General features: G+C 37.2%; 2 protein-coding genes, 3 long non-coding RNA genes and 1 other non-coding gene across 10 annotated transcripts; 3 read left to right on the forward strand and 3 right to left on the reverse strand.

The window, feature by feature from the left end:
• Positions 1-185,056: 185,056 nt before the first annotated feature.
• On the reverse strand, positions 185,057-407,634 carry ADGB (androglobin). Of its 4 annotated transcripts, none has more exons than XM_074397308.1 (36): positions 407,439-407,634; positions 367,002-367,125; positions 357,187-357,279; positions 347,349-347,420; positions 344,342-344,551; positions 335,597-335,736; positions 333,010-333,096; positions 327,416-327,663; positions 323,372-323,500; positions 313,979-314,073; positions 308,828-309,002; positions 306,945-307,035; positions 298,274-298,403; positions 270,701-270,734; positions 269,668-269,851; positions 269,140-269,203; positions 265,531-265,633; positions 262,646-262,787; positions 260,449-260,563; positions 258,176-258,343; positions 256,945-257,080; positions 256,106-256,243; positions 253,237-253,330; positions 249,309-249,443; positions 248,625-248,778; positions 243,799-243,986; positions 236,528-236,712; positions 222,776-222,975; positions 217,755-217,866; positions 203,619-203,791; positions 201,011-201,187; positions 200,160-200,262; positions 197,142-197,348; positions 190,306-190,402; positions 189,427-189,610; positions 185,057-185,481 (listed from the first exon to the last, which is right to left on the reverse strand). In XM_074397308.1, exons 1-36 carry the CDS (start codon positions 407,510-407,512, stop codon positions 185,296-185,298), a joined length of 4,947 nt encoding a protein of 1,648 aa, XP_074253409.1. In that variant the 5' UTR covers positions 407,513-407,634; the 3' UTR covers positions 185,057-185,295. The 4 variants fall into 4 exon arrangements, with proteins under 4 accessions (XP_074253409.1, XP_074253408.1, XP_074253410.1 ...); XM_074397307.1 differs by having other exon boundaries at positions 367,002-367,149; XM_074397309.1 differs by lacking the exon at positions 347,349-347,420 and having other exon boundaries at positions 367,002-367,149.
• Positions 201,713-227,807, forward strand: LOC141584245 (uncharacterized). The gene is made up of 4 exons (XR_012517160.1): positions 201,713-201,883; positions 208,813-208,942; positions 221,820-222,167; positions 223,585-227,807. It is a non-coding gene; the product is annotated as an uncharacterized LOC141584245 (long non-coding RNA).
• On the forward strand, positions 236,687-244,416 carry LOC141584244 (uncharacterized). The gene is made up of 6 exons (XR_012517159.1): positions 236,687-236,740; positions 237,055-237,121; positions 239,498-239,584; positions 240,221-240,339; positions 243,859-243,937; positions 244,355-244,416. It is a non-coding gene; the product is annotated as an uncharacterized LOC141584244 (long non-coding RNA).
• Positions 350,518-456,739, forward strand: LOC120363222 (uncharacterized). 2 transcript variants are annotated; one of them, XR_012517158.1, is made up of 3 exons: positions 350,518-350,852; positions 445,523-451,427; positions 455,855-456,739. It is a non-coding gene; the product is annotated as an uncharacterized LOC120363222 (long non-coding RNA). The 2 variants fall into 2 exon arrangements; XR_005578859.2 differs by lacking the exon at positions 455,855-456,739 and having other exon boundaries at positions 445,523-445,604; positions 451,235-451,897.
• On the reverse strand, positions 362,336-362,442 carry LOC120363410 (U6 spliceosomal RNA). The gene has a single exon (XR_005578966.1). It is a non-coding gene; the product is annotated as a U6 spliceosomal RNA (small nuclear RNA).
• On the reverse strand, positions 451,858-467,703 carry RAB32 (RAB32, member RAS oncogene family). The gene is made up of 3 exons (XM_003926904.4): positions 467,381-467,703; positions 456,736-457,013; positions 451,858-452,358 (listed from the first exon to the last, which is right to left on the reverse strand). The coding sequence occupies exons 1-3, from the start codon at positions 467,628-467,630 to the stop codon at positions 452,209-452,211; spliced, it is 678 nt and encodes a 225-aa protein (XP_003926953.2). The 5' UTR covers positions 467,631-467,703; the 3' UTR covers positions 451,858-452,208.
• Positions 467,704-548,105: the final 80,402 nt, after the last annotated feature.

Below are 548,105 nucleotides of genomic sequence, written 5' to 3' on the forward strand. Positions count from 1 at the left end.
GTAGTTTAATGGAAATTACATTAAATCTATAAATTACTTTGGGTAGTATGGCCATTTTCAAAATATCTATTCTTCCTATCTATGAGCATGGAATGTTTTTCCATTTGTTTGTGTCATCTCTGATTTAAGGAGTGGTTTGTAGTTCTCCTTGAAGAGTTCCTTTACTTCCCTTGTAAGCTGTATTTTTAAGGTATTTTATTCTTTTTGTGGCATTTCATGACTTGGCTTTCAGCTTACCTGTTGGTATAGGAATGCTAGTGATTTTTGCACATTGATTTTTTATCCTGAGACTTTACTGAAGTTGCTTATCAGCTTAAGAAGCTTGGCTGGGAGTGGTGGTTCATGCCTGTAATCCCAGCACTTTGGGAGTCTGAGGTGGTAGGATCACAAGGTCAGGAGTTCAAGACCAACCTGGGCAAGATGGTGAAACCCTGTCTCTACTAAAAATACAAAAATTAGCTGGGCATGGTAGCAGGTGAGGCTGAGGCAGGAAAATTGCTTGATCCCAGGAGGCAGAGGTTGCAGTGAGTTGAGATTACACCATTGCACTCTAGCCTTGGCAACAGAACGAAATTCCATCTCAAAAACAAACAAACAAACAAACAAAAACAAAAAAAGGAAGCTTTTGGCCTGAGACAGTGGAGTTTTCTAGATATATGATCAGAAATATGTGCACCTGTACGTTCATTGCAGCACTATTCACAATAGCAAAGACATGAATTCAACATAAATGTCCATCACTGATAAACTGGATAGAGAAAATGTGCCCCATATACACTATGGAATACTATGCAGCCATCAGAATGAATGAGATCATGTCCTTTGCCTGGACATGGATGGAGCTGAAGGCCATTATCCTTAGTGAACTAACACAGGAACATAAAAACCAAATGCCTCATGTTCTCACTTACAAGTGGAAGCTGAATAATGAAAAAACATGGACACATGGTGGGAAATAACATATACTGGGGCCTGTCAGAGGGTGGTGGGTAGGAAGAGGTAGAGCATCAGGAAGAATAGCTAGTGGGTGTTGGGATTATATCACGGTGATGGGATGTTCTGGTGCAGCCAACCACCGTGGCACATGTTTACCTATGTAACAAACCTGCACATCCTGCACATGTCTCCCTGAACTTAAAATAAAAGCTGGAAATAAAAAAAAAAAAAGAAAGAAAAGGGAGAATAATCCTTCAGTGTCTTTTCAAGAGGACCTTGGGATATATTTCATGTTATGAAAATTTTTACAACATTCTCAGGAAAATCACTGACTTATGTTAACTTGTTAAGTCAAATGGTTTATCTGTTTTTTTTTTTTAAATAAGCATTTATTAAAATAGATACAGAACAATTGTTTGGTCAAATTTTAATACTGCTTTACATGTTTTCTGTTTGTGAAACAATTTATTTTGCATTTATAATAATAAATTTCAACTGATAACAGATTTAATATTCAATGTCAAACACACAGTTGATAATCTTGAGGGGAAAATACATCAAAGACAAACACACACACACACACACACACACACACATATATATAAAATTATAGAAGTTCTTATTGTACAAGTAGCATGGAAGATACATTGTATTACTTTTTACATATTCCAGAAGACATTCAAATGAAGATCAATAGATTCAAACTGGTTGATAAACTGTTCTGGTGCTTTGAGGTCCTTCATTTTCTTTTCTGTGATTAGAAAATCCCAAATTATTAATGTTGAATTTTTCATCATACAGTCATCTAAAAACAGTAAAAAAAAAAAAAAAAAAAAACTTGTAAAGGAAAATTGCTAATTGGTTAATTTAGGCATTTTATAGTGGCTTATTGTTAATTGACTGCTGGGATACCTGCTAGAGCAGGAAAAAAAAAATTGGATCAAATTCCTTTTGTTATTAAATCTAGTAGAGAAATAAAAGAAAAACAAACAAACCAAAATAGTTGCAAAGCCACATGATGTTATTTCTGGTCTGTCGTGTCCTAATGACCATTTTAAGTGTTTTCTTTTTCATAAAGGTAAATATCCAAAAAGAAAGACACATTGTATATGTTTTTTTCCCAAAACAGAGATTTTTAAAAAAATACATATAATATATAGAAGCTGAAATTACGTAAAACTAATGAACCAAACACCACAGTAAAGTAAGTGGATGGAGCATATAGATTATAAAATGTCCCCACAGCAGTTTAGAGGTTTCACCTCCCTTTATCTGCTTCATGATTTTATAGTCACACCTAAGTATTATCAGTCCTGAAATAAAAGCTCTACTGATAAGAGGTAATACAAAGAGCACAGATATTTCTTTGAATAAGAATGAAATACTTTAAATGAGTAGATGAAAATGCAAAATGGCACATTTTTTTTTTCAACTCATTCCAGTGTCAAAACTTAACCCAAAAATCTAAATATACAAATGCAGCCTAGAAATATTTCAGTGCAAATATGAAAAGTAATGGCATAATTTAGTTACTTAAATAAGGTATTGTAAGGGTAGGGATTTTTCTATGAAGTCTAGGAACAATTAATGTAATGGCATCTGGTCCAATGTCTTCAAACCTAAAAATCAAGAAAACAAAATTTGAGGTAAAAATTCACCTAAATATTTATTTTTAATACACTGTTTTATTTATTTCCATTAATTTCTTTATGCTGTGTTCTTTTTCTATTTGAGTTGAATGTTCATTTATGTTTTTTCAAAATATTAAAAATGTAAGGTTTTGAATTTGTCTGAATAAAGATTTTATGTCTTATCAGCTTTTAAAAAATTTAATATGATTTTATGTATTTTTTTAACTAATAAAATTCACTGAATTCAGAAAGGCATGAACAAGGAAGTAAGTATTACTTACAATCTTCATAATAGAGCAGGGATCTATAAACTACACTTCACAGGCCAAATCCAGCTCACTGTATGTTTTTGTTAAAAAAGTTTTATTGGAATGTAGCCACACCCATTTGTTTACACACTGTCTATGGCTGCTTTTGTATTACCCATGGCAGAGCAGGGTAGTCCTGAGGGAGACCAGACGGCCTGCGAAGCCCCAAGTATTTACTATCTAGCCCCTTTACGGAATTTTTTTTTTCTGATGCCTGAATTGGAAAAAACTAACAACATTTTGGTCTCTCTGTCTCAGCCTATTTATTTTTGATATCAAAATATTGGCATCTATCTTTCTACTTATCTGGAGGAAATATTGTCACTGGCCTTCCTAATGCCACTTCCTCCCCTTAATTCTTATTTAGAGAAACTTGGCTGTTTGAGGGAATGTGCCTAGGTAAAAAAAATACTTAATTTTCTATACTTTTCTTCAATTAAAACTGTTGTTGGGATATAATTCTGAACAATGAGGTTCCTTCAGTTTTTGCTTTCTATTGGGCATACAAATTTAGTGACTTAAATGAATATTTAAAATTTCTGGGCACTTCTGATCTGGACAGGTCTCAGCTGATCATGGCTGGGCTTATTCATGTGTCTGTGGGCATCTGGTGCGCTGGCTAGGAATTGGCTGGACTGGGGTCCACAGTGGAATCATTCATGTCTTCCCCATGTGTCTTTCGTATCAGTATAGCTGGTTACTGGCAGGGAGAGGGAGTTCTCATGGCCATGCCAGTAGTCCAAGAAAGAAAGCAGAAATGTGCAAGTTCATTTTCAAGTCTTTGCTGTGTTGTTTGCTGCTGTCCTGGTGGTCAAATCAAGGCGCATGTCCAAACTCACAATCACAAAAGGGCATTAATATGAGAGGCATGAGAAACCGGGTCCATAGATGCAACTGATTTATCAGATAAACAGGTAAAAATACGTGAACAGGGCATCTCTACCCAAACAAAAAGAGAAAATATTTCTTCTGCTCAAACTAGAGATGTGAAGTCTGGGGGTGTGGTCATCATCTTGTGCCTTTGAAGTGACATATACAAAAACGAGGGCAGATCTATTTGTTAATTATAGTACAGCACAAAGATAGCTCCTGCGTTCCTGACATTCTGTTTGAGCCTCCTGAGCGATTGTGGAGTAAGTCTGTTGCATGAGAAAAATAAACCATTACTGAATCACCTCCTAGCATAAGGTTTCTGTTAAATATGCCAAGTATTTTTTTAGTCAATAATATATTGATAGCATTTCTTATTAGTACATATAAATCTAGGTCATTTTCCAAAATGGCTTCTAATACATGGTTCTACCAAAACTTATTTAATGAACCTCCTCTTCAAGATATTTAGGTAGTTTCCGTATTTTCAATGTTACCAATCATGCTTCGGTGATCATCTTTGCTCATATATCTTTGCATACTCCTCCAGTTGTCTTTGTGGGGGACACTTCTGTAAGAGAAATTTTGAAGAATAAACAAATTTACTTTATATTGTTAAACATATGCAAGAAAATTCTGCAAAAAAATTGATAGAATTGACTCTCCTACCAATAATTTATGAGTATACTTTTTGTTCTAGAACTGCTTGAAATGTGGGTTTTGACAGTCTTTAAAGATTTTGCCAATCTATTTGAAAAATATATGTCACATTGGTTTTAGTTGATAAATCTTGGAGTTTTAGTAAGGTCGACCCTTTTCCACGTATTTGTTAATTCCAGCTTTAAATGAATTGTCTGCTTATATCTTTTACTTATTTTTCTGCTTGTTTGCCTTTTTCTTGCCATGTTGTATTTGCTTTCTGCGTACTGTAATAGGATAATTGATTTTTGTATATGCTTTATCTGTTGTATACATATTCTCCTAGTTTATTGTCTTTTTCTCTGTTACTGTCTATTTTCCACAAAGAAGTTCTTTTTTGTCCAGAAAAACCTTCTAGCTTTTTAAAAATAATGTTTTTGGATGTTGTCCATGCTTATATATCCCTTTCTTAAAACTATAAAAAAAAATCTAAATTTTCTTTCCGTGACTTTTATGGTTTTTAAATATATCTAAGTATTCAATCCATTTGAAATTTTTATGTGTGTATAATGTGGGAAGAAATATAACAATTTTCTTTCAAATAAATGACTATTAGTAAAAGTGGTCTGTAGTGTGTGTGTGTGTATGTGTGGGTGTGTGTATACATATCTTTGTCAGGTTATGGTATGAGTCTTATTTTGGCTTTGAAAAAGATAATAGGAAGATTTTTATCTTTACATGATCTGGAAATGTTTATCTAACCTAAGAATATTTTTTAAAGGCTTGCAAATATTTTTTATAAAAACTGGCAATTTGGGGGAGTGACTTTATTTCATTTGTTGTTTTTGGTCTGTTCAGATTTTCTGTATTTTCTGGGATTTGTTTTGATAATTTATATTCTTCTGGAAAACTATCAATGGTTAACAAATAGTTTGTCTTTTTAAGATATTTTTCTACCCCTTTTCAAACAATATACTTTCACATATATTTACCTGTTCCAATTTCTATTTTCTAATTCATTAATTTCTGCTTTATCTTTATCCTTTCATTTTGCCTTTCTTAGGGATTTTCTTGTCACTATTGTTCTTGAAATGAATACTTTATTCAATACATCATTGCTCAGTGCTGTAAGTGTTTAAGGCTATCAGTTTTCCTCTCTGTACAGCTTCAACCGTATGTCTTAGTTCTCAAGTTTCAATTCTTGAAAATGAAATAGTTTCATTTTTATTATTTTGTTATTATTCTTTTGATTTATTCTTTCAATAGTACATTTTCTGAGAAGGAGTTTTATATTTTTAAGAGATTGTGTTATTTTTGTTACATTTCAATTCTGTTATTACTTGCTAGTTCATGGAATTCTAAATGAAGAAAATTGATATAAATTATTTTTACTTTTTGGCATATATTAATCTTTTCTTTGAGGGTTAATAGAGGATCACATTTTCTAAATGATCTGATGATTTACAGGTGCTTTATGGCAAATTCCCTGTTTTTATGGCAATATACAAAGTATCTAATGACATATGTGTGTTGTATTTTGCCATTAAACAGATATAAACATATATTAGTATTTTACTTTATTATGTTACTCAGTGTGATCTTTGAATTCCCTTTTTCTAAAGCCTCCATAATGCTGTGAAAGCAGATTCTGGTCCCCATTCCTAAAGTCTCTGATTGGGTGAGTCTAAAATCCAAAGAAAAGCCCACTTCAGTAAGCATGCTCTTTGCTGAGTTGGGGGGGATAGGATCACCTCTGTCTTCTCAAACCAGACTCTCTTACATTTTTCAAACATCAAGAAATGTTTCACAGAATATTACCTAATTATGACTAAACTGAGGGAAGCCCTGTACATTCAGATCTTTTGTTTGACAATTTGTGTTTATTTAATCAGCTCAGCTGACTTTGTTTAGGAGCAACACAACTAACTTCTTTTTTATCTCCTCCCCGCTTTTGATCTCTAGGTCATTTCTCAGGGTTAGAAGTATTACAAACTATTGACACTCTGCGCTCTATCTCAATTTTGTTAAAAACTTACTGTTTGGGTTGTAGCCATCTCCTGATTTTACTGGGCATGGAGTTTTCTCTCTCATATTATTTTGCTGCTCTGGTGGTTTTAAAGAGAGATCATTTTCAAGAGAATATCTTTTTTATATATTATTTCTTTAGTTCTGCAATTTACTCATTTCAACCTGTAATCTTATCTCATCTCTTATCTGTTGCTTTGCAAAGTCTATGTTTCCTTTACTTTTCTCAAGTGCAAAGCATTTTCTGACTAAAACAATATTCTAGAGTCAAACTTCTTAATCTAGTTTCAGTATGCTGCATTTATGTTCTCATTTTGAAATATTCTTCTTGCATAGTTTCTCCTCCTCTTCTTTTCGATTTTATTTCAAAAGCACAGGCTGATGTAGGTTTGATCTCCCTTCTCCCCAACGATAGTGTGGTTGCATTCTTGGGATCACTACCTATTTTCCAGGGAATTATTAAGATTCTTCCTTTAAAATACATCTTGGACAATTTAGCTATATTATGCATCAGATTGTCCATATTTCAGTTATTCAGCAGCCTGAACATGATAGAAAGTTGAGTACCTTGTCAACCACAATTGGGTAATTAGGTAAATTCTTTGAAACATTTCTTGATGTTTGAAAAATGGTAACAGAGTGTAGTTTGAGAAGAAAGAGATGAATCTTTACTGCCCAGAGATGTAGACATTCGTTGTGGAGTCACCTTCTTCAGGGACAACTTGTCACACTAGTTTGACTGCTCTTGGGGGAACGTCCCATGGTCCCTGGACTTTCTATCTCAGAAAGACAATATGTTTTCTCCACCATGGATAGCTCCCTTGGTGCTATTGATTGGGAGCTGTGAGAATGTCAGAAATTCAGTCTTTCTCTCATGCTTCATCTTTATCTTTAAACTTTGCCCCTTTAGTACATATTGTGATAGCAATATGTACCACAGTACTCTTTTCAGGTAAGGAAACTAAGGCATGGAGATGTTAAGTCAGTCAATCAGCGCCAAGTTTAGAGATGTAAAGTGAACACAGGTGACCTAACTCCACTGCCTGGGCTCTTGACCACTATGCTATCTCTTCTTTCTACTAATATTTATTGAAGGCCAGTGATACAGAGCCCTTAGCTGACAGGGCATCATAATATGATTTCATAGAGAGCTTGACGTTTTTAGATCTACAGATAATACCTAAGCCTTGCTTAGGTGAAGTACTCTCTTATCTCCTCAATTTATGAATCTTTCCATTTACATGCTTGCTGATGTCTCTTTCTGCCAGTTCTCTCCTGGAAATGCACGTGGGCACTATAATAGCTAAAAGACATTCAGCCTGGGAGAGCAGAAGGAGAATAGAGGTATGAACCGTCTGCAAATGCAATAATAAACCTCCGGATAATTGAAAACTAATTAAACAGTATTACAATTTCTTCCCCCCCTCCCAGGAGATTTTTCTGAGGCTTTCTAATAATAATCTAAAATATGGTAGTTGTTTTATAACTTTTGTGATTGGCCTACTCTTTCAGGTGTCTGCTAAAGATATAATTAAAATGAATTCATTAATTACTCAAACATTCTGTTCAGTTCTTCCTTTTTCCCCCTTCTAACTGCAGTTGATATTTTTCCAGGGTACAGGAAGTGTCATGAGTCAATTGGTTGAGGGAAACAAATAGCATTTTTTGATAACAACTCAGTCAGAGGTCAGTTGCCAGGATTTTATTGTTCATCTCCACACAGTAAGATAATTTCTTTTCTCTTGTCTTTAGCTTGACTCCAACATGTGGCAGCCCAAGTTTCCTCTGCTATTTTTGGTGATTGATTTATGTAGCCAGAGAAGCATCCTTTCACTGCATGAAGACCTGAGTCTAGCAAGGCTTCTGCAGGGAACGATGGAACACAAAGTATTCATCTCAAAAGTTTCTTTTAGAGAGACATGCGAAATTTTAATAGCTTACCCAGGCAGAAATACAAGTGAGGCCTAATATTAATACCATAGACTACCAGGAATGGCAAACCCTGAACAACTAATCCCACTTCCCGCATCTAGGCTGGCAAAGCTTGTTGATCAGGCCCTCTAGACAATGCTCTGCCTATATCCACCTTTAAATTCTTTCTAATATCCCAGAAGCTAATATGCTCCATAAGGCTAAGACCAAATAATCCAAGTTAATAAAAACAAGTAAGTAAACAAAAATCTATCTGATAGCCTTGCATGGAGCAACGAACTATCTAGGTAGTCCTTAGAGTCCTGAAGTTTTCCTCACATATTCAGCAGAGCGCTCAACTGTCCTTCTGGATTTTTCTATATTGTTTAGCTCTTTCCATTATCATACAAATGAGAAAACTTTGATAATAATTTTAATTATGGAGATAATTCTACTTCTCAATAAAAGTATGAGGCAAGGTATCTTGTTCTGTCTTGAACTAGGGTCCCTGGTTTTTATAGAGTCACTGACTGATTTCCTTCATGCCATTTGGATATTTTAGCCTCTGGGTTCTTCTCCTCCACTCTGTTCTAAGAGTCAGTACTATTTATTGAAAGAATACTAAGTTTCTAGGCATTTCACATTATTACCTTTAATCCTCCCAAGAACCCTAGCAGGCATCTATACTAATTCTGTTCAACAAATAAAGAAATTGCGGTTGAACTACTATGTCGTGGAACCTCTGTCTGAGCCTGAGACTTGACTCAGGACTCTTTCATTCAAAATAATCATAGAAATTTCAATTTTTATAAGGAGAATCTTTCTGCCAATACAGGTTTTCAGGTTTTGGGGAAAATATCTATGGAGTTACCATGAACTGGTTCACTTTATTATTTCTCATAAAAGGTAGTTGCAAGCTTTTTTTGCTTAGGTTTTGCTTTGTGCACAGTCTGTTTTTATGTAGCCTAGCATGAAAGGAAGAGAAATTATTTAAAATCCAGTAACTTCTGTATTGATGAATATGGATATCACATCCAGATTATATAGATTCCTAAGGTTTTGGAGAGGAGAAATAAAGAGGTAAGGTTTATGTAAAGAGGAGTGAAGAAACTTCTCCCAAAGCCAACAGCACAAGGGGATTTTTATGAGCTTTACAAACAAGAATAGAAATTTTAACAGTTCATAAACTCTAAGTCCATCTGACACTTTCCCAGGAAACATGAGTTCTCATTCCAGTGAGTAACAGTCAGTGTGTGAATTAGTTAGCCCCTGTGCCTCTTCTTTCCCATTTCATTTGTTTCTGCTAAGAAACTGGCAGTTATTTGCATTTAATTTCTTTCATATGGATGATATTTGAAACCATGAACGGGATATGCTATCTGAGGTAGGAGGTAAATAGAGATAAAAGGAAATTAACATTGACAGTGGGTGATACTAGCAGTTTCTGAAAGGTGAAAGAGCTGCCATGCAATAGTCTTCCTCCAAAGTTGGGCAGAAAGCATTTTAAGAAGGAGTGATGACTAGAGTCAGATGCTATGTAGAGTTCAAGGATGACAAAAACTGATTAAGGGGCCATTCGTTTGAATGATTAAGAGGTCAATCATTTCTTTTAATAATGCTATTTTAGTTTTCAGCAGTAGCGACAAAAGCTTTATAACGGGAGAAGTAAAGACCTACATCTATGTGAACTACTCTTACGTTTGTTCTATGATTTAACTGTCCTGATATTCTTTTTTTGTGATCCAATCTAAATTCTCATAAAAAATTGACTTACATACGTATATAGTTATTAACACTGAAATGACATAAAATGAATTTTTAAAAATGGCTTTTCTAACTAAGGCTAATTTTTCTCTCCTGGAAGCTGAAAAGACCACACTATTAGGACCATTTTGAGCAGCGAATTTATTATACAAGGTGCAATCTCACTGGGTATGCTCACCAAATAACCTTGGTTAGAAGGAGAAATACATTGTTGGTTTAGTTTAAAAGAGATGACTAGAAGAAAAGAAAACAGCAAATTACAAATAAGATGCCATGCCTACTATGGGTTTTTTAATTTTTTCCCTCCTCCCAAGTCTGTAAAACTCAATGAGCCACAATGAGCTTAATATGATAAGGTGCTTCCCTTTACAGATGTTCAGGCAGACCAGCCCTAGAAGTTCTGTTGCTGTACATTGATGATCTAACATAAGGCAGGCTATACTTCTATAGGTGCTCCCACTGATCCTGGCACCTGAAAATGCTGAGTGAATTGCTTTAAAGAATGTGGCTGTCAGACCACCATAGCATCATATGTGTATTCATTTTGTTAGAACTAGGAACCAACAACAGACAGAAAAATGACAATGACTAAAAGCAAGACTCTCTGATGACCAGGGAAGTTGTTAAAAGGTCTAGGGCATATTGACTCGAAATCAGGAGACCCGAGTTCAAGTCCCCATGGTGTTGTTTGTGTGATTATGAACAAGTTATTTAACCTCTTGATATGTTTCCTCCTTGCATAGAAGAATAATGACATAATGACATCTGGACCACCAACTGTCCTGCAGAGTCATAGAAAAAGGGCTTAATGTAAAGCCTCAAACAACTACACGTGAAAGTTATTAGTGTTGTTATTATTACTGTTTTGATTTCCCCAATGCTTGATTTTATATTTGGCATTAGAAATGTTTTCTGGACAGATCTACCAACCTAGGAATTGTTAGTAATTGAGAACCATTTTGAAATTATCCTTTTATTTTATACCTAAAAAACAAAAATCCCAAATCCAACAAATAACACTATCAACCTACAAACAAACTGAATTACCATTGTAATTTTCTCACCATTGTACATGTACTAAGTGGAAACTCCTAGACAAAACACATTCTTGGACTTCCAGATTTTTGTGTCTGCATGCAGCGTGATAAACGCAAGTTCTCAATAGTTAGGTGCTTTAATGAAAAAATAAAAATAAGAGAGATTTTTTTTTTCTAACTAGTCAGTTGCATCTTTCTGTGAAACAAACCCAGCTTCTAATATATTTTCTTCAGGGTGGCTGTGCCTCTCCACCTCTCTCTACACAGCTGTAGAGGGAAAAAGCTGTATCTTACCCTTACTGTGTCCTTGGAATCGGACCACAGTGGAATGGTCCAGAGTGGGCACCTGTCTCTAGGAAATACTCTGCGAATTTTGTGCCTGGATTCCAAGGGTGTAAGTTGTGAAACTTGGCAGCTGTCAGTGACCTTGTTTCTTGCATAGTCTGGAGACCTAGAGAGGTGGTTTGGAGGGAGGAGACGGAGAAGAGAAGGGTGTGGGGAGAATAGGGGAGAGAAGAAAGCTATTACATAGTGTGGAAAAGACACCAGTGTGAAGCCCAAGTCTTTTCAATCTTAGTTTCAGGCTGGAGTGCTTATTTCAGCAAGCTAGTGTTTCTCTCTGGATTCTTTGACAGACACACTGGACTTTGAAGTCAGCTGAACCAAGCTTGAATCCTAGAGTCACATTTACTGGTTGTGTGACCTTAGGAAGGTTATTTAAATTCTAGAGCCTCATTTCCTTAATCTGTGTAAGAGGATAAATAGTCCCCACCTTGTAAAGTTTTTCTAAAGCTTAAATAGGATATTGTGTGCAAAATGCTTAATTCAAGCCTTGTACAAATTAGACACGTAGTAAATTGCAGCCATTAGAATCATAGATTTTTGGAATAAGGGAGTGCTAGGGTAGAAAGGATTCTTGGAAACCATCTGGCCCGTTGATTTTCATAAGATTATTCAGAGCCTTAATTGCTCTCTAAAGATAGACAACATCGGAATGAAACAGGACCTTTGCATCTCAACTCTTACTTCACACAGAAAACCTCTATTTTTGTGTCATAGTTTGGAATTTCTAGTTTAAAAAGTGATGTAAGAGAAGACTTTTGCAAAAGGAAAGTTTGCAAAAAGATCTTCTAGTGCAACTTACTAACTTTATAAATGAGGAAGCTGAGACACAGGAAGTCAAGTGATTTGCTTCTTTGCCCATCTTGTCAGGGAATTCTCGGGGTACACACACTCGTCATTAATATTAGCAAGCCCAATGCTGGGTGTATTCAGTCATTGGCTCCTCTTCTATGGTAGCTTCCCCAGATTCAAAGCTACAGTCAAGAGTGGCTCCAATCTGCTTTCCCCATTTTGGGCACCAGGTTCTGATTGAAATTGCAGAGGGAAGCTGTGATCAGATTAATTATCTAAAACTATTTCTGAAGACAGTGAACAGACAATTAAAGAAACGAGATAACTAAGCCGAGATTCTATGGAATAACTCTATACTGTTCGCTCAAGTTATTTAGGCATAATTAAAAACGAGGAACTCTGAAGAATATAAATTAGGCTTTGAGATGGACTTCCGACTCTTCTTGGAAATTGGTAAAGTCTTTAGTCATGTATCATTAAGGGAATTGTGTCTGTTATGGTCCAGTCTAGATGTCTCTTCATCATTCATGTTCTGCTGATACAGTTCATATCTCGCCCCAGACTGGGATGACATCTTCACTTTCTTCAATCAAGCTTTTATTCGTAATTACTGTGAAATTTTTAGTCTCTGCATCTGCAATTGCTCAAAGATTATACTGTAAGTCAACTGATTTCTAAGAAAGCTTCAATTCTGAAAAATGCCAGTTAGCAACTCATAATAATTAAAATGACATCAATGGACAGTGTTTACTGAGCACTGCTGTGCTTCAGCCAGGTTACAGATTGACAGGAAGAGACCCACCCCCAGCACACACTGCAGGGTTACATTAGGTTCCTGATTAGTTAGCCAAGCATGCAAACCTAATCAGATGGGCGGTGGCTCCACAGAAGAGGAGGAGATGCTGTGTATCTCAGCATAGCTTTGTGGGCTGCCCCCAAAATCAAACAGGAGCCCACAGCTGCCGGAAGCTCTGTCCAGGCAAGGTGCACAAAAGGTCATTCTTGCTATGGCATTGCCCTTTAATATTCAGGGTGTCCATCATTTTCTAGATGGAATTGTATAACAACCTATTTGCCTCTGGAACCCAATTCAGTGTCTGCAAGCTCTCATCTTCAGCAGAGGAGTAAGCAGTGTCAAGGCATGGATGTCTCAGAATCAAATCTCTGCTTTCAGATTTTCAGGGTCCTGGGAAAGACTTAATTTTCCATCCACCAGGTGCCCTCACTCTCATGCGCTCTCCCACTGAATCCCTGGGAAGAGCTATTACAGGTTCACAATAATTATCCAAAACCCTCGGGGTCATATAAATTTTCCAATTCAGAACTTGCAAATTTCAGTCACGCTGCATAGTGCATATACCATATATTTAATTTGTACCACCTCCAGTGGGATATGAGGCAGCACTCCATAAAAAATCACTTTATAAGAGGAATAAATAAAGGCTATGGATTGTCTTATCTTAGTTCAGTCAGGATCGGCTAGCAGATGCTTTTGTGTCTAATGTACGCCAAATATGCCAAATGTTTTTGTGCCAAAAGCCTTTTGTCTCTAAGAACAGTTCGGACATTACGATGCAGATTACGTTTGTTGACCTATATTATCATCTTCATCTTGCAATCAGGAAGTGGAGGCTTAGGGACCTTAAGAACCTTGCCAAAGGCAACAGCCAGTAAGGGGTGGGATTAACCAAAGTTAGGCCTGTCTAAACCCCAAACTCACATCTTGAATCACTCACCATAACCTAGCTGTGGCTCCCTTTTAATTAGAGAAAGGTTTAAATACTCTGTCTCCCTCTAACGGGGACTTGACTGGGGGAGGATAATGAGACACCTTCGGTGCAAAAGGAAGGGGACGGGCATCCAAATCTCAGTACAAGATACATCAATTGTAACCTAATATACTTACAATTAAAATTAATGCAAAACATCCTCAGTTTAAAAAAGCATCAAAAGTTTAAAATCAGCATGGGATCAGTGTTACTAATTGTTCATTTTGCCTGAAATGCCAATATGGCTTTCTAAGAGCTGTCCGAGTGCTGCTCTGTTTAGTCCCTGCTCTCCCTCAGTAAGAAGAGGTATGATACTGGATTCCTTTTGGCCAGAAGGGTGGCTCCAGAGTGGGTCCCAAGGGAAGCAGTTCTTCAATAACAGAATTCATGAACACTACCATGCTTCCTGATTATTAGGGTTAAACATCCCTTCTGGCTACAGAAACCCAACATTATTGTTGAACTGTTTCATTTCAGCCTCAATTATACCAAAAGAAGAAAGGTTATGTTGTGTAGACACTTCAGCAGAGTTAAGGGATTGGAATGGAAAGGTTTAAGTTACTCTACTGTCAAGTTCATAATTTTATTCATGGGTCCTAGTAAGAATCAGAATCCACTCCAATGAAGATAATTTAATGAAGGAATTACTTACGGGGTGAGGAAACAGAAAGGATATTAGGATACTCAGGAGCAATAGTAGTTTGCTGTTACTACCCGTTAGCCCAAAGGGGAGCAGAGGAAAAGGATGGTCCTAGAATCTGAGAGCTTAGTGGTGCAAAGGAGCTGTGAAGTAGAAGCTATGGTTGTGGAGCAGTGCCGCCCCCAAAGCAGGGAAGGGAGAGGGGAAAATTCCCCAACCTCTTGCTGCCCTACTTTATCCCGTCTCATGCCAGAGCCTTTCAAAGGCTGGATTCATAGGAAACACCTGGAAGGGGCCCTGGCTGGCTGTAGCTGTGATTACAGACACCTGCCACCAAACCTGGCTAATTTTTGTATTTTTAGTAGAGACTGGGTTTTACCTTCTGTAAACATGGGTCACTCCGGGGCACAGAGAAAGCCATCAGAAGGTGGAGGAAGGATCTGGGGCAGGAAGAAACTGAAGGGAAACCACAAGAGTTTTGTTCATTGACTTTCACAGGCTCAGACACCATCAGAGTACACAGCCTATTTCATGAGACAGTGAAAGCAGAAGGAATATAGTTACTTTAGCTATTGATTTCACTATCACTTGAAATTAAATTATTATAGGCAAAAATCACTATTAAGCATTATTTTTCCATTAAAAGCATTGGCAAAAACAGCAATCACTTTTGCACCAACCTAAAATTCCCATTGTGCAGAGAAGAGAATTTATTCTCCTTTTGAATAAAAGAAACATTTAATTTGTATAGAAAAGAAGATGGTTTATGTTAATGTGAGTCCCTGGCAGTACTACTTAGATTTCTTTATTCTCCCATCCAAAACAATAAGAGAAAGACTAGAAGATAAGACATTGAAGATTTTCAACTCTAAATAATCCTTCTGAATCAGCATTCAAAGACAACAAAAGGACTCAATGGGGATTTAAGTAAAGTGGCTATTTTCGTATATCATTTTAAGAGCATGGTTACAAAGTGATGGCCATTGATTTGGTATGACTCATGGCCACTGACGTGGATACATTTTCTAAATATATGAGACATCTATCCTGGGGTAATTATAGATTTCTTTTCCACATGAATAACTACAATGGGATATTATTTACTCTAGGCTTCTGATAACTAAGGAGGATAGACAGAATGAAAGCAGGATGGTCTACCTGTCCCTGAGGACCACCAAGGTAAAAGAGTATACTCCGGCCACAGAACTCTTAGTTCTAGTGTCTTTTCACATCTTTATGATTTTATGCCAAAATTTAAGACAAAATTGCTTGTCTGTCTTCTAACACCAAACTCCTTTAGCGGTTGCTTGGTTCAGTTCTCCGTGGGTCATCTGGATCTTAACAATGTCTAAAATATTAACTTTTCAAGTTCCCCTTTGGTATAGTTGGGTAAAGTACTTGAAGCCAATGTAAGTCCCTCTTAGAAAACACTCTTAGAATTTTTCGCCTACAAATTATATCAGATAAAGAATATATACATTTTTAGAAGAATTTTTCAGGCTACCTGCCTTATTGGTAGAATTTAGTTTATGCTGATAGCACTCTTTCCTCCTTGGTGTGAATGCTTAACTGTATTTTCAATATTCACTTCTTTTTTCTGCCTCAGCTTTTCCCTTCCCACTTGAACAAAATTAAATATCTACTTTTTAATTTTGTATTTCAGAGACCAATAAAAATAGGGATACTGAGGTAAAATTTCAGAATAAATTAGATTTGGGATGAAGCTTATTAACTAAATTATATGTAGTCAATATTTTTTGTGTATTCTGTATATAACATTATGCTATGTACTAGGAATTTAAAGATAAATAAGGCTTACTCCCTTTTCAGAAATATCAAATCTGATAAAGAAAACAAACAGGTAAAGATGATTTCCTTTAATATGCTAAAGATAATAACAGATGTATAAATAATTTTTTCTGGATACAGGCATTCTGAGCCCACTCATAAACTACTGGCAAAATAAAATCAGATATGTATTCTTTCATTCTTACAGTGTTTTCCAAACAAAGGCATATTTCTAATGCTACATGTTTTTTGTCTTGCTCTATCAGTTGTAGAGAGTAGGATAGCAGTTAATCTTTGTTTTTATTTTTATATTTATTTTGAGACAGTTTCTCACTCTGTCACCCAGGCTGGAGTGCAGTGGCATGATCTTGGCTCACTGCAACCTCCACCTCCAGGGTTCAAGCAATTCTCTGCCTCAGACTCCCGAGTAGCTGTGATTACAGGCACCTGCCACCACACCTGGCTAATTTTTGTATTTTTAGTAGAGACGGGGTTTTACCCACCTGGCCACGCTGGTCTTGAACTCCTGACCTTGCGATCCACCCACCTTGGCCTCCCTAAGCGCTGGGATTACAGGCGTGAGTGGTGAATTTTTCTATTATAAACACTCATGCTGACAACAAAATAGTGTGTGACTTTTGTTGCATTGAGATAAACCTATGATGGCAGTGTGCACTTGAAAGATGAAACTTTATAAATATGGCTGCTTTGGAATTTAACTTAGAGGTGATGTAGACAAATACATAGTTTAAATGTCTGAGAGTCCTGGATTTGAATTTTGCTTCTTCCATTTACTAGTTATGTGACAGGTTAAATGAAACCATTTGAAAATAAAAGTTTTAATTTTTAAAGCAAGGGTGAAACACACATCTAAGAGCATGGTGGTGATAATTTAATAATATAACTTGCATCTGAAAAACATAATCCCCATCATAATCATCCAATAAATGGTAATTATTATTACTTAATGATTCCAAAAATTGCTTGTATTAGATAATCATTCCTTATAAAATTTTCTGTTAAGGAATCACAAGGATTATCAGTGCTCGACAAATTAGCTTATAAAATTATAATCTCAATGTATATAAGTATATAATTATAGAATAATGACTTTTAAAAATAATAAAACTGACCCTTACTCATGTTCAAGATAATACTGAGATTGAGAGGGCTTTAGTAACTTACCTAAGTCACTGAGGTGCTTAGAGAATGCACAACTATTAACCCCAAGCAGTGCCTTGCACTTCAGCATTTACTTGTCCTCCCTGCTCACTTCATCCCCACTCTCCCTGTAGTTTCTATCTGCATTATAAATATCCCTTTTCTCATGAACATTTCTGATTCATGCTCCGTTGACAGGGAAGCTCAACTATTCTATCACTGATGAGGTGTGAATGAGTTGCTGTTATTAATACAAACAGAGGCACCCTCTGGGTATTATGCATTTATCAGATGAAGCATCAAAATATGAAACTACAAAAACAACTAACGAAAACAAAATGAATATTGTTAGCTAAATTAATGTTGTCATCTTCCTCAAGTGTGTCTTCAAAATGAAATGGTCCAAAGGCAAAAATGGAACAAGGTAGGAACACTTAGTTCCACAGTGTAGAGGGTTTGAAACACAGACTTAATTTCCAATGTGTTAAATTACTCAAGTGTCAATGGTGATGAATATCTGCATGTGAAGATCCACCTTCAAATTCAGTATTCTCCTTCTCAGCAAATCTGATAGTATCTAACACAACAGCATAACATCACACAACAGCCACATCAACAAAACGAATCTGAAGTTTGAAGCCTGACCCAGAGATCCCCTCTCTGCTTCCTGCTGTAGGAGTTTTAAAGCCATTGCCACTGTCCCTTTCCTGGCCTCTACAACTGATTCAGCTGGAGCAAGGTTACCAAATCAAGGAATCATGTCACTACACATGTTGATTGGAGGTTAGTGAAATTAGCATTTGTAGCTGTTAAACTACATTATTTTAGTAGTTTAGCCCTTTGTGGTCAGTGCTTATAAAAGAAATGCTTTAGAGGCTGTATGTGCCGGAAGCATGGCGGTTGGTCAAGCTTGTTCGGCCATCTCAAGAGTTGCCTTGGCTTGAGGATGGCAGTGATTTGAATACTGTTGGTTCAAGGTAGTTTTGTCACTTAAAATAATATGTGGGAAAGAGGCTGTTTATGATTTTTTTCATGTTTTCTGCTGTCCCAACATGTCTCATTGAGGATGAGATTCTGCTTGGGAAAATCTAGGTAAGAACAGGTAGGATGATTCCGCTTTGAGGAAAGATACTTGGAAACTACGTTGATAAGACAACTTCTGCTATAAATGCTCTTCGCAATCCACATGTAGAGAATCCTGGACAACAGCATCAGCCCAAAGGCCAGAAAATGCACAGTGAGCATGACATGCTCATCGGCTGAGGCATTCTGACGGCAGCTGAGGATGCAATGATATTTTACTTGAGATTCAGGAATTCAGAGGGTAGATTCTATAGTAGAAAGAGAAGTTCTGTTTCAATAACTGATCTAAAGACTTTACAATGTTAGCTGCTTTCCCTCCTTCAAATCCCAAATATTGCTTAGTATTTGATTTGCTTTGCATTTAGAATTTGGAAGTAAATACGATATAGTCTCTGGCATCCAGAGGGTCACAGTCAAATAGGAAAAATATGGATGGATATTACCAAAAATTATGAGAAGTTCTTTAAGTTCAGAAGGAAAAGGCAGATTGATTGTCTAGTGCTGGCTGCAATAGGTGATTCCTCAGAGAAGGTAAGAGTAATTGGCACCTGAACTAATCCTTGAAGAACACATAGAAATTCTCTGGACGAGATGTAAAAGCATTAGAAACAGAGAAAATAATATATGCAAGGAATGCTACGGATGGAAGCTGTGATGAAAATGGCCAATTTGAGGGCTTTTTGAAAGTGTCAGATTAGTCATTTAGCTTCCTGGCATTCATTTATTTTACCTGAAAGAAAATACATTAGCAGCACATGAAAAATAAGAAAAACAAACAGAACATATGTTCTTGTTAGTCTTGATGGCCTAAATATATATCATCATAAAATCTTTACAGACAGATCATACTCAAACTGTGGCTATTTTTCTGAAACTGTTGAAATATTGCACACACTATTGACCATTAACATTCACAGATGATTGGAGATTTAAAATTTTAAAGAAACTTTTATATTCTGATAAAATGATAGATGTTCATGCTATTCCACAACTGCCCCACCTTTTCAAATACCATTCCATTACTGTTACTTCTTAGATGACTTGATACCGGATCACATCGGATAAGATATTTCATGCTGAAACTCCTTAATGTGCTCCTCAATCTGACACTTGAATTGCCTCAGGAGAAGTTTCTTGTCAAAAGCCCGCATAACTCCATGTCACAGAAATTAAAGGAGTAGCTATTCACACAAATATTTTTAACATGCAGGAAAGAATTCTCTTTTGAGTCAGTAGAGTACGGGAAACATAAATTCTTAGAAATCTATTAAGGTATAGATGCCCAGGCTTAGAAAGTTTTATCAATAAGCTACTTATAAAGTCAAAGATGTACCATGTAGGTATGACACAAATAAGGGCCATATTGAGAATGTGTCTTATTCAGAAAGTCTAAGATTGAAGCCTAGACATGGGGTCACTAAACTACTCACATATCTTGGCATTGAATGTGCTAGTCATTGCAGAGAAACCTTGAACTGCTACCAGCACTGGGAATGTTGAGGTGTTAGTGAAAGCATTCATATATAGCATGAGTGTAATGAAGCCAATATTGAGTGTGGTATATCATTAATTGATAAAGATGCCTTTTGTGATATTTTTCAAAGACTATTTGTCAATAACATTGAAAGAACTATGTGTTCTCTAGCAATTTGACACTTAATGAACATTTTAAAATGATCTCACTCTGTGTTAGGTACCACATTAGTATTCTGCAATGCAACAGGTGAAAGCGACCAGTCTTTGTCTGGTAGGAGGCAAAATGTGCATGGTTGCTATGGCTGAAAGCTGTGTTCCTTTCTTCACAACCAAGCTTATCCCATCAAGACAAATGAGCCATGCCAAAACCTTTTCTCGAGAGAAAAACCTCACAGAATCTAAACACTTTATCTGTGATTCTGATCCATTTCTCTCTCCTCCCCTTTCTTATACTCCCTCATGTCTGGAACCCAGCAATGATTAGAGTCATAGGACACAGAAGAACTGTTGGGGTCAGGGTTTGTAGATATATCATGCAGAATCTTCTAGGCCATGTCAGGATTTTTGAATATTACTTTGAATGACATGGAAAATCATTAAAGAGATTGAGGCGAAGAGCATGGTATTTCTAAGTGTCTGTCTAAAAGCATTATTCTGAGTACTGTAGAGGAAGAAGAGATCATAAGGCATAAGGATTAAAGCAAGAGATCTAAATGGGAGGTGATAGGAATAATCCAGGCAAGGGATAACAGAGAGACAGACTAGGCTAGTAGCAAGAGATATAAAGAGTTTTCAGATTTCAGGGATCTATTTTGAAGACAAAGCCAGTAGGATTTACTGAAAACTTGAATTCACGATATGAGAGAAATGATTCAAAGATAAAACCACTGATTTGGGGCTAAGAATTTGGAAGGATGGAGTTGCTACTGTGATGGAGATGACTTCAGGTGGAGCAGGTTTGATGGTGGATGTTGGCCATTTTCTTTCTGAGATGTCTGATATCCATGTAGAGATGTGACACGAGCAACTGCATATAGGTCTCTTTTCAAGACTGGCTGGACAAATAACTGCCAGGTGACAATTTGTAGTTGGTAGTTAAAGCCACAGGATGGAAAGAGATCACCAAAGAACTAAGAATTAGAGCATTCCAGTATTCAGTAGTTGTGGAGTTAAGATCCCACCAGATAAAATTCATATGCAGAATTGAAGTCTACGTGCATAGCTATGTCAACTAGTGTCAAGTCAAAGAAATAAAAGACGAGGTCAGCACAGTGGCTCATTCCTGTAAGGCCAGCATTTTGTGAGGCTGAGGGAGAAGAACTGCTTGAGCCCAGGAGTTTGTGACCAGCCTGGGCAACATATTGCAACCTCGTCTCTATCAAAAATTAAGAAATTAGATACGCATGATGGTATGATGTACACTTCTAATCCCAGCTACTTGAGAGGCTAAGGTGGGGGGATTAAAAAGAAATAGTATGACAGGATATCCTATGTCAGGAGACTTGGAATAAATCTTAAAAAACAACTGTTTTTCTTGAGAATTGACTGTATAGAAACTTTTGGATTTTGCTAGTTGTGTTTTTATTTTCACACCACTATAAAGCAATACTTGAGACTGGGTAATGTATAAAGAAAGGACGTTTAACTGGTTCGTGGTTATACAGGCTGTGCAGGAAGCATAGTGCCATTTGATCTGGGGAGGCCTCAGGAAATAAACACTCACGGTGGAAGGCAAAGGGGAAGCAGGTACATCTTACATGGCCAGAACCAGAGAGGAGAGGAGAGGAGGGGAGGGGAGGGGAGAAGAAGGGAGGGAAAGAAAGAGAGTGTGAAAGTTTGAGAGTTTTAAATGACCAGATTTCAGGCAAACTCACTCACTGTCATGAGGACAATACTGTGGGGGAATTCTGCCCCCATGATCCAATCACCTTCCACCAGGTCCCACCTCCAACATTGAAGATTACAGTTTGACATGAGATTTGAACACAGACCCAAACCATATAATTCAACCTCTGGCCCCTCCCAAATCTCATATCTTTTTCATATTTCAAAATACAATCATACCTTCTCAACAGTTCCCCAAAGTCTTAGCTCATTTCATCATTAACTCCAAAGTTCGTAGACTCTTCTGAGACAGGGCAAGTCCCTTCTGCTTATGAGTCTGTAAAATCAAAAACAAGTTAATTACTTTCAAGATACAAAGAGGGTACAGGCATTTGGTAAATACCCCCATTCCAAAAGGGAGAAATCAGCCAAAAGAAAGAGATTACAGGCCCCATGCAAGTCTGAAACCCCAGGATGGCAGTCATTAAATTTTAAAGCTCCAAAATAATCTCCATGTCTCACATCCAGGGCACACCGGTGAAAGGGGTGGGCTCACAGAGCCTGGGGAGCTCTGCCTCTGTGGCCTTGCGGGGTTCAGACCTGAAGCTGCTCTTAAGGGATGTTGAGTGCCTGTGGCTTTTTCAGACACAGTGAAAGCTGCCAGTGAATCTACCATTCTGAGGTCTGGAGGATGGTGACCCTTGTACCCAGCTCCACTAGGCAGTGCCCCAGTGGGGACTCTGTGTGAGACCTCCAACCTCACATTTTCCTCTGAATTGCCCCAGTAGAGGCTCTTTCTCAGGTCTCCACTCCTGCAGCAGGCTGGACATCCAAGCTTTTCCATTCATCCTCTGAAATATAGGCAGAAGCTCCCAAGTAACAACTCTTGCATTCTGTGCACCCAAAGGCTTAACACCACATGGAAGCTGCCAAGGCTTTTGGCTTGCACCCTCTGAAGCAGAAGTCTGAGTATGAGGGCCCCTTTGAGCCACGGCTGGAGCTGCAGCATCTAGGATGCAGGAAGCAGTGTTCCAAGGGTTCAGAGGACAGTGGAGGTCTAGGCCTGGCCCACAAAACTATTTTGTCCTCCTAGGCCTCCCAGCCTGTGATGGACGGGGCTTCTGCAAAGGTCTCTGAAATGTCTTTAAGGCCTTTTCCCCATTGCCTTGAATATTAGCACTTGACTTCTTTTTTCTTATGCAAATTTCTGCAGCCTGCTTCAATTCCTGCCCTGAAAATGGACTTCTGTTTTTTTTCCTACCACATGGCCAGGCTGCAAATTTTCCAAACACTTAAGCTCTGCTTCCCTTTTAAATATGTTTCAGTTTTTGGCTTTTTTTTTTTTTTTGGCTCATACATATGAGCGTATACTATTAGAAGCAGCCAGGCTATACTTGAACACTTTGCTGCTTAGAAATTTTTCCACCAGATACCCTAAATCATCACTCTCGAGTTCAAAGTTCCACAAATCCCTAGAGCAGAGGCACAATGCAGCCAGGCTTTTTGCTAAAGCATAACAAGAGTAACTTTACTCCAGTTCCCAATTAGTTCCTCATTTTCATCTGAGACCTCCTCAGCCTGGACTTCACTTTCCATATCACTATTACCATTTTGGTCATCACCATTCAACAAGTCTCTAGGAAGTTCCAAACTTTCCCTCATCTTCTTCTCTTCTCAGCCCTCCAAATTCTTCCAGCCTCTTCCAGTTACCTAATTCCAAAGCTGCTTCCATATTTTCAGGGACCTCCAAAGCAATGCCCTACTCCTTGGTACTGATTTTCTGCATTAGTCTGTAATCACACTGCTATAAAGAAATACCTGAGACTGGGGAATGTATAGAGAAAAGAGGTTTAATTGTCTCACAGTTCTGTAGACTATACAGGAAGTATAGTGGATTCTGCTTCTGAAGAGGCCTCAGGAAACTTATAATCATTGTAGAAAGTAAAGGGAAGCTCAGGAAACATAATTGTGGCAGAAGGTGAAGGGGCAGCAGACATGTCTTACCTGGATGGAGCAGGAGCAAGGGAGCAAGAGAACGGAGGTGCTATGCACTTTTAAATGACTAGATCTCTGGAGAACTCACTCACTATTGTGAGGATAGTACCTGACATGAGTTTGGGGTGGGGAAACAGGTCCAAACCATATCAATAGTCTTATTCTGAGAGTACCTGAAAATCTCCTGAGACCCATTTTCAATCTCAGGACAGCAAAAAATCGAAGTCCTGTATTCATTCATTAAAATCAGTCATCAAATAATGTTTTATAAGAAGTAGGCACTTAATCTGATTGAGTTTAAATAATTCTCAGGGAAGAGTCTTAAACAGAATGTCACCATTGCAGCTTTTCATCTGAAGAAGAAGATTGGTTTAAGAAGATTGGTTTAAGTACAGACACTATAGCTGCTGTAAAATGGCATGGTCCAAACTTAGCAGGTTTCTTTATACCCTCAGTGGTAGGAAGCAGTCCATTTAGTTGATTTTCTTATAGAGCCATGCCTCTAAATATGACACAACTGCCTCTATCTAGACTGAGTTTAGCTTTGGTAAAAGAAACAAGACCTAATTCTGATGCACTTGTTCATCTACTAATTCTAACCACACAGCTGGGACTCAATGGTGAAACACAGTAATTTAAAACTTCCACTGGGTTAGATAGAATGTTGGTCCATGTGGGTTCATATAAACATAAATATAAATATAATAATGATAAAAATCACCCACCAGATTAAAGCCAACCTGAATTATCTCAAAGTTTATTCCTTTCCTGTTTCACTGCTACCCAACTCCAAAGCAGTGATAAGAATTTGAGATAATCTGAGGTCTTAACTTATGCCTGACTTGTTGGCCACATAATAAATTTTAGGTATTAAATGTATTGCTATTGTTTTGGGGGCATTATCAGTTTTCTAAATAGTCACAGATGCTTATGGATAGATACTGTGTGAAGAGTTCATCTCATTTCTCATAGTTTCAAGGAGGGCTGGATTTAATCCTTTCCAGGGACATATCCAGAGAAATTCCCATAACTTCAGTGACTAACCTGATTTCTCTTGAAAATAAAATCCCTGATGTTAGGAAAAGCTCCCCCATTGTTGATCTCTCATAAAGGCTTCAGTTGCATCCACCTCACCCCCACTGTACTTCTGAGGAGGTGGCTGAGATGGTGCAATAAAGATCAAAGGCATTAGGCCACATTTGCTTATTTTTACTTACAGGAAATTTTGTATCGCTAAATTTATGTGCTTGTGTTATTTTTAAGAATATACATGAAAAGAAATACATAACTATTAAAATATACTTCTGCTTTTGTGCCACCTAAAATCGTGTTGCATAATGGAAAATAGACCTAGAGTGTCAGTTTGGACATGTCCTCTGTGCATTGATCTCCTTTGCAGGTTAGCTGTGGATTATCAGGTTAGTTTGGTGCATTGATTTCTTTTGTAGGTTAGCCCCGCTAGGGCTATATCCCAAACATCAGTGTCTTCTCTGTAAAGTAAGGATGTTAGGCCAGATTAAATTCTAAAGTCGTGTCCATCAATAAAATCCTCAGGTTTTTGTGTAGTTCAGTCTTGACTGAACACAAAGTTCATTCAGGCCTGGCAGGCATCTGCATCTGGCTGCATACCATTCCATGCTATCGTTTTAGCCTTCCCTCTTCTAGACTGGATGTCCCAGTTCATACTTCCCTTTGTGTCTTTCGCGTACAGTAATTCAGCATTTCCAGTGACACCTTTCTGGCTGTGCTTCAAAGGGAAGGTGACACTGGAGCTGGCAGTGTGACCAGTACTGTGTAAATCACCCAGGCAGAGAGTAACACAACATCCATGAATAGACAGCAGAGTTAGCAAGGAAAAATAGCTTGGAGGATGGAAAAACCCCAAAGGTGTGAAATCTCTGACCTTTTTTTCCATTTTATTTAGCTTTGTTTATTATTATTTTTCCTTCCTTTCCTACCCACTGGACTCCATGTTGCAAGATGTAGTAGGAATCTTTAGTAGTGATAGATCATAATTTTTTGAGTTCACAAGTAGACATTATCAGATCTAATAAAAAATTGGAAAGGTGGCGCTTACCCATCTAGAACAACTTCTTAGTGGTAAATCAAAGCAGAGTCTTAGAGCAGGGCCAATAAATTGACAAGGGCCATGTATTAGAGAGTTAGCTCAGACTTCTGGAGTCAACCTTACCCAAACTTCTGACTTAGGCCAGGATATAGGTAAGCCAGGATAAACAGGAGCATCTAGTTCTTTTTTTTTTTTAATGTCATAAATTACTTGGATAGAAAGTTGTCTTGTTAGAACATGCCCCATTGATCACACCCAACAAAAAAAGACTGTAGCACTCAGAAGTTTTTGGCATAATAGAGGAAATGGGGTGTCACCATGGTGATGGACCCAGTGCATAGCGGGCCAAGTGTTAACACTGCCCGGAGGGTATAGTTTCCCATAGACCAGGCATACTGCACATTTTTTTCCATTTTCAATCAAAGGGATGTCTGTGATCATTAGATCTAAGTAGATAAACATACTGTCCTCAGATGCAGAGTTTCATGTCCTTCTTGGACTCATTTCTGCCCCTGTGTAAATTGGTTAGTGCAACTTGCTGTATGTAAGGTTTTTCAGTGACTGTAAATCATAGGGATTTTTCAACATTGAGGTAATTACAGATTTCTCTAAAGGGGAAATGGTCACTTAATTTTTTGTGTGTGTTATACCACTTGAAGAGGTACATGTGCAATTTTATTACATGCATAGATTTTACAGTGGTTAAGTCAGAGTATTTAGGGTATTCATCACCTGAGTAAAACACACTGGATCCATTAACAACTTATCTTCATCCCCCCCCACCCCCTTACCCTTCTGAGTCTCCAATGTTTATCATCTCACTCTCTACATCCACATGAACAAATCTTTTTTAGCTCCTACTTATGAGTGAGAACACACAATGTATGTCTTGCTATGCCTGGCTTGTTTCATTTAAGATAATGACCTCTAGTTCTAACCATGTTCCTGCAAAAGACATGACTTCATTCAATTATGGCAGAATACTATGTATTCCATTGTGTATACACCACATTCTGTTTATCCATTCATCCACTGATGGACACTTAGGTTGATTCTATATCTTTGCTATTGTAAATAGCACTGTGCTGCACATGCAGTTGCAGGTGTCTTTTTGATATATTGACTTCTTTTCCTTTGGTTAGATATCCAGTTGTGGAACGGCTAGATCATACGGTACTTCCATTTTTAGTTATTTGGGAAATCTCCATACTGTTTTCCATAGGGGCTGTACTAATTTACATTGTCACCAATGGTGTAAAAGAGTTCAGCAATATTTTCTTTAAATCCTGCCCATCTAGCTACTATGTAGGCCTAATGAATGTTTTCTCTTGATCCAAAATATATCCATCTTTGTATTGGTTTGCTCTTAACTTAAAAAGGAGGAAAATAATTTCACATTTAGATAATTTATTCATTTTTTTTAAACAATGAATGCATATTTTTAAAAAACTTCTTCTAAAGCCAGGCACTGTTCTACATATTGAGGATGCAGTGGTGAATAGAAATAACCATTCCTTACTTGTGAGGCTTACATTTTAGTAGGGGATTCATGCCATGAACTTATTGTTCTGAATATTGTGATTATGTTAGTCTTCAGTGATTTGTAAACACAATAATCTCTGAGAATATTAATGGATGCTGATTATTCAGAAAATAATTGGTTGTCACACCGAATGCCATTATTTGTAATAATTACTGTTATTTATAAACTCCTAGTGTATGTGTGCACGTATCCGTGTGTGTTTAAAAAGAACTGAACTATGTGGCATGTGTTGTCAACTGCATTCTCAGGAGTATCAATTTAGGTGAGGATTTTGAACTGTTATTAATTGCTAATAAATTCATCTCAGAAGTACAAATGATGCAATGTGTATGTTTATATATATGAGAGCCATTAAGAGTTACATGAGTGACATAATTAGTTGAGAAAACCAGTGGCTTGTAAATAATGAGTAAAGCGAAAATTAGCCAGCGAGAGTGCTAAAATAGAAATGTTGTCCAGTTAGCTTCAACTTTTTTGTAAGAAACCAAGAACTCAGTTTGCACAAAATCTTGCTTCATAACTTCATTGGAATAACTGTTGGAGTCTCTTGTGTCTTTTGACATCCCAAGGGGAAGTCGTTTTGCTGATGATAAAGTTATATTTAGACACTATATAAATTTCTTCAAATTTTAGAGACAAGGAAATTACTACCAGCCCAATTAAAAAGAAAAGCCTGTTTTTATTTCTTGGGGAATGTCAAGTAGACTCTGAAATTGTAAACATCCACTCGCTGAACTTGGTAATTTAACAAAACTGCCCATATAAATTTGTGTCCAAAACACCTTTCTTAAACTAAAAAACCACTGGAATCACATTTATTCATGAGTGTTATCACTACTAATCCCTTCATTAACCTGACTTGTCTGCAGTAAAAATGTGAAAAGTGCAATGTTAAAGGAAAAAAGGAAATTTCTGGCTTTATATGCATATGAGACAGTTATTTGAAGGAGAAACATGTAAGCATCAGTGAGAATTTTTAAATCAATGGCTAAGTTTGAGAATGTTTTCTTTTCTTACGTATCAACTGAAGATATAAAGCCTGCTTTGACTAAGCAGAGGCAAGGTCACACAATCCCATGGGCTATAACCATTTAAATGTGGACTAGAATAGAATATTTGTCTGAAATGAGTTATATAACAGACTATGTGATTGCAATTTTGATCCTTCCAGAATCTGTGCTTTTGGAGAAAGGTGACTGTCAGAATAAGTGCAATAACTCTACCTGTGATCCCAAGTTTCAAGGAAAATAGGTTGCTAAGAATCAGTGGTATTACAGGAGAAAGATCTGGTAGCTGTGATAATTATCCTGGCAGTGCCCTTTGAAGATTAGGATGGGAAAGGCAGCAACCATCAAATGAAAGGCTGGAAAAATTAAAATTGATGACCACATTACACCGAGACTCATACATTCTACTCAGTGAAAGGAACCATGCCATACAAATAAGAAAGCCAGGATTTCTGCTCATTCCTAATTATATCTCTTTTTTTCCATCTGCTTCTATTTTAGCACCTTAACTCATTCTAGTAGAGAAAGAAATACATTTCTTTAGGATTTAGGAGCCAATGTTAGTGCTTTTTAATGTAAAAAATGGTAATACAAATTTGAAATAAATTTTACCATTTTTGACTGAAAGGTCACAGGCCACTGGAAATATAAGAGGTTGTGAAGGTTAGTGCCATATATGGAGAAAATATGGTTCTTGCTCTAAGACATTGATGTGAGATTTTGGATCTCTACATGCCAGACACTGTCCCTAGGCACTGACAGGTTTGGAGTCCATAAGAAATTAACCCCTTACTCAAGGTTGGAAACACAGTGAAATGTTACAGTCTCAGGAAGGAACCCTATTTTTTTTCCCTAAGTCCGAAGCCAATAAACAGATAGACAAGGTCCTTTCAAGTAGTAATCAATAGGATTACACAGTGGAGAGTACTTAATGGGGAAGCTAAGGCTACTTTAGTTTGGAGTCAATGAAACGTAAGCCTGTGATGAACTAGTACTAGGAAAAATGAGAAACTCAATACATTGCCTTTGGTTGATGCTACAATAGAATGTGTTGCTCCAGAGACCTGCCTGTGGAAGAGTATGGTGTTGTTTATGGTGTTTACCATGATTTTCCATAGGGCCGGTGCTCCGTTCTTAACCTCCCTCAACACTTGCCCCACAAACATACATATTTTATACATTTTGATGATTGTTTCCTATTTTTATTCTTCATTTCTCTCTTCCTTCTGGGATTTTTAAGCTATCAATCCTGGCTTCTTTAGCTTCCCTTTCCCATGAAGCCTATGTCAGTTGTACATATTATTGCAGAATAAGCTCATGATTTTCGGTTGGAATACTTCTTGCAACCTTATGTGTCAAGTGTTTCCTGATTGGTTCAGTTAGGACATGGCTACCTTCCCTCTAGGCTGCCACAACTTTTTGCCAACTTCTCTGTTATGGCTCTTAACACAACTGGTTGAAATTATCTGATTACATTCCTGTTTTACTAATGAGACTCTAAACTCTTTGAGAATAGGAGATCTTCTCACCAATGCCTAGTTCAGTACATAGTATATAGTGGGTTCTTAATAAATATTAAATATGCACTGGCTAAAATTTTAGTATTCATTGAATAAAAAAAGAATTAACATAAGAAAGGTTGATTGTATGACAGCACTAGGGCTATGCTGATTAACGTAATTAGCTGAACTCCCTTAGAGCTAGGATATTCGTAAGGAATTGATAGTACATTTTTCAAGCATGTAATCTGCTTCGAAAAGCTGAGGAATAAAAGCAACAAATGAATACTTGAGAAGAGTCAGAAGGCTAAAATTTTTCTGAGGCTTAAATGCATAAAACCCTGAGTCAGAAGAAAAATTAGAAAATTACAGAATGAAAGTGACCTTAGAAAACATTTAGCCAAACTTTCATAAATAATATAAATTAACTATCCCAAGGCCTCACACGTGGTTATTGGCAAAGGACCAAAATTCAAGTCTCTAAACTCCCAATCCTAGGCAGTTTTCTCTATTCTTACTGCTGTGACAACTCCATTTAAAATGCTTATAGATCAAGCATGGAATGCAGATAATGTGTTTCTCTTGTTTTTTCTCTCACTGAAAAATTTTCAGCAGCGCCTCCGATGGCTTTTTTAATTTTTTATTTTGCTCTGCTGTGCCCTGCTATGTTCACCCTTACAGAGGACATCTGGTCATGTAGCAAAGAGCATCATTCAGTACGTTTTTCCTATAGCCCCTCAGTGAATCAATCAACAAGTTATTTATTGAACACTTGCTGATGTGAGCAACACAGGGCTAATATGATAGAGTTGGCTGCTTTTAAACTCAATGCATCAATTAAATAGCACTTTGCATGATTTTGACTTAGCATACCTCAGAGGAAAATATTTTTCAAGGCCACTGTGAACTCTGTAGTGGGAAGCTCACCCAGTAATTTCACATAGAATCATGTATCTTGGCTTCATCCCCAATGTAAGCTTTAAGGCTGTCAGATACAAAGCATCCAAGACCAAATTCTGTCCTCAGATGTTCAAGACCACGTTCATCTGGTATTTACATATTATGACTGAGATTGAACACCCAGAAAGCAGTAGAATGAGAAGTACATTTCTTTCTTCAACATGAAGTTTGAATGTTTTTGTAAATAAATTTTGGATTAGGGACTGAGATACCGTGGGAGTAAGAAGGACCATTGGGAGTTCGTGACATTGTTGGGTGATAGTTTGTCATCCAAATACTCTACCCTCTGTGAGTCAGGCTTCAGTGGACATATAAAGAGATTAATTAAACCTTTTGGAAAGAGAGGTTTCTGGAAACTTATTAAGTCACACTGCTCAGTACACTGGGCCTGAGGAGCTGCCAGCACACGGGAGCTGGTTGGCTTGGAGAGAAGTGGGGATGTAGGGGTGTGACCACATCACAAGTCACAGGTGACTTTGGAGTCTGAATAATTCTTGGAGTCACCCTGGCATTTGGCTCAAAATGCGTAAGCCAAATTTTCATGTGGGTGTTCTTTTCTGGTTCAGTGAACAACATTTGAGAATGAACTTGACCTGGGATAGCCTTGCCAGATAAAATACAAGGTACTCAGTGAAATTTGAACTTCAGGTAAGCAGCAAATAATTTCTTAGTCTAAGTATGTCTAAATATTACATCAGACATGTGTATTTTTAAAAATTATGTTATAATGTGTGATTACCTGAAATTCAGATTTACCTGCGTATCCTGCATTTTTTATTTGCTAAATCTGGCAATCTTAAATCAGAACTTTCTGTCAGTTACATTATAAGCAAGAAGAAGCTTAGGATGTTACTGTGAGACTTTCTGTGGATTCCATGTTGCATCGTTCTATAAATTTGTCGTAATTCATCTGGCAATACAAGTTTAGCAAGGGCAGTTCTTAGCACTTGGTTGGTACACTGCCTGGAAAAAGCTTTAGGGGCACTACTGCCCACCTGTTAAGAATGTGAGTTTGTAGTCAGGTGATATGAGTTTGAAACCTGACTTTGCCACTGCTAGTTACATAACTTAAGGCCAATTACTCAACCTTCCTGTACCTCAGCTGCTTTATCTGTGAAATGGGGATAATGGTATCTAACTTAAGTTGTTGTAAGGATTAATGGACAAATACACATAAAGTGCTTGGCAGTATTATAAAAATTATAAATATTAGGTATTTTTGCTTATGAGATCCAGATCAACTCCTGGATATGTTTTTACTTATTGTAAAAGTTAAATTTAGACTGCTTATATGTAAAATTAAAATCAAGTCACCAATTTTAAATTAATTCATTGCATAAAAAGGACTTAATCATATGTTCCTGAGTATCTGTTTAATCAAACCGTGCTATATATATTTTAATTGTATGACTCTACACGGAACCACTGGAGTCTACATGTCATTGAAGTTTTGCCAGTTTCTTCTGTAATATCACACCAGAGGAGAGAGAACATTCCATGAAAAAGATCCAGGGAAAAGTAAAAACTTTTAAAATTATTTTTAACAAAAATAAAACAATATCGAAGGTGAATGCCTCCATGAAGTCGAGGTAAAGTTTATATCAATTAAGTCTTTTGAAAAGAGCAATCTCCAGAAATCACAAAGAAAATATGTGGCGACTGTATCAAAATGAGATCAGAAAATAGGAAATATGAGAAAATGGATTAAAGAGTTTTTAATGAGGAAAACAGACAAAAATTTGCTGAGGAAGCAAACTCCAGACATTTTAAATAATGTCTCAATATAATCATGCCATTAAATGGTAAAGTATAAATATAATTTAGAATTCCATCTTTAGTCTACGGAAGAAGATTCACTTTACTCAATCTCCTAGATTTTCATCAGCCAGACGTAAATTTTTTCAGTTTCAACTGAAACGTAAATGAAAATAGAATACATTTACATATAAATGAAAATATACCCAGTTATAAAGTAATTGCTACTTGGAATTGGGGGAAAATAACACACTTGAAAAGATCTGGAAAAGAGAACTTTCAAGACCTACTCCAAATGGGAAAACCCTTTGACCAATGCCAGCTGCGTCTGTAGGCCTGGTCCAAGGCCTGCAGGGTTCATGCTCCTTTTCTGGACTTGGCTCCTGGTGAGTCTGTGGGTGCATTATTCCCAGGGAATCTTCAGTTCTTGTATCTTTTCAGCAATGACGTTTGCAAAGGACCTCTCAGAGCCATGGGAGGGGCACATTCAAGTCATGACACCCATGGGAGAATCCCTAGTGATGATTCCTCTGAGATGGGACTAGGTTTCCTGGTGCTACTCTAAGAGCTTTCAGGGAAATACAGAGAGACCCTGGGGTAGTCCTTCAACTCTTGCAGAGTACCCTTCAAATGCTGGCCTCATTGCTATGAGCAAAGAGGCAGAATTGCTAGGGCTGAGAAACCATTTAAAAGGAGATATAGTTGAGATCAGTACATACAACGGATGAAACAGTACACAGAAGGGCTCATTGAGCGTTTGCCTATTCACATGACCAGGCAGTATTCTTGCCTCTCATTCAGGTCGCAGGACCTTTGTCCTGTACTCCACAGAGGGATTGTCCAGCCCTTTATTTTCCATTGGAATTAATTTCAATTATTTACCTAAGTGATACCTGATATGCTTCAACCCAGTTCTTGAAAACAAAACAAAACTAAAGTTTCTTTGGACCTTTGAGTAAGAAATTTGACCTATTTTTAAGTGCCAAGAGACAAAAAGATGAATACTTAATTAATCCCATGGCTTTCTGTGAATTGTGTTATTTGGAATAAACTGAAAAAAAGTTTTAAGCAAGCTGTTATGGGTTATAACTGAATAAATGTAGCGATTTAATATTCTCATTTTTATCAACATTCATAGAAAGTGAAGATGGTTCCCTATCTGCTGATACTCTCTGGAAAACTCAAACCACTTTATTATTTATTTTTCCAAATCAGCTATAGATACATTTGCTTGTGATCCTGTTCTTAAGCCTAATCTTTAGTAAGCAGGTATAGGAAGATGACTAAAGTGAGTGGCAAATGTTGCAGGTGAGAAAGCTAGAACAAGAGCAGTGTGGACTAGCAGAGAATCCAGGAAGAACTAAAGCTTATATAGACGTTCGTAGTGAAAAGCCACAGGAAGCAGCCACCTGAGCCCAATGCACCTCTTACAACTAATTTCAAATAAGAACGTTAGAAAACATACTTTTTTCTGTTCTCTGGAACAATGCTACATTAGACCAAGCTAACAAATCTGCTAATAATTATAAAATATCTGAAACACTTTGCATTTGCAATAAAATATATAAAAATGCTTTGTATTATTTTAACAAATAAAAAGGAAAGAATTTAAGTAGATTTTTATTTACCCTGATATTTAAGCCTACTCACACTGCTAATTGTTTTTTTTTTTTTTTTTTTTTTTTGAGACGGAGTTTCGCTCTTGTTACCCAGGCTGGAGTGCAATGGCGCGATCTCGGCTCACCGCAACCTCTGCCTCCTGGGTTCAGGCAATTCTCCTGCCTCAGCCTCCTGAGTAGCTGGGATTATAGGCACGCACCACCATGCCCAGTTGATTTTTTTGTATTTTTAGTAGAGACGAGGTTTCACCATTTTGACCAGGATGGTCTCGATCTCTTGACCTTGTGATCCACCAGCCACGGCCTCCCAAAGTGCTGGGATTACAGGCTTGAGCCACCGCGCCCGGCCTCACACTACTAATTTGGACCTCAAATTTTGACTTGAAATTCAGTCTTCATTTTTATCTTTTTTGACATCTAATTAACTCCCTCTTTGGCCCACATCTCTCCTGGTTTTATGAGACAGAGTTTCGGACAGATGACCTGAATGACAGCTCTACTTAATGTGGTCCTGTAAGGTGGGGACTTGGGGTCAGGTATATTAAGGGACTGGGAGTAAAATATAATTAGGAGGAACTGCTTAGCATCTGGGAATAGAGGTGAGTGAAATCTCATCTAACAGATTCTAGAGGGAATTTAGAATAATTTCAATCGAAATGCCAAAGGGAAATTTTTGGTTTGTTTGGTCTTAAAGTGATCCTGGATCAAAAAAGAAAAAAAAAAAAAAAAAAAAAAGATAGTGGAAACAGCCAAGAATTTTTTTTTTAACTGCTAGGATTTGCACTGTCATATATTAAAACGTATAATAAAATTTTAATAATGAAGACTGTGATATTGACCCACGAATAGACAGAACAATGGAACAGAATAGAAAGTCCAGAGCCTGATGTTTATAAAATGTTACTATATGATAAATAATGAGTAGCTAAACAATGACAAAATGACACATCATTAATACATGGTACTGGGATAATTAATTACCATTTGGAAAATAATTAATTCTAAAACTGCATGTCATATATCAAAATAAAATCCAAATGGAAAATTGACTCAAAAAGAGTAAAAATACAAGCAAATAAAAAAATAGCTAGATATTTTTGGGATAAAGTATAAATACCTTCCCCCCTTTCAAAAAACATAGATGATTTCTCCCTAAAGTTTCATAAAATGGCCATACATAAAATAAAAAGATCTCTTTAACACATAGAGATTTTGTAAATTAGTGAGAAAATGAATATTAGTTTCTAAGAAGGCAGAATCCAATAAGGTATCTCTCAGTCCTCCCTCTACCACCACAATACTCTTTTTTCTCAATGTAACCCACTGTCTGGCACATTATAAACACCCAATAAAAATGTGCTGAATGAACAAATGAATTATTGAAAAAGATAAACATCCCACTGGAAAAAAAAGAGTTTGAAGAGCAATTACAAAAGAAGAAACATAATACTTCATAAATATAAGAATCTCTAACCTCACTAGTAATCAAAGAAATGCAAATTTAAATGCAATAAGATAGCATTGCCTGCCATTCAAATTAGTAAATGTTCATATAGTTAATGCTCAGTGTTTGAAGAGAATGATAAAACAGATGACAAAATTATAAATTATTAAAAGCTTTTTAGAGGTTTAGTTATATATATCAAAAACTGTAAAATATCTTTTGATTAAGAAATGTATTTTAATCTAATTATTAGAGCTATTCAATTCAAGAAGGTTTGGGAGTAAAGATATGCATTGCTTTATTATGATTTTATTGAAAATTGGACTTGATCTATATGTCCATACTAAAGGGTTATTTAAATTAATTGTAATGCATGAATAATAAAATAAGCAGTCATTAAAATTGTGTTTTTGAGATTATTTAGTGATATGAGGAAATGATTAGGGAAGATAATGCAAAAATAGAAAGTTAAAAATAAATTCTAATTCTTGAATGTTGTTTTCATTGTGTTGACTGTATCATAAAATTGTATTTATGAGTGAATTCAGTTCTGTGAATCTGAGATCCAAGAGGGATTATATATACAGCCTTGCCCTATCTGTTTTTAAAAAGTATATTTTAAAGATATGTTTCATAGAGAAAGATTGTTTGGGAATACACAATATTCCCAACCTCTGTACAGTAACAGCAGTTACCCTTATGAAGCGGGCCAATGCAGATTTTTGTCTATTTAATTTCTGATGTATTTTTAAAACATAATCTTATAATAAGGTTGAATTACCTTTATATATTCAGAAGAAAAGCATATTTTCAATAAAAAATTGAGTTCCTCTGGGTTGTTTAAATGCTCAGTGGAAGGCTGAAGAATCTTCCAGAAAGAGGCCTCAGAGACAGAGGCCTGTCTCCCCAGAGGAGGTGGAGACGGAGTGGAGCCTGCATGCCTGGAGTCCTTCTGCTGGGATAAAGCCCAGTCGCTGTGGCGCATGCGTGGCGGGCTGGAAATGACACCCTGCTGGTGTTGTGTTCTGTTCTGCAATAATTCAGGCTCCAGGCTCCCTACACCTCCTGTAAGGACAAGGGGAGCAGGCAGCTGCAGGAGAAAGGAGATGCAGGGGGCCGTGGGAATAAAAATTCTCATAGCAGCCTAGCCCAGGCAGAAACCATTCTCTGTGGACTTGAATGGTGTCCTCCCCTCACACCCCCAAAAACTGATGTCCAGTTGGAACCTCAGAGTGTGACCTTATTTAGAAATAGGGATTTTGCAGATGTAACGATGTAAGGATGGCAGGGTTGAAATGATCAGACTGACGTCTTTGTAAGAGGAAAGTGAAGAAGGTTTGGACACAGAGGCACACAGCATAGAAGGCCACGTGAAGATGGCGGCAGAGGTTGGAGCGCTGTCTCAAGGTAAGAGACACTGGAAGCCACCCGAAGCCGGAAGAGGCAAGGCAGGATTCCCACTAGAGCTTTCAGAGGAGGCATGACCCTGCCAACACCTTGATTTCAGACTTCTAGAAGTCTGAAAACTGTAAGAGAATAACTTTCTGTTTTGTTAAAGTCACCCATGTTGTGATAATTTGTTTGGACACACCCAAGACACTAATACAGCCTGGTGAGATGATAAGGCCGGGTAAAGTCCAGGAAACAGAGGGACTCCCCAGTGCTTTTTAGTGCCAAGGTTCTTCATCACTGTGGTCACAAAACAGGACAGCCCCATCCAGGACACTGCTCTGACTTCCTCTCTAGTGGCAGGTGATGGATATCGTCCTCACAAGTCATGAGTCCTAAATGGAGTGGTGCCTCCATTTAAGAAAGGGAGGTTAATGCATGTTTCTGAGTGCTTACTTCTTGAATGAATTTGAAAGATATTCACTAGAGACAGTAAGTAGGCACTAGGCACAGACAGTGACCTCATGGCATTTTAGCAAAAGTAACACCAGTTCTCCTGTGAATGTTGGTAAAGTGCTTCTATGTGGCCCATGCGAAAAGGCAAAGTGGAAACCTTTGAATTTTTTTTTTTTTTTTTTTTTTAACCAAACTGGGCTGTGAAATCCAAGTCTGACATTTACTGGCCTCTTGTGAAGCTCTCTGACAAGGCATGGAGGTTTCCAGGAGGAAAAAAAACCTCTCCCTCCTCCTATGTTAGAAGATTACTTTCCATGCAATTCTTAGTAATTTAGACAGAAGAGTGGCTGTAGAGGAATTCTTCACTCTCTGGTATTATTCTTGCCATCTCTTACAGGTCAATTTCCAAATAAGATCTGATGTATATCTTGGATGATAAACAATTCAAGCAAAATGAGGTTTCAGAAAATTCTGATGTCCCTATTTGAGGTTCACCACCTTTAAAAAGACTCTTAGGGGTGAACACTATTTACAGGTTATCAGGGAACAATGTGAACCTGTAGCTTTGCAGTGGGATTCTCTGATGCCAAATGAATCCTGCTGCAGGTAGCTTATTTATGGCTATGCTATCATCTTAAGCAGAACACAGAGGAACAGCTATTGCTGATTTAGTTATTAGACATAAGCACAAAGGGTTAGGAGCTTCTAGGGCATTATTCATTGACAGTAATCCACAGCCTGCCATGACAATGCTGCATGCTGTGCAAATATAGGAAGAGTGCCTTCATAAATAATGCCAGAAACACTAGTGGTGCCAAGGCAGATAGAATATATCGATGGCAAGTTAATGTGTTAGGCCCATGGGTTTGCTTAATTATATAGGATGATTTACCATAGGCAAATGAAGAAAATTGCCTTAGCTAAATGCATATTTGGGAGTCCATAATCCTGTTTCTCTTCGCTACCCCCAGGCTTAAGATAGATCCTTCTAATAATGATGCAATTTGCTTGGCTACCGCTGAATTCTATATTCTTACAAGATACAGTGCTGTTGTTCTCATTTTGGTGATGAGAATGGAATGCATCTTCTCTTCTTGTAATTATCTTCTACAAGCAACCAAAATGGATTTTGAGCTTGTCTGAAGATGTCAACATCTGCTTATTTTCAGGCTGTTTGTCTGCATAGGAGGTAGTAGTCTAAATCTATTCCTCAATTTATACAAAATTGCATCGACCCAACACATTCAGGCCACATCACTGAGATGGGAAAATGAGAGATAAGATTACTTATAGGGAATTTTTCTCTAGAATGTGATCATATAGCACATGTTTGAAAGATAAGGGAAGGAGTTATCATGGGATTTCATAAGACAAAGGTGAATTCTTTTCAGAATCATACCAAATGACAACATGGTAGGCAGAATAATGGCCCCCTAAAGATGTTCACATCCTAATCCCTGGAACCTGTGAATATGTTATGTTACATTTTGCAGATGTTATTAAATTCAGCATCTTGAGATGGAGAGATTATCCTGGATTACTGTATGAGCCCATTATAAGGGTCTTTATAAATAGAAGAGGGAGGCAGGCCAGTTAGTGTTAGAGCAATGCAGCATGAAACTCAACTGGCCATTGCTGGCTTTGAAGATGGAACGAGGCTACAACCCAAGGAATGTAGGAAGCCCATAACAATGTATCCCACCTGACAGTTTGATTTTAGCTGAGCGAGACTCATGTCAGACTTCTTACCCTCAGAACTGTAAGATGATAAAAGTGTGTTGTTTTAAGCCACCAAATTTGTTTTTTTTACAGCACAATTATAACTAATACAGAAAATAATAAGTAACTCCTATCATCACCTCTGTCTTACTCTGTTTAGTGTTGCTATAAAGAAATAACTGAGGCTGGATAATTTATAAAGAAAAGAGGTTTATTTGGATCATGGCTCTGCATGCTGTTTGAGAAGCATGGCACTTTACAAGAGGCATCGACTTCTGGTGAGGGCCTCAGACTGCTTCCACATATGGTAAAAGATGAAGGGGGGCCAGTGTATGCACAGATTACATGATGAAAGAGGAAGCACCTCCACCTCTGGATTGGAGGTACCAGACTCTAACAATCAGCTCTTTCAGAAACTAATAGAGTAAGAACTCACCACTGAGGGAGGGCATCAATCTATACATGAGGGTCTGCTCCCATGACCCAGTTACTTCCCCGCTTGAGTCCCATTTCCAACATTGAGAATCAATTTCAGCACGAGGTTTGGGAGGCGAACATCCAAATTACGGCAACCACTGTGAAAAGATGATCTGGTTGAGTTATTCAGTTACATGAAGGAATTTTTTACTGAATGATTACTGCATATCAAGCGTTGTGCTCTTGCATTGGTGATATATCAGCAAATGACGTACGAATATGTCTTTATTCTCAAAATAGTTATTAAGTGCCTACCATTTGCAAGGTACTATTCCAGGAGAAATGTGGATAAGATAAGATAAGAAAGATAAGATTCCTGACCTTATATAGCTTATGCTTTTGTATAGGAGAAAAGAAATTTTCTCTGTGGCACTAAACACAACTTGTAATTATCTTATTCATTCATTGAATGAATAAGATAATTACAAGTTGTGTTTAGTGCCACAGAGAAAATTACAACAGGCTAGGAGATAGAGGTTATTTGAAGGAAATCTCCCTTAGGTCAGTGGCATAGAGAAAGCCTTTATGAGAAGAAGTGAAGGGCAAAAAGGAGGCAGCCCTAATAAGCTCAGATGTGGAATGTCCCAGGCTTAATGGAAAGAAAGGAAAGGCAAAAGCCTAGAGATGGGCATGAGCTTAGGGAACATGAAGAACTGAAGGTCAGTGTGAAAGGGGGAGTAGTGTGAATCGCAGAGGGACTAGTGAAAGATCACTCCAGCCCATGTTAAAGAATCTTGCCTACAAAGAATGAAAAATACTCTAAGAGAAATGGGAAGGCAATGCAGGCATTTAAGCAGAGAGGCATGATGCAATGGATGTCATGCTGTATTGGGTGACTTTTAAATAATTTAAATTGCTTTTATGGTATTATTTGAATTTTTAACTTGAAGTGAATTTAGGTATCATTAGCTCCATTCTTTTCTGAATGGAAACTGGTGCCCACCTTGGTTGATTGACATGTGTGGGACACAAATGTCTTTTATCTGTATCTCTAGTTGCTGCTGTTTTTATTGTGCTGCCTAATCATCACATGAGCTCGGTTTCTCTAATTTTTCTTTAATATTGGTTCTTCTCTCTTTTTTCCCCCTTTTCCAAATAAAATAATTTGGGAACCAAGATCTGCTTTATAAGGACTAAAGAAGTTTACAACTTCTGGAACTGAACTGGACTCAAATTAGAAAGCAAGAGTCCATGAGAAATAGAATCTCTACTGTGCTCTTTGTGAACTTATACTCATGAATGGCTCACTTTAGTTCATTCACATTGTTTTATGAAATAAGTTATTTCCAAAAACAACCTGCATAACCTTTTGATTTTTTTTTCTTTTAATTTGACAAAGACAGAAAAGGATAGCACTGAAAATTGGAGGGTTAGCTGTTGCTAGGCACCAAGCTGACATTCAGGAAGTGGAAATAAAACCCAAGAAGATTTAAAAAATAAACAAGCGTTTTAATCTTTAACTGCAACTCCAATGAGTCAGACTAAGTTATCTGATCACCAGTATTTCCCAAGAAGACTTTTAACAAGAAAAATGGGATGCTATTTTTGAACTATCTGCTCTGTCTGTTATATTTATTGGTACAGTATTTTTGCTCCTAATGTGTTTGTCAGAGTCACTGAAATTTATAATTTTTAGGTTTAGTGGTTAGAGGATTAGACTGTTGTTTGTAAGACAAAATCAAATTTATGTCATTTAAATTTCGGTAGGGTTGTCTTGAATATTTCCCCAAAGAGACCTTTGAAATACAGGTAATATTGAATAAACAACAGACTAATTCCATGATCACTGGTGTTTTTTTCTCCACAAAGAGCTTCATACCTTTGACCTCTGAACTAATTGATTTAGACCCTGAGAGATGTCACCAATTGCATTTCCTTTCCTCCAAAACATTCTCTTTGCATTCAGGGCTATTCTGAAAGAAAGGCATGGCCCCTGTCCTAAGCTCTGTGGAGCCTTAGTAATCTCTGTGATAGATGATGCCAGCTTTGTGTACTGATGTATCTATAGTCATAATGCCAGTAACAAATGAGATAGACCTAACTCTACCAGGAGGAGCAAAACTGGACACTGTATAACTTCATAGAATTAGTAACACAGGCCTGTTACACATGGCAGCACTGTGCAGTGGTTGGAAGTGCAGCCTTCAAAGCCAGCTGCTTGGGTTGGAATCGTCTGACCTTAGGCAAGTCACTTATCTTCTCTGTACCTATGTCTTCATCTTTAAGAAGGGAAAGTAACAATAGCTACCTTATTGTTTTAAGATGATTAAATGAGATGATGTCTGTAAAGGTCTTAGAAAAATGCCTGGCATGATAAATACTAAATAAATGATTTGATAAATCAAATAACATACAGAGATATACATGGGAGTGATCTCTCAGCAGATACTAGTATTTTTTCCACTTTTCTCTCCTATTTTCTTAAACTATTCCTAGAAAAAGGAGCAATTTAAATGTTTCCAAAAAGGCAGTCTTTCTTAATAAATAAATACACACATCATTCCTATTTATAGAAAATCAGTCCTTGTTTTGCGCATTTCCCGTATACGTGAATTTAAGTTGCCACAGTTTGTTAAGATAGTTCTCCAATGATGTGACTCCAATGACAGTTACCATGGTATATTAACTGGATAAATATTGAAAATACAAACTTCTGGTTAACTCTTCTGTCCACACCCACTATACAATGTCAGATGTGCGTCATGATCACTGACCAATCTTGTCACTTCTTTCAAACTTTGTTAGCAATTGATCACTGAAAATCCATTTTCAGATCACATACAGACAACAAAGTGTGTAGTTGTGTTGCTTTTTACACAAATGGATCATCAACAGAGTAAATTAACAAAAGTGAAACTGCAACAAAAAACAAAATTTGGGAGTGAATTGAATGAACATAAATGGAGCTAAGAAGAAATAGCTGATATTGACCCCATTTGAGACATTCTAGATCTGCAGCCAGAGGGCCTTAATGAAGGTGAATTTATCTCCATAAATGAAGAAAGAGGCTGTGGCAAAAAGAATAAATCTGTTCTAGATGACCTGACATCTTTACATTAAATGAACTCTCAGAGGTATTTCATGACATTGAAAGCACAAAGAATGACATGTTTGAAGCTGATCAAAACTTAGAAAGCCGACTAATTCCCCAAAGCAGGAACAGTGCTCCCTCTGTATCTTAAGTTAACAAACACATTGATGAGAAAGAGAAGAAAAACACTGTTCAAATGACTTTTGATGAAAGTATGAGGAAATAATTTCAATTCACTATGGCTTTAATATATTAATATCAAAATACTTCCAAATCAATATATGTCAATAATATCAAATGATCTATCAAAGTAATATTAAAATGTAATGTCAATATATTTTTGATGTATTAAATAAATATTAGCTTTACTATTTCATTTTTTCATACATTTATAAACTATGGTAAGAGTTTTTAAATTTTTAAGAAATTCTAAAGATCATGGAACAGTTGTAGCTTTTTCTATAGGTTATTAAGATGTCTTAATATGGTTTCAGCTTGCAGGATCATTATAGTGTCCCTTCACAACCATGAAAAGTGAGGACTACTTGTACTATTTTACAGGCAATGCTAACCCAGTGGAAGGAGTGGAAAAGATCATCTGAGAAAAATAGCTGTGCTGGTTGGGGAAATGGCTGGCTGGTTCAAGGCTGTGCTGCCTTGAAATCAGTAAAGGTTTTGCTTGAGCGAATAGTAAATTTTCCTGTCTTGAGACATGTTTTGATGCCACTTTTAATCACTAATGTCAGAAAACATCATTCATTTGGATTGCCCCAAATCAGAGATTGTCCATATAGATCAATATACCTGCAGTCAGCATTCTCATTTCCTGATCCTATATTTTTCATGGGAAGAAGTAGAAAGTGTCTTTCTTTTTCCTTCAGCAGTTCCAGAGAGAATATTATTAGACATAAATTATATGCTCAATATAGAACTTGAATTGTGTAAAATCCCATGCTAACGGGCACTGAATGACAATGTTCCTCTGAACAAACACAGAGAATATTACCATCATTGTACCTAACTTCAGAAAGAGCATACAAAAAGATTTCCAGGCAAGATGGCCAAATAGGAACAGCTCTAGTCTGCAGCTCCCAGTGAGATCAACACAGAAGGCAGGTGATTTCTGCATTTCTAACTGAGATACGTGGTTCATCTCATTGGGACTGGTTAGACAGTGGGTGTAGCCATGGAAGGTAAGCAGGGTGGTGTGTCACCTACCCAGAAAGTGCAAGGGGTGGGGGAAATCCCTCTCCTAGCCAAGGGAAGCCTTAAGGGACTGTGCTGTAAGGGATGGTGCTATCCGGCCCAGATACTACGCCTTTCCCATGGTCTTCCCAACCCACAGCCAAGGAGATGCCTTCAGATGCTTATACCTCAAGGGCCCTGGTTTCAAGCACAAAACTGGCCATTTGGACAGACATGGAGCTAGCTGCAGGAGGTTTTCTTTCATACCCCTGTGGCGCCTGGAACACCAGTGAGACAGAACCATTCACTCCCCTGGAAAGGAGGCTGAAGCCAGGGAGCTACGTGGTCTTGCTCAATGGATCCCACCCCCATGGAGCTCAACAAGATAAATTCCACTGGCTTGAAATTCTTGATGCCAGCACAACAGCGTGAAGTTGACCTGGGATACTGGAGCTTGGTGGGGGAAGGGACGTCTGCTGTTACTGAGGCTTGCATAGGTGGTTTTTCCTTCATAGTGTAAGCAAAGCCACAGGGAAGTTCAAAGTGGTCTGAGCCCACCGCAGCTTGGCAAAGTCCCTGTAGCCAGACTGCCTCTCTAGATTTCTCCTCTCTGGGAAGGGTATCTTTGAAAGAAAGGCAGTAGCCCCAGTCAGGGGCTTAGAGATAAAATTCCCATCTCCCTAGGACAGAGGACCTAGGGGAAGGGGTGGCTGTGAGTGCAGCTTCAGTAAACTTAAACAGTCCTGCCTGCTGGCTCTGAAGAGAGCAGGGGATCACTCAGCACAGCACTTAATCTCTGCTAAGGGACAGACTGCTTCCTTAACTGGGTCCCTGACACCCATGCCTATGGATGGGAAGACACCTCACACAGGAGAGCTCTGTCTGCCATCTGGTGGGTGCCCCTGGGACAAAGCTTCCAGAGGAAGTGGCAAACAGCAATCTTTTCTGTTCTGCAGCCTCTGCTGGTGATACCCAGGCAAACAGCGTCTGGAGACCTGCAGAAGAGAGTCTTGACTGTTACAAGGAAAACTAACAAACAGAAAGAAATAGCATCAACATCAACAAAAAGGATGACCATGCAAAAACTCCATCTGATGGTCACCAACATCAAAGGCTGAAGGTAGATAAATTCACAAAGATGAGGAAAAAAGAGTGCAAAAAGGCTGAAAATTACAAAAATCAGAATGCCTTTTCTCCCTCAAAGTATCATAACTCCTTGCCAGCAAGGAAACAAAACTGGATGGAGAATGAGTTTGACAAATTGACAGAAGTAGGGTTCAGAAGGTGGGTAATAATAAACTCCTCTGAGCTAAAAGAGCATGTTGAAACCCAATGTGAGAAAGCTGAGAATCTTGAAAAAAAGCTTAGATGAATTGCTAACTAGAATACCCAGTTTAGAGAAGAACATAAATGAGCTGATGGAGCTGAAAGACATAGCATGAGAACTTCTTGAAACATACACAGTATCAATAGCAGAATTGATTAAGCATAAGAAAGGATATGAGAGATTGAAGATCAATTTAACGAAATAAAGTGTGAAGACAAGATTAGAGAAAAAAGAATGAAAAGGAATGAACAAATCCTTCAAAAAATACGGAACTATGTGAAAAGACCAAACCTACATTTGATTGGTGTACCTGAAAGTGACGGGGAGAATGGAACAAAGTTGGAAAACACACTTCAGGATATTATCCAGGAGATCTTCCCAAAGACAGGCCAACATTTGAATTCAGGAAACTCAGAGAATACCACAAAGACATTCCTCAAGAAGAGCAACACCAAGACACATAATCATCAGATTCACCAAGGTTGAAATGAAAGAAAAAATGTTAAGTGCAGCCAGAGAGAATGGTCAGATTACCCACAAAGGGAAGCCCATCAGACTAATTGTGGATCTCTCTGCAGAAACCCTAAAGCCAGAAGAGAGTGGGGGCCAATATTCAATATTCTTACAGAAAAGAATTCTCAACCCAGCATTTTATATCCAGCCAAACTAAGATTCATAAGTGAAGAAGAAATAAAAATAACCAGCTAGTATCATAATGACCGGACCAAATTCATACATAACAATATTAACCTTAAATGTAAATGGACTAAATGCCCCAATTAAAAGGCACAGACTGGAAAACTGGATAAAGAGTCAGGACCTATCAGTGAGCTGTATTAGGAAACCCAAATCATGTGCAAACACACACATAGACTCAAAATGAAGGGATGGAGGAGGAATTATCAAGCAAATGGAAAGAAAAAAAAAAAGCAGGGGTTGCAATCTTAGTCTCTGATAAAGGGCATTACATAATGGTAAAGGGATCAATGCAACAAGAAAAGCTAACCATCCTAAATATATATGCACCCAATACAGGAGCACCCAGATTCATAAAGCAAGTTCTTAGAGACCTACAAAGAGACTTAGACTCCCAAACAATACTAGTGGGAGAATTTAAAACCCCACTGTCAATATTAGACAGATCAATGAGACAGAAAATTAACAAGGATATTCAGGATCTGAACCAAATGTACCTAATAGACATCTACAGAACTCTCCACCCCAAATCACCAGAATATACATTCTTCTCAGTGCCATATCACGCTTATTCTAAAATTGACCACATAAATTGGAAGTAAAACACCCTCAGCAAATGCAAAAGAAAATAATTCGTAACAGTCTCTCAGACCACATTGCAATCAAATCAGAACTCAGGATTAAGAAACTCATTCAGAACTGCACAACTACATGGAAACTGAACAACCTGCTTCTGAATGACTACTGGGTAAATAAGGAAATTAAGGCAGAAATAAATAAGATCTTTGAAACCAATGAGAACAAAGACACAATGTAAAAGAATCTCTGGAACACAGTGAAAACAGTGTTTAGAGGGAAATTTATAGCACTGAATGCCCATGGGAGAAAGTAGGAAAGATCTAAAATCACCACTGTAACATCACAATTAAAACAACTAGAAAGGCAAAATCAAACAAATTCAAAAGCTAGCAGAAGACAAAAAATAAGTAAGATCAGAGCAGAACTGAAGGAGACAGAGACCCAAAAAAACCTTTCAAAAAATCAGTGAATCCAGAAGCTGGTTTTTTGAAAAGATTAACAAAATAGATAATAGCCAGACTAATAAAGAAGTAAGAAGAGAAGAATCAAATAGGCACAATTAAAAAAGATAAAGGTGATATCACCACTGGTGCCACAGAAATACAAACTACCATCAGAGAATACTATAAACACCTCTACACAAATAAACCTAGAAGAAATGGATAAATTCCTGGACACATACTCCATCCCAAAACAAAACCAGGAAGAAGTCAAATCCCTGAATAGACCAATAGCAAGTTCTGCAATTGAGGCAGTAATTAATAGCCTACCAATCAGAAAAGTCTAGGACCAGTGGTATTCACAGCCAAATTCTACCAGAGATACAAAGAGGATCTGGAATCATTTCTTCTGGAACTATTCCAAACAATAGAAAAAAGACAGACTTCTTTCTAACTCATTTTATGAGGCCAGCATCATCCTGATACCAAAAACTGGCAGAGACACAACAAAAAACATAAAATTTCAGGCTAATATTCCTGATGAACATTGATGCAAAAATCCTCAATGAAACACTGGCAAACTGAATCCAGCAGCACATTAAAAAGCTTATCCATCATGATCAAATTGGCTTCATCCCTAGGATGCAAACCTGGTTCAACATATGCAAATAAGTAAAGATAATTCATCACATAAATAGAACCAATGACAAAAACCACATGATTATCTCAATAGATGTAGAAAAGTCCTTCAATAAAATTCAACACCCTTTCATGCTAAAAACACTCAATAAACTAGGTATTGATAAAATGTATCTCAAAATTATAAGAGCTATTTATGACAAACCCATAGCCAATATCATACTGAATGGGCAAAAGCTGAAAGCATTCCTTATGAAAACCAGCACAAGACAAGGATGCCCTCTCTCACTACTCCTATTCAACATAGTATTGGAAGTTCTGACCAGAGCAATCATGCAAGATAAAGAAATAAATGGTATTCAAAAAGGAAGAGAGAAAATCAAATTAGCTCTGTTTGCAGATGACATGATTGTATATTTAGAAAACCCTGTCATCTCAGCCCCAAAACTCCTTAAGTTGATAAGCAACTTCAGCAGTGTCTCAGGATACAAAATCAATGTGCAAAAATCACAAGCATTCCTATACACCAATAATAAAGGCAGAGAACCAAATCATGAGTGAACTACCATTCACAATTGCAACAAAGGGAATAAAATACCTAGGAATACAACTTACAAGGGATGTGAAGGACCTCTTCAAGGGGAACTACAAACCACTGCTAAAGGAAATAAGAGAGGACACAAACAAATGGAAAAACATTCCACACTCATGGATAGGAAGAATCAGTATCAAGAAAATGGCCATACGGGCCAAAGTAATTTATAGATTCAATGCTATTCCCATCAAACTACCATTGACTTTCTTCACAGAATTAGAAAAAACTACTGTAAATTTCATATGGAACCAAAAAAGAGCCTGTATAGCAAAGACAATCCTAAGCAAAAAGAACAAAGCTACAGGTATCATGCTACCTGAGTTCAAACTATACTGTAAGGCTACAGTAACCAAAACAGCATGGCACTGGTACCAAAACAGATATATAGAACAATAGAACAGAACAGAGGACTCAGAAATAACACCACACATCTACAACCATCTGATCCTTGACAAACCTGACAAAAACAAGCACTGGGGAAAGGATTCCCTATTTAACAAATGATGTTGGGAAAACTGGCTAGCCATATGCAGAAGACTGAAACTGGATCCCTTCCTTACACCTTATACAAAAATTAACTCAAGATGGATTAATGATTTAAATGTAAGACCTAAAACCATAAAAAACCCTAGAGGAAAACCTAGGCAATACCATTCAGAACGTAAGCATAGACAAAGACTTCATGACTGAAACACCAAAAGCAGTGACAAAAAAATCCAAAATTGACAAACTGGATCTAATTAAACTAAAGATCTTCTGCACAGAAAAAGAAACCATCAGAATAAACAGGAAACCTACAGAATGGGACAAAATATTTGCAATCTATCCATCTGACAAAGGGCTAATATCCAGAGTCTACAAGGAACTTAAACAAATTTACAAGAAAAAACCCCATCAGAAAGTAGGTGAAGGATATGAACAGACACTTCTCAAAAGAAGATGTTTATGCAGCCAATGAACATAAAGAAAAGCTCATCATTACCGGTTATTAGAGAAATGCAAATCAAAACTGCAATGAGATACCATCTCATGCCAGTTAGATTGACGATTATTAAAAAGTCAGGAAACACCAGATGCTCGAAAGGATGTAGAGAAATAGGAACACTTTTACACTGTTGGTGGGAATGTAAATTAGTTCAACCATTGTGGAAGACAGTGTGGTGATTCCTCAAGGATCTAGAACTAGAAATATCATTTGAACCAGGAATACCATTACTGGGTAGATAACCAAAGGATTATAAATCATTCTACTATAAAGACACATGCACACATATGTTTATTGTGGCACTATTCACAATACCAAAGACCTGGAACTAACCCAAATGTCCACCAAATATTAGACTAGATAAAGAAAATGGTACATATACAGCATGGAATACTGTGCAGTTATAAAAAAGAATAAGTTCATGACCTTTACAGGGACATGAATGAAGCTGGAAACCATCATTCTTAGCAAATTAACACAGGAACAGAAAACCAAGCGCTGCATGTTCTCACTCATAAGTGGGAGTTGAACAATGAGAACACATGGGCACAGGGAGGGGAACATCACACACTGGGGACTGTCAGGGATTGGGGAGCAAGGCAAGGGATAGCCTTAGCAGAAATACCTAATGTAGATGACAGGTTGATGGGTGCAGCAAACCACCATGGCATTTGTGTACCTATGTAACAAACCTGCATGCTCTGCTCATGTATCCCAGAACTTAAAATATATTAAAAAAAAAAAAAAAGCAGAAGGAACATACAATTTAGGCAGGTCAAAGTAAATATCAGTATCATTTTGATATTTACAGACTCAATGTTTTTACATTGAAAGTAAACCTAAATAGTTTTGTCACCTGTTTCTCATCCATTTCTAATATTTAAATAAAAATTCTAATTGAAAACATGTAAGAAGAAATTTCCTCACATTGGAATGATTGCTCATTTGGGAAAAGAAGATATTAACTCTGCTGTGATAAAATTGAGCTAAGACTGAATTTTAATCTTTTGAAAATTCTCTGTAAAGTCCTAGATAAAAGTTACCTTAAGAGAATATTATGCAAAGATAAAACCATCTTTCATAAATGAAACTTCTGACTAGAAGTCTAAGAGTTCAGAAATCCAAGCTCCCACTTTAATAATTTTGAAATATGTACTTGATTTGTCTACTGCAGGCTTGTTGACGTAACACTGTGAACAAGTAGTTGGGAAGAGATTAGGAGGAAAGAGTAGTCATTTCAGAAATCTCTAATCAAAGAATGATTTCTGCTACATTCCCTGGAATGGAGCCACTGCTTCTGTATCCTCCCTTAAGAGGGAGAGAAAGAGATAGTACTAGAATCATAAGAAGGTCTTTATGATTATTCTTCAATCTGCATATGGTCAAAACAAAATTTAGAAGAATTGGAACAGTTAATAGGGCCAGGGGCTTCAAGGCTCTGATTATTGGCTCCCACTGCCTGACAGTCTCTTCTCCTGATTTCTTTCCCCTAGGAAGATTCTCAAAATTAGTTTCAGCTATGCTTTGCATTTGTGCTACTTTTAAGTCAGTTGAACATTACTAGAAATCATGCAAAAACACACAGGAAACAGCTGTAATTGCAAATTGTTCACATTTATCAAGTGTTTGTTTCTACTTGGAGGAAGAGAAATGTGATGAAGTATATATCATTAATAGGCAAAGTCAATAGGTAGGTATTATGTCCTGTTAATGGTTGTGGGGGAAAACAGTCACCCTCAGTTGTTTGCTTCTGGGAGTGCAATTTGTTATATATGTCTGTGTACAGGAGTGTAAACTAGTATAAACATCAATTTGACAATATCCATACAAAATAAAAATGGGATTACAGGCATGTGTCACCATGCCTGGCTGATTTTTTTATTTTTAGTAGAGACAGGGTTTCACCATGTTGGTCAGGCTGGTCTCGAACTCCAGACCTCAAGTGATCTGCCTGCCTCGGCCTCCCAAAGTGCTGGGATAACAGGCATGAACCACCACACCAAGGCAGGAGAATCACTTGAACCTGAGAGGTGGAGGTTGCAGTGAGTCTCTGCCCACTGCAATCCAGCCTGGGCAGTAAGAGTGAGACCCTGTCTCAAAAAATAAAATAAAATAAAAATAAAAAAGTTTTTAAAATGGGGACTTCTGGCCATTAATTAATTCTACTTGATCTTATCTAACATCTGGAATATGAAATAGTGTATGTATAAGAATATTCACAGAAAAATCATTTGTAATGGTAAACAACAAAATACCATGAATTGGTTATTACAAATAAAATTTCTAAGATGTTAATAAGCTGAATTTCAGATACTAAATAACCATAACACAGATCTTCATGTTCAGGTATTACCAGGGAACTGTTATGGAAATGGTTTTATGACACTCGGATCCATTAGCCCAGATAAAGAATAATAAGGAAGGGTGAGAGATTGGAAAGAGGATCTGTAAGGGTCACGGTTATTTCTAAGAGGGAGGAGAGACATAATAGCACTTGAGGTTGGGTGTTGCTGGAGAGGTTCACTCAGAAATGTGTTCCTTGAAGTTGAGTGTTTCTGAGAACTTAGTGCTGGGTCATGCTCAAGAAATCTCAAGTGCCTGTGACAGTCCATCAGGTATCTGCATTGACATCACTGGCACTACATTTGTGAAAGCAAGCAAGGCATGGTTTTTGGCTATCTGTGCATAGGTTATGGGTGACCTTTGCACAGATAGCCAATGTAACAGTAACCTATGTACAGATAGGCATAGGCTTCCTATGCACAGATATAACCGGCTGGATAGTGGGTGTAATAGGCAAGACCACAACGTCCCAAAGATATCCATATCCTGAGTCCTGGAGCCTATGAATGTAAGTTTCATGGCAACGAGAATTAAAGTTGCAGACAGAATTAAAGTTGGTAACCAGCCAACTTTGAGGTGGAGAGATTATCCTGGGCAGCCCCATGTAATCACCAGGGTCCTTGTAAATGAAAGGAGGCAAGAGAGTTAGTGTCAGAACCATGCTGCATGAGAAAGATTCAATTGGGCATTGTTGGTTTTAAAGATGGAAGGAGACATGAGCCAAAGAATGCAGAGAACCTCTGGAAGCTAGAAAAGTCAAGGTCATAGATTTTCTGCTAGAGTCTGTAGAAGCAACACAGGATTGCAGACACCTTGATTTTAGCTCAGTGATACCCATATTAGCTTCTGACTTCTAGAACTGTAAATTAATCTATTTATGTTGTTTCAAGCCACTGAGTTTGGGGCATATTGTCATAGCAGCAAGGAAATGAATACAGGAGTTCTACACAGGCCCTGGACTAGGAAACATGATAGCATGGGAGGTGGATAAGGAAGGAGTCAAAAGGTGTTGCCAGTAGCTGTACCCAGAACTCACATCTGCCTGCGTCAAGGGAAATGCAAGAGACAGTTTTCTACCAGTAGTTCTCTGGGAAACTCAGGGAAGCATCCATCAAAAGAAAGAGTCTGCTTTAATCCTTCTGTAAGTATCAGATAGTGAGGAAGAGTACCCCTGCCCCAGTGGGAAAGGAGCACCTAGAGACTCCCACTGTAACCTCTGCTTCAATGCAAGCAGGCAGCCACCAAAATCATGCCTTGGCATGAGAGCCTAACCTTTGAATGGAGATCTAAGCATTTGAATAATACTTGGGCTGGCATTCTAATTTCTGTATTGAGACTTAAGTGATCACAGGCATATAAATCAAGTCATGTGTCCTTTTCCAGTCTTACATGGGGGCAGAAGATGATTATTCCATGGCATAAGTATCAGAGGTTCAAAGACATCCGTAAATTGTGTGCAACATATTAATTACCCACACAAAGTAATACTAGGATGATGGTTACATAATGGTTGGCAGATTACGTATACTGGTGTAAACTGTCCCCAAGATTCATCAATGAGTGAAAAAAGCAAGAAGCATGCATTTATATTTATACAGAGGGCTACTATTTACACAAAACAATCACACTTGGATATGAATAGAGTATCTCTGGAAAGATACATTGGGAGTGGTTGCCCCTGCTGAGGAGAAAAGGCACTAGATGTCTAGGGACAGTGGTGAGCAGGGAAATGTAAAATTCACTGAACATTCTTTTATTTTTATATTGTCTATGAAACATTCATTAAAATACCAAAAAGGAAGAGAAAAATATTCTTTAAAAAAACTAAAATAGATCAAAACTTTGGGAATAAAAGAATAGTTCCGGAACTGGAGAGAAAGTTGCTGCATGAAAGATGAAAGGAAGAGAACAATACAGAGAAGAGGGCCCCTCCCCAGTGGTTGTGAGGGTTATTGTTTACCAAGTGGAAAGCCAGTTAGAGAGTTTCAAAGGCAAGAAGAAAGGGAGGGAGAGGGAGAGAGGGAGAGGATGAAGTGGCCAGCAGGAAGGCCATTTCTCCCAGGCACAACACGCTGAAACCCTCAAAAAAGGAGGTTATATACATATAGCCAGTACGTATATATTGGAGCCTCATTATTTCAGGATTCACAAAATTGCTTACTCACTGAATTTTGTAACCTCTAAATCAATACTCTGGTATTCTTGTGGTCATTTTTGGGTATATGCAGGGTGATGAAAAATCTGAGTCACTCAATGCGTGCATGCATGTTCCCACCTTATGTGGAACAAGGTGACTCTCTGCCCTCTGCCTTCTTGCTCCATTTCTCACAGTGAAAACAAGGGTTCTCTTTATGGCATGTTCACTGCCACCTTTTTGCACATTTGTATTTTTTGTTGGCGATTTTGCTGTTAAAATGGCCCCCAAGCATAGTGCTGAAGTGCTGTCTAGCTTTCCTCAGTGCAAGAAAGCTGTGGTGCCTCTCCCAGAGGAAATACATGAGTTTAGGCTTGAGTTACTGTGCTGTTGACTATTAGATCAATGTTAATGGATCAGTGATATATATTAAATAAGGTGTCTTTACAGAAGTGCACATAAAACAAGGTTATGTATTGATCCCTTGATAAAAATGTCACTAGAGGCTTACATGAAACTAACTCTGTATTTCCCCTAGGAGCAATAATTCAGTATTTGCTAATTCAGTGATTGAGGTAACTTTCTAGAACATAACTACTGTAAATAAGGCTCAGCTGTATCTGTGTGTGTGTGTGTGTGTGTGTGTGTGTGTGTGTGTATTCCTGTGAAAGTGTTGTTATCACAAATCTGAAATATTATACAATCTTCTAATTGTGTTGTAGCATTCTAGGGTCAAATATATCCAAGAAAAGGCAGAGAGGTGCTATCTGGCTTTAGGGGAAATACTTCTCTTATGAGGAACAGGAGTTTCCTGTAGGAAAGAACTTATCCTAATGTGGCAAAGAGACTAGATCCAGGAGTATGCTGAAAACAATGGGTCTCTGTCAGAAGGCATGGGGAGTCTGGGATATGCCTGGGTATATTACTCAGATTATCAAAACCCTCAACCACAGAAATTTGTGTTAGAACTTGGAAAAGAGGAGAAAGTATCACTCCCACAGAGCTAGTCATGGGTGAAAGGGTTTCTTCTGCTTCAGAAACATGACTGTTCTGTGTCAAGGAGACACAGGCAGGGATGCAGCAGGTGACATCGGAGTGGGCAGGACCTATACTGACATGGAACCCTTGGTGGTGTGCCCACAACAGTGGAATGGAGGTTTGGGGTTGCCAATCTGGGACTGTGGCACCGTAGATGGGAGCAGCAGAATAACAAGTGATACTGCTCCTTTGCTGTGACCAGGAGCTTCGACATTAGTGCTCCTGGCCACCACAAAGGAGCAGTGTTGCCTACCAGGAAATGAAGGAACTCCTTCACCCATACATTCAGAAGCACAAGTGTAAGGCCCATCAGGGCTTCTTCAATGAGTCTGGGAAAAGTAAGAGTAGATGGAAGATAGGTTATAGCTTTCTGAAATTCTATTGATAGTGACTGAGTCAGAAAAATATTCTTTTCTTTGTTTTCTTTTCTTTTCTTTTTTTTTTTTTTTTAGGAAACAGAGTCTCACTCTTGTTGCTCAGTCTGGAGTGCAATGGTGTGATCTTGGCTCACTGCAACTTCTGCCTCCCAGGTTCAAGTGATTTTCCTGCCTTAGCCTCCCAAGTAGCAGGGATTACAGGCATCTACCACCATACCTGGCTAATTTTTATAATTTTAGTAGAGACAGGGTTTCACCATGTTGGCTAGACTGGTCTCGAACTCCTGACCTCAAGTGATCCACCTGCCTCAGCCTCCCAATGTGTGAGGATTACAGGCTTAAGCCATCATGTCTGGCCAGTTTTTTTCCTTAAAACAATAACTTTGAGCATTCTTCAGCTCTTATTTAGTGTGACCTTGAAAAGTATGGGTTAAATTACATGAAAACCAACTTACATTTTAGAAATCTAACTCATTTTTTATTTCTGTCATCTCTAGCAAAAGAAATGAATTTCACATTAGGAAAAGTAGGGTCACTGTAGTTAAGGAAAAAGTCAAATACCAATATAGGTGAGGAGATGATTATAGCATATTTCTCTTATAATGAAGAAGTTGCTAATACAATTGTAGAACTGTTATAAATTTCCTTAAAAATATGGAAAGTTGAGGAGGTTTATAAGATATTTTTTCTGTCTTCTAAGGAGAGAAGGTCAATTTTGAGATTTATAAATGTGATTTCAATGCTTAATATACTTCCAAAAAGAAATATCAGGATTTTTAAAATCACATATAGCTAACATGGATTTATCAAGAACATGTAATATTATTTAGATACTCTTGAGACTCTAAATCTCATCAAGAGTGAAATGGAGAAATATGATTTTGATGACAATATGGCAACAGCCGTCAACTGAAGTATGTGGCCCTGATCTTTTCAACTTTATCAATAACTTGAATGAAGACAGTGATGGCTGATTTATCCAATTTCTGAATGATAACAAACATAGAATTCTGAAAGGTGAATATTTTCAACAGGGTGAAATGGTGAACAAAATATTAACGAAATGCAGTTCAACAGAAATGAACATAAATAACCATATCCATGTTTAAAACATTAAATGCCAATACAGATTTTGGAAACTTTAACTTAATGAAAATTAATATAAGGTTTTAGTTTGCCAGCACACATAGTGGATGTGAATAATGTAAAGGCTTCTAAAAATCTTCTTTTCCGTAAGTGGAAGTTTAGTGCCCAGAACAAAGAAAGTAAAAGCCCATTATTCTCTGAACAGAGCAGACCATATTAAAATCTTGTATTCAGTTTTTTCAGGTTTTACCAAAGACATGGACAGAGTGCAGCATAATTATTGATGAATGACCAGAATTGGAGCAATTAAGAGATAAACTGAATAGTAGAAAACTTAGGTTGTACACAATAGCTATACTTAAATATTTGAGACATAGTCATGAGGAAGAAGTGCTAGGTTTGTTCTCTAGGTTTTCAATGACAGAAATTTCAACATGGCAGTAAATAGATTGCTGGAACCTGAGGGGTGAGAGAGGAACCTGGAGGGTGGGAAGGGCTCAAGGCATGAAGGGATAAGCCATGTTAAGTTGAGTGGACAACAAAAAACCAGAATGAGCAGCACAGCAGCAGGGGCACACCTGAATTTTGGGAGGATCTATTGGGCTGAGCTGGGAAAGCAGAGTCTACCAACCAAAGATGTTGTAAAGAGGATGCTCCCAGCAGGTGTGGGTCTGGTCGGGCTAACCTTCAAAACTGTGATTTTAACTACAAATATGCAGCTTTGGAGCAAATCAAAGTACAGTTCACTTGCTTTTTCAGTTCCTCTTATAATTAACAGGAAAGTACAGATTTACATTTCCTTGAGAAAATCTCAAAATTCTAACCTAGAGGTAGCTTACACAGAAATAAAATGAATAATAAAAGGGAACACCATTATAAATTATAACTGGAATGTAATTAGCAGGGAAAGCTAAGCATAAAACAATTCAAAATTCATTTGTGTGAGATAGGCTTTAGTTTCTGAAGCTCTGGAAAATAAGCTCACTCATACATGGAGAAAACTTGGAATTGAGATATTGTTACTATCACACCATCATTATCTACAACAACATAAACTCCAAAACCTCTGTGAACGCTACCAACATGGTATATATATTTTTTTCTTTCAAATACATGACAATAAAAATGGAAGAGATTGTGGAGTCAGAATAACCAAGGTTGTGTTTTGGCAAAAGATGGATCTGTTTATTATTTGCTGTGAGTAGCAGATTTATGTAGGGTCTGTACTTCATTTCTTAATGGGAATCACTGGTGTGAACTAATCTCATTTGATTTATTAGCTTTATTAGTGCTATCAGTGAATGCCTACCTGTGTGTGATTTTTTTTCTAGGCTTTTCATTTTATAGCAAGAACCTGTGGTGAGCCCATATTTTTATGTCCCCTTCTTTGTGCACATGAAATAAACTACCGAGCTAACAAACTGGAGACATAATGGCATAGTTAAATGATGGCTAGATTACAAGAAGCCTTAATTAAATGGAGTCATCATTAAACAGGGGTACTTTGCCACTGGTTTGAGTATGCTTCGAATTTTGATTCTGCTATTTACAAGCAATATGATGTGGTGTGAATTACTAAATCTTTCTGTGTGACTTTCTTTTTCTTTCCAGTAAACTACCTCATAGAATTGTCGAAAGTTAGATTAAGTTGAAATTAGCAGGCTTATACTATCCCTGGTACATGGTAGGTAGTCAAATTATGTTAGCTGTTCCTCTTAGTCCTTGCTCTGGTTGTACTAGTTATTATGCAGATCAACATTGTCAACTTCCTTGGGATTTAATTTCCTCATCTCTAAAATGAAGGCATTAGACTAAATTTTAGCAAATGATCCTTCCATGTCTCCTTAGTCAATATAGTCATTATTCCTTTTAGTATCTTCATCTATCAGTTATATGTTGACTGTTTGTAGAGTATAAGGAATTATGCCCTAGATTAATTATTTAAATAGGTGTTTCATTGGCCTTCTAAAGTTTAAAAAATGTAAAGGAGGTAAGACAGATATAACCTGGATGTAGGCACTATGGGAACACTTTTATGCAGTCCACACTATATATAAGATTCAGAGTGGGCAAAAGAGTAGGAAATAAAGGAGAGGAGCACTGAGGCAGAGGTAATACAAAACAAAAAAGGCATGAAAGTGGGAAAGAACAGCATTTATTTAGGAATGGGGCATATATCAGTTTAACATGGTGGAGGAATTCTATTCACATAGCAGGAATAGAAGACCAGGTTGGAAAGGGAAGTTGGGCCACATTATAGAGCATCCCAAATGTCTGCCTGAGAAGCGTGGATCATTTCCTAAACAAAAGAAAGGTGCTGATGGTTTCATAGCAGTGTCGTGATCCTGGTATGAGAAGAAGGAAGAGAGTTCAGCTGAATAAAGGAGAGTAAGAAGATCCTAAATAAGAGACAACAACAATTCACCCTTGACTTGGGGACTACCATGCTTCTTGAGAGCTTCCTTGGCATTCAACAACTTCTTGGATCTCTACTCGGTATGGTTCCTATGCATACCCTGTCTCCTACGCTCTGATGTTACAGCTGAGTAGGACCTTTCCAAGAACATTCTACACCTTTCTATTTCCTTTTATTATGCTAGAAAGAACTGGGAAGACTGGCTGCCTGTAACTTTGTTGCTGCAGCTCTCTCTCCTTTGGTCATGTACATTAGGGAAACTTCATCTCTCTAAGACCTGTGCCCTATCCAGCCACCTATATTTGTGCTTAGGTGCTAATATGAATCCATCTGGACTCTTTTTCCTACCTGGGGTTTTTGCTTTAAAACTTTTCTGCTCTTCTGTCCTGGAGTACTCCACTGGGCAATGTAGGAACCTCAAGATCCTTTCTCCTTTCCTTTAAAGCCTTATTATGTATAGCCAAGTCTTAAGCATCACTCTTTCCTTTGTCTTCTCTGGTCTTCCTGAGTCCAGTCAGATCCCCAGAACTGAAGACAAATGGCAGCAAAGGAACACCTTGTCCAGGGGAAAAGAGCATTCAGGAAAAGGAAGAAAGCTTTGCTAATTCTCCTGATTCTACCTCCTCTAAGTTTCTACTAGCTAACCCTAAACAAGGGTTTGCTGGGGCATTGCTGAAGGAGGCTTTTTTAGATCCTCAGTGAAACTTTCCTATTTGTATTTCCTAAAGTGGTTAGTGACAAAGGCAGGGTTAATGGAGAAAATGATACTCTAGAAAGAGCATGAACTTGAGAATCATACCTGTCTGAATTGAGATTCCAGGTCTTCCACTTACTGGTGGCAGGTACTTCTGTGGACTTCTGCTTTCTCAGTTGTAAGTGTTCATAACATCAGTTAGATTTGTTTTGAAAATTCAGTGGAAAGATATAAGCAGGACACTACCACATAGGAGGAGTTCATTAAATGCCATGCCTCCTGCCACTTCCTGTAGTGAGGCCCTTCTCCCCTGTTTCTCATGATATTTAGTGCCTTCTGGTTGGTTTGTTACGTATTCAAACTTGTCACAGTAAAGAATCTGTTATAGATTATTTTGACTACTCTATTATACTGCCTCATCTTGAAATATGTTATCTTCAATAGTAAGATAAAATGTTTTGCTTCTTATTTAAAATACTTCAATCATTTTGTCATTTGAATGCTCCGAAAATCAAAACACTGCAATAGCTGTCTACTGTAACTCCTTTTCTGCCTGGCGATCTTTTGTCCATTCCTTAGGAGCTACCTACTCCAATATGTCTCTTCTCTGGCCTTTCTCCTTACCCTGGTGAAGTTGATCAGGGTTTTTCTAGACCTTCTCTGAACTGTGCACACATCTTTATGAGAACACATGCTTTATTATAGTATAAGGAGGTGACATGCCTACCTACATCCCCAGAGCGAGAATTCTGTGGTACGTCTGTTGACTATTGACTTTTTCTCCTTGAGCTCGTCATTCCCTCTTTCTCCCCAGATTAAGCATTCGGTGTCCTCACAGCACCCCTTTTGCTTCCAAGGGCATCTTTATACCAGCCCACACACAGCCCTGAGCTTCTAGAAGGTTTTCTAGATCATTCTACATTTACCCCCTTCAAAATATTTCTATTCTGTGACCCAATCCTAACAGCCAAGCTATGTAACTAGTTAATCTAGTGAAACAATTCATACTAAAATGTTATCAGGAAATGGCTTGAAATGTATGTTGTATGTAATATTGATATATGCTGATATTTGCCTTAAAATGCGACTACTGAAATACATATCGGACATTGCACCTGGCTAATGTATGTCTTTTGGGGCAGAAAAATATCCTTTCTCTCTTAAATATCATGATATAGGGCTAGCTCTGGAGCCAGATTGCCTCTTTATATTACACTGGTGCAAAAATAATTGTGGTTCTTGCCATTGAGGGGAATGGCAAAACTCACTACTACTTTTACAACAACCTAATAAATCCCCGTCACTTTCTAGTTGTATCAACTTGGGCAAGTTATTTAACTTTTGCATTTCTTATATAAAGCAAGTTTCCTCGTAATAGTGAATATGAGGATAATGGATAATGAGGATATCCATTATTATGAGAATAACATATAACAGAGTGAATAATAACAGAAGATTACTTTCTAGGATTATCATGATGATTAATTGATTTAATACATGTAATGTGGTAAGACAGGACCTGCCATGTAATTGACCTCGTATAATTACAAAGCCTGTTCTTTTCCTTATTCATCAGCCACCTGATGATGAAGTCATAATCTGATATAGTGAGAGATTTTGCTTAAGAAAATGTAAACCGATGTTTTCACATGTGCTGTAAACCCACGATTTCATGACCATGTGAGACAGAGAACTTGAAAGGGAATACATTTACAGGAATCTCATTTCTTATCATATATACATATACGTGCGTACACGCATTGTGTGTTTGTGTGTTGCGTTTGAAAACTCACTGAATTAGGAGTTAGAGGTTTCATGTGCATGTCTTCATTCCACCACTCACCAGCAGTACAAGCATAAGGTCTTAGTGTTATAGCTGATCTCTAGAAAAATAGCACATTACCTGCCTCCCTAATTCACACAGGGTTGTTAGAATCAAATGGGTTAAAAAAACAATCCCTTGGTAAATTGTAAGGTGCATGCAAATAGGAGTCCTACCATTAGACTGTGAGCTTTTTCAGTGAAGGAACACGTCTTGTTACAGTGTCTGTCAGAGAGTAAGTGCTTATTGTGTGCAAGTGACTTCTTAAGGAGAGTATTTTTGCATTAAATAATTCTAGAACAATATTTTAAAAACTTAAAACTATTTTATTATAAAATAAAAATAAAATTTTATAACTTCATAGTCTTATGAAGCTACAAGACTGAGAAATGTGAGGAATTTGATACATTCTTTGATTTCCATGATTTTTGAAAATTATTTTCAAGGCTGAGAAGTGTTTTATGAGGAGCCTTTGCTTACAATATTGCCTCAGTGATTTCCTGGAGTTACGTGAGTGCTGGTCCCTGTTTCCTTTGTGGAGGAGGGCTCTGGTTCTCTCACTTCAAACCACTCCAGTGCCCAAGGGAGTGCAAAACTCAGCACATGCTAGTTGAACAAATGAATGAATGGGTGCATGAATATTTTCTATATTCACCCAAAAGAACAGCACTTAAAGTATTCATAATTTTCCTGCGACCCTATCTATTCATATTTTAAGGGTTTTTTTGTTTGTTTTGATTTTTTTGCTTGGAGTAGACTAGCATGGAAAGAGTAAGTCTTTCTTTACAGTGGTTGTCATGAAGATTATCTTATAGCAGTTATCCTGTTAACAAATTCACCATGTTAATTTCACTGCTGTGGCTTGTTCACTGCTGTGAAATCACAGCATATCACATTCATGTCTGCCTTAGTCCCCTGACAGTGTTCACGAGAGAAATGTAGAGGATTAGGTGCTACCTCAGAGATATGTGCACATAGACCTTGGTTAATTGAGGAGAGAAAAAAATGCAATAGTCAAGTTTCATTTTGAAAGCAAAAGAATAAAACTATGAATGAAATAAAATATATCTGATTTAATCAGCATTGATCATTTTAAGATTCAGTAGATAAGTTCATCTTCCTAAAATCAATAGAAAATCTAATATATGTACAATGTATATAGATAATTGCTTCTCATTATAAATTTACTTAAACTTAGTGTTGTGCTTAAAAATTGTGGCAGAGAGCTTCATGGGTCTTACCTAAAATAGATTTCATGCACAGACATTTGGAACTAAATTTGTGTCATTTTAGATCTAATAAAGGAAAAACTTCAGCCTAATTAAATTTAAGAGTTTAATTGATTAATGAACGATTCACAAATTGGGCTGCCCTCAGAATCACAGCAGATTCACAGAGACTCCAGGGGCACCTCATAATCAGAACAAATTTATGGACAAAAAAGGTAAAGTGATATACAGGAATCAGAAATGACGTACAGAAGCAGTGAGATGGTTACAGCTCAGCATTTGCCTTAATTGAGCACAGTTTGAACATTATACAGTCTATGAGTGGTTGAACCATGGCTGCTAGGATTAGCCAACACTCAGCTATTGCTACAGGTGCAAGCTAATAAGTTAGGTTTTTAATTTTATCTATTAAGCTAGGTTACAGATCATCCACGGGACTCAAATATAGAAGTACAGATTCCTTCTCAGGCCATATTTAGTTTGCTCTGGCAATTTTCCCCTTTTGGTCATTTGCTTGATTTTGAGAGATTGACCAAAACCTTAGTCATTGATGTTATTACAACTATCATAAACGTAGTTATGTGGTTTTGAAACCCACTGGGAAGCAGTAGCACAATGAGTTTTACAAGGAAGGGATAAGGACTAAGTAGAGAGTACCTTCTTCTGCTGGAACACCCTGTTTGCAGAAGAAAAACAAAACCTGATCTGTTCTAGCACCTATGTGTTTTCTTAAAGGCTGAGCTTGACTGTGTCACATTTAGCATGAGTGACTACATTTTAATTTGGTTTGTTGAGGCATAGTGCATGAGCTCAGTCCAAAATAACAGCCTCCCATAATTTTGTTTTAAAAAATTCCCCCTTTTTGGCCAGGTTCTCACTTAGGTGACAGTATGACCAACACTTAGGACCTCAGCGCCACTCTCAGTTACAATCATCTTGAGTTTCTGTTCTCAGTATGTCATTTATAGGCTACAGTGTCCTCATGGTCACACATTTCTTTCAGCTTTCGTCATTCTAGTTGAAGAGAGACCATTTGACATTCTAGAGATTGCTGCATGCAAACATTTAAAACCTTTGAGAAAATACAGTGCATCAGGGAGACTATTATGACTACTGGGAGGATAATACCAAGAGTTTGAAATGTGCTCCATACCCAGGAACCCCATCAACCAAACCACCTAAAATTAAATAGATTAAAAAATGAGCTAGACAAAGAGTCTACTCACTTGACTAAGTGTCTTTTCATTAATCCCCTACAACTGAATTTTTATAATGTACATTTGGTGTATTTCTCCATAGGCCACAAGTGAAAGCAGTTGCACCAGTAATTTTACATTTAGCCAATTCTGTTATTTAGCAAAACTTTCACAAGAGAACTTAAACTCTGTTGTGTAACAATAGCCTTTAAAGTAGAATTTGCTGTAGAGCCTATTATGAAGGAGACATTTCTATTTGTTGCCTCTGTTATCCTAAAATGTGGGAAAAGAACCTAATAAATAGTGTCCTTCTAGAAGAGTGAAGGCCTCCTGGCAATGTTTTCTTTAATCCATGATGTGGTTAAGAGGGGTTTTGACTGAGTTTGAGGCACCATAAGTACCACTAAAGTTTTTTCCCTACATGGGGCCTTCATCTTTTGTCTATTAAAGTATAAGGTTATTCATGTATAAGGCTGGCTGAAAAATCCTTCACAGATAAAAGTACACCTTGTAAGTGCACATCATAGATCCCCTTTCCATTTCTATTATTCACAGAGGCATAAACAAGGAAAAATATTCAAAGATAAGAATCTCATGATAGTAGAAGTCTTGATCTGTGACCATGGGTAAAGCTGTTCACATCAAGGATGCCATCTTCTTCTGGGGAGAAAGTTTCCTGGTTAGTTTTACCTTAAGGGTTCCAATGAGTATAAAGTTCCAGGAGTGTGGAGGGACCCTTCTCCGTTGTGAGATTATGAACTCAAGATTCAAGGCTTCAAATTTTGCTGTAGTGTGAATGGTAAACACAGTCTTTCTCTGACATTCTCAAAAGATCCAGTCTTTGGGTTCTATATTGTGAAGGGAGTATTCTCATTGAACATGAAAAGCTTCCTTTACCTGGCAGAAATACACTGTGACATAATAATCTACTGTTATAACATCATTCCTCTTGGATGGGAAAGCTTTTATAAAATCAGAATGCTAGAACTTTGGGAGGTCAAGGTGGGTGGATCACTTGAGGTCAGGAGTTCAAGACCAGCCTGACCAACATGGTGAAACCTCATCTCTACTAAAAATATAAAAAATTAGCTGGGGGTGACACATCCCTGTAATCCCAGCTACTCAGGAGGCTGAGGCAGGAGAATTGCTTGAACCTGATGAGATGATATCTTACCACTACACTCCTGCCTGAGAAACAGCAAGACTCCATCTAAAAAAAAAAATGTGTTGAAAATGACAATTGAGTGAAATCCTTTGATAAATATTTAAATGCACTATCAGGTAGCCAAATTTACCTGAAGTTTTGATTGTCTTTCCAGTAATATGAAGCCAAACATTGGTTTTAAATTATTTCCAAAAATTTTAAGTTATCACATCAATATATTCAATTTGTATTATTTTATCTTTCTTTTTTCATGGCGAGTTAAAGAATACAGAACCTTTAATAACAAAAGCTTAAGAACTCAGAAAGGACAAGAGAGGTATCCTGGTTCTTTATGAATTCATGCATTGAACTTATGTCCTCTTGAATAAGAGTTGTTTCTCCAATTTATGTGCAAAGCATGGATAACTAATTGGTTATCATAGGTACTTTGACTCTTAGACCATGGAATTTATTCCAATTGTATATTTAAACAATTTTAGTATTGGCTGATTTAGCATGATAATTTAGAGCCTGATTTTGAAATGTTTATTAAATACCAAAGGTTTAAAATATTGGACATTACAAAATAGAAGCTTAGGTTACCATTAGTTACTCATTTAGCCAAAATGATAACTCAAGAATTTTTAAAAGTAAAAACGTTATTCTGATAGAGTGGTGACTCAGCTTTCCAAGTAAGACCCAATGAAGACACCATGAGGCCAGCTGACTCTGTCTCCTTCCTTTCTTTTCCTCCCACTTTTCTTTTATGGTTTACTGAAAATGTAAACACAAATCTTTCATTATCTTAATCTTTTAATATTACATAAAAATCCCTTTTAAAAGAGAAAACTAAATTTTATGTTTTTATTAGTATATTTTAGTGTTAAAGCTAGTTTTAAATAACATTTTATAAATCTATTGAGTTTTAATGATTTTGACCATAAGGTAAGATTTAGACAAAGCATCTTTATTTTATCAATAATCTTTAAAGCTGTTTTTGTTTCCCAAAATATTACTAAAGTTACATGAACTAAAAAGCATTAGTTTTTATTTTGCTTTCAAAATATTGGATTTAAGTGCTTTTTAAAAGCCAATTAATTAGAGCTCTTTTATATAAACATTACATAAAACACATATATAATTACACAGATAGACAAAAGATTACTACAGTATTTGTAAGAATTTTCATTTGCCAGTTTTTAAGTTTCTTAATTGGTTATTGGCTTTTTGGTGGAGTCCTTGGAAGAATGGGGCCAGAAAAGGGATTTCTGGTGCCTCCCTTTTTTTTCCCAAGAAGTCCAGACTGTTAGAGCTTGAATATCCACTTTTAATTAAACTGACTTTTAACTATGTCAATCTTTATTAGAATCCTTATAAAATTTCTTATTACTCAATTTTAGCCAGGTTAAATGGCCGATATTTCCAGATTTTGAACTTTACCAATGGTAACCTCCCAGATACTCAGAGAAAGAAAAATTTAAGACAATCCATGAAGGATAAGAGACTAGGCAAGGTGATAAAGATATTAAACCAGAAAGGACTTAAGTGCTAAGCAGGGAATCAAACCTGAACCACCAGTGTGAACGGTCAAAACCTTAGCTATTGAGCAATAGCAAGGGACTTACCTTTCCCAGAAGGAGTCTAGAGTAGTTAATTTTGAGCTTGCAAAGGCTTTTAACTACTCAAGATAATTTTTAGAGCTAACTATATTACATAAACCCTAAAATTCCTATTCCCTGGAAGGCAGAAACCAAGAGAAAGTACTGCCATATGGTTATAGAGTCAAGCTCTCAAGGACACAAAACAAGATGTAGATAAACAGTGATTTTTACCATTAATTCAACCATTTGCACAGAGAGAGTGAAGCCAGGAATCTGATTGGTAAGAAATTCTTACCCTTTTACCAGCATGCCAGGTTCTGGATTCCCTTTCCCTGAGTAGCCCTAGTGACCCAGCTTTGCCACACCATTATGCTGGGAGCCAAGTCACATCAAAAAGGAAAATCATCTTTTTTCATTCTGGCCAGAGCGAAATATGTGTGATAAAACATAGACATTAGCCACTCTGCTTAGCACACAATATCAAACTGGCAAGTCTTCAATTTGTCCTCAAATGGGCCCCATCATCTTTAATCCAGCATCCAACTAAGAGTTTCAACTCATAGTCTCTGGGCAAGATGGTTGTCTGAGTAACAGAAAATATAGGAAAGGAAAAGAAGAAAAAGAAAAGTATTGCCTGTGGCAGGATGCAGAAGGTGAAGAGCTCAGGGAGGCCAGAGCAAGAACCATTCATTTCAACAACACTGAAAAGTTCAGGAGGCTGCTTGTTAGTAGCAAAGGGATCTTTTCCAGCAGTCCCATCAGCTCTCAAGTTTCCCTTTTTTTGGGAGGGAGGAAAAAGCTCCCCATGTCCCACAATCCTGTACATGCCTAATCCTGTCACTCACGGCTATCAGCAAAGAGTGGAAGGCAGAGTATTCCAAAGAGAATAGCGCTTGACATCCCATAGAGCCAAACCCATTCTTCGCCAAAAGGTACTTTACTGAGAACCCTCATTTTTAAATGTACTTCAGTGTGTTGTGGTTCATTTGAATGTTCCACTGTAAGTTATCTTTAGTAAGATATTGCTGTTTCTGTAAGACTTTGCTGCCTCTAGCTTAATGTATAAGCCAGAAAGAACTCCGTTTCTCAGAAATTAAGAATACCATTTTAACTTAAAATATTGACTTTACTCTCAGGTTCTCTTGATTAACTTAACCAATGATTAAGGGGCTAGAATATAAAAATCCCTGTGAATTTTCAAAAGCCAAATTTTTATAACTCCTGCAATATTACTGCTTACTACCAGTTCCTTTCTAACCCAGTCAGATGTAAGAGGCCTCTCCAACTGGATCCAAGCCAGTTAATTCCCAGATCAAATCTGTCCCTGGACCTAGTCCAGTTACTTTCATGACTTCAAACTCAGTTTAGATCAGAAATTTGCTTAAAGAAACTTGGAGAGCTCAAAACACAAATCTCGAGCTCCAAAATAGAAAGGGAGCTCATTCACAATCCCCAGCCACTCTGAGAGATCAGCGGACACAAGTGGATCCTTCAGGTACTTTGTATGTTCATTCAGCACTCCTGGGGTTCACTAGAAGCTCCACTTTGGATCTCACTTCTGACACCATCTGATGCAAGAAAAACTTCAGCCAAATTAAATTTAATTGAACAATGAACGATTCACCAATTGGGGAACCCCCAGAATCACAGCAGATTCACAGACACTCCAGGGGTGTCTCACTGTCGGAACAAATTTATAGACAAAAAACGTAAAGTGACATGCAGGAATCAGAAATGAGGTACAGAAACAGTGACGTTGGTTACAGCTCAGCGTTTGCCCTATTTGAACACGGTTTGAACATTACACAGTCTATGAGTGGTTGAAGTATGGCCACTGGGATTGGCCAACACTCAGCTACTGTTACAGGTGCATACTACTAAGTTAGGTTTTTAATTTTGTCTATTAAGTTAAGTTACAGTTCATCCACAAGGACTCAGCTACAAAAATACTGAGTCCTTCTCAGGCCATATTTAGTTTGCTTTAACACATCAAGAACACAGCATAAATTGAAGTAATATTTATTTTCTCACAGGTAAGGTGTTACTGCTAAAATTTCACCCCATATGAGGTTAATTTTGGGCTTAGAAATGACATCCTGCAGTAGCCGATTCATTTTTAAATCTTGATACTCAGAGAATGTGAATGTGATTAGGTTTGGGGCTGATATCCTTTGAATCTGTGCTGAGGCTTTCTCTGAGTGCTGCATTTTTCTTTCCATTACCAAAGAACAGCAGGCTACTGCAGGATTTTCCTGTCTTGTTTGTCCTAAACTTTCTTTTCTATAAGCCAAATAGTTTTTATCAGATCAAGATTCCACCCAGGCTGGAGTACAATGGCATGATCTTGGTTCACTGCAACCTCTGACTCCTGGGTTCAAGCAATTCTCCTGCCTCAGCCTCCTGAGTAGGTGGGATTACAGGCATGGGTTCCCATACCCAGAACATTTTTGTATTTTTAGTAGAGACAAGGTTTCACCATGTAGGCCAGGATGGTCTCAGTCTCCTGATCTTGTGATCCGCCCACCTTGGCCTCCCAAAGTGCTGGGATTATAGGTGTGAGCCATGGCGCCCAGCCAAGATTCCAAAATTTCTATTTGACTGTGCCACTCCCATGCTCAGAAACTTTCCTTGACTCTCTAACTGCTTCTGGAATAAAAATCCAAACTCCCTTCCTTGGAATGCAAGGTGTTGTATGGTTATGACGTTATCTATTTTTGAAGGCTAAACCTATCCCTAAAAGTCTCTGAAATGAATCTGAAGAGGTGGTCCAATTGTACCCAATTCTTCATGCACATTCACTTTTTTTACTCTGTATCATTCCATCTCTTTCCTCCACATATCTGCCTAGTGAAACCCTTTACCTATAAGTTAACTCTCAGATTCTTCATAGCTTTATTCTCAACTGTAATATTCAGAAAAAATGTCTTTCCTCTTACAACTCTTGTGAGTCTTTGTTGGAATAATTTTTATTATTTTGTGATTATTGAGCAGTGTCCCCATGTCTCTATTTTATGAAAAAATTATGTACAATGGAATTATTTTATCTTTAAACATTTGATACAACATTGTGAAGTTATCCAGACCTATTTTTGAATATGTGTCTAGAGGGAAGATTTTAAATTAAGATTGCATTTATTTAATAAATACAGGGATATTTGGATTTTCTATTTTCTCTCTTCAGCTTTGGCAATTTGTGTTTTTCAAGGAATTTTGTGACTTCATCTAAAGTAATGAACGTATCAGTCTAAATCAGTGTATTTCTCTTTAAAGTATATTTTCTGCCTTTAAGTTCACTGATCTCTTTCTCTGAGGCAGCTAATCTGCTTTTAAGCTCATCTAGTGAATTTTTAATTTCAAATTTTGCGTTTTTCAGCTCTAGATATTCAATCTGGTTCTTTTTTTTACAGTTTTAATTTTCTTCTTGTTTTGCTCATTATTTTCTTTAAATTCTTGAATATATTTATAATAGCTGGTAAAAAAAAACCTTGCTTGTTGATTTATCTGCTCATAATATCTTGGTCAATTTCTTTTTAATTTTTTTGAAAGAGTCTCACTCTGTCACCCAGGTTGGAGTGCAATGGCACAATCTTGGCTCACTGCAACCTCTGCCTCACGGGTTCAAGCAATTCTCCTGCCTCAGCTTCCCAAGTAGCTGGAATCACAGGTGCCCACCACCATACCCAACTAATTTTTATATTTTCAGTAGAGACGAAGTTTCATCATGTTGTTCAAACTGGTCTCAAGCTCCTGACCTCAAGTAATTTGCCTTCCTTGACCTATTAAAGTGCTGGGATTACAGGTGTAAGCCACTGCGCCCGGCCTACCTGGATTTATTTCTATTGACTGATTTTTCTCGTAATTATTGGTCATGATTTCCTACTTCTTTGCATATCTAATAAATTTGTACTGGATGCTGGGAATTTTTGATATTTTATTGCTGACTAAGTTTTATTGTCTTCTTTTAAGTTTATTTTGGTCAGAAAGCAACTTACTTGGGAATCAGCTTGATCTTTTCAGTGTTTGTTTTTAAGTTTAGTTAAGGCTGTTCTAGAGTATCTTGTATTGTTTTGTTAGGTTAGGTCTTCTCCTAAGTCGTGGCTATTCTCTAATCTCTACTGAATATTCAGAGTGTACATCAAGTTCTCTTCATTCCAGTTGGTTGGAGCTTGAATTCAGTCCAGCTCTGTGCAAGCTCCATTGATTGTTGAATTTATAGTTCACTGGCAGTTATTTCAGTCTTAAGTATCCCTCATCATGGACAGCTTTATTCCACCAAAGACTCAAGGTTAGCCGTGTGAAGGTTTCTGGAGCTCTTACTCCGTGTACTCCCTTCTCTCCATGTTCTGTTCTGCTCTTCCAAACACTTCACCTTCTTCAAGCTCTAATGAGTGAGATATTTATGCTTTTCCTAGGTTCCTCCTTCTGCCTCTGCTTCTGTCAGAAGGTCTGGGTGATCACAGGGCTCATCTTTCTTTGTTGTTGTTCTTCAGAGATCGCTGCCTTGTGTTGACCATTTTCCAATGTCTGAAAACATCATTTTACAAATTTTGTCTAGCTTTCTAGCTATATGCAATCCAGTATCCATTGCTCCATGAAGGCCAAAAGTGGGGGCTCAGGTTCCCAAAATATAATTACTTTAAATAGAAGTTTCTTTTAACTGGAAGGAATTTTCTTCTAGAAAATATAATTTCTAAATCAATTTTCTATGTAGCATATGCAAATACTTTCTCATTCTAAAACAAACTTATTCTGTTGAATAAGTTATTTCTATGTAATTTTTAGAATTGATGACATGATCATTGGTAAGACTGGTGCATATTAAATTTTACTGGTCATAGCCTCTGCAATTTACCATATTAATTTACTCTGGCAAAGTTTACCAATGACATAATTATGGCCAAAGACAAAGTTATCATTCAGTCCTTATCTTATTTAATTTTGAAATTGTTTTTATTTCCCATCCCTTCTGAATCATGACTCTCTCCTGGTAGTCTTCCTTTCTATTTAAAATTCTCCTTTGCTAATTTCTCTTCTAATGATAGCTTAGGTGTTTACACTTTCTAGGAGTCTGCTATTATTTTTTTTCCTAACAAGAAGTCTCCTAACAAGCTGTCTCCAGGAAAGCTTACGACTCTCTGGGTTTCAACAGTCACCTATGCAGATGACTCGTAAATCTGACAAATATTTTTACCTAGCTCAGGCCTCTCCTGAACTCAAGACTTACCTGTCTCAACTGTCTTCCACTGAAGTGCATCTCAGATGCTTCCCATGTCCTAAGCTGACACCATCTTCCACAAACCTACTTTTTCTTCTGCAGTTCTCATTTTAGAAATTCACTGAACTGTTCATGCCAAAAATCCAGGAGCCATACTAGACTTTTTTTTTTTTTTTTTTTTTTTTTAATCCTGTTGTCTAATCATCACTAAGTCCTGAAAATTACATCATTGAGTTCTTAAACTCCACCTATCTAGTCCTGATTCAGGGCTTCCTCATCTCTCATCTTGTTCTGCTGATGGTCTTCTAATGCATGTTGGTCTACAGTTTTACACCCTCCCATGACACCCTTCACATTGCTGCCATTGTGAGTTTCTGAGGAAGTTTGATAATATGTGACTCTCATCTGTTCAAAATGATCAGTTTTCCCACTTACCTATGGATAAAGAACAAAATCCATCTTCCAAAACCCATGTTCCAGACTATAGCAAAGAAAGCCATCTGAATCCTGTCTCCTGTCTACATTAGCTGCGACCCTCTTCCTGATCTGCAGGGAAACCAAGGGAGTCACCATGAATGGCAGCTTGCTAAAATTTCCTTAACATTTCTTTAAGTTTTTGCTTCTTACTATACTCTCACTCTCAACAAATGTGCATAGTATAGACACAGTGGGTATGTTAGGTGAACAAATGAGTGAGTAAATGCTGTAGTTGAATTACTGTGAACATTGAGAATAGGCAGTGAAAAGCTTTTATGGTTCATTTTATACGAATGTAAACAGCCTAATATTCTCAAATTCTGCTTATATTTTAATGATAGTTCTAAATCTTTACTCTCAAGCTGGCCCAATACAAACATTTTGATAATTGAAACAAATTTAGAATATGTTCATTGACTATAAACATTATTTTGCTGCATCTAGTTGGTTTTAGACCAGAGTAAGAATCATTCATCATATATGTATCATATATTGCTGCTTTGTCTTTTTAGTTTATTTATTATATACATATATAATATATAAAATATATTATATATAAAACATATTTTTATTTTATATATTCATATATAATATATAAAATATATACATATATATGTATATATGTATACATATGTATATATTTTATATATTATATATGAATTATGTAAATATTATGTATACATAATATATTATGTATACATAATGTATTATGTATATATTATGTATACATAATATGTATACATATATGTATATCTGTATACATACATATTATATATGTATATTATATATTTTATATATTATATATTTTATATATTATATATTTTATATATTATATTTTATATATTATATATTTTATATATTATATACATATACAACATATATAATACACATATATACACACATATTATATATAATGTATATACATTATCATTTCTAATGAATGTTTTTCATTGCTAGTTTATTTACAGTTCTTAGGATCATTTTAGAACTCTTGCTTTTCATTATTTTATTTATTTTTTTGACTTTTTTTAAACAGAGTAACAAACGCATTTGAATTTAGTCAGTGACATTATTGTGAATTTCATAGTAATGCCTGAATTTAGTAGGCTTAGTGTCTTCAAGTGGCTATGTCTTAAATTATTTTTTTCAATAGCTTTAGGGTTACAAGTGGCTTTTGGTTACATGGATGAATTATATCATGGTAAAGTTTGGGCTTTGAGTGTTCCCATTACCCAAATAATGTACATTGTACCCAACAGGTGATTTTTCATCCCTTACTTCCCTCCTATCCTCCTCTCTTCTGAGTTTCCAATGTCCATTCACGCTATATGCCTTTACATATCCACAGCTTAGCTTCCACTTCTATGTGAGAACATAGCAGTATTTGTTTTTCCATTCTTGAGTTACTTCACTTATGTTAATGGTCTCCAATTCCATCCAACTTACTGAAAAATACATGATTTCATTATTTTTATGGCTGAGTAGTACTCCAAGATACATATACATCAGATATTCTTTATTCACTCATATTTTGATGGGCACTTAGGTTGATTTTATATATTGGCAATTGTGAATTGTGCTGTGATAAATATAAACGTCCAGGTGTCCTTTTGATATAATGACTTCTTTTCTTTTGAGTAGATAGCCAGTAGTGGGATTGCTGGATTAAATGGTAGATCTACTTTTAGTTCCTAGAGAAATTTCTAAACTGTTTTCCATAGGAATTGTACTAATTTAGATTCCTACCAGCAGTATATGAACATTTCCTATTCAGCACATCTGTGCCAACATCTATTGTTTTTTGACTTTTTAATAATGGACATTCTGGCTTAGGTAAGTTGATATTGCATTATGGTTTTAATTTGCATTTCTCTGATGATTAAAACTGAATAAAATGCAAAATTTGCACTGATGGTGTGAACATTTGGTTACAGTAAGCAAACTGATATTATATAACTTCATTATTTACAATCTGGCAGAGATTTGATCAGAGGTTTTAGAAGAACATTTTAAACATAACAGCTTTCTCTTCCCCATCTTCCTTTTATCTTACTTTATTTATAGGCTTATCTTTACCTTCTCAGAAATGCTTGTAGAATAAATATCTGCATTCCTCAACATGAATTTTCAGACCTGCATTTCAGAGGCTGTAACATATGCTAGGAGGAGAAGCTGGCTTAAATATCAAATAATTTTTTAAACTAAATGCTTCCCTCCTACTGATCCACAGATTAAACATAAAGAAAAAGCTTAAAGAGGAAAATATACAGAGATGCATCAGGGCTAGATAATATCAAGGATATGAGTATTCATTATCAGAAAATAGGTAAAAGGAAACTAATTGCAATACGTGGGTCAACTGCTTAGTTCTTGCTAAGAGCATATTGGCTATTCTAAGATCAAATGTGAAAAACAGTGTACTCTCATGGGTTGGTTTGAGCCATCTGGAGAATCACTGATGTGCTCTTAGCACACCGGTAAAGTGTAATTCCAGCTGGTTCTATAAATAAAAATGGAGTTAGAGAACAAGGATGGAAGATAAAGAGACAGGGAAATGCCCACCTCCCTTTAGTTATATAAGAAGAATATTTGAGCATTTGGTTCCAATCTGCAGTTGTGTGAAGGATTGGAAAAGAAATTAAGAGGTTTTGGCATGGGGATCATTCCACCACATTAGCTTAACTCTAAATTTAATATGAAATGATGATTGTTGCTAAGATATGACACTCATTAATATAGTCTGCAGGATGAAATTGGGAAAATTGTGAGAGGAATTTTTAGGGCAAATCTAGTGAATTTGGACAGAAGGCAGAGAAAGAGAACAGAGTATCAGACCCCTTCCTTTTAAACTGTTAATTTTTTTCAAAGGCACACACGAAATAACAGCAGGTCACTTTCTAAAATGAACAAAAAGACACCTTTGTATGACAGATTAGGTTACCCCTGGATGAGCAATGAAATTCTATGCTAAAAATGAATAAAATTCACGATGCTCAGATTCTTTGCAGCCGTGTTTTGTTTCTCAGATAGGTCTTCATGTTACCAATCACCATGTTCCTGCAGATAATATTTTTGAAACACTCATTTTAAGAAAATATAAAATATAAAATATAAAAATATGAAAGTGAGGCTATAACCTTGACAAGAATCTGTGTCTGACCACACATAACTTCCCTGGCTTCATCTTAAAGCAGACTCGCTGTTCAGATGTCTCAGTGGGACAGAGCCTTTAACATAAAGAATAACTGTCACACTACCTTGTTAATCATACAGCCAGGGATTTATCACAATAATTATGGTCATTGTAAATCCTTTGCTTTTGGGAGGAAAAGATAAAAGAAGAAAAATGAAGAGGAGACTACCAAACTAGCAGAATTTAACACAGTCCTGGAGGCATAGAAACATTTGTAACTATGGTTAGTGGGGAGAACAAAAAAAAATTCTTATTAATTGAATGTATTTAGTAAGCAACTGAACCAAGTGCTTTGTATATATGATTGCCTCTAATAAGGTAGATATTGTTATTTAGGCTTTACAGGTGAAGTAACAGGTTCAGAGAAGCAACTGAGACAAGAGATAATGGTCAAATTATGTGAGCAAGTATTTAGAATAAATAATTACCTTAAATAAACTTCAACATGATCATAAAATCAAAGGTAAAATTCTGGGGTCTAGCAAAACTAATGCTTTATTAATACAGTATTTCATACTTTCTGGAACTTTAAAAAAAACTAATAATGTATATTAAAATATCATTTCATAATTACTGAAACATTTTTACAAACCTTAGATCATGTGATAGTATTCTAGAGAGATGGTGGGCAGAGCCATTAATTTCTCTGCTCTACAGATAAAGTAACTGGAACTCAGAGACATCAGGTGATTTTTCTGTAGTTCTGAAACTTGCAAACTGAGATTTGGATGCAGGTCTTAAGGTTCTCAGTCTCACATGCCTTCCCATTTTTCTGGTGTCCTGGGTGGTACATTAGTCTAGTAGTGGCTACTAGTACAGATTCATTTGCAGGTTTAAGTTTTACTATAAATTTCTTCATATAGTATGAAGGTATTTACAGTACAGGGCCCATTCACTATGTTTACATTTTCATGAAGGCTTAGCCAATCCATTTTCTTCAAAGCCCAAATTTCAGCCTATATAACAAGATAAGTTATAATGATCAAAATAATTAATAATTTAAACTAATTGCTGGCATCTAGAAAGTGTCACCTGAAAGGCATGAATGCATTATCTCCAACAAACATAGAGTCATTCAAGGGCAAACTAACAATGACTCGGGTATTTCTGAATGCCCTCAGAAGGGTTCAGGACATCCTTATTCTGAGGGATGTTTCTCCAACATGAGGAAATGACCAACTCAACAAGAGTAGATTCTACCTTAGCTGGTAAAATGCAACTGCTTGAAATATTGTAGGCACTCAGCAGTTGCTAGATGTTGACAGCATTAGTGAACAGATGATAAAGCATCCTGACCCATTGAAATCACTTCCTGTAATGTTTTTAGAGATTTTTATTTTCTGATGAAGAAATTTACTATAGTTTAAATCTGATCAGAAGCCAGTACATTAATAAAACTATGTGTATGCATGTGTACAGAGTATGTTAAGTAATGGAAGATGTCAATCATTTATATTTTTGTGAGAGTATTAGTTACATGTAAAATTGTGGGAGGCAGAAGTTGAATATGAACTATCAAAACGTATGACAACCTAAATAATGTGAGAAAAAATATCTAGAAATTATTTTACTTAAAATAGATAGGATAATGAAGAAGCAAAAAAACAAAACAAACAAACAAAAAAAAACGCTGGGTATGGTGGTGTGCGCCTGTAATCCCAGCTACTCAGGAGGCTAAGGCAGGAGAATTGTTTGAACCTGAAGGTTGCAGTGAGCCAAGATCATGCCACTGTACTCCAGCCTGGGCAGCAGAGCGAGACTCCATCTAAAAAAAAAAAAAAAATTCATTGGTGTGAAAATACACAAGACGAGGCCACAACATTGTTGTTGTTGTATTTCCCCAACCTAGTATTTTTATGAATCAGACACATTCTGTTGATAACGTTGACTAACACATGTGAAGTGAGTTGGGGAAGAGATGGGAATAGGAGATGTGCTTGAACAGGTCGCCCACATAATCCTGATGTGCTTCTCTTCCCTGACTCCTCCCATTGAGAATTACTTGTCTATATTTCACTGTGCTCAAAAGTACAGATGCATTCATGGGAAAATTTGCCTGTGATAACCTGTTATAATTTTATATCAAATAAAGTCATTAATAGGCATCTACCTGAAATACTTGAGTATGATATGTGCATAAATTACACTTGCATCATTATTAGGAGGAAATGATGCAAGTAACATACAGGATTAAAGCCTGCCTGGAACTGAAATCCCAAACATGAGGAAGTAACAAAACTTCCTTGATTCCTAGTGTCTAGAACAATAGGGATAGTTCCACATCTCATGTGATTCTTAAGGACATTCAGTGAGAAAACAGATAAAGAGTTCCTGGCACTTTATCTGGCATTTAGTACTTGCTCAATAAAATGCTCAGTAAAGTACTTGCTCTTTTCCTCATCTCAGTCAGTAGTCCAGCTAAACTTGAGTAACCCCTATTGAGCCAGCTATTTTATTTGTTACATTTCTGCATTTGGTTTTCCTTTTAAAATCTGGACTGGGGTCCTGTCTTTATGAGCAGAGCTGCACCACAGTGCCAGTGTGGCATTCTGATGGGAACAAGAGCCTTTTGGGAACAATACATTCACTGAAGGTGGACAGAGATGGTCATAGGTGACCATTGTGGAGGGCAAAGTCAGAGAGTTCAATGCTTCCAGGACAAAGCTGGGCCTATCCTGTGCTCTCTTAGTTCTGTCTCTTCCACATTTTTCTGATCTTCACCTTTATTTTTCTTTTCACATGTTCTGACAACAAAAATGCTCTCAATTCATGATATTTTTCTTGGCTTTTCTTTCTTTTTTTTTTGTATGTGAGAAACATGCTGCTATTCTGACCATTTTGGTGCTAATCATTGATTGCTGCTCACCCACTTGAAATATGAGTAAATACTTGCAATGAACTGAATTAGCCCTCTCTGTTTATTGTGGGGGAAGAACAGACAATTTCATGCCTTTGCTATCTCAGTCATTTACTAGAAGGAAATATATGTTAGGGTTGACTTTTCAGAATTTTGTTCAAAATTGTTACTTTGAATCAAATATTAATTTTTCAGGGAAACTGCTTCTTGGTTCTTCATTGGAACCCACATCTACTCTTCAGTCTTCAAATAACAGGGCAGTGAAAATTTGTTCCTGTTAAATCCTTCTTCACCCTCAGAATTCATCTGTTATGCTGGATCATCCAATTTTCTGTTCTTCCCTTTCCTAAAAGAAGTGGCATAATCCAATGGATGTCTAACTTAACACACAAGGGCAGAGACAAAGGGATTCTAGTTAATTCCTTGGTAGTTGGGAGGTGAAGGAGATTGACTTGCTCTATGACTCATTTTTCTCATCTGTATAAAGGGGGTAGTCATTCTAACATAACTTGCTCCATTTCAACTTCCTGCCTGGACACTTTCATTGGAGCCTAAATGCAAGAGCCATTCTCACTGGGATGCCACAGCTCTGGAGACTTCTCATAGATGGGTGTTTGGAACACTTGGAACACTTGAAACACTTGAAAGGCTTGGAGATGGGCCTTTAGACCCTTCCTGTTGTACTGCTCAGTGGCAGCCCTCCAGACTTAAAGAGACTGTGGTGGCTGCTCCCTCCTGGCTCCATTCATTATTCATCAAGAGCTCCACAGGTAATCTGATGACCATGATTTTAGCAATAAGTCTCTGTGGCTTAAATTATTGGCTCTGGAGCACTTCAAAAGATAGAGTCGGAATTTAGTTGTTTGGGCTCAAATAAAATTTGACTTTCCATAATACTGAAAATAAAAGAAAATGTTCATTTCTGGTATTTTTATTTTAAAGTGGTAAAAACTGTCTCAAGATGGTTCTAGGTGCTGAAGTGATCAAGGAAGTGACTAGTTATAAGCAGATTATAAAAACCTAAGTCTATGATAGCCAACCTTTGAGTCTCTGTATCTTAGTGACTTCTTTTTCAGGACTTTAATTTGAATCTTACTCTTGTGTGATGAAAAAAGAAGCTCTCATTTTCATTCTGCTTCGTAAGGAATTTCTTTACCCTTTCCTATGCTTATCAGCATATCGTTTTCAAAATCAGCTTAGCAGACCGACTGTGACCTTTCCAATTGAAACAAAACATCTTCCTTTTTATCAGCCAAAGGTTGTGGCTTTTGGCATGAAATCACCCAGACTGATTTATTAATTTTATCATCTTAACACAGACTACTCAAACTCACCTAACTGATGAGTTCCCAGATAATAAAAAAAAAGACCATGTTGGAATAAAAATAACAACTCAGAATCTGAAGTGAATTTGCCTGGAGAATTTTCATTGGCTCATACTGGATGACTCACTTTACAGTAAATTCCAAATCTCTGGCCAGAAAATTTGTGAGTCTGAGTCAGATAGCAAAGAACCTTAATAAAACAGGAGCCAGTGGCCCTGGCATTCCGCTCAGCAGTGCCGTGAAAACACAGGGACTAATAAACTGCTTTCTGAATTGTCTTTCTGGGAATATCTGTATGTTGCAGAAGGCTCGTTTTTTCTGCAGAAGCCTCTGTGCTTTCCTGAGAAGGCTGGGAAGCAGGACTTGCTGTGCACTTGTTCTTTAATCACTTGTGAGGCAACACAGCGTAATATTATTGTATCATCTAGCCAGCTGACAAGAAGAGATTAAAAATTATTTCAACAGCAATACAGTAAAACTCCAAAGTAGTCCAGGGCACTGCGGTGACCTCCAACAAACCGTTGCTATATGACTCAGAGGCAAGATGCAGGCAAGTTGTGGCCAAGATGGATTTTGAGAAAAGGCAAATTCTGACTTTTCTGCCTCACTGGATTCAGCATCTCCTGCTTACCCGGAGCTATCTGACACAACACGAGAAACTAGCAGAGTCTCATAAAGTGTGTTACTAAAAAAGCTTAGAGAACATTTATTTTAAATGAGAAGAATTACTGCTCACAGGGGTTTAAAATCCTAATGGTCCCCATGGGTCTCCTCTGAATACCAAGTCTCCTCGTTGAGCACTTACTGTGTGCCTTCTCGACAAAAATGGAAACCCGAATCAAAAGGGTAGCCTTGAAGTCTCTTTCCTCCTTTGTCCCCTCCACGTGGCAGAGCGTATTTTTGTAGCTTGAGATCAAGTCTGCCAGCTTGCATTAGCATATCATCCTCCTGGTTACCAAGAAAATGTGCCTGAAGAAGAAAAACAGGAACGTGTTCACGGTCATTAGGCTCACATCATGAGCATGAATCAGCAGTTTGGAATTTGCAAGGCTAGGGTTGAAGCAGGCTGGGGAGGCAGCAGAGCAGGCAGGAAGGCTCCGGGCTGCCTGACCGCCCCTTGCCTCCTCCTCAAGTGCAGAGCATCCACTCTTGGCTAAGGAAAAGGTTGAGAGACCCATGATGCAAGAAGGTCCTAATTCCTGCACATCTGCATTTTCCTGACCTCTTTAACAAATGTTGATCAACTGTAAAGGCAAATTATATATGGATCTTGGTATTTGAAAGAAACAGAAATTAATGCAGAAAAAAAGAAGAAAATTAGTCGGATTTGCTTTTGACTTTTTTTATCATTGGTATTTGAAAGCAATAGTATTATGCAGATACTCGTATGGCTGATTCATGCCATGCACAATAACTATACAAGAAAGATAATTTTAAACTCCTGTAATGCTAGCAGTAATGTAGATAATTGACAATCTTGTCTTGTTTGCTCCTACACCTCCTGTGCATAAAACAATGCCCACCTTGCAGTAAACACTCAGGAAATGATTAATAAGTGAAATCTGTCTTTCTGTCTTCCCCACATCCTTGTGCTACAACATCTTTCTGTGTGTGCGTTCCACAAAATGTATAAGTGAGGTAGTCATGGCTACATTTTTAAAGAACCATGTTGCTTTGCAAGTACCTTATCATTATCTTACTGAGCTCTCACAAAACACCCTGTACATCTTCATTTATCAGGTGAGAATACTAAGGCACAGGCAGGTCAAGTGACTTTTCCAGAGTGAGGGGCGTTACTGGACAGTAGAGGCAGGTCTTTAAAACAGATCTCCTGGGTTTTCAGGGCTTTCACCCTTTCCCACAATGAACAAGGCTATCAGTCAAAAACTCTCTCCTACTTATCATGACTTTGGGTGAAGGCTTCGGGCTACAGTGTTGCATCTCACAGGAACTGCCCCTGTGATCAGAGGCAATTGATCATTTGACCCTGTTATCAGTCATGAACCCTGCAGAAAGCTTCATTTTATCGGACTACTTTCTAAAGAAGCAGAAGGTTGAGAGCAGTTGCCTTCAGAAGCAGCACTTTTAGGAGACAGGGAGGGTTGGAGCAGAGACAATGGTGTTCAGGATTACATACCAGGAGCGTGTAGACGCAGAACCTTCAGGTGTTCACAAGAAGGGCAGCCAGGAAGGGACATGAGCAATGCCTGGGCCGGAGCACTCTTCTTTCTTTGTTCTGCCTGTTTCATTCTCTCTTCCTAATCTGTGTGGGTCGCCATCATTCCATGACTCTCCCAGGTGATTCTCTAACACCCATGATTTAATGCTGATGGGATTAATTTTCATGGCTCCACACAAAGTCAGAATACTCCTTTTAATAATGTACTATTGATTTTCTTCATGTATTGGGTGTAGGATATTTCTGCATGAGGTTTTAGGGAGCAATAGAAGTTTTCATTTATACTCAAATCAGGTGGCCATGTGTCAGGCCTCCTCTCAGGAAGAGCACAGACCATGGAGGTATACCACTATGAATCTGAACAATAAAAACTGCCTTTGTGGCTCAAGCCTGTAATCCCAGCACTTTGGGAGGCCGAGGCGGGTGGATCACGAAGTCAAGAGATCGAGACCATCCTGGTCAACACGGTGAAACCCCGTCTCTACTAAAAATACAAAAAAATTAGCTGGGCATGGTGGCGCATGCCTATAATCCCAGCTACTCAGGAGGCTGAGGCAGGAGAATTGCCTGAACTCAGGAGGCGGAGGTTGCGGTGAGCCGAGATCGCGCCATTGCACTCCAGCCTGGGTAACAAGAGCGAAACTCCATCTCAAAAAAAAAAAAAAAAAAAAAAAAAAAAAAAAAAAAACTGCCTTTGCTACATTCCTTTTTCATTTTAGAAAAAAATACAGTTTGTATACATCAATGAAATTATTGGAATATCCTCTGATACAGAGCACAGCTCTCTTGGGAAACCAGACCTCTTATGGGTGAAGACAGAGATAAAATATTATGAAGCTAAATCATATGTATCTTTATCTCAGCTCTTAGAGAAAGGCAACTTTATAAAACATGATTATAAATTACTGAAAATTTTCTTAAAGACAGAAAACTATAAATAAAAGTCATCCAAAGGAAAAAACATTGCCATAAGTTATGGGCATTCCTTAAGTGATTTATCAAGAGGAAATTAGAAATATTTGTTTATATGCTTATTTGTTTAGGAGATGTTTTGGTCAAAAAGAATTTAGTAAGAAATCTGTTTTTACTTAAGTCCAATTTGAAATTTCAGAAATGGCTGGAATTACAGGCACCCACCATCATGCCCAGCTAATTTTTGTACTTTCAGTAGAGATGGGGTTTTGCCATGTTGGCCAGTCTGGTCTCAAACTCCTGACCTTAAGTGATCTGCCCCTCAGCCTCCTAAAGTGCTGGGATTACTGGTGTGAGCTATCATGCTACTACAATGTAGAATTCATCATCATAAATGTAGGGATTTGGGAACCAACTATGAAGGCACTTTGTCATCAAAACTTATTTGAGAACACATATGTGTGGCTGGGTGTGCCGGATGGGGCAGCAACATGATGTCAGATTGTGTCTTTGCTCTTCTCGTCCTTTAGAGCTCTTCTCCCTTGGGATACTCCAGCTAAGAAAGTATGAATGCTTCCCCTAGTTTAGAATGCACTTCAGATGGATCCCAAGAAAGAACAAGGTCTATCTGAATGCAAAGTTGTGTGACTTGAACAATGGCTAGATTTCTACTGAGGAAGCTTGGGGTCCTTGTCTATAAGGTACAACTATCAATAATGTCAACCTGTTATGGTCAGCAAGGATGGAATGACATCATGACTGTGAGCATCTTTTATGAAGTAGATTGCTAGGCTGAGATCAGCTGTCTTTTTTGTCTAGAGGATAAAGAGGTCCTCCTGGCTTGGTGGACTACTCTGCTCTGATGGAAGTACCATCCTGGTCCAAACATGAAAGAGTTCCCAACATCAAGATTGTTGGAAACATATTCAATGGCTATGTCTGATCTTCACATATGTATCTATGGAAGTATAATGAAATTCTTCCACTTGCATAGTGATGAATGTAAAATCAGAAAACCTGAGCTGCTCTCTACTGTTCTCCACAAATTAGCTCTGTAAACTTGGATAAGTCAACTATACCTTTAGGTCTTATTTTTATTATTTATGAAACATAGAATTTTGATTGGGACACATCACAAGTGTTAAAACTATGACACTAAAAGAAATGTAATGAGTAGACCTTTTCAAATGGTGGCTCTTTTAGTAGTTTAAGCCTTGATAAGAATCAGGGGGAAACAGTTCAACTCAATTTCAACTTCTCAAAAATCATGATTTCCACATAAGAAAGATGACCCTCCAGGGGAGAGGGAAAAGCAGAGAGGGACATGGCACCCTGCAATGCAAGCCACAGGGAGGACACATTTTGTCTGAGAAGACACATGTTTTTATTCAAACGGTACTCTATACCTGTAAAGAATCTGGTGAAGTAATGTGCTCTTTTCCTGAAGATCAACTTAAAAAAGGATCTCTGAGAATTCTTGAAAAGGAACAGAACCCCCAGTCAGAAAATACTGCATATAATTTAAACATTAGAAATGAAAGTGTGTGCTATGAATGAAGCATCAATAATGATATGAGCCTTTTCCTTACCATTCTGTGGCCTGAATTCAACATCTTCCCTTGGAAGTACTTCTTGTCTCCTGTAGCTGAACAGGTGTCTAGAGTCAGAGATGGGAAGCAGTAGGCAGAGGTGTGTCGACACACAGTGACATGGAGGTGCAGGAGGAGCCATTATTAACACTCCAGTTACAAGACAGGCTTGGAGACAAAGCCTTCAACACAAAGACTTACGGTATAAAGGAGCTCTGGTAGTATTCCTCTTTTACAGGGAAGCAGCTGTTCACACAGAACTCCAACCCCATTTTGCCTTCATTCCTTGTATAATGAGAAAATACGGTATTTTATTCTGAGCTGGTGAAATTTTTTCCTTTTGTTTTGGCTTTTCAGCGGAGGGAGGTATAGTAGAGGGCAGGAAAGAAAATGCAGTAGCTCATTTAGGAAGAAGGTATAGGTGCTAGAAATAGTCTTTGTGGAAAGAATATCATATTGAAAGTAAGCAAGAGGGTAAATTTTGTTGCAAGGGAAATGAGGAACGAATTGATACAAGGTAAAATAGTTGCCAAATCATAGGAAAGAGTAGAGACAGAAACATTTTTTAGACTTGTCAAAACAACTCATTATTGTACTGTCTGTGCCAAGGTCTTCAGAGTCAGTACATTTATTTATGTTTGCTCCTCAGACCACTCTATATAGTTTCTCTCCAGTAGACAGGCATTGCTGACTTGATATTCTAGATTCCGTATCGGCCATCACACTTGGCCATTTAAATGGTTTACTTGGACGATGGCCCTGGCACACATTTATCTCCACATTCGTACTAAAAACCTTTATTATAGTGGTTTGATGGGCATTTAGTAGATTTAAACTAACCTGAAAAATTACGACTTAACAACTTGCTTCGATTGGACAGCTTCAGAATCTATTCACTTGTGCCTTCAATAGTTGTGCGTGTCATCCAGGCATGTCCGAAGAGGTGAACTGACAGCAAACCACTTCTTTCACAAGATCACCCCGTGATATGACACAGAATCTCATGACTACTTGGAAATCCCATCTTTTCAATTTCTATCTCTGGTTATTCCATGAAAGGAAAATGCTTAACAATATCTTCAGAATGTAGAGCTTTAGAATTCTGTTTCCTGAAGAGTAGCTTAATTAAGCACAAATAATTTCAGCCTATGCACAGGAGGACATGAGGAGTAACTGGTTACCATTTGATGGTAGGATGCATAGTTTAGCTCCCTCAGAACAGTCTAATGACAGTATGAGACGCTAAAGGAATCATGAAGGCCCACCTTTGATTTTACAGTTGGAAGAACTGTGGTCAGACTGGTTGCTGCCGGTTCAAGGTCATATATTAACTATGTAGAGGCAGAATTAAAACTGATGTCTACTGACTCTGAGGACAGTGATCTTTCTTCCTCACATGCTGTCTCCTACAAATAAATATTTTAAAAATACAATGGCACATCATGTGCAGATGATAAGTGGGCATCCTTTCCTCTAAGTAACTTACTTTTGGATTTGTTCTGTTAAACTTGGTTGAAACATTTATTTTTTTAGCATTGACTTTGAGATTCTTCCAAATATTTGGAGACACTATGCACAGAGACACAGCGTGCAGTGCACATAATGTCAAATGCACTTGGTGCCAGAATGATCAAGAGTAAAAAGAGAATTGCACACAAAATCCGACACAGGAACTGGTACCCAACTTGCTGTACTTCAAAAGTACACTGCAGATAATTGGATGATATTCCTCTATACAAGTGTAAATGGTAAGGTACTTCATCATCAGACTGCCTTGTGATTTATCAGGTCTGTCTCCAAAGATATCTCTAAACGCACGTAAATGGCTCAGGCTCAGTAAGCCGAAGAGAATGACAGGACAGCGAGCAATCAGTCAATATCTCAGAGAGTTGGTGCCAAGCGGATGGAAGTAAAAATTGAGAGGAGCAATGTATAGCCAGGTCTGGGTGTAGAACATTGGTCAGGAAATAAACACTAAAAATTCAGTGTGGACATGTCCACGAAGATGCCATCTTGACAGAAATGGTGTCATAAAAGGTAAATGCGAAAGGCCCCTTCTATTTGTTTTTAGTGTTAGTGCATTTTTATTATAGATTGTCCCAAGGGAGCTGAACTATGTATCCTAACATCAAATGGTAACCAGTTACTACTCACGTCCTCTTGTGCACAGACTGAAATTACTTGTGCTTAATTGAGCTACTCTGCAGGAAATAGAATCCTCCAAATATCCTCAGCTCCCTAAAAGAGATTGCTATAAAAAAATCATAAAGTTAGTGCTCAGAATCTGAAATTTGATAATGAGGTTTGTAGTTTTATACTATTCATGTGACACATTTTATTTCCCCAGGGCTTCCAGTCCCTGGGCCTAAGATCTGCCAAGAAAATGCTACATTAATTTTTTCAGTTACCAAACTATTTCCTATAGGCCTTAGATGTAGAGCTGGCTGAAGTTGCTTTTAAAAATAATATAGACAGTGCTCTATTTGTGATATAAGTATGGTTGGCTTTTAGCTATATTTCAAAGATGACCACTGAGTAATATTTTCCCCAGGGAGCCCCAGCAGTGAAATACCCCAACACTGTTGATGTTTTTGAGCAACCTGACCCAGATATCTGGTTACCCTTCGAATGACTGGGCTGATTGTTCTCTGATTGCCTGGTTACACCTAATACACTCAGGATATCCATCTCTGTCCCCCACAAAAAGGAAGTCCAGTGTCTGTAGCTCCAGTGCAGCAGAAGGCAACAGGTCTCACATCCAATGACTGGCTACTGCTCTTAGTACTACTGAATTCTGACAAAAGTGTTGTCCCTTCAACCAGATAAAAATGGACTTTGCTTTCTCAAAGACTCATAAGTGTCCCAAAAATTCCACTCTCCCTTCTTAAATGTAAACCTCAGAATCTTTCTTGGAGAGGTAAGAAACTTGAACACTTTACTCTCTTCTTTGGTTACAGATTTCTTCCCTTTCAGGAGGCTGAGGGTTGTCTGTAATATTTGCTTGTGTTTCATCCATTCTCTTTGAGTCTGAGTCTCTGTGTGGAGGTCCCATTGTCTAGGGGAGAAAGGAACCCATTTTAGCTCCAATCATTGAACTAGAACGTTAGTCCTTATAAAAACAAATATATTAGGGAATATTACTGATTTCTACAGGGAAAATAGATTTTCTGCTAGAAAAGAAATCTGAATACTTCCTCTATTTTGAGGTACCAAAAATGTTCCATTTCACCTTTCACAATGCCAAAGCCATCTCTGTATCACTCAAAAGTATGTGTTGATTAATAAAAGTTAAACTTTAAAAAATATATTGTTTTCCCGTCACTTTAATTGTCTGATTGAGGATAATTACCTCATGTCTGGCTCATTCAGTTCATCTTTCAACTTGGGACTCTAACCATAGAAGGTGTCATGAAACTGACCAAAGTTGTCAACAGAGCTCTGGCTTTAGAAGATGCTGCCTTGGCTTAACAAAGAGGAGAAAAGTGACCTGCGCTGAAGTGTTTAATTCTGTTTTCATAATGTATTTATTTCAAAGATTTTTAAGTGGAAATATGGGACTTTGTAAAATAAGTTTTTCAAAATATCCTTAATTGTTCATGACCAGAGGAGATAAAATTGCCAGAATAAGGATGACACGGAACACCCAGGGGTAGAATAGGAGGGATGTAAGTGTGAAGAGACCAGGAGGTGGCATCCTGTATCCCCATCAATGCCTGTAATCACTAAGCTTCCTTGAATGATCACATAATCTAAGGAAAATGAGTGGACTCAGGATACAAATGCAACTTTAAGACAATCCCCAGCTTTTCTTCCAGTATGTTGTGGCCCCTGAGCCCATAGAGTAATAGAAATTCTGGAAGCTAGCATCTAGCATCTTCTAATCCAATAGATGTCAATAGTAACAATAAAAACCTCTAAAGAAGTCCTATCCCAAGCTCAAAATAACTTGTAGCTTCCTCATCTCTTTTCCTGTGTTGTTACTGGGTAACAATAAATCTTGAATTCAAGAAATTAATAAGTGAAAATATTTGTAATATGCATATCTCAGTAACACTGGTTAAGCACACACACACACACACACACACACACACACACACACACATAATGCACTTATATGAAGTACATAATTTAGCACTTACTATAGGCCAGATTCTTAAATAATTTTGTGCATTACCTCACTTGTTTCTCACAGCAGCACTGTGTGAAGTAGATACAATTCTTTTACCCATCTTAGTAGTTGAGAAAATATTCTCAGAGAGTAGAAATGACTTGCTGCAAGTTATACTGTGAGCGGCAGAACTGAGACGTTAGCACAGTCTCTCTGACAGGAACACCCTAGCTTATAACCACCAGGCAACATTGCCAAAACAATAAGGAAGTATTTGAGTTTTCAAAGTCTGTGCACATGTGCAGTTGATGGCTGTTGAGAAACTAAATATGAAAATAGCCTGGTTTGTGCAGGGCATAAAAATGTTTATTCTCTTCCCTAGCATGGAGGCTGGTGGCAGAAAGTAGACCCAGGAGAAAAGAAGCACTTGGTTTCAAATAAAATACCTGCATTAAATATTAAGCTTTCCTGCAGCTTTATGTGAGTACAGTACCAGAGGAATGGGCAAACTGGCAGTGGCCCAGGCTTGGTATAAACAAATCTCTACACTGGCCCCGTTGAAGGCCTGATACATTATCAATTGGTAAGAACCAGAAGGGGTACCAGGAGCACCAAGTTTCTGCAGGGCCATTGCTGCAGCCTCCCTGGTTAGATCATGGTGCCAATCATTCCTCCAGGTTGGTAGGAGTTGATGTGGATTGGTTCCACACAGTTACTTCTCTTTAGCCCCAAATGCAGCTGTCCAGGTAAACCTAATACCAGCAATGGTCTCATCAGCACCTTTGTGGTTGCTTGGCTAATAGGTATGTTAATTTCCTCTGTGATGTCTGGGCAAGTGCCAAGGTTCAGGCCTCTGGCTAAGGCAGCAGTGGGAGTCAACGGGAAATCACCACAGGGCTGGCTCTAGCTGAATGTTTTTGCCAGCAGCTATTTGATCATTCCAAACATAAAGAGGACAAAGAAGAGCCAAATTCATTTTGCAGCTGGAGTCCTCTGGGTGTTCAGTCTCTTTGTAATATACTGTTAATGTGATTAAAATGGAGGCATTTAGACTTAAATGGTTGTTGGAATAAATTAAGGACATCAAAATTGGCAGAGTTTAGGTTTTGAAGAACTTCATTCTGTCAGCTCTTCATGAAAGTTAATCACTCAAATATTAAGCTATTTTTTCCATGATGTGAAATTTGGCAATGAACAAAATCAATAGGATCACAGCTTCAAAATGGAATTCACTACATTTTGGCAGAGAAATGTGCCCAAGAATACTTCTTTTAAAGGACCTAAGAGGAAGCAGCTATTAATCAGAGGGGGTAGAAGAGGTTTGTGTATGCATACGATGTAATTACACGTACACAGTATCTGAGAGCCAATCCATGAATCCGATTTTTTAATGCAATCTGCTGTCTTCAAACACTTTGCCATTGGTCTTCAAAAATAAAAATAAGCAAAAATTCAAATTAGACAAATACTTTTCAATGTACATGTGACACAAACATACACATACATGTATATGAATGCATGTATACAGACAGGCAGCATGTAAAGAATGAGAAGGTGGGAGATGTGTATATATTTATATGCACACATGCACATGTACACACTGACATTTTGGTTGCCTGGGTAGCAAGCAGAAACAGAAAGCTTCTCAGAGTAGAGCTAGCCACTTCTTGACGATCTGACATGTCTCAGGCAGTCGTGGGTAGCTCAGAGCAAAATCTTTGAAGAGAGCAAATGTTTCTTTATGATAGTATTTATACCTCATACTTCTTTTTTTTTTCTTTTTATTCTTGGACTCCTTAGGTCCATGGGGAAAGGGCTGCAAAATAGGGGGTTGGCTTTTTGGCCTATGAATTAATTTGACAGAAATTGATAGTTTCTGGATCAGCTATTTCCCAGAGAACAAATCTATTTTCCTCAATACACACACACACACACACACACACACACACACACACACACACACGCATACACAAATATACACATGCACTCAGTATTATCAGCTGCTCTATACATGTGTCTACCACATTTAATGGTTTTCATTTTCAGTGTTTTAAAGATTTCCCTGAAGGTTATCCAAATAGTAGCTTTGCAAAAAAATACATAAAAGGCCACATTCAAACTGTCTTTTGAATCATGCCCTTGCTAGTCATGAAAATAAGCTCTTTCTCATATGCCGGAGGCAGTACTAAAAAAGAATCCAGCACTGGCTGTAATGAAAATCCAGTTTGGGGACTAGGAGAAATGGAATATACTATGCCTTTTCTCTGAGGTCATGACTCCACTCTCAAAAAGGCTGTAGCAAACAATATTTAGGGGTAGAAAGTGTCATGTGTAAAATATCCACTGGGAAGTGAACTTTGATTTACAATACTCCTGTATATACTAGAGAAGAAAATCAACTCTTTATTTCCTGTGGTATATCAATCTTGGGATTTCTGTGCCATCAGGTAAAAAGCAGTGTGGGCTATGGGTCTGGGGACCAGTTCTCTGTTTTAGTCATTGATTCTACATAGTTGGTGACCTTGGACAAATCATTTCCCCTATTGAGAATTCTTATCTGTAACATTAGGATGAACATGTCAACCTCCTCCCCACTGTGGTTGAGAAGAACAAAGAAGATTCTTAGATGTCAATGCATTTTGAAATTAACTAAGTGCTTTATAAATACGAGCTATGGGGATTTATATAGAGGGAAACTAATGCATGCAAGTGGGAAGTGCAGTGCTTCCTTCTGGAGAGGAAAAGGCCTCAAGATGAAGGTGCTCCTGCAAAGCAGGGAGGGACTGGCTGCTCTTGTGTATAGCATGTTGGATGAGTGAGTTCTCTAAAGGCCTTTTTCATCTTCCTCTTCCAAGTGCCCACTTGGTTTGAATGCTTACACGGTCAATTTGAGTTGAATTTCCAGTCTGCTAATGTGTGTTGATATTGTTGTTGCTGAGAAACTTGCATTTCCCCTACAGATTAGTTGACATGCCTTTCTATAGAGTCTGAGTTCCTGATCTTTCCCCACTTTAGTGCTAATGAGAAATAAAAATGGAATTGCTGCATAATGATCCAAAGCCCTAGTTGATTCTCCAGTTACCATAATTGTGCCTCTAACCTCCAGATCCACACTGAGGCCTGTTATTGGTGGAGCATTCTAACCAGAGCCCAGACCGGAATGGCTGGTGAGAGAAACTCAAGAAAAGGAGATCTTGTTTTAATTAAAATTAGACCTTACTAACAAAAGAAAAGAGCTATTCTCAGACCTTGCATGCTAACAGGCGCAAGATTTCTTCTGAGGGGAGTGAACCTCAATGTTTTTTCTAAAATGTTTCCAGCTTTTCAAATTGGTAGGCTGCTCAATCCCTTAACAACCTAGATAGGTAGTCCTTCTATCAATAGCTCATCCCATTACATTCTGGTTTATTATCTGTTTATGTGGTTACTGGCTTTATTCTTGCCTATTGTGGGTAGATTCCCAGGCTCCAAGGCAACTTCGTATTTTTGTCTTTTGGCAAAGCAGAGCAGGGGGTGGGAGTGAAGAAGATGAAGATGGCGACTCTCCCCCTACACCTACCAACACAGCAACCTACATACTGTCTGTCCCAATGTCCCTGAGGGCTCGAAGTAAATGACAATTTTGTCAAAAGTGCGAATGGATGATTAAAAGAATATGAATGATCTAGGTAAATTATAAAACCTAAGATATACACAAGAGTATGCATGTGTATGTATGTATACGCATTTACATATATATATACTATGCATATATGTGCAGATGTATACACATATGGGTATAAACACAGTCTTAAATATGAATACATTGAAACTTTAAGTAAAAGAGAAGGAAGACAATGAGTGCCATCTCATGGAGAGGACATCTACCAGTAAGTTTTCCAAATTATCTGTACTTCAGGCATATTTTTAATGACTAACCAATATTCCTTGGAGTAAATATTTTATTTCTGCCTTTCCAGTTGCTCATCTAAATCACAGTAAGTGCCCTCTATATAAACACTTTCATGTTCCTTTGTGCCAGGACATGCTTTAAGAAATAAAATGTGTTCATGGGAGTGGGTGTTTTGGTGATTCAGAAAATGCATTTATTACTGACCCAGCTCTGCCAAAACTCTCAGAATTTGTTATAATTTATAAGAAATATGACAACAGACTCAATGACTCACCACGTTTTAGTGCTGACACTCTTTCTTGTGACCAGTTGATGCTGTTACAGCTGCCACTCCCGACAACGTCATCCCATTACATTGTTCACACGCTGACTCTCCATGCACAAAAGCTCAGTTGAACCTAAGGCATGTGTTTTTACTTTCACTCAATAAATTGGCATCCCAATCTACTAGCCTATCTAAACATATTGTGCTAGAAGCTATAGTAATGCACTATTGGATCAGTTGCCTGAGGTGCACATGTGGACAAATGCCTGCTCATACTCTATGTGTAGATACACACGAGAAGGAGAATTTACTTCTTCTTAATGCAAACATCATCAAGGTTAGAGGTTCACATTCCAGGGGGTGATGAGATTCCATGGGAAAACAGAGTTCTGCTAAATATTGCATGAACACAATTCACTAATAGAAGCTCATTACTCAGCATAAGGGAAGAAGTGAGTTAATAGCTATTTCACAAAGAGGAATGGAAAAGGTAACAATGTCTGAGTTTCTGAAATTGAGTAAGAAAGGGCATTACTATAGCTTACATGTATCCTTGCATGTATTCATTCACCAAATATTAGGTTGGGGCAAAAGTAATCTTGGTTACTTTTAATGGCAGAAACTAAGATCACTTTTGCACCAACTTAATATTATGGAGTGCTTATATGGTACCCACACTAGGGATAATGCAAGAGGGCAAACAGGCAAGAATGGACAAAACTCCCTTTTCTCAAAGAACATATGTTCTAGTAGGGAAATACAGACAATAAGTAAATATAAGTATATATAAAAATATAATTTATAAATATAATTTACTTATATATAAATATAAGTAAATAGTATATTTGTCGTAGGATGACAAGAATGACGGAGAAAAATAAATAGGAAATGGGGAGAGGCCCCATTGGATAGGGAGAATGTTGTAATTTTAGATGAGGTGGCAAGGGAAGGCCTCACAGAGGGAATGAAACTGGAGTCAAGACTCAGAGGAGGTAAGAGACCAAGCTTTGGAAATTTGTTGAGCAGAAGTACTCCAGGCAGAAGGATCAGCAAAGCAAAGACCTGAGGCAGGCCTGTGCCCGGCACGTCAAGAAGCAGCTCTCCATGTACCAGGTGCTGACTCAGGTTCTTTTCCACATTTAATCATCTCATTATAACCTCTTCACAACACAGTGAGGGAGAATCTGATTAAAATCCCATTTTTATAGAGAAGAAAATCACTTTAACCAAATGCCCACAAGCACATGTAACAAGCACACCAGGGGACTGAACAACGTGCCCAAACTGGTCAGTGGTGAAGTTAGCTTGGCCCTTGGCCTTGCCCTGGTCTTGATACTTTCGTACACTAAGCCTCATAGCTGAGGGGCTGAGCAAATGGATCTTTCAGAGGTTGGAGAATGAGGAGGTGTAGTGGGCTCAGAAGGAAAGGATGTTGTTAGGGGCAGATCTGGATGTACCTAGAATTTTTAGAATTTTTTTTATAAAGAACAGTTGGTACTTTCCCTACAGACTATGTTCTTTTCAGAACTCCAGATACAGAATTTCAGTGTGGAATCTCTTTTTATTTTCCATATTTTAATACATTTGGCCATATAATTTTTTTCTTCTATTTTCAAAAGCTAAGGAACAGTTATAGTTTCTGAAGTTAACCCATCAATTATTTGAAAATCATTAAGTTGTGCTAAAGAATCTGATTTCACCTCATAGGTATTACACATCTACTCATTCACCAAATATTAGGTTGGTACACCTCATGTTAAGGTCTAGAAATCACATTTTATGCTGTTTTAAAAAGCTATAGATGTTAAATGTGTCTCTTTTTTTGAGATGGAATTTCACTTTTGTTGCCAGGCTGGAGTGCAGTGGCATGATCTCAGCTCACTGCAACCTCTGCCTCCTGGTTTCAAGCAATTCTCATGCCTTAGCTTCCTGAGTAGCTGGGATTACAGGCACCCACCACCATGCCTGGCTAATTTTTGTATTTTTAGTGGAAACGGAGTTTTGCCATGTTGGTCAGGCTGGTCTCGAGCTCCTGACCTCAGGTGATCCACCCACCTCGGCCTCCCAAAGTGCTGGGATAATAGGCGTGAGCCACCATGCCCGGCCCCTTCTATCTCTTATAAATTAAATCATCATGAGTTAAAGAATCACTACTCATTTAAAAGACTATTCAGAATTTCAGCATGAAAGATCTGCCATGAGTGTAGTTATAGCCAAACAGTTTGTATGGAGAAGTGGTTGGTGATCAAAGGGAAGATGTTTTGACAGTGGTGGGATGGGGTGGGGGAGGGGCCTGTGATTATACAGGGAAAATGATGGGTGACAAGGAAGGGGTGAGGGACAAGGACGACGAGCTGCTGCAGAGCTAGGAGATCCATAAAGCCTATTGTTGGTCCAAGCACCAAGTTGAAGAAGTTTCTTCTCTCTCTCCTCCTGGATGGCATGCCTTCCTGGCCGGCTCCCTGGGATCTGCTTTCCTTAGATTCTTTCCTTTCTACCCCTCTCAAAATGTTCAGATAAGAAATAACACCAATAATAGCTGCCATTACTTCTGTATGCATGATAGTTCAACACTTCCTATGGTTCGAGCTTCTTAAAATCCTACATTCAACACGCATGAAAGAGATGCAGAGAGATGAAGACATTTGTCCTATGTGACATACACAACCACGAAATGGCAGAGCTGGAAATTAAACCCGAACCTGATGGACTCTGAACCCATCTTTCTTATACATTGTGTGACCATTTCATGCCTGGGAGATGAACCGTCTTAGAACTGTTTGCATTTTAATCATGAGCAACATTCACAAGGTAAAGGAAGGGGTTCCAAGGTCAGACTTCCAGACACCAGAGAAGATGGGAGTAAAACAGTATTGGGTTTTAGGAATCTTCCCAGTGTTTGTCTCTGAGACAAGTCCCTGAGATAGCCTCTTAGTTCATCCGGCAATTATGAAGCACATAAATCCACCATGCTTGAAGCCTGGCTCTGGAAGTAACGCGATTGCTATAAGCAAAGCTTCTCCTCTCTTTCCCTTGATAACCTACCCTCTCCTCTGGAACATTCAAGTTGTGGAACAATGTGCCCAGGATCTTGTTCTTCTCTTTTTCATTAAGGATAATTATCTTCCTACATTAGCAAAATCATATGACATCAGTTACCAGAAGTGTTTACATTTTTCATATCCATACCCACTATGGGCTGTAATTTTTGAATCTAGATTTTATCTATTTATCTGTTGGAAACAGGAAGCATTTGGGAGATGGCTTGTAGTATGCCTAATATGTAATTTACTGTAAAATAAACGACACTGGAAAGAGTCTAAGGTTTATCACCAAACTACACCAGCAGAAGCCTGCAAAGCGTCACCAGAAAAATCACATCTTTAGTTTGGTAAATTGAGTCTCTTTTCCGTGAACACTCATTCAAGTCATTGAAGGCAATTCTCTTGTCCTGCAAGTTTTAGATTGTTTTTAATCCTAGTGAGACATGCTGAACTTCTTGATCTGCTCTTTGGGTGGGTGAGGTGATTTTTAGGCTCCTTACCTTTTCTGTCTCTTTCTCCTACAGAATAGTTTGCTTGGACATCATTTTCCTTATCATGTGGTATCCAGGATTAAAGATTTTATCTCAGATAGGGGCTCCTGAGTCAGGAGTTCATGAGGCCTCCCTTTATCTGAAAACCACTTTTCTTGTTGTCTTAGATGGGGTCCAGTTGTTTATCAGTTCTCTCCCATAGCTGCTTTATATTGAGCTCATTCGCTCAAGGTCTTTTTTACTCACAAATTCTTTTAAAGCCAATTCTCTGTCCTTAGAATCAACTGAATGTAATGTAAGAGACATACATTTAAAAATGCTCAAAAGGAGACTTTTCTATTTGTGCTGATGGCATGTCATCTTGCTAGTAGCAATCTCTCTTCCTGGCCTTTCTAGATGTTTCTGAATCTTGATGGGACTGGAGGTTGGTGACAGTGTCGCTGATACAGAACAAGTCATGTGAAAATGTTTGAAATTACATGACAGATCCGTAGGGGTGCTTTCTACTGTCCTGTCTATTTTGGTATGTGCTTGAAAATTTCCAAAATAAAAGTAAAAACAAAAAAATTACCTAAGCATTATCTTCTTGCATATACTTAGCCTTAGCCATCTCATCTCACAATTGGCACAAAATTTTTACCCTGTTTTCCTTAGATCAAAATATATGATTTCAAAAACATTCATCTCAGTTAATTGGTAAATTTGTCAGAATTCCTCAGGTTGAAATTAAGCATTAACAAATTAAATGAATAAGAACATTTTGTCTTTATCAGGATCTCTATTAGTTTTGTTTCTAATCTTGGCTGTACCTTTGTTACATGTAACAATACTACCTTGTAATTTGAATCCCTGACATAGTATCAAAATTGGCCATTTGTATATATTTTGGGACCTTAGTAATTGACAGAACTGAATCAAAGGTCAGACAGCCTTTGGCATCAATCTGTGAGAGGAACTAAATGTTACTGTTTTCAAAGATATCAATAAGAATATAACAAGTAGAAGAAATCATATTTACCAGAATTCCCCTAGGGAAAAGTGGTTGGAAGAATTCGTTTGATAAGACCCTACAAACAAGAGAAGAGACTTCCCAGACTCATGCTCAGGTTACTATGAGAAATGCCCTACTCACCTCTGAGGATGATGGATCAGGAAAGGGTAGGCATATTTTGCAGAGTGTTAGGCATATTTGAGATCCCGACTAAGTGGCTCAGAACAGTTCAGCACAGCCAAGAGAAGCTCTTCTTTTCTGCCACACCCTACAGAACATATAAACTCTCTCCTTAATGCATGCTGAGCAAATATTTTTAGAACATTAGTTTGAAGAGGCAACAGATTAATAACATGTTCTGTTTGAGTGAGCCCTAGGTTTTAAGACATAATTTGTAAGAATTAAAATTATAACCAGAATATTGGAAAGTAAAGAAATAGTTCCACTCAAAAGATCTAACTCTAAAATGATTTTGTCCCATTTTTGCTTCAAGAATTATATTGTTCCATAACCAGGCTTAGACTGTCTTAACCATTCACTGTTTAAAGGAAAACATGTACACCTAAACATAAGTGAAATACCAAGGACAATTGACTGAGCCACAGTCCATGAACACCCTGGCACCCCCAAAGACAAACTATCCCTTGGAAGACTTTACCAGCCCTCTGTGACCAGAGCTGTTACAACGGCTATTTCCAACATTTCACATAAGCACTGCAGACACAGGTGCTGCAGATCCAAAGAACATCAAATTCAGCCAACCAGCCTTAGGTTGAGAGAAGGGCAAATATAGTTATGACAGTGCTTAGAAATACTTAATGAGCTTTGTATTTTTTGGTACCTTAAAGAAGACAGAAGTGTGAAAGACATGGCCTGGACAGACCTCCACATCTTTCCCATCAGGCTGTGGAAATTAGAATCTCCTCTTGTTAAATAGGAAAGGTTAGCATTGAATAGTTAATGAAGCCAAGGAGAATCTGAACAGATAAGACCCGAGTCTGTATAAGCAGCATTTGGAAAATCTCAAATCCTCTTATCTTTTCTCAGAAACTCTGCTGTTTGCAAGATATTGTTTTAAGCAGAGAGACGACGGGAGCTGTAGCATATGCAAAGAGAACTACCACCTTTTTGCAAGAATGCTAAAACAGAATCTACAAAGAGGTGCTGCTTTGCACTTCCAGGGGGCACTATGACAGCACACTGTATTTTTTCCCAGATTCAAAACATGAGTACTCTGGTAGCTGAACTTTAAAATATTTACAGCATTATGGACTGCCGAGTCCTGCAGACTCTGGCTGAGCAGCTGATGAAAGCAGTTTGCAGACACAGGTATTTTGCCTGTGAGCATGGCTAGGGAACCGGACCACAAGGCTTTGCACCACGGAGAAAGTCCAGCCCTAATAAGCCAGAGATACTCACATTTATTTAGTACTAGCACAGTTTAAATGACAAAGGCCTGGAGCAAACACCATTTGTGAGTAATTAACATTGTTGACCACCTCCCCCCTCAACTAGGGGGCAGTCCTGTGCACATGATCAAAGGTTGGTCTCTGGAGAAATAGGTAAACAAACTTATCTAGATAAATTTCTTTGCACTCTCTTGTTATCTGCCCTTTGTCATTAGCTCAAGGTAAGAGGATTCAGCTGCTTTCAGCCATAACCCTTTCCCCAGGCTTCTGCAAAACCTCCCGGCCTTCCAAGAAGGTTTGCGCCTTTTCTATAACTTTTTCCACCACCCTGACCAATCTTCTACAGTGGACACCCTGTGAGCTTCCTACTTTTCTTTGCTTCTTGCATGGCTCTTCGATCTATTTTCGTTCGTACTCAAGTTGCTTATAGTACTCATGTGAGGAAATTTTCTGAGTTGAGTGAACCTCAGGGAAGAGGGGAGTAAACTTTCTCTCACTGTGGTACTCAGCATGCCTTTGGCTAAAGGTTATTTGAGGTCAGACTACACATAAGGTAGGTATCTTGTCCCAATTCAGCTTTCTTTTCTTCCTTTTATGTCTCTTCTTCTCATTGAATCTAGCACCACCTCCCCAATTCCCCGCACTTACCATCAATACAGATCATAAATAATTCCTTTCATAGGATGTTTATCCATTGCACCCAGACAATATCCCTTCCCCATTCACTTTCATTCACTTCCCCATGAAACCAATGCCTCTTAGTCCTCCTACTTTGGTGATAGTCCTAAACAGAAGTTCCTCTTCCTCTGTCCACTCCCATCCTTTCCTTGCAAACAATTCTTTGCTTTTTCTCCTATTACCCAACTTTTTACTCCATCACTCAAAACGTTTTTCTTCGATGCCCTTTCTTATCCTGTATCTACAACTCTCCTATGCTCTCAGCTGCTTCACTGAACACTCCTTGCACATTTTTGCTTTAGCTGATGGTTCTCTCACTCTGAGGACATTGTTTTCCCCACATGGAGGTGGCCCAATTCCTCAGCTCCAGTAACTTGGCTCAGCACACTTCTCAACTTCAAAGGTACTTCCAGGCCATGAGTCCTCCTTATGGATGAAAACATCCATGCTCTTTGGAGGCTTCGGATAGCCCATGAAACCAACATCTCTTCTGGTCTCAATCACTTACCAGATTCCTAGATCTCCTCCTCATGCTTTGGAAGCAGCAAGCTTGTAGCCTTATTCTCCTCCCACACCTCATTTCCAGCCTGGTCTACCTTTCTGTTCACATGAGTCACCCATGCAACACCCTAGCTGCTTAAATGTATGATCATCTTGGCTCCAATATCCTTCACATTTCCCTGCTTCAGCTCCTCATTCTCATGGTCCCACCCTCACCAAGGCCCTTTACTGATCACTGTGTCTTGTATTCTTAGCTTTCTTGGTCTATGAGGTCCACAGATTGCATTCATCCACCTTGTCAAGAGGTTGAGACCCTCCACTAGTTCTCCATCTTCCTTTTCATCAAACTCTTCCTTCTTTACTTCTTTCTTACATAGTTAGATCCCATGACATCCATGGTAGCTACCTCAGGCACTTCAGTCATTGTCTTTCAATGTTCTTGCATGCCTGTCTTCTCATTTCACTTGCCCAGCTAAACCCTGATCTTGGATCAATGTAGCTTTAGAGCTTCTCTGTTTCTACCTCTCACAACTAATGATTCTGGTGAATATTAAACAACCCAGTGTATTCATGCTATTCAGATTCTATGGTCTCCAAACCCACTCTTGTCTTTTCAGTGTTTCCTAAATGCGAATTCCCTTTTTTTCTGATTCCATGAAAGGTCACCCCAGATTTTCATAGAGCTTTTTTTTTTAACTTAGTTCTGGGGTGCATGTACAGATTGTGCAGGTTGTTACATAGGTATACACATGTCATAGTGGTTTGCTGCCTCCATCCCCCTTGTCACCTACATTAAGTATTTCTCCTAATGTTACCCCTCCCCAATCTCTACACTCCCTGCTATCCCTCCCCTAGTCCCCTACCCACCAACAGACCCCAGTGTGTGATGTTCCCCTCCCTGTACCCATGTGTTCTCATTGCTCAACACCCACTTATGAGTGCGAACATGCGGTGGTTGGTTTTCTGTTCTTGTGCCAGTTTGCTGAGAATGATGGTTTCCGGCTTCATCCATGTCCCTGCAAAGGACATGAACTCATCTTTTTTATGCCTGCATAGTATTTCATGGTGTTATGTGCCACATTTTCTTTATCCAGTCTTTTGTTGATGGGCAGTTGGGTTGGTTCTAAATCTTTGCTATTGTAAACAGTGCCACAATGAACACATATGTGCATGTGTCTTTTTAATGGAACAATTTATAATCCTTTGAGTATATACCCCGTAATGGGATTCCTTGGTCAAATGGTATTTTTATTTCTAGATCCTTGAGGAATCATCACATTGTCTTCCACAATGGTTGAACTAATTTACACTCTCACCAACAGTGTAAAAGCATTTCTATTTCCCCACATCCTCTCCAGCATCCGTTGTCTCCAGATTTTTTAATGATCGCCATTCTAACTGGCATGAGATAGTATCTCAAAGTGGTTTTGATTTGCATTTCTCTAATGACCAGTGATGATGAGCATTTTTTCGTATATTTGTTGGCTGCATAAATGTCTTCTTTTGAAAAGTGTCTGTTCATATCCTTCACCTGCTTTTTGATGGAGCTGTTTGGTTTTTTCTTCTATATTTGTTTTAGTTCTTTGTAGATTCTGGATATTAGCCCTTTTTCAATGGGTAGCTTGCAAAATTTTTTCCCATTCTGTTGATTGCCAGTTCACTATATTGATAGTTTCTTTTACTATGCAGAAGCTCTTAAGGTTACTTAGGTCCCATTTGTCTGTTTTGGCTTTTGTTGCCATTGCTTTTGATGTTTTAGTCATGAAGTCCTTGCCTATGCCTATGTCTTGAATGGTATTGCCTAGGTTTTCTTCTAGGGTTTTTGTTGTGTTAGATCTTATGTTTAATTCTTTAATTCATCTGGAGTTAATTTTTGTATAAGGTATAATAAGGGGTCCAGTTTTGTATCAGGTGTAAGGAAGGGCTCCACCTTTCTGCACATGGCTAGCCAGTTTTCCCAACACCATTTATTAATAGTGAATTTTCTGCCATTGCTTGTTTTTGTTAGGTTTGTCAAAGATCAGATGGTTGTAGCAGTGTGGTGTTACTTCTGAGGCCTCTCTTCTGTTCCATTGGTCTATATCTCTGTTTTGGTAGCAGTACCATGCTGTTTTGATTACTGTAGCCTTGTAGTATAGTTTGAAGTCAGGTAGTGTGATCCCTCCAGCTTTGTTCTTTTTGCTTAGGATTGTCTTGGCTATGCTGGCTTTTTTGGTTCCATATGAAGTTTAAGGTGTTTTTTTCCAGTTCTGTGAAGAAGGTCAATGGTAGCTTGATGGGGCTAGCATTGAACCTATAAATTGCTTAGGGTAGTATGGCCATTTCTATGATATTGTTTCTTCCTAATGATGAGCATGGAATGTTTTTCCATTTGTTTTTGTCCTCTCTTATTTCCTTGAGCAGTGATTTGTAGTTCTTCTTGAAGAGGTCCTTCACCTTCTTTTTTAGTTGTATTCCTAAGTACTTTATTGTCTTTGTAGCAATTGTGAATGTGAGTTCACTCATGATTTGGCTCTCTGTCTGTTTTGGTGTATAGGAATGCTTGTGATTTTTGCACATTGATTTTGTATCCTGAGACTTTGCTGAAGTTACTTATCATCTTAAGTAGATTTTGGGTTAAGATGATGGGGTCTTTTAAATATACAATCATGTCATCTGCAAATAGAGACAATTTGACTTGTCTTTTTCTAATTGAATACCCTTTACTTCTTTTTCTTGTCTTTAATTCTTTGGCTAGAACTTCCAATACTACGTTGAATAGGAATGCTGAATAGGAGAGAGGGCACACTTGTCTAGAGCCAGTTTTCAGAGGGAATGCTTTCAGTTTTTGCCAATTCAGTGTGATAGTGGCTGTGGGTTTGTCATAAATAGCTTTTATTATTTTGATATATGTTCCATGGATACCTAGTTTGTTAAAAGTTTTTAGTATAAAGGCTGTTGAATTTTATTGAAGGCCTTCTCTGCATCTATTGAGATAATCATGTGGTTTTTGTCTTTGGTTCTGTTTATGTGATAGATTACATTTGTAGATTTGTGTATGTTGAACCAGCTTTGCTTCCCCAGGATGAAACCTACGTGATTGTGATGGATAAGCTTTTTGATGTGCTGTTGTATTTGGTTTGCCAAAATTTTATTGAAGATTTTTGCATCAATGTTCATCATGGATATGGGCCTGAAGTTTTCTTTTTTTGTTGAGTCTGTGCCAGGTTTTTATATCAGGATGATGTTGTTCTCATAAAATGAGTTAGGGAGGATTCCTTTTTCTTTTTGTATAGTTTGGAATAGTTTCAGAAGGAATGGTACCAGCTCCTCTTTGTACATCTGGTAGAATTTGGCTGTGAACCCCTCTGCACCTGGAGGTTTTGCTGCCTCTACTTCATACTTTGTTATTGGTCTCTTCAGGGATTCAATTTCTTCCTGGTTTAGGCTTGGGACAGTGTAAATGTCCAGGAATTTATCCATTTCTTCTAGATTTACTGGTTTATGTGCATAGAGTTTTTTGTAGTAATCTCTGATGGTAGTTTGTATTTCTGTGGAATCAGTGGTGATATCCTCTTTATCATTTTTAGTGCATCTATTCAATTCTTCTCTTCTCTTTTTTATGAGTCTGGGTAAAAGTCTATCTATTCTGCTCATCTTTTCAAAAACCAGCTCCTGGATTAATTGATTTTTTTAAGGCTTTTTGGTGTCTCTATCTCCTTCAGCTCTGCTCTGATCTTAGTTACTTCTTGTCTTCTGCTAGCTTTTGAATTTGTTTTATCTTGCTCCTCTGGCTCTTTTAATTGTGATGATAGGGTGTTGATTTTAGATATTTCCTCATTTCCCATGTGGGCATTTAGTGCTATAATTTCTCTCTAGACACTGCTTAAGTGCTTTAAATCCTAGAGATTCTGGTACATTGTGTCTTCGTTCTTGTTGGTTTCGAAGAACATCTTTATTTCTGCCTTCATTTCATTATTTATCCAGTAGTTATTCAGGAGCAGGTTGTTCAGTTCCCATGTAGTTGTGCAGTTTTGAATGAGTTTCTTAATCCTGAGTTCTAATTTGATAGCACAGTGGTCTGAGAGACTGGTTGTTACAATTTCTGTTCTTTTGCATTTGCTGACGAGTGATTTACTTCCAATTATGTGGTCAATTTTAGAGTAAGTGAGATGTGGTGCTGAGATGAATGTATATTCTGTTGATTTGGAGTGGAGAGTTCTGTGGATGTCTATTAGGTCGCTTGGTCCAGATCTGAATTCAAGTCCTGGATATCCTTGTTAATTTTCTGTCTCATTGCTCTGTCTAATATTGATAGGAGAGTGTTAAAGTCTCCCACTATTATTGTGTGGGAGCCTAAGTCTCTCTGTATGTCATTAAGAACTTGCTTTATGTATCTGGGTGCTCCTGTTTGGGGTGCATATATATTTAGTATCGTTAGCTCTTCTTTTTGCATTGATCCTTTTACTGTTATGTAATGCCCTTATCTTTCTCTTTTGATCTTTGTTGGTTTAAAGTCTCTTCTATCAGCGAATAGGATTGCAACCCCTGCTTGGTTTTACTTTCCATTTTCTTGGTAAATCTTCCTCCATCCTTTTTTTGAGTCTATGTTTGTGTTTGCACATGAGATGGGTCTCCTGAGTACCGCATTCCAATGGGTCTTGGCTTTTTATCCAATTTGCCAGTCTTTGTCTTTTGGTTGGGGCATTTAGCCTGTTTACATTTAAGGTTAATATTGTTATGTGTGAATTTGATCCTGCCATTTTGATTCTAGCTGGTTGTTTTGCCCATTAGTCGTTGCAGTTTCTTCATTTTGTTGATGACCTTTACCATTTGGTACGTTTTTGCAGTGGCTGGTACTGTTTGTTCCTTTTCATATTTAGTGCTTCCTTCATAAGCTCTTGTAAGGCAGTCCTGGTGGTGACATAATCTCTCGGCAATTGTTTGTCCATAAAGGATTTTATTTTTCCTTCATTTATGTAGCTTTCTTTGGCTGGGTATGAAATTCTGGGTTGAAAGTTCTTTTCTTTAAGGATGTTGAATATTGGCCCCCATTCTCTTCTGGCTTGTATGATTTCTGCCAAGAGATCTGCCCATCAGGGCTTCCCTTTGTGGGTAACCCGACCTTTCTCTCTGGCTGCCCTTAGCAATTTTTCCTTTATTTCAACTCTGGTGAATCTGACAATTATGTGTCTTGGGGTTGCTCTTTTTGAGGAACATCTTTGTGGTGTTCTCTGTGTTTTCTGGATTTGAATGTTGGCTTGCCTTGCTAGGTTGGGGAATTTCTCCTGGATAATATCCTGAAGAGTGTTTTCCAGCTTGTATTCATTCTCCCTGTCACATTCAGGTACACCGATTAAATGTAGAGTAGATCTTTTCACATAATCCCATGTTTCTTAGAGGCTTTGTTCATTTCTTTTCACTCTTTTTTCTCTAATCTTGCCTTCTCATTTTATTTCATTGAGTTGATCTTCAATCGCTGATATCCTTTCTTCTGCTTGTTCAATTCAGCTATTGTAACTTGTGTATGCTTTGCAAAGTTCTTGTGCTGTGCTTTTCAGCTCCATCAAGTCATTTACATTCTTCACTAAGCTGGTTATTCTAGTTAGCATTTTCTCTAACCTTTTTTTCAAGGTTCTTAGTTTCTTTGCATTGGGTTAGAACATGTTCCTTTAGCTCAGAGAATTTTGTTATTACCCACCTTCTGAAGCCTGCTTCTATCAATTCATCAAACTCATTCTCCATCCAGTCTTCTTCCCTTGCTGGTGAGGAGTTGTGATCCCTTGGAGGAGGAGAGATGTTCTGGTCTTTGATGATTTTATCTTTTTTTATGCTGGTTTCTTACCATCTTTGTGGATTTATCTACCTTTGGTCTTTGAAGTTGGTGACTTTCAGTTGGTGTCTCTGAGTGGACCTCCTTTCTGTTGATGTTGAAGCTATTTCTTTCTGTGTTTTACTTTTCCTTCCAACAGTCAGGCCCCTCTGCTGCAGGACTGCTGGAGGTCCACTGCAGACCCTGCTTGCCTGGGAATCACCTGCAGGGCTGCATAACAGCAAATATTGCTGCCTATTTCTTCCTCTGGTAGCTTTGTCCCAGAAGGGCACCCACCAGATGTCAGCCAGAGCTCTCCTGTATGATGTGTCTCTTTGGATATATGGGGGTCAGGAAGCCACTTGAGGAGGCAGTCTGACCCTTATCGGAGCTCAAGTTCTGTGCTGAGATTTCCTTTGCTCCCTTCAGAGCTGCTGGGCTGGGATGTTTAAGTCTGCTGCAGCAGAACTCACAACCACCCCTTTTCCCAGGTGCTCTGCCCCGGGAAGTCGGGGCTTTATTTATAAGTCCCTGACATGCTGCTACCTTTTTTCAGAGATGCCCTGCCCAGCAAGGAGGAAGTCTAGTCACAGTCTGCCTGCAGAGGCATTGCTGAGCTGCTGTAGTCTCCAGCAACTGCTATTTAAACTTTCTTGCTGTTTAGTTTACACAGGTAAGGTTAGAACTGCCTCAGTAATGGCGGACTGCCACAGTAATGGCAGACACCATTCCCTCCACAGAGCTCAAACTGCTATGCTGGCTGCAAAACTCTCAAGCCAGTGGTTTTCATATTGTTGGTGTTTGTGGGGGTGAGAACCTCCAAGCCAGATTACTTGGCTCCCTGCCTTCAGCCCCGTTTTTTTCAGGAGAATGGGTGGTCTGTCTTGCAGGCATTCCAGGTGCCAGTTAAAACAGCTGCCCAGATTTGTGCTAGAAACCCATGGCACTTGTCAGCCTGGCTGGAATCTCCTGGTCTGTGGGCTGTAAAGACAATGGGAAAAGCACAGTATCTGAACCAGAGTGCCAGAGTGTCTGGAAAAGTTCTCAGTGGCCTCTGTTGGGTAGGAGGGGAGGTCCTCTGGCCCATTGTCCTTCCCAGGTGAGGTAGCACCCCACCCTGCCTTGGTTTGCCCTCCTTGGGCTGAACCCACTGTCCAACCAGTCCCATTGAGATGAAACTGGTATCTCAGTTGGAAATGCGGAGATCACTCACCTTCTGCAACACTCTCTCTGGGAACTGTGCTCCAGAGCTGTTCAGCCATCTTGGTGGGAGTCTTGCCTTTAAGTCTACTATGGATTCAGATTCAGTTGTTGTTTAGTGTCCAGAGCCTGGGAATCACTCTGGATCATTAAGGTAACTTTGATACATCTGCTGGAATTTTTATGGATTGATTTATGGTTTTATACATTAGATTGATTTGTAATTACATATTTTTCATATTTAGTTTTATGAGTTATTTTCTGCAGTTCTCATCTACTGCCTATTTTATCATGTGTCAGAAATTACATGAGCCATTTTGCATATACTATGATGGAACTTATTAATTAGTGTTAATATTCATATTCTTACATATCAACAAATAGTACTATGATCCGATGTTGGTCACTTCAATAGGCTTTGACTTCCAACAGAATTTTCTGCTCTTTTTCTTTGTCTACTTTGAGTTTCCTTGAAGTTCCTGTTCCATCCTTGTGGGTCTACTTGGTTCAATCAGCTTCAACTTTATCCTGTGGAATCACAAACTCAGTTTTAATCCTTGACTGAGATCCTATTCATGGCATGTGTGAACTTAAGTGAGTTCTTCTCTTTCTGAGTTTGTCTCAAAGTTTGATACTTCTTCTTCAATGTGAAGTGGAATAGTTATTACTGCAGTCAGAAATGTTGGTTAAGTTCTTCTGACTCTAGAGTAAAATTTAACTTGAAAGCAATGTAAAAATTTTATTGTTAGAACCAAATTATGACTCTCATTCATTTTATAAGAATAAATAATAAAATCTTTCTGTATAATTTGATATATTCCTTTTATTTGAAAAATAAAAATTAAAGTGAGTTAAGAGTGCTATTTAAGAATTCTTGTACTCCATGACTAGAGTTGAAGTTTTTCTCATTTGCTAAACAAACCACAGCCCTTTCTTTTAAAAAGATGGAATAAAATTCCTATCACTGAATTATTAAAAAAAAAAACCTAATGAGTATCATCACCATTATTAACTGGTAAGATTGATACTTCTTTTTAAGCTAATGGGCTTCAATTTGCTCCTGGCAATTCAGAAATGATAATAGTAGTTCCTGGCCTAACCATCTTAGTCTTATTTCTCCACAAGGAGTAGACATCATTACCCCCATTTTGATGACTGAACTGAGAGAACACAAGAAACTAAAGATTACAAAGTAAGTAGTTGGGCTGAGATTTAAAAACGGGCTGAATACTAAACACTTCCACTCACAGGAAGTAGGTTAAAACTTCCAAATGCAATTGCCAACATTTTTCAGATACCTACATTCCATCGCCCCTGCCTCCTGAGTCCTACTCATCCTTCAAGTCCCACTTAAGTGACAGACCCTTCATGCCACATAGGGCTTTCCCACCTGAAAAATAACTTTTGGGGGTTGAGATGGGTTGGTATTTAGCAAAGGAGAGGTAGGGGCTTGGGCGATCTGCCTGCGGTATGTGGAATGGGCTGCCTGGAAACGCATGCTTGCTGCAAACACTAGGGAAACTCCAAACCAGGCCCATCTCAAGAAGGGTGGAAGAAACTGACCAACAAGCCAGATGGGATGATGAACAGGAAGGCTGGGTCATCTTACCAGAAAAGAGGATGTTAGGCTGACTCATAAGCATAAGACCTCTGTCTTGAGAGCATACTTTTGGCTTAAAGTTTAGGAAGAAAAATACCATTCTATCAAACTTCATTTTGTTTTGTAACAGAAAAAAAAAAAAAAAAAACCCAAATTCCAACAAACGTGTGAATTTAATCCAGTGGTTTAGGTTTAGAAGTATGTAACCATGTATAGTATGCATCAGAATTCAATCAGAGTGCCAACATTTCTCATTTAATCATAAAATGCAATCCTTATATTAATGCAGCAGTTTTAGAACAATATTGGGGATCTTAAATTAGAACTCACAGTCACTCATAGAAGGGGATGTAACATCATCACCTGCCTCTAAACTCTGTACGTCAAATCACTCATCTTTTTGCTAGAGTTATTTTTCAAAACACACATCAGCTTGAGTAACTTTCCTCTTCAAAAACGTATAATGGCTTCACATTCCTTGGGAGTAGATTTCTAGCACAGTGTTCTAAATTCTCTATGATGTAGCACCTTTCTGACTCTCCTGGTTCATCGCCCAGAGCTTCTCTGAATTGATACTTACCTTCCCTGCCAAAGCTTGGCTCAGGCTCTTCCTGAAATTTGTTCACCTTTCCTCATCTCTCTGTATGCTACGACCCCTTCAACCTCGATCTAACAAATTCCCTCCATGAATCCCCTACTAAGTGTCCAACCCCACATACCCTGTCCCTTCAGGGAACTCCCAGGTTCTGTCATACTCATACAGCTGCAACTTACTGCAAAGTGGGGTAGCTATTTGACACCTTCTTAATCTCCTACAGTGGTGGTTTTCAAACTTTAGCAAACACGGAATGACCAGGAGGGCAAGTTAGAGCACCATTTGGTGAGCTTCACTCCAGAGTTTCTCATTTGGTAGTTCCGGGGCTGAGTCCCAAGAACTTACATTTCCAGCAGTTCCTAAGTATTGTTGCTGCTACTGCTCAGAGAACCCCTGCCCTATCTGGTCTAGCATAATGCCTTAAACATAGCAGGCCCAACAAACACTGGGTAATTGGGTAGGTGAAAGAGCCAGAGATTTTGATTGAAAATTTAGAGGGTGTTTTATTAAGACTTTTAGCAGTGTGTCGAAGAACGTAAATATGATTTTTATTTTAGAATAGGAGGGGAAGTAGAGTTTATATAATCTCTGAAAGTTGACAAATGTATGCTTAAGTATTGTCCAAGCTGTTCTGATCTGTATGGGACCCTTGAAAGGGTCATAGGGTGAATGAAGATCAGGCTGTAGGGAATTGGAAGGGAAGAAACTGCAAATTTTCCTCAAGGACTCACGTCAATCAAAGTAGTTCTCACTTAACCAACAAGGAAATGGAAACTCAGAAAAGTCATGGAGCAAGGGCCTGAGCTCCATCTGGGTCTGCAGTCCCCCACACTCAGTGTGCCATTTGCTGCCACTCGTGACTCCTCAGAAGCAGTAGCCTCTCATGTGGAACTAAATAACATGGACTGCAAAAATTCCAGGGTTCAAGCCCAGGGCAACAGCTCCCAAAAATCCCAATTTATTTTAAAATGAGTTGTAATGAGTAAGTACAAATTTATGACACCAAACATGTGCTGTTCTGTCACTTGGTATTCCCTAGATGGCATTCATTTCATGCCTCCTAAGCCATGACATGGAATGTTTTTGTCTGGTCAAGATCTAGAGCTCTGGGATCCACTTTTTTTTTTGGGGTGGGGGTTGGACCTTCCAATGGCTCTTTTCTGCTCTTTGGGGAAATGGGAGAGATTAGAGCTGCTGCCACTCAGAGGGTAAACTAAGTCAATGGAATGGATGAGTTAGCAGGGAATGAGTCTATACCTACATGTAGGAAGTGAGATTTTAATGAATCTCTAACCAACATTTACCTGCTTTCAGAGATAAACAAACAAATAGACCGAAGCCTTTTCTGTGATGGTCAAATGGGTTATTCCTGAGCCCAGACGACCCTCTAGTGTAGAAGCAGTGCAGTGTACAGTGTTAACTAGGGACATCAGTGTCGCCTGGGAACTTGCTGGAATTGCAGGTTCTCAGGCTCTACACCAACTCACCAAGCCAGAAATTCGGGTGGTGAGGCCCAGTAACCTGTATTTTAACAAGCCCTCCAGGTGACCCTGGTGCAGACTAAAGTTTAGGAATGACTACTAGTATTTAGTTGTCAAGAAACAAGCAATTCTAAAAACCTCCAGTCTCTTTGCAATTGCCAACATTTCTCAGATACCTGTGTTCCATCCCCTCTGCCTCCTGAGTCCTACCCATCCTTCAAGTCCTACTTAAGTGACAGACCCTGCAGGCCACATAGCGCTTTCCCACCTGCAGAATAACTTTCACTAAACCACAAGCAATTAGTGCTAATTTCTGTAGTTATGCTAAAGTGTTTTTTGACATCAAAGGTCTTAATTTTTGGAGAGGTTTTAGCATGCAAAAATGTATTTGTTTATTTTGTTTTTTTTGTTATTTTTTAAAATCTTATTTTGTATTGAATATATATTTGAGAACAAACATTTATGTCATAGTATGGGAAAAAACCCTGACACAGAAGTTTAAAGTTGAAAGGTCACCTGAAGTATCATCAGACCTAATTCATTTGTAGAGTTGAAAGAGACTCAAATGTTGACAGGACTCCCTGGGAGCCCAACACCTTGCCTTCCATGTGGTACCCCACCCTCACCGAGTTTGTACATAAGAAAGGGAGGCATAGATAATAGTAAGAAAAAATACAGAATCGATTTCATTTACCTTGGCCATCATTTCCCATATCTCTGTAAGACAATACCTAGGCAAACTACCTCTGGAGAGCAATTCAGAATGTATCTCTTTGGCTTTTTTCAAGATTATTAGTTTTCACCAAGTTTATAAATGTACTGAGGTTATAAACTATACTTTGAGACTCTGATAACATTTAAGAATCTTATTTCTGAAATATTCTCTTTACCTAATACAAGTATGTGTGTGTGCATGCACACACACACACACACACACATACACACACACACACACACACACACACACACACACACACACACTCCGTATGTGATTCTGCTTCCAGTTGCAGAATTATCCCCCTTGGACTCTGTCCATGAACCCTCTGAGGTCCCATGGAGTTGAGGTTAATAATTTCTGCTTTAAGAAGAGTCATTTACCATTAAGGAGGAAGAAGCATCTTTTTAAGATTATCCTTTTCCAGCTAGATATTTTCTTTGGGAAAGTTTTTTGGTCCTCCACAAATGAAATGTAAGTAATGGTCAAGCTTCGTTTTCCTCACCCTCCCCTTCCATTGCCCCCAATTTAGCTCTGAATCTGCAAATGCCCAGCAGTGAGTGGTCTTCAAAGGGTAGATCCCAAGGGGTGGGTCCTCTAGTGTGCTCTCCACAGGCCTTCTTTGTCCTCCTCCCCAAGGACTCCTGTTCTGCCACACTGCACTGGCATTGCAAATATTGTTGGAGGGTGGAAGGAATTTCTAGAGCCAATTTTAATATGCTGCATTGTACCAGAGATAAGCAGAACATACAGCTCACTGCTGCGTGCTGGTCATACAGATGCAGCAGAAATTTTATGCACATTTGGAAAGCTTGCTTATTTCAGGATTTTGTTCAGAAGTGAGTCGCTGGAGCTTTGCTTTCTCACTTGCTTTCTCCTCCGTGACTGTCTCTCAGAATGATAAAATTCCCAGCTAGCAGCCTCAAAGTGAAGAAGCTCATCCAGGGACAGTGCCAAGGGATGCATCACAGCAGATTTACAGTTTCCACAATAAATAAAGGACTGAAGAAGCCCAAAGGGAGGGGTTGGAAATGAGCATAAAGTAGGCTCTAGGGTGATGATTGCTGAGGGGGCCACAGTCTGGAGAGACCAGGGAGACAGTTGCAAAATCTGTTATGTCCACAGACAATAATCCTGTCAGGAGGTCCATGGTAAAAATGTGCTGATGTGACCTAGGTGTAGGGACTCTTAAGAATCCAGTTGCATAGATTAGTCGATGAGTCACATGAATCAAAAAGCACAATTTAAATGATTCATTATAGATACAGGTATTTACACTGGGGTGTGTTGGAGTGTGTTAGCGTATGTTAGGCCAGCTGACTGGGAGGCTGAGCTGAGAGGAGGACACCAGGTGGGCCACACTGTTGGGTGGGGTGGATGGCCGCTGCAGGAGGACGTAAAAGGTCTGATGAGTGGTTAGAGCTCCATAAATCCAACTGTAAAATTTATTTTTTAATATTTCCAATTTCTTGAAATCTGCTTCAAGAAGAAAGGATCATGACCAGCTGGGTTGAAAAAAAAAAAAAAATCTGATCTTGTTTGAAACCTTTTTGTAGCATACTCAGCATGACCCTGGCAGGCCATGAGTGATGATGTAAAAAGAAAGCCTAAATCAATAGGTCAGAGTTTAAAATATTAAAATTATCTTAAAATCCTATTTAAGGCTAATAGACCATTTTCCAAAAGGGCGACCTTTTGAATTGAACCATCATGAAGTAAAATGTCACAGATTTCATAGTCAAAAGCTTTAATACATATGTTTGGAGTAAGGAAGTACTGCATGGCTAATGTGTTCATTCTTCATGACACTCCTACATGTACCATTTCAATCTTCATCATCCTTTATAGACATGAGCTAATGTATGCAGTAGGCCCTAGAGAGTACAGTGTTATTTCTGCTCTTGGGTAGGCAGAGGAATTAATGCACAAGGTGGAGGGCCTTGATTCTCCCAGGTCTCATTTCTGAACACTGATGCAGCTGAAATATCGAAGACAGACTATAATATCAATGACAACTTTCTGTTTACTGTAAGCAACAGAAATATAAAATATTTGCCAGTTTGATTGGAAAGTGTTGTTGATATTCACTTACCCTGCAAGGCTTAAATGAAGCAGAGATTTGCAAGCAATTAAGAACCTCATATACATTTTCACTTTAATACTGCAATTATAATGCCAGACTTTTTGCTACCTGCAATAGCGCCAAGGAGTGCCTTCGGTTTTTCTAGGGAGAAGGAGGCAGCTTTACTTTAATTAGAGTTCTGTCTTCTCTTTCTGCAGCAGTTATAATGGGACCTTCTCAAAGTGAGAAGTTGCGCAATCAGGCAGGTTGACAATGCTCTCTCTCCCAGGCAAACTACTTTTAGTCATTCTTTCTCCAACCTTTGTGAATTTCTTTTGATCAAATATATTCATTGCTGGGGAGAATGGCTGGCTAGCTTCTTAAGGTCCCAGAACCAGGAAAATTCCAGTACCCATTTTTTTTCGACAATCTTTTTGTCATTACTACTTGGTTCTGTCAGAGGCGTTTGAACCAGAGTGACTCCATTTTGAATAGAAGCTGGGTAAAACAAGGCTGAGACCTACTGGGCTGCATTCCCAGAAAGTTAGGCATTCTGAGTCACAGGATGAGACACGAGGTCAGCGCAAGATACAGGTCACAAACACCTTGCTGATAAAACAGGCTAGAGGAAAGAAACCGGCCCAAATCCACTAAAATCAAAGTGGCAGCGAAAGTGAAAGGGACCTCTGGTTGTCCTCACTGCTCATTATATGCTAATATAATGCATTTGCATGCTAAAAGACACTCCCACCAGTGCCATGACAACTTACAAATGCCATGGCAACCTCAGGAAGTTACCCTATATGGTCTAAAAAAGGGAGGAACCCTCAATTCTGGCTACTGTTCACCCCTTTCCTGGAAAACTTATTAATAATCAGCCCCATGTTTAGCATGCAATCAAGAAATAACCATAAAAATAGGCCACCATCTCTGCCTATGGAGTAGCCATTCTTTTATTCCTTTACTTTCTTTTTTTTAATTTTTTTGAGACAGAGTCTCACTCCATCGCCAGGTGCCAGGCTGGAGTGCAGTGGTGCGATCTCGGCTCACTGCAACCTCCACCTCCTAGGTTCAAGTAATTCTCCTGCCTCAGCCTCCCAAGTAGCTGGGACTACAGGTGCATGCCACCACACCCAGCTAATTTTTGTATTTTTAACCTCAGCCTCCCAAAGTGCTGGGATTACAGTCCTTTACTTTCTTAATAAGCTTGCTTTCACTTTAGTCTATGAACTCACCCTGAATTCTTTCTTACATGAGACTCAAGGACCCTCTCTTGGGGTCTGGATCAGGACCCCTTTCTGGTAACAGTCCCTCTAAAAGTAGTACTGACAAAATTAACCAGAAATTAATTTTGGAGGCTCTGATTGAGCCCTAGATAGGATATTAAGATTGTGTAACTCTTGATCCCTTTTGGCATTTTTCTGTAGTCTGTGCAAACTTGCCTGGTTCCACTTCTTATGATCTAAATTTGGAAACTTGGGCAAATTTTTTTGTCTCTTTTAGTTTTCTCATCTATAAAATGGGGGTGATCCCAGTGAAATGCTTAAATAATGCCTCATTCATAGCAAGCATTACAAGTTTGTAAACTATTATTTGTTATCTCATAGGAATCAGTTTGGTAATTCAGGATATTAAAAGAAATTGTATCTTTTCATCAGGCTAATGAATTCCTTTGAGATTTTTTTTGAAAAATATTCAAAATTTCTTCTCGTTTCTACATTTACAAAGAAAGTAAAGAGAACATAACCTTTATTAAGAACAAAAAATAGCTTGTCAAAGGTTTCCTGGAACCATTTGAGTTTTGTTACTAACAGCAAAGGAGGCTCTCTCCAGCTTTGTGCTGCATCTGCCTATGCTTTTTCTGAAATTCCCTTTTGAAAAACCACGAATATTTTTCTATGCCTTTCCTCCAATTTTTCAGTCATCTCTCTGGCTCAACTGGGACTTTGTCACCACTTTCTTTCTCCCATTTCCTTATCGTCAACATAATTTCTGTAATATAGAGATAGACAAAAATGGAATATGTTCATCCATTAGAGATTCTCATGATGAAGAGAAGAAGAGGGACATGGAGGAGAGAGAGAGATCATTTTGAACCTGGCAGAAACAGAAGATCCTCACAAGAACAGCACCTTACATTTCATTTTTTCTCCTTGGCTCTTCTTTTCCTCTGAGGAGCAGTTATTGCTGGAGTTGTTTCTCTTGAGAAAGTGTCAACAGAGAGGCTCAGCAGTAGCGAAACTTTTATTAACCCTGACACCAGCCTGTTCACAGGGCAGGAAACTCTTTCACAGCCAGGCAGCAGTCAGTATTGGAGAGAACAGACATATGAGAATTAGCAGGGAGGAAAGTGGGCAGGAGGTATGGACCGGCTCCAGGTACCAACGATGAGGTCATCTTGGTGTAGCATCTTTTAGGTTTGTGCAAACAAAACCAGGGACCTTCTTCCTTTTCTGAAGTTTTGCTCTTTTGTGACAAGGGACAGAGTAGTGTGACAAGGACCCCAGTTTTAGCTGAACAAAAGAGAAGTTCCTACAACAGCAGCCTATTGGAAAATCTCCCATGCCTTCTACCATTTTGAAACAATACAGAGATTGGCATTGTGGTTCTCAATTTCAAGGCAGTAAAAGGTTGTGTGTGAAATGAACTGAGTGTACCATAGTCTGATGCCCAAGGGCTGGACAGTATAAAAGAGAAAGCTGAAGTAAGTGGCTGTTTTGGGAAAGTTGGTTGTTTGGAGTTGGGAAAGTTGGTTGTTTGGAGAACAGCTCCTGTTTGGGGGAACGTTTTGGCAATATCATTTGAAGAAAATAGATCTAATATTTAACACCCACAAACATTTCCTTAGATGAACATAGAAACTTTAAAACATGCATAGAGGTTGCCCAAAGTTCTGTTATTTTTTTTTCTGAATTATAGTCTTTGTGATAAAGAAAAAATCTGCTCAAAAAATAACTGATCTTATAAACCATTCTAAAAACATTTATAATATCAAGGCAGCTATTAAAAATTCTTCTATTATTTTAAACAGCTGTATTTTCTCTTACATTAAATCAGGTTTTGATCTGGTTTTGGAGTATTTGTTATCTATCTCTTCTTACAAGAACGTGTACTGATTCTTTCAATGGTGAAAAATAATTCATTTAGTTTGATACTGCTTAACCAATATCTATATTTATTCTTAAATATCTCTATGAAAAGTTGCCCTTGCTCTAAGTCTCTTTAGACGTGCAATGGTCATTTTTTTCTATAAAAAGTAATAACTCCATATATAGTTCCAAACCAATGACTGTAAGTCTGAAATTCAGCACTTCCATCATCCCCACAGAGACTGTCAGCCTCTCACCACCCCGATGAGCAATTCCAGTTAATGTTTTACCCCCATGAAAACTCAAAGACAGATAAGCCTAGATGTGAACTTATTCTAAGGCCTTAGGTAAACTCATTGATTTTTCCGGGTCTGCTCTAAGATGTTATATAATAAGAATTTCCTTCCCAGTCCTCCTCAGAAGGGCTTGGAAGGAATTGAAAACTAAAGGCCCAACCAAACCCTTACGGTGTATAATTTTAGAACTTTGGCTGAGTCTGGAAGACACATAGGAAGGCACAGCTGAGTTACATGTAAGGGTTGGGGAGTGTTGAATTTATTTCTATAAAAATATGTGAGGAAGTTCATCTTTTTGTTCATAAGAGCATGAATACAAATGAGCTGGGATGAGTGAAGCTGGAAGCATGGGGCAAGACAAATGACTAACAACAGAAATGGCTAACACTCAATTCTAAATTTTTGGTGAAAAGGCAGAAGAAGGCTTTTCTTTCCTTTAACATCTCTATGCCTTCAGTGAAGTCTGCTGCCCATATAGAGGCTCTTTTATGTATAGAGAAATCTAAGAAAAAGCCTGAGCTAAGCATCTATCTGGATTAGTGCAGAACAGGAAACAGTCACTTATCAGGGCCAGGAAGGTGGAACCATGAGGATCTATGAGAATGTCATCCCGGAGCTGTTACAGAAATCTTACGAAAGGCAATGGATGCTCTCTGGGCTTGATATAGGAATGAGGGCCCATCTTACCACGAGCTTAGCAGGACAGTATTATCCCTCCTCTCTCCTTAATTCAGCTGAAGACAGGGCACTCGTTAGATGGCCACAAAATGTAGGCTCGCAGACAATTTGAAGGTTGGGAATAATGGGAATTATTTGGTAAAAAGGGGAAAAAAGGGTGAAATAGGGACTCTCTACCGAGTGGCAGTCTGCTAGTATAGACTTCCTGCCTTGCAGCTCGAATTTCAAGTTCTACCCAGGAAGAGGAAGGGCCAAGCTCCTCCCCACTGCAAATGACAGGAACTTCTGTGGCTCCACCCCAGTGTGCACCCCTCCCAGTGCACAGGTCAGTTGGAGGCTCTGTCAGGGAGCCCTTCCCACCTGACTGTCCCAGTATGATCCCAAATGGCAGCTGATGATCAGTCTGAGACCCTGACCAGGTTTGAAGCCAGACTGAGCCACACTCTAGCTAATTAATATGGCGAAGGTACAAATTGAAGCCCAAGTTTCCTTATCAGTAAAATAGGAATTATATATTTCTGTAACTGCCGATGTAATAATTGATTCAAGGTCACTAATGGATGTCAAAATAGGTAAAATATTGTTGAGGAAAAGAGTAATCTCTAAGTAACACTCCCCACGTTACTTTCGAATTATAAGAGAAACTATATTCTTCCAGTTGAGAGATTAGGCAAATAGTACCTAATGTGAGTGATCAAAATTAACATCCGTAATGCGACTGATGATGGTACACCAATTTTTGTGGAAGAGCATCATTGTTTCTAGGAGATAGATGCTGAAGTATTTATAGGTGATGTATCATAATGTTTACAACTTACTTTAAAATGTACTGTCTATTTCTACAGAGAGGGAAAGCCGAGAAGCAACAAAGTAACAGTCAGTGAATATAGGTGAAGAGCATGCACATTTTTATTGCATGATTCTTTCAAATGATAAGTAAAATCCTGACATCACATCAGGCTATGCTAGTCGCAGGTCTGTGCTAGTTGCATGTTCATTACCTCTTCCTTCCTTTTTGCTGTGCTAGATTTTCTCACTTTTCCTCTGTCATTATAGGCACTCATTAATGGTTATTTAAATATACCTTGGGTATAGTTACATCGCCCTCAACAAAAGTAGACTCTGAAAAAAACAGAAAACACCAACAAGGGCAGAGAGTTGTAGAAATGCCAGGAGAGGCAATAATGGCAGCTGTGTGAGGTTGTCCTGTTCTCCAAAGGGGCATCCCACAGTGTGGCTTATTAGATATTTTGTAGAATTAAGAGGAAGAAATTAGTAGCTTGGAGAAAACAATGCCTAGAATATTATTATTTCTCAATAAATATGGTCAAAGAACAGACATTTATTTCAGAGTGCTGATTTAGTAATGAAAAACCACTATTTTCTTTTCTTAGAACATTTGCCCCCAAGGTAATAGGTTTTAATGCCTGTGGAAATGATGAGCCTTTATTTGGAAGTTGCCTCAGGGGTCTGAATTGTGCGCACAGTTAATAATATACCATGGAAATATATTTCTGCCAAAGCTGCTGGTCAGTTTCACTGGCGGCCAGTACCTATCTTGATTTAGGATAAACACTCCAGGGTTCTGGGGTATTTTTTCTCTTGCTGTGCCTACTTCACATCTTTAAAGCTGAAATTGAAATAGGGAAGAGATGAAGGAATGTGCTCCCTTTGGCTGTCTCTGGGGGCCATGATTCTCCTAAACTCCGCTTCTGCTCTTTGTGATCTTGCAAAATGAGGCTTTTATAATTTTATCATTAATCCTCAAAGCTCTGCTGGTAGAGGTCAGTGAGTGGTAAATTAGTTATCTTCACAACTTGTAAGGCAAGGAAACAGAAGAACTCATTGGGAAATTATTTTCTAAAATCATGTAACAAAAGCTGAATTTTTCAATCTTTCCTTCCATGTATACAAAAAATTATGTGGCATATAGAAAAATGTGGGAAAGTAAAGAGTTTAGGACATAGTTTCTTCTAAGTAAATGATAAAAATAATGTAAGATAGTGTGTGTGTGCGTGTGTGCGAGTGTACGTAAAATTGTCACACAAATTATAAACTTCTGCCCAAATATAAGCTGTTCTTACTATTGTATTCATTCTAGTTATCATCCTCCTCCGCATCATTCTCTATGTTTATAACTGTGGAGTTCTAAGGGATTGAGAAGGAAGAACAATGATTTACTCTTTGGAAAAACTCATTGTAGGTAAATCTTGAGTGAAAACCATCATCCTGAAGATTTTAATTGGTACAGGCAAGGATCAGGGCACATGTGCTAAGATAGAAAATATATTATGTGTGATAAGAGAGAAAGGATACCAAATAAAACTCCCTGGTTGCATCAGAATTATAAATTATTAAGAGATACGGCAGTGGGATCCAAACAAATGTGGGGTTATGGAAAATTCGCTAACTGGAAAGCAATAACATGGTCTTGGATTTTAGTTGGATTTCAGCAGTAATAAAGAGTAACTATGATTCTAAGAAAGGAAATATCAGGACAAAGTGATGCTTTCAAGTGTTTTGAATAGACTGTGAGCAAATGAAAAGAGAAGAGGATGGAGGTTTTTAAGAAAGGGCAGATTCAGGGAAATAAAGACCTTGCTTTGGTTGTGATGTTAAGACAAAGACAATGGCCGTTTTGAGAACACCGCTGGGTCACATGTCTCAGAAGGAATGCTTTGCTAGGTGTTAGCCACATGGGAACCAAACAAGGCTAGAAGGATCAAAAATCAGAGAAGATTCCCAATGGGGAAAGAATGTGAGGGAGGAAACAGAACCTGGAAAGAAAGGCTCTGTTAGAGCCTTAAGGGTGTTAGGTGAGACTGGAAACCAGATTAGCGTTCAAAACTGGTGTTCTTTTAAGTGCTTGTCACCCTCAGTCACCTTTGGAAAATTGCTGATCATTGATGTCTATTCTCCAGTTTTTCTTCTTCTGCCCAGACTGTGGAAGCATCTTCTTACCATGTCCAAGCTGCTGGGGTTCTGGGTGCCGTTTGTGGCCTGCCATTGTGGGTTGGAAGGGAGTCGCTGCCAGGGTGGTGGGGGTGATTGTCAGCTTGCTGAGGCATGTGCTTTAGGTATTGCTGTTGTTGTTTCTTTGTTGTTTTATTTTAGAGAATTTCAAATGACAAGTGAATTGAAAAATGTATCATTGTTGCAATCCCTGCATTGCTGAGTCTTGCCCTTTTCTTACAAAGAAAAAATTGCATCCCCTGCAATGCTCTCCCTCAGCCCAAATGTGTTGTGTGGCACAGTCATATTAATTTTATACGGAGAAGGAGAACAGGGTTGCTGTACCTGCCTGGAACTCTGTCCCTCCATGGAGCTCCCACTTTCCACACAAGATCCCATAGTTTACCCTCTCTGCTGCTCAGTGTCTTAGGAAGAAAAACAAATTCGAGTTCTCTCTTTTTTTTTAATACTCAAATGAGCAGGATACTTGAACATAACTCTTTTGCTATTATATCATATATTAATCATGAAAATGACTGTTAGTTGTTTATAGAAGTCTGTAAGGACCAGGGCTGGAAGAACAATCTGTGTATTGTACAGAACTCATTGTGCTTCTATGGAATCTCTGGAAAGAAAAGATGTCAAGGGCTCTGTCCCCAAACCTTTAACCTCCCCATCTCATATGTGAACCCCTGGGACCACTGGCTTCTTGTGGGTCCAAAGAAGAGAGACTCAAGATGCAGTGGGGGTGGATAAGAGGCGACGTTCCCTTTGCTGTCACATGGCTATTCACAGAGCAAACTGAGACCCAGGCTGCTTATTCTCGTGTCCCAATAACAAGACGCAGATGATGAACTTGGGGAAGAAGGGAGTTTATTTCTACAACCGGGTGCAGGGAGAAGAACTGGAAAATATCACCAGACCATCTCAAAATTACAAAGTTTTCCAGAGCTTATATACCTTGTAAGCTTTAGGACTATGTGTAAGTGTTCATTCTTCTGTAGATATAACTGATTATTTTCTTCTAATCTGTAACTAAGATCTGAGTTCTGGAGACCTTCCTCTGGAGTCTCAGTAAGTTTACTTAATGTAAATGGGTCCTTGTGCTGGGATGATTACTTTTATCTTGTCTTGGGCTAAATCATGGAAGTTTGAGGAGTTTCTGCAGACCCCCAATAAAATTGTTTGTCCTAAATTGGTCCTTTTAAGAATTCCTTCATCATCTTGTCATGCTTCAAGGCCCAGGAAAGGCCTAGGCAAAAACTCTTGGTGGGCTTTTGTTACATTCCAGCCTTTGTAAAACGGTACTGGCTCTTTCTGTTTTTAATATTTAACTTACCGATTCAATCAGTGCTGAGAGAGTTGCCTCTAAGTGTGGCAACCCTATGATCTACGTATCCCAAACACCTCTATCCCAGCAGTGCATACTCACTGCACCCCCAAATCCATTTTTGTGCTTTGTCACTGCTTTTATTCTCTGGTTTATGCCTTTTCCACCATTGGTGGTGTTTCTTCCCTCACTTTAATTGCCCAAATCCTACCTACCCTAAAAACCCAATTGAAACTGTCCAAGAAGTCTTTCATGTTTATCTCATGGGGAAGTGAATGCTATCTGATTGTGTTCTCCCACGTTTTTTTTTTTTTTTTTTTTTTGAGATGGAGTTTCACTCTTGTTACCCAGGCTGGAGTGCAATGGCACAATCTCGGCTCACCGCAACCTCCACCTTCTGGGTTCAAGCAATTCTCCTACCTCAGCCTCCCGAGTAGCTGGGACTATAGGCTGCGCCACCATGCCCAGCTAATTTTTGTATTTTTAGTAGAGACGGGGTTTCACCATGTTGACCAGGATGGTCTCGATCTCTTGACCTCGTGATCCACCCACCTCAGCCTCCCAAAGTGCTAAAATTATAGGCGTGAGCCACCGCACCCGGCCCTCCCATGGCATTTTAATTCATGTATCATTTATTTAGTACCACTCTTTACTGCTTTCTATTACCTCTGCACGTGTCTATGTCTCATTTCTTTAACTGCATTATATATGATTTGAAGCTACAGAATAGGTACTTAATAAAGGCTCATTAATTGAGAGTCAATTGTAAAATCTTGGGGAACTCAGTGGGGTTCAAGATTATCTTTTGGAAATCAATGCTCTAAAGAGCTTCCCCATTCTCTTGTGGTACTAGTGTTATGGAAGTATACTAAGGGGAAGGAAAACAGCATCCAATAAAGAGACAAGTCCCAGAAGAGGCACTGACAAGGCGATACAGTGACCTTGATTACCTAATTTTCGAGGAGCAAGCATTTCAGATTCCCAGAATCCAACCTATTCCAAGTCACACCACCAAGACACAATGGAGCTAGACTGGTGGATGATCAGAACTTTTTTCCACTAAGGTTATGCCACCCTGCCAACAAATATAGAAGAGAAGATTCATGAACTGGAACATTAATTTAGAATCTAGAGGGAAGTCAAAAGCTGTAATGGTTTGGCCTTTAGCACACAGTCTATTTTAGACTAAATTTTATTGTGGAAGCACATTCCACAATATGCTTGTAGTAAGAAATAGAATCTAATCAGAGCTGACAGCAGCTCCTAGCCTCAGCAGAACTAATATAGTGTGAGTAAGAACCTGGTTTTGTATGAATCTTAAAGCAAAATACAGTGGTACCATAACAGGACAGTGTCCAGGGTAACCCAGGAAGTGGCTATTGCATGCCCAGTAGTTACATGGATTTGGTCAGTAAAGGTCAAAGTTAAATAACTCACTGCCTTAACAGCTAAATAAATGCTGCTGGTGCAGCTTGTCAACAAAAACTCAAATAAGAAGAGAAGTAGCTAAAATATTTTATATTGACTTAAATTAGAGAAAATACAAGAGAAAAATGATTTACAAAATTAGTTCTTTGAATTAAAATGATTGACATTAAGATATTCTAACTCTGTTTCTAAAGATCCCAAATCAGGAAACAATTTTTAGGATTATGAAACATGCTTCCTAAAAAAAAAAAAGTGCAATTTTGCGGTTTATCTTTCAGCATTAGATTTGATTTGTAAAGAAGATAGAAGTCTTACAGTCACTGTACAAAGAGAAAGATAGAAATGTTTGAAAAGATACAGTGACTTTCCCATAGTTAAAAAGGAGCCAGCATGGGTACAGGGTTTGGAATTGAGATCCCTTGGCATCGATTCAGGGAAAATGCTTTCAAACTCTAAAATCCTATAAAGATGGGAAAAATAATGACCAATAAAGGCCTAGTGCCTTTTATATAGTAAGTTTTTCATTCATGATGTTGAATTGACTGTACACAGGAAATTGTTTTAAGTTTTTTCCTTCTTTTTCTAGTTTTTTTCTTTCTTGAATTATTTCATTAATTATTACATTTTGGTCTGAATAATGTCTGTAAATGTTATAAATTGAAAGGTTTTCCTGTTTTTATCCCTATATTAACTATTTTTGTTGGTTTCTTATGTATCCCTCTAGAGTTAGTCTATGCACTGATAAACATACACGTGCAAATAGAATTATATTTTTCACATTATTCTGAATATAGTTTTATAATTAAAGTTACACCATATGAACTTTCACGTATTTATCTGCCTTATTCTTAAATGCTGAGTATTTCATTGTACATATTTATAAGTTATAGATTTAACAGCCTTCTGCTGGTACACATTAGGGCTTTTTTGGTATTACCAGGAGTAATTAAATTAATATCTTTGCCCAAATACATTTTGCATGAGTGTGAGTACATAATAGAATCAATTCCTAAAAGTGAAACTTGCTGGTTAATGGTAGGGTGCATGTGTTATTTTGATGGATATGGCCAATCACTCTCTGTAGACCTTCTGCCAGCTTATATTCCTGTAACAGTGAATAAGAGTGCCAGTTTTTCCAAACCCTGATCAATAAGTCCATTAATGTTATAAAAAAGTCATTGCCAATTTTATTCCTGCATAATGTTATCACAATCTTTCACTTTTTCTCTCTCTTACTTAGAATGAGAGTAAACATTTTATCACATTTAAAGGTCACTGGTACTTGTTTTATTGAATAGCCAGAATCAGTTTTCAAAAGCATTCTAATTTTAATTTTAATTTAATTAGTAATTAAATTAATTAAATGTCATAAACAATGTTTTAAAATATATTAATAATTTCTATCTCAGGGACAGTCGACACATTCACACTTGACCTCCTACAGTTTTCGTTGAACCTCCTCATTTTTCTCATTTAAAAGTGGAGGGTGTGTGTGTGTGTGTGTGTGTGTGGGTGCGCACGTGCATGTGTGTGTGTGTGAGTGCATGTGTGTTTGTGAAGGGGATTTATCATCAAGGTAGCTTTTATTCAGCTATCACTTACATGATTCCTTTGGCAAGATAATGTATCTGTTCTTGTTAATGTCATTAAATGTCCAAATATTCATGAGTAGAGTTTGGGCACACAGGCCCATAAATGACTAGATCGACATCAGTGACGCAAAATGGATAAAGATGAGGCTTATTCATTTTTTTCCTTTGAAAACCATTATTAAAGGATTATTAAAAATTTTCCCTTGTGTTGATGAGTACATTATTCATTTTGCAAATTCTTTCCGTGACTGAAATTTGCGGTCAAACTTAACTTCCCTATTTCATCTTAGAAATTCTTCTCTATTTTCAGGATTGAGGGTGAGATAAGCTATCTAAATCATTTAGGAGGCTCTGAGGTCAGCAAAGGATACCTCACACCAAAGGAGATGACTTTTACCAGAAAAAGGGACTTTATCTTTGAATACACAAATAAAGTCTGCACTATCAATGAAAATGCCCTATGGGAGACCTTCTGGAATGATTGATGCCATCTCTCATGTCTGTTGAAAACCCCTCTGGGCTTACACTGGCCACATTTCTCTAATCTTATTTCCATGAAAACTCCAGGGGAGAGTGGCAGCCTGTATCTGGTAACACTCAACTGTGTCACAGGACTCAACAGGGCAGATTAGAGGTGGACAAAGCAACTGTGCCAGTCTCCGTTGTCAATTTTATTGACAGAAAAATGAGTCATTAAAAAAGAGCATCTGAAGTTATAGACCTAATTTAGTTCCTGTGTATTAACCAGCAATTCAATAAACCTGAAGAACAGTTTGCATACATCTTAAGCAGCTGAGTGTTATGAGTTTAAACATCTGTTTAGTTCAGTCCAGGAAAAAATCAGAGATCTGCTGATTTATCCCCACTTCTCTAAAACATACTGTCTGCAGGCCTGGAAAGAATTCAGTGCTCTGCAAGATGGTGGGAGCGTTTCACAACCTTCTCATCCCTGCCTCTTTCTTTAGGTACACTTTTGAGAGAAAAAATAATATTTCTTCTCATTTGTGTTCTAATTTGAGGATTTGGTTTTATGCTTTAACATGTTTTATTAAAGTGTTTCTTTTTTTAAACTTTTGATACTACTGTAGGAAAAGATGTGCTTACAAGAGGCATTCATTTGATTCTAATTGTATCTTTTCATTACCATTGCAAACATCATTGGTAAAAATTACAATTGAATGTGGAAATGATTAGGGGAAATTTGACGGTGATTTATTAAAAACCAAAATGCCCATAAATTCAAAAGTATGCTGAATATTTCAACCTATAAACCTTTGTTTTCAAAGAATGCATCTTAGTAACCTTTTCAGATCTAACAGCTAAAATCAAATTGAGAAAATTAAGAGAATATTCTGTGACTCTTACTCTAAAAGTATTCCCTTCTACAAATATGTTTCTAAAAATAAGGAGCCGCTCAAATAATTCGGAATTATTCTTTCTGTTTATACTGCATATTCCAAGACAGTAAGAGAGGAATATTTTCCTCCATAGTTAGTGTCTTTAGAGACAGAATATGACAAACAAATTTTATGGTCTGATAGCTTTCTGGAAATAAGATATTTATATTTTTCTTTATGCCAATAATAACCATATAGAAAATTGTAAATAATAATCATATAGAAAATACAGAACAAATATAGCATTAAAAATAGCAACAAACATGACAAATACCTAGGAATTACCTTAAAAGAAGTATTTAGCTGTATGGAGAAAATACTAAACCTCATTGAGAGGGACATGGATGATTGAATAAGTACATTCCAAGTGGAAAAACAAAAATACTCTGTTGATGTCAATACCCTTTAAAATGATGTTTACATTTAATGCAATCTCAAATCTTCAAACATTTGAATTTTTGAGAAATTTTCTAAAAGAATAAGCTCATAGAAATTAACATTAAAAAATTAAGATGCATTATCAAAGATTAGAACATATTTAAAAAGCTATAAAACATTAAACAGTGTGGTATTAGTGTCAAGATGAACATTCAGATCAATGAAACAGTGTAGAAATACTAGAAAAGACTCATACATAGAAGTTTTGATTACATGAGTAAATGACATTTTGAATAAGTGGGGGAAGGAATGAAATTGTTCAATAACTTAAATGACTGGTTACTTACATTTTAAAAGGTCATGTCTTTACTTGCCCCATACCAGAAGTGCCACAGCACAATGGCTTGCTGGTATTGGGTTACAGGTGAGCTCGGATGTGATCATTTCAGTTGCCCAGGTGGCTGATAAACTCTGGCTGTGAGCAGCCTCATTTGTTTACCCCAGAGTGCCATGAAAACATGTATTTTTCCACATGCACTGTGATGCAAAATATGCTAGAGAGCACTGTCTTTTACTATATGCCAAAATTAATTTGAAATTGATTTAAAAATTAAATACAAATGAAACAGTAAGGAAACTTTGAGAATAAATATCTTGGATCTAGGAAGGCTTTGGAAAAATAAAATGAAAGCTAGAAATTATAAAGGAAAACAAAAGAGATTTGGTGACCTAAAGTGAGTATTTCTGAACCTCTATAATACAAGATTATCAGAACTAAAGGACAAGTCACAAATGGGGAAAACATGTCAGGCAAAGTGTCAAATGAGTGGAAAGATTCTACAAATCTACAGGGAAAAGATGGATGCCTACATATTTTGAAAAGGGAAAGGCCATGAACAGGCAATTAACACAGATGATTTTTTTAATCTATCAATCTTATGAAAAATGTTAAAGATCATTAAATACATGTAAATTAAAACAGTGAGATTCTCTTACCATGCATCAAATAGGTAGAGATAAAATGATTCATAATTCCCCAGGTTGACTGGAGTGTGAGACATTGAGAACTTTTTTCTTCTTCTTCTTCTTTTTTTTTTGTTGTTGTGAGACAGAGTCTTGCTCTGTTGCCCAGGCTAGAATGCAGTGATGCAATCTCTGCTCACTGCAATCTCCACCTCCCATGTTCAAGCGATTCTTCAGCCTCAACCTTCCAAGTAGCTAGGACTACAGTTGTGCGCCACTACACCTGGCTAATTTTTGCATTTGTAGTAGAGATGGGGTTTCACCATGTTGGCCAGGCTGTTCTCAAACTCCTGATCGCATGGCCTGCCCACCTTGGCCTCCCAAAGTGCTGGGATTACAGGCTTGAGCCACCATGCCTGGCTGTTGAGAACTTTCAAACAGTGCTAAATAAATTAAACGTCTAAAGGGAAATTTGAAAACAGATTTCCTAGGCCATTAGGATTGCTATATGCTATGACCTAGCAGTTGTAAGGATGTATCCTAAGTAAATAATTAAAGATGGGACCAAAGTTCAACATAAAAAGATGCCCCTTTCAGCATAATCTATAAAAGGGGAAGATTAAGGAATCTAAATGTGTTTTTAAAAGTTCTTATATATCTTCTACAGCATCAGAGTTAGTTACTGAAAGCGTTACAGAAAACACTTACATACTGATAAGAGACAATATTCACAATACAGAGTCAAATAATACAATGCAAGTTGTGAGAGTATAATACTTTTTTCTTTAAAACAACATACAAGTCAACAAACAAAAATAGTAGAAGAGCACATAGTAAAATCTAAATGACGATTATGTATCAATGCTGGCTCATAGGTAACCCTTGCTGCTTCTGTAGTTTTCTGTTTTTAAAATTACCTGCACTGAACATAGATTCCTTTTGTAACCATTTTAAAGAGATGTTATTAACATATAAAAGTAAAAAAGTTGGCCGGGCCTGGTGGCTCACGCCTGTAATCCCAGCCCTTTGGGAGGCCGAGGTGTGCGGATTACCTGAGGTTGGGAGTTCAAGACCAGCCTGTACAACATGGAGAACCCTGTCTCTACTAAAAATACAAAATTAGCCTGGCATGGTGGCTCATGCCTGTGATCCCAGCTGCTCGGGGGCTGAGGTGGGAGAATCTCTTGAACCTGGGAGGCAGAGTTTGTGGGGAGCCGAGATCGCACCATCGCACTCCAGCCTGGGCAACAAGAGTTATAATAAAAAATAAAAAATAAAAAAGTTATAGTTTATTGAGTTTCAACTATGCTTAAACAAGCATGATTCAAATTCCAACCGCATATCAGGGCTAACATTGTCAGAAAATTCAGTCTTCTGATTATTGATTTGCTGCAGTCATAAATGATTGGTACATTTTAGAAGATGACAGGATAAAATAGGACAAGAAGATTCAGAGGGACTTGTGCCTTACCAAGACTTCACAAGTCTGGCCTTGCCATTGACTGAGATGCCATCATCTGAATGAGAAATGCCTTGTCCACAGCTGATAAATATTTGATAATTTTTAATATATTATGATTTTAAAAATTTTGACTCTACTTATATTACAGAACACTGCATAAATTTATTCTAAAAAAGAAATAAAACATTTAAAACTATCATTAATGTTTATATTATGAAAATTTCTGTCTCTTTAATGCTATACTTTAATCTCATATGTTAGTAAAGCAATTGATTTGTTTTCAAGATTGTAAATAAAAGAGGCATCCTTGATCTCAGCTGTCTTTGTGACACTCTCTGAAGTGGGATGTAAGTGTTGATAGGGAATTTAACAAAATGTAATGATCCACTGAGATGTATTTATTTTTATCAGATGTGGAATATGGAAATCTGACATTTTCATGAGCATAATTACAATGACAATGCATATTCTTATTTGAAGTTTTAAATAGTAGAGGTAAATAATTAGGTTTAAAGAAGAGAAAAGGAGAAAGGGTTTGTGCTAGGGAGTGCACACTGTGTCTTAAAGACTTAGGATTATTCAAAGATGCCTTCTAACTTAAGGGATTCATTGGAATAAAACTGATCCAGGATGATGTGCGATTTGTAATATCTTTTTATTCATCCTGGGAAAAGTCTGATGAGTTGCTTTTTATTTTGGAGAGCCCCCTCACTCTCCAGTTGAGCTGTGGCTGCACTTGCACCTGGAACGCACAAGTGGAAGGCCCTCTTGACAAAAAGTCCAAGAAGCACCTTAATGGATCATGGTTAGTGTTCCACAGCGTGAGTCACTGGCGTTTCGAAGCAGCATCAATTTGGCCATAATATGTTTCCATGGTTCCCACAGTTATCACTGTCTGCCTGGATAATGAGCACCAATAAAATATGACCTGACTGGATTATAGCAGGGGAAGAATCTGAAGAACACTCTTTTTATAGCTTCTTTTCTTATAAAGCACTTGACTGGCTCCCTTTCTAAGGCCATCCTAGAATTTACTGTACTGTGCAGTATGAGGTAATTGGCTTTCAGGATTTCGGGAGAGTTTTATGCTGCAATCAGATCAATACTGTGTGCTTTGCCTGTGTGGTCAGAAGAAAAAAGTAACTGTTTGGGAACTGGAGTAAGGCAGAAAAAAAAAAAAAAAAACAGAAAATGACAACTGATGGGGAGTGGCATACATCGGAAAATGCCCATTGCTGCCAATGTCCATAAAATGTACAAAAATTTGCATCTGTTATGGATTAGTAACAGATGGAGCTGTTAGGTAATAGTAAAAATATAATCAAGTGTAATCCAAGAGATATACGTTGGAGTGACTTGGAAAGTAGACACACTGTATTCAACCCTCAGCTGCCCAGGGCTAGGGTAGGTGAGAGAAGGAGAAGGGGCAGCTTTTCATGCTGCAGTAATTTAAGAGTCACTCAGTCAGCAGGGCGTGGTGGCTCACGCCTGTAATCCCAGTACTTTGGGTGGCCGAGGTGGGTGGGTCATTTGAAGTCAGGAGTTTTAGAGCAGCCTGGCCAACATGGTGAAACCTTGTCTCTACTAAAAATACAAAAAATTAGCCAGGTGTAGTGATAGGTGCCTATAATCCCAGCCACTCAGGAGGCTGATGCAGGAGGATCGCTTGAACCCAGGAGGCAGTGGTTGCAGTGAGCTGAGATCGCACCACTGGGCTCCAGCCTGGTGACAGAGCGAGACTCCATCTCAAAAAAAAAAAAAAGTCACTCAGTCACATGTTGGGCCATGTAAGTGGCTCAACAACTAACTATGCTTTCTGTGCCACGCACATGGGCTTGTCATTGATAGGAATTCCTATTCTGAATTCCCTTTCATAAAAAGTGCCCCATGATTGGAAGAAGGCGCCCCTTCCCTGCAACACCCACCCAGGTACCACCTCCTCCAAGGCATCCCCCTTTCATTCTCTGTTCTCCAGCACCTGGCTTGACTCACCACTGCCCCTTGGCTTCCCTTGTTGGGCAGGGGCTGTACCAATAGGTTTTTTGGTGTCAGTACTGGCAGGTGAAAGTGACAACATTTTGTTGTCATGAAGGATAGCAAAACCTCAAGCACTGAGCAGGGCAGTACAGTAAGCCCAGCCCCTGCTTCTCCCTGGGGCAGTGAAGCCTGGCAGCAGACACCCTTGCTGCTTGAGCTTTTACTGCTGATGAGGCGTGAGCCATTCATAGAAAGTCCCTGACAGAAAAAACCACAGGGATGTGTTTTTCTGAGTATTGGGAAATCCCCTCTAGCAACCACTGATGACAATTGTTGGAAGCCAAGTTTGTTTGTTAGTTTGTTTTTTTTCTAAAGAAATAGGATATCTAGATTCAAGAACTGAACAGAGTGGGTGGTGACTCACACCTGTAATTCCAGCACTTTGGGAGGCCGAAGCAGGAGGATTGCTTGAGCCCAGAAGTTTGAGACCAGCCTGGGCAACATAGTGAGACCACATCTCTACAAATAAAAATTAGCTGAGCATGGTGGCACACACCTGTGGTGCCAGCTGCTGAGGAGGTTGAGGTGGAAGGATCCCTTGAGCCTAGGAGTTTGAGACTGCAGTGAGCCATGATCATGACACTGCACTCCAGCCTGGGCAGCAGAGTCATACCCCATCTCAAAAACAAAACATAACAAAACTGAACAGAGGTTGCACAGTGACCATGAAAACTCCTATTTCTGTATTCATATCCAGAAATCCTAGTGAGAAAAGGCGGAGAGTCCTAGAACAGAGACGCCATCTTGATCTAAATTTTCCAAATGTTTATGTCTGGATAGAGAGCTCTGGTGATGGCCAAATTATTTTATCACTTGCTAGTTGTGAACCTTGAGCAGCTTGCCACCTTTCAATTACAGTTTCTTATCTATAAAATGGGAATAATAATGATTCCTATTATGCAGTTGTGAAGCTTAAACAAGATGACACATCTGATATATGGCATAAGATAGAAACTCAATGAATGTTATTTATCAGTACTATGATTTTGGGGAAACGGAATATTTTCTAATTGCTACAGATTTTCTAGTTGTTATATAGATAGGTTGCTTTTATTCAGAAAAAAATAACCTTCATGCAGTGCTTTTATTTCCCTAGGGGCTATTAAAATATCTAATCCTATTATAAGGACTTTTGCTTTCAGCCTAATAGATATACTCAGAAATGGAATGGACTCTGGGGCAGATAGGGCTATGGATGTAATGACATCAGGTACATAACGAAGCCCACTTTTGGCAGATCTGAAAATACCCTCTGCCCTGTCTAAACCACATGGAAAGCCCAAATCAAGCAAACTACACAGCCAATAAATAATTTCTGGGCTCTTGAGTCTGTTTTCATTAAGTCCTTAGCAATAATGTATTGAGTTCCGTATGGGAAATGTTACATGCTAGCTGCTTTGGGACTGTATAAACATGTAGAAGACGCAGTGTGGTGATCCCCAGGAGCATACATATAGGAAGAAAAATATTACATGAGAAAATAACTACAATAAAAGTATGTGTGAAAACTGCTCAAGAGTTAATCACAGCAGCTCAAATACTTTCACTCTCTTCCACAAAAGATGTGTGGATTTTGCTGGATAATTAGGCATTGAAGGAAAAGGACCTCAAGGAGGGGCTGATGGCATAAATAAAAGTGTAAAGATGCTAAAAATAATTTCAGCAATAATAAAAATAACTGACTTACATTTCATACGATGTGCCAGGTAACATATGTATACATCAGGTCAAATGGACACAGCATAGGTAAGTGCTAGGTAAAATCTATGCTTATTATATATATGCAAATATATATTTATATCAAATGGATGTTAGAGAATGTGTTGTAAGGTAGGCAAGGGATTAAGCTGCAAAGTAACCTGTGGCTAAAAAAAAAAAAAAAAAAAAAGGATTTCAAAGTCTTCTGAAATGTCAGAACTCCCTGCCAGGAATACAGAGTTTTCTGAAACATGGCTGACCTTCTGGCTGTGGCCTCTGGTGGCAGGTCTGGAATTAAGAACTTCACAACCATCCTCTGAGGGAGGTGGTAGAGTACTGTTATGTCCACTTTGCAGGTGATCAGAACAAGGCACAGGAGTTTAGTCTATTTCAGAGCTGGAATTGGTATATACATCAGACTTGGCTGACTTCCAGTGCTGTTCTCTTTTCATATCCAAGTTCTTACCCAGTGGCTCTGCAGTACCTCATGTTGTTGATTTTAGAACGAAACAGACAAAACTTTGATGTCCAAAGATCACGTAACAGGTAAGTGGCAGCAAGCCCAATATGCTTGGGCTATTTGAACTGCATGTAAATTGCAGAAATGATAGTGGTTGAGGTTATGTAATATTTACTTGCAAGGAGTGATAGGGTTGGCTTTAAGGGACTTGGAAGAATCCAAGAATCTGAGTGCTAATAATTCATCAGATGTATAATTCCAAAAGTGGAAGAAGCTCTGAGACCATACCTTGTTTCTTTATTTTACTAGTGAGAAAACCAAAGATCAAAGAGATCAGATGAATTGCCAAAGCCATACAAAGAGTGAGTGGGGCAGGCCCCCGTCTCTTTACTCTTGGGGCAACGGGGACTACAGGCCTAGGCAATTGGTCTTCCCAAATGGGAACTGGAAGGGTGGGTTAAGCACAGCCCTGTGTGTGCAGAGGGGAAGCTGGTCCTAGAAACAAACTCCGGAACATTTGCTAGAATAGGGATACAAATGTGAAATCATAGAGCATCCTACCTCCTCTCTGAGATACTGCCTCTAATTTTACAAAATTTCTCTCTCAGTGAAGAAGTAGACAAAGGTAAGTAGCCTTGAGTATGCTTGATTTTTCAACCCAGCATGATAGAAACATCAACACATTTTATTAGATTTAAATGGGATTGATTGAATTAAGTTCTCTACCAAAGAAAAAGTGTGAGTTCGGTGTCATACATTACAATTTGGCTTTAGGAAGAATGAGATCATGTTCTTTACAGGGACATGGGTGGAGCTGGATGCCATCACCCTTCGCAAACTAACACAGGAACAGAAAACCAAATACTGCATGTTCTCACTTTTAAGTGGGAACCAAATGATTAGAATACACAGACACAAAGGGGAACAGCAGACACTGGGGCCTACTTCAGAATGGGGATGGGCAGAGAGAGGATCAGAAAAAAATAACTGTTGAGTACTGGATTTAGTACTTGGGTGACAAAATATCTGTACAACAAACCCCTGTGACACAAGTTGACCTATATAACAAACCTGGCTGGGTGTGGCAGCTCACGCCTGTGATTCCAGCACTTTGGGAGGGATCCAAAGCCTGGTGGTTCCTATGTAGGTTGAAGAGACGTTTAACTGTTCTGGGAAAAGAATAGACCAGGACGTTTTGCCACTTGAAGGTTTCCTACTCTATGCCCTAAAAAAAAAAAAAAGAAAAAAGAAAGAAAAAGAAAGAAAGAAAAAAACAGAAGAAAAAAAAATGGTGTGGAATCCTTGTGGCTTCAGGGAAGCAAAAAACTGAGGACTAAACTTTCTGTTTGAAGTGAGGATAATTTGTATCCGGATGACTTAAACATCTATTGGCAAGAATGCAAACTAAGTCTCCCAAGGAGAAACCTACAAGGAGTGGGGTCAATTGCCCTGGTGACTGTGGTGCAGCCAAAAGCCTTTGAGTGTTCGCCGGGAGGTCTGGATCAGGTTCTGCAGATCCAGTTTCTGGCAGTAGAGCTGGTGTCAGCATCACTAACTAGTGCACTGAGCAGACTTTCCAGGTTTTTTTCTCTCCTAGCGTTCTTGTACAGAAGAAACCCTTTGGAATGAATAAGTCCATACTGTTCTTGGACCAGGCAGTAAAAGGGAACCTGAATAAGGTTATACCAGATATTTTTCTAAAATCTAAATTGTGGGAACTGAAAAAATTAATTGAGGGAGGAGGCATACCAGAGAAAGGGATGTGATTTTATTTAAACTACACACTGAAAAATGTGACCCATCTTGGCTACCTATGGACGTCATTAGTTGGACTCATCTGTGGATACATTCTGAGACGCTCTAGTTCAATATTTGGAGGCACACATGGACTTGAAACGTGTTGGTTGATGCTATGCTGAAATGGGCAGCCTGGGAAGAATTCTATGTGGGGCATGCAAGGAGCTTTGTGACTCTCCCGGGAGCAGCCGCTAGAGGGAAACTCTTCTTGCTCCTTTTCCGCAGATACTGGCTTATTTTAGAGGAGACTGTTTTCAAACAAAAATGACAGAAAAGACCCCTTTGTGACACGAGCATTTCTTTAGGGTAAATAAGCCTCCCTGTGACCTAGGAGTTAAGAGATGTCTCTATGATGATTTTCTGTGGCCCTCACAAATGACACTTCAGGTTGCGTATTAACAGAAACCTATGTGTGAGTAACATGTATCCACAAATATCATGTTGTCTAGTTAGAGCATAAATATATACAAGGTAATTAAGGTCACAGGGAAAATGTAGTAAAAGTTTAATTATTTTGGCAAATTTGTTATGTCTAAACATGCATTTGCTTTTTAGACTCTATGGTGTAGGCCCCATGAAGATGATTTAAGGTGTTGTGGTCTCTTCTTCAGCTAATTTATGTGCTCAGAGAATATGCATCTACTCTGACCTCACCTGCTAACTTGCAAAGTGTTTTTTCTATTCCCAGAAATTCATAGCTGTGTGCAGAATAGCCTTTGCGACTTAGAGGTAGATAAACAAGTTGATTTTCTTCACTCCCATATTAAACCTGTGTGTGGTACTTTCCAGAGATGCTGCATAAAAGATTACTAAAGAGGTAGGAGGCTAAGGCGGGGGATAGCTTGAATCTGGGCAGCAGAGAATGCAGTGAGCTGAGATTGTGCCGCTGCACCACAGCCTGGGCAACAGAGCAAGAATCCTTCTCAAAAAAAAAAAAAAAAAAAAAAAAAAGGAAAGAAAGCTAAACAGGTAACTGATAGGTTTTCTCGGTTTTCTCTGTCCTTTCTTAAGTAATGACTTTTTTGGTGACTGTATCTCTTCATAACTTAGAATCGCTCAATAGGTTAAGTGAGTGTGTGGAAGTAAATGAAATCTCATTCATGGAAATAAACTTGAAATATTGAACTGATGATGTGTGTGGCTAGACAAATACATTTTGCAAACCAGCTAAAGTTTTGAGCTTCTCATTGAATAGATCCGTTTTGCTTTAAGTGTGCTTTTCATGCCAAGGGCTGTTAGCCGGGTTTCTGATGAATGTCAGCATGCAACTTAATACAAATGCCTGAACGAGCCTTCCTCCTGGCTGTGTTGCAAACTGTATCAAGTTTCTGATGCCCAGACCAGAATACTTAGGAATCTCCAAACAGTTCTTGTATGCTCTCCATGTCATTTATTTTAACACAGTTTCATATTCAGAAGATTTAGCTATATATGCTATGACTGCTTAGAAAACCTGAAGACCTGATGACCCTTACAACCTAAAAAGGCAGTAAACACTACTACGTTGTAGAGTACAGGATCTGCAGGGACAGGCATGTCCCAGGTTACCTTTTGTGACCAAGGCCACATATATAGTGACCTTGGCCCCATGTATTGACCATGCTTCATGTCAAATTTGGGCCTCTGAAGGTCAGCTGTATCCCCTGTTCAGTCTCAGGACCATATCACAGGATGATGTAGCCAAGAGATGCATAAGGACCACCAGTTCCCATGCTGTTGGCTCTGCACACTCATGCTATACCATTTAAATAATCCACAGAAATCCATACCCTCTTCCCAGGAGTTGAACTGCAGCTGGCAGAGACTCCTTGTCTGTTTCCTGGGAAGAGCTCAGGGACATGAGAATTCATTTAGTGGAGCGTAACCCAGCTCTTAGCCTCCATCCCGCAGATCCACGTGCTGTAGGAGGGGAGAGGCCAAGGGTGTTGTCCGGAGAGGTGAAGGGCCAAGCACAGCGTCCTTGAACTGCGTCCTGGACCCGTGCTGACCATTCCACCCCCAAGTAATTGTGGGATGATGTGCTCCTTCTTTATAGGCAAAGTGGGTTATGGGAATTATTTTATGAAAAGTATCTGGGAGTGTTGCTAAGCTCATTTTTGTTTCATTACACCATCTATTATTAATACATCATTATCACATAACGACTGTGTGGTCTGATCTTTCCCTCATGCCTAGTATGATGGTTTTTCTCTGTTTTTGTGTGTGCAGACAATGTAACTGGATTGTGGTTCATGCTGAGTTTAAAATTTACCTTCTGAATATCAGCAGAAAGACTCTTTCTGGTGAATGAATGTATGTCTTCTGAGCAACTATTGATTGACTTTGTCATTAGACTCACCTTTCAAAATGTAGAAAAAAAGAAAAAGAAAATTAATATTATGTGGTTAAGTCTTAGCAACTGGGAAGAAATGCAAGGTGAAATGAAATGGTAATGGTAAATGAATGGGAAGAACCTAGGAGAAGGTAACCATGATAATCATAACACACCTGATAAAAACAGAGAATAACACAATATAGAGATTTTTTTTAATAATCAGAGGAAAAGATAGGTCCAATAGCATGACTACAGGCTTTGAAAAGTAAAGACAGCTCAAAAGGAATGAAATTCTCAAATCATTCTAATTGCACAATCCTAGATCACCTTCATAGGAGGACAGTTTAAGAAACGGGCAGCAGGAGAGGACTGGCTGTCTATTTTTAGAAAGAATTTGGCCAAAAAAAGGAAGTATCAGCCCAAAAAGAAGAGTCCATTTCTACCTACATATGAGGGGTAGTGTTTTCCAAAAAGACCAAAATGTGGCGTAATTTTATTCACCTTTGTAACTCCAGTACCCACTATAAGGGTGAGGCCCCCCACAAATGTCTTCCATTGATTCTGTAGTGTGGAGAGTTTGCTCCCAGGTTCATATGAGAAGGTATGGCTGTGTGGTATCTGGGATTTGCTTCAAAACAATACAGGGAGGAGACAGACGAGGTGAGGGTAATGATAAAATAAGACTGACCGCAATTTGATATATTTACAGCTGGGTAATAAGTACTAAGGCGTTCATTACTGTATTATATCTACTCTTGTATGTTTGAAATCAAAATCAAACCATATCTCTCAATTTAAAATAAAATGTTGTAGTTTGCTTAAAAAAAAGTTCCACTTGAAATATACAAATGCAGATCTTTAAAAAAGAAACACACAGGAACAGAAAAAGTGAAACCCTTAGGAAAAGGTGAATTGAACTGAAGCACAGGTCACACATGTGATTTGCAGTGGAGCGAAGCAGCAAACCTGGTACTCGGGAAACTCACTCTGATAACTCTCTGGGAAAGTCAGCTCTGTTTTGTGGCTGACTTTCAGTCAAAGGGCATAGGTGTCAAAAGGAGCTCAGTGTTTTCTGGGTCTCTAGAAGGGAACCAATCAACCAAAGTTATACAACAGTGTATGTTTACTGAAAACAGAAACTTTCCGTTCAGCTGGGGCTATGGAGCTATACAAGGGGCTTTTCTCAAGGTTTCAGGCAAACCATGTGTGGATGAATACACTAGTAAAGTTTGATGGCCACCGGGTAGGGATGCTGCAAAGAGAATTTCTGTATCAGCTCGGAGCCTGGACTAAATGACTTTGAAGCTCCCTTCCCACCGCATGATGCTCTAATTCTGCAATGAGATGACCTTTCCTGTTTAGGCACATAACTCATAACTCTTGCAGGAGGCATGTCATTTGTCACACATCATGAGTACCTGATTTAAAGTAAAACACACTTGATTTTCAAATAAAAACTTATGTAGTCCTTCACCAACAAGAAGCTTAAAGATTCAAATTATTTTTTATTTATTTTTTTTATTGCATTTTAGGTTTTGGGGTACATGTGAAGAACATGCAAGATTGTTGCATAGGTACACACACGGCAGTGTGGTTTGCTGTCTTCCGTCCCCTCACCTGTATCTGTCATTTCTCCCCATGCTATCTCTTCCCACCTCCCCACCCCCCCGTCCCTCCCCCATTTCCCCTCAACGGACCCCAGTGTGTAGTGTTCCCCTCCCTGTGTCCATGTGTTCTCATTGTTCAAATTATTAATGCTGAATAACTAGTTTTAGTAAGTTGGGCTTACTAAATATATACCGAATCCCTAGAAAGAGTAAGGTGTCTGGATACGAAAGGAGGCCAGGGCCTGTGCAAGTGCTGGGTGCTTGGATGGGTTTGGTGCCTCCAGCCTCTCTCCTCCCTTTCCTGGGAGCTGTTCATGACATGCTGCCTTCGAGTCGTTCTTCCTGCAGGGAGAACAGCTGCAAAGGTTTGGATGCCCACCTTGCAGAGTCATTTTTGAACTTAAAGCAACATGCAACCAATCCCAGTGATTTTTCTTTAAGCTTTATTCCTAACTGCAGTACAAAGATTACTTTTTTTCGAAAAATGAATTCTTGTGTAAACAAACAAATGGATCTGAGGGCTGGGGTGAACATTCTGAAATGGCACAGTATAACCAATGTAGGCCAAAGGTCTCATGGCCTCAGACTGAAGGTGCCCACTTTTCAGTGCCTCGGCTAGCCTTGCAGTGCATGATTGGGAAGGATATGGTGCTAGCCCTCCAAAGATCTGGAAGGGACTCCGTTCTGTCCCATCATATTATTACACTTTCTTTCTTTCTTCTCCAGTTGTCAGTGACATGAATCTTTGCTCCCTTCTTCATGCAATATTTCTGATCTAATAGCCCCTACATTTCAAAAGATGGATATAAACACCGGATAAGTATTACAGGAAAGCTGGATTGCTCTGCAGAGAGTAAAATATGGAAAGGCCTTTCTCCACCAAGCAGCGGGCCAAATTGTAACAGGAAGATGAATTTGAAATAAAATGGTTCATAGATCAGAGGTGCTGCTGCCTTTTTTAGAGCATGAAAGTGTTCTTTCTGCAGAATGAGGCTCAAGCAAAAGAGAAACATGAATAATTTGATATTTATTTATTATGTTATGATCTGCTTTAATCCATTAAATGTATATGAAATATATATACATGTATAGATGATATAGCAGTATGATTCTTCAAAAGGCTACGTATTTAATATGCTTTCACTCTTGGCCCAGAGCAAATCTGGCTTGTTCCTGCAGATAAATCATCCCCAGCCCTGGAGTTCTATAGAGTTGACTTTAAATAGGCACCTGGTCTCAGATTTCACTGGATTTCCAGTGTGATAGAAGAAAGGGCACTGTACTTGTTACTCAACTGCATCTCCTCTTTCACATTTCAGGCCATATATTTCCATTAATTAATGCACACTGTCTTCAGCTCACTCCTCCATCTTCTTTAATCATTTCAGCACCCGGTTCACAATTTTGCTTCCTGCACCACCGCTGACAACATCCTTGTACGGGTCAGTTTATGAGCATTCTGGCACCTTACCATTTAACACATAACACCCCGTGTTGAAGTTTTTGTAAGTATATCTTTAGCTCCCTGCACATTACAGTACATTGAACTTGGCATTTCCCATGCAGAAACCATAATAAGGCACTGCGAGTAACTCAAGCTTCACAAATATTTGCTCTGACCCAATGTGTGGCAGGGCAACTTTAATCTTAGATTCACCATCCTTACCATTCCCGCCACCTTTAGTCCTCCCTGGAGTCCAGCATCTACCAAGGCTATGCTAGTAGAAGAGGGCTTTTGAAATGCAATCAGGCTGAGAACAAGATGCATTTTTATTTTACGAAAATTCAGGAGAAATTGGCCGGACGCTAATCTCAGCACAATGCATCTGCTTATCCCTTTGTCTCTCCCGCAGAGGCCAGATCACTGTGAGGGCTCTGCTGTCTTTGCCAACCTTCAGGTAATCAGTGGCTCTTGTCCAGCAGTGGCTTACACTCCTGGTCATTCACTCCAGGGACAGAAGCCAGTGGAGGGAGCAGTGATTGTTGTTGTCTTTCCATCGGCAGGTGGTGATCAGATGGGCGTAAAAGAATATGAAAAGAGAGAGAATGCATGGCAAAAAATGGTGACCATGAATGGAGCCAGAGGGAAGGTTGGAGCCGGTAAGAGACGTTATTTCCAAATCACCATTCCCCTTTAGACTTTGAATGCTTTCAGTATTTCATTAAATACTGTTACAAGTCCTCTAAGATTCCACGTAAACATTTAGCCAGCCAACAGTTAAGTCTACCTCTCATGGCAAGTGATGAATGTTGAGATTCTAATCGTGAATGGAACAATCTCAAGGTCTAGGTAAAGTACAATGTTGGACAAGAAAGGACTGAAAAAAGAAAAGAAGACATTTCCAGAAGAAGGTGCCAAAGTAGGGCTCCAGGCCAAGTTGTTGAAAGCCAATTTATTAAAATTTAACTTAATGAATGACCAGTTTACTAACTCATTGAGGAATTTTGCTTGTAAGTTTGTGTTTAGTTCCTACCGCTGCTTCTGAACATGACCCCGCCTCTGTAACAAAATTGTCTGGGCAAACTTCAGAAACAGGGACAAGGAGAGAAAAGGGTGAAGATGGAAAGAAAACTTTCTAAACATCCTTATAATTTCACAAATTGGGCATTTGGCAAATTGTTTTTCAGTAAATTGACTTGCTTCCCCAAAGCAGGGCTATCCTCTCATTGTGTCTTTTTTCTAGCACAGGGTCCTGCTGCTTTCACATGCAGTTAAAATAAGGAGGGATGACATTCCCAAGGGCATGCACATGTGCACACCTGCACGCAATCCACTTCCGGGGTTTCTGTCACAAGGTGAAGAAAGCCTTCTCAGAAGTCATCCCCTTCCTTCACGCTACAGTCTTGCCTTATGTTAGGCTACCTTGGGAAAAAACATCACCAGAATTCTGGTGCTCAGACTTTCAGAGCATGGTAGGTCTTTAAGTCATAACAATTGAGTCATCAAATTGAAGACTAATTCCAACCTGGATCCCCTCTCTCTAATTTTCTTGGCTGTAAATCTATTCAGGCTGCTATAAAAACAAAACAAAACAAACAAAAAACCCCATACATCGGGTGGCTTATACACAATAGAAATTTATTTCTCACAGATCTGGAGGTTGGGTAGTTGAAAATGAAGGTGCTGGCAGAATTGATGTCAGGTGAGAGCTCATTTTCTGGTTCATAGACAGCTGTCTTCTTACTGTGTCCAGCAGCTGGCAAGAGAGCACTTGAGGGCTTGCTTTAGAAAGGCACTGATCCCATTCTTGGGGGCTCCACTCTTGTGACCTAATTACTTCCCAGCCTTGCCTCCTGATACCATCACATTGAGGATTAGATTTCAACATATGGATGTTGGGAGAAGACAAACAGTCCACTGCAGGTCCAGAGTGCCCATAAAAGCGTCCATCTATGCAAGGGACATTGTTTCAAGTCTTAAATATGCCACACTCTACCACTACAGTTCCCTGGTCTCTTTACTGCTACTCACTCTTGTTCTTTGCTGATTACATCAAGATTGAAGACCTTTGGAAAGATCCTTAAAGGAGTCTGAAAAAATTCAGGAGAAAAAGACACAGGAATGCAAATTAGAACAGCAATAAAATACTATTTGTAACCTACAAAATTGTCAAAGCACATGAAAAGGAACTCTACTGGTATTAACTCCTAACCATTGGTGAAAATACAAATTGGCACAGTGCTTCCGGAAGAACATTTGCAAACACATGCTGAGTAGTTTTAAATATCCATTGATCTTCAATTTTTCTTCTAGGTATTTTTCCCAAGGAAATAGAAATGTATGCAAAAGTTATCCTAGTGATGTTTACAAGACTAAAATAGAAAAAAAATAGAAAATAGCTTTAATATCTATCCTTACTAAATTAACTGAATATATTTTGTTACATTCATATGACATATGATATAGAAATACTATGCAAATATTTAAAATTATCAAAATATTTTAAGTGAAGGAAACAATAGATTGTTAATCTGTATATAATACTATAACACTTTCTAGTATAGCATGTATAATGTTAGAGAAATAGCATTACTTGATATACTAAGTTAAATGGTAACAATTATAGCTTGGTTAAGAGACTATAAGTGCAGGCTATGCTTTTTTTCTATATCTGTATTTTCCAAATTTTTAAGTTAACATGTTTTCAGTGAAGGAAGCCTGGTTTTGAATTCTTATAATTCTTTTTAAAATAATTTCATAATTTTCCTTATAACAAAATTAAGAAAGCAAAAGAATTTAAAAAGCAGCGTTATCTTGAAAGAATCCCATTGTCCCTTTGCTCTCTCTGTTAAGCACAAATCTTCTCTGGAATACAGAAATAGTCTAGAGATCATTGATGCATTTGAGGGAAACTGAAAACAGAACAAAACAAACAAACAGAAGCGTTAAATACCAAAATAACAGCAAGGTGAAACTGATTTAAGACAATCCACATCGTTTCCTACGAATTCTCTAAACACAAGCTTTCTCTCGCTGTGGTCGGTAGAATGAATCTGGAAAGGGACTGGTGTCCTCTCCTCCTCCCTCCTCCTCCCTCTTTCTCCCGGACTCCCTTTTAAAAGCAAGCTGCGTTGAACACAGGAGGGAGGTCTGCCGGGAGGCACTGGAGGGGCCCCTTGCTGCAGCATGAGGATGAAATACGCACAGCAGGGAAACGTACACAATGCACATCCAGCCCCAGCACCAGGAAGGCACAGAGGGGCCGTTCAGGAAAACGTGCCTATGATGACTATAATTATTCAGTCTTAAACCAAAAAGCAGGGCAGCCCCTTTTGGAAAACAAACAGGAGCAGTGAACCAGTGTCACTGGGTTCACAGGCAGCTGCCAGCTGCACGCAGCGGCAAGTCAACCAGAAACTCAACTAAGCAGTTTCCAGGATTTCATGGGAAGGATGACGATTCCTGAGAGCCCGTGCTCCCCTCTGGGGAAATGGGCCACTTGGGCCCCAGATGTGCGGGTCTTTTCCGGACTCAGGCCTGCGTCAGCATCCCAGGCCCCGGAGCCTGCGCCCTCATCGTTGCATAAGAGCCTGTGCGGCCCCGAAGCCCGCGCGCTTGTCACCGGCGTCCCCTGCTGGACAACAGGGAAATAGCGCCTTTGCGGCCATCTCCTTGCCCCAGGCTGTCTCCACGTTATTTTCTCCCTGTGCCACCACGAAAGACGAATTTGCTACAGAGAAGGAAAAGAAATGAACCTTACCGCCGTAGCACAAAGCATAGCCTGGAGCCCCAGACGATATATGATTTCCTTGGGAGGAATCTCAGCAGTTTGTTCACACGGGCTCCAGCCTTGTCCTTACGCCCGTGCACCTGCATGACAGGAGAGGCCAGGCCCCAGCCCGACAAAGCAGAGAACGGACCAGACAGGATTTCTCAGTGCGTGGAGGAATGTGAAGGGGCAAGGTTGGCAGCCTTTTCTTGCTTTTAACTCTAATCCTGTTATAGAAGCAGAAAGACCCAGAGATGGCAGAGATGTCCTAAATGTCCTTCTTTCCTGTTTACTCCTTTAAACAACCCAGCAAACTGCCTGTCACATCTCCGGAATTCCATCGGCCTCCCTTGACGTGTAAGTTGTCACCCTCACCTGGCCATACACATTTTAGAGATATTCAGACCTGCCTCAAAAATCTTCTCCGCCCAAGCCTTAGAACTCCTGAGCTTGGGTGGGCGGCAGCCACAGTGTCCCCTACCACCATGCACACTCCCTAGAGAAAGGTGGTACCATTATTGTTCAGCTGGGAGAAAGTTAGTCATGCTACCATCTTCCCTTTATTCAGTTTGAGTCAGATGTGCCACATGTCTGGCCTGAGCAGTGGCTAAATTTGTGGTCAGTGGGACTGAGCCGAGAAGAAAGGGCTGTCGGTCATGTGCAGGCCAAGGGCGCAGGTCTGCTCGGAGGCTGTCCTAAAAGCAGTCCCTCGGAAGTGTTCAGGGTAGCCTTGCCTTTTAATTTTAGTCCATGTTATTCATGTTCTCCTCTTCTCATGATTCTCAATCTTAGCTGCACTTTCTAATCATCGAGGGAGCTTTTAAAAATCACTGATACTCAGGCTCTGCCCCAGACTCATTCATTCGGAATCTCTGAAGACGGGACCACAGCGCTGCATCTGTTTTTTGTGTTATGTTATTTTATTGTTTTAGAATCTCAGATGACTGCAATCATCAGCCAAGATTGAGAAACCACTGCCTTCATCGTTCCCTCTCCAGCCTGCAGGGTGTGACCTTAAACAAAATAGGAACTACTAAGTAATGTTTGATGAATGAATGAGTGAGTGAGTGAGTGAATATATGAATTAATGGATTCATGAATGAATGAAGCCTGGGAAGGGCAACAACAGATGAATAATCCTTTATGGCAAATATCGGGGAAAATGTGATTAATGAATTAATTACTAACTGAAAGTTAGCCATACAACAAAAGCAGTCACCAAACTAGAGGTGGACCACTCAGTGGACGGGCTGAAGGGGAAGAGCCGGTATTTAACACTGATGGGAAAAAGCCTCAAAGGCACCTGGGTTTATTGTTGGGACTGGTCTGGTAAAATTCTCGTGTTGGAAGACAGCAGGACAGGGAGGAGGCAGAGAGTGGGGAAGTAGTTGAACTCACGTCACTGTCACAGAAGAGGATGGCAGTGTTCCTTGTGTTTCAGGGAATCAGGCCCACAGGGGCCTTTGCTGGGCACACAGAGCATATAGAACTCACCGTGCCCTGAGATGACAGGCAGAGGACCAAGTTGCCATGTGCTTGGAGAAGGCAGGACGCAAACCCACCAAAGAGGCTCAGGAACAAGAATGCATATGTAAGAAGTCTAGGCAAGTCCAGTGTCTCACCCTAACTAGAAAGTGAGCTCTTTGAGACCGGGAATAATACCTTTCTCAGATCTTTTCTGAAAAGTTTCTATTTCTCCAAGTATATGAGAGGAGACTGACTTGTAGAATAAATGTGAGCAAGAGGGGAACCAACAGAAAAATTAAGGACAGCGTATTCATCAGCGTTCTCTAGAGGGACAGGACTAATAGGATAGATGCATATACAAAAGGGAGTTTGTTAAGGAGAACTGACTCACACAATCACAAGGTGAAGTCCTGCAGTAGGCTGTCAGCAACCTGAGGAGCAAGGAAGCCAGTCCAAGTCTCAAAACCTCAACAGTAGGGAAGCCAACAGTGCAGTCTTCAGTCTGCGGCCGAAGGCCCAAGAGCCCCTGGCAAACCACGAGTGTAGCTCCAAGAGTCCAAAAGCTGAAGAACCTTGAGTCCAATGTTCGAGGGCAGGAAGCACCCAGCATGGGAGAAAGATGGAGGCCAGAAGACTCAGCAAGTCAAGACCTTCTACATTCCTCTGCCTGCTTTTATTCTAGACATGCTGGCAGCTCATTAGAAAAGGGTGCACACCCAGACTGAGGGTGGGTCGGCCCCTCCCAGTCCACTGACTCCGGCGTTCATCTTCTTTGGCAACACCCTCACAAACACACCCAGGGACAATACTTTGCATCCTTAAATACAGTCAAGTTGACACTTGGTATTAATCATCACAGACAGAATGCAAATTCATGAGTTTGCAAATTGGTATAAGATTCATACAGTGAAAGGTGGCAACCATCTGGGCCAGGATGTGGCTAGAAAGAAGCCAAGTAATTAAGTCATGCCCAGAAGGAAAATCAGTTACAGGGTAGGACTAGGTTGGCTCTCAAGGGATTGTGTCTCCAGGGTTTCAGCTCATCCGTTTTCACAAACAACTAACATGGTTTTTTTTCTCACTGTTAGAGTCTCCATATTCAAACTAGAATTAATAACAGAGTTTCTCTCCAAAGCTGGCACGAAGAATTGCATCTTATTGCCCACTACCCAAAGGTTTGGTTTATAATTCTAAAGATTCAAATCTCTCCCTAGCTAACATTTCAAATGCAGCTGGTTTGCTGACAGCTTTTGAGTTGTCAGATAAAAGCTAAAGTTCTGGGAGAAAGTTATGTTTCTGCCCTGGGGGAGGCAGGAGACTTTTGGTGAGGTCTTAGATGCTCATACATACCCTTTAATTTGCCATACATTATTAGCCTGGTCCAGTCTAATTACATAATATCTGTATTATTATAATACAAATTCAGAATGCTCATACGATGGGAAGCTTCCTCCTTTTTCTAGCATTGGCCTAACCAGGCCCGAGAGACCTGGGGAGGGGGTTGGAAGCACGGTTGGCTTTATCCCTACTTCCTGGTTACACATCTGTCCTAACTTGCTGGTTACCTTTAAAAACTTTGGAGTTAGGTCCAGAGTGATAGAGTGATAGAATCTGGAGAAAGAATGAAGGCTTAGAGGCTGGTACACTTCTCATCCAGTGCTGGTGCCCTCTGGCCAACTAGATGGTTAAAGCTCTTTGGTGGAATATTGGTTGTGAATGTTTGGTGGTCCTCAAACTACAGTTCCCTGGAAGTGGAAAAGGTGTGTTGCCCATCATCTGGCAGTCAGCTAGGATGTCCAGCTCAGCCACTGGACTCACAGTATTCCACTCATCTCTTAGCAGCTGCTATAGGCTACATGTCTATGTTCCTCAGAATTCATATAAGGAAGCCTATATCTCCCCAGAATGATGACATCTGCAGGTGGCACTTTTGGGAAGTAATTAGGTCATGCAGGTAGAGTCCTCAAGATTGGGATTAGTGTCCTTATAAAAGAGATGGATGAATGAATTAAGAAAATATGCATGCGCTCTCTCTCTCTCTCTCTCTCTCTCTCTCTCTCTCTCTCTCTCTATATATATATATATATATATATATATATATATGTTTGTGTGTGTGGTGTGTGTGTATGTATATATGTATATATATGTATATGTGTATATATGTATATACATATATTTATATATATACACACACACAGGTATACAATGCATTACATATATATGCAACAGACTATTATTCAGCCTTAAAAAAGAAGAAAATCCCGACATTTGTGATGACATCAATGAACCTGGAAAATATACTAAGTAAAAGATACAGAAAGACAAAAACTGTATGCTATCATTCATACATTTAATCTTAAAAAGTCAAACTCACAGAAACAGAAAGCAGAAGGGCAGAAGGGTGGTTGCAAGGAATGCTGGGGGTCTGGAGGCAATGGGGAGCTGTCTCTTAAAGGGTACAAATTTTTTCACTCATTAGATGAATATGATCTACAGGCCTAATGTATACCGTGGTGACTATAGTTAATGTATAATTGAAATTTTCTAAGAGAGTAGATCTTAAGTATTCTCATCAGAAATTTAAAAAAGGTAACCAAGTGAGGCGATGAATATGTTAATTCACTTCATTGTGACAATCACTTGGTTACTTGGTTTGTATCTGTGTTCCCACCAAATCTCATGTTGAATTGTAGTTGGAGGTGGAGCCTGGTGGGAGGTAATTGGATCATGGGGCAGATTCTCATGAATGGTTTAGCACCATCCGCTTGGTGCTGTTCTTGTGGTGGTGTATTAGTCCATTCTCATGCTAATAAAGACATACCAGAGACTGGGTAATTTATTTAAAAAAAAGAACTTTAATGGACCCACAGTTCCACATGACTGGGGAGATCTCACAATGTTGGCAGAAGATGAGGGAAGAGCAAAGTCATGTGTTACATGGAGGCAGGCCAGAGAGCTTATGCAGGGGAACTTTCACATATAAAACCATCAGATCTTATGAGATGTATTCACTACCATGAGAACAGTATGGGGGAAACCACTTTCATGATTCAATTATCTCCACCTGCTCACACCCTTGACACATGGGGATTATTACAATTCAAGATGAGATTTGGGTGGGGACACAGTCAACCCATATCAGATGGTGAGTGAGTTCTCACGAGATCTGGCTGTTTAAAAATGTGCAGCACCTCCCACCTCCCTCTCTCTCTTGCTTCTTCTCCTGTTATGTGAGGTGCCTTGCTCTTCCTTTGCCTTCCTCTATGGCTGGAAATTTCCTGAGGCTTCCCCAGCAGCAGAAGCTACCATGCTTCCTGTAGGGCCTGCAGAACAGTGAACCAATTAAACTTTTTGAAATATAAATTACCTAGTCTCAGTTATTTCTTTATAGCAGTGAGAGAATGGATGAATACATTTGGCAATTTACATGTATATCAAAACATCATGTCATACACCATAAATATATACAATGTTTGTTTCCAATGATAACTCAGTAAAGCTGGACAGAATAAAATGTGAATGAAGTAAAATGAATAGAAAGGTAAAAGAGGTAGACACAAGAGAGCTTGCCTCCTTGCTCTCTGCTGCATATGAGGATGCAATGAGAGGGCCATCTGAAAACCAGAAAGTGGGTCCTCACCAGACCTCTGATCTGCAGGCACCTCCATCTTGGATTTCTCAGCATAGAACTGGGAGAAATAAATTTCTGTGCTTCACACCACACAGTCTATGTGGTATTTTGTTAGAGTTGCCCAAGCTGACTAAGACAGGGTCATGTTGTGGCTCCAGGCATTTCCCACGAGTGAGTCTTTATTCCAGACTATGTCAAGTCAACTCCCCTCTATGTTCACACTTCTGAAAATCTCAGTCATTTTCCTTGCTGAGGTGAGAGGAAGCCAGCCCTTTAACGCCTCTTGTTCTGCTATGTGGGGCTTATGCATGTGACCTCTCACCTTTTGACTTTTCAGATATCTCTCAGAATTCAGTCCATATGTTCTCCATATGAACACACAGACCAGACTCTCCCAAGAGTTTCTTTAAAACCTCTCTCACTTGGGCTTATGGGGTGAATGCACTTATCCCTTTCCCTATGTTGACAGCGTTCAGACAACACAAAAACGAACTTCAGATAAGTTCTCTGGAGCTTTTCACCTAATTTCTCACAAAAGTTGCAAGTGAGGTCTAGCACCTCACTTTAGAATATAAAGGGTGCTTGGCACCTGCTGTAATTTAAAAATATTTCTACAATTTTTTTTTGAGACAGAGTCTCGCTCTGTCACTCAGGCTAGAGTACAGTAGCTCAATCTCGGCTCACTGCAACCTCTGCCTCCTGGGTTTGAGCTACTCTCCTGCCTCAGCCTCTCAAATAGCTGGGTCTACAGGTGCATGCCACCACACCCAGCTAAGTTTTGTATTTTAGTAGAGATGGAGTTTCACCATGTTCGCCAGGATGGTCTCTTATCTCTTGACATGATCTGCCCACCTCGGCCTCCCAAAGTGTTGGGATTACAGGCATAACCCACCGTGCCTGGCCCTATAAATTTTTTATACTCCTCCCTTTAAGAAGTGGAGTCTACTTCCTTTAACTCTGAGTATAGACTGGTCTTGGTAAATTGCTTCTAGCAAACAGAATAAAAAGGAAATGATATATGAGACTTCTAAAATTAGCTGGTAAAGGACCTTTTGACTTCCTGCTTCCTCTTGTTTTTCTCTCTTAGATCATTTGCTCCAGGGGAAGCTGGCTGTCATGCCTTGCAGACAGTCAACCCCCTGGAGAGGTTCCTGTGGTAAGGAACCAGGACTCCTGGCAATAGCTTCTGAGTGAGTCACCTTGAGAATGGATTTTCCAGCCCGGTCAAGCTTTTAGATGACTGTGGCCTCTCCCAGTGTCTTCACTCAACTTCATGAGATCCCAAGCTACGACCCCTCAGTTAAGTTATTCCAAAATTCCTGACTCACAGAAACTGAGATACAGGAAAGGTCACAGTTAAGCTCTTGATGTTCTATCTTATTCCATAAAATAGGAACTTCATCTTTTGAAAAGCACCAGGGAGAGCTGTCTATGCCTGGCAGAAGCTGCCCATGCCCCGCTGATACACAGTACTTCCAATTCTGCTCAGTACTCCTGCTTCTTCCTGCAAACAACTGTGATTCTCCACCTGGGAGCTTCCTCTGGCCACAGGAGCCTGCTTACCTGAATTGGATACCCCAGAAGTACTGGTGAGTTATAGCTTCCAGGAGCAGCTCTCTTCCAGTGAAGGAAAGGGCTGGCAGAAAATCACTTCAGCTGCCTTTGCTAGTATGTGGAGCAGTGTTAAGACACGCTCCACACAGTGACTCAGGGCTCCCAGCAAGACAAAGCCCCACTTGTGCACAGAAGTAACTTGCCCATGGATGCCTTCCCTGCTGTGCCTCACTTCCCACTCCTCTGCCAGTGCTTCCTGGAATCATCTCCCTCATCAATCATCTGTTTCCAAATTCTGTCTGAGTCTGTTTCTGAGGAAACCCAACCTGAGTCATTATCCCTCTTCCCCTCGCTTCACTGGGGGAGGATGGATTAAGTTGATTGGTGAATTTGGGCGAAGGAGTTTGCATTGGGAGTATGTGACTCAGCTGAGGCTGGGCTCTCTTTCTTCAGAGCGATGTGCATTCAGATTCAATATGTATCCTGTCTTCAGGAAGCCCTGTGCTCTGCTCATCCAACAGCATGATTACGAAGGTACACTCTGCCTTTGCAAGGGGAAGGGCTGAGATTTGCAGTTGGGAAGCTCAGTGGGAGTTGGATGTTTTATGTAACTTGACTGTGGATATAGATCAAGCCATGCTTTTCAATTCAGTCCTCTCTTTAGTAAACTGCTGTCATGAGCCCCATTTTTCTAATTGTTATCTATTTTCTTAAGTTGTTTTAGTACTCAGGAAAGGTAAGGAACAGCATTTTATTTTTAATTTGTGACCTAAATCTTCAAGTATATGTAAAACAGAGGAGGAATGAAAAGTCTAATTTAGAAGCAATTTCAAATGACCGACAAAATTCACTGTAGAACATTATGTATACCAATGAGCAGTTTTTTGTTTACAAAAGAAAAACTCAGTAATCCTTAGTAAAATATCGTGTTAACTGTCTCAGGTAACCAAGTCCTCTAAAAAACTGAAAGGGGAAAATCATTAGCATGACAGGAAACAAGTGTGTAAGTCATGCGCCTGTGCATCTAAACGCTGTTAGCAGAACTCCGCTTCATAGTTCTGAAATGATGTCAGAATTTTTAGCTTCATGAAATGAAACGTTTCTTTTCTTGCTGTGAATTTCTTTTTTTTCACACAGAGAAAAGTCCATAGTTGCAAGCTTCTGAGTATTTTTCAGTGAAGATGGTGTTTAGCATTTACGTTTTAGCCGCATTAAGCTAAATCTACTGTGCTCCCACCCCTCCCCACTACTATTTCTTCCCTATTATCAAATAATTAGAAATGATAGATGAAAGGTTTTTTGAAATAAAAGAATGTTACCCACTCAAAATTTACATTTTCTTTGAAATAAATGGAGCAGAAACGCACAGTAGAAGCTAGAGCGGAATCTGTGGCTATATTGACTTCGAGGAACAGAAACAAGCATTTGAGTGCTGTGGAGTGTTAGAGACCAAACACACCCTGCAGAAGGCAGGGAATATAAGCCAGAGTCCTGGTGCCAAACTGGAGGCCGGGGAGGAATTCTCTCTCCTATATAAGATGACCCAGTCAGAAGTCTTACCAGGCTGAGAAAGGAGCCTGCTCACTGTCGAAGGCTATGACTTGTGGGAGCTGTAAGTTATGGACAAGAATGTGGTAAACCCGTACCTGGGACAAGCCACTTGCTCCCTCCAAGCACAGACCTCTGATCTCTCTGGTACAGTTTCTGGTAGGAACACTAGGCTGACAGGATAAGACCTGGGACCAGTTAGAAGGAAACTGTAAAAGTACCATGTCACACGAGGAATGCTGAAGGCAGAGAGAGAGGGTAAGTATTTACATTTAAGTTAAGCCTGCAAGCTCAAGTTCTACTGCTATCAAGGAAAAATATTGCTAAGAAAGGGATCCAACAAATTCAACATGGAAGCCCAACTATGTATTGTCAATGAGAGGCAATTAATAGAACACTCTGAATAATATTAAAACATAATAGTGGGCCAGGTACGGTGGCTCATGCCTATAATTCCAGCACTTTGGGGAGGCCGAGGGAGGCGGATCATCTGAGGTCAGGAGTTCAAGATCAGCCTGGCCAAAATGGCAAAACCCCGTCTGTACTAAAAACACAAAAATTAGCTTGGCGGGGCTGTAATCCCAGCTACTCTGGAGGCTGAGAGAGGAGAATTGCTTGAACCCAGGAGGCAGAAGTTGCAGTGAGCCATGATTGTGCCACTGCACTTCAACCTGGGCAACAGAGCAAGACTCTGTCTCAAATAATAACAATAATAATAATTATGTTTCATATCTAGACATTGTTTAAAGAACTTTACATGTATCATATCATTTGATAAAAGCAATAGCACTATAAAGCAGCTACCATTATCTTCATCTCATAAATGAGGATACAGGGCAGAGTCGTTAGGAGACCAATTCTAGGACTCACAACTTGTTACTGTGAGTCCTAGTGCAGAAATAACATGCAACAGGAACAAGAAGTTATAAACAAGAAAGTATGAAATTAAAATATGAAATTATAAAATTAAAAGAGAGAATAAAAATAGGTGCCTATAGAAAAGGACTCATTGTAAATAACATACATTTTTGAAACGATGGTCAGGAAAATATCCTCAGGAGAGGATAAGCTTCAACTAGACATAGCTGAAGGATAATTTATTGAAGTAGTAAGTAATTTACTTAGACCTTGGTGTGGCAAGATAAATCAAATATATGAAGCATATATTAACAGTCGTGGTGAATAGAAAGAGAGGCTCCAAATTGTAGCTCATAGAAATTTAGGCACTAGACACTTGAGAAAATGCCTAAGAAATCACTATTTGAAGAGGCATCAGTTGAGAAATTTCCAAAAGCAAACAGAGATCTAATTTCTTAGATTAAAAGCACATACTGGGTGCTGATCAGGATAAACAGAAATGTACTCACACCTATACATATTGGAACGAAATTGCAGAACAAGGATAAAGATAATATCTTAAAAGCAGCCAGAGAGCAAAAAACAAATCATGTTATATTCAAAACAATCAAGATTAGACAGACATCAGGCATCTTATCAGCAAAAGTGGATGCCAAAAGTCAATGAAGTAATATCCTCCAAAGGCCACAGGAATTTAGCCATCTCCCTAGAGTTCCCTTTGTTGACCACAAACTCTTCTTCAAGGGTGATATAAGGTTTGAGGAAGTTTGCAACTGTGGACTTACTAAAATCATTAGTGGAGGGTTATTATTAAATACTAATATAAAAAAAAATTCAGCCCAGAGGAAATGAGTGGAATTCCAAACAATGCAGTGAGCAGGAAAATTGTTTAAACATATCGGGGGAAAGCTGAGCAGTGTGTATTCATGAGCTTCGCTAGTCTGTTAAAATGCTGATATGTAAGAGTCTTCAATTATACATCCCTGCAGGTTTTTCTGAGAGATGAAAGTTATTTTGGTTAAAATTTACAAAAAGAAAAAAAAAAAAAAACTGTATTAGGAACGATAGTGACGGAGAAATACAAGTGTGTTTATGCTACTGTTTTTTAAGGGAAAAGAGAATAGTTTTATATTAGAGTAGTGCCAATTCGTCCTAGACTATGAAAGAGCTTAATGAAGAAAAAACCTGGAAAGTAAATTTTACTTGCCATGTTGTATACCTAAGTCAAAAAGTAGTCATAGTATAGTTTAAAATGTTGGCATACTAAAATTTTGGATGAACTTAATCTAACGAAGTCTCTGTGTGTCAGCATACTTACAACATACATCTAAGTGAAAAAATGATTTTGTAGCATATGTAATAAAGACACCATATATATTCAGTTTTAAAGCCATGGTAAACATAGGTAAAACTCATATAATCACTTAACTCAAAAATATATCAATACCATCATCCCTAATTTCTACTTTCATGCCCTGGGAAACACTCTCATTCCTAAATGAAACCACTATTCTAATTTTTAACACTATGGTTTTGTTCTCAAATTTTATATTAATGAAATAATCTAATATGCATTCTGTGATGTCTTCATTTTGTGCAACATTAAATTCATGATATTAATATTTTTGGTCTGGGTTCAACTATCTTTGGAAGAAGGTGCTATCTGTCTGTGTCTGTCTATCAACTGTTTATTGTAAAGTCATATTTTATTAAATTAGCCAGGATACATGAAGCCTATGTTAATTTAAAAAAAGGTTAATAAAACACCTGAAAGAGTGAATAAACACATATTGTTTATTTCCCATTTATGCAAAATCCCTGTAGGTCAGGTGAGCCTTCATAGCTATTGGCCTCCAAATGCGACTTGGAGATTCATACTGCTTGGATCTCATAGTTCTGACATTTCAATCTGTGGCCTTCACATTTGCTGCCAATGGAGAAGCAAAGTGATATGGTTTGGCTGTGTCCCCACCCAAATCTCATCTTAAATTGTAGTTCCTGTAATCCCTCCATGTTGTGAGAGGGACCCAGTGGAGATAATTGAATCATGGAGGCAGTTTCGCCCATGCTGTTCTTATGATGATGAGTTAGTTCTCATGAGATCTGATGGTTTTATAAGGAGCTCCCTGTTCTCTGGGCACTTATTCTTGTCTTTCCTGTTGCCATGTGAAGAAGAATCTGTTTGCCTCCCCTTCCACCATGATCATAAGTTTCCTGAGGCTTCCCAGCCATGCTGAACTGTGAGAGGCTTAACACTCTTTCCTTTATAAATTACCCATGTATTTTTATTCCTTTATAAATATACCAATGTACATTTGGGTATGTCTGTACTAGCAGCATGAGAATGGACTAATACAGTAAATTGATACCAGTAGAGCGAGGTGCTGTTGTAAAGATACCCTAAATTGTGGAAGTGATTTGGGAACTATGTGAGAGGCAGAGGCTGGAATAATTTGGAGGGCTCAGAAGAAGATAGGAAAATGTAACAAAGTTTGGAACTTTTTAGAGACTTGTAAATGTCTTTGACCAAAATGCTGGTAGTCATATGGACAATACAGTCCAGGTAGAAGTGGTCTCAGATAGAGATGAGAAACTTGTTGAAAACTGGAGTAAAGATGATGCTTTTTATGCTTTAGCAAAGAGACTGGCTGCTTTTTGCCCCTGCCCTAGAGATCTATGGAACTTGAACTTTAGAGAGATGATTTAGGGTATCTGGCAGAAAAAAATTTCTAAACAACAAAGCATTCAAGAGGAAGCAGAGCATAAAAGTTTGGAAAATTTGTAGCCTGACAACGCAGTTGAAAAGAAAAAACCATTTTCTGGCGGTAAATTCAAACTGGCAGCAGCAATTTGCGTTTAAGTAATGAGAAGCCAAATGCTAATTGCCAGGACAATGGGGAAAATGTCTCCAGGGCATGCCAGAGACCAACCTGGCAGCCCCTTCCATCACAAGCCAAGAAACCTAGGAGGGAAAAATGGTTTCTGGGGCCAGTTCCAGGGCCCCCTGCTATTTGCAGCCTGGGAACTTGGTATCCTGCATCCCAGATGCTCCAGCTGTAGCTAAAAGAGGCCAAGGTACAGCTCACGCAATGGCTTCCTAGGGCACAAGCCCCCAGCCTTGGCAGCTTACACATAATGTTGGGCCTGTGGCTGCACAGAAGTTGAGAATTAAGGATTGGGAACCTTTGCCTAGATTTCTGAGGATGTATGGAAATACTTGGATGTCCAGGCAGAGGTGTGCTGCAGGGGTAGAGCCCTCTTAAAGAACCTCTGTGAGGGCAGTATGTAAGGGAGATGTGGGGTTGGGGTCCCCACTGGAGTACTGCCTAGTAGAGCTGTGAGAATAGGGCCACTGTCCTCCAGACCTCAGAATGGTCAGTCGATCCATTGACAGCTTGCACTAGATATGTAGAAAAGCCATAGACATTCAATGACAGCCTGAGAAAGAAGCCAGGATGGGGGTTATGTCCTGCAAAATCACAGGAATGGAGCTGCCCAAGGCCATGGGAGCCCACCTCTTGCATCAGCATGTCTTGGATGTAAGACATGGAGTCAAAGGGTATTATTTTGGAATGTCAAGGTTTAATGACTGCACTATTGGATTTCAGACTTCCATGGGGCCTATAACCCCTTTGTTTTGGCCAATTTATTCCATTTGGAATTTTGGTATTTACCCAATGCCTTTAACTCCACTATATTTAGGAAGTAGCCATCTTGTTTTTGATTTTACAGGCTCTTAGGTAGAAGGGACTTGCCTCATCTCTGATGAGACCTTAGACTTAGACTTTTGAGTTAATGCTGGAGTGAGTTAAGACTTCAGGGGATTGTGTTTTGAAAAGTGAGGACATGATATTTGGGAGGGGCTGGGGCAGAATGTTAGAATTTGGCTGTGCCACCACCCAAATCTCATTTTGAATTGTAGTTCCCATAATCCCCATGGGTCATGGGGTAGACTTGGTGGAGATAATTGAATCATGGGTATGGTTTCCCCCATGCTGTTATTGTGATGGTGAACTGGTTTCTACAAGATCTGATGGTTTTATAAAGGGCTTCCCTCTTTGCTGGGCACTGATTTTTCTCCTTCCTGCCACCATGTGAAGAAGGACATGCTTGCTTCTCCTTCTGCCATGGCTTTCAGTTTCCTGAGGCCTTTCCAGCCATGCTGAACCGTGAGTCAATTAAACCTTTTTCCTTTGTAAATTACCCAGCCTCAGATATGTCCTTATTAGCAGTGTGAGACAGGACTAATACACAAAGGATTTGAAATCACAAAGAAGCTATTTTGTGCTTCACCATGGAAGTCTCACATGCATCACATCTATTCATATCCATCTGCCACAACTAGCCTTTTTTTTATCTTCCTGGAGATTGGGAAGTATTATTTCTGGATGCCTAGGCAGGAGAGGTGAATCAGATATTGGTGGCACTAGTGTGTTCTATGATACATACCTTAATACAAGTAAGTTTCAGATAAATTTAAATATACATTATAATACTGTAACCACAGTAGAAAAATATATTGGCTACTGTTTGTGGTAAAGTAATGATGGCAAATACACCCTATTTAAGGAAGAAAAGAAACTGATCTGCCATAAAGAAAACAATGACATATGTAACTACAAAATATGTTACAAAATATTAATATCCCTAATAGACAAATGAGCTCTAATAAATGGATAGCAAAAAACCAATAAGCCTGTAGAAAAATGGAGAACATATATTTGCAGAATATTTATACAGGTGGTAATGGAATTGACAATGATGTTTATCCTCAGCAGTATATAGTAAAATGTTTCACCCACTAGAACTATACAAATTTTTCATAAATAATTTTCAGATCCAGCAAAATTATAGAGAAGTACGTACCAGTTGTATGTACTATTGGAAGAAATGTAAGCTATAATAACCTTGTAGAAAGTAATCAGATGTAATATATTAAAATTTTTCTATATATGTACTGTAATTCAGCAATTCCATGTTAGGGAATCCATACAAAGAAATACTTACACACATGCAGAAGGAGGTAAGTTTAAGAAAGTACAAATTTTGGCCAAGCATGGTGTCTCATGCCTGTAATCCCAGCAAATTTGGGAGGCCAAGGTAGGCAGATCATGTGATATCAGAAGTTCAAGATCAGCCTGGCCAACATGGTGAAACCTTGCCTCTACTAAAAATACAAAAAATTAGTCAGGTGTGGTGGCAGGCACCTGTAATCCCAGCTACTCCAGAGGCTGAGGCTGGAGAATCGCTTGAAACCAGGAGGCGAAGGTTGCAGTGAACTGAGATCACGCCACTGCACTCCAACCTGGGCAACAAGAGCATAACTCCATCTCAAAAAAAAAAAAAAAAAAAAAAAAAAAAAAGGCTCACATTTCAACATCATCTGAAATCGTATGAAAGCATTCTGATTTAAATATCTATTTATTAGAACTGTTTAAACAGTTTATAGTCTATTCACTGTATATAATTCTATATGCTACCAAAATCATAGATATACCTTAAAATGATTGTTCACTTAGTAACCTTTCATTATAACTTTTTTTGGGTAATTTATACCACTTTTTGGATGACTCTTCTTGTTTATGCTTTCACCTGAAAACGAACAAAAGAAATTTATTCTAAAAATTTTATTTTATTATTTTAGACAAGCACACACTCAAAAATTTTCTCAACACAATTTCTATACAGAGAAGAGATGTGGGACAGATCTGAATTGCTGTCATATTTGTATGAACCCAAGACATTTTCCAAGACCAAGAGGGATAAAGACATAGCGATTTCTATGACTCTGGCATGTTATGCACATGCACTATTTCCAAGCTCTCTCTCTCTCTCTTTTTTTTTTTTTTTCCTTTGAGATGGAGTCTTGCTCTGTGGCCAGGCTGGAGTGCAGTGGTGCAATCTCAGCTCATTGCAACCTCCACCTCCCAGGTTCAAGTGATTCTCCTGCCTCAGCCTCCTGAGTAGACTACAGGTGCCTGCCACCATGCCTGGCTAATTTTTGTATTTTTTGTAGAGATGGGGTTTCACCATGTTGGCCAGGTTGGTCTTGATCTCCTGACCTCACGATCTGCCTGCCTTGGCCTCCCAAATTGCTACAATTACAGGCATGAGCCCCCATGCCAGTCCCAAACTGTTTTAACCTTCTCTTGTGTTCTATGCCTTAAACTTTATGTTGTAACTTTAAGTATGAATTGAATTAAAGACAATCCCAAGCCCCTAAGTGTCCCAAAAAGTGAAAAAGTAAATGTTATGGAAAGAAAAACTTTACGAATGAAACAAAACATGGGGGTGATAAAAGAGGATTGAAGTGGGAAAAGGAATGAAAAGTTCTGTCCTCCTTCATGGCAGCCCACTCCACGTGGTATGAGATTCTGCCCTCTGGCTGGAAGTTGACTGCTGCACTTCCTCCATCTTCTATGAATGACTCTGTGCCTTTCCTTCACCACACAACTCACACTCTCTTCCTTCTGCGTGAGTCCACTAAGCCTTCATTGCATTATTACATCTATGAAAAAGTGACTTTATTTTCCTTCAAATTGCTTTTTATTGTTTATTTAAGCTTGGTTTTATTGTCAATCTATTTTTCTTTGTGAAAATAGTTTTAGTATCTTAGGTTCGCTTGAAAGGAATCATATTTTTTCCCTCTAAAATTGACGTAAATATTGTTTTCAGTGGAATAATTTTACACAGTGGCAGTTTCAGGAATGCTATTAAGCAGGAAAGTTGTTAAACAAAGCATGAGTGTATTAAGGAGATGTATGCAGAATGACGTGGGAGGTTATCTGACTGCCGAGTGAGAAAGAGCATGTTGCTGAGTATTGTGTAAGTATGATCTCACTTTTGCAAAAAAAAGGCCTGGACTGCTGTGAAATGACTCTATTACTAGTGATTATGTCCAGGCTTGTATTTCATAGTTGTCATTCATTACCAGGATCTTGAGACACAATGCAAAGGATCACATCCCAGCTCTGTAACTTGTTAACTCTAAGACTTTGAGCAACGTAACCTCTACTCCTTAAACTTGCTTTAAAAAAGAAAAATCTGAATATCAGGAATATTCTGCTTCACAGGTGGTTGTGATAATTAAATGTAGTGATCAATGACAATAGTGCCAGATACAGTAGACAGCCTACACTTTGCAGCTATTATTTCTATCTCTATCATTTATCATCTATCATCTATCTATTAATATATATATAATCTATCTTTAATTTATCTATCATCTATCTTGTTCTGGTTATAAAAATAAATATGTATTAACTTTGTAAAAAATGAAGACTGTAAGATGTGCTGGGCTTTTGGAATAGAGCTTCCTGTACTATATGACTGCCAGTGGGAGAATTTGAATAAATGTGTAAATTTGACTAAATCTGAATAAATGTTCATTTGACAGGACCAGAGATTTGGGAGTCTAGCACTGTCTCTGTTTCTATACTCCTGCTGCTGCCTGACAGAGATGCTTCTCTCGTTTTAGACTCCAAGGTAAAGTCAGCCTTTTCATTTTGTGCATCGTAATTTAAAACGACAAATGGAATCTATCTTTTTTCTCCATCTAAGGCATATATGCATATATGGCTACCATTTATTAATTCTTGTTTCCTTCTCATGTTGCCTTTTGTTTTCATTGTTTAAGGCAAAAAGAGACTGGGTCATGGGAACGCTTTAATGTGGAAACCCTGAGTTCATTCCCCACATCTGCCTTCTGGGAACACTGGTAAATGAGGCTGAATAGGGAAGTAGGAAGTTACTGAAAATGTGACATCAAGCCTCTGTCCACTGCCAGACCAAAGACAGGGAGGTGCTCATTGGTAAATTAACTTAATGGGGGTGAAGGGGAAGCAAAATAACACCAAAAGGTTGGATGTGGTGGCTCATACCTGTAATCCCAGCACTTTGGGAGGCCGAGGGAAGTGGATCACAAGGTCAGGAGTTTGAGATCAGCCTGGCCAATATGGTGAAACCCCATCTCTACTAAAAATACAAAAATTAGCTGGGCATGGTGATGAGCACCTGTAGTCCCAGCTACTCAGGAGGCTGAGACAGAAGAATCGCTTGAACCTGGGAGGCAGAGATTGCAGTGAGCCGAGATCGCGCCGCTACACTCCAGCATGGGTGACAGAGCCAGACTCTTGTCTCAAAAAAAACCACCAGGATAGACCGATGAACTACCCAGTGGCAGCACTCTTTGGTAGAGTGCAGTCTAATTAAATATTCAAAGAGCACAGAGCCAAGAGACCTTCCTTCATTGAGATATAAGCAGGTGTATGTCTTCTAGCAATTGTGAGGAGGAGATGGATAGAAGGTGAAAATTAAAAGGAAGAGTATGGGAGAACTAAGGGAGGGACATTGAATCACTGCAGATTTATACAAACAGCTTTTATTTTCTGTGTAGCTAATGCAAAAATTTACATAATGAACTTTAATTTTGCTGGGAATTGAAGTAAATTAATTTTCCACATCAAACTTTTTTCATTCTTGGGTGTCTTTGGTTTTAATTCTTTACAGATTATGATTATTCTGGGTGCTCCATTACTCAGTCTTGCATCTGAGGCCTGGGAATCATTTCTCACCTCAACAGATCTTTAAATGTAGCATCAAGCAATTTCATAATTAACTTTTCTTCACTCTGTGTCTTAACACAAAAAATTCCAGCCAAATTAAAGTATAACAGATGGAAAAAGTCACTTGGAAAGGAATGCTAATTAAGTAGTTTTAATTTCTCTTTGAAAGCTAGGACTAATACACTGATTTCAAATAATTGAGGATGTGTTTCAAATGCTTGGATTGAGGGTTGAGAATTCAGGCAGCAATCAGTGCTGCTTTTGAGCCTTTAAGGAAAATTTCACCAGTCCAAGTGTTTCTTTACCATCCTCATTGTTTATTATCACCCTCCTAAGCTCTTGTTTGTGCCTTGAACTTCCCATTGTGAGGGCAGCAGAGACTACTGACATCAACCTTGTGCTTGCCATAATTCAATTCATATCAAGGGCTAAAGCAAGCAAAACATAGCTGGTCAGGGCAAATCTCAGCAGAGCCCAATCTCCTCACAACAGACCCAGTCAGCATTCTGCTATAGTATAATGTCACAACCAGGATATTGACATTGATAAAATCCATCAGTGTTATTTGGATTTCCATAGTTTTCCTTGCTCTTGTGTGTGTGAGTTTATTCAGCTCAATACAATTTTATCATCGATGTAGGTTTGCGTATCCATCAGCACAGTCAATATACTGTGCACTTCCAACACCATGAGTGTACCTTGTGTGGACCTTTATGACTAAACCACACTCCTTCCACCAAACCTTGGCAATCATTAATCTGTCCTCCATTTCTAAAATTTTGTCATTTCAACAATGTTTTATAAATTGGGTCATACAGTCTGTAACCTTTTGTGATTGGTTTATTTCACTCATAATAATTCCTATAAGATTTATCCAACTTGTGGTATGTATCAACGGTTCATCCCTTTTCATTGCTAAGTACTGTTCCATGTAGTGTGTGTATGTGTCTGTCTCTCTCTGTATCTGTCTCCATCCATCCATCCTTCCATCTGCACACATACATGCACTATAGTGTGTTTAGTCATTTAACTATTGAAATGCATTTTAAGCAATTACAAGTAAAGCAACTATGAACATTCTTGCAAAAGTTTGTGTGGGAACCTAAGTTTATATTTCTCTGGGATAAGTACCCAAACGTTCAATTATTGGGTCATATGGTAGTTGTAGGCTTATTTGGTTTAAGGAACTGCCAAACTGTTTTCCAGAATGGTTTCCATATCACCACCATCAATATATGAATGATTTAGCTTCTTTGTGTCCTCACACCATTTGGTGTTGTCACTATATTTTATTTTAGACCTTCTGATAGGTTATGTAGTTATATAACATTGGGATTTCAATGTGCATTTCCCTAATTACTAATGATGGTGACCATCTTGTTTGGGCTTGCCATCCCATATCTTCTTCAGTAATGTCTGTTCATGTTATTTGCCAATTTTCAGATTGTATTGATTATTGTTGAGTGTTGAGAATTCTCTGTGTATTCTGGGTACTAGTCCTTTGTCAGATACGTAGTTTGCAAATATTTTCTCTTAGTGCAACTTGACTTTTTAATCCTTTCCACATGTTTCACAGAGTAAAATTTTAATTATGATAATACCCAATTTATTGATTTTTTTCATTTTATGAATTGTGATTTTGGGTGTCAAATCTAAGAATTATGTCTAATCTCAAGTACTTCATGTTTTTCTCTAAAAGTTTTGTAGTTTTACAAATTCAGTCTACATTTTCAGTTAAATCTTGTCTAAATTGTGAGGTTTAGGTTGAAGTTATTTTCTCTTTTTCTTTTCTCCCATGGATGTCCACTTTTTCTGGAACCATTTGCTGAAAGGCTATTTTCCCTCCATCAAAATGGCTTTGTATCTTTGTCAAAAATTAATTGGGCATATTTGCATGGGTCTGTTTTTGGATTTATTATTCTACTCCATTGATCCATTGTCTATCATTCTGCCAATAGCCCACTGTTTTGATTGTAATAGCTAGATGGTAAGTCTTAATGTTGGGTAGAGTACTTTCTTCTACTTTATTGTCCTTTAGCAGTATTGTTTGAGGTATTCTAGGGTTTGTGCCTTCCCACATGAATTTTAGAATAAGCTTGTGTATATCTATTAAAAAAAAACAGGTGAAATTTTAATAGTAATTACCTTAAAACTCTAGATTAGATTGGGGAGAATTGACATTATTTTCTGAGTCTTCCAACCTATAAACAGTGTGTCTTTTCATTTTGTTAGAGCTTTGTTAATTTCTTTTATCCTCAATTTATACGTTTCAGCATACAGATCCTGTGCATAATTTGCTAAAGGTATATCTAAGTATTTTATTCTCTGTGGAATGGTTATAAATAGTATTGTGTTGTTAATTTAGGTTTCTATATGTTTACCATTAGTATATAAAAATGGAGTTAATTTTTTGCATGTTAATTTTGTGTCTTGTGACTTTTCTCAATTTATGCATTAGTTCTAGAAGGTTTGGTTGGCAGATTTCTTGAGATTTCCTACGCTGGTAATCATATCATCTTCAAATAAAGAAAGCTTTCTTGCTTGCTTGCTTGCTTGCTTTGGGTTTGGTAGTTGTGGTTGTTGAGAAATTAGTCCATTTCCCCTAAGTTGTAAAATACATGAGCATAAAGTATTCATAATATTACATTTTTCTTTTTTCTTTGATAATTCCAGGATTTACTTTATTCCTGATATTGGTGATTGCGTCTCTCTCTTATTTTTGTCAGTCTTGCTAGAGGTTTATCAACTTATTTTTTGAAGATCAACTTTGTTATTTAATTGATTTTCTTTATTTTTTTTATTTTTAACTTTATTGATTTTTTCTCTTATATTATTTTATTTTAATTTTCTCTGTTTTTTTTTTCTTCTTCTTATTTCTCTAGTTTCTTGATGTAAGAACTTAGGGCATTGATTTGAGATTTATTTTAGTTAGTGCTATAAATTTTCCTCTCAGCAAAACTTAAATTGCACTCCACACATTTTGAGGCATTATATTTTTATTTTCATTAAGCTCTGTATATTATTTTATTTCGATGGAGATGTCCTCTTTGACCTATATATTATTTAATTATTTCAAAGTGTGTTTAATTTTCACTATTTACTTTTCTGGTTTTCTTTCTGTTATTGATTTATACTTTGACTCCATTATTGTTAGAGAAAACTCTTATGATTTCAAGTTTTTAAAATTTGTTGAAGTTTATTTAGTAACCCAGAATTCACCAAGATAAATTCTTGGTGAATTTTAATGAACACTTTAAAAATTTTGTGTTCTGCTGTTGATTGGTGGAGTGTTCTATACAGGTTATATAATTCTAATCTAAAATCCAAAATCCAAAATGCTCTGCAATCCAAAACTTTTTGAGCACCAATATAATGCTCAAAATAAATACTTATTGGAACATTTTAAATGTCAGGTTTTTGGATTAGGGATGCTCAACATAATACAGATATTTTAAAAATCCAGAAATATTCAAAATCCAAAGTAGATCTCATCCCAAGCATCTTGGATAAAAGGTACTCAACCTGTATGTGTCACTTAGCTTCTATTGATTGAGAATGTTGTTAGGATATCCTATGTTCTTGCTAATTTTCTTCTTAATTGTTCTATCAATTTTGGAGTGGTAGGCTATTGAAATCTACTGTGTTTGGGTCTATTTCTCTTTTCAGTTCTATCAAGTTTTGTTTCATATGTGTTGAGACTCTGTTAGTTGGTACATATACATTTAGGTTTGCTATGTCTTCCTGGTGGATTAGTCTCTTTATTATTATGTAATATCGCTCTTTGTCTCTAGTAATTCTTTGCTATATTAATATAGCCATTTATACTTTTTAAATATTAATATTTGTATGATTTTGTCCACTTTCATCTTTCTACCTAAGTTGCTAAATTTAAAGTAAGTTATTTGTAATCACTATAGTTGAACTGTGCTTTTCTATCCACTTTGCCAATATATCTGTTTTTTGATTGGTCTATTAGATAATTTACATTTGGTAATTATTGATACATAAGCACTTGAACCTGCCGTTTTGTTATTTACTTACTACTGGCTTCTTCCGGTTTTGCTTCTCTGTTTATTTTGTCTTACTCTCTTGTGAGATACTTGAAGAGCTATTTTTAAGATGTTATCTTGATTTGTTTTAGAGTTTTTGAGTGTATATATTTGTATAATTTGTTATGGTTGTTCTAGGTATCACTGAGCAGTGTACTGCTTGTCTCAACAGGTACCACTGATTAGTCTACTGGTATCAACATTTTACCACTTCAAGTGCAGTACAGAAGCCTCACTTCCATTTGAGTTCCTTTACCTTTCCAACTTTAAATGTTATCATCTTGGATACAAGAAGCTGTTATAATTTTTTATTTCAATCAGTTTATAAAACTTATGAGAAAAAGTGCTCTTATTCCTTCTTCCTTCCTCATGCTTCAAGATTACTTCTTTTATCCTTTTTTTTTTCTTTTTGAGAGTTCATTTAACCACTATTTAAGGGTACATCAGACTCTGATAATGCTTTTAGTTTTCCTTTATGTGAGAATGTTTATTTTCCTTTTATGTATGAAGGATATAGTTTCACCAGAATTATGAGTTGACAATTTTTGTTTATTTGTTTTGGTGGTTTCAGATGAGAAATCTATTATCTTTTAAGTGAGTGTTCCCATGCAGGTAATGTATCATTTCTCTCTGGTTGGTTTAAAGACATTTTCTATATTTTTACTATTCAAAACTTTATGTATTTTGACATAGATTTCTTTGAGTTTATCCTGTTTGGGGTTCACTCAACTTCTTGGATCCATAGGTTTGTGTCTTGTGTCAGACATTATTTCTTCAAACACTCATTCAGCCCCACCTTTTCCTCTTTTCTTCTGAGACTCTGCTGACATGAATGATGGATTATTTGTTATCATCTTACAGGTCCTTGAGGCTTTCACTTAAAAAAAAATCTGTTTTCTTCCTATTGTTCACAATTGTTCTTGTATTAAAGAGTGAATTTGATTATTCTGCTTCAAATTCATTGATTCTATTCTTTGTCATCTCCACTCTACCAATGAGCCCTTCCTTCAGATTGTTTATTTCTGTTACTGTATTTTCAGTTTTATAATTTCCGTTTATTTTTAATAACTTTTTTCTGATATTTTCTATTTATAATTTGTTTCAAGAGAATTTATAATTGATATCTGCAGCATTCTTATGATAACTACTATAAAACTTTTGTGAGATGATTCCAACATCTGATTTATCTCAGTGTTGATATCAACTCCTTTTCTCATTCAAGTTGTGATTTTCTGGTTCTTGTTATGAAAGGTTATTTTAAATTTCATTCTGGTATCCCTCCTATTTTGTCAGGAAACACTGAGTCTTATTTTAATCTTTTATGTTAGAAGGTTGTGTCACTGCTTAGTTTTAGCATACAGATCTTTGCTTATTTTCATAGGTTGTGGTTATAATGGCATTCTGATTTTCAGAGGCTTTGTGATACTATTTTCATCCACTTGGTTTATCTGGTACTTCAGAATTCACATTGGTTTCTACTTGTGCTGCCTACGGGACAAAATAGGTTTTCTTCAGGCCAGCTGCTGGGTTTCTCTGAATGGGAATGGGGCATGGTGGGATTCCCCTACCAGTGCCTTCTGACTTCTCTGTTATTTCTTCCCAGAAGAGAAGACTCTCCTACTGCAGGCACAAATGACTTTCTATATAGGACCACTTGCTATAAACTGAGTTCTTTGTTTCCCTGCCTGGTATCTGTATCTCTAGGTGGGAGAAGAATCTTTGGTTCATGGAAACAAAGAGGCTTCCTTGACCAGGCAGGCACCAGCCATAGCTGGGTTCCTTCTGCCAGCTCTGTTGACCCGCTCAGTACCTCTCAGCGGATAAAGGGATTCTCAGGGTAGGGAGGGAAGGGTAATGTTTCTGTTGGCTGCCTGTTTATGCAAGCCTCTCAATTGATCACCATTACCAGGGGTGTCTGTTCACCTGATGTTGTCAGAAGGGCTCCCATTCTAAGCAGGAGATGATGCAACATACCTTGGCTTCCTTCTTTTGCTATTTTGGTGGTCAGAAAACAATGGGTCTGGCTAGTATTTGTCTGTTGGGTGGGTGGCAGGGGGAAGGCAAGCATCCCTGCTGCTGTGCTGTTCCTCCAGTCATGAGGTCTAAAATCAGCTCATCTTCTTACCACTTTGCAGATTTCCGCTTTGGTTTTCTGCTGCATCATTTCCAGAATTTATAATTGTGATTTGTGGGAAATGATAAAAAATCAGATTGGAAGTCAGAGTCTATCAGATACATTTTTGGAAAAGCAAATAGATAAGTGTAAACCAATAGCAAATTCTAAGCCCTCCAACCAATTGAATGGACTTCCCTTGGCTGAAGGGATTCTGCAGAAACTTGAAAAAACTAATTCAGGCCATGACAGGAAAGAGCGGGTGATAGGACAAACCTATCCAAACTCCATTTGGAGTTGAGGCACAATAGGCCAGCATTAACAATAAAATAGAGGTCATAAGACTGGCAAAGCAGACTGTAGTAATAAGATACCAAAGTCCAACCTGACTCTGGTATAGCATCACAGGACAGATAGGAGATCCTGAAGCAATTCACCCCCCCCCCAAAAAAAAAAAATATATATATATATATATATATATATATATATTTTGATACGGTTTTACAAAGCTATCTCTTGTAAGAAAAAATGTAGAGATTCTTCTTCTCTTTCTAGGTCTTTTCCTAATCCAGGAGAGATTTAACTAAGAATCTAACACTTTTTATGGTCCAAGAAAAGACATTTACCATGTATTTTCTCTGAAGCCTACTACCTGAGGCTTCACCTACGTAACAAAATCCTGGCTTCCCCAACTCCCTTATCTTAACTCAGGTAATTCTTTCTACTGACTTCAACTCCTTAGGCAAAGTTTCACTTTTTCAAACAATTGCCAGTCAGATAATCTTTGAATCCACCTATGACTTGTAAGCTCCTTCATCCTTGAGATGTCCCAGTGACCCATTTGCTAAGCTGAACCAATATAATATACCTTTCATGAATTGACTTATGTCTTTGTGTGTAACTTCTGTTACCACTGTAAACCCACCACCTCTGTAATTCAACCAGTTAAGGCACATGTTCTCCAGACCTCTTGAAGCTGTGCTATGGCGCAGGGTCACTCTTATGCTCAAAATAAACCTTTCCAAACATTTTAGACTTTGGCTCTTTTCAAGATAAGAAACTTGTTATTTAAATATAAAAAATGAACTGGCATATCAAGAACCACACTTGACCCTTTATGCAGGATTGAACAGAAATTTTACTTGGAAAATGTGTGTTATATCCCCAGTTAACCAATGTCCCTGTACTTTATTAAAATGTTTATTTTTTTTTCTTTTTTCCCTTTATCAGAAATAGAATCTGGGCTAAATTCCAATTTGAAATAAGTATACTGATCTTCCAGATTTTCTTGGCAGTGGAAATCACATGCAGCTTTCTTCATGTTCTGTCTTTAACTTGTGGAACAGAACATTTGTGTATATGGAGATAGATGCTGAGTTCTACCAAAAGCTGTCTGGAGAGAAAACACCTTTCAGTTCATTATTCCATCAGATTTACAAGAACACCAAAGCCTGCAAAGTTATGTATTTGAGTGAGCGCTCTGTTTTTCTCCCTGGTCAAAACACCCTTACTTTCCTTGCCATAGTTTTTGATCTGTTTAACACTTTTGTAAACATAAAGAGATTTGTTTGCTAAACTAACAAAAACTCATGTTGACGTTCACAAATGCAACCTGTGGATGGGGTACTAATTCAAGCCTCCCACTTAACGGTTCTACTGCAGAAAGACATTGTCTCCACATTTACTTCTCAATTGAAACTTTCCAGTTAAATACCTGTGGAGGCCAAAGCAATTCTATTTTGGATACTAATCTCTCATGATGCCTACTGATTAATAACATTTCTGGGAAGACCTTTAAGATTTCCAGCTGTACTTACCTAAATATACTGTCCTTACTTCAGAACAACCTTGATTTTACTGTACTTCAGTTGCCCTATGTAGCCCTTCTGAATCCCATGTCCTTTCTCCATGGTGAATAAACTCTGGGTCTTGTGGGTAATGGCGTGGGGATCCACTAGCTTGTCGTGCTGCTGTCTGATACACAGACTTGGTTTCTGTTTGTAAATCCTTATTAAATGTTTTGTTCTGAGAAACAGGTTATGTCAGTCTCTTTCTTTAGCTTCTCAGCTTCCTTAGACTTGGAGATAGATTTTCCTAGACTTGCTCACTGTAGGACATCTCTTTGCTCTTATTCACTTCTTAAAACCTACTGGCCCAGAGCTCTGACACCATAAATTATTTTGCATTTAAATATCATCCTATTTTTGTTCGAAATATAAAATCTTGAAGCATAGAACTGGAAAGTATTCAAAATTCCCAAGATAACCAACTCAATGTTTTCAAGAAGAACAAATTTAAATCAATAAATTTACATTATATTTTAGGACTTTCAGAGAAATAAATTTCAAAATATGTTTCATAGATTTGTAAACCAAAAAGTATCTGAGACAGGTTTCAATTAATTTAGAAGTTTATTTTGCCAAAGTTAAGGATGTGCCTATGACACAGACTCAGGAAGTCCTGAGAACATGTGCCCAGGGTTGGGCTACAGCTTGGTTTTATATGTTTTAGGAAGACATAAGACATCAATCAATACATGTAAGAGGTATGTTGGTTTAGTCTGGAAAGGTGGAATGACTCAAAGAGGGGCTGGTTGGCGGGCTTCCAGGTCATAGGCGAATTCAAAGATTTTCTGACTGGCTATTGGTTGAAAGAGTTTCTCTGAAGACCTGGAATCAATAGAAGGGAGTGTCTGGGTTAAGATAAGAAATTTTGGAGACTGAGGCTTTTATTATGTAGATGAAGTCTCCCAGTAGCAGGCTTCAGAGAGAATGGATTGCAAATGTTTCTTATCAGACTTAAAAAGGTGCCAGACTCCTAGTTAATTCTTTTCTGGAAAAAGATCTGGAAAGGGAAGAAGATTCGCTATAGAATTTAGATTTTTTTTTTTTTCCACAAGAGGCAGTTTTGCAGGGCCATTTCAAAATATGCCAAAGAAATATATTTCGGGGTAAAATATTTTGATTTATTTTAGAGCCTACTATCTGTCATGTTGGTATCTTATTGCTACAAGGAATTGACTTTGTAAGTCTTAAGGTCTCTGTTTTAATGTTAGTGCTGGCCAGCTGTGCCTGAATTCCAATGGGAGGAGAGTATAATGAGTTATGTCTGATTCCCACGTCCCCTCATGGCCTGAACTAGCTTTTCAGGTTAACTTAAGAATGCCCCTGGCTGAGAGTCGGGTTCCATTTGTTTGGTTGGTGAGCTTAGAACTTTATTTTGGTTTATAGATAGATTCTAATATCAAATAGCTTTAATTATTTCCAAGTAAATTTCTCCAACTAATTAAGACATTCTTCAAAAAAAATTTCACTAGATGAAAATATTTTATTATTATACTTCCTTATGCTATTTGAAAACTAAAAAATAAATTTTCAAAACAGTAGTATTTTATGGTTACATATTCTTTAAGGACCTGATGAGGGCTGGGCACTGTGGCTCATACCTGTCATCCCAGCACTTTGGGAGACTGAGGGGTGCAGACCACTTGACTCCAGTTTGTATTACAGAAACAAGCTCTAGTTGAGCTTAAGAAAAAAAAAAGGCATTGGAAATATATTTGAGTAAATCATAGGTTTGAAAAAAACAAAATACAAAAACCCAAACTAGAAAGGTTAGAAGCAATAATACAATGGACAGACTCCTTGAAATGCTGCTCATGTCTCACCTTCGGCTCTTTTGTTGCTGTTTTGGAACCAAACTGGGGTCTACTTTACCAGGTGTAGTAAAACCAGGTATCCACACTGAAGTTTTTGCAGAGACAAGAAGGCATTATTATTTGCAGGTGCCAAGCAAGTAAGACAAGATAGCTAATGCACAAATCCTGACTTCCTTCACTGCTTGGGGGTAAGGTTTTTTTAAAGGCACGGGAAAATTTCAGGAAAGCGGAAGCTATAGGCCAGATCATAAATCAATATACGGAGGTTACACAATGGTTTTGACCTAAAAGGGTGGGATATGTTGAAGGAGGGCTTATCAGTGGTAAGCAGATTCAAAAACTTTCTGATTTATAACTGCTAAGGAAGAAAGAAGCTTTGTTTAAAAATTTGGGGTCAGCAGAAAAAAAAAAAAAAGTATTAATTGGCCTGGGGGTGTGACTTCTTCCAAACCCCTCAGGAAGAAATTTTGAACAAAGTACAGTGGCCAGAGTTCAGTCTTATATGAAGTATTATAAAAATGATCTTTAGTGTGACAATCTAGTTAAACATAATGACAAAATTGAAAAAATAAAACTTATTTGCTAATATAGCATTCAAAGTACTGAAGGCTAAGGCCTACTGAAATCTGCAAATGACTTACGAGCAGCTCATTAGGAATGCGAACTTCTTTCAAGAAAGTTTGTATCATATCTGCAGATTACAAATTCAACTCTGAATTTTTGCATGTTTTCTTCATCTCTGTCTTTATGGAACCAGAAATAATTACTGAGGTAACTTATATGTTGTAAATGAAAAAGGAAAAGTAAATAAATATAAATAATCTGTCTGATTCATACATTGGAAATCAGTCTTTAAATTCTAGTTGACTATTCTAAGAACTATTTTCATGGTATCTAATATTAATAAGTTAATGGCTTTAGATAATTTGTTAAAGAAATGATGGTTCTTAGAAAAGCTTTAATATTATTTTCCAAAGGTTGTTTTGCATACATTATATTATAAAACATGCAGACTTTGGGCACGTGCTACACCAGAAGTGACTGAGCTAAAAATTAGCTAAATTAATGGAGAAATATACAAATACTTTAGAGTTCCTTTAGAATAAATACACAGCAACCATTTTGTATTATTAATGTAATGGTTATTGATCAGGTTTTATCTAATATCATTTTGGATATCTGCAAAAGTTTAAACTTCCTGGTGAAAATAGGATGTTTTTCTAAGCTCTTTAAAATGTTATAGTGATGTTAACAAAGTTAGCCCATTTTCACCAACGAGCCATAATAATGACTTACATTATTTAGTCACTTAAATATTAACTGATTAGTCTTTATTATGTGACATATTTATTTAGAGCATTTCCACAAAGTCAAACAGCTTTTTATATGGTTCCTTTGCATCTGTCTTAATATATCAATCACCTACAATGGAATGAAAGATGCCCAAATGCTATCTGAATTGATGATTTTGAAATCAACAGCTTGATTAACAGTAACAATAGTGAGTATTATTATGTTATATATTAGATGGGAAAGGTATTTACAGAGTAGATAAGTGAATTTTCACAATTAGCAAAATGAATTAAAAATGCTTGGTTTATTTGAATTTAGAATTGTTTAAAGTTATGAAAATACACATAGGCATAGTAGGGTTGTTTGTTATATAAGTTCACTTCAAAAATAAATCATACATGTGGTAATGCTGCCATCTGTGCCTGACCAAAAAAGTAAAAAGCAAGGATGTTTAGCTTAAAGTTCTAAGCACATTCAATAGGTAATGAAGCTATTCCATAAAAACACATCTGTGGTTAGAAACTATTTAATCTGAATTAAAATGACTAAAATCTGTTTTATAATGGATTAGACAAAATATAACATTTTGAAAAAAAGTTTCTTCATAATGTTACTTCCAGAAGTATTCTGTAAAGGTTACCGAAAGCTTTTATTAATCTAGTATAATAAATAAACCTACCCAGGGTAGGGCCCAAGCCAGGGGATGGAGGTGGCAAGATGCATGCAAAACTGCCTTTGCAAAATTTTAACAGTAAGAGAAATCTAGCATAATAGACTCTACCTTGCTGCTAACCTCAAGCTAACTGCCTTTTCTCATTCCTGCATATAGACCAAGCCAGCTATGGGAGGAATTCAGGTTACAGTTTAAAGTAAGAATGATGATAGTTCCTTGCCAAAACTATCCACCTCCCTGTTTGAGGACTGAAAGTGACCATGTCAAACTAATGAAAGACCATGTTAAAAATCACTTTTTGGTGCTGCAAAAGAAATAGCACTCAAATATAAATTTTCTCAGCAAGGCAATTTACTTCTTCTATAGAAGGGTGTGTCTCATGGATGCAGCAATAGTAAGGGCACACATGAACAAGGGAGAGGAAGGGGTTCTTATCCCTGATGCAGGTAGCCCCTACTGCTGTGTCCTTCCCTATTGGCTAGGGTTGGATTACACAGTCAAAGCTAATTCCAATTGGCTGTTTTAAAGACAGCAGGGCTACAAGCCAGAGTGGTGGGGTGAGCAGTTTTGGCAGGAACGATGGTTATGGAACAGGTGACTAAAGCTGACTCAGGTCAGAGCAGGTGACCAAGGGTGACTCAGGACAGAGCAGGTGACCAGGGGAACAGATGTCAACTACTGATTAGGACTGATGGAAAGGTTATTTACTGGAACTAGGGGCAAGGAAACAAGGAAGTTAAACTTTAAGATGGAGAACAGAGAACAAGAAAACTGAACATACTGACATACTGATTCTTTGAAGAGAAACTTAGAACTCACTGTATTTGGCAACTTCCGTCTCTTGAATTTTACAGTACTTTCTCTTCAAACTTCCTTAACATGTCTTGGCTTAGTTGTCCTGCTTGATTCTCTAAAAGCAGCAGCTTCTCTGAATAAGATGGAGGAGAGTTAAGGGAGGTTTTAGTAAGTGCTGTTTCTATGAGTCTTTGCACCAGCCCATGGAGGCATGGTATGACACAACAACCAACAAGAATGAGTACACCTCCTATGGCTCTGAGAGAAGTAAGAATTGAGGCTACAATTTATTTACATTTACCAACCCATTTTTCTAGCCACCCTGTGAAGGAGTCACTTACCTTTAAGTTTTTGGCTAACTCATCGGACAGAGCAGTTAGATCTTGCAGTGCCTTTGTTATACTCCCATCAGGGGTGGTATTGTTTGGGATGAAGATACAACATTGAGTTTTAAGTATCATCTGAACTCCTCCTCTTTCTGCAAATATCATTCTAAGGCTATTCTATTTTCCCAAGCCATCTGGCTAGTAGCTCCTAATTGCTCAGCTATTCTTTTAACAGCATCTCTAGTGTAGTTAATAAATCATTGTTGGTTGTAATTAATGTGATTTATCCAATCTACATTTTAATTAATTGTCACCCACCAAAATATTGACTCAAATCCTGCAGCTATTTGATCTCAGGCTTTAAATTTATCTGGTACTCCTTATGGGACTCCAATTGCATCTAAATAAATGTGAGAGTCGAAGGACCCATAGGGGCTTCCTTTGTCTTATGATGTTGTATTTTCTCTCTCTCTGGTTGATGAAATGCCGGAGTGAAAGGGATAGCCAACTGGACTAGGGCACAAACGCCGCTCCAGTTACTTGGCAGAGTGTCTAGTAAAGGTCCACCACAATACCACCAGACAAGATGAACAGGACAGACTAATTGGTAAGCTCTTGAAAAGTCTTAAGCTCACTGCATCCCTTCAGGTCTCCAAGGAACGCTGAGTTTCCTCCTTGTAGTGAGAGACACGAAGTGAACTTAGTGTCAGAAGATGGAAGCTGGGTGGCCCTCAAGGGTTGACCCACAAGATGTTGAACTTCGGGATATAGCAGAGAGAGAGCTTGACGTGACTTGTTATCCCAGGCTGTGGGATCTTGGAAAAGAGCCACCATACAGATCGTGCATGGTCGACTAGAGGACCATCCTAGTAGAAAGGGGACAATCTGGGCCTCTGGCCTGCTGTACACACGAGCATAACAATTGCTTTTCTTGAATGTGTGCATGGAATATTTGATCCGTTCCAACCACACATTTGCATCTTGATATCCTGTCTCTGTTGCTAAAGTTTGTTTTAAATCATTTACTTCTACAACATCTACTTTGGTCCTATCATTGGGTATAGAAGAAATGACAGTTTGATTAGAATAAGGTTTAGAAGGAGAAGAGAGGAGAGAGGCAAAGAGGATGAGGGTGTAATGAAATGCATTTTGAAAGACCCCATGAGGTCTGTGCTGACCAAGTTGGCTTCTATGCCATAGAAGCGACTTAAAGTGGGGTCAAGATCGGTAGAGGTAGGGGTAAGAATAGAGAGTTGCACTGGGTTGCATTGGTACTGTTGATGATTAGAAGGAAATGGAGGTGTCGTTTTAGAGAGGTGCAGCCCTTTGAGGGAAGTCCACTCTTGTTCCTCAGTAGTCCACAGGACACCGTCCCAGGAGGGTCAGTGCTGTCATGGAAGCTTGTCTTCATTTCCCAAGATTTGAGAAATATAGGGGACTTGGTTTCTATAAAGTCTGATTTCTTTACATAAAGCAAGGGTCATGGAGGTCAGAAGTTACTTTGAAAGGACAGAGGTATTTTTCTGAGGAGGCCAGTTTCCTTTGGTTTTGGAGATCCTTGCAAGGTATAATGCGACAGGCATCAAATGTGGTTGTCTGAGGAAAAGGTGACTTGGTTACCTTAATAGCCAGGTGAGCAGCACTAGAACAAGGAAAGAACAAGTAATAAAATAAATGAAGGAGGGTCAAACTTTACTTAGATTTAGGTTGGTAGGGTTTCCCCCTGGGACTATGGCCCATGACTCTGGAGGAGGCAGTGCTTTCTTGACTCAGGTATGATGGGTCCATCCTCTCTCTCTTGTCCGGACTGCAGTTTCAGTAGTTAGGAGCACTAGGTAAGGTCCTTCCCAGGCCAGCTTGAGCTCCTCCTCTTTCCAGCTTTTGGTGAGAACTTGATCCCCAGATTGCCGTTGATGCACTGGGAACTCGGGGGGTGGCGCCTGTGCTAAAAGATTTTTAGTTTTAAAAGAAGAGAAAGTAGAAGACAGACCAAGTATATAATTTTTAAGAAATTGATCTTTTGTTTCAAAGGTAGGAATGTCAGCAGTGGTGTGTGAATAAGGTAATCTGCAGAGCATCTTATAAGGAGAAAGACCAATATCTTTCATGGGGCAGTTTGGATTCTCAGCAGGGCAATAGGAGGGCACTTGGTCCGTGGTAACTGAGTCTCCAGAACCAAATTGGTTAAGTGGTTCTTTAAAGTCTGATTCATTCTTTCTACTCTCCCTGATGAAGGTGGGTGCCAGGAATTCCCATTATGGTATTCCCATCTAAAGTCTAATGTTTGGGATAGCTTTTTAATGATGTATGCAGCGAAATGAGTTCCATTGCCTGAGTCAATATTTCCTATTAGTCCAAACCTGGATACTATATTTTCAATTAGGGCCTTGACTGTATTATTGGCTGTGGCATTTGAAAAGGGGATAGCTTTGACCCAGTTTGTGAGGTAATCTACTATCACTAGTAAGTATTTTAGACCTATTGGAGGCATTTCTGTGTAATCAACTTGGATACTTTGGAGTGGCCTTAAGCCTGGATTCGCTCCCCAGAGGGGCAATGTTTTTATAGTTTGTTTATTAGTTTTCTTATATACTAAGTAACTATCTGTAACCTGTTTGACCAGGGTATAAATTCCTACATACACATAAACGCTGAGAATGGCATCACATGTGGCCCGGGGCCCCCAGTGGGTCCCTTGATATAGTTGGGACAAGATTTCCCTTATAAAGAGTTTGGATAACATTTATCTCTGGTCTGGCAATATCCATTTTCCTTCTGGATTCTCTTTAGCATCTATTTTTAGTAGTTTTTCTTTTTCAGTGGAAGAGAAAATTGGTATTACCATAGGAGGAGGAAAACAGGGAGTTAAGTGGAAAATAGGTGTTTCAGCAGAGACGGCAGCCGGTTTGGCTATCTGACCTGCTAGGTTATTTCCTCAACTTTCAAAAGAAAGACTTTTCTGGTGTCCAGGAACATGGACAATAGCTGTTTCTTCTGGCAACTGAAGGTTATCCAATACTTGGGTGATTAGCTCCTTGTGAACAAGCACCTGACCTTTACTATTAATGAGATCTCATTCAGTCCAAATTTTTTCAAATGTGTGAGCCACTCCAAAAGCATACCGAGAATTGATATAGATGCTTCCTTCCTGGTTCTGCAAGTACTTTAAGGCTTGGCTGAGTGCAAACAGCTCACAGCTTTTTTTTTTTTTAAACAATTACGAATCCCTTAGGTTAGAAGGCATCTTTGAATAATCCTAAGTCTTTAAGACACAGTGTGCACTCCCTAGCACAAACCCTTTCTCCTTTTCTCTTCTTTAAACATAATTATTTACCTCTACTGTTTAAAACTTCAAATAAGAATGTGCATTGTCATTGTAATTATGCTCATGAAAATGTCAGATTTCCATATTCCACATCTGATAAAAATAAATACATCTCAGTGGATCATTACATTTTGGGCAGACCAATTATTAGGCAATTTTCCTGACTCTATTTCTTTAAGAGTTTCCCCCCCAATTACTGAATACCCATTGTGTCTTTTCCCCTCAGTCACCCTGGAGGAACCATCTATAAATAAGTGTCCCATGCGAAAGTGAGTTTCTCCTAAGTCTGGCCGTACCTTTGTCTGATAATCAATTAAATCTAAACATGTGTGCTCTCTCTTTAGATTTGGATCCCCTGTTAGGAAACCTTCTGGGTTAAGTGAATTATCAGTGGTTAATGTTAAGATTATCTTTTTCTAACAGAATAGCCTCAGACTTTAGGATTTTTGAGTCAGTGAGCCACCTCCCTGCTTTCTGGGTTAAGATAGTTCTAACTTGGTGGGGGTGTTTACTGTCAGTTTTCCTCCCAAGGTTAACTTTCTCTTTCTTCCACCGATACTGCTGTCGCTGTGATGGGTTGAATGCCTTGAGGCCAGCCACAAGTAACTGGCTCTAAGACTTTTGGCAGGAAGGCCACAGGCTGCTGACAGCCTCCGTGTTCTTGAGTAAGCACTCCTAAAGCTACCCTATTATCCACATTGACAAAAAGGTGGATTGGCTTTTCTGGGAAACCTAAGGCTAAGACAGGTGTGGTGATAAGCCTTTATTTTAGCTCTTCGACCTGATCAGTTTCCTCAGATTCCACAGGAGATGGTCATGTTTCCCCTGGGCAAGTTTTTGATGTGAAAGTTTACTATTTAGTGCATATGAATCAATCCATGAGCAGCAGTATCCAACTAACCCTGAAAATTCCCTGAGTTCTTGTTTAAGTTGAGGCAAGGGTAAGGACACAGTTCCCTCCACTTGTTCAGGCTCTATTCTTTGCTTGCCTGCACTTATTAAGTGGCCTAAATATTTAACTTCAGGCTCCACATTCTGAAGATATCCCTTTGAGACTTGTAACCCCTCGAACTGCAGATGGTCAAGAATATGTGTAGAGAAGCCAGCTGCTTTCTCTGTATCTTCACCAGATATAAGAATACCATCAACATATTGAAGCAGGCATTTTTTTTTTTTTTGAAATGACAACTTTTTCTAATACTTGTTCTAAAATTTGACCAAAAAGTTTAGGGGTGTCTGTCAACCCTTGGGGTAATCAATATTGTTGTTTCCACCTTGAATGGGAATCTTCCCACTCAAAAGTTAAAATATATCTTGACTACCTTCAGCCAGGGAACATGCCCAAAAAGCATCTTTCAAATCTATTACAATAAGCTTTTGATGATTATATGGAATGTTGCTGGGAGTGGGGTAAGGATTGGGAACAATGAGGTGGGTAGTTTGGACCATTTGGTTGATAGCTCTAAAGTCCTGTACCAGCCAAATGACTCACCTGATTTCTTGACTGTCAGTATTGGGGTGTTATAAGGGGACATGCAGGGCTCAAGAAGCCCATCTTTAATAAGACTTTCAATTCTAGGTTTCAACTCTTTCCTGCCCTCTTGGGGAATAGGGTATTGCTTCCTCCTTACTACTTCCCTGGTGGTTTTTAGCTTAATGTAGATTGGAGGGACTCAGTTTCCCTCTTTGGACCAGACATTAGGATGAATGTATTTTTCATCTGCAGTGGTGAGTAGGTTTAATGAGATGAGGAATCCTCTTGGGCTCACTTGTAGACCGATGCCTAATTTTAACATTAAATCCTTCCACAATAAATTAGTCCCTGCTTCAGGGATTAATAAAAACTGAGTATGAATTGATCAATCCTGGAATCTAACATCTGTGTTCTCTAAAATTTTTGCTTTAAATCTTTCTCCTTTTATCTCAGAGACTAGAAGTTCTTTTGAAGAGCAGGCAAGATCAGATGGAGGGAAACAGAGGAGCAAGACACTCTTGAACTGACTAAAAAGGCGATAAGCTCACATTTAGGTCCCACCTCTAAATATATTAAGGGTTCCTGGTGGGACTTAAAGTGAAAGAGACAGAGCCTCTGACCCCCCATTCTTCCTTGAAAGTTATGTGTGGAAGGGCTTCTTTCTCCCATTTTAATTCAGGACACTCTCTTGAAGTGGCCTGTTCTTCCACAGCTGTAACACCTGTCTTACCCTTCCTCCTTCTCAGTTCTGGGATTCTTTGACCTTCCTCCCCCATACTCTTCAGGGGACCTGGTAAATGAGGGTCTTGGTCCTCCAAACCCCTTTAAAGGCTGGGGTCCTTTAAAGGAGGGTTTGGACCCTTTACAGTTTCTGGCTCCCTGGAAGCTCTGTTAAGAAGTATATGGGTTTGGAGCCATCTGTTGGAAAGTGGATAGCATAAGTTTTGTCGTTTGTCTCTGCTTTTCTTTTCTTCATCTCTCCTCACATGTACCTTTTGAGCTTCCCAGAGAAGTTCACATAGGAGATGGTCTTCCCAAATTTCTATCTCTTGTAATTTTTTTGAAATGTCTGGCCAACTTTTAGTGAAAAACTGGAGTTTTAACATTCCTTGCCCAAGGGGATGATCCAAATGGAGGCCTGCATATTGTCTCATTGGCTCCTTCAGTCTTCCTGGACATCTCAGAAACCCTTCTTCCTTTTCCTGTTGTATATCAAATGCTCTACAAAGATTTTGGGTTTGGGGTACTGATTCCTGAATTCTTTTTATTATCATCTCCTTTAGGTCCTGCATGTTTTCCTGGCAATCTGCATTGTTTCTGTTCCCACCGAGGGTCTTAGGCAGGGAATTTCTGGTCCACAGTAGGAACATTTTGACTGGGAGGATGCTCACTTTCCCAAACTACCATAGCAGACCTACGAATCATACTCCTTTCTTCCCAGGAAAAGAGGATGCCCAAGACGAACATTCACTCCACTCAAGCGTATAACTGCGGTCCTAAAAATGATCAGTTAGATCTGCCACTCCGTAAGGACCATCTAGTAGTAGCTTAAGCTCCTTTTCAAAACTCCAGATTTCTGAACTGGTCAAGGGAGCATTTACAAAGCCGATGGCTTCCCCTCTGTATGGGACCTCTTTTAATGGAACAAAAGCCGGGCCTGACTCCTTAGTTGCAGAGGGGAATGGGAAATTCTGAATATCTTTTCTACATTGTTATTCCTCATGCTGGAGTCCTTTTAGAGAGGCATATTTAGGCTGGGAGGGAACAGGCTTGTGGGATGGTAATTCCCAAGAGTCAGGGTTGTAAGAAGGAGGGATAACATGAGCAGAGGAAGGATTTGGAACAGGACCTGAGATAGCAGTGGCTGTCTGAGGGGAAGGATAGGGGACACTGAGCGGGGGAGATGGCTTGTGGGATCCTATGGGGCTGGAGTCTTTAGGCATGAAAACCAGCTCCTCTAAGTTTTGATTTTGAGTTACCAGATTGGGTTCTTTCCTACTTGTTTATAAGGGAAAAAGGAGAACACGTCCCTGCCTCCAACAAAGAGCATAGTTCAGTTCTTCTTGAGAAACTGAACTTTTATCATTAACATATTGAATTAAGAGCTGACACATTACAACCTCATTCAACCCAAAGTTTGGCCAGAAGATTGAGGTTTGAGAATAGGTACCTGAAGCCAAATAAAACAGCAATATTTTACATTTGTTGCTTTTTCTTATGTTTTGTCCTTTCATTATCCTTCCAGTATTTTAAGTTGAGACCTAGAGGGGCTGTTAAGGAGAATGTCCTTGTTACCATCTTTATCATTCTTGCTCCCTGTCTTGCTTGGGGCATTTTCCATATTGGGTCCTGGTTAGGCTCAATCTCTCGCATTAGAGATGTCTTTCCTATCCTCTGGAGGCTGGCTAGGGCTATTAGGGTCAATCTCTCATGTTAGAGATGTTTCGCCTATCCTTTAACCCTACCTGCTGGAGGCTTCTTGCACTATTCTTGCACTTTGTCCACTCTGGTCACTCCCCGAAAGGAGATTTAGGTCCTTCTTGGCATTGGCGTGCTAGGATAAATCCCATGGCATGGCTTAGGATACACCCTAAGTCATATGAGGTGACCATGGAACCGCAGATGGGACCCACTCACTCTGCACAGCAGTAATGCTTAGTACCATTTACACAAGCAGCACTGCAAGCAGTAGTGTTTGTGATCATTCACACACACATTCAACCTCCAGAATATCTCGACCACCAAGGAAATACTTTGTTGCATCTGTGACGTTTCTTACCTTGGTCTGGGCACAGAGTTACCTGGTCATCATGATATGTGAGAATCTTTTCCCCAAGCTGCCGGCCTGTTTTTTCCCATGTTGCTGAGATTCTGGGTTTATTCATAGCACAGGGTGGGTCTCAGTCTCTCACCCTGAATCCATCACAATGAGGCAGTGGGACATATCTCCCTACAAGAAGTGACTGGAGACCCATTCCCCAGAGGAGAGTGAGAATCCCAGATGAGCCCCCAAATTTATTAGAAATAAATTTTTGGTGCTGCAAAAGAAATAGCACTCAAACATAAATTTTCTCAGCAAGGCAATTTACTTCTATAGAAAGGTGCATCTCTTGGATTGAGCAATGGCAAGGGCACACCTGAACAAGGGAGGGGAAGGAGTTCTTATCCTTGACACAGGTAACCCTTACTGCTGTGTCATTCCCCTATTGGCTAGAGTTGGATCACATAGTCTAAACTAATTCCAATTGGCTATTTTAAAGAGAGTGGGATATGAGCCAGTGGTGCGGTGAGCAATTTTGGCAGGAAAGATGGTTATGGGACAGGTGACTAAAGGTGATGCAGGTCAGAGCAGGTGACCAGAGGTGACTCAGGACAAAACAGGTGACCAGGGGTGACTCAGGACAGAGCAGGTGACCAGGGAAATAGATGCAAACTACTGATTAGAGCTTGTGGGAAGGTTGTTTGCTGAAACTAGGGGCAAGGAGATGAGAAAGTTAAACTTTAAAATGGAGAACAAAGAACAAGAAAACTGAACATACTGACATACTGATTCTTTGAAGAGAAAATTAGAACTCACTGTGTTTAACAGCCACAAGGTTACAATTATGATGGAGGTCTGAACTCAGCTAAAATATAGGCATAGTAAACAATAGCTGGTCATTGTTCTCTAGCTTGCCTTTTTATAATTGCTTACTGCTCAAGAGTCTGTACCCAATGCTCACGAATTTTATAACTTCACCAATTGCTCTTACGTGTAACTTCTGAAACTTGAGATTGGTCTTTGAAATATTTTTCAGACTTTCTATTCTGGTAGACCAACTGATGCCATACCAGTAACCCATACCAAAGAACTGATTGAACTGGTTCTGTGATCCCCACCCATGCAGTGACTCAGAACATGAAGACAGTTTTGACACTCTGGTGATTTCATCCCTGACAAAGTCAATCAGCAGTTCCCATTCCTTAGCCCCTCAAACACTAAGTCATCCTTAAAAACCCTAACCTCCAAATTCATGGAGTGGCAGATTTGAGAGATATTTCCAATCCTCTTCACTCAGCTGCCTTGCAATTATTACAATTCTTTCTTTGCTACAACACCTACTGTCTCAGTGTATTGGTATTTTCCATGCGGTGGGCAAGAAGGACCTCCCTGGTCTGTAACACGTGATTTTTTTCTCTGAGAAAAGTTCTAGTATTATACGTTTTTTCTTGCCACTTCTTCCTTTATTTCCCTGCTTTTCAAGAGGCAATGAATGCAAGTGTTTATTTTGAATGAGACAGGAACACAAGATAAATAAATATCAGTTAATAGATCAGAGTTTACAGCTATATTTTTTTTGTGTGCAAACACACTAAATATAATGAGGGGCACTAGGAGTAAATTTAATATTTTGTTTGAAAACTTGATGTCTTGAAGCCAGCTAAAAGTTTAATAAAGCTATAAGCAGTTTTCAGATTCGTTTAAATGAAGACAGTTACATTACCAAAACACTTTAGTGGGCACTTTGATTGTGGAATAGGGGAAACTACAATCTATTCTTTAGTGGAGTTGTTGGAGGCAATGAGGAGTTAAATTACTCCATGTAATGGTACTGCATTATCACCAGAATTTTGCCTCAGGAATAATTTCTATAACCTCAAAGGCAGGCCTATGTCTTCAGAATAAGAACACTGTTTTCTCTGCCCTTATACCAGCCCAGAGGAAGGACAGCTTGATCTTGACATACATGAAGGGCTGAAAAGAGGTAGATGGTAGGAGACTAAAGAGAAAGAAATCAAATGGTGGGCCATTTTGCCTAAGACAATGGCCTATGGATTGTAGGAACTGTACATGCTTTATGGATATACCCTGGTTAACTCAATCAATATGACTGCATATGTGTATACTGGAAATGTATTCCAATAGTCATTTATTAACTGTGATCTTAGACTTCACTGTCTCAGCTTGTTAGCCATCTACTTTTCTCCTACATGGAAATAATGTTCTCTGTGAGGACAGTGCCCTTTCTTGGGAATATTTAAGAAATATATGGGGACATTTTTGGTTGTCCCAATATTAAGAGAGAACTGCTATTTAGTGGTTGAAGACCAAGAATATTAGACATCCTGTCATTTTTGAGTGAGTTACATGCAACAGAGAATTGTTTTGCCTTCTATTTTACTTGAATGGCCCACCATTCATATAGTTGAAAAGCAAGTTAGTAATTAAAGAATCTAATTCTGTGAGATATATAAAATCAAAGCATTTTTTGTACAGTTTTAATGTTCATCGAACATTTCAGAAATAAAATCATTGCATTGCTGGGGCTTAGAAAATGAAACCCTATAATATGGCACCTTAACATGCTGAACTGAAGATGCCACAAGGTCTTTCTGAGCTTCATTCCCCCACTGTGAAGCCCCCACAACCTGAATCCATCTCTCAATCCTGTGTCTCTAACACTTTGGGTTGGCTGAGCCAGGGTAGTGCTTGCTTAGTGAAGCAAGTTTCTTCAAGTTCAGTTTTTAAAAATGGCATAATTCAGCCGGTGCAGTGGCTTATGTCTGTAATCCCAGCACTGTGGGAGGCTGAGGCAGGTGAATTGCTAGAAATCAGGAGTTTGTGAACAGCCTGGCCAACATGGTGAAACAGCATCTCTACTAAAAATACAAAAACTAGCCGGATATGGAGGCATGCACCTGTAATCCCAGCAACTCAGGAGGCTGAGGCATGAGAATCACTTGAACCCTGGAGGTGGAGGTTGCAGTGAGCTGAGATCACATCACTACACTCCAGCCTGGGCAACAGAGCAAGACTCTGTCTCAAAAAAAAAAAAAAAAAAAAAAAAAAGATATAATTCTGAAGCACAGCTATTAATATTTTAAAACTTTTAAAGTTTGAGACAAAATTTCTTCTAAGAATAAAAGCCACTTTTCTCATTGTTGAATTTTTCAAAGATAATTCTATTGATTAATTTATGATCTTGTTTCACGTCTAATTAAAAATGCAGTCAATTTAGAGTGTCAAACATATATTTTATTGAAATTAGAGCATTTTAAACTTGAATGGCTTTGAATACTAGCTTTCTGAGGAAAACTGACAAGTTACCTTTAAAACATTTCCAAGAAAGAAAAAATTCTATTTTCAATTGGCCCAATATCTTGTTTTATCAGCAGGTAGTTATAGATCATTATGAATAGATTTTTTTTCTCTCCAGAAGAAGGGTAGTATTGGACATCTCCTGACTACTTTTTCTTTCCTTTCTTTTTTTTCTGTTTTTCAGGAGCTGGGGTCTTCTTCTCTGTCTCCACCCACATGGCAGCTTCCTGAGCAGCCAGAGCTTCCAGCTTTAGGCGCTCGGCTTCCAGCAGTTTGTTTCTGTACTCTTCTCGGATGTTGAAGATCTTCTGTCGGGCTTCATCTAAGGAGTCCTGTTCCAAAGCAAAACCCCAGACAAATAAGTTCCACTGATAAAGGCTTATGCTCCCAGAAAGGAAAAATGAAATTCCTTTATCCTGTCCTTATGCCCATATATTCATGCAAAATTATTCAAGTTGAAAATTAGTATATGGTCTCAAAAGCTTATCAATACATAAAACATAGCAACAAAGGGATTTTAACACAGTATGGCAAATAAAACATTTGTAGGAAAAATAATCAAAGGTAAAGAAAAGCATACATATTTTGCTAAAGGTATTCTCTGTTTAAATTAGTTCAAATGCAATCTATATAAAATATTAAGAAGCCCAATTTTGCTTGCAAAGTAACTGTCCTCAAGAAATGACTAGTTCCCCACATGTATTCTATCACTGACAAAATATTTCTGGACTGTACTTGAGGAATCTCCGAAGAATACGGCCCAATCCACTGGTTACTTTGTTCTTATCAGTTTGACTTTTCATTCTCACCACTTCTGCAAAACTGTATTCATCAAGGACACCAAGGACTTATATGTAGCTAAAGCCAAGATCATTTATTGTTCTTATTCTTGCTTAACCACACTCTCTTCTCCTGGATTAGCTGACTTCATGTAGCTCCTAAATTGTCTCTATCTCACCAGCTGCTCCTATCCAGTCACCTTTGCTGCTTTCTCCTTTTCTCCTTCATCTTATAAAGTGAAAGTGGCCACATTGTTTACTGTTTCAGTAATATAATTAAAGAATAAGGATTAAAGCACACATGCTAGTCTAAAAAGACCCTTCTAGAAATGACTGCCTTGTCTTCATCCTTGAATGAATCAAGAAATTTTCCATGTTTTTTTGCAACCGGCTTAATTTTATTGAGATGTTGGAAAAGCTGAATGTCAGAATCAGACTTCCCAAAGTTTTTACGACAAACAGTACTGTATCTACCATAATAAAATGGGATTGACTAAACCAAATGCACAACATGATAGTAGTAACATATTAAAAAGAGACAGAGAAAGAGAATGAGCAGGAGAGAGGCAGTTTAAGAAGTTTGTGTAAATCAGTTTAATATACATCAGTAATCCCTTGAGGAAGGAGGACAAAACCTACTTATTCTCCTATCTGATAAGAAATATGTTAATGATCATGTTTCTCTTAAAATGGCTTCAATCAAAGCTAGGGCTATCTCTGAACCTCACATATAAATGAAGGGTCTGAACTCAAAGCTGTCTGAGTTAGTATTTTTTCTCCATTTCCTCTCCATCTGCTGTATTTACTTGACTATTACACACGAAAACCACAAAGAGCAATCCTGAAATTCCCTTTTGTCTTCTAATTTAATTTAAATTATTTCCCACATGATAAATTGAACTTACACAGTTTTAATATTCATTCATTGATTTACTGATTCATTTATTAAACAAACTTTTACGAAGCAGACATTCCTCTGAAACTTTGGGGACACAACAGTGAATCTAAACAGAGTATCTGTTCACATGTAGTCTATATTCTAGCAGAGAACAATAAAAGATGAAAGCATAGTATTTATAATATATCTACATTTTCATATACCAATAAATAAATGCATGTGCAGAATAAGTGCTTTAAAAAAAAAAAGCCTAGGCACGGTCACACAAATTTTGAGACTACTAATTTTGAAAGAGCCGCTAGTGAAAATCTCTCTACTACGTGACACTAGATGAGAGATCTCATAAAAGGAAAGTCTCTGCGGAAAGAATATTCCAGGAAGAGAGAGGAGCGAGGTCAAAGGCACAGAGGTGGGGACATGCTTTGCTGTTAGTGGAAAGGCAAAGTCAGCTTGGCAAATGCCAAAGGAGCAAAGGAGGCAAGAACGATCGATAAGAACATCAGAGAGGAAAGCTCTGGAGGTCATAATCAAGATTTTGGCTTTTTCCATAATGAAACGTAAAGCCATTAGGGAGGTGAAATGATTCCACCTTCATTTTAAATATGCCTTGTGATAACCATTAGTGTAATCCACAAAATATTTCTGGTTATCTTCCGGACACCTGGAAGCAGTGCCCTCCCTCTTTATTAGTTTGCTGGGGCTGCTGTAACAAAGAACCACAAACTGGGTTTAAACAACAGAAATGCATTGCCTCACAGTGCTTGGTGCTACAAGTTTGATATCAAGGTGTCAGCAAGGAAGGTTCCTTTTTTGAAGCTGTACGTGACCATGTGACTTGCTGTGGTCAGTGAAATGTGAGTGCAAATGAATGTGCCATTTCTGGGTAGAAATAGTCACAGCCAATGTGCAATTCCCCAAGTGCTCTTCCCCTATTGTAATAATCATGGTAGAAGTGTCTCTATGGAAGCTCCTTCAGCCTGGGTGTCTTGATAATTAGAAGGATGCTCTATTGGACACAGAGCTAAAATGAGATATACTGTTTTACTGTTTTTAGCCAGAGTTGGCAAACTAAGGCCTGTAAAGTAAATCTGGCTTATTTCTTGTTTTTCTAAGTAAAGTTTCATTTATTTTAGTATTCTCCTATTTATTTAGGTATTATCTGTGATTTTGTGTTAAAAAAAAAGGCAATGTTGAGTAAATGCAACATAAATACTTACTGTTTGGCCCTTTATAGTACATAAGTTTGCCAAACACTATGTTAGGCCACTGTGACATTGGGGTTTTTGTTAGCATAGGATAAATCTAGTTTGTCTTGATTGGTACAATTGTTTTGGTGGCAAAGCGGAGACTACTTTGTGGAGGGGCAAAGACAGAAGCAGTTAGATCAGTACCTGGGCTGTAGCAATCCTCTGAATAAGAATGACAGGTTGGGCTAGGGTGGTGGGAACAGAGATAGTGAGAAATCATCAGATTTTGGATATATTTTCAAGGTAAAGTTGAGAGGTTCTGACAATGGGTCATCAGTGAGGGGTGAGAGAAGTCAAAGATGTCTCCACAGTGTCTGCTTGAGCAACTGAAAGAATGCAAATGATATTGACTGACACGAAAGATCTTGACATGTTTGTGCTGAGATGGGAAGGAGGGCAAGCATTCTTGAGTTTGGATTTAGAGAGGTTCTGTTTGAGGTGCCTATTGGACAAACAAGAAGAGATGTCAAATGGGCACATTCCTCACATGGGCCATTACTGGAAATGACAGTCTCACCATAGCTAGAATAGGATGTCCTATAGGCTTTAGTGTCTTTTGGAATGTGTGGGTGGGTGGGTGGGTGTGTGTGTGTGTGTGTGTGTGTGTGTGTGTGTTGAAGGGAAGAGGGAGAAAAAAAAATTCTCATTATCCATATTATCCATAGTGGAAAGTTCTCTATATACATTTAGTGAATTTCCCATTTTCTAGTAGGATACTCCTATTTTCAACAAAGTATAGTCTTCCACAATGTAGAAATCCTTTTTTTTAATTTGTTGCCATCTCTAACTAAAGCACATCTATTCTTCTGCTGGGGTGAAGGGATGACAATAATCTGGGTGCAAAAAGTTGAAGTGTTGATTTGCGATCCCTAAATAGCCTTAAGATGAACAAATCCAACTATTTTCATATTCCTCCTACTTCACTTTTACTTCCTAATATATCTAGTGACACCACTTGCTGAGCCTTTTGGGGATTCTGTAGGAATTCTATGGAGCAAATTGGCTTGTTAAAAATCTTCCCACTGTCAGTTTAGGATTTGTGAGTCTCAAGTCAGTTAATGTGATCTTCATCCAGTTATTTTCCAAATTGAACAAATAATTGTGTTGTCTTCTCTCCTATGCTTCCCATCTTTGAGAACAGACTCGCAATACTGCTTTTTAGGGGAATTTTGGGGAGGGAGTGTGATGAGATGTGCAGAATCAATTTGTGATGTTTTCCTAGACGTTGTGAATCATAGAAACCTGTGTTTTCAAGACCTATTTCTATACAAGTATGATTTAATTATATAATTTCTTTTTAATATTATGAAAGAATTTGCCAACTATAATTTATGTAGATACTCTTAGACTCACCCGCATTTCCTTGTACATATCCAGGACTTCATCCTTTAACTTTAACCGCTCTTCTTGTTCAATGTTTCTAATGCTAAGGACTCTAGTCCTATGCTGTCGAAACTGATGAATTTCTTCTGCCTTTTGCATTGCCTCCTGCTGATTCAGTTCATCCGTTTGCAGCAGAGGATCTGCATCTGTTTTCCTTGATACAAAATTATCAAGAGATACAAATTTCATTTGGGAACTCTGGAATAAGCTTAGACCACAAATAATTTCAAATCATATCAACAGTGTGGTGGTCTGTGTCAAATAAAACATTATGGATAGAAAAAATAAATGGTTACTTTCTAGATATGCTATACTCTGTTTATTGAGTCACTGATATTTTAGGAAAATATTTTGGAGAATATGAGTAAATTTGGATTCGCCACTTGATGAGGTGATTGTGAAATTTGTGTTCAAAACTATGAGAATATCTTGTAGGTTTTCCTTTTGAATTTATGTAGCTAAATAATTTTGACAATGTTTTCAAACTTATAAATATGCTTATAAATATGCTTAATATATCTCTATTAATCCTATCATCTAGTTATTAAAATTGAATCTAATTAAATAATGGCAGCAGGTGTGATGGGAATTTTTTTGTAGCTCATCTCACCTTAATCAGCCCTCAAATTAAATCTTTACAGAAAACATTTAAATATTTTAATAATTGACTTAACAAAACATTGGCATATTTGAGATTTAAAATTATGTACTTCCAAAAGTTTAGACACATTGAGGATATATTAAGCATTTAATTTCAAATTTTCAGTCATTTAGCAACTGCATATTGTCAATGTTTCCACAATTCCATAAACACAGTTGTCTGCATCAATCATGTTTGTGAAAACTTACCGTATATATTGGCTTAAATCCATAAATTCTAGTGCTTTCCGAATAAGTCGTGGAGATGTTTCCAAAATTGTTGGAGATCGTGAACGAGGTCCCATTTCTTTAAACACACACACACACATACACACACACCAAAAAGAACTTTAAAAAATAATCAATAATGACTAGCTAAATGAATAGATCTCATTTTAATTAAAAATAACATTTTCTGTTGGAAAACAACCATTGATTAGACTTGTCTTATTTAATATGTTAATAATATATAATTACATATTTATATTTTATGTTTATCCTCTAGCTGGTGTTACTATGCTTTTAGTTAAATGAAGGAGATGACAAAATTAAAAAATTAACAAAATATATGCTATTCTATTCACAGTTAGATGAAGGAGGAGTAATCTCCATTAATAAGAACAATTCTTATGTTAAATTACAAAATTTCATTACAAGTTAAATGGCGCAGACTGGGCTATGCCTGAATGCTACACCAAGTACTACTGGGGTTAGGATATAAACAGATTTTTTACATATTTATACTGAAATACTGTAAACCGTATTTTATCTTCAATAAACTTACAGTCCAGTAGAGTAGGCAGTATATAAAAAATAAACACTGAAAATCAAATTAGCAGCAGCTTTTAATCCATAGACCAATAGTGAGCCCACAAGAACAGATTTCAGAGACTGCAGAGTCTAGGTTATTAACGTATCAGTGTTTCTAGACCACTGATTTTTTTTTTAAAACTCATACTGAAGTATAATTCACATACATAAAATTCAACCATTTTAGAGGTCTAATTCAATACTTCTTTGTAAATTTACCAAGTTGTGTGACCATCAACAAAATTGAGTTTTACAACATTTTATTCATCCAAATAAGATCTCTCTTGTGTCCTGTAATAGTCATTTTGTATTCTCACCGCAAACTCTGGGCAATCATTAATCTATTTATGTCTCTATAGATTTCTCTTTCCTGGACATTTCATGTCAGTAGGAGTGGATTTCTGGGTCATACGGTAAAATTATTTGAATCTTAGAGAAACTGTCAAACCATGGTGTTTAGATAATTATTTTTAACTTTATGACCAATTCTAAAATTACATAGTAAAAATCTCTTCACTTGGTTCATTTAAAAAAAAAGAGTTCATTTTTAAAAGCAGTTTTAGGGTCAGGTACGTTGGCTCATGCCTGTAATCCCAGCACTTTGGGAGGTTGAGGATGGTGGATCACAAGGTCAGAAGTTCAAGACCAGCCTGGCCAAGATGGTGAAACCCCATCTCTACTAGAAATACAAAAATTAGCTGGGTGTCATGGCAGGTACCTGTAATCCCAGCTACTCAGGAGGCTGAGGCAGGAGAATCGCTTGAACCCGGGTGGCAGAAGTTGCAGTGAGCTGAGATCATGCCACTGCACTCCAGCCTGGGTGAAAGAGTGAGACTGCATATCAAAAAAAAAAAAAAAAAAAAAAAAAAAGCAAAAAGCAGTTTTAGGTTCAAGGTTCACAGTAAAATTGAGAAGAAAGTACATACAAAGATATCCCATATCCCCCTTCCTTGTACACACACATAGCCTCCCTGATTATCAACATTCCCTTACTAGAGTGGTACATATATTACACAATCACACCATCTGCAAACAAATAGTTTTCTTTCTTTCTTCACAATCAGTACATCTTTTTAGTTCATTTTCTTGTCTTATTGTACTTTCTAGGAGTTCTTGTACATTTTGAAAAAGAGTAGTAAGAGAGGACATCTTTGGCTTGCTCCTGATCTTAGCGGAAAAGCTTCTAGATCCTCACTATTTTTTTTTTTTTTTTTTTTTTTTTTTTTTTGAGACAGCATATTGTTCTCTTGCCTGGCTGGAGTGCAGTGGCGTGGTCTCGGCTCACGGCAACCTCTGCCTCCCGGGTTCAAGCAATTCTCCTGCCTCAGCCTCCTGGGTAGCTGGGACTACAGGCATGCACCATGACGCCCAGCTAATTTTTGTATTTTTCGTAGAGACGGGGCTTCACCTTGTTGGCCAGGATAGTCTCCACTTCTTGACCTCCTGATCCACCTGCCTTGGCCTCCTGAGTGCTGGGATTACAGGCGTGAGCCACCATGCCAGGCCCTGATCCTCACCATTAATAAGATGTTAGCCATAGTTTGTTTGTTTGTTTGTTTTGTAGAAAGTCTTTATCAGGTTGAATAAGTTTTCCTCCCACTTGGATATTCTTTTTCAAAATAATTTTGGCCATTCCTGGTTTTTTGAATTTCCATATAAGTTTTGGGATTAGCAGGTCAAATTCTGTAAAATGTCTACTATGATTTTGATAGAGATTACACTGAATTTATAGATCAATTTGAGGGGTATTACTATCTGAACAATATTAGGTCTTCTAGTCCAAAATATAAACAATCTCTTTATTTAGATAATTAAAAATTTCCTTTAGTGATGTTTTGTAGTTTTCAGGACATAAATTCTGTACTTGGTTAAATTTATTTCCGTGTATTTATTATTGATGCTGTTGTAAATAAAACTGTCTTCTCAATTTCAATTTTGGTTGTTCATCAGTAATATGTAGAAATAAAAATGATTTATGTTTACTAACCTTACATCATGTGACCATGCCAAACTCACTCATTTTTTTTTTCTGATTCCTTAGAATTTTAGTATATAGGATAGTGTTGTCTGAGAATACAGTTTTACTTCTTCATTTCTAAGATTGATATGTTTTATTTCTCTTTCTTGATTAAACTAGCAAGAACCTCCATTAAAATGCTGAATGTTAAGTGGTGACAGTAAACATGCTGCCTTGTTCTTGATCTCAGGCTGAAATTATTCAGTCGTTCACCAGTAAATATGATATTTACTTTAGGTTTTTCATAACTATCCTTTATCAGTCTGAGGAAATCCCCTTTAGTACCAGTTTGTGAGTTTTCTTTCTTCTTTTTCTTCTACTGTGTGTGCATTATTGTCATATACATTTGGACATTATAAGCCCAATAATATAGTTTTATAATAATTATTTGTTAAATAAGTAAAAAATGGAAAATCTATTTATGCAGTCTTCTAAAATTTACCTACGTAATTACTTTTCTCTGTGGACGTGAGCTGCCTTTGGATGTCACCCTCTTTCAGCCTGAAGGACTTCCTTTAGTATTTGTTTCAAGGCAGATCATCTGGAAACAAATTATCAAGCAAGCACAAACTAGTGCTTGTTTATTGTGAACCTGTTTAAATTTGCATTAATTTTTATGAATTTTCTTCATTTCCTTTGTTTTCTCCTTTAAAATTTTTTTATTCCTTCCTATTTCTTTAGGCCTACTTTATTGCTTTCTCTCCAACTTGGTTTTAATTTTCACTGCTGAATCTCTAGCTATTTAGTTGTTTATTTATTTATTTTCAGTAGGTTTTTTTGGAACAGGTAATATTTGTTTACATGGATGAATTCTTCAGTGATGATTTCTGAGATTTTGATGCACCATCACCTGAGCTATGTACACTGAATCCAATGTGTATATATACCACATTTATATGTATATATATATATATATATATACACACACACACACACACACACACATCTATGTATATATATGTGTATATACATGTATCACATTTTCTTTATTTTTATTTTTATTTTATTTATTTATTTAATTGCATTTTAGTTTTTAGGGTACATGTGAAGAACATGCAAGATTGTTGCATAAGTACAAACATGGCAGTGTGGTTTGCTGCCTTCCGTCCCCTCACCTGTATCTGTCATTTCTCCCCATGCTATCTCTTCCCACCTCCCCACCCCCCGTCCCTCCCCCATTTCCCCCCAATGGACCCCAGTGTGTAGTGCTCCCCTCCCTGTGTCCATGTGTTCTCATTGTTCAACACCCGCCTATGAGTGAGAATATACGGTGTTTGATTTTCTGCTCTTGTGTCCCATTTGACTCAGCAATCCCATTACTGGTATATATCCAAAGGATTATAAATCATTCTACTACAAGGACACGTGCACACGAATGTTCATTGCAGCACTGTTTACAATAGCAAAGACCTGGAACCAACTCAAATGCCCAACGATAATAGACTGGGTAGGGAAAATGTGGTACATATACACCATGGAATATTATGCAGCCATCAAAAATGATGAGTTCACGTCCTTTGCAGGGACATGGATGAACCTGGAAACCATCATTCTCAGCAAACTGACACAAGAGCAGAATATCACATTTTCTTTATCTACTCATTGGTCGGTTGATGGGCATTTGGGATGATTCCGTATTTTGCAGTTGCGAATTGTACTGCTATTAATGTGCGTGTGCTAGTATCTTTTTCATATAGTACTTCCTTTCCTTTGGGTAGAGTAGTGGGGTTGCTGGATTAAATGGTAGATCTACTTTTAGCTCTTTAAGGAATCCCCACACACTATTTTCCATGGTGGTTGTACGAGCTTACATTCCCACCAGCAGTGTAAAAGATTTTCCTTTTCACCATGTCTATACCCACATCTAGTATTTTTTGGTTTTTTGATTGTGCCATTCTTGCAGGAATAAGGTGGTATCACATTGTGGTTCTGATTCGCGTTTACCTAATAATTAATGACGTTCAGCATTTTTTCATATGTTTGGCCTTTTATGTATCTTATTTTGAAAATTGTCATTCATGATCTTAGCCCACTTTTTGATGGGGTTTTTTGTTTTTGTTTTTCTTGCTGATTTGTTTGAGTTCCTTGTAGATTCTAGATATTAGTCCTTTATCGAATGCATAGTTTGGGAAGAATTTCTCCCACTTTGTGGGTTGTCTGTTTACTCTGTTGATTATTTCTTTTGCTGTGCAGAAGCTTTTTAGTTTAATTAAGTCCCATCTATTTATCTTTGTTTTTGTTGCATTTGCTTTTGGGTTCTTGGTCGTGAGTCTTTGCCTAAGCCAATATCTAGAAGGGTTTTTCTGATGTTACCTTCTGGAATCTTTATGGTGTCTGCCCTTAGATTTAAGTCTTCAATCCATCTTGAGTTGATTTTCGTATAAGATGAGAGATGAGGATCCAGTTTCCTTCTTCCACATGTGGCTCACCAGTTATCCCAGCACCACTTGTTGAATAAATAGCGTGTCCTTTCCCCATTTTCTGTTTTGTTTTTTGAAGATCAGATGATTATAAGTAATTGACTTTATTTCTGGGTTCTTATTGTGTTCCATTGTCTACGTGCCTGTTTTTATGCAAGTACCATGCTGTTTTGTTACATATAGCCTTATAGTATTGTTTGAAGTTGGGCAATGTGATGCCTCCAGATTTGTTCTTTTTGCTTAGTTTTGATTTGGCTAAGCAGATTGGTGATGCTTTGGCTATGCAGGCTCTTTTTCTATTCCAAATTAATTTTTGGAGTGTTTTTTTCTAGTTCTGTGAAGAATTTTGATGGGAATCACATTGAATTTGTAGATTGCTTCAGGCAGTATGATCATTTTGACAACACTGATTCTACCCATCCATGAGCAAGGGACGTGTTTCCATTTCTTTCTGTCATCTATGATTTCTTCCAGCAGCGTTTTATAGTTTCCCTTGTAGAGCTCTGTCACCTCCTTGGTTAGGTATATTCCTGAGTTTTCTTTTCTTTTCTTGGCAGCTCTTGTGAAAGGAATTCAGAGCTTGATTTGCTTCTCAGCTTGGTTGCTACCAGTATATAAAAGTGCTACTCATTTGTGTACATTGATTTGTATCCTGAAACTTTACTGAATTCATTTATCAGATCTGGGAGCTTTTTGGATGAGTCTCTAGGATTTTCGGGGTGTATGATCATGTCATCAGCAAATAGTGACAGTTTGGCTTTCATGGTACACATGTACCACATTTTCTTTATCCATTCTGCAACTGATGGGCATTTAGATTGCTTCCATGTCTTTGCTATTGTAGTGTTGCAATGAACATTCACATGCATGTGTCTTTATGGTAGAATGATTTATATTCCTCTGGGTGTATACCCAGCAATGGGATTGCTAGATCAAATGGTTGAACTAATTTTGCTTCTTTCTAAGATATCCTTCTTTGCTCCCTGGGTTCGAAACAAGTAGAAAGATAAAGAGTAAGATTATACTATTGATCCAGGTTTAATCAGAGGATGTAGCTTGATATGAGAGACAAATGGGCTGTGATCACCAGAGCTGAGTGACTCTTCCAGCACAGTCTAGGTAGTGTTCTCTCACCTGAGGGAGGAGCAGTGCTTCCATGGGTACCCTAGTTTATTCTCTCCAAATGCATTAACAGGACATTTAGTTCTTTTTAAGACAGAAGGAGTTGAGAGTTACTTAAGAATTATCCTTCCTCATGGAAACCAGGAGTGTGGAAAGGCATTTTCCTTTGATCAGGGATTTAGGTTCAGTTTAGTGAACAGACATGAAGCCATATGGAAATGAATCAAGTCAGGGTTACTTGTGTACCACTGAAAACTGCTCTTTCTCAAAGTTTAAAATTTGTGATTAAAATTTGTTATTAGAGATCAAAAGAATATCTGTCATGTAGCATGCTACAGATAACACACACAAAATCTGTGTTTAACAACAAGTGTATCTGTGAATGCTGGAATTTTATTTTTTTTTAGCATTTGTAGACAAAGAAAACCTATACACAGAAAAAACATAAATGCGAATTTGTGGGTGGAGTTTTGCCCACTTTTATCTTTTGGTTAAAGTATTTAGTAATCAGGTCCTTGAGCAAATTCCCAACTGTGTTAAGTAAAATGAAAATCTGTAAACCCAAATGACATCTTTCCACTTTATAGCCTTAGCTGTCACCTGCTTTTAAGTTAAATTTTTCTCACAATTTTTATTTGAAAATACATGTTTACCTTACAAATGATAGCATTACTTACTAAGGTTTTCCTTTCGCGTGCTCTGCTCGCGCTCTTCCTTCCCTGGTGAAGACGCTGCTCCACCTTCGCTGCTCGTGGATTTTGCCAGATCCTTCAAGCTCCTGGTCAATTGCCACTTTTTCCACACTGCACTCCCTGATCCTGTTTGTGGCTCTGAACCCACAGGATTCTTTGAGTCTGGCTCTTTTACACCACTGGCAGGCATTTCTATTACAACATCACATGTGCATTACTGAAAGAGCTTGCATTCCGTGAAATCGCATGCAAAAAGTAACAGGGTTTGATGACTGGAGCACAGATTTAGAGCAGATGACTCAAAAGCTCTGTAAATTCTTTTTTTTTTTTTTTTTGAGACCGAGTTTCGCTCTTGTTACCCAGGCCGGAGTGCAATGGCGCGATCTTGGCTCACCGCAACCTCCGCCTCCTGGGTTCAGGCAATTCTCCTGCCTCAGCCTCCTGAGTAGCTGGGATTACAGGCATGCGCCACCACGCCCAGCTAATTTTTTGTATTTTTAGTAGAGACGGGGTTTCACCATGTTGACTAGGATGGTCTCAATCTCTTGACCTTGTGATCTGCCTGCCTCGGCCTCCCAAAGTGCTGGGCTTACAGGCTTGAGCCACCGCGCCCAGCCTAGGCTCTGTAACTTCTAACCAGAGTACCACTCAAAGTAACTGCCACCCTAGAAGGGTGACCCAAGGAGGAAGTGTGTCTGGAAACTGCTTCCATATATTAAAATGCCACATAAATATCAAGGCTTTTAGAAGTTGGGATGATATAAATGGAAATGGGATATTCAAATTATTGGGGCTGCTGTGAAGGTGGGCCCTGGAGGAAAACAACCAGCTCTATGCTGAGAATGGTTCATAATGGATGAGGTGTTCCTCTCTGTGGGGGTTCCCTGTATGCAAATATTTATTTAAAATTGTCTTAAAATAGAACTGAACAGAACTTTTTCTTGTGAAGTCATAAAGCTGGGAAGTCTTTTCTTGATACTCTGATTCTATTCGGTGCTCCAGATCCCTAGCATAGGAAAAATTGTGTACAGCCTACCACAATTTCCACATTATGTGTAGACATTATTTTCCTATACATCAATTGCAGGTGACCAAATTCCTGTTATATTCTGCACTGAATGAAAGGTGGCAATAGGGAAAGACTTAAGAACATGAAGAAACGTTGAAATAAAAGGCAGATATTCAGTAGTCCAGAGTCGATTCCTTAAAAGTATTATTAAAGTTGATGCATCCCTAGAGCAAGACTGATTGAGAAAAAAAAGAGGTAAAAAGGAAACGTTCTGGGAAGTTGAACTTATATAAAATAAACACATTTCTTATAAAATGCAGTTTACTATTCCAGACACAGTAAGAAATAAAACAACTGAATAGTGAGACATACAGGGTACATATGAGTCTAAAATGAAGTTCAAGAATAGGCGAAATTATTTGATGGTGACGGAGGTTGAGCTAGTTGTTACCTTGAGGGAGGAAATGACTTGGAAACAGATGAGGACTTTCAGTATGTGGTGTTTCCTATCTTGATTTATACAGTGGCTACTGAGTGTATTCATGGGCAAAAGTTAATCGAGCTGTACAGTTAAAATTTGTCCCTTTTATTGTATGTATGTTCTATGACAGGGTAAGGCTCTCTGAGCCCTGTTCTCAACTAGGCCTCGTCCTTAGCCTGCTGACCCCAGTTTTAGTAAAAAAAATTCTGCTAAGTGTGTTTATCCAGAATCCTTCAACCTTTGAAATCTAATCAAGTTCCTCTTTCCTGACCCTTGACACCTAACCAAGTTCCTGTTAGTAATTGACTGTCTACTACCTCACCTGGACGGTTGGTTTAAAATCCCCACATGTTCCTGTTACATCTACAGCTGAATTCCATCTCTCTCCCCTACTTCAATAGTCTGGAATTAAGTCTTTTGGACATTTTTAATGTATCCAGTATAATATTTTTTACACATACATTAAAACAAAATATACAAAATAATAATACATCTACAGCCTAAAGGACAAGAACTGAATCCTATTCACTTTCATTTTCCTTGTATTACATTAGAATCAATGAGAGGAGTGAGTACTTGAGGAGTTAGTAATGCTTCAAATCCCAACTTCATCACTTTTAAGATGTATGACTTAGGAAGAATAAGGTGGTTCTCTGAGCTTTGGTCTCTTTTATCTCCAAAATGGGGAGAGTAAGTAATACATGCCTCATAGTTGCTATAGGTTAAAGTGAGATAATAAATGTGAAATGCTTTGCCTCTCCCAGGATAACAGACTTAGGATGGTATTTGCTATTCACATGTTCATATGAACAGTTAAAAGATATGTTCATAACAATTATTGAATTACATTGCTGAATATCTTAAAATGTAAAAGCATGATTTAGGATGTGAATGCTGCTGCCTCCCAGGACACCCCAGTGTGGTGAAGGATGCAGTCAGTCAAGTAGCTGAGGGAAGACACTGGCATCCTGAAGGGGCTGTCTGCAGGCTAATTCTGTCTCTGGCTCTGAACTAGGAATATTACTGAGGGTCTCTGGTGCCTGTGTCCTTATTGATAAATTAGAATAATATTATAATATATACTTAAATGTGTTGCTATGAGTATGACTTCTTCTTGTTATTATTCATGATTATTAGAAAGTACAAGATTTATAGTAGTAGACCTACCTTCAAGTTTTATACTGCTACTTTCTAACTACGTTGCATCATTCTTTCTGTTTTTATCATTTCTTAAACGGAGAAAATCATATCTACTTGCACAGTGTGTATCGGGAGGGGAGATATAGGTCTTAAATGGGAAATGTGTGAAAGTGATTTGAAATGGAAGCACTGTTCATACAGTTATCTGAAATTGTGTGACCTTTTATAATCCCCAAGAAAAGAGATTCTGAAATGTCTCCTTTTTGCCAAGCACAGCCCACTGATTCGTGAAGCATTCCATAAAAAAAAAAAAAAAAAAGAAGTGCAAGTCACAGCTCTGTGCTCTGAGGCGGCTGGGGAAGGATTCACTGACCTTCTTCTGCTGGTTTAGTTTGGCTTGCAGATACAGGCGGACTCTCAGCATCAGATGCTTTCTTAATGAACCCGCTAAGGTAACGCAAACGAGCCTGAGAAGCCTAAAGGACAGACATGCGCAGCTTTTTAAAAGCTCTTCAAAAGCAACAACCAGTACAGATAATACATATAAATAGTATTCAATCAAAAAAGAAATAGGAAAATGTGAATTAAATAGGGCAGTCTAAATGAAGCAGGCCAGCTCTTCATTATCAGATAAATTCTGAATCATCCATGTTTTTGACAGTTATTTTTGAGAATGGATGAATAGGAAGCTGTGGAAAGAATACATTTCTGGGTGTACTGTCTTAGATGAAGTGGCTCCTGAATCTTTTTCATCTGCCCCAATAACCCTGAACTGTATCATGAAGCACTTAATTAGTAATAGTGTCACTATGGCAATCACTCTTACAGCAAATAGAAAGGGGAGAAAGAGACTAGGCGTGTGTATTCCACAAGGGGGCAGCACATGGTTATTAATCCATCTAAGGAGTGTGCAAAGTGTAGTAAAACACATGCCAACCATTTAGATGCTTTCTTATTTGGGGGTGTTGAAGGCAGATGTGCAGATAGCCAGGGCTATGTGAAAGAATGAGGTAATCCATAGTTTGGGCCTATAAGTGGGAGGGTAACATTTTATAATGTGTCCAAAGGTGGTCTTAACATATGGTTATTCAATGTCTGTCTGATAACATTTCAGATACCATTACTAAAGGACAGATTCTATGGTTTTGCCAGCATGACAATTTTTTTTCAGAGCATGCCTAAGGAGGAAAAGTAAAACATGACAGCTTTTTGAAGTCAAGTGACCTTGATTGCTCTTCCTGGCTCAGTTGTCTCCCAGGCTTGTTTCATGGCTCGGATTTCATCTGCCCGTTCTGTATCCTTTTTCACTTCAAATAATTCTGATTCATTGTGTTCAGTGACCAACCTCAAAATCCAATAGGGTTTATTTGGGTCTTCTTGTTGAGAGTGAACAGTGGATATCTGATAAAATAAAATGAAAACTTTTGGGTTGCATGCTTTCCTCCTTTCAAAAGGGTCTAGATTTTACCTTATGATATATAATTCCACTATTAGGTATTTATTAGAGATAAATGAAAAAATATATATTCATAAAAGACTTGTACAAAAATGTTCATTGTAGTCTTATAATAATACACACAAGAAACCAACATGTATGTCTATCAATCAAGGAATGGATAAACAAATCATAATATAGCCATATAATTGGAAACTGCTTAATATTTAAAAGTAATAAGCTACTGACATATACCACAGACAGATATTATACTTAGATAAAGAAGTTAAGCACAAAAGGGTACATCATCTTGCATGTCATTTTTATGAAATTCCAGAGCAATTTAGGCAAAACAAATCTATGGTGACTGAAAGATCAGTCGTTACCAAATGAGATGTAAGAATTAGAAAACTGAATGCAAGGAAGTTTGAGATAATTCCTGAGCTTATGGAGATAATCTATAATTTATATCTTGATAGGGGCATGGATTACATGGTGAATACATGTGTCAAAAACTCACTGAATTTTACAGCTGCAATTTGTGCATTTCACTGTATGCAAATTTTCCTTAAAAACTGTATACATTAAATTCTAAATTGTACTTATGTTCACTGATAGCATCTCTTCACCAAAATGAGAGCACGGCAGTTGATCATTTCCAGGTCTGTATGTACTTGCTATATATTCATTATGAACATTAACAACATTTTAATGTCTCATAGGGTCACCTGCATGGACCATAGGCTGGGAGACAACTTTTACATAGGTGAGGCTCATAGGTGGCAACTGGGTAGGAAGAGAGGCTTGAAACTAATGTGGTTACATAGCACTTTACATAAGGTTGAGACTATGTCAGTTATCACTGATCAATAATGCAGCTGGGGAAGAGGGATTGGTATAACCATTGAATACAGTTTCCACCAGCAGTTTGGTTTCGGTGTTACCAAAATGACCTTGCTTTCTACAGTATTTCCCTAATATTCTGGTAAGACTCAACTTTCACAAGCAGAAATTATTTTTTTCCTCCTTTTAACACAGAGTACATTAGTTTTTATAATTTTTAAAACTGCTTAATAAATGAGTTTATCAGAAACTTTTCTGGGATCAAATCTTGATCAGGAAAGGGAGCACTGTGAAGATACTAAGGGAGGTCTTCTTGTAGGAATCTATGGATTGGGTTAATCTTACTTTACTTCCAAGGATAGACTTCAGCTAAGAAATAAAAGCTTTGAAATCTCTAGGAACCATTCCTGGAGTCTAAACAACAAGTCATTATGTCTTATTTGCTAATTTTCCTTTATTGTCTATTTTTCTAATGGTACTGACATCCTCCTTAGCTATTCCTGCTGGAAACCTGAGAGATATACTTTGTTCCTTCTTGTTCCTTAACACCCGCTTTGGATTGTTAACTACACTCCACCTTTTGTTTTCTAGATAGTTCTTGGTCTGTCCTACCCTTTCTTTCTTTTTTTCCTGTTCCTGACACACTTTGGACTCTTTTGCTTAGACTACTGAAGTACTTTCTTGAATTCTCTTCATCTCCAGTCTTTCCTCCTTTAAGTCCACACCCTTAAAAGCCATGAAGGTGTCTGAAATGTCAATCTGATCATGTTCATGTGCTTCTTAAATCCCCCGAGTTCCAGGCCTGCTTAACCTAGGCATAAACGGTGGGAAGATTTGGTTATCACAGGCATTTTGTTTAGAGTGCAGTGTTTTTAAGTAACTTGAAATTCTTTAGGCCTGTGCTTGTACTCCTCAAGTTTGCCATTGACATCCTCTTCCTCATTCTTCATCACTGCAATTTTCTAACTGGCCCTGAAGGAGTTTAGACTCATGACCTCTGGACCGTGTATAGAGTCCCAGCCTTCCAGTGAAGCTTTAAGGCCCTCTTTCAGCTGACCCTTACTGGCCCCTCCGGACTCATCTCTCATGCTTGAATGCTTTAAAAAACATTTTGAGTTGATTTTCATCTCATCCTGTCTTTGCTTATTAACTCGGTTCAGAACTCAGTTCCTCTTGGGAAAAGCTAGATCACAACCTATCTTTTCTACACTACACATACAACATTCAACATTGTAATTTTCAGTTTACCTTCGGTCTCCTCCATTATTGGACTGTGAATTCTTTTAGGGTTGGTACTAAACATAGTTCTCTTAGAAACCCAAGTGCCATGAATAGTGTTCTACATATTAAAGATTTAATTAATGGTTTTTGATACTGAACTAGAAAAGGGAGTTTGGAGAAGGTGTCTAAGGAATGTCCGCAAGGTATCGAGATGATTTCCGGAATCAGGGAGAAAGAATGTGTCACAGTTTTGTCTTCAGAAGAGATAGGCAAATAGGCATCCAGTGAACCTAAAATCATTAAATGACTCCAATAAAAAAATTTTACAGCCACCTGAGGGTCAAAGCGAGGTGCTTGTTTTTCTTTGGCTGTCTTTTCTTTTTCAGAAGACTTTTCTTTGCCTTTCCTCGTTATTTTGGAAGTTACTGAAGATTTTTGTCCCTCACTAATAGTGTGGGAGTCTGGGCTTCCTAAGGTAATTAACTCCTCATGTTTTTCACCATGAACTAGAGAGACATAAAAATAAAAACTTGTAAGTTATAATATAACAATAAAATAGTTTCACAAGGGACAAGGGAATCAACTCAGGGAAATGTGTTTAAGCTATCAGACTTGTATTTTCTAAAAAAACAGATTTTTATAAAGGTCTGTTTGACTCCTTTTCATAAAATTTACATATAATTCATATACCATACACTCACCGTTGATATGGATAAATCAATAGGCTTTGGTATATTTATAAGACTGTGTAACCATTACCACTATACAATTTATTTCCAATATAGGTGCCTTTTATTTCATTCATTGCATAATTGTGTTGGCTAATACTTGTAATACAATATTGAACTCATTTACTTGTGCTTTAATCTTTATTATTCCCTTACTTCTGCTTGGTTTGGACATAGCTTTCTCTTATTTTTCTAGTTTTCTAGTTTTTTAAGATGGAAGACAAGTTACTGATTTGTGATCTTATGTCATTGTAATAAAAGCATTTGCAGCTATATAGTTCTTTCAACACCACTTTTACCACATCCTCTGGTTTTCTGAAATTCATTCCTAAGAATTTCTTAGTTACTCTAGTGATTTCTTCCTTGATCCGTTGGTTAAGAGTATGTTGTCTAAGTTTCACATATTTGTGAAATTATCCAATTTTTTTCTTATCTCTTTCTTTCTACTTCCTTTCAATTGTGACCAGAAAATATGTTTGATGAATTTCCATAGTTTTACTTTTATTTAGACTTGTTTTATTTATTTATATATGGTCTATATTGCAGAATATTCCACATGTCCTTGAGAAGAGTATGTATTCTGCTATTGTTGAGTAGAGGATTCTAAAAGTATCTGTTAGGTCAAATTGGTTTACAGAGTTGTTCAAGCCTTCCATTTCCTTACTAATTTTTTGTTTAGTTGGTCTACTTGTTATTAAAATTGGGGTATTAAAGTTTCCAACTATTATTGTTGAATTGTCTATTTCTTCTTTCAATTCTGTCAGTTTTTGCTTCATGTATTTTGAATTATGTTGTTAGGTTCATATATGTTTATAATTGCTATATTGCTTGATGAAGTACCCAATTACCATTATAAAATATCCTTTTTTGTCTCTATTAACATTTTTAATCTTAGACCCATTTTGTCTGGTATTAGTATAGCCACTCCAGATCTCTTTTGGTTACTCTTTTCATGGTATTGTTTTTTCCACTTTTTTGCTCTCAAACTATTTGTATTTTTGAAACTGAATTGTGTTGCTTACAGAAAGCAAATAATTAGGTCACGTGATTGTTGGCCTTTTAGCCATCCTCTGCCTTTTAACTGGAGAGCTAACTTACATTTAAAATAATTATTAATATGATAAGATTTATGTCTGCTTTTTTACTATTTCTTACATACTATACTCTGTCTTTTTTATTTCTCAATTCCTCCACTACTGTTTACTGCTGTGCCATTTTAATTTCCTTGTTTTTTGTTTGTTTGTATACATTTTTGAGTTAGTTTCTTAGTGGTTGCTTGGGGATTATAATTAAAGCTTTAATTTATAACCATCTACTTTAGATTAAAACCAATTTAATTTCAATAGTATACAAAAACCTTGTTCATGTATTTCTATCCCCTTTATCTTGTTATTATCACAAATTTCATCTTGATACATATTGAGCCATCAACACAGACTTATGATTACTGCTTTAAGCTGTTGTCTGTTAAATCACACAGAAGAATACAAAGAGTGATAAGCAAAAAATACATTTATGCTGACTTTCATATTTGTCTATGTAGTTTTACTGATGCACTTAACTTCTTTATATAGATCCAAGTTACTGCCTAGTGTCTTCTTTTTAAGCAGGAATAACTTCCTTTAGTACTTTTTAGGGCAGGTTTTTTTTCAAAACAAACTGTCTCAGTTTGTTTTCAAAATAAATTGAAAAGTATTTTCAGTTGTTGTTTTTCTGGGATATCTTAATTTCTCCTTTATTTTTGAATGACAGCTTTTCTGGATACAAAATTCTTGGTTGATAATTCTATTTGCAGTTCTTTGAATATGTCTTCCCACTGGCTTCTGGTGTCCCTAGATTTTGATGTAAAAAGTTGGTGTTAAAATATTATTGAGTATTCTTTGTATGTGTTGAGCCACTTCTCCCTTGCTGCTTTTAAGATTCTGTCTTTCTCTTTAGAGAGTTTTTTATGGGGTGTCTAGCTCTGGGTCTCTGATTTGTGCTACTTGGAGTTTCTTTAACTTCCTGAATGTGTCAATTAATGTTTCTCATCAAATCAGAACATTTTCAGCCGTTATTTCTTAAATACACTTTCTGCCACTTTCTCTTTTTCTTCCCCTTCTGGAGTTCCCATTATGTATATGCTGGTATGTGTGTTGGTCTCCCATAAGTGTCTGAAGATCTGTTCCTTTTTCCTCATTCTGTATCCTCAGACTGCATCATCTCAGACTATCTATCATTTTGTGGAGAAAACTCTGCACAATCTGTAGTTTTGAGTCAGTTTTGTAAGTGGAGTCTTCCAGGAAATCATCTGTGGGAATTCACTCAGGGCGGTAGCAAAAATATTAAGGGAAAAATATTAGAAAAAGTTATAGAATGTAGTCTCAAACGCTTTTGGAAGGCCTAAGGGTTTTTTTCTATAGTTCTTGGCTAAAGGCAGCCTTGTCCCCTTAGTTAAATAAATTAGAGTAGAAACAAAGGAATGTGGGAGTTTACCTAACTAACTTGCTTACTCCTGGTCTTAACACTAACCTTTGAGCCAGATAGCCCTCTGGCAGGTGGGAAGGTCAACCAGGGATATTACCCAATAATGGTGTTTGCTTTAGGCATCCAGAACCTGTCCTTTGATCTTTAACCTCTAGTGGTGTTGACTCAAGCCTTTGTCAATTAAGCTTTATGAAATAAGTGCAAATCTCACTGGCTAGTGGGCACTGGCAGTTGCAAATGTTTACAGTGCTCTTCAGGGAGTCTGTAAGCAGCCATGGACCCTCAGCTGAACTAGCAAAGCATAATATCTGTGTGTCAGTGTACTTTATTCATTCATAGCTGAGTCAGGGTCTGCAGGACAGACCCCTGCAAGTGTTGACCCTGACAGTGGCACCCAGTGGAGGTGACCCTGACAATTATCAAACAAGTCAAATAATGATAAGTGTTTGAGAATAAGACCTGGAAATAAATCCAACTCCATTTTACTTCTTCTGCAATCTGCCAATATGTGCCAGGAATATTGGCTGGTTTTTATAATTATAATTATAATTATTATTATTATTATTATTATTATTATTTTCAAAACTACTGCTGAGCTGAGGAACAGGGACAAGTCAAAACACCATAAAGTTTCTTGTTCTTACAGAAATCCAGCTGTTTTTCTTGAATAAACAATCCTCAGTTGCTGTAGTTTCCAGAGTTCTGAAATAGTTGACTGTCATAATTTTTTGCCAGGTTTTTTATTGCTTTGATGGGGTTACTAATTTTTGGAGTTCCTACTCTGCCGTTTTCACTGACGTTCTCCAGGATTTATTTTCTGTCCAAACCTTCTGAGGATCTGTGCATGCTGTTTTTCTGAGATAGGACCCTGGGACAGTGGAAAGATTCACATAGCCTGGAGACCTTGTCACAAGTGCATGAAATTACAGAGCACTCTGTGGAGAAAAGCTAGATTACATTCTAAGCAGCTCAGCTCTTGCTTGTAATGGGTAGGACAGATGAATATTGACTGATTAAAAAGTGAGTAAAAAGTTTACAGAAAGAGAATAAAGTTATCTAAATGAGAGGAAAGATAAGGCCTAAAATTAGAGATCTAGAAACAACCACAAGAGAAGAAGAAGAAGAAGAAGAAAAAAAAAAGAAATAAAAACAAAGATTTTCATTAAAAAAACACATAGTAAAATCAACTTTTTTCAGAAACCCAAGATAGAAAGTCAGAGAGGCCACAGAGGACACCTTTTCCTGTACATTCTTTCACATCTTTTGTCAGCCATAAACTTCGGGGTGGCAGAAACATTGCCTTCAAGGAAATGCAAACTCAGTGCTGCTGCTTCTCAGTCTCCTCAGGCCTCCCCTGCCGCCAGCCTGCCCTTCATCTTAACCCAGAGATAAGGTAACCAGGCTTCAACCACCCTCACTGGCCATGGCTACCACTTCAGCTTCTGGTCCCAAGAAAATCCAGGTCTTAGTTATCTCAAAGCCAGCAGAGTATGGGGGTCACGGTATTTAAGAGCTCCATTTGTGGCCCACTTGAGATAAGCCAATCTCATGAAAACTGAGCTAGGATAACTCATTATTTTCAATTTGGGCTGCCAGACGAGTCTGTTACTAATAATGCTGTGTTTGTTGTCACAAAATAGTGCTGCTAATGCTGTGCTGATTGTAACACAACAATTCACAATTTTGGTGAATATACAGATCATACAGATAACCTGTAAAATGCACATATTGAGGCCCACCCCTCAGAGATTCCAACGCAGTAGTTGGGTGAGGTGCACAGAAATATGCAGTTTAAAATTTACCTCAAGTGATTCTTATACAAGTGGCCTGTAGGTTTACTTTGAGAAATACTGCTTTAAGAAGTCTGTACAGTTTTCCTTTTTGTCAGAGAAGTGCTGCAAAAGGATGGGCTGAAGGGAAGAATGCCAGTGGGTTAGGATTCAGAGGCCGAAGGTGCCCTCACAAGAGTGGTCCTCAAACTTTAGCCTGTGTCATAATCACTTGAAGGGCTTACCATAGAGCAGATTTCTGGGTACCAACCCTAAAGTTTCTGATTTGGTAGATCTGTGGTAGGGCCTCAAAATGTATGTTTTTCACAAGTTTCCAGATGGTGCTGAGGCAGCTGATCCAAGGACCACACTTTGAGAACCACTGGTTTACTTTTAGAAAAGTATAATTACCTTTCCCCAACATGAAGGATATTAACCTTATGCTCCATTAACCCTTTCTAAAAATTAAATATGGAAGTGGCGAGGGGAAATTATTTAAATTATTTATTTATTTGTTGAAAATAATATTTATTGAATCTTTACTATGTTTCTTTCTTTTTTAAGTCCTAAAACATCGTGGGACATATTCAGAGAAGTTATGTAACTTACTCAAGTCTCCCAACTGATAAGAGCTGAATCTGTATTCAAATACAAGTTCCAAGGACCTGTCAGTCTCTTTCAGAACTGGAGTCTGGTAAGTCACCCCATTAGCAATGTAAAATAGTCATTGTTAATAATGCATATTTATCAATTGCCTGGTGCCCAGTTATTAGCTTCTTTAAAATTGGGGGACAGACCACCCTACCAGACTGCAAAAGGACTGTGAGCACTCTTATAAAGTGGAAGCTTGCCCTTCTGCCAGCAATCCCAACTGCTAAGAAGTGTTGCTGTGGGGAAAATCCTTTGGTCAAATAGTCAAATGACCGGGAGGTAAATTCTGGCTCAGCTGTTAAATAGGTTAACTTTTGTAGGTTTATTACATTCTTTGAGTCTAAGTTTCCTTATCTGTGTAATGGAGATCCGAGCACCATACCCACAGAGCTTAAAATAATCAATATAGAGCATTTAAAATAGGATCCTATCTGGTATCATACACCCACTGGGTTTTTTAAATGCTTAACAAATGTCAGCTGAAATTGAATCTCAAACTGCCCCATGAAGCATTTCTGGGGCTTTCCTGTTTTACTACACATAGCTTTTAGTGTTTCAGTAATACATTTAGGTGTTGTTTGATTCCACTAAAGTTAACATATTACAATATTCAAGTTTACATACACAAAATACCTACTAAAGTGTCAGGCACACAGGCACACAGCAGGCATGTGCCATCCTTCTTCTTTACATTCTTAATATATGGAATAAAATAATTTCCAAATTTTTTAATAGCAAAATTTGGGGTAACCTTTTCTCACATAAATTTAAGTTCTTTGAAGGCCAGAACATCATTCTATATCTCATTTTAAATTCCTAATTTCATCTAGCATAATGTTGAACTAATGATTTTTATTTATTATCAGATTGTTAAATATGTAAAGCTTTACAGGAAATACATATGTATTGGGAGTACATATAGCAATAAGATGCAAGAAAAAAATCTAAGAATTATGAAACATGTTACTTCACATTGCATATTCAGGTAATCAGAAGACCTGTAGAGGAAATGATCATTGGAATAAATTAATATACCCCTGGAAAAGAGGAAGTGCTCAGGGAGTATTTGTTGATGAAATGAACTCTAAAGGCCATTGATATTATGCCTTTAGGTCTCGTCTTACAGTATCTTCCATATATCCAGAACATAGTAGACAGAAATCTTCAGGGGACAACAAAACATACAAACTGTAAAAATTCAGTTTTGTTTTTACAATTAAAATTCATTGCTTAGATTTACATATCAGAAATAAAATCTGGTTAGGATTTGAAAATTTACATATTTCTAAGCTAGAATACTTGTTTAGAACAAAGTATACATTTATCAATTACAGTCATACTTGGTCAATATAAACAGAAAAGTCTCTCTCTATATAAGTAACATATAATATGTAATTAATAATGTTGGGTTTCCTCAAAGACCTTAAATTGGCTATACCATACATTCACTGTGCCAAAGAAAGAACTTCAGTATAATATTAATTAGAGTTAGAGGAATAGTGTTATAATCCTGCTAATAAAATTGAGTGAGACTTGAAACCAAATATTTTTGAGAATGACAAAGTTTATATTTATTTTTGCAAATAGATTAGAACTTCAAAGAGCCAAGCGAACAACACAAAAATGTAACATATTGGCAAAAGGAATTTAAGATCACGACACCAGTAATTATAGATGAATGCAGGTGACATCACTAAGTACTATCCGCTCAAGGTTCTCCAGCCTTCTATTTTCTTAAGTGACCATGAGCCATCTTCGTAAGCAATTTTTAACAAAAGTTAGGTATTAAAATATACTAAAGGTGGCACTGTTGCCTCATGTTAACCAGAGGCCAAGCTTTCTAAAAATTTATAATAGAAATATCCGAGGTTGTACTTAGCCATATTTCAGGCCTTATTCTTTTTTGTCATGGGTTATAAAGATATGAATTTTTGAAAAAAAAATTATTTATTGTATTTTTCATATAAATTGTTGAGTCTAAATGAGTAAGTGGGGCAATACTGACTTTAGAATGCATATCAAATTTAACCTAGGTCAGCAGTTAACTAAAGAAAAACAAACAAACAAACCCTTGAGCAATTTCTTCTGGATAAAAAGATTTATATTTGAAAAGTAAGCTGGCTGAGCATGATGGTTCATGCCTGTAATCCCAGCAATTTGGGAGGCTGATGCAGGCAGATTGCTTGAGGCCAGGAATTTGAGACCAGCCTGGCCAACATGGTGAAATCCCATCTCTACTGAAAATATACACATTAGCTGGGCATGGTGGCGCACACCTGTAATCCCAGCTACTTGGGAGGCTGAGGTATAAGAATCCCTTCAGCCCAGGAGGGATTCTTGAAATGAAAAAAAAAAAAAAAAGTAAAAAGAAAAAAGTAAGCTAAGTGGATAACTTAAAGACATTATTAACTGAATTTTTCTATGTATGTAATTTTTCCATGTGTGCAGTAACTGATTAAGTGAAATATATCATACACATCAAATTAGAGCAGGTAGATTTTGTGTTGTGTATATAACTGATAAATAGCAGCTGACATATAGACATGCTTTAATTTAATCAAATTGACTAAGTATTTATAAACATGGCATTAAAGACCTAATTATTCTGAATTTGAAAGCTGCTTGACTTTCAAGAAGATTGCCCAACAAAATATTCTTTCAAACAAAATTTTCCTACTTCATTTTAAATACAATTTAATTCTGAATTTCTTTGCTGCTTTTCAGCAACACACATATTATGTAATGCAAGGTGTAATTTAATTTTAGCAGCTGCTTATTCTCCCATAAAATTTTCAAATGTGATATCAGGAAAGAAAACATAATTATTTCTAAAGACTTATTTTGTCTTTGGAATACATAATAATGATAATGCCATTTTGTTGAGTGTTCATTCATATTATTAATTTTGTACCATTACTCAATTCTACGTATTTACATTATTCTGTTTCATGAATTATACTGCTATGTTCATTTTGGATATTAATGTTTTTATTTATTTTTCCTCTAGAATCTTACTAGTTACCCATTACTATAGAGAAAAACATAATATACATCATATATGCCTGATAGATGTCTTTATCTATGTTACTTCATGTTCACTAAAGTAATATAGATAAAGACATCTATCAGAGGTGCAGTAAAGATATGAAACTAGAACTACTGTATATTATTATTTTTCCTCATTCAAAAGCCCTAGACAGAATTTAATTTCCATTAGAATTCCTAACTGTGCTAGCCACTAGCTGTGTGACTGAGGACAAGTTTCTTAAACTGTCTGTATCCAAGTGCCCTCATCTGTAAAATGACAGCACTGTAGTAATAACACCTACCTCATAAGTTTATTGGGAGGATTAATTGGGTCCATATATGTAAAGTCCTTCTTGGATTAATTGGGTCATACATGTAAAGCCCTTCTTGGTCTGGTTGGTATGCCAACAGTATCACCACTACCACCAGTATTGTTAGGACAATACAAATTGTTAGAAAGTATCTAAATAGCTTACATGATATGGTGGAAGATTCTGGGCTTTAGGTAAATCAGACTTATGTTAGAACCTTCACTCTGCTCCTTCCTAGCTATGCAAACTCAGGCAAATTATTCATAGCATCTAAGGCTCATTTCATCTGTAAAATTGAAATGGTAATGACTACTCCCCAGAGCCTTTGTGAGAATTGAGAAGAATGAATGAAAACTACTAAGTAGAATAAGATGCACAAAATAGCACTCAATTATAATTAGAATAATTAAACTCCTAGATCTCTCCTGAGTTTCTTGTTTATAAAATTAAAAAGTATCATTTTTTTCCTGATTAAAATTGTATGTGCTCATTTAAAACTTCTCATTTATATTTTTTTATTAAAATTTGTTTTTAGATATTAAAACATAAATGAAAAGGTAAAATCACTAATAATTTCAACACCCAGAACCAATTACTGTAACATATTCGTATATATGATCTTTGTATTTTTCTGAGTGTATGCCTTTCCTTCTCCTACCCATAAATGTATTTTTGAAGAGTAGTGGTAGTTTAGGGTCACTAATGTCTAATGTTATGAAGTTATAATATTAATAATACTGAATATCTGTGAACTAAAGTGAGAGAAAACATTTCTCATCTTTCCTCCCCACTATTCCTGATGCAGAAGGAAATGGGAATGGCCTTGAATGGTGAGCCGCATGCAGACAGCTCTCCTTGTTTCTGTCCCTCGTGTTCTGTATCTTCTCTAGCAGGACTCAGTCTCTCCTTAGGCACCTCTGAAGCCCAGTAAGTGGTTCTGTGAGTGGTGTGAGTCCAGCACTGGCTCCTGGATACAGCCTGAGACACATTCTTCTTTGTGCTACTTCTAAATCCAAGGCAAAGCTTTATTTTCCACGCTTGGTATCCTTCGAGACTTTGTTGTATGATACAAGCTATTTTATATTTTACCCTCATTTCCTCCATAACATTTCAAGGTGTCATTTCTTTTTTAATAAATATCCCCAATTTATAAAATTTTACATAACACATGCAACATATAAGTACTGAAACAAAATTTCTAATTATCACAGAAAATATACACAGATATTCAAATTATGTATATATATATGTTATATATATAATCTAGTCAAATATATATTTCATATAATAAACAATTTATTTTATGATAAATGATGTATATTATGTTTATTATATATTATATATAATTACACATTAATATAGGGAAAAAATAATACAGCCCATATACAAACTTCTGTGTTCACTAAAGTAATACAAAAACATCTATCAGAGAAACAGTAAAGATCTGAAACCAGTGCTACGGTATTTTGTTATTTTCCCCATTCAAATGCCCTTGATGGAATTTAATTTCGATTAGAATTCCTAGCTGTGCCAGCAACCAGCTGTGTAATATATATACAATAAATATATGTATTTAATTAAGTTTAAGAGTATTTTGAGATATTTTTCTTTTGCACCATATTAGACATTAGTTTACCTTAGAGAGTTGGGAGAAAACAATTCTAGTCAATTGCGTTGTACTATATGATGCTATTTTTCCTGAAAAGCTTAAATTTTTTCATAAATACCTCCTCCTTATTTTTGCACGTTTTTATGAATCTTGTTTAGACATTTTTCAGAAACAGGTTTTCCTTATGAACAATATCTTCAATTGAATTCAGCAAGGTTCCGTATTTTTCCTTTTATGATTTATGATGGGATTATTTGTTTCCTGTCATATGCATCTGGGTTTACAGTTTATAATTGCTATAACAGTAGCATGACTATTTTGAGCTTGTTGAGATAGGTGTAACACACTACTATAATATAGAAATCAGAAGTGTAAAGAGTTACAGGCAACTCATGAAAAAGCCCACGCTAGCCAAAACAAAACAAAACAAAAACAAACAAATCAAAACAGTTATTCTCTGATCCACTGAAATTCCTAATCCTCAGAAATGTAATGTAAAATCTAATAGTCCTATAAATTATCCTTGAAGAATAAAGTGGAAATGAGAATAGCTTTGGTGAATACACAAGCACATACAAAACTGTGCTGTTTCATTATTCTTTCATTTCTATAATTGTGAATATTTTCTTTGCACTTAAATCTTTAGCATAAAATTTTAATTCTGCCGATATTAAGCATGTACTCTTACCTACTTCTTTGCAGCAGGGGAACACAAAATTACTACATGATTTGTAACATCCATTTTTTTTCAAGCAGTTTTCTATTGATTGACAGAGAAAAAGGAGAGAGAGAATTTGGTGGGTGCCAGGAGCGGGGGCACAGTATGAGCTAAGAGATTGTGGTTTGAACCACAGAGGAAGAAGGAGTAGGGTAATGGTTACCTTAAGGGAGAACAAAAGTGGCACCTTGATTGGAAAAACAAAGAGAACATGGTAACATGCAAAGAAAAATAAACAACTCATAGATATTTTCCCTTTTTTTGAGACGGAGTCTTGCTCTGTCACCAGGCTGGAGTGCAGTGGCACAGTCTCGGCTCACTGCAACCTCCACCTCCCAGGTTCAAGTGATTCTTCTGCCTCGGCCTCCCGTGTAGCTGGGACTACAGGTGCATGACAAACGCCTGGCTAATTTTTGTATTTTTAGTTGAGACGGGGGTTTCACCATGTTGGCCAGGATGTTTTCCATCTCTTGACCTTGTGATCTACCCGCCTCAGCCTCCCAAAGTGCTGGGATTACACGCGTGAGCCACCGCATCCGGCAATTGTTTTCATTTATTTTTCATTAGAAAAATTGGTGGGTGTGGGTGATCAATTGCAAAATAATCAAAGAGCTCAAATTCAGCTGTAGATAATCCATAACACACGGTTAGGGAATGTTAGGTGGGTCCAGGAAACCTTCACAGCTGAAGACCAGAGAAGGGAATTGGGCCAGAAACAGTCTCAGAGAGCAAGCTGCAGGGAAGTGATTGCCAAAGTCAACTGCCTGTGCAAACCACAAGGGAATCAATGGGCGAATTCGGCTTTAGATGTGGCCTGCAAGGAGTTTTCAGCTACCATATGACATTCACTCACAGAATAATTGTATTCTCTTCTAGTAGGCAAGGATAGGAGATTGAAGCCTTGTCTGCCATTTCAGACATTCTCTATATGCTGGGCTTTGGGGGTGTTGGCTTTACGAGGGGAGGCAGAAGTAGAATGGGCAGATGTTTTGGCAAAATTCATATTTTGAATTTTGACATGACTATCCAGGGAATGTGTGAAAGTGTTTTTATGTAAAACACTATGGAGCAGTAGTAGAGCCACTTGTTCAAAAAACGATGTTTGAACACCCTAGTGTCTGCTCTGGGAGTTATCCACATTAACACACATGAACAGCAAAGAGACGGCAACTCTGTGGCTCCTGCGCTACCACTTTTTCTTCCTGTGCCTATGTGGGACATTGATAAAAGATCACAAAACTTTCTCATTGAGCCTGAACATGGCCTCAGAATCTTGTCAACACAGCAGGCCAGGATGCCGTTAGGATTTACACATACCTGAGGTCGCTGGTGTGGCATGTTCATGCATTCATTCAATAAACACTTATTGCATCTCCTGCTAGTGCTAGAGATACAATTATGAGACTGAGAAAGAACACCAACCCTGACCAATGATTGAGGAACAGCAGAGGAGGTTGCACAGTGTGATGCCCTTGGGATTTCTGCAGTGTGATGTGTTGCTATGGAAGCATGCTTGATACATTTGGGTGGAAATGGGAACTCTCGGTGTCATATATTTTTATAGTTTTTCCTTGAATTTTAAGACACATACTAGAATCTATATGTTCTAATAAAGCAAGCCTAGCAATAACAGTTTTCTCTTAACTTCTATATACACAAACCTTAATAAACTCTTTCCTGATCAGGTCCAGGCAGATAATAGAAGCAAGCAAACACCTGAACAGAGTTGTTGGCAATCAATAAATAAGGGTAATAATAACAGGAGTAGCTTATACATATCCTTTCATTTACTCATTCAGCAAATATTGTGGGGTGCTTACTGTGCATATGGGATCTAACTAGGGATAATGCAAGGGATGAAACAGGCAAAATGGACAAAACTCCTCATTCTTCTGCCTGTGCCACCACAACATGAAAATCAAGGGCATAGTCAGCTTGAGATGTGGCCTGCCAGGAGCTTTAAAGCTTCCATATGACATTTACTCACAGAACAATTGTGTTCTCTTCTAGTAGTCAAGAATAGGAAATTGAATACTTGTCTGCTATTTCAGACATTCTCAGTGTGCTGGGCTGTGGGGGTGTTGGCTTTAGGAGGGGAGGCAAAAATAAAATGGGCAGGTGTTTTGGCAAAATTCATATTCCATGAGTATTCAAGGAATGTGTGAAAGTGTTTTTATGCTAGGGAGCAGTGGCACAGCCACTTGTTCAAAAAACAATGTTTGAACACCCCGGTGTCTCCTCTGGGAGTTATCCACGTAACACACATGAATAGCAAAGAGACAGTGACTCTGTGTCTTGCATTCTAATAGAGGAATATAAATAATAAATAAATAAAATTTTGTTTCTTAGAGGACAATAAGGACTAAGAGTTTGTGTCTTATCATAAGTGTGTTGTATGTCCACTAAAAATTCTGAATGATGACAAAGCCTGCTTTGGTGTGGGCTACCATCAAGTATTTGAATTCAGAAAACGGGGCCCAGGAAAAAAATAGAGGCTTTTACATTTTATGTTATGCCCTTTTGTACTGCATTTTTAAAAAAATAACATGCATATATTATTTTTACAATTAGGCAATCTAGCTTAAATTTGACAAAGAATATAAATAGAAAATACACATTCTTTCAGATTTCAATTATTAGATTGCCCAATGGGATATAAAGCTTACAGAGAGAAGCTGTTGGAGATTTCCTTTTGATTCTCTTTTTTGAAAGCAACAAGCTTCCTAGTCAGGTATATTGAGAGCAGTTTATATTTCGAAAAAATAAACCAGAGTACTCTTTCACTAGAAAACTCTTCTTGTAGAATTGAAGAATTTGTGAACTATTTCAAGAGCTTATATTTAATGCTATATATTCTCAACAAATATAATTTTATAGGTAGAAAAATTTTGTATATATTTTTGAAATATTCAGAAGTATAATCAATTAGTAATTTTTACTAATTAGACAAAATGTGCTTAAATTACATCTAACTAATCATATTTTTTTCTTATAAACATACAGTAAAAATATTGATGCATATAATCGATTAACAGGAAATCAACAGGAAATGTCACAGGATATAGAGTACAAATTATAATGTATAATAAAACAAAATTATATTTTCATGACTAAATTTATTATTAAATATTTAAATATCAACTTATTATTCAAATGTAAAGTGCATGTATAAACATTTAGGGTGACATACCTTTGGTATCATTTTTCTTTAAGTCTTTCAGTGCTTGAACAAATATCAGCTGACTTTCAGTGAGAGGCCAACTGTTATACAACACCAAACACTGTATAATATACTTGTAATTCTGTGAAATAAAGTGCAGTGTTAAAAATGATAAGAACATACATGGCATTTGCCTACTGTCATTATTCTAGGTACATGATAAATGCATAGTTTTCTAGGTCAGTCATAATTTAGTTAAATAATGCTGGATATTCTCCAAAATTCTGTAACACTTCAGGTTCTAAAAGTTTAATAGCCTCGCATCCCCATCAATACCTGCCACTCCCATCTCTATAATTTTTGCTATTGCTGTGGCTAGAAAGTGAAATCTCACTGCTTTTGTATTTGGCATTTTTAAGATTACTATAGAGTTTGAGTATTTTTTAAAGCTGTTGGCCTTTAGGGTTTTGTCTTCTTTGTGATCATGGCACAAAAAAATAGTCTCCTATGTTATCTATTATCAGTTTTATGGATTGAAATTTTACAATGAAATCTTCAATATATCTGGAATACCTTCAGGTATGATATTAGCTAGTGACCCAGTTTTATTTCTCTCCATGGAGATGTAAATTTCCTAGTACAACCTACTCAACAGCCTGTCTTCTCTTCATTGGTTTATGGTGTTGCCTCTATTCTATATTAAATTTTCATTAAAATATGGATCTGTTTCTATTTTACTTTCTCTTATTGCTCCGTTTACCTATGTGTGCATTAATTAAAACTATTTTTACTGCTATAACTTTTTGTTTTTGGAAATATTAAGATGCACTTTTCTCTTTTTTTCCCCAAGTTTCCTTAGCTATTTGTGAATTATTATTCATCCCTATGAATTTTAAAGTTTTGTATTTTTAGAAAATTTTGGAAAAACACAGTGGAAATTTTGATTGGGATTGCATTGAATTTAAAGGCAGATGGAGGATAACATGTCTTTATACTGTTACGGCATCTCACTGAAAAGCACAAAATAACTTCTCTATGTATTCATGTATATTCTTCAGTTGGTTGGATCACTTTCTATAGCCTTTATTCAAGTGTTAAGCTTTTCTATGTGGAAAACTGATATAATTTTGGTTAATTCCTGGGTATTTTGTGATTTTGTTGCTATCATGAAAGGCATCATATTCTGATGTCTAATGCATAGTACTGGTGTAGAGGAAAGCTACTGATTTTGGTAAGTTGTAGTAGCAGCACAGCATAGTGATTAAGGGCATGACCTCATGAGCTAGAGCTGTCTGGGTTGAAGTCCTGCTTTAGCACAAACCAGCTGTTTGGCCTTGAGCAAGTCACTTAAGCTTCCTGTGCTCCAGGTTCCTTGACTATGACACCAAGATAATAAGAACACTTACTTTAAGAGGCTGAGGCAGGTGAGTTACCTGAGGTCAGGAGTTCAAGATCAGCCTGGCCAACATAGTAGAGAAACTCTTTCTCGACTAAAAATACAAAAAAATTAACCGAGTGCTGGGAGCACGTGCCTATAATCCCAGCTACTCTGGAGGGTGAGGCAGGAGAATCACTTGAACCTGAGAGGCAGAAGTTGCAGTGAGCTGAGATTGCACCATTGCACTGCAGCCTAGATAGAATGAGACTTCATCTCGGAAAAAAACAAAAACCAAAAACCAAACCCCACCCCCCCAAAAAAGAAAAAGAAAATAAGTTGATGGGGAGAATTAAAGCTCTATGTGAGAAGTACATAGTATCAGGTGCATAGTAATTAATAAGTACATCAATATATTAGTTATTACTATTAATGTCTTTGGCAATCTTAAATTCTCTTAGTTCTGAAAATTGCTAAAATCTCTTAGTTTGGAAAATTGTTTATTCCGCTGTTTTTTCTTGGGCATATGATCATATTATCTGTGAATAACTCAATGATTATTTAGAATAATCTTTTAATTATTTTGTTCCTTGTATCATTGGTCTGGCTTTACATTATCATAATATTTCAGTATCAATAAATATTAACAACGATAGCAAGCATTCTTTTCTTATTCCAATTTTAATAGGAACACACTTAAACTTTCTGCATTACTATAATGTTTTTGTATATGAGATTTGTCCATTAAGTGTAAAATTTTGGGCATGTAACATTTATGATTAAGAAGTTCTCTTCTATGCCTAGTTCGCTAACCGCACTTTTTAGAAATCCATAAACAAATGTTAAACTTTATCAAATGTTTCAGGATTATGATTGTTCTCATCTAATCTACTACTCTAGGAACTAATACTGACAGATTTTCTAATGGTAAAAGATTTCTGAATTTCGGAGAAGAATTCTGTCTGATTGCTTAATACACTGTTAGAAATGGATACCAATTATGTTATTTGTAATTTTTAATCTATATTTATAAATAAATTTTATTCATTTTTGTGTTACTTTTATGTGGTTTTGGAATCAGGATTACATTAACCTCTTAAAAAGGACTGGAAAGTTATATTGCTTTTTTGTTTTCTGCAACAATTACTTTTTAAAAGTCTGTTAGATCTATCCTATAAAGCCAAATGGGCCCATGGTTTTTTGGAAAGGGAAGACTTAGAGGACTTTGAATTGTCATTTCAATTTTATTATTCTTTACTGTTTCATTCAGATTTTATATTTTCTTGTGAGTCAACTTTGCCATTTCTCCTCTTCTCCACCCTCAGGAAGTTACATGCTTTCCCCTCACCCCCAGGCTTATTTTATTTTATTTATTTTATATTTTTTGAGACAGAGTCTCGCTCAATTGCCCAGCCTGGAGTGTAGTGTTGAGATCTTGGCTCACTGCAACTTCCACCTCCCAAATCAAAGCAATTTTCATGCTTCAGCCTCTCAAGTAGCAGGAATGACAGGCACATGCCACCACACCTGGCTAATTTTTTGTATTTTTAATACAGAAAGGGTTTCTCTGTCATGTTGGCCAAGCTGGTCTCGAACTCCTGGTTTCAAGTGATCCACCTGTCTCAGCCTCCCAAAGTGCTGGAATTATAGGCATGAGCCACTGTACCTGCCATCCCCCTCACTCCCACTATCCCTTAGATTTTATATTTGCTAGCACAGAGCTGCTTCTAACACACTTTTTTTTTTAAACCATTGTTGTTACACTTCTACCCTATTTTTTGTTCTGTATTTGATTAATTTATATCTTCTCTCCTCTTTTCTTTTTTTCTTAATTGGTCTTACTAGAAGCATGTATATTTTATTATTCATTAAAAGCAGGTTAGGCTTTATTAATATTTTTTATTCCACATTTCATTGATTTCTGCTCTCATAGTTATTAAAATCCTTTCTTCTTTTTCTTTGAGTTATTTTTGTTCTTTTTCTGAACTTTTATTTCAACAGCTTAAGTCATTTATTTTTAATCATTCCTATTTCCTAATTCGTCTAAAAGCAGCATTGTATATTTTACTATTAAAAATAGTAGTAAACAAATGCTATTCTAGATGTTGCATACAAATTTTGATTGTTATTGAATCCTACCTATTTCATAATTTCTTTTCTAATATTCTTTTAAACTAAAAGATTATTTAGTATATTTAGTATGTTTTATTTAGTTTTCACATTTATAAGATTTAAAACTTGCTGTTAATTATTAGTTTCTAGTTTATTGCATTATGTTCAGGTAAGAATCTAAACAAAAGGAATAACTGGATTTTATTGAGGCTTGCGTTTATTGTCTATTACAGGATATTAAAAAAAATCTTTTGGGTGCTTAAAAAGTATCTTCTCTGTTTATTGGGTAAAGTGTTCCATATATATATATATATATATATATATATGATTAAGTTTATATTTAGATTTTTTTCAAATTCTCAGAATTGTATTTACTTATTTTGTAGCTTGATCTGTCAGTTTCCAAGAAACATGGGTTAAAATCTTTAATTATTCATGATTTACTTGTCTTTTTATTTCTGTAGTTCTAATAGTTACTGCTCTTTATTTATTGTGTCTGGATAGTTCAGTGCCTATGTATTAGTTATAGTCATATCTACTTGATTTATTCTACTTTTTCTTTTCATATAATGTTCCTATATGTATTGAGATATTAAAACTCTCACCAGGCTGGGCATGGTGGCTCACCAGCACTTTGGGAGGCTGAGACGGGCAGATCATGAGGACAGGAGTTTGAGACCAGTCTGGCCACATGGTGAAACCCCATCTCTACTAAAAATACAAAAAATTAGCCAGGTGTGGTGGCGGGTGCCTGTAATCCCAGCTACTCAGGAGACTGAGGCAGGAGAATGCTTGAACCCAGGAGGTGGAGGTTGCAGTGAGCTGAGATCAGACCATTGCACTCCAGCCCAGGTGACAGAGCAAGACTCCATCTCAAAACACCACCACCGCCACTACTACCACCACCACCAACAGCAAACTATCATCACAGTTCTCTCTTCGTTCATATTTTCCAGGTATGTTCTCCTATCTTTCTATCATTAAACTTTCTATAAAATTTTGTTTAAAAATGTCACTTTTGGTCTACTTATAGTTAGATCTTATTTTTATATAACTTTAAATTTTTAGCATTTTAATTGATTGATTGATTTGTATTTATTGTTATTTCTGTGATATTAACAATTATTTCTGGCATTTCAATTCTTTTAATTTAATTTAACTTTATTTTACTTTTTAGTTTCCAATGTCTAGGTCATGCTGTTTTGTAAATATATGCATTGTCCTTTTTCCTTTTAATTTTAAGCACATATGAAGTAATTTTTATTAATATATGACCTTTAATATGTGATCTTTATTAATACGTGACCTTCAAAGTTATATAGCCTCGTATAACCCAACTATAAAATCAGGTAATTACAGGCACATCATAGAGTTCATGTACAGATTAAATTTGCCATGTTTTTAAAGATCTCGGCATAGAGCAACTGTTCAAGATTATCTTATTTTCCAATTGTGGCTATACATTAGCAGCACTGCACATTATATATTAACTATTTTTAGGGAAAAGATTGTTTTATGTTAGATTTTTAGGAACAGTCCAACTGAACAATTGTTTTTACTGTACCTGTGGTGGTGTGGTGTAACTTCCTTCTGTAGTGGGGGTACTGGTAGTTTCCTCCTCCAAAAGAGGTAGACCAATATCTTGTATTGCACTTAAAGGTCTACCCTTAGGGGATTTCTGACTTCCTTGAGCAGATTTCTTCTTAACATACACTTCTTGCTCTTTCTTTGATGCAGAATGAAATGAAAGAACGTGCTTGCTAGCTGAATAGGAGAAATACTAAGTTAAAGTTAAAATATGTGATATACATAGTTATTACTGACTAAGTTAGTTACATATTTTTATAAAACACTCAAAGGAATAGGTCAATTCTTTTTGTTTTAATGAGATAAAAAACAATATGACTGGTTTATTAATCTTAAAGAAATCTACAATAATAATATGTGACATGCACAGAGCAGTGTATATTCTGAGTAACCACCTAAACCTAAAAGAGTATACAACAATTCAACAATTTTTTTTTCTGTTCAGAAGGAAATAAAATTTAATTTCTAAGAATTTTTGTCGCTAAAATTGCATTTTTAAAATGTGATAAGCAGCCTCAGTAGAAACTCATATAACTAACTGAACCATCCTATACACACAGCAGTTTCCACCACCTCTTAAGACACAACAGCTGATTATAATGATATGCCTGCTTCCTAGACAAAAGTTCACTGTCTCTGGATTAGCCCCATATTTGGAATCATAGCATTTTTAAAAAAATCTATGCACGTTAATATTGAACAAATCCAGCATGCTAACTTGCTCCAGAGTAAATCACTGTATGGTCTAAGACTAATAAACACCCCTCTCCTCCCCCTCACCACCAGCGTTTGCTCATATACCACAGTGCTGATGATGGCATGAAGAAAGAAACAGTAATCAAACTACTCCACTGCCAAGGGAAAGGTTATACTGAGGCTCAAACCATATTCTCTTTAGGTGGAGAAATGGGGTGCGTCTTTCTCAATGAAATACAGAAAAGATCCTGTGCTACAGTTGTGGCCAGGATTTATTTTGTGCCACTTGAATGACCCTAAGCTAACACCACACACTCTAATTTTCTCAGTGTTTAATGCCATGTATGTATGTTACCACACTTCTAAAAGACTTTCTCTTTACTTTTCAATTTTAAATTATTTTGTAATTAACAGATAGTATAAGTAACACTGATAGGTTTAAAAATGGAAATGTAATGAATGTTATTAATTCATGAAATGTGTATTGAAAGAACATAAGTGATTGACACAGGGATATTCTAATTCCAGCCATGACATTGGTCTTATTCTCCCACCACAAAAAATGATTAAAATGTACAAAGTGTATAAAGCAACTATTTTTAGCTACTGGAAAATATACAGTGCAGGAATGTGATCCTTGAGACAAGGGAAGCATACAATCAAAGGTGATCTCTTGATTTCCAGAGATTTCTTCATACAAGCACCTTACCAACTTTATACTGGGAACTATAGACCAAAGTAGTGAACAGCAGTGCTGCTAGGTTTAGGAACAAAGATGAGTGAGCAGGGCTCCTGTGACAACTAAAATTTGAGGTAGGATATCAGAAGGGAGCATATGAGCAGTAAAGGAGCTTAGAAATAGACATGGGGTCCACTTGAGTCTTTAGCTGAATTCCAAACTTCATTTGTACAAACACTCAACAATACCAGGCAAACAATAACTACTGGGGGTTAGTGAGCTTAATGAAGAGTCTGGTAGTTGCACAGTGTTGGGAGACATTGAACTTCTGACCTGTCAAAATGAAGGGAATTCAATGAATACACTGAGCAACCAGCTGAGATCCAAGAAAGGCCAAACTTTAAGAGTAGAACTACTCTAACACTAGTGTCATGGTAACTCTAGAACTGACTTAATAAGCTCAGGACCAGGAACAAGCTAAGCTGTCAATAAATTAACTGCCCACCAGAACAAGATTCAACACTCTTTCCATTAAAAGAGCCGAATCTAGACTCTTAGCAGTGTAGCACACACAATATACAGCACACAATCAATCTGATATAATAAGCAGAAAATGTGAGAATACTATTACATATATAATAATATATAATAATATAATAATGAGAGTATAGTCAATAGAAATAGATACAAATGTTGAACTCATAAAAAAAGGACTTCAAAATAGCTATTTAAAATTTGCTTAAGGATTTATAAAAAAAAAAGATGAACATACTGAGTGAGCAAATGGTGAATATCACAGAAAAATGAAATATATGAAGAATCATAATGAAATTTCAGATCTGACTATATCTGAAATGAAAAATATCTGGATAGATTTAAATAACAGATTGTCAAATTCAGAAGCAAAGATTAGTAAACTCAAATACAAGCAATAGAAATGATTGAAATAGAAGCACAGAGTGAAAAAACTTGTACAGAGGATATGTAATTCATGGTATGGTATTGTGGGAGATGGAATAGTGACCCCCGCAAAAAAAAAGATATGTCCACCCAGTACCTTAGAATGTGATCTTATTTGACATAAAGGTGTTTGCAGTTCTAATTAAAGAAAAGATCCTAAGAAGACATCAACTTGGATTAGGATGAGCCCTAAATCCAATGATGGGTCTCCTTAAAGGAGCCAGAAAAAAGTAAAACACAGAGACCTACAGAAATAAGAGGGTCATGTGAAGATGTTGGCAGAGATAGGCCAGAGTTAAGCTGTCTCAAGGCAAGGAATACTGGGAGCCACTAAAAGCTAGAAGAAAGAAGAGGTTCTCTCCTAGAGCTTTCAATGGCAGTATGACCTGGACAACATCTTGATTTCAGACTTCTGTCTTCCAGGACTGTAAGGGAATTAATGTTCATTGTGTTAAGCCATCCACTTTATGTTAATTTGCCATGGCAGTCCTGGAGAATGAATACTGGTATCAAATTGCCTAAAACATGTATTTTTAGTCCTAGGTAGAGAACCACTAAAAATAAAATTCATTAACTATAAACATAGTAAAGTATATGCAAAATCTGCTGATTTACAGTATAAAAGTTGCTGACAAAAACTGAAAACTAAAATTGAGGTATGTACTGTATTCATGAACCAGAAAGCTCAGTTTTGTTATGAAGTTAGTGGTCCCCAAGTTCAATGCCATCCAAATCCAAATCAAAAGCTACACTTTTGAAGAAAATGCAGTGTTGGTGGAAGAGTAGTTATTTAGATCAATTGATCCAGAGTCCAAACATAGACCCATACACACATGGTCCAGTTAATTTTGACTAAAATATCAAGGTAATTAAATGAAGAAAATACCGTCTTTTCAATACACAGTGCCAGAACAACTGGATATCTACATGGAATAAAAATAATCTTGACCCCCTACCTCAAACCATACATAAATATTATTTCAAGATGTTGTATTAAACATGCATGCTAAGATTATAAAATTTCTAGGATAAAACATGAAATAAAATATTCATGGTCCTAGAATAGGTAAATATTTCTTAGATAAAATACAAATAGTACCAATTTTTTAACAACTTCAATTTTATAAAAATTAAAAGCTTTTGTTCTTTTAAAGTTGCTGTTAAGGAAGTGAAAAAACAAAGCTTAGAATAAAAGATCATGTTGGCAAAGCATATATTTGATGAAGAACTTGTATCCAGAAGATACAGAGTATATGAAGAACAGGTTAATAATAATAATAATAAAGACAACTATAAGAATATTGGTGTAATGTGTGAATAAATCCTTTCATCAATAAGTTATACACATGGTCAGTAAGCACACATAAAATGCTCAACATCATTAGTCAAAAAGGGAAACGCAAATTAGATTAGAAAGAAATAGTATGATATATACACTAGAATGATTGATTAGAAACATTGACGACAATGAAAGTGAGCAAAAATGTGAGAAATCAGAATTTTTATACCTTTTTGGGAATGTAAAATGATACAATCCATTTGATAAACTTTTTGCCATTTATAAATAAATGTACACATATGTCAAACTCAGACATATCAATTCAACTCCTGAATATTGATCCAAGTGAAATGAAAACAAAAAGTCCAAAAAAGGATTTGTACAAACATGTCTTCATCAGCTTTAGTCAACATATCCTAAAACTCCAATAAACCCATATATCCAATAGGAGAATGGATAAACAAAGTGTGGTATCTCCATGAAATGGAATTAATACTCAGAAACACGGATAGAAATAGAATAGCATTACATGCAATAACATAGATATAACTTGAAAACATTATGCTGAGCAAAAGAAGCCTATGTCAAAGATTAACACTGTATGGTTCTACTTTTATGAAGTTCTAGAACAGGCAAAACTAGTCTACTGTGATGGAAATGTGAACAGTGATTGCCTCTTTGGGGGTGAGGAAATTGAATGGAAATGGCCTGCAGTATCTTCTGGGTAACAGAAATGTTTTATATCTTGTTAGTGGTGTGGGTCACACTGAAGTATGTACTTATCAAAATGTTGATTTGTACTTTTTGCTGTATATAAATTATACTTTAATAAAAAATTAAAAATGTATGACACAAAGGCCCTGTCCTTTACTTACTTCCATCCACTAGCCATTAATTTATAACTCATTTTTTTACAAAAAATTAGAAACACATATGAAAAAGGGCAAATTTCCCTAATATATGATACTATATAAATCAATTAGAAAAAAAAAATAGCTAACTTTAAAAAAATGGGAAAGCACTTAAAAATCTGCAAAGAAGGTAATACAAAAAGAGGAAATATAAGACATAAAAATATTTTAAAATCTCACTAAAGACAAATTAAATATAAATTAATATTTTTAGCATTCAAGTGACAAAAGTCAAGAAATACAGAACTCACTCTGTCAATCAGGGGAGTATGGATAATACATTTACGCAAACTCCGTAGAGGACAGCTGGACAATATATAAGAAAATTACAACACATATATCCATTCACTGACCCAGTAGTTCTACTTCTAAACATTTATTGAATACATGTGCATGCACAAGTTCAGAAAATTATATACACAGGTTATCTGTAAAAATTCATCCTTGAATTTTAAAGATTGGGTGTATCACATATCACTCTTTGTAGGAGCCTCATATAGCCATATGAAGTAAAATAATATATTATTCCTTGGCTATAGGGCTTCCTCAAATACTCAATTACTTATAATGTAAATTTTAAGGAAAATTATAAATTTCCAAAAGTACAAATTTTAAAATTAGAAATTTTACAAAACATTCAACATCACAAAATTTATGTTAACATTTTAGCATGAGTATTAGTATATGATTTTATTTCCGAAAAATTATAAGATACACAGATATTCCATAAATTCCTATGATATGATTCAAAACCTAAAGAGATCTGTATATAAGATTTGTGACTGGCTCACTTTGAACTCCTGCATCCTTGCAATAGAGTTTATTATCTCTTTTTTAGCCCAAGATTGTTTGTGTACAGAGTATATTTCAAGGTAGTGTGTCATATCCTGTAAACACAGACACACACACACACAGACACACACACATATTTTTTGCATGTATTAATATTTTTGGTGAGAGTACTCCAGAAATACATACAGTAAAGAATATGTAAATAGATTTGTTTCCAAGAGAAGCTGCTGAAAAGAGTAATTTTTAAATTTAAGGTCTGCTTATGTATAAACACAAATTAATAGCATCAATTTAAAAATAACATCCCGTTTGAAGTCTAAATGAAGAAATTATCTAATTCACAGTAGTAGTTCTATCAATCTGTATGGAGAAACTTTTTAATCTTTTCCACGAAACACAAAAGAGGTCATGAATAAATGGAAATAGTCTTTTCTTGCAAGCAAATTCGATATTGTAACAATGTCAGTTCTTCTAAAATTAATGTATTGATATAATCAAGATAGTTAGAAGAAAAACAATTATTTTTGTGTGTTTTGAGGAAAACTTGAAAAATTGTATTAAAGTTTATCTGGAAATCCTCATGGAAAAACAGGAATATCAGGTAAAATAAAAGCCATTATAGATGTTGGCTCTACTTTTGAATCAGTTTCTTATCCCTGACCCAATTACCCTTCGACTCAATTTTTCTGTATCATTCTTGACCACAAGTAAACTTATAAAAATACATTTTAAACATTTATGTACACTTCTCTTATAAATGGTAAATTTTGAGCTAAATAATGACTAAACTAGATGACAAACTATAAACAGTGTTACCTACAAGAATTTAAATATGTCAGAGAAAATTGGTAGTGCTAATTAGCTAATTAAGGAAAAAGTGTGAGGTCATACATAGCATAAGAGAGCTGCATGTAAGTGCCCACTAAGGTTTTAGAATTGAGTTCCCTCTATGAATTAAACTATAAATCTGGTGTAAAATGTATCAGAGTAAAGAAAACCACCATTTTAAAGAGCTAAAAACAAAAACAGCATTCCGACTAACAAAACTTATCTGATTAGTGGTCTTAACATAGCTAAAGAAAAAACTAGAAATGGAGTGCGGGCAAGTTTGAACAAGAATCTACAAAGGAGTAATGCAACCTAAGTGTTGAAAACAACCCAGGAGATATTCAGGAGTGAAGGACAAGTGATGGGAGAAAATAAGACATGCTCAAAAGAACGTATATTCTCACTCATAGGCGGGTGTTGAACAATGAGAACACATGGACACAGGGAGGGGAGCACTACACACTGGGGTCCGTTGGGGGGAAATGGGGGAGGGGCGGGGGGGTGGGCAGGTGGGAAGAGATAGCATGGGGAGAAATGACAGATACAGGTGAGGGGACGGAAGGCAGCAAACCACACTGCCATGTGTGTACCTATGCAACAATCTTGCATGTTCATCACATGTACCCCAAAACCTAAAATGCAATTAAAAAAAAAAAAAAGAACTGAAAGAGTACTACAGCTTTATCTAAGCTCAACCCTACAAATAAATATAGTACATGCATTTCCCACTTCCCTGTGATTTGAACACTACACTTATGCCCCAATTATATCATCCCAATGTGGTATTTCTTCAATTCTCCTCCAAGTCTTATTCACATTGGAAAGGCATATTCCTGGGTGATGACAACAACTCACACATTATTTCCAAGGTTACAAAGACAGGATAAAGACAGCCCTCCTTTAGGGGCATCTGTTTTTCTTTCCAAATAGAAAACATTCCAAGGATTCTTATTCATTTAAAATTATTTAAAACATGAAAATTAAATTTAAAGTATAAATAAATTTAAATTTTAAGAGTTTTAAATTTAAATAATTTAAAATTATTCTAAGGATCAGAACAGAAGGATCCTTACTGTTTTGTGCAACTTGCTGTCCAAGTAAGCTTTGATTTACTATTTATAGAGGGCTGGAGTTAAACTCCCTACTAGGACCATTTAGGGTATTGTACCGTAACTAGTAATTAAAAGAATGATAGGAACAAAAGACTTTTCTCCAAATGGATATTATATAATATATAATTTTTAAAAGAGAATGTTCAAAGATCCATGTAGAATTAAATAGTTAAGGAACAGAAATAAATCCAATCTATATAAGCATTTAATGAATATATTACTAACATATTTATTCACTATAAATATTAATTAGAATATGTGTAAAAAATTCTCAATAAAATAATTGTAAACTAAATCTACCACTATTAAAAAAAAAAAACAAAAGAATAGCACACCACAATCAACTAGGCATTATTCTAAAATGACAACTATTATTGAATATTGAAAATATTATTTATATAATTTATTATAATGATACATCAAATTGGGAAATCAAAATTGTAAAAAACACTTGATAAAACTAAATATATTTTATAAGTTTAATTTTGTAAATGATTCAACATAGAATACAAAGAGTTTTTAACAAATTCCCTCAGTCATATTTGTTGATGAATTATGGGTAAATCATCACAGGCATTCAAAATAAATCTAAGAACAGTGGCTCATGCCTGGAACCCCAGCACGCTGGGAAGCTGAGGCAAGTGGGCCACTTGAGGCCAGGAGTTTGAGACCAGCCTGGCCAACATGGTAAAACCACATCTCTACTAAAATACAAAAATTAGCCAGGTGTGATGGCATGTGCCTGTAATCCCAGCTACCTGGGAGGCTAAGGCCTGAGAATTGCTTGAATCCAGGAGGTGGAGGTTGCAGTGAGCTGAGATCAGGCCACTTCACTCCAGCCTGAGTGACAGAGTGAAACTCCATCTCAAACAAAAGCAAAAACAAAAACCTATCTAGGAACAAAATAAATAATGATGAACATGTTGATGTTAAGTGGGTAGTATTATTTATTGGGCCATTTAGAAGGGAAATATATTGGTACAGTGGGAGGATGGAAATTACGTTTATTGAGCACAATTGAAATGAGTTATGCAATAAAATCAGAAGAAATTGGAAAATCAATCAGACTAGATATAGGAAAGAATGAAATAGGGAGAAAATAATCAGAGCTTTGTATATGTAATATTTTACATTCTATAAATCACAATAATTAGATAAATAAAAAACACTGAGATATTTTAAATAAGCAGTGATAAAATTTTGATTAAGGCCACAGACCAAACTGTACTCTTTGTCTCCCTGGCAATGGGCTTCTTACCCAATGTTAGTGATCAAAACCAAAAACTAACTTAGGAAATAATATGATTAAGTAGAGCTACATGCAGCAAGGTCTATCTTGCAAAAAACTCTGGGGATATCGATAGGGCTTGTATTATACACTGAGTGCCTCCAGTCAAGTTAGTATAAATAATAAATCCTTCAGTGGTATTCTTCATCCCACTAGCTAGGAGCAATTCCTGGATAGAACACTGGACTAAGAAAAGACAGAGAATCACACTACTGAAGCCTGTGTAAGATGGTTGGATATCAAAGCATTTGCAGTAACCTGTGGCTCAGCTCATATCCCCTAACTTGGCAGTAGTTGTTAAGAAGAAAGGGACAAAGAGTCAAAAGTCAATGCTCCACTAACATCTTTATTGCTCTGGAATGCCCACCTATATAACTAAAAAGGAAAAAAAATGTATAAATATTAGGTAGAAAAGAGGTATACAGATTTTTACATATAGAAAAAGGATTGTTCTACATGAAATTTAAAGCAGTTTTTTCTAATCCTGTGAAGAAACTCAGTAGTAGCTTGATGGAGAGCCCGTAGAGCCAGACAATCCTAAGCAAAAAGAACAAAGCTAGAGCCATCATATTACCTGACTTCAAACTATATGACAAGCTTACAGTAACTGAAACAGCATGATACTGGTACCAAAACAGATATATAGACCAATGGAACAGAACAGTGGCCTCAGAAATAATGCCACACATCTACAACCATCTGATCTTTGGCAAACATGACAGAAACAAGCAATAGGGAAAGGATTCATATTTAATAAATGGTGTTGGGAAAACTGGCTAGCCATATGCAGGAAGCAGAAACTGGGCCCCTTCTTTACACCTTATATAAAAATTAACTCAAGATAGATTAAAGACTTAAACGTAAGACCTAAAACCATAAATCCTAGCAGAAAACCTAGGCAATACCATTAAGAACATAGGCATGGGCAAAGACTTCATGACTAAAACACCAAAAGCAGTGGCAAAAAAAGCCAAAATTGACAAATGGGGTCTAAATAAACTAAAGAGCTTCTGCACAGCAAAAGAAACTATCATGAGTGAACAGACAACCTACAGAATGGGAGAAATATTTTGCAATCTATCCATCTGACAAAGGGCTAATATCCAGAATCTACAAATAACTTCAACAAGTGTATAAGGAAAAAAAATCAAATAGTGGGCGAAGGATATAAACAACTGCTTTTCAAAAGAAGACATTTATGTGGCCAACAAAGATATGAAAAAAGTTCATCATCACTGGTCATTAAAGAAATACAAATCCAAACCACAATGAGATATCATCTCATGCCAGTCAGAATGGCGATCATTAAAAAGTCAGGAAACAACAGATGCTGCAGCAGACATGGAGAAATCAGAAGGATTTTACAGTGTTGGTGGTAGTGTAAAATAGTTCAACCATTGTGGAAGACAATTTGGCAATTCCTCAAGGATCTATAACCAAAAATCCCATTTGACCCAGCAATCCCATTACTGAATATATACCCAAAGGATTATAAATAATTCTACTATAAAGACACATGCACATGTATGTTTATTGCAGCACTGTTCACAGTAAAAAAGACTTGAATCCAACCCAAATGCCCATCAATGATAGAGTAGATAAAGAAAATGTGGTACAAATACACCATGGAATACTATGCAGCCATAAAAAGAATGCATTAATGTCCTTTGCAGGGACATAGATGAAGCTGAAAACCATCATTCTCAGCAAACCAACACAGGAACAGAACACCAAACACTACATATTCTCATTCATAAGTGGGAGTTGAACCATGAGAATACATGGACACAGGGAGGGGAACATCACACACCAGGGCCTGTCATGTGGTAGGAGCCTAGGGGAGGGATAGCATTAGGAGAAATACCTAATGTAGATGATGTACCTAATGTAGTTGATGGGTGCAGAAAACCATCATGGCACATGTATACCTATGTAACATGCACATTCTGCACATGTATCCCAGAGCTTAAAGTATAATTTTTAAAAAAGTTAAAAGAAAAAGGACAGTTATTTCTAGCAATTTGCTTGTACATTCAATCAGAATAAACATTATTGGGAATAAGAACATCAAATTAGGCTCTGAAAATCAATATAGGTTTACTTTAAAGCCTTCTCACTTTTGAGAAAAATTTACTTTCCTGTCACATAAGCCTTCTTGATAAGAAGTCAGATTTTCATTTGAACTCACGACGGATGCTGATTGTGAAATAGCTTTGCAAAGATCAACCAGAAGATGTAATACATTCAAAGATATAATGTGATGTTGGAAGAATTCAAAAAAAGTATATGCATCAAAATAAATGTAAATGGACTGCATTCCCCCATTTTAGAGACAAGAATCTTGCATTTTTATTAGTCTGCCCTCACGCTGCTAAAACACCTGAAGAGGCCTCAGGAAACTCACAATCATGGCAGAAAGGGAAGGGGAAGTAAACATGATTCTTCACATAATGATAGGAGAGAGAAGTGCAGAGTGAAGGGGGAAAAATGCTATAAAAACATCAGATTTTGTGAGAACTCCCTTACTATCATGAGAATAGCACGGGGAAACATCCTCCAGGATCTAATAATCTCCTATGAGGTCTCTCTTCTGACAAGTGGAGATTACAATTCAGATTATAATTCAAGATGAGATTTGGGCTGGGCACAAAGCCAGTCCATATATCGCTGTGTAGAGAAAATATCTATTTATAGGAGAAAAACTGACAGCAAAAGCATGTAGAAGATGTAAAAATAAACAGATGAACAGCATCAACAGGCAAATGATAACAAAAGGAAGAATCAGTGATAAGGAATCCTGTTAAAGTTAATAGAAAGCTATGTTATGTTTATTTTGAAAATATAATACATTAAAATATAAGGCAAATATCAAACTTTATATAACTAGCAACATAGCATAGAAATGTGTAAAACTAAAAATATTAAAGAGATGTTTTCACACATTTAAAAATAAAAATAAAACATCTTAATACACATCACAAAGAAATTTACATACCGATGAGATAAAATATAACTGACAATCTTGACATTTTAAATATCATAATTAGCAAGTTTGACTTTTATGAAAGTATGTGTGTGTGCACTTAGACATCAAACTACCTCCAAAATAGAGTTATTTGTAAACCTCAGTGGAACAGTAATCAAATTTTATTTGAATCAGGAAACAGGAAAAACACCAATCAAATCCTCAAAGTAGAAAATACCCCATCTGCACTTTCTAACTCCAAATAATTCAATTAGAAATTAACAGCAATAGGCTAAATAAAACAATTTTATTATTAGGAATTCTAAAAATATTATAAATGTTAAAGAAAAAAATCAAAAAATCATAGCCCATGGCTAACATAACACTACATATAAAATTTTATAGTATTCTGAGTTATAAAATATATGTAGCCAGAGTTAGAAAAATGTATAGCATTAAATATATTGATTTAAAAATAAGATTTAAAACATGAACTAAAATTGCAACTGGCAAAGCTAGAAGGAAAAATATTTGACTAAATTTTAAAAGTAGAGAAAGGATTTTTGAAGATAAATATAAATACTAATGAAGTAGATTATAAATCTAAAAGAGCCATTAGGGTTTGATTAATACATCCAGTTCTTTCTAAGAGAAGACCAATAATACAGAGTAAATTCAAAAAAGTCCAATTAAGAATAAATTACAAATAAATAAATATAATACTTTATACAAACCTATTGAGAAGAGATTTAAAATTTTTTAAAAATCTTATATGCAAATTTATGCAGATAAATTGGAAATACTAAATGAATCTGTACTTTTCCTCGAAAATATATTCTATACAAATGAAAGGCAGTTAAATGTAAACTTGAAAATTATTTTCTTAAATAATAAAAAACCAAAAATCTATCCCGTGAAAACATCAGATTTAGAAAGTTTTGAGTACAAATCTAATAAATTTTTAAAAAAGAAATGAATCCTGGAGAATTTAAAAGACTCAAAAATAGAAAAACTAAAAAGTTCTCAAATTAATTTCAAGAATTCATCATAATTTTAGCTTGAGAACTAGAAAAGAATAATGCACATGTATACACAGAGAGAAAAAAAGACTCTGATAGAGATACAAAGTTATGATTATGATCAAACTAGTAAAATTGTATATTCTAAACATAGCAGTATATTAAAACATCATGGCCAAATAGATTTTATTCTAAGAATGCAAGATTGATTCAAAATTAAAACTCAATTTATTAAACTTAAAGGGGTAAAATTTGATGAATTCTATAAACAACTATAAAAAATAATAAGGTTCCAAACCCATTCAATATTAAAATTCAGAGCCATCAACAGAAGGAACTTTCTCAAGTTTCATAAAGTCTAATTATTAGAAGCCACCAACAAAGATAATAAATGATAAGTGCCACAAGTGTTCCTACTTAAGAAAAGGAAATAAATCAGCATCACTTATTTAACCTTGGTTTGGAGGTCCCAGCCAAGGCCACAAAAAATTTAAAAAGTCATGGTTTTAAGAAAGAAGAAATCTCAAGGGGCAAAATAGGTAAGAACCCAGTTTTGCCAAAATCTAAATGCATAAATGGAGAATGAAGGCATAAAAGCCAAAACATTTACCATTGTGTTTTGGCAAAACTATGTTTTTTCTGGACAGCATGATTATAAAACATTTCTTGTTCCCTTGTTTGTAATTTTCTGTTTTTCTAAATATTATACATTGGTAATGTGTGATTTTTATAGTCAGAATCAAGTTACTAACATAATTAAGTAATACACCTCAGAGTAGCACTGCTAATCATTATTTCCAAAATTATTTTATTTATGTAATCATTGAGAATAGTCTGTTGAAAGTAATAAATTTAATTTTTGTTAATTTTAGTAAGTAGAATAATTTCTAAAAATAATGAATTAGGAATTTTTAAAAAGTAAAAATATTCTTTCAAAATAATGAAAATTTGACTCCTATCAAGAAGGCTTATGTGACAGGAAAGTAAATTTTTCTCAAAGGTGAGAATGCTTTAAAGTAAATCTATATTGATTTTCAGAGCCTAATTTGACATTAAAATGCTATGCTTTTCATATTTTACTGTACTATTATGTTTCATAATTTAAGTGGTTACTTGCTACTTTATTTTCATTTTTGAAGTATGATGAAAACATAAGCATATTTAAAAACATAAATATCCTGTTCATAAAAGCACACTTACACTGGGAGCTCAAACCTTTCTCACTCTTCAAGAAGTTAAACGCTGGGATAATAGCTTGGCCTTTTCCAGTGGAGCTCACCATAGTTTCTTCATTTTCTAGGACCTGCAGCTTGATGAATGCATCTGGTTTGGATGTGCGTACCTGTATTGTAGCAGGTTGTGGTGTTACAACTTTAACAGAATATCTGTAAAGAAAAAAAGTTAACATTATAAGTAAGTATGTTAGTCCTTCTCTCAAGTCAGTAAGCAAGATAGTTTGGATATGTGTCCCTGACCAAATTTCCTGTCAAAATTGTGATGCTCACTGTTGGAGGTGGGGCCTGGTGGGAGGTAACTGGATCTTGGGGACAGGTTTCTCACAAATGGTTTAGCACCATCTACTTGATGCTGTTCGCATGACAGTGAGTGAGTTGTCATGAGATCTGGTTGTTTAAACATGTGTACCTCCCTCTCCCTTTCTCTCTCTTACTCCTGCTCTGGCCATGTGATACACCTGCTTACCATTCCCCTTCTTCCATGATTGGAAGCTTCCTGAGGCCTCCCTAGAAGCTGAGCAGATGCCAGCATCATGATTTCTGTACAGCCTGTAGAATTGTGAGTCAATTAACCCTCTTTTCTTCAGAAATTACCCAGTCTCAGGTATTTCTTTATAGCAATGCAAGAACAGACTAATGCAGTAAGGAAAATAGTCTAATTTTCTGATATGATAAGCTATAAGTAAAACTACTTTGTAAAGTCCACTAACATCCTGAAAATACTGGAGTTATTATAGACTTTGGCAAAGGATCCCCAATATAGTAACTCCAAAACAAAAGGAATATAGAATTTTTATCATCATCAAATCCCAGATTTAAAAAATGTAACTTTTTGTTAAGATGTAGTAAGCAGTCACTTATAAAACTTGATAGGCCTACAAAGGATATGAACAGACACTTCTCAAAAAATGTCACACACATGGCAAAAAAAAAAAAAAACACATGAAAAATAGCTCAACATCACTGATCACTAGAGAAATGCAAATCAAAACTGCAGTAAGACACCATCTCATGCCAGTCAGTATGGAGATTATTAAAAAGTCAGGAAACAATAGATGCTGGTGAGGTTACAGAGAAGTGGAAACTCTTTACACTGCTGGTGGGAATGTAAATTAGTTCAATCATTGTGGAAGGCAGTGTGGTGATTCCTCAAAGATTTAGAACTAGTAATACCATTTGACCCAGCAATCCCATTACATATATACCCCATTATATACCCAAAGGAATATAAATCATTCTATTATAAAGATACATGCACACATATGTTTATTGCAGCACTATTCACAATAGCAAAGGCATGGAATTCACCCAAATGCCCATCAATGATAGAATGGATAAAGAAAATGTGGTACATATGCACCATGGAATACTATGCAGCCATAATAAGGAATGAGATTATGTTCTCTGCAGGGATATGGATGGAGCTGGAAGCCATTATTTTCAGCAAACTAACACAGGAACAGAAAGCCAAACACTGCATGTTCTCACTTTTAAGTGGGAGCTGAACAGTGAGAACATGTGGACACAGGGAGGGGAACAACACTTACTAGGGCCTGCTGGGGAAGGGTGGGGGGGAGAGCATTGGGGAAAACAGCTAATGCATGCTGTGCTTAATACCTAGGTGATGGGTTGATAGGTGTAGCAATCCACCATGGCACATGTTTACCTATGTATCACACCTATGTATCTTGCACATGTACGCAAGAACTTAATAAAAACAAATAAATTTAAAACTTGATAGCCCTAAAAACCACCAACCCTCTTAACATATCTGCAAACCACTGCCACATTAACCCTCTCTGTTACACAAAAATCACTACTGGCAGAATACTTTGGAGCTTCACTGATAACAGCATTTTCTGTGATTCACAAAAATACAGAGAAATTAAAGTAGTACCCACAGCCTTCACCTTCACCTCTCACCAATAGTTTGGAAATCTCTTGTGAAAAGACAGGAAACATGCAGTCTAATTCATTCTTTCCAAGTACCCCTTTAATGCAATTAAAGAGTTGGCCTTTTGCTCTTATTTTTGGTGATTTCTCACAAATGCTCAGGATTCTGTCAACTTTTAATTTCTCTAGAAATTTGCTTTTCTGAGTATCGTGTCTCTCATATACATGACGATGCTAAAAGACAACACTTGTTTTTCTCCATATATATGGAAAAGGTCACCCAGGCTGGAGTGCAGTGGTGCAATCATGGCTCATTGCACCTCAAACTCCTGGGCTCCAGTGATTTTCCCACCTCAGACTCCAATATAGCTGGGACTACAGGTATGCACCACCATGCTTACCTAAGTTTTTATTTTTTTGTAGAGACAGAATTTCACTATGTTATCCAGGCTGTTCTTGAACTCCTGGGCTCAAGCAATCCTTCTACCTCAGCCTTGTAAAGTACTGAGATTACAGGCATGAATCACCATGCCTGGCCTCTCTCCTGTATCTTAAATAAACCCCACTTTATTCCTCCTTGAAATTAGCTTGTGTATAAGTACAGCTCTCTCGTGTTTTTAAAACAGATTAAAACAAAGCAAAAAAGAAACCAACACAACTTTCAGCCCCCTGCAGTTCAGACTCTATTGCATTTCTGTCCTCCCAGCTCAGCACCTAAGGAGAGTTGTCTGCTCCCACTCTTCCCGTCTTTCACTTGCTTACTCCATCACCAACACAGGTGATATGGTTTGGCTCTGTGTCCCCACCCAAATATCATGTTAAATTATGATAATCAGTGTTGGAGGAGCAGCCTGGTGGAAGGTGATTGGATCACGGTGATGGAATTCCCCTTTGCTGTCCTTGTGAGAGTGAGTTCTCATAAGATCTGGTTGTTTGAAAGTGTATAGGAAGTGCTATACACTTTTTTCTCTCTCTTTCTCTTTCTCTCTATATACCTTTCTCTCTTTTCCTTTCTGTCTCTCTCCTGCTTTGCCATGTGAAGATTGTTCCTGCTTCCTTTCATCTTCTGCCATGATTGTAAGATTCCTGAGGCTTCCCCAGCCATGCCTCCTGTGCATCCTATAAAACTGTGAGTCAACTGTACCTCTTTTCTCCATAAATCACTCAGTCTCAGGTATGTCTTTATAGCAGTGTGAGAACGAAGGAACATATCATGTGCTAAACTTACTCTTGCCAAGGTTTCAAGGAGTTTGTCACCATCTATACAAACTTCGGTTCTTGTCTTCCTCTACCTCTCAGGAGGATTTGACAGTGTTGACTGGACCCTGATTTCCTCCTCCTTTAAAAACACTTCCACTATAAGGATAGCAACTTTTATACTTCCCTTCTACTTGGGGGCTGCTTTGCTTCCATTGACAGACATTCCCACAAATATCAGAGAGTCTTCATGTTTTGTCCTGGATCTGATTCTCATTTCACAAATTTTCCTGGGCACTTCCACGAACAAGTAACAGAATAATGACTCCCAAATCAATGTCTACAGTGGAACTACTGATGCAGTATCACTTGGCTATTTCACTAGACCACCACATTTAAAAACTAAAAAGGAATTAATTGTCTTCCTATGGACCCCCTTGCAAATGAGCTTCTCCCCTTTATCTAGGTATACAACATCATCCAAACATTTCCCCAAGTCAAACTCTAGAACTCTAGTAAGGCTGTCAATTTTACCTCAATATCTTAAAATCCTTCTTCTTCTCTCCAGATTCACTGTCAGTACCTGTTACAGGTGGAATTGTATCTGCTCCTACCACAAAGATCTATTGAAGTTCAAACCCCCAGTGCTTCACAACGTCACCTATTTGGAGATAGGGTCTTTTGCAGGTAATCAAGTTAAAATAAAGTCATTAGAATGGGCTCTACTCCAGTATGATTGATGTCTTATAAAAAGGGGAAATTTGGTACTGGGCACTGTGGCTCATTCCTGTAAACCCAGCACTTGGGGGGCCAAGGCAGGTGGATTGTTTGAAGCCAAGAGTTTGAGACCAGTCTGTCTCTACAAAAAATTAAAAAATTAGCTGGGCATGGTGGCATGTGCTCATAGTACCAGCTATGGTGAGGTGAGAAGGTTGCTCGAGGCAGGAGTTAGAGTTTGCAGTGAGCCATGATTGCACCACTGAACTCCAGCTGAGAGACAAAGTGAGCTCTATCTCTAAATAAAAAGAGAAATTTGGTAATAGAGGCACACAGGGGAAAACACCACATGAAGATAATGGCAGAGAGAGATGTGATGCTTCTAAAAGCCAAAGACAACCAAAGATTACCAGCAAACCAGAAGAAGCCAGGAGAAAGTCACGGAACAGGTTCTCTCCTACAGCCTCAGTTGGAACCAACACTGCTGACACTTTGATTTCACACTTCTACTAATAGTTCCCACAGCTCTCTGCCAACAATAAATGTTCATTGCTTAAGCCACCCACACGTGTGTGGACTTTCGTTATGGCAGTCCTAGCAAATCGATATGCTGCCCTACTTCAGACTGCCTTAATCTCACTCCTGGGTTATTTCACAGCTCTTACCTGGTTTCCCTCCCTCCAGTTATGCTCCCCTTCCATTCATTCAACACGCTGCTGCCTTGAGCAAAGTTGTTTTTTCATAATCCATGTCTTTTATGATTAAATATATTTTTAAAATCATACAGTTTTAACATCTTTTCTATTAGAAAATATAATTAATAGGCTGGGCACAGTGGCTCACATCTGTAATATCATGACTTTGGGAGGCAGAAGTTACTTGAGGCCAGGAGTTTGAGACCAGCCTGGCCAACACGGTGAGACCGCATCTCTACAAAAAATACAAAAATTAACCAGGTGTGGTGACACACAACTGTAATCCCGGCTACTCAGAAGGCTGAAGCATGAGAATCACTTGAACCTGGGAGTCAGAGTTTGCAATGAGCCAAGATCACGCCACTACACTCCAGCCTGGGTGACGGAGTGAGACTCTGTCTAAAAATAAATTTATATATATATATTTATATATACACATTTATATTTATATATACATATATAATTATATAAACAGTTATATATACATTTTTATTCTATATAATGTAAAACACATTATATATTATATATTACATTATATACATATATAATTCATGCCATGCAGACATAATTTTTAATACATCTGATAATATCATCTTTCTTAAAATCCTTTAAAGAATGCCCTTGCTCCTAATGTAAAAATACATATTTCTTGTCCAGTGAGGCTCTTCTCGGAAGGCCTTTGCTGATTTTCTGGTCTTATCACTTACTATAGCATGCTGAAACCCAACTTGCCAAACAAAACAATGTATTGAGTTTCCAGAAAATGTTGTATATCCTTTAATTTACGAACTTTCACTTAGGCTACTTGAGCAGCCCCGTCTTCACCTTCCTCACTGCTCAGCTTGATGACTTTAGTACCAGCTTCTGGGACTAATTTAGGTAGTAGGTTATGTTGTACCAGAGTGAGCATAGAAAATCAACAACAAGGCAAAAGTATGCCAAATTGCAGGGTCTTTATTGCCAGCGGCCACGAAGGACTCACGTCTCTTCAACTCATGGCCCCAAGCTCATGGGGAGCAGGGCTTTTAAGCTGAAAAACCACATTCTGGTTTTAGGACCAAGAGGGTGAGGGGATGCAGGGCAATCAACTTTATAGCAGCTATTTCTGGCAGTTTCTGATAAGCAAAGGCAAGCAGCTTTATACAGTGGCCTTCCTGGAATTTGGGGAAATTCTGAGTGGTCCCCGGTGGAGAGCCGCAAGTCAAACATTACAATAGAAAACTTTTTCTTCTCTTTCTTTTCAATCAGCATTTTTCAGAGCAAGCTAGCTGTTTTTATTTACAGAAGCCAAGGTCAGAAGGTACAGCAAGGAAAATGGGGCAGCAAGCAGTTATCACAAAGAAATGGGGCAGCAGTTATAACTTATTTTTGGAAAAAACATTTTTCTTGGTGCTTGCAGGGTACAGGGTTTAAGAAGGTATTGCTTAGGTTCTAACTCCGGGTTAGCAATGGCACAGTTAAATGTCACTTTTTAGTCTGTTAGTGACTCTGGCATGTGATACAATGGTTTTCTATCACAGTAGTTAAACTAATCACAATTTCTATTTTTAGTTATTGGTATGTTTTTTTTTCTTCTTGGGAATGTATTTTCCAAATTTTCTGTGCAGAGAAATGTACATTAAAAAGAGAAGTATTCTAACAACTTGTAGAAAACACATTGTTAATGGAGGCCAATTATGTATTAGGCACTGTGTTAGGTCCTATATTGAAACTAAATGATGCTGCTTGCCTTCAACCAATGTTAATTCTCATAATGGCTAACGTGCAATTCACCAGATAGAATTTGATATGTTACAGTCTCAGAGAGAACAAAGGACTATAGGAACATAACCAGAGCCAAGTAATTATATTTGAAGGTTTAAGCACAAAAAATTTTACTATTGAAAATTATCATTAAAAGTGATGGATTTTTTGAAGTGGAGAGGTGGGGACAGGACACATGAGAAAAGAGGAAAGACATGAGCAAAATAAAACTGCTGGGCATATATGTCAGGAGGTGGTTGTTAGTTCCATCAGGAGCGTGCACTGTGTTAGGCGCCTGTTCAAGAATGCTAAATAGCATGCTATGTGGTTCAGAGTTTATCTGCAGCCAGTGGAAAGTTACCAAAGGTTTTAAAGCAGGAAAATTACATATTTAAATACATGTGCCTGAAAGGCATTTACCCTAGTAGTAAAGGATAAGTATGAAAATGGATATGGAGAAAGAGAAAAAACGGATAAAGTATAGAAAAGGGAATTAAATAGAGCCGTGGATTCCAGAAACAACAATTCTACAGACTGAAGATAATGAGGGCTGGAAGCAGTGCAGGGACATTGAAGACTGATTCATGAAAGAGAGTGGAATCTCTGATTAAGCGATTTAAGCAGAACACTGCACATAGATGAGCATGAAAATAAGGCTGAGTTGGTTGATAAAGAAACTCCTACAAAATACTAGCCAGAGATGGAGCAGCAGCAGAAGAAAGTAGTAAGAGGAAGCCATGTCATGAAGAATCTTTAATCAAAGTTGAGTAGGATGAAAACTAAGGAAATGTCATTACCATTATATGCAGCCATACAGGCTTAATCTTATATAACACACACATAATCACATTACACTCAATTAATTGTTTCCAAAAAGAATCTAGAAATTGAAATCAAAACCGAGTCAGCATTTTACTGCAGAATTTATTTTGATCCTAAAATAATAACATTTTTAAAGAAATGCATTTCCCCTTCTGTCATATACTCGTACCTGAATAAAATGTTCTTATCATTGGGTATGTAGTAATCTCGGATTTCCTTTATGGCAAAGGTACTGCATGGAGGGTCTCGAGAGAGGCATGGCAGTGGAGTGTAAGAACCAATGAGGCGCAATTTCCATCGCGAGCCTGGTACGAATGTGTCACCTGTAAATGCTTCCGCCACAAAAGTGTATCCCTTCTATAAGAAAGATAAATTACACAGAAATGAGTTATATTGTTATTCTCTCAAATGTACTATATCTCATAGTCCCCCATGTCTTATTATGATATACGTACAGGTCCCAAAACCTCTTAATAAACATAGAATCACTAGGATTATGTTTGGAATTTCTCTTAGAAAGCATTATCCTACAAACTTTTCAGGAAAACAGTAGACTCTGATATTTTCCTTTCTGTGGTTCCTTAACTATAAATAAAGTGCTTAACTATAGTAGATGATTACTATGTCCTCTTCTAATTCTTCTAATGCCTCCCAAGGCAAATTTTTATCATTGCACCATCCCAGGGTAGCCCAATAACTTCTTACTTGATTTTCCTGTCTCCCAGATCCAACTTTCTGGAATACTGAAGTAAGAAAAGCAGACGAGTTCAAAGAAATGTATTCTGTTGACATGACAGGTAAAGCTATAAAATTAATAGCTGATTTGATTCCACAGAACCTAGATTTGTGATTGAGAATGAATTTTTTAGGTTGCAGAAAAGCAGCAGCTCAAGAGCCTGGGAATGGCTTGCTTTATGGTGGGCAACAGTTTGGTTTAACATAATTGGATATCTGGCTAAGAAGTCAGTGAATCAAAAGCATGATATCATAATAGATGCAAATATTCAAAGTAATTCTGAGATTGTATTTCCAGATGTTCCTAATAAAGAATAAAAACTAGATTTGTCTTTCAGCTGTACTCTGTTCACAGAAAGCTCTCTGGCATGTTTAGATTTCCAGAAGTAAAAATTAGATATATACATAAGACAGAATGAATTTTTTAAAGGTCGCATAGACATCTAGAAGTATTAGCTGGAATTCCAATCCCCATAATGAGATGAGAATTGCAACACCAACAAGGACTTTTTGATATTATGTTTGAGGCAAGTAAAAAAATGTATAATAAAGCATTTTTACTTGCAAAGTATAATGCACATATGTATTGATATTTTTATTATTATTTGAGTCTTATTAATTATAGTGCTAATGAATTAAAGAGGTAAAGCAAAATTATTTTGTTTTTGCTTAGACTCAGAATAATTTTAAAAGGAAAAAGTTATTAAATGGTGAGATAGATATTAAATGTGAAAATCTAAAGCTAAATCAGTGATAGGATTCCAAGACAGAAACTGGCGATCCTAAATGGATTCAGTAGTTTGAGTTATATCATTGAGTACTGAGTATTGAGGGATCCCATAGGGTAGTATTCTGAATGACAGTGTATGGCCTTGAGTATTTATGAAAATACAGAGCAAAGAATTCTGATGTTTCAAACTTAAGAAGAATATGTGCTCTGCAAAACAAAGACTAGTGAGTTTAATTACGGTGCTTATCAAGGTTCTGCCGTAGCTCATAAAAAGGATGTCTCATGAGAACCTCAGAGAAAAAACCCTGTTCTTAAAGCCAGCATGGTTTTTTTGGGAACAAAAACTTATTTACTTTTTTCATAAGAGTAGAAGACACAAAATCAGGTAAAAGTTGCAGACATGGTGTTTATTAATTTCAGGCAGGCATATGTCAAAGCCTCTAGTGAATTTCACATGGGTCAGGATACCTCTTGATGAGCCTGCCAGGCAGAATTAACCACAAAATTCCCACCTAAGATTGCTAGTTATATAACTGTTTATAATAGAGTTTTAGACATTATGTATCCAGCCAAAGATATTTTCTCTTGAGGTGACTCCTGAGTCGACCCTATCAACATGCCTTGTAGGTACGAAAAGACTGATGCAATCATAGGGTACGAAAAAATAGAGCAATGATCTTTACATTTTGTGAATTACTGTCAGAGGCAGCATTCAGTTCTGGGAACCACATTTTAGCAGGGACGTAGGTTGTTTGCTTAAATGTTCAAAGATCAAGAATTATGAAGAGAGGAAAACTGCAGCACAAAAGGGACCACTGAATCTATTTTTCTATTGACATGGCTTTACATTCTCCTCTGCAATTTCTCCACTTTTAACTTTTTTTTTTTTTTGTAGATGGAGTTTCCCTCTTGTCACCCATGCTGGAGTGCAGTGGCATGATCTCAGCTTACTGCAACCTTCACTTCCTGGGTTCAAGCGATTCTCCTGCCTCAGCCTTCTGAATAGCTGGGACTACAGACACACATCACCATGGCTGGCTAATTTTTGTGTTATTAGCAGAGACACGGTTTTGCCATGTTGGCCAGGCTTGTCTCCAACTCCTGACCTTGTGACTCCCCCTCTTGGCCTCCCAAAGTGCTGGGATTATAGGAGTGAGCCACCGTGCCCAGGCTTAACTTTTTTTCTAAAGAGAGCTGGCTAGAGTGAGAAGGTAGAAGAGATAAAATATGAGACAGGAAGTATGTTTGCTGCAATCTCAATTTACAATGTAAAAATAATAGTTAAGTGGAGAGAGAACGTTCTTCTGCACATTGACTCAAAACGTATCACTTACAGCTATCCAAAAAAATTCAAGCTTAATCTAGAGAGGGAGGTCTACATTGGAGTTTCTAAAACAAAAACCAAACCCAAGGAAGTATGCCAGATACTAATAACAAACAGATTCGTATTTGGTTCAACCAAATAATCTTTAAAGATTCCTTCTAAAATGAAGTATTCATGACTAATAGTATATCTATCTAGTAATACAGAATTCACTGCTAGATTTTGATGATATCTATAACCTTGATAGAGTCTCCCTTTAAATTAAATCGTCTTTCTCCTCTTAATGTTTGTGGATTTTGAATTTTAATCACAAATTAAATAAACTTTCTATTCAAAAGGAAGTCTAGCTCAAACATTAAAAACAAGCATTCAAAAAATAATCCACTGGTGTGTGGACAAGTTTGTTCCTGAAGAACTAGCCCTATAGTTTGATTTAACCCAAGGCATTCTGCCACAGAAAGGTAAGGTTTGGAGGAGGGGTGTCCAATCTTTTGGCCTTCCTGGGCTGCAGTGGAAGAGCTATCTTGGGCCATGCATAAAATACACTAACACTAACAACAGCTGATGTGCTAAGAAAATAAAGAATGAGAAAAAAAAAAAAAAAAAAAAAAAAAAAACAAACCTCATAGTGTTTTAAGAAAGCTTACGAATTTGTGTTGGGACATATTTAAAGTCATCCTGGACAGCATTCAGACTGTGGGTTGTTGGTTGGACAAGCTTGGTTTAGAGATATTTATTAGTACATGGGGAAGATAAATATAGTTTAAAGGAAATTGTGTGGGTTAAATAAAGTTTGTCAATAAGTGTTTGATGTACAGGAATTAAATTTTATTAGCAAAATATTCTGTTTTTAAGTGATATGTAAATGCCCTTTCAAGGTAATTAACAAGAATAATAAGTAAAAATAATACATTGATGCATTGACTTTAATTAAGTGAGTTTTTAAAAATTATGTTTAGGTGTAGAATTACAAACATAGATAACTGCACATAAATATATTTATGTTTATCAGATTTTCTTATAAAATGTAAGTGCCAAACTTGCCAAATTTAATACAAAATAAAAGTAATTTAAGCCCATTACAATTTGATATCTTCAAATTTAATAAAATTCGATTGCAATATCAAAAAATATACATTATACATCTTATTAAAAATTATAGAAAAAAACATGCTAAGGGTTTAATGAAACATATACAACTTTTAAAATTATAATAAAATTATAAAAAAACAAAAAAGTTATATATGTATATAATATACACATACACACACGTATCAATGGGGTTAAGTAATTTCATTAAGAATTTAATTGCCCTTATTTTTAAAATGTTTCCTAAAATCTCTAACACAGCATGAAAGATCTATTAGGATTTTTATGGCGTTAATACATTTTTTAATTTAACCTTCATTCACACAAAAGCAGTATTTACAAGATAAGTATGTCCTAATTTATACAAAATAATTTATAGAATCATAGGCTGAAATGAATCTCAGAAGTCAAGTACAGACGTAACTCAAAAAAAAAAAAAAATGAAGAGGTTCAAAGACACAAAGCTGAGAATGGAAGATCAGAGCTAAAACAACCCTTTTCATATCCAGCTAGGTAAACACTATCCTTTGTTGTGATCCCCTCTTAGAGGAAATGACTGAAAAGACAAATATGAGATTTAAATAAATAGAGAAGCAATGTGGTTTGAGTGAAGGTCAGAGATCAGAGTCTATCATTCAGCCAGAGTTAGGTACCCAAAGGAATTTATGTAGCCCTCAAAGTGAGGTGGTGTGATGATTGCTGGCTATGTGACCACAATTTTCTGAAACATACAGGAGTAAAATAAAAACCCAGTGGGAAACAAAGATAATCATCTGATTTGGTTTCGGGATAAGGCTAAAGGAGCTTTTCAGTTCATTTCTATTTTAAGCATTTATATGCTTTTTAAATTTCAATAATTAGAATTTATAATGCTTTCTTTTTGCCATATTTTCTTTGGGGAGGGGAAGAAAGAGGGTTGAGAGGTAAAGAATGCTTTAGCATTTACATTACATATCTCCTACTGTTAAATATATGGGATTTCTATAGTGAAAGATCAGGGCCTTATTTGCCTGTTAAGTAGATTAAAAACAACTCTACCTTCCCTTCAGAACCCTGTACAAGCTGGTGGATTTTCATTGTCATTCTATCATATGGTGAGAATAAATTTTATACCTACCTTATTCTTCGTATAAAGATAAGGCACCACTTTTTGGAACACCTTTGGCACTTGTTCCATTGTGTCATTATTAACAACGTGTAGTATACAGACTGGAAGTGTAGTGTATACTTTGGGAACCAAAATCATATCTTGAGGAACCAAAAATGTTTCTCTGTAATTACAAGAGCATGAACTTTCCCTTGACATGAATCTTAAAGAAAGTTTGAAATTTGCATTAATGCCAAGAAATTTTTAAAAATCAAAAGTTCCAAATAACTACAAGGCACACATATGATTTTATTTTTAAAATTACTATGAATGTGCTATTTTGTCAAGTAAATGCAAACTCTATTTTAAAAATTCCATTTTATAAGTAATTTGTGACTTTTACCAAATATGCTACTGCTTAGAAATTAAAGGATCTTTTTCTATACTAAAAGCACATTAATTTGTTATATCATTTTTATCATGAATGTAAAAAGTTCTAACAATTACTACACATTCTTCATATTTTGATGAAAAGAGCATAGATAAAAATTTCCATGATATCTCATTTAAGATGCCAAGTAAGGAAGAATTTTAACTAACTTATGAAAGCAACCCAGAGGCTAATACCTTTACTACTATTATAAATAAATATTCATAAATGTGAATATTGCAAGCCATTTAAAGACATTATTTGTCATTATATAATAACCTCACCTGAATACTATAAACCAAGAATTTGGTGGCTGTTCTTGATACGTGACAGTATAATCTGCAAAAGCAATCTTGGTTTCCTCATCTTGATAGCATGGGTAAGATTCCACAGACTTGCACTTGCTTTTGAACATTAGTCTAGAAATACAAAAATAAATTATGTATCAATGGCAAAAGCCACTTTAAAAATAAGCTCTATTCACAAAAAGAAATGACAAAAAATAGTATAAGATATTGCCAAGTTATGGTTTGCTAGACTGAGATCTTGATCAAAGGGGGTCTGTGTAGTCCCTGATACATGGTGCCAAGGTAAGGAGACCCATTCTAGGTCAATCACAAAAAATGTCTGTCAAAGGAGCCCCAGATTGTCTGAGGCTCTCAAAGGAGAACCCGATTTATGATTGAGGGAGTAAAGTTTATCGGTGGGAAACCAGAACCAACGTTGAAGCTATATGAATAGAAAAACTAGGAGCAAGCAAACCAGCAACAAAACTGGGTGAGAGACTCTGAAGGGTCTGGAGTTAAAGTAGAGAATGGAGCCTGAAATGGAGTTTAAGGTGAGAAATAAGTTTGGAAAAATAGATTTTAAAAATCTAAGGCAATGCGCAAGTGAGTGCTGGCTTTCCTTTTACATAATTTCCTGATGTGTAAGACAGTAGAGCATACATTGCTAAAATAATTATGGAGCTGAGATTTCCCCATGCTTTCCCCCTGGAAGTCTGCGATATATTCCAGAACATAATGGGAGTGATGATGTGACAGATCTTCCGGGTCTTATCACTCCCATTTTGCCAGAAACTGGATGTTCCCTTAGTAGCACGAGGAATATAAGACCATTTATGTGATGTCTCAGGTATTAGCTGGGATGGAAGCCATTATGGCCATAGCAAGTCGTTCTCTTTTAGAGGTCTAGACAGAGCTAGACGTGTTCTTGTCTTCCAGAAGGCAGATGCTTTCATTGATTGTCACATTTTCCATTTCATCATTGGTTTTTGTTGACTGTAGATTTTTGGTAGGAGGAAATTAACAGGATTATACTTGGAAGGGGTTTAAAAGGCCTTTTAAAATGGTGGCAAGGACAGAGAATAAGGTGACCATATATCCTTGTTTGCCTGGGATAGTTGTGGTTTATACTGACAGTACTGGCCTAATTATTAACAGTTCTCCATGTTTTCTTGTCAGTGTCCTGGTTTGGATGATCAATGACATGATAATTCTAACTAGGAGCTATACAGTGTAGGTCTGTCAATGCAAGACACCCCTGTAAATCACACGGGGCTGGCCTAATCTACACAAGGATGTGGGCTCAACCAGCATGGGAATTAAGCTGGTCGCAGCAGGAATTGACTGTAAGGGGACCCACCACCATTCTAAAATGAGGGTGGGATTTCTGTTCTTCCGAGACTGTCACTGTTCCCCTTATACATTCTACCCTTTTTCATACATCTCTGGAAATCCTAATGAATGTAGGGCCATCAAAATCCTGATGAACTATGTAGAATATTTTGAATGACCCAGAGTGAGATACCTGACTGAGTTGGACGATTTAGTCTTAATAAAGAATTAGTTTCAATCTAGTCAGATTTTTGTTTGATATGATTTCCTCATAGGGGAGCTCATTTTTAGACATCATTTGCAAGAAAATTGGGTGCAGGATCTTACCCACAGATCTTCCTAGGATAGGCCCCACAATGCAGAACCAACTTGCACAAGAGGGTCTGTTCTTTGTGTGTGTGTCCATACAACTGGATTGAATAGTTAAGATGAAATTGGACTCAATCTTAAGACCAAATTGTAAATTGGTAAACTCAGTCTTCCCCAAGTTGACCTGGGGGAAGTTCTCCCCCTTCAGAGTTGAGAACAATGAAAGTCTGGGCTTCATAACCTCAAAGTGCTATATGTAATAGTAATGACAATACCAGTATTTACAATGGCTACTTTTCTGTGATGTTGCAATCTGTGGCATTGTGCTAAGTGCTTTTCCTGTTTACCTTCATTTATCTTTACAGATTTATGAGAGAATAGTATTATACAGTAGATATTATTATCCCTGTGCTACATATAAATATTAAGTTTAGAGAGGATAAGGATCTTACCTTAGAAAACAGTAATTAGTAGAGCTAGGGTTAGCTTTAGGTCATGTGCCAAATAATGTGCTCTTAACCACAGAATTAATGCCTGCTAAGATAAGGTAGCTTTGGATGCCCCTGACATTTGAGTTTAAATAATAGTTAGGCTTTTTGGTTTTATCTGTCCAAGAGATGTATGTGTAGAACTCAAAGCATTGAAAGAGGATGGCCACTGTATCGGATATGAGCTGAGATTCCGTGAAATGGTCTTGGCTAGGGTGGAAAGATCACATGGAGAAGAAGGAAAGCCCCCTGAAGGTATTATGTTAGTGTTTCAAATTCACCTCCCGGGTGTACTGATCCTATTCCCTAATAGGAGCACCTACTTTTTAGCACATCATTTTTATGAAAATTAAGTGTCAGATCTGAACTAGCACTCTCCTCACAGTAGCCCCAAAATACAAAAGCAACTTGGAAAAGAGGGTTTGTGCTCCTTATGTGCATTCATAGAACTAAAACTTCAGGCAAAAGTGTAACCCTTTTAGAAAATGGGTTCTGGAGTAAAGGTGAATCAAATAATCTGCGTGGGGTCTGCAGAGTCTCCTGAAAATGTAAATTGATGACTTTTATCAGTTTTAGAAAGTTCTCACCTGTTACTTTTGTACCTTCTGTCACTCCAATTATACACTAGGCTTTCTGAGAAGGTGCCACATGTCCCTTACACTGTTTTCTACTCATTTTCTCTTAGCTTCAGTTGGGATACTTTTTATTGATGTATTACCCAGGTCACTAATCTCTTCTCCCACTGTGCCTAATCTGTGGTTAAATCCATTAATGAGTTCTTAATTTTGATTATTAAAATGTCCATTGATGTACTTTCCATTTGGCTTTTTATTCATTGAATTTTCAAACTTTTAATCTATTTTCTCTTTTTTTAATCTTTATTTTCTTACTCATTTTCATACATTCATGTTTAGATTTTTTTTTTCGCCACCTCTGACATCCAAATCACCAGAGAGTGTGGTTCCAGATATTTTCCATAATATATAATGTGTATATATACATATATGGGGAGAGGTGGGTGGGTGTGTAATTTTTTTTTTTTTTTCGAGACAGAGTTTTGCTCTTGTTACCCAGGCTGGAGTGCAGTGGCATGATCTCAGCTCACCGCAACCTCCGCCTCCTGGGTTCAAGCAATTCTCCTGCCTCAGCCTCCTGGATAGCTGGGATTACAGGCGCGCGCCACCATGACCAGCTAATTTTTTGTATTTTTAGTAGAGATGGGACTTCACCATATTGACCAGGATGGTCTCGATTTCTTGACCTCACGATCCACCCACCTTGGCCTCCCAAAGTGCCAGGATTATAGGCGTGAGCCACCGCGCCCAGCCGGGTGTGTAATTTTTTCTCTTTTGTTCATGTTAGCCTGACTGTTGGACATGAGTTATGAGTTATGGCTAGAATGCAGTTTTCCTCAGGTTCGATCTACCTCAGCCTTGCCCCTGTTGAGAAAGTATTGTCCTTCAAGGCTTTCATCTGACTACTTTGTTGACTGGGATGTCATCTCCTACCAGGTCCTAAACTTTAATTTTTGTCTTCTCAGCATCACAAAAAATTTAAGGAAACTTTACTCTGCTACTAGACATTTTCTGCTTAGAATTTTAGTTCCGTGCAATTAAAACATAAACAAAAAGTAGCAAATACCATAGAAATGTTTCAGATAAACTATTGTGGAAGATCCAAAGTAATGGTGTGGTTCTAGCTGCAGTGGCTGGGAGCAGTCCACAAATTTGGTAGTATTCAGAATGGACTTTGACAAAAGGATAATATACTACAATAAAAATATGATTTTACTGCTTTACCTTAGGAGAGAAAGTGCATACTGTTCCAAGTTCATTTCCAATATGGCCCAAACTTTTTGAAGAGTATCTGTAACACTGATATTTTCTTTTGTGTCTAAAAATAATAAATAGTAAGAATGTTAAGCTGTAAGATGCCTGAAAAATCATCTTGTCCAAAGCCTTCATTTTCACAAATGAAGTTGAAACTAACAAGTAAGATGGTATCCAAAGTCATAGGCTTTATTAGGAGAAAAATCAGGTCTAAGATACGAGCTATAAACTCCTAGTCACCATATTATGCTTTTTCCCTTCATCTCTAATTTAAAATCTTAAAATATTACTTGACCTAATTTAAGATAGTCATTAAAGGGTTCAAATAAGGAGATCTCTGTCACACTAAAACTTTTTTTTATGACAGGTCTTATCTCAGAAAAAGTAATCCATTCAATTTTTCTTTTTTCTTTTTCTTTTTTCTTTTTTTTTTTTTTTTTTGAGACAGAGTTTCGCTCTTGTTACCCAGGCTGGAGTGCAATGGCGCGATCTCGGCTCACCGCAACCTCCGCCTTCTGGGTTCAGGCAATTCTCCTGCCTCAGCCTCCTGAGTAGCTGGGATTACAGGCACGCGCCACCATGCCCAGATAATTTTGTTGTATTTTTAGTAGAGACGGGGTTTCACCATGTTGACCAGGATGGTCTCAATCTCTTGACCTCGTGATCCACCCGCCTCGGCCTCCCAAAGTGCTGGGGTTTCCATTCAATTTTTCTAAAGGACAATGGCCAATAGGATTTTTACTAGAGCTCAGTCTACTACATTATCTGCAAATGGTTTAAAAGTAATTTGGCAAGAAAATGTGAATCCTTATTAAGAACCTCAAATTTACCATATCAGAAACTAACATTCTTTTTCTAATTATCCTAATTTCTTCACAGTACTTACCAGCATCTGAAATTGGTATCTTAATATATTTACTTGTCTATTATATGCTTACTCTCATTAGAATACAGGATTCATCAGAGCAGAAACCTTGGCTATTTTACTGACTGCGGTAAGGCCAAAATATGTAACACTGTTGTGCAATCAAGAGAGTTATTCAATAAATATATGTTGAGTGAAAAAATGCAAACACTATTTAAAAAAACATTTTGAATAGTTGTACACAGACTATTAAGTATATTACTAAACTGCCCATATTTTTAGTCTCTAAAGAGGGAAGTAAAATCATTGTATGAAAATTTTTACAACATATATGGACAATAAAAGGATATATTTTACCATATGCATGATTTGAATGTATTTCCCAAATTTTATGTGTTAGAAATTTAATTCTCAAAGTAACAGCACTGAGAGAGGTGGAACCTTTAAGAGGTGATTAAGTCCTGAGGGCTATGCCCTTACGAATGAACGTGATTATTAAGAGTAGGTTAGTTATCTCAGAAGTGGCTTCCGAATACAAGGATGAGTTTTGGCTCTCTATTCCTCCTTTAGCTCTCCCTTTCATGAGTGTGCTCTCCCACCCTGCCATCTTCCTCATGGGATAAAGGCTCTGTTCAGATGAAAACCCCTTGATTTTGTATTTTCCAGCATTCAGAACTGTAAGAAATAAATCTCTGTTCTTTATAAATAACCTAGTCTTTGGTATTCCATCATAGCAGCACAAAATAAAGCAAGACATCCTATATAAAGTTTCATGAATGCATATGTTTTGCAATAGGAAAAAAACCATTAAATTAGACAACTGTGATATTTTACTATCATTAAACTGTGTAATTTAGGATTTTTTAACCATTGTGTATCTGAAGTTTTTACTACTTAAACATTTTGACTATTATCATTAAATGTTTCAAATAGACTATTTTTTTTTTTACACAAAAATGTTTCAATATATGTAAAGAATCTATTGGAGGTAAGGTTTATCCTATCAACATGTCAGCAAAAACCACAGAATGAAAATAATTGAATATAAGGTTTTTTTTAATTTTTTTTTTTTTTTTTTTTTTTTGAGACAAGATCTCACACTGTCACCCAGGCTAGAGTGTAGTGGTGTGATATTGGTTCACTGCAACTACCACTTCCCGGGCTCAAGTAATCCTCCCACCTCTGCCTTCCAAGTAGCTGGGACTACAGGCACATGCCACCATGCCTGGCTAATTTTTATATTTTTTGTAGAGTTATAGTTTCTCCATGTTGCCCAGGCTGGTCTTGAACTCCAGAGCTCAAGTGACCTGCCCACCTCAGCCTCCCAAAGTGCTTGAATATAAGTTTTGCATCTATCATGTTTTATTTTAAGCTTATAAAACCGACCTTTTGGCAAAAATATTTTACTTAATATACATAGATGTATCTGATTTAATAAATTTAAGAATACACTTAAAATGCATTTCATGCCTTATAGATGTATGTCACTAATGACATACATGGGGGCTTCTTTATTATGCATTAATTTATTCATCCACTTAATTATTAATTCATTTGATTGAAAACTGATCTAGAAATGTAAAACTATCTATGACTTAGCTGAAGCTGGCTGAGGTAGCACAGCACTAGGCACTTGGGATAGATACAGAAAAAAAAAATCCTCTGTTTTAAAAGAACTTGCAATAGATTGGGAAAACATAGCTGATCTTTCACTTATTCATTCATTTTTTTCACTCATTCTTTCAGCAAGTATTTATTGTGTGCTTATGATGTGCCAGGCACTCTGCCAATCCTGGGAACAAGACACTCAGTGCATTGACATGCTTCCTGATTTCAAACAATTTCATTATTTAGAGACTGAAATTAATTAGCTGAGCCATAAAGTAGGGTGACTCTAAAATACTTTCATTAACACACATAAATATTTATTCTTATATGAACAAGTTCATTTGATAAATGTTTGAACAATCATACCTGGTATTCTGGCTTTCATAAGTAATCTAACGTAAGTCCCTCTCCACATAGCTTGAATTTTAATTGCTGCTGCTACTTCCTCAGGAGAATATTCTTTATCACTTGTGGGCATACAGTATTTAACATCCAGCCATTCCACTGGAAAGAGAAAAACCAACTTTGGACTGAAAGTTATATTTAATCCCTCCCCCAAGTTTCAATGCCTTTAGCTGCTAAAGCCCTTCAACATATAAAACTACGTTGCAAGAGTTAGCATCATAGTTAATATTGCCAGGTCTAGGTGGTTCTTGTTAGAATGTAAACATTCTGCAGGAGGGAAACACACAAAACAGGGACATCCTAGTGAACTACTCTTGATTCCTGTGTGAATATAGCCAGAGGTTTCTCTCAAAAATAAAGGATGTGTTAAAATTGTAGGCACCTATGCAAGAATCCTGCATGTTCTACACACGTACCCCAGAACCTAAAGTGCAATTAAAAAAATATATATATATATAATTGTGGGAGCAGAGCACAGGAAGAAGAGGAAAGTAGGAGTACTTGGGTCAGAAGATCTTACCAGAATTCTGCAAATCACACCATATAGATTAGTGACTTCCATATTTTTTTAAGGTTAGGAGTAAATAAACCAGGAAAATTCTGGGCTCCCCTTGAAGTACGTGTGGTGGGGATTAGGAGTAGGGATCCCCAGCAGGTCCTTGGAGCCCTTTGAGCATCGCTTGAGCTCCATGACAGTCCATGCAGAGCTATTCCACTTACTCCACAAACACCTTTCTTAAATTATTTATGTTACTTAAAACTAGGAATTCCTTGATTAAATACATAAAATTAATCAGTACCTAAAGAAACCTCTTCCAAGGAGGAATCAAGTAAATCCAAGTCCAAAACCATAGCCCGAAATGCAAATTTGAAGTTTGGAGGAGGTTTTGTTATTTGAACTTTTTTCATTAAACGCCATAAGGAAAGATGAAAAACCTGAAACAGATAAAGTCCATTAATGTTTTTATACCAAGAAAATAACATCACCTGCCCAGAAAAGCTCTGAAAAACTTTTAGATACTCTAAACATAAAAAATAAAAACCATTTCTCAGATATACACACCATCTACCAGAAGATTCTTTGAAGTCTCACTCACCCAGTAAGAGACCAAAATTATCATTTGATTATTTCTAATTTAATACAATGTTATCACTACAACGTTTATGATATAGACTCAGTTAAAATACAGCACTAAGCTAATAGAGGAGGAATAGAATATGGTAAAAAAAATGATCCTTGTGCTTAAGCAAGTAGCTTATTTTATTGATTTTAAGATGCCATCCATTGTAAGACACATATTATTTCATGTGCTACACAAAATGAAAATATGTTTCTTAGAGTTTTCTTAATCACTTAGTAGTAGTACTAACTTCATATTAAAAAAGACTCAGATTTAGACAAAGCTTTTTCATCATATGTCACATAGTTGTACAATTATCAAAGTACAAAATGGAGATTTTTTTTCTTACCAAAATATCTCCCTTTTGCATAAGTGATTCATTGACCAAGACCCCTTACATATTAAATCAGGGCCAGCAAAGGTGGGCTCATGCAGAGTAATCTTGGTAGCTCTAACAGCGAATCAACCACGTGGACCGTCTTTCATCCAGGCTCAGTCATCTAACCTATCAGCAGCAGAAACTGACTCTGATCCTTTGATATGGCAATGTCTCCTGCGAAATCCATCTAACAGTGGGGAAAAGAGCTGGTGGAGAAACACTGCCATCTCACCAACCTTGAGTGGGAACTTTTAAAGGAATGTCCCACACAGTTTCTCAGGACCCCCTGCACAGCTGATGCCCAGTAAACCACAGCAGTAATTATAGTGTCCTTTAAGCCATTTCTTTCTCTTTCTCATTTCATGCTTTTTATTACTCCCTCATTTCTGCTTTCTGAAATCATTTCCCTAATATATTGTCTCCATCCAAAATATTTTCTCTGGCTCTGATTTGGGAGGTCACCTAATGGAAGACACACCATTTCAAAAAGAAAGTTTCCTCTTCCGAATATCATATCCCAAACAAGTTTACCCTGAAGTGCTGTGCAGTTAGTTCTTTATCATGGAAGGGAACAGGGTAGTGAGCTGTTTGTAGATCCTTGAAAGCTGCAGAGAGTTTACTCTTATCTTTGAAATTAGCAATCACATTTCCAATAGCTTTCATAATCAACAGAGACTGCTCTGTAAATCGGCAGCTTTCCTGTGAAGACAAAACATGGCAGCCATCCTCACTCATGCTTAAGTGTCATTTAGTTTATAAAAATTAATTTATATTATAATATAAAACCTCTGCTATATGGCTGATTTAATAATTCTATATAGAAGGTTTAATATCAAGGCAGTTTACTAAATGCTGCAGTCTCAGAGATAAAAAACAAGGAATGCAATTCCCATCTGAATGGGAATGTGTAGGAGGAATATCCACCTCATATCGGGGATCAGGGGGAAAATTTTCCCACCGTATTAATATCGAGACCTAGTTCTGAGGATGTTTGGGATTAGTCTGACAAAAAACTGTGGAGTTTGAGGACTGACGAGCAGAGAAGATTTCAAGGAGAAAGCCATAAAGATAAAATAGACTGGAAGGTGACCTAGCATGGGCTGCATGGGCTGAAGGCTCTCTCCTGCTATCAACTCTAAGGAAATAATAAAGCAAGAAAAAGACAGGAATTTCAGGAAGTAACTATTTTTTAAAAATCAGAGAAAACTGTTAAGTGTCTGGAGCTGCTGTGGTTGGTATACAGTGGGTGGTCCTAGAGTTGCCTGGAGCAGCTGGTGTGGTACCTGGCAACAGCATGAAAAAGGTCAAACAGTGAAAAAAAAATACTTTTTCCCCTTAGAGGGCACCATGGTGCAATCATCCACCGTTCCTGATTTTCTCCTGAAATTTTGGGGAACGGCCCAGCAAGTGTGCATGAAGCACAGATGCCTTGCGAGGGTGAGAAACTGATGGAAACAGATGCAACTGACTCGCTACCAGAACACACTTACTTAGAATCCTCACAAAGCCTAGGGAAAGCTTCATCTCGTGGTGTTTCTCCCTAAGGTGAAACCATGAATAGAAATGTTCTCTGGTCAAGTGGACATATTAGAAGGAATCAATTATGGTTCTAAGTATCATCTCTCTGCCCTTGGGTCAGTCTATTTTCTTTTGCTCCTTTATTAGGACCAAAGAACAATGGGGTGTGGGCTTGAGCTCCAACACTCTTTTCAACATTGGGAAGTGTTATTTCTAGGGAAATGTGAGCTCACAGACCAAAATAAACACCTGGGGAGATAAATCATCTAAAGGAAGACAACAAACTGGACAATGTATACCATATAAAGCAGAATAAATTTTTTAAAAAGACAAGAATTTGAAATAAGCAAGATAAACATAGTTATGGAAATAAGCAACATCCATGTATAAAGTAATCTTGCCGAGCCTAATGAGCAAGAGATAAAGAGAACTGGTGAGAGATGGCACAGCAAGCAGAGGAGGCAGCCCTGGGAACTCTTGCACAGCCATTGCTCAGGCAAGGAAGAACACATAAGTGTGGCATGTGTGGGAACCATTGGGTTGCCACGAAATTTGCTGGTTGGCTTAGAGAACACCATCAATACAAGGTTGTGCTATTTGGAATTGTTGTTTGTTTCTTTGTGTTTTGGTGGGAAAGGGTTAGAGCTGAGGAAGCATCAGGAATTATGCCATGGGAAGGCCATCTGCAAATATTCTCCCAAATGCACGTGCGCAAAGCACATCTAAAACCAAGAGAAGATTTCAGGGGGTATACTGGTTCCATTGACCTCATCCCTTTTTCAGACGTTGTCAGAACAGGGGAACAAGAGAAACCAAAGAGACCAAGAAGAGTGAGAGGAGATGAAGGAGAAGAGACAGAACCTTCTGAGCTACTCCTTCCCTGCTAAACCCCAGAGACACACGCCCCAAATTCCTTAGGCAAAGGAAAAGATGAAAGCAAAGAAAGAGATAAAAATTTTAAACTGCATAAAAAGGACTGCACTGATCCTTTATACCCCAAAGAACCAATGACGTCACAGGATCTAATATTAACAGATATGAAAAAGAGAGTCAACAGAGTAGAGATGAGAGCTGTTGTTGGAGAATGTCTACATATTTCATTTGTATACCCACAGGGTTCATACTTCATTATAGACTTTGGGGTTGCATGTAGGAATTTCTTGCAGAGTATACTTAATAGTTTTAAAGGTTAAAAAATGAGTAAATTGAATATAAAATAAAGTAGTGTTTAGTTCAAAATATTTGAAACTAAAGCACATAAAAATTGCCATTGCAAAAATACTTACTGGTTCAAAGTTGGGCAACACGACGTGTTCATCCCCAATGACAAATGACACCATGCTGCAGATGTGTATGGAGTGTCCTACTGGGGAGTATGCGTTGAACAGTAGCATGTGTCTCCTAAAGAGAAGGGATTCCGGGTGAGAACTGAGTGCTCCCTGGGTGGTAGCATTTGACCCATTAGTTGCTTGTTAACATTTTGGAACTCAAACTAAGTCAAAGGTTAGTAAAGAGTTCAATTTTTAACACAGATGAGATAAGGATCTTTGAATTTGCACTCTGTAAGAACACTACGGGATCATGAAATCTATATTTTACTAATTATGTAGGACAAAAATCATTAGACTGAATGCCAAACTTCACTCCAGTAGTGACCTCCCACACACCGCAGTCACATTGTGAATACTAGTCTTGATTTCTCCCTAATAACAAGAAAAATTCATGTGGGTATAGGGCTGTGTAGACTTCCTAGGCTTTTTGTCACAAATGCATCATTTCATGTATGTTCATTGTGTCTCCTCTTCCAGGTTATGGTGTCATGAGAGCAGGGATAGTCCCTTTCATCCAGTTCTTGAGCATTTAGAGCAGCGGTCCTCAACCTTTTTGGCACTGAGGACCAGTTTCACAGAAGACAACTTTTCCATGGACTGGGTTTGGGAATGGTTTTGGGATGACACTGTTCTACCTCAGATCATCAGGCATTCGATTCTTAATGGAGCATGCAGCCTAGATCCCTTGTATGTGCAGCTCGTGATAGGATTCTCGCTCCTATGAGAATCTAATGCTGCTACTGATCGGACAGGAGGCAGAGCTCAGGCACGGCTCACCTGCTGTGTGGCCCGGTTCCTGACAGGCCTCTGACTGGTACCAGTCCATGGCCCTGGGGTTGGGGACCCCAGATTTAAAGCATGTTCAAAACACACATGCTGATGGTTTAGGGCCTGTGGGGGGAAAAGGGGGTATAAGAAGATTCTTTATTAAATTCCTTGTCTTTGGTAGTCTCAGTTTATGAGCCCTCGGACAGAGTAACTTGATTTCCGGGAGAATATCTCCATGCTGGAGTATACAGGGAAAGTGTGAAAAATGTCAAAGTTTTGAAATGTATTATTTTCTAGAAAAACTAGATGCTTGACACAATTATTTTAGCATTTGCTGCTTAGGCTTTTCTTTTTGCATAAGAGCCATAACTTTTCACTGATATAAAATTAGCATGATTGATCTCAGGGGAAAAAAGTAAAAGCTAGTGAAAATGTTTATTTCAAAGCCTAGTGAATATTTCATCTGAAATTTGAGGTAATATTTTAACTTTTATTCATCAAAATCAAAATACTTTTCCATTGTTTATATTGTCTCTAAAATGGAAGCTAATGTATTTAATCAACTTTATCTGAATTAAAAATAATATCTAACAAAAATAAGCCTACAAGAAAATCTAGATTGGTGGAGGAAAATGCATGTTTCTCAATTTTTGTTTACATAAATTCAAGGTTTTTGCTAAGTATCATAATATTGATGAGAAAACATAACAAATATTTATGAGAAAATTTATACTACTTAAAATATCATAAATGTTATGTATATAGTATTTATAAACTAATTTTAGAAAATTCTGGGTGAAACAGACTTAAACATATTGTTGACTAAATATATTCCCAGAATCTTTGACAATTATGAATCTCCCAAAGGAATATTCAGTGTACAGCATTTCTCAATGTATTTATTTGGAATTATTTTTCTCAAGAATAGTAATAATAGACCTGTGCCTTGAGAAATTGCTTTAAGAAACAAGATCTTAGAGTCCATATTGTTTACTTCTTTAGTAATCAACAGTTTGCAGGCCTTCAAACCATTTTTTTTTTTTTTTTTTTTTTTTTTTTTTGAGACGGAGTTTCACTCTTGTTACCCAGGCTGGAGTGCAATGGCGCGATCTCAGCTCACTGCAACCTCCGCCTCCTGGGTTCAGGCAATTCTCCTGCCTCAGCCTCCTGAGTAGCTGGGATTACAGGCACGCGCCACCACGCCCAGCTAATTTTTTGTATTTTTAGTAGAGACGGGGTTTCACCATGCTGACCAGGATGGTCTTGATCTCTTGACCTCGTGATCCACCCGCCTCGGCCTCCCAAAGTGCTGGGATTACAGGCTTGAGCCACCGCGCCCGGCCCAAACCATTTTTAATATAGAGAAAATGAAGTCACTTCATACCCAACAGGCAGACGAACCATTGTAGCCTTGGTAGCATATGTGTGAATCTTCAGAACAAGATTGCAGGGTTTCAGGGATTTCCAAGAAAACGTTTCAGCTGTGAGAAGTCCAGGCTCTATGGGAGGGCTGTCTTTTGTTAAGGCTTTAAGATAAGTAAAACGGTATTAAAATTTGATTGTGAAAGTGTAGTTGGCATTCACTAATACTGTTTTTTTAAATTAAATAACAACATTAATAATAATCAAGCATTAGAAATATTATGAAAATGTTCATAAAACATTGGAAATTACTCCAGGTAAATTACTAGAAATAACACTCAGATATTCCTCTTTATTCAATGCTCTTCCTCATAACAATCCTCTCAAGGGAAGAAACCAGAAAGAGGAAAATTAGAATCAAGAGGACATTTTTCATTGTAGTGTGGCATTGCTTTTATTATCTCCATGGTAGTAACTACAATGTCCTTGTAGATGCAATTTTAGAGGAAGAAAACATATTACATCTGGGAAAATAAGATTTCTCTAAAATAGTCTCAAAATAAGTCTAAATATCCCAATGTTTATTAAAAATTTATTATTATTTTTTTAAGATGGACTCTCGCTATCACCCAAGCTAGAATGCAGTGACGTGATCTTGGTTCACCGCAACCTCTGCCTCCTCGGTTCAAGCAATTCTCCTGCCTCAATCTCTGGAGTAGCTGGGATTATAGGTGCCTGCCACCAACCCTGGCTGATTTTTGTATTTTTAGTAGAAACAGGATTTCACCATGTTGGCCAGGCTGATCTCGAACTCCTGACCTCAGGTGATCTGCCCACCTTGCCTTCCCAAAATGCTAGGATTACAGGAGTGAGCCAACATGCCTGACCTGTTTATCAAAAATTTTACCTTTGATTCACAGTCTTTGACATTATGTAGAAATAGCAAGCAATTAACAAAGTTTAATTTTAGTATCAAGTTTTTCTTTAAAAATGGATAAATAATATGGGCTAATTCTTCATCAGCGACTGAGGACAAAAAACTTTCCCCTGTACTTCCAGAAAACACTGGAGTTGAGGATATAAGGTCACAACATTACCTGAAATGCCTTCATGCCTATGGAATTTAAATGTTCTAGGACAATGTTCAAGGCTATTTGTTTGGTAGATGCACTAAACTTACATCGCTAAATTTTGGAAAGTTTATTATACAAGTATTTTCTAGCTACCTACTCTACATTAGATACCACTCAAAACATGGATGATACTTCAGTTAAAAAAAAATCCCTGCCCTGCATGTTGGCAAAATATTCAGTTTTAAGTATTTGGGAAATGTTTATTGTAAATTTACAGTTTCATGTACTGTTAATTTGAGTGCAAGAAAAATTCTTTAACAAAACAGGCCAAAGAATAAAAGAATAAAGTTTTGTGAATTTGTGCCTGTGTGTGCATGTGTATGCAAGGGTTTGGCCCTGCAGAGGAGCAGAGATAGTCTATCCATTGGAACAGAAGGAAGGTGGCCTAGATCTTGAGAGAGTTCATTGTGGAAAAGGGAGGTAGAAATTCTGAAAGCAGAAATCATTTCTGATTTCTTCTGCCTCTTAAGTGAGATTAACAGCAAGGTCATCAGCTGAACATGAGTGACAGTAAGAGTAGGCATTGAGGATTGGAAGAGAGAGAGCATGTCTGAGGGTTTGCAATAGTCATCTACAGGAATAAATAAGAATGGGAGAATCAATGAACTAGAGAAATGCTGGCAGTGCTTAAGGGCTTGTTGAGATTTGTGCTCCTCAAATTTAAGCATGTTTGTTTTCCTTCCCTCCAATCACATTTAGCTGCTCTCTTGAAACTACAGGTTGGATATAGCATCAGGTTTAAACAGTCGTGGAGTTTTTCCAGGAAAGCAAGATGAGAGGGTAAAAAGGGCAAATGTGTGGAGGGCATATCTAAGGATATATTTAATCACAGTGAGCAACTATAGAATGTATTTTGGGAATGGGAGGTAAAAGGACATGAGGAGGGTGATGGACACATAAAAAAGTGGGAGGACAGAGAGGAATGAAAGATCCAGTGACGTCCAAACTTGTAGGAGTGGGAGTTCTAGAGAGTGAACTGGAGAAGTGGGTGCTTGAAATGGAGATGACTGAGATGATGCACAAATTGGTAAACTTAAGGTCTATAGAGTAACCATGGAAGTGGTGGACCAAGGTGGGACAGAGGGAAAGATGGTCGGAATTGTCAAATCAAAGAAAAATAGTTTGTTTTTCAATAGATGTTGAAATAATTAAGAATAATGACATTTCTAGGTCAACAGCTACAACAACAACAGATTGACTAAGTACACCAACAAGGTAAACAGATTACTACAACCAGAAGAGGTGCAGGTGGCAGGAGTGAGCATAATTCCTGGTGTCTGTGGAATAAGAGCATCAGAGTGGGTGGTATAGGTGGTCCTGTGGGACTCTGGAGAAACTCTGGAAAGGGAGGGAGTTCCTTCATCCATGGTCTTCTAAAGATCTTATTTTAATTTTTTTTTTTTTTTTTTTGAGATGGAGTTTCACTTTTATTGTCCAGGCTGGAGTACAATGGTGCAATCTCAGCTCACTGCAACTCTGCCTCCCAGGTTCAAGTGATTCTCTTGCCTCAGCCTCCCTAGAAGCTGGGATTACAGGTGCCTGCCACCACACCTGGCTAATTTTTGTGTTTTTAGTAGAGACCAGGTTTCACCATGTTGGTGAGGCTGGCCTAGAACTTCTGACCTCAGGTGATCAACCTGCCTCAGCCTCCCAAAGTGCTGGGATTACAGGTGTGAGCAACTACACCCGACCTCTAAAAATCTTATTATTGCATGTTCCCCAGCCTGAACATGATCTGGGCTTTAAGACTATCATTTCCTCAGAGCCCTCTTACCTCCATACTCCCCCCAGCGTACCAATGCAGAAAAGCAAACCAGTAGTTCAATAGGTTTTAGACTATCCACAAATAGATAGTAGGACACTCGTTCTTCTGAGAACTGCAAGAAAATTGACCAATTATCATACTTAATATCAGCTGATCAATGGTATTATTTTCACTTCCAGTGAAAACACAGTATAACATTTAAGATTTACAGGAAACTTACTGTCTTGTAAGCACCACAATAAATACTTGATGAATCTAATTAAATGAAGAAAATTAAACTGAGTGAATGTTGGCAACCATCTATGGAAACTGGGTCTGCAGAAGCTGTGTCATACTAGCCACCATATCAGAGAGAGGCAGAACTCTCTATAGGGAAAGAAAAGGGATATGCTTGTTCCAACAACGAGAAGAGAGGAGACTGAGCCCAGGACAGAATAGTACTCAAGCATGGGTCTTCGATGGGCAGGAAGGCCACAAAGTAAGTAACTTTGGCAGAGAACGGGAATGGCCAATTGGATGTATTAAGTTATTTTACAGGGTGGTATGTGAAATAACCTCTCTCTTCCTTCTTTCCACGGGATCTTCAGATATATACCTGAGATGGTTTAGCTCTGTGTTTCCATTCAAATCTCACATCGAAGTGTAATCCCCACATGTTGAAGGAGGGGCCTTGTGGGAGGTAACTGAATCATGGGAGCAGACTTGGCCCTTGCTTTTCTAGTGATAAGAGTTCTCAGGAGACCTGGTTGTTTGAAAGTGTGTGGCACTTCCCCCCTTTGCTCTCTTTCTCTCTCCTGTTCTGCCACGGTAAGACGGGCTTGCTTCGCCATCACCTTCCGCCATGACTGTCAATTTCTTGAGGCCTCCCAGCCATGCTTCCTGTACAGCCTGCACAACTGTGAGTCAATTAAACCTCTTTTCTACATAAATTACCCAGTCTCAGGTAGTTCTTTATAGCAGTGTGAGAATGGACTAACTTAATACCCATTGCTTGCTAATACAGCAGGCTGTGGGTTTTTGTTTTGGAGATGGAATAAGGCGTTTAGTAAAATCAAATTTCCTTAAAGGATACTTACATAAATGTTATATGTATGTAATTTCAGTTCATTCTATATGAGTACTATTAATGTATCTAATTATACATGAAGAAACTGAAACACAGGGAGGGCAAGCTATTTACCAAAGGTCACAGAGTTTGTAGCAGCAAAGACGAGGGAAAAATGTAGGTACAGCCATCAGCCTGACTCTAAGGCTGGTACTCTTGACTCATGCATTATTATTGCCTTTCAAGTTCTCATTGCTTCAACATAATTGTGACAGATGGCACATGGTAAATGTGCTCAATTAATTTAATTGGACTATACTATACTTTAAAAGTTTTTCATATGATTCTACCACAATAAAAAGACAGTTAATATATGAAAGGAAAATATGTAGTAACACTATGAAAAAGAAAGCCTTGTTATTTAATCAAGTGTAACAAAGATTACTTGAAATGCTTGATGCAATGTAATCATGACATAAATGATTACTCCTCCCCCTATTTCCCATTTGTTATCATTTGACACTTTGTTTCCTATTAGCTGTGACATGTTGATGATACAGAGAGTTGTGTCAAATATTCATTATCTGGAAATATGAAGGACCTTTGGACTTCTAGGCCTGGCATGAATGCCTGAGGAGGAGTTTCTGCCTGGAACTCATTTGCTGTCATTGTCAAGGGTCTGAGAATTGAGGGGTGGGGTGTTCCTGAAGGCCTCACAGGGGCTTATGCCCTGGTGCCAGCATATGGCACCTTTGAAATGTCCCTGCTCCAACCTCACACTAGGCACCAAGGGACCAGCTGTGGATTGTGGTGAGGACAGGCCTCGGGCCTCTGTGCCCCCAGCTCAGCAGGCCACTAAAATCAGGAGTGTCTGGTCTCAGAACACAGCAGATCCCTACTTTCCAGCCATACTAAATGCCATTAAGATTATATTCCAGTGCCTTCAAGAACATTATTTTCTCACACCGTTAATGTTAAAAAAAAATTCAGGGAAATAAAATAAATGTCCTAATTTTATTTCACCAAGCTGAGACTTTTAAAAGAAAAAAAAATTCTGTGCTTATCATCACTTTGTAAGAATAAGATCAGAATAATGAACAGTTGACCAATTTACCACATACACTTTTACATTAGGACAGGTTTACCAAAAGCTTCTATGCAACTGTCTTCAGTAAATGGTGGCCAACATCTATTACCACTTATTAATAGGCATTCTTCTAAGTGTTTTACATACATTATTTCACATTTGATCTGCTCCATCTTCCTTAGATGTAAAATGATGATAATCATATCTCTTTCACAGGGTTTGCTATGAGGCATGAGTGAATGCAATAAAGAACCTAGTCTAGAGCCTGCAACATTTATAAACCATTGTTATCATTGGCAACGGTTAAAATATGGAAATATCCCTCAGTAAACTGTAAACTGTACATTATGCTGATATCATACTCTGGGTTCAACTATTCCCAATTAATTGTGTTATCTTTATAAAGTCAAAGAAATCCTCTAGGTGTTCTCACATATTCCAGAACTAGGTGAAGGATTTCTTTCCCCCAGTCACTATTCTTATTTTCAGAGTAGGCAGCCAGAAACAGAGCAGCTCTTAAGGTCTATTCAAAAGGTTTTCTCTGGCCATTTTCATCTGTTACAAGGGCAGTGGAAAAGTTTCAAGGATTCTTTACTTCCCCCCGCTCTGTGTACTGCTCATGGAGGTGTGGGATTATCATTAGGGGCTTGAGTGGCCTTGTCCTAAGATAGGAAAACATGCAAATGTTAGTACAGTTCAGTTTCCCAGAATACGTGTCCATAGCTTTTCTTAACATTCTGCTCAATATGTGGTTTGTTAATTATCTTAATCAACAATTTTTAAATTGAGTTCCTACCTCATGCCAGGAATGTTCTTATAAGTGGTAAACAAAAGGATACAGCCCTTCTAATGATGCCAACAGTAAGCAGGGGGAAGAATGGGCACAGAGAAGCACCCAGAAAGTTGGGAGGGTGGGAGGCAAATTCTGGGCAAACAGAGAGCGTGAAGCCAAGCCACTTAACTCAGACTCCATGATCAGCGAAGGGAAGCCTCACAGTGTCAAGAGCATTTAAGACGTTCTGAACGATTTCTAGGCATCAGCTAAACAACAGCAATGAGGATAAAGAGGATGAAAGGGAAGAAACTCCAGGGAGAGGGATGAGATGGGAGAAAAAATCCAGACATAATGGTGGAGTGTCCTTATGTTTTAGGAACCACATACTCTTCAGTAAATACTAATCGAAAGCAAATCTAGTGAATTTATTTGTGTATCTCCTTTACTTTTTCATAAATCAATTTTTTCTTAATCTGGATTTGTATAATAATTCAGGCCAGGATTTAACATAGTCAGATGGATCACACTTGTGGTTATGAGCTAGTGGAATTTTGCTTATTGCTTGAATAAGGATTAGTGGGAGACTCTAAAAATTAATTTTTAAAAATATAATGTTACAAGTTTAGAAATATTTCAAAATTTGAAGATGCTTCTATTGGTGTGATTCTACCAAAAATTTAAAGAGAATGGAAGAGATTCTAATATATTTACCTTAAATTCTGATTTTTGAAAGTTAAGGCAATATGAACTTGGCTTGTGGAAAATATATATATTTCTGAAAAAAAAGACATTTATAACAGGTTATTGTCATTATATGTAAAGACTAGTACTACATGTTCTTTTTTTATAATCAAATAATTGTAGGAAGAAAGTTAAAAAAATAACAACAGTATTGGGTCAGTCGCGCTAAAGGGAAAAGAATAATTCTAGTGAATAAAATTTCTTCATTTTAATTAAGAAACAAGCCTTTGAGGAGAAGCAGAAACTGGCCTAAGATTGGTTTGGCTATTAATGTGGCATATGTATAATAAATATATTTATTTTTACTTTTAAAATTTTTATTTGATATTATACCAACACTAGGCTGTTATTGGCTTATTTTGAATGATGCTAAGAATTAATAGGTTATATAACCACTATACTAAATATGCAAAAATAAATGCTAATATGAATTTGTGTACTAATGCAGCTCAGGGTTTAACTACGACATAGTCAGATTGATCCCATTGGGATACTTACTGAAAGCATACACAGAAATCTTTAAAATCTAACCATATTTCCTTAGAAACACCATTATTTATTGTAAGTTCTTCCTGTGACTTCTCCTGTGTTGCTATAGTCTGGCTGAATATCTCTCTTTCCAAGTTTAATCCATCACTCTGATGGGCATCACCCAATCCAAAGTCCATTTGTTCATCTGTGCCTAGAAGACACACATTTCAGGCACACCTCATATTGTTAAATAACAAGTTATTGAAATATGTAATATGATAAAGGGGAGTTTAAATATCAAAGTCTATTTTTGGGAAAATATTTACTGAGATAAATACATATATGGAGGTCTACACAAAGACACATTTCATACACATAGGAGAATGTAATCATAATTTATATGCATATTAGAGTATCCAGAAATTTTAAAATTACTTTGATAAATTTGTTCACACATTCTTTAGAGATTGTGAAGTTACAACATAAATTAGCTAGATTCTTTACTTAAAATCTTCTATAGATGAACATAGTCTTATAGGAGGGGATGGCTTAGACAACAGAAAAAGAAATAAAAACTTGAAAGATCTAGTATGATAAACGTGTTTCAGTAAAACATTTAATTACTCCCCATAGTCAGTGATTCTATAGCCTTAATTTATGTTTTCCAAGTAATGTGGCATACCATTCCTATAGACTTCCGGATCCAAAATTATACATGTAATACTGAATTTAAGTATTGGCCAAGTCTTTTATTTAGGAACTAAGGAATTTGCACTGAATGGTTTCAGTGTTTTGATCACAGGATGCAGCATTAAAATACACGAGCTTTATTCATGGGTCCTTAATCAGTTCCTGTTTTATTTTTACCTTTACCTTCAATTTAACCATTGAAATTAATATCTCTTTTTTTAAAGCCCAGAGCAGACTAGACTTGGCAAATCAAAGGAGACACTAAAGAAAGGCTGCTGAGAGCCAGAAGGGAAACTGTTAGGAAGCAGCGATGACCCTCTGTATCTTGATGTCCTTTGAAAAAAAAGTCACAGGAAGATTATTGATTTACCTTTTCCAAGTATAACTTGTGAAGCAGTATTTCCCTATGAATTAAAAGAAACACATTTTAAAACCATTATGAATTCAACAAAACATTGCAACTATCCAAAGCACCAAAGTTACTAAAAGAGCTAATATAGTTTTTTAAACATTGAAAAAATAGGTTTTTAAGAAAACTTACTAAAATATACTAACAGAAAATTTGTTTTTACTTTAAATACCAAGGGACATGAATGGAATTAAATAATTGACTGAGATTGAAGATCCAAGATGGCAGAATAGGTATAGCTCTGGAGTGCAGCTCCCATCAAGAACAATGCAGAGGGTGAGTGATTACTGTATTTCCAAACCAGTTTTCACTGCCCACAGACCAGGAGATTTCCAGGCCAAAAAGCGCCAGGAGTTTCCAGCACAGCTGTTAGAGCTGTGCCGTAGGTTGGAACACAGAAACTCTCACAAATCTGGACAGCTGTTTCAACTGGCACCTGGAATGCCTGGGAGACAGAGCCGCCCATTCAACTGAAAGGAGGGGGCTGAGACAGGGAGCCAGGTGACCTGGCTCAGCAGGTATCACCCACGTAAAACAAGCAATCTGAAATGCTCTAGATTGAGACTTTTGCAGCAAGTGCAGCTGAACCTGGGATGGTCTAGCTTAGTGCGGGGAGGGAAGGGCACCCACCACTACCAAGGCAGCTCTAACTACCTCTATAAACAACACCTCAAGGAAGTTCACATAGCAGGTGGGCAGAGCCTGTGGCAGCTCAGCAATAAGTCTGCCTACCCACCCTGATTAGACTAACTCTATGTTGGGCAGGGTATCTATGAAAAAAGGCAGCAGCACATCAGGAACTAATAAATAAAGCTCGACCTTCCTAGGACAGAGCACCTGGGAAAAGAGGTGGTTATGAGTTCCACTGCAGCAGATTTAAACGTACCTGCCCCGCAACTCTGCACAGAACAATGGAGCTCCCAGCACAGCACTTGAGCTCCTATAAGGGACAGACTGTCTCCTCAAGCAGCTCCCAGACCCCCATACACCCAAAGAGACATCTCATAAAGGAGAACTCAGGCCAACACCTGGCGGTACCCTTCTGGGAATAAGATAACAGAATAAGAAACAAGCAGCAACCCTTAATGTTCTACAGCCTCCAGAGGTGATTCCCAGGCAAAAAGGGTCTGGAGTGGACCTCCAGCAGTCCTGCAGCAGAGGGGCCTATTAGAAGGAAAACTAAGAAACAGAAAGAAATATCTTCAACATCAACCAAAGGATGTACATTCAGAAACCCCATCTGAAAGTCACCAACTACAAAGACCACAGGTAGATAAAGCCACGAAGATGAGAAGAAACCAGTGTGAAAAGGATGAAAACACCAAAACCCAGAACACTCCTCCTCTTCCAAGGGATCACAACTTCTCACCATCTAGGGAACAAAGCTGGATGGAGAATGAATCTGATGAATTGACAGAAACAGGCTTCAGAAGGTGGGTAATAACAAACTGCTCTGAGCTAGAAGAACATGTGCTAACCCAAGGCAAAGAAACTAAGAACCTTAAAAAAAGGTTAGTTGAAATGCCAACTAGAATAAACAGAGAAGAATATGAACGACTTGATGGAGCTGAAAAACACAGCACGAGAATGTCACAAAGCATACACAAGTTTCAATAGCAGAATTGACCAAGCAGAAGAAAGGATATCAGAGATTGAAGATCAACTCAAAGAAATAAAATGAGAAGGCAAGATTAGAGGGAAAAGGTGAAAAGAAATGAACAAAAACCTCAAATAAATATAGGATCATGTGAAAAGACAATCTACATTTGATAGATGTACCTGAATGTGACAGACAGAATGGATCCAAGCTGGAAAAGACTTTTCAGGATATTATCCAGGAGAACTTCCCCAACCTAGCAAGGAAGGCCAATATTCATGTCCAGGAAATACAGAGAACACCACAAAGATATTCCTCAAGAAAAGCAACTCCAAGGCACATAATCGTCAGATTCACCAGGGTTGAAATTAAGAAAAAAGGCTCAGCGCAGCCAGAGAGAAGGGTCGGGTAACCCACAAAGGGAAGCCCAACAGACTCACAGTGGATCTCTTAGCAGAAACCCTACAAGCCAGAAGAGAGTGGGAGCCAATATTAAACATACTTAAAGAAAAGAACATTCAACCTAGAATTTTATATACAGCCAAACTAGCTTATAAGCAGAGGAGAAATAAAATCCTTTATCGACAAGCAATTGCTGAGAGATTTCGTCACCACCAGGCTTGCCTTACAAGAGCTCCTGAAAGAAGTACTAAACATAGAAAGGAACAACCAGTACCAGCCACTCCAAAAACGTACCAAATAGTAACAACCATCAACACAACAAAGAATATATATCAACAGGCAAAACATCCAGCTAGCATCAAAATGGCAGGATCAAATTCAGACATACAAATATAAACTCTAAATGTAGATTGGGGCATTTAGCCCCAATCAAAAGACACAGACTGGCAAATTGGATAAAGTCAAGACCCATCAGTGTGCTGTATTCAGAAAACCCATCTCATGAGCAAGAAAACACATAGACTAAAAATAAAGGCGTGGAGGAAGATTTATCAAGCAAATGGAGAGAGAGAAAAAAAAGCAGGAATTGCAATCCTAGTCTCCGATAAAATGGACTTTAAATCAAAGAAGATCAGAAGAGACAAAGAAGGGCATTACATAGTGGTAAAAGGATCAATGCAGCAAAAAGAGATAACTAGCACCCAATATAGGAGCACCTAGATACATAAAGCAAGTTCTTAACCACCTGCAAAGAGGTTTAGACTCCTACACAATAATATTGGGAGACTTTAAAACTCCACTGTCAATATTAGATCAACAAGACAGAAAATTAACAAGGATATACAGAACTTGAACTCATATCTGGACCAAGCAGACCTAATAGATATCTACAGAAATCTCAACCCCAAATCCATAGAATATACATTCTTCTTAGCACCCAATTGCTCCTACTCTAAAATTGACCACATAATTGGAAGTAAATCACTCCTCAGCAAATGCAAAAGAACGGAAATCATAACAAACAGTCTCTCAGACCACAGGGCAATCAAATTAGAACTCAGGATTATGAAACTAGCTCAGACCCACACAACTTCATGGAGATGGAACAACTGGCTCCTAAATGTCAACTGGATAAACAGTGAAATTAAGGCAGAAATAAAGATGTTCTTTGAAACCAATGAGAATGAATACACAATGCACCAGAATCTCTGGGACACATTTAAAGCAGTGTCTAGAGGGAAATTTATGGCAATAAATACCCACATGAGAAACGTGTTAAGATCTAAAATTTACACCCTATCATCAAAATTGAAAGAGCTAGAGAAGCAAGATCAAAAAAAACTCAAAAGCTAGCAGAAGACAAGAAATAACTAAGATCAGATCACAACTGAAGGAGATAGAGACACAGAAAACCTTTCAAAGAATCAATAAATCCAGGAGCTGGTTTTTTGAAAAGATCAACAAAATAGACAGACCGCAGCCTGGTTAATAAAAAAGAGAAGGGAGAAGAATCAAAATAGATGCAGTAAAAAACGATAAAGGGGATATCACCACAGATTCCACAGAAATACAAACTAGCATCAGAGATTACTACAAACAACTGTATGCACATAAATCAGTGAACCTGGAAGAAATGGATAAATTCCTGGACATTTGCACCCTCCCAAGCCTAAACCAGGAAGAAGTTGAAATCTTGAACAGACCAATAACAAGGGCTGAAGTTGAGGCAACAGTTAATAGCCTCCCAACCAAAAAACTCCCAAGTCCAGACAGGTTCACAGCTGAATTTTACTGGAGGTATAAAGAGGAGGTAGTGCCATTCCTTCTAAAACTATTCAAAAGAATCTGAGAAGAGGGAATCCTTCCAAAATCATTTTATGAGACCAAAATCATCCTGATACAACAACTTGACAGAGACTCAACAACAACAACAACAAACTTCAGGCCAATATCCATAATGAACATAGATGCAAAAATATTCAGTACAATACTAGCAAACCAATTGCAACAGCACATCAAAAAGCTTATCCATCACGATCAAGTAGGTTTCATCCCGGGGATGTAAAGCTGGTTCAACACAAACAAGTCTATAAAAGTAAACCACCACATAAACAGAACCAAAGACAAAAACCACATGATTATCTCAATTGATGCAGAGAAGGCCTTTGACAAAATTCAACAGCCCTTTATGCTAAAAACTCTCAATAAACTAGATATTGATGGAATGTATCTCAAAATAATAAAAACTATTTACAACAAGCCCACAGCCAATATCATACCAAATGCACAAAAACTGGAAGCATTCCCTTTGAAATCTGACACTAGACAAGGATGCCCTCTCTCACCACTCCTATTCAATACAGGAAGTTCTAGCTAGAGCAATCAGGCAAGGAAAAAAAAAAAAAAAAAAGAAGGGTATTCAATTAGGAAAGGAGGAAGTCAAATTGTCTCTATTTGCAGATGACATGATTGTATATTTAGAAGACCCTATCATCACAGCCCAAAATCTCCTTAAACTAATAAGCAATTTCAGCAAACTCTCAGAATAAAAAAATCAATGTGCAGAAATCAGAAGCATTCCTATACACCAATAGCAGATTAACAGATAGCCAATCATGAAAGAACTCCCTTTACAATTGCTACAAAAAGAATAAAATACATAGGAATACAACTAACAAAGGATGCAAATGACCTTTTCAAAGAGAACTACAAACCAGTGCCAAAGGAAATGAGAGAGGACATAAACATTGGGAGAAACATTCCAAGCTCATGAATAGAAAGAATTAATATCATGAAAATGGCCATACTGCCCAAAGTAATTTTTAGATTCAAGGCTATCCCCATCAAGCTACCAATGACCTTCTTCACGGAACTGGAAAAATCCACTTTAAACTTCATATGGAACCAAAAGAGAGCCCCCATAGCCAAGAAAATCCTAAGCAAAAAGAAAAAAGCCAGAGGCATCAGGCTACCTGACTTCAGACTATACTACAAGGCTACAGTAATCAAAACACCATGGTACTGGTACCAAAACAGAGATATAGACTGATGGAACAGAACAGAGGCCTCAGAGGCAATGCCACACATCTACAACCATCTGATCTTTGACAAACCTGACAAAAATAAGCAATGGGGAAAGGATTCCCTGTTTAATAAATGGTGTTGGGAAAACTGGCTAACCATGTGCAGAAAGCAGAAACTGGACCCCTTCCTGACATCTTACACTAAAATTAACTCCAGATGGATTAAAGACTTAAACGTAAGACCTAACACCATAAAAACCCCAGAAGAAAACCTGGGCAAAACCATTCAGGACATAGGCATAGGCATAGGCAAGGACTTCATGACTAAAACACCAAAAGCATTGGAAACAAAAGCCAAAATAGACAAATGGGATCTAATTAAACTCCAAAGCTTCTGTACAGCAACAGAAACAATCATTAGAGTGAACCAGCAACCAACAGAATGGGAAAAAATGTTTGCAATCTACCCATCTGACAAAGAGCTAATATCCAGAATCTACAAAGAACTAAAACAGATTTACAAGAAAAAAACAAACAAACCCATTCAAAAGTGGGCCAAGGATATGAACAGACACTTTTAAAAAGAAGACATATATGATGCCAACAAACACATGAAAAAATGTTCATCATCACCGGTTATTAGAGAAATGCAAATCAAAACTACATTGAGATACCACCTGATGCTAGTTAGAATGGCGATCATTAAAAAATCTGGAGACAACAGATGCTGGAGAGGATGTGGAGAAATAGGAACACTTTTACACTGTTGGTGGGAGTGTAAATTAGTGCAACCATTGTGGAAGACAGTGTGGCGATTCCTCAAGGATCTAGAAATAGAAATTCCATTTGATCCAGCAATCCCATTACTGGGTATACACCCAAAGGATTATAAATCATTCTATTATAAAGACACATGCATATGTATGTTCATTGTGGCACTGTTTACAATAGCAAAGACCTGTAACCAACCCAAATGCCCATCGACGATAGACTGGACAAGGAAAATATGGCATATATACACCATGGAATACTATGCAGCCATAAGAAATGCTGAGTTCATGGCCTTTGTAGGGACATGGATGAACCTGGAAACCATCATTCTCAGCAAACTGACACAAGAACAGAAAATCAAACACCATATGTTCTCACAGCTGGGTGTTGAACAATAAGAACACATGGACACAGAGAGGGGAACATCACACTCTTGGGTCTGTTGAGGGAGCCAGGGAAGGGACAGCAGGGAAATGGGGAAGTTGGGGAGGGATAACATGGGGAGAAATAACAGATATAGGTGATGGGGGATGGAGGCAGCAAACCACCTTGCCATGTATGTACCTATGCATGATCTGCACATGTACCCCAGAACCTAAAATACAATAAAAAATAAAAAGGAAAGAAAAAATGGACTGAGTAAGCTTGTCACATTAAGACACATAATATGTTAATTTATTAAATGATCGAATCTTGTAATAAGAACTAAAACAGCAATATTCCTAAGTAGACATATTACTTGGCACAAGATATCTGCCATTAATATAGAGAAATTCATAAGACTATGACTGGCAAGTAATGTACAGAACCTAAAAAGGCTGATTTCAATTATAAAAATGGCTCCTGAAAATTTTAACAAGGAATTTAAATTGAACTCATGTGTATAAATTTTGTTTTAATTATTTAATATCAAATAATTGTGTTCTGGAACAAAATTAAAAATAAATGTAAAAAGTAAAATGGTATAAACTCATACAGGCTAATTACAGGTAATGTCAACAGTATTATTTTAATTATGTAAAGTGGATGAAAGAGAGAAAAGTAGAGATGGTTCAATACTGAGTTAAAAGCAAAGCCTATCCACGCCTTAGAACCTCAGAAGCAATTAGCAGGTATCTGAGGAGAGAATGAGATACAGACTGAAAACATATAAATGGGTTGAATGTCTATACATGGAACTATCCTTCTTCTCCCTCATCTTTCTGCTTTGGCATCCAATCTTCTTCTACCTAAACAGGACACTTTAAATGGAAATTAAATGAGCAGTCTGTTAATCTGAATTCACAGATACTATGGAAGTAGAAGAGTCCACTATACAGACAGCAGAGGAATTAAGTGAAAGTCTACAAGCTAAGTGCTGAGACTCTCAGCTTCTCTGTGCTGCTTGGCCTTTGTGGATGGACAACTATATACAATTCGCTGTGAGCAACCTTACAGGACCATTAACTGGAGAAACTGATCAGAGTCAGGGAAAAAAAAAAAAACCCAAGATGCACATTGGGAGCCAGACCCACATCCAAATAAAACTCATTCATCCCCAATTATCCTGTTAGAGCCAACAGTTGATAAACTCTGCCCATGCCATTAAGCATCTTCTAACGAGCAATTCTTTGGTAACTTAAATTACTTAAATATATTTTTGCAACGAAGTATTGCCAAACAATTGAGGAGGGAATCTTACACGAAAGGAAGAAGCTAACAATTATGGGTGGCAAGATTCATAGAAAACAGAAAAAATATTATGAGGAGCGATTTTTGAAAGATTAGTAATATTGGAAAAATAAGAGAATGCTTATCTATCAAATAACAAACTTCTACAAAATATAATAAAGAACAAGAGAGAGCGCTTAGAAACTAAAAACAGAATAAGTGGAATAAACAATAAAGCTTTAGGCACTGATGTTGATACAAGACAGAGACAAATTACAAAACTCTTAGAAGAAAACATAGAAGTAAGCTTCATGACACTGGATTGGGCAATTATTTCTTAGATATGAGTCCAAAAGCACAGGAAACAATATTAAAAATAAGTACATTGAGCATCAAAATAAAAATAAAGAGAACTTCTATACATCAAAGAACACAATCAACAGAGTAAGACTGCAGCCTATAAATTGGTAGAAAATATTTGCAAATTATATATCTGATAAGGGGAAAATACAAGAATATATGTAGAATTTCTATAAAGAACAAAAACAACAAAATGACCCAAACAATGCAATTAACAAAGAATTTGAATAGACACTTCTAAGAAGATATACAAATGGCCAATGGCACATGAAAAGATTCTCAATATCATGAATCATTAGAGAAATACAAACCCAAATTACAATGAGATACCATTTCATGCCCATTAGGATGGCTATCATAAACAGTACACACAGAAAATAATAAATGTTGGTAAGGAGGTAGAGAAATTGGAGAGGCACTACTGAGAATATAAAATGGTGTGGTCACTATGGAAAACAGTGTGGTGGTTCCTCAAATGATTACCATTGCCAGCAATTCCACTTGTAGGTGTATTCCCCAAAAGCATTGAAAGCAGTCTCAAGGAGGTATGTGTACACCCAAATTCATAGTAGCATTACTCATGATATCTAAAAGGTTGATGCAACCCAATATCTATTGAGGAATGACTGGATAAACAGAATGTGATACACATATACAATGGAATATCATTCAGTATTAAACAGGGAAGAAATCTTTACACATGCTACAAACATGGGTGAACCTTGAGAAAATTAACATTATGCCAAATGAAATAAGTCAATCACAAAACCCTAAATACTTTATTATTCCACTTACATAAAGTACCTGGAAGGGTCAAAGTTATTGGAACAGAAAGTGAAATGATGCTTTTCATGGGCCAGGGAAGGGGAAAATTAAAAGCATTTTTTTTTTTTTTTTTTTTTTTTTTGAGACAGAGTCTCTCTTTGTTGCCAGGCACCAGGCTGGAGTGCAGTGGCATGATCTCGACTCAGTGCAACCTCCTTCTTCCGGGTTAAAGCATTTCTCCTGCCTCCGCCTCCTGAGTAGCTGGGATTACAGGCGCATGCCAACACGCCCAGCTAATTTTTGTATTTTAATAGATACAGGGTTTCACTATGTTGGCCAGGATGATCTTGATCTCTTGACCTCATGATGTACCTGCTTCAGCCTCCCAAGGTGCTGGGATTACAGGTGTGAGCCACCATGCCAGGCCCACAGAAGCTTTTAAATGCATATAGAGTTTTACCTTTGTAAGATGAAAAGAATTCTGGAGATTGGTCGTACGACAGTGAAAATGTATTCAATGCTACTGAACTGCACACTTAAAAACAGTTAAGATGGCAAATGTCATGTTGTATGTATTTTATCACAACTAAACATTTAAAAAATATTTAAAATAAGAACAGATTAAAATAAATGAGAAAAAATCAAGTACATTAGAGAATAAACTGGGAGAAAGGTAGTGTAATAGAATATCCAGAAAGCAGAGAAAATGAGAAGAGAAAATTCTAGAGGAGGTTGTATAAGAAAATTCTCCAGAACTAAAGTGGTTCGTGAAGTATGCAGCACAATTCATGTTAAAAAAAAAAAAAAAAAAGGAAAAAAAAGAGAAAGAAAAGACCTGTGGGTGGTGCAGTGGCTCACACCTGTAATCCCAGCACTTTGGGAGGCCAAGGTGGGTGGATCACCTGAGGTCAGGAGTTCAAGACCTGCCTGGCCAACATGGTGAAACCCCATTTTTCTTTTTTGTAAAAATACAAAAAAATTAGCCAGGTGTGGTGGTGCGTTCCTGTATTCCCAGCTTCTTGGGATGCTGAGACAGGAGAATCGTTTGAGCCTGGGAAGGGCGGTTGTCATGAGCCGAGATTGTGCCACTGCACTCCAACCTGGGCAACAGAGTGAGACTCTGTCCCAAAAAATGAACAAACCAAACAAAAAACAAACAAACAAAAACAACAACAAAAACCACACCAAGGCAAATGATAGTGAAATTTCATTACGCCGAGAATGAAAAGACGGGCCTACAAAAGTCACATATAAAAGATCAAGAATCAGAATATCAGCATCTTTTTTTTTTTGGTCAGGGTCTGGCTCTGTTGCCCAAGCTGGAGTTCAGTGGCATGATCTCAGTTCCTTGAAGCCTCCAACACTGGGCTCAAGCCATCCTGCTACTTCAGCCTCTTACATAAAGTACCTGGAATGGTCAAAGTTATCAGAACAAGCATAGCTGGGACAACAGGCATGCAACATCATGCCTGGCCAATGTTTGTGGGGATTTTGTTGTGGTTATTTGTTTGTTATTTTTTGTAGAGATGGGTTTCACCATCTTGCAGAGGCTGTCTCAAACTCCTGAGCTAAAGCAATCCACTGAGCTTGGCCTACCAGCCTGCTAGGATTGCAGGTGTGAGCCACCATGCCCAACCCAGAATACCATCTTTAAATCAAGAGCAATGCTTAAAATTAGAAGACAGGGAATTAAATAAGACCTTTAAAATTTTGAAGAAATTACTTCCAAATTGAAGTTTTGTATCCTGCCAAAATATAAATTAGGTGGGAGAATGGAACGTAGGTATCTTCCAGCATGCAAGTACTCATAAATTTTACTTCCTGTACATCTTTTCTTAGGAAGTATTGGAAGATGTGCTACACCAAAATTAGGGTTTAAATCATGAGGAAGAAAGTCCCAAAATAAGTAGTCCATCAGAGGAGAGAGACAAAAGGAAGTCTAAAGGTACCAGGAGCAAAGTTACATCAGTTGGCATTGAAACAAGAGAGCAAAGGAGTCCATGGGATAATGTCTCCAAAAAAAAAAAAAAAAAAAAAAAAAAAGAACTGGCATTTATAAACTATTTGATATAATTGTCTATAATTGTCTATGCAGAAAATGCTATATAGAGAGGTTTTAATTTTTTTAGTGTTTGGGAAGGCCTACTCATGCTTCATATAGTAAAGTGAGCAAAGAAAAAAGTGCAGCAATTTGCTTATATAAAACCTTGTGTAAGAAATGTTATCGTGTTTGCTTCAGAAGTAACAATCCTTACAGAACCAGAGTGTTGATTCAACCAAAAATTATGGAATGACAAAATCTGGAAGATAGGGGAAAGTGTAGATATGGGATAGTAACTGAGTTCAGGTGAGCTAAATCCTTATCTTCCATCATAGGAAATCAAGAGATAACGTCGAAATTAACAGATCAAGATTTAATAGCATGTGATCATTCAACAAATATGTCATGGTGTTTGCAATATGCTAGACATTTTCACAGGTGCTGAGGGAGAAAAAAATATATAATAAAATCAATATCTCTGCTCTCATGAAGCCTACTATTTAGAATTATGGAGCTACACAAAGAAGAAACAGTTAAATAAAATAAAAGTGGGTGACTGGACAAGATTGAAAAATGAGGAGGTGTAGGGCATGATGGCTATTTTTTTATGATGATCTTCTGGATAATTTTTGTCTCTTTAAAACTATTACAATCCATAATTTAATTTTTTAAAAACTTAAAAATTGTTAAGAGATATTCATTCTCCTCAATCACCTGTTAGTCTCTGCTTTCCAATTAATACTAATGGATTTGTTGATCTGTACATGATGTGCCCTCCAGTGTGTCTTATACCATCATGTAAGCTATCACATTCAACAAATAAAAGCCAAGCCAATTAAAGAGGAATTTTTCAAAGTTTCATTATGCTTTGGAACATCAGTTTGTAGATACCTTCAATCTCCAAGAAACTATTGTTAAAATTTAGAATCATATTGACAAGCATTATCATATCATAATGGCTTGAAATTTTATTATAAAATTTGAAAGTTGCATAAGAATTTATACAAAAAGATTAATTGTGTATCCATATGGAAAAAAATAAAATTGGACTCCTCATTTAATGTCATACACAAAAATCAGCTCTCAATTAATTGGATTTTATAAAAGCAAAACTGTAAAATTTTAGAAGATGATTAGAAAAATAGCTCCATGACCTAAGAATAGGGCAAATTCTTAAACCAGATATAGAAATCTCAATCATATATGATTATGATTATTGGTATATAATCACAATATATATGATTATATATGACCATATATGATTATATATAATATGATTTTATATGATTGAGATTTCTATATCTGGTTTAAGGAACCAGATTTATACTTAACCACATTAAAAATAAAAAGAATACTTGTTTACACAATATTCAGAAGCTCTTAGCAGTCATATGGCAGAATAGGACTTTCTTGTATTTGCCCTCTGCAGAAACGTCAATTTGAGCAATAATCCACATAAGCAAATGTCTTAATAAGAGCTAAAGAAACTTGGTGAAAGGTTATACCCACTGGATATAGCACAGAAATAAGACATATTGAAAAGGGTAGGAAGGACAATTTTGCATCGCACTCCCCATCCAGGCAAAGAGAGATCTTCTACTTGGAAGAAGGAAAAAGAAGTAAGCACTGGAGTTTGCCTTGGACCCAAACACAGGCTGGACCAGTGAATCAGTAAAGTAAATCCCTAGCAAGCCTAGGAACCAGGCCACCCCAGTAGACCCTGTTATCTGTCTAGTTCCCATAAACTGAGGTCCCAGGTCAACCCTTGCAGAACCTGGTACTCTAGGTCTATGCCAGCATCAGTCTAGCTTCTATGGACCCAGACTTCAGGCTGGTTTCCAAGAACACACATTCTAGACCCAATCCTGCAGACCTAGGTGTCAGGGTTGCTCACCTACTGATCTAGGTACCAGACTAGCCTGCTTAAGAAATACAGTAACAAACCTGCCTGTCGGCAACCTACTAAGAATCTCTAGATGATCTGACTGGCAAAGGGCTTTCCCAGACAAAGCCAGTCGGCAAAGATTAGAATAATTTACTACTCTTTTAAATTTACAGACACCAACACGTGGTTACAAGGATCAAGAACAATGGAAACATGACCTCACGAAAAGAACAAAATAAAGCACCAAAAGCCAGCTCTAATGAAACAGAGATTTATAATCTGCCTGACAAAGAATGAGAAATGATTATTTTAAAGAAACTCAGTGAACTTCAAAATACCAAAAAATAATTAAGTGATATCTGGAAAACAATGAACAACTAAGACAAGAAATTTAACAAAGAGATAGGAATTATTATAATAAATTAAACCAAAATTCTAGATATGAAAATTACAATGAATGAAATAAAATTTTAAAAATGCAAGACAGTGTCAACAGCAGAATCAATCAAGCAGACAAAATAAACTATGAAATTGAAAACAGGCTATTGGAAAATATGCAGTCAAAGGTGAAAAAAAAAGGAAAAAGGACAACATGGTTTATGGGGCAGTATCAAAAGAGCAAATATTTGAGTGATAGGAGTTTAAAAAAGAGAAGAGAGAGACAAAGGAGTAGAACTTCCTTAAAGAAATAATAGCAGAAAACTTCTCAAATCTGGGGAAAGTTATATATATCCAGGTAGAGGAAGGTCAAAGGTCTTCAAAATCAGATTTAATCCAAATAAGACTACACCAAGACACACTGTAATCAAACTGTTAAAAATCAAAGACAAACAGAGGATTATGAAAGTAGCCAGAGAAACGAAGCAAATAAGGAGTTCTAATTTCTCAGCAAATTTCTTTGTAGAAACCTCACAGGCCTGGAGAGAGTGAGATAATATATTCAAAATACTGAAGAAAAATAATACTAAGCAAGAACACTGTACTTAGAAAAGATATCCTTCAAAACTTAAGTGGAGATAAAAACTCCCAAACAAACAAAAGCTGAGGGAGTTCATCATCATCCGACCTGTTTTATGAGAAATACTAAAGGGAATTCTTTAAGTTGAAAGAAAAGAATGGTAATTAGTAACATGAAAAAATGAATGTATAAAAGTCACTGTTAAAAGTAAGTGTATAGTCAAATTCAGAACACTCTAACATTGTAGTGGCAACATTTAAATCACTTATATCTTTAGTATGAAGGTTAAAAGAAAAATTGTATTTAAATAATAACTACAATAATTTGTCAAATATAAGAGATTGTAAATTGTTACATCAAAAACAAACCATAGAAGAGATAGAGTAAAAGTGTAGGGTTTTTGTATGTGATCAAAGTTAAGTTGCTATCAGCTTAGAATATGTTTATAGCCATAAGACATTTTATGTAAGCCTCATGGTATTCATAAAGTGACAAGCTATGAGATACACAAATCAAAGCAAACCACTAAAAACATAACCTAATCACAAAGGAAAACAGGAGAGAATAAAGTAACAAAAGGATTTACAAAACAACTAGAAAAAAATTAATGAAATAACAATAGTAACTGCTTACTTACCAATAATTTCCTTTAATGTAGGGATTAGATTCTCCAATCAAAAGGCATAGAGTGAGAGAATGTATTTAAAAAACAAAGATTCGGGACTGCTGGGAAGATGGCCACCTAAGAACAGCTCAGGACTTCAGCTCCCAGTGAAAGTGCAGAGGGTGAGTGGACGCCGCATTTCCAGACGAATTTTTATTGCCCACAGACCAGGAGATACCCAGGCAGAGGAGTCGCCAGTGCTGCAGTTCCAGCCGGTGCGGCTGTTTTGGCCCCCGTGGGGCTGATTTGGCCCGCGTGGCTGCTTTGACCATGCACTGTTGCGGTTCTCCGTACAAAAGCCTCTGGTCTGGGAGCCCTCTTAGGTGGCGATCGGAGCCCTGAGATGGCAGAGTTGCCCATTCACCTGAAATAGCGAGCCAGGCCAGGAGATTCCTAGGCAAAAAAAACCACCAGGAGCCGGTGCTGCAGTTTGAGCTGACTCAGTGAGTCGCAGCACGGGAGCTCCTGGCGCCTTTTCAACAAGCGACTGGAATGCGGGGTCGTTCAACTTAAAAAAAATAAAAAGAGCCGGGTGCGGTGGCTCAAGCCTGTAATCCCAGCACTTTGGGAGGCTGAGGCGGGTGGATCACGAGGTCGAGAGATCGAGACCATCCTGGTCAACATGGTGAAACCCCGTCTCTACTAAAAATACAAAAAATTAGCTGGGCATGGTGGCGCGTGCCTGTAATCCCAGCTACTCAGGAGGCTGAGGCAGGAGAATTGCCTGAACCCAGGAGGCGGAGGTTGCAGTGAGCCGAGATCGCGCCATTGCACTCCAGCCTGGGTAACAAGAGCGAAACTCCGTCTCAAAATAAATAAATAAATAAATAAAAAATAAAAAATAAATAAATAAAAAGAGACTCTGAGTCAGGGAGCCAGGTGATCAGGCTCGGTTGGTCCCACCCCCCCACTCCCACAACAAGGAAAACAAAAAGAGTGATTGAAAACGCCCTGGGTTGAGTGTTTCACAGCAAGTACAGCTGAACCCGGGATGGTCCAGCTCAGTGGGGGAGGGGCGTCCGCCATAACTGAGACTCTCCACCACTACGAAGGCAGGCCGCCCTTACCGAGGCAACCTGCCACAACAGAACGAGTCCGCAATAACAGAGGTGGGGCCACCATTGCTGAGGCAGTTCTAACTACGACCATATAAACAGGACTGCAGGGAAGAGCACAAGGCAGCTGGGCGGAGCCCACAGCAGCTCAGCAAAGCCTCTGCAGGCAGACAGTGGCCAGGTGGGCTGCTAGCTGGGCAGGGCAGACCTGAAATTGAAAACAAGGGTAGCAGCACAACGGAAACTCATGAGGCCCTAACTCCCCGGGACAGAGCACCTGGGAATAAAAAGTGCTTTATGAGTTCAGCTGCAGCAGACCTAAACATACCTGCCCAGCAGCTCTGAATGAACAACGGAGCTCACAGCTCAGGACTTAAGCCCCAATAAAAGATAGACTGTCTCCTCAAGTAGCTCCCTGACCCCCATAGATCCAAAGACTCACCTCATAAAGGAGAGAATGGACTGACAGTTGGCGAGCATCCTTCTGGGACAAAGATAGCAGAAGAGGAAATTGGTAGCAACCCTTACTCCCTTACTGTTCTGCAGCTGCCGCAGGTGATTCCCAGGCAAGCAGGCCCCGGAGAGGACCTGAGCAGTCCTACAGCAAAGGAGCCAGACTGTAAGAAGGAAAGCTTTAAAAAAAAAAAGTAATTTCAGCATCCATGAGCTAGAAGCTCACTCAGAGACCCAATCTGAAAGACAGTAACTACAAAGACAACAGGTTGATAAACCCACAAAAATGGGAAGAAACCAGTGCAAAAAGGATGAAAACTCCCGAAACCAGAACACCTCTTCTCCTAAAAGGGATCACAACTCCTCACCAGCAAGGGAGCCAGACCGGATGGAGAAGGAGGGTGATGAAATGACAGAATCAGACTTCAGAAGGTGGGTAGGAAGAAACTACAGTGAACTAAAAGAACATGTTCTAACCCAACGCAAAGAAACCAGGAAACTTGAAAAAAGATTGGACGAAATGCTAACGAGAATGGACAGCATAGAGAGGAATATAAGTGAATTGATGGAGCTGAAAAACACAACACGAGAACTTCGTGAAGCATACACAAATTTCAACAGCCGAATTGACCAAGCAGAAGAAAGGATATCAGAGGTCAAAGATCAACTCAATGAAATAAAAAGAGAAGGCAAAAACAGAGAAAAAAGCACAAAAAGGAATGAAAAAGATCTTCAAGAAATGTGGGACTATGTGAAAAGACCTAATCTACGTTTGATAGGTGTACCTGAATGCGATGAAGAGAATGAATCCAAGCTGAAAAATACTCTTCAGGATATTATCCAGGAAAACTTCCCCGACCTAGCAATGCAGGCCAATATTCAAATCCAGGAAACACAGAGAACACCACAAAGATATTCCTCAAGAAGAGCAACCCCAAGGCACATAATCGTCAGATTCACCAGGGCTGAAATGAAAGAGAAAATGCTAAGGGCAGCCAGAGAGAAAGGTCAGGTTACCCACACAGGGAAGCCCATTAGACTCACAGCAGATCTCTCAGCAGAAACCCTACAAGCCAGAAGAGATTGGGGGCCAATATTCAACATCCTTAAAGAAAAGAACTTTCAACCCAGAATCTCCTACCCAGCCAAACTAAGCTTCATAAGTGAAGGAAAAATAAAATCCTTTGCGAACAAGGAAGTACTCAGAGATTTCATCACCACCAAACCTGTTCTACAAGAACTCCTGAAAGAGGCTCTACACATATAAAGGAACAACCAGTACCAGCCACTGCAAAACATACCAAATGGTAAAAAAGCATCAACACAATCAAGAATCTGCATCAACTAACCAACAAAACAGCAAGGAAGCATCAAAATGACAGCATCAAATTCACACATAACAATACTATCCCTAAATGTAAATGGACTAAATGCCCCAATCAAAAGACACAGACTGGCAAATTAGATAAAAAGCCAAAACCCATCAGTGTGCTGTATCCAGGAAACCCATCTTACATGCAAGGATACACAAAGGCTCAAAATAAAGGGATGGAGGAAGATCTACCAAGCAAATGGAGAGCAAAAAAAAGCAGGAGTTGCAATTCTCATCTCTGATAAAATAGACTTTAAAGTAACAAAGATCAAACGAGACAAAGAAGGACATTACATAATGGTAAAAGGATCATTGCAACAAGAAGAGCTAACGATCCTAAATATATACGCACCCAATACAGGGGCACCCAGATACATAAGGCAAGCTCTTAATGACTTACAAAGAGACTTAGACTCCCACACAATAATAGTGGGAGACTTTAACACCCCACTGTCAATATTAGACAGATCAACCAGACAGAAAATCAACAAGGATATCCAGGATCTGAACTCAGACCTGGAACAAGCAAATCTAATAGACATTTACAGAACTCCCAAATCCACAGAATATACATTCTTCTCAGCACCACATCACACCTACTCTAAAATCAACCACATAATTGGCAATAAATCACTCCTCAGCAAATGCAAAAGAACGGAAATCATAACAAACAGTCTCTCAGACCACAGTGCAATCGAGTTAGAACTCAGAATGCAGAAACTAACTCAGAACTGCACAGCTTCATGGAAACTGAACAACTTGCTCTTGAATGTTGACTGGATAAACAATGAAAGGAAGGCAGAAATAAAGATGTTCTTCGAAACCAACGAGAACGAAGACACAACATACCAGAATCTCTGGGACACATTTAAAGCAGTCTCTAGAGGAAAATATATAGCAATGAGTGCCCACATGAGAAGAAAGGAGAGATCTAAAATTGACACCCTATCATCAAAATTGAAAGAGCTAGAGGAGCAAGATCAAAAAAACTCAAAACCTAGCAGAAGACAGGAAATAACCAAGATCAGAGCAGAACTGAAGGAAATAGAGACACAAAAAAACTCTTCAAAAAATCAATAAATCCAGGAGCTGGTTTTTTGAAAAGATCAACAAAATAGACCACTAGCCAGATGAATAAAAAAGAAAAGTGAGAATAACCAAATTGATGCAATAAAAAATGATAAAGGGGATATTACCACAGATTCCACAAAAATCCAAACCATCATCAGAGATTGTTACAAACAACTCTATGCACATAAACTAGTAAACCTGGAATATATGCGTAAATTCCTGGACACCTGCATCCTCCCAAGCCTAAACCCGGAAGAAGCCGAAACCCTGAATAGACCAATAACAAGGTCGGAAGTCGAAGCAGCAATTAAGAGCCTACCACCTAAAAAAAGTCCAGGTCCAGATGGGTTCACAGCCGAATTCTACCAGACATACAAAGAGGAGCTGCTACCATTCCTTCTGAAACTATTCCAGACAATCCAAAAAGAGGGAATCCTTTCCAAATCATTTTTTGAGACAAACATCATCCTGATACCAAAAACCGGCAGAGACTCAACAAGAAAAGAAAACTTCAGGCCAATATCCATGATGAACATAGATGCAAAAATCTTCCACAAAATACTGGCAAGCCGATTGCAACAGTATATCAAAAAGCTCATCCACCATGATCAAGTAGGATTCATCCCAGGGATGCAAGGCTGGTTCAACATACGCAAGTCCATAAACGTAATTCACCATATAAACAGAACCAAAGACAAAAACCACATGATTATCTCAATTGATGCAGAGAAGGCCTTTGACAAAATTCAACAGCCCTTTATGCTAAAAACTCTCAATAAACTAGATATTGATGGAACGTATCTCAAAATAATAAAAGCTATTTATGACAAACCAACAGCCAATATCACACTGAATGGGCAAAAACTGGAAGCATTCCCTTTGAAATCTGGTACTAGACAAGGATGCCCTCTCTCACCACTCCTATTCAGTATAGTACTGGAAGTTCTAGCCAGAACAATCAGGCAAGAAAAAGAAATAAAGGGTATTCAAATCAGAAAGGAGGAAATCAAATTGTCTCTATTTGCAGATGACATGATTGTATATCTAGAAGACCCCATCGTCTCAGCCCAAAATCTCCTGAAACTGATAAACAACTTCAGCAAACTCTCAGGATACAAAATCAATGTGCAAAAATCACAAGCATTCCTATACACCAGTAACAGACTTAAAGAGAGCCAAATCAAGAACAAACGGCCATTCACAATTGCCACAAAGAGAATAAAATACCTAGGAATACAACTAACAAGGAACGTAAAGGACCTCTTCAAGGAGAACTACAAGCCACTGCTCGACGAAATAAGAGAGGACACAAACAGATGGAGAAACATTCCATGTTCATGGTTAGTAAGGATCAACATCGTGAAAATGGCCATACTGCCCAAAGTAATTTACAAATTCAACGCTATTCCCATCAAGCTACCAATGACCTTCTTTACAGAACTGGAAAAAACCATCTTAAAATTCATATGGAACCAAAAGAGAGCCCGCATAGCCAAGTCAATTCTAAGCAAAAAGAACAAAGCATGAGGCATCACACTACCAGACTTCAAACTATACTACAAGGCTACAGTAATCAAAACAGCATGGAACTGGTACCAAAACAGAGATACAGACCAATGGAACAGAACAGAGGCCTCAGAGAAAATACAACATATCTACAACCATCCGATCTTTGACAAACCTGATGAAAACAAGCAATGGGGAAAGGATTTCCTGTTTAATAAATGGTGTTGGGAAAACTGGCTAGCCATGTGCAGAAAGCAGAAACAGGACCCCTTCCTGACACCTTACACCAAAATTAACTCCAGATGGATTAAAGACTTAAACATCAGACCTAACACCATAAAAACCCTAGAAGAAAATCTAGGCAAATCCATTCAGGACATAGGCGTAGGCAAGGACTTCATGACCAAAATGCCAAAAGCAATGGCAACAAAAGCCAAAATAGACAAATTGGACCTATCCAAACTCCCCAGCTTCTGCATGGCAAAGGAAACAGTCAGTAGAGTGAATCGGCAACCAACAGAATGGGAAAAAATTTTTGCAGTCTACCCATCTGACAAGGGGCTGATATCCAGAATTTACAAAGAACTAAAACAGATCTACAAGAAAAAAACAAACAAGCCCATTCAAAAATGGGTGAAGGATATGAGCAGACAGTTTACAAAAGAAGACATACAGGAGGCCAACAAACATATGAAAAAATGCTCAGCATCACTGGGCATTAGAGAAATGCAAATCAAAACCACATTGAGATACCATCTCACACCAGTTAGAATGGTGATAATTAAAAAATCTGGAGACAACAGATGCTGGAGAGGATGTGGACAAATAGGAACACTTTTACACCGTTGGTGGGAGTTTAAATTAATTCAACTATTGTGGAAGACAGTGTGGCGATTCCTCAATGACCTAAAAATAGAAATCCCATTTGACCCAGCAATCCCATTACTGGGTATATATCCAAAGGATTATAAATCATTCTACTATAAGGACACATGCACACGAATGTTCATTGCAGCACTGTTTACAATAGCAAAGACCTGGAACCAACCCAAATGCCCATCAATGATAGACTGGATAGGGAAAATCTGGTACATATACACCATGGAATATTATGCAGCCATCAAAAACGATGAGTTCGTGTCCTTTGTAGGGACATGGATGAATCTGGAAGCCATCATTGTCAGCAAACTGACACAAGAACAGAAAATCAAACACCGCATGTTCTCACTCATAGACGGGTGTTGAACAATGAGAACACATGGACACAGGGAGGGGAGCACTACACGCTGGGGTCTGTTGGGGTCTGATGGGGAGGTGGGGAGGTGGGAAGAGGTAGCATGGGGAGAAATGACCGATACAGGTGAGGGGAAGGAAGGCAGCAAACCACACTGCCATGTGTGTACCTATGCAACAATCTTGCATGTTCTTCACATGTACCCCCAAACCTAAAATGCAATAAAAAATAAAATAAAATAAATAAAAAACAAAGATTCAACTATATACTGCCTATAGTATACTCCAGCTTTAAAGACACATATAAACTGAAAATAAAAGGATAGTATATGATATTCCATGCAAATAGAAGGCAAAAGAGATCTGGGATAGCTATATTTATAATCAGATAAAATAGGCTTTAAGTCAAAATTGAGAAAAAAGAGACCACTAAGGTTATTACATCATAATAAAGTTGTCAGTTTCTTAACAGGATACAGTAATTATAAGAATATATGCATCCAACATTAGAGCACCTAAATGTATAAAGCAATATTAATAGATCTAAAGGGGGAGAGAGACTGCAATACAGTAATAGTTGGAGTCTTCAATACTCTTTCAGCAATGGGTAGCTCATCCAGACAAAAATGTCAAAAAGAAAACCTCAGACTTAAACTACATTTTAGACCAAATGGACCTAGCAGATATATACAGAACGTTGTATACAGCAGCAGTGGAATACACATTCTTCTCAAGCTCACAAGGAACATTCTCCAGGACAGGTCATATGTTAGGCCACAAAACAAGTCTTAACAAATTAAAGAAGACTGAGATCATATAGCTATCTTTTATAACCACAATAGATGAGTCTAGAAATCATAACAAAAGGCACTTCAGAAAACTCACAAATGCATGGAAATTAACGTGCTTGTGAACAAGATATTAAGAGAAAAAATTTTAGAATATCTTGAGACAAATGAAAATCAACACAGTAACATCAAAATTTACAGGATGCAGAAAATGAAGCTCTAAAAGGGAAATTTAAAGAAAGATTTAAAATTTAAAACTAATGTTACACCTCAAGGAAATAGAAAAAAAGAAAGCAAACTAAGCCCCAAACTGGTAGGAAAAAAAAAAAAAAAAAAAAAAAAAGGAAACAATAAAGCTCATAATAGAAATAACATAGTAAAACAAGAGAAAAATAAAAAAAAGAGCTGATTTTTGAAAAGATAAACAAAACTTACAAACCTTTTGCTAGACTAAGAAAAAAGGGAAAAGACTCAAACAAAATCATAAATAAAAGAGGAAGCATTATAAATGATACTTCAGAAATACAAAGAATCCTAAGAATCTACTACGTATAATTATATGACAATGAATTGGATAACCTAGAAGGAACCGAGACATTTCTAGACATACACAACTTACCAAGACCAAATCATAAAAATATAAATTCTGAACAGAATAATATGAGCAAGGGGATTACATTAGTAATAAAAACTTCCATGTTGATCAGGTGCAGTGCTTATGCCTATAATTCCAGAATCTTGGGAGGCCAAGCCAGGAGGATTGAACTCAGGAGTTTGAGACTAGCATAAGCAACATAGCAAGACCCCATCTCTAAAATAAATTTTTTAAATTAAGGGTGCAGGGGTGCATGCCTGTAGTAATAGCTACTTGTGAGGGTAAGGCAGGAAGATCGCTTGAGCCCAGGAGTTCAAGGCTTCAGTAAGTTATGATCATGTCACTGTACTCTAGCCTTAGAAACAGAGAAAGACCCCATATCTCAAAAAAAAGTCTCTTACCATAGAAAAGTCCAAGACCTTATGGCTTCACTGCTGAATTCTACCAAATATTTAAAGAAGAACTAATACCAATCCTTCTAAAACTCTTCTAAAAAAATTGACAAAGAGAGAATACTTTCAAACTAATTATGCAGAGCAAGCATTATCTTGATACCAAAGCCAGACAAGAACACTGTAAGAAAATAAACCTTAGGTCAATATCCCTGATGAATATACATGCAAAAATCCTTAACAAAATACTAGTAAACCCAATTCAACAGCACATTAAAAGGATTGTTTACCATGATTAAGTGATAAAGATCATATAACTATCTTTCATAACCACAATAGAATGAGTCTAAAAATCAATAACAGGAGGCATTTCAGAAAATTCACAAATACATGGAAATTGAACAATGTGCTTTTGAACAAGATATTAAGAGGGAAATTTTTAGAATATCTTGATTAAGTGGGATTTTTTTTCCAAAGATGCAAGGATGGTTTGACATATGCAAATCTACAAATATGATATACCACGTTAAAAGACTAAAAGACAAAAATCCATGCAGTCATGTGAACAGATGTAAAAACAGCATTTAACAAAATTCAACATCCTTTCATTACATATATATTAAAAAAAACTCTCTATTGACTAGTAATAGAAAGAATGTACTTGAACACAATAAAGGCCATATATGACAAACTTATAACTAACAAACTTAACAGTGAAAAGTTGAAGGCCTCACTTCTAAGATCAGGAGTAAGACAAGGAAAATTATTAATTCTATTCAATGTATCACCTAAAGTCCTAGCTAGAGCAATTAGGCAAAATAAAGAAAAAACAATCAAATTGAAAAGAAAGAAGCTATTTTTTTCCTCTTTGCAGATAATACAATCTTATATATAGAATACTTTAAAACCCCATTAAAAACCCTGCTAGATCTGATATATAAACTCAGTAAAGTTGCAGGATACAAAATCAACATACAAAAACAAAAAAGAAATCAATAAAATAATTCCATTTATAACAACTACCAAAAAATATTTAGGAATAAATTGAACTAAGGAGGTGAAACACCTATATTCTGACTACTATAAAATAAAACATTGATGAAATAAAATGAGACTCAGATACATGGAAAGATGACCCATGTTTATGAATTAACAGAATTCCTATTGTTAAAATGGCTGTACTAGCCAAAGCAATGTACAAATTCAATGTACTCTATCAACATTCTGATGACATTTCACAGATATATTTAAAACATCCTAAAATTTATGTGAAACCACAGAAGACCCTAAACGGCCAAAGCAAAAGAACAAAGCTGTAGGTATCACACCACCTGACTTCAAAATACACTACAAAGCTATAGTAACCCAAGCAGCATGTACCAGCATAAAAATAGACACATGGACCAATGGAACAGAGTAGACTTCAAAAAATAAATCCAACCATTTGTGGTCAGAAAAGATTGACAAGAACACACAATGGAAGAAAGGAAAGTTTCTTCAGTAAATGATGGTGGGATAGCCATTTGCAAAGAGGAAAGTCACTTCACACCATATACAAAAATTAACTCAAAATAGATTAAGAACTTAACTCTAAGACTTGAATGTATGAAACTACTAGGGAGAAGAAAACATAAGGGATAAGTTCCAAGATCTTAGCCTGGGCAACAAGTTTTAAGAAAGAATCCCTAGAGGGCAGGAAACAATCGCAAACATAGACAAAAGGGATTATATCAAACTAAAACGTTTATTTGCACAGCAGAGGAAACAGTTATAAGGAGATAATCTATAAAATGGGAGAGAATATTTATAAATCATGTATTGGATAAGAGGTTATTAAAAAAGTATAAGGAACTCAAACAACTCATCAGAAAGGAAACAACCAGGTTGAAAAATAAGCAAAGAATCTGAATAGGCATTTCTCAGGAGAAAACATACAAATGGCCAACATACATGTTTAAAAAAATGTTCATCACTAATCATCAGAACATAAATTAAGACCACAATGCAATATCACTTTGCATCTGTTAAAATGGCTGTTATCAAGTAGACAAAAGGTAAGTGTTAGTAAAAATGGTGAAAATATCGGAAACCTTGTATATTGTTAGTGGAAAGGTAGAATGGTGCAGCCGCTGTAAAAATAGGGCAATCATATTACCCCACAATCCCACTTCTGAATGTGTATACAAAGGAAATGAAATAAATGTGTCAAAGAGCAAAGAGATACCTGCATTACCATCTTTGTTATAGCATTATTTACAAAGCAAAATATGAAAACAAACTAATTGTACATCCACGGATGAATGAATAAGGAAAATATGGTATATATACAAAATAGAATGCTAGTCAGCCTTTAAAAAGAAGGAAACTTTATCATTTGCAATAACTAGGATAAACCTGGAGGACCTTATGTGAAATTAAATAAGCCAGACATGGAAAAATAGATACCACATAATCTCACTTACATGTGGAATCTAAAACAATTGAACTCTTAGAAGTAGAGAGTAGAATGATAGTTACCCTCTGGGTTTGGGTGATTGGGAAAATATTGGTCAAAAGATACGAAATTTCAGTTAGTATAAATAAATTCAAGAGATCCAATTTACAAGATGGTATTGTTAATGTATTCTTGAAAAATTGCCGATAGAGTAGACTTTAGTGTTCTAACAACAAAAAAATGAAAGGATTGTGAAGTAATACATATATTAATTGGCTCGATTTATTCAGCTATGTATATATATTTCAAAACATCGGGTTTTACACTATGAATATATACAACATTTCTGTCAATTAAAAAGAAAAAGAAAAAAGACACGTAAGAGTGAAAAGATAAACTTGGTTAGAACATATGAAATTCATAGCAAATAAAGAATAAGTCTCCATATTTCACAAAGAATGTCTATGAATTGGTAAAACAGGAACACGCAACCAAAAGGGAAATTAGGCAAAAGGCATAAGCAGGCATTGCACAGCAACACAAACAAAAATGGCAGTAAATACATACAATAACGTTCAGTCACAATAACAATCAGTTCAATGGAAAAGCAAAGTGAACACTTTATCATACCAATCTGGCAAATTTTTTAAAAATTTAAAAATTCTTTACGTGGCTGTAAAGAATCATTCACACAACCTGAGTGTAATTTTATCATGTATATTTAGCAATAATTATTTTAAAATTCCAACAGAATTTTATTTGTTGACCAAACAATCCTATTACATGTACAAATTTATTCATAGCAGTATTATTTATAATAGCAAAAGATTAAAATCAACTCCAGATTCCATCTATGGAAATTGATAGAAATAAACTGTGGTTCATTTACATAAAAATTATGAAGCTTTAAGAATGAAGATACTCTTTAGATATAGACTGAAATTATCTCCAACATATATTAAATTAAGTATTTTTTAAAGATTATGGAATTTTGAAGAGAAAAAGGAAGTTGTGAAATATTGTGTGTGCGTTTCTTTGCATTTACATGAAAAAATCCTGAAAGTTTCCTAGAGGGCAGAATGGTGAAAATGGGATGAAGAGGAACATAAATGGAAGCAAGCTTTCTTACATTTGTTTTACATTGGAAAACTAAGCATGTGGAAGTTATTTATATCTCTCTACTCAAGGTCATCTCCAAGGCCTGATTTTTCAAATTCGAAAAATTGCAACCTCAGGCATAAGTGGGTTAATATGTTAATAAATTATGCATTTATAATAAAATAACATTTTATATCCACCACATTAGCAAACATCATACAGTACTAAATGCTGTCCTAATGAAAACTCTAGGTGTTGACTGGCATGGGTATTACTACACCCATTCGTAAAATGGTTTGGCATTTTATTGTAAGGTCAAGCAGCTGAAGACTCCTAGATTCATATCCTAGAACAGGTCTTCCTAATCTGGTATCCAGTGCAGCTCATAGTTAAATATCTAATGTGGATAGTTAGAAAGATATTACACGTTTGACTGACACCATTTTTTTTTTTTCTATTTTCAATTTGTCAATGTAGGCAAGTAGTCACAATGTTGAGCTTTTCCAAAAAAAGTGACCCTTTCCACAAAATGTCACAGTATTTTACATTGTATTATAGTTGTTTTAAATATCTTACAAAAGTATGTAAGCTGATTACTACTTTGAAATTACAGCAGGTATTAGACCTACTGCTGTATTTCATGTGGTCCTATTTTTCTGTCTACAGATATTCCTTTGACTTATACAGCTAGGCAACTATAGCAACTATGCTTAGTAGTCATTCACCCACCAAATAGTGAAGTTGTATGTTCTCTCAGAGAGTTAATTATATTACTTTCTACTGTTCTTTATCAACAATTCGCAGTTAATTAAAACAGAAAAAGACAAGTTGTTTCCAAAGTGTTAAAGTTTAAAAAAAATGTTAAGGGGAGCCATAGCACATAAAAGGTATGAACCCTAAAACTAAAGAAACTCTTGTACATGTTTCTAGCAGACATACCAAGGGACATTTGAGAAAAATCATGGTACCACTGCTTACAATAGTAAGAAATAAGAAGCAACGAATATAGCCACTAACACTGTGACAGACTAAAAACCATTTGTAGCATAATTTCATACAATAAATACCACTGATTAGTGAAATGAACTGAGACATGAAACAAAAGAGAGGAATCTCACAAACAAGATGTTAAGTCATAATTGGCAAAATGAGAAAAGTATGAAGTTATTTAATACCATAATCTGAGTGGCAGATAGAAAATGCAACCAAGAAGAAACACACAGGAGACTTCTATAGCTGATGACTATTCCATTTTCTAACCTAGGTGATAGATACATACGATATTTATTTTAATACTATTCTTTATACTGTTCAGATCCATATTATATATTCTTTTGTGTGTATAGTATGTTTCACAATTTAAGGGAAAAAAAATCTTATATCATTCAGAGTTGGCCAATAGTTAAGAGTAACATAGTTACCTGAGATATGGCTTTCGTTATTTGACTGAAGTCTGTCTGGCTATGCGTTGCAGTTTCATCAGTCTCACTGACGGAAGGTAAACCAGATCCTGGGGTTATTCCTTTCTTAATTAAGGAGCGCACATAATGCCTAACAAGAAAACAAGACCCCAGACTTCCATTATTTTGATCTTTTGTTTAAAGTTACTACTAAATAACTGCATTTTTGTCAACAATAGAAAGTTTCTGATTGTGTTCTATTTGTCATTCTCATTCTTTTACAACCAGTAATTTTTTTTACTTCATGTTAAAACATTGAATAACTTTCTATGCGATTAAAAATATTGTATGTCAGCCAACAAATTGTTGTAAAACAATTCTAGAACACGACGTGTTTTAAAGCTTTGGTGCTCATCTTTGGATTTTCATGATCAAAACAGAAATTTGACATTTGCAATTGATTTTTTTAAGTATCAGAGTGATGTATCAGTAAAATAAAACTAAGAATCAGAAATTTAGTTATGAGACCTGAGTACTTAAGTGTATAACTGTTACATTCATACCAGCTACCTAAGCATATAGTCTTTCAAGTAATTGCTGATATGACTCCAAATTGCTCTTGCCATAGATAGAATTTTATAGGTACGATAAAGACATCTTTGATAGTATATGCATTTTTAAGTACATGTGTTTCAAATATGAAATTAAGTTCCATGTACATAGACTTCATCAACTTGGACTTTTTTTTTTCTCCAGTTAGGGTTCTGTGAAAATTCACTTCTAATTAAACTTTGCTGATTTAGACAAAACTGCCACTAGAGGGTAGCACAAACTTGCTTGTGAGTTGCCAATTCTACCAGGCATGGCCAGGAGTCAAGAATGGGTGAACCTGGAGCGTTGCTACGGTGACAGTGCTCCTAAGGTAGAACGTTGTGATAGCAGTCACTTGCAAAGGCTCGCTATAAAACAGGCTTGCTCTTATGTTGACCTGAAAACTACTCAGCACAGCATGACAAGGGGCATGTCTATCACATAGGATGAAATGCCATTGACCTATCTCTGATTTGTCTCTGTCAGAAAAGGTGACTATGTAAATGAATTCATACCAGATTCAAGTGGTGAACAGATTAGTTGAATCCAATCAGGTGATGAAGTCACCTGTATTCGGGTATTAGAATTTCATATACTTTAATCAAGTAATACAGAGGAAAGGAGATAAAAGAAAAACATAAGTAACTCAAGGAATTTAGATTATGAAACTAACCCATTCGGGGTCCCTATTGGCATAGAGATTCTAAAAGGCTAGCTATGACTATTGAAATTGTAGGAAAATTTGTCCTTGAGGTCTGCAGTTCTATTTTGTATAACTCACAAAATCCCAGATTTATATGCAAATCAATTAGCTGACAGATGATAATTATTTTGAATGGCAAAATCATCTTAGTGTGGTGGTTAAGTTTAGGTGCCATCTTGACTGGCTTGAGGGCTGCCTAGGTGTCTGGTAAAGCATTATTTCTGGGTGTGTCTGTGAGAGTGCCTCCAGAGGAGATTGGCATGTGACTCAGTGGATTGAGAGAAGATCCACCCTCAAGGGAGAGGATGCCATCAAATTAGCTGGGGGCCTGGGTAGAACAAACAGGCAGAGGAGAAGTGAATTGGCTTTCTCTCCTGGAGCTGGGACGTCCTTCTTCGCCTGCCCTTAGCCATCAAAAGTCCAGGGCTTCTGACCTTTGGACTCTAGGACCAGCAGCAAACAATTCCCTGGTTTCTCAGACCTTTGTCTTCAGACTTGAGAGTTACACCATCAGCTTCCTTAGTTCTAAGGCCTTTAGACTAGGACTGAACTACACACTACTGACCTCCAGCTTGCAGACAGCCTGTCTTGAGTCTTTTCAGCTTCCGTAACTAGTGAGCCACTTCCTCTAATGACGCCTCCTCTCATATATCTTTATTTATATCTTTATCTTTGTGTCAATGTCTATATTCCTCATTCATTTGGTATCTCTGGAGAACTGACTAAAACAATGAGTAGCCTTAAGCATAACTTTAATCAGAAATCATGAAGCATTAACATGTTTGTGTTAAGTTTAGAAAAATTCTGTGTGTGACTAAATGTGTTCCTCCAAAATTCAGACGTTGAAACGTAATCCCCAGTGTGATGGTATTTGGAGGAAGAGCCTTTGATTAGGTCATGACGGTAGAGCTCTCATGACTGGCATTAGAACCCTTACAAAAGGGATCAAAGAGAGATCTTTTGCCCTTTCCACCCTGTGAGGCCATAGAGAAAAATGAAGCCATCTGATAGATGGCTTTGATAAAGGGAGCCCATACCAGACACCAAATCTGCCAGTGCCTTGATCTTGGACTCCCAGACTTCAGAACTGTGACAAATGAATTTCTGTTGTTTACAAGTCACCCAGTCTATGGTATTTTTGTTATAGCAGCCCAAACAGACTAAGATATGATGTGTGGGTTTTTATAATATGTGAAAGAATTTAGCATGTTACATAATATACAAATTAGGCCTTTAAATGTATAGCTTACTGTTTCATTTTAGTTATATGCTTAAGTTGACAGGTATAGGAGAAATTTGGTTTGTAAACACTAATAGTATGTATAGGAACATTTAAATTTCTACAAATACATGATTTTGATTATTTGACTTTTTGTAGTGTTTAAATACTTGAGAAGACTTTTTTTGTTATCATTTTTGGCTTTTAAAGTGCTTGAAGAGAAAAACTAGTAAAGTAAATGCAACGTAAAATATTTAAATAAATTTAGTGAATTAGTTTAAGTTTTGATAGAGATTACTACATTGATTTATTAGAAATTATAACGCAAATTATATGCTGGGCATGGTGGAACACGCCTGTCATCCCCACTACTCGGAAGGCTGAGGCCAGAGGCACCACTTGAACTCAGGAATTGGAGATCAGCCACGTAACATAACAAGACCCCATCTCTAAAAACAAATCAAAACAAAAACCCAAAGCTCGAGGAAAAAATTATTTATTAAATAAAATTATTTATTTATTATTTTGAAACAATAAAATTTTAAAACTAAAGTAGCAGGAAATCATCTTTAGATTTATTAATTTCTAACAATAAAAAAAATTTTAAAGTCACAGAAAATGGTCTTTTCTGGTTATAATGCTGTCCCAAATGGCTTGACATTGACAACTGCCACCATTTGTCTGGTAGTGCTGCATAGCGCCCCCTCCCCACCCACTTTTCAATGTTCAATTTTCGATGCATAGAACTGACAAAGCTTTAAAGGTAAAATATTTGAAGAATAATTCTGGTATTGTAAAATTAAGTAGAATAAAGAAAGTGTAAATTAACTACCTGTGATGTGAAGAGTATCTAAAAGTAGGAAATTACAATGAACTATGTAAGATCTAAATTTTGACTGCTTTTCTCTCATCAGCTTATATTTCTATCATAGATTATAGTACATCCAAGAGAAGGCTAAAGCCATATCTAATGGCCATTATATATGTGACCAATGGTACCATTCAATAATTTTAATAAAGATTTGTTGAAACTTAAAATACACGTTTAAAAGTTCTTAAACAATGAATGTACACTTTCTGAAATATCACAAAGTAAACACGGTCATATCACCATTATTCCAATCAAGTGTTTTTCCTATTACTAGCAATCCATAAACCCTGCCAGAGACATGTCCTCATCACAGTCAGCTCTCCTCACCACAGATAACCACATCAGTTACTTCTAACACCATATATTGCTTTTTAAAATTTTTCTTTTCTTACTGTATATTATTAAGATAACCGAAAACTAACCATGTACTTTTTGTACCAGACTTCTTTGGTCTGAATTGTGTGTGTGTGTGTGTGTGTGTGTGTGTGTGTGTGTGATATTCATCCATATTACTTTGTATAGCAGTATTTATTTCACTTTTATTGCATTACATTATTGCATTATATTTGTCTTTGATTTTACTATGATGTGTCTAGCTGCAGTTTCCTTTGTATTTGTATTACTTAGTGTTTTTAGGATTTCCTGAATCTTGACTTAAATGTTTCCTTATGGGATTCTTTTGGCCATTAAGATTTGATTTTTTAATTATTTTCAAATCTACATTCTACTTCTGAGAACCACTGGCAAGTACATTGGTCATTTTCAGCACGTCCCATATGTCTTGACTATACTATTTTCCCATTTTTTTTTTTTTTGTCTCCCTTCTTTAGTCTGGGTATTATCTTCTAATCTATTTTCAATTTTGCTTATTCTCTAATTTAGTCTGTATCTAATGTGTTCTTAGCACGAGTTCTGGGTCTCAGCCATTATACTCCTTGCTTCTAGAATTTCTATTTTATTTTTAAACCACTTTATATACTTTCTTTTTTGTATTTTCACTCTATTGAAGGATAATTGAAGTACAATTAACTGTACAAATTCAAAGTGTAAATTTGCTAGTTTTTGATACATGTGTATAACCATGTATTAGCCACCTATTGCTACATTAAAAATTACCACAATTACAGTGGCAGCCATCATACCCTGCACTCATATCATCCAATACAACAGTTACTGCTATTTGTAAACTTCTTGGTGACTTCCGATTCAATAAAAACTTCAGACCCAACTTCACAGTCTTTCTTTCTATCCCTACGTTCATGTTCAAATACTAGTGAATTTGGGTTCCTCTTCCTCCTCCTTCCTTGTCTTCATTGTTCTTTATTGTTTTTGCTGTTGTATTTAGTCTCTTTTTTTTTTCCCTAAGAGTGACACACCTGGTTTTTCACCCTTCTATGACAATCATTTAATTGTAATGCAATTACCTGGTAATAACCGAAAATATTCATCAGTGCTAATGACTGAAATAGATAAGATGCTTTTTTTGGTTGTTTTTCTAAAACAGTAGCCAAATCTATGAAGCCAGACAGATTTTCCCATCAGCATAATTACTAGAAACACGAAAAACATTAGAGGACTTCTAAATATTAAATACACCAAGCCTTTCTGGCTCTCTTCTGTCTCCGTACAGTATCGCAATTTCTTATCACCACCTTTAATCTCTCACCAGCTTGCCCTCCTATGCTGTCTACTCCTTTTAGGAACATAATCTGAGCAGGTGTGACATCTCACCAAAGCAGTAAAACTGACAATGTAAAAGAGGAAAGTGAGGGCATTTTTCAATAGTATCTTTGTTTTAAATATCACTTTATTTTTACAGTCAGAATTTTCATTGATTAATTAATGAATACATTTTACCCTCATAAAAACAATAGTGCCCTTGCTAGTTAATCCTCTATGTCCCCTCAATCCTTTATTTAATCATCTTTGGAACAAGAGGGCTCATTTAATTTATTTTTTTAAGTTTATGATGCTAAAGAACATGTTAAGTAGGTCTTATTTTGACCAATTTACTATAAAAGGGAACTTAAGAATTATTGCTTTTGTATAATCACTGCAATGATACAAATTTTAGTACATGTGACATGAAAGCACACATTTTTATTTATGAAATAAAATTGATTTAAAAGGTTGAAATGTTTTAACTATCGTATTAGGACAATTATATTCAATTGTTCTTCTTAATAGGCCAAATAAAATGCCATTTATTTATGTTGTATTACATAAATGAATGATCTTTTCTCATTTTAGTCTATGAATAGAAATACAGGTTAAAATAATAAAAACTAAAAATAATATAATAATCCTGTTATAGAAAAATGCTACAATTATGGGAAGGTCACTTGTTCATTCCCTTTAATATTTAGAAGAAACTTATGCAATGATGAAAATGTTTACTTAGAACATTTGACTACTGAGAACTTAAAATGTGGTTAATTCAAGTAAGGGAATTAATTTGTAATTTTATATAATACCTCTGCCTCCTGAGTTCAAGTGATTCTCCGGCCTCAGCCTCCAGAGTAGCTGGGATTACAGGTGCCTGCCACCACGCCCAGTTAATTTTTGTATTTTTAATAGAGATGGGGTTTCACCATGTTGGCCAGGCTGGTCACGAAATCCTGACCTCGTGATCTGCCTGCCTCAGCCTCCCAAAATGCTGAGATTACAGTGTGAGTCACTGTGCCCAGCCAATATTAATTAACTTAAAAAAGGTATATAGCCACAAGTGCCTAGTGCCTAACGTACAGGAAAGAACATAATTTAAAATACTGAATAACTTAGGCACTTCGAAGTATTTTCAGTTCAATTAATATTTACTAAACACCTATTATTTCCAAGGTAATATTTTAAATATCTGTTATAATGTAGATATAAAGCCCATATAGTAACCCTTAATGTCTTCATTATAAGTATATATAAGCCAACATTAACTAATTCTAAAAATTTGGTGATGTTGCTCATTACACCCAGAAAATTAGAGACAAATTTGGAGAAGGGAAGGCTATTGGAAGCAGACAATATTAAGAATTGATAAGGAAATCATTAGTACTATGAAAGCAAAATTAAAACTGCAACTAAGCCAATCACTGACACAAAACTCCGGAAAAGCCAGTAGTCTCAGGACACGGAATATTAGGGTAATGGTTCCTCAAAGTCCTTGAGGTCCCTCTGTTAGAAGAAGACAGAATAGTAATAATACTAAGTATGATTGATCAGGGAGGCAAGCATATCTTTGAGTATGCTCTACTTAAGAAAGAAAGACATTATTTAATATATTAATAATGTGTGTATTACAAGTAGTTAACATAGCACAAATTTTGACTAAATTAGTGATACTGTTGATAACGTTTCATTTCATTTCTATTATATTGCAGTATCAGTTAGGACAGCTTATGTCCAAGTGACAGAAGCCTAATTCATAGTAGCTTTATCAGGAATAGAAATTCCATTGTCTTTCAAAACTGAAATATACAGTGGGACTGGAAAATAACTTTCACAAGATTCTTTTACACATCGAGAAACCTAATGATCAGAAAATGCAGTGGTGCATATATAAATGTTGTCAAATATTTGAAGATTTTTCATGTAAATAGGGAATAGAAAAAGCTGAAACATACTACTTTACAGCTTTACATATTATTTCTTTTAGGGGAAGAACTGGATTCATTTACAAAACACACTGAGAGAATACTCTACTTGCTAGATGAAGAGAAAGGAAGGTGCTATGGTCTGAAAGTGTGTATACGCCTCCCCTATCAAATTCATATGTTGAGATATAAATTTGAACCCTGAAATAATGGTATTAAAAGGTGAGACCTTTGGGAGGTGACTCAATTAAGCCTGCATGCATAGCATTAGTGTCCTTGTAGAAGGAACCCCAGAGAGCCCATTCACCCCTTCCACTATGTGAGTACACAGTGAGAAGATGCCATGCATGAGGAAGCAGATCCTTGCCAGAAACTGATTCTGCTGGCACACAGATCTTGGACTTCCCAGCCTCTAGAAGTATGAGAGATACATTTTTGTTGTTGCTTACAAGCCACTGGTCTATGGTATTTTGTTATACTATCCCAAACAGTTTAAGATGAAAATTTGACACTAACAAGTTGGATTGCTGCTATAGAACTACCTGAAAGAGTGTATGCAGCTTTGGAACTGGGTACTAAATGCTGGAAGAGATTCGAGGTACATGCTGAAAAAAGCCTACATTGCCATGAGTGGACCTTTAAAGACGATTCTGGAAAGAGCCCACAAAGGAAAGACATGAGCTATAAAGAAAGCCTCAATCTTCTTAGAAAACACGTAAGTGTCAGTGAATTGAATTCTAGTAGAAATATGGATGGTAAAGGCCATTTTGATGAGGTCTCAAATGGAAATGAGGAACATGTTATTGGGAAAAGCCACCCTTGTTAGGCAAAGAATGTGGCTGAGCTGTCTTTGTGTTCTAGTGTTTTGCAGAAGGTAGAACTTGTGAGCGGTGAAATTAAATATTGGATTGAGGAAATTTCCAAGCCCAGTGTTGAAAGTGTGGCTTGGCTTCTCTTGATTCCTTATAGTAAAATGCTAGAAAAGAGAAATCGATTTGGACAATTTTCAGCCTATCCATACTGGGAAAAATGAGAAAGCCTATTTGAAAGAGAACCAAGGATGATATGGAAGCCACTTCCACACTTTCAGATGTTTATCACAGCCGCCCCCTACTTCTCTGTACCAAGGTCTCTATTTGTTTGCTTGGGCTGCCAAAACAAAATACCACAGGCTAGGCAGTTTCTATAGGAGAAATTTATTCTCTAACATTTCTGTGGACTGGAAGTCTGAGATCAGTCAGGGTGGGTGCCAACAGGATGTGTTTCTTATGAAGTCGAGAGAGAGAGAGAGAGAGAGAGAGAGAGAGAGAGAGAGAGAGAGACTCTGTTGTGTCTCTCCTCACAAGGTCACTAATCCTCTCAGACCAGTACCCCAGCCTTATCACTCATTTCACCTTAATTACTTTCTTAAAGGCCTTATCTCCAAATGCAGCCACATTGGTGAGTCAGAACTTTAACCTATGAATCTGTTGGTCATACAACATTCAGTTCATATCACATACAAAAAATTAACAAATACTATTTGTTAATTAAGTGGATTAGTGTAATTACAAGTCATAAAAATTCAAGGAAATATCCTTTTAAAGGTTTTACATATATTTGGGCTTATTTTTCAGTTAATATTCTTCAAAATTCTTGCATTTGGTGTTATTTTTAACCAGACACATCACGAAATATTTACTAACAAGACGCATTGGTGAGGAAGAATGTTATATACTTACGTTTCTGTTGGAATTGTAAATGGAGTCATTCTATAATTCAAAAATGGACTTGAAATCTCAAGGAACTGGTCAGGCTTCTTTACTATTAACTCTAAAAAGTAGTAGCATTAGAAAGTATGATGTACATCTTAAAAAATTTTCAGGATTGTATGCAGAATTTAACACAATACAGTACTGGTTAGATTAACTATTTACTCAGAAAACTTCAATAGAGTGAAATAAGAATATACAACCATACATAAAGTTTTTATTGAAAGAATTTATAGATATTTCCACTATTCAGTTTCTTTTGTCTACTCTTCAATTTCTTTTCAGAGTATGTGAAACAATTAAGTCTCATGGGAGAAAGTTAGCAATGTCTTATAGAATTATTACTTGGCATTTGCTGCTATTTCAAGTACAGGAATGAATTTCCATAAAAGTCTTTTACTAAAAGAAGTGTTCCTTTATTTAACCTCTGTGACACAATTGCTTAGGATATGAAGAAGAAACGTGAAGTAACATATGAATACGGCAGTGGAAGAACAAAAACTATAGCAAAGTAAAGATCATGAGATAAAAAGAAAGCAGCAGGTAAGAGGTTTTGTGGATATTCTTAAAGAAGCCTGAGGCTGATCTAGAGGAAATAAATTTGCAGTGAATAAAGGACACAGCACACACATTACCATAGTGAACAATGAAATTCAACATTAGGGGTGATTATTAGGGAAAAAAAGAGACTATAGTATGGAATACATAAATTTTCTTTGACTGTTCTATGCCTATTTTCTGTTAATTTTCAATTTAGAAAGAAACTTCCATGAAGAGCCTCTAGGTAGGATACTGACATTACAGCATCCTACCAATTGTTAAATTTTTAACCCCAGTGTATTAAAGAATGTTTACTCACATAGAATCACACAGCAATCAGTAGCAAAATAAGAAGTTACCTATGTGTTCACTATTCTTCTTTTCCTTCAACTATTCCTTGATGCCCTGAATCAGGCATTCCCAAACTACGGCCCGCCCCCGAGGCCATTTATCCAAACCCCCGCCGCACTTCAGGAAGGGGCACCTCTTTCATTGGTGGTCAGTGAGAGGAGCACAGTATGTGGCGGCCCTCCAACGGTCTGAGGGACAGTGAACTGGCCCCCTGTGTAAAAAGTCTGGGGACGCCTGCAGCCTGAATGAATAACTGTTTTAAGATGCTTTGTGAATTTAACAAAAATATAGCATTTAAAAATAAAGGATTTGTTTTCTTTTCAAGCATTAAATGGATGCTAGCCTTTGGTTCAAGAAACAATAAAGGAAAGGATGGAAGGAAGGAAGGGAGGAAGAGAAGAAAGAAGGGAGAGAGGGAGGAAGGGAAGAAAGAAGGGAGGAGGAAGGGAAGGAAGGAGGAAGGAAGGAAGAAGAGAAGGAGGGAAAGAAGGAAGGAGGGAGGGAAGGAAGGAAGGAAAGAGGGAGGGAGGGAAGGGGGGAAGGAAGGAAAGAGGGAAGAAAGGAAAGAGGGAAGGAGGGAGGGAAGGAAGGAAGGAGGGAGGGAAGGAAGGAAGGAAGGACGGAAGGAAGGAAGGAAGGACGGAAAACCAGGAAGTGTTTGTAAGCACAAAAGCAGATGCACTTTGCTACAAACTACTTTTCTATCACACTAATAATAACAATGTCATCACTCAAAGAATGACCTTGATATATGTGGTCAAGTCAGACATTAACCAAACTTCTCAGCTTCTGAGATGTGAAGAATTAATCCTTTAAAGACATAAAATTTTGGCATAAAATTAAAGGTAGGTTTTAGAAGCAATGTTGGGTGGTTTACCCTGACATGCATCTTTCACCGCAAATGAAACTGCTAGGCTTTCAACACATTAATTAGAAGGATTTGAAGACAACGTGATACATACCTTGAGCTTCATCTGTTATAACAGTTTCCTTTTTTGGACGAATGAGTTTCCAGGGAGGTACAGGAGGTGGTTTTGGTGGTGCTACCAGAGGACAAGACCTACTTCTAGTCACCAGCACAGGATGGCTATAGATGTGGGAAAGCCCATATTCTCTAAGTTTCTCAGCAGAATCTGCCTAAGAGATGGAAAGTAGATTGAAAAGCATTCTCCTCCATTTAAAATAATACTTTTCCCAATATAAAAATAATATCACCAACAAAGCAATATCGTGGTAATAAGAAAAAAAAATCACCCAAAATCTCTACCTCTCTTGATATAAGCATGGCTATCATTTGTATTTCTTTCCATCTTTTAAATTTTCTAGAGCCCTGTTCCTTTATTTAAAAAATGGGAGACTGGAACTAGAAGACACTTTTCAGTTCTAAAAGTTCAATATTCTACGAGACTGTACAAAATCTTAGCACATCAGTTTTAGTCCAAAATTAATCAGCCATTATTTTTTACAGGTTAATGCTTTAACACTAGTGCTTAATATGTAAACAAAAAGTAAACTAGCCATTGCTACCTAATTTTTTGAAGGCTCCTTTCTTGAATGTGTTCAGCTCAATAAAGCAGTAAGTGGCTGTCTATGCCCTCCTCCCATGATGACATGTGGCAATGGAGGAATTCAGAAAACAGCAGGGGATAGAGGCTGCCCTTTGTCCTGCCAAATAAAGGAGTTGCCCAGGCAGATGTTTCCCATATTCTAATGTTAGGTCTCATGAAGCCAATCTGCTTTGGAATAATTCAGAATAATACCTAAGTAGAACTTATGTTACTGATTTATGCCTGAACCATGCCAAAAGAAATAAAAAAGTATGTGAATGTTAAAGTGATACACACTATAGCGAAATTCTGACTTTCGCATTTAAAGTAAAATAAAATGAAATATTAACTACATTAAAATCAATTTTGAGCGATTTTATCAATAACTATTTTTCTTCCTCGTTATGTTTTCTCAATGATTTCCATGCAGTAGCCACAATCCAGACTGTAAATTTACAAAACAGACACTTAAATTAGAAACAGAGACACACTTATCAGCCTCTTTCAAATTATTACTTTGAGTGGAAACTGCCTTGCTCTCGTGACTGTGCTGCAGAGCTTAATCTTCGCTGAGGTGGGAGATCCCTGAGACAGGAAATTCTTCCCAAGGTCAGGATAATAATTTTAAGAAGGCATTAATCAGTGCACTAGTGAGTCCAGCAAAGTGGTTTAAAGTATTATAAATATTCAAAATACAGAGAAAAGGGAAGTGACGGTTTTTAAAAGTCATCATATTAAGAAGTGGAGGAAACTGTCATTTTCTCTTTATCCCTTTTGAATATCTAGCAACTTACTAAAAAAAATCAGAAAACTTTGGAATTATGTCTTAGAAGGTCTTTAAAAAAACTTTTCCATAGTTGTTCTAAAATCTAAACATTTTCCTACAACTTGAACCCTGTCAGGTTTTTAAAGTTTCCATTAGTCAATTATTTTCCATGAGTCAATTATTTTCAACACTTGAAAATAATTCTTTCAATGGAAAGACAATGCCTCAGTATAGCAGTTATCAAAGGTGAATTACTGTAAAAGTTACATTTGAATAATATCCAAAATAGAAGTCAAACTCAAAGTGGTATTACAAGTTGAATAAGTTCCAGATATTTTAGTAGTCATAATTTTTGGTCTGCATATGTTAATTTCTTCCTGCCATTGCAAACAATTTTCATCTAAAAAAGAAAGCTTTTTTTTTTTTTTAAACTGTAGAGCATTAGAAAATAAAATGATTTAAAACATTTAGAAATGTAAAGGACTGGTCCAAATAATAAATTCCAGTATTAGCACCTATTTATAATTTGAATAACCTGCCAAAGTATTAACATGATTTTAGCACAAGAAATTTAAATACAACAATTCTTCTTTGTACTTAATATTATCTTCAATGTATTTACACAATACTGCTGATTCATGTAAAGTAATGCTATTAATTATAGTTATAGTTTGACGCTAAGAAAGTTTGTTAAAGGATTTCAAAGTTCCTTGGGTTACAATTAGGGGAAGAGAGAGATTTATAACAGTGCCTGAAACACTGAGTTTTTCATAGACACTCAATATACATTTGCTGCATAATTCAGTAAAACTCAAATTAGAAGTTTCCTTTCCTAAGACCCTTTCACTCTTTTTACTCCATCTTATTTCAAACATTCTAAAAGATGCAAGGGTTGGATTTGGGCAGGTGAAGGAGCCTTTATTTAAACTCCCATATCTAATTAAAACTAAAACCATTTAGAATACCCCAGAGGAGGAAGAAGTTGGATCATGCAGGGTAATTATAACATCTTCCTCCTTCCCAAGTTTTGTTCTTGATTTTCTTGTATTTTTTACCACTTCTTTAAATAAATGTAAGTTCGTGGCTTTATTTTACCAGCTGATCTCACTGTCTTTGAGGCTGTAACTTTTAGCAATGAACTCCATTTAACAAAATTTCATTAAGACAGAAATTTTTCCAATAGGTATATTGTTAAGATATTGTATCTCTATTATATTCTGATATTTACCAGGGAGACCAGATCACCCTCACCGAATGTTAATCTAAAAAAATGAGCAGGCAAGACAGGAAGACGATAACACACTAGTCAGTTCATTACAACCTTGGAAGTCACTTATTTACTGTTATAGACAATGGGCTAATTCCAGAACCTCTGGGCACCTTAAACCTTAAACCTCCCCAAAAGGAGGATTTATAAAAATCTTTAAGCCTTGACTGTCACTCACACCTCAAGCTGCCTTTAAGTACTTTCCCCTTACAACCTCAATATCTAGTAGTTCCTTGAACCCAGTGATCTCCTTCATCTCCACACTTTCCAACATAAGATTCTCTCTCCTTTGAACACACTTTATCCCATCTGGTTGCCTAACTTCTTCGGTCTCAGCTTAAACAGTTCTTCCTTTGGGAGGACTTCCCTGGCTACCTACCCATTAGAAAAAATGACATGTTTCCGTTATGTGTCTTTCATTCATTTAATCATATGTTCACTTGGTTACTCCTCCAACAAATACTAAATCATGTACACTTACAATGTGGCAGGCACCTTGTATGCCTTCTGTTCTATCTAAGTGTATTATTGCAATTCACTCAGTTGTCTGCCTTCCTCATTAGACTCTAAGTTTTGTGAGAACTTAGTCAATCTTGCTTATCATTGTATCTTCAGAACACAGCATATTGTTTAGCATATAATAGATAATTCAAAAATCTGTTGAATTAACCAATGAATAAACAGATATGAATTTTTAGTCTTTAATCTTAGTCTTTTAAATTAAAAACAAACAGTATTTAAATTTTAGTTTCTTGGTAGCACTACCAAAAGTTCAAAAGGATTATTTTGCATCCCATTTTTTAAATAATGCTTTTATCCTGTGCTTACATTTTGTGGTTTTAAAGGGGGTTTGAGTACTTCTCAGGCATGGGACTATGGCATGCCATAAACAATTGCTGGTATTCTTTTTTCTTTTCTTTTTTAATTTCTTCTAAAAAAGCCAACAGGATACATGTGCAGAATGTGCAAGTTTGTTAGCAGGTATATGTGTGCCATGGTGATCTGTTGCACCTATTGACTCATACTCTAAGTTCCCTCCTCTCAACCCCCACCCTACAACAGGCCCTGGTGTGTAATATTCCCCTCTCTGTGTCTATGTGTCCTCAATGTTCAACTCCCACTTATGAGCGAGAACATGCAGTGTTTGGTTTTCTGTTCCTGTGTTACTTTGCTGAGGATAATGGCTTCTGGCTTCAACCATGTCCCTACAAAGGACATGATTTCATTCCTTTTTGTGGCTGCATAGTATTCCACAGTGTATATGTACCACATTTTCTTTATCCTGTCTCTCATTGACGGCGCACTGCTGGTATTCTTCAGTAGTCCAATGAGTTAGAGCATTTACTCACTAGCATATCTGAGACAGCACCTAGGCCAGCAGCATGCAAAGAGGTTTAAAGAAAGGCAGGCATGAGATAGCCAGCCCTAATATTAGCAAGAGACTTGATTGGGAGAGGCTTTAGAAGTACATTTAGATTGCTGAATGTTGCTGGCATTAATATTCAGTCAAAATGCTGTTTCTGCTATTTAACCAAAGCTAATGTTTTCTAACTTTGGATTAAAAATAGTGAAACTGCCATATTCAGGATGGCACATTATCCTCTTATGATGTGAACACTGTAATATGGTAAAATTTTGCTAGAAGGAATTATTTTTATCTAAAAAAGTAGAGAAGAAAGAAAGGGAAGAAAAAGAAGAGGAAAAATGTTAGAAACATGCCCCCCAGGCATAATCTAAAGGGATAAATGTAATGCACATAGTAAAGCATAATAATCATTCAATTGGAATATTTATATTTCAAGCTAATTTCCATTCAAGTTTTAAAACTCAGCTCTTCCTAACCAACTAAATGAACATTCACATGTAATCATATTGCTACACCATGCAGTTGTATATTTTAATATAGTGACTTCACATGAAATCCTAATAATAAAATGTTAGATGTCTAGAGTCCCAGATAGGACTGGAATTCAAAAACCCCAAATGCAGTAGGGCATTTGTTTAAATAAATTGTATAATAACTTGATGGACTTTACTATTACAAGGAAAGGAGAAAAGTTGTTTCTCTTTCCAAGAACAATAGACTTCCTGTTTTCCTAATTGAATAACCTTTATTTTTTTTTCTTGCCTGATTGTCCTTGCCAGAAATTCCAATACTATGTTGAATAGGAATGGCATCCTTGTCTTGTTTTCAGTTTGTTTATGATTTTCACTGAAATACATAAATTCTATATAATCATTTTGTATATAATAGAAGGATCTATAAAATTAAATATGACTATATATTATTTTCTTTTCCTTTTTTAAAAATAATTACCCAAAGCTATTGCAATCATCTAAGATAATTTTGGATGTGTCAGATCCCTTAGGTCCAGTATCTAATTTTGAATATAAGGAAACTGACATCCATGGATAGAATTTTAAATTTTCATGTGGCTTCTACCACAGCAAGTAATCACACACACACACACACACACACACACACACACACACACACACACAATCATACTGTTTCCTAACCTTGAATGCTTACCATCTTCTCTAATGAAAATATCTTGTTTTCAAACAAATAGAGAGGAGTAAATGTTGCATATATGACCACATGAGGGGTCTGTACTGCAGAAGAACCTGGAAAACAAACATATATTATGTCATGAAAATTCTAGTCAAAATCTGTCTGTCAGTTGCTCATTCCAGATTGTTCAATTGCCTTAATGAACTTATCTTTGGCTAGTGAAAAATACATAAAGGATGTAAAATGAATTTTAAAAATGTTAAATCTCAAAGATGTATCTATTGTATAGCCTGTCTCATTCATTTTAAGTTCACAATATTCCTATTTAATAATTTAAGGCCTTATTATACCTCATGACCAAGAGTTATTATATAAATATACTCTAGTTATTAGTCAGTGTAGCACAGACTGGTCCACAAATGAGCATATTCAAAAGGAATCATTTTTAAATTGAAGCATTTCTTTGCTTTCACAGATAGAATCTTTATTCTGTATTGAACTTAAAGAAAGTCCAGGAGTTTCTATGCCATTTTGACATTTCAAAAAGAAAGAAGACATAAGTAAAATAAATATTTCCATGAAGATATAAGACATAAATAATTTAGTTTGAAATGTTTAATGCTGGTAGAATTTGCTTTTGAGCATTGATCATTTGTTTGTTATGTTTTTCTCATCCCTGAAATTACTTTATTTGACTATTTTATTCAGTATTTTTTGGTCCTGCAAGTATTTTGGACAAATAAATATAGAAGTCCATTTATTTTTTGCCTCTTATTTTTAATTAAAAATTTTATTTTATTTTTTTACAAACTTATGTATGGACATTAACTATATTTGATACTATGTTTACAAAAGAATAGTGTCTTTAAGACCACAAAATATAAATTAGTTGTCAGCTGAGTATATCTCTAGAATGGAGATATGAAAATCTTCCAAACTTACAGAAGCAGACTTTCACATTTCAGAATTGAAATTTGTACATTTCTCATACACCTTGCCAACACATATTGATTGCTTTTTCCTACATTACTCATTTATCTATGCTACATTTGTTTGATGATCTTAGTTATCATCTAATGTCCACGTATGCTGTCTCCCCAACTAACTTTTAAGGTGTTTGTCTGCAGAGGCTGAGTTAATAATTCAATTTACTCCATGTGGAGTACAAGGTACTGTGTATTGTGTGATACCTTGTATGAAATAGTATATTTATAAATATGACTAATGATCTTAAGTTTAAGGATGCAGCAAAATCATTATTCCTTTTAAAATAAATGACTGTTAATGAATATACTTTGCATGCACTCCTATCATCAGATAAAACCATTTGAGATACCCACATTGATCAGAATGGTCCTCAGCAGTGACCAGTAATTTACAGTCCAGTTATTCTTCTCTCTGATCAATCTAATCAAAGCCTTCCAATAAGTCCTCTAATCAAAAGAAAGATTGAGAAAAGTCTTTAGGCATCAGCTGAGAATTGAAGGCTAGTTATGGAGAAGAAGTTCCTGACAGTGATGACTGCGAAATGTTAAAATGGATACAATTTTAAAAATCAGTGTTTTATCTATCTGCAGAACTTTCTACTCAAGAAAGAGGGTGAGATCAAATGTACTTTCTAGGTTCAAGATTAAGCAGCTGGCTCTCTACACCTTAGGAAAGTATGAAGCATGAGAGACGGAGGAAAGAAGAGTGAGGGCTCCTCTCTGAGCCTGGCTACTGAGCAGGATAGGGCTTCTTTACAAAAGTCAGCTGAGTTTCCAGATGTTAAACATACACCCTATATAATGTTTGATCAAATATCTGGGCACCCCATAGCTCATTCAAGTTGATCCATTTCACTAACTCATTTCTAAATCTTGTTTTAAAAATCACAAAGTGTAAAAGTATTTTGGTCTAAATTATATCCCACATTTGTACGTCATGCATTTGAAATTTTTATGTCTTTCCTAAAGTTTTCTACAGCTTAATATTTAATATTATCACATTAACTGCTTTGTCCTTGATCTTTAGTAAGTCTTTTGAACTTTATATTATAATATTAAAACTAAAGTTTGGGACACAAGTGTTTTGAAAAAAAAGTTATCCTTTACTTGATAGAATTATATGATAAAATATATGGAAACTTGGGCATTCCAGGTGGGGTCTTAGAAAAAAATAACATTAGAAACTTGGAGTAAAGAATGTGGTATTGAAATAGTATGGAAATAATGTTGATGACAAAAAAAATTGCTCCAAATTATAGGATAGTCACACATTTTACATGGGATTGTAATATTTAAGGTTGAAATATGAAAAAAATAACACCAGTGTTTAGTCAAGGGTTTAAATATTTAATAAGTGGTATAGTATGAACACAGATTAATTAGACTAGAAGCTGATTATAACTACTGGTATCACTATACTGGTGCTATTAGCTAAATATCAATCTGTAAAATCTGGATAGGAATGTGCTATTAAATAGAGATTTTCAAACTAAGTTTTATACATCTTATAAATGAGATTCAGAGGCCCAGGAACAAAGTGAAGGATCATATAAAACACTACAGATTTGTGTGCACACTAACTGCTTTTGTCTGTTTTTTTTTTTTTTTTTTTTTTTTTTTTTAATTGCTAAAACAAAACATCTGAGACTGGGTAACTTATAAAGAACAGAGTTTTATTTCCCTGCAGTTCTGGAGGCTGTGAAGTCCAAGATCAAGTTGCTGGCAGCTGGTGAAGAACTATTTTGCTATTATCCTATGGCCAAATAAGCATGTCATCTTATAGCCAAACTCCCCTTTTATAACAAGCCCACTCCCAGGATACCTAACCACTCCCATGATAATGGCATTAATCCATTCACTCTGTCTTCACAGCCTAATCACCTCTCATTAGGCCCCACCTCCCAAGACAGTTGCATTGGGGATCAAAATTCTAGCACATGGACTTTTGAATATACATTCAACCCAGGGTACAAAGTATTTGGGGAAAAAAAGAGAAGGTTCACAATTTTCGTAAGGTTTTCAAAAAAGTTCATTATCCAAGAAAAGATATGAATTATTTGTAGAGGGTCTAAAGGGCCTTAGATAATGCCTATTTGTTCTATTATCTCTCTGTAAATATGTTGTATGATTCTGCAATATTAGAACACTCATAATGGTTTCTGGTTTTATTATATATGAATAAAAGTGCTTTTAGAAACTAATCTTAAAGGCAAATGTTTAAATCCAGGGGTTCTAGGATTTCTTTCAGTGAACTGTCAATGATACAAACCATGAATTTTCTTTATATTTCCAGCTGTAGTAACTTTGCATTGAATTAACACAGCTGGATAATAAAGTCTATCAATTGAGGAAGAAATTTAAGAAAAAAGTATACTCTTGAATGATAAAATTTAACATCCCAGTCTCTAAAACTGCTTTAAAATATTTTGTACAGCAATTATGACTCTTATGTGGTTTACAACTGCCATACTAATTATATGTATTTTATTGCCTAAAAGAAGCTTTTGCTACATTTGTATAATTTAAATGTTTTCTTTTACATGTGATACAGCTCTTTTTACTTTCTGTAAGCCTATTTCAGAAGACTGCTATAATATATGTACAATTACTTAAATATCACTTCTATCATTGATTTAATTTTATGTTAAACATTTACTGTATGCACCTATAAAAATTTCGGCCTGAAATACTGAGTCCCAATGAGATGAACCCCAAAACACTACAAACCCATAGGAAGCATTTGTTAAAGATTATTTCTGATTTTTTTTTTCAGATGTGGTATTTGTTAGTTAATTTAGAATAGTTAACCCTCAGTGAATTTCTACTCTGTGCTAAGGCCTAAATACTTTATCTGAGTCAGTTCACATAAACCCTATGAAATAAATTCTATTTTTAACAGCATTTTTCAGACAAGTGAACTGAGTTACTAGATTAATCTAGTAACATGTCAAGTGCACAGTTAAGAAGTGTGAAGTGTAAATTAATCAATAGTCTTTCTCACAATTATTTATTGCCTATTATTCTGTGTGGCAATATCTAAAGAGGACAATGACTAGAATGTTTTCTAGCCCACTTCCTACCAGAAAATGTTTGCAGGTCCAATATTTGATGCAAAGTGGAAAAGTAAAAGACTTTTTATACCAGGTTCATACTTTCTTAGTACAAGTTTTTTATACCAGGTTCATAATTTCTTAGTACAAATTTTTTTACAAATACATGTTAATGGGCTTCTAACCTATTTGTTTCAACAGTCCCACACGTCCATATTCTTTCTTGGGCATAATTCCCAAGGATAATTTCATTCTTTGCTTCTTTGCTTCATAGAGTCTACTTTGAAGATAGCCGAAACAAAGAGGTTGCAGTCTTAAGTCTTTGACACAACCAGGTGTGTTGTTGAAGTTTTACTGGAGTGTTTTAGACCATACTTGCATGGCTATAAATACTGGAGACTAGATAATTTATAAAGGAAAGAGGTTTAATTGGTTCACAGTTTGGCTGGGTGTACAGGAAGCATAGTGCTGGTATCTGCTTCTGGAGAGGCCTCAGGGAGCTTTTTACTCAGGGCATAAGGCAAAAGGGGGAGCAGGTGTCTCACATAGTGAGAATGGTAGCAAGTAAGAGAGTAGGGCAAGATGCTGCACAGTTTTAAATGGCCAGATCTTGCGAGAACACACTGTCATGAAGACAGCACAAAGCCATGACCCAAACAACTCCCACCAGGGTCCACCTTCAGCACTGGGGGTTACAATTCAACATGAGATTTGGGCAGCACAAATATGTAAAATATATCATGGACCTTTGTTGTTAAATACTTAGGTGTGGCCATGGAACTGCATTGTCTTCACTAGAATGAGACGAGAAGTGATGTATGATACAGTTTGTTTTTACTTCAAACTCCTTGTACCTGCAATCCTCCCAGCTCTTCTACTTGTCACTGGTGTAGAACTTTAGAATCCACATGTTAGAGTATAGGAGGCATAAAATGGAAGGAGCATGGGTTCTTAAACACCAGCCTTCTCTCCAAGTAATTATGGTCAGGAAGCAGCCTTCTTTCTCAATTTTGTATGTTCTGTGATCTTAAAAATTTTTCTATTTTTTCCCATTTATTTTGGAAAAACAGACAATTCTTCCCTGAACTCATTTCCTATTTGAAATATCTTGCTAACAGTAGATATTTCAAACAAACACTGCCTAGAATAGTAGACATTCGACCACTTATTTTAGAGACACAGGCTCACTGAGTACATGGCTCACTTCTAAGCTGTCACAGGTTCCAGTTTTACCAAATATTTTGCTGTGTTGTGAGGTAGAACTCCAGGTTTCCTCAAGCTTGAGATACTATTTCTTCACTGCCTTGTACTCTACTATTAAGGAAACACCATATATTTTCACCTTGTCCTTAGTACTCTATTTCTGGCAGGAATTAATTTATCATGAGATAATTCTAGCTACTATAATGAACACATTAAAAATATCGCTTAAACATGATATAGTTTCTTTTTGTTCATATAAAGTATAAAATGAACCTTCTTGACCAGCAGGCAGCTCTCCAGGTAGTGATTCACAGACTCCTGCTCTGTCCCTCCTTGTGGCTTTGCCATCTTTAACGCTGTCCTCTCAATAGCACTGAGCTACCAAAAGGGGAATTGCAATTGAGAGCATGATATTGGTCAATCTACAGCTGGTATGTATCACTTTGCTTCATGTCCTATGGGCTAGAAATTAGACACAAGGCCACATCTCACTTGAGAGGCTGGGAAAATGTAGCATAACTGTGTTCCTAGAAAGAGGAGGAAATTGTGAAAAGCTAGCAGTTGTTCTCACAGTCAGAAAATATCCAACTTACTATTCCACTGAGTCATATTTTTTTATTGATTTTTGCTTTTTTGAAAGTTTTTTTAATGTTACTATGAAACTGAACTCTATACTACATTCCTATACAAATTCTAAGTTATCCTGTAGTTAACAAGTTACTTGCAAAACTCAGATCTCTAATGTTTCTGATAATCATTTTTTCTCAAATATTGAAAGGATCTAATTTATTAATTCCTCTAGAACTTGGGTATTTGTAATTAATTTCATAATTTGCACCCAGATTTTTTAAATTACATTTTAAATTAAGTTATTTAGAGAAAAGTTTTCAATAAGTTTTAAAGTTTAAAATACTAGTATTCATAGATATTGAGAAGAGAGATAACATTGTAGTTGTGGGAAGTCTGGACTAAGACTGTGTGGGCTCATAAGCCCATTTTACAGTTTATCATTTGGAGTTCCTCCAAGAGCAGAATCAGTGCCAAAGAAGTTCCCCTTTATGCCAGGAAAAAGGTCTTAACAGGACTTTCTCAGTCAAATTTTAGAATTGCGAATGATCAGTGACTACGATGTGTTCCCTGAAAATTTCTTTTATGAGTGGAGTTTATATTGCAGTTACTGTGCTCCTCTTCAAAAGTTCATGAGAGACGGGAGATATGAACAGTTCATGAGAGACGGGAGATACGGCTGTATCTGCAAGCATGTTTTTGAATATACATGATGTGATCCTGGATATTTTAACTAAATGCAATTACCAGATAATAATTTGGATTGAAACTCTTGGCAAGTATTGAACACATATGTGAGAGGAGTGACATGGGTATCTGGAGATGAGGGAAGGGGAATGTGGTACGGACTGGTCATTGTTCACCAAATAGTTTCTCTATCTCCTGAAATGATCAGTCTTTACCACATTCCATATTCTGTATTTTCCAACTCCTCTTAAAGTTAGGTGTGGTCATTGGACTGAAATGTCTTCAATAGGATGAGACCAGAAATGATGTACAATACAGCTTGTTTTGACTTCAGATGCTTGCACCTGCAATCCTCCAAGCTTTTTCTTCCCACTGGTATAGAACTTCAGAATGCTAGAGGAATAAGAGGCAGAAAATGGAAGGAGTATGTATCCCTTCAACACCATTCAGTGATTAACACTAGTCTTTTTATTTTAATTGAGAAATAAATATATATGACATTTGAACCATTTGTTAGGCATGTCAGCTAGTGTACCTAAATGAATACACTTATTTTGAAAATAACAAAATGAAATCTTAAATATCAAGTCATTATTAGGGTATATGTCGATATTATTAGATGACATAAAAATATATATAAATTTAAATGTCTTCTCACATTATAAAACTATATCTTCTTTATGGCATTTAAAACTATGAGTGGCATTTTATTTTAATGATTGTTGTGATAAATATGCCACTTTGAAAACATTAATAAAATGAGGTCTTTATATTAAAACTTCCAGTGAGTTAGCAGAATTAACTACAACACATACTTCTAATATCAAATCAAGCATAAACAATATAGGCCAAGTGTGGTGGCATATGCCTATACTCTCAGCACTTTGGGAGGTCAAGGTGGGCAGATCCCTTAGGGTCAGGAGTTCGAGACCAGCTTGGCCAACATGGTGAAGCTCCATCTCTACTAAAAATACAAGAATTAGCCGGGTGTGGTGGCACATGCCTGTAGTCCTAGCTACTTGGGAAGGTGAGGCACAAGAATAGCTTGAACCTGGGAGGTGGAGATTGCAGTGAGCTATTATGTCACTGCACTCCAGCCTGGGCAACACAGCAAGATTCTGTGTCAAAAAGAAAACAAAACATAAACAATATAAATGTCATGTTATTTTTCCTATATAAGTTTAATTGTAACTCAATTACCTCTTGAACGCTCACTGTCCATCTGTTATCTCCTTTACAAGTGAAACCAAAGCAGATGATTGAAGGAAATGAATTATAACAACACCATCAGAAATACACTTCCATTTAACTCTGTGGGAGAAGGTAGTTCACCCTCTTATTTATACCAGATAAAGTACTCCTATAGAATTCATTCTAACACAGTATCTTTAGCACATTTAAAAATTAACAAAGGCTTTTACAATAAGCATGTAAAATGTAGCTCTACCAACAAGTGCTAAGCACTTTACCGGGATTCAACACTTAATTCTCACAAGGATCCTCACCAATATAATGATGCTGATTTACAGAGATCTGAGTTAAAAGAGACTCTATCACATGCCTGATACTCATACACTCATTGTTGGAGCGGATATTGAACCCAAGCAGTTTGACTCCACAGTCCAAACTGAACCACATTCTATGTGTTGGAATGACCTTAACTATAAGCTCAGCAGGAGAAGGTAGGCATCATTACTTTTATTTTCACAAAGAGAGATCAAAGTTTTAGCCATTTTCATAAAGATGAGGAACCATCAGTAAATCTGCTAATGTCATGTTTCTCACTATCAAGATTGCTTAAGGCATCAATATAAGAAAATGATTTTTAATGTATAATTAAAAATACAATAGTGACCTTTTTCTATCCACATCACCAGACATGTTTCAGCAAAAATAAAAAGCCATACTTATTCAAATGTCCTCATATAAACCATCATAATATATTAAGAAAAAAGATAAAAATGTATTAATAAAGCTCAGTGATGGATGTAAAATCACATATTTTTGACTAGTTAATAAAGGATGAACTGAAAATGATAACCTACACTCTGGAAGCATCAAGATAGATGAGCCAAAGCTGAGACTATAAAGCCTCAAAAGAGATCTTCTACTCTTCCTCCTGAATAGGTTGAGGTGTCATTTTTTTACAGCATGTTTTCTTTCAACCTGATACAATTTGCTTAAAGGCTACTATACTTAAACTGTTTTAGCTGGTACAGAAGACAAAAGTACAGTGGCCCAGGGGTCTTTAGAGACAATTTTTAAGTCCAAATTGGAAAGATATTAATTAAAATGAAAGCTATCCAATGCGATTTTAAGTGATAAATGGAGAAACCTGAGCATTTTCACAAAAATACTTGACCTTTATACAATGAGGCTATTATAAATAGATCTTGTACAACCATCCAGTCACAATGCAATACCCAAAAAAGTGTGCTTGTCAGTATCATGATATAAGCAATGACTTTTAGAGTCTCCAGCTTCAGTTATTTTCTAAAACGCAGTAAAATATCTGAATGCCCACTGTGAGCAAGGAGCCAGATGGAGACTTTTTGTTCCATTTGGTGGCTGGCATCTAACCTCTCAAGCAAGTAACTTTGAATTTACTTAATTTGGATGGTAAATTTAATCTGAGTATTTTTTAGAGAAACACCTGAAAGTGACCAGCAGAAGCATCTCCCGTATGTGGACACTTCTCCTGTGACAACTGCACCATAACTTGGACAAGCAGACTTCTGTCTCATTGGTAGGACTTCAGCCCCACACGCCCATCCATCTGAGAACCCAGCATTTATGGCAACCTTGAATAAGTTTGTTTAGTTATTTCAAAAGAGAAAATGTATTTCTATGTTCCAACGTTTCCCAGCATTTTAAGAAACAATTAAAATAGTTACTATTCTAAGAAATTAGGAGCTTACAATCTGATAGGGACTGCACAGAGTACTGCACATCTGATGAAGGTCTTGAGCCATGAAGTGAGAATTTGAATTTTTCTCTTTCTCCTTCTTTACTTCTCTTCTTTCCAGCGTCTTTTGCATCTGCTTTCTCTGACATATGAAAAATAAAACAATAAATACTTTAACTAGAAAACCTCAAGTTATATTTCTTATTCAGTCATTGCCTTAAAGAAAAAAAGGCCAAACTAATAGTATTAGTTAAATGTAAAATGATAGCCATAACTTCTCTAAAACACAATCCCCTCTACTTAGAAAAACACCATGATAAAACCAGGAAGAACTTTGAAAATTGAGATATATTATGAAATAAATGCAGCATTTCTTATTATCTACTGCAAGTAATTTTGTTTCATGAAGATAATTACTTGAATATATTTTATTTATATAAGATTATGGTATCAAGGTAATTTTCTCATTTTAAAAACAAAAACAAAACAGCAAAACATTTACTGAAAGTTAAGTCCTAAATGGAGAGCCCTCTAAGATTTTCCTTATTTGTGTCCTTCACTTAGAGGAAACACAGTTTTCTGACTCCAAAATATTTTCCTGTGGCACCCAGACTCTGATGAAAGTTCCAGACTAGCCTCTTATTGCCTACATGTCTTGGGTAATAAAACTCTTGTATCCAGAACCATTCCCACCATTTGAATTCTCATTCATATACTCAATCTCTAAAACATGTTTTTCTTCAACTTAAAATACTTTTCCTGAAGATTTTTTTTTAAATTTTCTAACAAATCTCTCTCAATTCTGAGACAGAAATAGTAGATTTCTGCCATTTCATTCTCTGCATCATCTGCAATGTTTGTAATCATCATTGGTCAGGTTGCTGATTTTTTTAACTTTCAAATTTTCATAAATAAAAACTGTGACATCTACTTATAATGTTTCTGAGCCACCAAAGTAGACATGTTTCGTTTCTTTTTTTTTTTTTTTTTTTTGAGTCAGAGTCTTGCTCTGTCACCAGGCGCCAGGCTGGAGTGCAGTGGCGTGATCTTGGCTCACTGCAACCTCTGCCTCCCAGGTTCAAGCAATTCTCCTGCCTCAGCCTCCTGAGTAGCTGGGACTACAGGTGCACGCCACCATGCCCAGCTAGTTTTTATATTTTTAGTAGATACAGTGTTTCACCGCGTTGGTCAGGATGGTCTAGATCTCTCGACCTTATGATCCACCCACCTCAGCCTCCCAAAGTGCTGGGATTACAGGCATGAGCCACAACACCTGGCTGATATGTTTCATTTCTTAGCCTATTACTATTATTTTTTGACAGGGTTTCATTTTTTTGCCCAGGCTGGAGTGCAGTGGCGAGGGCTCAGATCACTGCAGCCTTGACCTCCCAGGCTCAAGCAATTCTCCCACCTCAGTTTCCTGAGTAGCTAGGACTACAGGTGCATGCCACCACATCCTTCTAATTTTTCTTTTACTTTTTTTTCCTTTTTATAGAGACAGGGTTTCACCATGTTGTCCAGGCTGGTCTTGGACTCCTGGGCTCAAGTGATCTGCCAGCATCAGCCTCTCAAAGTGCTGTAAATACAGGCATGAGCAACTCTGCCCAGCCCATATCGCAGCTTTTTCAGTAGACTTAACACTAAATTAGATATAAACATATAACCAATTTATCTTAACTATATATAACTTAAAAATATATCTTAACTATAACTTTAATCATTAAGATGAAACATTTAACCAGGAAATTTATGTTTTAAAAAAGTTTATCATCAGAATTTTATTTTGTGCATTTTCTATATATATAAAACCTTAATTCAATAAAACTAATTTTAGGTAGCAATACTTGAATGCATGTATAATTTTCAAATTGGACTTTAAAAGCTTTTAAACTTCTATTCAGCATTTTTGACTTAAAAATAATACATAATAAAAATTATAAATAGGAAAAAATCAAACTGTTTCACATAGAAATTTGGATAGTATACAACAGTCCTCACCAAAATGTGTTTTTGCCAATACCCTAAATAAGATTGCTCCTCTGTCATTTCATCCTACCCATCTGGCAAAACCCCACTCTGAATAAACTTGGCAGCTGAGGCCCACTGGAGATAATCCTCCTCTAGTTCTGCAAACCTTGCCATATCTATTTTAAATCTCTGTGAGAATCTACATCTTCCACCTCCACCTCACTTTCATCTCATAGCTAGGCTGTGTATAAACAAAAAGTAGAAGTCTTTGGTTGGAAGTCCTCATCTTCTCTTAGCAAACCTGTTTATCCACCTATACCTGTATCCTCCCCCATGACCTGTGCCCACCTATGAGAATGGAGGAGCCATTGCTCTCCCCGGGTTGGCCCAGTTGCCTTCCAGCTGAGGTGTAGAGCTTGCTCCGTCTCAGAAAACTTACACTATTGCAGTCATCTCAGTGGGATCTTCCCAGTCATCACTTTAAAAAACTCAATTTTCCTTCTCTAAATTCACAAAGATATAGCCTGTTTGCATCCCACATTCTTCCCTATCAGCTTTCACTTTGCAGCTTCCTGTTCTTCAAGGCCAAGCTCAGGGTTGTTCATACATTATTTTACTTCCTGCTTCCTTCTTACTCCCCTCCAATGTATCTTCTACTCCCATCACTCGCAAGTGCACAATGACCTCCATATCACGAAACACAATTGAGAAATTTAAATTTTCATCGTAGTTCATCTTCCCACAATATTTAATACAATCTTGGGTTCTTGGAACACTTTTTCCTTTGATCCTGATGTCAAAATGCTCTGCTGATATTGTCCCTGCTCCTCTGGCCAGCCCTTAGTCTTCATTCAGCAGCTCGTCATTTTGTATCAACCTCTTCTTAGACGTTCTGCTTCTTCAAGACTCAGTCTCAGCTTCCCTCATCTGCTCACTCTATACTGTCTCTTTGGGAAATACCATTCCTGATTTAATGTTGCATGCATTTGTTAAAGACTCCCAAGCATATATCACCAGCCTAGGAGTCTTGACATGAAAAATAGAGTTGGTTGTCTTAAAGGCATCTCAAATTCAAAATACTCAAAATCATTTTGTGATCTATCCAAAATGGTACCACCATCTACCCTGCATTGCAACTCAGAATTCTACAAATCATCTTTGTTGTGTCCTGCCACTGTTTATGTTTTAAATAGGAGACAGATGTGTTTAATGGAAATTGGGAGCTGTATCTTCTTAAATCAATACTAGATTAATTTAATAGCATCAAAGTAGAGACTTGCTTCGGATTTTCAAAGAAAGCAAACTGTGGAACAATAATTTGCATACAGTAAACACCGTTATAAGTCCTAAAGTCCTAGACAAGAAAGATCTTAATTACATGGCTGTTGTCACAAAAACTTAAGAAAGGATAATGACAACAAAGTTGCATTTCTTAGGGAAGCAGGATCCTCAGAGGTCCTGAGAAACCTCATTGTAAGTTCAGCTCCATCGTAAGACTAACAAGGCACATTTCTTGCCAGTCATGCCCCACAGTCATTACATGTTTATAGCTAAAGATACAGCTTAAAGATACCTGCAAGTACACACTCCTACAACAGCAGAATGTCCAGATGTCCCAATACCCATAGCAATATGTCCATCTGATGCCCATAACAATGTACATTTTCAAGATAATTATAGTTCCTTTGATGTACTTAATGCACTAAAATGCCAAGGAAAACTTTTTTAAATCAACAAAATACTAAATTTTGTCACACTGTCAGGACATCTGTACACAGACATAGCTTAGGTTGGCTTTTACATAGATAAGACTCCCATATAAGAAAAACTGAAAACAAAGACAGCACATTCCTTTGCTTGCTGAGGATGCCCTACTCTGTAACTGAGGAGTTTTTAATAAACGATCTCTTCTTACTGTACTCTGTGGCATGACTTGCCTTGAATTCCTTACTGCGTGGGATCCAAGAACCCTCTCTTGGGGTCTGGATCAAGACTACTTTTCTTCCAGCAACACATTAGATCAAATATGGTTGCCAGGCATTTACATGCAATGTCATATTGAATCACATTTTGATACAAAATATCTTACCCTTTTGAACTTTGTCACTTTTCTCAGGAGTCTTTAGTGCTGTCAAAGAACTTTCAAGTTTGAATTCCTTCATGTCTTTTACTTCCTTTCCATCCTTTACTTCTTTTCCCTCCTTTGCTTCTTTCCCTGGTTCTTTTAATTTCGAATCTAACACTGCTATTTTGCTTTCAGAGCTGGCCTCATCTGACAGCTTAAACTCAGGCAGTATTTCTTTCAGGAGCTCCCAAACTTTGTCCATATAGCTGGGGCTAAGAGAAAAGACATCAACATTAATTTACAAACGATGGCTTTTATTTTTTCTTTAAGCTTCGCAAGAAATTACTGACAGAAAATTTAACTTGCTATACTTGCTATTTCATAACTGATTTCAATTGTTACCCAAATTTTTAGTTAAAAAAAAAAAAACAGCATTATATATTGTACATTCAATAAGCTTTTATTGAGTGGCTACTGTGTGCTGGGCTTTGCTGATACAAAGAGACCAAAACGATAGTGTTATCTCAGGGATCACTCACCCTAGCAGGGAAGCTAAGCATGTTAACAACCATGACAGGGAAAGAGCATGAACTTGAGCATCTATTAAGTGGCAGACACTTGCATGCATGATCATTTATGCAGGTCGCTATCTCACTAGGCATCTCTGTGGAATGTCATAGTGTTGCTTCTTGCTCCTCTTGCAACTCTTCCCTGAGGCTTCCATAACATCCCTCTTTCCTGGTTTTCCTTCTGTTGCAGAAATTACTTGCAGACTCCTTTGAAGGCTCCCTTTCTTTCTCCCTTTCTTTTCCCACAGCTCTCCTCTCGGTGTTCTTGTCATTTTACATAGTATTTCCTCATATTTTGGGTTCATCCATAAATGCGTGTAATCTCTAAATCATTAGCTCCAGCTCAAACCTCTCTCCTGACATCCAGACTCACACAGACAACCACCTAATAGGTATCTGTCCCAAACAAATAATTTTTAAAAAGTAAGTAAACAAAACATCCTGACTCACCTTCTACTTAGTACTCAAAGGGGAAAACTGAAAATGACTAAGACTCTCTCTTTAAAGTTCCCTTCAAATAAAACACGGTGTCACTTGGATCCTACTTTTTCTCAGTGCATTGGATCACCTTTCCTCCATTCTCATCACAACTTCCTCAGCAGAAGCCCTCAGAAGACCTTCGAGAATACTGCACAAGCCTGTCTCACTACTTCACTCCTGCCATTTGCTCTCCTAAGGTTCTGAGCATTCTTTCAAAATCATGAGTCTGATAAAGTCATCCTCCTGTCTACAATCCCTTATTGACATCTGATCATTTTAAGAAAGTTGTAAAAATGTCTTAGCAAAGCATAAAAGGCCTCTCTGTCTTTTATGCTTTTATGTCTTTTATAATCCGGCTCCCATTTTCCTTTCCATGACCACACCCTATTCCTCCTCTAGAATTCCATAGCACATAATTCAGCTATGCAGATGCACGTGTTTTCTGGGATTGCACTCTGATTTCTTCTATTTCCTTGATGTTTTTTATTCTCTGAGTTGGATTCCCCGCCTCAATCAGCTTCATTCATTTCAACTAATCCTTTGAGATCAATTCAAGTATTACCTTCTGCAGGAATTAAGCTATAGGTTTCTGTTCTGAGTTCCCAAAGAGTCTTTTACACTCTTCTAGTATTCTAGTATAACTTTTAATTTTTTTAAAAAATCCTCATTTTACACAATTCCTTGAGCACAAACTCTATCCCAGTCATTCCATATTATTGTTATAAACACAAAGGCACAATATTGAGCAATACAAAAGACGGCCTCTGTTCTTATGGACAATTTTACATCCAGTGGCTGCATACAACAGAGAGAGAGAGAGAAAGAGAGAGAGAGAGAGAGAGAGAGAGAGAGAGAGAGAGAGAGAGAATAGCAGTAATGATAACTTTCATGATGAAAATGAAACAAGGGAAGCTGAGATGTGGCATAACTTGGGGAAGGAATAACTTAGATTGGATGCTCAACTAGGCCTAAGGAGTTGATGTTTAAGCTTCATGAGACCTAACTGTTGTGACATACCCAGCCAAGTTAATAATATGGTGGCAGATCATTCCAGGCAGAACAAAAATAAAAGCAGCCTGTGTAAGCACCGTAAGGCAGAGTGAGTTTCAAATATTTCAGAAATAGAAAGAAGACTTGGGTGACCAGTAAATGGTTGCCAAGACCCTGATATGGTGTGTGAATCAGACAGTGCAGATCTCTGAGGACCGTGGTGAAGACTGTAAAACTTCATTCAAGTGTAATGGTTAATCACTGAAAGGTTTTAAGCAAGGAGAACTATATAATATGATTTATACTTTAGAAAATTATTCTGATTACCAACTTAACTAGAGGAAGGTAAAATTGACCCACGGAGACCAGTTATAAGTCTATTATATGTGAGCAGTGTTTGAAAGTTGAACTAGGATGATAATAATGGAGATGCAGAGAAACAAGTAGATTCAGAATAAGTAGATAACATACTGTTGACAGACCTCAGTGAGAGATTATATGTGTGAGGTGAGGAAAAAAAGCAATGAAGGATGACATCTAGTTTTTTCTTTAGCTTGAGTAGATAGATGGATAGTAGTGAAATTCACTGAGGTGATGCATTCACATTCTAGGAAAGGTGCAGTTTAGGACGTTAAGAATCAAGAGTTCCTTTCTGGAGATTCTGAGTTTAAGATACACTTTTGATTTGCATAGCTCTGTAACTTAGGCAGTTGTATATAAATACAGTCTAGAGTTCAGGTAATGGTGACCAGGTATAATCCTGAAAGTCATCGTCAGTTTGTTATTTAAAGTTATGAGACAGGAGCCCTGCTACATACCAGCACTTAGTGGCTGTACAGTGGTTGAAGAATGATCCAAGAAGGCTGAGAAAGATCACAAAATAAGGTCGGAGAAAAACCCAGAGAGTATGTTTCTGTGGAAATCATGTGAAGCAAGTATTATTGTAAAAGGAAATAATTAAGAGGGTCAAATACTGGGATGCCAGTAAACGAGGTAAGAGACCTGATCACTGGATTTGACAATGTTAAGGTCTTTGTTAACCTTAAGAAGAGGCGTTTCACTGGTGTGGAGGAGGGGGGAGGTCAAAGAGTCAGATGAGGAGACATGGGTATTTAGGGAGATGAAGACAATGTGTACAAACCACTCATTTATTAAGATTTTTTTCTGACAAAAACAAGAGAAATGAACTGGTGGTTGAAAATAATAATTGGTTTCCCTGTACATCTCTGATCTGCTTGACTGCCTGAACTGCCTCCTATTCATCACTGGATCCCCAGTCCCCAACAGAGTGGCCTTTAGCACATTTTATTTTTTTTTTTCATTTGATCCCACAACAGTTCTGCAACATAGGTAATACAGTCTCAATGGATATTTAAGAGATCGTAAGTTGTATGCCATCACACAACCAGCAAATATTTGAGTCGGGATTCGAACAGATCTTTCTGAATCCTAGGTTATATTTTCCATCTTGCTACACCATGAAAAATACCTATTCAAACACCACAGAACAAGACCATATAACTTCCTGGACGACAGGTTGAAAAACAGGGTGGCAGAATGCTATGCTCACAGATGGATCATGCATTAGAGACATGTGCCAACAAATGAGTCCTTTGAAGGGGTTGGGTTTCTAATTCCCACTCAGACATACTATTGACTCTCCTTCTATTATTAGACGGTAAATCAGAAGAGATTCTTTTTTGATTTTCCAAGGTAAAATTCTATGAACTTTCTAGTGGTGAATTATTCTGATCTATTGTTTCTTTACCATCCTCTGGCAGGCTTCTGATGATTTCATGTCTCTGGTATCTCTACTGACTATTGCACAGAGAAAATTGCACAGGAAAAACTGAAAGCATTCTACCAACACTAAGTATAAAAATTTAGAGAACTCCATACTTTTAAAATCTCATTCTCTCCAAATTTTTAAATTTCATTCTCTCTCTACATCCACATTACGTCAGAAAGTCGTTGAGATATCAGGAAAAGGTTTTCCAAAAGAAGATATAAAAGAGTGCTATGTTGGCCTTCCCTAAGGAAAAAACAAGATCAGCTCCTATTCTCCAGTTATTTTCCGTGAAAATACTTTCATTTGAACAAAACAACACCTAGTTTATCCTGCTAAAAATATGGGTAAGATGGCAGAATCCAAGTTACTAGGGTCTGTCTTCAAGCTCCTTTAATCACTAGTGACCCTGGGGTATTGCAGCTGCCTATCACCAAAGATGGGAGATGGTCCAGGTTGATAACTGTACCGTGGATTTAATCAACTTGTAAAAGTCAGTATCTGAATTAATGGTATATTCAGTTCTATTGTTATCATTCTTTTCTATGCATCTTATCTTGATTGGTTTCCAACTGTCAATGGTAAAATGAGAAAACAGTGTGTATTTCTTATTTATTAAATAAAATGATTGTGAAATTATAAGTCAACACTAAATTGAAAGATGCCTCTTTCTATTCTTTACCTAATAGCTATTTTTGGACATAAAGAAGCAATTTCTATATATCTAGAATCATAAAGAAAGACTGTGGGCTTTGGACCAGCCCACATATTTCTGGTTTTGGGGAATTCAACCTCTCTGAGCTTTAGTTCCCTCATTTGAAATGCTGTAGGCCTAGTTGATGGGGTCATATGGATGATTAAATGAGACTATCCTTTCAGGACTGTGACTTTTAAATTTGAATATACAAAAATATCTGATGCATAGTAGCTGTCTTCTTATGATTATTTCCATATATGTGCAGCCAATTAAAAGTTGTTTTTATGGTTCCATATTGAAATAAGTGTGGTAGGTCTATATGCATAAAGGGAAGTTTGCAAATGTTTTACCATAATACATAATTACCATTGTTTTCATATTTGGACATCAGATATTTACAGATTAAATTCATAGTATATATATAAGTGAGGGAGACCAGCACATGCCACCCCAAAATATGAAGGACTGCTGAGCTACAGGCAATTATGAAGAAGCAGATACACAAAGACTCTCTGCTTTCCCTCTATGTGCCTAAAAGCAAGACAGATTTACAAAAACCAAGAGGTATCCTCCCGTCACTCCCTTGTACCAGAGAGAACAAATGTTAACTTCTAAAGACAGCTTTGGACTCTTACTGACCTGAAATGGTACCAGAGGAATGTACATGAACAAGCTTTCTTAACTAGCCTTTATCTATCATTTATTTGCCTTCTTACAAGTTGTCACCTGTAGAGGCTCAAAGTCATTTTCTTTTGTCTTGTCACTTCTTTAAAAATGGACTGTTCTTGGTTGTAGATTTCCCAGGGAAATCTACATGGTAACAGACTTCTGTATGTTTTGCTCTTGTTAATGTGTCTTGTGTTACAGGAGTCAGTTCCAACAAATAACCTATGGGGGTCATTCTTCTCCTTCAAAAGAAAACAGAATTTACACTGAAATTCCCAAGGAACTTTATATAATACTACAAAACGATATTTTCCCCCAAATTTTGTAAAACATGACCTTTCTTGAAATTTTCTTAAAGACTAAGAATATTTTAAAGAAATCTTGGGATGAAAGAAAAAATAAACATGAGTATTTTAATAGTCAAACGTACTGAAGAGAAATGACTTCCGGTAACCACCCTGTGAGCGCATGAATAACTGTGAACTCTCCAAGTTCTCTCCTGTCTGCTACATGGATGCTAAAAAAGAAAATGCATAATGTTATAGGTAGTAAAATTTGAAAACACATAAAGATATATAAAGAGTAGAAATCATTAATAAACAGCAACATATCCTGATTATTCATTACAGGCTGTATTAAAAAACACTATCCCAGAAGCCAAATGATTTGTTAAAAGACTGAAATAGGATTTATAATATAATTAATTTTATGTGTATTTGTAAAGCATGTTTATATGCTTTATTTTTAAGATCTAAAGTAATATTAATGCTATATACATAAAATGCATTCACATTATATATTATAAAATATATAAGTAGTATATAATCTATTTTTATATACTTCCTTTAAAAATAGAATAGTCTCTTTATTCTGATTTCAGTAAAATTATTCTAAGACGTCTTTTAAGCTGTGTATTAGATCAGTTTCATCTATGGCAAGTCAAGATGGGCATCAGAAATCCTTAGATAACTACAGAGAAACCAGAAACATCTGTTCTATCCTGTATAGAAAAGTGGATCTGACAGCATAGCATAAAGTGAAACAAGGATGTGATTAACCAAATATCACTCTTCTCATTTAGACCTCTTATTTTTTTCCATGTGGTTATTAATCTATTTACATCTACATGCAAAAATGCCGTATCTCCCTCACGGCTTCTGCTGACCACATGTCAATGGTGGTATTAATAGCATTACTGACATACATGTGCTTTTCTTCAGAAAGAAATCTTACTTAGTCACATATGTCATTATTTTAAAATGTGCACTGCTTTGTTGTTTATGGATTACAAATTTCTATATGTCCACCTATTTCAAAGATAGTAAATATCTATTGAAATAGATCCCAGACTAGTCTAAATTCCTCAATGAATAAACGTATGAAGTGACATTGCAAATCAAATAGAAATAATGCTCTTTTCTTTGTATACCTTGCATTGTCATCAAAATTACTATGTGTTAATTTTGAAAATGTAGTAAGCTAAACCTCATATAAAAACAATCACTATGTACTGTAAAAATCTAAGAAAAAATGATAAAAAATATAAATTGTACCATGTAAAACAACTTTCCACTAGAAATTCCAAGACAAGTATTATACTTAGCTTGTTGTTTTATTTACTAACTGGATTTTTAAAAGAATAATAATAATAATATTAATAGCAACTTATGTTGCTATAAAGTTCTACTGAACTTTAGCTTTAAGAAAGATAAAATGCCACTCCAATTATACAGGTCACGTACTCAATGCCTCACTGCTCTAGCAGGTCTGATTCTCAGAACTTCAAGTTACATCTGAAAACTAGAAACATTCAGAACACTCTTTTTTTTTCCAAATAAACAAACATGCCACCGGTATGAATACATAGTGCTATTCAGCTACCTTAAAAGATCTGGGCTGAGTTTTTTTTAAAAATCACTACAATCAAGTGCTAAAAGCTGGGTGAAACTAATTCCCAAAGGAAAACTGCAGGCTGGTAAGAAAAAAAAAAAAAAAAAAAAAAAAAAAAAAAAAAAAAAAAAAAACCAGAAATGAAGAGAATGGCAGTAGGAGTGGTTGTTTTTGTTTTGTAGCTTTGGGAGAGAAAAAGCTGTGCCTAAAGAAAATCCGCACAAAGCAGATCTAGCTTCTGACTGACATTGCAATGTGTATAGAAGGGGAGGGGACTGAGCTGTGAGCAAACATCTAACATGTACTGTTAAAGCATGCGGGTGTGTTCTATTAAATATCTAGAATCTTTGACAAACTGCAGGAGGTGGAAGCATATACAATCCCAGCCTGTGCAATGTATGTGAAAATTCTCCCAGTGAGCAATGAGGCAAAAATTGCCATGCATTTACAACTGAAGCATCAGAGCTGTTTTGCACTGTTAGGGCCAGGATGGTATGACTCCTTTTCTCTGGAAGTGGAAGCTGAGAGAATAGAACATAGTAGACATGCTTCATATATGTTGGTGCACAATTCAGGCAGGAATATAAGACAGAAGCTGATTTTTCAAGACTATTGTGGAAAATATGAGTAGTTTTCATCATGCATGTATCAAAAATGATCAATGTCACCAAAATCATGAAGTACACATTGACTTCTTTCAGGAAAGTTCAGGTTTTTCAAGATTAGTAAATTATTGCTGCATATACAGAACCCAAAACTCTAATTAGATTGCAGGATATAATATTCAGTATTTAGATGAACCAGCATTTTTCTCCCACAAAACAATTTTTTCCCCTATTAAACCAAAATGTCATTTCCCATGATCAACTCTGCATTCATAGTAAGACAGCATTGAATATAGAATAATTATTCAGTATTTTTTGAAGGAATTTTGTATTATTGCTAGCTAATCCAATAGAACAAATCAGTGGCTTTGGCACATTTGATTTTATACAAGAGGATTTATGTTGCTTAGGGAAAAAAGCTTTTAACTAATTTTTAAAAAATAAACCATGTAGTATGAGTGTATATTTACTATTTTTGTTTGCCTTTTTTATACATGTGAGTGATAATGTCTCATTACATACTCAATATTTGCCAGCTTGATAATAGCCTTAGACAAAAGCATTGGCCACAGTTCAAATTCGTAAGTTGAAGCTGGAAGCAATAGATTGTTATCTTCATCAAATGGCAAAAAGTCATCAATTGTTATCTTTCTCCAGCAACCCTAAAAATTAGATGAAAGAAATGTAATACCATCAACTTACAGTCTTTTTTGTCATAAATTATAGCACTTGGCTGACATTATTATTTACTGTTTTCCAATTTTATTTTGGCATCTTACACTTAAAGACTGAGATACTAGATTTCAATATTACCCGGTTGAATATTTTAGCTTATTGCTTTATTTAACCTAATCATAGCAAACCTATGGCTATGTCAATATTGTCCTTATTTATGAGGTCTTGTTAGCAAATTCTTGGGAGTCCCTTACTGCACAATGCAGTAAATTAAGGTGTTTCAAGTAGCAGAATCAAAACATTATACAACCATGGATAAGCTTGGACATACTCAAATAACTTTATATAGTCAAAATATAAATTCTCGAAATATAACTTTAGCAATTATTGCTTATCTTGATATATCCTCACTGATCTTACACTTCCAATTCTCGTATTATTCCTACTCCTAATTAAATATTTTTAACAGGGTCTTGCTTATGTTGAAAGGGCTGGCCTCAAACTTCTGGGCTCAAGCAATTCTTCTGCCTCTGCCTCCTGAAGAGCTGGGGTTACAGGCACTACTACCATATTTGAGTTAAAGATCTAATTTTTAACATAAATTAATGTTTAATAAGATCACATATTTATCTGTCTGCATATTACTTATAATTAAAAGCATGACACAAATGATAATCTTAGTGTTTGTGAACTCAAATAACCATCTTTTATTTTACTTTGGTTTTACATGCTAAGTTTTATTATGAATTCATTCCTTGGCCCAAAAATATTTTCAACAGTGGTGTCAAGCATTGTGAACATAAGTGTCTGCCTAACACATGTGCTATACCATTGGATTACTTATAGTCTACTGAGGGAAGGCAAATATGCAAATAAATTCAAATACAATATGTTTAAAGTGCTCTAGAACCAGAAAGGAAAGTGTGACTAAATATGCTGGAGAAGCTCTTCATAAGAAAGTGACATTTGAACTGAAGATTCAAGAAACAGCATAATATTTTCAAGTAGATAGAAGCAATAGGGTAAAAATGTTTTCTCTGTATGACACTTGTAACCCTGAACTTCACATCACCTTATTTAGTGGTTATATATTTTTTTCTTTCTTCCTTAACAGATAATGTAGGGCAAGACAGGGTTACAGTCAATGGTGGTTAGCCATAACCTCTTCTAATTTCAAGTTAAATGATCATCAAGAAAACACAGAGAAATAAGCCATATGCAAAAGGATAAATATTGTATGATTACTGAACACATTTACATCTATATTGAACATATCTATCCCAAATATACAAAAAATAATTTGTGTGTGTGTGCATATCTGTGTTGACATATGGAATGTTTCTTCTCAAAATTCATGTGTTGAAATCCTAATGTCCAGTGTGATAGAATTAGATAAAAAAGGAGGGTAAGGCCCTTATGAATGGGATTTGTGCCCTTTTAAGAAGCTGAAAAAAAAAAAAGTTTTCCTCTTCCACCATGTAAGTTTATAGCAAAAAAATGACCAGCCACATATGAACCAAAGAGCAGGGCTTTGCTAGGTACCAACTCTACCAATGTCTTGATCTTGGACTTTCCAGCCTCCAGAAGTATAAAAAATAAATTTCTGTTGTTTACAAGTCACTAAGCTATGGTATTCTGGTATGGCAGCCTGAGTTGTTACAAGGCTAATATTATTAAGGTTATATATACTTATATACATTTAGTATATAAGGTTATGTATACTTATATATATTTACTGTAAAAGGTTATATATACTTATATATAATATAGCCTTAACATAATGTATAACCTTATTATGATTATTATGTTCTATATTAAGATGTAAATATTAACAAGATATATTATTAAGATTAAGATATATATTATATATATTATGACATATATATTTATATATGTAATATATATTATTAAGTTTTTATGTATATTACACATAAGAAGATTGTGGAATGAAATCTTATAACCGGGTAGCAAACAAAAGTGGCAGACTAGAATAGCACATCAGAGGCTTTATAAACTAAACTTGCATTTGAGACACAGCTCATAAATGTGAGCCAGGATGTGCCTTCTGAATCTAAAAAAGTTGACTATTCGCTAAAATATAAAACTAATTAGCAATCAGAGTTGTAAAACATAACACCAAAAATATTTAGGAAACTGTATAAAATTACCTATTGTACCAAAAGCCAGAAAAGTGTCAATTTCAATGGGAAAATATAATCAACAGACCACAAAAACAAAATAACAGAGGGATTAGAATAATTAAATAAGCAATTTATAGCAATTCTAATAAAAATGTTCCAACAAACAATTATGAAAACTCTTGAAACAAATTCAAGAATAGAAACTCTCAGCAAAGAAATAGAAGACATAAAGGCATACAAATAGAAATTTTAAACTTAAAATTAAACTAAAAAGCAACTCTCAGCTGATGAGATCAATAGCAGAATGCAGATAATAGAAATTAATGAACTGGAAATTAGATCAATAGAAATCATGAATAACAGGAAAATATAGTATCAGCAATCACATAAGGCTCAGGAACCTGTGTGGATAATGCAAAAAGATATAATATTCATGTCACTGTAGTCACTGAAAAAAAGAAAAAAAAAAGAGTGTGGGCCTAAAAATATATTTGAAGGAATAATGGCTGAAAACTCTTCCAAATTGTCTTAAGATATAAACCTACAAATTCAAGGAGCTCAGACTAAACCAAATAGGATAAACTAAAAGAATTCTACAGCCAGAAATATCAAATTCAAACTTCTTAAAAGGTTAAGACAAAAGAAAAAAGGCTTGAAAGCCAGCAGCAAGAAAAGACTCTTCAGAAGGGAAGGGCAGACTGCCCCCAAGGAGCCAGGGAGGGTAGAACCATAATTCTGGCCAGCCTTCAGGTTAATTCCAGCCATCCTTCAGGATAATTCCAGACGGCTGGAAAATTAATGGCACACTAAATATGAAATGCTGAAAGAAAAGTACAGCTAACCAAGAATCATATTACTAGGAAAAATATTATTTAGGAATAAGAGTAAAATAAACACATTCTCAGATAAAGGAAAGATAAGATAATTTGTCATGATCAGACCAACTCAAAAGAAATGGTGAAAGAAAATTTTTCAGAAAAAGAGAAAGGAGAATAAAAGGAAAAATGAAACATCAAGAATGAGAAAGAGTAAAGGAAAAATTTTACATGCCAGTTAAAATTTTTACTTAAAAATTAAAAAATAAAAAGTGAACATATGACTAAATACAGTAATCTTCTCTTCAAATTTTTTATATTGTATTTGAATGTAAAAGCAAAATTATGATGAGGTTTTAAATATATACATAGGAAATGTTTAAGAAAACTATATCAGTGGTCAGATGTGGTCTCACACCTATAATCCCAACACTTTGGGAGGACGGGACAAGAGGATCACTTGATGTCAGGAGTTCAAGACCAGCCTACAGTGAGACCCTGTCTCTACAGAAAAATAAGATTAGGCATGATGATGGCATGCCTGTAGTTCTAGCTACTCAGGAGGCTGAGGCAGGAGGATCACTTGAGCCAGGAGTTTGAGGCTGCAGTGAGCTATGATTGTGCTACTGTAGCCAAGACTGAGCAACAGAGTCAGACCCTATCTCTTAAAAAAAAAAAAAAAGAAAGAAAGAAAAGAAAACTATATTAGAAAAGGAGGAATATAAATGGGACTAATTGGTGGTAAACTATTTATATTTCAGTTTAAGTGGTGAAATGCTGATATCAGTTGACTATGATAAGCTCTGCATGTATATTTCAATTCATAGAGCAAAGAGATTTGCTTGAAAGCACTATAGGTAAATCAAAGTGAAATCCTAAGGAATGTCCAAGAAACATGCAGGAGTATAGGAAAAGAGATAAAGAATTCAATAAATACAGAGTAACACAAAAAATAAGAAAGATAACAAAGAATAAACAAATAATAAAATTACAGATTCAAATTCTGATTACATCAAATATAAATGTTCTATACAAACAAGTGAAAATATAAGGGTAACTTGAATATACTTATGAAAAATTAAGAATTTGCCAATATTTTGATGGAATAATTCTATAAGGTAGAAATTCTAGCAAAAGAAGTCCGTACAAATGGGCAAAGACTATATACATAAAGATGAAAGTTTACAGCATTGTTTCAAACACTGGTCCTAACTTAAATGTCTACCAATATGAAATTAGCAAAGTACATGTATTTACCTATCTCATACAAGGAGTACAAAGCAGATCAATATGTATTAGCATAGAAAATGTCTATGTGTAGGGAATAGTTTATAGAATAACATGTTTATATGACCCTATTGTTATAAATTAGATACAATAGTTTAATGTGTGTTTATAAGAATAGAAGAAAGCTTAGAAGGATATACATAAGACATTTGCAGTGATTAAATAGGGTAAAATTACAGGGAACTTTCACTGGCTACTTTGAACATTTTGATAGTAGTTGAATTTCTTAATTAAAAGCATGTATAATATTTCAAATAATAAATCATTTCCATTTCAGAACAAAGTAATTGAATGACAGAAAAATAATTTGTCATAGTTTGTGTCTTGAAAACATTGTTCCTTAAATTTAATGAACAAAAATGTCACTGGATGAGAGAGTTTACTTATAACGCAGGATTGCAGGCTCTACCCTGGAAATTCAAACTCAAGAGGTCTGGAGTGGAGCATAGGCAGCAGGTGTTTAAGAAGTAAGACAGCTGGTGTTGATGTTGGGGGGTTTCTGCACCCCATAGTTAGGAAACTCTGCATTCTACAATAACATTGTGGTTAAGCAGTAGAAGCCTCAATCAGAAATAAAAGCAAATGCATCTTTATATAAATATATTGATGGCAACTGAGAAAGACTGTTGGTCCTAATGTGTGTGGTTTCTCTGTTTATTAGAGATAAATGAAAGCACATAGACACTCAGAGAAAAGCTGACAACAGCAATACATATTTCAAGTGGAGAGCAAGAGCTACCCTGCTTCTTTCAGGGAGCCAAAGGAATGCTGCCATTGGAAGGCACTTGACGAGAATGGTATGTGTCCCAGTATTAGCATTATCATTCCCAGGTGAAGGAGGGGAGAGAGCTGCTCTGTGTCATAACCTTGTTCTTAATGCCACTCAATAAATTTTTATCTGGCTGAAGTCAAAGAACCTAGATGCAACTTACTTAGAATCCAAACTGGGAATAATGAAAATACTTTTATGGAACAAATGAAAAGCTGGTGTGAAAATTAGAATTTTAAATGTCATGCAGAGAGGCTCTGGGTGGTTGGTTTGGCTCAAAGAAGTGGTAAAGGTAAATGCTTTAAGAGACAGGTGAAGAAAATCTAGGCAAAACCATTCAGGACATAGGTGTAGGCAAGGACTTCATGACCAAAACGCCAAAAGCAATGGCAACAAAAGCCAAAATAGACAAATGGGACCTAATCAAACTCCACAGCGTCTGCACGGCAAAAGAAACAGTCAGTAGAGTGAATCAGCAACCAACAGAATGGGAAAAAATTTTTGCAGTCTACCCATCTGACAAGGGGCTGCTATCCAGAATTTACAAAGAACTAAAACAGATCTACAAGAAAAAAACAAACAAGCCCATTCAAAAATGGGCGAAGGATATGAACAGATACTTTACAAAAGAAGACATACAGGAGGCCAACAAACATGAAAAAATGCTCATCATCACTGGTCATTAGGGAAATGCAAATCAAAACCACATTGAGATACCATCTCACACCAGTTAGAATGGCGATCATTAAAAAATTTGGAAACAACAGATGCTGGAGAGGATGTGGAGAAATAGGAACACTTTTACACTGTTGGTGGGAATGTAAATTAATTCAACCATTATGGAAGACAGCGTGGCGATTCCTCAAGGACCTAAAAATAGAAATACCATTTGACCCAGCAATCCCATTACTGGGTATATATCCAAAGGATTATAAATCATTCTACTATAAGGACACGTGCACACGAATGTTCATTGCAGCACTGTTTACAATAGCAAAGACCTGGAACCAACCCAAATGCCCAACGATGATAGACTGGATAGGGAAAATGTGGTACATACACACCATGGAATATTAGGCAGCCATCAAAAACGATGAGTTCACATCCTTTGTAGGGACATGGATGAACCTGGAAACCATCATTCTCAGCAAACTGACACAAGAGCAGATAATCAAACACCGCATATTCTCACTCATAGGTGGGTGTTGAACAATGAGAACACATGGACACAGGGAGGGGAGCACTACACACTGGGGTCCGTTGGGGGGAAATGTGGGGGTGGGGAGGTGGGAAGAGATAGCATGGGGAGAAATGACAGATACAGGTGAGGGGACAGAAGGCAGCAAATCACACTGCCATGTGTGTACCTATGCAACAATCTTGCATGTTCTTCACATGTACCCCAAAACCTAAAATGCAATAAAAAAAAAAGAGAGACAGGCAGGGTATGGTGGCTCAAGTCTGTAATCTCAGCACTCTGGGAGGCCGAGGCAGACGGATCACGAGATCAAGAGATGAAGACCATCCTGGCCAACATGGTGAAACTCCGTCTCTACTAAAAATACAAAAATTAGCTGGGTGTGGTGGTGTGCACCTGTAGTCCCAGCTACTCAGGAGGTTGAGGCAGGAGAATTGATTGAACCTGGGAGGCGGAGGTTGCAGTGAGCCGAGATTGTGCCACTGCACTCCAGCCTGGCACCTGGCAACAGAATGAGACTGTGTCAAAAAAAAAAAAAAAAAAAAAAAAAAACAAAGAAAGAAAGAGAGAGAGAGAGACAAAGCGAAAAAGGGAGAATAATATTTGTGATAAGGCAGAGAAGAAAAATCAATTTCCAATAAGAAAAAGGCAGGAAAGTCTCAAGAAACTGAAGAAGAAAAACAGTGAGAAGAAGACTAATCATGTCTCGCAAGATAGGAAATGGGAAGGAAAATAAATGTAGGGTATAAAGATGAATCTGCAGTGTAATGTATTAAATAAAGAAGTAGAAGTAATAATGCATATTTTATACACATGTTTCCCAAATATTCACAGAGAGAAGCAAATGACAGACATGTACAAATATGGAACTATAATTGGAAGAGAAAAAAATCAAAATCAAGTTGTGTGTGTCTGGAAAGGGAAGAAAATAAAAATAAAAAAAGCAACAACGTAAGATTTTCATGTAAGAAAGAACTGATTCTAACTTCTTACTGATGTTAATATATACACAGATATTGACTCAGCCCTAACAGCTGGGGATCAGGTAGAAAGACACAGAAATTTCTGCCCCTAGCCCAGAGACAACAGATTCTACTAATCAGAAAACCAGGCAGCCGCCTCTCTATCACATGCCTACCAAAATAATTCACAGGAAACAGGTATGTCAGTGCTCACAGCACCCCTTACAGGCATTCCTCCAATGAGACCATCAAGGAAACGGAGGAAGCCAATGTAGCTGAGGTCCAGTGTCTACCACACCATTCCCTAAAGAACTAAATTATCTAGAGACGGGCTAAATCACTGGACCAGATTGAGATTTCCAAAGTGGGCTCAAGACATTTTTAGAGAAATTTCTGAATCAAATGGATTTGGGCTTGTGAAGAATCAGTACAATTAAGGAGAAATAAGTCACATTGTCTTGGCAAAATGGAAAGTGATGTTAATGGATGTTTATCCCTATGCAGGAGGAAATTTGAAAAGCAAGGAAGGATGTCAGGAAGCAGAAAGAGAGAGAGAATGAAAAAGAGATCAACAGGGTTGATTCCATGTTTTAAAATAGTTAATGGTTTTGACCTTCTTCCCACCTCAAGTTTAGACAAACGTGGGGCAGGAACCCACACACTTTACCTGCTGATGATTCCTCTGTCTGCCTTCTTTCTGTTCTCCCTCAACACTATCCACTAGGTTTTTCACCTTTTTAATACCACACTCTTCTGCTCACTCCTCTGCACAGATTTGAAACTGTAAAGCCTAGTCTACCAAATAGTCCTCTTGATTGGTAAATACATAAGATACAGTAACTTAAAAAGTTATTTTCTCTCCTAACAAAATTTCAAGGTCAATTGTCTTGCTGCGGATGTTTAAAAAACAAAAATCCAATTTTGGATATCAGAACTATTTTCCCTTTTTCCTTCCCATTGTAATTATTCTAATTATTTCTCATTATTGGCCCTCCAACATTCTCCATCCCAAAAAGAGAGATGGCTTAGGTCTATGAAAGAAAAAGTCACATTTTTATAAATATATAATGCAATTATTAACTTTTAATACTTCCTCATTTCTTTAAATGTTCAAGGAGAACATTCTTCTCCAGTGACAAGGACCAAGAAAACCCCAAGGATCCTGATATGAAATAGCATTGCTAATGTAGTGTGAGTCTCCTTTGCCATATTTATAAGGGTTTCGGATCTTCTATTTGTACTTCCTACTAATCCATTTGCTTTCCTTTTAAGCAGAGGCAACATCTTCCTGTAGGTGATCTATTCACCTTGGTCTCCCAAAGTGCTGGGATTACAGGTGTGAGCTACCTCACCTGGCCAAGTCAAATCTATTTCAATATAAAAGACTCATGAGTTGTCATGCACATGAAAATGATCTTACCATCCAGTAAAGTTTCACAACATACTTTCCATAGCTATTGAACAGAGGCATATGACCCTTCACAGCCTTGCATAGAGAGTATATGTGTTCCCAGGGCTTCCATGGGAGAAGAGGAGGCTCCCCTGAAGTCCCCTTAAAATAATTGCTCAAAATTCCTCCATTGAAGATCTTCCACACTGCATGGATTTCACTGATAATCCATCTCATCAGCTAGATACAAAAAACAGTGTTAATTGGTTATTTTTCAGTTGTAGGTACTGTAATTTAGGGACAAATACAGTAAAAAATAATCCACTTCCAAGAATAATATTAAATTATACATGTCATTTATTCCCCATTTTGATTTCTGATCTACAGAATAAAACTATAGGTCTTGCTTTTGTTTTCTGGAAATACAGTCACAATTCAAACTAAAATGTCTCATACTAAACATACTCTTAGCTAAGAAAGCCATCTGCTGAAGTAAAATGTGGTTGATTTGGCATCGACTTCTATTTGACACTGACTTTCATGTCAGTGGTAGTGTGTGAGAGAAAGCTTCTGAGAGCACGGATAATTGTGACAAATGAGTGAGCTACTCTTTTATAAATGTTGAAATATTTGAGAAGGCTATTATCTCTTGTATGTCAATAGGACCAATTAGAGAAGGAATGAGATGTGAAAGAATTAAAATGGGGTAGATACATAAATATAATACAAATCCCATATTTCATGGGTTGTACTGTAGTTGGTGAAATATTCCAAGTAAAACATCCCCTTGCAGGGTTTTTAACAGGTGGCAAGGCTCAGTAGGAAGGTGGGCTTCAGAGTGGAAACAGAGAGCAGATTTGCATCCTCTTTCAGATCTTCACAGCCTTCTGCTGTTGGAAAAGTTGCTTCCACCTTTCTAAATTGCAGTTCCTTATCTGTAGAATGTAGATAATCGAAGCTATTTTTCAGCATTTTTTGTGTGTGTGTGAGGACTAGAAACCATATATAAGAAATCTCCAGGTCACAGTGGGTGTTCAATAAAGCCATTGTTACCTCAGTTGTATCTGATTTTCTGAAATATTCACCTCATGTTTAACTGCGTGGTTTATAAGAAAATTAAATATTTAGTATTGAACTTGTAAGATTTTTGTTTCTCTTACTTTGAGTTATCTAGGAAATTCTTAATGTTTGGTAAAGTAGAAAAAGACAAAGCAGGTATCTTCCTGTGTATCTGGAAATTTTATTGCAGAATATATTATATTTTCCTTCCCTTAAAAAATGAAAAGCTAAAATCTAAGTGGGTTTAGTATTCATAAAATAGGTGTACTTTATACTAAAACATAAAACTATTTCAAGATAATTTTATGCTAATGTGTATTATCTGGTTGAAGAAATATAATAAATATTTTGATTTTAATATTGGTCAAGATATTAAAGATGAGAAAAAGTATTTTAATCAATATTGACTATGCCCCACTCCCCTGAGCCTTAGGTGAAAATAATTTTTAAAAGTTCTTGTTTCTGATTGAACTAACTTAGGGGAGTGGAACAGGTCTGTTTGTGATGAATATAACCCAACCAAGCATAGGGAGGGGAGGTGGGTAGTAGGACTTGGGGAGATGAGTTCCCACAGGGAGTAGGACAGCTGTGCTGAAAACTGCTGTTTCAGAAGAGGTATTGCAATCCAAGTATACTCCAACTTCCCCCACACTATCAAGTCACAGAATATTACTGTACCCTCCTCTTGATGTGGCGTAGGACAAGAAGGGCAGTCACTTCATGTCCATTGCTGGTCATGTGGATCCCAAGTGTAAAAGCCCAGAGGAAGAGAATACAGCTACTTTGAAACCAGGGGTGGGAGAACAGAGGCATGAGCAAACATGCCTACCATGTGCTCACTACCATGTGCTCACTAAACTCAGTTAAAGGGAATTCATTTCCCTTTTGAATAGTGGTGTGAAAAATACCACTACCTTAAGTGAAATAAGCCAGAGAAAGAAAGAAGTACAAATAATTGCATGATTTCACATCTATGTGGAATCTAAAAATATGAAAGTCCTAGTAACAGATAGAGAAATGGTGGTTACCAGGGTCTGGAAGGAGGGGGATATGGGGAGATGTTGGTAAGGAGTACAAAGTTTTAGTTCTGAAAGATATGTTCTGGACATCTACTTGCAACAGTGCAGCTGTAGTCGACAATATTGTATTGCATACCTGAAATTTGCTAAGAGAATAGATCTTTAGTGCTCTTAACACACATATACACAGACAAACACACATAACTGAATTGATAAAGTGTTGATTAGCTTAATTGTGATGAATATTTAACAATACATGTCAAATCATCAAGTTGTATACCTCAAATATATATGACTTTTGGCCAGGAACAGTGGCTCGTGCTTGTAATCCCAGCACTTTGGGAGGCTGTGTGGGAGGACTACTTGAGTCCAGGAGTTTAAGACCAGCATAAGCAATGTGGTGAGATCTCATCTCTACCAAAAATTTTAAAATTAGCTGGGAGTGATGGCACATGCCTGTTGTCCTACCACCTCAGGAGTCTGAGATGGGAGGATCATTTTTAGCCCAGAAGATTGAGACTGCGCCGAGCTGTGTTCATACCACTGCACTCCAGCCTAAGCAACAGAGCAACACTCTGCCTCACACCTCTCATATATATATTATATTTCAGGTATGCAATACAATATTGTTGACTACAGCTGCACTGTTGCAAGTAGATGTTTATATATTTATATATATAAATATATATTATATACATTTGTATTATATATATTTTATATAATATATGTATATATTTTATATATAATATAAAGATATATAAATACATATATAAATATATACAAATACATATATATTATATATTATATATATAATATATATTTTTATATAATATATATATATAAAGAATACCAAAACTCAAAGGTGAGCAAGGGGAGCTGAAATCTACTGTCTGGGAACAGTTTAAGCAGGCCTGGAAGTCATTCCATGATGAGACTTTAGTTCATACTTCTGTACATACCTCACTGCAGAGTAAATGTTCATTTGCTGAAAATAAGTCAAACGTGATTTCATTTTTCACAACCACTGGAGTCTGAAAATAATATATATATATATACACATATATATTATTTCATAAGAAAAAATAATGGAAAAGTAATTTAATGAAACAGTTTTAATCCATTTATGCCTGAGGTTAAAATTTTTTGAAATTTTGCAATCAGACCTTTGCGATGACCTTGAGCAGTAGGATATAAATAACTCCCACATGCTTAGCATTCCAATAATGGAACACTAGGCACCAACAGGTTGGTGCTGGAAATAGGCCACCTTGATTTCATTTCTCACAACCAGAGAAATAAGAAATAAACACTTTATTCCTTAAGATAATTCTTAGAGCTATATAGGTGGTAGTAATTTAATTTAATGCCAATAAGATACAGTATTTTACTATAAGAATAATTTATATTACATATACAGATAAATTTTTATTTTTATCTTTTAACTTTTAAGTTCAGGGGATACATGTGCAGGTTTGTTACATAAGTAAACTTCTGTCACGGGGGTTTGTTGCACAGATTATTTTATCACCCAGGTATTAAGCCTAGTACCCATGAATTATTTTTCCTGATTCTCTCCCTCCTCCCACTCTCCACCCTCTAATAGGCCCCAGTGTGTGTTGGTCCTCTCTATGTGTCCATGTGTTCTCATCATTTAGCTCCTACTTATAAGTGAGAACATGTGATATTTGGTTTTCTGTTCCAGCATGAATAGACACACAAACTGAGAGATTGAAGAGTACTTTAAAACAGTGGCCCCCAACTTTTTTGGCACCAGGGACCGGTTTAGTGGAAGACAATTTTTCCATGAACCAAGGAGTGGGGGATGGTTTGGGCATGATTCAAGCAGATTACATGTATTGTGCATTTTATTTCTACTATTATTACTGTAGTATGTAATGAAATTATTATACAACTCACCATAACATAGAATCAGTGGGAGCCCTGAGTTTGTTTTCCTGTAACCAGATGGTACCATCTTGGGGTGTTGGGAGACAGTGACAGATCATCAGGCATTAGATTCTCACAAGGAGTGCACAACCTAGATTTTTCACGTGCATGCACAGTTCACAGTAGGTTTCACATGGCTATCAGAATCTAATGCTGCTGCTGATCTGACAGAAGGCGGAGCTCAGATGATCATGCAAGTGATGTGGAGCAGCTGTGAGTACAGATGAAGCTTTGTTTGCTCGCCCATGCTCACCTCCTGCTGTGTGGTCTGGTTCCTAACAGGACACAGATTGGTACTGGTCCATGACCCAGGGTTGGGGACCACAGCTTTAAAATCTAAATTAACCCCTGAAGCTAAACCTGAAAACTTAGTTAACATCCGATATCAGGGAAAATTATCTTCATCTTGGATGACAAATATTAGTCATGATAGCTTTTTTCATTTAATGGTTATTGTCTATTTTATTAGTGTTAAATTTTTGAGACTGTGATAGCTTTTTAAAATCATGTTCAAGTTAATAACCTGTTACATTAAAAAATTAATGTAATGGTCATTATTTAATTTGTACACATCTAAATCAGGCACCAATAAATAATATAATAAAATAAAACTAATAGGGAAATATGAATTGTAACTTTTTAAAAAATGAGCTATAATTCATATCATGTATACATATTTAACATACCAAATTAACATGAAAACAGTTTTAATTCAAGAATCAGGTTTTAGGGAAGGTAACACCATTGTTTACTTTCAATCATTTATACAACTAGCATCTTGAAAAGTCAATAAAAAAAAGTTAGAGAAAAATTTACCTAAAACTACCTTAAAGGCTTGAATTAAGCCTGCAGATCATAAATTATAAACATAGTTTCTTCTGGTTTGACACTGTGATGGAATGCTTCTAAAATGCCCCTACACTTCAGCAATTACCAAAGTTGATAAGCTATACATTAATAAGTATTAGATACCTGCAGTTTGAAGTATTAGTCTCGATAACCTCCTACTGACAAGTGAAAAGTAGAAATTAAGCTGGTAAAAGACAACAAATATTAAGGCAGAGGTCTCTCCAATGACATCTTCACACTTCTACTTCCTATACCTGTACCTGAGGCAGGATAAATCTACAGACATCCTTATCTATTCAATACATTCAATGTTCAAGGGTCTGGGCCACTAATTTCTAGTTCTCTGAAATAAACAGGTCTAATAAGTTACTCTGTGATCAGAACTTGTTAACCTTCTTGTTTGGAAGGGCTCACATTTATTCTGATATCCTAAATTCAGGATTTTAAGGTATTAGATAACAGTATAATCAAGTAGCTTAGCTTCAAAATGGATTTTGAAACTTTTTTTCCTTTCTTGCTGTTAGCCATAAAATATACTTTAAAACTAAGTTTCCCTCTTTTCCCACTAGGCACCCCCATGCGCAGTGCTCACTTATCTAATTATGTGTTTGCATAAAAATCCCAGGGGCTACTTGTTTTCTTTCTTTTTTCTTTTTCTTTTTTTTTTTTTTTGAGATGGAGTTTCACTTTTGTTGCCTAGGCAGGAGTGCAATGGTGCAATCTCAGCTCACCACAACCTCCACCTCCTGGGTTCAAGTGCTTCTCCTGCCTCAGCCTCCCTAATAGCTGAGATTACAGACATGCACCACTATGCCCGGCTAATTTTTTAATTTTAGTACAGACAGGGTTTCTCCATGCTGGTCACCCTGGTCTGGAACTCCCAACCTCAGGTGATCTACCCGCCTCGATCTCCCAAAGTGCTGGGATTATAGGCGTGAGCCACTGCATCTGATCCCAAGGGGCTACTTTTGAAATAAAACAAGCAGAGACTCAGGTGCAGAATTCTCCTGCTTAGGTGGAGTTATGAACAATTAGTCTACCACTATCAGGCCGAAGTCAGGAAGATTTCAATGATATCAACCAGACCTGCAGATGGGCACATATTCAAGACAGCCATTGGGCGAGACCTGCAGACCTGCATCCTCCTGGACCAGTGTTGCATGTTTTCCCTACCAAGTTTTCCCTCTTAAACTCCCTTAATTAGCCCCCAAAGCAAAAACTGCCTTTTAAGGGCATAAGCCTGGCCATTCCCCAACTTCTAGCATTTGCATAAAGTTGCTTTTCTTTCACCACATCTTGTTTCTGGTGTTCTGGCCTCTGGGCAGTGAGCAGTCAAACTTGAATCAGTTACTAATTTGGTGCCTTTTGTGAGAAATTGTGTGTTTCAAGTGACTCAGACTGTATGCCTGGTTTCCAATGACTGGAGCAATTATCTGCAGCAGTGTGTCAGGTATTATATGTTAAAGCTGCCAGACAGGGTAGGAGCCACTTGCATATGCCAGCTGCTCATGGCTAGTTGTCCTCACACCTGGGACCAGCAGTTACCAAGACTGCCTTTATTTCAGGGCATTTCCCTTCCCTTCCTTTCATGGCATCAGCTTTTGGTACCATTCTCTGTTGGTGTGAGGAAAGGAACATCTGGAAAGTCAACAGGCTTCAAGAACTAGGTAAGTCAACTGGAAAGCACCTGAAAATCCTGTCTCTGCCATCTGCGTTCTCTAGCTGTTTATACCTAGTGTAGGTCATCTGCGCTGCTGTCCTGGCCTGTGTGACACCTGGACTTAATGCAGGTCACTTAAACTGTGGGGCTGTCTGTGTTTGAGACAAGATGCCAGGACATTTCTCCAGTATCCCCTTTCAAAGCTCAGTTCGGAGTGCTCCATCTGCATCAGATCTGTTTGCGTGTGTCTGTTTAGTCTTACCCCTATCTGTGAGGGTGCTTTGGAATGGTCTCAATCCCACCAGCCAAGACCAGGTCCATCTGATTGTTAGAATGCAGCAAAACGGGCTTCTCCTGTCCTCACTAGGCGAGAAACAGGTTCCAAAATCCTGGCCCCTGATTTTTTGGGGGATACTCAGGAGTGTTTATTGTATCTGTGTCAAACTGTGCAGGAAGAAAACATGTAAATTACTTTTCAGTCTATCTGGGACTCCAGCTGGTTACATCTTGTGGCTTGTGTGAAAATTTTAAAACTGATGGGCAAATAAGAGTTGAGTCTTCTAAAGCTCTCTCTGTTTCTCTCTTCTCTTTTCTGCCTGTTTTAAATCTGCTGTTACTAAGTTACTGGTGTTGAGATAAAACTTATGATTTCAAAGTTATTAGGACATTTTCTTTTTCTTTTTTTTTCCTTTTTCTTTCTTTCTTTCTTTCTTTTTTTTTTTTCTTTTTGAGACGGAGTTTCACTCTCACTGCCCAGGCTGAAGTGCAATGGCGCATTCTCGGCTCACTGCAACCTCCACCTCCTGGGTTCAAGCAATTCTCCTGTCTCAGCCTCCCAAGTAGCTGGGATTACAGGCATGTGCTACCACATCCGGCTAATTTTTTGCATTTTTAGTAGAGACGGGGTTTCACCATGTTGGCCAAGATGGTCTCAATCTCTTGACCTCGTGATCTACCCGCCTCAGCCTCCCAAAATGCTGGGATTACAGGCGTGAGCCACCACGCCCAGCCATTTTATTTTTCTTACACAGTTCAGCCAGTTTCAGCTAAAATGTAAACACTGAAACTCATTTAAAACCAAAGACAAAAGGATAAAGCATGTTTTTAAAAATGAAAACTGCATTACCCAAAATTTTGGTCCACAGCTGTTACAGGATTACCTATCAGGGCAAAGAAAGTTTAGCCACTTGACAGGTTCCAATTTTCTCAAAAATAACTTGGATCCAGCTATCTTTTATAAAAGACAGTAAGTTTTTGATGCTGTCTCATGGCTAGAGTTCTGAGATTAAAACTATTGTATCTTTGTGTGTGTGTGTGTGTGTGTGTGTGTGTGTGTATACATGTTTAGATGTGTTTATGTATATGTACAAGTATTATGCTATTTGTTGTGTCTAACATACTACCAGACTGCCTTATGAGTAAATGAGTATTCATAAAATACGTCCAAATGCTTTTCAAGTTCATGTGAATCCCTGGTAAATAAAACTTGTTTTAAATTTATTAGTACAATAAAGCCAGGCATGGTGGCTTACACCTGTAATCACAACACCATGGGAGGCCAAGGTGGGCATATCCCTTGAACCTAGGAGTTAAGAGACCAGCCTGGACAATATTGCAAAACTCTGTCTCTACAAAAAATAGAAAAATTATCTGGGCATGGTGGTGTGTGTCTCTGGTCCCCGCAACTTGGGAGCCTAAGGTAGAAGGACCATCTGAGCCCAGGTGTTAAGGCTGCCATGAACTGTGATCATGCCACTGCACTGCAGCCTGGGCAAGAGTGAGACCCTGTCTCAAAAATATGGATATTAGTAAAATAAAAATAAAAATGTCTTCAGAATCATCAGCATACATTTTTGTCTAGAGAAGTTTTATGTTTGCCTCTGCTAGTTATTTTAAGGTGTCAGTTTGGCACAAATATTGTGAGACTATAAACTCAGCCAAAAACAAAATAATTGTTGTTTGTTTGATTTTTTTTAAACAAATAAGACTAAATATTGTTGTTTCAATAAAAATGGCTGAATCTTTTGAGTTATCAGCAAAATGTCCATGTATTTCACTTTAAGATTCTTATTTAGGTGAATACCTGATGTTCACAGACTTAATAAGTGGTTAGCAATAAAATAACTTTAAATAATGACTACTTTTGTTTAATATCTCAGTTTTCAAAAGTAATCTATTATACACTGTTAAAAAGAAAAAAATAAGTACATATAAATGAGATAAACGTTTGTAGGAAGACTTTTGTATAATTCAAAATCTTAAAATTATGTTGGATGCTCACTGGATACCTGAGTCATTTCCAGCTAAAAAGAGTGCTTAATATAAGAAGTATATATTTCTAAAATTTGTAAAATGGTTTCATTTATAAAATACTAACATCTGATAAACAGTTCAGAATTTCTGGCTGCTTAGGTTTTCATGAAAATTTAACATTACTAAAAATATAAATTTCAGCTAATATATAATTCTATAAATTGTGTTCTTATTTAAAAATAATTTTATATAATTTAGGGGTTATTTAAAAGTCTGTTATTTTAAAAGGTGGCATATATGGTTTTGCTTTGTCCCCACCCAAACCTAATGTTGAATTGTAATTCCAAACGTTGCGAGAGGAGCCTGGTGGAAGGTGATTGGATCATGGAGGCAGATTTCTTCCTTGTGGTTCTCATGATAGTGAGTGAGTTCTCTAACATTTGATGCTTTAAAAGTGTATGCATTTCCCCCTTTACTCTCTCTCTCTTTCTCCTGTCACCATGTGAAGAAGTGCTTGCTTCCCCTTCGACTTCTGCCATGATTGTAAGTCTCCTGAGGCCTTCCCACCCATGCCTCCCATACAGCCTATATGGAACTGTGAGTCAATGAAACCTCTTTTCTCTATAAATTACCCAGTCTCAGATATGTCTTAGTGTGAGAAGGGACTAATACAGCAGCTGGACATAGTGGCTGATGTTTGTAATCCTAGCAATTTGGGAGGCCAAGGCAGGAAGATCACTTAAGTGCAGGAGTTTAATACCAGCCTAAGGAACATAGTGAGAGCTTATCTCTAAAAAAAAAGTAAAATAAAATAAAGTTTTAAAAAGTTAATAAAAAGAGAGATTTATTTAAATATAAAAATATATTTTTGGTTAAAGAAAGTTATAAAAATAATTTTAAATTAAAAAAAACTTAGATGGTAAATTTCTGGCCTAAAATAAAACGTCTTATTATTTAAAAAAGAAAAAACAGATAAAACAAGAAAGTCCAAACATGTCATATTTGGTCTGTGTAAGTTGTGACTATGTTAATAAAGAGAAATTTGTTTTTAAAAACTTCTTGATAAAGTTGATTATATATTTTTTTTAATTGTTCACTAGAGTCCTTCTAAAATTGGACCCCTATGTTAAAGAAAGGTTTTCTTAAGGTATTTATTTGCTCTCAATTACTGTAAGTTTTTATTTAAATTCTATTATTTGTTTCTTTTAAAATCTTATCAGAATCATGTCTCAAAAATTCAACTTTGTTGTGTTTTGCTGCTTTCAATTCTTTCTCCCCTTCAGAAGGACTGAGATGATAACTCTTTCCTTCAGCTTTTTCATCAGATCCTGTAACATTTTCATCTGGTTCTGGTTGTTATTGTGGCCTGATGCTAAAATGTTTTATCTTAAAAATAAAATTAAAATAATAAAATAAAGTATAAAATAAAGGCAATGTTTTCCAATACTATAAGTTGAATCTGTACTCTTGGCTTTTCTTAATATGCTTAAATTTTTCAATGAAATCAGAAAACTTTTCATGCACTTATTAAAAATTATGTATTCCCCTACTATACCCATAACCTTGAAAACACTTCCTGTGTCTGATTCAATTCAAGTACTTTTTACCATCATGTTTGATTTGCAGGTTATCTAAATGGGCTTTCATTAAGGAAAATCAGTCACACTGAAAAACACTTCTTTTTGCCTCTTTGGCAACTGTCTTTAAAAAAAACAAGATGTTATATTTTATCAAGATGATATCTCTATTATTATTAGGTTTTGTTTTCTTAAAACCCTAAGATTAAAAAGAGTTAAGGTTTTTACATCCATATAACCTTATACATTGCCTTTCAAGTCTTTTAACAATCATACCCGTGATTCTGTTTTTTCATTTGCTTATTTTTTGTTTTTTGTTTTTAGACAGGGTCTAGCTCTGTTGCCCAGGCCAGAGTGCAGTGGTGTAATCTTGGCTCACTGCAAACTCTGCCTCCCAGGTTCAAGTGATTTTCATGCCTAAGCCTCCTGGGTAGCTGGGATTACAGATATACATTACCATGCCCAGACAATTTTTTTATTTTTAGTAGAGATGGAGTTTCCCCATGTTGGCCAGGCTGGTCGTGAACTCTTGGCCTCAAATGATCCCCCTGCCTCAGTCTTTCAAACCAAGTTCTAAAATTGCTGGGATTACAAGCATGAGCCACCATACCTAAACTGTGATTCTGTTGTGATCAAATGTTTTTAGCCCTTTAACATCTTTGACAAACATCATCAGAAGTTCAATTCTTCTAAATTAAGTCTCTGATTTGTTGCTGAAACTTATCAAAAGTATAAAAATTAATTACTACAAGGTTGTGAAATATTTTCACAACTTCCAGTCAGGTCATGGACTCTAGTATTACTACCTTCACCCCACTGAAAGTTTTCTTACTAGGTGCTGTGCTATTAATTAATTCTTCTGCTGTTAAGTTACAGAGTCTTGACTCCTGGGCACACAGATGCCTTAAAAGCTAATGGCTCGACACATAAAACTTAAAGACAAGTCAATTTTGTAACCTTTTGCTGTTTGACTTTTAGTTTTGGGCTCTTCTATTACTAAAAGGGCTCTAACAGTTAATAAACACCTGCCCACCTTCATTCCTACCTTGCCCAAAATGGTTAATTGGCTGTGAGACTTTTGACTATAAGTCTCTTGGCCATAGGGGTGCCACCAAGTAACATGATGGCCTGGCACAGGTAGCCACACCAGCCTGACATTGACATGAGCCAAAATAAAACCGTGACCATTGATACTGCCTCTGGCATATCTTACTCAAAAAGGGATGGAGGGATACTGGGGGAATATATATTAAAAACTAAAATCCTAAAGCCTCCCCCACTTACTGGGCAGATCCACCTCCTTCACCAAGGGAGTCTCAGGAAAAATCTTTTCTACTTATCCACATTTACATCATCATCTCGTGAAATTCATACCCTTTATTTATATATAATGTAAACCATGTAATTATATTGATCAGACTGAATATTGTTAGTAACTCATAAATATTAAGTACATTATATAAATACCATAGAACTTGTATTCTTCACATCAATGTTATCTAATACTATAAGTACCTTAAACCATGGTTCATATACATTTGATTTATTTCAAATATCTTATAAGTAGGCATTCAAAAAATATTCTGGTAGACAGAATATTATTTTTGCATTTTAGTGAATCTTTGAATCAAGATTCATCTGATTTTCTCAACTAGTAAGAGTACTTGAAAAATACGGTGTATGTATTTTATTTTCTTGAATTAGTAGCAGTTCTAATGAGGCTAAAACTTTTAGGAATAAAATAACTTTATATAGATATATAGCTTTAATGGATTCCACAAATGTACAGAAGAATCAACTTTATTACAACCATTTGAGTACATCTAAATAGTTTAGCCCACTGGTTTCCTATGCATTAGGTGAAAATAATAGCATATTCAAGGAAGGAAAAAGACATTAGTGGTAATCAAACCCTTGGGAAATCTAAATATATTCAAATTAACATAGCAGTTATGAAGATAGACCAGTGTGTTTAAAGATTTAATCTCTATAAGTGCTATTTAAAAATAAAAGTTTATCGAGTGATGTTCCAGTCAATATGATTCAAGTGGTTGGGCATGATATTCAGAAATAAGTGTTCTCTGAAAAATGCTTCAAGAATACCTGAAATAGAGATATCAAAGTGCAAAACTCTTGGGCTGGAAAATTAATGCTAATAAACACCAGAAAAAACAGACCTCCATGCTATGAATGTTCATGTAAACAAGCAGAAAGAAGTGTGCCAGTCAGAAATTAAGGAATAACTTCATACAGCATTTTAAGTTATAACATTTTAGAGAGAAGAAAAATCAAGGCTCTAAACAAAAATTCAACAATCTCTTAGAAATCAGTACAAGAAACATTAAACTATATTGATAAACACTTATTTTTGATTAGTTGCCAAAAAGCAATTTTTTTATTAAATACCACAAGAGAAAATTACCCTAAATCATTACAAAAATGCAAATTTTTATCATTAGGATAATATATCCACATAGTAAGTATTTTATTTAACAGAAAAAATTTTCTTACCCGACTAAATAAAATATCTTGTGGACGTTTCCAGGAATAAATTTTCAAGGATGGTGGCAACTCAATCTTTCCTTCCGGGTCCTCAAAAAAATGCTATGTAAAAATAAGTTGAGCTTTTTAAAAACAACTGAATTTTGATAAAAGAATAAGTAAGTACATAAATTTGGTCAATCAATAAGCCTTTATGAAGCAATTTGTGTTGCAAGAGCTAATTCATGGAGCACTTAAAGAATATTGAATTTAACAAAACTGTATATAATTAACATATACTCATTGGTTACATGTAATATGCTCACTGACTGTTGAGTAGCATTTTGATTACAGAGGAGGTAGCCCAAAGAAGCATAAGACGCTTTGGAAAGTAAACTAGATATGGCAGGAAAGCAATTTATCATGGGCCAGATATGGCCACATTCTCCATTGAAAAAAAATTTTTTTACCTGAATGGAGAAGATTTTAAAATATTTACTTAATTTTCAACTGTTAGAATCATAAACAAGATCATATTTAAATAAAACTTGGATGTTTGACCTAATTTTCATTTAATTTTTCAAATTAATCTCTTTCCTGTAATTATAGATCCATATACAGTTGCATGAAATAATACAATGGATTCTTGTATTCCTTTTACCCAATTTCTCCAATTGTAATGTCTTGTGAAACTGTAATACAGTATCGTAACCAGGATATTGACATTGACAGTCAAATTATAGAACAGTTTGATCACCACAAGTACTCTTCCTATACTTTTTCATAGCCACACCTATACTCCCACTCCCCATCCCATACTCCATCCCTAACACCTGGCCACAACTCCTTTGATCTCTATTTCTATAATTTTGTCACTATATACTGAATGTCTATATAACATTCAGCCATGGTTACATAGATGAAATCACACCATTTGTGGTATGATTGTAAGGAAGCATGAAATATCTTGGATTGGCTTTTCTTCTGTCAGTGTAATTCTCAGGAGAGTCATCCAGTTGTTTCAGATATAAATAGTTTGTTCTTGTTTATTGCTTAGTAATATTTCATATACAGACATTTGTTTGTTCACCAATTGTTTGTTGAAGAACATCTTGGATGTTTCCAGGGTTGGGCTATTACCAATAAAGCTGCTGTGGATATCGGCATAATGTAAATTTCCATTTATTTGGGATAAATGCCAAAGAATGCAATTAATTCATTAATTTTTGAATTCTTATTACAGGTCAATTAATGAGCTCTGGAAAAAAAAATTATATCCAAATGTATACTCTCAAATGCTAGCAATCTAGTGAATTTGAAACGCTTCAGACAAGTGCAATGTAAGATTCTCAGAATTTATGGGATACTAGGAAAAAAAGATCCTTACAAAAAATAACCTTAAAATTGCCAGGTTATAAATGAAATTGCTTGAGAAATATAAACTATCCGTACAGAAAAAAAAACCCAACTAAGTTTCACCTGAGTTAATAAGGACAGGAAGAAATAAATATTGTTTTGGAATTTTCATAGTAATCATATTTTTACCTCAAGGCTGGTGTGGCCTGAGAAACAGGTTGTATTTGAGGGCATTGTGTACATTTTGAACATTATAAGTATATATATATATATATATATATATATATATATATATATATATATATTTATCTGGAAAATGTAGTTTATTGTCATTTTTAAGATATTGGAATAATTTGAATGAAGACAAAGGGTACATCAACATCCAGGCAAGATTCTCAAAAAGTGAATCATCGAAAAATTGCCTGAATTCCAGGAGCTATTGCTACATTTCTGGAGTTTCCTTACATTATTTTCCCTTTCCTTTCCTTACATCATTTCCCTTCCTGCAAATATTTAGTTGTTTTAAAGTCCCTTATCTAACAATTCCAAAATCTAAGATGTTCATGCATCAATTTCTATTATTTGATTTATCTTGATTTTTAGTCATTTGGTTCTGTTTCTTTTCATGTCTGGTAATTAAAAAAAAAACCTTTTATTTTAGAATTGGGGGTACATGAGAAGGTTTGTTACATAGGCAAACTTATGTCACAGAGGTTTGTTGTACAGATTTTCATCACCCAGGTATTAAGCCTAGTACCAATAGTTATCTTTTCCGCTCCTCTCTTTCTTCCCAGCCTCCCTCATCAAGTAGACCCCAGTGTCTGCTGTTTCTTTCTTTTTGTTTATAAGTTCTTATGATTTAGCTCCCACTTAGAAGTGAAAATATTTGGTATTTGGTCTTTTGTTCCTGCATTAGTTTGCTAAGGATAATAGCCTCCAGCTCCACCCATGTTCCTGCAAAAGACATGATCTTGTTCTTTTTTATGGTTGCATAGTATATACATAATACATGGTGTATATGTATCCATGGTGCATGTGTATCACATTTTCTTTATTCAACCTGTCATTGATGGGTATTTAGGTTGCTTCCATGTCTTTTATATTGTGACTAGTGCTGCAATGAACATTCACAGGCATGTTTCTTTATGGTAGAATGATTTATGTTCCTCTGGGTATACAGCCAGTAACAGGATTGCTGGATCTAATGGTAGTTCTACTTATACCTCTTCAAGGAATCGCCATAGTGCTTTCCACAATGGTTGAACTTTCCCACCACAGTGTATAAGCATTCTCTTTTCTCTGCAACCTCACCAGCATCTGTTAGTTTTTGGATTTTTAATAATAGCCATTCTGACAGGTGTGAGATGGCATGTGATTGTGGCTTTCATTTGCATTTCTCTAATAATCAGAAATGTTGAGCTTTTTTCATATGCTTGTTGGCTGTATGTATATCTTCTGTTGAGAAGTTTATGTCTGTTGATGTCATTTGTCCACTTTTAAATGTGGGTCTTTGTTTTCCTCTTGTAAATGTGTTTAAGTTCCTTATAGATGCTGGATATTAGACCTGAGTCAGATGTACAATTTGCAAAGATTTTCTCCCATTCTGTAGTTTGTCTGTTTACTCTGTTGATGGTTTCTTTTGCTGTGTAGAAGCTATTAAGTTTAATTACATCCACTTGTCAATTTCTGCTTTTGTTGCAATTGCTTTTGGTGGCTTTGTCATGAAATCTTTGCCCATTTCTATGTGCAGGATGGTATTGCTAGGTTGTCTTTCAGGGATTTTATAGTTTTGGGTTTTACATTTAAGTCTTTATTTCATCTTCAGTTGATTTTTGTGTATGTTGTAAGAACAGGGTCCAGCTTCAATCTTCTGCATATGGCTAGCCAGTTATCTCAGCACCATTTACTGAATTGGGAGTTTTTTCCCCATTGCTTGTTTTCATCAGCTTTGTGAAAGATCAGATGGTCACAGATGTGTGGCCTTATTTATGGCTCTCTACTGTGTCTCATTGGTCTATGTGCCTGCTTTTGTATCAGTATCATGATGTTTTGGTTCCTATAGCCTTTTTTAATATTATAAAGTCAGGTAGCGTGATGCCTCTTTCTTTTTTTTTTTTTTTTTTTTTGCTTAGGATTGACTTTCTATTCAAACTCTTTTTGGGTTCCACGTGAATTTTTTAGAATAGTTTTTTCTCGTTTGTGAAGAATGCCATTGGAAGTTTCACAGGGATAGCATTGAATCTGTAAATTGCTTTGGACAGTATACCTTTTCAATGATATTGATTCTTCCTATCCATGAGCATAGAATGTTTTCCCATTTGTTTCTGTTTGAGCAATTTCGTAGTTCTCCTTGTAGGGATCATTTATCTTCCTCATTAGCTGTATTCCTAGGTATTTTATTCTTTTTGTGTCAGTTTTGAATGAAACTGCCTTTCTGATTTGCCTCTCATTTTGGCTATTGTTGGGGTATAGTAATACTAGTGGTTTCTATACTTTGAATTTGTATCCTGCAACTTTGCTGAAGTTGTTTATCAGCTGCAGGAGCATTTGGGACAAGACTATGGGGTTTTCTAGATATAGAATTATGTCATCTTCAGAGACAGTTTGACTTCCTCTCTTCCTATTTTAATGCACTTTACTTCTTTTTCTTACCTAATTGCTCTGGCTAGGTCTTCCAATACTATGTTAAATAGAAGTGGTGAGAGAGGGTATCCTTGTCTTGTGGTGGTTTCAAAGGGGAATGCTTCTGGCTTTTGCCCACTCAAAAGAATGGTGGTTGTTGGTCTGTCATAGAGGGTTCTTACTATTTTGATGTATGATCCTTCAATATCTAGTTTATTGAGAGTTTTTAAGATGAAGCGGTGTCAAATTTTATCAAAAGTCTTTTCTGCATCTATTTAGATATTCATGTGGTTTTTGTCTTTAATTTTGTTTATGTGATGAATGACACTTATTGATTTGTATATGTTGAGCCAACCTTGCATCCTGGGGATGAAGCCTATTTGACTGTGGTGGATTAGCTTTTGATGTGCTGGTGGATTCAGTTTGCAAGTATTTTGTGGAGGAATTTTGCATTGATGTTCATCAAGAATATTGGGCTGAGGTTTTCTTTTGTGTGTGTGTCTCTGCCAGGTTTGTTATCAAGATGTTGCTGGCCTCATAGAATCACTTGGGGAGGAGTCCCTCCTCAATTTTTTAGAATAGTTTCAGTAGAAATGGTACCAGCTCATCTTTCTACATCTGGTAGAATTCAGCTGTTAATCCATCAGGTCCTGGGCTTTTGTTTGGTTGGTAGGACCTTTATTACTGATTCCATTTCAGAGGTTGTTATTGGTCTGTTCAGGAAAACGATTTTTTTTTCTCCTGGCTCAGTCTCAAGAGGGTGTATGTGTCCAGGAATTTATATATATTTTCTAGGTTTTCTTGTTTGTGTACATAGAGGAGTTTGCAGCAGTTTCTAATAGTTGTTTTCATTTCTGTGGGGTCAGTAGTATCATTCCTTTCATTATTTCTAATTGTGTTTATTTGGATCTTCTTTCTTTTCCTCATTATTAGTCTAGCTAGTAGCCTACTTTATTAATTTTTTCAAGAAAACAACTCCTGGATTTGTTGATCTTTTAAATGAAAAAACATCTTTTTTCATTTAAAATCATTTAATTAAAAATCATCTTTTTTCATTAAAATAATCTTTTAAATGATTTTTCATGTCTCAATTTCCTTCAGTTCAGCTCTAATTTTCATCATTTCTCATGATCTGCTAGCTTTGGGATTAATTTGTTCTTGCTTCTCTAGTTATTTCAACTGTGAAGTTAGATTATTAATTAACAATATGGAACTCTTCACAAACTTGTGTGGCATGCTTGTCCAGGAGCCATGCTAATCTTTTCTGTATCCTTCCAATTTTAGAATACGTGCTGCTGAAGTGAGCACTGTATATTGATTTTGCATCATGAAACTTTGCTGCAGTTGTTTATCATCTGAAGAAGCTTTTGGTCTGAGACTACAGAGAGATATAGGATGCCATCTGCAAACAGGGATAGTTTGACTTCCTCTCTTCCTATTTGGGTGCCTTTATTTCTTTTTCTTATCTGATTTCTCTGGTGAGGACTTTTAATACTGTGTTGAACAGGAGTGGTGAGAGAGGGCATCTTTTGTCACCTGCCAGTTTTCAAGAGGAATACTTCCAGCTCTTGCTATTCAGTATAAAGTTGGCTGTGGGTTTTTCATAGATGGCTCTTTTTATTTAGAGGTTTGTTCCTTCAATATCTAGTTTGTTGAGAGTTTTTAACCATTTTCCATTTGTACCTGAGAAAACTCACCAGCAGTGCTTGCAGCTGCAGTGTATATCCCAAAATAAAACACAATGTTTGGTATAAGAAATTCTTTCACCTCTATTAAAGCACTGAATTACATCCTGCTCAAGAAGGATAATCCTGAGCACAAGATCAGTCATGTAAATTTGAGACTGCTATTGATTTAAAGAATGCTGGAAAAGCATCACAAGCCAGGGCAGAACATCTTTAAGGTCACCCATGCTCACTGATAGTGCCATACCTCTTCACTTGTCTGGAAAACATTTTGCCCAAAAGTCTACTACTAACATCAGGGAAATGAAATCCAAGTGGTCAGGGCAAAGTTTGCTACTTGCACAACAAAAGGAATGGCAAGAGGATCTGAAGAGAAATGTATTATTTCTTTTGAGAATGTAATGCTCCACTTTGTGTTATTCTGTGCTTTGAAATTTATCACATAATAAATTATTAAATACTGATTATCATATACATTTCTGTTACGTTAAGATTAGTGACAAGTTCTGTTTAGAAATAACTCAAAGAACAGTTTTATGTTTTATTTTTACATTGAAAATCAGTCATATTTGCTTCAGCCTCAAAGAGGATGTTTATGTAAAATTAAATGAACATTGGCAACAAGTTGCACTTTTTTGTAAATGGGAAAAGGGTTAACGTGAAGCAGTGTTGAATTTATCAAAAGTTGTTTCTGCATCTATTGAGATAATCATGCGGTTTTTGTCTTTAGTTCTGTTCATGTGAAGAATGTCATTTATTGATTTGCAGCTGTTGAACCACCCTTGCATTCTGGGAGTGAAACTTACTTGATTATGGTGGATTAGCTTTTTGATGTGCCACTGGATTCATTGGCAAGTATTTTGTTGAGGATTTTTGCATCAATGTTCATCAAGGATATTGGCCTGAAGTTTTTGTTTTTGTCGTGACTGCCATGTTTTGTTATCCAGATAATGATGTTCTCAGGGAATGAGCTGGGGAGGAGTGTCTCTTCCTCAATTTTTTGAAATAGTTTCAATAAGAATGGTACCAGCTTGTCTTTGTACATCTGGTAGAATTCACATGCTTAATAATTTTTGATTGAATGATATACATTGAGTATAAAAATCAGTATGGGTTCCAGATAATGATTTCTTCTTCCAGAGAGGAGAATTTTATTTCTTTTTGGCAGGCAGAGTACAAGATGTACTTAACTTGGTCAACACTGGGGTTCAGGATTTGGTAGGGCTGGTGTAACTCTGGTTTGCCCTTATTTCATACAGAATGCTATAGTCAGTCTGGTGCATGCTCTAAAAAAGCTGGAGTATTTATTGGGGTCCCTTTACCTTGATGTATCCTGAATTCTAATTTCTCTCCAAAGCACCATGAAATCTTTTTAAATTTCCACTTCAAGCTGCTGCTGTTTACTCATTTGCTCAACAGCTTATCCTTCATTCATAGTTTAGGAGTTGAATAAATATCTTAAAATTATATGCAAAATTTTCGATCGCTTCTCTGCCATTAGCCCTGGGGATTTGGTTGAAGTCTGGATTGTTTTAGCAGTGCTCAGCAATATCTTCTGTCTTTCCAGCTCAAGAAACTGACACAAGTCCCAGGACACTACTTTCTGCTTGATTTCTAATCTTCATGCCTTGAATTAATAAATGTACTTGAGAGAGTAAAAAATAAATAAACAAAGAACAAGGTGAATGTGGAACTGACCTTGTCATGATTCCCTTTTCCCAAGGATTTGGGCCTCCTACATTAAGAAGTTCAGGGTTATCTTTCCACATCATTTTTCTTTAGCTGTGTTCCTTATAATGACCTTACAGTATTGCATAACATATTCACAATTTGATTCACCCATCACATCCTTTAGTTCTCATCACTTAGCCGAAGAAATGAGACCTTTCTCTGGACTTAGGGTGAATTCAGCTGAGGCTGATTTCCTGATGACTAGCCTCACATCTAGGGAAGCGATCTTCTGCAAAACTCCAAGGATACTTGCTATAGTTGGATGCTTAAGGAAATTGATCTTGGTAAGGTATGGAAGCTGCAAATGAGGGCTAAGAGCTACCATGCAACCATGTCATGCAGATGCAATCACAAGGCTTGGACACTGTCCACCACCACTTACTCCAGTGGAGAAGCTGCTGCTTCATGAGCCATAGATGAGATTGTGACAGAACTGGAAGTGGAAAGTAAGGTTCTGTCCTAGATTTGACCACTTTACATTTTGGTTTGGTGCTCTCCTACTTTTGAAAACTACAGTGGCAGAATAGAATGTTGGCTACGGTTCTCAGTGTCACATTCCAATGGGTAGGCCCTGTTCACAGCAAGAGTTGGCCTTGTGCTTTTTTTTTTTTTTTTAACCAGTGTGTTTTATAAAGCTCCTTAGTCCAAGGGCCACAGTATCTACTTTGGAGTCCAATGTAAGGTAGTCTCATTTGTATATGCTGCCCCAAAATGAAATGGACATCAGGTGACCAGTACACTTGCTACTGCTCCAGTGTCACTGATTTTCCTCCAAAAAATGATGATCATGCAATAGACTTGCCCTTGTTTTTTTCTTGTTGTTGTTTGTTTTTTTAACAGAATCTCACCCTGTTGCCAAGGCTGGAGTGTAATGGCGCATTCTCGGCTCACTGCAACGTCTGCTTCCCCAGTTCAAATGATTCTCCTGCCTCAGTTTCCTAAGCAGCTGGGATTACACAACTAACTTTTGTATTTTTAGTAGAGATGGGGTTTCATCATGTTGGCCAGGCTGGTCTTGAACTCCTAACCTCATGATCTGCATACCTCTGCCTCCCAAAGTGCTGGTATTACAGGCATGAGCCACTGCACTTGGCTTGCCCTTGGTTTAATAACTCTGATACATCCCAGAATTTAGCATCCAACTGTCCAGAGATTTGCATTTTTTTTCAGTCATCTGATGAAAAGATCCTTGCACTGCAAGGTCCCTAAAAAGTTATTTTTACATCATATTTCAAAAATTTCAAGCACTTTTGCTCTTTCCCTCTGTGTAGTTTTCTCTGGACTTTGGAGTGACTCATTTCTAGAATTTTTCCAGAGCTCAACTGCTCAACTGACAATTTGCACACTCTATCCTTATTCTTCTGATGTAAATTCTAAAGGCTAAAATGTCTCTCTCTCTTTCTTTCTCTCTCTCTCTCTCTCTCTCTCTCTCCCACCTTAAGTTTCGAATCACTGATTAAAAAAACATAAAATATGCCAATTTTCATTAGAATCCATAGAATTCAAAGCCTTATTAAGTTCCACAATTATTCTAGATGTGGTACAAATAATTTGTTCCCTTACCTGTTGCTAATTTGGAAATTGTTCATGTGCTAACAGAGTCAGCAATACCTTTATTAAGTATCTTTTGTGAACAAATTGACCAATATGAATCAATATTTTGTGAACAAAATTTACATAAGGTTTACTATTTTGGAATGCTTTATGTAAATTTCAACTAAACCATTCTGGCAATTATGTTTGTGTTTTGAAAATTATATTGTGTTCTATAAATATTTGTTAATGAATTGTTGCACCAAATAAATAGGTCACATTTTAAATGGAATTCAGACCCATAGCCTCAACTTCCAAGTCATTAGAAATAAACATTTTTAAATAGGCACATAACCTAAAGTAATATAATTAGAAAATGTAGAAATTCTACATAGCGCCAATCTTAGGAACATGCCATATTTACGTGACAAAAAGTAAATGAAGAGCAATGAGGATCTTTATTCACATATCTTGAGGAGATAGTAGAAGGAACCCAGTTTTCATCTCGCTAACATTTCTTTTAAAAATTATCTTTCCTATTATCTCCAGGTCACAGCTTACATGTCCACTGTGGATTCTTATTTTCTAAACCACTCTTTACAAATGCCTGTTTCCAAACTCTGTCCAAAGTCCATTGGCTAACTTTCCCTGTCTCTTAATTTTTCCTTTATTTCGTTATGATTCTTTGTTCATGCCTCTTTCTTCCAATTTACCCAAATACGATTCACCAAAGCTCAGGACTAAGGCTTGGAAAGAAAAAGTAAGAGTATTGGGAGGTCGGACCGACAGACAAATTAAGAATTTCTCTTTTGAACAGAGATAGTGGAGAAGAATGAATACCCTCTTATGTTTACAAATCTTATTCCATTATAAAATTAAGAACCTAAATGAAACTTCATCACGTTTGTGTCTACTTACAAATACTGGGCTTTTTCCTGTTTTGTCCTTCTCTTTTGCACCTTTGCCCGCATCCCACTTTTCTGAATTGATGTCAGCTTCACTCCACTCTGGCCAGATTGGGAATTTCCCCTTCTTTTGTTCACTAGAACCAGATTGTACATTACTGCTAAAAGGATAGAAACTAGACAGAAACAGAGAGCGGGTGGGTTAGTTTTAATTAAAATATCTGAGATCAAATATTGAATTAACTACATAACATTAATTTAATTATCTTCTCAGCTGAGTCATATTAACTACATTTTTAATACCATCATACTTGTGGCTAGACAGCTTCTACATGTTAAAATAACCCCAAAGAGATTATTTTATAAGCTAATGTATAGCCTTAGTTCCTACTTACTGATGCAAGAATTTAAAAAAGATATAAAGTGTTATCAAATGTGATAAACATGAACAACACAGAGTTGATAAATAGCTATCTTCTCAGACTGATACATAGAATATCATGTATATATCTATCAGGCTACATATATTTTTTCAAAAATTAAATCATTCTGCATATACTTTGTATAGACTTCTTTTTACCACTTATCAGCATATTGTTAATATTTCTCATGCTCTAAATAGTTATCTAAATGCTAATTTAAGGATCGTATAAGATCCTCTTGTATGAATATGCAACATTTCATTTAACTAAGCTTCCATATTTGGAAATTTGGGGGGGTTGATTTAAAAAATTTTTCACTTTCATAAACAAGTCAATAGTGGTTGTTCTTACTGCAAAACCTTTATGTACATCTGCAATTATTTTGTTATAATAGATTTTAATGAGAAGTCTTACTATGCCAAAGTGTATGCATATGTAAGGTTTGTTATAGATTTCGACTAATTCTCTACTAAAAAAAATGGGCTTGTTTTCTACTTTAAACAAATGTGTATTATAGTTACCATACTGCTAATCCTTGAATACTACTTTTTGTTCATTTTCATAATTTTTAAACTCTAAAATAGGAATATTATTTAATTTTCAAGTTTTTAACTACTTGTGATGCTAGAACCCTGCCTATAGACCATGGGATAGGCATTTATAAAACCCAGACTAAAATCTGTACACAGCCTATATTCTAGTGGGTTCCAGATAAAAATTAAATATCATAAATTAAGTAAAATATACAGTTTACAGTAACACATTGCTTAACAACAAGGATACATTCTAAGAAATCCATTGTTAGGAAGTTGTGTTGCCTAGTAAGCACATTACACAGCTGGTATCTCATGCTGCACAGCTAGGCTCTATGGGACAGTGTATTGCTCCTAGGCTATAAACCTGTACAGCTGTTACTGTCCTGAATACTGCAGACAATGGTAACACAATGGTAAGTATCTGTGTATCTAAACACATCTAAACATAGAAAAATACAGTAAAAACATGGTATAAAAGATAAAACAGGATGGTAAACCTGTATAGCACACTTACCATGAATGGATCTTGCAGGACTGGAAGTTGCTTTTAACGAGTCAGTGATTGGATGGTGACTGTGAAGGCCTGGGACATTACTGTATGGTACTGCAGACGTTATAAATATTGTACACTTAGGCTACATTAAATTTGTAAAAAACAATTTCCTTCTTCAATAATAAATTAGCCTTAGCTTACTAGATGACCCCTCTCACACATGACCAAAATGTTGTTATGAGATATGTGATTGTATTCAAACATGAAACTCCGAAGGGGAAATGTAACAGTGGTTAAGGAAAATGTCTATAGTAAGATAACATCCATAATGAAAGAAAGTGAGGGATCAAACTATGTGACTATCCATCAAAGAATGCTCCAGATACAGGATATAGGAAGGAGGAATATTCCAGATGCAGGGAGCAACCTGGCTTAGTTTGATAATAATATGGAGGTCAGTGTGCCTTAAGCTGTGTGAGTGGGAGGAAAAATAAAGGAAGATGATCGCAGAGAGGTACTAGATGTGAAGATTGTCAAGGTGATCTAAGACAGGAAAAGGGTCTTTACTGTGAGTGAGATAGGCAGCCAAAGGAGGGTTCTGAGCAGGGGCACAAAACGGTATTTTTAGAACTTGATGATCATTCTTGCTGCTATGTAGAGAAAAAAAAAAAAAAAAAAAACAAAGAAACAAGGGAGAAAATGTAGAAGGCTTTGAATTAACAGGAGAGAGCTCATGGGGTCTTGGACTGGGTTTGTAACTGAAGAGAAGGCAAGAAATAGATTCTTGTGTATACTTTAAGATAGAGAAAGCAGATAGAGTTGATATTTCCTTATAGACAGAAGATCACGATACGGGAAAAAACTGAATCAGGGGCATAAAGCAGCAGCACACTGATAAATGAGATTGTGCCTGAGATGCCGAAAATACCACCTTGGGGATACTGAGTAGGTAATTAGATGTCAGATTCTGAAGTTTGGGAGAAAAACTGGACAAGTGAAAATCAGAGTCATCAGCATCTAGCTGGTATTTAAAGTCTTAAGACTGGATGAAATCATCAAGAAAATAACTACTTAAGGAAGAGACACACCCAGAGATGATAACAACTGGTATAGATTGAGCAAGAACAATTCTAAATGGACCCTGACCACAATGCTGGGTCAGTGTATTCAAAGCCTCTAACTAAGCAAGACATTTATTTTGTATTTTATGTAGCAGGAGCAAAGATGTAAAGTCCTCAGGGTAAGTCAGGGACCGACGGCAAGTCAGGGACCCAGGTCAAAAGGCAGAAATGTCTGAAACTCACAGTTATTGGTAATTGTTAAGACTACCTATTGAGAAATATAAAAATATTTCAATAATTTAGTAATCAACAGAGCTGTATTTCTGCCCTGGTACTCTAGATGTAAGGGTCAAAGAGAAAAGGAGGAAATAACTGTGAAAACTGAGAAAAGAAAGCAGTCATTGAATGTGGTAAACACAACCACCACCAACCCCTATGTCAAATACATACACATCATAGTCTCTGGAATCTGTGGATATGTTACCCTCCATGGAAAAAGGGAGTTTGTAGATATGATTAAGTATCTTGAGATAGGGAGACTATCCTGGATTATCTGTGGGTCCCAGTGCAACCCCAAGAGTGCTCAAAAGTGGAAGAAGGAGGTGGAGGAAGTTAAAGAGAAAAGTGACTAGTGAAGAAAGCAAAAAGGGAAAATTGCTGGATTTGGAAGACAGAGAAAAGTGGCCACAAGCTAAGGAATGTGGTCAGGTTCCAGAAGCTGGAAAGGCAAGAAATAGAATTTTTCCTAGAGCCTACAGAAAGGAAGGCAGCCCTGCTGAAACCTTGTTAATTGCTCAGTAAGAACCATTTTGGATTTGTGACCTCCAGAATTCAAAATAAATTTGTCAATGAATTTGTGTGGTTTGAAGCAACTAAGTTTGTGATATTTTAGTATAGCTAAGTTCCGCAAGAAACTAACATAGTGAGGTAGGGAAAACATAGTCAAAGGTGATACCATAGAAATAAAGTGAAGCATTTTTTTTTTCCAAAAACAAGAACATGAGCAGGAGATCTAAATGCAGCTAACAGATCAAGCAAGATAAAGTGAAAACAACTAGATGTTGAATTTAGTAACAAGAAAGCGTCTCTCAAATATCACCTCCTGGAGGTGAGGGTTGGAGGAGGATTTTCCTTAACACCCCATTACAGTAAGACACACCTCTCTGCATCCTTTCATATCGCTTCATTTTTATACCACTCAATACTGTCACTAATCCTTTATGTGCTCATCATATGCTCCGCAGGTAGGATTTTTAAACTCTACTGTGGTAGGAACATTGGATTTTTTGTTCACTTCTTCCATCTCCAGTAACTTGGACAGTATCTGAACAAAGTAAGAAATCTATCTCTCTAAGATCTATTAATATGAAATGAAACAATGAATACCTATGATTTACATTTCTGATAATATCTAATTGAAACTGTTTCAAATTTTTACATGTAGGTAGAGATTGGCCAGAGGCCTACCGATCCTGTTTCCATTTATTTTGTAGTTTGGCTAGGACTACATTATGTTGTATTCCATCTTTGGGTTCATAAACATTCTATGAGATAATTCTCTCTCTTCCTGCTTAATGTCTGTCTGAGTCCTATGAGGACATCTTACAAAATGGTTATAACTTGAAAGGACTCAAGAACTCTTATTCAGCACATACAAAGCCAGAGCTACAAACCTGATCACACTCTGGTATGAATGAGAAATATAGTTTTGTACTGTTAAGTCACTGAGATTTGGTTTATTGATACTATAGCACCGGATCATATAAAGAGTGAAATTATACTCTTAAGATTTCCTCTTTCATATCTTTAATCACTATAAGCACTTATATGTTATATTAGATTATTCTTCTATTATCTTAAATTTGCAACATTCAATTCTCTTGTCTGTTGTGATTTATGCCTATGTTTTGTATATTCTTTGTTATGAGCTCATCCTTTCTTCTCCTCCAATCCTCTTCCTCCAAGGCAATCCTGTGTTGAGATGTTCTTTCAAAATCATATTGAGTTTTCTTTTCTTTTTTTTTTTTGCTTTAATTTCTGGGGTACATGTACAGATCGTGCAGGTTTGTTACATAGATATACACATGCCATGGTGGTTTGCTGCATCCATCCCCCCATCATCTACATTAGGTATATTTCTCCTAATGTTATCCCTCCCCAATCCTGCATCCCCTTCTATCCCTCACCTAGTCCACCTCCCCACAATAGGCCCTGGTTTGTGATGTTCTCCTCCCTGTGTCCATGTGTTCTCATTGTTCAACACCTACTTATGAGTGAGAACATATGGTGTTTGGTTTTCTATTCCTGCATCAGTTTGCTAAGAATGATGGATTCCAGCTTCATCCATGTCCCTGCAAAGGACATGAACTCATCCTTTTTTATGGATGCATAGTATTCCATGGTATGTATGTGCCACATTTTCTTTATCTAATCTATCATTGATGGGCATTTGGGTTGGTTCCAAGTCTTTGCTATTGTAAACAGTGCTGTAATAAACATACATGTGCATGTGTCCTTATAACAGAATGATTTATCTTTTGGGTATATACCCAGTAATGAGATTGCTGGGTCAAATGGTATTTCAGGTTCTAGATCCTTGAGGAATCACCACACTGTCTTCCACAATATTTAAACTAATCTACACTCCCATCAACAGTATAAAACCATTCCTAATTCTTCACATTTTTTCCAGCATCTGTTGTCTCCTGATTTTTTAATGATTGCCATTCTAACTGGTGTGGCATAGTATCTCAATGTGGTTTTGATTTTCAGTTCTCTAATGATCAGGGATAATGAACTATTTTTCACATGTTTGTTAGCTGCATAAATATCTTCTTTTGAGAAGTGTCTCTTCATATCCTTTGCCCACTTTTTGATGGGTTTTTGGTTATTTCCTGTAAATTTGTGTTCTTTATAGATTATTGTTATTAGCTCTTTGTCAGATGGGTAGATAGCAAAAATTTTTTTCCCATTCTGTTGGTTGGTGGTTCACTCTAATGATTGCTTCTTTTGCTATGCAGAATCTCTTAAGTTTAATTAGTTCCCATTTGTCTATTTTGGCTTTTGTTGCCATTGCTTTTGGTGTTTTAGTCATGAAGTCCTTGCCTATGCCTATGTCCTGAATGTATTGCCTACGTTTTCTTCTAGGTTTTTATGGTGTTAGGTCTTATGTTTACATCTTTAATCTATCTGGAGTTAATTTTTGTATAAGGTAAGGAAGGGATCCAGTTTCAGCTTTCTGTATATGGCTAGCCAGTTTTCTCAACAGCATTTTTAAAATAGGGAATCCTTTCCCTATTACTGGTTTTTGAACAGGTTTGTTAAAGGTCAGATGGTTGTAGTTGTGTGATATTATTTCTGAGGCCTCTGTTGAGTTTTCTTCTGTCAGAAACTCCAAATGAATAAGCCACCCAGGAACCGAAAGATCATGTAAATCAAGCCACAAACCTATGCAAGTCTAGTGAAAAGTTAGCTTTTTTATAATCTTCCTGTGCTTGGGTGGATTTTTCTCATTCATCTCTTTAAAGAGAATTAAACTCTTGGAAGGCCATATTTTCATCTAAGGTTGGAAAACTTCCTTTCCTCATTTGGGCACAAGACCATGTCCTACATATATAGAAACTAAATATTCCAATTTTTTAAGACTGATAGGACTTCCTTCAGAGCCATGGCACTCTTATCATCAATTTTCTCTTCACTTATGGATCCTAAAGATCTTCTTTTGTTTGTTTGTTTGTTTGTTTTTTCAAGAAGCAAGGTCTTGCTATGTTGCCCAGGCTGGCTTCTAACTCCTGAGCACAAATGATGCTCCTACCTTGGCCTCCCAAGTAGCAGGGAGTGCCAACATGCCTGGCTTTTATTCTGTATATACATACTTACAATTATTTGTATTCTTTTCTTTTTTATGGCCTTACTATTTATAATCTTCCTGTGCTTGGGTGGATTTTTCTCATTCATCTCTTTAAAGAGAATTAAACTCTTGGAAGGCCATATTTTCATCTAAGGTTGGAAAACTTCCTTTCCTCATTTGGGCACAAGACCATGTCCTACATATATAGAAATGAAATATTTCAATTTTATAAAATATATAAATATATAAAATATATAAAAAATATAAATATTTTTTATGGCCTTATTGTCAGGCTGGCCTCTAACTTCTAGGCACAAATGATCCTTCCACCTTGGCCTCCCAAGTATCTAGGACTACAGGCATGGGCCATCTTGCCCAGCTCCCTCTGTACCTCCCTCCTCTCTTTCTTTCTCCCTCTCTTTGTTTCTCTCTTTCTCTCTCTCTTTCTCTTGGAGTTTTGCTTTTGTCCTCAGGCTGGAGTGCAATGGCACGATCTTGACTCACTGCAACCTCCACCTTCTAGGTTGAAGCAATTCTCCTGCTTCAGCAATTCTCCTGCCTCAGCCCCTCCTATGGGACTACAGGTGCCTGCCACCATGCCCAAATGTTTTGTATTGTTAGTAGAGACAGGGTTTCACTATGTTGGCCGGGCTTGTTTTGAACTCCTGACTTCAAGTGATCCACCTGCCTTGGCCTCCCAAAGTGCTGCGATTACAGGCATGAGCCACTGTGCCCAGCCAGCTTTTTTTTCTTTATACACACATTTATAGGTATTGTTATTCTTTTAAAATATCAATCTACTATCATCCTAGAAAAAAGTCTGAAAATGTATACATTGTTAAAGAGAGTTCCTAAGTAGTATGTAAGAATATGTTATAAAGGAGTAAGAATTATTTGAATAGTTTTTAGGAGAAAATGAAGCTTTTTTCATGGTATGAATGAAAATATCAAGGCGTCAATTAGCGTATTACAGTATCTCTGTCTTATAGAATATTAATACAAGCCTACAGAAAAAAAGAAATTCATGATTTTGTCCATCAAAACCAGGATAAAATTACTTCACTTAGAAAGCTCAAAATCTGAAAATATTTATTTAAAGGAAGATATAATTTCTTAAAAAATAAGGGCTTTACTAAGATTATGTTTTGCCTCTCTCTTTACTGTCAAGTGTCAGTAAATCTTCCAGCTTCCTCCTTGAAGCTATTAAGCTTTATCTCTAATTGGCCTACTTTCCTTGTAACACATCAAATATATGTCCATCTATGTTGTATATTGCTTAAAAAGACTCTCATTAAAGGCATCTCATACCAGCCCGATAGATCACCTACAGTGTTATACACACACACACAACAACAACAACAAGAACAAAAACAACAACAAAATAGTTGAAATGCAGCTCAAGGTGAAATATACCGTAGGCTTCAAATGACCATGTAAACTGTTGCTTTTGAAACTCTCAGCACCGTCGCCTGTGAAGTTCACTGGCAGAATATACCTACTGCTCTAGCATAGTTGGGATCTTTTAAGTATTCAAAGTGCATTATTCTGGTCTCATTAATTCTGAAAATAAGACAATGTTTCAACATGAAAGCAATCCAGGAATATTTAGAAATTGGCAATACTGCGAAATAAATGTTACCAAATTTAAAAAAATTCAAACCTGTCATACTGAAAAATCAGAGTTATTCACAAAGTTAATTTATTTACATAGCAATATGCCCAGACACTGGTAAATTATTTAATTAATTAAAATTGCAAATTGTATTAAAAAGTTCAAAACCAATATATTATAAAAGTATACAGTTAAAGGCCCTTCCACATACAGTGAGTTTGAATATGTTATTAGGACAGCAGGAATTTCACTAACCCTTTCAGGAGAGGTTAGACATCTATATATAATACAGACTTGTGGGTCATTACTATTTTTTTTTCCAAAACAGTAAATGTTAGTAATTTACATAAAATCTGTATATTCCAAATGATCAATATGGATATTCCAAAGCAAACTGATGTTTGAAGGGAGGAAAATTTTCAAATGGCTAGCAAGGGGATGACTTTCTAGAGCAGAAATATAAAATATGAAGGTGCTCCTGAAGGAAAGAGAGCTAACATAAATGAAAGAAGTGATCAGGACTGAAAAACACTCAAAAATATTAATGGACTAATTAAAGAAAGAGCCTATAGGGCAGGTTGAGGCAGAAACAGGGCAATCCCCAAGTAGGTACTGGGAAATGAATTTAAGAAGTGCCAGGCCAAGCTTAAACATATCTGTCTATCCTAGAAAAGAAGCTATCATGACCCTGTAAATATTAAGAGACTAGAAATAGGCTTCATGAAGGAGAAAGTGGCTAAAGTTACTCACAAATTCCTAGCTTTGGACTGAGTGGCATAACTCCTCCTATAGTTTATGGTATGTATCACTTTCCTATGATTCCATAGTAAAATATGCAGGCTGGCCAAAAGAAAAGATTGAGGATGAGGGCAGCCCTCTACCACCATTAAGTGTGACATCAGAGATAGTACTTCCGGCATAGCAGAAAAGCGTACAACTTCTCAATGTTAAGACTTAAGTGGGAGCAAGGGTAATATTTTAAAAAATTAACGTTTTTATGGTAAATGTATCCAGTTATCAGAAAGAACTCTGCTCTTGTATTTTGACAGAGTGCAACAAGCCCCATATTATATATTACACATTATAGTTGTTAATTATAATTATTATTAAATAGTTAATATTATTTAGTAGCTGAATTATGTATAGGTCCTGGTGATCCAAGAAATAGGCCAGAGTTCAGGATAGAAATATTCTTTGAGAGATCTTAAAAAAGCAAATGTATAAACTGATAAGGAAGGATTTCAATACTTTAACAACTAGCCTGTCCTTTTCAGCAGTGCATACCAACAGCATTTCACCAATGGGTAGAAAGCTGATTATCCTGTAAGGCCATGCAAACTCACGACAGAGAATAGTATACAGAAGTTTAAAATATCTACAAAAAAAACCCTAAAAACATAAAATTACAAGGCAAAAAAAAGAAACTTAAAACTATGGAAGACAGTAAGTATATCAGAAGAAAGAAATCACACACAAGCAATGTTTCTAAAACATTTTAGAAAAACACAGGTTCAGAAAGAAATCTCACTCAACCAACAGTTCCCTTATTTAGTAACAACACTTACTAAATACCTGCTCTGTGACAAGTATTCAGCAGGATGATGAGGTTGCCAGCCCATAAATACATACATCTGCTTTTGAATTTTTTAAGAATGCAAACAGGTAGCCAGATAATTTCAACATAACATGATGTGTGGAGAGATGGATGATTTCCCAGGTGATGAGGAGGGGACATTGTACCCAGTGTGAGGCAATTAGGAGAAACTTCTTATGGAAAATAGCATCTGACATGCTTTCAAGGATAACTACAAATTTTCCAAGTTAAAAAAAGAAGAAAGGGCATCCCTAGAATAAAAGAACAGCATCCATGACAGTGCAGAGGCAAGAAACAGCAGAACGGGTGTAGAGATCTATGAGCTGTTCAGTACTGTGCAGGCTTATAGTATAATGCAGGAAAGAGGAAATAAGGTTAAATAAAAACAAAAGGTATGCAAGCAGTTCCTTACTGAGGGCCTTGCTGAGGAGTTTGAACTTTGTTTTCTGGTCAGTGTTGACTTTGCTCATTATACAGAGATAAACATTTTATTCTTAAATATTTATTATTTAATATTTACCAGTGGTTTCAAATATGAGGCTTGAGGAACAGCAGGCAAGAAAACCAAAACTATATGCAGGAAAGTAGATTCTACCAAAAACTTAAATGAGTTTGAAAGTGGATTCTTTTCAAAACCTCCAGGTAAGAGCCCAGCCCGGCTGATATGCTGATATATAGCTTTGTAAAATCCTATAAAGAGAAACTAGCTGAGCCCACCAGAATTTCTGAGCTATGGAATTATGAGAAAATAATGACTCATGTTTGATGTAACTAAGTTCCTGGTAATATTTTACAGCAATAGAAAACTAATACTAATGGCAAATAAACACATGAATAAGTGCTCAACATCATTAGGGAAATTCAAAATAAACCAAAATTAGCTACTACTGTATACAATGGCTAAAATTAAAAAGACAAGCCATGTCAAGTGTTGAAAAGGATACAGAGCAACTGGAACTTACATATATTCCTGATGGCCATGTAAAATATAAAATTTTGCAAAATGGTCCAATAGCCTCTTAAAAGGTTAAACATACATAATACTATATAACACAGTCATTGTACTCCTAGATAATTCAAGAAAACTGAAGGTGCATATACATAGAAAACTCATACATGAATATACATAGCAGCTTGGTTTGTAATAGTCAAAAACTGGAAATAACTCAAAATGTCCATCAGCAGGTAAATTTTAAAAAATCATGGAACATCCATTCAATGGACTGTGAATATTAAAATAATTGTGAGTGACAGCAAGATGACAGAATAGAAGATCCGAAGCATCATCACTTCCGCCATGGAAATTCAACTTGCAACCATTAGAAGACAAGAGTATCTCCCTGAATTCACCGGAAAAAAAAGGAGGAAAGTAGACAAACCCATCAGGGCAGCAGGAAGCTGTGACCAGAAAGAGAAATTGTCATTTTAGACTGTGCCAGCCCCTCTCCGAAGCTGGCATAACCACTCAAAGAGAACTTCTCTAGACCTGTGGTTTCCAAGGTGAGAGGAGGAAATGAGAGGGGGATGATTGATCTCCTCACCTATTGGAATCGTCATGGGAAGCCCCCGCTGCCTCCTTTCCAGGGGAACAAATGGGTATACCAGGAAAGCTGAACTACTTGTGATGAACTGGGCACTAATCACCGTGACTGATATATGGATTTTGGTAGCTCCTTTGTGCTCCAGTCAGTGGTGGTGCTACATGAAAGAGACTGGCCAATGCCATAGCACCACAGAGGGCACTATTCATGGAAATGGCTAAATCCCTAGCTGGATTTTCCACAAAGCACAAGTGTACAGGTGGAGCCTTCTCTTGGCCTAGAAAAAACTAAAAGGTCAGGATTAATACTAGTGCAAACTTAAAAGTCTTCCCAAGACTAGAAAAAAATGGCAGGGATGAGATATATTTATTGGTCTAAGCTTAAGTTCTGGTGCTCACTCTAAGTCTTTTCTAGATGAGGAAACAGTAACAGGGCAACATGTTAGTTACAGTGCAGTATTTTAGTTCTGGTGTTCAACATAAGTTCTCCCCAGGATGCAAAGCAACAGTAGAGCAGTGTTTAAGGGTCGATACTAAGGAGTAAAGTTCTAAAACCACCAAAGAACAGCAAAAACTGGAAGTGGCTGTCTCATCAAATGCTCAGGAATCAACATAAAGATGCAAGAGTTGTGAAAACTCAGGAAAATAAGACAGGACCAAAAGAAACCAACAAAGCTCCAGTACTTGACCAATAAGAACTGGAGTTCTATGGAGATCTATGACATCTGTCAGAGTAGTTAGAATACTCTGAATCTTAAAGAGGTTCAGAGAATCACAAAAATACCTGACAGAAAACTAAATAAAATTTGGAAAACAATCCAAAAACAAAATGAGAAAATGACAAAGAAAGAGAAACAATTTTTCAAAAACCAAATAGAAGTCTTAGAAATAAAGAATAAAATAACTGAACTAAAAAAAAAACTTATTATAAAGTTTCAACAGCAGACATGCTTAAGCAGAAACAAGCTTGAAGATGGAACATATAAAATTATCAGAGGAACAACAATAACAAAAAAAGAATAAAAGTGAGTAAAAAAAACCTAAAAGAATTATGGGACAGAAGAATCAAATGAACTAATTTCTGCATAATAGGAATTTCCGAAGGAAATAAGAGAGAAAATTGCCTAGAAAGCATATTTAAAGAAATAATGTCTAAAAATATCCCAAATCCGGAGAAAAATGACAATATTCAGGTAAAGACAAGAAGTTCAGACATAACCAATCAAATTCAACCCAAAGGGGAATTCCCCAAGGCATGTCATAATTAAATTAGCAAAAATTAAAGTCAAAGAAAGAATAATCAAAGCACAAGAGAAAATAAAAATACCATATTCAGTGAAGCCCCAATACAACTTTCAGTGGGCTTCTCAGCAGAAATCTTGTACGTCAGGAGAGACTAAAATGTGATATTCAAAGTGCTGAAGGAAAAATACTGACAAAAAGTAATACTGAACCCAGCAAAGGTATCTTTCAAACTCAAAAAAGAGATAAACACTTTCTCAGACAAACAAAGGCTGAGAGAATTCACTAACACCAGATTTGTCTTACAAGAAATACTAAAAGAGATTTTTTTGATACAGAAGAAACTGGATGCTAACATATAACGAAAACATCTGCACTTATTAAACTGACTGATAAAATAAGAAAATGGACAAATCTAGAATATTCTATATCTTTAATATAATTTCTAAAAGACAAGAGTATTAAAAACAATTACAACAACAATTAATTAGTAAATAGGCAATATAAAAAGACATAAATTAAAATATCAAAAAGTCACAATGTTGAGATGTGGATGATACTGAAGTGCAGGTTTTTTTGTTGTCATTAGCAGTTTGAAACGACACATCGTAACTGTAAGATATTTTTTGTATACCTTGTGATAACCATAAAAATAAAAACTATAATAGATACACTAAAAATAAATAGCAGAGAATCAAAATATACTGCTAGTGTAACTTATTTAGCTACAAAGAAAGACAGTAAGAGGGTGGGAAAAGGAAGAAAGCATCTATTTTAAAATCCAGAAAACAGTATCACAATGGCAGTAGTAAACCTTATCTATTAATAAAAACCTTAAATGTAAATGGATTTAGTTATCCTACTAAAAGATACGGTGCTTGAACATATTAAATGATCCAAATATTCTGTCTATAACAAACTTACTTTGCCTACAAGGACACACACATACTGAAAGTGTAGAGATAGAAAAACATATTCCACGCAAGCAAAAACCAAAAAAAGAGAGCAGGAATAGCTATACTTATTCAGATAAAATAAACTTTAAGTCAAAATTGGTTAAAAAAATACACACACACACACACACACACACACACATATGGTCATTACATAACAATAAAGGGGTAAATATAGCAAGAGAATATAAAAATTGTAAAAATATATGCATCTAATACTAGAGAACTCAGATATATAACGCAAATATTAATAGACAGAGAGGGAGAAATGGACTGCAATACAAGAACAGTAGGGGATTTCAACACCTTGCTCTCAGCATTGGACAGATGATCAAGCAACAAAGAAACACTGAAGTTACACTGCATTCCAGATGAAATGTACCTAACAGACATTTACATAACATTTCATTCATCCGCTGCAGAATACACATTTTCTCAGCAGCACATGAAACATTCTGTCATAATTTAAGCTTCCTGAGACCCCCATCAGAAGTTGCGCATATGTTGGCACCATGCTTGCTGTACATTCTGCAGAACTGTGAGCCAATTCAACCTCATTGGGAGGGAGGGAGGGAAGGAGAGAGGGAGGAAGGAAGGAAGAAAGAAAGAAAAAAGGAAGGAAGGAGGGAAAGAAGGAAGGAAGGAAAGAAGGGAGGGAGGGAGGGAGGGAGGGAGGAAGGGAGGGATGGACGGACGGAGAAAGGGAGAGAAGGAAAGAAAATAAGTCTGAAGATTTTAAAAGGCAACTTCAGGAAATTACGAACATCATTTCTTGATACCAATAATATCTGTTACTAGACTTTTAATAAATAAATTTAAATCAACATTCTATTATATTGTTGATTACCTAGTCATGCAATAAAATTTGTTTAGTCTACATATTGTTTTTTTCATATATCTATTCTTGGTATATCAAATATCCTACATAGTCTGGGTATGGGAAAGGTAAAAATTGTCTCTATACATAATGAAAGTAGTCTATAATTGTATTAAATATTATTTATAATCCTGTTATTAATAAAACAGGAATAAATTATTTAAAACTTAAAAGCACTTAATTGCATACTTCGCAAAGAAGATAAAATGATTTTCTCAGAAACTCTGAAGTCAATTGAAAAGCTTATTTAATATAATAAAGAATATATAAGATTTAAAAACCTTTGAGGAAAACATTGACTGATACAAAGGTTTAAAGTCACCACACTCTGCTGAAGCAATAAAAATACAGCTGAATCTTGCTTATATGCACATATACACATACTGATGCACTCATATATTTGCTTTAATCAGATTATTTCATGGAAGTGAGTTTCCTGTAGAGATGCTAAAAATTTAATAAAATTAGGGTCTGAAATTTTGCCATTGTTTTCTTAAGGCATGCTGTTTAGTGTAAGGACATGATTTTATTCACAGTGGGAGGCAATTTACTCATGCATTGTGCACACAGCATGCTTTCTTAAGTAGTGTCAGCTAATATCCTCACAGAATCAGAATATTAATAGAATTACACAATTGAATTATTTGCGGTCAGGCATTCTGAGCTTCACTCTTCAGAAAATCAAACATGTAGGGAAACAAATTGAACATCTTAAAATATTTTTTTAGATTAAAATAGTTAAAGTCATGCTATGTTGACCTTTTATTCACATGGTTTTATGGAAATTATTTAAATGGGCATTTAACTTTAAAAGTTCAACATTTATTTATTTTTCAATACATTGTGCTTGGGTAAATGCAAAGATTCAGTTTCTATTCTCAAATAACTTAAAATGAATGAGAATAAATAATGCAGTAACTAAAATGTAAAGGCACAAGTGAGGCTTGTAACAAAATTAAAAACAAAGTACTTTATTAGCACAGAAGAGAGAGAAAAATTGTTTTCAACTTGGAAAGTAAATGTTGGCTTTATGGCTTCACAGATATGGATGGAATTAGGTATAGCACAAAAGCCACTATAAACATAGAAAAGAAGATGGAAAGAGGGGTAGAGGCAGAAAAGTAGAATAATGGTAAATAGTATGGTAGCATTTAGTTGATATAGAGAGTAGGTGGGAGATGAAGCTGGTTACAGAGCTGATTGCTGAGAGCATTCTCTCTCTTTCTGTCTCTCTCTCTCTTTCTTTCTCTCTCTTTCTCTCTCTCCCTCTATTTCTGTCTCCCTTCTTTCAGTCTTCTTTTCTTAAAAAAGAGCAGGACCATTCTACCAGCAAAATGGTAGATTACAAAGATTACTGACAGCACTACGTATAAAGTAATTTGGGTAAGAAAAACCTTGACCAAAGAAAAGGGAATGAGAAGGTTTTCTCAATGGTTCTACCTAGAGTTGAAAAGGGCCTCAACTAGAGGATGGCAGGGAAGAAAATGAATGTGAAGCAAAGGGGAACAAGTAAAAGAACAAAGAAATCACCTGGATGTGATGGGTAAAGGAGAGGCAGAGGACAAAGATGGCTGATCTCTAGCGTTAAGATTACGGGGAAGATGTTCATTCCCTAAAATGAGCAATATGGGAAGTCTTTATATATTTGAGAGAGAAAATGATGACTTCCATTTAGACTGATTTAATTTGGAGAAGAGGAGCACATCCAAGTATATTTGTCTACTTGAACATAAGCTTAATTGTATGATAAGAATCAGAGATGTTAATTTAGTAGTCTTAAATAAGGAATAATTGTTTTAATCAAAAAGGAGAGAAAAAAGACTAAGACCATCAGAGAATGGCTTAATTTCATAGGTAGGAGACAGAAAACAAGGCAGGAGGCAGATGACAGAGAGAAAAAAAAATTCCGGGAAAATATAAAAGAGGCCAGATTGGGCTGCAGCGCCTTATGTTCCCATGACAGCATGTGAATCCTTGTGAGAGACAATGACTCGGGACAGCAGTCCGGGACACAGGCTGCTTCTGCTATCCTGGTCCCAAGCAAAGTAGTACAGGCCAGTAAGATCTTAAGCTTTTGCTCTTTTCCAGGATATGCCGCCTTTCAACAGCAAAGCTAATATTTATAAGAAGTATGCAAATATATGAAATGGTATCCATAAAGACTTTAACAAAAATCCATAAAAAATTAAATAGGACTGCAGGACCCAAGGGGTAGTACATGCACAGGCTCAAACTAATCACTTTACAATTACCAAGGTAGTTGACTAGATGCATCAGGAAGAGGTTTGCCCAAGAGATCAGGTCAACAAGAAGACAGGCACATTATGAGCAGATCTTCAGAAGGAGGGCATGGAAACACTGAGAGTAGATCTGGGGAGGATACAGACCCTGGACTGAAAGGAGGTGAAAGCTGGGAACCCTACATGAGGTTGCTGAGCACTAGGAATCATTTCTCACCCTGAGCAGCTCCTGGGGGAAAGAGTGAGATAAACAGGCATGGAGTGATTCACTCTTGCCAGGAACTTTCAGAATCCCAGCTGCAGGAGACTCCATTATGACCATAGACATTTGAGCTGGCATGGAGAGCTCCTTGGAGAGGCAGCAGGGACAGGGCTTCAGCGAAAATTTGTCACAGGAATAGCTGCAGTAGAGCTCAGACTGGGACACCCAGCCTTCAAGGTTTGACGTGTTCCTCTAGGTGGTTTTGGCCTTTGTTGACTGTTGAACCTGGACAGAACAGGGTTATGTTACCCATGGAATGGGAACAGTCTAATCTGAGCACCTCCCTGTCTACCAGTATTTCCCAGAGTCCCTTCCCTCATTGGAGTGCTGTTGCCAGCTGACTGGGAATATCTTGGCCCCTCCAGTGCAGCAGGTGCTTAACCTCAAGGGACCAGAAAACGAAATCATAGGCCTGGTCCCAGCCACCCAGGGTTAGAGCATGCAGCCCAGAAGTGCTGAGCTCAGCCACGGCCCCCTGAAATCATCCACAAATGAAGCCAGTTGACTAAACTCAACTTATACCATGGTCAAACCCTCAAGGACATCAAAGAATATAAAAGGAAAATGCCACATCCAAATGACAACAACTTCAATGATTAAAGGAACATTAGCCCACACAGATAAGAAAGAACCAGCACAGAAACTTTAGCAATTCTAAAAGCCAAAGTGTCTTACTACCTCCAAATGACCAGACTAGCTCCCCAGAAACAGTTCTTAACCAGACTCAAATGACTGAAATGACAGACATAGAATTCAGAATCTTGATGGTAATATAGATTGTGGAGATTCAGGAGAAAGTTGAAAGCCAATTCAACAAATTTAAGGAATCCAGTAAAATGATTCAAGAGCTGAAAAATGAAATAGCCATTTTGACAAAGAAACAAATTCATCTGATAGAGCTGAAAAACTCACTACAAGAATTTCATAATACAATTAGTAGTATTAACCGCAGAACAAACCAAGATAAAGAAAGGATCTCAAAGTTTGAGGACATTTTCCCAAAATTTTCTCAATCTCAATAGAGAGGTTGAAATTCAAATTCAGGAAATTCAGAGAACCTCTGAGAGATACTATGCAAGATGACCATTCCCCAAGACACATAATTATCAAATTCTCCAAGGTTAAGGCAAATGAAAAATATATCAAAGGCAGTTAGAGATTAGGGTCAAGTCACCTACCCATAAATAATAAAATATCAACCAATCAGAAAAAGCTCTGGCCCAAATGGATTCACTACCAAAAGGGAATCCCACCAGTACAACAGCAGACCTTTCACCAGAAACCCTACAACCAGAAGAGATTGGAGGCCTAGACCCAACATCTTAAACAAAAGAAAATCCAACCAAGATTTCATATCCAGACAAACTAAACTTCATAACCAAAGTAGAAATAAAATCCTTTTCAAATAAGCATAGGCTAAGGGAATTCATTACCACCAGACCTCCTTTAAGGGAGTGCTAAATATGGAAATGAAAGACTGTTACTGGCCACCACAAAAAGACACTAAAGTATATTAACACCATAAATCACCTACGCTGACACTATAAATCAACTATGCAATTGACACCATAAATCAACAAAACAATAAAGTCTACCATTGATACTATAAATCAACTACACAGACAAATCTACATAACAACCAACTAACAACGTGGTGATAGAATCAAATCCACACAATTTTAACCCTGAATGTATATGGGCTAACACCTCACTTAAAAGGCACAGAACAGCCATTTTGAGAAAGATGGCAAGTTGGATAAAGAAGCAAGACTCAAGATAGTCTTATGCTATCTTCAGGAGACCCATGTCACATGCAATGACAACCTTATGCTCAAAGTGAAGGGAAGAAAAAAAGATCTATCAAACAAATAGAAAATAAAAAGAGCAAAAGTTGCTATTCTTATTTCAGACAAAACAGACTTTAAGTCAACAATGATCAAAAGGGAAAAAAAGTTCATTAAATAATGACAAAGTGTTCAATTCAACAAGAAGAATTAACTCTCCTACATATATATATGCATCCCAAACTGGAGCACCCAGATGCATCAAACAAGTTTCTAGAGAACTATGAAGAGACTTAGGTAGCCACACAATAATACTGGGGACCTTAACACCCCACTGACAGTATTAGACAGATAATCAAGGCAGAAAATTTAAAAAGATATTCAGGATCTAAACTTGACAAATGACCAAATGGACCTGACAGACATCTACAGAACACTTCACCCAATAAAAACAGAATATACGTTTTTCATGTTTTCACATGGCACATAATGTAAAATAAGCCATGTCTTTAACAACAAAGCAATTGAAAAAATTTTGAAATCATACCATCCACTCTTGGACCATAGCATTATAAGTAGAAATCAAAGCCAAGATCTCTAAAAATCATATAATCAAATGAAAATTAAACAACCTGCTCCTAAAATGACTTTTGAGTAAACAATGAAATTAAGGCAGAAACCAAGAAATTCTTTGAAACTAGTGAAAACAAAGATACAACATACAAGATTCACTGTTAAGGCAGTGTTAAAAGGAAATTTTATATTGCTAAATGCCCACATCAAAAAGTTATATACTTCTTAAATTAACAATCTAAGATCACAATAGGAGGAACTAGAAAAACAATAGCAAACCAACCACAAAGCTAGCAGGGGGAAGAAATAACCAAAGTAGAGACACGCTGAAAGAAACTGAAACACAAAAACCATACAAAAGATTAACAAAACCAAAAGTTAGTTTTTAGAAAAGATAAATAAGATTGATTGACTGTTAGCTACACTAATGAAAAAAAAAGAGACAATCCAAATAAACACAATCAGAAATGACAAAGGAAACATTACCACTGGTCCCACAGGAAAAAAAAAAAGAAAGAAAGAAAGAAAACCTCAGAGACTATTACAAACAACTCTATGCAAAGAAACTAAACCTAGAAGAAATGGATAAATTCCTGGAAGTATGCAACCTACCAAGTTCAAACTAGGAAGAAACTGAAATCCTGAAAAGACCAATGACATGTTCCAAAATTAAATCAGTAATAAATAAGTTTAAAAAAAAACTTACCAACTAGAAAAAGCTCTGGACCAGATGGATTTATGGCAGAATTCTACCAGACATACGAAGGAGAGCTAGTACTAATCCTACTGAAACAATTCCAACAAATCGAGGAGGAGGGACTCCTCCCTAACTCATTCTGTGAGGCCAGCATCATTCTGATACCAAAACCTGGTAGAGACACAATGTAAAAATACCCAAGACAAAACCTTCAGGACAATGTCCTTGATGGACACAGATGCAAAAATTCTCGACAAAATACTGACAAACCAAATCCAGCAGCACATTAAAAAGCTAATTCATCACAATCAAGTAGGCATTATTCATGGGATGCAAAGTTGGTTCAACAAAAGCAAATCAATAAACCTTATTTATCACTTAAGCAGAACTGAAAACAAAAACCACATTATCTCCATATACTACAAAAAGACTTTTGATAAAATTTTTTACCCCTTCACATTAAAAACTGAACCATCTAGGCACTGAAAGAACAGAAATCAAAATAATAAGAACCATTTATGAAAAATTACAGCCAACATTATAGTAAATGGGCAAAAGCTGGAAGCATTCCCCTTGAGAACCAGAACAGGAAAAGGATGTCTACTCTTACCACTCCTATTCTAAATAGCTCTCGAAGTCCTAGCCAGAGCAATCAGGCAAGAAAAATAAACAAAAGTCATACAAATAGGAATAAATGAAGTCAAACTGTCTCTCTTTGTAGACTATATAATTCTATACCTAGTAAACTCTACACTCTCAGCCCAAAGGCTCTTAGACCTGATAACTTCATCAAAGTTTCAGGATACAATGCCAATGTACAAAAATCAGTAGCATTTTCATACACCAAAAACATCCAAGCTGAGATCCAAATTAAAAATGCAATTCCACTTACAATAGCCCCCAAAATAATAGAATACCTAGGTATACAGCTAATCAAGGAGCAGAAAGAACTTTACATCAAGGATTACAAAACATTGCTTAAAGAAATCAGAGATGACACAAATAAATGAAAAAAACACTCCATGCTCATGGATAGGAAAAATAAATATTGTTAAAATGACAATGCTGCTCAAAGCAATTTACAGATTCAATGCTATTTGTATAAATATACCAATGTCATTTTTCAGAGAATTGGGAAAAAAAACTATCCTAAAAATTCATATGGAACCAAAAAAGAGCCCAATAGCCAAGACAATCCTATGCAAAAATAACAAAGCTGGAGGCATCATGTTTGCCAACTTCAAACTATACTACAAGGCTACAGTTACCAAAGCAGCATGATGCTGATACAAAAATACATAGACCAATAGAACAGGTTACGGAATATGGAAATAAAGCTACATACCTACAACCAACTGATTTTCAACAAAGTCAACAAAAACAAGCAATGGGGAAAGGACTTTCTGTTCAATAAATGGTACTGTGATAACTGGCCAGCCATATATAGAAGATTGAAACTGGACCCCTTCCTTTCACCATATACATAAAGCAACTGAAGATGGATTAAAGACTTAAATGGAAAACTTAAAACTATTTTTAAAAAACACCCTAGAAGAAAACCTAGGAAATGCCATTCTGGACGTAGTCCCTGGTATATATTTTATGATGAAGGCTCCAAAAGCAATTTCAACAAAAACAAAAATTGGCTAGTGGGACTTAATTAAACTAAAGAGCTTCTCCACAGCAAAAGAAATTATCAACACAGTAAACAACCTATAAATGGAAAAAGTATTTGCAAACTATGCATCTAACAATAGTTTAATATTCAGAACTTAGAAGGTACTTAAATCAACAAGCAAAAAATATACAACCCCATTTAAAAATGGGCAAAGGACATAAATAGACAGCCAACAAGCATATGAAAAAATGCTCAACACCATTAATCATCAGAAAATTGCCAATCAAAACCACAGTGAAATACCATCGCACACCAGTAATAAAGGATATTATAAAAAGTGAAAAAATAACAGATGCAGATGAGATATAGAGAAAAGAGGATGCTCATATATTGCTGATGGGTATGTAAATTGGTTCAGCCATTTTCAAGAAAGCAATTTGAAGATTTCTCAAAGAACTTACAACCACCATTTGACCCAGAAATCCCTTTCCTAGGTATACATCCAAAGGAATATAAATAATTTTACATATGCATAAAGACACATGCATATGCAATATACATATGCATAAATACACATGCATATGTATATTCATTGTAGCATTATTCACAATACCAACCAAGGTGCCCATTAATGGTGGGATGGATAAAGGAAATGACGTACATATATACCATGGAATACTATGCAGCCATACAAAATAAAATTATGTCCTTTGCCATAACATGGATGGAGCTGTATGCCATTACCTAAGTGAATTAACACAGGAACAGAAAACTAAATACACATGTTCTCACTTATAAATAGTAGCTAAACACCAAGTACATAGAACACCAATAAGGGAACAGTAGATTCCCCCAACAGGGTCTATTTGAGGGTGGAAGTTGGAGGATGAGGATGGAAAAACTATCTGATACTGTACTGACTACCTGGTTGATGAAATGATTTGTACACCAAACTCCCACAACACACAATTTACCCTTATAAGAAGCCTGCAAAGGTATCCCTGAAACTAAAATAAAAGTTGAAAGGGAGGAGTAAATAAATTGAAAAAAAGGAAGTGCCAAACATTTTCCTCATAACCTCTTTGTGGTACAAAGTAGTTCCAATTCATTCTAGAACCTGACTCAGGGTAGAGCAAGGATGTGGCTTTGTCTAAAATTTCTAATTAATTAATTTGCATTTTTCAGTACGCTGAAAGGGCCCCATTGCCAGTTTGTGCAGGACAGCCTTCACCCTTGACCTTACCCTCACTTGATTAAACTGTTTTTTTCCCCAGGTATTTCTGGTTCATACTTGGGACAAAAGCAGGCAAAATAGTTCTCATTTCTTCCTACTTTCTGTCCCTTTGCCAGTAAGGTTTTAATGACCTGTAGCTTTTTTATTAATTAATAATTTACCTGGATGCATCCATCCCCTTGGATTTAGTAGATAGCTCCCCGAAAGTGACTACACACACACACACAGACACACACACAGACACACACACACACACACACACACACACACACACACACACACTTTGTAGTTTCTAAGTAGTACCACTCAGGAACAAATGCTGCAGAAACTTTGAAGATAACCTGAGCTGGCCTCTGAGAATCTCTGTAAAGCAAGCAATTCTGGGCAGATCAGTCCAAGAGTATGCTGGACTGGAGACGGCGAGCTGAGGAAACAGGTAGAATGGGCATATTAATCTTTTGAGAATCCAACTGAAGTAATATATTAAATTCTGATATTCACCAGGTCAGAAGGATGGAATAAAATAAATACAAAATATTTGGATTATGGCCTTAACTGTGACATTATTACCAACTAAAAAAGAGATCCCTAAAAATAAGAAAAGAAAAAATAAAATATATGCTTGTTTACTTCAAAAATTTACTATGTGTTAATTCAGCCATACAGATTAGCATGACTATAGCCTTAGAACCTGTATTTAATTAGCTTTTGGCTACCCTGGGAAGGAATGTTCACAACAAAATTTCAAAGCACCTTTTTGGCCACAAGTGTGTGCTATGTCTTGACAACATACGCACATATTCATTATCAAGGCTGAAAATACAAAATATTAGTAATGTTTTTAGCAAATCTTTCATATTATACAAATTGCTTGATTTAAATAATTTGTGACCTAGAAATGTCAAAGTAATATTAAAGTCAATTAAAATATTTATACAACCACTTTTGATTAAGCTACTATTATTTTGCTCATGTAGAACAGGGTTTCCCAACCCCTAGGTCGCTGCAGTAGCAGTACAGGTCCATGGCTTGTTAGGAACTGGGCCACACAGCAGGAAGTGGGCAGTGGGCAAGCATGCTCTACAGCCTGAGCTCTGCCTCCTTTCAGATCAGTAAAGAGATTAGATTCTTATAGGAGCACAAACCCTATTGTGAACTGCACATGTAGAGGGTCTAGGTTGTGCACTCCTTATGAGAACTTACTGCATTCCCCTCTGCCCACCCCCATTGGTGGAAAATTGTCTCCCACATAACCAATCCTGGTCCCTGTTGCCAAAAATGTTGGGGACCGCTAATCTAGAAGTATTAGCAACAGTGTTATTAGTTACAAAGAATAAAATTGATTATGTTTTTAGGGAACAATGAAGTACTAATTCCATGATTTTGTTCATTTATGTCTTTTCAGTCTAATTTCCATTTCCACAATAATTCTACAGAGTAAACTTAGAGAGAACTGTTTCTCCTCAAAACTACCCAAACTACCAACTGGGTGATTAGAAAAAGGATTTCATTACCAGAGACAATTCTTAAATTGTGCCAAATTTTAGTAAATTATTAAACAAATGCTCAGACTGAGACTATTTCAAAGGGAGAACTAAAGGCCCTATAAAAAATAAATGGGTATCCTCATTAAACATGGGATTTTGCCGAGGCTTTTATACTTTAAAAAGATACAACTGACATGTATAAAGTGTCCGAATCTGTGCCAAGTGTTGTCCTGGGTGCTGCAGATGACTATGACAGGGCCTTTTCCCTCTGGGCTCTCCCAGTTCCTCTCTGGTTCTGAGTCAGGGGTGTTTATGGTTTAGCTCCTGCACTGAGTTTCCAGTTCAACTCAATTAAATTACACATGCATTTATGAAATATATAATATGTATTATAAAATATATATAATCAGGCCCTGAAGAGAATATAAAATAAATAAGGCAAGGCATTCAGAAATCTGCCACTGAATCCTATGTACACATATTTTTCTTTTCCTTTTCAGACAGGATTGCCTCATGGCCTGAACATCATCATCGTTTATTAACTTGCAACTGGAAACTAGAAACTTGGCTTGTATATTCTTTAACCACAATCACCCTACAGATCTGCTGTGCACAGTGCATGCTCACATCCCTTTTAATATGTTCCTCACTATCCTCAGGAGGACCAAGAATCAGGCATTCCCCATATACCTCAAACCATCACTACTATTTCTTGCTACCCTAATTCTTAATCCAGCATAAATTCCATGTAATTGTTAAATTATACATCATAAATCACCATTTTGATATTTGAAACTACTTGTGTTCCCCACTACGTGTAGTTTGAATTCCCTAATCTAGCCCTCTCATTCTGCTGGACACTCATCTAATATGCTTTATGATCCAACCTGGATGGCCTGTGCCCCAAATATTCCTGTTGCCTGCACTAACCACCCCGCTAAATGGAAGTCTCATGATTCCTCTACTTTACCCCCACACCAGGGCATGATTCCTTCTACAACTTCCAACAAGTTTCTCCTGTCAAGTGTCATGTTACTCTATATTTCCTAGTTGCTTCTATATGAATCCTCCCTTCCCTGGCCCCAGAATATAAATCCTTTGACAAAAGGCATCATGTTTCAGAATTCCTCTTATCTACGGCCTACCAGTGACTTAGACCTGAGCAATTCTCAATAAATTGGGAAACAAGCATCAGGAATAAGCTACCCTCTGGGAAAGTTTCTGTCACTGAAGTTGACTTTTTAAATATGTTAATTGACTATAGTTGTTGAGCTCCACAGAGGTCACCTGGGGAAATTACAGGACTCAGTTGAACCCTGGGTTGTTGACAGTTTTACCTCTTACCTCTGCCTTCTGGTGTGAACTATAAGAACTGGACCAGGAGTTACAGAAAGCGCATACATCCTGATGACTTTGGGGAGGTTTCTTTTCTGAACACTGCAGGTAGAGGAACATATTACTTACCAACCTCTGTTGCAGTTTCATTGGATCATCTCTCTCTTGGGCCTCAGACAACCAAGAATTCACTAATCTAATATATAGCAAGATATTTATCCCTCTATTTTATGTTGTTTTCATAGTATGAAACCTTGAATTCAGCTTTTGTAATAGTACCATTTTCAAATTTCATGTAAACAGATATATTTATTATTTTTAAAAATACTGTAAAATTTGGATGTGCATTTTAGTCAGATAGGTTGACTTGAAGATTATGAAATACATTTCATTCTGTTTTTAAAAGAGGTTTAATAATATTTCATAATTACAAATCTACAAGGCTATATGGTTCTTGTTAGTTTAACAGATTACTTGTTTTTCAATATTGGTTCGAATGTCCTTTTGGAAGTTAAAAAAAAAAAATTTATGACCATAAACACCAAATTGTGTCCCTATCTCAAACTTCTGATTAAGGTTCCAGGTATTTTAGTGTATAAAGTGTAGGCATTAATACTATCAATACTTAAATTGCATGATTTCTTTTGTCTCTGTTGTCTTATCTATGATATACACAAATAATTTTATTTAGTACTTCCAAGACCAAATTTTTGTCTTGATTATCACTACAAATCCTTCCAGGGGCATCTAATTGGTGAATGAATCTCTGTAGCACCTATTAGTTTTCAAATCAATTAGATGTATCAATTAATTTAAATTTGTTTATAACTGCTAATTGTTATTAGTTTATGTTAGATTGCATATTTATGTCTCCCCTCCCAAAATATACATCTTAAAAAAAATTTTTTTGAAGAAACAGAAAGAAAGGAAAAAAGGAAGGAAGGAAAGAAAGAAGGAGAAAGAAAAAGAAAGAAAGAAAGAAAAGAAGAGAAAAGAAAAAGAGAGAGAGAAAGAAAAGAAAGAAAGAAAGAGAGAAAGAGGGAGAGGGAATGAGAGTCTTGCTCTATTGCCCGGGCTGGAATGCAGTGATGTAATCATAGCTCAGTGCAGCCTCAAACTCCTCATCTCAAGCCACCCTTCCACCTCAGACTACCCTACCAAGTATCTGAGACTACAGGCGTGCACCTCTGTGCCAGGCTAATCTAAAATAAAAATTTCTTTTTCTTTTTTGTTTTTTGAAAACTGTTTTCTAAAGTGACTATCTTGTTTTGTGTTTCCACCAGAAACATATGAGTTTTGCTCCAGTTGTCCCACATATTCACTAGCATGTTGTATTATCAGTTGTTTTATCTTAACAATTATAAAAGGTGTATAGTAGTGTCTTAATTTGATTTTATTTTGCACTTCCCTAATGAGCTATGATGCTGAGTATCTTTTCTTTTTGTGTGTGATTATTTTAATTTAATATAAATTAAATTAAACATTTAATTTCTCAATTGCACTAATCACGTTTCAGAGGCTCAAAGGCCACACGTAGTTAGTGGCTATCTTATTGGACGGCACAGATAATCAAACATTTCCTTTATTGCAGAAGCTTCTGCTAGACAATAGGATGCCTTAGCTAAAGTCATAAGTTATTTCCCATCAGAATTCATGGCTAATCTTCAGTAGGAACAGGGATTCAAATCCAACTTTCTCATTCCATGTTACAGTCACAAATTTCTCTAGTTTTGATTTTAAAATTACCGGACCATATTTGCTATCTCCCCAACTAAGCTGGAAGCCTTTTAAGAATGGGGTCACTTTTTATCCAATTTGCCAGTCTGTGTCTTTTGATTGGGGGATTTAGTCCATTTACATTTAGGGTTAATATTGATATGTGTGAATTTGATGCTGCCATTTAAAGCTAGCTGGCTGTTTTGCCCATTAGTTGATGCAGATTTTTCATTATGTTGATGCTCTTTACCTATTGGTATGTTTTTAGAGTGGCTGATACTGGTGGTTCCTTTCTTACATGTAGTGCTTCTTACAAGAGCTCTTGTAAAGCAGGCCTGGTGGTGACAAAGTCTCTGAGTACTTGCTTGTTCACAAAGGATTTTATTTTTCCTTCACTTGTGAAGCTTAGTTTGGCTGGATATGAGATTCTGGGTTGACAGTTCTTTTCTTTAAGGATGTTGAATATTGGCCCCTACTCTTCTGGCTTGTAGGGTTTCTGCTGAGAGATCTGCTGTGAGTCTGATGGGCTTCCCTTTACGGGTAACCTGACCTTTCACTCTGTCTGCCCTTAGCATTTTCTCCTTCATTTCAACCCTGGTGAATCTGATGATTATGTGCCTTGGGGTTGCTCTTCTTGAGGAATATCTTTGTGGTGTTGTCTGTGTTTCCTGGACTTGAATATTGGCCTACCTTGCTAGGTTGGGGAAGTTTTCCTGGATAATATCCTGAAGAATATTTTCCAGCTTGGATTCATTCTCTTCGTCACATTCAGGTACACTTATCAAATGTAGATTAGGTCTTTTCACATAGTCCCATATTTCTTGGAGACTTTGTTCATTCCTTTTTACCCTTTTTTCTCTAATCTTGCCTTCTTGTTTTATTTCACTGAGTTGATCTTCGACCTCTGATATCCTTTCTTCTGCTTGGTCAATTCGACTATTGAAACTTGTGTATGCTTTGTGAAGTTCTCGTGTTGTGTTTTTCAGCTCCATCATGTCATTTATATTCCTCTCTAAGTTGTCTATTCTCATTAGCATTTCATCAAATCTTTTTTCAAAGTTCTTAATTTCTTTGCATTGGGTTAGAACATGCATGTTCTTTTAGCTCACAGAAGTTTCTTATTAGCCACCTTCTGAAGCCTGATTCTGTCAATTCATCACACTCATTCTCTATCAGGCCTTGTTCCCTTGCTGATGAGGAGTTGTGATCCCTTGTAGGAGGAAAGGCATTCTGGTTTCAGGTATTTTGGGGCTTTTTGCACTGGTTTCTTCCCATCTTTGTGGACTTATCCACCTGTCATCTTTGTAGTTGCTGATTTTCAGATTGGGTCTCTGAGTGGACGTTCAGTTTGTTGATAATGAAGTTATTTCTGTTTCTTAGTTTTCCTTCTAACAGTCTGGACCCTCTGCTCTAGAACTGCTGAGGTCCACTCCAGGCCCTGCTTGCCTGGGGATCACCTGCAGCAGCTGCAGAACAGTAAGGGTTGCTACCAGTTTCTTCTTCTGCTATCTTTATCCCAGAAGGATACCCACCAAATGTCAGTCTGAGCTCTCCTTTATGAGGTGACCCTTTGGATATATGGGGGTCAAGGAGCTCCTTGAGCAGACAGTCTGTCCTTTATAGGAGCTCAGGTGCTGGGCTGTGGGCTCTGTTGTCCATTCAGAGCTGCTGTGTGATTTGCCATGTGGCGACCCACTGCACCAGCTGAAACAGTGGTGCTGAGATTTGTGGTGCTTTTTTGCCAGGAAATTTCCTGGTCTGGCTTGCTGTTTCAGTCTCCTTTTTAATCAGCTAAATGGGCAACTCTGCCTTCCCAGAGCTCCATTTGCCAGCTAAAAGGGCACCCAGTCCCATGTATTTTGTATTGAGAACTGCCGCTGTGGGGCACCAGCAAAACAGCCGTGCCAGCCAAAAGAGTTGTGCTGGCGACCTGTGGGGCTCCTCTGCCTGGAAATCTCCTGGTCTGTGGGCAACAAAAATCTGTCTGGAAATGCGGCATCCACTCACTCTCTGCTCTTTTGCTGGGAGCTGCAATCCCAAGCTGCTCTTAATCGGCCATCTTGGATCTCTCTCCCATGTCTTAAAATTTTAATCCTCAATGGAATGGTACTAGGTCATGGGGCCTTTCAGAGGTTATTAGGTTATGAGGGTGGGAATCTCATGATGGGATTATTGTCCTTTTATTAAAATTGCTCTTACCCCAGCACACTCTATTCTTCCTTCCCTGCTTTATATTTTCTTCCACTCTAAACTTTCATGATTCTATCAGACATTTTTTTTTTACCTTCACTGGATCCACAATAAGTGAGCAGAACAGTAACAGAACTAACTAGCCTTCTCTCTCTAGCTTGTGAGGATACAAAAAGATGGATATTGTGAATTGAGTAGGGAAGCAGTCCCCAGGGACAGGGACCAGTTTCACAGAAGACAATTTTACATGTATGGAGAAGAGGATGCATTAGATCCCCCTATACATCACACAACCGAGATCCCTTGCATCCAAATTTACAATACGGTTCACACTCCTATGAGAATTTAATGCCACTGTTGATCCGACAGGAGGGGGAGCTCAGGCAGTAATGCTGACTCCCCTGCCTCTCACCTCCTGCCATTCAGCCCAGTTCCTCGTATGCTATGGACGGGTACTGGTGCACAGCCCCAGGGAGCAGGGACCCCTGAAGTAGAGAACCTTCCCTGAACCTGACCATGCTGGAACCCTGCTTGTTGACTTCTAGCCTCCACTCCAGAACTGTGAGAAACATGTTTGTTGTATAAGCTACCCAGTTTATGGTATTCTGATACAGCAGCTCAAACTAAGATACAGATAATGAGAGATATAATCTGTGACAATTGTGATGTTATGTTAAAGTCATGTTATCTTAAAAATTGTTATGTTGGGGCAGATCTAAGATGGCTGAATGGGAACAGCTCTGGAGTGCAGTTCCCAGCAGGACCAACACAGACGGTGAGTGATCACCGCATTTCCAAACATGTTATTACTGCCCACAGACCAGCAGATTCCCAGGCTGAAAAGCACACGAGTTTCCAGGATGGCTGGTGCAGTGGATCTCCGCACAAAAACACACAAATCTGGGTGGCCGTTTCAACTGCAGCCTGGAATGCCTGGGAGACAGAGCCGCCCATTCAACTGGAAAAAAGGGGGGCTGAGACAGGGAGCCAGGTGATCTAGCTTGGCAGGTCCCACCCCTACAAAGACCAGCAATCTGAAATGCTCTGGATCGAGAGTTTCACAGCAAGTGCACCAAGACCCGGGACAGTCCAGCTCTGTTGGGGGAAGGGCATCTGCGATTACTGGTGCAGTCTACCAATACCAAGGCAGTCTGCCATTACCGAGGCAGTCCACTATTGCCAAGGCAGTCCACCATTACCCAGGCAATCCACCATTACTGAGGCAGTCTGCTATTACAGAGGCAGTCTGCAATTACTGAGGCAGACTGCCATTACCAAGGCAGTTCTAACTATACTTCTATAAACAAAACCGTAAGGAAATTCATATAGCAGCTGGGCAGAGCCCACAGCAGTTCAGCAATGCCTCTGCTGGCAGACTGTGACTAGGCTACCTCCTTGCTGGGCAGGGCATCTCTGAAAAAAGACAGCAGCATGTCAGGAACTTATAAATAAAGCCCTCACCTTCCCAGGACAGAGCACCTAGGAAAAAGGGCGGTTATGAGTTCTGTTGCAGCAGACTTAAGCATACCTGCCCAGCAGCTCTAAACAAAACAAGGGAGCTCACAACTCAGCACTTGAGGGACAGACTGTCTCCTCAAGCAGCTCCCTGATCCCTGTATATCCAAAGACACACCCAATAAGGGAGAGCTCAGGCTGACATCTGGCAGGTATCCTTCTGGGATGAAGCTAACAGAAGAAACTGGCAGCAACCGTTACTGTTCTGCAGCCAACACAGGTGATCCCCAGGCAATCAGGGTCTGGAGTGGACCTCCTACAGCAGAGGGACAGTTAGAAGGAAAACTAAAATACAGAAAGAAATAACTTCATCATCAATGAAAAGGATGTCCACTCAGAGACACCAACCAAAAGTCACCAACTACAAAGACCACAGGCAGATAAATCCACAAAGTTGGGAAGACCAGCACAAAAAGGATTAAAACACCCAAAACCAGAATGCCTCTCCTCCTCCAAAGGATCACAACTCCTCACCAGCAAGGGAACAAAGCTGGATGGGGAATGAGTCTGATGATTTGACAGAAACAGGATTCAGAAGGTGGGTCATAACAAACTCCTCTGAGCTAAAAGAACATGTTCTAACCCAATGCAAAGAAACTAAGAACCTTGAAAAAAGGATTGATGAAATGCTAATGAGAATAAACAGCTTAGAGAAGAATATAAATGACTTGATGGAGCTGAAAAACACAACACAAGAACTTCACAAAGCATACATGGGTTTCAATAGCCAAATCGACCAAACAGAAGAAAGGATATCAGAGAGTGAAGATCAACTCAATGAAATAAAATGAGAAGGCAAGATTAGAGAAAAAGAGTGAAAAGAAATGAACAAAGCCTCCAAGAAATATGGGATTATGTGAAAAGACCTAATCTATGTTTGATAGGTGTACCTGAATGTGACGGAGAAAATGAAAAATGGAAAACACTCTTCAGGATATTATCCAGGAGAACTTCCCCAACCTAGCAAGGCAAGCCAACATTCATGTCCAGGAAATACAGACAACACCACGAAGATATTCCTCAAGAAGAGCAACCCCAAGGCACATAATCATCAGATTCACCAGGGTTGAAATGAAGGAGAAAATGCTAAGGGCAGCCAGAGAGAAAGGTCGGTTACCCACAAAGGGAAGCCCATCAGACTCACAGCAGATCTCTCAGCTGAAACCCTACAAGCCAGAAGAGAGTAGGGGCCAATATTCAACATCCTTAAAGAAAAGAATTTTCAACCTAGAATTTCATATCTAGCCAAACTAAGCTTCACAAGCAAAGGAGAAATAAAATCATTTACGAACAAGCAATTGCTGAGAAATTTTATCACCACCAGGCCTGCCTTACAAGAGCTTCTTTAAGCAGCAGTAAATATAGAAAGGAACAACCAGTAACAGCCACTCCCAAAACGTACCAAATGATTAAGAGCATTGACACAATGAAGAAACTGCGTCAACTAATGGGCAAAACAACCAGCTACCATCAAAATGGCCAGATCAAATTCACACATAACAATAGTAACCTTAAATGTAAATGGGCTAAATGCCCTAATCAAAAGACACAGACCGGCATATTGGATAATAAGTCAAAACTTATCGGTGTTCTGTATCCAGGAAACCCATCTCATATGCAAGGATACACATAGGCTCAAAATAAAGGGATGTAGGAAGATTTACCAAGCAAATGGAAAGAAAAAAAAAAAAAAAAAAAACAGGAGTTGCAATCCTAGTCTCTGATAAAATAGACTGTAAACCAACAAAGATCAAAAGAGACCAAGAAGGGCATTACATAATGGTAAAAGGATCAATGCAACAAGAAAAGCTAACGATCCTAAATATATACACACCCAATACAGGAGACCCAGATACATAAAGCAAGTTTTTAATGACCTACAAAAAGACTTAGACTCTCACACAATAATAGTGGGAGACTTTAACACTCCATTGTCAATATTATACAGATCAATGAGACAGAAAATTAACAAGGATATCTAGGACCTGAACTCAGACCTGGACCAAGCAGACCTAATAGACATCTACAGAACTCTACACCCCAAATCCACAGAATATACATTCTTCTCAGCACCACATCACACCTACTCTAAAACTGACCACATAAGTGGAAGTAAATCACTTCTCCACAAATGCAAAATAATGGAAATCAAAACAAAAGTCTCTCAGACCACAGGGCAATCAAATTAGAACTCAGGATTGTGAAACTAACTCAGAACAGCACAACTTCATGGAAACTGAACAACTGGCTCTTGAATGTTGATTGGATAAACAATAAAATGAAAGCAGAAATAAAGATGTTTTTCAAAACCAACAAGAATGAAGACACAACGGACCAGAATCTCTTGGACACATTTAAAGCAGTCTGTAGGGGAAATAATATAGCAATAAATGCCCACATGAGAAGCAAGGAGAGATTAAAAAATCGACTCTCTATCATCAAAATTGAGAGCTAGAGAAACAAAATCAGAAAAACTCAAAAGCTAGCAGAAGACAAGAAATAACTAAGATCACAGCAGAACTGAATGAGACAGAGACATAAAAAAAAACCTCCAAAAAATCAATAAATCCTGGACTTGGATTTTTGAAAAGATCAACAAAATAAGCAGACCACTAGCCAGATTAATAAAAAAGAAAAGAGAGAAGAATCTAATAGATGCAATAAAAAAACGATAAAGGGGATATCACCACCAATTCCACAGAAATACGAACTACCATCAGAGATTACTACAGACAACCTATGCACATAAACCAGTAAATCTGGAAGAAATGAATAAATTCAACTGGGTGCAGTGACTCATGCCTGTAATCCCAGCACTTTGGAAGGCTGAGGCAGGCAGATCATGAGGTCAGGAGATCGAGACCATCTTGGCCAACATGGTGAAACCCCATCTCTACTAAAAATACAAAAATTGGCTGGGCATGGTGGCATCCGCCTGTAATCCCAGCTACTCGGGAGGCTGAGGCATGAGAATTGCTTGAACCTGGGAAAGTGGAGGTAGCAGTGAGTCAAGATCATGCCACTGCACTCCAGCCTGGCACCTGGTGACGAAGCAAGACTCTGTCTCAAAAAAAAAAAAAAAAAAAAGGAATGGATAAATTCTTGGACACTTGCACCCTCCCAAGCTTAAACCAGGAAGAAATCAAAACCCTGAATAGACCAATAACAAGGGCTGAAGTTGAGGCCGCAATTAATAGCCTACCAACTAAAAAACTCCAGGTCCAGATGAGTTCATAGCCAAATTCTACCAGACATGCAAAAAGGAGCTGGTACCATTCCTTCTGAAACTATTCCAAACAATCCAAAAGGAGGGAATTTTTCCCAAATCATTTTATGAGATCAACATCATCCTGATACCAAAACCTGGCAGACACTCAACAGAAAAAAAAGAAAACTTCAGGCCAATATCCATGATGAACATAGATGCAAAAATCTTCAATACAATACTAGCAAACCGATTGCAATAGAACATCAAAAAGCTTATCCATCACAATCAAGTAGGCTTCATCCCGAGGATGCAAGGCTGGTTCAACACACACAAGTCTATAAACGTAATCTACCACATATACAGAACCAAAGACAAAAACCACATGATTATCTCAATTGATGCAGAGAAGGCCTTTGACAAAATCCAATGGCATTTATGCTAAAAACTCTCAATAAACTAGGTATTGATGGAACATATCTCAAAATAATAAAAGCTGTTTATGACAAACCCACAGCCAATATCATACTTAATGGGAAAAAACTGAAAGCAACCCTTTGAAATCTGGCACTAGACAAGGATGCCCTCTCTCACCATTCCTATTCAATATAGTATTGGAATTCTAGCCAGAGCAATCAGGCAAGAAAAAGAAATAAAGGGTATTCAATTAGGAAAGGAGGAAGTCAGATTGTCTCTATTTGCAAACAACATGATTGTATATTTAGAAGACCCCATCATCTCAGCCCAGAATTTCCTGAAACTGATAAGCAACATCAGCAAAGTCTCAGGATACAAAATCAATGTGCAGAAATCATAAGCATTCCTATACACCAATAACAGACTTCAAGAGTGCCAAATCAAGGTTGAACTGCCATTCACAATTGCTACAAAGAGAATAAAATACCTAGTAGTATAATTAACAAAGGATGTAAAGGACCTCTTTAAGGAGAACTACAAACCACTGCTCAAGGAAATAAGGGAGGACACAAACAGATGGGAAAACATTCCATGCTCGTAGTTAGGAAGAATCAATATTGTGAAAGTGGCCATACTGCCCAAAGTAATTTATAGATTCAATGCCATCCCCATCAAGCTACCTATGACCCTCTTCACAGAACTGGAAAAAAAAAAAAAAACACCTGAAACCTCATATGGAACCAAAAAGAGCACACATAGCCAAGACAATTCTAAGCAAAAAGAACAAAGCTGGAGGCACCATGCTACCTGACTTCAAGCAATACTACAGGGCTACAGTAATCAAAACAGCATGGTACTGGTACCAAAACAGAGATACAGACCAATGGAACAGAACAGAGGCCTGGGAGGCAAGGCCACACATCTACAACCATCTGATCTTTGAGAAATCTGACAAACACAAGCAATGGGGAAAGGATTCCCTATTTAACAAATGGTGTTGGGAAAACTGGCTAGCCATGTGCAGAAAGCAGAAACTGGACCCCTTCCTGACACCTTACACTAAAATTAATTCCAGATGAATCAAAGACTTAAACATAAGAGCTACCATAATAAAAACCCTAGAAGAAAACCTAGGCAAAACCATTCAGGTCATAAGCATAGGCAAGGACTTCATGAATAAAACACCAAAAGCATTGGCAACAAAAGCCAAAATAGACAAATGGGATCTAATTAAACTCCAGAGTTTCTGTACAACAAAAGAAACAATCATTAGAGTGAACTGGCAACCAACAGAATGGGAAAAAATGTTTGCAATCTACCCATCTGACAAAGGGCTAATATCCAGAATCTACAAAGAACTAAAGCAGATTTACAAGAAAAAAATAAACCCATTTAAAAGTGGGTGAAGGACATGAGTAAACAATTTTCAAAAGAAGACATATATGAGTCCAACAAACATAGGAAAAAATGCTCATCATCACTGGTCATTAGAGAAATGCAAATCAAAACCACATTGAGATACCATGTCATGCCAGTTAGAATGGCGATCATTAAAAAATCTGGAGACAACAGATGCTGGAGAGGATGTGGAGAAATAGGAACACTTTTACACCGTTGGTGGGAGTGCAAATTATTTCAACCATTGTGGAAGACAGTGTGGCGATTCCTCAATGACTTAAAAATAGAAATCCCATTTGACCCAGCAATCCCATTACTGGGTATATATCCAAAGGATTATAAATCGTTCTACTATAAAGACACATGCACACGTATGTTCATTGTGGCACTGTTTACAATAGCAATGACCTGGAATCAACCCAAATGCCCACTGATGATAGACTGGAACAAGGAAAATGTGGCACATATATACACCATGGAATACTATGCAGCCATAAAAAATGACGAGTTCATGTCCTTTGTAGGGACATGGATGAATCTGGAAACCATCATTCTCAGCAAACTGACACAAGAACAGAAAATCAAACACTGCATGTTCTTACTCACAGGTGAGTGTTGAACAATGAGAACACATGGACACAGGGACGGGAACATCACACACTGGGGTCTGTTGGTGGGGACTAGGGGAGGGACAGCGGCGGGTAGGGAGGTTGGGGAGAGATAACATAGGGAGAAATGCCAGATATAGGTGACGCGGGTATTGAAGCAGCAAACTATATTGCCATGTGTGTACCTATGCAACAATCCTGCATGTTCTTTACATGTACCCCAGAACCTAAAGTGCAACTATATATATACACACATATATAAATGTTATGTTAAAAGATAGTAACAGGGCAATCAATTAAATCGTGTTTTTAATTATTTTACTATAACAAAATTCCCTCACTTATAATGGACCCAGTGAAGGGAAAAAAAATCTGATAGAATCATGGAAGTTTAGAACTGCAGGAAAAGGAGACTAAGGCATCTTGGGATAGAGCAATTTTAATTAAAAGGCTCTCCCTTTAAAGAAGAGAAAACCAAATGTCAGAATAGAAAATGACTTGTCTAATGTCAAAAAACTGATGCCACAGTGAACCCTGGAAGAATGATTTTACACTGGCTGATACAGAGAACTAGGAAATATATAAAATAGCAATTGTTTAACCTAATGTAAAAACTTACAGCTTAGTTGCCTGGAATAGTTTTTTCACAGTGATTCAAAATTATATTTACTTATGAACAGAGATAATTCTACTGTAATCAGTTGTAACATCTCAGCTTTTGAACTTTGCCAATAGCAGATCAAATAGGAAAGAGATGGAGAGTTGGACTTAATCAAATTCAGAACTAAGGAAAACCAAGGTAGATAACATAACTACGAGCTCATTTACTAAACCAATGGTGAATTCTTTTTATGTACTAGTTGCCATATGAGGCAAAAGCCAAGCATGCTGCTTATTCCCAGTCTGACACATAATTTTAGGGCAAAAAAGAGATGCCTGAGATGGCATCTCTAGGAGAGTAAGATTCTACTGCATAGTCATTTTCAAGGCTCTGAAAACTTTTTTTTGGTTTTAAATTTTCATATCCAGGACCATGTGACAGTTGGTCACATTTATTGGATGTGTAAACACAAGGTGTGGCAAAATCACATAAAAACTTACTGTAAATCTCCCAGTGTGTTTTAAATGACAATCATATTAGGGCCTTGCTAGACTTTGATCCCTATGAGTCATACTGAGTGACACTTTGTCTGTCTTACATCTCTGGGTTAGCTTATGTTCTGTAATTAGTTCTTTAGTTAAACTTAGAGGATAAAGTTGATTTATAACGAACTTAACATCCTATCATTTAATGCTACAGAAAAATCTAATGATTTGGTGTTTGATATTCAGTAGATAGTTTCTTTTTTTTTTTTTATTTTGGCATATAGTTCTTTTTTTTTATTGCATTTTAGGTTTTGGGGTACATGTGATGAACATGCAAGATTGTTGCATAGGTACACACATGGCAGTGTGCTTTGCTTCCTTCCGTCCCCTCACCTGTATCTGTCATTTCTCCCCATGCTATCTTTTCCCACCTCCCCACCCCCCGCCCCTCCCCCATTTCCCCCCAACGGACCCCAGTGTGTAGTGCTCCCCTCCCTGTGTCCATGTGTTCTCATTGTTCAACACCCGCCTATGAGCGAGAATATACGGTGTTTGATTTTCTGCTCTTGCGTCAGTTTGCTGAGAATGATGGTTTCCAGGTTCATCCATGTCCCTACAAAGGATGTGAACTCATCGTTTTTGATGGCTGCATAATATTCCATGGTGTATATGTACCACATTTTCCCTATCCAGTCTATCATCGTTGGGCATTTGGGTTGGCTCCAGGTCTTTGCTATTGTAAACAGTGCTGCAATGAACATTCGTGTGCATGTGTCCTTGTAGTAGACCATCTGATCTTCGACAAACCTGACAAAAACAGGCAATGGGGAAAGGATTCCCTGTTTAATAAATGGTGTTGGGAAAGCTGGCTAGCCATGTGCAGAAAGCAGAAACAGGACCCCTTCCTGACACCTTACACCAAAATTAACTCCAGATGGATTAAAGACTTAAACATCAGACCTAATACCATAAAAACCTTACAAGAAAATCTAGGCAAAACCATTCAGGACATAGGTGTAGGCAAGGACTTCATGACCAAAACGCCAAAAGCAATGGCAACAAAAGCCAAAATAGACAAATGGGACCTAATCAAACTCCACAGCTTCTGCACGGCAAAGGAAACAGTCAGTAGAGTGAATCGGCAACCAACAGAATGGGAAAAAATTTTTGCAGTCTACCCATCTGACAAGGGGCTGATATCCAGAATTTACAAAGAACTAAAGCAGATCTACAAGAAAAAAGCAAACAAGCCCATTCAAAAATGGGCAAAGGATATGAACAGATACTTTACAAAAGAAGACATACGGGAGGCCAACAAACATATGAAAAAATGCTCATCATCACTGGTCATCAGAGAAATGCAAATCAAAACCACATTGAGATACCATCTCACACCAGTTAGAATGGCGATCATTAAAAAATCGGGAAACAACAGATGCTGGAGAGGATGTGGAGAAATAGGAACACTTTTACACTGTTGGTGGGAATGTAAATTAATTCAACCATTGTGGAAGACAGTGTGGCGATTCCTCAAGGACCTAAAAATAGAAATCCCATTTGACCCAGCAATCCCATTACTGGGTATATATCCAAAGGATTATAAATCATTCTACTACAAGGACACATGCACAGTAGATAGTTTCTAACAAATCTTAGTTTTTTAAAATAACTCTTTGCCCTTCCTCTTCTATTTTTATAAATATATACATACATTTTAATGGGCATAATTCAGATATTTTCTAGAAAAAAAAACATGTTAGACATTTATTACTCTCTCAAGGAGAAATAAGAAGTCTTAGTAAGTCTTTCATCTTACCAGTGGGCATTTGTTTCTATTGTGTAATACAACCATCATAGGATCAGAGCCTGTAATGTGTTTTATGGTGTCTAGTTTGATAAGTTTTTATGGGAGTTAACACTCTCCTTTCTTTCAGGATATAAACTCATTATAGTTCGAAGGTTTCCTGAAGCTCCTAAAGAGCTGTGAGCCTTCAATGTGTGTTACTTATAACCACATTGACTTAGTTATTTGTGTGTGTGGTGGGGGTGGGTAGGTGGGGTTTATTCAAAATTCTTTTGCAATCCTTTAATATCTCTTAATTAAGAGAGGCATGCATTCATTCAGTAAACACTTTTGAATGCCTAGTATGTATGACCTGGGAACTACTCTAAGTACTAGGAATTCAACAGTATATAAAATAGAAAAGGAAACATCCCTGCCTTCCCTATAGGGAAGACAAATGGGGAAAAAAAAATGTAGTTTTTAGAAAGTGAAATATATAGCATGTTAAATGAGGAAAAACAAAAAGTCAATGAAAAAAATAAAGCAGTGAAGGAAGATAGGAAGCTTTTTTGTTTTGTTTTCTTTGGGCAGAGAAGCAGAGGTTGTAATTTTAAATCAAGTGGCCAAAGAAGCTAACGGGAGAAAATGACATTTAGGTAAACTTCTGAAGGAGGGGAGAGAGAAAACCCTATGGATATTTGAGCAGAAAAGCTTTCCAATGGAGGAAGCAGCAAGTGCAAAGGCCCTGCATGGGAACAATCCTGAGATGACTTGGAGTCTTTGAGATATGCGTCTTTCTTAGGAAAGATATGGGCTTTCTAACTGCCTGAGAGGGCTGTGTGGGAGAGGAGGGGTGGGAGATTCAACCAAAGGAACCAGATGTGCGCCGAACACCCAAAGCAAGAAAACGAGACGTTCTGGGAAAGGAAGTGAGTCAAGACAGGCAAGAGAGAGGGATGACAGCTAGCACCTCCAGGGTCTGGTTTCCCAGGGAAGAGAAGCTGCGAGGAGGCCACTAAATTTCTGCCCTGGCAGTGTCTGCTAGAGGGAGACAGCCCCACAACTAGCGGTGACGCCGAGGGGCTGGGCCGGGGGAGCGACGAGCAGGCAGAGGTCCCTTACTCTTTCGATTTATCCGATCCGTGCGCCGAGTTGATACGATGCACCTCTTTCTTTTTGGTTTGTTTGGAGGTCATGGCAGAAGCCGCCCTACGAAGCGCTGAGCTTTCAGCAAAGAGCCTGCCGGGCGCGCTCAGGCTACGCGTCTGCGTTGCCAGGAGACGGCGTGCAGCGTCGCGGACCAGGAGACGGCGTGCAGCGTCGCGGACCAGGAGACGGCGTGCAGCGTCGCGGACCAGGAGACGGCGTGCAGCGTCGCGGACCAGGAGACGGCGTGCAGCGTCGCGGACCAGGAGACGGCGTGCAGCGTCGCGGAGGGCGGGGGCGGGTGTTCGGGGGCGGGTGTTCGGGGGCGGGTGTTCGGGGGCGGGTGTTCGGGGGCGGGCTCTGGGGCCTCCTGGCTGCCGCGGGACGCAGGCGCCTGAAACTCCAATCCCACGTCCCGGCGGAGGATCTTGGAGAGGACTCGAGATTCTGGAGCATGGGTTTGACGTTAGGATTACTGGGCAGCCCTGATTAATTGGCGTCCTTCTGCCGGGGCCGTTCTGCCTGGCATTGCCCTTCGAAACCGTAGACATGTATCAACTCTGTCTTGAATCTTCAGCTGTTGGAATGTGGATATTATCCTAGTCTTATTCCAGGTATTCTCTTGGCAAAACATAACGTGTTCCTTCAGTAATTACTAAGGCGACGTTATAGACAGGCTGAATTTGTCAATGGCTCGAAAACCTGGGGTCCAGAAGTTAACACAGTAGGTGTAAGGAAGGTAAAAAGGATGCCACCCTTAGTCGCTAAAGGTTAGATGATGATGCTACCTGTAATAAAACCAATAGGGTGTCTTGTTGTTCGAATGAAAGAGTGAGTCCAAGTCATGGGCTCTAGTGGTCCTTTATCGACTTTCCTAGAAAAGATCCAGGGGCCAGATGACACAGACAGAACCAAGTAAAATGAGACCTGTTAGGGCTCAGGCTTAAGGCTCAGTCATCAGTGGTGGCATTTGTTAGGTATCTTGCCTTGGGCTAGTTCTTCCCTTTGGGCCTCAGTTTAGTCACTTATAAATATGAGATGCTAATACCTAACTCACAGTTCTGTTTTGAGGATGTAAATTGTATAGCATACCTTGAAAACGCAGCAAATAGGAGCCAGTCTTTCAGAGATAACACATCACCTGCTTTCAAGGAGCAGCAGACAACATGAATGAGTTGTGGATACTATGCTTAACTAAAAAATGCTTAGACTGCAAAAACTTGCAAATTCATCAGAACAAAAGAAAATATTGTGTTGGTTGAATATAACCTCACTTCAGAGAGATCTGACAAATAGCCCTTAGGCTTAGGACCCCTACTACTGGTTGATGTCTTCCATGAGCTAAGAAATAATTAAGTATTTTTAAATAAAACAAATTCCCTCTATTCATGGGACTGGGCACATGCTCACAGTTCCACCTGTACAGGCAAGAGGCAGCTTCTTGCAAAGAAAATCTTTCAAATTCTCTGACAAATGAATGCCCAACCTTTTCCACTCAGCATAGTCTATGGTTTTATCTGTATCCCAGTCTTATTACTATTGGATTACTATTGGGGGTTACCTAAATGACAAACAGCAGCTTCGTTGTATTTCTATATGCAAAATATATAAATTCAAAGTCAGCAGTGTTAACGTTATGACTGCAAGACTGCCCTGCAAATATCTGTGTATGTAAAGACAATGAACACATCATTAAGGCTCTGCTTTGTTTATACAATAATTCGAACTTCCAGAGAACTCTCTGAATGAAAGTAGAGGACTAAATGGTTATATAAATTAATTACTACCAAATTTTATCAGAGTAATCAAATTTATAGGTATAAGCACATACAAAGACTCTTGGCTAAAAACAGCACAACTTAAAGCAGCCAGCCCCACAGACAGGTGAGTTTTATCTTGAACAAGGGCTATCTCTGCAAACGTTGTTAATGGCTGCAAGAGGCCAAAACAATTAGGGAAGACAAGCCTTAAAAATCAAAAGATCTACATTGCGCTTATATTTTATGGACACATAACTCCAGGCCAAGAGAAGCAAAATGTCTTGCCAAAGGTTGCTGGGTTATTTATTGATAGGATTTGTAACAAACACATCAAAGTCAGGATTGCCAGTTGAAGCCAAATGTATTACTACCCACTCAGAGCTTGCTTTCTAAACATCTATTAAATTGGGGTAAAGTAAGGGGATTGCCATCAGAATGGAGTAAGATAGTCATAAAAAATGTGACAAGTATAAGTTGCCTATTAATTCCTAGCCCACTGTTCTTTATCCTTTATTATATTAAGAATGCAGCATGCATAAATGGAATTTCTCTTCTTTCTGGAGCTAAGATTCTGGTCAGGCTATAATTATAAGAGCAAATCTGTTCCTCTGTAAGATAGCTCTAGCTACAAAGCTTAACATGATATTTATTGTGCCAGTGCAAAAAGGACAATTGGTCCTACTGCTTTTATTTTTCTTATAACAATGGTTTTATAACTATGGTCAGTGTCACTTTGGAATAATAATAATAGTAGCTGTGATTTATTGAGTACCTACTACATGCAAGGTTTAGGGAAGGGTGCTCGCTCCTTTAGAGATAAACTTGAATTTAAATACTGACTCTTCTTGGGTAATTATGGGTAAGTTATTTAACGTCCATTTTCTTTATTTGTGAAAAGGGAAGAATAATACCTTAAATATGCTTGACACATCCCCAGCCCTCAGAGAATTATAGCTAATGTTATTATTCCACAGGTAAAGAACTGAAATGCAGAGAGGAAATGAGACCCGCCTGACATGGAGCGGGTGGTAGATGGCAGAGGAAGGTTGGCCACTCCATAGCCTGTGCTCTGTCCGATTCTCAAGACTAACTGTCCATGCAGATGATTGTCCTGGGACTGAGTTTAGGGATTTCCAAACTCTTGCTATCTAACAACTTTCAAAGACTGAGAAACAGGGCTTACATTTTATTCAAGCTACACAGAGTTGGGCCTCTCTCTACTGTATACTTCCTTTTTGGGGAAGAGATATTTGGCTTCAGGCAGCAGTACTGCCTGCTCCCTAGAGAAGTGGTTAGAGGTACACACTTCCCCATATCAGCAAAAACAAAACAGGCAGGAGTCTCTCTGCTTGAGGATCTGCCTACATAGGGAAGTGAGAATTGGTAACCACTTCTGCCTCCACCACTGGGAATCCTAGATGAATGGAACTGGGTGGGAGGTAGCAGGACTGGGCAGAGGGGCAGCATTTCTGTTTCTTAAATCCATAACTCCAGGCATTTCTGTTTCTTAAATCTACAACTTCAGACACTTGATTCCACAGCCATAGGGAATTATATAGATGGTGCTACTCAACTACCTCTTTGCAATTAGGTCAATTATAAAATTACTTGGAATGTAACCAGCCAGATGAGAAAGTGTGAATTCTACATAATCCGTGTAAGGTTGAATTTAACTGTCACTTCAAGTTCTGTTCTTTTCACGTTTACATGGAAATTAACATCTTTCTCCTTTATTTTCCACAGAGTTTTATATGTTCATCTTTTTAAATTTCTATAATATTCTGCCTTGTTTTTATTATTACTTACGCCCTATTTTCTCTCCTTTACTAGACTGGAGGGTCACTCAAAACAAAAAAAAACTCTTCTTTTCTTCCACCAAATTCATTCAAACTTTTGAAGCCCCTAAACCCTTAATAATAAGAGCTCACATTTGTTGAGCACTTACTATGTGCTTGTCACTCTTCTAAGCTCTTTTTCTGTATTAACTCACTTAGTCCTTACAAACACCCTAAGAATTTGCTATTATAATCTCTCTTCTAGAAATAGGAAAATAGGCAGAGAGTGGTTAAATTAAGTTAGTAAGTGCTCAGGCTTGATTCAAACTCCTGCAGTTCTGGCTCTAGACCCATGCTCTTTATAATCACATTATTCTGCCTCTGACACTTTCAATGATCACAACCCTATGAAGTACGACAATATCACCATTTTATTGAGAAGGAAAATGAGCTTTAGGAAAGCAAAGGAACTTGCCCAAAGTCCAAAGCACAGGGGTAGTGGGGTCAGAATGCATAGTGAACACTTCGGTTTCAGAGTGCAGGCTCCTAAACTCTCTGCTACACACCACCTACTTCAAACAGAGTTTGAAACATATTTACTACATATCATTGAAAATGGCATTAAAAATCACAACTGACATTCAGCTGTGTCCACTAATATTCACTCTCCACACTTATTAAAGGGAAGTTGGATCCCGCAGATGTGAAACCTACTGCCCTGCCCTAGAAAGCCTCATTATTCTGGGAAAAAACCTAAGTTATAGTTTTAATAATTGGTGAAAGGAAATTCTGAATGGGGATTTTTTTTAAAATGGGGGATATGGACATAAGTTATTAGTTAAAAAACAAGTCCATTTTAATAAGCTGCTTCAAGAAGAAGCAATGACTGACTGTAACTAAGCACTTCATCAATGCAAACAAACCTACTTTTGTACAATGCTGCAATTACCTGTGCAGAAGATGGATGGTTCTGTTCCCTCTTCTGAACAGAGGCACTCACCCTGCCTGCCAGAGGAAGCTGCCTTATCAGATCCGATGTTGCATACTTGCAACAAGAGCTACCTGCATCCCACTAATTTATGTGAGAAAGGGGATATAGATGGGGCAACTCTGAAAGGTGCTTCTCTCTCTAGAACTTCCCTTATGACCCATGAAGACCTCTTTCCAACTGCATTGCAGTTTAACTTCTCCTTCTCCCCAATCCTGCTTCCCCTGCATATGTTATTGAGAATATTCACTAATAAACATCATACATGCAAATCTCGGAGTGCTAGAGTCCGTTTCCTGGGAACTAGCTTGGAACAGCTAGTAATAGGGATGATCCTAGGAAGCAGTCTAAAACGGGATTTGGGAAGACTTCCACTTTCAAGCAAGATAAAGTAACAGGTAATTTACGTTCTCACATGAAATAACTAATAAACTAAAGAAAATATATGAATATTTTCTTGGCTGCCAGAAATGAAAGAGAATGAATTGACTGCCAGACAATGAAAGAGAATGATCCCTGGAGATGGAAACCAAAAAAGGTGAACCTTTTAACTGTCCCATCTTACATCTAGGTTGTGGCACAGAGAGGAGGAACTCGGACAGAGCCTGATGGTGTCCCTGATTGGGAGAGATGGAGCTGAGGTCTAGGGAGGTCAGGCAGCCAGCATTCACAGAACAGAGTGCCAGAAAGCAGAAGTTCTACAGAGCAGAGTATTAAGAGGACAGAACTGCACAGATAGGAGATCTCAGAGTGGAGCCCTCACTTCATGACTGCTTATCTGCTCTTTCACGTGAGGAAATTCTCTGAGGTCAGGCGGGGGTAAACATAAAAATAAAAAAGAAACACCTAAAAATTTTAGAAGGAGCAACCTTCTTTGAGCTTACACAGGGCTGGGAATGGTGCCTGTTACCACCTGCCCGATTGGAAAAAAACTAATGATTCACGGGGTATGGACTAGAATACTAACAAGAGTTTTGCCCTTGAGAGTGAACAGGTCACTCTCAACCAACAGACTTGAAAAGCAGGACCTGAGAGTATCAAGCTATTTCCAAATGACAGCATCACAGAAAAAAAATCTTAAGAATATTTGTAGGCATACAAAAATACTCAGGTAAACAAGAATTTTACCTTGTTTGCTTACCAACGAGGCAAAATTCTCAATGACTACTATCCAGTAAAAATTAACAGTTGCAAAAAGAATAAGAAAAATGTCTCATTAAAAGAAAAAAAATCAACTAATTGAAAGTAACTCAGAAAAAAAATAAGAGAATTATTATACAGGACATTAAAACTTTTTTGTTACTGAACTCCATATGTTCAAGGAGCCAGAAGAAAGAATATGCTAAGTTCATTTTAGAAACTTCTAAAACTTCAAATTACAGTGTCTACATTGAAAATACACTGTATGGGATTAACAGTAGATTAGACGTTGCAGAAAACCAGATTAGCCAATTTGAAGACACGTCAGTAGAAACTGTCCAGCGTGAAATACAGAGAAAAAATACTGTTGAACAAATGAATAGAGCATTTGGATACTGCAAAAATCAAATTTTCTAATATAGATTAGTTGGAGTCCCTGAACGGTTGGAGCTGCAGTGAGGGATGATGGCACAGTGAATGCAGAAAAAAGTATATGAAATTTTATAAAAACTATAAATCTATAGATCAAAGAAACTTAATGAACCTTAAGTGGAATAAACATGATAAAACTACACCAGGGGCATCACAATCAAATGGATTAAATCCACAGTTAAAGCAAACATTGTAAAACGGGTCAGCTTTGGAGCTGACCAACAGGTAATAAGGAGTTCCTCATTGGTGCAGGATTGCAGTGCAACTGTTAAACTTTGGCCTGTGGCAGATTACAATGAAATAATAACAGAAGAGAGTGCACCAACAGGTACAATATCTCAGACCTATGAGAGATTTGGGGAAATAGTAATTATAAGGACTAAGAAACTAGATGGCTGTTGCCACTATAAAAATATGATATATAGTTATAATAACTGATTTTTTGTTCTTATCTATTAACTAAAATCTCTGTCATTTCTGTATCAGGTTCAGTTTATTTGTTTTTCCTCCTAATGGGACATATTTCCATCATTTGCTCTATTTTTCATTAGCTACAAGACATATTGAATTTTACCTTCTTGGGTGCTTGTGCCATCTGTTATGGCTATTAATTTTTTTTTTACTTTAACATAACTGTGTTTATCTGGAGATTAATTTTATGTCTTGTGTATTTCTAAAAAGATGACTAAGATTTGGTTTCTGTCCCTGAAGAACTCATAATCTTGTGAGTTGTGAAACTGCAAGAAACTAGGACTGATATTTACAAAATGACACAGTGACTTCTATAGGATAGCTGTCAATCCTGAGGAAGGACATTGAGGGAGTCATATAGCACATTATGACTGGAAAGAACTCTCTAGCTGAGAGGAGGCACGTGGGCATAAGCATAAGACAGATATTTGGTGAAAGAGTGGGAGTGACATTTCAGATCTGGATCATGAAGCAGCCCTGGGTGACTTGCTACAGCGAGAAATTCTAGCTAGTGAAAGGTGATGTTTTGAGGGCTTCAGCACAAGAACAAGAGCAGATGAAAGAACACTAGATAAAATTCCCCATTTTCTCACTTATGCAAAATGTCACCAGGTTAATTTACAAGATTCTATTTAGGCCGTATACAGGTAAATTCTAATTGTGGCAGTGAGTTTACTGGCATTTAGACTTGGGCTTCAGCCTGGCTCCATCATTTGCAAGATGTATGATAATAGGCAAGCTATTTAGGCTCTCTGACTTTGGTTTTGCTCATCTAAAAAATGGTTATAAACTTCCTTCATCATCTGATTATTGTGACAATCGAGATGCATATTTTAAACAAAAATGAAACAACACAAAACTTAGCACAGTCATTCTCCTATGAGACACCATTACTTAGTCTATAGGAAGGTTCCAAAATAGCTTGGCATAAACTGAAGTTGCAAAGAAGAGACTAACAGAATTTTGTGTTGAGATGATCTATAAAGGTTTCAAAGAAATCCAAAAACTTTTAAAAGGATAGAAAATTAATTTGAAGTATAATTTTAAAACATGAGAATTAAAAAGAAAAAATAGAGCTTCATGATTATCATGACATATGCTATGCTCCCCAAAGAATCTTCACCTTGTATACCTTGTGAAGGTTGTTAGAAGTCATTCTGTCTTTTGACTTAATTGCTAGTAATTCTTTACATTTATAAAGCTTATTCAATTTTCCACATATTTAAATCTCATAACTTACATATGCTATTTATACAAAAAAGTAACATTTACAAATATATTCTAGTGTTTAAAAATGCAGACAAAGTTAATCAGGAGCGTGGAGCAGGGGAAAAGTTAGATTTTTTTTTTTTAATTATACAACTGTTGATTTTGGAAATATACAAGTATAAGGACATGTAAAAAAAAATCTCTAATCCTAACTTCCAGAAATAATCACTGATAATATTTGATTTTATAGAGGCTTTCTATTATATACACAATTATTTTATAAACTGAGATTATACTATTTGACTTTTTGCACTTAACTATTATTGTTAACATTTACTAAGGTCACTTAATTGTTTTCAACATGATAAACTTTTTAATAGCTGTGTAGTAAACCATCACATGAATGTACTCATCCATTGCCCTCTTACTGGACTTTTAGGTTATTTCCTATATTTAACTAAGGTAAATGGAAATACAGTACAGGAAAGATGAACAGGAATGGGGAAGTGGAGGCCTGGACTGGCTTTATATGAGTCATTTTATCTTTCCAAGTTCTAGTTTCGTTTCGTTACTCAGAAAATTTTCAGGTAAGCTGTGTATGGTGGCTCATGCCTGTAATTCCAGCACTTTGGGAGCTGAAGCGGGAGGATCACTTCAGCCCAAGAGATGGAGGCTGCAGTAAATTCTGGTTGCACCATGGCACTCCAGTCTGAGTGACAGAGCCAGGCCTTGTCTCAAAAAATAAAAAAAAGAGAATTGTCAGCTGAACTAGATGATGTTCCAGAGCCTCATTAATGCTGGCATATAGACACCAGCACTTCCAGGGTTAAGGAACACTTTGGCGAGGAATGTCTTGAGTAGGGCATCGCTATGGGAAACTGAACAATTAGAGGGTAAAGACATACACGTGGTGGGCTGTTTGCGGAATTAAAAAAGCAGGAAGTGAGCAGTGGCAGAAGCCTGGAAAAGAAGTGGAAAGGCATCAAAGGATCTCTGATAGTGCCAGTCCTTTCTCCTCTAAAAAGGGGACTGCTAAAAAGGATTGACATCCAACCTTGTCATCTCTCTGGACACGAGGCATGTGTTGGTCACTCAGAGAATGATGCTTTGAAATATGATTAGGTGTTTCATTTGAGTATATTTTCAGCTTCCTAACCAAGTTTAAAAAACAGTTTTAAAATATACATTAATTTAAAGGTAACTCGTTTAAGATAAGTTTGTCATTTAAGATAAGCTTTATCAAGGAGTCTAAAAATGGAGCTAAAGTTAAAGGCTCTAAGAGGAAGAAAAAGTAATGGATAATGAAATTTCATCTAATATACAGACTTATCTATTCTTTGATTTAACACATATTTATTGAACATCTGCTATGTTCAAAGTCCAATTTTAGGGGCATCACAATCAAATGGATTAAATCCACAGACAGAACCCTAGTCTTTGTGAACTTACATTCTAGTACAGAAAGATAATAAACATGTAATAAATACATTGTTATAGTATGTCAAAAGTGGGTAACAAACAGGAAAGGGAAGTAGGGTAGAGAAAATAGGAAATAGAAAAACTGAGGAGGAAATTGCTATTAATTACACAAGGACATGGAAATGGCCACTCCACTAATGGGACATTTGAAGAGAAACTTGAAGTGTGTAAGAGAGCAAGTGTGCAAGAGAGCAATGCCTGTGAAAGTAAGAGCATTCCAGGCAAGATCAGTAGCGAGTGAAATTTTGAGATAGGAGGATACATGGTGTGTTCTATGTCTCCATGAGAAGAACAAACAGAGCAAGAATAAAAGTAGTAAAAGATGAATTTAAAGAGGCAGGAGGGTGGCAGATCCTATGCCTTTACTTTTTTTTTTTTTTTTTTTTTTTTTTTTTTTGAGACAGAGTCTTGCTGTGTCGTCAGACTGGAGTGCAGTGGTGTGGTCTCGGCTCACTACAACCTCTGACTCTCAGATTTAAGCGATTCCTCTGCATCAGCCTTACAAGTTGCTGGGCCTACAGGCACGTGCCACCACGCCCAGCTAACTTATTGTATTTTAGTAAAGACAAGGTTTCACCATGTTGGCCAGGATGGTCTCGATCTGCTGACCTTGTGATCTGCTCGCCTTGGCCTCCCAAAGTGCTGGGTTTTCCAGGTGTGAGCCATCTCGCTCAGCCCTAAATATGGCCTTTATTCTTAATCAGATGAAAACAATTAGAGAATTTGGGGCAAAGAAGTGACATAATCAGACTTAGGCTTTAAAATGATCTTTCTGAATGATTTGTTGAAAATAGACATAGGTGGCTGCTCAGGATGAGAAGGGAAGAAGCTACAGAAAGCAAGTTAAAATGCTATTGCAGTAATTCAGAGAAATGAGATGTTGGCTATGCTAGGGTAAAAGTATAAGAGAGTGAGGACTGGCCTGATTCTTGGTGTATTTTGAAGGTATAGCTATTAGGATTTCCCGGTAGATTGGACATGAAGCATGAGATAAAAGGAGGTGAAAGAGCAGTCAAGGTGACAGCAAGGATTTCGGCCCGAGCAACTGAAAGAATGCCGTTGCCATCCATTGAAATGAAAAAGACTTTGAGAGCATAGGCTATGGCAGAAAATGCGGAGTTTAGATTTAAACTATGTTAGTTCTGAGATGCCTATTAGTAACGCAAGCAGAGATCTCATGGAAGTAGTTGTATATATGACTCTAGAGTTCAGAGTATAGATCTGAACTAGAGATAGAAATTGGGGGATTATCATTGTAAATTGAATTCCCTAAATAAATACATTTTACCCATCCTATAAAATATATTTTTAATTTTACAAGAACCTGGGGGGAAAATTCAAGTCAGAAAATGATTAATAAGGATTTATGCTTAATTTCTTCAGGCAAGTAAAGTCACTGTGATTATTATTTTTAAATCAATCCATGGTGCTTAGATGAAATTACACTTCAGAACAATGTCTTTTATTGCTTTTTATGATTACTCTAGCTTATTAAAAACATTGCTCTAATATTCTCCCTCTACACAGAGCAACTGTTAAATGAAATTTGTGCTAGAAAGGAGGAAGGTTTCATAAGCAATTATTGGATTTTAGAATTACGATCTCATTTCATCTAGGACCTCATTACAAAGAAGGGGAAAAGAAAGCAGAAGTTCAAAAGGTGAAGTGACTTGCCGAAAGTCATACAACTAGTGGACTTATTAATTATTTATTACAACAGTTAGTTACTGAGTACTATGTGCTGGGTCACATTCTAAATGTTAGAAATAAAGCAGTGAACAATAAAGACTGCCACATGGTATTTACAATCCCTTTTAAAGAGGGGAAACTAGAAATCAAAAACCACGCCAATGTACAATATGACAGTTAGTTAATAAATGTCATGAAGAAAAATGAATCAGGATAAAGGTAGGGTGATAGGTAATTTATTGTCCAAATAGGGACATATTTTTAGAACAAAAGGAACTGAAAACTAGATGGGATGCCAGGTCAGCAGGCATAAGCTGGGACGTCCTGTACAAACTTAAATGTAAGGTCACCCAGATCAACTGGATGGTGGGATGGGGTACAGACAAGATGACTTAGGTTTATTTCATATAAAGCAGTCAGAAGTAAGAGGTTATGGTGACATTTGTGGAGAGACCTGAAAACAGTTATTAAAGGAGACATGTATATATTTGGGGTAGACCTTTACAGGCAAAGGAAGTGACAATGACAAGTCTCTGTGCATGGAGGCATTAGGAGAAATGGTGAGAAGGTCAGTGTGGTTGCTAGAGAAATAACAAGGAAAATGATAAGAGGTGAGGAAGAATAACACGGGAGTTTTTAGGTTATTAAAATGATTTTGATGTGTGCGATGAATAATAGAAGAAGTCAATTGTTGGTTTTGAAATAAGGAGTGACATCATTTCATTTTTGTTTGAATCTGGCTGCCATGTTGACAATAGATTGGGGTGGGGTTGGGGGAATAAAAACAATACCATTTTCAATAACAGCAAAGCAAAACAAAATAAAACAAGAAAACCTTAGTAATAAATTTAACAAAAGAAGTATGACTTCTACCTGAAAATTTTATTGCTAAAATTGAATAAGATCTAAATAAATGGAATACATCACAGTCATAGGTTAGAAAGATCAATATTATAAAAAGGTTGATTTTCCCTAACTTCTACAGATTCAATGTATTTCCAATAAAAATTGAAGGAGTTTTTTGGTAGAAATTAACAATCTGGTACTAATATTTATGTAAAATGCCACTGACATGGAATGTTTTTAAATTTTAAATTGAAGAAATTTCAAACATTTGCATTATTTTAAGAAATATTCTAAAGCCACCTCCATTATTGGTATTAAATAGAAAAATAGATAATTGCTTCAAAATAAGAAGTCCAGAAATAGATATATAATGAAATGAATTATGTTTATTTTAATAAAGGCAACAATGAAATTTAATGTAGACAAAGATTATACGTTTTTCAATGCAGACAAAGATTATATGTTTTCCTACCAGGAGAACCAGATATCTATCTGCGTGGAAAAAATATACCTTGACCAATACCTCACTTCATATACAATAATAACCTCAAGATGGATTGTAGATTTGTACATTAGAAAGTCAATCTGAAAAAAAATTTAATCTAAAAAGAATTTGGAAGAAATGTAGGAGAAATTAGAAAAAAATACAGAAGAATATCTTTTAATCTTACAACATTTAAATATTTCTTAGAACACAAAATCACTAATCATAATAAGGAATTTAATTAATCGAACTTCACTAAATTTAAAAACTACTTTTCAAAGATAGTCATTATTAAGAAAACAGGCCAGCTTCCATTGGATAAAATAATTGCAATATATTTATATTACAAAGGATTTGTATTTAGAACAGTTAAGGAGTTTGTAAAATTTCATAAAAAAAAGACAACAACATAATGAACACCAACACAAAACTTGGCCATTCACAAAATAAGATAAAAGAATAACCAATAAACACAGCCATTTGGGTAGCATAAATTAAAACCCAATGAAATACACTATAGAAGTACTATAATGCTGAAATTTTAAAAAACTAGCAATAATATGCTGGATTATTCTATGTAAATCTGATTAAACTGAGAACTAAATTTCTCGAAATTGCCTTTTCTATCTTAAATGTAGACAAAAAAGGAACTTTTTAAAGATTTAAAGCACCTAAATGAAGCAGTGGCCATTACTCTTGAATGTTTGTCAGTGTCAGAGAGAGTGTCAGATAGGTACAAACTGTCCACTGAGTTACAGCATGTTCTCATTTGCCACACATCCCACTCACCATCTGGGCTGATGGCCCTGATGACCAACAGCAGCCACAGTTCTACCATCAGATGGTTGGCCATGGTAGCTACCTGAGGCAACACCTTCCCATAGACCTCTCCATAAACCTCCTCTTCTTAGTCCTACTGCAGTCACTGGATGTACTTGGTTTCTCAGATTCTCCTGAAGGATCTTATTTGTCCGCTTGCACCACCATTTCAGGGAAACTTATTAGTGACACTGATCCAACAACCCTCCCATTTACTCCAGCTACTCTCACTTGTGTATAAAATCTAATTCATGTAATAAATCTGTTATTCTAATAACACTCATTGAAGCTCTGCTTCCCTGACCAAGCCTTGATTACTATACTTACTGGCACCTCATCTGCACTTGAATCTGATTTAGAGAACTATATCCTAGACTTTGAGTCTGATGCCATTATTACTATGAAACTGGAATGAGGGTGATCATATTTTTCACGTGAGAATAACAAAGGCAATTTGTGGTCAAAGGGAAGACTGCCAAAAGGTCTCGCATACTTATCCCTGTGGCAATGCGACTTTTTTTTTTTTTTTTTAATGGATGCATTTTTTTTCTTTTTTTTTCTTTTTCTTTTTCTTTTCTTTTTTCTTTTTTTTATTTATTGCATTTTAGGTTTTGGGGTACATGTGAAGAACATGCAAGATTGTTGCATAGGTACACACATGGCAGTGTGATTTGCTGCCTTCCTCCGCATCACCTACATCTGTCATTTCTCCCCATGCTATCTCTCCCCAACTCCCCACCCCCCATCCCTCCCCCATTTCCCCCCAACGGATCCCAGTGTGTAGTGCTCCCCTCCCTGTGTCTATGTGTTCTCATTGTTCAACACCGGCCTATGAGTGAGAACATGCGGTGTTTGTTTTTCTGTTCTTCTGTCAGTTTGCTGACAATGATGGTTTCCAGATTCATCCATGTCCGTACAAAGGACACAAACTCATCGTTTTTGATGGCTGCATAATATTCCATGGTGTATATGTACCACATTTTCCCTATCCAGTCTGTCATCGGTGGGCATTTGGGTTGGTTCCAGGTCTTTGCTATTGTAAACAGTGCTGCAATGAACATTCGTGTGCATGTGTCCTTATAGTGGAACGATTTATAATCCTTTGGATGTATACCCAGTAATAGGATTGCTGGGTTAAATGGGATTTCTATTTTTAAGTCATTGAGGAATCGCCACACTGTCTTCCACAATGGTTGAAATAATTTACACTCCCACCAACGGTGTAAAAGTGTTCCTATTTCTCCACATCCTCTCCAGCATCTGTTGTCTCCAGATTTTTTAATGATCGCCATTCTAACTGGCATGATATGGTATCTCAATGTAGTTTTGATTTGCATTTCTCTAATGCCCAGTGATGCTGAGCATTTTTTCATATGTTTGTTGGCCTCCTGTATGTCTTCTTTTGTAAACTGTCTGCTCATATCCTTCGCCCACTTTTGAATGGGCTTGTTTGTTTTTTTCTTGTAGATCTGTTTTAGTTCTTTGTAAATTCTGGATATCAGCCCCTTGTCAGATGGGTAGACTGCAAAATTTTTTTCCCATTCTGTTGGTTGCTGATTCACTCTAATGACTGTTTCTTTTGCCATGCAGAAGCTGTGGAGTTTGATTAGGTCCCATTTGTCTATTTTGGCTTTTGCTGCCAATGCTTTTGGTGTTTTGGACATGAAGTCCTTGCTTATGCCTATGTCCTAAATGGTTTTGCCTAGATTTTCTTCCAGGGTTTTTATAGTGTTAGATCTTATGTTTAAGTCTTTAATCCATCTGGAGTTAATTTTAGTGTAAGGTGTCAGGAAGGAGTCCAGTTTCTGCTTTCTGCACATGGCTAGCCAGTTTTCCCAACACCATTTATTAAACAAGGAATCCTTTCCCCATTGCTTGTTTTTTTTTTTTTTTTTTTTTTTTTTTTTTTTTTTTTTTCAGATTTATCACAGATCAGATGGTTGTAGATATGTTGTGTTTCCTCTGAGGCCTCTGTTCTGCTCCATTGGTCTATATCTCTGTTTTGGTACCAGTACCATGCTGTTTTGATTACTGTAGCCTTGTAGTATAGTTTGAAGTCCTGCAGTGTGATGCCTCCTGTTTTCTTTTTGCTTAGAATTGACTTGGCTATGCGGGCTCTCTTTTGGTTCCATACGAAGTTTAAGGTGTTTTTTTCCAGTTCTGTGAAGAAGGTCATTGGTAGCTTGATGGGGATAGCGTTGAATCTGTAAATTACTTTGGGCAGTATGGCCATTTTCATTTCCTCCTATTAAAGATGAATTCTGTTTCTTTACCTCCTAAATATGTTCTTACTCGCATGACTTTCTTTGGCTACTGAGACACTAGCAAACATAACCCAAGTAGAGATATAAAAAATTAAGATGTATTGGAGCTTGCCTTTTCTTGCTAATTTTGTAACCCAGCTAGCATGAGGATGAGTCCTGCTAGCTTCTGAAACACACAAGGCCAAGTCATGACCATCATTTCAGTTAACAATGAGGTAACTATCAAATGTACAAGTGAGGCTATTCTTGGCCATCCAGCTCCAATGATCTGGCTCAGATCAGAGTTATTTTGTGAAAGAGATTAGTTATGAAGCAAAGACTAACCAATATAAGTGTCAATGTTGGAGAAGATGCCAGACAACTGCAACTCTTATCCTACTGGTGATGAAAAGGTATTTAGCAGTTACTTGTAAAGTTGAGCACACACTTACCCTAAGATCCAGCAATTCCAGTCTCAGGTATTTACTTAAGAAAACTGATAACATATGCTCATACAAAGATTTGTCACAAGTCAGTTCACAGCAGCTTTATAGCAAAAATTGGAAATAACCCAAGTGTCAATCAACAAACAGGAGAATAAACAAATTGTGATATATTCAGTAATACCATTCAGGAACAAAATAAATTAACTAAGAATGCATACATGAATAAATTACAAAAACATTAGCTGGAGGGAATGAAGCAAGATAAGAATACTTACTCTGTGTGTTGGTCAGGGTTTTCCAAAGAAACAGTATCAATAAGACACATATAGGCCAGGCACAGTGGCTCATGCCTGTAATCCCAGCACTTTGGGAGGCCGAGGTGGGTAGATCACAAGGTCAGGAGATCGAGACCATCCTGGCCAACATGGTGAAAGCCCATCTCTACTAAAAAATATAAAAATTAGCTGGGCATGGTGGTGCGTGCCTGTAGTCCCAGCTACTTGGGAGGCTGAGGCAGGAAAATTGCTTGAACCCGGGAGGTGAAGGTTGCAGTGAGCCAAGACTGTGCCACTGCACTCCAGCCTGGTGCCTGGCAGCAGAGCAAGACTCTGTCTCAAAAAAAAAAAAAAAAAAAAAAAAGACACATATAGATATATAAGAAGGGATATACTATGGAAATTTTCTATGGGGTTATGGAGGCTTCGATCTCCCACGATGTGTCATCTGTAAACTGTGGAACCAGGAAAGCTAGTGATGTGATTCAGTCAGTCTGAAGGTCTGAGAACTAGGGTGTGGACAGGGATATGATGTGTAAGCCTCAGAGTCTGAAGTCCTGAGAAACAGGAGCTCAAATATCGGAGGGTAGGAGAAGATGGGTGTCCTCTGACTTTTTGCTCTATCTATTCAAGTCCTTAATGGAGTGGACGATGCCCACCTACATTGCGGATGGCCGTCTACCTCAGTCAGTCCAACAATTCAAATGCTAAGTCAGCTCTTCCAGAAATTCCCTCACAGACACATCCAGAAATCCTGTTTTACCAGCGATCTGGACATCCTTTAGCCCAGTCGAGTTGACATATAAAATTAACCAGAGCATCATGTAGTAACATTTTTTTCTCAGGGGAAATACGTAAGGAAAGAGAAGCAAGGGAGAAAAGATATCAGCAGGGGTATGGTTAAAAGGCTAAGCTATGGAATCTAAGTTGAATCTGGAGAAAAACTGAGGACATGAGGTAAATTGGAGGTAAGATCTATCTACACGTGGCAGGTCCTGGATGGATTAAAATAGAGCTAGGACAAAAAGAGACTGCAGTGTTTTAAACTGTCATTGATTTTTTTTTTTTTTTTGTATCAATTGAAGCATCACAAGATCTATACATTTGAAGAGGAGAACTTTACATATTTAACAAGTTATAGGAGAAATAATATTCACGAAGAGAAGGGACACATGAATATGCAGTAAGCAAACGTGCATGTTACATGTGTCCCATGTTCACCTTGGGGTGCACACCTAGCATTTAAATTAAATTCACTACAGTTAGGCCCTGTATGTCCAAAGGTGGAGCCAAAGACGCAAAGGCACTGAGTTCAACCTGTGTAAACTGGTTAGAACCAGTCCATGACAGAGGCCTCTCGTTAGGAGAAAGTTACTGAAATCAATCTCTTGTTTAGTCCAAGCTGTAGTTATGGCTTGTGGATCAGGTGGCTCAGTTAGCATCTGGTGGTCAGTGAGCTGCAATTGTTTGAATGTTGCTCATCTCGAGGCCAGTGCAGTGCTTGCTTAGCTGCTAGAGAAAAAGAAAAAAAGAAAAACAAACAAACAAACAAAAACTGTGTTGCAGTTAGAACATACTTTATTTTTCTTTTTGAGAAAGAGTCTTGCTCTGCCACCGAGACTGGAGTGCAGTGGCGTGGTCTTGGCTCGCTGCAACCTCCTGGATTCAAGCAATTCTCCTGCCCCAGCACCCTGAGTAGCTGGGATTACAGGTGCTTGCCACCACACCCAGCTTATTTTTGTAATTTTAGTAGAGACAGAGTTTCATCATGTTGGCCATGCTGGTCTCGAACTCCTAACCTTGTGACCTACCGGCCTCAGCCTCCCAAAGTGCTGAGATTACAAGCATGAGCCACTGAGCCTGGCCAGAACATACCTTATTCTTTAAGTGCAGGGGTATGTGACCTAACCCTTGCCTTGTATGGCCTTAGGTCTTGTTTATAGTTTGGTATCTTACTGCCACAAAGAATCTTTTCTGTCAGTCTTATGATCTCTATTTTAACATCTGTATAATTATCTTTTATCATCTTTCCCCAATAGTTCTGCCATGGTTTATGTTCCAACTAAATATCAGTTAACTTTGGAGGCCTTATGAACAAAGCAAGCAGACACCACAATTGACCAAATGATCAACTTTGGACCTCAGAAAAGTGTAATAAAATAATTTTTGTCCTGGTGCAGTGGTTCATGCCTGTAATCCCAGCACATTGGGAGGCCGAGGAGGGCAGATCACGAGGTCAGGAGTTCGAGACCAGCCTGGCCAATAGGTTACAACTCCATCTCTACTAAAAATACAAAACTTAGCTGGATGTGGTGGTACATTGCTGTAATCCCAGCTACCCAGGAGGCTGAGGCAGGAGAATCGCTGGAACCTGGGAGGTGGAGGTTGCAGTGAGCTATGACTGCCCCACAGCACTCCAGCCTGGGTGACAGAGTGAGCCTCTGTCTCAAAATAAATAAATAAATAAATAAATAAATAAATAAATAAATAAATAAATAATTTTCAAAATGGACAGAAAAAAACACAAAACTGATAAAAGCAAAATTATTAAGAATGACAATACAATTATTTTAGCTTTAAAAGCCTTCTCCATAAATAGGCCTTGCATATATGATCATTTTATTTTGAAGAACAATCCTTCCATGTAAACAGAAGAATAGCTTTTTTTTTTCTTGAGTCATATGTTGAGGCAAGTGTGTTGACAACTTGCTCAAAATAATATAGCTAGTAGTTTTTTTCTAAAAGCATCCCCCAAAAGACAGGCTTCTTAACTCTGTTCTCAGTGAATTTTATGGAAAAACTTGTTTAATCAATCTACAGAAGCACGTTTTCATGTAACTAAACTCAAAGATCTGAGATAAAATCCAACAAGCTAACACTGACAAACTAGTGCGATTTTATATCACTGACTCATTCTGACCAAATATTGATAGAAATATTCTGGCACCAAATCCCAAAACAACTCAACAAATAGAGACTTGTATTTATAGTTTATTGAAGCTAAAAAACCTTGTTAGGGAGACTAGACTTGTTATCTTTTTGAGCTTTTCTTTTTGCCTTTTTTTAAATCTATTTTTTTAAGTATATAATATAAAAGTTCAATGTCAAGATATTTAAATTCTTGGCATTCTTCTGTTCTCATTAAAAATAGACAATCTTTACCAAGGTAAAGTTCTAAATATAGTTGATCTGTCAACAACACAATTGAGTTACAAAGGTCTACTTACTTAAACACAGACTGTTTTCAACCAAGTGCTTATCAAAAACACAGTATTTGTGAGATGTGAAACCTGCATGTAGGAAGGGACGAGTTTTCATATAGGTGGGCTCCACAGGACTATTACCAAGCAATCAATGTTCATAAAAACTAATACAATGGCACTGACTTTTTAGAAAACAGAAGCTTTATTTCAAGTTGACTAGCAAGGAGACAGGAGAAAATGCTCAAATCTATTTCCCTGAGCTGGAGGCTGGGGCAGGTTTTATAAGCCTTGGCTAATGAAGCATGGTCTGATTGGATCTTGCAATTAGGTAATGCAGGGAGGCATTATCTCTGATTGGATCCTGTCATGGGGTGACACCACAGCTCAATTGGATTGGATCCTGGATTTAGCCATGTGGTGTCCACTTAATTCACTCAGTTCCCAGTCAGTTGGAGTACTTAGGTTCCCGGTATGAATACACACTTGGTTCATATGGGCATGCTTAGTTAGGTTATGTGACCTTCAACCTTGGGTCCACAGCAACTGAAAAACAACTCACAACTTTGTTACATAAAAATTAAAGCAGCTTGGCCTGATGTGGTTACAGGGTCACTGCAGAACTTGAGTATGTGGGGATTTTGCCATACTGGGGGTCCTTTAACCAATCTCCCATGTATACCAAAGGTCAAAATTTAAAGTATTGTTTTCATGTTTGAAGTTTAGGAATGAGATAGAATTTCAATTTGTTAAATCAAAGATATTTATAGATCTTTCACATACTTTTTGTACAGGATCCAGTGAAATATAAATTTCATTTTAGGAAGATTGGGTCCAAAGGAAGTTTATTGAATTGGAGTTCTGAGACCATTAGATTGCAGGCACAATTGTTGCTATAGATCAAATTTACTAATTTTCTATTCATTCTGTCATCTATAATACTTAGCTTTTAACAAAACTTAACATAATCTTTATGCGAGATGTGCACTTTGATTAGCTATTGCTCTATCACAAAGCAAAGTTAATAGTTTAAAACAATTATTTTATTATTCCTCACAGTTCTGTGTGTTGACTGGAATCACCTGGGAAGTTTTAGTCCTGTGATGCCACCTGGGACCACAGTGAGCATCTGGGAGCATCTAAGGGCTCTACTGGGCTGAAACATCCCAGATGGTTCAGTCGCATGGCTGTCTATTGATACTGGACTAAGGCAGGGGGCTCTCTGTGGGGCTCATGTCCACAACATCAATACATGCTGTCATGGCTTGGCAGCAGGGTTTCCAGAGGGAAGAAGCAAAGGCTGCCAGTCAGTCTTCTAAAAGGCTAAGCCTAGAACTGGCACACTGCCACAATCTCTTGCTTAAGCAGTCACAGGGCCAGATTAGATTCTAGCTAAGGGAAAATAAATGTCACTTCACAAAAAGGGGAGTTAAAAGAAATTGTGGCCATTTTTAATCCACTGCTATGGACTTAATTGTATCTCCACAAAATTCATATGAAATCCTAACTCCTAATGTTATGGGATGTGGAGATGGTGTCTTTGGGAGGCAATTAGGTTTAGATGGTCTTAAGGGTGGGACCCTCAGGGTGGAATTAGTGCCTTATAAGAAGGAACACCAGAATGTGTGATCTCTCTTTCTCCTCCATGTGAGGACAGAGTGAGGACACAACAAGAAAATGATCATCTGCAAGCCAAGAAGAGGGCTCTCGTCAGAATCCTACAATGCTGGCACCCTCATGTTTGACTTTCCAGCTGCCATAAATGTGAGAAATAAATTTCTAGGCCATTCAGGTTATAGTATTTTGATATCTTGAACTAGCTAATATACCCACCATTTTTTTTATCAATAAACAAAGTTATGGATTTCATACAAGTTGCTTTGGGGAAAATATATTGTGTCTTTCATTTCTTCAGTATTTATCTCAATAACAAATTACAAATTATTCCACATGTATGACTAGATTGTAAGAAATCCACATTCTATGCTTTTCTTTAATGGTAACTGTTTACTTCTTTCTGTAGGGTACAACTTTAAAAGTACAACTTTATCAACCATATTTGTTCCTTCATGACAGGATTTTTTTTTCCCATTTACTTATGTGAAATTAAAGGCAGAGCTGCCAGAATTTCTTTCAAATCATAAAGCAACACCTCTTTACCACCAGGTCATGTTTTCCTCTCCAGTCATCAGCTGCATCCCACACAGCATTAAATGTGAACCTGAATGACCTCTTTCATTATTTATTCCCAATTTCTAGCCTCTGCATGGTAAAATTATAACTGAGTGGGAAGCAATTTCTGCTCAGTTCAAGAATCTGTTGAAGTCATTCAAGTAACTTACTCATAGCAACAGAAAGAAGCTACATGTAATATTTGCAATTTAATACTGAACTCTGCAAATTACATAAAAAATAACCCTTTTTCATAAAGATAAGTGGTTCAAGTCTCAGAGCGGGTATAGTCCTAGATGAGCCAACTTTATTTTTCACGTATTATGAAATTTCATTTCACATCCTGCTCAAAGAAGATGATTCCAGAATATTTTTAGTAGAATTTTAGTAGATGTCGATTGGTGCCATTAAGTAAATGTTTATTGCTAATATCTCCTTGCATTCCCATTATTATTTGAAAAAAATTTATCTGTAAACTATGAACCTGGAAATGGAGCAATGAGCAATATGTTTTAAGATACAATTGTCTCTTAATTTGCATCTACATTTCAGTTAACATTGGTTTTTCATCCAAATGAGCATTTTCTCTGGAGTTGATCAAATAATGTTATAATAAATATCACGTAAAAAATATATTCGTTGCCAGCCTCAGTTACCTCATCAGTAGTTTCCAGCCAACTAGTTGTATCATCTGCAAGCAATTATTGATTATTAACATAACTCATGTTACTTAATAATTAAGACTTTTTTTGTCATCATTCACATTCTCTTTTCACACATAGTATCTTCTTTCCTACTTCGCTTAAACATCTCTTATCTGTTGAGAACTGGCAGTCCTAAAATCTCTTTTAAGTCATATGGTTTGTTTTCCACTAAAGAGAAGTGATAAAATCTTTACTCGCCATTTTTTCTGCTCCTAGTCACTACATATTATTTTACTCAGGGCTATAATTACTTTCTGCATGTGAAAAGTGTTAACAAAATGCTGAACCTTTCATAGCCTCCAACATACTTGTTTGATTGTCAATGATAATTTCATATCACTTTTCTTTACAGTTTTCTGTTCTCTAAATACATCTCAGTCTTTTCACCATATTGATTTCTTGGTGAGACCCAGAAATCTCTCTGCTAGTAAGTGAAACAGAAGGATTACTAAATTTATTAATTCAGTAATATTTTTAAAGTTTTACAAAGTTTTACAAAGCAGAATGTAAGTCAGGGAAAAATATTTTTCAGTAGTTCTTCTAAAATGAATTTTTTGCTACAATTCATAGCTTGAAAACTCTAAAAATTTATCTTCTTGAATTACTGAAAATGGTAGAATGCCATAGCAATCTTCAGATTATCCTTTAAGCTCTGTTTTCATAGACTCAAAACTAGACCAAGTGTCTTGTTAGAAATGTTAACAAGGCATTCTAGCTAAGTCTTTTGTTGAGAAGTTTAATTAATGAAAAAGATGTGTTATGAATACTTAATTTTTCTCTAAAACATTTTTTCTTATTATTTAGATTATTATGTCTGGCTTGAAGATTATCTATCACAGATGTTTATAAGATGTTAGAATTTTTATCTTGTTGATCCCTTAAGGGGCAAAATTGGCATTCTCATTTTAATTTACTTAAGATTTGACAATTTCCCAAATGAGACTTTTTTTTTTAAAGATGCTAGTACTAAATTGAATCAAACAACTAAAATTTCAACGCTGCTCTTAAAAAATAATTGGTTAATGTTATGAACACTAACTAGTTCATGAAATAATTCTGCAATCATTAGAAATTTGTATTTGCGAAATCTCCTCTGCTATTAACTGTGTTCTTGGATTCAGATAGACAAATCATGAGACAAAATAGGTTTTATTTGGCATCAGGCTTATCTAACTTTAAGACAAGCAACAACACAGACTGTTTACAAAAGCATTGCAATGGTCTTGTAATTCCCAGGTACAGTTCTCAATACCATAGTCACTCAGTACTCACAGATCCTAAGAGGTTGCTGAGTGAGTAAGCACCATCTTGCCTCAGACAGCCCCTTCAGTTTTGATTCCCAGCAAGTCATGTGGTCCCTCTTATGTACTTTATCTAGGCTCTAGCCAAGGCTTGAAGGAAGCTGCTACATCAATGCTTGTTGTTCCTTATTCCCTGAAGAATATGGACAATGAAGTATAGTTGCTTGGTTTAGTGCATTAGTCCTCAGCCTGATTCTGACTTATCTTGGATCTGGTATAGGCGCACTCCTCAACAATTTCCTATGTTAGTGTTTTAAGGAGTATTGGACCAAGGATGAAATGAAGTGTCACTAAGGCTGAAAAACAGGTTACGGAAGAAGTTGTACCTTTGCCTCCAACAATCTGGTTGGTCTTACATTTAATTTTGATAAACTTTATATTAATAATTTTTATGCTTTATAAACAGAATAATTATTCTGCCATTTTATAAATACTTATTTTAGAAAGGACTATATATATCTAGTCTCCTAATATTTGTATTAACTGTCAATCTATTTCTATATTTAACTAATGGATATTTACTAACAACTGTTTTTGTACATTAAATTGTTTTCACATAATTAGTTAAGAGACATTTTTTCTTGTAGATCTGCTTTAGTTCTTTGTAAATTCTGGATATCAGCCCCTTGTCAGATGGGTAGACTGCAAAAATTTTTTCCCATTCTGTTGGTTGCTGATTCACTCTACTGATTGTTTCCTTTGCTGTGCAGAAGCTGTGGAGTTTGATTAGGTCCCATTTGTCTATTTTGGCTTTTGTTGCCATTGCTTTTGGCGTTTTGGTCATGAAGTCCTTGCCTACACCTATGTCCTGAATGGTTTTGCCTAGATTTTCTTCTAAGGTTTTTATGGTATTAGGTCTGATGTTTAAGTCTTTAATCCATCTGGAGTTAATTTTGGTGTAAGGTGTCAGGAAGGGGTCCTGTTTCTGCTTTCTGCACATGGCTAGCCAGTTTTCCCAACAGTTCACATCCTTTGTAGGGACATGGATGAACCTGGAAACCATTATTCTCAGCAAACTGACACAAGAGCAGAAAATCAAACACCGTATATTCTCGCTCATAGGCGGGTGTTGAACAATGAGAACACATGGACACAGGGAGGGGAGCACTACACACTGGGATCCGTTGGGGGAAATGGGGGAGGGGCGGGGGGGTGGGGAGGTGGGAAAAGATAGCATGGGGAGAAATGACAGATACAGGTGAGGGGACGGAAGGAAGCAAAGCACACTGCCATGTGTGTACCTATGCAACAATCTTGCATGTTCATCACATGTACCCCAAAACCTAAAATGCAATAAAAAAAGAGACATTTTTAAAAAGATAAAATAGAAGCAAGTATATACTGAAAAAGGAAGCCAAATTAAAAAAAACAAACATTCTTAATTGTTATATAAGCTAAGTTTTGTTAATAATCAGTTGCTGTTTGCAGAAAATGTTGTTTAGCTTGACAGGTCCTACTTGTCTATTTGGGTTTCATTGCCTGCGCTTTTGTGTCAAATTCAAGAAATTATTGCCAACACTAATGTCAACAATCTTTTCTCCTATTTTTTGAGTAGTTTTACAGTTTCGGGTCTTCTGTTTAAGTCTCTAATTAATTAATTTTGAGTTGATTTTTTAGAATCATGTAAGAGAAGGGTCCAATTTTATTCTTTTACATGTGGATATACAGTTTTACCAACACCATGCATTGAAGACACTATTTTTTCTCCATTGTGTGTTTTTGACACCCTTGTCAAAGATCAGTTGGCTGTATACGCATAGGTTTATTTCTGGGCTAATAAACTTATCAATTTATTGCTTTAATTGGCAAATTGTAACTGCACATATTTATGGGGTATGTGATGATTTTATACATATTAATGTTGTATAATAATACATCAGGATTGTTGGTATATCCATCATCTCCTGCATTTATCATTTCTTTGAGGTGAGAATATTCAAAAGCCTCTCTTCTAAATATTTTGTAATACGCACCATTTTACTGTTAACTGTAGTCACGCTACAAGCACTAGAACACCAGAATTTATTTCTATCTAGTTGTAAATGACAGGACTCCAAGTTCTCTCCTCCTCCCTCCCCTCTTCAGTCTCTAGTAACCACTGTTCTACTTTCTGCTTCTATTATATCAACGTATTATATTTTAGATTCCACATGTGAATGATATTATGTGACAGGTACTACAAGTTCATCCATGGTATTGCAAATGATGAGCTTTTGTTATTTTTATAGCTGAAGAGTATTACATTGTGAATATATAATACATTTTCTGTAACCGTTCATCTGTTGTTGGACACGGGTTGATTCCTTGTTTTGCTTATTGTAAACAGTGCTGCAATAAACATGGGAGTGCAGTTATCTCTTCTATATACTGATTTCATTAATTTTAAATACATACACATTAGTAGGATTGATGGATCATATGGTAGTTCTTTATTTTTTTAAATTTTATGGCTATATTATTTATAAGAGAGGGTTTATTCTATAATTAACTTGACATAGAAAATATAAAGACCCATATAAAGAGAATTACATTTTTTTCTTTGCAATTCTCCACTATTAGCATACAATATTTTTATTACTATTATTATTATTACACTTTAAGTTCTGGGTTACATGTGAAGATCTTGCAGGATTGTTACATAGGTATATACATGCCATGGTGGTTTGCTGCCTCCACGTCCCCCGTCACCTGCATTACGTATTTCTCCCAACGTTATCCCTCCCCAATCTCCCAACCTCCTACTATCCATCCCATAGCCCCCCAACCCGCGACAGACACCAGTGTGTGATGTTCCCCTCCCAGTGTTAATGTGTTCTCATTGTTCAACACCCACCTATGAGTGAGAACATGTGGTGTTTGGTTTTCTGTTCTTGTGTCAGTTTGCAGGAAATGATGGTTTTCAGATTCATACATGTCCCTGCAAAGGACATGAACTTTTCCCTTTTATGGCTGCATAGTATTCCATAGTGTATATATGCCATATTTTCTTTATCCAATCTATCATTGATGGGCATTTGGGTTGGTTCCAAGTCTTTGCTATTATAAACAGCACCACAATGAACATACATGTGCCCGTGTGTCTTTATAATAGAATGATTTATAATCCTTTGGGTATATATCCAGTAATGGGATTGCTGGGTTAAATGGTATTTCTATTTCTAGATCCTTGAAGAATCACCACACTGTCTTCCAAAATGGTTGAACTAATTTACTCTCCCACCAAGAGTGTCAAGGCATTCCTATTTATTTTATTTTATTTTATTTTATTTTTTTGAGACAGAGTTTCACTCTTGTTACCCAGGCTGGAGTGCAATGGTGCGATCTCGGCTCACCGCAACCTCCGCCTCCTGGGTTCAGGCAATTCTCCTGCCTCAGCCTCCTGAGTAGCTGGGATTACAGGCACATGCCACCATGCCCAGCTAATTTTTTGTATATTTAGTAGAGACGGGGTTTCACTATGTTGACCGGGATGGTCTCGATCTCTTGACCTCGTGATCCACCCGCCTTGACCTCGTGATCCACCCGCCTTGGCCTCCCAAAGTGCTGGGATTACAGGCTTGAGCCACCGTGCCTCGCAAGGCATTCCTATTTCTCCATATCCTCTCCAGCATCTGTTATCTCCAGATTTTTTTAATGATCACCATTCTAACTAGCATGAGTTGGTATGTCAATGTGGTTTTGATGTGCATTTCTCTAATGACCAGTGATAATGAGCATTTTTTCATATATTTGTTGGCTGCATAAATGTCTTCTTTTGTAAAGTGTCTGTTCATATCCTTTGCCCACTTTTTGATGGGGTTGATTTTTTCTTGTAAATTTGCTTATGTTCTTTGTAGACTCTGGGTATTAGCCCTTTGACAGATGGGTAGCTGGCAAACATTTCTTCCCATTCTGTTGGTTGGTGGTTCACTCTAATGATTGTTTATTTTGCTGTGCAGAAGCTCTTAAGTTTAATTAGATCCAATTTGTCTATTTTGGCTTTTGTTGCCAATGCTTTTGGTGTATTAGTCATGAAATCCTTGCCTATGCCTATGTCCTGAATGGTATTGCCTAGGTTTTCTTCAAGGGTTTTTATGGTGTTAGGTCTTATGTTTAAATCTTTAATCCAACTGAAGTTAATTTTAGTGTAAGGTGTAAGGAAGGAGCCCAGTTTCAGCTTTTTGCACATGGCTAGCCAGTTTTCACAACACCATTTATTAAACGGAATCCTTTCCCGTTCCTTGTTTTTGTCAGATTTGTTAAAGATCAGATGGTTGTAGATGTGTGGCATTACTTCCAAGGCCTCTGTTCTGTTCCTTTGGTCTGTATGCCTGTTTTGGTACCAGTACCATGCTGTTTTGATTACTGAAGCCTTGTAATAAAGTTGGATGTCAGGTACGGTGATCCCTCCAGCTTTGTTCTTTTTGCTTAGGATTGTCTTGGCTATGCAGGCTTTTTTTGTTTGTTTTGGTTTTGTTTCATATGAAGTTTAAGGTGTTTTTTTCCAGTTCTATGAAGAAGGTCAATGGTAGCTTGATGGGGATAGCATTGAATCCATAAATCACTTTGGACAGTATGGCCATTTTCACAAAGTTGATTCTTCCTAGCCATGAGCATGGAATGTTTTTCTATCTGTTTGTGTCCTCTACCCATTCACAATTGCTACAAAGAGAATAAAATGCCTAGGAATACAACTAGCAAAGAATGTGAAGGACCTCTTCAAGGAGAACTACAAACCACTGCTCAAGTTGTTTAATTTTTAAAATAACCTCAATACTGTTTTCCGTATGGTAGTACAAGTTTACAATTCAATAGCAATGTGTAATGGTTCCTTTTTCTGTGCATCTTCACCAACATTGTTTTGTTTTGTCTTTTTGAAAACAGCTATTCTAATTGGATTGAGATGGTATCTCCTCATGGTTTTGATTTACTGATAATTAGTGATGTTGAACATTTTTTCATATACGTGTTGGTCATTTATATATCATCTCCAACATGTCCATTAATTTCTCAAATCAGGTGATTTTGTTGTTCTTGTTAAGTTCTTTACATATTCTGAATATTAACCCTTTGTCAGACATATAGTTCGCAAATATTTTTTCCCATTCTGTAAGTTCTCTTCACTTGGTTAATGGATTAATTTTCTGTGAAAAATCTTTTTAGTTTGGTGCAATTCAGTTTGTCTATTTTTGCTTTTGTTGCCTGTAAGCACAAAAAATAAGATAGCTAGAAATAGCCGTAACTAAAGAGGTGAATGATATGTACACTGGAATTTATAAAACTTTGATGCAAGAAATTGAAGTGGGCACAAATAAGTAGAAAGATACTTCATATTCATGGATAAGAAGAACTAGTATTATTAAAACAGCCATACTAGACAAAGAGATCTAAGGATTTAATGCAACCTCTATCAACATACCAATGACATTCTTCACAGAAATGGAACAATTTTAATTCATATAGAGCTCCTAAAAACTTCAAATGCCAAGGAAAACCTGAGCAAAAAGAACAAAGCTGGAGGCATCACACTACCTGACTTCAAAATACACTATAAAGCTCTTGTAATCAAAGTCGTATGGAACTGGCATAAAAACAGACACATCAAACAATGGAACAGAATACAGAGCCCAGGAATATGTATTACTTTAAAATTCTTGGCTGGGCATGGTGGCTCATACCTGTAATCCCAGAACTTTGGGGATGCCAAGGTTACTTCAACACAGGAGTTAGAGACCAGCCTGAGCAACATGGCAAAACCCTGTCTCTAATAAAAATACAAAAAATTAACCAGGAGTGGTAGCATGTAACTGTAGTCCCAGCTACTTGGGAGGCTGAGGCAAGAGGATCATCTGAGCTGAGGAGTAGAGGCTGCAGCAAGCAATAATTGTTCCACTACACTCCAACCTAGGCAACAAGAGTAAGATCCTGTCTCAAAAATAAATAAATAAAATAATTTTTTGACCAACCCAATATCATGAAGTGTTTCACCCAGCTTTCTTCAGGTAGTTTCATATTTTCAATTTTCTCATTTAAGTCTTTAAGTAGTTTTGAGTTGATTTTTGTATATGGTGAGAGATAGAGATCTAGTCTCATTCTTCTGCATTTGGATATTCTATTTTACCAGAACCATTTATTGAAGAGGCTGCCTTTTCCGCACTGTGTGATCTTGGCATCTTTGTCAAAAATGAGTTGGCTGTAGGGGCATATGCTCATTTCTGGTGTCTCCATTCTGCACCATTGGTCTATTTTTCTGTTTTTATGCCAGTACCATACTGTTTTGGTTACTGTAGTTTTGACATATATTTTGAAGTCAGGTAGCGTGATGCCTCCAGCTTTATTCTTTTTTCTCAGTGTTTCTTGGGTATTTGGAGTTTAATGGTTCCATATGAATTCTAGGATTGCTTTTTTTCTATTTCTGTGAAGAATGTCATTGGTATTTTCACAAAGATTACATTAAATCTGTTTGGCTAGTATGGCCTTATTAACAATATTAATTCTTTCAATCCATCAATTTGGGATGTCTTTCCATTTATTTATGTCCTATTCAGTTTCTTTCATCAAAGTTTTATAGTTTTCACCTCCTTCGTTGAGTTTATTCCTAGGTATCTTTTTTATAGGTATTATAAATGTAATTATCTTTTTATTTCTTTTTCAAATAGTTCACTATTCACATGTAGAAACACACTTTTTAAATTCTTTTTAATTAAAAAAAATATGTAGAGATGAGGTATCACTATGTTGCCCAGGCTGGTCTCAAATTCTTGGGCTCAAGTGATGTTCCCACCTTGGACTCACAAGTGCTGGAATTACAGGCATAAGTCACTGCACCTGGCTAATTATTTTTGAATGCTGATTTGTATCCTACACCTTTACTAAATTCATGTATTAGTTTTAACAGTTTTTGGTGGATTCTTTAGGGTTTTCTATATTTAAGATAATGTAATCTGCAAACAGGGACAATTTGACTTCCTGATTTTCAAATTGGATGCTTTTATTTCTTTCTCTTGCCTAACTGCTTTGGCTAGGACTTCCATTAATATGTTGAATAAGAGTGGTAAAAATGAGCATTCTTTTTTTCCTGATTCTAAAGGAAAAGCTTTCAGCTTTTTCCTGCTCGGTGTAATGTTAGTTGTGGGTTTGTTATATATAGCATTTATTGCGTTGAATTACATACCATCTATAACTAATTTGTTAAGAGTTTTTATAAAGAAGAAATGTTAAATTTTGTCAAATGCCTTTTTTCATGTATTGAATAGATCATATGGTTTTGGTCTTTCTTTCTGTTAATGTGGTATATCACATTTATTGATGTGCATATGTTCAAACATCCTTGCATCTCTGTAATGAATCTCATTTGATCATAGTAAATGATCTTTTTATTGTATGGTTATATTCAATTTGCTAGGTATTATGCAGAATTTTTGCATCTATATTCATCGGGGATATTGGCCTGTAGTTTTTCTTTTTGATTGTGCCCTCATCTGGTTTTGAAATCAAGGTAATTCTGGCCTCACAAAATAAGTTTGGAAATATTATCTTCTCTTCAATAATCCTGTATAGTGTGAGAATAATGGGTATTTTTTTTTTAATGTTTGATAGAATTCAGCTGTGAAGCTATTATGTCCTGAATTTTTCTTTGATGGAAGACTTTTTATTAGTGATTCAATTTCCTCACTCATTATTACTTTGTTCAGATTTTCTATTTCTTCATAATTTAATCTTGGTAGTCTTTATGCATCCAGAAATTTATTCATTTCTTCTATGTTGCCAAATTCATTGGTGTATAGTCATATATGTCTCTTATGATCCTCTGTATTTCTGTGGTATCAGTTGTAATGTCTCCTTTTTATCTTTGATTTTATTTATTTGAGTCTTCTCTCTTTTTTTTTTTCCTTAGTCTAGGTAAATGTGTGTTGATTTGGTTTATCTTTTCAAAAAAACCTAACTCTTCATTTCACTGATCTTTTGAATTGTTTTTTTGTCTCCATTTTTTTTTTTTTTTTTTTTTTTTTACTTTTACCAATGCTGGATTATTTAGTTTGTTGTTTTTCTAGTTTCTTGAGATGCATTGTTACATTGTTTATAGATAGATAGGTAGATAGATAGATAGATAGATAGATAGATAGATAGATAGATAGATGATAGATAGATGTAGGCATTTATTGCTGTAAATTCCTCTTAAAACCGCTCTTGTAGTGTCTCATAGGTTTTGGTATAATGTGTTTCCATTGTTTTTCATCTCCAAAAAATTTGTAATTTCGCTTTTATTTTTGTTCATTGACCCATTGATTGTCTAGTAGCCATGTTGTTTAATTGCCACAGGTTTGTAAAATTTCCAAAATTGTGATTGTTGTTGATTTCTAGTTTTATGTCATTGTGGTCATAAAAAATATTTGATACAATCTCTATTTTCTTAAATTTGTTGGGATTTTCTTTGTGGCCTAACATATGATCTAACATGGAGAATGTTTGATGTGCAGTTAAGAAAAATGTGTATTCTGCAGCTGTTGGGGGAAATTTTATGGAAATGTCTGTTAGGTCCATTTAATATAGAGTGAAGTTTAACTGATGTTTCATAGTTGATTTTTTGTTTAGGTGATCTGTCTGTACATTGTTAAAGTAGGGTCTCAAAGTCCCCTGCTATTATTGTATTGCAGTGTATCTCTCCATTTAGATCTAATAATACTTGCTTTATATACCTGGATCCTCCAGTATTAAGTGCATATGATTTTATAGTTGATATATCCTCATTGAAATAATCCCTTTATATAAGGTCACTATCCTTATATAATGATTTTGTCTCTTTTTACAGTTTTTGACTTCAAGTCTGTTTTTCTTATGAAGGTATGGCTACTTTGATCATTTTGTGTTTACATTTGCATGGAATATCTTTTTCCATCCCTTTACTTTAAGTCTTTAATTTTTGTCTTTAATGGTGAAGTAGTCTCCTGTAGCTAATGTATACTTGGGTCCTGTTTGTTTTTAATCCATTAAGTCACTCCATGCCCCTTAATTGTACAATTTAATTCATTTACCCAAAGTAATTTTTGATAGGTAAGGATTTACTCCTGACATTTAAAAAATTGTTTCATGGCTGTCTTGTAGATCAATCGTTCCTTCTTTTCTTGTTTAGCTCTGAGGTTTGGTGATTTTCTGTGCTGCTATGCTTTCTTTCCTCTTTCTGGTTTGTAGCTGTAGTTTCTTTCTTTATATTTGCATATGGCTAACATAAAGACTCCTGTAGTTATAATAGATTACTTTAGGCTGGTAGCCACTTAATTTTTGTATTATAAAAATACTCTAGAGTTTTTACTACCCCCACAATATATATTTTTATCTTAATTTGTTTATTATGCATTTCTTAGCCTCTAATTGTAGCTATGTTATTTTTGACCATTTTTAATCTTCACACTGGAGGATTTAGAGGTTTACATAGCACAATTATATCACTGATGTATTATCAGTTTGATTCATTAATTTACCTATCATGGTGAATTTTATATTTTAACATGTTTTATTTTTATTGTATTCTGTAACCTGTAACATACTTTCACATGCTTTAGTAATAGTAATTATCATTCTTTTGTTTCCATTTGTAGCACTTCCTTAAGTATTTCTTGAAAGGCCAGTATATTGGTGATGAATTCCCTCAGATTTGCTTGTCTGGGAATGTCTATTTTTCCTCCATTTCTGATGGATAGCTTTGTTGACTGTAACATCTTAGCTGACAGTTTTTAAAAAAATTTCAGCACTTTAAATATGCCATCCTATTCTTTCTTCTGCTAAGAAATCTGCTCATAGTCTAATGAATATTCCCTTAAATGTGACTTGACACTTTTATAGCTTTTAAAATTCTGTCTTTGAGTTTTGACAGTTTTATTATAATGTGCCTTGGAAGGGGTTTTTAAAGTTGAATTTAATTGGGGACCCTTGAGATTTCTGAATATGAATGTTCATATCTCTCTCAATACTTGGAAAGTTTTCAGCTATTATTTCATTAAAGAGGTCTTCTGTGTCTTTCCTCATTTTTTCTACCTCTGGAAATGCTATGATGCAAAATTTACTTGCATAATAATGTCTCATAAGCCCCACAGATCTTCTTTATTCTTTTTAGTTCTACTTTTTTTTGTTCCTCTAAGTTGTTTCAAAAGACTGTCTTCAATTTCAGAAATTCTTTATTTTGCTTAACATAGTCTGTTGAAGTTCCTAATTGTATTTTTTTTTATTTCATTCTTCAAATTCTTTGATCCCAAGGTTTCTGGTTATTTTTATATCTATCTCTGTTGAATTTCTCACTCAGATTCTATTTTTTTTTTCTTATTTTATTGAATTGTTTGTGTTCTCTTGTAGCTCACGATGCTTACTTAAAATTATGATTTAGAATTATTTTTCAGGCATTTGGTAAATGTTCCTTTCTCTGGGGTCTGTAACTTGAGACTTACGTGTTTCTTTGGGGGTGTCATGTTTCCTTTTTTTTTTTTTATGTTTCTTATGCCCCTATTTAGATATCTGTGTATCTAGTGGAACAGTCTCTCTTACTAATTTTATAGAGTAGCTTTCATAGGGAGAGACTTTTTTTCTGTAGATGGGACCTTGAGTGTTGGTTTAATATGGTGTGATAGCTTTGTTTTTGGGTGGACAGTGTGTTTTCCATGCATTTTTCTTCAGCTGTAATCCCTGTCAGCAATATCTGCAAATGTCTCAGTGGTACAGGCTGTAGGAATTCTTGATGGCAGTAGAGTGGTTTTGCTAGGGTACATGTTCTGGGCCCATTGGCAGACTGGTGGTTTGCAGGCACAGAAGACTGACTGGCTTTCCATTGGGCTCTCTGGATAGTTGGTAGCTGCTGCCAGATGCCTATTGGGCTATGCTTGGGGCACAAGGGTGTGGCCAACTGGAATGCTGTGTGGTTTTTTCTCCAAAGAGATAAGGCTACAGCTAGACTAGATGTCAGGCTAGGCATGCATAGGCATGGCAGTGTTGGGAGGCTCTGTGGCAGTCTGTTGGGGGACAGGTCTACCTTAGAAACAGCTATTTGGCTGGGTACAGGTGCACACATTCTTGGCAGGTCATCTGGCTGTGGGTCATGGGTGTGTATGGCAAAAGTAGCTGACCTGCTGTTTGATGGCTTCCATACTGTGAAGATTTGCCTGTTCCTTGGAGACAGGGTATATCACATGGGTTTGGATACTGAGGTCTTGATTATTCCTTCTGGCCTCGGCTCTGGACAGCTGGGGTCATTGTGCTGCAGGCACCTGTGTGAACACAGTGGAATGATGGTGTGGCCTCAGGAGTAGAGAGAATTCAGTTGCTACCAGTCCCTAGAAAAGGATGCACTTTACTAATGGGTGCACTTCTAAGGCAGCACCAAGCTATAGAAGCTTAAGCCACAAGGGTAATGAGTGCTCAGTTTAGACTTCTACTCAGACAATGTAGCTGCATGAGCTCCTGGTTACTCTGCAAACTGGATTTGGTGCCTGTGAAGACTGGGTGACTTTCCTCTAACAAGGATAGCTGGCATTTGGTGGCAATGGGAGTTGTTGAATATCTAAAGCTCAACTTTTCCCAGTAAGAAGTCCCTCCTGACTCCAAGTTGATTTTGGTGGGAGAGACAGTGAGGCAGGAGCAGCAGGCCTCACTTTCCTCTCTCTGATGCTATCCTGGGCTTCTCTGCTCTATAGAGATTTTGACACTCCCCTGGTTCTCTCCAGCATACTTCTTCAGCCGGTCTAGTCAAAATATAGTTGTTTATTTGTTATTTCCGTTTCCTTATGTTAGGAGGATGAGTCCTGGCTAACTCTAGGTTGCCATCTTTCTGACTTCACAGAGGCTCTTGATTCTGTTACATTGGTATATGTATCTGTCTTTATGCCAGTACTATGTTGTTTTAATGTTGAAATCAGAAAAGATGCTGTCTCCAGCTTTGCTCTTGTATCTCAATGTTTCTTTGGCTATTTGGGATATTTCAGAGTTCCAATGAATTTTGGGATTATTATTTCTACTTCTGTAAAAAAAAATTGTAATTTTGATAGGGATTGCATTGAATCTGTCAATTGCTTTGTGTACTATGAACATTTTAACAATATTGTTTCATTACATGAACATGAGATTTATTGATGCCTGCTTAAACTTCTTTTAAATTTCTTTCATCAGTGTTTTTTATAATTTCTGGGATACATGTGCAGAACCTGCAGATTCGTTACATAGGTATACATGTGACATAGTGCTGTGCTGCACCCATCAACCCATCATCTACATTAGGTATTTCTCCTAATGCTATCCCTTCCCTAGACCCCCACCCCTGACAGACCCGGTGTGTGATGTTCTCCTCTCTGTGCCCATATGTTTATTCAACTCCCATTTATAAGTGAGAACATATAGTGTTTGGTTTTCTGTTCCTGTGTTAGTTTGCTGAGAATGATGGTTTCTAGCTTCCTCCACATCCCTGCAGAGGTCACGAACTCATTCTTTTTTATGGCTACATAGTATTACGTAGTGTATATGTGCCACATATTCTGTATCCAGTCTATCATTGATGGGCATTTGGGTTGGTCCTAAGTCTTTGCTATCCTCCTTTATTGGTTTGTTTGCACTGTGCTACTATTTCTTTGTTCATTTGTTTTAGATTGTTTCCTGCCTCTACAATAGAATACCACAGATTGTGTAATTTATAAATAATAGAAGTTTATTTGGGTCAGAATTATAAAGGCTGGAAAGCCTATGAGCAGGGCAAGCATCATCTCATGGCCAAAGTGTGGAAGGCAGAAGTGAGTGTGTGTGTGTGTGTGTGTGTGTGTGTGTGTGTGTGTGAGAGAGAGAGAGAGAGAGAGAGAGAAAGAGAGAGAGAGAGAGAGAGAGAGAGAAAGATAGCAAAAGAGAAAGTGAGATAGCAAGAGTGAGCACCACAGCAAGAGCGAGAGTGAGCAAGCGAGTGAGCGAGAGAGAGAGAGAGAGAGAGAGAGAGAGAGAGAGAGAGATCAGGCCAAACTCTTTTATAACAAACTTAGTGTTGCAATAGCTAACCCATCCTGTGATGATGACGAGCCCTCATGACCTAATCACTTCTTAAAGGCCTCACCTCCCAATACAGTTACATTGGAAATTAAATTTCTACATAAATATTGGAGGAGACATTCAAACTATAACACCATTCTATCTACATCACTTACTATGTTTTCAATAGTCTACTCTCTTTTTTACTGCTTCTAATTTAACCTTAGTTTTTCTGATAGATTTTCTCACTTCAACATTTTTCTTGTTCTATAAAAGAAGCAGAGCTGGTGTTGGGTGTGTATTCATTCTCTAGGACTACTGCAATAAAGTATTACAACAGAAATGTATTGTCTCATAGTTCTGGAAGCTAGAAGTCCAAGAAAGACCAGGCTTTCCCAAAAATCTAGAAAAATTTATCCGTGCCTTTTTTTAGGTTATGATGGTTTGTCAGTGATCTGAGGTGCTTGTTAGTTTGTCACTGAATCGCCCTAATCCTCTGCCTTCACATGCTCTCCCTGTGTCTTTAAATAGCCATCTTTTAATAAGGACATCAGTCACATTGTATTAGCAGGCCAATCTACATGAGTATGACCCCATCTTATCTAATTACATCTGCAACCACTCTATTTTCAAATAAGATCACATTCAGAGATACTGGGGATTAGGATCTTGTATTTGTCTGTTTTCATGCTGCTGGTAAAGACATGTCCAAGACTGGGTAACTTATAAAGAAATGGTGGACTCAGTTCCATGTAGCTGGGGAGGCCTCAAATCATGGCAAAAGACAAAAGGTACCTTTTACATGGCAGCAGGCAAGACAGAATGAAAATCAAGTGAAGGGGTTTCCTCTTACAAAAGCCATCAGATCGCCTGAGACTTATTCACTACCATGACAACAGTATGGGGGAAAACACCCTCATGATTTAAGTATCTCCCACAGGGTCCCTCCCACAACACATAGGAATTATGGGAACTACAAATCAAGATGAGATTTGGGTGAGGGCACAGCCAAACCATATCAGACTTCAACACGTCTTTTGAGGGAACACAATTCACCCATAACAAGGTAGATCTGCTCTATGCTCCTGATTTTGACAAATCTTGTTTTATATAATTGTTTCGTTAAAAAAAATTGGATAATCTTGAGAGGTTGTATGTTTCCAGGAATTTATCAATTTCCTCTAGGCTTTCTAGTTTGTTTGTAGAAATAGTCATAGTAGTCCCTAATGATCTTTTCTATTTCTGTAGTATCAGTTGTAATGTCACCTTCATAATTTCTAATTTTGCTTGTTTATAAATCTTTTCTCTTTTTGTTCAATCTAGCTGGTGATCCATCAATTTTATTATTTCAAAAAAACAATTTTTTTTTCATCCTGTGTATTTTTTGGTGTGTTTTTTAAAGGTATCCTGAACAGGCCAGCAATGAAGGTATATAATAATTTATATAATTTGAATGTTTGTCACCTCCAAAACTCATGTTGAGACTTAATCCCCAAGGTGGTAGTTTGAGAGATGGGCCTTTAAGAGGTGATTCATGGATTCATGTGTTAATGAGTTATCAGAGGAGTGGGACTGGTGGCTTTATAAGAAGAGGAAGAAAGACCTGGACTAGCACGCTCAGCTCCCCTGCTATGTGATGTCCTTCACTACCACAGGAACCCACAGTGAGTCCTCACTAGCAAGAAGACCCAAACCAGATGTAGCCCCTTGACCGTGGACGTCTCAGCCTCCAGAATTGTAAGAAATAGTTTTTTTTTTTCTTATAAGCTACCCAGTTTGGAGTGTTTTGTTGTAAGCCAGAAGAAAATAAACTAACAAACTAATTCTGTTTTAGAAATAATGAGCTCCCACATTTTAAAGTGATGCCTGAAACAAAGGTGAGAGAAGAATTAACCAGTCATGACATATTAGGCATTTCATTTACAACATGGGGGCTGGGAAGAGAATGAAAAATTGCATCTAAGTACTTAGTGGGAGCTGACTAAAATTTTTTCTCTAATATAAGCAACCTGAGTGGGTGACACTTATAGACAACTTCATTTGACAGACTATGTTTCTTTTTACCTTCAAGTTCATCATTAACCTTGATTTTAAAAGAAAAGAGGGCTTCAAACATGTACTTACAAATATGTCATTTGCTAACGGTTGAAAGACAGACTCTCATTATATGCAGTTCCAAAAATATCACTACTAGAGGTAGTCATTTGGAAGCTTGTCCAACCATTAAAGAGAAAAGAAGGTATTAACTTCTCATCTTTGTCTATTGGTTTCATTTATTGCATGGTGAATTAAAGGAGATAATAAACCTTTAGTTATCTTCTCTGATTACAAGTACAGAATTTGGGTGCTGATATTTCAGTGGTAGTTTGTGTTCATGAATGTCCACAGCTTTGAATAGAAGTTATCACATCAGACTCTGTCTGCACTCACAAGTCAGGACAGTCATAAATAACAATGAATTAAAGGAGCTGGATATAGCAGGGGATTTCATGTACTCCACATTCAGCTTAGCTTATTCCATCTAGCCCTATCTTAAAACATATGTGGAGTAACTTCTTCTTTGGGGACTTTCATTAGGTTGTGAAAAACCTGAAAAGTCTGCTACAGAGTAAAGTATTTATTTCATATTCCTTTTCTAGTTAAAAATATGGTGGGAAAACCTGTTTTAATATATAAATACATGAAAAATATTGGAATATTTTAAACAGCATTGATTTAGCAATCAACCTTAATCTTATATTGAAATGTTTCTTTAAACGTTTGAACATAAGCTGATTTTGGGATAGCAGTGACCATTACTTGAGAATATCACATGCTTAGCACTGTCCATACCTGAGAGTGGCTTACATATGTATCCTGTCATCAAATTTCTATTTTAACTATAACTGCTTTCTGTACATATTCTACATTGTTAGCAGTGTGTAATGAATTTATCATTAAATCATCATCCTGTTAAACAGGATTGGATAGAAATATTCTCAGGTGGTACCACAAAAACAGCCTAGGGCAGGTACCACAAACTTTTTACACAGGGGGTCAGTTCACTGTCCCTCAGACCATTGGAGGGCCAGACTATGCAAGGTGTGACACCCTTCACAGCCAGCGCTGCTGCCTCCACGATCCCAGACAGCGGTATACAGTGTCACAGGCCCAGCACCGCCTCCAGTGCTGTATACAGGAATGGCGGCGATCAGCCTGTGACACTGTGTATACAGCGTCCTGGACATCTGCAGCAGCGGTGGGCCTCTTCTGTGGGAAGCCCACTGCTGCATGTTTCCCCTATTATAAGACACCTAAAAATAAGACAGCCCCCGTCTTTTGGGGGTAAAATTAACATAAGACAGGGTCTTAAAATAGGGGAAACATGGTGTGTAGTAATGTGTGGGGAGACTTTTGGGCAAAGGGAGGTTATAGGGGCCATTATGTTGTTGTACATTTGGGGGAGTATGGGGGCCATTGTACTGTGTAGTAATGGTTATAGTGCTTTGCCTTTCTTCCTACTTCTGCTGTTATTTCACACTGCTTCCGGTGATGTGGGGCCCCGCAGCCGCAGACCGGATGTGCATCATATGACGTGCTTCCGGAGCCGTGACACGTGTATCCTGCATCACCTGAAGTAGTACTGTATGTGAGCAATGCTGTGCTTTGCAGTGCCACCACATACAGTACTCCAGTAGCACAGGTTACAGATGCATCACTGACCACCAATGAAAGAGGTGCCCCTTCCTGAAGTGCAGTAGGGGCCAGATAAATGGCCTCAGGGGGCTGCATGCGGCCCATGGGCTGTAGTTTGGGGACCCCTGGCCTAGAGTACATATTCAATTCTTAAAGGTGTTATACTATGAAAAGTTATATTTTACTCCAAGCTATTAAAATTATTCTGTGTCACCAGCGCAAGAGTACTATAGTACTTTACAGCACAAAATTTCTATAAGAGAAAAGTTTTTGGAGATTATCTAAAAGCTTATAATCAATAGAATAAATAAATCCATAAATATTGCTCTTTAACTCCAGAGCAACTGAAACAGTATGTTGAATTAAAATTGAAGCAAGAGCCCACCAACATTATTATAACACTTTGTCTAAAACAATTGCTTTATTCCTTTAAAGTCTTATGGGCTCTCAAGTCACAATTTAACAGCATGACTAATGATATACTAAAGACTCAAAAGCAAATTTTTTATAAAGGGAGGGAAATGGCAGCTATAAATTTATTGTGATTCAAAAATTCAGCAAAATAGTTAAACCACTAAAATATAGCATTATATGTTATCTTGGAGTGAATATAATCATAACTTATTTAAATTATAATATATAAACACTTAATCCTCTAGGGCATATTTAGCAGTGGAAAGATTGAAAGATAATGGATTTGGTTTGGAAAATGCTGATGGACTTGTGGAATAATACTAGGTGGTATTCCAGCGATTTTTCAGAGGCAGCAGATTGAATAACTAATATATAAACAGTATTATACTTTAAATGTAACTCTAAACTCTATCATCTATGTTCCTACTTTCTTCTCCTCCTTCCACATGTACACATTACTTGATGAATTTAAATGAGAAGAATCATGCTGTTATATGCTCATCTTCCTAAACAGAAATCTATGTAGAAGAAATTGGAGATTGCACTGCTACACAGTATCCTCTAGTATGGATATAAAATGGTCCATTTTATTTCTCTGCTATAGATGAGCATTTAGTTCTCTCCAGGTTTTAATTTTGCATGAGGTATATACAAGCAATGCTGCAATGAACAGACTTCTCTATTCTCTTTCTTGCACACACAAACATTTATGTAAGGTTGGCAGCCAGGGCAAATACAAATCAAAAATAAGAGGCTTAATTCTGTCTGGTGAAAATAAGGAAAGAGATTCTCCCAACAGTCCGTCCCAACCCTCACCCACCCTTTTCTGAGAATACCTACATCAGAACCCTTGTAAGTTCTTTGTCTTCTTGCAATGTGTGCACATCTTTTCAAGAACTAAATTACCCCATTTCCAGCTTTATCTGGGACCTGGGAGTACCATCTCTGAGAAATGTACAAAGACAGTGGCCCTATCTCCCAGTTTCTGTAGCAGGGTAGAAGCCTTACTTTGCTGGGCACCTGGCACCAAGTTGCAAATCTACCAACTGGCATAAAGATATAAGAAGTTGAGTTTTCCTTCAGATAAAGCCAGTTGGCTAACACAGATCATCATCTCAACTACCAAGTGAATTTAAGATGAACTTTGTATAGAAAATGACTGTTATGGGCCGGGCGCGGTGGCTCAAGCCTGTAATCCCAGCACTTTGGGAGGCCGAGGCGGGTGGATCACGAGGTCAAGAGATCGAGACCATCCTGGTCAACATGGTGAAACTCTGTCTCTACTAAAAATACAAAAAAATTAGCTGGGCATGGTGGCGCGTGCCTGTAATCCCAGCTACTCAGGAGGCTGAGGCAAGAGAATTGCCTGAACCCAGGAGGTGGAGGTTGCGGTGAGCCGAGGATCGCGCCATTGCACTCCAGCCTGGGTAACAAGAGCAAAACTCCGTCTCAAAAAAAAAAGAAAAAAAAAAGAAAAAAAGAAAATGACTGTTATTCGATTAAGCACTGGTATTATCTTGAGAACATGTATGTAATGTATCAAATCTGTGGGCCATATTAAAGAATAAGTTTTCTGTCTTTACAGTGTCTTAGAGTATTGCCTATAGTGCATATACATTCCGGTTTAGTACTTATTCAATAATAAAACCACTTCCTATCCTATCTTTGTGAGGAAGTTTTATTTATCAGAAAGGGGTTTTGTTTTATCCTTAATTAATCCTTTTAATTAATAAGGTATTCTGTACTTCTTGCCAATCTTAGCTAGTGTGTACATTTTTATATGTGTCTGTGTGTGTATATATACATATACACACATATATATGCAATTGATTTTTCAAAGTAAATAAGTCAGAGTATTCTTTTCTTTCTTTTGGCTATTTATGCAGCTCACCCTAAATTCAAGTTTTATGTTCAGGTTATAAAAAAAAAGTGTGGCAAGACTTTAAAAGTAATGGGAAATAGTTTTATTTCTAAACTGTAGGAAATAGTAAATATAACAAACTATCTCACATGAAAAATAATCCTCAGTGTTTACCAAAAACAATTTATTTAAGGTATTACTGATGCTTAAAATTACCCTGAGAAGTTAATAAAAATCGTAAAGATGGGTAAGGAAAGTGCAATACTCCTGATTTTGAATCTACTGTTAAGGGAATTTAAACACAATGAATTTCTTGCAAAAATGAAAATCAATATATCCAAAAGAAAATTCCAAGCAGACTGCAATCTTTTTCTGAAACTACTTAGGATAAGCTTTTAACACCATTGAACTTTGAAATACAAAAAAAGGTTGAAAATTTGTATCTAGAGTAGAAAAAAGTTAAGTATGAAACATATTTAAGAAAGCAAGATTTAACTCAACATTTAAAAAATAAACAGGTGTTATAGTCATTAAATGATACGTATTACTTCAATCAGGGTCTTTTACTTTTTCACCTCAGAAAATCTGGTGCTAGGTCAAAAGGGTTTTTTTTCTTACTTAAGTAGCATATAAACATATTTGTGATGTCTAAGCAAAACTTATGCTTAATGAAAAAATAACTACATTTTATGGACCATGACAACTATTATTTATTCTCAGAACATAGCTGTCAAAGCAAATGCACTTCTTGCTATGTTTTTTGGTGTTTTGTTTTTGTTTTTGATTTTTGTAGAGACAGGGTCTCTCTATGTTGCTAGGGCTGGTCTTGAACTCCTGGGCTCAAGAGATCCTCCCACCTTGACTTCCCAAAGTGTTGGGATTACATTTTGCCAAGCCTAGGCTTTTTTTTTTTTTCTGTTCTCCATAAATTAATGAATCTTTCCCATCCAAGATCCCGATCCCTTAATGTATAAAACAAATTTGACCAATGTCTCATTTTGCATTAGCATTGGATTGTGTCACAAAACTCCTAAAATTTCTTTGAAGAAATAAGTTTGGATCTTTCCTAAATCAGTAAGTTGGACATGATATAAGTAAGCCCCTAAAAAATAAAAGGCAAAAGTGAACAGTTTCCTAAGGCAAAAAAAGTACACCTCATATTATCTTTCTATTACAGAACTATACGAATTCAAAAGTAAAACTTCAGTCAAAATATTTATTATTTTCCTTAATTGACTTAAATGGTAATGCAAATATTGTGAGTCTGCCTTAAGTTTCCTAGATATTGTACTTTAAATATCCCAGCCCTTATATAAAACCATACACGACCTAGTGTCTTTCACAGTTCATACTAGAAGCTCAGATTTAATTGTATATGCTTTGAAATATACTCTCTCCTTGACTATTGCTATCACAGACATGAGAAGACTAACTCCAGTAAAGAGAATTGCAACCATCATATCACTTAGGCCCTCGGTTATGAACATAAACACCCAGGAAGAAGAGAAGAGAAAAAGGACTAGGGAGAAAGAAGAAGAAATGCTCATTTATACAGTTTCCAAGGGGTATTAACCACATCCAGAAGGAAACATCCATAATACAGATGTGCTGTGAGTACTTTTTCAGTCATTAAGAAGGGCATTTTAATGTACTTAAGAGGAGTGAACACATGCCACACCGGCTATGAATGGTTAAATTATATGTAAGGAAAATAATCTTATGCAAAGTTTCAAACGTTTTTGTTTTGTTTTGCTTTGTTTTAAGAAAGAGGTTCTCACTGTGTTGCCCAGTCTGGAGTGCAATGGTGCAATCACAGCTCACTGCAACCTCAAACTCCCAGGTTCAAGTGATCCTCCTGTCTCACTCTCTTAAAGTGGTGGGATTATAGGCATGAGACACCACACCTGGCCTTTCCAAAGTTTTGACTAGAAAATTGCTAAAGAGAAACCTGAAGTTTTTGTGGCCAATAGAATCTAAAAATCTCCCTCAACAGTGAGAATGCAATAAGATGGCAAAAATAGAGACTGAAAACGACCAGAAGACTGGAGGTAACATTTTATTACCACCTCAGCACTTACACTAAAAGTTTCAACTTGGAAGGCTTACCAAATCCTGAGGAACTGTCATATAAAAAGATGTTTAAAAGGATGTAAACATTATCATCCATATGATGGCAACAATGACAAAAGCCTAATTGTCATCTGTTAAGTTACAGAGCCACTAGCAGAGATCCTTCTTCCAAAGTTCCATTTTCAAATAAGTGCAGGTGTCCAGTGGTGCTGCCTTTTGAAGTGCCATCTATGGGAAGACTCAGAGCTAACATGACATCCGTAACCCATTCTCAGGAACTTATTCAGAGCTGAGGCACTCACAAGAGAAGCAGGAGCCGTATCAGCAACACTGGGATTTGCTCTCTGCTCTCAAGGTCTCTTGATCTAGTTTAATTTTGCCCGCATCGTTGTCTTCATTAGAAAAGCTTTGGTGGTTTGCAAGAATATTCTCCACTAGGAACCGGGAAGCTTCATCTATGTTTATGTTATCCTGTGATGCAGAAATGAAGAACAGGATTAAATTTTAGGATTAATTCTTAGAATAAGGCATTAAGAGTATGAATGGGAACTAGGAAAATGAGTTAGAGGTGGCATTGTAAGTGCACAGCTACTTTCCTCTAATACTAAAGTATGTGCCCATTAAGAGCTGAATGCTCCAGAATAATGCAGCAATGAAAGAATTCCCTTATTTTTATAAAGGATGCCTTTTCTGATGTTCCTATCTTAAACCTTTGCCACTGAGGTCCAATGAGCTATCCTGATGGTTGAAAATGAATCTTCACCCTGCTATGGGCTGCAATTCATATAATGAGGCATTCCGAATTAAAAAAAAAAAAAATCCTGCCCTTGAATATCTAATTAAAGTATTCAGGATACATTGTGAAAAAAAACTGAAAAAGGCTCAAACCACATTAAAATACGATAAATGTATCATGTCACTTCTCCATCGCTAAGTATGAATTATTCCTTTTAGTTGCCATGCATAAATTAGCTTGAAACAATGTTGTAAGTGCAAATGTCCATTAAGGACACCCTAAGGATTTATTAGCTGTCACAGCATTTGTGTGACTGAATTATAAGTTATCATTAAATACACGGTAAGTAACACATTGCAAAAATTGTGCTTATTTTTAAAAATATTTAACTGTTCATTTTTAAAATAATTTCAGATTTACAAAAACATTGCAAAAATAGTAAACATTCCTACCATTCACACATATTTCTCAGTGTTAACATCTTAGATAACCAGAATACAACTATCAAAATCAGGAAATTATATAATAGTGTTATATCAGTGTCAGTCTAACAAGCTTACTCAAATCACATCAGTTATCTCAACACCCTATTTCAGACCCAGGATCACAAGCTGTACTTCACTGTTGTCTCCCTGGTCTCTTTTACTCTGGAGTGGTTCCTCAGTCTCCTTGCTTTTCACAACCTTGACACTCAGAGCGCATTGGCCGGTGAATATACCTCCATCTGGGACATCTGATGTTTTCTTATCATTCAATTCAACTTAGGTATTTTTTGGCAGGAATAAAACACAAGTGATGTGCCCTGCACAGTTTATCAGAGAGCACACTGCTTCAAGTTGTTTCTGCGAGGTTTCTCCACAGAAAAGTTATTATTTTTCCCTTTGTACTTAGAACAAGTATGTAAATATCCTGTTTCTCACCACACTTTTCCCCACTGATTTTAGCATCAATTAATTCTTCCCTACAACAATCATCACTGTGGTGTTTAATGGTGACTTTTTATTTCTGCTATTCCTTCTCCATTTATTAGCTGGAATTCTATTGTGAGAAAGAGGTTCTCTTCTTCCCCATTTACTTATTCATTTGTTCATTTTTTATCATGGATTATTACTTTATAAGTTGAACCCATTGCAATAATTATTTGCTTTGTTGCTAGAATTGTCTTACATGTTTGGAGCTTGTATGGTGGTACCCTGTATCTTCGTGACATGTCCCCATCAATTTGTGAGCACTTCCTTAGTTTCCAGCACCATGAAATATTTAAGGCATATCTTTACTTTTCTTATCCCAACTGCCCTAAAATCAGGCATTTCTTCAGGGATTTCCATTCTTTTTAAATGAATGATATTTAAAAACCGTGTATTTTGAGCACTAGGTAAGTTCATTGGTTCTGTGGTGTCCTTGCTTTTAAGCCCTCTCAGCAGATATGGCTAGTAAATATACGTATATATCCACACATGCACCTATATCGACTTCTTTATCTCTTTGTTTACACATGTGTCTACATACATGTATCTATACACACACACATATGCATATACTCTCACACACACACAATCACATATGAAACCTGAAGCTCATATTAATGTCTAATCCAATCCAGCCCCGCAAGGTTCTTTGTAGCCTTTTTCCTTATTTGTAAAGCCTTTCTTAGACAACAAAAAAACCTAAAAGAGTTGTGCTATTTACAGGCATCTTTCATAGCACTGAAACAAGTTTTTTATTTATTTTTACCTCCACTCCCAATGTAAGTGTTAACTTTAATTCAAGTATCGATCTCATGAATGTCCAAGTGACATTCAGTCCCCACTATCCCCATCATATCAAATAAATATAAAATTCCCTAACTGCATTTGGAAGCAGTTGATTAAAATTCCAATATGTTATTGTAATTAGTCACATGTTAGTGTAATTCCCATACTTTAATATAGTCATAAAGTTTCATATTTCATATTTGCCATAAAGGTGAAATAATGAAATTTATTTGCAAAAGTTGCCTATGTTTCTAGTAAAATTCAGATGACTTCAATTCAGGCAAAAGTCAGATCTGAAGTTAGCTGCTGGCCAGCTCAGAAGTGTACCTATTAGGGACATGTAGGCAGTACTTTAAGCCTTAACTCTAAGATGTTTAACCTAAATTTTTAAGATTACTGTTATTCTCTTAGAACACTCCTGCTTTACGGCTAAGGAAATTCCATAGAAGCTGCTTCTATTACATTTGTAGGGACGCACAGGGCAAACTTGAAACTTTTAACCCATGTTGCACCTTTCACCTCTGCGTGTAATCCGATCCATACATATGATGAAACTGATGACTTACACAGTCTCAAACTGCAAGTCACATGATGTGTTACATCTGAAGGCAAATCTGGATTACCTGAAAGATTAAATAAAGCCTAAAGGGGAATTTTGTCTATCACTTGTAAAACTCCTCTACCAAAATGCATACTCGCATAAGCACTTATATTTACTGCCTTTTTTTTTTTTAACAGCAAGCTGTTGAGTAGAGCAAATCCCACAACAGGCATACAAAGCAGACAGAGGGCATGAGTGACAAGAATAAGTCCTTCTCTCTAAGAAGCCTGTCCTTCTGTGACTTTCTCCTTCATGTCAGGTTAAGTGCTCCCATAGCATCTCTGGGCTTCATCTTTAATCTTTCTTCTACCACATTTTATTTATGAAAAGAAATTTTAAGATGCTATATTTTTTCAAGCAATTAGCTTCTAGCTTAGAAGTGTGCATTTCTGCTTCCAGGAGATAGTCTTTTTTTCCTAGTGACTCCACCATTGCCCAGTTTTGGAGCAGTCTCTCTTTTGTGCAGTCTCTCTCATTGCTTTGCTTTTATCCTGCAGATCATCACTGGCATTAAGTAGGTTTTCAATCTAAGGGTGAGTTTCTAGTAGAGCTAAACCTAATCTGATAGTAAATATCCAGAAAGAGGTAGGTAATTTGGATGAACAATCATACATACATATATAAAAACACACACAAAATCCACAGAACACAAACTAAAAGCTAGAACTGTGCTAAGATTTCAACAAATTTATGGTCTAATGTTTATCTGTCATCGCAGAATTTTTCAAACATTTCATCATTCTTACATAAATCTGATTGTCACTAACCCCCTTATATGAAACTTCCAATGCTTATAACTCCCCCTCAAAATTTTATGTATGTATAATTTCACTTTTTTTCTCTATCTAGACTAAGAATTTTTTTTTCTTTTTTCAGATGGGGGTCTCACTTTGTCATCCAGGCTGGAGTGCAGTGGCTTGATCTCGCCTCACTGCAACCTCTGACTCCCATACTCAAGTGATCCTCCCACCTCAGCCTCCCAAGAAACTAGGACCACAGGCATGTGCCACTATGACCAGCTACTTTTTGTATTTTTGGTAGAGACGGGGTTTTGCCATATTGTCCAGGCTGGTCTCGAGTAATCTGCCTGCCTCGGCCTCCCAAAGTGCTAGGATTACAGGCATGAGCTACTGTGCCCAGCCACTAGACTGTTAAGATTTTGAAAGCCAAGTTAGTGTTCTATTTTATCCAGCTTTCCATAAAAGACAAAATAAAAAAAAATTCTCATTCTATTATTTATGAAGCATACCACAACTGTTCATACTTTCCTGTTGTTTAAAATCTTTTGTACACAGTTAATATAAAACTCTTCAAACATCATCTGAATAAATCTCCTCTCATATCTTTTCACATGGTCCTGCATGTGACACCCATCTTCACCAGAGGCATCTTCCTATATTCATTCAGCCTTTTGTGAAAACCAAAAATTCTGGAGCTTGACAATACCCCCATCCACTCCAGTTGCATGAGAAGTACCTCAGTTAAAAACTCAAACTCACAGAAAATGTCATTTCCTTTTTACTCTAAATAACTCTTTTTGTTTTGACCGAAAATCTGCCCTTCTATTCACTTCCCCATTAGCCAATCTGGAAAGCAGTCCTGCTGTGGACTGAAAGCAGCTATAACACATCCATGCTACATGTCTCATTTTCCAGACTTTCAAAGCCCGCTCACATAAATACATCTAAGTACTTTAAAGTCACAGCTCCAATTTATGAGCTAGAAAGCAAAAGCTGTGTATGCAAAGCAGATCTCACCTTTGCAGAGGTTTCAAACCATCCGGTGAAGCCATGTTCTTTGCAGAATTGGTCCATCTGGGAAGGACTCTGGCTAGTGTCCCTGTTCTGGTCACATTTGTTAGCCAAGAGGACAGCGGGAATAGGGCTGCCATTTGGAAGATGAACTTTACTATCCAGATCACTTTTCCATTTTAAAACTGCCTCAAATGTGGAACTTCTTGATATATCAAAGACTATAAAAGCACCAACAGCTTCCTTGTAGTATACCCGGGTCATGTTGCCAAATCGCTCCTGCCCTGGATGTAAATACAGGAAAACATTAAAAACTTGTAATTCAGACAGAGTCTATATTTAGGTATAACCCCCTTTACCTGAAGAGCAATATTGTGAACAAATACCTCCCATTCCATAGCAACACAACCTGGTGTGATTAAGGCTATCCATACAGACTATGACCCATACAGCAGACGTGTCTCATAATTTGGTTTGAGTACATAATGAACTAGTTTTATGTTCTGTACAACATATTCCTCATAAAAACAAATATGACAATATTTAAAGCTACAAAGTCTGCCATTTTTTTCCTACTCCTGTCCCCTTAGTCTAAGAGAAGAGAGGCACTGAAGGAAAACACGAAGCTGGAAGTAGAGGAGAGAGAGACTAGAATAGAAGAAGTGAGGCCTGCAGGAAGCAGATAAGTGCAGTGGGCAACATCCTAGTCGAATAGATTAGGGATGGACATAAGATAAAGTAGCTTGTGTTTTCAACTCAACTCTCCTTCATATCTCTAGCCCATACCCACTTCTGACTCAACATGCAACGTTTCACTCCTGTAAGTAGACACATGAAAATCCATTTCAGAACAAAAAGCACAACTGGTTGTGTTATTACAAGAAGAATCAATTTCTGAGTTCTTCAAATATCATTGTACTTCTAAAATAAATTAATTTAACTTATTTTAAACACTTTGGGAAAAATCTGCTTTGTACATTATATAGGACTTTACAAAGCATTCTCTTACTGTCTGCTACTGTACTAATCTTTGGCATAGGAAAGACCCTTCTTTTCATGTGACAGATGTAGCAACAGGCAAAGGGATGCTTGGCCGGGATTACAGTAGCACTGACTAAAGACAGGACTAGAATCCAGGTCTTCTGACTCCCACACACCTATAGATGTAGGATGTTAGCCTTTCTGAACTACCTTGCAGTTTGCTTGACTTAATTACTGACTACAGTATGAATAAAAAATTATTGGCAATCAATGCACATCTAAGATTTATCACTTTGTTCTACGATAAAGACACTTTCCTCTTGAAACACATGAGCAACAGGCTTTATCTACATTTTATTGATACATTTTATCTGCAGAGATGAAAAGATACCCCAAAATATAAAATTATTCTTTCTCCAAACTCTACAATGCAATATAATTTTATATATTATTTTAGGGAATAATGCAAGAAGAATAAAACAATGGTCAAAATGAATGGATAGTTAAAGTTTCTTTGTTTTGTGATGACTCCTCATATGGTTTAATTGAAGCTGTATTGTAATAGTCCAAAGGTCTAAATTTTACTGGAACAAATGGTCACATATGAAACCCCACTATTATGTTCATATCTTATTGTAATGCAAATCTAACCTATAGGTCATTGGCTCATAATTCTGACATGTATAAAAACTTACATGATATGTCAACCGTTGAAAATTACTATTCTACAGAAAGGCTCTATATGCATTGAAATGATTCACACTCCAATTTAGAATGTAAGGCACACATTACCAATCACTTCCATTTTTATATATTTTAATTATTGAATATGAAAGGACTAAGTAACAAGATACAACAGTCTCAAATTAAGAAAGATTGAAAAATTAAGAAACCTAGAAGTTAACAAAGAGTTGTTAAACGTTACTGACTGTTGCTTTTTTTTTTTTTTTCTGCGAATCATCTGTAAATTTCAAGTATTTCCTCTTGCTGGTAAGTCTTATACAAATATTTACTCATATAAGCTTTCTGGCAAAGCACAAGAAAATCAGAAATGTCTATGACAAGTAATTTTAAAAGAAGACCCTGTGGCTTAAAAATGTTAAAATTAATTTTTTTTAGGTCCCAAGATTAGGATTCAAAATTCCATGGCAGTCCTGACATCAGAGTGTAGTTTTTAAACAACCACACTACATGGCAAATCAAAGTGTCAATTAGATGGTTAAGTAAATGAAAACAAAAGGCAATGACTTGGATAAAAAATGCAAACTGGGTACAAAGTGCTTGTACCCAGAATATATAAAAACTCTGAAGACTCCAAAATAAGAAGATAAAAAACTCAACTAACAATGTAAGCAAAAGATTGGAACAGATAGTTTACTAAGAAATATATATGATGAAAAAATAAGCGCAGGAAAAGATGTTCAACATCATTAGTCATTGAGGAAATGCAAATTAAATCACAGCATGACACTTGACACCCACAAGAACGGCTAAAACTAACAAGTCTTACTATACCAAGTGTTGATAAGGATATGGACAACTGGAACTCTCAAAGTCACATTCATTATTTTCACAGATGCCAAATAAAATGTCAGTCAACAGATTAATGGATAAACTATTGTTTGGTTATACAACAAAATACAGCTCAACAACAGAAAGGAAAAGAACAAAACCATGGATACAAGCAACAACGTGGATGTATCTCAAAGTCACTATGCTTTGTAAAAGAAGACAGATCAGTGAGCAGGTGGGTAATATAGCACAAGTTCATTTATATCAAATTGTAAAAACTGCAAACTACGACAATACAGTAAGAGAAAGCAGATAAATGGTTGCCTTGGGAAAGGAAGGGGTATATATTACAAAGGGGCAAGAGAAAAACAACCTTGAGGCTGGGCACGGTGGCTCAAGCCTGTAATCCCAGCACTTTGGGAGGCCGAGGCAGGTGGATCACGAGGCCAAGAGATCAAGACCATTCTGGTCAACATGGTGAAACCCCGTCTCTACTAAAAATACAAAAAATTAGCTGGGCATGGTGGTGCGTGCCTGTAATCCCAGCTACTGAGGAGGCTGAGGCAGGAGAATTCCCTGAACCCAGGAGGCGGAGGTTGCGGTAAGATGGTGCCATTGCACTCCAGCCTGGGTAACAAGAGTGAAACTCCATCACAAAAAAAAAAAAAAAAAAAAAAAAAAAAAAAAAAAAAAAAAAAAAAAAAAAAAACTTGAGATGATGAAAATATCTGAAGCATGGACTTTAGTGATATAAAAACTTTTCAAATTGTACTGCTTATTGTATGCCAATTATACCTCCATAAAAGTATAAAAAATAATACCTACCTCTGAGGGCAACTGAGAAGGTTAAACTTAAAGTCCCTGCCCAAGTCTTCCAGAGCAGTTTGAGGAACTATAGCCAATGGCCTAATTCAGCTAAATAAAGTTTTACTGGAATTCAGTTACCCTTATTTGTTTACATATTGTCTATGTTTGTTTTTATCCTACAAAGGCACAGTTGAGTAGTAGCCACATAGATGAAATGTCCTACAAAACCTAAAATACTTGTTATCAGGTTCTTTTACAGAAAACATAGCTGATTTCTATTTTAGGATGCTAAGAATATTCTGTATCTTGAACTGGAGGTGGTATATAAAAATTCATGAAGGTATCCACTTAAGGTCTGTGCACATTAAGTTGTATTTCAAGTTCAAAACAGTGTAAAATACCAGATAAGCCCTGCGTATATGTCAGCTATTAAGTGCTCAACAAGTTTAATGATTGATGAAAGCATGAGTATGCTTTTTAAAAATGGTGCCAATTGGCCAGGCTCTGTGACTCACACCTGTAATCTCAGCACTTTGGGAGGCCGGGGCAGGTAGATCACAGGGTCAGGAGTTCAGGACCAGCCTAATCAATATGGTGAAACTCCATTTCTATCACAAACACAAAAACTAGCCAGGCATGGTGGTGCGAGCCTGCAGTCCCAGCTACTTGGGAGGTTGAGGAAGGAGAATTGCTTGAGCCAGGAGGTGGAGGTAGCAGTGAAGCAAGATTGAGCCACTGCACTCCAGCCTGGGTGACAGAGTGAGACTCTGTCTCAAAAAAAAAAAATGGTGCCAATTAAACGTGAAAGTTTTAAAATATTAGCTCGTTATGTGCTATACCTTGTAATGGTAAAAATGGTTTGCAGGGAAAAACTAACTGGATAAAAATTCAACTATACCAGGGATTCAAAATTCCAAGCACTCAACATTCAAGCAACTTTAGGCAAGAAACTTTTGTGGCTTAGCTATGCCAATTGGTCTCAGGGATCTTTAGGGATCATCTAAGTCCTCCTGGCTCTAACATTTATTTTAGGTTCCTGTATTATAACTTGAATGTTATACTGATTTTCTATATATTCTACAATCACTGAATCCAGAGAGCAATGGGAACAAAATGTAAATGACCCAGTATTAAGAGGCCAAGACCATGTATTTAGGGAAATAGTTTATTTTCTAAAAGAATAGTAAAATGTTCTATTTTAATGAATTTGTAATCTTTTTTTAAGAAATTCTTAATTAATCCATTAATGCTTCAGAGATATTCTCAAATGGGTACAGTAAGTAAAAAACAAAAATTTCCAAAACACATTAGGTTTAATTAGAGAGTGAAAAAAGATATGAGGAATTTAAAATAATAATTGTAACAAAATTAAGGGTTGCTCTCTAAAAACCTAAGTAGGTGTAACCTATATTTAGCTATGTTGCTTCAAAGATTTACAATGCATAGATATGCTAAGTTTCCCCGGTTGTAAAACTAATGTAAATCATGTACAAAGCACCATTTTTGCTCATCTACCATCTTTTGAAACTGAGATTAAATAAATCTGTCACGTAAAAGAGTAACACAACTGAATGAAGAAAAAAATAGGAAAATTACTGCAGATGATGCTTAAGAAAACTATCTGGATAGAAGAGAGTGAAAATAATGGGAAAGAGGAGAATACATGGCCATCTGTCAGAAAGACTCTATTAGAGCCTTAAGCTAAACCCCTGCCATCCGTTTATTTTCATGTTGGTCTGTCTTTCTCAAGGACAGTGAAAGAATAGTGAAGACACTAGATGTTTGTAGCCTACTCAACCATTAAGAAGTACAAAAAACATTTGAAAACATAAATGAATAATATAATTCTAAAACGCTTTACCTTGCTCTTCTGCCTTACCCTCCAGAAGTCTCCCCACATTTATATCTATGCATCTTTTTTACCATCCAAGAGAAGATCTCTACAAACGTAAGACAACTTAAACTTGTGGATGTGGCCCCCTCTCTATTACTTAAGTGTTGATTTAGTGTGAAATCCTCATCATTTTAAGAAAATGCTATTCCTGGGCTGTAAATGTGAGACCTTTAAATCTTCCTTCTTTGGAAGAGTACTTTAATCTCTCTATTTTAGTAAGTGCCTATGAATATGTATTAATTGTGTTTTGTTTTTCTATATTTTATGATGTTTTGACAACTTGGGGCACTGTGGGTCCAGGGAGGGACTGACCCTCCCACGGTTAGCTAATTTCTAGAGACAGCAAAGGAGCTATCTTAGAGCACACCTTTGATATGCATACCATATGAACCCACTAATCAATCCTAAATATATACTCTCCCACCTGTCTCCTTGCACCAGGCTCCTGCAGTCTGGGACACTATCCCCGAGTCCCAAATCACTCCCAGGGACCAGTACTGGACAACTATAGACCACTTCTATAGCCCAGAGTACACCAAAATTATTCAAACTATGCAGTCCTCAACTTGCTCAGCTTGCCTACCCTACCTCACGGGCTCCTTCCTGCAAAAGCCACAATCAAACCTCTAGCCCATGCATTTTGCTTGCTCCTTCTTTCTCATGACCAACCCTGCTGCTTTTCCCTGTGGCCTGGTGTGGTGTGGCATAACGTGCCTCCACTCTTGGGAACTGTGAGTAATAACTATCTATCTAATGGCAAACATCTGATCTGATGTCTCCATTGTATCTGACTAAAAACAAAATCCTAGGTACATTTTAAAACAGAATGAGACTTATTTAAAATTTCATATCAAAATCTTAAGAAAATTGGAAGGTCAAGATAACATATACATGACTAATTTCATGATGACCAAAACATTTGAAAATTTGAAAAGTATTTGTGCTGCTATTTTGATACCAATAAACCAAAATTCTGCTGATTTTTTTTTTTTTTTTTTTGAGACAAGAGTTTCACTCTTGTTACCCAGGCTCGAGTGCAATGGCACGATCTCGGCTCACCGCAACCTCCACCTCCTGAGTTCAGGCAATTCTCCTGCCTCAGCCTCCTGAGTAGCTGGGATTACAGGCACGTGCCACCATGCCCAGCTAATTTTTTGTATTTTTTAGTAGAGACGGGGTTTCACCATGTTGACCAGGATGGTCTCGATCTCTTGACCTCGTGATCCACCCACCTCGGCCTCCCAAAGTGCTGGGATTACAGGCTTGAGCCACCGCGCCCGGCCTTCTGCTGACTTTTAAAAAGCATATTGTTTTCATATCTGAGTCATGAAACCTGTCTCCATACAGTACCACTGATTATCTGTGTTTTCTTAGTCAAGTTACTATACCTATGTTGAGATTATAGGGTCACTAAATCTATAATTCATTCAACTCAAAAGGTAGAACGATGAGGCAAATGGCTGAGAGCAAAGGAAAGTTGTAGGACTTCCTATCAGTGCTCTACTATGGCTACTGCTAACCTGAGCATCTTTTAGCTTATGAGGGCTAATTGAGGCAATGAAGAATGGTAACATATTCAAAAGGGAAAGGCAACAGGACTATCATTATCTAGGGAAATTCCATGTGCAGTAATACAAATATTTTGTTATCCTGACCAGCTGCCTGCCTGGACAATTGTGAATGTATCGCCCAGATGGTGGCACTCAAAGGTGTCTCAGAACTCAGGAAGAGTGAAATATTTAAATACATAAATAAGACAGTAGGGTCTGCTTATAATTCAGTACAGAAATCGAGCTTGAATAAGGCTGAGGATGGCAAGATGGTACAAGAGTCATATTACTGATATGTGACTTTAAAAGACTTTAAAAAGCCTTGTAAATGAGTTGGTATGTCATCAGCCACCAATAAATACTGGAAACTTAACTGCAGTATTTTGTGTTTAAGATGGAGGCTACAAATAATTACATAGACTAATTCCTCAAAGCATGGCTTCTTTATACTTAGAAATATGTGTAAATCTGACTGAAGAATACCTCTAAGATCAGGAAAGTGTCAGAGGTAATATTCCAGATTCTTGCTCATGAAGGATTATAGGAGAGTTATGAAGAAAAGGCAAAGGGAGATTACTAGGTATACTAATTGACAAAGTGTAAGATGGAGCAAGAAAATCAGGATCCACATTCTATTTTGGATGGAAATCAAAACAATGTAAAATAAGTTTAGGCATAGATGATATAGTTTATATCTTCCAAGCATGCATTTTATGCTTGGGTAAATATCATTTATATGGACTTCAGAGCAGACTGTTCCTAATTTGTCCTTTGGCCCAAAGGAGAGTTACTCATTCAGATTTTTATTAAAAACTTTTGTTTCTAAAAAGCAAAATCACTCGATCAATACATGAAGACTAAAATAGACTAGATCTAAATGGAAAAACTTGTTTTTTTAAGATTTAACCCAGACCAGTTGTTCAACTTGCCTGAAAAATTCTATAGTTGCTAATGAGCAATAAGCTTACAATAAATAGTAAACCAAATACTATTTTACCTATGCTGAGCCATAAAAGGAAGATCAGAGACATTTCTTGCTCTGTCTTAAGTGTGTATTAAGATCTTTGTAAACTCTTACCAAAGACTTAAATATTTTAGTATATTTCAGTTATGTTTTCAGCAGCAGTTCCAAAGCACATGTGAATTAAGAGATCACAATTTTCTTACACAAAAACTGCACTAAACTGCATCTGTATTTTAAAGCCAGATTCCTTCAATGCTATAAGAAAAGATTTGTGTATCCAAGGATCACAGTGGTTCTTAACTTGAAGAGTTTAGCTGAATCTGCTTGGCTACATGTATAGAAAACACTTGATAATTCTAACCTTTCGTATTTGCCAAAACTTTCGAGACGTAACTAGTAAAAAACACCACACCTTAATTTAGTTATGCCAAATATCTGACTCTGCCTACTATTTTGCAATCAAAGACTATTTCTATTATTTGAGAATTAAATATGATCCAGCTTTGTTACTGCATAAGGCAAGTATGCTTAGCCATTGGGGAAGTTTTGGAGCAGCCTTCATTATGTCATCATTACTTAATTCAAATGGTATGAGCTGAGATTCACTAGCAGCTCAAATATTCAAACCAAACATTTAGTAATGTAACTCTCCAAACTTTAGGCTAAGGTTTTTTGTTTTTTGTTTTTTTTTTTCTCTCACTAAGCTATTTTTCTCCCTCATTTTCCTTATATTAAAATTCTATCTCTGAAAATCTTACTTATAAAGTAAGCCTAATCATTTCTATAAATTTACCTCTAATTTTATTAATTGCTAGTCTGTACTTGCTGTGTGGTACAACAATACCTGTTGAAACAATGTCTAACATCCAGAAATCCCTTTTGGAGATCTTAAAATTCTATTTTCCTTCCTGGTAAAACACAAGCTTTGGAGTTAGTGAAAAGTGCAAGAATATCCCATTTAGGCAAATGTGTATCAGAGTCTGATAAAAACTGGTATGAACCCTTCCTGTCTATCGAGATCTACAATTTTTTTTAAAAAAGAAGAAAATTTATATCTTACTCCTGCTTTTGCTTTCCTAAGTCTCTAACTGTAAACACTTAAAAATCTAGTTACTTATACTCATTTATTGCTAGTAGGACCCAAACGTAATTTAATAACAAAATACCATAATTTACATAAAGAGTAAGGCAAGGTCAAGCACCCTTGCAAGCAAGGTTTTAAAACCATCTTTGTGAAAATCCTCAGCTATGCTGCAGATTCCTGGAGAATGACTGTCACATGGTAAGGCAACCTTTAGAATCCATAACTTTGTCAAGAAGCAGAAATACTGTTCATTAGTATTCTGTGCAACAGCAGGAAGTGTTTCGAAAAAGCCTCTGGCTTCAAAGATGACTTCTCAAACGAATTTTTGGTTTGTGGTAACAACAATAAAAAATGCTGACCCCTCCTTTTCTCTGAGGGACTGAGTTGTGAACGTTTATTCTCCTATCTGAGGGAGAGAAATCTGCTCTTAAATGAATGAGTTATAGGTTACAGTTATTTAATACTGTTTCATATGTAACAAGCTATAAAAGAGAAGAAAATTATCTGGCAGACAGACAGTAGACCTGTGATTCTGCCCACTGCCCCCCTATTCTGCTACCAGCCAGGCAGCTGTACCCTCTATGGGCTTCAGTGTAGGGACTCTAGAATAAAGGGTGGCCTCAGGTGTCCCCTAATCCCAAACCCGCTCCCATCCTAATGCTCTACTGCAGACTGAGTTCTTAACACCTATAATAACTGAACAGAGTAACTTTTGGCACTTTTTTTCCCCCTGAGATACGTTCTCACTCTGTTGCCCAGGCTGGAGTGCAGTGGTGAGAACACAGCTCACTGAAGCCTAGACCTCTCCTAGGCTCAAATGATCTTCCTGTCTCGGCCTCCAGAATAGCTGGGACTACAGCCACGCACGACCACGCTTGGCTAATTTTTTGTATTATTATTATTATTATTATTATTATTTGTAGAGACAGGGTCTAACGGACAGCCCAGGCTGGTCTCGAACTGCTGTGCTCAAGCGATTCTCCAGCCTAGGACTTCCAAAGTGCTGGAATTACAGGCGTGAGACACTGGCACTTGGCTTGGTACCATTTCTGTGAACTCTCCAACAGTTAATATCTTCTTAAAACGCCCAGTCCCAACCACCACACCAGCCAGAGTTCAAGTGTTCATAAATCAGAGCAGGAGGAAATGTAAACAGAACCAGCGAAAGCATATGCCAGAGAAACAGTGTATTGGGGAGTGGGGGCGGGGGGCAGGGCACCAGGGATGGGACTAGCTGTTGGTTTAGGAAGAGAGTAAGGAGTGAGCCAGCGTAAAGTTTCAGAAAAGCTTTCCCAAATCTTCACCGGGTGTCTGTTCTGGGCTTCCGAAGAGAGCAAAGCATTTGAGGATTGGAGTTTCCCTCACAAAGGCCAGTCTCAGAGCCAAGGCGGGTGGTCGAAATGATCTGAAAAGGAACCTGGCTTTTGGTCTTGGTGGTGTCACTAACTAGAAGTGCAGCTTCGGGTGGGTCACCCAGTCCCTCTGAACTTGAGCTCAGGCTGACTGAGAGGCGCCGGCCCGCTCCAGAGCAACCTTTCCAGCTCGTCCTGGTGTTGGATACGCGTGCATTATTCAGAGTTCAAACTTCTGGAAAAGGCCCCCGGGCCTCCTCGCCTCCCATCAGGAGAGCGAGCCCTGACGTGCAGGACCTGCTCCAACTCCTACTGCCCATCCCGTCCTCCGGGCCCCACCGAGTCCAGCCGACCGCGTCCATAGCATCTCGCCCTTGGATTTGGCCTCTCTGTTCTCCTAAACGTACCCAGGCAGACGAGTTCAGGCGGACAGGAAAAAGAAGAGAGACCGAGAGGAGCCCGGTGGCCCCGCGGGCTCCGGGGTGGGAAAGCCGCGGCCGCGCTTACCCGCGATATCCCACAGCTGCAGGCGCACCAGCGTCCTGCTGTCCCAGTTGAGGACCTTGAGGGCGAAGTCTACCCCGATGGTGGCCCGGTAGTGCTGGGAGAAGAGCTGGTGGACGTAGCGCTTGATGATGCTGGTCTTGCCCACTCCGAGCTCGCCGATCACCAGCACCTTGAAGAGGTGCTCGCGGATCTCGGGCGCCCCGGCGGCAGCCGCCCCCAGGCCAGGATCCCCGGTTCCCCCGCCCGCCATGAGCGCCGCAGCCGTCGGGCGCTCCTGGGCTCCGGGACTGGCCCCCGCCCGGCCGCGCGCTCCCTAGCCGCGCCCCCGGCGGCCGCGGAAACTCCCCCGAGGCCGGCCCGCCCTCCGTCACGCCCGCTGACGCCGCCTGACCGGTCACAGGACCCGGAACCCACCGGCGATCGCGGCCCGGCTGGGGCTGACGGGGGCCTGGCGCCCGCCTGGGGAGGACCCTGCGCTCGGCCGCTCGCGCAGTCCCCGGCGCCCCCAAGCCTGGCCCGGCTGGTTGGCCCTTCCTCTCTCGGGCGGCGCCTCCGGCCGGGCCTGGGGGAGCCGGCCTGGCGCCTTCATGGGCCCAGGAGGTTCACCGGGGGCTGAGGAGGCGCCGAAGCCGCTGAGGGTTCAGGGGTCGGGGGTCCGGGCTGGCCGGGAGATCCACCTCCTGACCCAGTCTGCCCCGAGGGAGAGCCACACGTGCGGGCGTTGCCTTGGGTCTCCAGCAGCCCCCTTTAGACAGGAAAGGAAGTGGCCCTGTGACTCTGAACCTAACAAAGAACGGGTAACGCTGGCCTGGTAGTTCTGTTTTTAACTTTTTCAGGAACCTCCGTAGGGTTTTCCATAACGGATGTGCCAATGCACATTTCCACCAGCAGTGCACAGGATTGCCTTTGCTCCGCTCATCACCGACACTTGTTATCTCTTATCTTTTTGATAACAGCCATCCTAGCAGGTGTGTGGAGATACTAGCGGCTCTGGTTTGCATTTCCCAACAGGGAACATATTAGTGATTTTGAGCACCTTTTCTTATACTTGCCGGTCATTTATACTTTTTTTTTTTTTCCAGAAAAAGTCCATTCAGATCCTTTGCCCATTTATTAATTGGGTGATTATTTATTTATTTTGGCTGAATTGTGCAAACTCCTTATATATTTTGGATATTAGCCCGTTATCAGATACATAGTTCACAAATATTTTCTCCCAATCTATAGGCTTTTAAATATTCATTTTCTTGATTATTTTATATGCAGTGCAGAAGCTTTTTAGTTGAATGAAGTCCCATTTATCTAGTTTTGCTTTGGTTGCCTGGGTTTTTGTTGTGATATCCAAAAAATCACTGCTAAAGCCAGTGACCTAGCCATCCCTCTTCTGGGAATATACTCAAAAGAAATGAAATCAGGATCTCATAGAAATCGCTCTCAAGTTCATTGCAGCATTATTCACAGTTGGAAAGATTTGGAGACAAGCAAAGTACCTGTTAACGATGAATGGATAAAGAAATCGTGATACATACATGTGCATGCACCCGCTTTATACACGGACACACACACACACACACACAATGGAGTATCATTCAACCTTTAGAAGGAGATCCTGACATTTGCAACAACATGGATAAACCTGGAGGACATTATGCTAGAAACAAGCCAGACACAAAAGGTAAAATCTGCACAATATTACTTATATGTGGAATCTTAAACACACACATCACACACATTAGAATTTATGGAAACAGTGGTGGTTACCAGGGGCAGGGAAGAAACAGAATGATGAGGGTCAAAGTGTACAAAGTTGCAGTTATATAGGATGAATAAGTCCTAAAGTTCTAATGTTAAAAATATTGTATTGCAAACTAGAAATTTGCTAAGAGAGTAGACTATAAGTGCTCTTACCATTTAAAAAATATTTGTGGTCAGGTGTGGTAGCACCCACCTACAGTCCCAGCTACCCAGGAAGCTGAGGTGGGATGATTACCTGAGCCTGGAAGGTCCAGGCTACAGTGAGCTTAATTGCACCACTGTACTCCTCCCGGGCGACAGAGTGAGACCATCTCGGGGGAAAAGAAAAATGAAAAAATGGTGTAACTATGTGAAATGATGGACATATTAATTTGCTTAAGTCTAGTAACTATTTCACTATGTATATCAAAACATCATGTTGTATACCTTGTATACACACACACACACATATATATGTAACAAAATAAATAGTTTATTAAAAAGCTGATCATGCTTTAGTATTTAGGGAAAGAGAGAAAGAAGACACAGGGACTCTAAAGCCATCTTATTTTGCTTACCTAACAATCCTTTTTCAGCCTTCATCTGGTAGTATTTGGATTAGATGTAAATGCTCTAAGATGAATCCCAGGAAATTGATTAGAAAGTATTAGCCTTGTGGGTTTTATTTTATAGAAGAAACATGAGGGACAGCCCCTTGCTTTCTCTATTTATAAAGTTGAGGGATGCACCCCATTGCCTTCATATTTAGAAACACCTGGAGCTGACATCCTCTGGCAGCTTCCTTAAATAAACTAAAGCAGCTGCTTACCCTGCTATCCTCACTCTAATTGACAATTATTTAAAAGTGTTTTTCAGGGGGCCGGGCGCGGTGGCTCAAGCCTGTAATCCCAGCACTTTGGGAGGCCGAGGCGGGTGGATCACGAGGTCGAGAGATCGAGACCATCCTGGTCAACCTGGTGAAACCCCGTCTCTACTAAAAATACAAAAAATTAGCTGGGCATGGTGGCACGTGCCTGTAATCCCAGCTACTCAGGAGGCTGAGGCAGGAGAATTGCTTGAACCCAGGAGGCGGAGGTCGCGGTGAGCCGAGATCGCGCCATTGCACTCCAGCCTGGGTAACAAGAGCGAAACTCCGTCTCAAACAAACAAACGAACAAAACAAAAACAAAAACAAACAAACAAACAAAAAAGTGTTTTTCAGAGGTGGAGGCATTTTAAAATTTAGAAGTCAAGGTGGAATTAAAACCTTTTTTCTAGAGTAGCTGTTGAAAACCATGAATGTGCCTCTAAGGAATTACGGGCAACCAGTGCATAGCTTTTATGTTCATCCAGTTAGAGAGCCCTTCCAAACCCATCTACAGCTTGGGAAAGAAAAAAAAAAAAAAAGAGGAAATCCTCCAACTTTTGGCAAAAGTGCAGCGTTTTGTTCTGTACATATGTAATACCATAGATTTTTTTTTATCCATCCTTCTCTAGCCCTTTTGAATTTCCACTGATTTTAGTCGTAGAATTGTGGTGGTGCTTAAAATTAGAAATGGTCACTGCTAAAGGCAGGGTAAATGTGTGGATCAATGATTCTCAAAGACAGGATAATGGTTTTGATGAGTGGTTTTTAAACTTGAGTGTTCAGGGTTTGTTAAAACAGAGGGGTTCTTATTCACATCTAGGGTGAAGCAAATAATCTTTATATCTAACAAGTTCCCAGGATGTTGCTGCTAAGGCTCTAGGAGCACAGTGGTTTGGATCAGAATTTGCTTCTAGAGCTTAAAAGTACATGTGTATCTAGTAATATATATCATATTTGTTTTATCCATTTATTTTTCCATAGACATTTAGATTGCTTCCACACTTGACTGTTGTGAATTGTGCTGTATTGAACATTTGAGTGCTAATATCTCTTCAATATTCTGATTTTCATTCTTTTGGAGAAGTACCAGGAAGTGGGATTGCTGGATCATATGGTGGTTCCATTTTTAATTTTTTGAGAAATCTCCATACGGTTTTCTATAGTGGCTGCACCATTTTGTATTCTCATCACCAGTATACAAGTGTTCAAATTTCTCTACATGTCCACCAACATTTGTTTTCTTTTTAAAAATATGATAGCCGTCCTCATGCAAGGGAATACTATTCCACCTTAAAAATAAGAAATTCCTACAATATACAACAACATAGATGAACCCTGAAGACGTTAGGCCGAGTGAAATATGTCAGTCACAATAGGACAAATACTGCATAATTCTACTTATATAAGGTATCTAAAATAGCCCAACTCAGAAAATCAGGAAGTAGAATGGTGGTTTTCAGAGTCTGGAGTCAGGGAGAAATGGGAAATTGCTAATGAATGCATGCAAGTTTCAGTTATGCAAGATGAATAAGTTCTAGCGATCTGCTGTACCACATTGTGCCTACAGTTAACAATACTGTCTTGCACACTTAAACATTTAGGAAAGTAAATTGTATGTTGTGTTCTTGCTACAATAAAATAATGATTAAAGTTCACATACATTATGTAGGATCTTATAAAATTTAGATTCTAATTCAGCATATCTGGGATGGGATCTGAAATTCAAAATTTCTAACAAGTTCCTAGGTGATGTTAATGCTGTTGGTAGACTACAACCTTTGGTTAGCAAAATGTGATGGTTAATATCAAGTGTCTTCTTGGCAAGATGGCCGAATAGGAACAGCTCCAGTCTGCAGCTCCCAGCAAGATCAATGCAGAAGGCCAGTGATTTCTGCATTTCCAACTGAGGTACCTGGTTTATTTCATTGGGACTGGTTAGTAGGTGCAGCCCATGGAGAGCAAGCCAAAACAGGGTGGGGTGTGGGAAAGGGGTGCTGCCTGACCCTGGAAGCACAAGTGGTCGGGGAGCTCCCTCCCCTAGCCAAGAGAAAGAAGCCCTGTGGGACTGTGCCATGAAGAACGGTACACCCCGGCCCAGATACTACTCTTTTCCCACAGTCTTTGCAACCCACAGACTAGGAGATTCTCTAGGGTGCCTATGCCACCAGGGCCCTGGCTTTCAAGCATAACACAGGGTGGCCATTTGGGCAGACACCAAGCTAGCTGCAGGAGTGTTTTCTTAAAACCCCAGTGGCACCTGGAACCCCAGCAAGACAGAACCCTTCATTCCCCTGGAAAGTGGGCTGAAGCCAGGGAGCTGAGTGGTCTAGTTCAGCAGATTCCAGCAAGCTAAGATCCACTGGCTCCAAATTCTCACTGCCAGCACAGCAGTCTGAAGTTGACTTGGGACACTGGAGTTTGGTGGATGAGGAGGGTCGTCTGCCATTATTGAGCTTGAGAGGTGGTTTTCCTCTCACAGAGTAAACAAAGAGAAATTCCAACTGGTTGGAGCCCTCTGCAGCCCAGCAAAGTCACTGTAGCCAGACTGCCCCTCTAGATTCTTCCTGTCTAGGTTGGGCATCTCTGAAAAAAGGGCAGCAGCCTGAGTCAGGGGCTTATAGATAAAATTTCCTTCTCCCTGGGAAAGAGCACTGGCTGGAAGGGGCGGCTGTGGGCACAGCTTTAGCAGACTTAAACGTTCCTGCCTACCGGTTTTGTGCAGGGATCTCCCAGTACAGTCCTCAAGCTCTGCTAAGGGTCAGACTACCTCCTCAAGTTGGTACCTGACCCCTGTGCCTTCTGACTGGGAGACACCTGCCAGCAGGGGCCAACAGACACCTCACACAGGAGAGCTCCAGCTAGCATCTGTTGGGTGCTCCTCTGGGACAAAGCTTCCAGAGGAAGGAACAGGCAGGAATATTTGCTGTTCTGCAACCTCTGCTGGTGATACCAAGGCAAACAGGGTCTGAAGTGGAACTCCAGCAAACTCCAGCAGACTTGCAGCAGAGAGGCCTGACTGTTAGAAGGAGAACTAACAAACAGAGAAACATACCATCAACATCAACAAAAAAGATGTCCACTCAGAAATCCCATCCAAATGTCACCAACATCAAAGACCAAAAATAGATAAATGACAAAGATGAGGAGAAACTAGTGCAAAAATGCTGAAAACTTCAAAAACCAAAATGCCTCTTCTCCTCCAAAGGATCATAACTCCTTGCCAGCAAGTGAACATAACTGGATGGAGAATGAGTTTGACAAATTGACAGAAGTAGGCTTCAGAAAGTGGGTAATAACAAACTCCTCTGAGTTAAAGGAGCATGTTCTAAACTAATGCAAGGAAGCTAAGAACTTTGAAAAAGGTTAGACAAATTACTAACTAGAATAATCAGTTTAGAGAAGAATGTAAATGACCCCATGGAGCTCAAAAACAGCATGAGAACTTTGTGAAGCATACACAAGTATCAATAGAGGGATTGATCAAGCAGAAGAAAGGATATCAGAGATTGAACATCAACTTAATGAAATAAAACATGAAGACAAGATTAGAGAAAAAAGAATGAGCCAGGCGCGGTGGCTCAAGCCTGTAATCCCAGCACTTTGGGAGGCCGAGGCGGGTGGATCACGAGGTCAAGAGATCGAGATCATCCTGGTCAACATGGTGAAACCCCGTCTCTACTAAAAATACAAAAAATTAACTGGGCATGGTGGCACGTGCCTGTAATCCCAGCTACTCAGGAGGCTGAGGCAGGAGAATTGCCTGAACCCAGGAGGCAGAGGTTGCGGTGAGCCAAGATCATGCCATTGCACTCCAGCCTGGGTAACAAGAGCAAAACTCCATTTCAAAAAAAAAAAGGAACGAAAAGGAATGAACAAAGCCTCCAAAAAATGTGGGACTATGTGAAAAGACCAAACCTACATTTGATTGGTGTACCTGAAAGTGACGAGGAGAATGGAACCAAGTTGGAAAACACTCTTCAGGATATAATTTAGGAGAACTTCCCTAACCTAACAAGACAGGCCAACATTCAAATTCAGGAAATACAGAGAACACCAGAAATATACTTCTCGAGAAGAGCAACCCCAAGACACATAATTGTAAGATGCACCAAGGTTGAAACAAAGGAAAAACATGTTAAGGGCAGCCAAAGAGTAAGGTTGGGTTACCTACAAAGGGAAGCCCATCAGACTAACAGTGGATCTCTCTGCATAAACCCTACAAGCCAGAAGAGAGTGGGGGCCAATAGTCAACATTCTTAAGAAAAAGAATTTTCAATCTAGAATTTCATATCCAGTCAAACTAAGCTTCATAAGCAAAGGAGAAATAAAATCCTTTACAGACAAGCAAATGCTGATTTTGTCACCAACAGACCTCCTTTACAAGAGCACCTGAAGGAAGTGCTAAACATGGAAAGGAATAACCTGTAACAGCCACTGCAAAAAACATAGCAAATTGTAAAGACCATCAACACTATGAAGAAACTGCCTCAACTAATGGACAAAATAACCAGCTAGCATTACAATGACAGGACCAAATTCACACATAACAATATTAACCTGAAATGTAAATGGGCTAAATCTCACAATTAAAAGACACAGACTGGCAAATTGGACAGAGTCAAGACCCATTGGTGTGCTGAATTCAGAGACCCATCTCACATGCAAAGACACACCTCACATGCAAAGACACACATAGGCTCAACATCAAGGAATGGAGGAATGTTTACCAAGTAAATGGAAAGCAAAAGTAAAAATAAAAAAGCAAGGGTTGCAATCCCCTGATTACAACCAACAAAGATCAAAAGAGACAAAGAAGGACATTACATAATTGTAAAGGGATCAATGCAACAAGTAGAGCTAACTATCCTAAATATATATGCACCCAATGAAGGAAAACTCAGATTCGTAAAGCAAGTTCTCAGAGACCTACAAAGAGACTTAGCCTCAAACACATTACTAGTGGGAGACTTTAACACCCTACCGTCAATATTAGACAAATTAATTAGACAGAAAATTAACAAAGATATTCAGGACTTGAACTCAGCTCTGGACCAAGCAGACATCTACACATTCTCCACCCCAAATCCACAGGTATGCATTCTTCTTAGCACCACATAGCACTTATTCTAAAATTAACCACGTGACTGGAAATAAAACACTCCTTAGCAAATGCAAAAGAACAGAAACCATTACAAACAATCTCTCAGACCACAGTGCAATCAAATTAAAACGAGGATTAAGATATTTACTCAAAAACCACACAACTACATGGAAACTGAACAACCTGCTCCTGAATGACTACTGCGTAAATAAAGGAATGAAGGTAGAAATAAATAACTTATTTGAAACCAGTGAGAACAAAGACACAACATACCAGAATCTCTGGACACAGCTAAATCAGCAGTTAAAGAGAAATTTATAGCACTGAACTCCCACAAGAGAAAACAGGAAAGATCTAAAATTGACACCTTAACATCACAATTAAAAGAACTAGAGAAGCAAGAGCAAACAAATTTAAAAGCTAGCAGAAGATCAGAAATAGCCAAGATCAGAGCTGAACTGAAGGGGATAGAGAATGAAAAACACTTCAAAAAATCAATGAATCCAGAAGATGTTTTTTTGAAAAGATCAACAATATAGACTGCTAACCAGATTAATAAAGAAAAAAAGAGAGAGAGGAATCAAATAGACAAAATAAAAAATGATAAAGGGACATCACCACTGATCCCACAGAAATACAAACTGCTGTCAGAGAATACTATAAACACCTCTATGCAGTTTAACTAGAAAATCTAGAAGAAATGGATAAATTCCTGGACACATACGTCCTCCCAAATCTAAACCAGGAAGAAGTCAAATCCCGGAATAGACCAATAACAAGTTCTGAAATTGAGGCAGTAATAGCTTACCAACCAAAAAAGTCCAGAACCAGATAGATTCACAGCTGAATTCTACCAGAGGTACAAAGAGGAGCTGGTACTATTCCTTCTGAAACTATTCTAAACAATAGAAAGAGAAAGACTCCTTTCTGACTCATTTTATGAGGCCAGCCTATTCTGATACCAAAACCTGGCAGCAGAGACACAACAAGAAAGGAACACCTCAGGCCAATATCCCTGATCAACACTGATGCAAAAATCCTCAATAAAATACTAGTAAACCAAATCCAGCATCACATCAAAAGGCTTATCTACCTCAATCAAGCCAGCTTCATTCGTGGAATGCAAGGCTGGTTCAACATATGCAAATTAATAAATGTAATCCATCACATAAACAGAACCAATGACAGAAACCACATGATTATCTCAATAGATGCAGAAAAGGCCTTTGATAAAATGCAAGACCCCTTCTTGCTAAAAACTCTCAATAAACTAGGTATTGATGGAACATATCTCAAAATAATAAGAGCTATTTATGACAATCTCATAAACAATATTACACTGAATGGGCAAAAACTGGAAGCATTCCCTTTGAAAACTGGCACAAGACAAGTGTGCCCTCTCTCACCACTCCTATTCAACATAGTATTGGAAGTTCTGGCCAGGGCCATCAGGCAAGAGAAAGAAATAAAGGGTATTCAAATAGGAAGAGAGGAAGTCATATTGTCTCTATTTGCAGATGACATGATTGTATATTTAGAAAACCCCATTGTCTCAGCCTCAAATTTCCTTAAGCTGATAAGCAACTTTAGCAAAGTCTCAGGATACAAAGTCAATGTGCAAAAATCACAAACACTTCTATACACCAATAATAGAGAGTCAAATCATAAGTGAATTCCCATGCACAACTGCTACAAAGAGAATAAAATATGAATACAACTTACAAGGGATATGAAGGAACTCTTCAAGGAGAACTACAAACCACTGCTCAAGGAAAGAAGAGAAGACACAAACAAATGGAAAAACACTCCATGCTCATGGTTAAGAAAAATCAAAATCATGAAAATGGCCATACTGTCCAAAGTAATTAATAGATTCAATGTTATTCCCATCAGGCTACCATTGACAACCTTCACAGAATTAGAAAAAACTACTTTAAATTTCACATGGAAGCAAAAAAGAGCCTGTATGGCCAAGACAATTCTAAGCAAAAAGAACAAAGCTGGAGCCATGACACTACCTGACTTCAAACTATACTACAAGACTACAGTTACCAAAACAGCATGGCACTAGAACCAAAACAGATATATAGACCAATGGAACAGAACAGAGGCCTCAAAAGTAATGCCACACATCTGCAGCCATCTGATCTTTAATCTGAAAAAACAAGCAATAAGGAAAGGATTCCCTATTTAATAAACAGTGTTGGGAAAACTGGCTAGCCATATGCAGAAAACTAAAACTGGACCCTTTCCTTGCACCTTATACAAAAATTAACTCTAGATGGATTAAAGATTTAAACATAAGCTCTAACATCATAAAAACTCTAGAAGAAAACCTAGGTGATACCATTCAGGATATCAGTGTGGACAGACTTCATGATACCAGAAGCAATGGCAACAAAAGCCAAAATAGACAAATGGGATCAATTAAACTAAAGAGCTTCTGTACAGCTAAAGAAACCATCATTGCAGTGAACAGGGAACCTACACAATGGGAGACAATTTTTGCAATCTATCCATCCAACAAAGGATAGAACAAATTTATAAGAAAAAAAATCAAACAGTGGCAAAGGATATGAACAGACACTTCTCAAAAGAAGACATTTATGTAGCCAACAAACATATGGAAAAAAGCTCATCATCACTGGTCATTAGAGAAATGCAAATCAAAACCATAATGAGATAACATCTCATGCCAGTTAGAATGGCAATCATTAAAAAGTGAGGAAACAATGGATGCTGGAGAGGATGTGGAGAAATAGGAATGCTTTTACACTGTTTGTGGAATATAGATTAGTTCAATCATTGTGGAAGACAGTGTGGCAATTCCTCAAGGATCTAGAACCAGAAATACCATTTTACCCAGCAATTCCATTGCTGGGTATATACACAAAGGATTATAAATCATTCTACTACAAAGACACATGCACATGTATGTTTATTTCAGCACTGGTCACAATAGCAAAGACTTGGAACCAAACCAAATCCCCATCAATGATAGACCGGATAAAGAAAATGTGATATATATATATATATATATATATATATATATATATATATATACACCCTGGAATACTATGCAGCCATAAAAAAGGATGAGTTCATGTCTTTTGCAGGGACATGGATGAAGCTGGAAACCATCTTTCTCAGAAAACTAACACAAGAACAGAAAACCAAACACCACATGTTCTCACTCATAAGTGGGGGTTGAACAATGAGAACACATGGCTACAGGGAGGGGAACGTCACACAACAGGACCCATTTGGGTGTTGTGGGGCTAGGGAGGAATAGAATTAGGAGAAATACCTAATGTAGATGATAGATTGATGGATACAGCAAACCACCATTGCATGCATATACCTATGTAACAAACCTGCACATTCTGCACATGTACCCCAGAACTTAAAAGTATATAAAAAAGTAAAATATAAAAAAACTAATTTTTTTATTTTCATAAATTTTTATAACAAATTTTTAAAAAATGAATATCAACTTGATTGGATTTAAAGATGCAAAGTATTGTTCTTGGATGTGTCTGTGACGGTGTTGCCAAAGGAGATTAACATTTATGTCAGTGTGCTGGGAGAGGCAGACACACCCTCAATCTCGGTGGGCACCATTTAATCAGCTTCCAGCACAGCTAGAATTAAAGCAGGCAGAGGAATGTGGAAGGACTATAGCCTTCTTCTTTCTCCCATGCAGTGCTTCCTGCCCTTGAACATCAGACTCCAAGTCCTTCATCATTTGGACTATTGGACTTGCACGAGTGCTTTGCCAGGGGCTCTTGGGCCTTCTGCCACAGACTGAAGGCTGCACTGTTGGCTTCCCTACTTTTGTGCTTTTGTGGTTTGAGGACTCAGACTGGCTTCCTTGTTCCTCAGCTTGCAGATGGACTACTGTGGGACTTCACCTTGTAATCTTGTGACTCAACGAATCAATACTCCTTAATAAACTCCATATATATATATACACACACACACACACACACACACACACACACACACACACATACACATATATATTAGTCCTGTCCCTGACTAATACACAGGAGTTCAGATTAGAATTCAATAGTTTCCACATCTCCTGTGTATCTGACTCACCTGGAGAGCTAGTTAGCTGATTAACCTTCTGTTTTAATGTTTTAGAAGGGCTGTCCGGGACTCTGTATTAAAACACAAAAAAACCTAGATAAGCATGATGTACCCACTTAAGAAACCAGACTTACATAATACCAAGTATTGTAAGTGTTGGACAATATCTGCTTGTGCAGCCTTGAAGTGGAGAAGGTTGGGGAAGAGCAGATAAGTGTCAGAATCCTGAGCTGGTATTTTAGTGGAAAACAAGGTTTTTTTCCATGTATAAAATAAAGAGAACATAATACAAGTGATCTGAGACTTGTCACTGAATAAGTAGGACTGCCTTTATTTTAAACAAACATTTCCATTTACTACATATAAAAATAGCCCACTCAGAAAGTCACTCTGACATTCTCCTACACATTTATTATGCTTTCTGCCTTTGCTATGCCTTTTTTCTAGAATGTTCCAAACCATCACCCCATCCCAGGCTTTCAAGTAACCTTCTTCATCCTTCCTGTGCAAAATCAAAGGATTATGTTATTTTCACTCCTAATTTTCCTGGCAGATATATATATTCATTTATTTATTCAAAAGCTCATAATTATACCTTGAAGTATTTTAGATATTTTAGCAACAAACAATGATTAGCACAGCATAGATAAACTCTTGTTCTCAGGGACTTTATATTCTATTGGGAACAGGAAAAATAATTAAAAAGCAATCAAATAAATGAGATAATTTGAGATAGTTATACAGTTCATGAAAAATAAAATAGGAAAATGGTATTTAATGATAATCATTGAATGATGAATAAAAGCTACTCTAACCAGCAGGCCTACCCCATAATAAATATGAAAAGCAAATATCAGATTTCATTGCTTTCCAGATGGACAACTGATTGACTCAAGAATATTCACTGAAAAGACTATCCTTTTTCTATTCCTTCAACATGCCATCTTTGTCATAATTCAAGTTATCCTGTAAGAATGGGTCTGTTTCTGCTCTCTTGCCTTCATTAGTCTGTGGTCTTCAGTTGTACTGATTCTTATTTAGTGATTGTAACTATGTTACAAGTCTTTTCTGGTAAATCAAAACTCTCTCATTCTATAATTCTTCAAGTTCGCCTTAACCATTCTGGTTCCTTTATGTTTCCATATAGTTTTAGTCTCATCATCTCAATTTTCAAAAACATACCTGCTGGCACTTTTGTTGGCATTACATTGAATCTATAGATCAATTTGAGAAGAATTCAAAGTTACACAGAATTGAGTCTTCAAAAATATTGACATGGTATATCCATCATTTATGCAGGTCTCAATATAGTTCAATGATCTTAAAATTTCTGTAGCTGGTATTTAACATTAAAATTGAATTAATTTGTGTATAATGAATTGATTCAATGAGGCTGATAATTCTAAAAGTTTATAGAATTACGTTTTCTATATATACAAACATTTAAAAAAAACTTTTCTATCCTTGTTTTATTCCTTTCTCATATCTTATTTCACTGGCTAGGGCTTCTAATGTAATTTTGAATAAAAATGGAGATACTGAAGACACTAATTTTAGAGGTAAAAATTTTCAACATATTACCATTAATTTATTTTAATCAACTCATTTTAAAATTGTATTAGGTTTACAGAAAAGTTGCAAAGATAGTACAGAGAGTTCCTGTGTACTTACATCTAGATTCTCCTGTTGATAAATTAGTATAAGACATTCGTTATAATTAATGAACGAATATTGATACCATTAACTAAAGTCTATGTTTTATTCAGATATCTTTAGTTTTGACCTAATGACCTTTTTCTGTTCCATGGTCCCATTCAGGACACTCATTACACTTAGCCAACATGTCTCTTTAGGCTCTTTTTGGCTGCAACAGTTTCTTGGAGTACAGCCTAGGTATTCTGCAGAATGTGTCTCAGATGGGATTGTCTGAAGGTTTCCTCTGAATTATACCAGAACTTTGAAGTTTGGGGAGAAAGACCACACAGCTGAAGTGCCATTCTCATAAATTACATAAAAGGCGTGTGCTGTCAATAGGACTTGTCATTGTTGATGTTAATCTTGATTGCTCAACTAAGGTAATATTTGTCAGATTTCTGCACTGTAAAGTTATTTGTTTTACCCTTTTCTATATTGTTTTCTTTGGAATGAAGTCACTGTGCAAGGAGTTGGGTTAATGACTCTCTATGAGAGAATCTCTCATAAGGTGTTTTGAATTCTGCATGGTAGATTTATTTCCCCTCCACTATTCATTTATACATCCAAACATTTATTGATGCTAGTATGGACTCACTGATACTTCTTTTATGCTTCAGCTTACACCCCAATATAACTTTATTTTGTTGCTCATATTGTTCCAACTTTGACCATTGGAAGCTCTTTCAGTTGGCTCCACTGTCTCTTTGGTATTTCCCTATCACTGTGGTTTTATATTTGAATTTTTTCTTACTTTCTGGCACTACAAGACACTTCAAGATCACTATTTCTTGCCACAGATCCAAACTGGTCATTTGCCTAATGAGTCTGGTATCCTTTCATTGGAGAATGGAATCAAATAATATCTTTGAGCCAGGTGTGCTCACTGGTACTGTCTTGTTCCTCCAGACCTTCTCAGCAGAAAGAGCAAGTATGTGTGTATCCTAATTCATGTATCCATGCGTATTTATACATATTTCTATATCTATCTAAGAGTATTTATTTTAAGCTAAACGTAAGTTCATACTATTTGATCAGTCTCCCATTTTGAACAATGAACACATGCATCCTTCTGACATTCCCCACCTGTTTATATGTAACCTCACACTCCGACAGTGAGAAACCTGGATTCTGCCATCAGCCAGCTGTTTACTTGTCTAATTATAATATACAGGTATAGTAATTTCAAAATTATTGACCCATATCCCTGTGAGAAACAAGTTTATCAACTAGAATACAGAGCTTATGTAAGGTACCTTTGGTCTTCAGTATTATAGACTACTTATTTCTAAAAATACTAACCATGTACTTTTTCTCTATCCTCTTTAGTAAGATTATTTCATACATTTGTAATACAGTTGTTTTTTAAAAAGTCATAGCCTGCATCTCATCCTAGGATCCTCTTATTTCCTAAATGTTTGTTTAATTTGCAAATATTAAGCACCACTCTTTGTGCTGTAAAGTTCTATGGTTTTCAGAAATGCAGACAATCATGTATCTACCAGTATAGTATCATACCCAACAGTTCCACCACTAAAAAAATTCTGTGTGCTTCATCTATTTACTACTCCACCCTGGAATTTCTCGCAACCACTGATCTGTTTACTCTCTTTATAGTTTTGACTTTTTTATGGAATGTTTTTTTAATTTATATTTCTCTTACAAGAAAATAAAAATAAGCAGCTTTTTATATGCTTATTTGGTCACTTCTATGACATATATTCACTTGTATGTCAATATATGTCACTATGTGACATATTCTTTGGTAAGGTGTCTGTTCAGATCTTCTGCTCATTTTTATTTTTTTGTTTTGTTTCCTTGTTGGCTTTTAAGGATTTTTTGTATATTTTTGATATAATTCTTTTTTTATCTATCTGTTTGAAAATATTTTCCCCAATCTGTGATTTACCTTTTCAGTCTGTAACAATGTCTTTTGTAGAAGAGATTTTAATATGTATAAAGTTCAACTTATTCATTTTTCATGCTACTCTTGCTGTATTTGAATACTCATTTCTAAATCCAAAAGTCTAGATTTTCTCCAATGTTTTCTTCAATAAGTTTTATAATTTCTGAATTTTTATTTATGTCTATGATGTATTTTGAGTTTCTTGTGGAAGGTAAAATATTTGTGTTTAGGTTCACTTTTTGCATGGATGTCCAGTTGTTTAAGTACCATTTGTGTAAAAGACTGTTTTTACTCGGTCGAATAGCCTTTATTCTCTTATAAAAGATTATTTTTTATATTTGTGTGGGTCTATTAATGGATTCTCCATTCTCTTTTCTCATCCATATGCTTATTCTTATGTTAATACCATGCTATCTTGATTACTGTAGCTTTATAATAAATACTGAAGTCATGTAGTGTCAGCACTCTGACTTTCTTTCATATTGTGTTGGCTATTTTGAGTCTTTTGCCTTTCCCTGTAATTTGTAGAACCTGTTTGTCAATATCTAAAAACATACCTTTCTGGAATTTTCACTAGGATTTCACTGGGTCTATATATTAGTTTTGAAAGAACTGATAGTTTAACAATATCGCATTTTCTAATTGATAAACCCAGATTATCATTCCTTTTGTTTAGATCTTCCTTTATTTCTCCATCAGTGTTCTGTAGTATCTACATAAAGATTATGTACATATTTTGTTAGATTTACACCCAAACTTTAAAACTTGTTAGTGTTATTATAAATGATATTGCTTTTTAAAATTTAAATGTCCATTGTTTATTACCGTGATATAGAAAAGCAATTGATTTTTGCATGTTGACCCTGTATATTGAGAGCAGGTTATACCATATATTAGTATATAGTAAGTTTATTACTCTGTGTGTGTGTGTGAGTTTGTGTGTGTGTGTTTGTGTGTATTCGTTCTAGTAGTTTTTAAATAGGTATTTTGGAGCATTCTGTATAGAAAATTATGTCATCTGTTACTATAATCCTTTAACAATCTCCATAATTTTTATTTTTTTATGTTTATTGTACTCTCTGGTACTTTCAACAAACTTTTTAATACAAGTGGACAATCTTGTCTTATGTCCAGTTTCTTACAATGAAATGCTATGTTAGAGGTAAATTTAGCCGGTTGAGAGTTTCCCTTTATTCTTAATTCTATGAGAGCTTTCATCATGTGTGAACGCTATATTTTGTCAAATGCTTTTTCTGCATCAATTGATGTATCATATGATTTTTCTTATCTAGTGTTTTGATGTGATGAATTACACTAATTGATTTTTAAATTTTGAATGAGCCTTTAGTACCTGAAATAAATCCCACTTGGCCATGGTATATAATTCCTGTTATGCTTGTTGTGTTCAATTTGTTAATATTTTGTTAAGGATTACTGTGTCTATGTTTGTGAGAGGTATTGTAATGTAGTTTTTGTTTCTTGCAAGGTCTTTCTCTGGAATTGATATTAGGGTAATGCTGGTCTAATAGAAGAATGTACACAGTGTTTTCACTGCTTCCACTTTCTGGAAGAAATTGTAGAGATTTGGTATGAGTGTTTCCTTAAATGTTTAGTGACTTAACCAGTGAAACCATCTGAGTCTGGTGCTTTATTTTTTGTAAGTTTATTAAATAGTGATCAAATTTCTATAATAAATAAATGGATAGTCAGTTTATCTATTTTTCCTTGTGTGAGTTTCAGCAGTTTTTGTCTTCTAAGGATCTGACTTGTTTCAGCCAGGCATGATTGGCTTTTCTTACTCTAGTTTCTTAAGATGAAGGTGAAGTTTTAGATTTTTATTCTTTTCAAACACATAAATTTTATGCTAAACATTTCCATCTAAGCACTGCTATCACTACATGACACAAATTTTGATACATTTTATTTTTCCTTCTATTTAGTTCAAACATTTTTAAATTTATCTTGATATTTTTTTGACCCTGGATAATTTGGAAGTGTGTTACATTCCAAATAGTTTGAAATTTTCCAGCTATCTTTCTGTTACTGATTTCTAGTTTAATTATATTATATTGTGTTCTGAGAACATAATTGAATGATTTTTATCTAATATGTTGGCCACTAGCGATTTAAATTAATTTAAATTGCCGCTAGCAATTGCCACCTATAGCAATTTAAATTTGAATTAATTAAAATCAAATAAAACATGTTACAGTATTTCCTCAGTCACACTAGCCATACGTTAAGTGTTCAGTAGCAACTTGTATCTAGTGGCTCTTATGTAGGTTAGCAGAGATGTAAAATATATCTATTATTGCAGAAATTAGTAACAGAGAGTGCTGTTATAGAATGACATAGGAGGATATCTTTATGATTTTAGGATAAGTTAGAATATTTAAAACAGTCACAAAAACCATAAGCTATAAAGGAAATATGCAAAATTAGACAATACAACTTAAACATTTCTCCCTCAAAAAAAGCTGTCAAGAGAATAGAAGCCAAGTTAACAGACTAGGGAAATATATTTTCAACATATACAAAAACAAAAAGCTCAAATTTGGAATATATAAATAACTTGTAAAACTCAATAAGAAAATACATATGACAAAATAGAATGAGAGAACAAGTTGTGGAAAGATACTTTACGAAAGAGGATATCCCCATTGCCCACAAACATGTAAATATGATCAACCTCATTAGTCATCAAACAAATGCTAACTTAAGCCACAAATCAGTGTCTTTTCACACTTTCTAGATAAGCTAAAATTATAAAGTGCTGACAATACCAATTGACAAAGATGTGAGGCCATTAGAGCTGACATACACTACACGTAGTCATATAAATCCATGTACCCAACTGGAGAACTGCCATTATCCCCCAAAGCTTAAGATATACATTTATATTCCTAGACATATACTTATGCACACTGAAAAACATGCTTTAAAAAGTTTATAACAGCATCATATTTTAATAAACACAAAGTATGCAAATTCTTGCACAGTCATGCAACGAACTACTACATAGCAGTGAAAATTACTACAGCTATATGCTACAACATGGACTACTGTCACAAACATATTGAAGACAATAAAATAGACACAATATACTTAATAAAATTTAAGTAAAATTTCAAATAATATACAAAATAGACACAATATACTTAAATTTTATTAAGTATATTGTGTCTATATTGTGTCTATTAAGTATATTAAATTTTATTAAGTATATTGTGTCTATATTGTGTCTATTAAGTATATTAAATTTTATTAAGTATATTGTGTCTATTTTATATATTATTTGAACTAAACAATATACTTAATCCACTTACTTCAAGTGCCAAGAATAATCTATGGTGTTATCATTCAAGATAGTGTTTATCTTTTTGGAAAAAAGAGGATGTAGTATTTAGAAGGGGACCTGATTGGACATTCCAGGGTTCCAGCAATGTTAGATTTTTGGATGTAAGATCTAGGTGCTAGGCGATGGTTATATTGGAGGCATTTATTTTGTAATGCTTTATCAAATTGTACACTCAAAACTTGAAAATATTATACTGTTACAAAATTACATGCTGGTGATAATGTGGAGAAATGAATATAAAAATCCTAGAATGGGAATATAAAAATCCTAGAATGTTTTATACATTTTGCCAATATCTAGTGAAATTGTATGTGCATATATTTGATGTATTAGCATCTCCAGAGAAAGAACAGACAGGGGTGTGTGTGTGTGTGTGTGTGTGTGTGTGTGTGTGTGTGTCCTCTTGGTTATATATACATTCTTTTGGAAGGGAGAGAGAGATTTTAAGGAATTGGCGCTTGTAATTATAGAGGCTAGCAACTTCAAAATCTGCAGGACCAGAATCTGTAAGGTTGGCTGGCAGGTTGGAACCCAGGAAAAAAAAATGGATGTTATAGCTCAAGGCTGAAGGCAGTTGGCTGGCAGAATTCTGTCTTCTTCAGGGGAGGTCAGTGTTTTACTTAGGGCCTTCAACTGATTAAATGAGGCCCACCCACATTATGAAGGGTAATTTACTCTAAATCTACTGATTTAAATATTGCTATAATTTGAATGTTTGTCCCCTCAAAAACTCATACTGAAATTTAATTGCCATTGACAATATTAAGGAGTGGGAACTTTAAGAGGTGATTAGACTTGAAGGTCTGCCTTCATTGATGGGATTGATGTGATTATAGAAGGAAAAGTATTATCCCTTCATCTCTTGCTGTCTCACCTTCTGCTGTGTGATAATGCAGCAAGAAGATCCTCATCAGATGCTGGTACTTTGATATTGGACTTCTCAGCCTGCAGAACTGTGAGCTAAGAAATTTCTGTTCATTATAAATCATCCAGTTTTAGGTACTATATTATGGTAGCACAAAATGGGCTAAGATGGACATTAATCTCATCTTAAAAATCCCTTGACAGCAATGTCCAAAAGTGTTTGACCAAATATCCCAGTACATTGGACTAACCAAGTTGAAACACTAAATTGCCATAGCACTCAATAATTCAATATCTACACTAGAAACAAAAATTAACCTCTTACAATTGTTCACAAGAAATCATGTATTTAAATATTCCATTATTGATTGTAATAGGGAAAAAGCAGAAACTTGATCATTTCTCAATTAAGAAGAATGAAGAAACTGTGATTTATTTTTATAGTGAGATAATATACAGGAGGTAAAATTAATGAAATACCATTTTTCATGGAGATATTCCTCCCCTGGAGCCTTTCAGTGTCCTACTGTTATTGGGACTGAAAGTTCTTAGACTGGCTTACACAGCTGTTTTTCTGGATTTTTTTCTTACCATCACTCCAAATATTTCTTCACCTCTCTTCCGGATTTCTGACTTCTTGGATCCCAAGTCTACCTCATCTTACTAGAGAATATTCTTTAATAAATTCCTGAGAAAACGTGCTTTGAAAGTAAAGATTTTTGAGTCCTTACATTCTGACAGTTTTTCTTGTATTATTTCTTTTATAAATTCAAGAATTTATTTTCAATTTTCTTCCTCTTAATTTTCTTGGTTCTTTCTTTTTGAAACTTATATTACCTGGTTGTTCGAACTTTTGGGTTGTGTCTTTTTATTTGTTTAGGATTTTTATTTTTTGTCTGAAATCAGTTATTGCTAAATGATTCTGCATAAAAAACCTCTTTAGAACTCAGTGTCCTGCAATAACATGCATTTATTTTCTTGCTCAGAAATCTGCACTTGGCTGCAGCTCTACAAAGATTGACTAGAGTCAGCTGAAGTTGGCTGATTGGAGACATGTCCCCCATGTCTTTGTCATCTTTCTTGGATGACTGGCTTCTTGAATGGCAGATGGGCAGGTGTTCAATAAAGTGAACATAAACTCATATGCCTCATTTTTTTTTTTTTTTTTTTTTTGAGATGGAGTCTTACTCTGTCGCTGGGCTGGAATATAGTGGTGCATTTTTGGCTCACTGCAACCTCTACCTGCCGGGTTCAAGCAATTCTTCTGCCTCAGCCTCCAGAATAGCTGGGATTACAGGCATGTGCCACCATGCCTGGCTAATATTTTGTATTTTTCTTAGAAATTGGATTTCACCATATAGCCAGACTGGTCTCTAACTCCTGACCTCAGGTGATCCACCTTCTTCAGCCTCCCAAAGTGCTGGAATTACAGGTGTGAGCCACCATGCTCGGCCACTCATGTGCCTCTTATGACTTTGATCTGGTTTAGAACCAGTACACTGCCCTTTCTACACACAGGCAGGGCTTGGTGGCCCTTGCCCATCCTCAATGTAGTAAGAAAATATACTCCACCTTGCAGGGAAGAGGAATAAATATTTTCTGAAAAATTATGCAGTTTATTTCAGCTGTGTTACATTTTTTCTTTTTTTTTAATTTTTTTGGGTTCTATCTAGATGATGTTCTGTTGATTTTTTTCATTTTCACAGTCATATTTTCCATTTCTAAGAATTCTTTGTTCTTTGACAGTTCTTTTTTCAAATAGTGTGTTTTCTTTTTAAATAAATAAATATTTTCTCATATCTAACTGAACCATTGATCACCTTTTCTTTCTCTTTTTAAAGTTTTGTGTTCTGCTTTCTAAATACTCTTTCTTGGGGTTTTTCTCTCTTTGTTATGTCTCTGTCTTAGATATGGAAGGCTATCCTTAAATGTCTAATGCTACATTGATTCAAGAGTGAAACACTATCGTTAAATGAAAGTTCTGTAAACATGGCAAGGTATTATTGAATGGTAAGTTTCACTGTAGGATAATTGGAAGGGAGACCCAGCTACTTTGTTGCCCTACTCCGTGTCAGTATCTATAAATATTTTCTTTTTGTCTGCTCAGTCTCTTCAGGAAAAAAATCTTCCAATCTCCTATATGGGAGAAATAAACCTGGTGTCTAGCTAAATGGCATGGAATTCTCAATGTTCAGTACACAGACTTTCACCTACTCACCCTTTATCAGTATGACACTTTGCCCTTCATTCTACCCTGTTTGATGTCCTCTCCAGTATAATTTCCCCTGATAATAAACTCATGTACTTTTTAGGAGTATGGATGGGTAGCAGTCTGTTGTGCAGGAATGCAGAAAAGATCTCAGCAAGTAATTGAACTTATAGTGACTTTAAACTGTTGAGAGTCCACCTTACGGTGTCCATTTGCCTCCATTAGAATCTGTATATTCAGTTCTTTTGCTTTTCTGGTTTGCACTATAAATTTCTCATATGGTTTAGCTGTGTCCCCACCCAAATCTCACCTTGGACTGTAAAAATCCATACATGTCAAGGGTGGGGCCAAGGGGAGATAATTGAATCATAGGGGCAGGTTTTTCCCATGCTGTTCTCCTGATAGTGAATAAGTCTCATGAGATCTCATGGTTTTATAAATGGAAGTTCTCCTACACAAGCTCTCTTGCCTGCTTCCATGAAGATGTGAACTTTGCTCCTCCTTTGCCTTCCCCATGAATGCAAGGACTCCCCAGCCATGTGGAACTGTGAGTCAATTAAACCTCTTTCCTTTATAAATTGCCTATTCTCATGTATATCTTTATTAGCAGTGTGAAAACAGACAAATCCAATTCCCTTGTTTCTTATAAGTGTCCCCTTAATGAATGCCTACATTTCTGCAGTCTCATCTATATGTCAGTTACCACTATCTGTATGCTTTTCACCTTCAAAATATGTGTAGCTATTTCTCATTTCCTATTGTTTCATCTCCTGATCTAATTTGATCTTTTGAGTTTGCAACTTTTTAAATTAACCTCTTGTCATGTTACTGGAACTTTAGAAGCAAACGAAGATAAACACATGTCTTCAACTTGCCATGTTTAACAGAAATCAGAATATTTATAAAATTAAAATCAAATCATGCCTCAACCGTGTTTAAATCTTCTCAGTGATAGAAGATCTCTAAACACATTTATCTTCTACTACTGAGACTTTATACTCACTGAGCAACAACTCTCCATTTTTTCATACCCCAGGTCCTAGCAACCACCATTCCACTCTCTGCATCCATTAATTTGATTTTTTTCACATACCTCATGTAAGTAGAATCATGCAGTATTTGTCCTTCTGTGACTGTATTATGTCACCCACCATAGTGTCCTCTAAGTTTATCTATGTTGTTGCAAATGGTAGGATTTTCTTCTTTATCTTTAAAAAAAAAAAAAAAACTCTATGCTTTCAATGGAGTTAAAATATATGTCTTGATTTCTGCACAAAGTGATATATGTATAATATTTATAAATATTCAGTGTATTTTACAAATGTGTAAAATATACTAAAATTAATCTTACTTTAGGAAGCTACTGAATACTTACTACTGTGTGCCCTGCAGAGTTCATTAGTGTGTATGTGTGTGTTTTCTCAATATCTTCTATTTGAATTTTCAACTTCTCATTTTTCTTAGGCTTCTATAGAAATGTGACTAAGAACGAGAGCAGAAAAGTACCCCTATTAGTAACATGATTTTAAGTTATTATAAATATCTTAAATATTTAAAATATATCAGGCAATTACATTTTACAATAAATGTTGATAGGTTATGTATTCTTATTTAACAATTTTAATTGTAATTCTGTTTTTATTTTATACAATTTTCAACAATTAATGTAGAAAAGCTTGGCAAAATATAAATGAAATTGTAGCCAATATGGACAATTCTTTTTAGTGTCTTCTGTTTCTACATTGTGCAAGAGAATCCTATATTTATGACAACAGAGAGCCAAATATAATTATAATCTCTTTTCAGTTTAGGATATTATATTTTATATATCATGCTCGTTGGGGAGGCCCCAGAGTGGTGTGCAGGCAGGATGCATTTTTTTAACTATTCACAGAATAAGCTGACCAAATCTTCCAGAGAATACATAAAAGTTAATTTTATCATTTATTCTTATATTGAATTGAATGTGTTTTTTGAATCTGCCAAAGGCCATTTTTGAATAAACTTATTTATCTGCAATATGATTTTCATGTCTAAACTAGTCATTGCAATGTTTATTCAATTGTCTGGAAATTTTGAAAGGAAATAGAAAAGATGGGAGAAAGAATATTTAATAAATGCCTATTTTCTCTCTGAATCGTTCAAGAATATAATTTAAGATGTGAATATTTACACATCTTAAACTGTCATATATTCATTGGAATGTCTTCATGGCTTTTATGGAGTTTTGTATGGAATTATATGACTTGGAAGGCACATTTCAACATAGATCATAATCGTGTTTCAAAACTTTTAATTTTATCTGTTTCAAATATATTTTGAAATGTTAGTTGATAAAGCATATAGCCCCTTGAAGAATAGCAGCTGCTTGTCAAGTTAATGAATACAGTACTCTGAGTAAATCATATCTGGGTACTAATTTAGTGTCACGTAGATAATATTAATTCATTTTTTTTTTTTGAGGCGGAGTTTCATTCTCGTTACCCAGGCTGGAGTGCAATGGCGCGATCTCGGCTCACTGCAAACTCCTCCTCCTGGGTTCAGGCAATTCTCCTGCCTCAGCCTCCTGAGTAGCTGGGATTACAGGCACGCGCCACCACGCCCAGCTAATTTTCTGTATTTTTAGTAGAGACGGGGTTTCACCATGTTGACCAGGATGGTCTCGATCTCTTGACCTCATGATCCACCCGCCTCGGCCTCCTGAGATTACAGGCTTGAGCCACCGCGCCCGGCCTAATTCATTTTTTAAACACTGTGTGGCAAATATTAAGCCCCATACATGTATTAATACACTTAATTGAACACCCCTATGATATGGGTATTTTATTATCCATATTTCATGGATAAAGGAAAGGAAGTTCATGATGACACAGACAAGAGCTGGTAAATCCCAGAAACAAACCCAGACATCCAGTTCCAGAGTCCTTGCTCTTCACTAGCCTGAGATGCTGCAGATACTGGCCCTTATCAGTCAGTAGCTTAAAAGAGATAAGCAGACTATTCTCTATTATCCAGGCATAACAACTTATAGATTGGAGTTGTTTAGCCTCAAGAGGGCAAGCTTTGCAAATGCAACCCTGCTAAGCAGTGACAGCAAATGATCTTGTAGCAAAAGAACATGAAGTGTCCACAGTGTATTGTCCAGTGTATGAGGTTATGGTATGTTGGGTCAGTGAGAAGATCAAGGGGGTTTCAAGATTTGATACACATTATTTAAATGTGTGTTGAAGGATTATATATTACAAAATGCCATAGTCAAAATTTCCGGACACCGACCTTTTGAAAACAAAAGTGTTACCAACATACCAGGAATTTGGTCTAGGTCCTATTTCTTGTTGCACAGAAAGCCAGTCACTGAGACAAGTATTGCCAGGAAAGAAGCCTTTAATCAGGTGCTGCAGTTAGGGAGATGGGAGATCAATCTCAAATCCATCTCCCTGACTGACTGAAATTAGGGGTTTACATTGCAGGGAAGAAATGAAAGCATGTGTGGAAAAACAGAAATCAGGGAGGCGTAAGAAAGAGGAGTTGGTTAACAGGAAACAAGTAGTTAGACAACCATGATGGGTAAGGCACCTGGCCTTTCATTGTCCAGATGCAGTGATCTGGTAAGTTTCAGTTCCTTGATACTATCTGGGAGGCCTAATGGTTGGTTCCCGAGAAAGAAACTCAGATAAGACAAATGTAACTTTTCTGAAGTCTTACAAGTGGGAGGGTCAGTTTTTATACTTATTGAAAAGAAACCATAAACATCAATTACATGGGACACTTGGACCAATTTTAAAACCATGAGGCCAGACCTAGCATACTAATCATCATTGGGCAGATATGGTCTGAAAAGGAAAAAAAACTGAGTTAATAATTCCCTTTTTCTCTTACCAATTTGGTACTAAAATATTTCCAAACACATGTTCTATCCCAGGTATTGTTCAAATAGAGTATAAAGTGCTCAATACAACCAAAATTGTTCTCCCTTTAAGCTCGTATAGTAATCAGATAAATCTACATTAAACTTCATTAACAAACAACCCTCAAATTACAGTTGCTTAAGCTGGAAAAGGTTTATTTTTGGTCTTGTGAAATCTAATATAGGTTTGAGCACATCTCTAGGCAGCTGTGTACTATGTGACAGTCTGGAAATCCAGGCTACTTTTATCTTGTGGTATCACCATCTCAACTGCTGTGTGCATAATCACTAAGCCAGGGCAGAAGAGGACTGGACAGGTTGCACCAGCCATTAAGTGCTTTGGCCCAGAAGTAATGCACATGACCTCTATATACAAGACATTAGCTAAAACTAGTCATGAAGATCTGTCTACATATATGTGTTTATAGGGATGTTTAAGTTCACTGTAGGCCTGGAAGGAGAGGAAACCAGGAGTCTCCATATGTGGATTACTGTTGGCTAAACATGGAGTAAGAAAATACATTTATATTGTGAAAGACAAGGAGTTACTCTCATGATTACAAGTAAATTAATATGATGATCCCTGTTTACATACAAAAAAGCTAAAACTCAGATAATTATCTAGTGGCAAATATACTAATGAAAATGTTTTACCGATCATATTAAGTTTTAGCCAGGGTTTCTCAACATTGGAACCAGAAAATTTGAGCTGGATAATTCCTTGTTGTATGGTGCTTTGCCATGCATTGCATGATGTATAGTATGCATAGAGCATGGCTGGTCCCTACCCACTAGATGCCAGTATCCAACCCCCTCCTCCAACAGATGTGACAACCAGACATATCTCCTGACACTGCCAATTATCTCCTGGGGGGCAAAATTACCCTAGATTGAGAACCATCCCCCATATAGTTTTCTATAGCAAACCTTTGAGTTAACACAGTAACGTATGCATGCATGTATACCTTATAATACATAAAGCATTTTACAATGCTTCATCTCAATTAATAAAATTATTGCAAGGGGACAAAGGAAGTTATTATATTCAACATATGGGGAAATGGCAGGGAATCAACCCAATCTGAGTCCTCTTGCTCCAGATGCTTCCATTTACTCTGTGTTTATTGAGCACCTCCTGTGAGACAGGCACTGTTTGGGTTATAGAGGACACGAGGATAAAAGATCTGGTTTCTGCTCTTAGGGGACTCCTGGTCTAGTGGATAAAAGACTCAAATTAACATAAAATTACATAGCAGATAATTAAACTAAGTGCTCTTATAGAAAAGCCTACAATGCTTCAGAGAAAGGAACTTCACCATAGAACTTTCAGCAACACAAAAGCAGCACAGTACAAAGGAAGAAAGACAGGTAGCAGCGGCGGCACAAAGATTGCTGAATTTTATTTCCGAGTCGTCACAGGAAAAAAGGAACTGAAATATAGGGAACTACAGGATCAAGTGGAAAGAGAAGAATTATATTTTGAGCTGCGAGAAGCAAGAATTGTAAAAAACACTGCTGAGCCTTAAACATACAGGCAAGTGCCATCTGAAGAGTTGCCAGTGACTGAAACACCCCTTACTAGTCGTTCTATAATATTGATTCCAAAGAAGCTCATCTAACCAAAAGGAGGTATCATACTACAGAAAATCATTAATTTTTTTGAAAGCTCAAACTGCATGTCTTTAAAGCAGGAAAAAAAAGCAAATAATTAAGAATAGGAGTAAAGAAGGTCATCTTTCATATAAATGATAACCAGTACAATTTCTTAACGTGTAGCCTGCCTGGAAGCTCAATGTGCTGCTCATTTGTTCAAGTTTTGAAATGGGGTCACTTGGAACTGACTTATTTTGTCTTTTGCCTTTTTATTGGACTCTATATTTAAATACCTCAATTATTTTTCAGTTCAAGAAAGATTTTTTATAGAGATTCATTAGTGCAAGTATGATTCTCTATCAATGTATGATTTAATAATGTAACCAATTAAATAACTAGGAACTGCACAAACTGTTCTATATGTGTTTTGCTCTTTGAACTTCCCCTTGTGATACTGTGAATCATTTTGGGAAAACATATTTTAAATTCCTTGTTTGGACACTAGAGAGGGTGCAAAGAACACTCTCAAACACAAGTATCTTGTCTTTCAGCGTGCTTTAATACTGGTCTCTTCACTTCTGTCTTAGCTTTATTGATATCATGCCATTCCCAATGTCATCAACCTTTACAGCCAGCAAGTAGAGACTCATCCCTTGACCTGTCCCTGTGTTATCTTATTAATCCAGGTTCACTCTACCCTCTAAGGCCCCCATCACCCAGTCTGAAATCCTCTTCTTTTGTTGTCCGATGAAACCTTCCCTTCATCCAACCTTTCCTGATCTGAGGCATCAAAATTAGCCCTGACATTCTCCATCCTCTGGAGCAGTTATGGGTAGTGACTGCGCTCCTCATGTTGGTCAAGGACAATGATTCCTCACTTTCCTTCACTTCACATTCTTACTGTCCACTTGCCTTCGTAAAGGAAAACATGCAGTGAGAGGAGCATGGGCCAACTTGATCTTATAAATATTGCAGGAGTCAAATTTTAAAAACTCAACATATAGGAAATTGATAGACCAGGGGAATAACATAAACAGAGGGTGAAGAATTTGGAGAAAGAGAGGCAGGGAGAAAGTTTCAGTTTCTTTGTGACTTGGACAAGGGAGGAGTAAGAAATATGTGCTCAACAGGGACTACATCTTCTGGGTTGAATCCCCCAGAGGTTCCCTCTTGGGTGCCTGGCATGTCCCCAGGAGTCAGGTTTCCCTGTTGCAGAGAAGAACCTTGGGCTATGGGAAGGGAGGTGGAAAGAACAGGCTACATCTTACTGATATAAGGGTCAGGAAACTGTATTTCTCTAAGAAACAGAGGAAAGAACGGGGTGGCATCAGGAGCAGCAAAAATAACTTGAGAAGGCAAAGAGTTTCAGTGAACTTTGAGGGACCTGGCTCAAACAGACCTTAATATCTGAAAGGTGAATTAAAACATCTGGGTAGGAGCACAGTCCAGGCCAGAAAGCTCAGCTCTGCCACTACTGGCTATGCTATTGTGAATAATTAACTTATACACTAAGCCTCATTAAGTCTATGACATGAAGTTTTGTGAGCATCTTATAAAACATGGTGAGCAATTGCACAATGCTTGGCACAGGTTAAGCACCCAATAAATGACAAGCTCTTCCTGTTTCTCACAATGGCAGGGAGCAGATGGTTGTGGGGTGGTGCTAGGGAAACTTGCATGGTGGATAAAAGCACAGACTTTAGGTAAGATAAAACTAGACTCAGCTGTGATTTGATTTGGACCTTGACTAGATTCAGACCTGCTCTTTGAAAACGTACGGTTTCAATAATGCTTGATAATCATGATGAGCCTCAGTTTTCTTTTAAAAGAGGCTTAGTAAAATATATCTCAAAGGGGATGTTATAAGGTTTAAAGTAATGATTAGATGTACTTTATAAGTAGCTTTTAGCCTAGTTCCTGGCATAGATTAATAAATTCTATCCAGCATTACTGGGACCCCAGCAATTATGTAGGCTTTTTGTCCTTGATTGAGCTTTCTCAGGCTGATGATCAATGAAACAATTTAGTTCTACAAACCTATATTACATTCTTATGGTTATGGCACTTGGCTAGACACTGAGGGGATTTAAAGCATTGTAAGATACAATACCTATCTTCAAAGTGTTCACCATCTGATGGGGTGAGCAGACATGTACATATCAGTAGTAAAATAATTTAGTTGCAAAAATAGGGAAGGAGGGATTAATACTCATTGGAGAAACCCACAAGTTCCCAGGAAACTGAATCTTGAAGGATAAGTAGCATTTCAACAGCAGAGAATTGGAGGAAGGGTGCTTTGAGAGTTAGAATGGCTATGCAGAAACACTAGACATAAAGATACTTAATGCATTTGGAGAATAATTTTGCGTGTGTGTGTGTGTGCGTGTGTGAGAGAGAGAGAGAGAATGTGTGTGTGTGTGTGTGTGTGTGTGTGTGTGTGTGGTGTCTTAGGTATTAGTATTGCTATAAATAATTGTATATTTGATTATCATTATGGGATTTTCCTTATATGAATCAGTTCTCATCCAATTGTACATTTCACACAACTCCTCATAGTGCCTTGAACACGGTAAGTTTGAGTGAAACAAATTAAATTGAAGATGCTTTCTCATTAGATTTAAATTTCCCAAATATCCTAAGGTTTATTGCTTTCTTTGCATGATGAGTTTATTTGATAGAGCCATCCCAATTAACATGATAGGTGTCCTTCTGCTAGAGTTTCAGAAATGATAGTGTGAATTTTTAAGTCATTGTAGTAATTTAGTTGCCTTCAAATAATTCATTCTTCTTACTAGATTCAGTAAAACTATGCGAGAATTTAACCACCTCCCAAGATTTTGATTCTGGCTATGAATTATGAGGTTTCTCTCTGTCAAGGAGTAGTAATAAAGAAAGATTCCTCTGCCTCTTTGAGTGTAATGACCTGGAGGTGGAGATGTGGAGAAGCCATTGCCCCAGCAAAGGAGGCAGCTTCTCCAGAGATACCCAAATGCTGAAAGAGGAACTGAGGGAAAGACTGGCAGCCAATGTCCTTATCAAATGAACTCAGATGGGTCATTCATTTCTAACCTATGTGTTAATAAGGGAGGAGGAGGAGAAAGTCCAAAAGGAGAAGGAGAAGGAAAGAGAAAGACAAGATAATGCAGTTAGTTTTAAGCTTGCACAGGCAAGAACATACTTTAGAATCAGGGGATTCTGATAATTATAATCAGGGGATTCTAAAGTATGGCTGGAGGGAGCCAATCCTCAAATGTATTTGAAGTCAATTTCATTTCAGTGATAAGTAAGTAAAACAGAATAATGAGATTTGAAGGATTATCATTTCAATATTTACTTTGTATTATGTATGAACTACTGTGTTGTCAGCTGTGGCTGTCTTATCTGAATCTCTCAGATTGTCCGGTTTTCCCTTATTATTGGCAAATTCTCTTGACCCACACTTCTATTCATTTACCCTCTTGTTTCTTTTTTCACTCCATTAGCAAAACAAATCTTCAAAATATGTTCTCTGCTTAATTCCTCCATTTTTTCTTCTCCTGTTCTCTGTTGTAAAGGTAATAATAATTTTCTCTTGGTCAAGTCTGAGATCTCACCTCTTACTGCATGGCACCCCTAGGGAGACTTCCTGACCAATGCATCCCTTTTTGTCCCTCCTGGGCCATGCTTCTCTGGTTCCCCTTCTCTCTTTTTGATTGTTTTTCATTTCAGATTTTTTTTGTGGGGCTCCATCTTCGATGCTACCACGATACATTGGTGTTCCTCAGGGATCCTGGTTCTCTCCTTTATGTACATTAGTCCCTAGGTGAAATCATCCAGTCTTACAGTTTTATATTAATATATCTGAATTTTGAAGACTCCCAAATGTTCACCTCTAATCCTGAATTCTAGACTTTTATCCCTACCTACCTGCTTGGTTTCTCCTTGTCCCATAACCTATACATAGCAAATTCCGTCTATAAGGTCCAGTTCAAATATCACCTTCTTGGTAAATTCTTTCCTGAATTCTTTGATATATTTCCTTGCTTTTTCTCCTCTGTTGCTATATTCATTTGTACTTGTGTATAATACAGAGTCTCACTGTATAGATTTGCTTGTGACTTTCTGTCTAATCTCTGCTGGTTCCTTAAGAACAAGAGATCTCTTAATTATTGTCGTACCTCCAGCACCTAACCCAATGTCTTCTTAAGTGTCTTCTTCTAATTGTACTTATATTTAAAATTTATTGAAATTAACCAAAGTCTTAAGTATTATACCCTCTCTAAAGTGTAGTTTAAACTTCCAAAGATCCTAGGACCTCAAATAATACAAACTTGTTCATATGAAACAGTATAAGGTGGGAGGAGAGTGGTGATTGAAAGATTTCCTATTAGGTTCTATGCTTATTACCTAAGTAACAAAATAATCTGTACACCAAACTCCCATGACACACAATTCACCTATGTAACAAATGTGCATGTGTACCCCTGAACCTAAAATAAAAGTTAAAAATTTAAAATAGTTCTTTGTAAATTCTGGATATCAGCCCCTTGTCAGATGGGTGGACTGCAAAAATTTTTTCCCATTCTGTTGGTTGCCGATTCAGTCTACTGACTGTTTCTTTTGCTGTGCAGAAGCTGTGGAGTTTGGTTAGGTCCCATTTGTCTATTTTGGCTTTTGTTGCCATTGCTTTTGGTGTTTTGGTCATGAAGTCCTTGCCTACGCCTATGTCCTGAATGGTTTTGCCTAGATTTTCTTCTAGGGTTTTTATGGTGTTAGGTCTGATGTTTAAGTCTTTAATCCATCAGGAGTTCATTTTGGTGTAAGGTGTCAGGAAGGGGTCCTGTTTCTGCTTTCTGCACATGGCTAGCCAGTTTTCCCAACAGCATTTATTAAACAGGGAATCCTTTCCCCATTGCTTGTTTTTGTCGGGTTTGTCGAAGATCAGATGGTTGTGGGTATGTTGTATTTCCTCTGAGGCCTCTGTTCTGTTCCATTGGTCTATAGCTCTGTTTTGGTACCAGTACCATGCTGTTTTGATTACTGTAGCCTTGTAGCATAGTTTGAAGTCTGGTAGTGTGATGCCTCCTGCTTTGTTCTTTCTGCTTAGAATTGACTTGGCTATGTGGGCTCTCTTTTGGTTCCATATGAATTTTAAGGTGTTTTTTTCCAGTTCTGTGAAGAAGGTCATTGGTAGCTAAAACAGATCTACAAGAAAAAAACAAACAAGCCCATTCAAAAATGGGCAAAGGATATGAACAGATACTTTACAAAAGAAGACATACAGGAGGCCAACAAACATATGAAAAAATGCTCATCATCATTTGTCATTAGAGAAATGCAAATCAAAACCACATTGAGATACCATCTCACATCAGTTAGAATGGCGATCATTAAAAAATCTGGAAACAACAGATGCTGGAGAGGATGTGGAGAAATAGGAACACTTTTACACTGTTGGTGGGAATGTAAATTAATTCAACCATTGTGGAAGACAGTGTGGCGATTCCTCAAGGACCTAAAAATAGAAATCCCATTTGACCCAGCAATCCCATTACTGGGTATATATCCAAAGGATTATAAATCATTCTACTATAAGGACACATGCATATGAATGTTAATTGCAGCACTGTTTACAATAGCAAAGACCTAGAACCAACCCAAATGCTCAACGATGATAGATTGGATAGGGAAAATGTGGTACATATACACCATGGAATATTATGCAGCCATCAAAAATGATGAGTTCACGTCCTTTGTAGGGACATGGATGAAGCTGGAAACCATCATTCTCAGCAAACTGACACAAGAGCAGAAAGTCAAACACCACATTTTCTCACTCATAGGTGGGTGTTGAACAATGAGAACACATGGACACAGGGAAGGGAGCACTACACACTGGGGTCCGTTGGGGGGAAATGGGGGAGGGACAGGGGGGTGGGAAGGCAGGAAGAGATAGCATGGGGAGAAATGACAGATCCAGGCGAGGGGACAGAAGGCAGAAAACCACACTGCCATGTGTGTACCTATGCAACAATCTTGCATGTTCTTCACATGTACCCCAAAACCTAAAATGCAATTTAAAAAAAAATTGGCAGTAAGTCTGCGTTTTAAACTCAGGAAAAAAATACATATAAAATAAAACAGGATATATTAGAGCAACCTATTTTCCTCTCTCAGATACACAGACTAGTATAACATTTAAAAAATGTTAGTGTTCCTTTTAAGCTAGTTGTTTATGAAAAGATCAGTAATAATGCGTTTCATCCCTCTTTCTGCTAAAGATCTCCAAACACCATATTGGCATCCATTTAGTCATCCTCATAAGATTCTTTATTCCATCTTATGTTGAATTTATAGATGAGAGAACTAAAGCACAGAATGTGGGCTGACTTACTCATTTATCCACTATGATATAGCTAGAAAATAACACATCTATTCCATTTTGCTTCTTTTCCCCTTTTAGACCTACATTCCTGGTTTTTGTACCACTCTTGGTAATATGTAGGTATTTGAAAAAAATTTTAATTCCAAACTCCGTGATTTTTCACAAGTTGTTCCTCAAATATCTTAGAAGAAATCTCTCTCTTGTTTTTTTCCCAATTGCATGGCTTGTTTCTTCTGTTTAATCTTAAATAACAATCAAATTGTGCTTTGTGTTATTATTACTTTCACTAGATTATCAACTCTTCTGTATCTTCCTGGCCTTATTGTTAGATGTTTGCTGCCTCTGCCCCTGGAAGATGACTGTCATTCATTTTTGTAAATCTCTGATCTTAGAAGGTGCTTCACCTTTGCAATACCTGTGCTCGAGGCCGTCCTTAGATTCTTTTGGTTCTTGATGAGATAGAAATTGCAGGGCATTAAAAACCAAAGGCCTGTACTTTCACTTTATTCCCGGGTAACGACAATGTTGAATATTCCACCTTTGTAATGTTTCCAGTCCGATGCTACAGGTGAGATTCTTCACTCATAAGCTTCTGCACCTCAGGAGCTGCCTTAGAAAAGGCAGAGTCTTTTTTCTCTGACCCCACAGTCAAACCCCACAGGGGGCTCCACATGTATTTCCAGCAGAGAGAGGGTGTTCTCCTCACTTCTATTTATGTTGTTCTGGATAGAATCTGGGTGTCTGTGGTAGCATCCAGTTATAATTTCATATTGCCTTATTTGGGATGTAAAGGGACAAGACTTTCCCCAATATTTATAGAAATGTAGAATACTGGCAAGCATGGTTTCTCAACAAAGGTCTTTAAAAAGCTTTACCAACATTCTTTTTCCTTCCCTCACTGAAGGTAGGCAGTTCTGCTGTAGAATGGGGCACATGAGCATTGCCTGTTAACCTCCTGCTACTGTGAGAAGAGACATTATTCCATGCCCATAAGAGGTCTCAGGTCTCATGTATGGGATTTCCCAGAGCATTCCCCTAATGTGGCACTTGGTGAATATTGATTGAAGCATTAATCTTTGCATGCCCTTGTTCTCTCTGCTTCTCAGCGTGCCACAGTACATAGCTCAAGTTCTTAAGGATATTTATCAAATAGAATTGAGTTAACATCCTCTGAAGAGCTTCTGAAATTAATTACTGTTATGTACATTTTATGCATCTTTTTTTTTTACATGTGTAATGCATTAGATACAGGCTTAACTGTGATTGCTTGATAGCCTAGGCAAAACGTAACCCATTCTTTCCCCTGAAGATCCAGTTCCCCCAAAAGCCAAGGATGTGTGCCATGGATTCTATTCCTTCCCTGGAAAACCACATTCTCTTGCAAAAATATCTGTATACATTTTGATCAACTTATGACTTTTTGATTTTGTCCCTGTGTTCCACAGCAGGTATAACTGTGCTTGTAGCCAGACTCCAAACCTTAGGAGGGTCTTGATATTAGGTGAAACAAAATTACTCTTATCTCATGGGCCATACTTCTAGGAAGACCTGTGTTAATTTTAAATGGTCAAAATTGTCACTGGATTCACTATTGAACAGAATTTGATGTCATTTCTTGGGACAAGTGCTCAAGAATGAGTATGAGTTAGCCCCTCTCTATGCACCAGAATCCATGCGGAAGTCATCTTGGGCTCTGTAGAAAATGGCCATGTCTCCAAAGCTTAACTCTTCACATAGTGCTTCCTGAACCCATTTGTGCTTATAATTGTACTGTTGAAACCTGACTGTTGGGAAGACTAGTGAGTGAGGTTACCACATTCTGACATTGACTTATTGCTCTCTGACCATCTTGGAAATTCTGATTTAATGCTTTGAGAAAAGAGCATCTTACTCATTTTTTGCTATCAGGTCAATGATTTAAAAATCCATCTTCAGTGTTTGAGAAAGTGTGGGTCTCTTCCTTCCAACACAAAATAATAATAATAATAGTAAGGAGATTTTCTCTATATCAAATTTAAATCTTCAGACAATATAAAATGAATAATAAATTCTTGAAAGATGTTTTGGAACAGCTGCCACAATATTCAGAGTATATTTTTGGTTAGAAAGTTTCAAACCACAGATTGCAAGTGATGTGTAAATTTGGGGGAGCTTATGTTTCTAATTTTTACAGTCCTGAGACAATTGTTCCTTAAAGTCAAATGTTGTTCACTTGGATGGAAAAGGCTACTCTTTAATGCACTTATCTGAACTGTGAAAATTAATTTTGTGAAGATTATTTTAACTTGGAAAATCATCTGAATTGCATTAACTCTAAAAATTATCTCGATAAATATTATCTGAATAAGTTCCCTTGAGAGAATTCAGAAACTGACACCTAGGTACTTCCAACTCTAGGCTTTGACGTCTCATGCCACTGGCCAAAATAATCTCATCTATTTTCTTGATTTGGTCCAGGCCTGATGAACAATGGTTGGTGCTTTTATTTAGCACTTAATTTAGAATTACCCACAAGAAACATAAGGGGAATACTGCAGTTTCTCAACTGCCTTAATGTGATGAAAAGCTGAGGGCTTTGTTTCATGATTCTTTACTGATAACCTCAGCTGGGGTATATTTATGCTGTTCCTGCTTCTCAGAAGGTGTGAAACTCAGTCACAGGGCAAACTTTTTGTTTGCTTCTTATGGTACTGACATTAACAAACTGTTCATAATGAAACTACACCTTTTCCAATTGATCTGTCTTTCCATTTACAAGAATAAACTGTGGTTTAATCAGGATATACTCTTATGCAATTCCCCCAGATGCTATTTTTTTAATTTGAAGAATCATTTTAGATTGTGCTCTCTTAATTTTAAATTTTCCAAGGGCCATTCTCTGAGAATCTCTTCAATATCTTTGTTTCTGATGCTTATTCCTTTTGACAGACAAATGGGAGGCAATTGGACTGAAGCATGTTTTTTATATCAACTCTTGCAGTCATTTTTTAGCTGTCTCCCTCACTGATTCTTATGTTTCAAATCTCAGCTGCAAACATTCCACTCCCTCTGCTATAGCACTGTTCAGAGTATATTACTCACTGTTTGTCTCAGGAGTCATTATTTTTAGTAGCTCAGTCAGGAGTTTAGGGATACAGCTTGAACATATGCTATAATTCCAATAGAGAAAACCCCAAGTCTCTTAAGATCCTGGGCTTCTAATACTGCAGCTGTGAGGCAGGTGAGAACACAGGCACTTCAAATCTCAGCACCATGTATGGCACATGACCAGGAAGACTTCCATATCCCCTATATTATCTCCCATTTTACTGGATCTTAAATGTCACTTCCCATAAAAGTGTTCAGGTACAGGCCCCTTGTCTCATTTACTCTACAGGGGGTTGACCACTCCTCATGAGAAATATCTCCAGAACAGAAAAATCTTTAGTAGAGAAGGTTTTCTCACACAACTGTCTCCTAGAAACACATGAAGCCAGTAGGAGCAGTAAATCTGCCTTCTAAACAGCAGCTTGTCATAAGGAATATCATAGAGCTAACGAAATCTTCTTTTTCTTACTGCTTTTTCTTTTAAAATAGAATCATTTCCTCTGGCAACCTATCATAACCTACTCCAGAGATTTCCCCCTGAATCTACTATTTAAGAAAATGGATAGGAAGTGGAGCAGAGGTGATGGGGGGGGATGGAGAGGAAGAGCAACGCGACTGCCTCTTATTTCTTTAGGAAAGATAAACACAATCTGCATTCTGACACTCAGTGGCTATGAGGCAGTTTGTGGGAAATAAGAAATTTCATGGATTATGAAATCTCAGTGTTATTCCTGAAGCTGTTACATGGCTTGATACCAGTATGGCAGTGTGTACATTCTCTCTCCCTTTTATAAAACACATACACACACGCACGCACACGCACACACACACACACACACACACACACACACTCCCCACAGTACTTTCTATCCAGAAAATGTTGTCTTTAATGGTGAATGCTTTGCTTAAAGGAAGATGCAACCAGCTTTGCTGAACAGTTTTCTCCCCCTGTTTATGACACACCTCCTACTGTGAATCTTGCTGAGAGGAATGCCCTTTATGTTTCATCCATGTAATTATGCCTGAAAGTTTTGCAGCAACCAATCTAGTGATGATTTTGCTGTGTGTCCATGTACAATTTTTAATAGAGAATAAGATTCATCCTTCTCCCATCCCATTCATGTTAATTGCACCATAGAAATGACAGACTATAATCTAACCCCTGGTTAGTTTTGAATACAGAATGTATAGTCACTATAACATCATAGAACCTAGCAAGGGTTGTAAATAAAAGGCAATAAAGTGTTGAGTTGCTCAATACACATCAAATGTTTCTGTCTATAAAAACAAAGTCTAACAAAAATCTTAGTTTTCATATAATTGCTATAATGGATCAAATATAGCTAGTTATTCAGTTTAGTAGGTGACCTGAAGGAAAGTATGCAATTTTGAAGACATATTGACAATTATCCCTCTTTTAAAATTACCTAATTAAGATGTATCTACATCTTGATGCACACCTTACCATTTTTAGCATGATTTTCTCTCTAATTAATATATTGAATCATTTGTTTCTCTACCTCCTTAATTTCTTTCTTTATAGATCTCTTTTCACAGTAACAATCAGATGATACAATCATTTGTCTTGCTACTTATTTCAACAGAAAATAGAACAATATATTTCTTTTTTTTTTTTTTTTTTTTTTTTTTTTATTGCATTTTAGGTTTTGGGGTACATGTGATGAACATGCAAGATTGTTGCATAGGTACACACATGGCAGTGTGCTTTGCTGCCTTCCGTCCCCTCACCTGTATCTGTCATTTCTCCCCATGCTATCTCTTCCCACCTCCCCACCCCCCGCCCCTCCCCCATTTCCCCCCAACAGACCCCAGTGTGTAGTGCTCCCCTCCCTGTGTCCATGTGTTCTCATTGTTCAACACCCGCCTATGAGCGAGAATATACGGTGTTTGATTTTCTGCTCTTGTGTCAGTTTGCTGAGAATGATGGTTTCCAGGTTCATCCATGTCCCTATAAAGGACGTGAACTCATCGTTTTTGATGGCTGCATAATATTCCATGGTGTATATGTACCACATTTTCCCTATCCAGTCTATCATCGTTGGGCATTTGGGTTGGTTCCAGGTCTTTGCTATTGTAAACAGTGCTGCAATGAACATTCGTGTGCACGTGTCCTTGTAGTAGAATGATTTATAATCCTTTGGATATATACCCAGTAATGGGATTGCTGGGTCAAATGGGATTTCTATTTTTAGGTCCTTGAGGAATCGCCACACTGTCTTCCACAATGGTTGAATTAATTTACATTCCCACCAACAGTGTAAAAGTGTTCCTATTTCTCCACATCCTCTCCAGCATCTGTTGTTTCCCGATTTTTTAATGATCGCCATTCTAACTGGTGTGAGATGGTATCTCAATGTGGTTTTGATTTGCATTTCTCTGATGACCAGTGATGATGAGCATTTTTTCATATGTTTGTTGGCCTCCTGTATGTCTTCTTTTGTAAAGTATCTGTTCATATCCTTTGCCCATTTTTGAATGGGCTTGTTTGTTTTTTTCACTTAAAAAGGATATTTATAATTCTCTCTTGCCACATGTTCAATGTTAAGGCCCAAAATATCTAGACGAGTTACTGTATGCATGGGAATAGGCAAATAATAAGATTGGAGACTTGTTGAAGGTTTCTTTCAAAATATAGCACAAATATTATACTATGTTTCAAAATTAAAGTATCTCAAATTGCAGGAATGTTTAGATATTTATGCATATGTATGCATTTTCAAAAGAGCTAGGCAGTCTATATTGCTGTTTTACACTTCTATGGGATACAATTATCTTTTTCATCATTAATTTTATTTTTACTCACTGCTAATGTCTATGTCCTTTAAAGATATATCTAGCATTGTTTTCTCATGAATATTTGCCATTTTTAACCAGAAATGAGGAAATTCTTAATGGATAAACATTTACCAAGTGCCTCTTCTGTGCCAGGTGCTTCCTTTCCCAAATGAAAACTGATTTAAGGAACTGGGAATGCCTAGCCTATAAAAGAGCAGATTGATACAGAGCTATAAAACATCGTTCACATATTTGAAAAACTGACTGTAGATAAGAGATTCATTTTACACAGTGCAGCTCTAGAGGCAATAATGTCCATTTTTATTCAGACATTTATCAAGACTCTTCCATGTGCCAGTCACTGACATGAATCTTGGAGATACCAGAGTGCATAGACACTTCTCTACTCTCAAGAAGCAAACTGTCTGTTGAAACTCAAAATAGGTTAAAGCTTCAGGGAAAATAATTTCAGATCAACACAAAAACAGACGCTCTAACAATTAGAACTCTCCAAGAATGTAAGAGTGTCTTGTGAGCGCTATGTTTGCCTGTGACGCCAGGATATGGCAGAGGAGAGGCAGAGCTCAAGGCAATGGACTTAGTAGTGGTTTAGTGCTAGACTGGAGTGACTGCCAAAGTCTTCATCAGGATGTAAACATCAGGCCACGGTCAGTAATGGGGTAGCAAAAGGTTGCTGGGAATAAAGTAATGGGAAACCTAGAAGCAAAATCAGAGCAATGAAGCTAGACATGAATCAGGAGGCGCCTGGTGAAGGTTGTTGGCAAACATGGCTACCTTTTATGCCTGTGGGAGATACCTGCCTAGTATGAACTAAAGGGACCTGCAAAGTCCCTGACAAAGGGCCAAGCCAATGTCAGAATTAATAGTGTAGCCATATTTAGCAAATGAAAATGTAAAACAGTCCATTAAATTTTAATTTCAGATAAATAAATACTTTTTTGTTATAAGTATGTCTTACATATTGCATGGAGCATATATATACTAATATTTTTTATTGCTTATTTGAAATTCAATGTTAACTGGGAAAATTGTATTTTATCTGGCTACTTTAACCAAAGTAGAATCAGCTAGGATGTTTAAAGGGTATCCATTCATAGGATCAAGTTAAAATCATTAATCGGTATTTACAGGTACTTGATAGGAGCTAGATGCTGTGCTCAACACTGGGAATACAAGAGTGAACAAGGAAGCCATGACCTTTCTGTTCCATGATGTTACTTCCAGTGGAAAGAAAAGATCATTCTGTAGGTGCTGTGATGGAGGAAGCATGGCGTGTTATGCAACCACATAGTAGGGTCTTTAACACATTTCAGAGGGATCAGGAAATCTTTTAAGATATGACTGTAGCTCTTTTTTGTACACAGCTTTATTGAGTTAAATGTATATAAAATGTACAATTTTAATCTGTACAATTTGATGAATTTGGACATATGCAAACACTTGTGATACGATCACCACAATCAAGGTAATAGATATGCCAGCACTTCCCAAACTTCCCTTGTTTCCCTTTGGTATTGTTTTTGCCTCTTGCAGGAAGGATACTTGACATGATCTATTCTCTTGACAGATTTTTTAATTTTACAATATCTTATTGTTAATTATAGGCACCTAGAACATACCCATCTGGCGTAATTGAAATGTTATACCCATTGAATGCCAGCTCCCATTTATTAAGAACTGAAGCATTTATAGGAGTTAGTCAGAGGTAGGAATAGGGTGAGCATTGCAGAAGAAACAGCAGATGGATGAGATTGAGTACAGACCACTAAAGAGATGCAAATAGTTCACTGAGACTTCAGTTTAAATTGCAATTTGGGATTTACAAAAGGTAAGTCTGAAGCAATGACTAAATTGTGAAGGGTCTTGGAAGCAGGACAGTTGGATGCTACCCTAAAAAAGATGGGAATCTCCAGAAGGTTCAGCAGGTACCAGGTGTAGAAAAGTTCATGTGATCAAATTGACATAATAGATATAAGTAGCAGGGAAGAACAGAAGTCGATAAATTTTAGAAAGATTTAGAAAGTTGGATGAACAGAATAAGTGATTGTTTTGATGTGTGGTAAAAGACAAGAAGGAATCAAAAATAGTTCCCAGGTTTCTTGCTTATGCAACCAGGACATTGATAATGACAGTGCCAGATGCCTTGAAAGGGAACACTGGAGAAAAATATCTCATTTTGCATAAGAAGCACCTGGACTTTGAAGTCCTATGACAAGGAAAGAAGTCTCATATGCATCTGTATTCATTGGCCTAGAGCTAGGTACTCAGTACCTATCAACATGGAGATTGAAAGCAAGGCAGATGTAGATGGAAATCGAAACCAAAGCAAAGGGAGAGAATGCCCAAAGTCACTGGCAAATGAGGCAGGCCTTAGGACAAAGCCCTGGGGGACATCAACAATTACAATGGAAAGCGAGAGTCTGGAGGGCTAGTCCGTTTTGTGACATCTGACACATTTTCATCAACCCCAGGTTTTATCATTTATAAATGGAGGGATATAATATAGGATTGTTGTGAGGATTCTATGCAATAACACAGTGTCTAATGGACAGTAGATACTCAACGTATTTAGCTTTATCGTCTGTGCATAGCCATTCCCACCTGCTATATATATAAAGTTTGGTTTAATTTACACAGCAGTAATTATTAACATTTTTTATTTTGGTTGAATTCTTTTGAAAACCTTGTGCAAGTGCTCTCTTTTCAGAAAAATTGATATGAACTATGCAAAACAATCCCAGTGCCTGACAGAGTGCTCTGTATTTAATAGACACATTGTAAATTCAAGAATGGATAAACTTAGTATGAGTAAATTATATTGGAATTGCATTAAATAAAAGGATGCAACTGATTTTTTTTAATTGCATATCATTCAAGGAGCTTATGGTCTCTCCAAAGAGACTTCATCTCTGCAGCATTATCTGAAGGAAGGGGACATGTAGATTTTGTATGCCTCGGTAATTCCTGGGGTTCGGGTGTCTATGTTTAAATCTATTCCAGGTATGCAGGCTATAGAACAGCCCTAGGGGCTCTTAGATTTAAGACAGAAGTAGGTACTCTTGTTCTCCATGGACATCTACTGAGTCAGAAGAGGCAAGATATGAAAAGTGTCTGCCCTTTATTTTCCTGCTGCCCAAGTTGGTAACCAGGCAAAGGACACACTGCCTTTTTATCCTCCAGCATCATCTGGGATGCGACCTCAGCCTCTCGGGTGACCAGAAGCGGCCAACTAGTCATCCATCAGTGGGAATCTACTGGCTTTTCCTCTTCCATTTTCTCTCTCTCCTCTCAGCTTTCTTTTCCCTCTTTTCCTTTTGTCTCCTTTTCCCTAAGACTCTGGTTCCTTTCTTTAACTGAACACAATATGAAAAAGATATGTAATTTTGGTTTTCTGTTATCAGTAAAGAATACACTTTATATTGCTTATTTGGGATTTTAGATAGTGACATATTTATAACTTTCACTTTGAGCCCACCCCACCCCTAAAAAGAATGCTTTCAACTTGTAGGAAGACATAAATTAACATTATTTATTTCCTAATAATTTAGGTCATTTAAATACGTAAACAAAATTTCAAAACTCCTTGCTTCAGTTTTGTACCTAGCTTTTCTCCTAAATACTTCCAAAATCTTCTACGGGATTTGCTTTAAAAATAATCAAATATTCTGCAAGCCATGATATATGCAGTATGTTTTTGTTTTCTAATTTTTAAAATTGTATTTGAAAAATATTGTTGGTTTTGTTACTCCAAATTGAAATGAGTTTTTTGTGGCTGATTTATTCTAATGGTAATCAGAGTATTTTTAAAAGATAAATGTCCCTCTATACCCTCTTCTTTTAAGACTCTATTTTGGAAATTAGTGACTGCTGTCTCATAGCTCTTTCCAGATTGTATTTTTCATTTATCAGTAAAACCAGTAACTTTATGGCATATGGTAAGGAATGACCTTGAGTTTTTTTTATAGAAATGCAGTCTCCATTTATAAAATTATTTTAACATGTCTGCATATTTTTAAGCCTGTTGACTTTGCTTCTGTCATCAGAAGCCATGTTCAGGGAACAATAAATGCTGTCATTGTAAACTGTGTGTACACAAATCATTGGTAGTGTGCATCAAGCCATCTGCTCTGCCTGGGGATTTTTCTTTTTCTATGCATATCCTAACTGTGAAAAGAGTTTAGGATGATAATGTCATGCTACCCACTTCCTGTGATACAATTCTCATTACCTTGACTTCAGAAAAGATGACTGCTGATGAACTCCGTGCAAAATTCTGGCATTAGATTGGTCTTTTCACTTCTACATATCACTTGTCATTTAAGCCAGTAAATGTTCTTTATATGTTAGAAAATCTCTCCTGAATAAAAGCAAATACCAGCTTCATTGTGTGTTTTCCCCTTGTCCCTCATATTTTTCTTCCTTTCTTCTTCTATTCCAATTATTAATCGGAAATAAATGAACCAAGGTGCAAAATTTCAATCACTAACCTTTGCATAGAAAGATCACTTCCACTCTTACCATAACATCAACATTTTTTTGATAGTAGAAAGCGACATTTTTCTTCTCTCAAGCTCTTCGAATAATTCTGTTTATAGCTGAGTCTATAAACTTTTGGAAGTTCCTTCTTTCCTTTCTGACATCCCAGAGGGAAATAAGTATATCAAGAACTGTGTAACTTCCTTTAAGGCTCACTCAGATCATTCATATGTGCTGAAATTGGTATTCAAAGATGACTGGGTATGGCTGCCATCTCAGAATTAGGATATACTCAGAAAGATCTATTCTTTCGTTCCCAACCTTAAAAAAAAATTACATATTTGGCTGAGCATGGTGGTTCATGCCTGTAATCCCAGCACTTTGTAAGGTTGAGGCAGGCAGATCACTTGAGCTCAGGAGTTCAAGACCAGCCTAGCCAACATGGTAAAACCCCGTCTCTACTAAAAATACAAAACTCAGCCAGTCGTGATGGCACACTCCTGCAGTCCCAGCTACTCAGGAGGTCTGAGGCACAAATTGCTAGAATCTGGGAGAGGGAGGTTGCAGGAAGCTGAGATTGTGCCACTTTACTCCACCCTGGGTGACAGAAAGAGACCTTGTCTCCAAAAAAAATTTTTTTTTCTATCTATCATCCAGATACTGAAACAAAAAAGTTGTTTCATTTCAAACACTGACTATCATAACACTTGAGTTATGTTAGAATCCATGTTTTCAGTATGAAACAGATTTGCCAATCCTAGTGCCTTTCAGAATTTATTGGCAAAGAGTTTCTAGAAGTTTCCAAACACCTATATTAAAGATGAAGGGACCTGGGATGTGAAGTCAGGAATCACTGGAGACGAAGAAGCCTGACCTCCTACTATCCTCGATCCCACTTATTTCTCTTTCTCCCTCACTTCCTGCATGTGTCAAAACCTGTTCTCTGGGGTAGAAATTATTATAATATTAACACAATTGTTCAAATATGTTACTAAGTAAAAGATTTAACCTGCGTTAAGTTTCTTTGCATCATTAAAGAGGAGTTTCTATAATCAAAAGCTATATTCAAGAACGTCCTTGGATGGAATTGAACTTTCACTGTAAATCCACTGACCATCTATGCCCCGGCATGACCACAAAAAGGGTTTCCAATAAACAGAATAAAGCCCAAGTAGGGTGGTGTTTCTGAATTAAGTTTTCTCCTCTGGTACTTTCTTTTGACTAAATACCACATAAGGTTCTTGACATATAAATTAATGAACTGCTTGTAGGCATGTATTTTCTTGAGAATGCAGCACTGCATTTTATGATAAAGTTAAATGAGGAATCCCTATCATTTCCTGAACTCTCTTTTGATGAAGTCTCAGGCTGAAGAGGCAGTAGAAGTCATTTCTGTCTTCTCACTACGCCATTCATAATGATGACCAACAGAAGGAAACTAATATACTAGATGCTTTATATGATACTTCTTTCAGTTTTTATAGCAACCATATCAATAGTCCCTATGGTCACCTCATTTTTTAAAGGAAGACATTAAGCTTAGAGAAATTAGGTAATTTGCTCAAGATTCTTTAGAAACAAAGGTACCAACACAATTCTGAGTTGCCATAGCCTGAGCCATGCCCAAGAGTGCCCAAAACAACAGAATAACATTGAATCTTATCATTCTTAAGGTTGACTTAGAGAGAGACTTCGTTTTTAAATGCTAATCCATTATGTGACTCTTGACTAACCCTAAGTCCAGAAATACCTCCAAGACATCTGGTTTATTTATTAGTCTTTATGTAGAAACACCTATTCACTATAAGTTTTGTCTTTCTCCAGAACAACCCTTTATGCTATTGCAGAAATTATAGGTTGTGATGTCTGCAGCATTCTCTCAAATACCTACACTTTCCTTTCAAAGCATGGGTGCTTTTTATCCCAAAATATAAGCCCTGGGTCCAGTGGTTGCAGGGTGAAGATCTACCTGTCTTGCCTCCACTCGAGACCTCACTTCTGTCTGTAAGATCCCCCAAATAGATCACCTTCTACTGACAAACGACTTGTCTCCGTCGTTCTTTGGTTTCTCGGCTCCTTTGGCATTTGGAGACTGCTTTGCATATAGGGCCCTTTCGTGAAATAATGATTTACACAAGTAGTAGCTGGCTGTGACTTTTTTTGAGACATGAGTTAATTTCCTTCATGTGACAGATAAGTGTGGAGACAGTGAGCACACAGCAGAATGCCAGGCTCCAGACAGAGCCCAGATTGCTTCACATGTCAGATTCAATGGCCAAGAGTCTCATCCTCCATTTTTCTATAGGGTCCAGGAAATTCTGAAACCCTGAAATATATGAACCTGAAATTTCAGAGGCTCACTGAGAAGTGTAAAATAATTTGACTGAAAATCATTTCCTCTGCATTCACTTTGATGCAGCAAGGTTGCCTGGGTTCATGTCCTGACTCCATCACTTGTTGTATGACATAGGATAGGTTGCTTGATCTCTACATACCTCAGTTTCTTTATATGTGAAATGGGAATGATATTAGCAGCCTACTTCATAGGTTATTGTACGGATTAGATTAATAAAATCTGCCAAGAACGGATAGATAGAATTGGCATAAGATAGAATTGGCAGACAAAGATGTTAAAACAATGCCTATAAATGCATTCTTTGTGTTCAAAAAGCTAAGTAGAAAGGTGATGACTAAATGCAATGTACTGTACCAGGACAGAAAAAGACACTAGGGTAAAAACAAAAAAAATCTGAAAAAAGCATGGATCTTTAGTTAATAATAATGTATCAGTATTGGTTTATTAATTGTTATGAATGTGCTACACTAATGCAATACGTTCATGTCCCTGGCTATGACATACATGGGATTCTCTGTACAATGTTCCCAATGTTTCTCTAAATCTAAAACCATTCTAAAAATAAAGTTTATTTTAAAAAATAGATATTTTAATAAAAAGTCAGTCAAAAATTCTAATTTCCTACCCTCTCATTCTTCTCTTACTTTTCTCAAAAATCCCCAGGGGTTGAGGACAAATGGATTATACTATTTTATGCTGTTAGAAGAGTAGTTGATCTGTACAGTGCTGTTCTCTGCTGGTGCCTTGAACCTCCAGTAAGGCCACTGTTACTGACTCTTCTATCCAGTTCTCATTCCATCGTGTTCCCAGAGCTAAAGGTCTCCCACAGTATTAGTCTGTTTTCACACTTCTATAAAGTACTACCTGCAACTGGGTAATTTATAAAGGAAAGAGATTTAATCGACTCACAGTTCTGCATGACTAGGGAGGCCTCAGGACACTTACAATCATGGCAGGAAGTGAAGGGAAAGCAAGACGTGGCATGTCTTGCATGGTGGCAGGAGCCCTTCCTAAACACACCACAGCATCATTCTATTCTGTTGTGGCCACCCCATGTAACCACTGAGTACTCCAAGCATATCAGAAGGTGAGTAAGACATCAGCCCCCTTCCTCTGCTTTGGCTTTTTCCTTTTCCTCTGTTTCTTTTTCATTTTTTAAATCACACTGAACCCATTTGTCCTAACATGATTTCTGTTCTGATAGAGGGTGAGGCAGCTAGGGGGCAACTGGATTCATGGGTATTTGAACCCTAGTCTCACATTTTCCAAATTTTCATCTTTCACAAAACAAATTCCCAACTCTCTACTTTCTAGATAGATATGAATTCTTGTACACTTTATTTTGTGTTTTTTTCTATCTATGATTTATAAAACTCTGTTGACAATGAAACTATTTCTTCCTATTATATGAAGGAGACTTAAAATTTACAAAATACTTTTCTTTCTACACAAATCCTGGCCTCAAAAACTATCCTTATAAGTACCAAAAGGAAAACTATATTGGGAAAAAATGCTAACACATTTTTTGTATTACATTGATAAAAGGAACCTTTTTATTATTCAAAATTATATCTGGAACTTAAAATTCAAATAGTTTTGAGGATTAAATAATGTACATGCTATTGGAAACTTATATAAATTCATGCCATATTAATATTTATGTATATTTATATATACTTATTGATGATTTATTTAAACAAAGCCATATTTAAGATAAGACAATATTCATGTTTTCTTATTATAAAAGAGGTGGATAAGGTAGTCCTCTAGATTCCCCCAGAATACTTTAGTTTTATATTTTCAAGACTCATTATTGCTAATAATAGAAGTGATTTTTACCGTCATTCAGTATCAGCCTGGCCAGATGAATGGCACTCCTAGCAAATTTATATTTTTAAGTTCAGGATATTTGTTCTCTGATTACCTAAAAAATGATATAGATTCAGCATTTAAGTGGTACACTCCTATAGTACTCTGAGACCACCAATTCTGCGTTTAGAAAACTCGTTCTTCAGAGGTTGATCACCAATCTGCATCTTTCTTCTGAGTTTCAACCCTATTTCTGGATGCGTACTTGGATACCTTCACTTGGTGGTCTCATTGTAAATGTCTCTAGTAACTTCAAATGACTGGTTATGTCTGGTACATGTCATGGTCTGTGAAAACAGAGTGGCTTTCATACATCATTCTCTCACTCTGTCTGTCTGTCTGTCTGTCTGTCTGTCTGTCTCTCTCTCTCTCTCTCTCTCTCTCTCTCTCTTATTTCTTTCTCTATGAATTCCCATGCTAGAATCCCCACTTACCTACCTTTAAGCCTCCTTTAAGATCCAGCTCTGGAGACTCTTTACCTCCACAATCTCCATAAATTGGTGACAGGGCATAAACACACATTTATACAGGCAGAGAATTTTAGACATAATTATACTCTGAAACCATAGCTAGTAATGCAGAGAAGCCTTTGAAAGAATGGGTCACCCAGAGTTATATTTATTGATTAGTAACTTCTAGTGTTAGAGTTACTTAACATTAAGTAATAGTTTCAATACTGTGGATGTAGTCAATATTTTTTGTTATTGTTTGGAAAATGATTTAGCTACATTGTATAAAACACATTTAGAGTAACTGTTACTGGTGTATATGTGGTTCTGCTTTTTCTATTGTGCTATTCCTCAGAAAAAAGGTCTTTCATTATATAGGTCTAACCTTTTCCTGCCTTTCTTCCCCTGAAAGAAGAAAGGAAAGAGAGAAGCCTGAAAAGACAGAGAGAGCTAGAGGGAGAGAGACGGATTCACAGATTCCATCTATTATTTCTTTCTTTAATTTCTATAACTCAGTGTAGGAGAGTAAGTGTTATCCAAGTTCCTTTTGCTAAATGGGTATTGTAGTTTGAGAGTAGTTTGGAATTTTTCAGGACCCTGGTGCTCTGATTTAAACTGGAATGTGCAAAGAGACCATGACATAGAGAAGGAAGAGGTCCAAGAAGAGACTAGAGGATATAAACTATATTGATAAAGTACAAATGCCAGCAGAAGAAGTGGAGCAGATGACTACTGGTATTCAGGTGGAAATAAGACAAGTGGGGTTTTAAAATAGTGGGCCCAGCCTGTGACCTTACCTACTCCATCCAGCCACATGCTCAGCTGCTCTGGCCTCTGGTGAGACCCAGTTACTCCCTTTGTGGAGTGAGTGCTCCCACACACACAGTGCAGATTTTTCTCCAACAGCGGAAGTGCTCATGCCTTAGTGCTCTGTTTGTTTCACTGCCAAACACAAACTATTTTTTAAACTTATTTTTTCCAAAGACAACTATAACTGTCATTTTTTATTCAATAATGGTGTGAAACAGGAGGAATCGATTATTTTCCTTATGAGTTTATCTGCAGAAAAGATATAAAACAATCCAGCTGTGCAGAAAAGGGCATAAGCTGTTAATATCACCCTGAGTGAGAAAAATATGCCATGATACCAAAAACATGTTTGCCATTTACCTAGTCTTGCACATAGTATAGGAGACTGGATTACCTGTAAATAATCTCTGGGTCTCAATTTGTTAGAGCCCATTGGGTCATGCTTTAACCATCTTGGAATCCTAGAAGTTTGCCTATTGATTCTTGTAAATCAAGATAAATAGAATATCCGTATTTCTTAGAGACAGGAAGTTTTGTTTTTAGACTCAGCCATAAAGTGCATAGATAATAAACAGTACTTTGGAAGAATGTAAATAAGTATTTAAGTGGCATGCATGGTAGGGTAGAAGAAAAATATTACTGTGTCAGTTTTCATCCCAGAAAGATCAATAGGGAATTAAGGTTGCATCTCAGCTCCTTATAAAAACACATAATTCATTTACTGCCTCTAATTCTCAACACTCTACTAGTTGCTCTAGAGAATGAAATTCTCTCTTTGAACTTTAAATTAAGAAACTAGAAACAAATCTTAGTTTTATTAAAGTATGACCTGAATAGAATTCCTTGGGGGTTGTATTAAAAATGCAGACTCCTGAGCCTTGCCCCTCCCCCACAAAAAATTCAGTGGCAGAAACTAACTTACAAAGGAAGAGATGACAATATCTGACACAACCTTTTTTAGACTGGTCTCATTCAGCAAATTTTTATTAAGTACATAGTAAATTCCAGGTATTTCTAATCCTGGGATTTAAATGGTTCTTGCTCTATAGAGCCTCAGAGTTTCTTGATAAGAATATAGTTCAAATTAGTACCATTAGTAGTAATATACAGCTGTCCAGCAGGCTAAGCTGGACCCAGAGTAATAGTGGGGAAAGAAGAGCTGCCAGCTTGGTGGAGGAGAATGCATGATCTCCAGTAAAGAAAAAAAAATATTAAATTGAGACAAATCAAAGGCAGAAATATCAGTAAGGATAGCATCAGGATTAATCAGGAGAGCTGTGGTCATTGAGAAAAGGAAACACATTTCTTTTCTTTTTTTGTTTCAAAATGGTGTCACTATTCCTTTCTGAAATGTCTCCCTTCTTCCCTCCCCCAAACACACACATACACACAGGCCACCATCACTCACAGTATGCTGTCTTCCTGGCCCAGAGAAGGGTCCAAGTTCTGAGCCCATGACCATTTTTGTTACCTATCCCTCCAAGTTTCAGTGGACTGGAACTCAATCATAACAAAGAATGTGACAAATTCCACATAATGAACAATGAAACTACAACAATTTTATAGAAGCAGAATGTTGAACAAAAGTAAGACATAACAGTAATTTTTGGAATATAGTAACAGTGTAAGATAAGCAGCAATTGAAACCATGACCAAGCTAAGATTGTTCTAATTACATTTGTTGCTCCTTTCTTCCTTCTTTCTCCTCTCTCTAACTCCCTGGCTTCCTTTCTTGACACAAGCAAAGCAAGTAATGGTGGGTGGTGCCAGGATGGGGGCCAAAGATGGGAGATGAGGGAAGTCTGATAAGCTGAGACAAGGGCAACATAGGAGACTGAGCAAATAAGCAAAGAGGTTGAGGGTGTTGGGGTAAGGCTTCTCACCAATGAATGAGTGGATATAAGTATGGCATAAAGGAAGATCTGAGTGAACTTGAACTCTGTAGTGTAGACTGAAAGAAGAAAATTAACAGAAAGTATAAATGAAAGGTATAAGTCAAGCAGCAAGACCCCAGTGTCAATTATCATACCTAGCACCTAGACTTTGATTTTTAGATACTACACTTCATTTAAAAAACAAACCTTCATAGAGAGATGCTTTATGCAGGGATGAGTAAGTAAGGTAGAAAATATTCCTGAAATAGCTTGTTGTGCCACAAAGGAAGAAATTGCTGGAAAAATGAAGGAAATATGTCAAGGACATTTTTCTAGTGTACAAAGAGTTGCCACTGTTCAAACCTGGGGAAATTTGAGCATATAAATACTTATATTACTGTATCTACATTAAATGTAAACCATTAAACAAGTACAAACAAATAAATGGATACCAGAAACTATTTTTATGCTTGGATATATAATAATAAAGTAGAAATGCTGACATAATTTAAAAATAACCACTTACCACTCATTATGGTAATAATTAATTCAGTAAGTGCTAAATCTAGTAAATGAAAATGGGATGAGGAATGGGACATTTAAATGGCCTGAAATTTTCTCCACACAGTCAGTCCACTTATTAATTACAAAGCACTGTTACAGAAGAGAATCCTGACAAATACCATTTTTATCAAGTGGCCAAATAACACCATCAATAATAGAACAAATTGGTGTTATGTATCACCTAACAGAATGGGATGAGGAGAACCCCACCTCACTGCTATGATACTCTTGATAAAAATGTATAATGTGTGTGTCTTGGGGAGGAAATATTAGACAGACCTACATGGAGAAAGACCATGGAAGGAATGTCCTGCAACTCCAGAAATGTCAAGATCGTGAAGGTCAAGGAGAGACTGAGAAGTTGCTCCAGATTGAAGGAAACTAGAGAGACATAACAAGTGGGTGCAATGCGAAATACCGATATGGGTGCTTTTATTATGAAGGACATGATTAGAACAATTGGAAAAACTTGAAAGGGATGTCTGGGCAAAATGTATATTGGTATTTCTATATATTAATCTTGTTACTTTTCATGTGTCTACTACTTCACATTTATTTTAAAAAGTCAATTTAAAAAGTGAAAATAAAAAAGCATTTTTACCCAAATTGCTGTTATCTCTGGTTAGCTCCTTATGTGCCTGAAAAGGTAGCTGGGCAGTATTGTAACATGATTCTTGCTATACTTGCTTAGTTGTATGCCATTTCAAATCATCACAGAAACTGGAAATGGGATATTTGATGAGACATGATAAATGTGGATAGATCAACATACTAATATCTTATTCTTCTCGTGTTTTCATTTAATTTGTGTACCAGCCCCAAGAGTTAATATTATTCTCATTTTCCAAATGAGAAAACTAAATTCAGCTAGGTTTAAGTGAGGGTTTTAGCAAATTACAGAGCAGAGAATTGAACCCAGGCAGTCTGATGCTAGAGCCTACACTATTAACCACTTTGGTATGCCTCTTCTCATAGGTAAGGTCAAACTCTTAAAAGGCAGGGACAGTGTCAGGGATGGAGGCCACTGTGAGAGATCTATTGTTTACCTCCTACAAGTTGGCTACTTGTAGGACAAAACTCTACTCTTAGCCTCTTCCTCTGGGTAAACCAAAGGTAGAGGGAAGAGGAACTCTCATTTTCCCAAGGGGCCAGTTCTCTAGGCAGGAAAGGCAGGGCAGAGTACTGACTGTACCCCAAGGCCACAGCCAAGACCCAGACTCCATACCAAGTGGAACCCAGATCTGTATCCTGACTGGGGATAGCCATGTAAACTTATGAAGATATGGGAGCCCAACAGTTCTGAGACCTACAGAAGTCAACATGTGTGACCCAATCGCACATCCTAGTGAACAGGGAAGATGAAAGTTCCTGCTGCATGCCTGCCCTCTTCTAAGATTGGCTCAGGGGTTGGGAGGCTTTGAAACTGTATCTGGATACTTACTTGCTACGGGTTGTTGTATAAGGAAGGCACAGACTAGTGTAGCGGAGACCAACTCACAAAATGACTTACAGTCAGTCATCTTATTACAAAATTCACTCCTCCAGTGAGGGCAGCTGGGACCCCTAATTTGTCTTGGGTACACAGAACGATTTCCTCTGGGCCTTTCTACTCTTGGGACCTAAGGGATACCACAATAAAATCCTAGAGCATTTTGCTTATTTATAAACAAATTTTGCTTATTTTGTTACACAGTGCAGTCATCCACTTTCTCCTAAATGTCTAATTTTGCTTTTGCCCCAGAAAGAATAGTTTTCATAGATAAGGCAGCATGTAGGGCTCTCTATTTAATATTCTCATTTCTCACAATTCATAAACAGATTCATCCAGTTTGATGGGCTTTTCCATTGAGACAAACTGACTAATAATCCTGAGGCCAGCATTAACCTCTATGGCAGCTGCTTCCTTTCCATGTACCTTTTCCACAACATCTACATGATTCCCTTCTTTCCAGCTTTCAGATCCAAAGTCAAAGCAAAAGGAAATGACAAACCTAAAATGTGTCTGAAGGGCAAAGTCACTGGAGCTCAGCAGCTTGGATACTGTACTTGTTGCTCATGAGAATTCCGCCATCACAGGTTAACTAAAAGAAATGTGCAGCAGACATCACATCAGTAGGCAAAAGTACAAATCTAAATGAAAAACCTTATTGTTAAGGCTCATTTTTCAAATATTGGTAACTAAGATTCTATGGTTTGAATGCTCCCCCAAATTTCAAATGTTGGAAACTTAATCCCCAAATTCATATGTTGATGATATTTGGAGAGGGCACCTTTGGGAGGTAATTTGGAATAAATAAGGTCCTCAGAGTGGGATCCCCACAATGGGAGCTGTGGCTTTATAAGATGAGATGGAGACTGAGCTGGCCTATTTTTGCCCTCCTACCATGTAATGTCCCCTTCCATGTTATCATGTAGCATAAAGGCCCTCACTAGCTGCCAGCATCATGCCCAGAGACTTCCCAGCCTACAGAACCATGAGCTAAATAACTTTGTTTAAAAATAGATTACTTAGTCAGTGGTATTCAGTTACAGCAACAGAAAATGAAATAAGATGCAAGATAAAATCTGGACAGATAAGTTTTGCAGAGTATTGAGATGATTTCTATAAAGACTTACTTAGATTTGAAGTGTAACAGTCAATAATGTGATAAAATGTAAAAACACAAGTCAATAATTCCTGGAATATCTTGCAAAAGAAAAGAAAACTAAGTAAATGAAAGAAAGCCATGCAGGCTGGGTGAAGTAAAATTTCAAAGAAAATAGAGGAGAATAAATTGCCTATTTGGGGGCAGTTAAAGCACAATAGAAAACACAAACATCCAGGCATGGTGCTAGGTACCTATTCTTCCAACTACTCAGGAGTCAGAGGCAGGAGGATTGCTTGAGACAAGAAGTTTGAGGCTATAGTCCACTGACTGTGCTTGTGAATAGACACTGCACTCTAGCCTGGACAACATAGGGAGACTTCATCTCCAAGAGAAAAACAAAACCAAACAAATGATACCCATGCCATTTTTATTGGTATTTTATAACATAAAGACCATTTTAATACCAAAGAATGAAATAAATCTATGATAAATTTATTATCTTGCTTATATCTGATTTATTTTACTGTATACTATTATAAACCCTGTGAAGCTAAGTGGGTCTGTAGATAGACGTTTATATATCATTATTCTAAAAGACCTATACCTTTGAATCAAAGCTAATTTGTGATAGATATCTTTATCAGTAGCTTTTAAACTTGGTTGTAAATAAATTTTAAGTTGTATTTATCTTTTCTATATTAAAGCTTTCTTCTGTTATTATCTGATGTTAGCGCATGCCATTCGTGGCCAATACCAGTATGGTTGTCTTGTGACAACCATTAGAAATGCAACTTGAGCCACCTTCTACGTTTGTGGATGTGTCCAGAAATGCAAATAAATTAATATTGACTAAAACCAAATGTGTTCTGAAACAATGTGACTTTCTTAGAGACAAAGAATCTGCTGAGTAAAACACAGTCAGTTCTCACAAGGCTAGCTGGCCACAGCCTCTTATTACATTCTAAAGTTCCCAGTACACCCAGTTGGGCAGCTGTCTCACTAAGCTCAAATGAAAAATACCACAAACAAGTTGATTAGCTAGTTTCCTTGATGCCATTCTGTTTAGTATAGTGTTCTTCTTATAAGATTGCTGACTGGGCACGGTGGCTCATGCCTATAATCTCAGCACTGTGGGAGGCCTAGGTGGGTGGATCATGAGGTCAAGAGATCGAGACCATCCTGGCCAACATGATGAAACTTGTCTTTACTAAAAATACAAAAATTAGCCAGGTGTGGTGGCACACAGCTGTAGTCCCAGCTACTCAGGAAGCTGAGGCAGGAGAGTTGCTTGAACCCAAGAAGCAGAGGCTACAGTGAGCCACGATCATTCCACTGTGCTCCAGCTTGGGTGAAGTAGGAAGACTGTCTCAAAAAAAAAAAAAAAAAAAGATTACTATACAAAGGATATATACTGCAAGCTAGTTTCAAAGCATTACTTCTTTGCTTTGACTGTGTAAATGAAAAACAAAATAAAAGAGATAAAATATTGATAAACAATAGAACTGCAAAATAAACCACCTATAAAAAAATATTCCCATTAGAAGATAGATGCAAGTGAAGAAACAGATGAATCTGAATTACTATAATAGAATATCAATAGCATGAAAGCCAATCTAAACTCTCCAAAAGTAAAATAGGGATTGACAGGCATCCCCAGATGACAACGTGTATCAGGATTATGATAACTTTAACATTTTATATGTAACACAGTTTTGAAATTTCTTTTTTATTGTAAGGATAAGATATAATATCATACAGATATATATAATACAAATTTAAAATGGGACTGATGAAATTCGGGTATTGGGATCATAGTTGAATTGTGCTTAATGCAGATAATTTTGAAAATTTAGTTATTTAATATCCTCCTGCTTTTCTTTTTTCCTTCAAACTATGTATCTTTTGTAAGCACTCAATATATGACTATTTCCTTGTAAACATCCTGAAATTATGCCTACTTGTGATAATCACTTATGCTCATTATTCTTACTTATGCAAATTACTTTCTCTTTTTTTTCTATTTTTTAGAAACAGAATTTCACTATGTCACCCAGGCTGGAGTGCAATGGCGCAATCACATCTTACTGCAGCCTCAACCTCCTGGGCTCAAGCAATTTTTCCAACTCAGTCTCCCAAGCAGCCAAAATTTTAGGAGTGCTCCACTATGCCCAGTTAACATTTTAATTTTTTTGTAGAGATAGAGTTTCACTATGTTGCCCAGGCTGGTATCAAATTCCTGGCTTCAAATGATCCTCCTGCCTTGGCCTCCCAAAGTGCTAGGATTATAAGCATAACACACTATGTCTGGTTGCTGATTACTTTTAAAAGACAAGTCCTAAATGCTACAGTAGAAAACAAATCTATTTATTACCTATCAATCATGTCCAGTTTCACATGAATGATTGTAATTTAATATCACTGAATAGCATGTAATACTTTTCATTTTTTCTCCTACTTCAACCTGTATCAGTGGTTTATCTACATTGCATCCTATTCAGTTGTAGAGTTTATTATTGTACAAAAATACTTAGGAATTACTAAATAAAATTTAAAGCTATTGAGCAGAGACTATGGAGTTTTCTAGATATACAATCATGTCATCTACAAGCAGGGATTGTTTGACTTTCTCTCTTCCTATATGGATCTGATAAACAACTTTAGCAAAGTTTCAGGATACAAAATCAATGTACGAGAATCAGTAGCATTCCTATACACCAACCAATCTAAGCCAAGAACCAAATCAAGAATACAATACCATTCACTATTGCCACAAAAACAATAAAATACCTACGAATACAAATAACCAAGGAGGAGAAAGACATCTACAAAGAGAATTACAAATGGTGCTCAAAGAAATCAGAGATGACAAAAACAAATGAGAAACATTACATGCTCTTGGGTAGAAGAATCAATAGCATTGAAATGGCCATATTACCAAAAGCAACTTACAGATTCAATGCTATTCCTATCAAACTACCAATGCTATTCTCCACAGAATCAGAAAAAAAACTGTTTTAAAATCCATATGGAACCAAAAAGATACCAAAGAGCCAAGGCAATCCTAAGCAAAAAGAAACAAAGCTGCAGGCATCACATTCCCTGACATCAAACTACAAGGCTACAGTAACCACAACAGTATGGTACTGGTACAAAAACAAACCCGTAGACCAATGGAACAGAATAGAAAGCCAGAAATACTAACACACACCTACAACCATCTGATCTTCGACAAAACTAACATAAACAAGCAATGGGGGAAAGACTCCTGTATTAGTCCATTTTCATTCTGCTGATAAAGACATACCTGAGACTGGGAAATTTACAAAAGAAAGAGGTTTATTAGACTTACAGTTCCACATGGCTGGGGAGGCCTTACAATCATGGCAGAAGGTGAAAGGCAAGGAGGAGCAAGTCAGGTCTTACATGGATGGTGGCAGGCAAAAAGAGAGAGCTTGTGCAGGAAAACTCCCATTTTTAAAACCATCAGATTTCATGAGATTCATTCACTATAATGAGAACAGTGCTGGAAAGACCCACCCCTATAATTCAATCACCTCCCACTGAGTTCCTCCCATGACATGTGGGAATTTTGAGAGTTACAATTCAAAATGAGATTTGTATGAGACTTGGGTGGGGACACAGCCAAATCATATCAACTCCTTATTCAATAAATGGTGCTGGGATAGCTGACAAGCCATATGCAGAAGATTGAAACTTGATCCCTGTTCTTACACCATATAAAAAAATATACTCAAGATGGAATAAAGACTTAAATATAAAACCTAAATCTATAAAAACTCTAGAAGATAACCTAGGAAACACATTCTGGATGTATGATGTGGAAAATATTCCATGACAAAGATGCCCAAAACAATTGTAACAAAAAACAAAATTTACAAATGGCACCTAATTAAATAGCCTCTGCAAGGCAAAAGAACCTGTCAGCAGAGTAAACAGACCACCTATAGAATAGGAGAAAATATTTGCAAACTATGCATCTGACAAAAGTCTAATAATCAGAATCTATAAGGAACTTAAATTTACAAGCAAAAACCAAACAACCTCATTAAAAAGTGGGCAAATGACATGAACAGGCACTTTTCACAAGAAGACATGCATACAGCCAACAAGCATATGAAAAAATGGTCAATATCAGTCATCATTAGAGAAATGCAAATCAAAACCACAATGAGATGGCATCTCACACCAGTCGGAATGGCTGCCATTAAAGAGTCAAAAAATAACACGTGCTCATGAGGTTGTGGGGAAAAGGGAATGTTGATACACTGCTGGTAGGAGTGTAAATTAGTTCAGCCATTGTGGAAGGAAGTGGCAATTCCTCAAAGAACTGAAAACAGAAATACCATTTGACCCAGCAATCCCACTAGTGGATATATTTCAAAAGGAATATAAATTATTCTGCCATAAAGATACATGCACTTGTATGTTCATTGCAGCCCTTTTTATAATAGCAAAGACATGGAATCAACCTAAATGCCCATCAACAGTAACTGGATAAAGAAAAAGTGGTACATATACACCATGAAATGCTATGCAGCCATACAAAAGAACAAGATCATGTCCTTTGCTGCAACATGGATGGAGCTGGAGGCCATTATGCTAGGCAAACTAATGCAGGTGTAGAAAACCAAACACCACAGGTTATCACTTATAACTCAGAGCTAAACAATGAGAACACATGGACACAAGTAAGGGAACAACAGACACTGAGGCCTTCTTGAGATTGGAGAATGGGAGAAGGGAAAGGATCAAGAAAAATACCTATTGGGTACTATGCTTTTTACCCGGGTGACAAAATAATCGGTACATCAAACCCCATGACACACAGTTTACCTATATAACAAACCTGTACATGTACCCCTGAAACTAAAGAAAAAAATTAAATTAAAACTTAATTAGCCACTAATCAAAAAGAAAACATGGAATGTAAAATTTGAAGTATATTCACAGTAAAAGGAACTTTAAAAAATCAATACAATAAGGTCATTTTGAATTCTACTTTTTAAAAAACCAATAAACCATGCTATCTCATAAAATTAATAGGCATTATCATAAGACAGTTTGTTCCATTAGGGAGCTAAGAATGCCATGGGAAAGGCCTGTTGACTCATTGCCACAGTATTATTTCAAAAAGCAATATGGAATTAAACTTGAATTTTTATTTAAAAAAACACTGCTAATACAAAACTAATTCCACTAAGCCAATTTCATTTATTTGCATACTGCCTTCATAGATGAAAGCACTTTACTTTAGTTGAGAACTCAAGAATTGAACGACAAAACAATATAATGAGCTACAATTTGCAAAGTGTGATAGAGTCTGTTGTTTTGATAGTATGTACATGCCAATAACTGTGTTGACTTCTGCTTCTAAGCTAACATAAATGTATCTTCAACCCTAGTTGTGTTTCTGGGCTTCAATTCCTTATTCCAATTTCCTGTTTAGACACTGTCCTGCCATCATCTTAAAATCAATATACCTAATGTTGAATTTTTTTTCTTTTAGATGGAGTCTCACTCTGTCACCCAGGCTGGAGTGGGTGGTGCAATCTCAGCTCACTGCAACCTCTGCTTCCCAGGTTTAAACAAGCAATTCTCATGTCTCAGCCTCCTAAGTAGCTGGGATTACAGGCACATGCCACCATGCCTGGCTAATTTTTGTATTTTTAATAGATATGGGTTTCACCATGTTGGCCAGGCTGGTCTCAAACTCTTGAGCTCAAGTAATCCACCTGCCTTGGCCTCCCGAAGTGTTAATGTTGAGTTTTTTAATCTTCTATCTAGATCAACTTGTTTTCTCAATGTACTTCCTTTCTTTTTTTTTTTTTTTTTTTTTTTTTGAGACGGAGTTTCACTCTTGTTACCCAGGCTGGAATGCAATGGCACGATCTCGGCTCACGGCAACCTCTGCCTCCTGGGTTCAGGCAATTCTCCTGCCTCAGCCTCCTGAGTAGCTGGGATTACAGGCATGCGCCACCATGCCCAGCTGACTTCTTGTATTTTTAGTAGAGACGGGGTTTCACCTGTACTTTCTAAAGGATCTATGTCAGCCAAACATTGTAACCTGTCATTTAAGAACCTCAACATTATAACCTAACCTATTCCTATTTCTTTAGTGCAATTTTCTACTGTTACTATGTTCTACTTTCTGTTATTTTTTGTTTGTTTGTTTACTTTGTTTTGTTTTTGTTACAATTACCTTTAAGACTCTGTAGACTTTTTTCTCCAGGAAGATACTCATATATCTATAAACCCAACATTCTTTATGCTGTTTTAGGGGGTTCAAGAATATTTCAGAACTCACAAATAAACCTCTATGAGTTGTATTAGTTTGGTGCAAAATATTATATTTTCAAGGTTAACCTTTGTTCTTCATGCAAAACTAGGCCATTTAATATTTTCTGCATATTTATTGTATTTTCTTCACCCTGAACTCTGATTTTGCTGATTCATTCATCAACAAACTCCCTCTCTTATATGTATGCATTCTTCAAAGCCTATCTCAAATACTCACATCTCTACATTTGGGAGAGGGTAGATTTTGACTATCCAGAATTTATCTTCTTTATGCTGATAATATTACATTTATTTTCATCAGAAACTTAGCCCTTTCTTATGTAGTTCATATTTTATGAAAGTTCAACAGACCTTTCCCATGGCATTCTTCCAGGAGTAATTCCTGATTAACTTAAACCAACAAGCAGATTCAATCTGTTGGACATAGAGATTGGTTGATACATATAGGGACATGACTGAGATGATAGCAGAGAGTTCTTGGTTGCTTCTTGAAAAGTAGCTTCATTACTCTTCAGTGGAGATAGTGGTTTCCTTTTGGTGGGGGCGGATTTCAGAAAGCAAGACTATAATCTTTCTGAAGCCTCCACTGTCATCTGTAACTTCAAGTAAAGCAAATTTAGACTTATGCAGAAAACAGAGGAAATGATGAAAAACTAGGTCTTGAGTAGCATTGTTGAGCCACTAGACCATGTAGACTGACCAGAAGCCTAAATTTTCTGGATTTTACATTTATATTAGTCAAAAAAATTTTCTATATTATTTGAACTAATTTGAGTCCAGTTTTCTGTTTTTCACAAACAATCCTATTTTTCCTCTCTAGTGCACTATACAATTTCTTGGTTCAATTGTCATTTCAGATCTTTTAATCTATGTTGTAATGGCATATGTGTCTTATATCCTATCAGTTCAGAAGTTCAGAGATTGCAAAACTGTACATTAAGTATGTTTTTAACATCCATCTAATCTTGCACAGTACCCTGCTTATTCATAATTTCTTTATACATTACATTTTCACTTTAACACCAGGCTGCAGCCCATGCACCAAGACTTCAAGACAATTCATACAGACTCAGGATCCTGGCCTGTTCTTGCATACTCAGGCTCAAGATCAACCCAGGCTTCAGGCTGGCCCTCATGGACCCAGGCTCCAGGCATACCTCTGCACATCCTACCTCCATGCTTATCCCATGGATATAGTCACCAGGCCCAATCCAGTGGACCTCACTACCATATCCATCTACCCACTGACACCAAACCAAAGACAGCCCAGCATGAGGACTCCAGCCGCAAGCCTTCCTTAGGACCCCAACAGCTTGCCTGCCCAGAATCTCTGGATCGGCTGACTGATGAAGAGCTGTTCCTGCTAAGGTTAGTCTGAAAAGACTGGAAGAGGTGTCTACTGCTTCAAATGTGCAGTCACCAACACAAGTCCACAAGGATCACAAACAATCAGGAAAACATAAAAGCCCCAAAGGGACAAAATAAAGCACTAGTAACTGATGCTAGAGAAATGGAGATCTATGAACTGCCTGCAAAATAATTCTAAAGCTTCTCGACCAAGGAAGCTTAAAGAAGTTCAGTGAAGACAAGGCAGATAGACAATTAATATCAGGAAAACAATGCATGAACAAAATTAAAAGTTTAACAAAAAGATAGCAACCCTAATGAAGAACCAAACAAAAACTCAAGAGTTTTAAAAAATGATTGTACTAAAAAAATTCATAAGAAACTTAAATAAAAGACTCAAGTAGAAGAAAAAAATCAATGAGCTGGAAGACAGATCATTTGAAATTACCTAGTCAGAAAAAAGAAAAGAAAACAATGTAAAAAGATTGAAGAAAGTCTATAGGACTTATAGGACGTCATGAAGCAAATCAACATGTGCACTCTGGGAGACTCAGAAGGAGCAGAGAAACATAAATAGACAGGAAGTCTATTTAAAGAAATAATGACAGAAAACTTTCCAAATTTGTGGAAGGAAATGAACATCCAGATGTATGAAGCCCAAAGAACCTCAAATAGATTAAACACAAAGAGATCTTCATTGAGACCTATAACCACATTTTCAAGTCAAGACAGAGTATTTTGAAAGTAGCAAGAGAAAAGCAACTTGTCACCTACAAGGGAACTTCTATAAAATCATCACAGGTTTCTCAGCAGAAACTGTAGTCCAAGCAGCAAGAGAAAAGCACCTTATCATGTACAAGGGAACTTCTAAAAAATCATCACAGGTTTCTAAGTAGAAATTGTAGTTAAATATATATATATATATGAGAGAGAGAGAGAGAGAGAGAGAGAGAGAGAGAGAGAGAGATGGAGTAAATTGTGGTTCTAAAAAATTATATTTAAATTCCTAACTCCCACTGTGACTATGTTTTGTGATGGGACCTTTAGGGATGTAGTTAATGTTAAATAAGATTTTTAAAAAGTGAGGTCCCAATCCAATAGAACTGGTGTTCTTTCTAAGACAAAGAAAAGACACAGGATCTCTCTCTCTCTCTCTCTCTCTCTCTCTCTCTCTCTCTCTCCATGTATGCACAGAAGGACCATGTGAGAACTCATTAACAAGCCAGGAAGAGAGGCTTCACCAGAAACCAGGCCTAATAGCACCTTGATCTTGGATGTCTAGGCTCTACTACTGTGGGGAAAAAAGGGCATTTAAACCACCCAGTCTCAGGTATTTAGCCTTTTGCAGATGTAGATAGATAGATAGATAGATAGATAGATAGATAGATAGATGATGGATGGATGGATGGATGGATAGATAGATAGATAGATAGATAGATAGACAGACAACATTTCCTACCCAGACTTTGCCTTGTAGGGAGGTCAGAGAAAGGCTGTCATGCTGCGTAACTACAGGAGACCTTACCCACATAAAACACAATGTGAATTACGTCCCCTGGAGCCATACAATGCTGCAGCTCTGGGTGACGGGAGTAGTTACTCTCAAGCAGAAATTTGAATTGATACTAGAGGTATAAATTAGTCATTCATAGAAAGACAAGGAAATAAGGGTATTCCAGGTAGAAGATACACTTTGTGAAAGGTTATAGGCAATGAAATTAACATGGCCTTCTTAAGAAACAGGTTTAAGAACGTCTAAGGTAAGAGTAGAAGACACACAGGCGTGCTCGTTCAATAAACATCTGTGAAAAAAGCTGAGTTACCTGTTGCTGTTTTTGTTATGGCCTTTGCCTAGTTTTGCTGAAAACAAAACAAAAAACTTTGAAGTTTTTTTAAATACAATTTTAATACAATTTTTTTTAAATTTTATTTTCTGTAGCTATATTGTAGAAATGCAGTATGTAATACATATAACTACAAAATATGTGTTAATCTACTTTAGGTTATCAGTAAGACTTCCAATCAACAGTAGGATATTAGTAATTAAGTTTTGGGGGAACCAAAGTTATATAAGGATATATATATATAGTACTTTAGGTTCTGGGGTACACGTGCAGATCATGCAAGATTGTTGCATAGGTACATACATGGCAAGGTGGTTTATCTTATTTTCATCTTTATGCTTTGTTGGCTTCCAAGTCCTAATATTTTTTGGTTTTGAATATCTACCACTTTATCATGTCTATGTCTATTCCCACTAGCACATTTTACTCACTGTTGAAATATTGTCTAACTGCTAAGTAGCCAGTCCTTGCTCTATTCTGTCACACCCTTGAGCCATGTTTAGAGAATGTAATTGCTTTGCTTGGATATATTAAGAGGTAATTGCTTTGGCAATATGTTATTACTGACTTTTATGTGGATTGATCAAGGTGAAAATCGTCCTACGAGGCCCTGAATGTGAAGTGAGTTTACAAGCAGAAGGGTTAAGCGGCTGCTTTTAAGAAAAGAATTATGTTTAGTGGCAGATGATTTTCATTTAGCCATAGGATACTTAAGAGTTTGTGTGCTACAGATATAACTAATATATAACACATGCTCTTTTGTTTCCTATTTGGGGAAATATTCCCCCAAATGTTTATTATTATATATGTGGTTCAATACCAAAACCCTAATCTAGCGATGAAGCTATTATCTCTCAGGGAAGTGCCCATGCCTCTGTACTCCACACTCTATCTTGTTTTGCTGGGACTGGGGCTTTGCAAGCCTTATTTTTGCCTTGCCAGCTGGGTCTTTGTTAGCTTCCAACAATAGAGAGCACTAGAAGGAAAATGCAGGGCTGCAGGAGAAAGAAAGGACCCTCTCCTTCCTGTTTGTTTCCTACCTGGTAGCTTGTGGTTCCCGTGAGCACTGCCTCTCTGCTTCTTCACTCTGGCAGAGCAGTACCTTCCAGGAGCAGTAGCAGGAGGCAATTGGCAGTTTTCCCCATTTTCTCTGAGCTGGGGTTACAGTGGCTACTCAGAAACACCAGCACCGGCTGGCTATTCCTATCTGCTCAGAGGCCTGTCCTAGGCCCACAGACTCTGTCCTGTAAATTTCTAAGTTTTAGTAATTCCACTTTCTGTTCCTTGCACCCTAAACATTAGGGGTGGTACCTGCTTCCTCCATTTGCTAACTCTGTGATATACCACAGAGTTCTGATTTACTCTCAATTAGTTAATAACGTTTTACCTACTTAACAATTATTTATATTAAATTCTTGTTATTCAAATCACTGATATATGAGTCATAATTCAAACAAAGAAGCAGAACCAGTAGAATATCTATCTATCATCTACCTATCATCTATCTTTCTACCTATCTTTCTATTTGTCTGTCTAATCTATGCATGCATATGTATATTTGTATACCGACATATATGTATCTACATATATACCGTATGTGTATACACACACACACACACACACACACACACACACACACACATATATATATATATATATGGATATAAAGCAAGTTATCAAAATAGGCTCTCTCTATATATATGTGATTGTGGGGCAGGCTCAGCATGTCTGAAATCCATAGGTCAGGCTGTCCAGAATGGGAGGCTGGAACTCTTGGGCATGGGCTAAACCTGCTGTCCACAGTTGGGATTTTGTCTTTAACAGGGAAGTCTCAGCTCTGCTTTTATGTCTTTCCATTTATTGAATCAGGCCCACCCAGATTATCTAGGATAATTTTCTGTATGTAAAATCAACTGATGATGGACTTTAGTCATATCTACAACATACCTTCACAGCAACACTTAGATTAGTGTTTGATTGAATAAGTGGGAACTGTAGCCTAGCCAAGTTGACACAGTCAAATATCTTCACAGTTGGTGTGGTTTGTGTCTCTTTCCTGTAGTTCGACTTGTACAGATCATCACTTGGATGTAGAGTGCTGGATTTTTTCTAGCTGAAAAAAAAAAACAGGAAAGAAGAATCAGTGGGAGGAGCTCTCTTTCTAATTTCTCTAAGACATTACAAAACTAGATAACTTGTAAATCTAAAGTGCAGACTCCAGCTCTTTGTCTTTAGACATTTTTAAGAGTGATGTATATTTAGGAAACCTGCCTCTATTCTTGCCCTTGGCATCTTGTATTTGATTTTACCCATAAATTATGAAGAATACATCTTAAAGTTTTGTTGAACAAAAAGAATATATTTTTACTAAAACAGTGCATTAAATAGTCTTCCTGTTTGACAGTACATTAATCAACCTCAATCTAACATAGCTTTATCTATCTGAATATTTGCCTTAGATTCCTACATGTAAGAACTGCTATGAAATGTGATTTTTTCCCCCTATTCTAGTCACTTAAATTGTTTTGATCTCAGGCAAAACACTTGGTGACTTCTCTGGCCTTGAGCCACTTTCCTGTTTATTTTCTGAGTTAGTGTGAGGTTCAAGAGGGCTAGGGTATAGGAAGATGCTTTGTGCATGCTGAGAGGCATTCTTTTTGCTTCAGGAACATCAACTGGGAATTCAAAGACATGAGTACCTAGCAATTCCGTTTTCTCAGCTCTAATATTTTAACTCATTTTTCTCTTTCCATTTTGAAAAGCTTTATTGCCTCTCTGGATTTATTTGTTGAACTTACTATTTCAATAAAAATCATTTAGGAAATAGTTTTCTTTGGAGAGCAGTTATAAAGAGATTTATGACTTTGGATTTCTAGATTCATTTTTCAGATCATAGACACAACATGGAGAGATTGTTTAGCTTCTACTAAGTACCTAGTGTTTCTAAGGTAGCTTTTATAGAGCTGGTGAGCCAAACTTAGACCCAAGAGACAAAGGAAGATCTAACCTTCACTCCATCCCATTCTTTTCTAAAGCTCTGAAAATAAATGCACTTAGACCCTGGCTTTATTCTATCTGGTCCCCATAGTAACATATTTGTAGTCTCTGGGACATAGCTTTGAGAACAATTTCCCACTTGCTGAGAACTCAGTGTCAGAGAAGGTGGAATATGAATCTGTTGAATATTTCCTTCTGAAAAAAACTGTTGTATGCTCTTCTAAGATTTGTTTCTGAAATGTCCAACTCAGCTGGTTGGAGATACCCTGCAGAGGATGAATTTTCTTTCCTGACAATAGCCATCCATCTATAAGTACCCAGGAATGATAGGATATTAGAATGAGAAATTAAGGAAGAGAGTTTTGATATGCACATGTATTAGCTTGCTAGGGATGCTATAACAAAATACCACAAACTTGGTTGCTTAAACAAAGAAATTTATTTTCGCACGGTTCTGCAGACTAGAATTTCAAGATGAAAATGTAACAAGTTTGGTTCCTTTTGCAGCAACTTGCAGGTGGCTGTCTTCTGACTGTGTCGTCATGTGGTCTCACCTCTGTGCACATGCATCTCTGATATCTCTGTGTGTTCAAATCTCCTCTCATAAAAAACATTAGCTACCATGGATTAGGGCCCACCCTGATGACATCATTTTAGCTGACTCACATCTCTATATGCAGTTACATTCTGAGGTACCAGGACTTAAATCTATGAGTTCAGAGGGTGATGCAATTCAGCCCATAACAGTATGCAAATAGCTCAGTACTAGGTACAGTGATAACGCATTTTGTCATTTAATTTTTAAAGCAAGTTATCAAAATAGGCTCTATTATTTTCCCTGCTGTACATATGATAAAATTCATACTAAGTGAAGTTAAGGTGGTCGCTGTTGATAAGTTGGTGGAGTTGAAGTCTTGTGAATGGGAAAATTGTATCAAAAGAAATGTGAGAAAATCATAAACCTGAGAAAGCTGTCCATGAATTGGGTGAATCCTAATTCATGGACAGAAGTTTCCTCGGGTTTATGATTTTCCTCAAGTCAATGAATCCTGGCCTTTTATGAAGCAAAGAAATAGACTAGATTTCAATTTCACGTCATTATAGTGAGACCTTTCCTATACTTTTTAGTTTTCCAGGATCTCACTCCAGAAAAGCTGATTATGCCATAATGGATCCAGAAAAGTCTCCTGTAATTCAGAATTAACTGTCAGCATTTTGCATTTAATGGGCCTTCTTCAGAGGACAGGCCTTGGGCTACTGGACTCATTTCTAGGGCTCACAGTAAGAGTACCTGGGAGTGCATGTTCCCTCCACCCAGGATTGCTCAGTTGGCAATGGCTGACTGGAGCATAATCAAGAAGACAAGTTCCAAAGGGTGATTTCCCTTGGAAATTCCTCTGGGAATCAGAATGAAGCTTGGACTTTGCAAGAAATTTCACCCTTGCTTAGTTTCTTCTCCTTTCCTGCCCTGCTTCCCTGGTCCATATCAGTTTCCCTTTGTGACATATCCTTAATAAATTACTTGAACATAAATCTTTGACTCAGGAACTAATTCTGGGTGACTCAACCTAAGACACTTTCTGTTACTTTCTGTTACTAAATCTTTTTCTAATTTGATTGAATTCTCTAGAGAAAGCCAAGGATTAAATCAAATCTAAATACTGTGATGGAAAAGAACAAAAAAACTAGGTTTAATTTCTGGCTCTGCTATGTATCAGCTTAGTGATTGGATCCTTCATCACTCATTCCAAGGCAAAACACTGAAAATCTAATCACTCATACTTAAAAAAAATACAAAGAAGTTTGTTCATTTATCTAACCCCAAATTCAGGAGTAGCTCTGACTTTCAGCATGATTGATGTTAATACAAATTTGTTTCATTCCTTTTAACTTCTTGCATTGCAGCAAGATGGGCACCATGAGCTCCAGTTCTTAACATTAGTAATTCAGCAACCTCCACAGAATGAGGGCACCTAATCTCCCAAATCAGTCCTGAGATTTATTCTGATTGGTCCATTTTAGGAAACATGTCTGCTCTTGGACAAATTATTGTTTCTGGTTGGCCAGGTGGGACAGATTTCCTTCCCTGGAGCCAGGGTAGAATAATCCCCAATTTAACTATATTAACTGAGTGTGGGGAAGAAGTGATAGGTTTCTTAAAGCAAAACTGAGGTAATAGAAGAAAAATAAATGTATATTGAGCAGACAAAATTAACTAGCTCATACAGTGGGCTTGAATGAGATAATTATTTATCCTTACTGTCAATTGGAAATATAGTCCTTATTGTATAGGTTTGTTATAATGATTAAAATGACATGACGTAGAAAGAGTTATCAGCACAGTGCCTGATGCACAATACTTGTTTAATAAATTACAGTTATTAGTACATTAGTGATAGAATTGTGTTTGATCACCTCAAGGTTCCTTCTGTCTGAAGCATTTTATTAAGTCAGTTTCCCTTTGTGGCATATCATTAGTAAATTACTTTCACATAAATCTTTAACTTAGTGACAAATTCTGGGTGACTCAATTCAAATGTGAGGGAATAAACTAAGACCAAACCCGTATTCTGCTGAGGAACTGTATTAGAGGAACCTCCAGGGTCAGCTCGGAGCTTTGTTCTCAGAGCCAGGATTTTCTCACCTCTGGCCAGCTAGGGGTTTTGTTCCCAGTGCAAGAATTTTCCCACCTCTAAATACTGAAGTCGGAGGCTCAGTGACTCAGGGTTTTAAAACAGTAACCAATCTGGTAAAGAACTCAAAGATCAACTAATCCAGAGAAAGTTTGAGAAAACCCTTCTCATTGGATGAGAGCAAGAAGAGGGAGGGAATAACTTAGTGGCATAAGCTCCAGCCACCCAAGCCTGCAGAGACACCCCCTTCACTGTCCTTTGCTCTGCCTAATAAACTGCAGTACCACACACTCTTTGAGTCCATGAGTTCTATTTGAGCTGTAAGACACACTGCAACACAGAGGCTCCCTTCCCCATTTGTCATGTTTGGAGAGGCCAAGAACCTGAGTTCCAGAAAATCCAATTGTATCTAATCTGGTTACATCTGTTGGTGAACCAGCCAGGAGGTACTTTGAACTTCAGCGTGGTGAGGGACTCTGGACCACTTTCACTCTTAGTAATCTGTCCTTCTTCTAAATTTGTTCAGGAGACAAATTACTAGGTACCTGTTGGCCACTTAAAAGTGACAAGTGCAGCCGCCAGCCCAAATAAACGAGTGTCAGGGTTTCTGGGAAAGGGCTCTCTGACACCCCTGGCTCTGTGGAATTGGGAGAGTTGGTTTGCCTGAAACCATTTCTCTCTCTTTTCACTCTCTCTTTCCCTGGGCAAAGCTGAGGGTCGGTTAGGGGTGATACGCAACAGTCCTTAACTCCTGGTTTGATCTTGTTGAGGTTATGGCCTTGCTTAGATCCTCTAAGAGACAACTGCCCATGTGAGCACTGCCCAGCTTTTCAGACGTCAACTTTCTGGGTCCAAGTATCCATGAGGAAAACTTCTTCCTGGCTCTTTCCTGTCAAATGTTTCCTACATCTGATGCCATTACCTTTCTTTCTAGGACCTTGGTGATCTTGATATGGCAGTCCAGGGACTCTTGCCCATGGTGCCCTCAGGCCTATATTTATGAGGACCACATACAGTATAAATACACAGGATGGGTTTCCTTTGTCTGCTGCACTAGTCTATGTCCTAACAGAGCCAAGGTCTGTGAGTGGGTACTGGAGGCTTAGGACATTTTATTTTATGTTACTTGCAATTTCCCAACCCAACCAAATGGCGCCAGGACCCTACAACCTACCATTTGTTGTGTTTAGGATTGGCCCTCCATAAGGCAGAACTTCTCCATCTAGAGCACCATACTCAGGCCTGGTCTGAGACTCAAATAGTTAATTACAGGGCCCACAGTAATAGGGCATACTCCTATGACAAAAAGTGAGGAGAAAAGGCTTTGCTCTGGAGAGTGTTGTCCCAGCCTTGGCCCCATGGCCAACCATTACTTTCTTTAAGATTGTTATCTTTAGAGACACTTCTCAAGGAATTTATCCTCCTGGGGCAGTTTTATAATCAAGCCTTTGTTAATCAGACCCTTGCTAGGGAATATAAATAGCACCCATCACCTAAACCTCACTGGCCTAGTTCCTCAAGGACATACCAGAAAAGGGCCACCAAATCCAGCAGTCCCCATGTCCTTTAAGGTGGCCATAAAAGGGCATTAGACAGGGAGGATATGCCCATTACGCTGGTAAGCATGATTAAACCCAGGAAATGGGAAGGCCCATGAGATGATCACACATTTAGGGTGCAGGAAAATTACAGAGTGTTGTGCCACTGGGGACACCCTAGAGTTGACAATTTCCAGAAATAGCCAGGGATGCAGGCATCCTTGTGTTCTATTTCAGATGGTTGCTACTCTTCTCAAGGCAAAGTAACCCTTTAAGTGTATCCTGGATAACTGGGACCAATTTGACCCAGAATCTTTGAAGAAGCAGCAGCAGCTTATCTTATTTTGCAGCATGGCTTTGCCACAATACCTTCTTCAGAGTGGAGAATCCTGGCCATTTGAGGAAAGTATAAATTATAACACCGTTCTACAATTAGACCTTTTCTGTAGGAGGGAAGGTAAATGGAGTGAAGTCCCCTATGTGCAAGCTTTCTTTTCTCTATGTGATAATCCTCAATTATGTAAAGCTTATAACTTACGTCCTTCTGGCCACTTCCCGGGATTACCCCTATATCCAAGACTCCCTATGGCTCCTCCCTCCACCAATACCAGCAGGCTCTCTCCAGCTCCTAGGACACAAGAGGAATCAGGGAAAACCAAAACAAACAAGGCACCACAGGATGCCCCAACTCTACCCTCTACAGACTGTAGGAAGGGAATTTGGCCCAACCAAAGTACATGCCCCCTTAAAGCAAATCAAGGTGAACATAGAATAATTTTCAGATGACCTGGACAAGTACATAGATATTCTGCAGGGTCTGGGTCAATCCTTTGAACTAGCTTGGAAAGATATTATGTTACTGCTTAGTTAGACCTTAACCAGTAATAAGAGAGATGCCACTTTAACAGTGGCTCAAGAGTTTGGGGGCCCCTTGGTACCTGAGTCAAGTGAATGACAAAATGATGCCAGAGGAAAGGGAAAGATTCCCTACAGGTCAACAGGCAGTCCCTAGTACAGACCCTCACTGGAATCCTGACTCCAAACATGGGTACTGGAACTGTAGGCACCTGTTGACCTGCATACTTGAGGTATTAAGACAAACCAGGAAGAAATTCATGAACTACGCAATGTTATCCACCATAATCCAGGGAAAGGAAGAAAATCCAGCAGCCTTCCTTGAGCAGTTATGGGAGGCCTTACGAAAATATACTCCCCTGTCAACAGACTCCATCAAGGGTCAGGTAATACTAAAAGACAAATTTATTATGCAATCAGCAGCAGACATTAGAAGAAAGCTCCAAAAGCTGCTCCTGGGGCCAGAACAAAGTCTAGAATCATCACTAAATCTAGCAACCTCTGTGGTTTAGAATAGAGATCAGGAGGAACAGGCTGAAAGGGACAGAAAAGAGAAGAAAAAGGCTGTAGTCCTGGTCATGGCCCTCAGGCAGGCAGACCTGAGAGACTTGGGAAAGGGAAAGGCTTGGGTTAGCACCAGTCTGGCAAAGCTTGCTACCACTGCAGCCTACCGTGACACTTTAAGAAATATTGTCTCAAGAGGACTGGATCACCTCCTCGTTTTTGCCCACTGTGCCAAGGGGATCACAGGAAGGTACACTGTCCCAGGGGGATGAAGGTTCTCAGTGCCTGAGGTGGCTAACCAGATGACCCAACAGCAAGACTGAGGTTGCCCGGGACAAGCACCAGCACAAGCCATGACCCTTGTGGTCATGGAGCTTGCTTAAGAACTGGCTATCCTGGCTTTCCCCTCTTCTAGCCCCTTAATAACCATCCTATTACTGCTTGCCTTTGGGCCTTGCATCTTTAACTTTCTTGCGAAATTCATTTCTTCCAGAATTGAGGCCATGAAGCTACAAATGGTCCTGCAAATGGAACCAAATGTCCATGGCTCATTTCTATCATGAACCACTGGATCAACCTGCAATCCCAGAAGACTCCGCTCTGGAAGAAACCTCAACTGCGGGGCCCCTTCTACACAGGAAGTAGTTACAGCAGTCTTTGCCTGTATTCCAACAGCCTTGGACTTTCCTGTTCAGAGCAGGGACTGAGGGACTGTGTTAGAGGAACTTCCAAGGTTGACTAGGGGCTTTGTTCCCATGCAGGAATTTTTCTACCTCTGACTCCTGAAGGTGGAGGTTCAGTGACTCAGGTTTTAAAACAGTAACTAATCTGGCAAAAGATTCAAAGATCAACTGATTCCAAGAAAGTTTGAAGAAAACCCTCTTATTGGATGAGAACAAGAATAGGGAGGGAATAAGTCAGGGGTGTAAGCTCCAGCCACCCAAGCCTGCAGTAGCACCCTTCTGGGTCTCCTTCCATGGCATGGAAGTTATTCTTCTGCTCTGCCTGATAAACCACACTATCACACAGTCTTTGGGTCCATGAGTTCTATTTGAGCTGTAACACTCACTGCAAAACTGAAGCCACTGTTCTCGTTTGTCTGGGTTGGAGAAGCCAAGAACCTGAGTTCCAGAAAATCTGGTTGTATCCAATCCAGTTACACTAGGACATGTGCCTAGAATGGCAAAAGCTTCCAGGAGAAAGTCAAGTCATGCTTAAAGTTATGACAAGGCAATTGTAATATGAAACTCTGTTGTAAATACCGACATAATTATTTCACGGTAAAGTGCAAGAAGCATCTCTTATTTTGGATGGGGGATATTGGGAAGGGGAAATAATTAGGGAAGTAGAGAAGCACTGAGTGTTTGTATTTCTTTTCTACCTATCACAGTGCCTGTTAAATTGCTAAGCAAGTAATCGGAAAAGACAAGAACTATGTAATTTTTCTTTCTGATTTTTGTGTGGGAAGCTGCGAGATGACAAAAAGAATCATCTGTGGCCTGTGGTAGAAAATTTAAAATTTTTCTTTTATTACTTTATAATGAAGCTCTATTCTATTATTTCACATAGTCATGTGCTAGGCAATAGTAAAACAGACATCTCCATATGTATTATTGCTGGTTTAATGACTAAGTGTCACTCAATCATTTTCCTGATTGAATGTAAATATATTCAAATTAGACAGTGCAAATTTTAATCACAGTTAAACATTTAGCCTTTTTTCTTGGAAATAACCTTAACAATTACATTTTTAATATTCAATGGTCCTTGTTACCTTAGAAGAACACAGAAGAAAAGAAAAGTTAAACGAGAATATGAGCTTTATCTTTATTATTTTGGCTTCAGACCTCTGAAATTTCATTCTGGAAAGTAACTTTATACTTACAATTTTCTGAATAATACAAACCCTTACATTTAAATTGATCTTTAATATAGGATTGCATCCTTTTCAACTTGAGAAAAATATGTTTTCTTCTCTGAAAACATTTCCCTTCTTGTCACTGGGTAACATCATTTTATTCATTTTGAAAAGAAAGAAATATTTTGTCAGATACCCAGACATACCCATGTATTCAGTGCACTGCTTGGGTCAGAGATGACCAGGAATGGATTAAAATGTACAGTTTTCTCATGAACGATTGGGCTTATAGCTTTAAAAAGGCTTCTTTCCTGCTGCCTTGATCATTCATGCATCATTGGAAAAGAGAAAAAAAATGTTCAACCATTTTTTAAACCTAGAAACCATTTTCTTTAACATGAATATGAACAGATAAAACAATGCTCATTCAAACTATTTAAGAGATGGAATCCCATCTAAACATTAAGAAGTATGATGCACCTCTGCATATAATATTACCTAAGTCACCAAGATAAGTAAACAAACAAACAAGAAAAAGCAAAGTCCAAAAAGGAAAAAATATAGGGTAACAAAAGTAAAATTTATAAATTATTTAAACATAAAATAACTCTTAAAACATAACAAGACCCCAATAAAATTGACTGAATTCAGAGAAAACTGTAACTCTGAACTTAGATTTTATTGTGTACCTTTATTCTTCTTGTTAAAATGTCTCCACACGAAAGTAGAGAGATAGTATAATAATCCTCCACAGAGTCATCATCTATATTCAACAGTGTTCAGAATTTTCCACACTTGCTTCTTATTTTGTTTCTTATTTAAATTTTATTTTTGAAGTATTTTAAATGCATGTCCTAAAGATTACATCATTACTTCAGTGTCCATCTCTAAAAATGTACAGATATTTGCTTGTATAACCACCATACCATTATCACCCCAATACAATTGCAATGAACTAAATGTTTGTTTCACCCACTGCCATCAAATTCACTTATTGAAATCTTAAACCCAATGGGATGGTATTTGAAGGTAGTGCCTTTGAGTGGTAATTGGGTCATAAAGGTGGAGTTCTCATGAATAAATTAGTATCTTTATAAGAAGAAGCCAGCTACCTAGCTCTTTTTGTAACAAGTGAGGATACCAGCATAATTGCAAACCAGGAAGTTGACCTTCACCACCAAACCCTGGCTACCAGCTCCTTGATATTGAGCTACTTAGCCTCCCAATACTATGAGAAACAAATGGTTTTTATTTAAGCCACCTCTTCTATGGTACATTGTTATAGCAGTTTGAACTAAGACAACAATTAAGAGTAACTTTTGTTTTTGTGATATATCCAGCCCATTTTACAATGTCTTTAACTATCAAAAAAGTCTTTTAAAAGGCTTGCATATTTTTTAAATTGTAATGACTATAACATCAACTAATTTTTATCATTAAGGGATTTTAATTTAGAGTAACACCTTCTATCTTTTTACTTCTCATGCCATTAACTTGTTGAAAAAACTAAGTCAGTTTCCTGAAGAATATCTTACAACCTAGATATTTGTTTGCTACTTCAAGGTTTCTTTTAATTTGTTTGCCTATCCCCTCCCCATTATTCCTGAAAAAAGGCTAAATCTTGATTAAATTCAAATAAATTGCCAACATTAAAGCTAAATGGTATTTTAATCATATTATTTAATCAACAGACTTTATGGATTTATTAAAGGTCTAGCTCTGATCCTGGTTCTGTTAGATGCATACTCAAATGCCTAACATTTGCAAAATCCTCCATAACACTTCCTTTTCTTGCAGGAAATTGCTTGCAAATGAATGTAAGTATTTAAAAAAGTTTAATACTACCAGTTGGTCTTTAACAGCAACAAAAAGAGCTGGTCTTTGACATGTAAGGGGACTTTGAAGGTCTGAAGGCCCTATGTATAATAGGTATCTTGAGTAGTTATTAAAATCCTAGAAAATATTAGATATTAAACTTAAATATGTAGTTATTAAGCTTTAAGATATTATCAGAAATAATGAGGCTTAACACTTTTACACTTATTTGTAGTCTGGCTGATTTTTTACTTTGCAAGTCCTAATGCTTTACACTCCCTAGGGTTTGCTTAATAAATTAGATTCTTTGGAAAGTATACTAACTTAAAAAATTTCATTTTTCATTGATTTAATCAGTTATTTATTCATTTATTAACAATCAGTGAATCCCCACTTGCCTAGCACTATTCTAGAAATTGGAACAAAGAGTTTTAAAAATCTCTATAATAATTTTAATGCTTTCCAATTCAGTTAAAAGTATTTTTCATTTAGTATGTGTGTGTAAATATATAAAGCATGAACAAGGCTTTACTGTGATACAAAGACATGTCAGACAGATCACCTGCCCTTTTGATATTTTAGTTCAGTGGTTGGGACAAATATACCTACAACCTTCTGGACCATGCTGTGCTACACTTGAAAGACAGATGAGATTCTACTGATATAAAGGAATGATCAAGGTCGTTTCTAACTGAAGGCGCTGAAATTTTCATGTTATTAAAATTCCCATTTTGCTTGCAAAATAATACTAGAATCAACTGTACTGATATGTATGTGTTTTATTCATATGTCTTAAAAGTCACAATTGGTTTGTATTCAAATGGAATTTATCATGAATTTATGAGCATGTTTTTTGATTAAGAATGGATTGTTGCTTTTTTAGTTGTGTTTTATCATCCACAGCAAAAGGCACTTGAGAGCTGAGTGATGCACATTCCTATTTATTATTTGTTTGTTTTACATTTTTATTATATGCAGATTTTCATCCTCTCAACCACATCTTATCCCTGAACCGTGTTTAGTGAGAAGTAGCAAGCTGAGTGGTCTTATGGGAAATGGGTACGTGTTAAGTCAAAGACATCATCAGAAACTCATTATCCAGACAAACATTGTTGTGGTTTTTCACAGAAGCCTGATCAAGGACAATTTGTTCATGAATAATGAAAGTGCAGAAAGAAAACTAGAAAGATTTAAGTCCTAGATTTCAATTTTGTGTTAACATGGAACTCTGGGCTTCAGAAGCAGGCCTTGCCTTGCCATCCTGACATAATTAGGCAAAGGTAGAGACAAGTGCAGTTCACAGGGCAGCTCCCCACTTTATTCTCATTAGTTGGCACTACCTGACACCAGATCTGAGCAATCGCACTTTGTACCTTCTGACTTAGAGCATGGTGTGACAGAAACAGCCTTTAATATATCAGAAGGAAAGTGGATCAGCCACTTACTAACTATGCAAGCATCGGTGAGTTTTTTGTTTGTTTGTTTTAACTTTTCTTAACTTCACTTTAATTGGATGCAAAATGGGATTTAAAATACTTTAAGGGCTTTTGTGAGAATCACACGTGATCATGAAACTAACAAGTCTGAAGGCTATGCAAACAATCACAATCCAACTTCTTGGTAATATGGTTTGAACAACTTTTTTTTTCTCAAATATAGATTTTATTGTTTGTTTTGTGTCAAGAAACATTCACCTACCAGGAATTAAATGGATATAGACTCTTCTTTTTAGCTGATTTTAATGTAAAGGACACAAACATAGGTTGTGTTGATAAGGCTATATGCTGAATTAGAGTAATCACAGGTGTGGGGACTCATCTAGGAAGTGGCAAAGGGTTAATGAGCTTTGAACTTTGACTTGGCTTAACCTCTATCAAATAAGGGAGTTATAAATTATCATGTTAGAGTTTAGAATCTGTAAGAAAGTTTGAGAAAAGAATAAGCATATATATACATTTGATGAAAAGGAAAATAAAATTTGGCTACAGTAAAAGAGGAGAGAGAAGAGCAGAAGAGAAGATGGGAGAAATGAGAGAGGGGGAGAGAAAGGGAAGGAAAGAAGAGAAAGGGAAATAGGGAGAGCAAAGGAGGAGACAGGCCTGGGACTCCAATGACTTTGGAAGCCATTGGTAGTCCCTAGATTGAAACCATAGTTTCTCAACTTGAGCTGCACTTTGGAATCACCCATGAAACTGTAAACATATTGATACATGGATTCCACTCCCAGAAATTCTTATTTAACTGGTTCAGGGTAGACTTTTAAAAATCTCCCCAAGTGATTTCTAATCCATAGGTTAATGTCTCTCTAACTGTAATATAAATACAGTTTGCCTCGAAAAACTGGCTGCCTGGGCTGGAGGCTGACATTCTGTATTCATAAGTAACTCCCAGCTCCTAACAGGCTCCTGACAAGCTTTCTTGTGACTCCTGGAAAGGGATGTAAGGTAATTGAAAAAGTGGCAAAATAATGATGATGCTAATTAATGCCAATGAAAACTAACATTTAATGAGTCCCAAATATGTGCCAGGCACTGTGCTGAGGGCTTCCAGGGTTAACTTGTTAAAGTCCTCGGAACAACCGTTTAAAGATTTATATTATTATTAACTTGCTTTGCAAATAAGAAAATGGAGGCTTGAAAAGCTGGACATCTTGCTTAAGTTTAGAAATCTGTTTACGTATTTGAATTCTGGCAGCCTGATACTGAGCTTGTGCTCTTAACATTTCTACTATCCTGGCTTTTAAATAATTTTGAGCCTGAATTTTAAACATTAGGCATATACCTAGGAGAGAATATCTGAAAGAAGGAAGTAAGTCTGGAAGCATCTGCAATATTGGCACAGATGTAAATAAGTTTAAAATCTACACGTGGGTTACAGCTTTTGGTCATGGAAAGAGCAGAAAAGAGCAGCATGAGAATTGTTGCAGAGAAAGCATAAGTTCTTTATTCTGGATAAGGCAAGTCACATATTTTGCCAAGGTTCACAGCTACAGTTTCAATCTCATCTTCTCATTACGTAACTTGGATAAATTTTTAAACTCTTGTTTAGGTCACACCTCAAACCAAATAAATCAGACTTTCTTGGAACAGGACACAGGCAGTAGCATTTTTAAAGCTTCCCAGAGATTCCAAATTACAGGTAAGGTTGCCAGTAACTGGATTTGAAATGTGAAATCCTTGAAGGAAATTGATGCCACTGATGAGAAGATGTCAAATGTCACATTTTCTGAGCAGCTTATTCTGGCATCTGGAGGCATTTTCTTCTTTGTCTGCACTGCTCTTCCTTCTATCTCTACCTCTATAAAAACACTGACTACATTCCACCTTTAAGATGGGTATTTGGGTCTCATTACACTCCCTTTGTAGCCCATAGCTTTGGAGACTATAGGGCAGTATAGTATAAAGCAGTACTACACAAAAGGTTTGTTGCTAGGCAGAGTTCTAAGAAAAGCTCATAGCACCAAAGGTTTCCACTGTCATATCAGTTGAGGTAATGTTGTGTAAATACTGCTGTCTTTGAGAATTCCAACAAATATGGCATTTGAAAGTTCTGAGGTATTTTGTAATAAGGAAACATCTTTAATTTTGTCTCACTGAGGGTTTCCAAAAATATTTGAACAAAAACTCATCATGAGGGCCTGTAGGGAGAGGGATCCCTGAAAGAAAGCTGGAGACAGTGGAGATGGAACTAGCAGCCCCAGCACATGAAAGCCAGGGGCTGCTCTCCATCTCAGACAAAAGAAGTGCCAAATCAGAGAGGTAATTCGGTAGCATCACACAGTAGGAGGTATGCTTCATGAGCCCTTTGGGCAAAAACTGCTACTCAGTTTACCCACACAGCTGGGAAATCCCCTTCAGGACACCCTCAGTCTGCATGCTGGATGAGCAAGGCTTTGAAGTTTTGAAGCAGTCATGGCAAACCTGGGCTTAGGCCACCATCTAGTGCTGAAAAGGAGGCAGCAATCTAGGACTAAGGGTATTAATAGGTGATTATCAGAGAACATCTAAACATATAACCGCTAGAGCGACCAAACCAACCCAGACAGTGAAGACAGGAATAAACAACTAATCCTTCCATGTGAAGAAGACATACACACACATCCACAAGTAACAAAAGCAAACAGAGAACCATAACCTCCTCAAATCTGCAAATTAAGAAGCCAGAGAGAGACCTAAAAAAGATGTTAGTGTGTGTGAGCTCTCACCTCAAGAATACAAAATAGCAGTCTTCGAGAAACAGTGAACTCCAAGATAACACTAAAAATCAAATAAGATATTATTACCAAAACTTAACAAAAAAGTTGAAATAATCGAAAAACAAAAACAAATAGAAATCCTGAAACTGAGAAACATGTTATCTGAACTGAAAAATGCATTGAAGGGTCTCAACAGCAGAATTGTTCAAGCAGAAGAAAGAATTGAGGAGCTCACAGTCTTTT

This window comes from Saimiri boliviensis, chromosome 4 (genome assembly GCF_048565385.1).
Source record: "Saimiri boliviensis isolate mSaiBol1 chromosome 4, mSaiBol1.pri, whole genome shotgun sequence".
Taxonomy (NCBI): Eukaryota; Metazoa; Chordata; class Mammalia; order Primates; family Cebidae; genus Saimiri; species Saimiri boliviensis.

Coding starts and splice junctions, on each gene's coding strand:
- RAB32 (XM_003926904.4), bottom strand. CDS start 467,630: ATGGCGGGCGGGGGAACCGGGGATCCTGGCCTGGGGGCGGCTGCCGCC. Junction 457,014..467,380: donor GCAGCTGTGGGATATCGCGG/GTAAGCGCGGCC, acceptor ATTTACATCCAG/GGCAGGAGCGATTTGGCAAC. Junction 452,359..456,735: donor GGTTTGAAACCTCTGCAAAG/GTGAGATCTGCT, acceptor TCTGCATCACAG/GATAACATAAACATAGATGA.
- ADGB (XM_074397307.1), bottom strand. CDS start 407,512: ATGACCTCCAAACAAACCAAAAAGAAAGAGGTGCATCGTATCAACTCG. Junction 307,036..308,827: donor TATAACAGATGAAGCTCAAG/GTATGTATCACG, acceptor ACTACTTTTTAG/AGTTAATAGTAAAGAAGCCT. Junction 217,867..222,775: donor GTTACACCACACCACCACAG/GTACAGTAAAAA, acceptor TTTATTTCACAG/AATTACAAGTATATTATACA.